We start from the raw sequence: 576,716 nt of genomic DNA on the forward strand, positions 1-576,716 counted from the left end.
TTAGGTCAATGGTTCATGTTATATTATGTAATGGTTCATGTGTGTTATGTAATGGAAATGGTTCATGCATGTTAATGTTGCTGAGAGGCGGAGCCGAAAGAGATGCTATAAGAGGCGGAGCCTGAGTCAGTCAGGGGGTCAGCAGAGCAATGTAAGAGTCAGGCAGTAGGAAAAAGAGAAAGTAATAGAGTGTGTAGTTTGGGAAATTTAGGTGTGATTAGCTACTGAAGATATTTATGAATCTCTGTAATCAATAAGCTAAAGTTTTATTTAAAAGAACTTGAAGTGTGGACCTGAATCTTTCTGAAGTTATGGTGATTTAGAGATCACCTGATGGCAGCAAGTATAAAGGAAGAGAGTGTTTGCCTTTGTGTGCTCTGAGGCTTGAAGGTCAAGCAAAGGGGCATGAGCGTGGATGCCACAGTGGTCTATAAAGGTATTGCCTACTCTTGCATTTCTAATTACGGTTTACATTCTTACTGGCCTGACTTGCTGTTCATAGTCTCATTGCCCATAAATAAAACAGCAGCTATTTAAATAGAGAAGTGCAGAAACTGCCTGAGTCATCTTCTCATTCAGGATGCAGCTGATGGCAAAGAGAACTATATGTATTATAATATATGTGTCTTGTGTTTGATGATGATGTAGGGCTTTTTTATATCCTCTAACATGTAAAGCATACTGGAAGGTTGTATGAGAGAAGGAATTTTTCCAAGATCCCCCAGTAAAAATCTATTTCAACCCCCACACCTCTCAATTAGCTTTGCAGCAAGAGTCTTACTTCAGCTATTTAAAACTTCAATGAATGCTTATGCATAGGATAGGCTCTGGCCCCACCCCTTCCATAATCACTTCTGTCACCCTCCCCCATGTGGAATGTGCTGAGTCTAAAGATGTAGAATCTCCACAACCATGGTGGTATTTCACAGAGTGAATCAGAACCTGGAAATTTCAGGTCCCAATTCCACATGAAGAGCCATCACAGATCTCCCTTTTGCTGACATCAATGTGTAGAAAGATATTAGAAATGGAGACAAAAGAGATGAGGATGGAGTACTCCCTTGGAGCCTGGTGGCGCAGTGGCTAAACTGCTGTACTGCAGCCAAAACTGTGTTCACGACCTGGGGTTCAATCCCTGGTAGCGGGCTCAAGGTTGACTCAGCCTTCTATCCTTCTGAGGTGGGTAAAATGAGCTCGCTGGGGGGGGAGGAGAGGCAAATGTGTAGCCTGCATAATTAACTTGTAAACTGCCCAGAGAGTGCTTGAAGCCCTATGGGGCAGTATACAACCAGCACGCCTTTTTGCTTTGCTTTTATATGTGAATATTGTAAATGATTGTGTGGGACAAACTAGGAATGTTTTACTGCTCAAGCAGTACAACAAGGTGCTTTCCCTCATCCGCAACCCAGGTACAAAAGCTGACCAGCAGGCAACTGAATTCAGGACTGAAATGGGGCACCATCTGCCACTCCATCTGAGGGCAGAAGGTTAGCTGAGGGAACGTAAGGCAGGCAGAATTCATGGCGTTCTGTCTACATTATAAGCCTCAGCATCTATTACTTGCCTCACTTTTTCTGCGGGCAATGCTTTTCAGGCATCCCTTTATGTAAAAATATTGAGTAAGTTTATCTTAAAACCTACCTGTAAGTAAAATATACTCCAGAAGATATTATATGCTTATAATAAAAATCCCTCTTTCAATCTACATGCTCCCCAAATAGTTTTTGCATGCATACTTTTTATGTTACTCTTAAATATCTTAATTGATCTATGCTTCAGCATTTTTAGAGTAAAACATTTCCAAGAAATTAATCTTTCTTCTTCCACCTTTTGCATTTTGGAAGAATTTATAGTGTCTGCTGTAGCAATTTATGTTCAAACAGTGACACCCAGTGGCTACCAACCTCCACAATCCTGAACACAAACCTCAATTCCTTGCCATATTAATTCTTCACTATGCCTTTTTAAATGAACCATGAAATGCTGGGCATCATTAAAAATTTCCACACTGGACCATGAACATATGTGGAATTTCTTTGGACTCATGAGAGAGAGAAGTGTGTCTTTTCTGAAGTGAATCTCACCAACCGCAGGTAAATTCCCAGGTGAGTATGTATTCGATGGAAACCTTAATTGACATTTGGTATTTTAATATATATTCTCTCTGTTGCTGGGCTTTTTTTAAAAAAAAAAAAACAGAATTAGAATAAAACAGTAAAATCCAATGTGCAAGTAATACCTAAAAACCAAGAAATAAAACACAACACCAAAGGAGTTCAAATGTCAAAAAGCTGGTAGCAGAAAAAGTCTTTATTTGCTGCTAAATAGATATGCATTTTAAAAAATCATTCTTCATAACCAAAAAGCTCATCTACCTTGCAGTCGTCCACCTCACTCCAGATGGCAGCAGTACTGTGGTCTCAGGATAGTAACAGGAGCAAATATTTGTTCCGGCACCTGCATTCGAAGCCATACGAGGCTTTAAAGGTAAGTTGTGACCTTTTAGTAGGAAATTTTAAGCCCCCTGTTATATCTGTGAGAGACCCCATATAATCCCATATAATGAAGAGTTGATCTCATCATATTCAGACCTCTTAGCTTATTTTTCCAACTTTGGTAGTGCAGCACACAGCTAAGCAACAGTTTCCCCTGTTTCTTTCACAGGTGAAGAGGACTACCACTGACTGCTACAAAGGTCTATCTGTCTGCTAGATTTTATCTCCCCCCCAGCTATGTTACAGTTCAGTGATCAGGATATCTTCTCCAACTAGGGTTGTGCTATTTGGAATCGCATAATTCTCCATTCATGGAGTTTCATCTGGGAGATAGATGCCTACAGACACCTAAATGTGACTTACAGGGAGAAAGCTCCGTGCTTTAAGTCTTTGTGGCACAGTGGTTAAACTGCAGTACTGCAGTCAAGACTCTGCTCATGATCCGAGTTTCATCCTGATGGGCTCACCACACACAAAGAAGCTCCCTTTTTAATTCTAAAACACTATATTTATACCTTGGTTATTGATTACTACTATTAGTAAGGGAACCGGCAACTACATAGGAACTACATTGTTTTCCAGATCAAAATAGAAAACTGCATGGGGGAATTCCATCCTTTCTCTCTCTCCCCCCCCCCACCTCTGTTACTTTCTGGTTCTTCCTACTACTAGCAGGAGCGGGAGCTGACCATACAGCTTCTTATAATGATTGAGCAGACTCGCACATGAAGAAGGCAGTTTTTGAGGCGTCTCTAATCAATTTTAGACCAACAAAAGATAAACTATAATGTTCTGTTTTTACCTTATAATGAGTATATAGAGTTGTTGCTTGATTTTAATAGCTACAAATTCACACAAGCCTCAATACAGTTAGCAAATATTCCTACACCTTCAAATCCCCTTTCTTAGTGTGTTGTGTCTTTTAGACTGTAGGCATGAGAGTTTGTCTCATTATTGAAGTTTTTAAGCCGCTCCAGGAGCTTTTTCAGCAAGGTAAAGATGTTTCAAGTAAATATCTAAATGCCTGGTCTCAATGGATCAATGGGAGGGAAGGAAAAAAGAAGAAGAAGCTTACAACTTGAAAGAAATTGAGCGAACATTTATAACTTGAAAGCAAAGTTAATGGTTTGTGAAGTGGATCCAATAAAATGGTTCCATTGCCTGGAGCATACCTGGCACCGCTAATAGTGGGGAAGAAATTGGTAGAGTAGAAGGGAATACATGTAAAGTAAGTAAGAAAAGAGGAGAGGAGAAGAAACGAAAGGCACGGTGGTGACAGTAGGAGGGCAATATGAAATACGGTAGGTTGTTACCCACTAGAGCTTCTAGGTGCCCAAATTTCCTCAAAATTGTGAGGCTGAGTTATGGCACGTCCAGAATCAACATTAGTATTTCACTCGAGGAAAGCTGAATTATGGAACGCCCTGCTACAAAGAAATCACTGAGGTGAAGGATTCAGCAATTTGCAAACAGGGATTAGATATAGCAAAATTATGTTAGTATTGCCGGCAGATAATTCCAAGTTCTGCCTCCATGTGGCACTATTTTGTATCTAATAGCTCTGTCCCACACTCCATTTTGATTGGTGGCTCCAGTCATATTCAGGTCACTCCAGGGAAGCCTGAGGGAAGAATGTTTCAAAATCCCTGGTTTAGATGTCACCACTGATATTATTCAAACAAACAAACAAACAAACAAGCCAGAGTAGAAAAGCATTCAAGAAATTCTGAGAAGGAAATGTTGAAAACAATCTTTAAATGCTGGAGGTCAGCATCTTAATCTTTGGATTAAGAATTCCTATCTGAGTCTGGGTTTAAGAGGGTCATCAAAGATTCTGCTATGCCACTACATGACATCAGTGAAATTAACAGATCAGTTTTAACTCAGAGATGTGATGACTATACATATGGAATTGGCAGACACCTTTTCTGCCAGGACAAATCCTCTTCTGCTGAACAGCTCAGTGGTTTAGGTATCTTGGGAGTTCAATTCCCCACTGTGCCTCCTTGACAGGGGCTGGACTCAATGATCTATATGGTCTCTTGAAGCTCTGCAGTTTCAATATTATTATTATTATTATTATTATTATTATTATTATTATTATTATTATTATTATTATTATTATTATTATTATTATTATTATTATTATTATTATTATTATTATTATTATTATTATTATTATTATTATGCTTGCAGGATAACTCTTGTATCTCCAGAGCCCCTTCTGCTGGCTGATTGTAGTGGAACAGCCAAAAAGAGATAGAGCAGTGGGTGAGTCAAGTTCTATCAGCCCAGGAATAAGCAATGATACAAGCACAAAGTTAGGCCAAGGTGGGGATAGTCTTAAGCAATTTCCAACAACTCTTGGTGGGAAGGAATTTTGTAATAAGATTTTTTTTTCCCCATGTCGTTATTAAATGCTGTTAAGTCACTTTCAGCAGCATATGAAAGAGTATGAACTTTGTAAGCCTTAAGCTGAACAACTGTGATTGTTCCCATTTTGCATGAACTGAACATAGGCATGGTGAGGTGATTTTAGGTTCCCCCAAACTTTGTAGAATCCCCATTCATGGGAAAGCTATAGGAGTGAACATCTGCATCTCTTGTAGCTCTTGAAAACACAGGAGGGGGAAAGAGGGGGAAAGACAGTAAGGAAAACAGGTCATGGAAGGAAAAATCCACCTTAAGTTGCAGGTTGTGTTCCCCTACATCACAGTCAAAGGTTCTTAGAAAACCCAACCTTTCATTTCACATTTATAAAACAACTTTGACAGGCATGGTTTTGAGTGAGGAAAAAGTGTATGAGCATGTAAACTGGTCAACCCATTCATGGTCTGTCACATGATTTGCATAATATGCATATAATATGTATAATCTGGAAAGTTGCCCAAATGGATTTGGGGAACTAGAATACTGAAAGAGAGAGAGAGAGACAGGCAGAGAGAGAGAGAGAGAGGAAAGAGAGGATAACAGGATTATCATTGACAAGGAAGGAGAGAAAGACCAGAGAGTGAAATAGGAGAAAAGAGAAATGGTGCTGGGAGAGGGGGTTCTAACCCAGTACAAGATGAGTGGTTATCTGAGTGAAGAAGGGAGAGAAAATCATATAAACAAAAGAGGGAGAGCAGAAGGGAAGAGGAAGAGCCCTGGGGCGAGGTTGGGACTTATGGGTTTTTAATGCCAGCAAACCTAGGTACAGTGGTGCCTCGCTTAACGAGCACACCGTATAACGAAGAATCCGTATAGCGATCCCTTTTTGGGGATTGCTATACGGAGCTGCCCCAATCGCCGCACTCGCTTTGCGACGATTGGGGCGTCCGGCGGTGTTTTTGGAGCCGCCGAACAGCTGTTCGGCGACTCCAAAATGGCCGCCAGACCAGCGAAAACATCGCTGGAGGGGTAAGTTTTGGCGCCTATTGGAACGCATTAAACTAAGTTTAATGCGTTCCAATAGGCTTTTCCTGCCCCGTACAGCGATGTTTTCGCATAGCGAAGGTTAATCCGGAACGGATTAACCTCGCTATGCGGGGCACCACTGTATGTTCTTTCTACTGATCAGAACACCTACTCTATTTTAGCCAGTAGGGGGTGCAGTTGACACATTTTTGTTTTAGTCCCAAATTCTTTTTTTGAACCAAAAAATTAATCAACTAATTTTCAATTTGGGGAGAAGGGGAGACAAACAATATTGAAATAGTATAAATTAAAAATTAGACAGTAGATCCATTCTAAGCAGGCTTGGGGAATAAACAAAGATTGGGGATAGGGGAATTGCCAGAACAAATTTTGGTAGGTGATTGAATAATATCTGGTGCTCCATCTCACCCGCTGCCATGCTCCTGTGGGTGAGACAGCCATTCCATTGCAGCCCCTGTCATGCAGTGAAGAAATAATTGTGACCATTGACCACATTTTACTTGTCTTTTTGTGGCATTCGTTTGTAACATAGAAATAACATATTCCTACTTTATTCAGAAATACTACACTCCTCTAATTATAGCTGAGGTAATATTCTGGTCTTCTGAGCAGGAGGATAGTCAATGAAATGTCAAGAATGGCAGTTAGAAAATTGATCAAGGAAAATACTGGATGAATCTGACCCAACACTGTCCCTCTGGTGAAATTCTTAACACTGTAGATTGGATCAGGTGGCAGGCAGAGCCCCACTGGTTTCTTATGTTGTAGTAACTGATGCAACAAGAAAATCACCACCCACCAGTGTGCATGTGTGTGTGTGTGTTTGTAGAAGTTGGTTTGATGCCTCACTCAGAGGACGTATCTCAGACTGAAGCATTTCATTATGATAAATATTGTTCACAGGAAAGGATCTGTCATGATTCTTCACAGCGGCTGGCCTAATGGATTCTTCAACATGAATGTCAGAGCAGGCAGGTGCTCCAGAGCATCCTAGTGGCTGCTCTCCTTCTGTGGCAAATAGTTCGGTGGGAAAGCATTTGGTGTAACTCGTGTGTGTGTGTGTGTGTGTGTGTGTGCGTGCGTGCGTTCACGCGCGTGTGCACGTGTGCGTGCGTGCGTGCGTGTGTGTGTGCTAAGTCCCAATACCTTGTTCAGAACAAGTGTGACATGGTTTATCCTTGGTCATCTCTCCCACAATGCCTCATGTTGAGGAGGGGCCCCTCAGAATAAAGCCTTTAAAGGGGGGCAGGAGAGCTGTGTTGTCATTTAAATCTCAGGGAACAGGATGCTGTTCACCTGGCAACCATGCCACCTAGTTTGAGGCCAAGAGAAATGTGTGTTATAGCTTCCTACTTTCACAAAATGACAGTCCAAAAGTTATAGTAAGGTTATATAATCTTATGTTTGTATTAAGGTTCCTTTGGAAAAAAGCATTCAGGCCATACTTTCTAGATTAGGTGTGATTTTCCCCATCATCTGTTTGATAGCTAAATAACTATGGAAGTGGTAGTTTTGGGCAAGCGGCTTCCTCAACCTCAGCTCAGCCGAACTCATGCATAACAATCAGGATGTGCATGAAGAGTGTCTAGATGAACACTGTAAAGTGTTCATCTAGTGAAGTCTGCCAAGCCATGCATCTATATGTGGAACCAGTTACCTCAGGAGTTGGTGAGTGCTCCAACACTGGAGGCATTAAAGAAAAACTTAGATAATCACCTGGCAGATATGCTTTGATTATATTCCTGCATTGAGCAGGGGTTGGACTTGATGGCCTTGTAGGCCCCTTCCAAGTTCATTTTTCTATGGTTTTATGATTCTATGTGCTTATTCACACAAAGAAAACTGTTTCCTCACACAGTTAATGGCTTGGAACACACACACACACACACACACACACACACACACACACACACACACACACACACACACACACACACACACACAGTTATTAGGTGCAACAAAATCAAAAGGGAAAGATATATGTTTACAAATATAGAATGCAAATAGTTTTCCAAAAATAGTGTTTTATTTGAAACAACATTCATAACATTGTATTAATAGGTTTTATAAGAAAAAAGAAGAGTGAAAGTGGCTGAATGTTATTGACCTAGTTGGTCTGTATTAAATCAATTCTCAATTTGATAAGAAGATCTACTCTGTCAACAGAAAATCTATGGATTGAAGTCATATAAATAGGATTATTCTATAGTAACGATTTAGGAACAATTAATTACCATAGATTATCAGTGCAGACAATAGTTTTTGTACATCCTAATTAATTCAAACATTACTGAGACAGAAGAAGCCATTAAGTCTAGAGCTCCAAAGGATAAATCCCATTCAAGCAGGATATTCTTATTCTTATAAACAAAGTTAGCTTGTCTCTAAATAGACAGATAGTATGGATACATTGTAAACGCAAGGAGCTTTATATTCCCTTTGGTTAATTTAGGCTGAAAATATAGAAAACAGTAAACCATATAACAGGGGAATTTGCTTTTTAGAGAAATAAAGCAATACTGAATGTGAACAAGCCCTAAACTGAATCAGATAATCCAGTGCCAAAACACACAAGAGAAGAGAGCTTCACAGTTAGAAACAGAGCTAATTTAAGCACTAAAGACATGAGATTATCCTCCAGTGTTGCTTTGTTAACATAGTCTTTTGAGACTGAGGGATGCCTACAGGGTTGCTTTGTGTCTTCTTAAATTGTGTGTTAGCCAGCTTTTGTCTGGTAATTGATCACAGGGAGGAAATGTCACATTCTGCTAAGTCTGTAAACATGGCAGCCTTTTAAGTTGCATGCTATTGCCTCCTAATTGCAAAGCTGCTCTTCTGTTTTGGCCCTCATATCTGGATCCCAATTTTGTTTTTTGTTTTTTTTCCTGACCAGGTGTTGGGGGGGGGAACTGGATTTCACAGCACCTGCTAGCAAAGCTCTTTTGCAGTTGGACCAAAGCAAAGGTTTATTGCCTCTTATACTATAGTGTCAAGCATGCTTGGTCCCACTCAACTACGGTGACTTTGCCAACCTGACGTAGCTGATAGGACCTTGGCCTTTATGTTTTCAGTTTTTTTAAGCCTGCTTAAATGTGGATGCATTTAAAAACAATGTTCTACCTTATACATTTGCTAGAGCTAATGACTTTGTTTCCTTCTACCATGCAAGACAGCTTCAGGGCATTTCTGTTTATGGTTACAATATAAATGGAATCATAGCTGCTTTTCTCCATCTGTATGAAGTGCACTTCTTCAGGTAAAGTTGGTGTTTCTTCTGAGCCCATTGGGCCATCTGGATTGCCATCAGTAATGCAAAAACACCCACTGGGGAGGGGAAAAAAGATTGCTAGTCTCTTGATAGCAACTACAAGATACGTACCAGGACATTTGTTATCTGGCACACAGTCTACATAATGAAGTTGGTAAGATGCACACCACAGTGTATTTATCTTAGCACTGGGGCAGAGATCAGAATTTCTGCAGGAATTACTGCTTTGAAAGATAGGAGGGCACTTGTGGGAGGAGAGTGATGAGAATATGCTGCTTTTCAGAGAGTGCCAGGTGTGCTTTAGAAATCATTGCATCTGCCATTGAACCCAGGAAACTAAATGGTAAACAGAGTTCTCACCCAGCAATGCTTGTGCCTTTCTCCTTCCCTCAATGGGAGAATAAAGGAAGAATTCCAGTGAAGAGATAATATTTGCCCCCTCTTCCTGCCCTTGGATCATGTGCAGTGTGCAGCTACATTTCCTTAAATCCAGAAAGGGGAAAGGTACAATCATTTGTCTTTGTTCAGCTGGAAGCTTCAGAGACAAAAAGAGGAGCAAGTATGTCAAAAGACAATGTTAAATCATATCACATCAAAAGGAGTCTGATCTAAAGAGTGGTTTGCTTTCCTTAACCCCCTCCTGGATTAGAAATAACTGTATTCCAGTTTCCAAGATCCATTCTGTAATTTTGACAGAGAAGAACAATGTGATGGTTCAGTTTTGGGTCACATCACCCTGCTTCCTTTCTCTTTCTTTAAATGTCAACTCTGATCTGGAGTATACTTGGGTTCTTCTTTCTTCCTCCCTAGTGGGTCTCAGAGGTGAACCCCAATATGCTCTACATGCGCTGTCTGGAGTTCAGTTCTGGCTCATCGCCATCTCTAGTCCTTCTATAGAGCAGGACTGAGACTTCTCCTAGAAATGTTTTCCACTGGTGGCCAAATTATAGCATTCTTTAGATTATGACAATACTTTTGCTACCTTCACATGTTTGGGTCAGATATGGTGTTTATGAAGATGTGGGTTCATTATGTTGTGGGTATGGACACAGTTCTCTGCCAGCACTTATAGAGAAAAACTGATGGTTCCACCCTTCTCCAGCTGAATTATACTTCATATATTATCAAAATATTCTCCACTGAAAGTTAAAGACACATCACCACACTTGTCTGAATGGAAAGAAAGTTAAGGTTATACCTGCCCTTCTACATGGTTTATGTGGAGGTGGGATGTTGTCTCTAAATGTCAGGGTGATATGTCCTCCCTGTTCAGATCATGAGCCACATTTACTTATATTCCTTTAATTGTCTCGAGCATATCAAAGGAGGCAACAAAAGAAATTCATTTTTAATGTGGTGGAGGTGAGTTGAGCACAAATCTGCCTTGTACCTGAATGTCTTGGATGAATAAAATCTTCATTTAGGCACATAAAATGTCTGTCTGAATTAAGATATTCCATATTTGGTTGCAATCCAGTCATAAATTGCACTAGATTATTAGGCCCATTGAATCAATGGAACTTACCAGACCACCACTGATTCAATAGACCTGCCCTAGTTTTGAATTACTACTGGATTTTAGCTATTGAAGTGTTAGTAAACATAGCTAAAACATCTGTTGACTGATTAGCTGATTAGAGTGGCCAAAAATACCTGAACTAATTGACAGTCTTAACATGTGCAACATTAATTTGAAGGCTTTCAGGGGACCAATGGAAGTTACATCTAAACCATCTTGATTGCGAAAACTTGGTAATGGTGGTGCAGCATTTTTTTTCAAACTTTGCTCCCATAATAATAATTTGTTGTCTATTCAATGGGTTGTTCTTACCTGGCAGAGTTTGTGTCATCACAGTAAAGCTTATCCACGAACCAATCTGTTGCAAATTAAAAGACGGTCACCACTTGCTATAAATAGCTACCTTGTGTTATGTCTTGCCAGCATTCCTTTTAACAGATCAAACAGGCAGTGGGTGGACTCAAACTCAGTTTTCCAAGTGCCCTTGGCAGGAGTGCCAGATCCCCCATAAGCAATTTTTGGCCAAGCAGCAACATAAGGCAGGTAAAATCGTCCCCAAAGTCCTCCCCATCTGAGAGAACAGATCTGGAAGGAGACTCAGAAAAGAGACATAACAGGATCTGCATTAAAAGGTCACCTTGAGGAAGCTGAAACCTCCGTCAGAAGAAATGGGGGCCCAGACCTTCTCACAAAGAAGCCATTTTGTAGCTACATTATGTATCTTTGCTAGAAACACAAATGAATTATAGCTGTAAGCAGGCAATTGAACCCCCTATTTAAAATGTACTCATTCTAAAAGCAAACACCTTTTCCATAATAGTTCCTCTGGGGTTCAGGACTGAGCTCTGAGATCACAGCAGAGCTCATTGTGAGCTCTCTGTAGTGCTTACATCAGAACTATTACAAAGCCCAGGTTTAACATTCTGCAAAAAGAGAGTGAGAAGGAAAAACAGGGGTGGGGACAGGAGAGACACATTTTGCAAGACTTTTGCACCTGTGCATCATTTGCTTAGCTTTGCAGATGTAGCAAGAAGGCAAAAAAGAGTACCTCATATGTATAGTTGGGACAGGAAACCAATACAAAGAGCCACGTGAAAGGGTTGATGGATGGACTTGGAAAAGACATTCTGCTTCCTTTTGGAAAAAAGAAAGGACAGCATTCAACTATGACAGTTTGAAGAATTAGGTGAGGTTTTAATTATTGTAGTTCAGTCATTAGATGACGCCTGTTCCATGATCTTCTATGTTTAATTATCATTCATGGAGAAATTATGCCTGGCAAAACAGTTGCACTCAAGGATCCACTTAGTATTCATGTAAAGCAGCTGATTGGTTGGAACCATGACAACCTTTGACTTGTCATGGTTCCAATGAAGACAATTCTGTGGAAGAACTACCAAAGGGTTCTCCTCACTTTCATAGTGCTAGAGTTTTATGAGTTCTCATTGGAAAAGTGTAAATGTTCTTAAAGTTGTCTGGTATAGATGTAGAATGCACAACAGTGAAACATCTTCAACAGATTTCTTGAGTAGAAATTGGCACAAATCCAGATTGTCAGATCATGCTGGATCATCTTACCACCATCACAGGTGCCACATGATCCCATCCCACCTCCGGCCGGATTCCCCCACTCACCGGCCAGCGTGCGTTCTGCTCTTCCTCCTCTCTGGTCATTTCACCAGTTGCAGCAAGAGTATGGACTTCTGTTCCTCACCTGCTTCAGCAGCTGCCCACTCAGATGAGGAGGCAGGGCAGGGATTGCTGCAGCACTCCGCTTGTGAGCAGTTGATGGAGGAGGCAAAGAAGGGAAGTCTATGCTCCTGCGGCAACTGGTGAAATGACTGAATAAGAGGAGGAGCAGAGCATGGGCTGGCTGATGAGTGGGGGAATCCGACTGGGAGGGTAGAAGATAAGACCACATGGGACCTGTGGCACCAGTACGATGATCCAGCATGATCCAACTATCTGTATTCATGGCCATCTCTATTCTTGAGAAAAAGAGCTGCAAAGTATTTTAAGCTCTGTTGTGTAAATCTAAACTGCACCATCTAAAGTCCAGCCAGATAAGTGGCTGAGAATGATAGCATTATGAGATTTCCCAGAGTGGATTGTAGCATACAGACAGAAATCCCAGCAATCTGTATTTGGAGGAGAATGTGCAGATTGGTTCTATGTGGAAACTTTAATGCCTGGCCACCCCTCTCTTCCCTCCTCCCAGCTGATGACAGAGCTCAGTGTGAAAATGCTTGTATATATGTTGTGTACTTATCATTTCATTAGAAGTTAGTACAGGAAATCCACACTGTATGTCTCACCCACTCATACGCACAGGCATGCACATGCTCTATTTGCAATCTTTGTACAAATGCAGCCTCTGGCGATATCATAAAAACCTTCCATCTGTAATATCATAAAGGCTTCTCCACCATCTAACAGTTTGGGCCCTGAAATCTAAGGGGATGAGATGGTATTGACTTACAACCTCCAAAAATAATAATCATGATTATGTACCGTCAAGTCAATTCTGAGTTATAATAACTGTTTTCAAGGTTTTCCAGGTAAAGGGTACTCAGAAGTGGTTTGCCATTCCTTTCTTCTGGAATACTACCTTCCAAAATAGTGTACCATCTCAGTATCATTCCAGTTTTCAGGTGCTCCTCTTGAACTACTGCCTTATCTCAGTGGAAGCTAGAGGGGTATGTGTTGTTGCATACCTAGCATATTTTTAGGTCTAACTGCACATATGTCATAGAGCTTGAAATGTATGTTTTGGCTGGACCCCTCTTAAGTTAGAAGTTATCCAGCTTCTGCTTGAAGTCGGAACGGAAGAAGCCACCACCACTCTAGAGAATTGGTACAACTACTAAACTCCTTTACCATCAAGACATTTTGATATGTGGTATGATATTGCAGTCTGAATTTGAAAAATGTTTTCTGATGCATCAGATACTTGCTAGTGATATGGAAAGAGAACATATACTTTGGTTCACTTTTCTTGGATTTATTAAAGAAAACCTGCAGAATATTTCCCAAACTGAGGGGAGATATTATAGCACTTTTCAAATACTTGAAAGGTTGTCAAACAGAGGGCAGGATCTGTTCTTGATCCATCCCAGAGTGCAGGATACACAACAAAGGGTTCAAGTTACAGGAAACAAGCTGAATATCAAGAAATAACCTCCTAACTGTTAGAGCAGGATGGCAATAGAACCAATTACCTCGAGAGGTGGTGAGTGCTCCAACACTGGAGGCATTCAAGAGAAATTTAGACAACCACCAGGCAGATACCCTTTGGTTTGACTTGAGCAGATGGACTTAAATGCCTTATACACCCCTTCTACATTCATGATTCTATGATTCTACAATTCTATGAAATATATGATTGGGTATGAGATTTTAACAAATTGTACTGATGAAGGATTTGGGCTATTTGGTGAACAAAGCAAGAAGAGAGTATCAAGTAATTCTAGCATACAAAAAATTGCAGATTATAAAAATGTATGAAAAGGGAGATACAATTCAACAGAGATCTTTCAAAAAGCCTTAATCCAATACTGGAATCAATATGTAGACTGAACTTGTTAGGAACCATAGACATTATGACAACAAATTAAGTCAATATGATATAAATATTTATGAACATAAAGGAATATTAAACTACTACTATTTCTTAGTTTTCTTGGTGCCGTCTGTATGTTGTTTGATTTTATGCTTTACGTATAATGCTCACAAAATGAGGAATTGATTACAAAATGGAATCCCTATATTTAGTTTAAAACATTATTTTAAAAAAAACAAAACACATAAACTCTGCCTGCTTATAACTTGAATTAATTCCTGCCCTGCCCTTTGAGGCAGCAGAGAATATGTCCTTGCTCTTTTTAACATGTCAGCACTGCAAGTATTTGAAGAGTACCATTACATTCCTTTCAGCAATCTCTTTGCTAGCCTAAACATACCCAGTTCCATCCTCCTTTCTTTGTAGGACATCTTGTTCTCCATACTGTGAATCATCTCTGTTGCCCTTCTATGATATTTGTTTTCTTTTCCCCCAATAGGTCTACTTTCTTCTTCAGGCATGACACCCAGAAATGCACACAGTGCTATAGATGAGGTCTGACCACAACACATTAAAGGCTACAATTTCTATCTCTTGATTTGGAAGCCATTGCCGTAGCCCTAACACTGCCTAAAATTGTGTCCAGCTTATTTTTTGCAGCCACATCCCACGGTTGATTTGCGTTGAGCTGTCAACAACTGTGATCCTAATAGCTTTTTCACATGTACTTTGTCCCCTGTTCTGTAACTAAACATTTGAGTTCTCTTTATACTCTCCATACAAAGTTTCCATCTGTCTCTGTTGACTTCTATTTCCATTCTATCAAGATTACTCTGAATGTCATTCTCAAATGTGTGCTATCAGTTGCAATAGCTACATCCTCTGCAAACTGGCAGACAATTCTTGTACCCTTTCAACTTAATCTGAGTGGGCAACCTCAAAAGACCAGGGGTCCATTTTTCATACCTCTGTTATCAGCCGCACCAACCCCATTCTGCAAAATCAGACACAAGCAGAAGGTCACTTATTTAAAATGTGAAGGTGTGGTTCTGCCCAACTTTGACTTGCATGTCCTTCTATAAAAAGGGTCAATGTAATGTGACTCTTTTATAGAGTGTTGGAACAGGATGTGAGATAGCTGGATTCAAATGCCCACCTGGCTACAAAAACTCATTGAGTTTCCTTTGGCAAGTCACACTTTCTCACCTGACCTGTCTCATGTGCTTAATGTGAGGTTAATGTGGAAAGAAGGACAGCCATGCACACCAACACTTGGAAGCAAGGAAAGAAAGAAGGAACATAGATCAGTTCAGACAATTTTGTTATGACACCTATTCATCCTTTTCAGAAAACAAAGACATAGTTATGATTAGTTCTGCACCATGTTCTCATACCAGTATGGCTCTAATGAATAGTGAAGTTGAGCACTTTCTGGAAGAAAGAGCCACTATTCTCACTTTACATGAAAGGACCCAGGAAGATCAGAGGCAACATGAGAGAATTCTCACTTCTAAGTCTATCTTTGTGCTAAAAATCCTGACCAAGGGCCCTCTGAATCCTGAGGCTGGATCTGCCTTTATTCTCTCTTTTCTGTGCAGGTAATTTATGTCACACGGACTCATTCTCAGTAGAGGTAAATTAGCCAAGACAGAGTGACATTTCTATAAAAGTGCTACTCTAACCAGACAAAATGCTACAGAAAATGTCATCGGTAACCAACTGAAAAATAAAGTACAAACCTGATTGATTTTGATGGACTAAAGCCACATGGATACAATGACTCCCAGCTTCACATATCTGCAAAATATTTCAAATGCTTTTTGTTAGGTTGCTAGCTTTAGTTTTGTTTTGGAAGACACAATTCTGCAATCATATGTTTAGCTGGTGGGACCCTGTGTGCTGCAGAAGATTAAACCAGCCAATGTAAGTTACATTAATTTTGCTATTCACATTCATTTATGATCCTCAGACAGCTTTCACACAACAAAAAATAATATTTGATTGGTTTCAGCCTGCTGTAGGTTTACAAATGGAAGTGATATTTTACAACTGAAAGGGCAAATCAGGTTGTTCACCTTCTTATTTTACTAGTTATGCATGGCCAAATTCCAAATTAAGCATCATGCCCCCCAAAGTTCTTCCCTGGCTCAGAATGTAAAGGGAGATCCTATACCTGCAGGTACGCATTCACATTGTTTTGTTGGTACAAGTGGGAAAGTATGTTCAATGAGAGAACTTATTTATTTTTTATTTATTTTCTGGCTTTTACCCCACCCTTCTAGATTCAATGAACTTCCACTGGACAGCTAAGCAAACTGCACAACATTTGAACATGCCCCCTCCCCCCCTTCCCCATTTTGATTTGTATTTCACTGTTACCTTTCATCTACATCCTGGGCACCAATCACAATTCATACAATTCTTTTTTTAAAAAAAAATGCAAAAAGCTAATGTTTTAACAAACTGTCCTTAAGTCCATAAATGAAGCCTGAGTTTAAAGACCAAGTATAGGAAATGGCCTCAACCACAAGGATCTACATTTTAGATAGTAATCTTTATATACTGTAGTTTATCAACCTAAAACAAAACAAAACAAACAACTTTGTATCAATGATAAATGCTTTCTCTTTGGCCTGGGAACTAAATACAATTAAATGATTTATTATTTCAGTTATAGAGGCAGGGAATCTAGTTTAATTTAATACTTGAGCTCTTTGGAAGGAAGCTTTAATTTCATACAAAGGATTTGTGGGAAAAATAGAGGCTTTCTGGCATGTTCATATGGTTCATATGGCCATACTGTAAAAATTTCAGTTTGTTGCTAACACAGTATTGCCAATCTGGAAACAAGATCAAGCAATGCAGAAGCTGAAACCCAAGAGAAATTCAGATGAGATGCTATTCAGATCATCCTGAAGCAAGGATGTGGTCTCCAAGGTATGTTTGTTGGGTGTAAGACATAATATGTGAAAGTCACCACTGGGTCTTAATGTTCAAGATCTATAGAAATAGATCTTAGTTGATTCTTCCACTCTGTGTCTTCATAGAAGAACAAAGAATTGTACATATGTTCTCTTGAGATGTCTTGTTCAATTTATGCTCCTAGAATTTTGAAACCTGATTATAACAGAAGTGTGTGCTTCCAGCTTACGTTAAATGCTCCTGCATTTTAACTTGTGTGCTTACAGTTTTACATAACTGAAAGAATTTTGGATTTTAAGTATAAGACCTGCAGTTTTCCTACAACTGTAAGATGTTTGAATGTTACAACAACTCTGACATAATTTTATGTTATGGAACCAAGAAAACCAAACAGAAATAAAAGTTACTAAGATACCCAGACGAAGGTTTGAAATGCTTGTCAATGATTGTCTTGTATCATCCTGGGATTAAGTCTTTACTGGGATAATGTCAGCTGTAACTAACCATAGTCTTCTGTGAGTTACCCTATAAATCTGCATCACATTGGCCTGTAAGCGGAGTCTTACAGATGCTAAACCTTTTTGGAGTAAATATCCTAAATTTTGTGAGAACAAACATGCAAAATTATATACACCACCCATTTCCGATAGTCATTGTTATATTCCCACTCCTCTATCCATACATACCAGAAATGCAATGGCAGCAAAAGTAACTTGCTTGTTCCCAAATGCTAGAAAACATGAAGAAATCATACATTATTCTCATACAGGTTCTAAAATCTGTTTTTTTTTTCCTACATACAAACTCCATGGGCTTTGTTTTGCTTAGATATGTAATGCCTAGACATTTCTGGAGCTTTCTATTATATTCTCTGGAGATGTGAAGATTTGGGTCTCAGATTAGACTTAAGGACAGTTAATTTCTAAATGTTTAACTTCATAAAATTTTGCTGTAGGTGAGCTCCCTTATTAGGTAGTTTACAAACAGATTTATCAGGTTGACACAGGTTTCCCAAAGCGTATTGTACAACAACTTCATTCCAGACATACTCATGTGGAAAAACCAGGTTCATGTCTTACATGTCGGGCAAATACTGCCAGAAATAATTAGACTTTAGATCATCATAGGTTCAGTGGCCCATTCTTTAATTTCCCTAAACAATGCTCATGGAAGTATGCTACTTTATGACGTAGCATAATTCTTCAGGGCCTCACCAAACTAAACACTGATTCTTTATCTAGAAGTAGTGATCCCTCAAGTGACAAGAAAGTTGTGGTTCTGGACTCATATTAAAAGCAGAAATTTAAGTCTCATTGGAATGATAAGTGAAAAATAAACAATGGCTTTCTTTGCATGTCAAATTCTGGAGAGAGAGAGAGAGAGAGAGAGAGAAGGAAAATTCGGTCCTGCACATTTCAACAAAAATAGGCCTTCCCCTCTGAAATTTTTTAAAATTGCAAACCTAGCCATAGTCTGGGAATTCGTTTGCACAAACACACCCTTTCCATTCTTTTTTTCTTGGATATCCCATTGGAATTGCTGCACAGCGCTCGTTCTTTGTTCAGAAATGTTCTACTTACACGGAGGAGTGTACTGCGGGTGATTGATGTAGTAAGCAATCCAAGAAGTGAATCCCCAGTAAAAAGCACAACCCTACAATGAAAACAGAAATAATCTGGACACACACTCCCAGAAACTACCACCTTCAAAGTATTTTTTACAATAGGTAAAATATTTTTAAAATGTCTTAGAACTATGTGACTATCCCCATTTCTGAGTAATGCCCACTCTGAACCTGAGCTAACATGATCCAAAGTATTCCAAGGTGCCATAAACTGGTCCCAATATTTTGGAACCACTTCATATGAACTGTGTCTTCCATACAGTGGAAAATGCCAGGAACTGAGAAAGAGAGGACCTGGAGGAGATATGTAGTTTTGTGACTATCTACTTCATTTCAAAGTGAGTAACTTTTCCAAGGCTCTGCTTTCCAAACACAGTTGTGAATTTTGGAGTCAGCAGAAGGAGTGTACCAGAAACTGTTTTTGTGATTACTCTCCATTGACTAAGGTGAAACTAGGCTTGTAAATAAAATGAAACTGAGCTTGTAAATAAAACGTATTGGCATGGTTTGTTCTTCACTGACAGGATTCCTTAGAGCTGCATGTCTGGTTAATCAGACTTGCAAATGAAGTCTATATTTACTTCCCAGTGACCAGTAATAAAACCAAGCAAGCTAAATTGCCACATGAGAAAGGGGGGAAAAGAAATCTGTGTTAGAACAGATTTATTTTGCATTAAGGGAGATCTACTCGTAAATGTAGAGCTGAATGTCTCGCATAGTTTCCTGACTGTGTTAGCAGCACTACTCAAGGTATCTGTGGCTAGTTTGAGGTGCACAACCAGAACTAATTGAAGATGATATCTAGCTGCTGCTTCTCCAGTGGGTGGATGTCTGGCTGACACCAAACTCCCTGACGGGCTTGCAAGATGTCTCTCCATTGCCAGGCCAGACTCTGAAGCATAAGCATGTGGAATTCCACTTAAGAATTCCCCAGATTATGTAAGAATCAAACTTTTCTCTCAGTAGTCCTCCAATACTTGCTGCTTAGCTTAGGGAGGACACCAAAGGGAGTATCTGGGAGTACTCTCTTGCCTTTTTGACCTGTTTGATGACCTGTTTACTTACTCCTGGCAAGTTTTCCAGTCCCTATAAGCAAACTTTTGTCCATGCTTTGTTGGAGGGGGGAAAAATCTTGATTCTTCTTTTTGTGCTAATTATCAACTGATTTCTCCTCTTCCTTTTTTTTTGTCTAAAGTACTGGAGAGAGTATCCCTTTCTCAACTGGTCCATTATTTACCCTGTCATAATGTTGTCTACCCATTTCATTCTGGATTCCAAGTGGACATTCAACTGAGATAGCACCCTCTTGAATTTTGAAAGATATCCTGATGGCCATGGCTCAACATTATTCATCAGCATTGGTGCTTCTTGACTTGTCGTCAGCATTTCATACACTTGACCAAAAGATTCTTTTGGCAAAACTGGCCTCCTTGGGTATCTCTGGAAATATTAGCTCTTGGTTTTCTTCTTATTTGTTAAGTCATTCCCTTTCAATTTTATGGGTACTAAAACTTCTTAATCTTTCCCTCTCATGGTTGGTGCCCAAAGAGCTCAGTATTAAGTCCATTCCTTTTTGTCTCTGCATTCTTCCTTTTGCTGCTTTAATCTCTAGTTTGGTTTTCCATAATCACATTTATGCTGATGATACTCAAGGGTATCAATCTTATCCTGGGTTTAATGATGACATCTGGATTTCCTTAATGACCTGCCTAGTGAGCATCTTGTTATGGATGTCCTTTCCTCATTCGAAGTTCAACATTGATAGGACTGAAGTATTGGTTTTTCATCTGGATCGTATTGGCTATCCTTTACTGTTCGTCCTCTTTTTCTCCAGTGTTATTGGGTGATCCCTGTCAGAGAGGCCACAGATCTTGGTGTTTTAATGGATCATCAGCTGTCACTTCATTCATTTGTGACAGCCAAGGCACTTCCTGACTCCTGAGATTATGAAACTCCTTATTCATGCCCTGGTTATTTCAAACCTAGAATACTGTAACAGCCTTTTGGAAGGTCTTCCTTCTTCTTCCTTCCATCCTCTTACCCTTGAAAATAGTGTAGTATGATTTTAAATTTATCACATCATTCCCATATTTTCCATCATTGTAGGACACTGCACTGCTGCCTATCAGGGCAAGGACATATTTTTGAATCCTTGTAGCTACCCATCACCCTGGTCATCTCCTTCCCAAAATAGTAATCCCAGCTCCCTAAAACCTACCTATATTTTTCTACTACTAGGTAACGAGACACTCATCCTCTCCTGTGGAATGATCTCAGTTTCAAAGAGGAAAGCTAAGACATCTGTTGCAAACAGACAGACAGGCAGACAATATCAAAAGCATTGGGCTGATTGTAATATTTTCTGACATAATATGGTTTTCCCTGTTGCAGTAGTGAAAATAATGAATGGTGGGCAAGTGGCAAGAGTGATTATCTTTCACAAGCTGCTAACATTCAGCAATTACCGTTCTAACATTTATCCATCTGCTGACACAAACATCACTCTTAGCAGCTGCTCATGTCCCCATCAACCTCGCTATCCCTGACTCACACTCCAAGCCTCCTCCCCCATGGTTTTAAAGGCCATTGCTAAAACTGAAATGCAAATTTGACATATCTGATGCCATGGGTTTAATGAAGGACAATGTTTAGATCATTCATTAGTTATCTTGATGACATCTGTTTCACTTGTTATTTAACACCTCTTGCTACCACTATAATGCAGACCACTCATGCCGACATTCTGGAGAGGCAACTGGTGTCTAATGAGAGTCAAATTGTTGGCAAGACAATCCTATGTAGTAGTTCTGTCCAGCAGACATAACTGTATTTGTTTACCTCTCCTGAGACTATGATGTTATGAGTTGTCAGTATGTCTGCTGCATGATGTTCTGAACGAAGGAGTCTTTAAAAACGAAAGGCAGCAGAGGTTACTGGTTAATGTTTGACTACAGCTGAGTAAACCCAGGCTTTTATTCAATTTATTAATTTATTTACTGCTACCCCTAACAATTTTTGTCAGCATAGCTAGGGATGAAGGATAATGGGAGCTGTATTCCAACAACATATGGAGGAACACATTTTAAACTCTTGATAAGCTGCTCTATCACAAGTTTTTCAGGATGACTCACAACAAATTACCACTTTCTCAGAAGTTTCACAGGATTATCAGGGGCTTCTCAACCACTCTGTCTGTTAGTCTGTTGTATCTCACAGGGTAGGATAAAGCATGAGGATAAAATGGATGGAAGGGTACTATATGCTGCCTTACTGGAAGGATGGGAGATCAATACAGTAGTAAATTCATGCCTTCTTCCTTTTCTTTCAGGTTTTGCTCCTTCACATCTGTGACTTAATATATCACATATGAAAATCACCTTGATCAGATTCTTCAGTGGTGTGTGCCCTTCCGAAACCTTGTGCACAAAAAAGGTCTCCAGAAGGTGTCTGATGTAGTGTAAACAGTGACAGGCACAGGCCAAACTGCAGAAATGACAAAGGGAGAAAAAAGGATAATATTTCTGCCATCTTAACATTTCAGTTACTACAACCTAGTGACTAAAAGCATTGTCTCGCCTATGAACTCATTAGCTGGCTTTAGGCAAGCCACCTTCTTTGAGAAATGAGTATTAGTATATTGCTGACAAATCTGGTGTAACACGAATGACTAAGATCTACTAAACATTTTGAATACTGTAACTGAAAATTGAATATAAATTATTATTTAATGAAGTCACTTTAAACGCAGCCAAATAAATTAACTCTAGAGAGTTGAATCTATATAGGGATTTTTTTCTGTCTCTTCCACAGGTGAAATTGCTTGCCTTAGACTGCCATGAAGCAGAATATACAGTGGTGCCTCAACTTACGAACTTAATCCATATTGGAATGGTGTTCGTAAGTCAAAATGTTTGTAGGTCGAGGCACCATTTCCCATAGGAATGCACTGAAAACCGATGATGCATTCTGAGGGAAGAACAAAATACCAAAAAAAATAAAAATAAAAATAAAACACTGCAAGTCCCACGCGGGGACTGCAAAAACACAAAAACCAAAAACACACAAATCCAAAAATAAACATTGGAGCAAGTCCCACACTGGGACTGCAAAAAAAATCACCAAAAAACACAAAACAACACAGCATAGAAACATAACCCCCCCCAGCCCAAACCCACCCTGCAAAAGCCACCTAGAACAGTTTTTAAAAAGCAGAAAACAGCACTTACCAGTCCGAAGCCTCCGGGGGGGGGGCGCCACTGTGATCATCGCTGCCATGACCACTGCCGTGAGGCTTGAGCCTGGCCGGGGTGCTTCAGCCACTTGCCCCCAGCCATGGTGAAGGCAGCAGTCGCCCAACGCCAGAAGACTTGAGCTGGCTGGGTTTCAGCTCAAGCCTCCCTGCGCTGGGGGTCTGATCATGGTGATAGGGGATCCCCAGGAGGTATCTGATGGTGACAGGGAAGCCCTTGGAGCTTCCCTCGCCACCACCAGAGACCTCCTGGGGGTCCCTTTTCCTAACCGTTGGGGCAAAAGAGCAGCCTCTTCACCACCAACGGTTTGAATGGAACAAAAAAAAAAGGCAGGGGGAAATTGAATTTCCCGCCCTTTTCCCCTGCCTTTTTTTCATTCATAGGTCGAGGCTCCATTTGCAAGTCGATGCAGATTCGTAAGTCGAAATGTTTGTAGGTAGGGACATTTGTAAGTCAAGGTCCCACTGTACATACTTAAATGTTATGGTATTATATTAGTGCCACCCAAGTAGGGTTACCAGATGTTAAGGTGCTGACTAGAGTCTGAGGGATTTTCTGGGCTTCTTTATACTTGGAGCCAGGGAGATAGATCTCAAGTCACATGGCACAGGAGAAGCAAAAAGTTTGGTTTCAGTGGCTGATAAAACCACTCCTAAAACATCTCATATATCTTGTAATCCCAGTTAGGATTGCTATAAATTGCTTCAGACTTGATGGCATCTCCCTCTCTCTCTCTCTCTCTCTCTCTCTCTCACACACACACACACACACACACACACACACACACACACACACACAGAGAGAGAGAGAGAGAGAGAGAGAGAGTGTAATGGGAAGCATTTGTCCTCACATGGACCTGGATCCCCCTTCAGGCTTTGAGAGGTAATATGTGTTTCTCTACATTTTTAACATTATTAAAAATCCATATCTTCCCTCTTTTCTCTTTCAAAAAAAGGGGGGGGTGCAGCAGCCACTTTAAAAACTTTTGCTTGCATCTGCATGTCTCAAAATAACATGCTGTTAATTTTTTAGAAAATGTATTCATATATCTAAGGGTGATACTTGAGGGAAGGCAAAAAGAGGGGGGGGGGAATGAGTCTCAATCCTTTATATCAATGTGGTTAGCATGAAAAATTCTTTCCCACTCTCCAGCAGGATATGCCCATATTTTCCCATATAAAAAGAAGGCAAGTGGGTTACCCTGCCTGTCCAGCCAGTTAATAAATCTGAGCCACAAGGGGGCAGGGCTTATATAGAGATGTTCAAGACATGTTTTCTACTTCTGATAAGATTTTAGCCTAAAAAATTTGATGGTCCATGTTAGCTGCTGCCAGGCCATATCCTGTTCTCTCCTCACACCAGCCTGCAAGGGATGTTAGGTTTCATAATTTCATGATTATATATGTCTTCACTTCTGTCTTAAATGTCTTCAGTCAATGCATTAGAAAAAAACATGTATATATGCTTAGTAAATGTTTTTCACATGTTGCAAATGTAGAGCAGAAACAGACATTCTGGATAGCCTGACACTGGAAATGGAAAATCTCTACATTCTAATTGTGCAAGGCCATTACATGAGAAGCTTCTCACACATCCTAAAGTTAGCAGATTAGTTTGCTTTATTTTGTGATTGTTTATTCTCATGACTTAAGCACAGGATTCATTCAGAGTCAGCTTTCTCAAACACACAAGTCTTCTGAATCACATTTCTAGAAACCAAATGCACTTTCACCTCCAATGACAGGTTGATCATAATGTGTGTTTTCATTTGCACAGTATTTTGAAGATGAAGACCAGGTATTTATGCTGACTGGGAGATACTATATAACTGTAGCAATCTCTCATGATTTGTTCTTTAGTTCATTAAGCCTGAACTGAAAGAACAAATGTCAAATATACCAAAGTCATCATAGTCCTTTATTGTGTTTATATTTATCAGCTACTTTTTGACTCTTTAAAGCAGTGTTTCCCAACCTGAGGGTCATGAAAAAGGTTGGAAATCACTGCTTTAGAGGCTATTTATGAGATGAGAATTTAAAAAATCAAATCATGCTGTATTTCTGTTCTACCACCATGAAAAGCTTCTACTGGCAATGAGGGCATGGAAGACTTGGGGCCTAACTAACCATGCAAAAAAGTGCACTAAAAGGAAGATAGACAGGTGAGGAAAATCACGTTACAATAAGCAGATTTTTTTTCACCACTTGAGGGAGCACCTTGTCTAAAAACATGCAGTGCTAAGCACAATATTACATGATGGAGCTTAAATGTCCTGATGTTCTTTATGCCATTGTTTGCAAACAGTATTGAGAGGCAGGCTGAGTATACTTTCTCAAGAAGACCAGCCTCAGTTCTAACCATGTTCACATACCCTGTTCTGTTAGTTTATAATTTTATAGATTAAGATGTCACAGCAAAAGGTCTGATACTGCTGCAAGGAGAGAGATCCTATCGTCTGCAGATGGTCAGACTATCTTAAAATGTTTGCAGGGGGAGGCTGCATCAGTTCTGTGCCTAGTGACTCTCTCCTCACACATACACAAACACACACACACACACACACACACACACACACACACAGAGAGAGAGAGAGAGAGAGAGAGAGAGAGGAGAGAGGGATGCACACATATTGGCTGAAATTCAGCGATGCAGAGTTATACCATATAAGCCAAACAATGGCAGTAGCAGTGTCTTTATCTTGTTCATTAAAAGTTTCCTACCCCCAGCAACCACTATAAACAAGCTTCCTCATGATCCATTTCATCAGGTGGAAACCTTTGAAGAAAGTGGTATGGGGTACGGGATTGCACAAAAATTATGATGGCTGCTCCTGCAAGGTGATGTAACTTTACTGGATTTCAACCATTGTGTAACTCCCACACAGGGCTTATGCATATGCAATCCAATGCATGGAACCTGCTAACACTAAGCTGATTCATGTAAAAATGTGTAAGAGACAATGGCTGTAAACCTGTTTCTTACTGTAATAAGTCACAGTAGAGTTGGCCCAGTGAATCAGTGGGGAATTTGGTAAGTCAACTTCTCCATAAGATCCATTGATTCAAATCTGCATGCTCTGGTTGGGACTTACATAAGTACTCTAGTGTGAGACATTACACTAAGCAACAGGATAAAGATAATCTCTTTTGTACTCACTGAACTACAGGATGACGTAAACTTCTTGCGGTCTCCTTTGCATCATAAATACTTGAGAGGCGAAGGTAAAAGAGCAGGTAGATTAGAAGAGGACCCATATATTCAGTTAGGAAAACCTGAAAGAAGAAGACAGATGTGTTTAAAACATTTAAGTGTCTTTGTAGGATGAGTGGAACAATAATTATGTTCATAAAGGTAAAGGTTCCCCTTGACAATTTGTCCAGATGTGTCCGACTGTAGGCGGCAGTGCTCATCTCTGTTTCCAACCCACAGAGCTAGTGTTTGTCCGCAGACAATCCACTGTGGTCACGTGGCCAGCGTGACTAGACACAGAATGACGTTTACCTTCTCACTGAGGTGGTACCTATTTATCTACTCGCATTTTTGCATTTTGCATGCTTTCGAACTGCTAGGTTGGCGGGAGCTAGGACAAGCGACAGGGGCTCACTCCATCGTGTGGATTCGATCTTACAACTGTAGGCCTTCCAACCTTGCAGCACAGAGGCTTCAGCGGTTTAATCCACAGCACCACCACGCCCCTAGTTATGTTCATAGGAAACCTTAAAATCATCAGAGCCTTTTCAGCAATAGCCAGAATGTAATTTAAATACTGTCTGGATAGCTCAGTAGTTTACATATCTGGTTGTCCAGCCAGAGGTTGGGAGTTCAGTTCCCCACTCTGCCTCTTGGGAGAAGATCATTTTATGTGGCCTACATATTAAAATTTTCAGATACTTTATATATAATTTAAAGTTACATACTATATACAGTGTCAAATAATATGAAACAAGAGTCCAATAAGGAGATGTATATTTGAGAATTCATACAATAAAATGAAACTTGCTTTTGTAAGGATTGCTGACAATTTATGCCAAATGCTTAGACTGTGGTATAAAACTATAAGCACGGTGGTGATTCAAGAGAAAATTGGATAACCATTCAAATCGACAACCATTCAAGAAAAAATTGAACAACCATCTGTTCAATCTGCTTTGATGCATTGAGCAGGAGTTTGGACCTAATGGCCTTATAGGCCCCTTCCAGCTCCATTATTCTATGATTCTATGATGGTGATGATATTAGTTTCACCCTAGCCTACCATAGTTAGCAAAGCGGGTTGAGCAATGAACCAATATATATGCCTGATAGCAGATAGATTGCCAGGACTATCCTACTTATGCTTCACAAAGTGTTTTATAAAATATTTCTTATTATCTTGAAAAGGCCAACTGACAATCTGGGGGAGTTTCCCATAGAGGGGAATTTTCAGAGCAATGGCCCCACTCCCAAGTGGAACTTGCTCTTTGAGCTCCTCCCACCCGGGCATAGCTCAGGTTTCATCCAGCAGAAAAACTGAGGGCAAAGCTCAAGGGTTGCAAAATTACAGTGGTGCCTCGCAAGATGAATTTAATTCGTTCCGCAGTTAATGTTGTCTTGCAAAAAATTTATTTTGCGAAACGCATTTTCCCATAGGAATGCATTGAAATCTAATTAATGCATTCCTACGGGCAAAAAAAGTGAAAACAAAGTCAAATTTTGTTTACAAAGGGTTTATGAAGTGCTCTTTAAAGCCATAATATTGTGCAGATGATTTAAAAATTTTCAAAAAACTTTAACTTTTTAAACATCATAGAAAAACATTTAAAATCAGCAAACCTGAGGCAGGAACAAAAAAACGGAAAACATTCTTCTTGCGAAGCACGACCATAGGAACATTTGTCTTGTGAGTCATCAACCCCATTGCCAAAACCATTTCTCTTGCAAGTTTTTTGTCCTGCGAGGCATTTGTCTTGCGAGGCACCACTGTACCCTTTTCTCCATAGTACCATTAAATTTTTGTGCCACTTCACAATGACAAATATCATTATGATCTTGTTGGAAGATTGCACAGTTTCAAAGTAAACAGCATAATGAGACAACTTCTTGTCCCTTGAGAAATCAGTGGGACAAGGACAGGGTGCAGGTTTGAAGTCTTTGAACAAGGCAATAGAGTTAATGAGTTTAGGCAGAGCTAGTCTTCATGGAATATTTTGGGTTAACAGCAAGGCTGTGCACAGGTCCTCACAGAGATTCAGAAGGGCCAGAATATATCCCAGTTTGGTCCCCAAAAAAAGGAAAAAGGAAAAGAAAAGAAAGAAAAAGTCTAAAGCAATTGGAGCCATATCTAATTCAATTTGTACAAACTGATGCAAATCAGTGAAAGCCTTCGCGAATACATTGATGCAAATCAATTTGTAAATCAGCTTTGCTTCATTCCAGAACTGAATTTGACCATTCCCCTTTGATTCAGACTTCATGCCAATTGGGTTCAATCGGCCTGATTCGGTTAGTAACTTGAGAGCTGCCCAAATACAGCACATGGGCTTAGTAATATGAGCATGTGTTTGGGGAAAATGCATTAGCAGAATTTGGCAGTGTCTTGGGAAACTGTGGGTTAGTTAGCCAAACAACCAAGGTACTATGGTGGCTAGTGTTGGAAAAATTTGAAATGATTTATGACATTGGCTAGCAGAGGAGACTTTTAAAAACCTTTTTTAAAAAATAGAAGCAATGAGAAAAACTGCTGCACTGTACATTTACTAAAACTCAGGACTTCGTTTCCTGAGTGATGAAATTGGAGCATGATGTGTATTACTGATACAAAATGTACTGAATGCTTAGTATGCTTCTGTATGTCATCTATTTATATATGGCACAAAGAGAGAAGGGGCGAATATTTCTTTTAATTTCTCATTCCATCAATACCAAAGGTAATATTCATTTGAGACTATAAGCATCATCTGGCAAGATCTAAAGCAGTGCAATGATTCAGCATTACTGCTTACATGGGAGACACAGCATGCATTCTGATTTGTCTGGGACATCCTGGTTAAATCAATCGGACTGCCTCATTTTTCATAAGAACAGCTACTTGGTGTAACCAGCAGTGATAACTTTGTTTTCTTCTTTATCGTCTCCTTGACAAAACTGGTAAAGTTGGCTCTCCTTTTAACTTTCTTGCAGATTCTACTCACTATGGGACCAGCAAGAAGACACTGGCCAAAGTGTACCTGTGTTGTGGCTAACCATGAGATTGGTAAGGTAAAGGTAAAGGTTCCCCTTGACAATTTTTTTTGTCCAGTCATGTTCGACTCTAGGGGGTGGTGCTCATCCCCGTTTCCAAGCCATAGAGCCAGCATTTTGTCCGAAGACAATCTTCCGTGGTCACATGGCCAGTGCGACTTAGACACAGAACGCTGTTACCTTCCCACCGAGGTGGTCCCTATTTATCTACTTGCATTTGCATGCTTTCGAACCGCTAGGTTGGCGGGAGATGAGATTGGTAGCATGTTTAAATTGAGAAATGGAGAACATTGCAATTGATTTTACTAATGTCCACAGAAATTACTATCCATGGAAATTTCCATTGATTCACATGGGCACTAATTTCTGGGGCCATCAGCATGGTGAATCGCAATTGTCTCCATTTCTTAATTTAAACATGCAGTCAACCTCCTTGTTAGTCAGAACTAACTTATGTCACATCGGCCAGTATCACATTGTTAGTCTCAAAGCAAGTGGATACATTGAATCAGTTCCTGAACTGTAAATTAGTTCTTCTGTAAATCCCATTAAGTTAATGCCTCTGCTCTAGTTAGGATTAGCAGTAGGAGACACTTGTCATTGATTTTAGTGAAAGTGTTCTAGGTAGTACTAATACTAGATTTTGCCCGCAACAAAATTAATTTCCACACAGGTTTTTTTACAGTTTGAAACTAGAGATGGTGATGAATTTTTAAAAATGGTGATTCATTGTGATTCGTGATTCATCAGGGTTAATGAATCAACAAATACAAGTTTACAAATATTCAATTCATTTTCACTTTAAAATGCTATAAGACTTGCGTTCAAGTACCTAGAGACACCAAATTTGTAGGGTAGCTTCCTAAGATGGTTTTCGGCAAGTACAGCATGTTTGGTGAACATTGGGTAATGGACCCCTGAGTTATATAGTCACAAGGAGGACAACCCCAGGAAACTTTCCTCCAGGTACTTAGAGAATCCTAAATCACAGTGAAGCTTCTTATGTCTTTCCCAAACACACCTACCAAGTTTGTTGAAGATTGGATATTGGTCATCTGAGTTATTCACCCACAAACTGGGTCCCCCTAGGATAGTTTACTATGCGGAACAAAAGCAGATGGCATCGAGGGAGTTTGATTTGTCTCTGGCAGGCACACAGAGGCATGAGGCATTGAGGTAGAGTTTGTCTTCAGCAACATCATGTTGGCAGCGATGTAGAACTTGTCCCCAGGAGACAATGAGGTATTTGTCATTGAGGTAGAGTTTGGCCCCATCAGGCACTGAGGTATTTGGCAGCAAAGTAGACTGTGGCGCCATCGGGCACTGAGGCACATGGCAGCAAAATAGACTGTGGTGCCATCAGGCACATGGCAGTAAAGGAGACTTTGGCCCCATTGGGCACTGAAGTAGTTGACAGCAAAGTAGACTTTGGCCCCATTGGGCACTGAAGTAGTTGGCAGCAAAGTAGACGGTGGCCCCATCAGGCATTGAGGCGCATGACAGCAAAAAAAAAAAAAAAAAAAAAGGAAAGTGTGCTGCTTATATTCCATCTTCAAGCACTCTCTGGGTGGTCTGCAAGTTAATTATGCAGGCTGCACATTCCCCCCCCCCCACGAGCTGGGTACTCACCTCGAAAGGATAGAAGGCTGAGTCAACCTTGAGCCAACTACCTGGGATTGAGCCCCGGGTTGTGAGCACAGTTTTAGCTGCAGTACAGCAGTTTAACCACTGTGCCATGAGGCTACTTTGCCACATCAAAGTAGACTGCGGCCCCATCAGGCACTGAGGTATTTGGCCCACACAGTCACACACCAAATTCACCCCCCACTCACTGTGCCTGAAGAGACACAAATTAATACAAGCCTCCAAAAGTAACTAAGTTTTTTAAACTTAAAGCCCTGCCAACTAAGTCCCAGAGTGAGACACACACACAACCATAGGAATTAAATGTTTTTGGCAAAGGGATTCCTCAGTTATACACAAAATTCCCACCCACCCACTGTGAACACAAGCCTCCAAAAAAGAAGTAGCCTAAGCCAACTGAAATCCACTAAAGAAATCCCTCTCCAAATTCCCAGTAAAATTCTACTAATGAAATAAATGAAATAAAATGAACAACAACCAAAAAAGTGTCTGCTTTGCTGCCACAGAAGTGAAAGAAGCACAGCCACAGCTAGCAAGCAAGCACTAGCCAACAGCAACTGTTCTCACTCTAGAGAGAATCAGAACAGAAGTGGGAAATGGATGTAGGGGAAAATCTTATAAAGCTTCTGTAAAAGTTACACCCCCCACAGCTCTTTCAGCAGCACTATTGGCTGCCTAACATGCCAATCAAGGATCTCCTGATGAACCAGAGCTTCTGATTGGCACCAGCAAGCTCAGAGATGGCATTGAGAGGCCTTTAAAAGGGTAACGAATACAGACAAATATTGAAAAATCGATGAATGAAACCGGGAAAATATTCATTAAGTTGTATTCATCGGGACTTAAAGTTTGATGAATACGGATCAACAAATATATGACAAATCAACCATGTTCATCAAAAATAGTGGTTTGTTTTTATATTCATCCCCCTATCAATTTGAAACCCATTTAGCATGAGCATGCCTACTACGGTTTGCAGCTTGGATGTACTCTTGGATTTATCTCTGAGCCTGGATGCCCATGTTTCAGTGGTGGCATTCGTACAGTGAAAACTGGTGGTACCAGCTATGCTTGTTCCTTGAGATGTCCAATTTGGCTACAGTGACACCTGCCTTAGTTATATCTCTCTTGGATTACTGCAATGTGCTATATGTGGGGCTGCCTTTGAAGACAGTTTGGAAACTTCAGCTGGTTCAAAATGCAGCAGCCAGACTACTGACTGGGCCCAGTTATATATGAGTCTGTTACAACTGCACTGACTACAGGTCTGTTTCTAGGCTCCTGCCTTGAGTCCTGATTCTTCAGCTACCACACTCATCCTGATTTCTGCCTCCATGCCCTGCACCCAGCCATTTTCCAAAGCAGTTTCTGCCTTGCCTCCTGTTGTGCTGCCCCAGAAGGGGGGGGAGTGTATAAATATGCCTCCTGTCAGGGACCAAGGACGAGAGGGTATAGCCTCAGAAGGGCAGTATGCCTCCTGCCTGTAAAGCCCATGGCAGTTTTCTTCAAGAGATATTCTGAACGAGCTGGACTTATTAACTTTGGGAGTGAAGTAACTCCCTGGTGCCCATAAGACTGTGTTGACCTGTTGAACTTGGATCTGTGGCTTATTGCAGGAGCTGGACCTACTTGGGGACTTGTCTACTACCTCCCCAAGGGGGCTTGGGTCCACAAGGACTTCTTCCATCCCCAGCTTGACAGAACCTGGGTCTGACAAGAACTCTGTTGCACCTGGCTCAGACGCGCCAATCCTGCTAAGGACTTCTCAGTTATCTGCCCAAGAGGCCCTGGCTCTGCAAGGGCTACATACCCACTACGTGTCAAGGCCTGGGTCTGCCAAAACGTATTTCTGTTTGGGGTCAAGCCAAAGCCAATTCTGTAAAGGACTTTTGGTGCAAGTTGTTTTCTCCCCTTCCCTATTTGAATAAAGCTTCTTCATCTGCAAAGACTCACTCTCTTGTCATAGAGGGGCAACGGGGGGGGGGTGTGTCTCACAACTGGTCATTACCAATAAGCCATTGGTATATAGATATAAGAATGAGTTGGTCCTCATGTTACCTATTACTATTCAATTCTTTATTGTTTCTCTGACACAAAATTTAGCATGCTTATGTGGAGACTATTCTTCTAGATGAAATCCTACTATGTTCCATCACTAATTTTAAAGTTGATTTTTACAAAAATATACAAGGGAAATGATACTGAAACTTTGCCAATATTTATAGAAGTAATATTTGTGTCTGGACTGTGCACAGATTCTCTGATTTGATTTATAAGTCCATTTAAAGCTTTTAGATCTATCCTGAGTTGGTCTGAAGTTATTTCTGCCCCATCTAACTCAATTTGTACCCTGGATTAGGTCAATCTGTTAATTTAGACTGCCAACCTCCTATTTACTTGAACTAGAAAAGCCACCTGACCATAAAGTTTTTTGTTTTTTCTTGTGATCCACATGATTTTTTTTTCCTGTGGCTTCAGTGACTTTAAAGGTAGGACTAACCATTCTAAATTCAAACCATTATTGTCAGCAGTTTGGAAAAAAATGTATTTTTAAAATCTGATTGGAGAAAAAGGTCATCTTAAAAACTTTTGTATTCATAAGATTCAGATTCTCCCCAATAAATTCGTAAGATTCACATTCTCCCCAATAAATAAATTAAATGTGGAACATAAAATATAGAATATGGAACATAGAATATAGAATATATGCACATATCATAGAATATATGAGAAATAAATACTTCCTCACAGAGGTCAGATACATTCACAATTACACACACATGCAGAGGGAGACAGATTTTAAAATAAGCAGGGAGAATCAATGTGAAGCAAGTGGATATGCCTACCCTGAATGGGTCTCTAAGCATCTTGGCTGCCCATATCCTCACCCTGTAAGTCCTGAAGCCTGAAATGGTGATGGTCTTTGCCAAGCAAAGATAAATCAGTCATTCAAGTGCTTTCTCAATACTGGCTCCCTGAATGTGATTACAAACTCATCAATCCAGATGCTAGTTAAGGAAGTGGTACTCTTGGATAAGCTCATTCTCATGACAGCCTAGTCCAACCTGGAAAGGCCTTTTCAGAATTAACCTCCACCTCCAATGAAGCAGCAAAGGCAGAAGGAAATGCCCTGTCTGGCTGCAAGGAAATAGCAGTCTTGATTTTTCCTCCTCTTCTTTCTCTGGTCTGTAGAGCTGATATGGGCAAAGCTCAACTGTTGATCAGTTCTGTGCAGATATCAAAGCTTCCTGATGGGTAGCAAAAGTCCAAGAGAGAGGATGCATACTTATTGAATGAACATGAGATACCAGGTTTCCTCCCATGAGATGTAGAATGAACTACATCTCTGTAGACAAAGAGCTGCCAATCATTCAGTGCCTTCTCCTTGCCAGGCAAGGATTCAAAAGCTTGCCTGTTTTTGATATTTTAGCAGTCTAACAAAAGTACTGCCCAGCCTTGAGCTTTGGAAATAGGGCTCCTCACAACAGAATATTGTATATGATCAGAGAGATGTTTTGTTTCTTCCAGCTTTCACTTTACATTTCAAAAGGCAAGACAAGGTTTTCACAGGGGATGTGCATGAAGGGGGAAATGGCTGATCATGTGGCTGCTACACATATGCATCATGATCTACGAAGAAAGGAAGGAAGTTGGGGGATGATTGAACAGAAGGCCAGATACCAAATTGGAAATGTGGATTGGCTGAAACCCAGGGAAGAAACTAATGTGTGTATAAGATGTCATTAGATCATAAACCCATGTATGTTAGAGAGTTATGGCAGGGGAATAAGATATAAAAAGAACCCCTTCTTAATTCCTAAAGACCAATCACAAAATGAAGCAAGTTAATTTGCAAATTCTGGGAGGTGAGAGAAGCTTTTTTTTGTGACACTGTCATATATTCAGCTTTTAACTGCAATTTATCTATAACATCTGTTTCTGCCCTTAGTTTAATAAGATAATGGTTTTATTGGCTGGAAATTTGGCTGATCTGTATGAAGTGACAATCAGTCCTGGATGATGTTTTACTCTGAGGTAAAGCAGCTTTAACTACTTCTGACGGCAATTTTGATTTTTAAAATATCGATTACATCTTAGGCTTCCTAAAATGTCTGAGATACATGTTAGGACTAATAAGAGCTTGCCTCTGAAATTTCATCAAAATTATTTTCTCTGGCTCCAAGGACATGCTTATATGATACAGAGCTGATATCAGCTTAAAAGCGAACAACCTTGGTTTTAAGGTCAAAGCCAAAATACATCACTTAGATACAGACAGATTTAGACTAAGCAGGGTGCAAAACATTTAACAACTTTGTCTCAAAAGCCTCAAAACTTAGGAAATCTCTGTCTGTAGTGGTTTGCAAAATTTGAAAGGGATTTTCAATTTTGTTCAAATGAGCTTCAGAAATGTTCCTTGAGGCAAAATATAGTATAGAGGCTCATGTGAAATGTTAAGAAGAAAAGGAGGGGGAAAGAGAGACCAATAAAACAAGGACCAAATCAACCTAAGGTACAAAATTATACTTACTGTGGTCCAGCTGACCTGCTGACCCAAGTCTGTAAAATACAAGGTAATGATAGAAGATGCTGCCAGGCTCTTTATGTTGACAGAGTCTTTCAAATAGGGCCCATCTGTAATAATAAAGAAGCAAGGAGAAGTGTGTGTTAACCCAAACTCAGACAATGTACAGTGGTGCCTCGCATAACGTTTGCTTCGTTTAACGTTTTTTTCGCTTAACGTTTATTTTTTCAGAGTCAGATTGTGCTTCGTATAACGTTTTTCCCTATGGGCGATTTTCGCATAGCGTTTTTGGGACCATGCTTCGCTTAACGTTTTTGGTTTTAGGTCCCCTGCTTCGCTTAACGTTTTTTTTGTTTTCAATTTAAAAAGTGTCTTAGAAGGGTCCAAAACGGTTCTAAATGCTTGGATTCGTTAGAGGACCCCTTAAGACATGTGCAAACCTGATTTGGCTTTGATTTGACTTTTCGTTAATTTTTTGTGAATTTTTGTTTTTTGGCCCATAGGAACCAATGGACCTGTCAAAATCTGACAGCTCCATGCTTTCCTATGGGGGAGAAAACAATTTACAAAAAATTAACGAAAGTTCAGATCAAAGCCAAATCAGGTTTGCACACAACTTAGGGGGTCCTCTAACGAACCCAAGAATTTAGAACAGTTGCTGAGTCTTCATTAATTTTTTGTGAATTTTTTCTTCCCCCATAGGAAATAATGGAGCTGTCAGATTTTGACAGCTGTCAAAAGTTGGGGGAAAAAAATTCACCATTAATTAACGAAAAGTCAGATCAAAGCCAAATTAACTTTTGCATCCGTTTTAGAGGGTGCAGAAGCTAATCCAAGCATTTAAAACCATTTTTGACCCTTTTATGACACACTTAATTTTGCAAAAATTGACTTCGCAAAGCCATTGAAACATATTGAGTCAGCTACAATACATTCCAATGGAGGATACATTGTATCGTTTAACGATGTTTCCTATGGGTTTTTTCGCTTAAGGACGGCAATCCGTGCCTATTGGAACGGATTAACCGGTTTCCAATGCATCTCTATGGGAAATGGTGTTTCGCATAAAGTTTTTTTCGCATAAGGTGTTTTTTTTGGAACCAATTAAAAACGTTATGTGAGGCACCACTGTATCTGTATGACACATTTGGCAGAGAAAAATCGCCTCACATTTTCTTCTTAGACCACAGACATACTAAGCCTAGCCACTACCACTGAAATTATCAGTTCTGTGCCAGATATCTGCAAATAATAATAATCATGAGCTATCAAGTCAATTCTGACTTTTGACAACCCTTTTCAGGGCTTTCTAGGTACAGAATAAACACATATGGTTTGCCATTCCCTTCTTCTGGGAGTGTTCTGGGATTGTGCAGCTTGCCCAAGACCACACAGGCTGGCTCTACTTCCAGGAGGCACAGTGGGGAATTGAACTCCCAGACTCTACCTCCACAGCCAGATACCTAAACCACTGAGCTATCCAGTAGACAAGGCCAACCTAGGCCTGTAATAAGGCACCTGTGAGGGAGCCTCTTGGTGCAGTGGTTAAACTGCAGTACTGCAGTGAAGACTCTGCACATGACCTGAACTCAGTTCTGGTCTTGCTAGGTAGCCAGCTCAAGGTTGACTCAGCCTTCCATCCTTCTGTGGTTGTAAACTGAATATTCAACTTACTGGAAGGAGGGTGGCAGAATCTATAGCCTGCATAATTTAATTATAAACTAGCCGGAGACTGCTTTAAGCACTATGGGGCTGTATATAAGCAGGGTAATTTGCTTTTCTTTCAAATCCACCTATCCACCACTGGTGGGATATCTAGGTTCCAGTGGAATGCTCAAAACTAATTTTCAAGATGACCCATGTTCGGCTCAGCCACCGCTAAGTTCAGCATTCAAACTGTTTGTGAATAATGACTGAAGAAATGAACAACAAATAAACACCGTGTTAACAAATAATCCCCTCAGGAAGGTTAATAATGGTCATAATCTTGCTAGTATTGTAATTTGTCCTAGCTAATTATGACTATGTAATGAGATCTTGGGACATGTCCTGGTTGTGTGCCTGGTTATCTGCCTGATTGTGCAACTGAAATGTGCCCTGGCACCTTGGCAATTAACAGCAATTAGCTGCAGCAAGTTATACAAACTTCCTGTAAACATCAATAGGATTCTGGTCAATATTAGTCACTGACTAAACAACTGAGTACGTGAATATAGCCACCATTTTACCTCTATAATTATCCAAGAAGGACTAGTACATTAATGATATATGACTCCTTCTTAGATCATTCCCAGGGGCATTTTATAACATGTATGGTAGGTAATAGGCCTTCAAGTGCCCCCAAACAGCTTCAACAGGTAAAACCCAAGAGGAAAATGAGTACTTACTACGTTCTAGTCGCAGACCGACACGAGATGGACACCACTGGGGACCTGCTCACAAATAATTGGAAAATGCATATTTTATGACATTTTAAAATGAAAAAAGGTATAAAACTCTGTCAGGTTAGCAAAGCTATATATTGCCTAATCCTCCATAAGAAATGATAGGCTGGATCCAGATTTTGTCTAAGTTAAGGTAGACCTATTGAGAATCAATGGGACTTGAGTTGGTCCTAATTTCATTGACACTACTCTTATTATGTCATTATGTCGAAAAGTCAAATATCGACAAAGCGGTTAGGACATTTTAAGAAGAGGTGGTTCTTCAAGTGGTGAAAGATATCTATTTGTCATAGCACATAATTTATCCCAAATAAATATTATGCAATTCAAGTGCTTTGGTTAAGCTAAATACAGGCTTAATTTGAAATTCTGAGTGCCAAGGTGCTGTCTCTGAGGAAATCTTGTTTTAAGATAGGAAACAGATTAATCAGAGTCTCCTGCCCTGTGATGGTTTGAATTGTGGTGTTTAATACTATGATACACAACATTATTCTCCCAAATAAAGTTCATTGTAGAAGGAAGCTGTATCTCTCACCATGTTTCAAAAAGAGCACAGTGAAAACAATGACCATGATCCTATTACATATTTATGCTGATGACATTGATGTAAATTGATGGAAATCTCAATGGTAAATTACCACAGATGAAGAAGTCTATGTACATATTTGCTGTTGATGTCTTGACTCATCACTCCTTACACTGGCTGTTTAACTTGTGACAATTTGCCACTGAAATTTATGTCAATTGAGTTATGCTGACAAATGTAAAAAAAAAAAAAAAGGATCCTGGCTACTGAGATTTAAATTAGAAACATAGAAACCTCTAGAGAAGCTCTGGAATAGAAGCTCACTTGAGAAAAAGATACATAAACCTCCCTGTTTTATCTCTTTCCTCCTGAAAAGGACAGACATCCTGAAAGTAGAATGCATCAAGATGTTTCATATCTGGGTTTTGAGGTCCTTAAATAGCAAAGGGCATCACGCGTGTCATTTAAGGTGGATGTGAATCAAGGGCCTGAGATTTCTCAAGAACACTTCTGAGTAACTGAAGGAGAGATAATGATATCATTTTGACAACCCTGCGTTTCACTGCCTGACAGATTGAAAAATGTTTCTGAGAAGAACCTGATCCATCTGGAAGATTTTCCTTCAGAAATGAAAAGAAAAAGAAGGTCTTATTCACCCCAAATATAAGTTATTTCATGCTTCTTTCAATATCTAAAATTAGTCTCCTCTGTAAGCTGTTTGTCCTGCTATATTCAGCAACCGAATTTAGATAGTTTGTGAAAGTTTCTGAAAGCAATTGTCACCATTTTTTCATAAAAAGGGAAGGTGGTTAACCAACTTTTAAAGTAATTGTTGGAGGCCCAATTTGCTTCCAATGTATAGAGACTCTAATAGAGTTTTCAACATATTGTATATGAGATATTTAAGGAGTGCTTTACCAATGCTGTCCACACCCATTGAGTTTCCATTGCTGAGCAATGATTTAAACCTAGGTCCCCTGAATCCTTGTCTCTGACACTCTATCCACTATAGTACACCGGCTATCTCTTAAATAATGGGTTAGTGATAAAGATTACACTTAATTATATTTTTGAGCAAGTACAGGATATTGTTTATGCAACATCATCTTGGCTAGCCCAGCTGCATTACCAAGTAGGAGCCCATGTCTCCTCAACAAGTGCTATTCTTTCCCTCTGCAAAATCTTACTATTTTTTAAACAGGTTCATTTGAAGAATAATAAAAGAATCAATACATAGAACAGCAAATGTCTTGCTTTGAAGGTTCACATTGCTATGGCATTTATCAGACAGCACCCCAAGCAGATATGAGCTTATCTGCATACCACATCCACAGTGCATAAAATGCTACAAGTGTGCAGATTTGTGTTTTTGGACTTAATAGTCCTGTGCCTGAAATATTACCCTTGATATGATTAATATATCTCTGTGTTGCTCCTGCACTGACATTTTCAGATGCAACCATTTGAAACTGACCAGTATAGGGATTTGAAGTTGACAAAACCAACAAAGAGAGTAAAAAATCCTGCAGAGCTGGTGGTCCCCAACCTTGGGCCTCCAACTGTTCTTGGACTTCAGCTCCCAGAAATCCTGGCCAGCAGAGGTGGTGGTGAAGGCTTCTGGGAGTTGTAGTCCAAGAACATCTGGAGGCCCAAGGTTAGGGACCACTGCTCTAGAGGATAATACTTCAGGCACAAGAAGTGCATGACTGCCAAGCTTAATCTTGCAGAGGAAATCAGCAAGAAGGGCAAACATGCTTTTGTTCTGAACCCTAGGAGCACAGCAGAAGAACACATTCAAAATGCAATCTGATGTATTGCAATAATATAACCTAACAACAAACTAGATCCCACAATTCAGGAAGAGACTCATGATTGGATTTGCCTCTGCAAAATGAGGGTCATCACAGCTTTCACTGTTTGTTAGTTTGCTCTTAATAACCAAGCAATGGCCCGTAAAGACTAATGTTCAGGCAATTTGATTGATAAGCAATGTTTGCTTGCATAGCAATAGGTAAGATTTAGCTTGGTTGTGATAAGGAATCCTAAAGAGAATGGCATCAGTTCCTGTGCAGTCTCTAGGTAATTATGCACAGGTTTTAATGGGAAGAAACTGAGGACATTTAGCCAGCTACAAAATCCTGGGGGTTGGGGGAGAAAAAAGGCAGAAAATCCTGGTGAAAGCTGTAAGATTGGGAACCACAGAAACTCAGAAGCCTTACTTAGCCCTGCAGTACCATCCTCAATCAGTAGCTGGAATATGACTCTGACCACCCCAGAGCTTTTATTTAGGAAAGTGGCTCCTATTAAATTCAGTTCTATATGAAGGCAGCTTGCTAAAACATAGATACCAAATGCTGCAGTGGGAGAAACTGTGACCACAGAAAAACATAGCAAGATAAGCAACAATGGTGGGACAAGTTGTCCCGACAACAGCTGAGACTCTGGAACAGGAACTTGAAAGGCAGGAAATAACAATAGGAGGAATGGTCACATCTGTAGGAGGAATGGTCACATCTGGAGCAGGAATGATCCCAGAGCAGCAATTTACAAGGCAGGTGCCCAGTAGCAATGGTTGCAGGCAGGAACAACCACTGGGGAGAAAAGGAAAGTTCTGCATTCTCCTATGACCTACCCTTGAATTATGGTTCTGATGCTGATCCCTTTCTTATCATTGGCTCAACATCAAGTGCTCACACCTACTGCCCTGCAATGAAATGGAAAGAGGAACTTCCATGTTGCAGTGATGACAGGATTCAACTATTGCCTCCTTAGGCTCTCATGCCTGAGAGAAAGAGCATTTTGCTTCATGGAAGAAAAAGACCTCTGGGGAGGGGAGGGGAGGGGAGGAGAAGGAAGAGGAAGACCACTTTGGGTCAACAGTCAGCAAGTGAGTAAGGAGGCAGATGGAGTGTAGATATATGAAAGAGAAAGAGGGCAGGACTGGGCCGGAGGCTGAACGGGTTTCTAATTCAGGCAAAGTGGGCACTTTGGCTAGCACAGACTAACCCTGAACTCAAGTAGCCAAAACAGCACATAAGGAGGGAGGACATGAGCTAGCTCAGGAGCTCAACTTGTTGTCTGTAGTTGTGCTTTGTGCTGACAAGTTGGAATTAACTTACAGCCACCTTAGCAAAGGTTTCAAGAAATGTGAGGTATTTAACATATGGTTTGACCCTATGCCCCACCCCCAGTGAGTTTCCACAGTTGAACCCCAGCCCTTCGCTTTATCGACTTTATCGACATTGGGTATCCTCAAAAGGAATCAGAGGGGAACTAAGAGAGGGAACATCCTCAAACCAGGTGATGCGGTCTGAGCATGCTCCCTCAAGGGAGCGGAATTCATGGAAGAAGGTTTGGCGGGTTGAGACACTGGACAGGACAGAAGCACTCAGTGCTTCAACATTTTGTTGTGTTCAAGTCCTCTTTGTCATCAGCAAAGCAGAGATCTGTCAAGAGCAAGACTGGACATCCTAGGCAAAAGAGGCGTGATTAAAGTTGGATTACCAGTAATGCAGTTTCCATAATAATAGGACAGAAGTTAGAGTGGCTTCATTATCAACACTACATATTGCAGATTATCCCACTTCTTGTCTGCTTACCTAAATGTGAAAAACTAGATTATGCTGATGCTAGTCCATCACCAGTTATGGATAGGGTGTCCTGAATGTTTTAACACTTATATCTGCTGTTTAATGCACTCACAAGTATGCCAGTAGTCCTTCCACATAGCCTGGTCTGGGCTCTTAGCCAGGTAGAGCTACCAAAAAAACCAACAACAACACACACACACACAAACCAAGAACACACAACCAGATACTTACATACTTTGTGAAATTTATGTTTTATATCAAGAAGGGTTGATGATGGTGGTATCTGAAAAGAGAAGTGGGGAGGAAGGAAGGAAAGAAAAAAAGGTAGCTTTTCAATATGCATTTCTGGTTTTAAAAGACCACAAATGTGTAAGGAAATATAACAAGCCCTTTCAACTCAGCCTACTTTGTATTCCATTGTCACAATCCAGCTAAAAATTGATACTTTTAAGTCTGGTGGCACAATTGCAAAATATTTCAGCATTTGTGTAATATATTATTCAACACTAATGGGACTTACATGGACATCAGAAATGTTATTATCTAATGAAGAAGGTTAGTATTTTTGGAGTGTTTCAGTCCCTCACCCATCTCATTACACAGGTATGTTTGTTCAATTATTTTTAGGTTTTGAATAGAATGGCATTTTGGCTTCAATTATACAAGATGAGTCAAATGTAACAACACCCTACCTAGGGTACTGGGGAACTAAGTGATCCTAATATGGTGAAACTGAAAACTTTTATTTGATGCCACTAGCATCAAATAGAAGAGCTCACCACTGTTACATTACAAAGATCTCCCCCATCATTATATTTTTGGGTCTAGAAATCTCAAGTAATGGGATGCTGTAATGCTGATAGGGCAGCATCCATATTTTACTCACATCTAATTTGTACCTGTAGCTCCCAACAGCAAGGATATCCACAAGCAGATTAACTAGGTATGCCTGTAATTATCTGATTAGCAATCTTTATGTTTTTTTTTAAAAAAATTAAGCATTAGAGTTTAGAAGCAGAACATGCAAACAAAGGATAGATTTCACATGTCCCAAAGAGTTATTCATCCCACTCTCTGAGGGTAGCTTTTTATTATTAATAATATTATCAAAATATAAGAGTTGTTCTGTTTTGAAAATAAAATTATGAGGTTTTGATTTGGTTTGATTTAGTTTGGTTTTATTGGCCCACTAACCATCCAGACATGCTTCCTTTTTTTAACCACATCTGTTTTCTATATCTCTGAATGTTAGCTTTGTTTTCACTCAGTACCTCTAGAAAAGCCACAAGCAGGACATGAAAATGCATATCTTCTACACTGCTTGTCCTCCACTAACCAAAATTCTGGCCTCCCAACATGCAGTTTCTTTATGAGTTGAATTGGTGAAACTTTACAAAGATTCCCTTGGTGGAATTCTAAAAGTGCAATTACTCAGTTTCTTAAACAAACACATCCCTTGGATCTTTTTTCTGACTCAGTCCAGCTTGACACTCCCATGTCCAACAGAGCAGAAACTTCCTTCTAACTGCTCCCATAGGTCTCCCCAGACGATGTCAAGAAAAGGCATGGTCTCTCCCAATCACTTGCAGCTTTTGCTCTATGCTATCTATTGTCCACTGCTATTTGAAAGAACCTAGTGGAATCATGTTAATGAAATCCTATGCAGTACACAAAACAGAGAGAAATGCTGGAGATCTTTCTCTGGGAGCTGGTGTAGTCTTGTAGCTAAGCAACTGAGCTGTGAATCAGGAAGTCCCTGGCTTGAACGTCACCTCTCCAGAGATTCACGTGGTCTTAGTCAACCACTCTGCCCCAGTCTCAGTCATTGTATGATATGCTAAAACTGATTTACCTTTTCGTCAACATTTGCACTGCCATAGCTGTTAAGATTTCATCACAATGACTCAGGTGAGTTCTTTTTGAATCATTGAAAGTCTTTAATTACATTCATATTGATTATTAATAATAAATTGATGATGATGATTGATTGATGATGACAATGATGACAACGATGTGTTAGTAGCAGTATTTGTATTAGAACAATGGTTCCCAAACTTGGGCCCCAGGTTTCTTAAACTACAACTCCCAGAAGCCCTAGCAAGCAAAGCAAATAGTCCAGACTTCTCTGTGTTGTTCAATTGAACACCTGAAGCCCCATGTTTGGGAAGCACTGTGATAAAATCACCATCACAGCAGCACCACTACCGCAACATCCTCACTGTCTCCTCTTTGGCTTCTGAAATTTTATTACAGCTGATCTACTAGATTTGCACCCATCTTGCATTTTCTAAATAAATAAAAATTCTGATAACATTTTAGTTTTGCAATCCTGAAAAGTTAGGTCATGCTTTATAACCCAAGCCAATATGGACTATTTCATACATTCAACATTACAATACCTGGGAATGCATGACAGAAGTGCAGGCACACGTGGATCATATAACATGCACACAGGAACTGTCCACATGTTCTCTCATTTGTGATTACAGTCCCTGTGACCCGCTGAGCACCAGAGTGGACAAGTTATAAGTCAGTAAATTAAACTTTCATTTTGCTCTGAATTCACAAGGTGATCCCAGGAATGCCATTCTATTAACCACAGCAACATGAGAATAATAACACTGAACTATTTTAAAGGGATATTTTAATGAAAAAGTACATGTGAAGCATTGTTCAGCTTTCTAAAATGCAGTGCAAAATGTGCTATCATTATGCCTCTGAAATGGCAGGCATAATTCATGGAACAGTGAACTCATCCAAATAACACCAGTTTAATATAATACTGTAATGTCAAATGCAGAGGTTATGGGAGCTGAATAGCAGGCAGGAGATAATTAAAGCAGCGTATATAAATGGATCAGGTTGCAAACCTGAGAGGAAGTCCCAATGAACACTGTGATCTTTGCTATTGCAGAAAGACGCACAAAATTATAGCCACAGACAGTCAATTGCCAAAAATGAAAAAGCAAACTGGTTCATTTGCTTCTCAATAATATGTTGACTTGCAACCTAGCCAGGCACTAAGGTAGAAAATTAATTCTGCCAAACACTCTCTTTTTTTGGGGGGGGGGCATTGTATTTATTTTACTAAACCCATCCATATGGTAGAAATAGAACGGAAATGATTTCATTTTGGTTTGAAAGTTATGGTTTGTGGAATGGAATGACAGTGATGATGTGTATTAATTGGTACCAGTCTTATTTTTTCACCTCAAATCACTACCATAGCTGCATTACGATCAAACATTATAATTTAATGACAACAAATATTCCACAGACATTTAACATCACAATTTGTCATGGAAAATGTTAAGGGTACAAATATACTCTGCTTCCTTTTATTACCAACGGATATGTTGCTCTGCAGACAATATTATCATAATCAGTAAGCAGGAGTAAACAGTTGTAAATTATTAGTTCTATAATGTATCTTAATATAAGACTCTTAATTCCAGGGGATGGAAGAATGGGGAGACAACAGCAAAATACACCCTCTATAAAAGCAAAATTGTTTGCTCAGGTCTTTCTGATTCTTGACCCGATCTTAAATTCACAGTACCACATTATAATGGACTTTTCACCCATGACCCCAAAGGGGTGGAATATATTTTATCTTACTTGCAGTTAAATTTAAATTGCAATGTGAATATCACATAGAAAGGGTACAATTTAATTCTGTCAATTAATCACAAAAACAAAGTGTCAGAAAAAAAATTATTTGCAATGCTAGAGAGGATAAGTGAACTAATATGCTGCAAAAACTACCAGTTTAAAAACTTCTGGTGATTGCATGCTTTCCACAGAAGTTAAAATTTAATTCACAACAAAACTAGGCTGTGTTACATGCACTTAGATTACAGATTCCACAGGATGCTGCAGAAAGTCACTCACCACAGATACTCTTTCTCTCTCCCTCTCTTACACATACTGTACATGCATATACAATCACTTACCTTCTCCACTACACAGATCTGCTTTTTGCTTTGGGCATCCAGAATTTCCACTTCAAAGTAAGTAATTTTTGAATGCCTTTGAATCGGTGGTGGTTTCAAATGGCCAGCAGAGAGTACCAGCTGAGACAAGCTGAAGAAAGTTCTCATGTCATTATGGGACACAGGCAGGGCAGATCCATGGATGGCATGGTCTCTCTTGCGCTCGGGAGTGCTGGGCTTATGTCTCCTGAACATGGCTGGAACAGAGCACTAGGGCATGTCATGTCAGTGCCGGACACCTCCAAGTTATCCCTGCACCAGTTAAATACAAGCTCTGGCTGATGGCACATGAAAGGTCAAGTGGCATTCCATTTGGAGAGTCTCAGTTTTATATAGCAGGATTGGAACAATAGCTTTCTAATCCGTAACTATATTTAGCCAGCTATTGTGTTGTGCTGTATTAACCGTTTTTATTTTATTGTAAACATGGTGTTTGAAACAACATGTCCTGTTCAGTTGCTTATCTTGCTTCCCTAATAATTGCAAGCCTGTCCTTTAAAAAAAAAATACAACCTACAAGTCGAAAAGAACTGGAAGTGATATGCAATGAAAAATGTCATCATTATCTATAGAAGCTGGGTGTGCAAACAGGTCCAATTATGAAAATGCAAGTCAGATGTCAGCCACGTGGGAGTTGTTGCTTAATGCAGAGCATATCTATACTAAGCTTGGAATGCCAGTCAATTAACCAGTCCAATATTGTCAAATGACTGCCAAATATTGTCAAATAGTCTGTGAAGCCAAGAATAACCTTGTGTAGGTGGGTGACTTTTTATTTTAATTGCAGCCTCCTGTCATCTGATAGCAAAAGCAAAGGAGGGAATGATCCTTCCTTCGTAAGCTTATAGGAAAACACACATGCACACACATGCACGCACACGGACACACAGACCAATTTCTTTGGACTGGTTATTTTAACCAAGGAGGCTTGCCTGTCTGAGGGTGTATCAAGATTTCTGGGGAGGCTGTGTGGTGTGAAAAACAGATTTTCAGTGTTGTGTGTTTATTTTTTAAAAGTGGGAGAGAAATAAATCTGTTCATTGCTTTCTGGCTATGCAGCTAATTGGGAATATTGGGCCCTGTTTTATATTGAGTCAGTTCTTTGAACCATCTTGCTCAGTACTGACAACTTTGCTTGGCAGCTGGTCTCCCAGTTAAGGTACTAAATAGCCTAATTTCTTCTATCAGACAAGAGTGATTTGTTCAGGGGACGTATATTGGCGCTGTGGGGGAGAGTTTGCATTATCCTTTGATGGATGATACTTCACCAATTATCTTTCTTTGATCTTCATTTGTCCACAATCTTATTGCAAAATATCAGGTGTGTCATAGTTCAGTTTTCCCAATTTGCCAGCTGCCAGGTTTGCACTTAATGACAGGATTGGTCACATGCTCAGTTGCACAACTAGAGGTCTATAAAGGATGAGAAAGACAGACAGTAAGCCTTCTCCTATTGCTTGTGTGTTTGCTTTAATGTGATCGTATAATCCAACAGGATTCTCTCCTTTATCTCTGAATTACTCTTCACTGTGGAATTCACTGCATGTGACTGGTGAGACTCTATACCTGCACTCAAAGTTCCCCCACTAAATCCACCGCTCTCCAGCACCAAACTCAAATCTTTCCTTTCCCATGGCCTAAATTAAGCAGTATCCACATCTTTTTTACTTGCCTTTTCCAAACAACATCGCAGTATTTCAACATTTAAAACAAAATTATTGGAGGAGGCAGGTTTGAAAGGAGGAATGTGATTTTTATGTTTATCAGAAGGGGCCATGAATTAAAATAGATTGAGAAAACCTGCTTTAGATTAAGCTGCCTCTCCATCCTGACTGCTTCATCCCTGGTCTTGTGTAGTAGTAATCCAGTCACAACACTGAGAATATGGAATTAGTGATGTCCTCTTAGTGACATCCATGTCTTTAATATAAGGCTCAAATAAATTATATTTCTATTGACATTAACTCACACTGAAGGCCATGGATGCTCAAAGTAATTAGCAAAAGAAATCATGTTAGAGTAGAATACCAAAATTTAATGCTTTGCATGAATGCATCTCTGAAATAATCCAATATATCTTGCTGGACATCAAACTCATGGTGAAATTATTCCATGCTATATATGAAAAGCCATTAAGGTAAAATAGTCAGGCCATTATTAGACAAGAAGTTTGAATTGATTTTTATTTAAAATTGCTTTGTAATAGAACTGTAAAACATGTCATTACTCTTTCTTCTGCATTCTAACATCTCCTTGAGCTGTGGCTGAGCTAAAGCTTCGGCAGCGTGGCTTGCCTTTGGCTCCCTCCCTGGATAACATGAGACCTGGCCAGCAGAGATGGTAGAGAAAGCTTTAGGGAGTTGTAGTCCAAGAACATCTGGAGGCCCAAAGTTGGGGACCACTGCTGTAGAGCATCTTGAGTGCTGTCATTGGTATTGTCAACATTCAGGCTGCCCCCTCACTATGTAAAGTTTGGCATCCTTTTTCCCACTGGCAACATAGCATAAAGCGGGTGGTAGATAATGATATTTGACAAGGTGCCAACATTTTTAGCTATGACTCCACAATCCAATATTCTATGCACTAGACCACTTTGTTTCTTACTCCTGTAAAGACAAAATGGTAAAAGACTCATCACGTTCACTTGTGATCACAGAAAATATAGCAGAGCTGGGTATAATAGTCAAATTTTATACTGGTGTACAATTATATGTATAATATTATATAACATTATTTTCAATATTGCTGAAGGAACCAATGGGATTTAATTGACTCCTTCCAGTGTTCCTTCCCTATATAGTTTTGCCGACCAATATGAATTGACAATTTTGTTTCTTTTATTGTTAATTTTGTTGCTTTGCTTTGAAGGGGGTTTCTGCTAGCTTTCTCCTATATTGATCTGATTGAGAATTCTGCCACCCATACCCTGTTTACCTCTCCCCAACCCCAACTGGAGATGCCCCCAATCTACCACAAATAAGGTGCAGAATTATAGAGTGCCATTCTTGCATTGGCTGAGGTCAGGGTATTGAGACAGCAGATATGATCAGAGTTTTGGATCCCTCTTTTTCTAGTGACATGACATCTCTAGAGATCAGAATGATCTTCTCCTACTCATACTGCTTAACAGTGTATTTTCTTTTCTCTTGTCATTCTTCCCTCCCCTCTTTAGGACAAATGGTGTGCTGCTTTTGATCTCCAGCACTTTTGAGGGCACAAAATATTCACAGCTCCTGTCAATGGGACGTCACCTATCACTATGTGACTTACACATTCCAAGCTTCTGCTTAGAAGCAGGATGCTTCCTTCTGCACAGAAATCTTGATATGGAGAATCTCTGAATGAGTGCAACCTATTGATGCTGGGGAATGGAGGTGTTACAACTGGGTTTAAGTGTGTGTCAATCTACAGATAAACAATCTGAGCCATATTTAGGCAACAGAGTATATGTCCAGTTTCAGAGATGGGGAGTCCAAACAGCTGTCATTGATCTCACAGTGGGATCATGGTACCATTAGAACAAGAAAGCTATAGCTGGGACCCTGATGCCTGATGGCATGCCTGTTTTGAAAATAAGGGGACCTTCTGATATACTTCCCGATATGGTACAAGAAGCAAGTGTTTCAAATAAAGAGCTAAAATTTTGACACAACATGTCTACTTGTCAGATACCTCTAGTGTAGCTCTTTTGTGTGTAAATAATAATGGGATTTTATTTTAAATATTTGAGTAAATTACCAAAAATATTTTCCCAGATCTCTTTCTGGCATGAGCAGGAGAAAAAAATACTGGAATATTTTCACTGCTCTTTAAATAATGTGTTGATGTGTTTATCAGTATCTTCTTGCTTGAAATGGCAGCTCACATTGTGGATTGATAAAAGTGTCTCAGACTTACATTACACAGGACATTAAATATGTAGCATGCAGCTGAGCTACAGTTTCTTGCTCATTTATGAGTAGCTTGCAGGGGCCTGATCTAGACTGGGACCATGGATTCTGGTAGGGATCCTGTAAGGTTTACCCCCATCACCACTCTCTTTCCCAACTTCACACCTGCAATCAGATTTCCTTTCATTTTTCAACTCTGTGCACAAGGAAAAAGTGCCTGAGGAGAATTGTATCTCTCTCCATCTACCTACAATGGTTCTGGCCCATATAAGGGCCCCATAAAACATCTCATAACTGGGAGGAAAACATATCCAGAGCATAATACTGGATGTGATTGTGGAAATCTTTGAATAGATTGCAAAGTTGTGTTAGGTGACCTAAGTATAATTTAGAGAAATTGAATATTTATCTACTGAAGTAACAACACATGGATATGGAGAAAGCCAAACCAGAGAACATGCATATTATGCTAATTATGTCCTGTAATATACACAAAAGAAGATCTTGTTGAGGAGAAAGATAATCCTATTAATATAGCATGATTTTATTATTTTATTATATGATTTTATTGAGGAGAAAGACAATTCTATTAATATAGCATAATTTAGCAAAATTATTTAATATATTTCTTTTAATATATAATTAATCACATATTGTTTTACTTCATACATGTTCTTGTTTAATATTTTAATGATTTTTAATGTCTTATGAGTGAATATAAACATAATCTTTCTGTGTTTTACAAAAGCTCTGAGACAAATAAAATTTACCCTGAAGAAATGAACAACAGAGACTGTGTTTTATTTGTTTTCAGCTACCTTTTTAATTGGCTGTTATTTACTGACTCCGTAATTCTTCTCAATTAATCTTCTCACCCCCTGAAGTCTCTATTAGAGCCTTTTTCTCAAGCGGAGAATGTGAGATGGCGACTCTCGGGCAAAAATATGGTTTTCTATTGCCCAGATAAAATGGGTTTTAGGGAAATATGTCTTATCATGAAATTTGTTTCCTTTTTCTGGAGAAAAACTTTGAGTCACACACAAACAAAAAACTATGAAGGGTAGATTTATGAATAACACCTTGTAGCAGACAGAGACAAATTTAAGTGGAAACTCCCTTTGTGAATGGGTATGGTCTACTTAGTGATCCCGGTAGAACTAGTTGGGAGAAGCTGGTCTGCTTTGACATGTACAAGATATTATGTGGCTATTGGTTGATTGCTTTGTTCATTTTGTAAACATTTCTCTTAACTTACATTGTTTACTGAAAACAAACTTTTTCCCCATACTCTTGCAAAGAAATTTCCCAAAGAGAGATTTTTCAAAGCAGAAGGTAATGGTTGAAGCTAACTATGAGAAAATAAGGATATATAAATCAGAGATCAGCCCCCTAGTCCTCATTTAAAGCATTGGCACTTTGATGCAGTCATCTTGTACTTTAATTTCTTGTACTTTAATCCCACTAGAACCTTCACTCCTTAAACAGTGCAGCCCTGTGAGAGAAGTGAAGTGGGACAGATTCCAGAAACAGTAGATTCATAGCATAATTAGAGGTTTCACAATTTTCAATAGCCCAGTCCAACAGATTTGTAATGGCAGGGAATGAATTATTGTGCTTATTGGGCTTGGCCCTATAGAGGCAGAGGGCTTTCTGCCTCTGTGTCTCTTTAGAGAATCAAAGAGAAAAAACTCATCTGTTGTGTTTACACAGGGTGACAACCTAGGCCTGGGCCAGTAGCTTTCCTAACCAACAGCACCCCTGCCTTCTCCAGATTTTATTTCACTGTGTTTATTCTTAGGCAGTCCACCACGGATTTGAAATAGGGACTCGGAATCACCACCACTTATGAGAAATAGAAAATATGGAATTAACATTGAAAGCACAGCAATTGCTCCTTTGAGTCAACAACAGTATAAAGACATGGCCAGATTAATGTGCTCTCTACTCAAGTGGTGAGTGCCAACAGAAATGAAGTCAGAAGAGTCACTCTGGAAAGGAGGGATTAACACCCCCAGGGAAAATTTAAATAATCATTAAATCCCCAGGAACTGATCAGTGTTCCCTCTTTCTATTGCCAACCCATGAGCATGCACACTAAAGGAGTTGATTCCAAATATCCACAGCAATTCCTTAATTCAGTAAGCTACATTTGCACAGCCTTTATCACTCTGAGGCCATGTTCATATTTGTGTTATTTCAGGATGGCCAATGCCACCGAGGAGAAAATGTTTCTTTCATACGGATCCAGATCCTGTTTGTTAACTTTATGTGGTAAAAGTTGGTGACATCATCAGATTGCACCCCTAACATTTACTATACAGTACATTGCTTAAATGCTTTCGAACCCACCCACTCATAGTTTTAGGTTCTGAGTCTCCCTAGGGCTCCCTTTTACCAGAAGGTAGCCTTTGGGAGCCTTGTGATGGAAGACTTAATGACCGGGATCTAGATCACAGGCAGCAATCTGGTTAAAGGCTTCTCCCAATCCCTGGGGGAAGTGACTGAAAACAATCATGATAGCTAGAAGGAGAGTAGCCATTTTACTCTGTTGCACTAAATAATAAGGAGGTCTTATGGTGCCTTGAAGATAACCATGTTTTATTCAGGACAAACTTTTATTTATTTGTTCCTTTTTCGTGTTTGTATATGTATAGTTTTCAGCTTTAAATATTGACTTTGAATGTTGTAAAACCACCTTGAGTCCTTTTTCAGGAGAAAGGCAGGGTAAATGAATGAATGAATTAATTAAGAAGTGGACCGCAGTTTACCAAAATATATGCCAAATAAACCTTTTAAGTTTTTAGGATGCATCATCTAAGCCTCAGATGAGGATAGACTGTATTCCAGGGCTAGTTGACTGCAGCAAGGTCCAATAACCAAACAATTCGAATTCAGGAAGAGAAACAGCAACCCAGAACAGAACCCAGACATTCTCCTTCTTGGTTGGTCTGAATAAGCCTCAGATCCTTATATACAGACATAGGGCACAAACAGGAAATGTCTGGAATTCCCCAGAGGGTTACAAGCAGTCAAAGAAGGGGGCATAGCATTCTGTGAGGTATTAGAGATCTACAAAAGGTAACTCATGTGCAGGAATTGCTAGAGAACTTCTTTGGTACAAATACGGGATTTATCACAAACTATAGAGCTGAGAAGACTCCCTAGAGAAGACTCCCTGGAAAAGACCCTGATCCTGGGAAAGAGTGAAGGCAAGAGGAGAAGAGGATGATAGAGGACGAGATGGATGGACAGTGTCATTGCAGCAACCAACATGAATTTGACCTAACTCCGGGAGGCAGTGGAAGACAGGAGGGCCTGGCGGCCTCTGGTCCATGAGGTCACGAAGAATTGGACATGGCTTAACGGCTAAAGAACAACAATAGAGCTGGGGGTGCTTGAACTGAAAACCTGCATACTGAGGTAGAATATGAAAAAAACATCCTTGCATTCTTCATAATCTCTGCGCATTTTGATAGAGCAGACATCTCTAGAGACAAAAAGTAATTAAGTTATTTCTGAGCACAAGGACTGTGTCAGCTTTTGATAATGCCAATGTTTTTGACAGTAACATTTCCCCCAGAAAAATCACCCTGCCCTGCTGTAACCAGGCTTTTAAAATGTTCAGTGGGAATCTTAAGAAAGCCCTTTTGCAGTGAGGAAGTTGGAGTGTGGGTATGAACATACCTGTCTAAGAGGTAGAGGCAGGAAAAAGATAAGGATCTGGGCAAACTATTTGGTGGATTTAGACGAGATAGCCATAGTAGTCTGTGCAAACATACCAGGCAAAAACAATAGACAAAAAATTTGTGGCACCTTAAAGACTATTATATTTTAATGTAAGCTTTTATGGAACTTTGTCCACTTCTTCAGATATCTTCAAACACTGGGGCTGTTCGTCACCTTCTTCAAACATTGGGGTTGTTTGGTAAGACCCAAGAGCCTGTTGCTATCAGCAGTGCAACACTGGGTCCCGTTACACAAGGCCAGCAAAACCCAGGACCCGCCAAACTGAGTGCCTCCCATCCGTTATGTTCTGTGGCCTGCCAAGTAGCTTGACAATCTGGCAAGCAGAGGAGGTATATTAATCCCCCATTTGGGCACCACTCATAACAACCTAATGAGCTATGTCTCAGCTGGTGAGTCCCACAGGGTACTCAGGTGCTGAACAGTCTTCCTAAATAAGAGATGTCATGTCATACTGTAGCAATTCTTCAGTGCAATACTGCGAGAGCCATGTGGTGAAAGAGAGTATTTGAGGCCATATGCTACCCCCATGGCATCACATTTCACTGTGAAGTGGCATACTCATATTTCACGGGGGGAAGGATGCCTATGGAGCCCTTCAGACCATATTACCTACATGTATAGTTGAGGGTCAGGATTATTACAAATTGTCACTGAACCACTAAGTTCATTAAGTTAGTGGAGCTAGCACTGGATCTTGACCAGTGCTAGCTCATGACCACGAACACATGACTAATAGTCTGAACTTTAAAAGGTTAGGAAACTAAACTAGGTCTCATTCACAGTGAAATAATCAAACGTCAAGCATATATTTTAACTATATAGCCAAACTGGTGCAAAAGAAAAACAAGAGGGAAGTATTCACCAGAGTGTGGAAATTACACATTAAAATTAAAATGTAGCACTATTCCTTTTCATTCCTTTTCTCCTTAGCAAAGTGTAGCATTTTGTATTTCATATGGTGAGGTGTTGCAACACTGATTTTCTTGGGACCTGTTCAGTGGGTGTGACTCAGGAAACTGAGGAATGTCACATAGTTAACGTACTGATCAGTACAATACTATATTCTCATATTATGGGAGGTGATATGCAGTGCTGGTTTCTTAAAAACTGCTCAAAGTGACCAGGTTCAGTCTGGTAACATGTACAGGATGCTTCGTTTTCTGTAAAATGTGGACCTCCCACTCCCACATCCTGGCAGAGCTTACTGAAAGGTGATCAAATGCCTGCAAAAGTGCACCCTTGATCACAACAGAAATGTCACTTTAACGAGAGTGATCTCCCTTAAAGCAAGCCTTCTGTCTGTTGGGGTATTGCTCCATCCTCGACCCCAAAAATAAAAATTCCAGAGCTGGACAAAAAAGGCTCAGCTTGGGCATGGCTCTGAGTCAAGGAGGAGTGCATTTCCCTGTACATTGTGTGATTGCCAGGGAACAGATTGCACTGGACCTCTCCACAACCTGGACATGGGATATCCATGCACTAGTAGTGGCAATCACCCTGCCGGTGACATTGGCATAACAACATTTCAATGTATCTTCCCACAGGGGGGAAAAACCCTTCCCGTTAATGTAATGGTGGCGGTCCCTCCAGGGGACCTTCCTTATTCTGTAAGGAATAAGCACTATACCTTTATTCTGGCAGTGGGAACCATAGAAAATAATCATGCAAATATGAAAGCACTTTATCCCTGTGCATCTGTACCTACTTTCATCACTCTCCCTAGAAATAGTTCTCAACTCATGTGGAGAGTACTGGATAACAGAGCTTCTCACTCTTCAGATTCATCATCCTCCAAGCGTAGGGCAGTGATGGTGGAGAGAGCGGGACTCAAACACTCCTGTCTTTCTTTGAATATTTTGAATATGCTTTCTTCACCTCTGGCCTTCATTAAATTATACCTGTCTTACAGCCAGTCCAGTTCCTCTTTTGGTGTGTGCTTTGCTTTATCAGGTTACCTGAACATTTACAGAATACAAAACACACGTGATATGAGGTTGTAATCAGAAAGCAATGTGTATAAGACAGCTAGCTATGAAGCACCATCAGAGTGGTGTCAATCAGGAAGACAGCCATTGCTGATGCACAATAGACAGGAGAGTCTCACAACTGATGCCACTGTGTATGTGACAAGTCAGGAAAGACCAAAACTACACTGGAGACTGAAAACTTGGCAGGACATAATAGCAATCTCACACTGCCAAAGGAGACCACTCATCACTTTACATGTTAGGGTAGCCGGCTGTCATTCACCTGCCACTTCTGCAGCTCCAGTTGAAATGGAAAAACTCCCTTCCTTCCTCGCACATTTCTTTTGAATGTGAGATGAATGGCCACATGGTTTGTATGTATCGGCTTCATGATCACACTTGACAGAAGACAAAATGATGAACCTTTGCATAAAATTGGGTACGATTTTCATCGTACTCCCATCAACATTCTTTTTGTGAAAGCAATACATTTTAGTGTTTGTGTTGTGAAAGGTAATGTGTGGCTTATTGCCTGTTACTTACAAGAAACAAAGAGTATTACTTCTTAGTGAACATTGCTAGAACATCACTTTTTCATTTTTAAAAAAACCATAAAAACACAAAAATAGGCCAACATTCTCTGGAATAATGACTTTAAAATAGCATTTTGAAATGATGAGTAAACATTTAATCTAAAGATTACTGTTCACACGCAAACCACTGATCATGTTACTTGCTATTCTGGTTTTTTTTTCATAATAACAACACGATCCATCATTAATCCAAATGCAGTTTATTGTAGGTAAAATTGTTTTCCCTCTCTTAGGAGCACGTTTTAATATGATGAACGGGTATGGGGCTGTCAGATAAACTAAAGCAATACAGTCAGGAGGCTAGGCTTCATTACAGGGTCATCCAAGGTGGAATGGTCACAGCCAAGATACTAGATAAAGATGCATCCACCCTCTTCAAAAATAATGATCTGATTAGCAGAAAAGAATGGAACGGTCCAGTGACGATACGGGTGCATAATGCCTGATGGGCAAAAGCAGTTGAGGAAGCTGACACTAGTGGAGGATCTTTCATACAACAGCAGTGACACTCCAGCTAACTCTTGTTAGTACTGCTGAGCTTTGCTCAGAAGGCAGCATTGGGCAACTGTCTCTAAATATTTCTTACCTTGATGAGACAATCTAAAATGAAGCAAGAGATAGTGTTGGAAGATTAGTCTCTTGGGTTAGATGACATTGTATCAATTTGTAGGGAAAAGCAAAGGATAACTGCAAATAATACTGCTGTTTGTAAAGCAATTGGATTAAAGCCAAAGAGATGATGTGGACAGAGGAGAAAGGAAAGCTGTCCAACACAGTGCTGTGCAACACATGCACTTGAAATATGAGAGGTATGGACCAAAGTAAAAGCAAACAGACTATGTTATTGAGCAAGATGAAGGTAACTGGAACAGGGCAAGACTACAGCTGCTCCAGCAGTCTTCAGTAAGTTTGTTTGTTTGTTTGTTTATATCCCGCCCATCTGGTCTATTCAACCACTCTGGGCGGCTTCACATCACATCACAGTAAGAAACTTCCCCAGTCTAAGGCTCATCAAGACCTCCTTTCAAGACAAAATGATCAGTAGAAGAGGAACCAAAGGAAAATGCATAGGATTCAGCTTGCCTGTCAAAGTGAAAATGACATTCTGGAATCTGAACAAGCTCAGACAATTCTGATGATTAATATTTGGATCTAAGCACTGTATATTCTTCAGTGATTATTCTGAATAGCCTTTTTGAACAGAATGCCATGAAGGTGAGAATACACAATGCTCTAAATCAATGTCCATGTTTACATCAGTGAAAAAACATTTCAATATTTTGCCATTATTTGTTGAGTAAGCGTACTTCAATTATAATGTCTCATAATGCTCACTAGTAATAATTAATTTAAGGGTGTGACAACAGTTTTGGCCTTTCATCAGAGACATTGTCCCCTCAAAACAGTATAGATAAGCATAGAGAAAAAACACACAAAATTTGCTCTTCTTAAATGAACTGGGCACCCAAAAGCTTGGTAGGCCCAAACCCACCACCACATAATACCTAATTAACCTTGCAAATGTGAAAACAGATAAATATCTTGGTAAAAAAAAGCATGAACTACTAGATAATGTCAGCAGCTAAAGCAATAAGCAAGCAAAAAGAAACTGTGTCTTTGTAAATGTACTCCAAGACTGCAGGAAAAGTATGCTGCCTATATACCACCCCATAGCACTTAAAACTTTCACCGGGCAGTTTACAATTTACAATTTAATTATTCAGGCTATACATTGCCCTCTCTGTAATTTGGGTACTGAAATGATCAACCACAGAAGTATAGAAGGCAGAGTCTACCTTAAGCCAGCTACCAGGTCCCATCAGAATCAAATTCAGGTCATGAGCAATGTCTTGACTACAGTACTTCAGTTCAACGCTGTGCCGGGAGGCTCCAGTGAATTCCTTCACTGAGGGAAGAAAAAAATGTGCCCATGCAGTGTTCTGGCTATGTAAAGATGGGGAAGATTCATTGAAGCCCAAAGGTCAGAAGACGAGTGGACTAGAAATGCAAAGATTTAAGGGGGATGGAACCAGGGAAGAGACTTTTTAAACAGTAATTTGAAAAAAAGACAGACAAGATCTCAGACCTGTGACCCATCAAATCCAGTCAGTGCTCTAGAGAGTGAATAAACATTTTGCTGTCATTTGTCTACCTATATCTGTAAAAGCAGTATCTGTTCTCTTCGCATTGTGTTTGGATTCCACCCAAGGGCTGAAATAAAGACACAAAAAGTTACTCCACCTAAATCTGATGACATAAACAGCCGAGGCCCCATTTTGGTAATAAAACACTTCCCATCCCTCCCCTCCAAGGTTCCTAGGCTCTTAGGATCCTTTTGGTCCTGGGAAAGCCTACAGGGACAGCAGAGTGAGAGCAGGAAGTCTTAAATGTACAAAAACTACTGCTACAGCTCATTTCCCTGGGACAGATACACACATTGCATGTATGCAGTATAGAAGCCTTCTTGTACAGTGGTGCCTCGCATAGCGAGGTTAATCCGTTCCGGATTAACCCTCGCTATGGGAAACATCGCTCAACGGAATGAAAAAACCCATTGAAACGCATTAAACTTGGTTTAATGTGTTCCAATGGGCCCCAAAATTCACCGTTGAGCGAAGCTCTTCCATAGGGGCGGCCATTTTCGCGCCCTCGGTAAGCGAGGGCACGGCACGAAAAGTTCCGGTGGCCATTTTGGAACCGCCGATCAGCTGTTCCACGCGGCTTCGCTATGCGAAAATCGTTAAGCGAACCGCTTAACGATCATCGCACAGTGAAAAAACCCATAGGGGCCATCGCTGAGCGAATGCTCCAGCGATGGCCCGGACCCCCTCGCTATGTGAATTCATCACTCAATGGAGCGATCGCTAAGCAAGGCACCACAACAACAGTTTAAATAATGAGAAAATTAAGTTAAAATTAGCTGATGGCCCTTATTTAGATACTAACAATATCATAGATTATCCAGATTTATATGTGCTCCAGGAGGAATTTTGAAATGACTGGTTAGTAACAATGGAATTTAATACTTTTAGAACAAGTATTTATGGGAGGGGGTGATGTATCTCATAGGTCAGCAGTTTAACTCAGCTACTCATGTCATTGGCAGGGAGTTATCACTGTAGTTCATGAAAGCTCATTCACACACTTAGACTTCAGTGTGTGTGTTCTTATTCATGTTTTATCAAAGCAGGCACAACAAATACAAAAGGAAGGGGAGCAGACTAGACGAACCCACTGCCATCATCATCTCCATCGCTGTCTACACATGGAGGGCAACAAAACTGAAGGGAGGAGTCTCCAGTACCTGTGGGTTCTCTTCACTTGAATTCCAACATCCCTGGAAAATCAGGTTCAGTGTTTCAGATCTGTTGCCTTCCATGCCTACAGGAAAACCAATGTGACAATGGGCATCTTGTCTACTCTGGGTCCTTCTCTGTTTCCTATGGACTATTGAAAATACTGCTTCTTGATTTTTGGGTTAATTTAGTAAGTATATTATTCCATTTTTCCGTGTGTAGATTGGTTTCTGTTAAGCACAGCTACCTCTTTGTTTAAACTGGAGTGCCAGTTCTCAAATCCTGATTTTTGCCATTCATGGTGGGTAAACAATTCTGAACACTTGCTTTTTTGGTCCATATTAAGACTCAAGCACCTGACCAGCTGAGAAATCTAACAAATCTGAAAACCTCTTCAGAATCCCAAGCATACTTTCTGTCTGACTAGCAGGCCCTAAATGAAAGAAGTTATGCCTGAAGGAGGGTTGGAATACACAGAAGGTATCGAAGATAGCCCTAACTCGTTTTTCACATGCTAGACATTCTTATGTCAGCTTATCTGGCCTCAGTCATCTTGGTGAGTTAAGATTTGAGTCCAGCAAGGAGAAAAGACAGTCACATCTACAGGCTAGAAGAATCCATACTTCCCTGTTTTGTGGAAACACCAAAGGAGGTTCATGTATCCTTCAAAAAAATTGTTGTGATCAGTCAAGGTAGGACTCATCAATGCTTGTTGTACTGCCTTCAGAAATCCCCTTTGGCTATTTTTGACAACCCAAATCATTCCACAACACTCCCAGTGCCAAAGGACATTGTTACCAGCAGTAGAGGCTGTAGCAGGCCACTCTGAAGCCTCTGTCAACTCAGGCCTCCCAGAGTGCTCACTACTCTTCTTCAAACTGCTGCCACCAATCTATCCTTAATACTCAAAAAGGACAAGTGCTTCTTTCAAACAAAACGTTGTTTATTGATTTAACAAAATAAAAAGAATGAATCACAGGTAGTAAATCAAGTTGTAAATCAAGTTTCTCATTTAATGTACCTCACACACTTTTCCCTCACTGACTAACTCTCACAGATCTATCTCACTCTCTCAAACAATTTATCTCATCTCCCCAAACTCTCAAAACTCTCCCCAGAATTCTCCTTCACACATCACACACACCCCTTATATAATCCAGCTCCTCCCCCTTCTGCACCACCCTCCGTCCTCTCATTGGCTGATGTTCCCCTGCCCAGCTGTGACGGACAGGTGAGAGCAGAGCTGTATGTTACAGAGGCAAACATAGTTCCTTGTGATTTCCTCAGAAGTGTACCAATGGCTAATATCTGATGGATTCAGACATATTACAGGATCAGCTCATGAAAATTCTGTTGCTTGGTGAGTGTCCATCCCAAAACATTGCTGTCTGCTGTAGCAGTAATGACAAATAAGAATGCCTCCCCATAAGAGAATCAAAATGTAGATGAGTCATTAATACACAGGAGTGATGTTTTTGGAGAAAGGGCATCATTTTGAAGGGGGCTGGCAAGATTCAGAGAGACATGCTTTTCAATGTGTTCAAGATCAAACAGCATCATGTTTTAAGAGAGTGTGTTGTAATTACTTTATAATAACCTTGCACATATGAAGAACAATCATATATGAAAAGACACTATGGGGAGGAGATACTGCCCCACTGTCTTTTATGGTGCTGCCTTTAAAGTTCTTCTCTCCCTCCTGGCTCTCTCTCTCTCTCTTTTCTCTCTCTTCCTCCAAACCCCAATTGCAGTGAAGGGAATCTCTGCCTAAGATTATCCTTTTTATCTTCAGGAGGGTCAGAAAGGAAATCATACAAGGAAAAACAATGGAAAGTTCTTCATTAATCTGGGGGAAAAAACCCTGTATTTCAGAACAAGTAAAAGCGCAGAGAAAATTTCATCCAAATTCATACCTGTCCAAAATTATATATGACGGTACAACTTGGGCATGCCAGTTGAATAAATTCCAAACTTAAACATGGACACAGATAGAAATAAACCAAATTTCCATTATAGTTCAACACTCAGTACCTTCAGCGGTGTTTCATGAATAATAATATATTATGCTATTAACATACATACAAGCAAGTTACTGCTTTGTAGGCTATTCCACCCCACATCCCACAGTCTGCCAGATAGCAGTTCAGCTCTTTGTGTGTCCTTGTCACTAAATTATTTGATTGTATAATATTTTACTGTGTAGGTAACTGATTGAACCTCTTGAGTCCATGACCTTAAATCCTGGCTTACATTTAGAATGGGCTGCATCAACTCATTCTCATCTCCGCTGATGCAGATCTTTTTTAAAAAAAGCTACAGCATTTGAAGTGACAAGGCTCATATCCAGTGAATTGCTGGCCCCTGATCAAGTGTGTAAAACATGCCTGCAATTTGAACAAAAGCCAGACACAGAGGTAAAAAAGGGGTTGACCCCTCAAAATTGTTTTCTCTGGCCAAGGAGGTCTAATAATAGCTTCCTCCTTGGTACAAAAGCACTTTTGTTTTGAATGCCATTTCTGTTTGTGAACTTACCTTGGGAACCCACTGCAATTGGCTAACTCTACTACTGGCCTCAGTGTTTTATTTTTGTTTTCTTTTTTGTCAAGTCAAAATAACAATAACTATAATGTATTTATCTGTCAAACTCTTTACCTGAGATATTAGGACTGTATTTTCCTTCAATAGGCAGGAAATAAGGGGGACTAACAAAGCTCCTAAACTACTTGGTAGTGTACCATTTATAAGGTTTCTCCAAATCTTTGGGGTCCTACTTGCTCAAGAAAAGGAAATTTGGGTGTCCATACACAAGTTGTGGCTTACATAAACTGTTATTTATGCCAGAGGGTAGAAGGTAAGCTGAGTCTCTACCAGGTTGCTACCACATCTGGCAAGACGGTGTGTGGCCTAGTAAATACTCTGAACTTAGATTCTGAACTTGACGGTCATAACAACCACCATCATATACTTTAGACCAGTGGTTTCCAACCTTGGGCCCTCAGATGTTCATGGACTACAACTACAGAAGTCCTGGCCAGCATAGCTAGAGGTGAAAACTTCTGGGAGTTTTAATCTAAGAGCATCTGGGGATCCAAGGTTGGGAACCACTGCTTTAGACTGTAATACATATTGCTTTGCTAACTTCAAAATATGATAAGCCAGACCTTCTGTAATTAGGGGTCCTCATGGGCCTTCCATTGACAGTGATTCTGGACCTCTGGCCCAAAGTCTTGCTGTAAAAACCATGACTACATCTGCCACAGAAACATGGGAAGGGAGTTTATAACATGGTTGTTGTGGGTTTTTTCGGGCTCTTTGGCCGTGTTCTGAAGGTTGTTCTTCCTAATGTTTCGCCAGTCTCTGTGGCCGGCATCTCCAGAGGACAGCACTCTGTGCTCTGGTGTAGTTGGCTTGGGAGTGCAGTATTTATGGCTGTGAGATAGGCTTTTGTCTTTTTCTGTAGATGGGTGATTAGTGTGTCTTGTTGTGGGTGTATTGTTGTGCTAAGGAGAAGAGATTATCTGTCACTGTGGTTGATGGGTGTTTATAACACCTTTTCCCCATAGACACCCTTAAATCTTGATAATCTCTGGTGCAACTACTGTAATTTACATGACAGTACATTTCACTTCAAGAATTCCTATAATGCACAAGTGATGGTCCTATCCTGGGAAAAGTGGGAGAAGAGTTAGAAAAATGTGTTGTTTGGGTTGTTTTGGGAGTTATAATCCAATCTCCACCTCTATATATAACACTTTTATCTAAAAACCATATATTTTCCCAACCCACTCCTAAAGTATAATGCTTAAAGCTCTTTCTGGGCAGCTTGCAATTTAATTATGCAGGCTACACAGTTTCCCTCCACCCCCAGCAAGCTGGGAACTCAATTTACCAGCCTTGGAAGGATGGAAGGTTGAGTCAACCATGAGTGTGATACCTGAGCCTGTGAGAGTCTAAATCAGGTTGTGAGCAGAGTCTTGACCGAAGTACTGCAGTTTAACCACTGAGCCATCAGGTCACCTAGCTTTCATACCCCCTGTAGCACTATAAGATTTCTTATTCACTTCTATCATCTTTAGTGTCATTCTCTGGCATATGACACAGGAACATTGATGCCAAGTTTTAAATACCAAAGGGCAGCCTGACTATTGACAACACCAGTGGCAGCAGTCAAGGAAGTCTACAGGATACTCTCCTCTGCTCACTATCATTCACACTTGTTGAGGGTGGGGGGAAACAGCCCTTACAAGTGCATTGTGTTTGGGTGAGATGTGATTGGCTGATTAAAAAAAGAGTCTGTTTCTGGTATTGTTCCTTGTATTGTGTCATTACGCAAACAGTAATGAGTAGAGATGGGCAAGTATTAGAAAAAATGTGATTTTTTTCACTTTGTGATTCATGAAGTTAGAGGATTCACGAATAACAAATTTATGATTTTTTTTCTGATGAATCAACAAATCATAGAAATAGTAGAAGGAAAGGATGGCAAACAATTTGTTGGTTTGTTTATGAGTTTAAAACCATTTAAAATGCCTCCCGGCACCTAGAGACATCAAAGCTGCCGAAATACTTCCCCTGACTCTCCTCTACAAGTGCTGCAAGCTTGGTGAAGCTTGGGTGTCAAATGTCCGAATTATAAACCCACAAAGAGATCCCCCCCCCGAAAAGTTTCCCCCAGGTACCTAGAGACGCCAATCTCACAAAGAAGCTTTCCCTGACTCTTCTCCACAATCCAAGTTTTGTGAAGATTGGGTTTTGGACATCCAAGTTATACACCCACAAAGTGGGTCAGCGATTTTATAGTCCGACAAATTGACAAATCAAATATCACCAAAAAAATATCATCATTTGTGTTCATCGGGGGTATCAATTTGTACGAATATTAGTTTACAAATTTGAAATGTTTGATGAATTTTGTAATTTTTTTAAAAAAATTGTGCCTATCTCTAGTAGTGAGCCAAAGAGATTATCCTGTAAACCATCTTGACTGCTGCCATTCATGTTGTCAACATTCAGGCTGTATGTAAAATTTAGCATCCTTTCCCCTGCTGGTAATGCAGGCACAATATTGTGTAGTAATAGCAACCTTTTCCTTACTTTTTAATCATAGGTTCAGAAGACCAATATTCCACCCAGAGGGTTTTTGAATTGAATATCATCTTAGGGCAGAATTGGCATTCTTTAACCAGGAAAATTGCAGTCTGCCCAGCTAATGACTGAATCATTGGCACAAACCTAATATCTGCATATCTTCGCAGAAATCCAATATTAATGATTAAATACAGGGTTGAGAAACAGGTCAGTTAACCCCAATGGTCGTTATAGCCGCATGCTTCACACAGCAGGTTCATGTTTCAGAACAGAGGCTAGTAAGCAAAATGAAAGCACATTCCCCCAAAAGAATAAATGGGACCTTTAAGAGAATAGAAATCATACTCATGCCCAAACAAAAGAAGATAAATATTTTCAATTTACACAGCTATCAGTGGAACCATTGAGCAGGTGCGTTATTTTTGCTCAAGAGAAATCAAAACACTTGGAAGTGCTTTTCTGTGACTAGATCATGTTCTTATTGGCCGGCTGCTTATCCACAAGTTCACTCTACCTTTCAATAATTGTGTTTTAATTTGATGGTCATACTAATCAAAGTGATAGATCAGCACAGTTCTTTCTCCATAGAAAATGTTTGCCTTCACGACTGCCAGAACCCCTGGCATAGAAATAGTAGAAGAAGGAAAGGATGGCAAACGCTATAGACATTCAAGTGTGTTCATAGCTGGTTGGATAGCTCAGTGGTTTGGGCATCTGGCTGTGGAGCCAGAGGTTGGGAGTTCAATTCCCCACTGTGCCTCCTGAGAGTACAGCCTGCCTGTGTGATCTTGGGCAAGCTACACACTCTCAAGGTACCTCCAGAAGAAGGCCATTTCAGTGTATTCCCTACCTAGAAAGGCCTGGAAAGGGTCACCATAAGTTGAAATCAACTTGACAGCACACACAGATACATACAGTACGCACAAGTGCATTTATATGCTTTCCTGAAATTTCAGAATTTTTTTTTTGTCAAAGAATACTGGGTCAGACTCAATTGTCTATAGCAGTGGTGTCGAACTGTGGCCCTCCAGATGTTCTTGGACTTCAACTCCCAGAAGCCTTCACCACCACCTCTGCTGGCCAGGATTTCTGGGAGTTGAAGGCCAAGAACATCTGGAGGGCCACAGTTCGACACCACTGGTCTATAGTGATGCAGTATGTTCAGTAACCTGATGTAAGTTGGTATTTGTTCTACCTTTATTTCTTCTTTAAAAAAAAAAAGACAGCTTAGAACTGCCAGAAGGTGGGCAGAAAGTATCCAAATATATTGGTTACTTCCCTGCAATTGTATATACGGGACTGTGAAAGCTGCTGGACCTGTCCACCTCCCATGTCCCTATCTGGTTTTTGTCTCCTCCTTATCTATCCTTGCCTGTTATGCATTTTGTCCTGTCCGTTCCTCTATGGCTGGTAAGCATGAATGGCTTGCGCGGTGTAGAAGTCATTGCAGTTGTTAGTGTGTGTCCAGTTGCCAAGTGAAAGGGAAATTCTGTGGAAGCAGGGGTGAACAAAGGTTCCCTTTTCAGATTCTGAGATTCCCTAGGACTCCCTTTTGCCCCGGAGAAGCCTTTCCCATCCCCTTGTCCAAGGGCTCCAAAAGGCATCTCCATGACAAAAGGGAGCAGCCCTAGGGAGCTTCAAAGCCTGAAGGGGAGGGGATAGGAAGCTTTTAATTGGTTTAAATTAATTATTATTATGTCATCCAGTTTATGCCATGTAACTTTATACATTTTCCCAATGTGAGAAAAAAAGGCTATGCTTTTTCTGAGCTAGCACCCTGAAGAAGTACATTTTATAGGGTTTTGTAGGGTCTGGTGCCTCTCTAGTGGACTATATTCAGGCCATGGGGTCACCTAAGAAAACTCAGGCCAGTAGAAATGTTGCAACAGGGAGCCTGGTCAGACCTAACGCACAAATGGTGCTGAAGGCTGATTATTGGAGAGACCCCCCTGGCTCAGACCTTGCCATGTGGCAAACAGAAGGCCTTTTCTCCCGCTACTGCTGATGACATGTGTCACAGCCGTGCATCCAGATAGTCATGGCCTGCTACAGCCAATATATATTTTACATTATTAAAACAGCAGATCTGGCAGCTAGCTTAAATCTCATTAACTCCAAACCTTATTATGAGAAAGAAGTCTCTTTTAATACAGCCGTCTTTAAACAAGTGAAGCAGAAAACTGTATAAGAGAGGGAAAATACTTTCTCCTCCCTTTCACTGACTAGGTTGAAACGGCCAAAGATTTTCACCACTAGGTGGCAGTGCTGGAACATGATAACGTTTTGATCTTTTGGTACAAAACAGCTTCACCATGACAGCAGTTGCAGCAAGCTTAAGCAATGCCTCTCTGATGGAAATTCATTTTCTCTCAGAACCCAAATTTATTCTTCTTACACTGAGTGCATTCAGTGATGTTAAATGGGATGCAAGTAAATATTTGATGAGATACTAAATAGGGGGATATTGCTCAACTTGAGGACAAATACAGAAAATATGGTTATGCAGCAAATGATCTTGCGCTGCAGAGCAATATCAACGTTATACAAAGCAATTCTAAAAATGGATGCAGCCCAAACAAAAAGTTGTAATTTTGAAACCAGGCTTCAGATCATTTGTTACAGTTGTAGCAGACTGGCTGGTCTTACTCTGTGCCAAATTTGGGGACGTTTGGATAAAAATGTTTTATTTTATGAGTGCTTAAAACTGTTAACCCCTTCAGAAACAGGCAACCCTAAATGTCTCCAAATTTAAAAGAGTTTATATAAATTGAAAAGACCAGTCTGGCTTATCTTGAAAGAGAATGGTTCATCTCACCCACCTTTTTTATTTCAAAAGAATCCAGACCGCATGGGCTTTAATATTTATCTTCAAAAAGGCCTTTCGAATGGGAAAAAAACAGCCACTTTGTTCTAATACAGTGGTGCCCTGCTTGACAATTACCTCGTTAGACAAGGAAATCACTTAACGATTAGGTTTTTGTGATCTCTTTTGTGATCGCAAAACGATGTTTAAATGGGGGAATTTCACTTCACGATGATCGGTTCCCTGCTTCGGGAACTGATTTTTCGCTTAATGACAATCAAAACAGCTGATCATTGGTTTTCCAAAATGGCTACCCGCTGTGCAAAATGGCTCCCTGCTGTGTTCTAGGACGGATTCCTTGCCTTACAGGCACCAAAAATAACCGCCCTATGGAGGATCTTCACTGGATGCTGAGGTATTTCGCCCATTGGAACGCATTAACTGGGTTTTAATGCATATCAATTGGCTTTTTTATTTAGCTTGACGATTTTGCGCTACAGTGATTTCGCTGGAACAGATTAACGTCATCAAGCGAGGCACCACTGTACTGAGCATGTGTAGTATAGGCTGGCCAGCAGGATCCTTTCAAAATGAAAAATTGTATATATTTATAGGCAGGGTAGAGAGATATTTAGGTAGAAGGAGCATAGAGTCAGATTGAAAAGACAGGTTTTCTTTGAAGAGGTTAAAAAAACAGGTTTGCCTGAAATAAAATAATGGAGTGAGAGTCTTCCACAAAGGGGGAATATGTTTCATGTATCTTCAGTAAACATTGGACATGTCCAGACAGACATTTGTTCCCCTGTTTGGTGCATAGATTTGGTTCTCTCTTTTTTCAGTATCCACATGATGAGGAGACCAACTTGCCCCAGGGCACCCCAACCATTACCTTTTTGTGTCCCTGTCAGGGATTCTACTTTTTTTTTAGTGTAGGTCGGCACACTTTAGTTTAGTCCATTGCCATCATGTGTGATTGCCGGTAATGGAATAAAATCAAGTCTTGCAGCTGCCAAAGTTGTGAAGACTCCTTCCGGTTTGCATTTTCAGTATCCTGAAGTGGCTTACTAAATGAGCCACTACAGAATATCAGCAAACTGAACACTTTAGAAAGCAGAGAGAGAGAGAGAGAAATTGTTGTTTTCCCCCTTCTTCTTTTTTCCCCATGCAGGGGCTTTGTCATTTGTATGTAAAATGGAGGTGGAAAATGTGATGGAGAGGGGTGTGTGGATTCTCTGCAGAGTGTTCAGAATATCTTTTCTTTTTACACATATAGAGATCCTGTTGGGAAGATCTCTTAATCAGATACACACACCCTTTCCATTTTAATCTGCTTTGCACCCTCCAAGCAATCCCTGTCTCTTGTGTGTGTGTGTGTGTGTGTGTGTGTGTGTGTGTGTGTGTGTGTGTGTGTGTGTGTGTCTGTTTCTCTTCGTGTGGACAATACACGGTGCAAACAATACAAGTTAAAAACAGGGGTAACTCTTTCTTCTCTCTCCACTGGTGAGATTGGGAGTGTTGGTAGGAAATTGCATCTCCCTTCTCTGAGTATCCCCTTCTTTCTCTTTGCCACACCCTCCTTCCCTTCCCCTCTCCAAACCTGGTAGAGCCAAAAGGGAGTGCAAGGGAAGATGGGTCTGTCTATTTTAACTGGTGATCAGCTGATTTTTCATGCCTTGCATTGTGACATGTAGCTTGCCTCTCTCTTTCTCTGTTTCTGCTGCTTGCCATTTCCAGCCATGCTTTAACCTACCAATTTTTATTTTCTCCCAAACTCTCACTTTGCACAGATGTGCCATTCCAGCATATGAGAAATAGGGTCACTTGAAGTTGATATGCCACTTGAATGTGAGGATCTCACCAAATGATATATTGTTCCTTTCCCCAACCTCACCTTGGTTAGGTCTAAACTGGTCCTCACCAAAAGGGCCAGTCTGAAAATGTCCATTCTCTCAGGATTTCTGGGACCAAACAATCTCCTCACAGAAGATTTCAAACGGGAAATCAACTCCACCTCTGAGGCAAACTGAATTTTGACCCTGTCAATCAGAATACAATTAGCTGATTCTTAGCTAACTCTTAAGCTGTTTAACTCTTTAAAGCCAAATAGGTGTATAAGATTCATGCTTGAAAGGGGATTCATTGTTTGATTGTAAAAACAGATACACAAAAAGCATATTTTTAAAAAACTAAAATACAGATATTGATAATATTTTAAAATATATTTAAAAAACAATACAAAACAAATATTCAGAGGTTCACTCATTTAAGGTGTGAAATTCCTGGTTTTTGCTTTGTGGCAGACAATCTTATTTGATAATGGCAGAGATTTGGTGCCTATATATTGTCATAGTCTCTTGTATACATTAATGGAATAATGCAGGATATGCTTCATTGTTCTCTAACATGATTTAAAAGTTATGTGATTGTCATGTGATTTTTTTTTACTGCCACTTGTGTTTCCTTTGGAATACTGCTGTTACATTATTTCTAACTTGCTTGCTGGTTTTGGAGAATACTCTAGCAGTTTTCATGCCTGGCCACAAGGTGGGGGTAATGAATCCCCAGTGACACAGTAAGAAATGGGAATGGGAAAAAAGATGTCAGGAACAATGTACTACAGCTGTAATTCAGGTAATGGTTCTCACCTCTTCCTCACTCAGAAACTAGGAGCTCCCAATAAGTTTTGCAGTGCTTCCCTGCCTCTCCCCAAACAACAGGAGTGGGAATGGCTGTTGGAGGCAGGCGCATCACAAGAGTGCCCTTCAAAAATTTTATTTATTAATTGGATGAGAGGGTTCAGGGAATGCTGATCAAATTTGTGTATGACACAGAGTTAGAAGGAATGCTTAATACCTTGGAAGACAGAAACAAAATTCTAAGAGTTCTTGACAGACTCAAGCACTGGGCACTGAATCCAGGACTGAACTTTGTGATACCCCACATACTTCCTAATTTCAGTTTGGGAAGAGGCCATTGATAAGCAGAAGGAGACCCAGAGAGGCAAGAAAAGGAAGGCAGGAAAAAACTGATTTTGCAAACACACCCTGCATATTTTTCTCAGATTTTTGCCTGAGGCAGCCGGGTGCCAAATGGATGGAAAGGTGCTCCATACAATGGAGGATTATCCAGAAGATCGCCAACCCTGCAGCCACCTCAGAGATGGGAAGCGTTTTAGGATACCATTGTCAAAATCCCACAGCCAGTATGGTCACAAACACGACCCCTAAAATAATTCTGTTAACTTGCCTTATTTTAAAGAAAACCTTTTTCACACAAAGTATATCAGTCCTTCCATGCTTACATTTTAAAAATGTACCTCTTAAAATCTATTGAAGGCCTCTTTTTAAAACGTGGCCGATGCTGTAATGCCAAAGTACGGCCCTTACATTTTCTTCTTTATTTTATTTTATTTATTTACAATATTTTTTAGCCGCACCATTACCATTCTTCCTACTAGGGCTTGATCTTTGCTCATGTGATGTAATTAGGATTGTCACGATACAATTTTATGCTTGAAGCCAAAGGCCTCTCAGCATACGAAGAAAGACACTGGTTCTTCTAGGAAAGGCAATATTTGTTTCTTTTAAGAGACCCAAAGGCAGATGGTCTGTCAGCAGGGTTTCTGATAAGGACGTCCCATACATTCTGTCAAACATTGTTACAGTATAGTCCTCTTTCCATAGCAGTGGCGTGCACACAGAGGTTGGAACCAGGGTGCATATGTCCATCTCCTCACTTCAGTCTTTTCCATGTACAGTCAACACTAACACAGGGGCTGCAGCTGTTCTTAGGCAACCTGTTTCCTGGAATCCAAACTAAACGGCTCATGCACAAACTCAGGGCTGCTTTGATTGAGTTGTTTCATTAACTGTATGAAATGAGACAAGCTAAACGCTGGGAAAACCCTAGTGATTTGAAAGCAAAGAGCAAATTCAAAGAGATGATTTGATGGTTCTGTGGTAAAAATGCTTAGCATTTCCCACTAATTAGGGCTGCTGGGATTATTGGGCAATGCATAGTTTCTAGGTCATGGTATGTTTGGAGGCCTCTTTTTAAAGCTAGTCACAAGATATTTGCACTGTTTTATAGAAATGAGATTTTCTACTGTAAGTTATTTACATTAATTAGGTCTATCCACTGAATAACTAAGGCACAGGGAGGGAGGGAATCAGGAACATTTAAATCTCCGGCTAAAATGTTCTGAGTTTCACTCCCTGAATATATCTAAAGACTCTCTCAAGCATAGGTTACACTCACAGAATGTGGATGCAGAAGTTGGGGTTACCCATGTAGGATGTGGTATTTGAGGTTATGACTAAGAAGCTAAGACTAGCCTGAGAGAAATTAAGAAAACAGCCTTTACTCTACAACACCATCTTGGGCCAAAGGTTTCTTAGAATGGTGTGCAAAATCTGACTGAATAATGTTGATCTGGCTTATGGAAAACCTGTCGACAAAACCATTATTCAAATTTTTAGTCCAACTACAGATGTAGAAGAAATATAAGCTTTGATGCAAATATCCAGAAGGAAAATTATTACACACAAGAACAGAATGTACTAATAATCATATATGCCTGGAATATAAAAGTAGGAACTAAGACAAAACCATATTGTCTTGCAGAATTTGGCCCAGAAGTCAGAAGTGATACAAGAGATATAATGTTTGCATTGCATAACATGTTTACAATAATAAGACTGATTAAATTCTTAAAATTGTTAATGGCAGATAAGAATCAAAGTACAAGGTGACGGAAATTGAAACAAGTGCAAGTTTTATACATACGGACAAAAAGAAATGACTATAATAGAATGCAAAGAAACAGGGGGGAAAGGAACAAAAAGAAGGAAAAAAGAGATATTTTCCATAAAGTCAAAGGGAAATGTAAGCCACATTTAGTGATTGTGAAATCTCAACATGGAAATATATCATCCTAGCAATATAAAAAAAGAAGATGGAACCAGTATGCTGAACATCTATATAAAAGAGATGCAAAGAGGTGGCAGATTCCTTCCAAGAAGATTCACTAGATGAGGAACCACTCATTTGTGAAAGGGAAGAGATGGCTGCTTTCAAAGCACTTGGAAGAAATGAGTAATCAGGGATAGGTGGGATACCAACACAGGTTCTTCAAACTATTGAGACAGAATCTGTAAAAATCCTAACAAGAATACGGAAGTCAAAACAATAGTCTACTGAGTGGAAATGTTCTATATACATATATGAATTGTATACGCACGTTCATATATATGCAAAATGCCTGTGCTTCTTTGTTTGAAGAACTGGAGTGAGATATCTAGTCAACAGCTTCCTCAGCTGTAACTTTGAAACCACACCTCTAATGCAACCTGCATCTTTCCTAAGTTACAACTAAGATAAATGTCTGGCAAAATCCATCTGCCACAAACTTTTGGAACTCTTTTAAGTTCTTTGCACTATTGATGAGACATTGGTGCAAGCCTGATGAAGTGGGGTCTGAGTCACAAAAGCTAGCAGATGGTCTCTAAAAAGCTTTTAGCAGTCTATAAAAGTATTGGCTGCTCCTGCATTTGTATTATCTACACACCTTGAGTCAATCCTCAGCCCAAACGGAGATTTCAGCCAAGAAATCAAAAGAAGACTCAGAAGAGCCACTATGAAAGGCCTAGAAAAGATCTTCAAATATAAGGATGTGTCACTGTATACCAAAGCAAAGATAATCTACACTATGGTGTTTCCAATTACTATCTCGAGATGTGAAAACTGCACAGTGAAGAAGCTGGGGGTGTTTGAAATTATTCATTTGAAATGAGGTGTTGGAGGAGAGCTTTAAGGATACTGTAGACTACCAGAAAAATAAATATGGGTGCCAGATCAAATCAAGCCTAAACTCTCTCTAGAAGCAAAAAGAACTAAGCTGCCATTCTTTGGACACATTATAAGAAAACAAAATTCATGCTGGGAAAAAGACTGAATAAAGGAAGCCACAGCCTTGAATTTGCAAGAGCTGAGCGGGGCTGTTGAGGACAGGACTATTTGAAGGTTACTAATTTTTCAGGTTGCCATAAGTCAGACTTGAAGCCGCACAACAACAACAACAGCAGCAGCAGCCACCACCTGAAGTCTGCACGCTGTGGCATCTTTATTATACTGGAATAAAACAGTGGAAGAGGCTATCAGACTATGTTATGGACACCTGTCGTTTCATCCTGAAGTAAAATCTTTATGAATTAAAATTTCATCTCCATCTAATTCTTCTTTCTTCTTTTCCCCCTTATATGAATGTAGAACTTTCTGCAAGGCTTCAGAACTTCTTTACAGAGAGGAGGGAATTCTCTTGAACATGACATAATATGGATAATGAAATACAGCCTTGGAAAATAAGAGGCTTAAAATATTAAAATGTTAAGTGTCCCCTAATTCTAATTTAAGCATTTGATTAGTGGGGGGCAAATTAATCTCTCTTGTGCCTTTCTAATATAGATGCAACATCATTGTGTGGCAGTCTGCTTGTTCCAACATGCAGCTAATCAAACTTAATTTTCATTTGATCTCTGATGCTTGTATTTAGGGACTTCTAGAAGTATTCCCTACCTTCCTGAAACATGAGAAAGCTTATGAGTGCAGCAGGGGTGGTCTACCATTCCACCTTCTTGGCACAAGTATAGACTCCTCCCTGAAATGAGCAAATGCTACCATACCTTTCAAGTCCATTCTGGGTACTTTGAAGTTTTTCTCTCATGCCAGCCAGCCGGTCTGGAGTGCAAGCGCAGTTATGGCAAGCATTAGCATGTCAAAGCAGCAAGTTACCTTTTGAGTTTGTGAACTCTATTTGAAGTCTGGCATGCTTGCTGGCATGAGTCTCAGCAGGCATCTGAATCACATGCTGTCATTCCAGATGTGCATTGTCTCTGTAGAAATGCAATTTCACAGTCATTAAACATTTCAGGTTCATTGAGTGCTAATTATGGCAAAGAGCATGACAGGAGAGGCTTCAAAGTCCTAGTGGACAGGAACGCCTATTGATCACCCAATTGATTTGCGTTACCTAGATATTGGACTGTCTTGTTTCCTGCTGTTATATAATCTGTCTGGATTTTTCTTGTCATTAACCCGCGATAATAAATCTACCTGTTTTTTCAAGTGGCTGACGCTTGACTCTGATAATCTACTTCTAACTCTGCTGAAGCAATCTGTGCTATTACAGTATGGTATGGTATTATGAAGCATGATGTCCAAGAAATCAGATGTTGTGGTATAGTAGATTCTCTCTCTTTTTCCCCCCACTATTCTCTGGCAGGTGTGGAACAGGTACTCAGCTTTCAAACAAATAATTATTTTTCTGGTTAATTATTGTGAGCGTTGCCAGTCCTACCCTCCGTAGTGCTTGCAGTGGCTGGGTCTGCCAGCAACAATTCCACCGGCTCCAGGTTGGGAAAATAACCAAGAACAGTTTTTATTGCAACTAAGGAACCAACAGGAACAGGGACACTCTCCTTAACTGCTTGCATGAGCTTTTAGGGAGGGGGAGGTTAGGTTCCCTTCAATATCTCCCCAAGAAATGTCCTTTCAAAGAGGGTTTCCTCTTAAGGCCACAGGGAACCCTGAAAGTCCAGGAAGGGGAGGACAAATCCTGGCCCTCTTTGAAGGCTCTTCAAGAAGAGCCAGTAAAGGTGGGTGGGGGGTATTGGTGTGCTCCACTCTGCTTCCCCTGGAACCTCCTCTTTATATGCTCATACAGCTGATGAACGCTTTCCATGTTATCTCATCGAGAAAACAAATACGTAGCAACATTCCTTGAGCTCATATCTGAAATTTGCTGCTATTTTTCTCTTTGGCAATGTTTTATTCATTTTTATTCACTGCTGCTGCTGTTCTGCCTTGCAAATCTGCCACCTGCTGAAAACTTGAAATCTCTACCCCTGTTTCTTTTTTAAAACCACAAGGACAATATATTATGGCAACTATGGGGTGAAAATTGTAGTTTTCTAGAACCTCCCACCTGGCTAAAAGTACATTTGTTTGAACATAATCGATTCTATCATGTCTTCTGACAGAGTGAGACTTAAGCATCACACCAAGACCTATATGGAGAAGATTTACGTATGGGAAAATGTGGGTTTTTAACACATGAAGATAATATGGCAACTCCATGGCAACTATGGAGTAAAATTGTAGTTTTCTAAGCCCTCCCAATCAGATAGAAGTAGTATCTCAGTGGCTATGGTTTCTTTAGGGATTCTATCAGGAAATGATTCTGAGGAGGATGCTACTTGAACTTCAGATTTCTGATATCAGCCCAAGGTATGTTGCTATTGAATGTCTGCATTGTTTATATGACGGGCTTCATTTTCTCTTACCTTGCATTATTCAATAAAGAAAGATGTTCTTTCCCCAGCATTAATGTCTATCTATTCCCATGTTTTATAAAGTAGGGAAATTCCCCAAAGGAAAAAACATTTTCAGTTTAAAGCAAAAAATTATGTTGAAGACATACAGTAAATAACAGAAGTGAGTACACTCCCTCACATTTCATAAATATTTTGATATATCTTTTGATGTGACAACACTGAAGAAATGACACTTGACTACAATGTAAAGCAGTGAGTATACAGCTTGTATAACAGTGTAAATGTGCCAGGACCATACAGCGGTTTAACAGCACAGGTTCCACTCAAAACAGGCCTCGCCTTGCTTGACTAAAGAAGTTGACTGCCCATGCTCAGCATCATATCCAGAGGATGGCTTTGGGAAATAGACATTTGAGTGCTGCCAGCATAGCTGCAGAGGTTGAAAGGATGGGGTGGGGGTCAGCCTGTCAGTGCTCAGACCATACTGTACACCGCACACTGCATCAAACTGGTCTCCAGGGCCGTTGTCCCAGAAGGAAGCCTCTTCTAAAGATGATGCACAAGAAAGCCAGCATACGCTTTGCTGCAGACAAGCAAATTAAGGACATAGATTTCTGGAGCCATGTCCTGTGGTCTGGTGAGGCCAAGATAAACTTATTTGGTTCAGATGGTGTCAAGTGCAACCAGGAGAGGAGTACAAAGACAAGTGTGTCATGCCTGCAGTCAAGCATGGTGGTGGGAGTATCATAATCTTGGGCTGCATGAGTGCTGCCAGCACTGGGGAGCTACAGTTCATTAAGGTAAATGTAGCAACCCCAGACCTACTGGAGTATCCCACCCTGTAGTTATGCTGCCACCAACCATTCGCTCTACCACGTCACCCAGACCAGGAATGGATTTTAATAAACAAAAGAACAAGGTTTATTGAAAAAACAAACAGGGTAAATCACAGGATCAGGTAAATAGGATACTGGAACTTGGTATAGTCCCAATCATACACATACAACAGATTGGTTCCCACGGAACACTTTAAGGTAACGCACAGACCCTGAACCTATCAGTTCTGGCTACCTAGATAGAAACCTGAACCTATCAGGTATGTACTATCTGACGAACAGTTGTACCCAGTCTGACCCACAGACTCCAACTCCACTTCTCCACGTCAGCTCCCCTACGATGGACTTCCCCCAAATATATATACAGTACAGCTCCTCCCCCCTGATGTCCCGCCTTCCACTCCCCATAGGATGGAACTTTCCCTCCAAACCCATGACAGACAGGTACCATCAGTGCTGTATGTGACACCTCCCCCCTTTATAAGTTGTTTTGCGGGGGAAAAGCTAAAGTGCTTTTCTCCAAAAAAACAACCAGGATCAACACATAAACAGTTATACATTATAATACAATCCCATAACCCATACTTACTCACTCTAGGTCAAACATATCACTTATGCATTTAAACATTAATATTTGCAATACATTAAGTTACCTTTATTAATACAAACCAAGCCTGTTCAATAAACAGGTACATTTAACTTTTGGTCACCAAAATATACACAGTCCATGGTTTCTTCGCCGTCTTCACTCGTCGGGTCTTCTTGACAAGGCGTCAGCAACACAGTTCATTGTCCCTCTGACCACCTTCACTTCAAAGTCAAAATCTTGCAGGTTTAAAGCCCACCTCATAAGTTTACTATTATGGGTTTTCATTGTCTTTAACCACTGCAGTGGTGAGTGGTCAGTGCACAGAACAAAATGTCTTCCCCAGATGTAAGGTTTGGCCTTCTGAATCGTGTATACTATGGCCAGGCACTCCTTTTCCACGGTTGCCAAATGTCTCTCACCTTTCTGGAGTTTCCTACTCAGGTAGGACACTGGATGCTGGTCACCATTTTCATCCTCCTGGCAAAGAACTGCTCCTACCCCGCTGTTAGACGCATCGGTGTAGATGATGAACTCCCGGTCGAAGTCGGGAGCACGCAGCACTGGATAATGGATGAGCGCCTCCTTCAACCTCTGGAACGCCTCCTCACAGTCGCTGGTCCACGGGATGCGGTCATCAGTCTTCTTCCGCGTCAGATCGGTCAGTGGAGTCGCCATCTCGCTAAACCTCGGGATGAACTTTCTGTAGTAGCCCACCAACCCAAGAAATGATTTGACTTTTTTCTTGGTGTTGGGTCTGGGCCAATCACGAACGGCTTCTATCTTGGCCTCTAGGGGTTTGATCACTCCTCCCCCTACTATGTGACCCAAGTATTTTATTTCTGGGCTACCCAGCTGACACTTGCTTGCCTTTACTGTTAGCCCTGCTGCACTTAACCTCTGCAGCACTATCTCCAGGTGTTTCAGGTGATCTTCCCAGGTATTGCTGAAGATCCCTATATCGTCAATGTAGGCCACAGTAAAGTCACTGAGCCCTGCTAAGGTCTGGTCCATCAGCCTTTGGAATGTGGCTGGTGCATTTCTGAGACCAAAACTAAGGACTCTAAACTCATATAGACCGAAAGGGCTGCAAAATGCAGTCTTTTCCTGATCCCTGGGATCAATCCTTAATTGCCAGTAACCCTTTACTAGGTCCAACGATGAAATGAACCGACAACCCCCTATGGTTTCAATCAGGTTGTCTAGCCTGGGCATTGGGTAGGCATCAGGAGTGGTTACACGGTTTAATTTCCGGTAATCTACACAAAATCTAATGCTCCCATCAGGCTTGTCCATCAGGACTATCGGAGAGGACCAAGGACTAGAAGAGGGGACGATTATGTTCTCCCTAAGCATCTCGTCCAGCTCCTTCCGCACCTTGTCCCTATAGGGTCCCGTCACTCGGTATGGGGATACTGCTTGCGGGGGTGCATCCCCTGTGTGGATCCGATGCATCACTCCCTTCACTATCCCCGGCTTATTTGAAAAAACCTTATGATATTTAGTGAGCAGCACTTTTAGTTCTTGCTGCTGGTCTTGGGTGAGTGCAGGACTGATCTTCACTTCATCTGGGTTGTATTTCACTTCCCCTCTACCCTCCCAGAAGGGCAATTCAGCTTCCTCACTCTCAGCTGCTTTTATGGCAAATAAAACCCTCTGTTCCCCTCTGTAGTAGGGTTTCAGGGCATTCACATGTACCACCCTCCGTGCTTGGTGTTCCTCCTGTTCTATAAGGTAGTTCAGGTCCGACATCTTGGAAATGACCCTGTATGGTCCTGCCCATTTGAGCTGCAGTTTGTTCTCTTTGCAGGGCCTAAGCCAAAGCACTTCCTCCCCTGGGTTAAAGTGCCTCTCCCTGGCTTTCTGGTCATACCAGGTTTTCTGTCTGACCTTCTGAGCTTGCAGGTTTTCTGCTGCTAGCTCTAGGTTTCTCTTCAGGTCATTCATTAAAGTGTCTATATACGTCACAACATCTTGTGGGTCATCCTGGGTAATCTGCTCCCAATTCTGTTTGATTAAATCAAGTGGACCTTTTACTTTTCTCCCAAACAAAAGTTCAAACGGACTGAACCCGGTACTGGCTTGGGGCACTGATCGGTAAGCAAACAAAAGGGATTGCAGCTTCTGGTCCCAATTGTTTGGATTCTCTGCCAAGTAAGCCCTAATCATGCGCATCAGAGTCCCATTGAACTTCTCCGTTAACCCATTACTTTCGGGGTGATAGGCAGTGGTTTCCTTGTGTTTAATTCCACAGATTTGCCATAACCGTTTCATGAGCTTTGATGTAAACGATGTGCCCAAATCTGTGATTATTTCTGAGGCAAATCCCATCCTGGCCATATACCCCACCAAGGCATCTGCCACTGTGTTAGTTTCGATGTTAGTCAAGGGAATGGCTTCGGGGTACCTCATGGCATGGTCCACAATGGTGAGAATGAACCGGTTCCCCCTCTTTGTGGCCTTGGGCAAAGGTCCCACAATATCCACTCCTATACATTTGAACGGGGTGTCAATCACAGGCAAAGGGCACAACTTCGCTTTGGTCCTGTCACGGTTATTCCCCTGCCTTTGACACACATCACATTGTTTACAGAACTCCTTGATCTGCTTCCCTATTTCAGGCCAGTAAAAATTTTGTGTGATTCTCTGCTGTGTTTTGTTCACCCCCAAGTGCGCAGCAAACATGTCAGAGTGCCCCCTTTGTAAGATCATGGGGCGATACTTTTCAGGTACCACTAGCTGACGTCTGATCCCATCTCCCCCTTTTGAGATATTCATCAGGGTCTCTCTATATAAAATTCCCTTTTTCCCGTGAAATCTCGCTGGGGTTTCAGGGGTTAGCTGGGTGTCTGTCACCTTTTCAAAACACTTTCGGAGAGTGGCGTCTGCCTTTTGCTCTTGGCCAAATTTGCTGTCCGTGGTTAAGGTTTCTGCCACAGCTTCGGGACTACCCTCATCTGCTTCAGCCTCGGGCTCTTCAGTACCCCCCTGAACTGTCCCCGTGGTAGCTTGTGAGCGTGTAATCACTAGCACCCGTTTCACATGTTCAGCCAGGTCATTTCCCACGAGCACGGCTGCTGGCAGAGTCGATGAAATCGCTAGACGCCAAACTCCCCTCCAGCCTTGAAAGCTCACAGGTACCTCAGCTACTGGCAGTGAGATCACCTGCCCCTCAATCCCTGCCACCTTCAGGCTCTCATTTGGGATTATATGCTTTTTAGGAATAATGTCTGGATGGCACAGGGTCACCTGGGAACAAGTATCCCTTAGCCCCCTATACTGATGGTCAAGTATTCCTACGTCCACCCCAGCGGTCTCAAACAATTGCGAATCTGTCCTAACTAGTAAGCAGCGCCTGACCTCCACAAGAGGACCATTTTCCCCAGCCTGATCAGCAGATGTAACTGGTCCAGAGTGAGTCGCCATGGCCACAGGCTCCCTCAGTGGCAAGGAGCTTTGCTCTGTCTGGACACAGAACACAGCTTTTGGCTTGGTTCCACTCAAATCATGAGGCAAATTTCCCTTTAGCTGCTTTAATTTCTCACACTCTGAGATTAGATGGCCCTTTCCTTGACAGAAATAACATTTTCTGCTGTACTTGGAGTCTTTCTCATCTGTTTTTGGTTTTCCCTCCAAAATCTGAGGTCTTGGTGGTTTCATGTCAGCAGGCTTCCCTTCAACATGGGCCCCTCCCCCTTGCTGGTTTTTCCCTGGTCCCTGAGAGTACCTGCTGTAGGTCTCTTTGGGCTTACCCACAGTTTTCCCCTCAGCACCTAAGGGCTTCCTTATTTGGGAAATAAAATCTGCGATCTCCGCCGCTTCTGTCACCGTTTTAGGTTTCCTCTCTCTCACATGGAACTTTAGTTCCCCATGCAGGACTGAATAAAATTGTTCCAGCGCTATCAGGTCTTTGAGCTGCTGGAAGGTCTCTGTCCCCTCCTGAGACAGCCATTTCTCTAGCAACCTCACCAGTTGGGCCCCCACTTGGGTAAAAGTCTGCTCTGGTTTTTTTGTGAGTGACCTGAATTTTTGCCTCAGCTGTTCAGCATTTATCCCATGCCGGGCAAACACCAGGTTTTTAAACTCAGCGAAGTCCTTCAGCAGTTCCACTGGCATCTCTGCATAGACTTCTGCCAGGCTGCCACTGATTAAAGATCGCATAATGGTCATTTTCTCAGTTTCCCTTACTGAGAAGTCCACAAATGCTCTTTCCACGAGGGAAAAGAACACCTCAGGGCAATCTCCCTTGTTGTACACAGGGAATTTCTTCAAGTCAGTTTTAGACAGGCTGCCTTCCCCATTCCCTGGGTTCCCCTCATTATTATTGTTATTCCTATTTCTACTCATTATTTCCAGCTTCTTCAGCTCAAACGCCATTCTTTCTAACTCCAACTGTCTGTTTCTCTTCCCTTTCCATTTCAAATTGTCTTTGTTTCTCCCTTTCCCTTTCCTCCATTTCCCTCACCCTCAGTTCATGCTGTTGGGCTAGGAGCATTTTTCTGAGTTCTGAGGTCAGTTCTCCCGTGCTCTCATCCTGCACTGAGCCAAATTCCTCCTCAGAACCTTGGTCTCCCTGTGGTTCTCTCACTTTCCCCATTTCTGCCATTTGGCTTCGAGTCAAGGGCATAATCCCCCCAGAATAGGCTGCCTTCAAAAGTCACGCCTCAAAATAAAACGACGACTTTTGTTTCCTTTTGCCTCAGAAACAGCCTTCTATAGACTGCTGCTGTCCCTCCAGCACCAACTTGCAACTGTTGCCAGGCAGAATCCACCCCCTCTGCTAGGCCTCTCAGCAGACAGGCTAGATCACTGTTACTTCACGCAGCTTTGCCTCAGCCCTTTCCCGCCAAACGGTTTGCCTCAGAGCTCCCTAATCTAGTCCCCCAATCTGAGTTTGCACGTTCTTCCACTAGCCTACCTCCCCGTGAGGTAAGCCTAGAAGATTACCTACGCGCCCTCAGATTTTCCCTGACTAGACCCCCCTTGCTCTGGGCACACTAGCCAAGGCTTTGCTGGACCACTGGGCAACTGGACCCGTCGTATCCCACCCGCTGGACACCAATAAATGTAGCAACCCCAGACCTACTGGAGTATCCCACCCTGTAGTTATGCTGCCACCAACCATTCGCTCTACCACGTCACCCAGACCAGGAATGGATTTTAATAAACAAAAGAACAAGGTTTATTGAAAAAACAAACAGGGTAAATCACAGGATCAGGTAAATAGGATACTGGAACTTGGTATAGTCCCAATCATACACATACAACAGATTGGTTCCCACGGAACACTTTAAGGTAACGCACAGACCCTGAACCTATCAGTTCTGGCTACCTAGATAGAAACCTGAACCTATCAGGTATGTACTATCTGACGAACAGTTGTACCCAGTCTGACCCACAGACTCCAACTCCACTTCTCCATGTCAGCTCCCCTACGATGGACTTCCCCCAAATATATATACAGTACAGCTCCTCCCCCCTGATGTCCCGCCTTCCACTCCCCATAGGATGGAACTTTCCCTCCAAACCCATGACAGACAGGTACCATCAGTGGTGTATGTGACAGTAACCATGTATGGCAACATGTACTGTGACATACTGAAACAGAGCATGATCCCCTCCCTTCAGAGACTGGGCCACAGGGCAGTATTCCAATATGATAATGACCCCAAACACACCTCCAAAAAGACCACTGCCTTGCTAAAGAAGCTGAGGGTAAAGGTGATGGACTGGACAGGCATGTCTCCAGACCTAAACCCTATTGAGCATCTGTGGGACATCCTGAAACGGAAGGTGGAGGTGTGCAAAGTCTCTAACATCCACTGGCTCTGTGATGTCGTCATGGAGGAGTGGAAGAGGACTCCAATGGCAACCTGTGAAACTCTGGTGAACCCTATGCCCGAGAGGGTTAAGGCAGTGCTGGAAAATAATGATGGCCACACAAAATATTGACACTTTGGGCCCAATTTGGACATTGTCACTTAGGGGTGTACTCACTTTTGTGCCAGCAGTTTAGACATTAAAGGCTGTGTGTTGTGTTATTTTGAGGGGACAGCACATTTACACTGTTATACACTGCTTTACATTGTAGCCAAGTGTCATTTCTTCAGTGTTGTCACATGAAAAGATATACTAAAATATTTATGAAATGTGAGGGGGTATACTCACTTCTGTGATATACTGTATGTTCAAGCAAAAAAAGATCAGACCATAGATCAGCCCCCACTTCGCTCACAAGATAGGCACATTCGCATGTCCTTTTTGTTCCTTAACTTCCACCCCAGGAAGACATAAGAGGTGATTTCTACTCTGATTTTGTTAAAAAAAGAGGTAATGGGGAGAAACCTCAGTTCACTTATGCCAATTAAATACAATAATATTTCCTTCTCCCATTGGTAAAATTACATAACTGTGAAAAGGACTGTACTGCAGATCTGCAGTCTATGGATGTTTCCTATTTATAGATGCATCAAAGCCTGTGTTTCACTTCATCTCTTTCATACTTGTAATGATGTATGAGAAAGGGAGGTTACTGGGATTATGCTGTTATATTTCCTTGGAGTGGAAATTAAGCACCAAAAAAAGGAGCACCAATGTGCAGTCTGAATTTCCTTGCTTTGGAGTCTATTGTTTGACTTTAAAAAAACCTGAAGATTTATCTTGGAGGATTATATTTGTTAAACCTCTCTATGAAGGATTACCAGATCCCTCAATCAGATAAGGTATGGAAAAAGCTGGAGGAAGGGATGGGAAAAAGGAATCACTGAAATAAATGTTAAAATGTGTGTCCCCGTCCTGCCGTGGATGTGATGGAGGGAAAGAATCAACTATATTCAGAGGGAGTTTTAACAGATGATTTATTAGTGCTAGAATGCTGCAAGAAATCACCACCCTGTTACCTCCAAACAAAGACACAAGAGAAAGTTTGATCTATAAGGATAAATCCTACTTGTCAATTCATGCCATCCTCTGTCCTGCTTGATGCACATAGCACCTCAGTAAGTGAAGACTAGGCATCAGGCACTGCCTACAAATGTTTGTAACATCCTTTCGATTTGAGCAGCATATCTGGCACCAGTGCTTTCTCCCATGTACCATTTCATGTATTCAGCAATTGCTGGGTAAGGATATATAAACACTGAAGCCACAATAATACAAAACCACATTAAGATCTATTTAGAGGCAATGAATTGGAAGCAGGTGTTTGCTACATAGAGGGGCAACAACCTCCAAAAGAGAGCTGAATGCTGAGGAGAAAGAAAATAAAAAGGGCAGTCTGGCATTCACAAAAGAGAACTATAATCAAGCCCTATCCATATCTATTAAGGGGGAAAAAGACAAGAACAACAGCCATTGAAAGATTAAAACTGACTTTGTAAAATCCCTTTCTTCTCCCCTGCTCCCGCTGTTTATTTCAATAAAATTTCTAAAGAATAATTGGAACATTTACTGCCTATATCTATAATACCTCATTATCCAGATCTGCTTCAATTCAGTGATTTCAATTTTCTTTTAGACAAGTGGTGTTTATCAGGAGACTTAGCATATGAATGCAAAGATAGGAGCCAATAAATGCAAAACACATACTTCAGATTTCACATCTTTGGCTATGGAATACCCATAAGAAGCAATTGTTCCTCAAACGCTGAGCAAGGCCTCACCTCACATGTTGACCCCAATCTGAGTAATTAATTCCATAATGAAGTCTTTCACGGCACATGCTGGCTTGTTATTGTCTTTTCTATGAATTAATAACATCTGCTAATTTTTTTTCACGGTATGGAAATGTTCCTGCCCTTCGAAAATAACATGGGCTCGAGATAAAAGAGCATCAGGGATAATGATTATAGCACAATATGGCAGCTGCACTAAGTGGGGTCCACCTTCACCCCAACATCTGCCAAATAAGCCTATTTAAAAGCTGAAATTTGTTTAAGGTCGTCTCTGCATGTCCCACCTCTTGCCAATTGACTGCAGCTGTTTCATTCCTTCTGAAAATGACTAAACTTGGTCACTTGTTAGGCAGGCATATAAGGTTGAAGTATGTACCCATGCGAGCACTGTACACACATGCACGCACACGCGCGCACACACACAGAGAGGGGAAAAAGAGAGAGAGACTGCATTGTACCCACTGATACACTGAGAATCAGCAGTCAGCTGTGTAATGTCAAACATCATTTCTATGAGTTCAGTGACAGAATGCAAGGGCATTTCAAATTGTTCTCAACCTGTTGGCCCTCTAATGTCAGGTAGAAGGTCAAAGATGGGAGACAAGTTTTTTTTTTTTAAACAATATGTCCAAGAATAGCCCAGTCAGCAAAGTTCTTGGGTAGATGAGATATGAGAAAGTATATAAAAGGATCACAGGGAGATACAGAGGTGGGAAACATTGTGTTAATGAACAATAATTCCAAGGATACACTATTTTCCTCACCTCTTTAACCATATTTTCCTATTCATACTAGCTACAAGGATATTCATGGGGAGAAAGGTATAAAGCTACCTTGACATTCCCATATTTGAGACATGAAGATATACCAATTTCTGCTTAAATCAGATGCTTGAGAGAAAGGTTATGAGATAGGAAGATAGTCCTTCTTATGTTTCTCTCTGATAGGTGGGTCCCAAAATATGATCTCTGCTTTAAAATAGAGCTTTGAGTGGCTCCAATGAACCAGCTTAGCATGTGGGTTATTGGGCATCCAATACGGACAATTTCTCACGTAAAACAAATTGATTTGAATTTAAGCAATGGAAGAAAATCAGGATTAAAGTCTTCATTATTTAGCATCTCTTTTATTCTTTTGATATGCATTTCACAAACCACTGCTTGACACATGTGACTATTGCACCAGCATGAAAAACGGAAAATAAAAAGGGCCCTGAACATTAGTTTGGTCTCTGGTGTGGTTTACAAGCACATGCATCTTTTCACAAAAATGACTTATTGGCAGGAATGACATGTTTCAAATAATCGACATGAAGCTTTCTAATGCAGGTGGTCTGCACATAGATGCACAATAGCCCGTTTTACATGTCCTGCTTTAATGTGCTGGGGTCAAGGCAATAGCTCACTGGCTTGATATGCAGCAAAAAAGGAGCTGCTAGAGCCGCCATTACTCCAAATTTATTTTTGAAGATCATCCAGATTCTCATTTAAAGTATTTGATATACAATCATGGTATTTTCCTCCCAGCAAAACTAGGTACTTTCTCTGTTTGTATTTTCTACTGTATTGATATTTTCCATGTTTAGCTTATTTTATCCTCTTTCGTTCAATTAGGAAAACTTTGGTCAGAGCTTTGCCTCCAGAATGCTACTGTTTAAATATGAGCCCGGAGCCAATTTGGATTAACAATCAATAGTTTACAGAACTGCCATACAAGTGAGGTTTCTTCATTGTGCTTGCTATTGCCTGGTTTCAAAACAACTAAATGGAAGTCTGGCTCCATAATGTGCAGGCCAACCTCCCTCAGGGATCCAGTTAACATGTATAATGACTAGAGATGGGGACAAATTTTAAAAAATGGTGATTTGTTTTGATTTGTGATTCATCAAATTTAATGACTCAATGAATATGAATATATGAATATTCTTTAACAAATCGATTAATCTTTGCTTTAAATACTGTAGCTATAAAACTGGCCCCTAAGCACATAGAGATACCACATTTGCAGGAATGCTTCCTCGGATGCTTTTCTACAACCCCTGACAGTTTGGTGAACATTGAGCAATGGACCCCTGAGTTATATAGTCACAAAGAGGACATCCCTGGAAAAGCTCCATCAGGTACTTAGAGAATCTGGAATCACAACAGAGCTTCCTATATCTTTCCCCAACACACCTGACAACTTTGGTGAAGATTGGATATCAGACATCTGAGTGATTCATCCACAAATTGGGTCCCTCCAGGAGAGTTTATCCCACGGCACAGAAGTCCATAGTATTGAGGGAGTTATTTTGGCCCCAGCAGAATGAAAGGTCTTTGGCACTGAGAGACATGCATGAGGCATTGAGTTTGTCTTCAGCAACATTAAAGGTAAAGGTAAAGGTTCCCCTTGACAATTTTTGTCCAGTTGTGTTCGACTCTAGGGGGCGGTGCTCATCCCCATTTCCAAGCCATAAAGCCAGCGTTTTGTCCAAAGACAATCTTCCGTGGTCACATGGCCAGTGCGACTTAGACATGGAACGCTGTTACCTTCCCACCGAAGTGGTCCCTATTTATCTACTTGCATTTGCATGCTTTCGAACCGCTAGGTTGGTGGGAGCTGGGACAAGCGACGGGCGCTCACTCCGTTGCATGGATTACAAAATTCCACCATTCTGATAGGCAGCCACCCCTAAAGCCAGCAACCCCTACAGCCTGCCACCCCCCACAGCCTATGCCCATACCCCCTTCCTTTTGCTACCTTAGCCCCCACTCCACCAACAACAACACCCCCTTACCTTAATCACTGCTGCTGAGGTCTCCTTCTGGCTTCACATGTAAAAAAAGCAACTGGCTGCCCTTCACAAAGATGGTGGCTATGGCTTCATTTAGGCCAGGGAATCTGCAGCTGCCATCTTTGCAAAGGGCAGCCTGGATTCCCTTAAGGCAGGCTAATTCTCACAGCCAGCATGATTCTCACAGCCAGCATGGACCAGCTTTTTAGACGTCTGATTGCCTTTCACTGGGAAAGCACAGCACTCTCTTTCAAATCACCATCCAAGAACTGCAGTTTTGAAGGAACCACTTGTAGTTTGTGACTGACTGACTTTGAAAATACCAAACTCTGAGTTTGCAGATACAATTTTAGTAATGTCAATAATTTGTTAGTTTTTATGTGCTCATGCAGCTAACTTAATTTGCCAGTTTTACCCGTCATATACTTTCTTTTACATTCAAATAATCTATTACTTGTTCTTACATCCCACCCTTCTTCCAATGAAATCAAGGCAGCCTTGGTCTCCTTCTCCTGATTTCCCCCCAGAAAACCCTGGTCAGTTATGTCAGGCTGAGAGACAGCCTCTGTCTCAAGGTCACCCAATGAACTTCACTGGGTCTAGAACCTAGATCTCCCATCACTCTAGATCTCCCATCACTCTAGAACCTAGATCTCCCATCACTCTAAGAACGACATCTGGATGTGACAGGTAGGTAGACAGTGTTGGGGTTCAAAGCAGCATTTCCTGCCAAAAACAACAGCAAATAAAGCTGTTTCTTTAAAGATCTGCTTCCTTCACAGTTAAAATGAGGGATGCAAATCCTCACCTGGCCTATCTGCCCATGCAAGGAAAGGATCTGTGACACCAAGAAGGCTAGCGAGGAATTTTCTGGCGCACACAATGCAATTCTTGCATTGGTGTGGCTGTTGACTGTTTTTATGCAGGATTCCACAACTGGAATAATTGTATGAATTTCCTCAGACAAGGATGACTAGTGATTTTTTTGGGAAGAATTTGAAGCATGGAATAGGTTGCTTGTGACTGTTTAATCAATCACTCATTCTGTGCTTGTTCTGTATGGGTTTATACACATGAGTGTATGTGCACAAACCCATGTCCTTTGCTTCTTAAAGGCAGAGGACTCTCTTATTTTATGGAAAGTACAGAGTCCATGGATGGTGGGGAGGAAGAATTGTTTTGTCTTGCGTTTGTCTGGAGACTAGGAATCTCATGAGGCCTTAAGAATCCTCTTCAAAGTGACCCATGATTTAGGAAGATAGTCAACACTTATGGGAATGAGGATATTAATTACTATTCTTTTTATTCCATAGCCTCAATCAAAACTGTTTTTTTTTTCATGTGTTCCCATGTGCTCCATATTATGCATGCCTCATACTATCCTTGTGCCTCAGTAATATATGTCAAATAAAGGTCTACTTTCAGAGTCAGAGAGCAAGCAGAGAAATGGGGTTGCCCAAGTGGGTAATAAGCAAAAGACCTGAAGCTGGGTCGTATAAGATGAGGAATTAACATTAAGACTGGAGCTAGAGATTTGGATAATTGAACATAATTTGTTACAAAAATAGAATGAAAATGCATATAGGCAGTATTTAAATAAGATGGCAAGGTATTTAATTAACCCGATGGAAGAGTTTAAGGAAAAGGGAAAGACTCATATAGACAGAGAGGCATGTGAAGAGTTGTTCCCCTCACCCCTGTTTTTTTTTTGGGTTTTTTTTTTTGTTTTTTTTTTAGCCATCAGGGATAGAGGTTATTCCAAATGCAGAGATTAGAGAGCATAAGGGGTTAGGCAGGCACATGAGTGTTCTAATTGGGAGAATGACACAGGTAACCTTTATTAGTATGGGGAGAGGGAAGGAAAGAATAATGGGACAAGATTGAGACAAAAATATTGCCTATTCCGAAGCAATAAAGAAGAGGAGGAAGTTCCCACCCTTCAGTGTTTTCTGTGAACCACTTTGTGAATAAAGTTGTGGCCACAGGAAGGATGTAGCAACGCCCTTGAACTCTGGAACCGGCTTTGCATTCCCAGTTCCGGAGGATGCAAGCCAGCTCCGGCCACATGACAAAAAGGGAGGGGCTAGTGTTTACTTAGGGAACGCTAGCCCCCGAAGCGTCCTTTTTCTCGTTCGGGCACCCACCCACCCTCCCTCTTTCTAATGTGATTTTTGGTCATCTTTATGGGGCTGGATAGAAATTTTTGACCTCCACCCTGATTGGCTATTGGATGGAGGGATTTTTTGCCTATCCCACACTGGAGAAGGGTTGTTGGCATTTGATTGGTGGTTATTCTCAGTCACACTGGCGGGTAGTGCGGGAAAAAACTGGTTGTCTCGGTATGTCCCTTTGATAATTATGCTAAGCCAACAGCGCATCAGACCTCCCGGCTCTGTGAATCGTGCGATTACAGGGCTGGTGGTGGGAAGATGCGCTGGGCCACTTTTGGACCGACAGTCATCAAATAAAGAGGGCTCGAGGTCTGGGGTGTTTAATAGAGGCCGGCTGGGTTCCCGCTGTTGTCAAGACAGATGGAACCTGGGGCCTAGGACTCGCCCATTGACTGATAAGGGTATCGTGGATGCCCTGCATTTCTTTCTCCGCACTACTGCAGGCCCCCTCATTTTATGTGGACAATGATATCTATAATCAGAATTGATTTAATAAAGTGTGGCCCGTATTTAATCCATATCACTGTCTTGCGTCTTCATTTCGGGACCTGGGAGGGCAATAAAATTTGCTGTTTGGTTTGCGGGTGTACTGTAAAGATACCTTAAAGGTCACTATGGATTCCAACCCTCAAAGTGCACTAAGCTAAGAGCTCAGAGAAAAGAGGATGGAGGACTGGAGGCTGAGAATATCTTATTAGTTCTCTTGAGCCCTAACTTTCAGAGTGAAAAATAATAAAAATGGACGATAAGGGGTAGTGGGGGAAGAGAAACTGACAGAAGGAAGGTGGCAGAAGAAAGCTGACGATGGACAATTATCTCTCTGGGGAGGGTAGCGTGAATTGGAATTTTTCCTGGATAGAATTCCTATTTAAGAACTTGGTTTAGGGGAAGTGTTTTCCCATAGGCTCAAAAGGGAGATCAGAGTGCATTTAGAATATCAGTGGGCTTTACCTTAGTAGTGAGTGTAAACATGCAGAGTGTAAAGTGAGGGAAGGCAATCTGAAGAGTCAAACAACAAGCATGTGATTTTCCAACCTATTTATCTTGTGTTAGTGTCCTTTGTTTTGTGATTGAAAGATAAACACAGGGTTTATTCACAAGTCTGATTTCTGAGGCAAGTATTTATATGTGAGGGAAAATGGACGAATCATAGAGATTACTCCTGAACTTCCAGTTGGAGCCAAAGTGTTTATTCTGGATGTACTGTATATCCCTAATCTCAACAGATGACAGGGAGATATGATTTTTGTTATTAATGGTAGCAGTGATTTCCATTTGGATGACCAATCAGAGCTGAGGTCCACTGTACTGGAGTGGAAACTAAAACTGTTCTGTACAGTTTTGAGAGGATAGCTCATATACATCAACTCTATCTTTATTTGCCAAAGTGTCATCACGCTGGCTTCACATATCTTACATGGCAAAGTGGACATTCCTATGGGCAAGACATAAGGAACATATTTTAATTAGGAGAAAAGCTGAGGTCTTAGCAACACCTGCCAGACAGATGCACAGAGCCAGACTACCAGTCTTCATCTTCTTCAAACTATGAATTTCAGTAATATTAGCCACAAGTAAGGAAACACAGAGCTACATGTTTACCTGTGGTCATCTAATCATATAACACAACATGAGGACCACTTTCCTAGAAATGATATACCACTTTCATATCCCAAGAATAAGTCACAAAAACCAACCCAAAAGGCTATGGATGACAAACTATAGATAAATGCTAATCATAGAGGCCAAACCATTTCATTAGGAGTTAATTCCCTGAGGTACAATTATCTGATGTGATGCATACAGCATACAGAATGTTAAGGCTATGCTAGATTTCATAATGAATAGCCCTCTCAGTGGAATTATCCCCAGTGCAGCCAAACCTGTCTTTTGTCAACCAAATTTCTGGCTTTTTCTGCCACACCTGAGATATGAGACCAGATGTGGGATCATCAAAATACATGTACTTGCAGTCTGGATTGTAAATTTCCTCTCAGATATTTTTTCTTCTTATTTTTTAAAAAAGCCAAATGTCATGAGTATCTTTTTAGAAACATAATTTCACATTTATTAAAGTGTTATTCGGTTTTAACAAAAACAAAATGTCAGATGGTGGGAGGGACTTTCAATTGAACATTCATAGCAAACTATGATTTCTGCTAATACAAAAAACAATTATATTGTAATGACAGACTTAAAACAACAAGGCATTTGAACAATGCCTTCTGTCTGAATTGTTCAAGGCATAACTGTAAATGTTTCATATTTCACTTTCAGTCACATTCCATTTCCATTTCCACTGACCTTTTGTGTTCTAGAAATACTCATGATTTTTAAATAGCGATGTACATATACATCACCGTCACCACCTCCACCAGACACATGCCCAAATAATGGCACACAGATCAGGGCAAACCCACTTTATACCTTTCTGGCGACCCTTCAACCCAGTTGTTGCCTGGGTCGGAGACATTATTTATGCATTTCCAAGTCTTTCTGGAAAAACCCAATCCAAGAAATGGGGAAACCACAAAGATGTCCAACCTAGAATGGAAGTGGGGAGTGGGGGTGCTACACCTTGCCTTCAGTTCAGGAGATGTCGAAGATGGGAGTATTTTCTTTCCACCCACATGCACCCTTCTAACAACTGTATAATGACGGTGGAGTTTGCACCACTACAAAAAAGGAAAAAGAGAAAGGAGAAGGAAGGAAGACTCTAGCACATTTCTTCTGAGCAAGTGAATGAGAGGAACATAGGCATTCACCCACGGTCACACAAACACTCAATCCTACTAGTAAACTGTTTAGAAAATTAAGCAAAAGAAGAAAGAAAAAAGAAAATTCTGCTACTTGAGTCCTAGCTAGGAACAGTGACAGAAGTCTTTGACCTCCTCCTACACTTAAGTGAATGGCTAGTAAAGCAGCTGTAACACAAGCAGTGACCTCGGTTTACACCTTTCCTAGTGCCTCAGTGGTTGGAATGTCTATTGGAGGCCCTGGGCTTTATTGCAGAGTCCAGCTATCCCTCACCTTCTTCTCGGGTGCCAGCGGTTCAGTCTTTTCAATTTCCATCTACTAACTTAAAACTGCTGGATATTTTTGGTTCCAAAATGTGTAACTCTGGAATCCCAGATACTCCAAAATGAAGGTTCTATGAAGATACTGCTATGTCCCATCTGCAGTTCAGTAGCTTTGTGGTCTCCCCTGTATTGACTCTAGAATTACACACATGTCCCTCAATTGGTCCACCTTTCCACTCATGTCTGTATACAGTGCACATCGCAATTTTGTACACGTATTTCCTACATTTTCTCCAAATATTTCAAGGCCCCATAGACAGTTTAACCTTGCTCCTGTATTATTTCCTTGCATGATCCCTAAGAGCAGAGAGACCTTGACTGGACCAAGTCAAACAGAGAAATTCATGGATTAGTAGGGATAGTTGGACAGACAGAAACCTATATCATTGTGTGATGGCTTAGATATCCAATACGGAAAATGAAATGAAGCAAATTTTCTCTTTAAAATGTGATTATAGTATTTGTGTGTAGATTTTCCATCTGGGTGATGTCAAGATTTCTACATATCACTGTGTTTTTACATGGGAAGGGGGGGGGGGACTGTATGCGTGCCTTTTGCCAGTTACAGGTTCCTTTGCTGTTGACTCAGGACTTGTAAACTGGACTGGACTGGACTGGGCCCTCCCTAATACACCTACCCAATACACATACCTAGGATGTAATACACATACCTAATGCTGTTTCTAAAGTGATGCTGTACTTATTTGTTTGTTTGTTTGTTTGTTTAATTTTTGTACTGCCTGTCTGGCGCAGGACACTCTGGATGATTTACAGCATATAAATACCACCAAGTACTATTTAACATCACAGAAAAATAAGAATAATAAAATACAAATAAGCAACAAACACAAAACTTAAAAATACATTTAAAACCTTTAAAAAATTTCAATGAATTTAAAACATGTAAATCTGCTCCAATATAATTTTTTGGTTGTTTAATTTAAAAAATTGTATTAGAGCAACAAGTTCTACTCTGAGGAAAACTGATGGAGTCATTTTGCTTGTTTAAGGAAATGCTGATTTATTACCATCAATGGAAGTTACCACTTACACCACACCAATACTATTTTAAGCAAATTTCTAATTTGAACAGCCAGACCCTTACATACTATTGGAACTGGCTTCTGATAATTTACACTCTCTTTGGGGGTGAAAAGATGTTAATGTTAGCTTTCTTTAAAATTAAGTTTGACACAGATGCTCAGGCTTAATTGAAAAAAAAAAGAGAACATGTCATTCCTATTGTTCACACTAGAGTGTGCTGCTTGCACAAGTAATATTTAAAAAAACTATCCAAACACACTCTTCACATCCTGGACTATTTTGTAAATGGAAGCAATAGTCCTGAATTCATGACATGCTAGTTACCTCACTTCTTTTTCAGTTCTGACTTTAAAAGCTGTTGCAAGATTCTGCAGGAATCAGTTTCCCTCGACTTCTACAATGCAGGTATCTCTAGCAGGGCTTTATATTTTGTGCTCAGAGCAGAGGGCGTCCCAAGCAGTCATACAGACCCTCTATTCAGGTCCTGCAATGAAGCACTGTGAGTTATATAGGTTGAAAATGTATACGTCAAGCATACCATAATTCTGAAGTGCTCAGCACTAGGTTTGCCATGTCTTAGGGCACTGGCTGAAGTTTCAGAAAATGGTCATTCTTCCCTTGGCTTTTGAATAGGGTGACAAATCTAAAGATGAGAGATGATGGATGAGGAGGAAGTATGCTTTCATTGTGTGGGTTAGCTTCAATGTCTGTTCATAATTTTCAGCCTCTCAGGGTTCAATGGATCAACAGGAAAGTGTTTGTATGTGAGTTGTGTACATCATATTTGTTGAGGTAAGGCATGCAGGAGACCATACTGTTTTGCATAAAGGCTGATGATATAATCAGCCACAGACTTTAGTCTTTCATTTAAATTGTTTGAACCTCCCCCACCCATCTCAGTTCCAAGGCTACCTAGGAATGTCTTTCATCCTGGGGAAGCCTTCAGGAACCTTGGGAGGGGGGAAGGCTTTAATGCTTGAAAATCACTGCCACTGGTCCCAGTACTGAGCATTAAAGGTTTCCCCAAATCTCTTGGCCCCCAAAAGCTTCCCCAGGTCAAAAGGACCCCTTAGGGAGCCTCAGAATGTGAGATGGGGAATAGTAGGAAACTCTAAATAAAAATTAAAGTCTGCAGCTGATGACATATCCAGCTTTTATGCACTTGGAGGTATGCAACAGGATTCTGGCCTCAATTTTGCAATTGTTACAAAAGGCCTGCCCATTGATCTCGGGTTTGGGACCCAATGGAAAACTACTGACTGGTAACTCTGCATCACCACAAATCTGAAATATGGACTCTTCCTTGCATTCTTAGTATAATACATCTCATATATAAACCCCCTTCTTCTTTTGCTTCATTTTGTTTAACTTTTTTATTTCTCTGGCTCTATAGGTTATATCTCAAGGGAAAATATGAAAAAGCACCAGGTGCACTGGGGAGAAAGCCCCATGAGATGTTGAAGAGAAGACAAAGAATGAAAAGAAAGAGCGGCCTGGGGATAGGGATAAGATGTTTCTCTGACCCTTCAAGTTCTGGGAACTTCTGCTAATAAATACTGTTGAGTCAAAATGGCAGGTCAGTTAGGGGAAAAAACCTAACTACTTTAGATTGAGTAAGGTCCAGAGATTTTTTTTGGAAGAACACTGTAAGACTGCTGAGAAACCATTTGAGTCTTAAGGTGATTCCACACTGGATATGATTCTTCATGTGGACAGTAGAAGAAGTGCTCCATTGCTCTTGTTCTGCAGATTTTGTTTGCCCTTTAGTGATGTTACCTAAACCAGAGGTCCCCAACCTCTGGTCCGTGACCTGAGCTGGACAGGGCCACGGAGACAGATTCCCCCGCAATGCTACTGCCCACACAGCCTGTTCGCGCCTGTGCGCATGTTTGTGCACACGCCTGCATGGGTACTCCCCAACCCCTTTGTGCATGGCCACAAGTGCCCCAAGTGCTGCGCTGCCCCTTGTGCATGCGCATGAGCACCCCAGCTCCTTTGCGCATGCGCACGAGCACAGGGGGGTGCCCTGCCTTCCCCAGCAGGTCCATGGGGCTAGAAACGTTGGGGACCACTGACCTAAACTATATTGGCTAAATAATCTTTCTGTGTCCTCACATCCAGAATATGATTGTTGACTGACTATAATTTCTCAAACACTGAGATATAAGGGGAAATATTTTTAATACAGCAGTGGAAGGACGAAAACTCTGTCTGGCAACCACTGAGTCAAGGCAATAGTATTTATGTACAACATTTACTTTGAAAGCAAATTTTCAGTGTAAGGTCTCTTCTAGCATTTGCATCCACACCCAGTAAACTGGTGCCCAAAGAGTAAGGGGCTTACTGTTATTTGCATCCAAATATTTCATTGTTGTAAAGGAAAATTAGTAATTATTTAAGTTCTTTTGTTCTTCTCGCAAGGTCCTGGGAAAGAGAATAAGTGGAGAGAATCCACTTGCACACAATATATTTGCGAATATAAAAGATAGGTTTATTTTAAAAAAATAGAGAGCCTTGCAAGAAGGAGTGCTAGTGGTCTATGGCCAAAATACAAGCAGCTCAAATGATACAAAAGTGCATACATAATTTATAGGGTTCTTCCCAAAACAAAGCTGGACATGTAATGCTGGTGACAGCAGAATGGCACGTTCTGGTTTTTCCGTAAGCATCTTGACCTTAGAGTTACGTAAATATGTGTTCCGATGTTGCTACTGTTGTTACTTGAGGTGCCAGGAGTATAGCCTTGATACCCCCTTAGCCTTCTTTTGGACAATGGTAGTCTTTAACGAAAACAAAGGCATATTGTAAATATGGTCACTCATCTTTCACATGTTGCATTTGATGTCATGTATTGGAATGTTGATATAGCTCTTATCTTGGAATATGTTGTTACTTCCATTTGCTGACCTCTAGACTCTGATTCTAAGTTAGGACTTTCTCATGTCCTTGCAAGATTGCTGATGCTGTAAACTTTGTACCTTTATTTCTTTGCATAGGCTAAATAAACACTTTTCCAAAGCTACAATGCTTTATGCTTTGGAAGGCAAACCTTTTAGAATCTGGGTCTCTGAAAGTAATACGGCTTAATAAAGAGATACATTATTGGGGGAAAAAGGGGATCAATATTCTTCTGATTTTCATAACATCATGAAAAGCCCATATCTCTTCTGTTTAAGAAATCTGGTTCTCTTTAAGCAATCTTTAAGAATCCAACTTCCCTGCTGTAGGTTTTTTTCCAGTGCTATTTGTGTGCAAATTTAAAGATTTTGCCTGGTCCGCTGGCATTTAATACGCAGGCGCAGGATGTCATTATTCCCTGCCCGGGATAGCGCGAGACATCTAGGTCTCGCAAAACATCCGGGCATTGGAAAAGAAGAATATTTAAGGAAGAGGTTCACTTACCTTGGGCCTCTTCCTCTTCAACAGCCCACCCGCCTGCCCTGAATGCTAGTGTGAGTTTTACTGGTCGCCAATTTTGGGGCCAGATAGGAATTTTTGACCCACATCCTGATTGGCCTATGGAGGTGGGGATTTTTCACCTATCCCACACTGGCTAGGGTGTGTTGGCATAATAAGATGATAAATCGGTCACAAGGGCAGGGAGTGTGGATAAAACAGGTTTCGGTGAGTCCCATCACAAATACAGGTAAGGTACAGCTCATCTGATCTCCCAGCGCTGCAGATCTTGTGATTACAGCGCTTGAGGAAGAATATCTGCTGGCGCCACTCCCGGACCAACAGTCAACAAGAAGGAGGGGACTTGAGGTCCAGGGGTGGTCAAATTTGGGCTGGCCAGGTTCTCGCTGTCTTCACTCATCGTTTGGTAGGGGTTGGTTGAGACCCCTCTGCAGAACCTCAGTCCACACTACCGCAATACACCCCCCCTTTTCTTTGATGATGAATATGGAATTTAAATAAAGTGTGGCCCATGTTTATTCTATAAACAGTTGTCTCATGTCTTATTCTGGGGTCAGGGGATAATGATCAGAGCTCTAGACACATCCATCAACCACAAATGAGAAGTGCTAGATTCCATTGCCAGTACCAAACAACACTAAAAAAATCCCTATGCTTTTAGAATGTTTTCAAAAAGGAAAAATATGGAAAAATAATTGTACAAAGCAAGATACGAATAACATCATGGGAGTGGTGGAGACAATATCAGTAACATCAGTGCAACATTCTTAATGTTTTAAGAATTATTTTAATATATGCTATTTTATATTGTCTTTTAAAATGTTTTTAATGTTTTTAAGTTTTAATGTTGTACGCTGCCCAGAAGCCACTGGCAATGGTGCGGCTAAAAAATATTGTAAATAAATAAAATAAATAAACACTAGGAGAACAAATGCTTCATCTGAGAGAGCTCTAAGATGATAAAGAACAAAAATGGCTGGTTTTCCAAATCTTTATTTTAAAATGCAATGAGTTTAATTCTCCAATAAACACCCCATTGGCTTTGTCCCAACTACACAATGAATGGCTAGGCATGCATAACTCCCTCAGCTGCTCATAACAACCCTGTGCCACATTTGAGTGGTGCCTCTTTCTTCCATTTGCTCATCTTTTCTCCCACAGGTAAAATGTATTCCCTTTCCAGTTTTTCCAGTACTGACTTATAGTGGCCCTAAAAGGATTTTCAAGGTAAGTGATGTATTTACGAAATGGTTTTACCAGTTCCACCACCACCCCCTGTGAGTTATCATGGCACAGCCAGGGAATTAAACTCAGTTCTCGTCCAATTTCTCTTTCTCCTACTCTGCACTGGGTACCCATAAGCCATCTACAGGTCCACAATAACCTAGGTTGTCATCCTTCTAGAATACAGATACAACACAAATATAATAATTGGCCAAGACATGATACAAGACAGTAGATAAGATAATGTGATGTGCTATGTTATAAAGTCAGTGCTTTATAGTGGTTGTAGTGTGGGACTAGATGTTAGGAAACCTGGATTCAAATACCCACTCGATCATGAAACTCAACGGATGGCTGTGGGCTAGTCACACTGCTCCAAGATCTGCCTTGAACTGAGTGGAGGAAACAAATGTCACTAATAATTAGTATTATAATTCTATGATATACTTTGAAAGTGCTAATATGGTTCTGTGCATGTAAAGGGAAATATTCCAGTTTTGGGAACAACATTCCCTGCATGTCACATCACAAAGCACAGGAAAAGAAGGGATGTTTGGAGTGAGTCCTGTTGGTGGCCAGTCTGTTTTTGTTTGTTTGTTTTTTCATTCCCTAGAGACTGGTGAGGAACTGTTTCGACAGGCTGATAGAAGCAAAGCTCTTAATATAGTCAAATGCCATGGTAAACAAACAAATGTCAAAGAAAATTAGGTGGAATGGTATACGCTAAAGAGCTGAAGGAGAGTAATGGGAATCATCGGATGTTTTTGCCTCCAATGGATTTTGAAGAGCATTGCAAGATGGGGCTGAGTGAAGATGCAGCTAGCTCACGAGATTACTTGTGCAGCAGCAGTAGCAGAAAGAGCACATGCAGGAATTTTTGCAGGTCAGGAAAAAAAAGCTATGCACAGTGGTGCCTCCACTTATGAACGCCCCTACCTACGAACATTTCGACTTATGAGCAGATCCGGCCACAAAATTTTGCTTCTACTTGTGAACGGAGCTTCCACTTACAAACACAAAAAGACAGGGGAAAAAGGCGGGAAATTTAAATGTACTAACCATTGGTTGCGAAGAGGCTGCATCTTTGTAGCTCTTTCACCACAACAGTTAGGGAAAGGGATGCGGTGGCGCCGGCGGGTTCAGCCTGGCCAGGTGCTCTGGCTGCTCGCCTCCCGGCAGTGGCGGGGGTTGCCCAGAGCTGGGAGGTTCAGCCTGGCCGGGTGCTCCGGCTGCTTGCCTCTCGGTGGGCTCCAACGAGGCCAGGTTCAGCACTCCTCAAAAGGGATCAAAGCGGTCCCCTGGCTCCAGATCACTTCGATCTCTTTCCCCCTCTTCCTATGCCGCTGGGAATAGAAAGAGGGAGAATGCCCGACTGAAGCCATCGCTCAGCCCCACTGCCTTTGCAAAGGCAGTGCAGCTGGGGGATCACTTTGATCCCTTTCTCCCTCGGTCCTCGGCGCTCCTTGCTGCCCTTTGCCATTTGAATTTCCCGCCATCAGCCTGCGGAGGGCGGCGAGGACTGTCGAGGACCAACGCGGCTGCCTCGTTGGAGCCCATTAGGAGGCAAGCAGCCAGAGGGAGCACCATGGCCAGGCTCAAGCCTCCTGCCGACAGCGGTCGCTGCGGCGGTGGAAGCCCAGGAGCCTGAGCCCAGCTGGGATGGTCCGGCTGCTCGCCTCCCAGCCGTGGCGGTCACAGGAGGCTGAGGAGGCTTCAGACTGGTAAGGTGCTGCTTTTAAAAAAATGTTGTGGGTGGCTTTTGTTTTGTTGGTGGGGGGGTTGAGGGTTGGTGTTGTTTTGTTTTTTGGTGATTTTGTTTTTGCAGCCCCAGTGTCGGATTTATTTTATTTTATTTTATTTTGCAGTCCCAGCGTGGGACTTGCTCTGTTTATTTTTATTTTTGTTTTGTTTTTTATATGTTGGAATGGATTGATACCATTCCAATGCATTTCAATCGGAAATGGAGCTTCGACTTACGAGCTTTTCCACTTACAAACATCTTCTGGGATGGGTTAAGTTCGTAAGTCAAGGCACCACTGTAGTGATATGTTTACCTTGTTCATGTGCAGAACATCCACCATTACAATATGGTGCATCTTTCCACATTAAAACAATGAACACATTTAAAAAACTAGGGTAGGTGTCAAACAACTCTCCCCAACCACAACACCCAAGGCAACAGAGCACTTATGTTGCTGATTTCTGTGCATTAAAAAGCAGGGTATAAAACAGAGTGTGCAATCACAGTGTGAAAGGTACACATCTGATCAGATTAGAAAATGTTGCTTTGCTGGGAGCAATCTGTCTTAAAGTAACCTTTCCATCTGGGAATTGATCCAACTTAATTCCAAAAAGTCATAGCCCTATTGCTGGACCAAAAATGTGTGTGGTCATGGGCATGGATCTGGGATGGACTGGAACACTCTTCCTCATATGTTGTGTGGTCACTAGAAATAGATTGTACTGGCCCATGCAGTACGAAATGCGAGCTATATGCCTGTATGGTTAAACCCAGATGCATCAAACAGGAGGCTCCAGGGCCTTATCCAGCCATTTCCAGGTCTCTACTGCTATCTGGAACAGTCCTAGGAAGCTGGTACTTTTGATCGGCAAGATCTGTTATCTTACCAGCAGCCCATGATTAGTGTAATGTGATTTATTAAAAGCTGTGACATTAGACAGCACCCAGGAAAACTACCAAACTTGGAATTAAAATGTATCTGTTCTAGCAAGGCATTAGGTGGCTGCATTTTTCTGTGGAAATTCCTTGCTCTGCATCTAAACACACACACACACACACACACACACACACACACACACTCTTCTTCCTTGCCTCCCTTTGCTCTTTCAAGAGGTCTCCATGTTTATGGTGTGTTGGTTGACATGCGGGTGATACCTCATCATTTCTGACCTGGCTTTCATGTCCTGGCTGGGAAGTTTCATTGCTGAATAATTAGTAATCAGCAGACAGCCCCAAACAGCATGGATCCTGGCAGACATTCGATTAGGGTGGTGAGCAACTGCAACATAGGGAAGCGAACCCCCCTCCCTGCCCCACTCCAAAGAAGCCCCAAGCTCCTGTTTGTGCAAGGGGAAAAAAACTGCACAAAAAATTGTGCCCATGCATTTTGGATGGTCTGTTCCTTCTTTGTTTCTCCTGCCAACTCCTGACAAATTGTCAGCCTTCTGAGATGAGAATAAATGGATGAAAATATACACAGCCTTGTTCTGCTGATAGTGTCCTAAACCTATTACCACTCCATGCTTTTTCTAATTGAAGCCTGAATGGCTTTATAGGGCACTTATTCTTTGCAGCAGGGCTGGTTTGATTTGATGTGTCTTGACATTATTTATGTGACTTCTATGTGACACAAAAACAGAGCCACGCAAGCAGCAGACAGAAACAAACAATCACAGTAAGGTCATAACACGATCAAATGGCAGCCTGCCTGATTCCTCATAGCATATAAGCGTCTCCTTCCTTCCATCCATTTTTATAGCAAATGCACATTTCCCACCACTGTTTATTTCTAGTGGTCAGCCCAAATTCTGACACTATTGCATCTCTGTTTGTACACAACTGTATTATATTTGCCCAGTAGATGGTGGAGCATGAGAATTATAATCACCATTTCTTGACTCTACTGAATATAAACAAACCCAGTTATGAGGGTAAGAACTATGGATCTCTGGTCTACTCACATCCATTTGCCTTATATGTCACATCCTGTGTATATAGGTGAGCCAGCCTCCAGTGTATATCAGCCTAGAAGTGTCTATGATTTTCAGGTTTTGTCGTAAAATTATATAGGCATAATAACATGGTTTGTCAGCCTGCCCAGTACACTCTGCGCTCTACCTTATTATATCTATTAAAGTAATAAAAGCAGATAGTAAAAAATTCAAAAGGAGACTCATGAATAAAATGGCAGTGTGTTATATCAAGAAGGTTGATTCTATGTGATTTGAAGTTACCTGGGAATACGAATTTTGTTTCAACTGTAGGTTTTAATTAACGTACAGTTAAAACACAATGCAACATAGCTTCTTTTGATTTCTGCGGCCAAGAAATCAGAAGACGACTGAGACTTGGAAGGGCAGCAATGAAGTAATTGGAAAAGATCATCAAGTATCAGGATGTGTCACTGGAGACCAACCTAGAACATCCACACTTTTGTATTTCCAGTCACTATCTATGGGTGTGGAAGCTGGTCAATTAAGAAAGCTGACAGGGGGGAAAATGACTTGTTTGAAATGTGGTGCTCGAGGGTCCGAGAGCAAATCAAGCCTCAATTATATCTGGAGGCAAAACTGATGGAACTGAGGCTGTTGTACTTTGGAGACAGCATGAGAAGATAAGATTCTCTAGAGAAGAAAATAATGTTGGGACAGGTGGAAGGAAGCCGAAAAAGTGGAAGATCAAATATGAGATGGTTGACTCTCTCAAAGAAGCCAAAGGCTTGAGTTTTTCAAGAGCTAAGCAGGGCTGTTGACAAGACATGTTGATCTCTTATTCATTGTGTTACCATAAGTTGGAAGAGATTTGGCAGAACACAACAAAACAAACCAACAGAAACAACAAGAAGGTTGGTTTTTCTTGTTCCTGAATGGTCACTGCTGCTGTCATTGTTGTGAAAAGATCATGTATAAGCTTTGTATAAAAACAACATAAATCAACTCATTTTATGGAATATTGGTTGACTTCCCCCCCCTCTGAATTTGTGTGTCTCTCTTCCCAATTTGATAGAAATGTGTGTGTGTGTGTGTGTGTGTGTGTGTGTGTGTGTGTGTGTGTGTGTGTGTGTGTGTGTGTGTGTGTGTGTGTGTGTGTGTGTGTGTGTGTGTGTGCGTGAGAGAGAGAGAGAGAGAGAGAGAGAGAGAATACAGCTACCTCAAGACATTTTGTTGCCATAAGCAAGAGGTAAGATGGCCAGACCAGCATTTCAGATTAGGAAACTTCAATATTGGTGACAGATCTGTGTCCTCTAATACTTGCTTGGCCCTGTTCCTTAAAGTTTTCTGTTTATGGTGGACCCTTGTCCATACCTAATGAGAGTTAACGATGTCTGTTAGGAGTGGGCAAAATGCTGATCACACAGCCCTCTGTTCAATCAGTGGCCAATTTCCAGCAAAAATGCAAATACTTAGTGGCTGTGGTGTATTATCTCAGATATTAGCTCTTTCTTTTCCACATTTTCAGTTTCCCCATACCCGTGATCCAGATACATACAGCTGCTTTCAGAAACCTGATAATAAGCTGGTTGAGGCCACCTCTAAAGCAGCTCAGAACTGCTCAGTCCAAATTTGTATAGCAAATATTTGGATACCAAACAGATCAGATTGTAATAACACATCTTTAAATCTCAAATATGCTCCAATAAAATAAATCACTTTTAGTTTACTCCTTAAGAAAGAAGAGGCTTGACTCTGCAAAATTATACATTAGCAGGGTTGGTTAATTCTGTACAAAACAGGAGCTGAGCTTTACTTTTATTTATTTGATCATCCATTCTAGAAACTGAACTGATGAATGAAACTTTCTTCCAAAATTTGTCTTCTGCCATCCACATAAAAAATATCACAAGGGATTGCAGTACTTATACATTATTGATTTGCTACTGATACTGGAATTTAAAACTGTTTACCTGATCCTTTTCAGTTTTTTTTTAAAAAAAGAAGCTTTGGACAAGAGCTGTCTAGGTTTGAGACAACTGTACATCTGTGAGAGTATCTGAAGAAAACTGAGAAAAAGTTATCTCATCTCTGCAACCTGAGTGTAAAGGACTGCAAAGTGTTATGTTCAGAAGGCGGTTTCATATAACACTGCCAGGATTCAGTGAAATAAGAAGAGTGGGAAGGTGTATCCAAAGGAGAATAAGGGCAGCACTGAACCAAATGAAATCATTAGTGGTTGGGAAATTGGGCCGAAAGGCTGTTAGGCAATTTAAGTCAACCTAGGGCTGTGAAGTGTAACAGTCTCACCTCTGCCCTTCAGAGCTATCAGTCTATCAGTGCTACAACAGCCTCTTTTCTTTATGGTGTGATTTTAATGTTTTTAAAGCACACCTTTCACCTCATCTGAACATTTTCCTCTTGCTTTGCTGCCCTCATTTTGCCCTTCAAAGTCTCATTTTGTCATCCCCCCCCTCCACCAGACCTGAGTTCAGAGATGCCTTGACTTGCTTTAGTTCAGACTTTCCCCATTGAAAGACAGTTTTCACATACAGTAATACCTTGTGAGAATGATGGAGCGTGGTAGAAGTTACATATCCACTTACATAGAAGATTTTAAAATATCTTCCTTGGGCTCTTTTTTTTTTTTTTTTTTTTGGTTTGCACTTTAAAAATATGTTTTTACTCAATTATTTTTTTTTTAATTGAATAGAAGTTTTCTACATGCAAAATCCTTCTCAAAAGTCTAATTTAGGTCTTAGGTTTTTCTGATCAAGTATAATATTTGTGAGCTATTTATTTGAAATGCTTTAATCATTTTCCCCAGCGAATAAGCAGTTCAAATGGACAAAGTGATATACGAAAGCAGAAAACAAGAATGATTAAAATGATGACATGACCATAAAAACATAAAACTCCCAAGCAAGCAGACAGAGCATATGTATGTATATATGTGCCAATTTTCACAGAAGAACAACACTGGGTCAACTGTTATAGCCTATCTGTTATGAAACCTTGCCAACAAGGGGGGGGGGGACTCCTTTGGCTTGGAATTGAAATGCTATCAGGTAAGGAGTCAACTACTTCTGCCCAGATAGGGCATTCCAAAGCTGAGGTACACCAGTAGAGGAGACCTTGACCAATCTTCCCACCAGCTGAGTTCCAGATGCCTGGGACCATCAGAAGAAGCTGGTCTTCTTCTGATGGTCTTAAGGAGCAAGCATGTTTATTTGATAGATCATCCTCCAGGCTTTCTTAGTCCCAAACAGCAGACACGCTATGATTCTTTATAAGGAGGAGCTTAATTATTAAGTAGGGTTACCAGATCAGCAATATATCCTTACCTGGAATTTCAGGACTAAAAATCTGAGACCAGGGGGCAGGTCTTTGCAATGTCACAGAGGCAGGGGCAGGCAAATTTTGAGAGGGAAACAAATATACATCCAAATATCTTTGTGCTGAGCCAGTGACCCCTAGTGTCAACCAGGAATGCAGGCACACCAAAACCAGGGCAATGGCCCAGGCTTTAAGGTCATCTCACATAAATAACAACTGAGCTACCTCCTCCTATAGCACCACTTTCCCTGAGACTTGTCTTTCTACCAGAAGACCAAGAGATGGCTGGCAATTCCTTTGGACCTCAACCACCACCCTGAAGACATACCAATCCTGCTGCTGAGTTCTCAAAGACAAAACTGAGAGATCACTAAGGACAACGTTATCCCACCGTCTGTTTATAAGTAAGATGGTAAACACAAATAGCTAGATGAGAATAGCCCAGGCTTGGTGGTGGGAGCAGTGCCCCATTTGTCTAAGGCAGTGGTCCCCAACCTTGGGCCTCCAGATGTTCTTGGACTACAATTCCCAGAAGCCTTCACCACCACCTCGGCTGGCCAGGATTTCTGGGAGTTGAAGTCCAAGAACATCTGGAGGCCCAAGGTTGGGGACCACTGGTCTAAGGGACAAGGAGTATGAATACTTGCATAAATTTGAGATTGTAGCCTTGTTCAGGCATTCATTAAACTCTTTTCAATAAACACAACATAAGGGGAGTGTTTCAGCCCAAGTCCTTTCTTTTATTGGCATCGATATGTGGAGAGGATACTCTGATGAGGAAAGCATCACACAATGACACTCCACACGAACAGGAACTCAGATTTTTCAGCTTTTTGGATCCTGTGGAAACTTTTCCCCCTCAGACACCCATCCTCCATGTGCTCTCTCTCGCATTGCATCATACCTGAAGGAAATTACTGAACACCTCAATAAAGCCGCTGATGTATCTCCCCACCCCACCCCAACAATTTACTCGCCTGCTGCTCTAAAGCTACACACAACTCAAATGCAGAGAACTGTGAATAGAGGTTTCAGGAGGGATGTGTGGAAATCAAGTCACAATGAAGAGTGAATAATTAGCATTTCACAAGGGTGTTCACAGAGATTTTTGGAGAAGGGGCAGCAAAACTGTATAGTGACATGTAAGCATAATTCGCCTATATAGTGTGTGCCGCTGCAACATAGGGCATTTTAATATGTACCCCAAAAGAATAAGGAAATTGAGGATACAGGTGGAAGCAAGCCCCCCCTCCACACTCTCCTGAAACCAGAGTATTAGAGATGTCAGCTTGTCACAAAAAGGCGCTTAACAGGTCAGTAAAAGAACGAGGATGCAAAGTGTGCAGAATTAATTGTAAGTAACCATATGTAAAGATACACTGGGTAGAAATCAGCAGCATTTCCCCCCCCCCCATTGGTAGTGGGAAATTCCTGCTCTCAAACTTGCTTCTTCATTTGGATTTATCACTTTGCACTCTGGCGTGCTTCTAGTCACTTGCTAATTAAAGTGTTTGCTCTTGGGCCTCAGAGGCCAGTATAGCTTAGACACATGCAATTCACTTCAGACTCATGCATATATTAATACAATATTTGTCACCATTCCTATTGATTTGAAGCTGGGTTTCCCCCCCCCCACAGCCCCGAATAGTGCCATGCATCATAAAAGACCATTTCCTTTCATTCCGACCATATTTGCATTTTACTGGTGTCTCAGAGGACGAACAATCCAAACTGATTACAATCCACAGACACTGTACATAATGAAAAATTAATTGCATCAATCTTTTCTCTGTAACAGTCTTAACAATTCATTTTCTGCTGGTCATTTTCCCACCTGCTCACCCACACCCAGGCAGCTAAAGGAGGCCTTGTGGAGATAGCTGGTGAATACTAATGAAGTGAAGGTCACTTCAAACATCAAGCCAGCATCTTGTAGGAGATAACAGCACTTGGGGGCCTGGAGTAGCCATTACCTTTTAGAAGCTACACAAAGATGCTTTTGTTGGACATTGCAGAGAACTCAGATGCACCAAAACCAGAGCAAAGGAAAGCACTTTGAAACAGTGAGGCAAGACAAGGTTGTTACGGCTCCCCTTTCCGGTGGGTGAACTTGATAAGGCTGGTGACGGTAGTCATAAATCAAGATACAAATGCTAACTCTGGGCCTTTGATGTGCTCTAGTAAGCAAGGACACTTATTTCATGCATATTCAGCACGGCCCTTTTGTTCCTGCTTTTGGCAACAGGGAGTGCCAAAATGCATCAAAAATAAGACTCACCACTCACCTAAAAAAAAAGTGTGTGTGTGTGAACAAAAACAAATTCAGAACAAGCTACCCTGCTGCAGCTTCATATAAATAACACAACAGACAAGAAAACTAACCTGCCTGGATACCAAACATGCACTTTCTCAATGTACAATCCAACAGTATGACTTCTTGGCAGTATCTTAACTGAATAATATTACATGCTGGCGAATATCCTCAGGCAGGTTCACCACGTGGCAACTGAAGCATAAAGGGGTGACTGGCAAAGAGGAACAAGCCAATATTGATCCAATTCTGCCAGATATTTTGCTAAGGCAAAGGATAAGACACCCACTCAGTCCCCGTTCTATGGACACAGCCTACCTTGATTCTCCTTCATCCACCAGCTGTAATCTAAGAGTGCAATTCCAATTTGTCAAGAGCTGCAAGGGCCACCTGAACGGCCATGGCACCAGAACATAAAGCATTTATATTTTTGTAGGGTTACCAGGTCTCAGGTCTTAAGTTTTCAACACGACATCTTGTAGGGTACCGCCTACATAGCACCCACAGATCATAGGGTTCATTCTCATGGTTTTAGGGTATGCAATTAGAACATGCTCAGAAGCACCCTTGCCTTTTTCATTACTTCATACGTTACAGAACAGCTACTGCTGCTGTTGCTGTTGCTGTTGCTGCTGCTGCTGCTGCTGCTGGAATTAATACATTGACCTTTACATTCGTATCTGAGTCTCTACCATACAGGTGTTCAGAAAAAGGTAAATGTGAACGGGTGAGCAGGGAGACTTCCAGCCCTGCCCCTGCCTGTCACTGTCTCCATATAAAGAAGGATACCCTGAAGAGGGAATCTGCTACATAAGGAGATTTTACATGCAGTTGGAAGCCCTGATTTTTCAGTGTTCCTAAACACACAGAAGGACTCCATGTATAGCAGAGGTCTTTGTCTTCAGACACTCCTCCTTCCTGTGGAAAATGGTGGGGTTCAAACTATCTCCTTGCTCGCATGTTCAGATTAATCTTTTTTTTTTTAAGGACTGGATGTCTGTCCTCCAGACACACAGTTTTGCAATTGTTGTCAAGGGTCTACCACGTATTACATCACAAGACCTTACCACTAGTTCTCATGTTTTGTCCCTGAAATCGCAAGAAATGGGTTTCTTTTGACCTGGGAATCCTGCACTGTACAGATTTCAGAAATTACTTAGAACGGCGCTTTGGCCTAACTTTCTGCTGCCTTTTTAGCTGTGTTTTTGTGTCAGCTCCTTCTTTGCTCCACTCCTTCTCCTTCCATTTTTGGTCCTTCTGTTGGCAGATCTTAATTGTCACAACCATTTTTTTCAGCAGATAGCTCCCTCAGCAGGTACCTGTCATGAGCTGTCAGATGTTTCTCCCTATCAGAAGGGTATTTCTGCTTCAGAATCCAATTCCTGCCACCAGAAATGGTTCTCACCTGATCTTAATCCATCACAGCAAACGTATCTCTGAGTTAGGATAGCATCACCCAGTACAAAGTTTACATTTCCACAACTTCCACTGCTATTTCTTATCATTGGAAGGTCTGTTTTTACGAGGAAACTCTTATCCATATTTTTGCTAGCGATGTTTTCAACAAGCGGAATTCTACAGGCCACACACAAACTGACTCAGTATTGGTCCCAGCCTAAGAATATATCAGTAATGAAGAGAGTATGACATTATCATCAACAACATGTAAAGATCTTCACCCTCTTTGTCATTGGACTGAGTTTGATTAGCCCAAGATTACACTGAGCGGTGCCTACTCAACCCATGTAACTTTCCCCTTCAGAACTATCATGAATAGAAGATCCATTGGACCTCATGCTATAGATCGAGAAACTGATTTTAGAAATCATAGATGGAGATCATTCTAAATCTGTATCTCATTGTGGTCTTCCAATTATTTTTAGTATTTCATCCAGTAGGCCTTACTGTGGGAAGGCAAAGTTGTGCCAGTTGAGAGGTTCCCTGCTCTTTTTACTGCATAATAAAACCTACACAATCTGATGTCCCGCATTTCTTTGCTTTCATCCTCCTCCCTGCTCCTCCCAAGGACATGGAGAAACATAATTATCCTGTGACACAGGAAGCTGTATCATAACTGAGCAGGATGGATATGGGGTTTATTTTATTTTTATTCATTCTCCCCCCCCCCAGTTCCTTTATGTGATGTTTCAATTTCTTTCTGACTTGGATTCAAAGACAGAACATACTCACCTGTCCTAAATCTGTGTCAGTCTATGGAGGACTCCAAAATCACTACTGTATGGGATAGAGCCTGTTGATGAATAACATAAGGGAATGAAAGGTTTCAGCTTGTAGAGATTTTCAGCAAAACCAACAGAGGGTCATGTGACATCTTAAACACTCACAAATTTATTATGGTTAAACGTTCCAGGAACTGGAAGCAAGATCACAAATATAAATAGTAAAACCTCCTTTTCGTTGAAGATTCTCAAGGAATGGTTTAGATAGAATAACCTGACTACTTCTTCAGAGTTGTAAAGTTTCTTGGCAGAAGGGAACACGCATGAAGGTCATTCTTACAATCCCATAACTCTTGGTTGACACTGAGTTACCAATGTTATCCATGCATCATAAGATCAAAGCCCAGGTTGCTAGTTTATTTGCAAGAAGGTTGGGGAAATTTTGGCCCAGCTAGATGTTTCTGATTTGTTTCCATAGTTTCTGTGCAGTCTGGCACATTAGAGATCTGAAATCCAGAAATTCTGGATGGCCAAACATTCCCCTGATTTTAAAGTGTTCCTACATTTTGGAGGTGAATCTTGACATCTCTGATGCTTGCCAAGAAACTAAGGGAGGGGAGTGATTCTAGTTTTCTCCTCACACTAAGGTTTCTCTGTCTGGGGCAGTGGGGTGGGTTGAGAAGTCTCACAGGAAAACTCATTGGATTTCTATGAGGTTTCGTGGACATTATTTTTCCAGCAGAAACACAATTATTACATCTTTCCTACAGAAGATTTCCTGAAAAGGGCACTGAGCTGTGCATAATTGTACAGTTTTTTAAAATTAGGGATATGAATTTGGATTTAGAAATATTCAGAACTCACCAAATAATGTCATATTCAGAGAGTTCTGAATACATCTGAATCTCAGTTTGATAATGCTGAATATCTATAATTAAAATTCCTAATACTTGGAGTTCTCTTTACTCCTACCGATTAGAAACTAAAAGTCAAAGCAAAACCTACTTTTCAGGCATCCTGGAGTGATTTCTTGAGAAATACAACTTAAAGACACTTTGGCACCAAGGGGAGTATAGGCAGAGATTTCAGTATCTCCTAACGGGGTTGCCATAGATTTCCCAAGAGAGGGGGGTTGGGTGAAAGCTAACTCTGTAAGTAATGTCTGTCTGCACCAATGGAATCTAGAAGCACCACAGACACCGGAAGGCATTTTTTCCACATTGGTACTTTCCAGTTAAAATGTGGGCATAGGTGATTATGAATCCCTTGAGCATTTTCTGTTAGGATATGCTCCAGTACAAACCTGCACTGCAGCAGCTTTTTTTCTGTGTCTTTTTCAAACTGTCAACATTCCCTTACATTCTCAACATCTCATTGTATATTGTTTACTTAATATAATTAGGAATAAGATTTAGGATTACTACATTAATACGTTAATACATTATAAATACACAGGGAAATATTCTGTTAGGTTTTGGCCCCTTTCAGGTATACCAGGCAAGGGAAGATGTTGTTATAAATAGACAAACATATTAATTTAATAGATTTTGTGCCTCTAAGGCTGCATGTGTGGTTTTTATTGGAAGGATTTGTGTTCTGTAGCAGATCTTCTTTGAAAAGAGTCTACAGGCAGTATGAAATATGGGTGTAGCAGAAGCAGTAGGTACTTGGGGAAGACTGCAGGAATGCTGCCTGCACCCACTGCAGCAGCTTCTACCAAGAGGAGTGGGAGAGAGGGAAAAGATAAATGCTATTATGAGACCTGAAACAGAATCTGTCACCAATAAGGGCAGGGTACAAGTAGGCCCTGTTGAATGTGCCTGTGATGGAGAGCAGCCACACAGCTCACAACATCCCAGAGGCTCTGAGGGACATGCTGAAGCAGTGGAGTCTAGTTACAGAAAGGCAAGATCTATTTGTCACAGACAGCCGCCTTGGGCTTGTTTTAAGAAGAAAGGTGTGATAAAAAAATTTAAAGAAACAAACAAGCAAGCAAACAAGCAAACAAACAAACATGGTGGCAGCACTGGAAACTGCGAAGATGAAAGAGGTACAATATATGGCCATTACTCTTAGCCAAGTAGTTCCAGGAATTTTGTAGGGTATAGAAGACAAATACGTATATAGTGCTGCAGTAGCAAAAGTCACTCCATGATTTGGAACTGGCGACATCTATTGGTGTGGGCTGCTCCTCTTGGCAAAGAAAAGTGGGACATTATGGACCAAATGGTCTATGCCCTCCCAAGTTTGAGAATGCAACACAGGCCCTTAGTGGGGAGATAGCCATCCTTAGCCAAGTGATCCTAATGTTCCATAGCTTGGTTGGTGTGATGGAGGACATAATGAGGGAATAGTCTAGGTGGATGAGGGATTCCATAGAGGGTCAACAGCATTTTTATGGCCTGAAATTGTGGTCCTGGACAACAAGCTACAGGTTTGCTTCCTTGTGGAAGAAGAAGGAGTGCATTCTAGGAACCTTTTTGGACCCCTGAATTAAACAGTGAGCAATAGATATTAAGCAGCAGTGGGGCAAGGGGGGGGCAATGCCAACCAACCTCCCATCACATGCAGCAGCAGCAGCTAGTGAAGAAGGTCTGACTGGCACTGATGGCTCACACAAGGCAGGAAAAAAGTAACAACATTCACAGCACCCAAATAGCATTATTGGCAGTTATATCCCAGAGTCCAAGACCCTCACCCCTGCAACAACAGTGCAAGCTTTCTGAGAAACTGTCTTGATAAGCAAGGCAGGGACCAGTCCCCCTAAAACACCACCTCAGAGGAAGGACATGACAGAGGCAGTGGTAGAGGCATATATCTAGGAACCCAAGAAGCCAAAAAGGACTGATCTCTTGTCATACTGGGCTGAGAAGGAGTTTGTTTGGGGAGCTCTGGCCAAGGTGGGAGTGGGACTGCTATCTTGCCCACCAACTAATGTGCCCAGTGAGGGAATGTTCTCTCAGGCAAGGGACATTGTCACTCCAAACTGCTCATGCATGGATCTTGTAGAAAAACTTTTCTTGAAGGTCAGCCTACCATTGCTGGGCTTCTCAGAAGTCCCTTTCTGCCTGCCAGTGTGCTCTATCCTCTGTTCCCCCTTTGCTGCCTTCCCTACTGGCCTTCCCACTCTTCAGGGTTCAATCAGTATGCGCCTTATAGTCATTTTTAGCCGCCTAGAGTGGTCTAATATGATCAGATAGGCGGGATAGAAATAAAATAAATAAATAAATAAATAAAATAAATAAATATTTCCTAACACCTAGGCACTGCTGGCTGTTGGTGCGCACTGTTTTTGTTTGGCACAGTCACTGGGAAGGTGTTTGAGAGGACGCAGGGGAATCCTTTAGAAATGTTTCTCTTGCTTCTGTTTTTTTTAAAGGGGAAAATAATGACTACATCATATTAATATTGACTGTAACAGAGTTCTGGATTCTGAATTCTGAATCTGAAGGACTATAATTCCGAATTCAGATTCTGAATCTAAATGTTCATGCTAGTGCATATCCCTTTCAGTTGCAGGGAAAAATCTTGGCAAGATATAATGGAATGGTGAAACTCAGAAAATTTCCAAGTAAACAGAAGGTTTGGGGTTGGTTTGTTGGTTTGATTTAGTTTTTCAAATTTCTATCCTATATAATGGGACTGAGACCAACCTCTGTTTCATACCTCAAAGGTTTACTACTTGAGCAGATAGCATTTATGTGGATGGACATTTACACTAAGACAGGTTGATAAATGTGATCAGCTAACCCTCCATCTTTTTTCGTTGTGTAGGATGCAAAAGGAAGGGAGTCAACCCAAAAAAAAAAAAAAAAAACACCCTGCAAGGCAATTCTGCAGAGGGTTGAAAATGCTGTGTAAAAAAGTGGGGGGGGGGTGGCTCCTGAGTTACACATGTAGACTGAGGGCTGTAATGTAATAAAGAGAGGAAAAACAAAACCTCTGCATGTCCCAGTGATGGATGACTCCGCTTCAGTACTTTGGGGATATATGAAGCTATTGAAAAACACATTTGGTGTTGGTTAAAACATGGTAATATATGTGAAAATCTACAGTTAATGCACTATTAAATAATTTGCTGCTGCTGATTTATGGCTACAATATCCTGCATGGTGTCAAACAGTATAGGGTAACAAATGGCATCACACACAAAACAGTCTTTGTTTTAATCAGGCTGTTTATGCTTGAGCAGGAATTATCCTGTGGAACATAAATGCCCTACTGATGTCTGCAAATAAACAATGCAATAGGTGAAAGTGCTTCTTGGTTGGAACTGGTCTCACTCAAGGGATGACCATTAGCAGTACCACCATCAAATTCTGCCACAATTACAAGCAGAATTTTAGACCAGTGTTTAAGGTTGCTGCTTGCCTGAAACATTACAGAAAAAACTGTAGGAAGAGGAAAGGCTCATGATAATAGCAGCATTTTGCTAGCAATGGCAGAAACATGCATGCCCATAGTCAGTCACAACTTGTGAGCTACAGAAAACTATTTTCATGCCTGCCTATTTCCTTCATTAATACTGTTATTTTCATATATTGCTTAATGTCGCCTGAAATACTCTCTCAATATTCTTATCGGGTTCTTCCTACTACTCTTCTGTCTTAAAATTTCTGCACTTCATATATTTGTGTGCCTTTCTCTTAATAATTTTATTTGTTTTGTAAATAAATTTGAAACTGGCTCTAAGGGAAGTTAGCTTAGGTAATCTCATCCTTATGCAATTTTTTGTACTGGCCTATTTTTATTTGTTTTGGAGTATTTTCTAAATGAGGCTCCTTCAAAAGTTCTGTTTTTATCCAGGGCACTTTTACAGCAGGATGGAGTCGGAAGTGGGCAGAACACCTTTTCCTGTGGCCCTGCCAGGCTTGCACAAACATACTGAGGAATGTACATGCTTAGCCCCCACTGCTGCTCCGTTTGCCTCTTCAAGCATCCTCTCCCCCAAGCCATCCATTGATGGTAATGATGAGAGAATTAATTACTAGAATTAATCCCTAGAGAAAGAGCAGTTCCAATTATGAGCTGGCGCAGGTGTTAAGATCATCAGGAGAGGCCTTTCTTTCTGTCCGAACACCTTCACAGGCGCGTTTGGCGGTGACACGGCATTTGGAGGTGACACGGGAGAGGGCCTTCTCTGTTGCTGCTCCCAGACTTTAGAACTCCCTCTTGCACAAGGCCAAACTGGCCCCATCTTTGCTCTACGTCCGCAAGCAGGCAAAGACCTTTCTCTTCAGGCAAGCCTTCCCACAATAACTAGCTACCTGTCTGTGATTTTGTAAAAAAGTGGATTGTTATGTGTTACTGCTTTTATTGGATTTTTAGTACTACTTGTGTTTTCCATTTTTGCATTTTCCATTTCTCTGAGTGGCATTTTTTTAAAGAAAAAAACCATTTGTATACTTACTGTTTTTAGCTCTAATATTGTCTTTCAGTGATGTAAGATGCTTCTTTACTCATTGTTCTTAGCTTTAAACATCATTTTTTAATGATGTTAACCACCATAGTATACTCATTGTTTTCAACTTCAAATATTGTCTTTCAGTGTTGTAAACTACCTTGGATCCTTTTCGAGGAGAAAGGTGGGGTAAAATATTTTACATAAATAAAAGAGACATGGCAGTGAACCAGAAAACTGGTGGTTTGTGATGGTTCGTGGTTCATGGCTAAGCATGAACCTCCACGAACCCCCAGAAAAAGCAAACCAGTTTGCAATTTATTTTTCTGGCTCATGCCGGGGGGGGGGGGGAACCTACCACCTCTCACCACCTCTGCCATCTGTCCAACCCTTCCCTTTGTCCTTGTTGTATCTTTATCTTTCCCCGGTTGTAATTCTTCTTTTCCCTCAACCATTTTGAGATCCAGATCCAGGTATCCTGGGAGATTACACTATGAAATTGGCTTCTCTGTGGGACGATTCTTGATTGATTGATATCATTTTCATATGGCCAATCTGGCCAAAGTCCACTCTGAGCAGTTTACAACATGCATAAACAACATAATTAAAATACAACTTAACACAACATAAAATAAACATAATAAGAACAGTACAGTCAAAACATAAAAATACATTTGCATAAAAATATTAGAACATAGGAGCAGTGTCCATTCTTCCACACAGAGATTGTCTGTTTGTCCTATATAAAGCAGTGGGGAGAATACTGGCAGATGATAGCATGAAGCACACTAGAGGAAGAACAAATAAATAATCTCCTGATGGTTTGCCTGAGATTTTTACAACCTTAGATGGTGCTACCAGTGTAGATATAGGAGCACAGAGTTGTTGTGCCAGTCCAGGAGGTTTAAGTCCCTTTCAGACCCAGTACTGTACAGTCAAGTGGGCCTTAGAAAGCCTGGCTAACAACAAGGCCAGTGGAGGTGATGACATTCCAGTTGAACTATTTAAAATCTTAAAAGATGACACTGTTAAGGTGCTACATTCAATATGCCAGCAAGTTTGGAAAACAACAGTGGCCAGAGGACTGGAAAAGATCAGTCTACATCCCAATCCCAAAGAAGGGCAGTGCCAAAGAATGCTCCAACTACCGTACAATTGCACTCGTTTCACACGCTAGCAAGGTTATGCTCAAAATCCTACAAGGTAGGTGTGACAACCCCAGACCTACTGGAGTATGCCACACTTTACTTATGCTGCCACCAACCATTCCCTATAAGAAGTCACACAGACCAGGAATGGATTTTAACAAACAAAAGAACAAGGTTTATTTAAATAACAAACAGGGTAAATAAAAAGATCAAGTAAATAAGATACTGTAACGTGGCTTAGTCTCAATCATACATACAACAGTTTGGTTCACACAGAACACTTTAAAGTAAAGCGCAGACCCTGAACCTATCAGTTCTGGCTACCCACATAGAAACCTGAACCTATCAGGTAGGTACTAACTGACACACAGTTGTACCCAGTCTGACACACAGACTCCAACTCCTCACTCTCCACACAAGCTCCAAACATATATACAGTACAGCTCCTCCCCCTGATGTCCCGCCTTCCACTCCCCATAGGATGGAACTTTCCCTCCAAACCCATGACAGACAGGTACCATCAGTGCTGTATGTAACAGTAGGCTTCAGCAGTATGTGGACCGAGAACTCCCAGAAGTACAAGCTGGATTCCAAAGAGGCAGAGGAACTAGAGACCAAATTGTTAACATGTGCTGGATTATGGAGAAAGCCAGAGAGTTCCAGAAAATATCTACTTCTGCTTCATTGACTATGCAAAAGCCTTTGACTGTGTGGACCACAGCAAACTATGGCAAGTCCTTAAAGAAATGGGAGTACCTGACCACCTTATCTAGCTCCTGAGAAACCTATATGTGGGACAGGAAGCAACAGTTAGAACTGGATATGGAACAACTGATTGGTTCAAAATTGGGTAAGGAGTACGACAAGGCTGTATATTGTCCCCCAGCTTATTTAACTTATATGCAGAATACATCATGCAGAAGGCTGGACTGGAGGAATCCCAAGCCAGAATTGAGATTGCCGGAAGAAATATCAACAACCTCCGATATGCAGATGATACCACTCTGATGGCAGAAAGTGAGGAGGAATTAAAGAACCTCGTAATGAGGGTGAAAGAGGAGAGCGCAAAAAATGGCCTGAAACTCAACATCAAAAAAACTAAAATCATGGCCACTGGTCCCATCACCTCCTGGGAAATAGAAGGGGAAGATATGGAGGCAGTGACAGATTTTATTTTCTTGGGCTCCATGATCACTGCAGATAGAGACAGCAGCCACGAAATTAAAAGACGCCTGCTTCTTGGGAGGAAAGCAATGACAAACCTTGACAGCATCTTAAAAAGCAGAGACATCACCTTGCCAACAAAAGTCCGAATAGTCAAAGCTATGGTTTTTCCTGTCATGATGTATGGAAGTGAGAGCTGGACCATAAAGAAAGCAGACCGCCGAAGAATTTATGCCTTTGAATTGTGGTGCTGGAGGAGGCTCTTGAGAGTCCCCTGGACTGCAAGGAGAACAAACCTATCAATTCTAAAGGAAATCAACCCTGAGTGTTCACTGGAAGGACAGATCCTGAAGCTGAGGCTCCAGTACTTTGGCCATCTCATGAGAAGAGAAGACTCCTTGGAAAAGACCTTGATGTTATGAAAGTGTGACGGCAAGAGGAGAAGGGGACGACAGAGGATGAGATGGCTGGACAGTGTCTGCAAAGCAACCAACATGAATTTGACACAACTACGGGAGGCAGTGGAAGATAGGAGAGCCTGGCGTGCTCTGGTCCATGGGGTCACGAAAAGTCGGATACGACTAAACGACTAAACGACAACTGTACAGCCAGTGTATTTTTGAGTTATGATTGCCTTAGTAGGTGTTCTGCAAGAAAGATAGATGAAGGATATTTTAAATATATATTATGCACCATCAAGTTGGAACTGAATTATAATGACCCTAAATAGAGCTTTCATGGTAACTGGGAAATTTAAGGAGTGGCTTTACCAGTTTTACACTCCTAATGGGTTTCCATGTCTGAGTGGGAGTTCAGACCAAGGCCTTCTGAGTCCTAGTTCTTCATTCAATCCATGACACCACATAAATATACATAAATAATAGAGAAACATCATAAGTTATGCAGCCTGAGGTAGACCATTTTAATTCGTCCCTAACAAGAGGTATATAATTTGAGTACCATGGGAACATAAAATTCTTTTCCAATAATGCTCACCCAAAATCTCTCTCCTACATTGCATATTGACCAAAAAGGGTGGACTCTCCATTTTTTGTGATAGACTGTGAACAATAGCACAAGTAGAGATGTAAAGAACACCTACTAAATTCTTTATTCCTAATTATTTAGTTTATTTCATCTTGGCAAGACATCTCAATGAGGAATTTCAAAGCCCCAAAGTGAAGTTCTTTGCTTTTAGAGGCCACCTTTTCTAGAATACTGTACAACCCTTTCAAAACCAAGCTGCAAGCTGAAAAGCAAATTGTATCAAATTGAGTGTGAACAGTGGTCTCCTGAATCAGTCCATAGCCCATGTGTAATCACTGAGTGAGAATTCAGCCATAATACAGGCTGCGAATCAAATCACAGCAAAGATGGATCTGATCAAATCAGCTTACCAGTGTAACTGTAGCTTTAGAATGTTCAACCTGCCTTTGTGCAAAACTGGTGTCTACCCCTTTAAGAAGTAAAGGCACTACACAGTAAGCACAAAATGACTGGCTATGTGGAGGGAAGGGGTCTCCATGTGAGGGCCCCAGAACATGTTCACTTTTCACCATACAATGCATATCCTTCACCACACTTGGTCAGTACCTCTGATCCAAACATATGAAAGAGATCCAAGAATAAATAAGCATGCATTTGTGAGGTCAGAAATCATAACATCGTGGAATCTATGAAGCTATGAAACATAATTATGTCCCGCAATTCATTATTCAAAATGAATAAAACATTTTGATCCCTGAAATCAGACACTTTCTCTTCTAGCCTATTGTATTGGTTTTACACAGCCCTGTGCATATACGTTTGATCTGTTCTGCTGAATTTTTATTTATTCTGATAAATTATTCAGCCATATTGCTGGAACCATATATCCGCCTAAAGTATTTTTGTTCCAGCTTTTCATTCGAAAATGTTATCGTCCCAGTGTCACCTTGGCTCATTGCAATGCTTCTGTTCATTCTAAATTTGAAATATTTGTTTATCAGGGTCTAATGCCTCTCACAATGGCTAATTTTTGCCTGTAAGGCGTGTTCATTAGAAACAAATATTTATTTTAGGCCTACCTTGGTCAGATAGATCCCCATATTCAGGTATCCAAATGATTTAGTAGGACATTTTACATTGGGAGTCATAAGACACGAGCCGTTAAACCTCTTAAGTACTTTTGAAAAATTCACCTTAAATAAATGACTCAATTTTCCAAGATGCTGAGCATCCACCCTGATATCCTATATGTTCAGTGTCAGTTGTAAACATTTCTCGTTTTATATTATTTTTTTCTGAGTTTGACTCACTCCTAAGGGTTTTTCCGTTAGTTAGCTGTTTTTCAATCCATCATTAGTGGAGGCAGTAGCCCATGGAATTACATTACAATCTATTCAATAAAATGCTAAAATCACAACATTTGAAGCAGCTAACAAAGTTTAAAACACTCAGATTTTGAATTTAAAGTTTATATTGTCATTTTCTTTTCTTTTCTTTTCTTTTTTAAAGATACTGCTGCTGAAAGGCCTCCAGGTAATTTAATTTGTGCCAGGAGTTTTGCTGCTTTCCCATCCATTCTGATTCAATCATAGCAGTCCAGTCTTTTCTCCAAGGAAGCAGAACTATATTTCTGGTTCCATGGTTCCTTTAAGGTGCTGCAGTTAACAACTCTTTTCTCACAAAGCCGTGGTTCATAAAATCACTAAGAGCAGTATAGACCACAGGCCATTCCATCATTCAGTTGATCCTTTGATCCTGTGTGTGAACTGGGCACCACATGGGAAGACCAGATAGTTCAGTGGCCCAGGGACTCCAAGTTTCCTCTCCAAATGTGCTGAGGTGAAGGGTATCAGGAAGCTTCCATATAACCATACCACAAGTTAATATATGACTGTCTACTTACCATTCAACAGCTACATGGTTATGTAGACAATGTTCACAATATATTTCAGGTCTGAACTCTTTCTAGAAGCAAACATTAAAAAAACACCAAGGTTATTGTCCTTGGGCACACCATGAAAAGACAAGACTCACTATAAAAGACAGTAATTCTAGGAAAAGTTGAAGGCAACAGGAAAAGAGCAAGACCAAATATGATACTGATTGGCTTCATAAAAGAAGCCACAAGCTTGAGTTTGCGAGAGCTTACCAGGTCTGTTAATGACAGGACATTTTGGAAGTCACTCATTTCATAAGGTTGCCAAAAGTCAGAAGTGATTTGACACGACGCAACAACAGCAGGAAATATTCAAATGTTGCTTCAATATTAAGGAACTATTTTAGCAACAGTTCTGACTGTGTTGCCACCAGGGAAATGTAAGAAACATGGGATCATGCAGAAGGCCTATAATAACCTACTTTAGTGATGGGAGGATGATACTGACATTACACGGGCAGAGTTCTAGCATTGACTTGGTCAGTACAGTGGTGCCTTACTTGATGACGTTAATTTGTTCCACAATCCCAGTGAAATCGCTGTAGAGCGAAAACGTCGTCAAATGAAACAAAAAAGCCCATTGAAACACATTGAAAACCCTTCAATGCGTTCCAATGGGCTGAATACCTGCTCATTTTGCAAAGATCCTCCATACGGTGGCAATTTTTGGTGCCTGTAAAGTGAGGAATCCATCCCTTGAAAACAGCAGGGGGCCATTTTGAAAGCTGGCGGTCATTTTGAAGCTGCCGATCAGCTGTTAACAAAATATCATTTTGCGAAGAATTGGTTCCCAAAGCAGGGAACTGATCATCACAAAGCGAAAAAAAAAACCATTTAAAACATTGTTTTGCGATCGCAAAAACCTAATAGTAAAGCAATTTCCTTGTTTAGCAAGGCAATCATTAATCGGGGCATGACTGTACCCTCATAATCAGGGTTTTTCAGGTTTCTTAGGCAGCCTGGCAGGTCTGATACTGCGCCATAGCTTCCATTACATTGCAATATAGGAACCCAAGTTGGGAAGAAAAAATGCTGTAAAACCGAATAGGTCTAAGCAGGTACGAATGAGCAAACACTGTTGGAAAAGGGAGGTTCTCTGGAAGAGGCAGAAACCTTTTGGTCAATAACAATGGAAATGTCTATATTCCCCGAATCTGACAACTGTTTTTATCCTGACAACTGATATATCATTACTTCGTTACATAACAGTTTAAAATATATCACTATTTTATAAGAAGGAGAAGAAAATTGTAGCAAAGAATGTCTGATATCCCGTTACCTAAATAAGCAGCCCTCCTGCTGCAGCTTTGTCGATGCCCATTCTTGCACTGGCTGTGAGGTCAGTCGTACAACCGATCATAGAGCAGGGGAGCCATCAGATACTAGACAGGGACGATGGTTATACCATTTCTCTTCCACTCTGCATGCAAGCAATTGGATACTTTGTCTTGCCGCATCTCTAATTCTAAATACCTTTTCACAACTCCTCTAAATAGACAGATTTCATTTAGACCTTTGTCAATTAAAAACCACATAATCAGTTCAATTTGATGTGAACCTGTTAAGCATTTCAGAAATACAGAATTTAGGTAGAGGGGGAGGTAAAGGTAACCAGTGATTTTATTAGTTTACATATGGAATTATTTTCTTCATTCCACACTGAACAGCTGACAAAAAGAAATTAAGAATTAATCAGTGCCACCTGTGCTCCTCTGAAGCCTGTGTTTGTAAATGTTATTAGTTACTGGGCATGCTCATGTAATTTAAGGGACAACTGGCAATCTGATAATTTCAGCCTCTTGAACAAAGGCCTTGTTATGATGTGGCTACTGTCTCATTAATGAGACAATAGACTTCTCACTCATCCTCAGAAGGACATTGTGATCTGAATCAAGAAACAATCTACTGATATGCATCCAGTAGATATGTGCATGTAACATACATTCAAGAATTCTCTGGCTTTTGTGAAGGAAGGGAATGCTATAAAATAGACAAAGTAATATGGACACTATTCTCCCCATATTAGCATACAACAACAGGGAGATTTAAAACTCTATTCCCTGTACACTAAGAACACTTTTTGCCTACTTCATGCCAAGAGCTCAGCAGGGGAGATGTGCCCTTTAAATAAAGAAGATATGTGTTTGTGTTAAGGTACCATTTAAATCAATATGGCCACCCGCCCAGTGTCTGTTCCATGGCTTATCTGGTGCATAATTATGCTGGAGTGCATGGACATTTCATTCCTTGTGTGGCTTATTCTCATATACAATCACAATCCCAGCATTCTATTCAATTATTTGGTGGACTGTTGGGATCGAGTCATCCTGGGGGATGCATTTTGCAAGGAGAGTCATTACTATACTGTACATCCTAGTCCCCTGGACAATTGCTATGGTGACAGAAACAGTCCATGGGGAGGACATGAGAGTTGAGTATACTGACAACTACAGCATGGTGCACAGGAAACCTTCAACTTCTGGCTGTTCACCAACAGTTGTTTTCCAATTGTCATATGCTGAAGCTGCTCCAGGAGGCAGTGGAAGATGGGAGGGCCTGGCGTGCTCTGGTCCATGGGGTCACGAAGAGTCGGACACGACTAAATGACTAAACGAACGAACGAAGCTGCTTAACCACAGGAATCAATGTTAAAATAGCAATTTGGATCTTGAACGCCTCCATACTACCCTCTTTCTGACATTTTCCACCTTCCTCCCATCCACCATCTGCCAATGTATACAGTTATGACAGTCAGCTGAGTTTGCCACAGAATTTGATTCCCTTCCCTCTACCTTTAGTATGGAGTGCACTCATCCCAGTCTTGCTTGCTCTTGTCTCCTGTGCTGCATGAGAAGTTTGGATTCTAGTAAAGTCCTTGTTGAACCAACAGGTTTATAGGCCATAAAGCTAAGAGGTTTAGCAGTTTTCAGTGCTAGTGGGGGCACTAGATAGCATGAGAGCGATCATAAAGTGGAGTTGTAAAGTAAGCTGTCTATACCTAAACTTGCCTAAAATCACAGAGCCTCCCCATATTCAACTACCAGAATCAGTCCTCCCATTTCAACTTAAAAAAAGAGGTGGGGGAGTAAAAATAGGGGGCAAAGTTCCAATTGTTTGTCCCAACTGGAGTAGAAGCATGGCATGAATGGGAATGATTTACTATTGAGCAACTGATTCAATGGGACTACTCTAGTCAGTTGATTTTAATGCCTTGTTCAGATCCTGGATCTTGCCATTGCAGGTAACAACATTCCATCTACATCACAGAAGTGTGTGCAAGAGGGCTTCAGCTCCTAAGTCCCATTTATTCCATAGACAGACTCTAGTTAGAGATAACAATTGGGTTTAGCCCTTTTCTTTTAACTGATTTTTCTCCACAAGAGAAAAAAAAATAACACAAAGAAAGAAAAGTTCTGTTCTTTTGTTGAAGGGGGCTATTGTACAAAGACACAGGATTGCTCCCTATCAGATTATTCTCCAAATACATAAAACAAATAATTCAGCCTTTATGTTCTTTTGAAACATAAAATTGGTTACTTTGGAATAGACATAATTGATTCCAATCCATGAACCAGGATTGAGAATCATTTTTGTGTGTGTCAAGTATGAGAAGTCATCCTTTCTGTGAAGAAATCCCACCTCATAAAGAACAAATTCAGTGCTCAGTTCAACTTATAAATATTAATTCATCATTAATAAGTCATTTTCGGGTGGTAATTTGGAATGGTGATACAAATGCCTGGCCCTTCAATGCTTGCATACTAATTATAAGTAAATGTGACATCTCGTTTTTATGAAGAAATAATAGTTTAATCTCAGCACTGTCACTTTCCATTGGAAATGATGGCGCCTGACAGTGCTGTGTCAAACACAGCTAATCACAGCTGATATTTCAAAGGATCTTGGCCTTTGCTAATTGGTAAAACAATAAAACAAGATGGCCATCACTCGTTTAGCAAGCAGAACTATTTGTATCTCTTTCCCATTTGTATAATTTAGCATGCTGGTCTTTTTTACTCAATAATGTTTTAATTTGGACTAGGCAAAGGAAAAGAATCTAATTAATGTATTCTGAATCAAAGAGTTCTACTCCATGCGCTCTTTGGTTATCTCTAAATATAAAGGACAGATACTCCAAATAGCTGTTGAGAGGGTCTGCTCCTGCTTCCTTGATTTGCTATGGTACTATTTTTATGCCTGAACTTAGAAAATCGGAGAGAAACATGTTTTCTTCTTTGTGTGATATAACTTTGTAGATACTTAAATCAGCTTCTGCAAATCGCCCCTTTCTTTCTGCAGTTTTCTGTCCACGTCCACAGATACTTCATTGAGTGTCTTAGAGTCTGGAGCAGAAACAAACTTTAAATGACAACCCATTATTAGAACTAACATTGGGTTAGCATTGGAGAGACATAGCTGAGGTAGTCATTGATGTTTAAGAAATCAGACTTTGAAGAAATCCCATCCTGAAGATGACTAGCAAAATAAAGCAAACTAATTTGTAAACTCCACGTGGGAAAGAGCAGCTCCTACTGTGGTTTTATGATTCCTAACTGTAGCATCCATGGACATTCTTGCTTTTTTTCTTAGCTGGGAACATGCCAGATCATACATGCATGACTAATGTCCTCGGTTTTCAGTAAGATGCAGTCTGGGCAAGCTGTTTGCAGAGCTGAAGTTTCCCACTTGTTCTTTGCATTCTTGCTTTTTCTAACAAATGGATCTAATCAGGTCTGGTTTTAACTTAGAACTCAGAAATGTCTGGAGGAGAGTATATGCCCCATTACCATTAAAAAGGCAGTCTCTGTGAATAATTATTGGCAAATCTACCATTTTTGGACAAGGTGGTGAAAGGTTGGTTGGTTCCTCAAATCTTCTTCTTTGGAACTTTATTAGTTGCTGTTGATTACAATATTTGTAATTTGGATTCATTCTAATCTGGATTTCCGCCCTTGTTCTGGGATGGAAAGAATCTTTGTTGTTCTTAAAATGTTGTGCCTTCACCAGATTCAGTCTTTCAAATCCAACATGGATGAAGAATTGCCTGGACCCTCAGAACTCCAGTAAGCCAAATCTCCAGGAGACGGGTGGGCCCTAAGGGGAGCCAGAAGCCTAAAGCTTGAGATGAAGGCAACTCTGGTGCTGATGAAGAGGAACCTGGACCTCCACCCAAACCACATGAATGTTGCATGTTTAAGACATGAGCCCAGAGACACAAGTTGAAGTGCTTCTGTATAGGAAAAATCTGCTCAGGGCAAGGGATTCCTTTAGGTATAGGGAACAAAGAGATGAAATCCTATAGCTGAGCTCTCCTACCAGCAGTCCAAATGGCTACATCTGAGCTCAGATGCAGCTCAGGCAGCACAGCTACATAAACTAGCTTGGGACAGTGCTTTCATGGAATGCAATGCCTCTTCTGGTTACAGATTGCCTTTCATTCAGATCTTTGCTGCTGATCCGCTCCTTATGAGAGGAAACACACAATTCCCCTGTTAGAACAGTGGTTGCCAGGCAACAGTGGTTGCCAGGCCCAGTGCAAAGTGCTGGTCATTTCCTATAAAATTCCATACAACTTGGGGCAAGGCTATCGTGAGGACTATATCTCCCAAAAAGAGTCTCACTAGCTCCTAACATCTACAGGAGAGATCTGGTGAGGACTCTAGTCTTCTCAGTAGCTGCTCCCAGGTTGTGGAAGGCCTTCCCTTTGGAGGCTATATTAGATTATTAAGATGTTCCTTTTTTTAGACAAGCTTTTGACAACTGAGTTAGAAAATAAAGAGGTTTTTTTTTTTTGGAACACCTCTTCTTTGTCTTCTTCGTCATCCTCCTCCTCCTCAGCATTGCTGATGCACTGGGGTGAACCAAAGGTCAAGTGGAAAATTGGAAGTCAGGTGCCAAAAATGTATGGGTGATATGAAATGTTTGCGAAATCACTCAATTTTTTTTAACTTCAAGAGGCAAATTAGCAACTATTGACAATTTTTTTACATTGGTAAGCAAAAGTTTTGGAATTACTCCAGTTGCTGAAATAGTATGGGGAGGATTATAACTTGATCTTGCTTTCTTATCCTTATTCTTTTATCTTAAGATGCTTTAAGATGATTTTAACTGTTCTAAACTAATTATTTTAAAAATATTCAGTTTGATGGCTTGGTTTTTAATCATTTGTGAGTCACTTTGCACCAGGAGAAAGGCAACATAAAAGGATGGGAGAGAGGTTCTGTGGGCAGGGAGGCAGGGAGGTTTTTTTTTCCTACAGTCACCAGGCTAAAATAAATAAATTCCCAAACAAACAAACATTTGTGGTTCCTTTGGGAAAAATTCATAAATTCTTTTCCCAAGACAAATCATTTTGGTGGTTCGTGCCCATCTCAAGAATAGACCATTGTTTCACTCATGATGAAGTAAAGTCTTCTCAAGACACAAACATCCACAACATCGGTTTCCCTAATTGTACAAGCTTTATTCATTTTCTTTACTTCTATGTTCTGTATGCCGAAAGAATATTATTTCACAATTATTAAAAAACGTAACTTGGAAGTCATAGGTATTATTACTTTCCTTTAAAAATAAAGACCACCAGACTCACAACTGAGTGGCAAAGTGCTGTTCCTACTCCTTTGCGTATACTGTAGGAGCAGCCTATCACTACAGACAATGCAGCTGAACGTGGTTAACTAGCACTACCTAAGCTTGTTCCATGTCATGCTGCATGTCATCAGTCAACCATTTTACATTGACTTTTACGGGCATGACTTTGCATTTGTCATCCATCTTACATTGCCTTTACAATATTACATTTAACCCCTTGTTCACATGTTAGGAACAAATCCTGACAATAAATTGATCACAACAGAAACGATTGGTAGGGATATGAAGTCACATTATATGTCGAAAACACCCATTCCTGCACAGATATACACGAGGATGGACTTGCTTCTCCCATTAAGATCATCTGGATTAAAATAACAAGGGCAAAAAAATAAAAGGAACATAGTAGTCCAAGTCTACTACCAAACGCCCAATCAAGGAGAAGAGGTAAATGAAACCTTTCAAAAACAAACTGCAATAATTTCAAAGAGACACAATGTAGTATGATGGGAGACATGAATTACCTTGATATCTGTTGGGAGGGAAATTCTGCCAAATATGGCCCTTCCAAGAAGTTCCCGACTTGTGTTGCCGATAATTTTCTCCTACAAAACATGTAAGAAGAAACTAGAAGACTACCTCTCCTCGACTTAATCCTTCCCTACAAGGATGGACTTGGTGGATTAAGTGCAGCAAGGGGAATTCTGGGGAGAAGTGACCATGTTCTACTTGAGATTTTGATTTCAAAGGAAGCAAGAGCAGAATGCAGCAACATGTGTATGCTGGATTTCAGGAAAGCCAATTTTAATAAACTCAGAATAATAATAAGTAAGTTTCTATGGCAGGAGATTCTTACAAGAAAAAGAGTCCAAGATAGGTGGTAGTATTCTATAAAGAAATTCTAAAAGCAGACAACAACCAACTACAGCCAGAAGAAAAAAGTTCAATACGGCTTGACAAAAAGCCCATAACCTAAAAACAAAAAAGGACACATCTAGGAAGTGTAAGTAAGGCCAGGCCAGAAAGAATGAGTATAGATAGGTAGCAAAGAATTACAGGGATGAGGTCAGGAAGGCAAAAGCAGAGAATAAGCTGAGTTTAGCAAGAGATGCTAAAAGCAACAAAAAGTATTATAAAGGTATGTGCGTAGCAAAAGACAGTGGCTCAGCTACTCAGTGGGGATGGAAAAGTGATAACAGACAAAAAAGAAAAGCAGAAGTGCTCAGTTCCTACAGTAGCTCATTTCCCCCCTCCCCCCCAAAAAGAGCACCTATGACCCTTCAGGCAAATGTGAAGTGCCAGTGAAGGGGACAGAATTCAGCTTGCGATTGATGAACGGTCATTTATTTTGAATGAGTTCATATCTCCAGGGCCCAATGAATTGCACCCAAGAGTATTGAAAGAACTGGCTGAAGAACTCTCAGAACCACTGCTTGTTATTTTCTTGAAATCCTGGAGGATGGGTGAAGTGTCAGTTGATTGGAGGAGAGCATACATGCCTTTTATCTTCAAAGAGGGCAAAAACCTGGAATTACATGTTCCTCCAGGAACAGGGGCATGGGGCGGCAGCCCGGCACCAGGAGGCTGAGCCTGGCCTGGGCCACCATCATGGCCGCCCCCGGCCCCCTCTGCCACAATCCACCTCTCCGGGCACTGGAAGGAGCTCTGGCCGCTCACCCCAGCCTCGCCCTCTGCCATCGCCATCCCCACCGCTGCCACCTCGGCTGCCCTACGCCACCGGCTGGGGCCCGTTTCCTGCTGTCATCCGTTGTGGCTCGGTTGCAGCCGGGTTGGTGAAGGGCGCGGGAAGGGGGTGATTGGGCAACTGGGGAACCCCCCCTCTTGGCAGAAGAGGAGGAAGAGGAGGAGGAGGAGGGAAGGGGTTAGGGTCGTGTCCTCGTTAACCCCCAGGATTTTCATTTTTATCCCATTTGGGGTAATTTGCCCCTGTTCCGTGACCACTGTCCTAGAATAATAATGAGCTGAAGTTGCAGGAAACCAGATTTCCGTTGAACATCAGGAAAACCGCTCTAACTGATAGAGCAGTACAGTGGTGCCCCACACCATGACAATAATCCGTTCCCCTGAAATCACTGTTAAACAAAAACATCGTCCAGCGAAAACAGTTTCCCCATTGGAATGCATTGAAACCCATTTAATGTGTTCCAATGGGGAAATTACCTCATTGTCCAGTGAAGATCGCCCATAGGGGAAGCCATTTTCCGAGTGCCGATCAGCTGTTCAAATGGCTGTCCTGCGAAGCATGGGTCCCGAAAACACAGGGCAGCCATTTTGCGGAGCCGGAAAACATCGTCATCTTGTAAACAAATGGTTCACGAAGCATGGACCTAATCATCATCAAACAAAAATCCCCCATAGGAAATATCGTTTTGCGATCAATATAGGGATCACAAAAAGTCATCGTCCTGTGGATTTGTCATACAGTGGGGTAATCGTGTAACAAGTTACCACTGTACAACAATGGAACTAATTACCTCAGTGAGTGGTACAACACTGGAATCATTTAAGAGAAAGTTAGACAGCCATCTATCTTTGGGCAGGGCACTAGACTTGATGTATTTATAAGCTCTTTACTACTACATTATTCTATGATTCTATAGTTTGGCACATTTACTCTTGTCATTAGCTCTTGTCTCCAAGCTTCATATACATGTAAAAACAAAAATATTATAGCTGTTTTAGTTTTTCAAAGCAAATTGTTTTTCTTTTGGGGTACACCTTGAATTAAATGAGGGCACACTTCACTCTAAATTAGGCTTCATTCCAAAGCCCTAAATTAGGGTCTGAATCAAATTGGGTTCATGCACAGCCTTAGTCATTATAGGTGGTTTGCTTTTATGAAATCGTTGCTTAATGGTTACTTCTTTAAATGATATTTTTATTTATTGTCAGCTAAGAGTGGAATCTAAACAGAATATAAATCTAGCAGTAGAATATAAATCTAGCAGGATAAATGTGTGTTGAGCAAGACATTCAACTGCAGATGTGTGGTTCCATTCCTATCAGGCTTGACAAACTCAGGTAAAGTTTGTTTATCCAGCAGCCAGTGTATTTTTTCCTCAATGAAATGTAAATTAGATCAATACAGTCAACAGAAGATGGATTCAGAATGGCTATCTGCAGTGACAGAACAAGCTGCCAATCACTATGTCATTCCCAAGAGATAGCTGAGTCTTAGGGTCAGGGCAGTGAAAAGTGCCCCCCCCCAATCTCTGCAATAGAACACAGGGCTGTTCAGTTAACTCCTTCATTTAAGACAAATTAAAAACCATTTAAAGCCAGTTGAAACTTACAAAAAGGTAATGTTTTTGTTTCCTGGAACACATCAATGAGAGAAAACAAAGCAGAAATGTGGGATGATACAGTTTTGACCTCCTGTTTGAGGCTCAGAGGGAGCCAGTCTGACTTTCCATAGAGGAAGTTTCCCAATTGACATGTTGCTATAAAGAAAACCCTTTGACCAACCTAGCATCTACTAGTGTAGTGTCCCAACGCAGGCTGATTGGAAGGCACAAGGAAGGCATGAAGATTTCAAAGTCCAGGGAGGCTGTAAGAGAGGAAGCCCTCTTGTTTCCAAGTCATTAGCTGCCCTAAAAAAACCCTGCTATCTGAAAGGTGGAAGTATTTTCTGGAGTAAAGACTTCCCAAGCTTTACTTCATTAAATCCCCATACAGGATTTTCCTTCTGGATGGAGGTAAAGTGTTTAAGGCTTTAGAGACTTGCCAGCTTTGAGGATTTCCTTTAAGGATCCCCTTTCCCCATTCTTCTTCAACATGATCAAAAGAGACTTGGAGAAGCATTTGAGGGCATTCTAAGAATTCTGTGTAATTATTTCAGATCCACTCCAGGACACAGCAAACTGGATAGTGATGGCACCAGTAGATGGTGCTGCAGAATGTATAATGCCAGCTAAGGCGCTTGTTGGTGCAAAATCTTGTTTTCTGTGGGTAGTGAGTGAATGACTTATTCCCAACAAAGTTGTTTGGAAAAACCTGTCTCCACTTACTGATGCTGAGTGCTTGACAAACTTGGCCTACACAAGGTCAAACTTCAAGCTGCTCTTCAGACTAATTATCCTCGGCAAAGATACTTTGAATTTCAAAATTTGAAATCTCAGCACTTTGCCACCACACCATGTTGGCAACAAGTGAGAAACACATAAGTTTGAAATATGGGTTCAGATGCCATTTTTGAAATGTGATGTAGATTCTTCCCCACCCAATAAAAAATAAATTAAAATTCCTCCTCTAATATTTTGGATCCATTACAATTATTCCCAGTGGTGCATCATGAGCAATGAAAAAAGCCACCAAGTCCAGTTTTCTGTTACTTCCCCCCCCCATGACAAGACAAATGCCATTGACAAGACTCTGGAGAGAGAGCATGAAAACAATACATCCTTTCTTTTCATTGGCTGAAGGGTCTGATACTCAAAGGTATGCTGTATCTGATCATGAAAGCTCTATTTCATTTTGACTAATATTCAAAGCTTGAAGAAACTACTTTTTGAACTACAATTCACAGTATTCCCCAGTTACAGTGTGGCTGTGGTTTTGCTGACTGCAGAATTCTGGGAGATGTACCCCAAAAACTAACCTTTCCAACATGTGCAGAAATTCTGTCCTTGAATTTGTCTCCTCCCTGAGCTCCCCAAGACATCCAGCTTAGTAGCTACCACATTTGGTGCACTTTGATTTGTTGTGATAACACAAAAAGGGCACAAGGAACAACCTACTTCATGGTCTGGCTCTTATGTAGAAGGCTCAGATCAGACTGAACAGGAACTGGAGTGGGGAGGAGCATAGTGTGTTTTCCTCTTCCAACATGCTAATTCTTTTTTTCCTTTAATGTATTTTTGATAGAGATTAATAGTACCATTGGTTCAAAACAGTATCTCCAAAAAAATGAAGCTCACAATGTTTTAAACAAGTATACACATGACATAAACATATGTTGAATGTAATGTGAGCCTGTACAGTTTATGTATCAACAAATATCATTCATTTGCCTTGTATGCAACACCTTCACCATTCTTCTTTGTCCAATAGAATCTTCATGTAATTTGCTCCAAAGTGAGGAGGAAACAACTCTTCTCATTTGTCATAACTTCCAGAATCCAAACGTCTTCTCACATTTTGGATTTTTCTTGCTTAGCGACAATTTTGTGGAATATGCTATTTCCATGCAAATTGCCAAACAGGAACAATTTGAGGAGGAGTGAATTACACCCCATTTGAAGACCTCCATTCCACAAAAATGACTAACGTATTCTTCTATAAATTTATTTATTCTACTGATATGGCACTTTCTCCCAGTACTGAGGGCCAAAGCAGCTAATAGTGTAGGGGGTAAACAATACAGTGGTGCCTCGACTTACGACCATAATCTGTTCCAGAAGATGGACATAACTCAAAATGGTTATAAGTCGAATCACCATTTCCCATAGGAATGCATTGAAATGCAATTAATCCATTCCGGCCGAAGGAAAAAAAATCACCCAAAAAAATCACTGCAGCACTCATGGAAACATGATTAATCCCTTCCAACCAAAGGGGGGGGGGGTCTAGAAAAACAATCAAGCATGCTAAACCCATTGGAAATGCACAGAAAACAAAGGGAGCAGATTGGAAATGCACAGAGAACAAAGGAGGCAGGTCTGAAATGTAAATAAAACAAAGGAAAAAGCAAGGGAAGCATGCAGGACCCATTAGAAATGGGGGAAAACCCCAAAAAGCAACCAACCCCCCCCCCAAGATCCATCGGAAATTGGAGGGAAGCCAAAACAAACAAACCCCCCAAGATCCATCGGAAATGGGGGGAAAACCCAAAAAGCAATCAAACCCCCCAAGACCCATCAGAAATTGGGAAAAAACCCAACAAACAAACAAACCCCCCAAGACCCATCACAGCACAGAAACATAACCCCCCCCCAGGTCAAAACCATGCTGCAAAAACACCCAGAACAGTTTTTACAAAGCAGAAAACAGCACCTTACCTTACAAGGCCGCCCAAAGCCTCCCTGCAAACACACACACATGCTCACTCAGAAGCAGAAGCGAGGCAGTCCCAAGCCTCCTCTGATGCATGCTCTCTAACTGCTGGGGCCGGAGCTGGTCGTAACTCGAAATGGTCATAAGTAGGGACATTCGTAAGCGGAGCCACCACTTTATCACTAAAAGCACAAGAAGTGACAAATGATACAATATAATTAAATCAGGTATAATGTTCAAGCACAAAATCAAAATTAAATCTTTCTAAAAACCTGAGTTAATATATTAATGGTAATGTTCATTAAAATTTGAAAAAAATCAGCAAATGTCATTAAAGATCTTGCCCCTAGCAGGCAGGCAGTTGTTAAAGGCCTGCTGGGGTAAAAGAGTTTTTCCATGTCAGCAGAAGGACAACAGGGAAGATCCCAGATCAACCTCCCTTGGAAGAGAGTTACAAAGCTTGAGAGCAGCCTCAAAGATGGCCCTATCTTTTGGTCTCACTGAACAGGCCTTTGAGGGTGCCAGAATTGAGACAACAACCCCGCCACCCCTCAAAACCTGGGGTGACATGTTTGGGATAATATGGCTCAGCTTGGGCCCAAGTCATATAAGCCATAATCAGCTCTTCACATTATGTCCAACATCAATCTGGTAGCTAGTAGAGCTGTAGGTAGAGAAGAATCACGTGTTCATTATAACTGGCTCCAGTCAGACAACAGTGTTTTGGACCAAGTGAACTTTTCTATGATTTTCTATGTATCTTAACTTTCTTTTCATACCCACTATCTATAAAAATGTGTTCTTTTGTGTATCTATAAAAAGAGAATGCTCCTTTCTAGTAACCACCAAAGTAAAACTTGATTTTGTGCAAAGCTCCCTGAACCCATTCAAGTGAAATGCAAAGGAGTTTATGACTGATGAAGACAAAACTACAATTTCAAGAAGATCTGTGCATGAAAACTGGGAGAAAATCATACGTATTCATCATGAGCTCCTTTTCTTTTTTTACTATCAGCTTTTTGAAATAAGAGATGCTAATGCTCTACATATTTAACTCTGATCAGGAAATCAAATATAATTACTTTGCCTAGTATTATCCTTTGCAAAAAAAAAGAAAGAAAAAGAAGAAGAAAAAGAGAAGAAAAGGAAAAAAGAAAAGGAAGCCTACTATATTTGAACTAAATGGGACAAAATGAGCCTGTAGATTGTTGTTTGTTGCTTGTAACAGACAAGTATATTATCATACACTGTACGTTAAGCCTACTTAAGAAATTTGGTGTATTGTTTCCCCATTCAGATTCTAAACAGTACTCTAGTGGCATGTATTTCCTTTGAAATTAATTGCCAGGTGCAAGCACAGAAATCAGAAAAGGGTTGTGGCTACCAGCCCTTCATTTTCTTGCATTTGCCTAATTCTATAACCAATTGAACGGATACACAGTTTTGTTACGCTCTAAATTGGACAGGAACAGAAAAGATGGAATGATAAAATAATTCTTCCTCTTTCTCTCCTGCTTCTTCTCTTCTGTAGTCAATCTTTTAAAAGGCTCACAAACGCCAGCAGATATTCTCCACTTGTATAAAGTTAAATTATATATTCTGGGATTTTACATTGATGACATCAACAGCAATCAGAAATCATACGTTAAATTTAACAGGTTAACATCCAAATCCTTCCCTTCTCCCTTTTTAATTTTTTTCATCAACTCCGGAAAAGAAATTAATGTCAAGAGCTATTGAGCTTTACTCATTAAAAAAATCATTTGAATACTTTGACACTTTGCACAAGATATTAACGTTGCCATTTTGGGGAAGAAAATTGCAGGATAGGAATAAAAAGAGAGAGAGCTGAGCTAGAATATACAGTACAGGTATGTTAAAACCAATCTCAATGGATTCAATATACACCAAGTTTTCTTAGGCAGTTGTCAAATGTAACATATTATGTTGCATCTGCTGTAATTCCAACTATACATTATTTCCTTACTAACTGACCAGGTCCACCTCACAAGCCCCATTCATGATTAGAGATACTCATTGTTCCTCTTTGTTATCTATAGCCTCAACCATTGCCATTGCTAACAGAACAATGCTTCCTGGGAGGGGAACTGAATATCAACATGGCCATTAAAGGTCATTGCCTGGTGTGAAATGCCACACTATCAACAGCTAGTGCCCAGGACGCAGTCTCTTTGTTTTGGCACCATGTATAACTGTATAAACATTTGCCACGGAGACCCACTCTTATGTCTGTGGAAGTGGACTTGTCCATGAAAACTCACATTAAAATATAGCAGTTACTTTTTCAGTGGCCACAACATTTTTGTCTCTCATTTTTTGGTCTTTTTTTGGGGGGGGGTTGCCTGATGCTAGCACAGACTCACACGGCTACCTATTCTAAAACTATACCCCGGGGACCAGACCATGTCAGCAGCACTGCCCCACAAGTAAGTATACTGAAGATACCATATATATAGTACGTGTGTGTGTGTGTGTGTGTGTGTGTGTGTGTGTGTGTGTGTGTGTGTGTGTGTGTGTGTGTGTGTGTACTCTCTGTATATGTATGTACACAGTGGTAAACTAAAATCCTAATTAAATGTAAATAGTCAAATAATAACTAGTTAATTTCCCAGTTTCTAATGTTCACTGTTAATTGATTTACGGTCCAGTCAAACTTGAGTTGTAGATAAAGAATCATAAAGAGGGAGTTCAAGGACCTAGAAGTTGCTCTTCCAATGTTAGCACTGTTATCTAGTGCTCAGATTGGAAGCACTGTCTTTCAATGTTACTGTCATGGTCTTCCTTCCTCAAGTAAGAGCCACTGTAATTTTGTTTCAGTCATTAAAAAAAATTACAATTTTGCATCTCTGCACTGCGAAGCAACATCTTCTTTTGTCCTCTTGGTGACATGTGGTGACATGTGGTTGCCTTTCTGTCACTGTATAAGCAGCTACCCCATTTACCTCAGCCATCTCTATCTGTGCTTAGCTGAGAACAAGCAAACTGGAATATACTGTGGATATTGCTCTGCTTTGGTGAGCATGGACTGACTTTTGCCCACAAGAATTGGTATTTACTTGCAAATTTAGACAACCTAGAATCAGTATATATTCTGTTGCAATTCCTTCTTTTGTTAAGTCACTAGGTCTGTGCCATGCAAGGTCCTGAATGCAGAGGGGCCAGCACTGCCTTGTCATATTATTGCTTATTCCTCCCATAATGATTTGGCAGCAGTAGAAACTTGCAGAGGTATCTGTTTCTGAGTGACCCAGATCTGAAGTACCTGGAACACCTTCTGTGGATGTACCAGAGCTAGAGATGGGCATGAAATACTTTGTGGCCCTTTGACATAGGTTGTCTGTACAGCAACACAGCTGCCGTGCATTCCCTTCCCTCCTCTCGCTGCCATCTCCACTCACCAACTGGTGCATGTTGCTCCTTCACTCTCTATTGTGTGATCTTTCAGTCCTAGCAGGAGCCTGAACTTCTCTTCTCTGACTCCTCCAGCAGCTGGCCACTTGGACGAGGAGGTGTGGCAGGGATTCCTACAGCATTGCCTTTGAGTGGCCAGCTGCTGTAGGATTCAGAGAGAAGACGTTCAGGCTCCTGCCCAGACTGGAAGATCACATGATGGGGAAGGAAGGAGCAGTGTGTGCTGGGTGGGGAAGAAAATGTGTGGCAACTGTGCTGCTGCACAGATGACTTATGATGAAGGAGCACAAAGTACTTCATGCCCATTTCTAGTCAGAGCCACTAAGAAGTGGTAATTCTTCTTTGGTTATTTTTTTTCTCCAATATGTATAAAATACATCTATTTCTTTTTACCATTATTATTAGAAATAATTAAAAAGAAGGTTGAGGGAAAAAGGGAAAAAATATATGGGGCCCTCTGAGCCACTGTTTCTCAAAAACCCTGCAGAAAGGGGAGACATTTCTATTTTTTCTTCTTTTTTCCCTCTTTCATATCTCTACTCATAAAAAGTGGACGAGATTGTGACCAGGTGACCCATATACCAGCTGGCCTCCTGTGCAGGCACTAAACCTTGCTGAGCAACCACAAAGCCCCAGCTTCTTAATGGTTATTTATCTTCGAACCTGGTTTGGACCACCCTCCCAATACAGCTTGCCTTCAAACTGAAGGCTATCCTCTGACAGCCCTTCAAATAAAGGACTATGGTTTGTAAAGTAAGACAAATGGCCACACTTCCTCTAAAGCAAAGATGGATGGAAAGAGGCAATGCAAGGACAGAGCAATGACTCATTCACAGAAGTGGCAGTAAGCCTCCTCTGTGGGATAGTCCTTTGAGTTCTGAGGAACCTATACTTATATATTTGATCATTTTGTCACAGCACATTTACATTTCTCCTTAAACACAGATGCTTTAGAAATGATATGTCTAGGCTCCCTGAAAGTACTGGTTTAAAGTGGGATGTAGATGGCAATGTTACTTTGCCCTGGCAGAAAGAAAGTCATAATATCTGCCTTTTTTTACAGGTCAGCCCTGAAGTAGCAAAACGGTGTGTGAACTGTACTAGTTCAGACTGTAGGAGGACAACTAACATAAGTATATGCCTCTCAAATACACTAAAACAAACATAAATAAATAAATATAAGTCTCTCACCTGCACACAAGCTATTGGGCAGAATTGTTCTGGAATTGCCTTCCCCCAATAAACCAGCCTTCTATAGCAAAGGTTTGATGGAGTTGACATGGAAAAGCATTCAGATACCTGAGCCCCTTCCATAGCATTCTTCAGGTATGGTCTAGGCATGCAGGTCTACCATGACTGTGAGAATTAGACCATTATGGCACTACCAGGTTAAACTCTCTACTGTATTTTAGTGCACGCTACAGTCCATTCAAGGGGGAAATGAGTGGTTTAGTGTAGTTTATTGACTGCACAATAAATCTATTTATCTTATTGTATAGCCCCATAAAAACAAACTTTTATTTTTAGCCAGAGTAAGAAATATGACAAGAAGCAAAGCCTTCAGAGACACATTAGGCCCATTAGGAGACACACACACACACACAGACAGAGAGAGAGAGAGAGAGAGAGAGAGAGAGAGAGAGAGCTGTTCCTATCCAAACAACAGAAACAAATAACCTTTGTTCGTGGAATTTGGAACACCCTGGTTTTCTGAAGCAGCGGCTGCCTCTTGATATATTACCATCATTACCATCACCTCTGTAGGACACTATGTATACAAAGTGTGATAGCCTAACCTCTCCCATTCAGGGTATTTCCTCCTATATGAACCATTTGTCAGTGTCAGATTTGCCCAAGGTGAACGAACAAAAGTTTAAACATGAAGCACTTTTGTGGCAATAAAAACACAGCCCCCCCACCCCCGCCTTCCCCTTGCCTGCTGCCCTTCTCCCTTATTGGAACCTGTATTATTAAGCAGAGGGAGTCAATTGGCTAATAAAACACCCAAAGTGAATTTGAAACAAAATAAGTACTTGGAAAGGGGAGGATTTAGCATATGGTTTAATGTGGATTTTTTTTTCCTACAATGTAGATGAAGACCCCAGCCTTCACCATCCCGTTGGCTGATTTATAAATTCCAATGAGAAAGGTCACAGCGGGTTTCCGTTTTGCATCCAGGCTCAATAGCTTTCAAGTCACTTAGGATCTAGTTTATGTGATGCACATAAATTCATGCAGATGGGTCACAGCTCCTTCTTTCCACTCTTTTGTTTGTTAATTTGCTCTTTCTCTTCTGATTTTTCAAGCCAGTGACAATGAGTTATGTATAGGAAAGCACTGTGGAGGGGGGAAACTGATGGCGAGGGCGCCATTTTGATTGCATTCCAGTGTCATGCAAAACATGTAAACCAATTATTGCGCTCTCTGCTGCTTGTTTCTGGAGCCTTATTCAGCCATGCTTTAAAGCTCATGGAGCCCACATGCATTGAGGGGTATGTGCAAGACCCATGCCTCAGTCATATCTTTAATCAGGTATCCACAACTCTTTGAAGAGGAAGAGGTTCCTATACCCAACTAAGTTCTCCACACAAGCCAGAACCCCAATCTTTCTGGCTCACATGTAATGGCTACATGACTTCAGCAGCTCCCCCTCTTCAGAGTCATTTTTAAGTGATTAAAGAGAAGACAGAAGGATGCTGGGCTAGTGTGTTCCACTCCAAGTGGATGGGCCACAAAGATTTTAAAGCATGACTACCTGAAGCTTGAGTCATTCCACTGAATATGAACCAGTCGAAACACCTTTGTAAGACAGAGCTGAAACATATTCTATGAAAGTCTGTTATCAGCAGTAAATATGAAAGTCCTACAACATTCTGTAGCCCAGAACCTGTTGTATCGAAACATTGCTTTCATTTACAACAATGACAGAGGTGGTCAAATTCTGTCAGCTTGTAATTGTTCAGACTAGGGCAAGGGAAGTGGGAGTTTGTCACATAACTCTAAAAAAATTCCTTGCACATAGACAGGATAGAGTGGTGGACTTGGACTCTGGAGAATTCCCACTTGGCCATTGAAACTCAGTGGGAGAGTGGAATTGGTAAAACCTCTCCTTGAATATCCCACTTACCTTGGAAACACGATAAAGGTTACTATACACTGGTTCTAACTTGAATGCATGCACATACAAAACTAGTTCATAGTTTTAAACAGAAATTTTTCCCTTGATTTTTTTTCTTTGCTTTTTAGATGTGAAATGAGAGTTTGGTTGCTGTTTTGTTTTGAATTGCACGTTCCCTTCACTTGAGCTGTGCAGTGGTACAATAATTTTGATGTCTCACCAAATGCTTCTTTGAACTGGGTTGTTATCATGGTGAAGAGCAAGCTTTAATCAAATTTATTTATTTTAAAAAATGCATATCTTTTAATTTGCAAAGACTGGAATACTGATTTTGCGGGCGGGGGGGAACAGTATCTGTTGAATTAAAATTTGCTTTCTAGATGTTGCTTGTTGGCTTAAAGAAGTGAAATTAGAAGTTTCAATCCTTCGAGTACACAATTTCATGCCTCTACAGCCACTGCTTACAAGTCTCATTATGGATCACTGAGTTGCACTGGGGGTACCAGAAATGAGGAAAAGGCCAAAGGAACATTAGTCATTCTGAACTTATTGTATGACAAGCTGCAAGAAAAATTTACAAGTGACATATATATAAATAAAAACCACCAATTAATGAAGAAAAGAGTGGGGAAAATCTTAACTATAATCAAAATAGGAAAATTCACAAATAGATGTACCTATTGTCAGGGAAGCCAGGCAGGCAGGCAGGAACAATCATTGCCCTGAAGGTCAGAGTAGAGGATCTTCATGCTACTAAGATATCTACCAGATCTAATCTCTGTGATCATTCCGACTGCTGACACCTAACATCTTATTCAAATTATCATCTATTACAAATATAAAGCTTGGCAGCCAGCTGTTTGCTGCATTACCAAACTAGGAAGTGTCATGAGGGCAGGCAAGCTGATAAGATCATCTGATGGCTGCTCAATCCATTGAACAACAACTTTATTAAAAAAACATCAAATTCTCTTTCAAACATCACTGAAGTATAGGTATTTAATACACAGATTATAGTATGAACAGGGGTGACTCCAGACCTCATGCAGGCTAACACATAAGGATGCAGGACACAGGGGATTAATCTGCATCACGATGAGACCCTAAAACCCTGACACCTGGATGTAACTGTACAATATGGGCTGCTGGCTAGATCCGTGCCCCATGTTGAAGCTCTGGGCTGTAGCCAAGAAAGCTGTTGTTATCTTAAGCTCATTCCTGAAGTGCCCCTCCATTCTGCCATTTTCAGTGCCTCCAATAACAGTGCAAGCCCTGCCTAACTTTGGTTCAATCCCCAAGAAGCTTTTCCACTTACAGCTTGCTCCTTTTTGTCTCCTTTTTCAGCAGTACTTTTTCTCTCCCACTGCATCCAAACCAACCTTTGTTGTTTTCATAGCACTTATGCATTTTGCACTGATAATCCCATCGTGCCCAACCCCCTTTGTATTTTGGGACTAGATATGCTTCCTACACCTTAGCTCTAGCAGGTTCCCCACATGGAGAAAAATCAAAGAAGATCCAGTTATTTGCTGGTGATTGGGGGGGGGGACACACATAAATCTGCTGTTCTAGTCCATTAATATGTATAAAATATATGGGCAGGCTCAACATTCATAACATGATTCCAATGTTTGTCGTGTGACCTCTAGTAAACTACATGATAGAAGCAAATTTCTGGGTGACTGAGTCATTCAAAACAAAAGCACACTAGCATGACTCAAGGAGCAGGAGATGGCAGCGGTAAAAATATAGAAGTCATTCAAACATCAGCACTCTGCTTACTCTGCACACAAACACTTTTTGACAACATGTGGCTCAGAACTGTATAGTTTCAGCCTATTTCCTGGATGGGTTATCTGCACCTGCTGCAACTAAGGAAACTAAGGAATTATTATTCCTTCATTTTTCCTCCGTTTTATTCTTTAACTTTTCCACATATCGGATAAAGACAAGACGTCAGACTAAGCACAGATCTAGCACAAATGAAGAACATCCCTAGAGGAAAGACAGAGAACCTACAGATGTTCCAAAATGATACATTGGGTGTACATGGTGGTCAGGAAGGACCTTGAAACACATGGACACATAACTTGATTGGGTGAGAAGTCCTTCCGGCGAGTCAACTTGCCCCCTACAGATTCTCTTTTCTTTGGAACAGGATATGCAGAAAGAAATAGCTTTTCTTTTCCCTTTTCTAGTGCTCAGAGGGGTCCAGTGTGGTATAGTACATGGAATGCCAGAGCAGGATTCCTGAGTTGGGTTCAAATTCCTGCTCAGCCATGGAAATCCACTAGGGAGTGACATCTCCTATGGTTTGAAAAATCTTCTTAGGGACATGTCAGAAGTAATTTCTCAGCATATAATGCAACCTTAATACTGTAGTACTTCAAACCATTTCTTTGCCTTCCCAAGGTTTGGTTCATCGAAGCTGTCTTGCGTTCCCCACCCTGGAAGGCTTGGGAAAACGCCAGAAGGATGTTACCATTCTCTCTGATCTTCTTCTACACTGGATCAGGACTAACCTGGAACTACTTTCTAGTGTTTGGCAGCATAAGGATTCCTAGAAATCTTTTCCTCCAAAATCCCAACAAGATGTCTCTGTGTCCATACCTGCAGATGCTCTTTTCTTTGAAACAGGATATGCAGTCCATGCACCCCATAAAGGCTGAAGTGCAGCAGCTCTCCATGGGAGCACTAATCTCTTTGATTCATTGGCAACAGGACTCCCAAGGAAGGACACGGAGAGAAGCTTCTCCACTTCATCTCACTGTGGAAAGAAGATTTGTGGGATGGACAGGGGTATAATTGTGGGTGTGTACATGCATTTGTGATTCTGTGTTGTGTGCACATGTGTGAAATGCCAAGTCCAAGCCAGCTGCCCATGCTGCACTCAGAATGTTTGGGCCCTCCTGCTTTAGACTCTTAATGCCCAGTGTGTAACCATGTGGTTTTGATCTCTTTTGTTTATTGCTTCCCATTGTCAAAGACAAGCCAAAGACAATGGTCCTGTTTTAAAGGGAAAATTGGACAATTTCATATAGGATATTTCTATTCATGTATGATCGGGCAGCCCAAGCTGCCATTATGACAAGAAGCAAAGAGTTCTTTCCATCACAAAAAACCACTGCCCACTTGCAAAGATACTTAAACTGCCTCACCCCCTCCACCTTCTGACTTCTTCCCAGCAGCATCTGTTTTTGTAAATGGTAGGTACAAGTTGGGTTCTCCAAAGCAAAACATGGCAAGATGGATTGTCTCTAAGGCTGCCAGTACCTGAGGATAACCTCAAAGACTCCTCCACACACATATCATACCTTGGTTCTGAGGAGCCCCTTCAGACTCAGCATTCTCAAAACCAAGTTCATTTTTCTAGAAGCCTGGGTGCCAGTTCTTCTTGTTTCCCCTTGCAGGGACAAGCACTGCAACAACGAGGTTGGAAGAGGAGGAAGGCATTTACAGTATGTTTCTTGGGAACAGGCAGTGATTTTGAGCCTGGATTATGGGTGTGGTCCATTGGCCACATCTTGTCCTCCTGTGTCTGAAGCAACTATCTCGATGACAAGGCTGGATGTAATGCATGATAACAAGTAGAGCTTCCAGACTGTACAATAGCAAACTTCTGCATACCAACTGCTGAGCAGCAATGGTAGAGGACTTTTTCCTTCATACTATACTTCTGACTGGCTGCTAATAGGACCAATACAAATGTATGGGGCTTTCCATATATTTTATATACATCAGAGTTTTGAATGTTCCATAATTTTTCTCTTTTGCCCCTTTATTGCTAGTTTAAGTTCACCTTTTATTCAGATTATCTGATTACACTGGGGAACCAAATCCATTTTTTAAACAGTATTCTGTCAGAACTATGTCAAATTAGACAATAGTTACACATTATTATTATTATTATTATTATTATTATTATTATTATTATTATTATTATTATTATTATTATTATTATTATTATTATTATTATTATTATTATTATTGTTGTTGTTGTTGTTGTTGTTGTTGTTGTTGTTGTTGTTGTTGTTGTTGTTGTTGTTGATGATGATGATGATGATGATGATGATGATGATGATGATGATGATGATGATGATGATGTTGATGTTGTTATTGTTATTGTTATTGTTATTGTAGTTACACATGTCATTATTCATGTTTCACCATAAGAATTCAAAATTGCAGGAGCCATGATTTTCTGCAAGATTAAAATCTTATTGGCCATAGCTCCAGGGAAATAGAATCTGTGCATCTTACACTATAGTGCATTTCTTTTCTTCCTGTGTAATTATCCTTGGCATAAAAAGAAAAAGTCAAAAACCTTGCAGCATACACCGAAAAGCCCCTAATGGGAACTGCTGGGAAATAAGCCCCATTGCTGTTTGCCAGCTGTGTACTGTAATTTTCAAATAAGATGAAGAAATTTCAGATACAATGCTTGTGTAGTGAAAGGCAAGAAAAATAAGAATACTTGAAGCTAAGGCTTTCAGCTACCTGATTGATACATCTTCAGAATCCTTCACGGTCATGCTGGCTAGGGGATACTGGGAGTTATAGTCGAAAAACTAACATTTAGAGCAGTGGTTCCCAGTCATGGGTCCCCAGATGTTCTTTTACTGCAGCTCCCAAAAATTCTTGCCAGCACAGTTAGTGGTGAAGGTTTCTGGGAATTTTAGTCCAAGAACATTTGGGAACCCAAAGCTGAGAACCATTGATTTAGAGCTTCTAAGCATTCCTACGAAGCAAGACACTCTGCCCATTTTGATTCCTGCTTGTGCACCTTTACTCTAATCATCAGGAAATGAGGAAGGCCAATGCTTGGAGGGAACTGAGATTTGTATCGGCTCAGTTTGTGCAATCTACTCCTCCTCTGGTGTTACAAAAGAAGAATTGCATCAAATGAGACCCCAGTGTGGCGTCCCAGCTTGACAGGATACATTGTATGTGTAGTGGAGGGGAGAGATTTGCACCTGCTGCTTTACCACATGAAGAGTATTGTCAGTTACATAAACTGGACTCTGAGGCAGAAGGCTTTAAACTTAAAGCCATCCAGATGGTCTTTTACATACATACCAGGTTCTAAGTCTCACATTCCAGCAATGTATCACACTATAACGGGAGAATAAAAGGCAGTCCTTTTTGGGGTAAATGCTTGGAGATGTGATGGAGCTGGAAGGTGCTAATGAAAGGTTCCTCCTATCTTTGTATTGAACATAGGCATAGATATTAGGAATTAGGATTAGTACATTTCAGCATTCCGCATTCCCAACACGGGGACCTGATGTACATCCACACACACAAAAAAGGGAAAGTGTTACTAAGATGTAGTGGGATATGTAGGAGTAGCATCCTAGAGTACCTTTGTTGTCCTCTATTCCAGCCCCTAAACAACCATAGCCATCATGCCATTGTTAAATCTTTTGATACCATCCTTAAGGATTTGAGGATTTTTTGTTTTTACATTTTTCTGATGCCACAGTTTCTGTTTTAGTAGTATATTCATACAGTACTATGGTATAATTTGTGTTTGTCTGAAGTGCCCTTAGGTTTTAAATCAAAGGCCTGAGGTTACACACTTCATTTCTAGCACAATCAATGAGTCTGCAGTCCAGGGCTCATTCACATGGGAGTGAACCCCACTAAATTCTTTGGGACTTACCATCTGAGTAGACATGTATATTTCAATTGTATCGTTGGTTAGTTAAAACAACTTTAAATTAGGGAATCTGTAAAATCAACTATTGTTCCATACTGTTGTGGTTCCAAGGAAGTAATGTAATAGGAAACAGAGAATTAAAAATAAATATAAACACTATGCACCCTTCAAATGGTGAGTGACAGTGTTTGTTTATTCCTTTTTAATATACATTAAGGTTCTTCAGTATCTCATGTATGCACCAATACTGAGAGTCTGGTAGCAGGCAGAGTTATTTAACTTAAGTTGTTGAATCATTTGGCAGTCCTATCATAAATGTGAATCTTTGAGCAAACCTATATCTTATTAATGAAAATGGTTTATCAGTAACCACACAACTGAAATATTCAGGTATTAAAAGGTCCCAGTTGTCAAAAGATTACTACTTCTCTAAATATCAGTATGAAATATACTGTATAGAGTTTATAGTCAATATCTCCTTGAAATATTGTGTGTTTCCTCTATCATTTTTAAAGGCAACAATTGCAACAATTCTCCTATTCTGTATTTCTTACAAAACGTTTCTGCAAACATGCTGCATAGAGACCCTAGACATCTGGTCCATTGTGAATGTACATTCTCCAGGGATACCTGTTTTAGAACTCAATTAACCCATCACCATCTTTAAAATCAAGTATTAATTGATTTCAAATTGCTTCCCTGTGGATAGCATTTCATTTCCTCTGCCTAATTGTATAGTTGAGATGTACCTTTGATACTGCCATTGTAATCTCCAGCAGGATAAAATGCAAACTAAATACACCCGCCCACATTGCAGAAATCCCCATCTTCTCCCTATCTATCAGTGAATAAGCAGGCAGCCAACTTCCATGGAATATGACAGGGTCAATGTGTCCCATTCAGAGTGTGCTGATCTGTACACTTCTTCAACCTAACTTGGTTCTGATCTTGAGAAATGTGGGCTAAGTGCGATTCAATGATAGCTTCCTTCAGAGAGAGAAAGATGTTGTTTGCCTGTGTTAACCAATGTGCTTTTCTGCTATTGCAAGACATAGGATCTTCAAGTCATATAGAAAACCAGTAATATAACTGAGTGAAGTACAGGTGACCAAACAGCTCTAATAGAAGAGTAGGGTGTGAATGGTTTCAAGCAGGATACTGTAGTGATGGTGGGCAGGGAAGGGAGTGAAACCCTTTCTTCACTGCTAATCTCCCTCCCCTCCTTTGTCAGCCACTTTCCCAGTAAAGGGAAGAGGCAGAGAGATTCTGAGGGGAAAAAGAGAAGAGAGAAAGGGTTCAACACTCACATCTATCTTCTGTGTCTCCCCTGGAAACCCCTGCAAAGAGTGCATTTGTTTAGTTTCCCAATGGACTCATGTGGTTGAAGCCAGCAGTCTACTGACATCAAGTCCTTAGGAGATATGTTGGCTATTACTCTTACTTTCCCCAAATAGCAACTTTAGATGAGCTTAGATGCAAAAAAAAAAAACCCAAAAAACTTGATTTCCTGTATTCCTTGGACATTTGTCATGTGATACAACCCTAACACCACTAAATGCTTCAGAAATAGAACTACAAAAGCAAATTATTTCCTTCCTGTCTGCAAATTGGTGTGACTTCTAGCTTAACTCACTTTTTAAAAACATGGTTTTAGTCAAAGAAGCTATATGTGATAGGCTTGGTACAATAGTGATATAATTAGACTCCTACAGCCTTCTTCTAATGGAAAGTGTAAGCAAAGAACCCTTTTAATCTATAATACACTAGGTTGGGGAAAGATACCAAACACAGCATCCACAACAGAATCAAAGAACATGAGAGACACTGCAGACCAAACCAACTAGAAAAATCGTCAGTAGCTGAACATGCCCTGAAACAAGCTGGACATGAAATTCTATTTCAAAACATAGAAGTACTGGACAACACCAGCAATTATTGTGTTAGACTACATAGGGAAGCCATTGAAATCCACACAAAAGACTAGCTAACAACACCCATCAATCATAGTGACAGACCATCTGCCCCCTTATCACAACAATACACCCATAACAAAAAAAGCCCTGATCACCATAATCACCCAATCTCCTGAAAAGGACTAAAAACTGAGCCCACAGCTACAAATACTCAACTATCCTACACCAGAACACAGACAGAGTTCTAATTCCTCTCCTCTGAAGACACCAGCCACAGAGACTGGTGAAACATTAGGAAGAAAAGCCTTCGGAACATGGGCAAACAGCCTGAAAAACCTACAACAACCATTGGATCCCAGCCGTGAAAGCCTCCGAGAATGCAATACTGTTTCTTCTATCAGTGTTAATTATGCAGGGTTTTTTTCAAGGTGTCAGTGATTAGAGTGATGCTTCAATATAAAAATAACATATAAATATCTATAACCTTCAGGTACTGAACTGAAATTGGCACATGTAAGATATACATAGACAGAGCAGTACTATTTTCAGACTCTGAAATCCAGCCATATTGACCCTCAGTTAAACTCCAGGTCAGTGGGGTGTAAATTAAAGATGTCTACTATATGTTTTTTGCCTGTTTTGTTTTGTTTCATTTTTTGACTCTTCTGGTGGTCTATATGACTCCTAGAGAATTCCAGGTGCAGAGAGTTAGCTCATGGACCCATGAAATAGTCTGCCTCATAAATGTTAATTTACCAAAGTCCCATTGATTCAACAGATCTACTCTAGTTGAGACTAACAAAACAGAGCATGCTGAGAAAAATAAATCTATATTTTAGATGGGGTGGGGGTGGGGAATAGGATATTACCTGGCAAGCAGAAATAGAGTTCCATCTTAGAAATGTTGGCAATGCTTCTTACAGATTCATTTTTTATTAATAGAATCTAATGTGAATGAAACAGGCTGGGCAGAGACATTTACAATATATAGCATTTCAAAAAGCTGTAATTCATAACCCATAGGGGAAAGGGAAACAATCTACCCAATAGATTGTAAAACCTGAGTGGGCTTAAATGACAGTTAATTGCCAAGAAGAAAAGAGTAACTTACACCAAAGCCAACAGAACTGTAAGTGACATACTTAGACCTGCTCTATAAACGGTTGGTTTACTGCTAGGGTCAGTATAGATCACAGTCTTTGATATTTTTATGCTGTATCCTCACTATATGGTTGGCACAATGTGACCTGTCAATGCTAGAGAGAATCTTGAGGTTCGTCAAAAACCTGCGAAGATTCCTCTATTGAAAGGTTAAAAATGTCAATCAATTTCTCCTGGACAATCTTTGGTCCACCATTACCAATCTTCCCTTCTGACCTGCAGTCCCAAAAGAATATTGAATATTTTTTTAGAGTGTGTCCAGGGTAAATGCTTCTTCACTGGCTTTTGTGCCCTCTGTGCTCTCTAAGGCATTTTTAATCACCGTGTGTTCATGTTTATTTTCAATCATCTGATTTATGTGTTTCACACACCTTTGTGTTGTGCTGCAGTTTCCATAGGATACGTTTCCCAGAAATAAACAATTTGAAAATCATTGCCCTAGCCTCTCTATTTGCTTATGAGCTGAGCAGGGAAAAGCCCAAATTAATTGTTCATAGCAATACAGGAAGCTATTTCATGCCAAGTCATATCCTTGGTCTCTCTAGCCCTGTGTTGTCAACTCTAAGTGGCAGCAGCTCACTAAAGCAGTGGTCCCCAAACTTGGGCCTCCAGATATTCTTGGACTACAACTCCCAGAAGCCTTCACCATCACCTCTGCTGGCCAGGATTTATGGGAGTTGAAGTCCAAGAACATCTGGAAACCCAATGTTGGGGACTACAGTATTAGACAAGATTCTTTAGGAAGTGTATCTTGAGAACCGGAGTATTTCCTGGTTTTCCCTGTCCAGTTAGGAAACCAGCACGAACTGTGCTTAGTGTCAGACAAGATAAGGTGTGTTTTAGGTGGTATGGTGGTGCTGGCTCACTTTGAAATGGGAGAACTTGTATTTTTGAGGCAAACTAGATTTGTCTTGCCACATGTCAGTGATGCAACTTTCCATATGAGATTGACTTCCTCCATCCTTTTTCATCTTTTTACCTCAAAAACCACGTTGTACAAAGTGAAGGTAAGGCAGCAAGAGAGAGGGATGCAAGAATTATCAGAGGAGGGAACATGCCAAGTGTAAAAGGAGAAAGAATAGAGTAATGACTAGAAATCAGGCAAGTATTAGAAGAGGAAAACTATAAAACAAAAGTGCTCTCTATTTATAACATATGAACCAGCAAATTCTGTCTGAAATGGTACAGGAGACACTCCCAGATGTATAACAGATGGGGGAAGGATCTAGGAATTGTTCTGTTTCCTGTTCTTAGGAGGTTGTGATCAAGCTGAGGAAAGCTGAACTGTGGAACACCCTGCTTCATGAAATCACTGGGACACCAAAGCAATTTCAGAAGGTGTATTTTATATAGCTACATGAAATTGTGTCAGCACTTTCCATCTCATAGAGCTAACTGGCTTTGCACTATTTTGCAAATGTAGGGTTCTCCCAAGAACATCCTGGGGCAAAAGTTTTGATAACCCCTGATCTGTATTAATTGACATCACATGCACACTTTACAGGGGGCAAGATTTAATGGGAGAACTAAACAACACTTGGTATCTCATAGCAAGAGTAATTCTCTGTATAAAAGTCCCTCACCTCCTGTTGAATTCAGATTCTCAGCAATAAGGCAGCAGAAGTCTGCTTAGAGGCCATGGGGACTTCAGCTGGTATGTTTTTATGTTCTGCCTCGCAGCTGGCACAGGTGGATTTCCAGCTATAATATGAAATAACATTCCCAGTGGAAACATTCAGCAGTGGTAAAACAGACAGAAATCTATTAAAATGAGAGCACAGAGTCAATGTTTACAGAGAGAGGTCAAATAACAGGATTCTATTTGGTAAATGTCAGGGCTGTATAAGCAGCAAAGATCTGCAGAATTTGCATTGCTGTCAAAGTGATACATGCTGAAATTCATAAATACTCAATGTGTTTGGCAATTCTGTTCTATACTTCTTTAAATTGTCATTTGTTAGGACTTCTATCTTCCAGTCAAATCCTTTTAAGTGAGCGTGCTGACTTTTTCATAAAATTAAGATGGAATGAAGAGGGTTTCATCATGATGCATATGAATAGGGGACAGACGGATTTATGGTAGTGCACATCAGATTTCAGGAATTCACAAACCATCTAACATAAGGGAAGTCTCCCTTCGCATCTCCAAAATCTGTCTCCTGATCACCTTTACTCAGTTTCATCTCTTTCCCCCCAGCGCTCCTCATTCAAATACACACATAAGCATGCTCTCCAACTCCCTGGTGACACCTGGTTGTTCTGCTAGATCAGCCTTTCCAATAACCAGAAGGTACAGTCACACTTCCAAGTTCTTCTTCTCTTTGCTCTCTTCAATCTACCTATCCCTTTCCTTCCTATCCATTCTCTTCTTCCTACTAAATTCCGATAACCCACTCTATCTGTCATTCATTTGGCTCCTTTCCTTTCTGCTATCCAACACTGATCAGCTATGCTGGTCTCTAGACCTCCACTCAACTGAGGATGGAGAACCAGATGTAATCTGTCCACAATGCATGAAACACTGAAAGAGACAACACTAAGGGAGTGCTTCCAGATACTCAAGGCATGATTCCAAACTGAATTATTTTGTCATGCTGTCATCCTCTCACATTCCCATATTTTTTTGTAGTCCACGTCAGCCATTCTCAACTTTTTGGGGGCCATGACCATAAAAAGAGGCTAGCTGGATACAGCAATGTGGGACAGGGCTGGCAAGGCTGAATCAAGTTAATACGTCTTAACAAATAAATAGGGTAAATGCATTTGACACATTTCAAAGAAAAGATGCTCTCTTTGTGTGTGTGTCTAGTAGTGAGAGGCATCTGTTTGTATGTAATTTCCCTCACTGACATGTCTTGCATCTGGCTATTGAAACATAAACAGGGGCTTCATTTGCAAGTCTGGTTGCTGAAACATGCATCTCTTATGAAATCCCATTTCTGGAGGGGAAATATGTTAGTTGCAGGGAATACATATGCCAGTCTAGTCTGGCCCTTTCTCCTTGTTATCCAAAGCATTTTGCACTGCAAATTTCTTGGGAGTATTTGTACTTAATCCCCATAACTGGTGGACGTGGAAAGCCTGTTTAATGAAATGTAATGCCTTGAATTCATTGCTAAAGTGATATCCGCTTTTTAAAGATGAGGGTGAGAGCTCCACCATTATGACATATCTCTGGATGGAAAAAAAGAAAATGTCATTGCATGGCCAAAGAGAAACCAGAAAATGGGCAGTATTTCAAAAGAACTTCTCTGCTTCCACATGAATGTTGGCAGTTCTAACAATTTCTTTAGAGATGGAAGCTTCATAATAGCCTAGCTAGCCTCATGTGTCTTCCAAATTGCTCCAACTGCTCCAATTTGCAGACCCAGGAGTAACCAAATTATGCAAGCACTTCAGGAATGTTGGGTGTAATCATTTTCTGTTTGTAAATATTTATTTGTGCAAAAAACTTTGAACATGTCCCTTCCTAAACAGAAATGTACTCTCATAAAGGCTCATATTCTTTACCATGTTGTTCCTCTGATATTGTAGAGTATTGCATATGCATATTTTCAGTGTAGCTTTTTGATTTGTTTTATTTACTTTTATTTACTACTGATGAAAATGTATTAATGCCGTGAAGAGATCCAGAAAAGGATATGCTTTCTCTTTCTTGCCCTAATCTTGGGATGATCAATTCAAGCTGATAGATAGAAAGCTAAGGACTAGTGAAAAGTGTTTAGCACAATCCATAAATTAAGGGATGGGAAACCACTGTCTCCTCCACTAGCGCATTGCGGGATATCCACCAACTAAGACATTTTGGAATCCATAGAGATAAGATTTGCTTCAGATATAATAGGATGCAACTCCTGATTCCTGATTCTCATCTGAGCACTGCCTTTTTTATAGTTCAGTTCAGATTCAATATGCTGCAGTCTTAGGTTAGATCTCGTGGGAAGATGCATCTAGTTTGAATCGAGAGCAGCTTTGGTAAAGGTGGGACAGAATGTTAGCTGCTGTCTTGGCTTCATAGTGCATGGCTGAGATCCAATATTAAGTTGCAACTGGAGCAGGCCAATTGAAGCAATTGGCAAGAAAGTCACATCCATGTACAGACTGGCAAAGATTGCCATATAGCTCTCTCTCTTGGAACATACAAGTATCACAATATTGGGGAAAACATTTTGGTCATTCCCTTTTAGTTAGCAAATTCGCCTTCGCGAATCCATTCCCTTTTAGTTAGCAAATGTGGATAGTTCAGCCCAGTCTCATTACTACCTCCCCCAAAACTAGTACTTCATTACTATAAAATTGCTCTAGAAGCTTTTAAAATAGAAAAGAAGATACTGTATCCTATTTCCAATTGCTGTCTATAGTTACAGTCAGATGGATTAAAAAAAAAAAAAAGGAGAGCTGAGTCTCAACAAGGTGAGAACCAGAACCTCTATATTGGCCACATGGTCAGAAATCAAAAGCAGAGAGAGACTAACAAAACAAAAGAAGAAAAACAAACAGGAAGAGCTAGAGATGGGGGGGGGGGCGGAGAACTTTAGCAATACGTTAGTGGGAAAGGAGAGAATCCCTTTAGGTCCTAAAAGCCTCTCTCTTCTGCTGCATTGATAGGCCTGCACATGTGCAGAGACAGCAGGCCCGGCTCCCAGAAGCCATGGTGGCAGTGGCAGCAGCATCGCCAGTCAGAGAAGTTATGAATGAATGAATGAACGAATGAACGAACGAACGAACGAACGAACGAACAAACAAACAAACAAACAAACAAACAAACAAACAAACAAACAAACAAACAAACAAACCCAGGCAAAACCTGAAAACCAAACCAGTTTGTAATTCAGTTTTCTGGTTGATTCATGGTCAACCACAAACCATGAACATCACAAACCACCATTTTTTTTCAGGCTTGTGCTCATCTCTAGCATTGATTGTCTGGCATTGTGAATATGGCCCTTGGTTGCTGATTTATGGTGAGTGAACTCACACATCAAACCTTGGACTCTCTTGTTTCTCACCACTGCTACCACCATAAAACTGGGTATTATTGTTATGGGACATAGCTTGATGAGTCTGCCTCTTGCATATTCATTTCTAGCTGCAGTTAGGAATCCCTGTCTAAATGGTAATGGATCCTAAGATCAACCAATTAAAATCCTGGATAGGCCAGGTCCATGCCCCACTCTACACAGAAGCTGTAATCATCATGTTTGATATGTAGCCACCCCAAAAGGGAAGGTTTCATAGAAGGTCTCATAAAAACATGAGGACAACTGAAAAATCATTGGAAGTAATCTGGATACTCCGTTTCCAGTACAGGATTATAGGAATTCATCCATAATGATTCAGAGTCAGTTTGTCCTCTTTTCAGATATCATAGTACAGTATTCATATTCTTTTCCTATTTTTGTTAATGAAGAAGTAAATGGAGTAAGTCTGTATTATGGCTCCTGAAAACCTATCACTTGAATGCATTGTTAAAAATGAGCCTATATGAATGATCGGCTGTTTAGTGCAGTGAGAGGGAAGAGACTGTTAAATTTCCCCCTGATTTTGAGTAAAGTGGCTTCAGCTACATTATTCTGTATCTGAATGCCATGCATTGCTTATTTCCTCAGTGAGATGGTAATTATAGACGTTAACTGCCAGTTGAAAAAAATTCAGCTACAAGCATTAAGGATAGACATTATTTCCTGCACTTAGGCAAATTCACGGGGTAGAAATAATCCCAATTCCCTCTTTTCAAACCATTTATCTCTACATGTCCCGACAGTATGAATGCCTTTTGGAAAAAAAGACATACATACTGGTTATATACCCTTTGAGGAAAGTTGAAGCTTCTACTTCTCTCATCATATTCTGAACAGAACAAAAGTGAGAGATTATTTTGGGGGCTGAGTGGGACTGGTGGAGAGAATAATTTTTGCATTGTTATGGGTTTTTCGGGCGTTTTGGCCGTGTTCAGAACATGGCCAAAGAGCCCAAAAAACCCACAACAACCATTAGATCCCGGCCATGAAAGCCTTCGCGAATACAATAATTTTTGCCCTTCTTTTCAAAACAGGAATTCGTGTTGCATCAGAAATCATTCAGTCAGTCTGAGGATTCCATTAAAATTTGGCTAGCAAAATAAAATGCTCTTGAAAATCCTGTACTGATAAATGACTTTTCACATTAATAACAAGGAATTTCATTTGTGTTTAATTTTTTTTTTTTTAATCCATCTGGGAACCAGAGAGCTTCATTTGACAAAAAAAAGTCTGCTCAGTCCCACATGTCTAGCATTGCCGTTTGGTAAACCAATGTAAGATACTGAAGTCACCTGTTTCTGTTTCATAATGAGATGAGAAAGTGAAGCACATTAAGTTTGTCTCTTGGTTAGTAAAATGAAGCCCTGCCTTAAAATGTGCATTGCTTTCACACGTGGCTTTTGCTGCTGTAGTTATAGAAAAGTGAACAGGTCAAGACAGGTGGGTCCTTTACCATTGTGGATTCCACCTTCCACAATGCATGGCATATGTTGCTTTTGCAAGTGCCGATCTGAATGACTGGTGCACCTGGTGTATTTGCTGTTAGACAAAGCTATCAACTGTATACAGAATTCCACACCCATTACTAGGGTTGCTGCACCTTAGCCCACTAGTGAAAGCCTTAGGGAATAGCTCTGCTTCTCTGGGTCAAACCTCAAGATGAGCAATGCTAGACGAGATCACCAGATTTTTATGTGTGATGTACTTTTAAAGCCTAAACATTCATCTCTCCCTTCCAAGATGGTGGCAGAGTTTACTGACTCTGTGCTCAGGCAAGCCTAGCAATAGACTTTTCCAGTAAGTTCTGCTCAAGTCTTACAAACTAAGAGTTGTGCCTTCCTTTATTGAGACAATCTGTCTCATTTTAGATCTTCTGCTCTTCCTTCTGCCACTCCATCCACCTCCCTTAGCAATATTTTCTTTTCAGGTCAGTTCTCTATTCTCGCTATATGCACATGGCAGGATAGCCTCAATTTAATCATTTTTGCTCTAGTGAGAGTTCTGGCTTGACTTCACTGAGCATCCTCTTATTTACCTTTTTGTTTATCTGTGGTGTCGGTAAAGCTTTCCTCCAATACCACATTTCAAATGAGTTGATTCCCCCTCCCCCGTCTTTCTTTACTGTGGGCTCAATCAGATGGACATTTTCCCTGCTGTTTGATGCACTGCTAGAATGATCACTTTTCCAGTGATCAGATGATATAATTGCTTAGAAAACCAATCTATCCACAGAGTGACTCTACCTGGACCTTTGTGAGCCCCTGTCAGGGCTTCTACTTTTTTGGTGAGAGTAGGCTCTCGTTAGTTGGTCCATTTCAAATGCATGCAACTGCTGGATGTTTCATCATGGCTGTTGGTCATCCTATTTTCCAAGCAATCGATACTTAGAAAACTTGTTGAGAAACAGCCATGACAATTGCTTGGTTTTGGGTGAGAAGTGGCTAACTGGTGAATGGTAGTGAGCACAAGAGGGTATCCCTTAGACCATCTTGACTGCTGCAATCATTGCTGTCAACATTTAGGCTACCCTTTGCTACACAAAGCTTGGCATCTGTTTTCATGCTGGCAACATGGGCACAATATTGTGCAGCAATATCAGGCCATTTTCTGGCATTTTGAATCATGCATACAGAAGCACAATACCTCACATTTATAAACCAGAGGGGCTTTAAAAGTATTGAATTTTTAGTACATTTTACTGGCTTATTTGAATGTGAAAAAATACAGGTTTAGTGCTATAAACATAATGTTTATATACATACGTAACACTTAACTGTGTTTTTTAAAAATCACATGTGGTTGATTTGTAGCATGTCCCATCCCTGGAGGATTAAAGAAAGCAGTCACCCACACACTCTTCTCTAGGATTTCATTAAAGCTCCTTTACAGCTCGCTTATATGACCAGTCTTGCTTCAGCTGAACAAATCTGGATTTAATGTGCTTCAGCCTCATTTTGCATATCAGAATGTAGTTGAAAGCAGAGCATTTACTCAAAATGGTAGCAATGCAGTATGCGTGTAGAGACATCCTAAGACGGTTACCTGGATGGCACAGGGAGACGACATGCCTCTTTTCTGTTGATGTGACAAGTGCTATGAGAGCCTTTTCCTTATTGAAGTTTCTGGAGAGAATGGGGATTGCTTCCTTTTCAGATCAATACTACAGGTTCCCCAGACCTTCCAGTCTACTTCCCAGTGGTTAATCCCAGACCCCCACAAATTAAACAATTCAGGAGGAGGCTAGAAGGACAGATTCAATTGCTCACAGATATCTGGAACCAGAGCCTGGAAGCAATTACCTATTACATTTTCCGGGATAAAGAGAGCATAACAAAATCAGACCTCATAAATAATGTAACCAGTGAGATTGAAGGTGGAGTTGTTGGAACAGTTTCTGGTTGTGTTTAAATTCTGGTTATATTCACTTCTAAGAGCAATGTTAGGTGTTTTGGAGACATTTTCAGAGGAGATTTTCCAATTTTATGCCATTTGCTTATAAATCGTAGGGTTCAGACTTCAGAAGCCCTCTCCTCCTATACCCACACCCTCTAATTTTTTTGGTGTAAAGAGACCTTTTCTATACTGAGAGAGTAAAGGAGGAAATTTAAGGGGCTCTCAGCGCACCCTTTGGAGCAAATCTTTAATTTGTCTTTGGTCATTAGGAAGAATGAAAGCATATTTTACTTGCCCCTTACTTAAAAAACAAACAAACAACAAGTTTTGTAAGAAAACGTTGATAAGTTGTCCAGGGTTTAGTGTGCACAGCTCTCAACTTCCAGATATCTGCCCAAAGTAAGAAAAAGCAGTGAACAGCGCATTAAGATACTTTTTAAAGCTTTGTACCAAGGAACTATGAGAAATTAGTTTTTAAATAGTGCAATGAATAACATGAATGATGAATTGCTTTCCGTCTGGAATATTATTATAGATTATTAGTTGCATGTAGACTTGTTGCACCAATAACCCAACAATAAGCCAAAGCAAACACAAAAGACATTTCAAGTATATGAAGAAATAAACTTACCGCATATAAACAAATAAAACAAAACGTCAGCCAATAAATCAAAGAAAAACCAAATGATGGCAAACGGGAAACAACAAGATAGCCAATCAGTGACACAGTAAAAGAGGATGCTCTCAAAGGCTTCAGTGAACAGTCTTTTCCTGAAGATCCTCTTGAAAGTTATGAGGGAGGGGGCCAGGAGCCGCTCCACCAGGAGCCCATTCCATAGGGATGGGACCACAATCAAGAAAGCCCTATTTGTCATAGATGTCTTCCTGGCCTTCAGGTGTGGCAACCTATAGGGGCATGAGTGGTGTGGATAGATGTTTTTAGGGAAAGATGCTCTGGCAAGTAGTGAGGTCAGAGACAAATGTAGACTTTGTTTTGTTTGGAGACATGAATAATGACCCATAAGCTGTTCACCACAGGTGGAGCTCACCCGGTTGTGTTTTATGTTGCCTGAGGAGGCATTGGATGCCTAATCACTCCAGCTTCAGATAAGCCCTCCTGATCACACAACAGAATGTTGCCTATGCAGAAGGGAGCAACTGGATATCAGCTTAAATATTCAAGACAAAGTCTTCACAAAAACAGAGGTTTGAAGAGGAATTTGAAGGAAGTCAGATTCATTTTGTTTTTGTTTAAGTGTTCCAACACAGATTTATTTTTCTATTTGAAATAGTCAAACTCCACATCAACGAAGATGAGATTTGCTGAGGTCTGTCCTCAAAACACACACACACACACACACACACACACACACACAGCTGCCATTTACAGCCGTGTTTATTTGATAAGCAGAAAGGTCACCATGGTTTGCATTTGGGGAGGCAAAGGGGTTGCCATTTGCATGAGCAGCCAATAATGTCAAGCTCATCAACATTTTCCTCCTTAATGATGCCATTTGCTTCCTCTCCATATAACAGCCAGGCAGCCAGCTGTGTCACTCAATCCGATGTCAAGGTCACATTTCTGGGGAGCCAGGGAGCTGTCACACAGTCTCTCTTAGCCTTTCTAGTCAACATATTGCATGTAGCTCCCTCAGTATCAGAACAGTAAAGGTGCTGCCAGAACCAGGAATGTGCTCTTCTATGTCCTTGGAGAGCAGCTTTGTGATGGGCTATGTGTGGCATGTATAGCTACAGATAACTAGAGTTTGAGAGCAATTAGTTACAAGTCCCATTGATTCAACAGGTTACTCTAGTTTAGAGAACAATTTGATCTAGTTCATTATTCTGTTACTGTGAGTGTTTGATGTGACGATCTTGGGATTCTTCCCTTTCCCCCGAAACTTCACCAGACTCCATTTGCAGTGGTAACAAAGGAACATTTATTTTTGGAATAACAAATAAACCATTGTCTTGAACTGGAGCATAGTCTCTTTCACCTGCCTCCAGTGGGGTGGGAAGGGGCTTCCAATCTTCTAAAATGAAGGGGTTACCAAAACTAGAGTTCCATGGTCCTGGTGGCTCAGCTGGCAACCAGTCCTTCATCATTGTTCCCATCTGTACAGGCAGCAGGGACACGGATCCGTCTCCAAGGAGATCCTCCCACTTGGAATATCCCCTGGGCTCCAGTGCCTCCCAGGCCTTCTCCAGTCTTCTGTCTTCATCATCTCCCATGCTTGCTATTCACTCCTCTCCCTTCTCTCTTGTTCTACTCTTGTTCCACTCCCTAACCTGTTTCTCCCCAGCGAGATGCTCTGGGGGGAATTACCACCCTTCTTCTTTGGTCTGCCTCATCCCTAGGCACCTTCAGTCTCTCCCTCTTCTGGGTCCAAGGATCTTGCAACCAGATCCATTTCCAACCTGGAGGTAATATGTCTCCTTTCTCTATTACTTCTCCTTCCCCCACTTCTATCTCCTCCTTCTCTCTACTTCCTTTTCCCACCTCTTTTAACTGCTCTTCCTTTACTCCTATCCCCCTGAAGCCCTGGGATAATTCCTCCTCTTTTGCCCCCTGGTGAGACTCCTTTGGGGCTTTTTCTGGAGTCATTAGTAGTCCATATTCCCCTCCTTTCTCTATCTCCTTTGGGGAATGGACAGCGCTCCAGCAAGCGATGACCCCAACTTGCCTCCAGGCTCACAGTACAGTGGTACCTCGCATTACGACATTAATTCATTCCAGTGAAATTGCTGTAAAATGAAAACGTCATAATGCGATTTTTAAAAGCCCATAGAAATGCATTACAACCCGATTAATGCATTCCTAGGGGCTTGAAACTCACCGTCCAGCGAAGATCCTCCATAGCGCGGCCATTTTCGCTGCCTGTGCAGTGAGGAATCTGTGCCAGAAAAGAGCGGGCAGCCATTTTCTTTACCTGGTGGCCATTTTGAAAATGCTGATCAGCTGGCCAAAAATCATCGCAAAGCGAAATTCCACCATCGGGAACATCGTTTTGCGATTGCTTTTGCGATTGCAAAAACATCGACATTTAGCAATTTCATCGTCAAACGGAGCGCCCGTTAAGTGCGGCACCACTGTAATATTAATACAGTTCCTCATAATCTCTGTTTACCCCCCTATATTCAGTATGCATGTACCACCATGGGGGTCAAAACATCACAAGGCAGCTTAAACCCAAAAGCAACAGCAATCTTCATATAAGAAGTGGAGATTGCTCTGCTACCACTATCAAAAGGCAAGTACAGAGAAGCCCTAGGGCTCCTGTGGTCAAAACAATGGAAGATGGGAGTAGATATAAACCTCTTTAAGCCCACCATTCCTCCTGGCAGTCAAGAAGAGGCTTAGCTTATATTTGAACATCCTTCCTCAGAGCTCTCTTCCACTGTACTATAGACATTTTTTTTTCTTTTTTTAATCTCCCTGAACAGGTTGCTTTTCTCTTCTCCCCCCTCCCACGTTATCCTGCCTGCATTACAGCGTGATTGCTCTGCCAGTTGACTTGGCTTTTGCCAGTGTCCTAAAATCCTCTCTTCTTATGTTGGGGGGGGCAATGTATTAATTGCCCTTGGGTGGCATTTGTCCCTCACCCGCCTCCTTTTTTGCTTCTATCTGGAGGTGGCTTTTAGGGCCATTCTGTGAGAGAAGAGATACAAACATACACCATGCTTCAGAAACATCAAAGAGAAACGTGATGGAAATCAGACTCAGCCAGCCAGACCTTTCTCAGGAAGCCTAATGTGCATGGAAAATGTCACCTCCTGAAATAATTTGCAGCAGCTTAGTTCCATGGTGATTCTATTTGATAAGAATGGGTATTAACACTACCTCAGTGAGCCTTTTTGTGCCCAGCCTGACTTCTTGGTGATTTCCATAAAAAGCACTGAAGTGTGAATGATAAACTAGCAGGAGGAAGGAGGTATTTTCCTAATACCAGCTGTGTCTGAATTCTGGATCTGAACGTGCTCAGTTGGCTTAATTTATTTTTCCATTAAGGGGCTAGGTTTTGGCTTTGTAGCTATCACTGTCAGCCTTTTGGCCCTCTAATTATTCTAACAACAATACCAGAATGCTGATTACCTTTACCAGATTGCACATCAATATGCCATTTGGGCCAGGAGTGGGGGTGGGTATCCAGTATTAAGAAGAAAAGCAGAAAAATATGGCACATGACTCTTTGGACAAAATCTGCTATTAATACTAAGACAGAAAATTGTGAATTTTATAAAAGTCTGGCTATCATGGAATCACTCATCTGTTGGGCATTCTCTTGTGAAGTGAAAAACAAGATCCTTTCCCCGCTGACCATTCCGGATCCACCTTACAAGTACCCAAATAGTGATGGGAAAGGATGAAGACAAACATTGCACTTCTGCCAGAACAACATCACACATGGAGGGAGAGCAGCCTTGTGCACCCTGTCTCTTTTGCACCGTTGAAATGATTTTTGTACAGGTTTCTATCAGCTTGCATGGTAGATGACTGAGGTTGATGGGCAGTTGTAGGAAGGAGGATGTTTGACAGCAGTGATAGTTAAGACAACTGAGAAGTATAAAAGAATGCTTGTGAATGCAACTGTGAGTTGATTGGTCTATGTGGTTTCTGTCTGGATTTTATTTTATTTGGTATATAACACGGGGTGATAAAGTTAGTCTGTCAGTTAATAAGTGCTGTAGGTTCTGTCAGTTTGAGTCTGAGAGTTAGTCAGAATGGGGAATGAGAATGAGTGTGGTCTGTTTTGTGAAGAAGTTGTGGGAGCTTCGTATTCATCTCCCGGGGAAGACAAATACAAAGCCCACCTGCACAAATGTCCCAGCAGTCCTTCCCTGCCCCCAAAACCAGCCTGGTCCTCTTACTGGACTCCTTGGCATGCGCCCGCCCAGGAATGGGAACATCATGACAACCTTGGATGTAATTCCACTGGCACCTCCCCATATCTCCCTGCAGTCAACCACTCCAGCTAAGTTGCTGAGTAGTCAGCTGAGGGGAGAGGCAGGGAGGGGCCAAGAGGACTTCGTCTACTATTGGTGTGATGTTGCCACTGCCAGGTACGCATGTGCCAAGGAACCTGGCAAGTGGCCCTGGCTGGTTCTGGAGAGCAGGGGAGGACCCCTGGGACACTTGTGCTGGTGGACGTTGTATTTGTCTCCCTGGGAGACAAATAGTTGTGAATAAAAATAGGGCTTTGTTTCTGCTTGTATCAAAGTTTGTATCATCCATCTATGTATCTATCTATAAGGAACAGGTAGTGTTTAAGTCTAAAGAAGAAAAACAAAAACTCATCATTATATACTCAAGAAAATGACAGCTTCAAACATTGTTCTTGTATTTTCCTAATAACAGTTGTGTCTGAATTCTGGATTTGAATGAAATTTGAACTCATGAAAATCAGAGAGGTGGCAGCGCCAGAATACTGATGGGGACGAATATAAAAATAGATTGCTTTTTCCAATGAATATAGCCAATTCGTTAAATATTCAATGAACCGTACTTGTGGGTTCCAGAGACCCCCATGAATATGAAGGGACAAATATTTACGCATTTTTATTTGTCCTTAGTATGAAAAAACAAACAAAAAACATTCTGCCTATGGGCCACCGATCAGGGAGCCACCACCACATGCAGCCACCCAATACCACAGCCTACCCCACCCCCTTCCTTTCCCTACCTTAGGCCCCACCCCACCCCATGCCCACCGACACCCTCTTACATTAATCGCTGCTGCCGAGGTCTTCTGACCTCAGAGCCATGTATCTAAAAATGGAGAGTGGATGCCCTTTGCAAAGATGGCAGCCACAGCTTCCCCACCCTAAATGAAGCCACAGCCACCATCTTTGCAAAGGGCAGCCAGTCTCCCTTTTTAAACGCTGTTTTTTGTGAGGCCAGAAGACTTCAGCCGCAGCGATTAAGGTAAGGGGGTATCGGTGGGAGTGGAGTGGGGATTAAGGTAGGGAAAGGAAGGGGGTGTGGGGACAGGCTGTTGGGGTGGCTAGCTGTGTGTGGGGGTGGCTGCCTATTGGCTTCTGATCAGCTGATAGGCAGTTGGTAGGCAAAATGGGCTTCTGTGCTATGTGGCAAACTCTCCTGGGGGGGGGACCCAATTTGTGGGTGAATAACTCAGATGTCCGATATCCAATCTTCACCAAAGTTGGCAGGCATGTTGGGGACAGACATAGGAAGCTCTGTTGTGCTTCTAGATTTGCCAAGTACCTGGGGGTAGCTTTTCCGGAGGTTCCTTTTTGTGACTATGTAACTTGGGGGTCCATGATCCAATGTTCACTAAACTCAGAAGTTGTAGGAAAGTGTCTGAGGAAGCTTCCCTGCACATTTGGTGTCTCAAGGTGGTTGGGGGCCAGTGTTATAGCCATTTAAAGTATATACAAATCGACAGATTGATCCATCGATTTGTCAAAGAATATTTGTATATTCTTATCCGTTGATCCATTAACCTTGATGAATATTGGATCAAAACAAATTGCCATTTTTAAAAATTTGTCCCCATCTCTAGAGACAACTAGTCTACCCTGTCTTCTCTAAACAAGGCGTGCTCTTTGAACCCCCATCAGAATGAGGAAAAAATAGTCAGTACTTGAATTTTCTGTAACACTGTACATGGTACATCTCCAGGGTGCCTTCCATAAAACTGCAGTAAGCTCAAAAGTGGGGGGGGGGCACTTTCCTGTGGTATTTCAGAGTGCACTGCTTGAGTGCCTTTGAGTCCTGGGCTTGTGCTACAGAATGAGATCCCCTCTCCCTCCCCTGCCATTTCTGAAAGCACTGTCATCCTGCTCTGCCACCCATAGCTGCTTCTTCTGTTTCAAGGCTCTGAGTGCACTCAGCTTTCAAGAATGATTCACAAGGCCGGTACGATGGATAATCGGCCACTTCCAGCAGAAGAGGACAACAGCATATTTCTTCACTGCTGCTATCATTTTCAGAGCTATCCGTTACATGCTTCCCATCTCTCTGAACAGTGAGGAGATCTTGAGGCAGTAAGAGGAAAGTCAGTCACTTTGAAGGGGAAACACTGGGGATTTTTTTTTTTTTTACAAATTTCGGATGATGATGGTAATCCCTTTATTTACAGATGTACATGAGCAACACAAAGCTGAGAATAGCACCTTACGCCATCCTATGTGACAGCATATTAGAACAGAATAGTTACCAAATCCTTTGTTCTCATTGCTTCAGACTGCCAAATTTGATAAGGCACCCTAACAAGGAATTCTGAACCTCTGAAAGACTCTGAACCTCCAGATAACAAGATCAGAACTGCTGGGTTTTTTTCCTCATCAAGGCGTCCATTACTATGGCAAAATGTCTTTTGTGAAAACTTGTGTTGTATAGCAAAGCATGCTGTTATGCACATGCATGTCTCTGCACACATGCACACACGTGCGCGCACACATTGAATAAACACAGACCAGTGTCTACTTGTTACAAAGTGACATATACCCTCTCTGATTCTTCTAATCCTTGAAGGCCTATTTCCTCAGAAATGGGTGTTTACTTACCAATGCCCAATTTAAAAAAGAAGCATGATTAAAAGCACAACACAGCAGTTAAAAAAAACCCCTGCTTTTATGTGCTAAATATATTGACTGGAATTGTATTGATGTTTGTGTAAGATATATGTAACTTCCTATGGCTTACTGATGAGGTGATAGGGCACACTGTGGTTATATCAGACAAAAACCAAGACATATCCTGCCACCGTGTCAATAAGTCACAATCAGGCATTGCAAGTTATATACGGTAAACCAAGTGCAATATTCTGACAATAGTTTACTTTTACTGGGTGGGGGGAAAGGGAGAGGGAGCTTTCCACCACTAGATTACTTCTAACTTTTAGATAATTCTTAGCCTGCTCTACTGTGTGGATATTTTGTCTCCTTGTTTTAGAACCTTCAGTTGCTTTTCTCTTTCCTCTTTCTAACTCTGTCTTGCTCACTTTCCTCATACACATGCATATCTTATGTCAGTTCCTTCTACTTAGCCAGAGGTTTTCTTCTCCACCCTCTGTCTTTTAAAATAGTAGAAATCTACCCTAATAATTAGCCCCCACTGAAGAAACATCAATCAAACACCTGAGGTATTAATCAGCAATACCCTTAACCAAAAGTGGATAGACAGTCATAACAGTATCAAACAATGCATGAATGTATTCACTTCCATCTTCTATGCTATTTTGATGTAAATAAGGGTTGACCCCAATCTTAAATATGCCATCATTAATGCAGATTTTCAAAGCAAACACATGCCCTAATTAAATACTACATGATAGTAGTAGGTTTGTCTCTGATTGGATATTATAGATATTCAGAAAATGTGTGTGTTCATCAAGAATAGATTGTATGTTATTATCCCATGAGACATCTACTAGTTTTTAAGACCCCTACAAGATGATCTGTTCAACATTAATGTAGAACTGTTTTTCCATATCCAGTGATAACATGGTGTGAAAGGAAAACATGTACAAATGAGATCCAATCAATTCTATTTTGTGGAAAGACTAACAAGGCATAATTACAGGTGATCTTTCAAATGCTGGATTGGATAGCCAATGTTTTGTGAAAACATCAATTCTTCAGTGTGCATATTCTAATGCACCAGGAACCCTATTGAAAGAAATAGAATAAAGTTAGTTGTGACTAAAGTCTAACTACGAGTAGAGATAGTGTACCTCATGCTTGTTAGAAGATACAGTCATTTGGAGGAGAATAACCAGTGGGGAACACAAATATGATCTTTGAAAGCCAATTAACTTTAAAGAAATCAAATATGCTTGCATAGAGGAGAGTGCCTTCTCTCTGCTCCAGATTCTTTGAATTTGCTATCCTTCCTCAGTAAAGAAAAAAACCAGAGAAACTTAGGGAGAAAAGAAGCTGAGGGCATTTTCAAACTGCATTCATTTCAATTTGACCATATGAATTTGTGAATGCAGTAAAACCTACCTCAAAGCTTGTCTGCTTTATTTCTTCACAGTTTCCTAGATATAGTTGTCCTTAGATAGCCCCAGTCACCTTCATACTCTTTTGGCAAAGTATACACACAGGCAAATTCTTCTCAAATGCATCTAGAAATCTGTATTTCTAGAGATATGCTTTCAGGGTGTTTTTGTTCATTTTGCTTTGATCTAGATGTGTGCTGGGTTTGGGGGTGGTCCCAAGTTCATTTGTAGAACACATAACACCTTTTGTCAGTATTTTCTGTGCTAGCTATGGCCTAAATCCAATGTTAGTCTAGACTAAAGTTTACTACATATGCATTAATCCAGTGGGTCAACTTAAAACCTTGAAACATCTGTGTCCCAATTCATGTGGAGAGCCTCCATGAACAGCAGCGGCTTTAAATCTGTCACTCTTGAAAAAATAGGAAAGTGACACAACTGGAGATAAAGGAAGCAGGGCTATAGCACTCCTCTCTGCCCTTGACAAATACACTTGATCTAGGAACTACTGAATAAAGTGTACTGCATATGTCCTGCTCACTATTCCCATTGCCATGAGGATGAGTGGGATGGGATTTCAGTGAAGCATAGTTAGCTCATGATTCAGGTAAGAATGCCTACACACCCTTAAATTTTAGGATGAGCCCATATGAAGAGAAATAATATTGTGTGTTGACTAGAAGCACAACTGTGATCCTACTTTGACACAGTTGTGGAATAACTGCTATGCTGTAAGGCTGTACTGTGAACAGTGCTTGGGATAACATTGAGGACTACTATTTACTCTGTGTAAAGGGTGAATGTATATGGATAGCTGTCAGGAGGCACAGCTGGTTTTTAAGAGTTTTTATGGTTAAGAAGTCCATGAAGCTCTCCCCTTCCAGAACTGAAGACATTTCTGTTACTTAATTAACACCTTGCAAGGCTCATATCAGCTTTGCTGACAGGTGGGAAAGAAGAGTCTTTTCCCCCTCTTTGAGAACAAAAACAATCTTCCCTGCGGGAGGAAAGTGAGTATATGAGATGATAGTGATCTTTCTTTTATGGGGCTGCTGCCTTTCAGACTTAATACAATGTGAATTGTAGCATGTAAATTAAATGGAGCAAGGCCTTTGGAGCAGCATTTCCTGGAATTAAGTATTCCATGGACACCCTCAAACCTGCTAGAGAGAAGCTTGGCAGTGGAAAATGTGCTGGGAGAGAGAACTCAGTCACCCAAAAGAGACCTGTTTCCATGCAGTTATTGTTGTTTTTGTTTTTGTTGTTGTTGTTGTTTGCATTTTCAAGTGTTTTTAACCTATTGAGCTACATTCCGTTCCATCCATGACACATTTAATTGATTAGCGTTTGTGAAATACTCATATGGGTACCTCCAGCTCTGTTTGAGTTTCACCTATAGTCGTGTCACGAAGAGTCCGCCACGACTAAACGACTAAACACACACACACATAGAGTAATAATCTCCATCTTGAAAGCCATTGACAGCAATTAGGTAATATAAAGTGACACATAATTCTGGGAACAAAAGTATGCTTCATTGAAATGTTGTAGAAATGTTTTTCTTCTTTCCTTCTTTGCTGAGTTAGTAAAAGGAAACAGTTTCCCTCCAGCAAATGGTTGAAAACCAGGTGAAAATTAATATTCCACCTCTCCAACAAAGGGGAGAAAATAAGGTGGCAGTGTGTGTGAGGGGTTTAGGGAAGGTGGAGGGGTCAGCTTTCCACAGTTTCACAGTGTGAATTGAGAAAATGTGAAAGGGGAGACATAAAATTGGGGGAAATGAATTTTTAAATTTTTATTTATTTGCTGGTTTATTTTTGGACATCCTTTTCTGACTGCTTAAAAAGAAATTTGCACTAAATAGTCTGACAGGCTTCCATTTTCTTCATCTTAAATTGCATTAAAATGGGAAGGAAAGTACGTAGATTATTTTTCATCTACCACAAGACAGGAAGAACTCTAGGCATTCTTGCTCTTTTGGGGCAGCTTTCAGCAGTATTGTTTTGAAAGGTTTGTCACATTTCCTCCACTGGCCAGAATCCTTATTGCTTTCACACACTGGCATGAGTGCAATGGTCTTTACTGCAGTGACAAATGTCTGCTAGTTAAAGAGTTTCTGTTTATATTCCACTGTGCACTGAATTATGGACTCAGTATGTTTTGAGGAGTATAAGGAATGACTCTTTAGCTAGTGCTGTGATTTACTGCATTGCACTGATAGTAGCTTATGCAAGTAACATGATTCTAGCCACTCTTTGAAAAAGTATGGCAAATGTGGGCTTTCTGAAGAGTATTGTGTTGAATAGTTTGCTCACAAATTGGGGAGCAAAACAATGTTTCATATGGATGAGCAAAACAATGTTTTGAAGGTAAGTGGGTGCCAAAAGCAGGTGAAACCTTCATGAAACAGGTCCTATAGAACATGATAAACCAATGGCTAAGTACAGTGATGGATTTCAGTACCTTCTCAATGAACAGGCATTTGACAAGTCTTGAAGTCTGGGCCAGCCATCATTTTTAATGTAAAATTATATGTGCATTATTGGAAGCGATATAACTGCTCCATTATTGTAATGTTGCCACACACTGGGCCTTTGTCATGTATTACCAGCCAAATATACAATAAAACATAAAAAATATTATTATGAATGCTGCAACACACAAGAAACGAGAGAAGAGACCTTAGGAAATTCTGGAACAAACATACATTGCTATCCATTTTTATTTTTTGAAAAAATATAAAATTCTGTACTTTTACACTACAAAAATCACAAATAAAATGCACAATGAGCATGAAAGATAGGAGGAAAGAGGAGGAAATAAATACAGTAATGCTAGATTTTCTAATGTTACAGCTCTTATAGAGGGAACAGATTCTTGATGTGTCATGGGGCCAGGGCCAGTGCCATTGACATTATCTTTCTTGAACCAGACTAGCAGCAAGTTAAACAAAGACTCAACTGTAATTGTTAGCCTTAGATGATTAATTCTGTATTTCAAAGGTAAAATTGGAGCTAGAGTAATTAATGTATTCTAACTTGTCCAACTACACGCCAGTGACAAGTTGAATTCATCACACAATATACATTAGTCTCTAGCCTTTGCTGAGTTTAGTTAATGAAGAATATCTTAAAGTAAGATCTAAAAAAACCCACATTCAGACACTTTAAAAAGAGGACTTCCAAAGAAAAGTCCCATGCTTGTTTCCTGGGAACAAGAGTTGGGGGCACCTTTAAGATTAATAGATTTATTATACCACACATTTTTGTAGATGATAATCTGGGAAGTGGATTGCAATCCCCACTTCTCCCCCCCCCCCAAAAAAAATAATCATGCTGTAATAAATATGTTAAATCTTAAAAATATCCCACTGCTGTTTGGACAGGAAAATACCTATACTTGGAAGGTGATGAGCATCCTTCCAGCATGCCAGAAAAGCAAACAGCTTAGGGACTGTCCTAAATTAAAGTCCCCAAGTCCCACTAACATTCATTTTGATTTGTTGTGTTGTTTCATATCTTGCCTGATGAACACCTCTGAAGAGCTTGGAAGCTTGAACAGAGGTTGGTGAGCTTCCACTTTGCCTAATCAAGGTAGTTTGCTTTTGAACAGAGGAAACCTTTGCTTTTTGTATTACTCTTGAAATCAGGTTTACCATATATTGTCAAGGTAGCTCAATTTTTGTAATCACAAAAGTGGTGACCAGCGTTTGGGATCCGATTTAATACAGTAACGCCTAGAAACAGAAAGATTCCTAGAACAGAAAATATATTTTAGTCAGGGGATCTGAGTAGAAGGAGTGGGTAACTTCCTAGAGCTTTTTCAGGGGGAAAAAGCTTAGTAGGAAGGCTCCTAAGCTCAGATCGGGGCTAAGATAGGGTCAGGCTTTGAGGAAACCATTTCTGGAAGGACTTTACCTCAAGCAGAGAAGGGCCAGTTGGCTAGTTTGTCCTGAGCTCAAAGGATAGAGTTACATAAATGGCCATAGGTTGCCCCCTCCCCTTTAGTCTGAAGGATGGAAGTGACTCCAGGCAAGTACCATGATTCCAGGGAAGCTTCTGGACTACAGTGAGAGTCACTTTTCTCCTGCTTTTCTCTCCAGTGTTACTCTCTTGCTGTTATCCCTCATCTCAAGACATGGGAAGTTGCATGGTGCCACAGAGTGATATGGCTCTTTGAATTTGATGTTGCACACTGTCCCCAAGCTTTACCACACAGGCTAGTCTGACAACTTGGGCTTTCACTGTATTTTTTTTTTTTTTTTTTTTTTTGAGTAGGGTACTAAAAAGTAACAGTATCATAGGATTACAGGTTGGAAAGGGGCTAACAGAGGCAATAAGCCAGAACCTAATTAAAGACATGGTTAGGAGTTAAGGGTCTCTTAAGGTAAGCCAGTTTGAACATGATCCTCAAAAAATGTTTACTTTAGAGTAGGACGGTGTATCCCACAGCAATCTGATAGGCCTGATTTCCAGGAAAGATACTATAGTTCTGTTCATGCAAATAGTTATCCAGTGTTGGTCCATTTTAATCTGATATTCCTTCCTTGAGGGTATGGAGAATGTGTCAATGTGTTTACCATATCAGCTACTGTGCACATTAATTAAGGGTTTAATGAAGAAAATGCACACCAGGATGCATATCACACAATGTGGAAATGTTAGCATCCACATTTGGCTGTATGTAAATATCTGTTCCATTGTAAAGCACGGACACCAACTGCATTTGGATGCATGTCTGATTTACACTCCCAGTCTGAGCTTGTGAAGTAATATCAGGGCATTGTCCCCAAAGCCAAAAATAGCTATCTGAAGAGATTTGATGAAGAATTATATCTGTTTTTCAGGATTTTAGGTGGTGGATGATGGTGAAAAGCCCATTATTTCCTTAGCCACCTCAGGGACTGTGTTTGTGAATGTTCATCATGGTTGGTGGAAGAGCTAAATGCATTTTCAGTGTGCTAAGGGGAGAGATGCTTAAAAGTAGGACAAGAGATATTGAGTAATGAGGGGGCTATTTACTTAACAATCACTAGGATATATTATTGCATAATTAATATATTTAGTGGAGTTCCAAAGAGAGCACAATTGTGGGAAGGCAAACATTCCTACTCAGATGTTGCCTCACAACAGTGCTGAAACTGCCTTTTAAGTTCTGCAGAGCTGAACAGTGATTATGAAGTTGGTGTAACGTGTTTTATGGGGAAGTGGCAGCCCAGTGTCTATGGGATGGTTTCCCATGGTACTTTAAGTACCATTTCCCATGCTCAGGCCGCACTTTCGGATAAGGCAGAGGGACAGCTTTCCAAGAAAAGCAGCAGCCATTCTCTTATTGAATATGCCAGGTGAAGCTAAGGAATGGTGTGGTCTAATCAATCCTATAGGAAAGGCTGTTCCACCACTAATATTCTAACCCTAGCCTTCTTCCAGGCAAAAAGTTCCTCCATATTGTAAAAATATTCCTGGAATGTACCACTTCAGTTTCAAAGTGGGGATTCCTCTTGCACGAAAAGTTAAAATGGAGCAGGTTTGTTGCCCACAATGTAGGCTTTACTAAAAGAACTAATGGCATAAAAATAGGCTTTGAGTATCATATGCACTTAAATTCAAGGGAAAGGATTTTTTAAAAAAAAAATTTTTAAAGAAGAGTAGACCGGTCTATTAACAAATGCCAACAATTTTAATGGCATTCCTTTCCTATCTTTTAATGACTGAAAGACTGTAAAAGCTGGTACAAAGCAGCAGTTCATTCATCTGCAGTGGGGAAAATAATTACAGCAGTGCAGTGGGACAAATCCTAACAGTGTGCAGTTGGACAAAGTATAATATTTTATTTGTGAACGAAAAGAAAGGAAGAAATAGATTTTCAAAGGGGAATGGGAGGCTTTTTTCAGGCTGATTTCACTGCTCTCCAACTGTTTATTGGCTATTGAAGAGCTCAGGAAGAAAAGTGCTAAGGTTAATCTGTTAATAAAATTATCTTCAAGCAGAAGAGCTTTGTGAGGCAAGAAAAACATTTACAATTTCTCCAAAAGAAACAATTGTCATTTCTGTTTTCTTATGGATTATTTCACAGAGAATTGTAGGCAAGAAGGTTCCTACAATCCCAAGCAGGTCTCCTGACAGCACCAGTAATTTTATTTATTCGTAGAAAAATAGGCTTTGTGCTTACAATTGCCCTGTCATTGAAGAATTACTTACCTCCTCTTAAATTCTCTTTCTGGCCCACCAGCTAACAAAATTAAACATGAAGGACCCCAAACCATACCAGGAACATTTGACAGCCTTTCCCTGCTCACTGGTACCATGAAAGCGGCCCACACAGGTTGTCTTGTTTCCCTATGACTATTTCCTCATGTTTATAGATGAGCCTGGCATTTTGCCAAGTGATGGCAGATGCTAGAGAGAAGAGAGATGGAAGACAGGCATTTGCTCAGGTCTTGTGTTCTCAAGCATCTGATTTGTTATCCAGGTCTCCTCTTTCAGATCATGACCATCAATAGAGGTCTCTAACAGAGATTGACATTTCTTGAGGAAAAATGTTTCAGAAGGGGTATTTTTCAGGGGAGATGTTTTCCTCAAGTTTGAATGGAATTTAGGAATAAAAAATCTCCACAACGTCATCTAGACATAATTTCCAAGGAAACCCATAATATCCATAACTCCTTTTCTTTTCTAGAGATGTGAGAAGGACAAGGTGCCAGATCATCTTTAGGTGTTGCTGGAGTCAGATTCCATTAGAAAATTATTCCATCTCCCATATGCCCTTCTTACTTCCTTTGTGATAAATTATTCTAATTAGCAATGATGAAGTTGTAGGAAACATCAACACAGAAACTACCTTGAGTCCTGATATATAACAATGATTTTACTGCCATGTAAGCAGACTTATGGGCTTGATACAGATTTACGTATGAATTTTTTTTAAAAAAAATTAAATAAATAAAAATAAAGAATTTTACAGTATTAATAATTTTGAATTAACATTGGAATTATTCCAAATCGGTAATGGAGAGGTGCATCCAACTACTTTTTCAATTAGAATGTTAATAACACATGTCCTGATTGCCCAAGAAATCATTCTTAATTCAGCTGATTTTTAGAAAGGTCCCAGTGGTTTTGGATTACCACTGGCTAATCAAGGACGGATTCCAAGGATTGATTCTGGTTCTAAGCCATGTTTTTGTTGGAAACCTTAAGTGATGGGTCAGTAATGAAGCACTACCTCAGGAGTGTCCTTGCTGCATAACCATGTCCAGCCTCTGAAAAAGGCCTTGAGAAATTCCTATGATTGGGATACCAGTGAAGGTAGATCCTACCTCAACTGTGACTCCAGATGATCCCATGAACCATGCTATCATAGACCCTGTCTTACCATGTATGAAAGTGATGTGCATCAATAAAATTGCATACCAGAAAGTCATGCACAACATACCTGAATATACAGTTGGGCAAGGGTGAGGTCAGAAATCACATTACAGTGCAGAAATAGCTCCCACAAAACTTGTTCCAACCACAGGAAGCAAACGGTCTGTGCTGTAGATATTGAAATATATTCTTCATAATCTGATGTTTGAAATTTATACTCCACCTCCTCACAAATGATCAGGGTGGTTAAAAGTTAAGGTACCACTATACAGCGAGGGAAATGGGCATTAATTTGCATTCTCTCACTGTGACATCTGACTGGGGCTCTTCAATATAAGTGGCAACACAAGGAGAGAAGGAAAAAGTCTTCTGATTGCAGTTTTATTTGAAGTGCCCAAAGATGATACGGTTTAAAGGAACTGCCTTAAGATGGCTATCCTTTCTCAGTCAGTTATTTCTGTCTTTTATCTTGCTGGCCAGTGGAGTTTGTGAAACTGTAAATAAATAAATAAATAAATAAATAAATAAATAAATAAATAAATAAATAAATAAATAAATAAATAAATAAATAAATAAATAAATAAATAAATAAACAAATAAACAAACAAATAAATAAACAAATAAACAAATGAATGAATGAATAAATGAATGAATAAATGAATAAATGAATGAATGAATAAATAAATAAATACTGCCCACCAGGAGAAGCTGTTTTAAAAAACATGGAGGTGAGAGGCTTTGTGGAGAGAGGTGATTGCTGTTACTGCACATGAACACATACACATGTCATCCCTGGAAAGGGAAGAGGTAAGATGCTTTCTTGATTGTTTCATGTGTGCTTGTGCTTACTTGGTCTTTCTTTTCCGCATTAATTCAAAGCAATCACATGCTTTGAACCAAAATGAGAAGATACAATTTTTTAAATAGTAGAAGGGTCTCTGTTGGGGAGTAAAAAACTATGGCTCCAGGCTCATTCACATTTCCCATTTTGTTACCAAATCAGTGGGGAAGATGTTCATGAGCCAAGCCAAAACCCTTAGTATTTCCAACATTTTCCCCTGTAGTCAGGGTCTTAGTTGCAAAAAATATATAGTTAAATCCAGAAGGAAAGTCGCTAGTTCTTTGCAACTGATTTTGGCTATTAAAAAGTTGCTGCAGTTTTCAGAGTCATTAAGCATCAAATGAACTTCTAGTTTCAGGTAAAAATCATGTCTTGCAGGTGAGACATCTGCTAGAAGGTGTTGAGATAGGCCTGACCAATATTCATAGAAAATCAATAAAAATGTGCAAATAATACATGTTCCCTTCCACTACGGCATTCAAATGTTCTTTTTATTATTACTTGAAACTGTGTGCAACTTTGTGCTTAAATATATGTGCCAAGAAATGTGTTATTTAGCAACCTATAGAGAAGATGCATCTTTGCAAAATTTTGCATTGTAGATGCTGTGGAGGCTATATGAGAAGCTATACAGTGCCCTTAGACCTCCTCCACAAGGAATTCAAATTGATGCTCCACCTCACACACTCCCTCAAATTAAATGGAGATTCTTCAGGAAGCCAAATTCTTAATCCATTACCAAATCTTGTGCTGCTATGCATTATATTTGTGTTATAACTGATCAGCATTTTAAAAAATAATACAGGCAGTCAGGAAACATGGAAAAGACATCCCACATCCCAGTGTGTGGAATCTGGATACCACTATCAACATACATGAGACTTAATATGTATTTATCTCCCAGTTATGAAAAAAGGATTTCATTATGAAAAGGGAAATCACACCCTGTATTGCATTGAACATTGTCAATAAATATTTTTACAGTGACTTCTAGGGTTTCATGGCTGTGTGACAGCATCATCCTTCAAAATGTACAAAATGAGAATCTCTAGCAAGAAATAGTCTAATATTGCTCTTCAGTATTCTTCTATCGATGCTTAAGACCTGGAGGAAACATCAGTAAACTGTAGCTTTCAGTAAGCCCATAAACAGCTGGAAAATGTTTCAATTCAAGTAAATCCTTGGAAGTATTAAACATGGGCTGCCACGTTCAGCTTTTGAAATGTGCAATATGTTTTTAGATACACGCTCCATCTAGATAAAAGGTGCGATGAGAAGGTTTTTCTTGTTGAAGCAGAAGAAAATAGTTAACCTCATACATGGCGTAATCCCATTGCTACACACTCAGGTTACTTCATAGAGAAGTCATACAAAGGTAAGTTCTAACACTGATTATAAATTATGTTGCCAAGGCCAGTGTTCTTTTGCGTTACAGAAATCGCAGAATGTCACTTATTTCTGTTGTTAAAATAAATGTCAGATTTATGTGTACAAAGTGCAAAATTATCACTTGAAGAAGTGACTTGAAAAAAAGAGTTACAGTGGCACCATCCCATTTACCAGCTGGACCTTCATTTCTTGAAGGCTGTTCATTATCTTCTTCTGGTGCCCAACAAGTGTGACTCCAAGGCGTCTCAAATCCCTGCATGAAGAAAGCACACATTGATTCCAAGAGGTTGACTCATCAGCAAGATGGCTGTACTGGATCACCCATGTGTTGTGTTGTGTTGTGTTTTTAAAGTATCCAGTGCTATCCAGCCATACCACTCAAAGGACTTTGTAGTACAATGGCTGCAATCCAGTAGTAAGTGGCAACTAGAGTAGGCCCATGAAATCAGCAGGTATTTGATAAGTCAACTCCTCCAGAAGGTCAATTGATTCAAACGGGCCTATTCTAGTTGCAACTTAATACTGGATTTCAGACACTCAATGGAACCTTCACTTGGAGTGAAAATTGTCCTTTATTCCTTCCAAAAGAACAGTCCACTAAAGAACACAAAAACTCAACAAGATTTTCCGTTGTTCCCCTTGGCCTGTTTATATGATTAGCAGCATTACATGGCTGATCCTTTCTTGGTCTGAACATGATCACAGTGGATAAAAAGTATAAACAAACACTTGATGCTGCAGAATCCACAGCAGTTAGAAATATGAAGTCAGAAAATGCTTATCCAAACTTCTCTGTTTTCATTTCTGTCACATCAGTCTAAAGGGGAAGGCATCTTCTGGCAGTGGGTCTGTCCATATGGACAGAACCTTAATTGCCCATGATTCTAATCCATGTTGTGAGCCCCCACAAATGTAAAGTTACACACAAATGTTCCCCACCTCAGACTCTCTTCTTTCCATATGCAGAAGATAATGGAATCGTGGAAGTGCTCTCCCTGCTTGTGCATTTAGCTTTCCCAGAATTTGACTGAAGAGGGCTAAACTCTATCTCTAAACAGGATAAATATGGCAGAGAAACATCTCCTTTACATTGCTATCCACCTGAACCACCAGATAAAACAGAAACAAATAAAAAGCAACATACACACACACAAGCATCCTCTCACACTGTGAGATGGTTTGACCCTTGACAAAATTTACCAGTTCTAGTAACTGTATAAATCAGTCATTTTAAAATACCTTTTCCTTTTTATAAGGAGATGAAAAGCTGGCTTGATAGCTCTGGCTGTGTAACCAGAGGTTTGGTGTTCAATTTCCCACTGTGCCTCTGTGGAGATGAGCCAGCCTGTGTAGCCTTAGTCAAGCTGCAAAGTACATTTATAAAACCCTGGGAAGGGGTTAATGTATCTTAGAATTGACTTAATGGCATACATTTATTAGGAAGACTGGAGGGAACCTTTCATTGAACCTTAAACTAGACAATACAGTTAGCATATCTTTAGAAGTGGAGTTCACTGAAAAGATAGAAAACATCAGCTTTTCCCAGCATGGGCTTGTTTCACCCTGAATGTTGCAAATTAGCTTGCTTTTCTTCTGAGATTTATTACTGGATATAATTGCATGTTTTATTTGAAAATCTGATTGCTCAGGTATTGCCCTTTTAATGATAATCATGCCTGGAAGAAAAATGCAACAGCAAGAAATACGTATTTCCCTTAAGGTGTGAGCTGAACCTGAGCTTCATTGTTTTGTGTGTGGCTTCTGGATCTTCTCTTGGAGGGCAGAGAAACTCAATTGTACACAGAATTCTATTGCAAGCAAAGAAACAAGGTCCGTATGAATAAGAACACCACAGACTGGAATGCTAAATTCAGTTAAGCAAAATATGCTTTTTTCCCATTCTAATGTGGCTGCAGGGAGCATAGATCCACCAGTCCACTGAATTTTTCCACTGACTTTTATGATATTTTATGTTTCAGTCTTTGGATCCCAGTGGTGGAATCCAGGCTCCATTTTCAACATCTCCAAGTAAGACCAACAAGCTATGTCACCTGGCACTCTGAGGACCAACTGCAAGTCATAGCAGACCAGCTTCTCCTAACCTGATTTTCTTCACATGTGCTCAACTACACGGGTAATGTTGACTGCAGCTGATGAGTTTTGAAGCCAAACAAATCTGGAGTTCCCCATTTTGTGGAAGTATGGTGTAGATATATAGATCAGCATAAAAATTATAATTATAATACGGGTGCCTCTGATCTGAAGACAGCAAATATCACAACCACCATGAGCCAGTGTCAGTGTCTACAAATTTATCTACCACAGATATACCTATGTATGTACCAATAAGAAGAAAAACACAACAATATTTGAAGAGGCATCCTCATCAATGGGAGCTCTTTTGTTTTTCTGAGAATTTTAGGTGATGTGTAGTAGTAGTAGTAGTAGTAGTAGTAGTAGTAGTAGTAGTAGTAGTAGTAGTAGTAGTAGTAGTAGTAGTAGTAGTAGTAGTAGTATCATCATGGGTACTACATAAATTGAGTCCACACAAATTGCACCAGAGAAGAGATGGAAGTAATGAATGACTTGGACATCACCTACTCATACAGTATTTGATGAATAAACAGCTCAATTTCCTACCTCATCCACCAGAATTGTTCCCATTCCAGCAAGTATGACTGTTTTTCAATGAGTTCTCTAGCTATCTATTGCTTGGAAGCACAAAGTAATCAAAATGCCCAGAAGAAATATGTCTTTCAGGCCAACGCCATGCACTCAAGTACATATCTGTGCAGCGGAAAGGTATTAGGTTGTTAATTTCCAAGAACTTTAATCCGGAAGGAACACAGCTGAGATTTCTTTCCCAGTCATATAGCCACCTAGAGTGGTCAAACTGACCAGATAGGCAGGGTATAAATAAAATAAATAAATAAATAAATATGTATTGAGAAAGACGTCTCAGCTATGGTCCTTCAGGATGTATATTCTTTAATGCTCAGGAGCAGAGCACAACACACCAAGAATTTGAGAAAAGGCTAAAGGAAAGGTCTACATACTTAACAATACCTCTTTCTAAATCACTCTCAGGGGTGTGTAATATGGGTCTTTCTTTGCAAAATGAAGCTTACTTTAACCTTTGGGAGGGAAATAAAATGACTTAAATTAGCGCATCTGATGGCTGTGCTTTTTAGACTGAAAAAATTATATTAAATCAAGTTTGACACCCACATAATTCTGTATTTGCTGAGTTGTTGCTGTACAACAAGATAAATGGAGTAGTAAATATTGGCAAGGGACGTGGTGGCGCTGTGGGCTAAACCGCAGAAGCCTGTGCTGCAGGGTCAGAAGATCCGGCAGTCGTAAGATCGAATCCACGCAAAGGAATGAGCACCCGTCGCCTGTCCCAGCTCCCGCCAACCTAGCGGTTCGAAAGCATGCAAATGCGAGTAGATAAATAGGGACCACCTCGGTGGGAAGGTAAACAGCGTTCCGTGTATAAATCACACTGGCCATGTGACCACGGAAAGATTGTCTTCGGACAAAACACTGGCTCTATGGCTTGAAGAGTGGGATGAGCGCCGCCCCCTAGAGTCGGACACGACTGGACAAAAATTGTCAAGGGGAACCTTTACCTTTACCTAAATATTGTCAATTATTCTCTCAGGCTCCTTCTTAATGCCAGAATTTATCAATCATTAAAAATTTTGGCAACATCCAGATTTTAAAAACAAGAGCAGCAGCAAAGATCAAGTTCAGTTGGTACCATGATTCAGCAAAGAAAGGGAATGTTTCTAATGAAGATGACAAGAAAATAGAAGAATCTAAGATCTGAAATTTAAAGTCAAAATCACCTCTCTCCATACACATCTGCAATCAGTTCAAAGGCCAGTTCAATTAAGAGTGTGACTGATCATCTAGATCACTGGTTCTTAACTTTGGGTTACTCAGGAGTTTTGGACTGCAACTCCCAGAAGCCTTCACCACCAACTGTGCTGGCTGGGGTTTCTGGGAGTTGCAGTTCAAAAACATCTGAGTAACAAAGGTTAAGAAGAACAGGTTACTTACCTGTAAACATGGTTCTTTAAGTGGATTCTCTATGAATACACACAGATGGGTTAAACAGCGCCTGCGCTGGTTCCTCTCGGAATTTTCCAGAGCTATGAGGGAAAAGATACAATGTTTGAGTTGCCCTGCACTGCGCAAGTGCAGCCCGCCAAAAATCCCCAGTTCCATGTGCCCGCACATAGAGAGAGTTGGAACTCAGTCAGCAGTGACGGACACGTGGGGAGGTTGGGCGGGTCGTGTGTATTCATAGAGAATCCACTTAAAGAACCATGTTTACAGGTAAGTAACCTGTTCTTCTTTAACGTGGTTCTCTATGAATCCACACAGATGGGTGACTACCAAGCTACTTACAGGATGGTGGGCCGTCACTGCAGCAGTGATGTAAGGATAGCACTCCCGAATCTGGTCTCATTCTTGGCCCTGAGGTCCAGCCTGTAGTGTTTAATGAATGTTGATACACTGGACCAGGTAGCTGCTCTACATATATCGGGGATGTCTACCCCACGCAGCAGGGCCGTGGATGTGGCAACAGCTCGTGTAGAATGAGCACGCAGGTTTTCAGGGAGAGGTTTGTGCTGCAACTCATAAGCCAACGAAATGGTGGAAACCAACCATCTGGACAGGGTCGACGTCGAAGCAGCGGTCCCTTTACGGTGGCCATAATAACACAAGAACAGTCTCTGGACTTTCCTGAAGTCCTTGGTCCTTGAGATGTAAAAGGATAATGCACGATGAACGTCCAGACAGTGGAGCGTTCGTTCAACATCTGAAGAGGGTTCAGAGAAAAGAGTAGGTAGCAACAGAGGTTGGTTGACATGAAAGTCCGACACCACCTTGGGGAGGAAAGAAACATCTGGGTATAACACCACCTTGTCCTTGAAAAATTGGAGGTAGGGAGCATCAGCCCGAAGAGCCGCCAATTCACTAGCCCTACGGGCAGAAGTGATTGCCACAAGGAACAAAGTTTTCAGGGATAAAAACTTCAAGTCACAGGTTGCCATAGGCTCGAAGGGGGGACGAACCAGTGAGTGCAGTACTGTTTGTAAAGACCACTGAGGTAATGGCTGTCGCACAGGGGGTCTCATGTTGGTCAGACCTCTGAAGAAAGCTTTCACCGTTGGATGGGAGAACCATCTGGAGGATTGAGACCCCTTGGGTTGGAAAGTAACAATGGCTGAGGTGTACACCTTTAAGGTAGACTTGGTTAAACCAAGATCAAACAGGTGTCTGAGATACAGTAGCAATGTAGATAAAGAGACAGGAGATGCTTGTAAACCCCGCTCTGTAGTAAATTTGAGAAAGCCTTGCCACTTGTGTTGATAGAGTCGGATGGTAGAAGGCTTTCTTGCCTTGTCTAGAACTTCCATTATGGATGGGATATCCTCCACGCTGTCAATTGGAGGGAGTCCAGGTCGGGGTGGAAGATCGACCCCGAGTCCTGAGTGATTAGGTGTGGGACGAGGGGGAACTTCACCTTGTCGATTGCTGTCTGCAGAAGTAGAGAGAACCAAGGTTGTCTGGGCCACCAAGGTGCAATCAAGATTGCTTCTGCTTGCAGCTGGAGGGCTCTGACTACTGACCTCTGAACCAATGGTATGGGAGGAAACATATAAAGAAGGCCTTTGTGCCAGGGGATCATGAAAGCATCCCCCAACGATCCCGGGCCGCGTCCTGCCCTGGACGCGTAGCGGGGACACTTCTTGTTGGAGTCCGTGGCGAACATGTCGACTGTTGGAGTTCCTCACCTGTGGCAGAGTTCCTGAAATATATGTGAGTCCAGCTCCCATTCGTGATTTTGAGTGGAGCGGCGACTGAGCTCGTCTGCAACGATGTTGTCCGTGGTGGCTATGTGGATGGCTACCGGGTAGATGTGCTCCTGGTAGCACCACTCCCAGAGATGTATCGAGAGGAACAGAAGGGACTTTGACCTTGCTCCCCCCTGCTTGTTCATGTAGAACATCGCTGTGGTGTTGTCCGTGACGAGCTGAATCGCCCTGCCTCTCACAAGAGGTAGGAAGGACTTCAGAGCCTTTATGATGGCTAACAGCTCCAGGTGGTTTATGTGCAATTTTGTCTCCCGAGGGGACCACAGAGCGTTGATCTGATGACCCTCGCAGTGGGCGCCCCAGCCCTATGGACTCGCGTCTGTAGTGACTTGAGTTGACAGATGAACAGGGTGGAAAGGACGGCCGACCAAAAGGTGAGGACGGAAAGTCCACCATTGCAGCTGCTGTGCCAACTCCAGGGTGACAGTAAGGAGCTTGTTTTGACTGTCGAGGAGTGGATTGAAGAGGGACAGCAGCCAAATTTGAAGCGAACGCATCTTGAGGCGAGCATGGGACAAGGTCGCTGTTGTAGAAGCCATGAGGCCTAGCAGATGTTGTGCAAGGCTTGCTTTTACCCTTGCCCATGGCTTGAACTTTTTTATGGCTCTTACTAGCTTTTGGATGCGTTCTGGGGGCATGAACATCCGGGCGTGTACTGAGTCCAGCCTCGCTCCGATGTAGTCGACTACCTGAGAGGGATTCAGCTTGGACTTTTCGTGATTGACAGAAAGGCCCAGTGATTGTAACGTCTGGAGAACATACTGAGTGTCCTTTAAGGCCTGGTGTCTGGATGTCGAGACAATCAGCCAGTCGTCGATGTAGGGAAACACCTGGATCCCCTGAAGGCGCAGGTATGCTGCCACCTGAGCCATGCACTTGGTGAAAGTCCTGGGCGCTGTGGAAAGGCCGAAGGGCAAGGCCACAAACTGATAAATGATGTTGTTGAAGAGGAGACGCAGATATTTCCTGTGGCTTTCGTGTATGGTGACATGGAAATATGCGTCTTTCAGATCCAGGACCACAAACCAGTCTCCCTGTCTCAGAAGATGAATGATGGACTCTAAGGTCACCATCTTGAACTTGCGTACCTTGAGAAACTTGTTGAGGCTTCTCAGGTCGAGGATGGGGCGAAGACCCCCGTCCTTCTTTGGAACCAGGAAGTATCGGGAGTAAAAGCCGTCGAGGACATCCTCTGACGGCACCTTCTGGATAGCCCCTTTCTGAAGAAGAGTCAGGATTTCCTCCTCTAGGATCGGATCGAATGATGTAGGGTTGACCTGTCCTAGAGGAGGCAACCTGATAAACTCCAGGTGGTAACCGGAGGTGATAATGTTGAGGACCCAGATGTCGTTGGTAATGCGGGTCCAGTTGTGAAGGTAAGGAGAAAGACGGGTGGTGCGGGGGGACGGCAGTAGAACAGTCGGGGAGTCAAAGGTACTGTTTTTGTTTCCTTGCAGACGTCTTGAAGGACTGCTTTCTACGAGGTGGTTGTGGTCTGAAAGCTACAGAGGAAGAGGATGAGGCCTGAGGAGGACGCTGAGAAGAGGTGCCTCCATAAGAACGGTAAGTGCTGGTGGATGGCTGTTGATAGGAAGGGGAAGTATACTTTGGGCGCCACTGTGGTTTGAACTGTTTAGTTTGAGGTTGCACTGAGTAGGACTTGGCTGTCTTTTTACTCTTGTGCAAACTTTCTAGGTTTTCATCGGTGTTTTGGCTGAAAAGACCGGAAGCATCGAAGGGGAGGTTTTCCACCCTGGTTTTAATGTCCTCCACGATGTTAGCTGAACGCAGCCAAGCATGTCTCCTCAAGGTGATGAGGGAGGCAAAGTTCTTAGAAGTGGCTTCTGCGACATGGCAGGCAGCAAGTCGTTGATATTTGGACACTGTAAGGGCCTCAGCATGTGTATCCAAACAGAGTTGCCTTATATCTTCTGGTGCTGTTTGAAGGGCCGGGAGAACCCTGGACCAAAGTTGTTTTTGGTAGGCCCCCATGGCAACCAGATAATTGACAGCACGTAGGGTGAAGGTTGTCATAGAATACATGCGACGTGCCAGGATCTCAAGCTTCCGTCCCTCTTTGTTGGTTGGTGTAGGGTGGCCTTTTGCTGGAGTCTTAGCAGAGCTAGACTCCACTATCAAGGAATTAGGAGCAGGATGCATGAGAAGAAAAGATGTATTTTCTCTGTGTATTCTGTACAGATTTTCAGTCCTTTTGGAGATAGTGGTAGCATTGGCAGGATGCTCCCAAAATTCCTTAATGAGATCCATCAATTCTGGGATGAAGGACAGACTAACTGGATGTGTCCTCTCCGCTTCAGTGTCTCCAAAGATTAAATTTTCTTCCCTTCTTGGAGACTGTTCGACCGCTAGCTTTAGAGCTTGGGCCATACGAGCAACCATCTGAGTGTAGGAGGAAAAATCTTCCGACTGAGAAGATGGTTTGAGGTTAGCCGCCTCTGGAGGTAAAGGCTCTCCAGGAATAGGGACTTCTAGGGAGACCTCAGACTCGTTGTCGTCTTCGACGTCGGAGGAATCTTCCTTGGCATGGTCTTCCTCGGAAGGATAGGAAGAAGGAGGGGGAAGTACTCCCGAGCCCGAGGGTGCCGTTTTCGGGCACTGAGGAATCCCATCCTGAGGTTGCAGTGGTGCATCAGGAGGGACGACGGGAGCGTCTTTCGGCGCCGATGGTTTCATGAAGCCCTTATCCACAGGTCTCTTCGGGAGAGGGCTTCGACGTGGAGACCGGGAGCGAGAGGATGAGGAATAGGAGTATTTGGTTCTCTTTCTCCTATGTCTCCTTTCTCTCGAGGTCGAAGAAGACTCGGTGGACGAATCTCTTCTTCGCCGTCTCCGGTGGGACCTCTTCCGACCCCGACTGTAATCTGAGTCGGACGGTGAGGAGTCCCTTCGGCGTCGGTGGCCTCGACGGCGCTTGTGTCGGTGGCGGGGCTTCTTCGGCGGCGGTTCGTCGTCGGCGGAATGAGAAGCTGGGCGCCGAGGGACTGGTTCTTCGACCGGTTGGGTAGGTCGACCCCGTGGAGGGGGAGGAGATATCGAACGCCCCGACTCTGAGAGGAGTGAAGGAGATCGGGTGGTTCGCCCGGTAAGTATCGGGCTGAGCGGTACGCTCTCGGCGCCGGCAACGAGCTTGTCGAGCTGGCTAACCGTAGGCGACTTGCCCAAATACACCGGTGGCGGTTGGCGAGGTGGATTGGGGGCGCCCAAGTCGGAGACCGAATCCTGGTCCCGAGAAGACTCCTCGAGGAATGGAGAAGGCACCGACGCCGAAACAGGTGGTACGACCAGGGTAATCTCCTTGGTCTTCGCCTTAACCTTCGGCGCAGGCTTGGATGGTCCCTTCTTCGTCGGTGCCAAGGATGAAGAAGAGGGTACCTCGGACGAAGACTTTTTGCCGGCAGGCAATTTCTTAGATTTTCCTTTGGAAGACTTCTTGGAGACCTCCTTAGATGTCGATGGAGGGGAAGAGGAGACCAAGGTCACCTCCGAACGAACAGTGGAGACCGACTGGACAGATTCCATGTCTGACGGTTGTGAAGCTGACAGAGTGCGATTCCACAGAAAATACTTGAGGCGTTGCTGACGAGATTTTAGGGTCGCCTTGGTGAATTCCTTGCAATGCTTGCAAGTGGTGGGCGAATGGGTCTCGCCCAGACAGAAAAGGCAGAGTGAATGATGGTCCTGGAAGGGGAGCTTCCCGGAGCAAGCAGAACAGCGGTGGAAAGGTCCCTTTTTCGCTGACATAAGCCAAGCGGTGAACAAACGGTAGAGAAAGTCAGTAATTGAAGGAATCCTGCTGGCGCGTGGCGCCTCAGCAGGAGGTAATAGGCCTCAATCAGGATCAAGTGGGAAGCGAAAGTACTTGCAATGAGCCCGCCAGAGGCAAGGGAAGGTCAGCCGGTCCGAATTCAGGGCAACGGAGATGCGGATAGACGAAAGACAAGCCAGGTCAAGTCCAAAAAATCCGAAAACAGCGAAAGGAGAGTAAAATCTCAAGAGCTCTAACCGAGAGGTTCCAACTCCGCGGGCGGATAAATGGAACTGGGGATTTTTGGCGGGCTGCACTTGCGCAGTGCAGGGCAACTCAAACATTGTATCTTTTCCCTCATAGCTCTGGAAAATTCCGAGAGGAACCAGCGCAGGCGCTGTTTAACCCATCTGTGTGGATTCATAGAGAACCACGTTAAAGAACCACTGATCTAGATGCATAAGCAAGCCTCTCTTAATTGCCTCCCTCCAAACACAGAGGTTTCACCATTGCACTTGATGATCATACATATTTTCCAAGCAATTGGAAAGAACCTTTTTGAAAACAGCTCTGCCAATTTCTTTATGTTTGAATGAGAAATGGTTAACTGTTGAAAAAAGGAGCAGGTTCTGGGTTTTCCCCCTGCTTGGTGTCTCTTTGTAAATGGTAGTGAGCATGATGGTATCCTGTAAACCATCTTGACTGCTGACATGGGTGTCACAAACATTCAGGCTGCCCTTTGCTATGTACAGTTTTGCCTCCTCCCTCCCCCAACAATGTGGGCATGATATTGCACAGCAATATCAGTCCATTTCCTAACATTCTGAATCATAAATATGGAAGAACAATATCTCACAATCATAAACTGGACGGTTTTTTAAAAAAGTGAATTTCTTGGCTTTTTAAAATGGAATTTAACTGTGCATAAACTATACACAAATTTTAACTGAAACTTCTCTTATGTAGAATTATCTAGTGTTAGAGGATCACAAAAGATCATCACATGAGTTGTATTACAGTGGACCCTTGACTTACAGACGGCTTGACTTACAGACTTTTTGAGTTACAGACTTCTCTGGCTGCAAAATTTACGTTTGACTTGCAGACTGAGATTTGACTTACAGACCAGAAAAAAACCAAAATGGAACAAAAACGGCCTGTTACGGGATTAATCGGTTTTCAATGCACTGTAGGTCAATGGAGACTTGACTTACAGACTTTTTGACTTGAGAACCGCCTTCCATTACAGATTAAGTTCTCAAGTCAAGACCCCACTGTATACTTAGTTGCTGGAAGTGGACAGAAGCAAGAGCAGCTGGGATGTGACTATAGTCTTTCTGTGCCAAAATATTCTGATGGTTGTTTTGGACTTAATGAAGTGGTGAAGCAAATGTATGAGTGAGTACAACATATAAATATACACACCGTTTAACCTCTCTGGTAAACTAATGTTGCCTTGCCTGCTCCACAAAATGCAGGCTAGAAAGCTATCTTCCAATTTCCAAACCCTTTCTCTGCAAACATGTTACCTGCATGTTTTCCAAAAGATGTCCCCTTATATTTTGAAATAGAAAAAAAAGGAGTGGGTGTTAGTAAAGATTGTCACTTGAAACCAAAGTCAAAAATCATCTATACTATGTAAAAGATGGATAGTGAAGAAAGAGAACGGGAAAAATCAACTCATTTGAAATGTGGTGTTGGAGGAGAGCCTTCAGATACCACAGTCAGTAAGGCAAATAAGTGGGTACTCAATCAAGTCAAGTCTGAACTCTCCCTAGAGTAAAAATGAATAAATTGAGGCTACCTTACCATGCACATATAATGGGAATACAGAAATGACCAGAAAAGACAATATCGCTGGGAAAAGTTGGATGGGGCAATAGGCAAAGAGGAAAACCTAATATGAAGCAGATTGTCTCAGTAAAGGAAAGCACCATTGTTAGTTTCCAAGAGATGAGCAGAACTTAGTGGAAAAGACAAAACTGCTAGGATAGGGGAGGCAACAGGAAGAGAGAACCGTCTAATATGAGATGCTATTAATTTGCAAGGTCTGAATAGAATTGTTAATGATAGGATATTTGGGAGGTCATCAACACATACTGTTGCCACCCATCAGAAGTGAGTTGATGGCACATAACATATTTGGAGTTATTGTTGTTAAGCAATTATATAGCAACAATATGGGTGTAATGGAGACTATGATAGGGGACTATGACTGCACCTAGGCATCAAAGCTCTGCTGACATCATATAGCACCATTCCCAGCCACAGAGCAGAATACAGTAATTTCACAACTTGAACAAGTTCATTTCTGAATATTTGTTCTGTAATCTTTTTTAAATATATATTTTCAAAAATATTTTCAATATTTATATTTTTTTGTAAAACCTGTTTTTCCTATTTTTGTGACTTTTCACTCTAAACGTCCCCCTCCCCACAACCTATGAATGTATACAATGTTTCATTTTGTAAAGCTCCTGCTGGCTCATCTGTACTACACAGGCTCAGTCTTACAACAAAGTGGCTGTTTTTCCCTTTGGAAAGGCCTTTTTAGAGGATAAATATTTCAGCTCCTGCAGCCTGGATTCTTTCCAAATGAAAAAGTGGGTTGAGCTAATGATTTTCTTTCAAGATATATATATATATATCTTATCTTATCTTATCTTATATCTTATATATATATATCTGGACTGACCCTATTTTTAGAATTACCTTATAAAATGTTAATGTGCTGTGCCAGCACAAGATCATTGCTGCACTCCCACGCAGGAATACGTATTTATCTATAAGAACTGGTGCTTAAGTTTCCCTCTTCCTCTGTCCTTTCCCATCCCTTTTTTTCTGTTACTTTGTTTTAGACTGAAGGCAATGATTTTTTAAAGTCTTTTTTATTTATTTTGGTTTAAAAAAATATAAATGAACATACGTAAAGTGTTCTGGTAGTCTTTCTGGCTGAAAGGGAAATGAAAATGCTTTAAATTAATGCATACATATATACAGTGAGGGACATAAAAAGAAATTTCTATCCACAAGAAAAATAAGGATAAAATATACTGCAATTAGACGACACTAGATTCAAAGAGTTCTAAGCCAGAGCTCAGGAAAGTTGTTTTACTGGACCACATTTATCAGAATTATCATGATGGTCGAGGGATTCCTGGACTTATAATAACATAGGTACAAAGAGTTACATGGGAAAACCAAACAAACGTACAAACAAACACATTCCCCTTCCATTGCTTTAAAGCAACATTGGAAAAGGGTGATTTGAAGCAGCTGTGGGTGGGGCAATCTTCAGTCCTCTGACAGTGCATTTTACATAGTTTCCTGTGTTATGTTAGGATATTGTGATGATCCTTACAAAAACACACTTTTTGTAATCTTTATCACATTACAGATGGGGATATATAGTGGCAGAAAGCTGTCACTTACTGAAGCCCAGTTAGGAAATTCATGGCAGAAATTAGATTTGAACCTATTCACACCTTGCTGAGTCTCTTAGAAAACAGTAATGAAATCTCTGAGATCAGTGGGTAATGTATTCTATAAGTGCACAATAGCTTAAATCCTATTAAAGCTGACCATAAGAACCTGTCAATTTTTAATTCCCACAGCCAAACTTTACAAGCAAGGGAAGGCTTTGGGTCCTTTTTTTTTTTAGTGTCAGTATTCAAGACCTGGTGGAAAAACAAGGACACTCCTGCCCTTAGGACTATTGCTTGTTGATGAACTTAGATCCACAGCCATGTATCGTTGGAACAACCGAAGTTAGAGACTAGCTTTCTACTTCTCTCCCCAACAAGCCCCGTAGTAGGCAGGGCACAAGCAAATCCTGCCATTTACACAGTCAGGCTTCCTCTTACTTACCTTGTTGAAGTGGTCAGAAGAAGTAGAAAATGGACAGACTAACAGTGAAACATGCCAGAGTCCCATAAGTGGCAGTTTGGCTTTTATGCAAACAAAAGAACTGGAATAAAGCAACCCTACCTCTGAAACAATAATGTCTTGAAATCAGTCATGGAATGAGGGTTACTTTTACGGACTTTTCAGTTCATAAGTTTTTTTAAAAAAATATAAATTGTTCATCTGCTCTTGTTTTTTATCCCCTTCTCGACAGCACCATGTCATCATCATTCTCCATGAAATAATCACCATATCACAGAATTAAGAGGAATAAAAAGCAAGAGCTGGTGAATTCTAGTTTGTTTTTTTCATTGAGTGAGGGAATATTTTTTTTATTATAAATAAACATTTATTTTAAAAGAAAAAGAACAATTACAATGTAACACAACAGACACACATTTTGTTACAAAGATTCAGAGCCGTCCACTGGATGACAAGCAACAAGGTGTCCTGAGATTCAGTGAGTACGTATCTTTCAAAAGGGAGATGTGAAGAAGTCCACCTTTTGTTGTTAGCCATTAAAGTCCAGCCAAGTATACGACTAAAGAGGCTAGTAGGCTAGCTAGTTGTGAGCTAGCTAATCTTGAGGGTTGTTCTGGCAAAGATATCCTTGCTGAGTAAGGGAAGACACTCAAAGCCACCAGAGATTGTCCACAAGTTTAGAAAATAGTTGTTCTCTCTCCTGTGGTAACAGTCTGAGAATCCAGACGGAAGCATAGGTGGAAATCAGGATATCCAAACGCCTTTGCTAGAATTAGAACTACATGGCAAAATGAATGTTGGAACACACTTCTTGTCAGGCCTTCATTGATAACCGCCTCATCAGAGCACAGGACTTGGGGTCATGGCTGGGGGGGGTGTCATTTCTTTTTCACCTATTCACCTTTATTGTGAAGGTGTATTTGTGCAGGCCCTTGCTGGCAGTCAGGCTTCTGACTGGACTGCTAAAATGAAGCCAAGATTTTCAAGTTGTTTCAGGTGGCTCCGGTTGTGAGCGGACAGCTCAAAACAACTCCAAAAGATTTCCCTCAATAGTACAAAAGCAAGGTCTTTTGAAGAAGTCTTAAGATGGTGCTCAGATTTAGAGGCACCCCAAAACCACTATACATACTTAAAAATCTTGGGTTGGTCAATTATTATTATTTTTAATTTGCTTACTGGCCTTTCTGTCCCATGGCAGACACATACATCTGCCTTTCTTTGATAATGGTTTAGTTTTTAATATGACCAGTCTCCCCCTTTTTTCCATACAATTTCCAACCAGATTCTTGAGTGGGCTGAAATTTCAGGATATTTAACCTGGGGAATCAGAAGAACTGGTCCATGGTTTGTAAACAAGATATTATCACTGCAGTTTAAAGGATAACCCCCTTCTCTAAGGTGCTGATTTCTGATTTCATCAGATCTCCCCAAGTCCCAGCTCTGCAACAGAATGAACAGTCATCCCCATTGAATATGCCATAACACATTCAAACTCATTTTCTCCTCCCTTTCCAATGAATGGTTAACAAGAGCCTGGAGGGTTCCCCCCCAACCCGAAAGTGCTGAAGGTCCTTTTAGAGTAGAGACACATAAACATCAAGATGCTCTACCCTTCTGCACCACTTTCTTAGCAATTCAATTATAAATTGTGAGGGCTTTAAACAAATGATGGGTTCACTCCCCTCCAGACTAGCTATGCAAGTTTCTTTGTAAACAAAATTCAAAACAAATTTGGTGAATCTCCTTATGAAGCATCTGAGGAATTCTTCAGGGGTTAAAAGTTTCAATAAGATATGAGTTTTTTTGTGGCACACCCCATATCCTTACTCTTTTATGCGGGGAACTGCATAATCTTCTCATATTTGACAGCCATGGGAAATTCTGTTGCATAGTCACGCTAGAATAGGCCAATTGAATCAGTGGGGATATAGTGAGTCAATGCATCCATATGTGCCACTGTATAGGTGGAATTTTAAAGTACATATAGGTGTCCTTTAAATATAGGTGAAATTTTCAACCAGATGATTTTTTTTTTTAAAGGTAACATACTGGCTGAAATCCTGTTGTGTACTTATGCAAAAGGTGTAAGAAGCAGCGACAAGTTGATGCAAGTTGTGCAACCTGGCATGTAACGGATAATGCCTACAGAGATTTCTTAACTTATGACAATTTGCATTACTGCAAAACAGAATTTTGACTAATATATGTGAAGGGGAGATTAAATTAAAGATACTGGCAACAATAAGGCAAATGGAAAAACTCAGGTGTAGAAGTAGCCTTATTAAGTTAAAACATATAAAAAGCAAGTGTTTAGTACACTTGTGGACTAAATTACTGACATCTATTTTTTTTAATTTGAGACTTTTATGTTTTTAGAAATTTACAGTTGGTAGTAATATCCTGATCTCTTTAAAGTTAAAAATAGTGTATTTTTAAACATTTCTGTTGACTGCATTCAGATGTCTATTACCCTGTCTATTGTACAATTTCCCTCTTTTATAAATGTGAAACAGTTAATGATATTAATGTCAATAAACCTACACTGACATGGTAAAATACCTGTGCAACACATATATTGCATTTCTGGATGGACAGGTTTCCCTGCAAGAAAGTTGAAAGTGGAAGCACAGTACTTGACCTATTACCCCTGCCGACTTTAGTTGGGGAACAGCATCTATTTGCACCACTCATTTTCACTGATCTGTCTCAGGAAAAACACTTTTATTCAGGAAAGTTTCCTGAATTATGAATTACATAGGATAAATTAAGTTTAGTATCCTCCAGCAGTCATCTATGGCTTCACAATCTCACTTACACAGCGATATTGAAAATCTATGTGACTCATTGTGATATGCAGAGCCCTAGGTACTAGAATGCTTAGTTTCCTGAACATGCCTAAAGGGGAAAGCATGGCCCTCTTTCCATGTAGTGTTGGAAGAGTTTGAAGAGGAACTGTTCCTCCTTATGTGTCATCTCTAAGCACAAGCAAGAACCCGGACTCTCCAAGGTTCTTTCTATAGCCCACATCCAAGCAAGAAACCTTCCTCTTTAGACTCCCCTACCACCATTATAATGAAAGGGATGGCAGACGGTGTAGGTCTAAGTGCTCTTGTTTAAGTGGGTTCAACAAACCAGGTATGCCAATGTCTGTATAGGGCTCACAGAAAGGAGATATAAGAGCTACACTTCATGTTCCTCTGTATGCATGTAGCTTTCCCAAGCTGTTCCTCAAGATACTACCATTTCATCATATTGACCTCCCCTTCACTGGAAAAAAAAAAGGTGGCCTGCCTAGCTTTGAATGAAAGGTCCACAAAGAATTTAGTACAGGAAATCAATTACAAAGGTGAGTCTAGGAGAAAGGGAGGCTGCCATTTTTTTCAGGAACGGACAGCAGGCCAGGCCAAAACCTGTCAGAAAATTCTTTTGTGGAATTAGCACTTGGATAATACTCTTATTCAGCTTTGACTCTTTGAGCCACTTAGGCATCCAAGAGGGAGGCCACAATGGTCAGACAGATGGGAGTGGACTTTTTGAATGTCATAGAACTTCGCACAAGTATAAATCTTGATCAGCAGTAAGATGGTTGGTCAGGATTCCTCTACAATGTGGTTTTTTTCTATCTGCAAGGATACTCTGGAAAACATTTTTAAAAGCTCTCCTCCATCTGTAGTCTGAAATAGTATCACCTCAGTGCTCTGTCCTAAGATGGAAAAAGTGACGTTTTTAAAATGATTATTATGTGTCTAACAGCCAGTATGGCCAGTAGCTATCTTGGCTGGGATAACTGGGAGTTATAGTCTTCAAAACTAAACTTTCCCATCTCTGGTTCAATCTCATACTTTTGAACTTCTGATTGCCAGAACTTCAGTGGTATCTGGACTGGACCATGTCATACCCCTCTACAGCTTTACAAACAGACTAGTATTTGAAAGGGACAAATAATGTCCCCTTAATGTCCCATCCACGAACAGTGTTTCCCAGTATTGATGATGCCATATTGTTGGGACAAAAAAGAAGGAAGGAAAGAAGGAAGGAAGAGAAGGAGACGAAAGAGAAGGAGGAGAAGAAATTGATTCTGTAGAAATCCTATGCTGTTACTAACTTATCCTCAGAACCCGAAAGAAACAAACCAAAAAAGCTGGTTAAATAAGCAAAAAAGCACGAGCAGGAAAATCTGTCTGAATGTTGCTTCCTCCCACATTCTAATTTTAAAAACCTGAAGTTTGTTTCACACCCCCCCCCCCCAGTATGAATACATTTGCATGCTTTTGGATATTCTTTAAAAATAGCCAGAGAAAAGAAAAATTTCCCCATTTGCTTTAGCTGCAATTAACAAATACTTCTTAGTTTCAAGTTGTAACTGCCTGTCAAGTGGCTAGGCTATTAAAGATGAAGCATCTCTCAAGAAAAAAAAAACAAGAGGGACAAAAATCCTAGTTTAGGACTGACATGATTTAATACAAAGGAATTAAAACCTAGATTTTTATAAACTGAGCACTCAACATCCAGCCATTATTAGTTTTCCTCACATCCTTTGTCTGCCACATATGAAGATATTAGTGAACCTCTTATTAATAATAAATTGTAGTTCAATTCTCACCAATCTCTAGACAAGGAGTATGGTGAGGGGGAAAAAAAATACTCTCTAGCTATTCCAGTCTGGATCAGATATATTGATAGCAGGATTGCTGCTGGGAATCAGTACTACATTGGTGCGATTCAGTGTCAGCCCCATTGGCCTCCTGATGTTAAGCAGGATAGGGAGGTTCATCACAAAGGACAGGAATAAATACTATTTATACAGCTTGGAAAAGCTACTCTTTTGTACTACTGCTCACAGAACCTCTTAAGTGGTGTGGCTTGTGGGTCAAACACAGACCTCAGGCATCAAAATTTCCCCAGCAGCCTCCATTAAATAAACATTATCTCAAAGCAGCCCCTTGAATTCTCCAAAATATGTGGTGGCCCTTTTGTAATGTTCCATCTTTGAACCCCTTTCCTCTCCACACACCCTAATTTTATTTTATTTTTTGCCACTAGAGAGTGCAATGGATTTTTTTTCCAGTTAAATAACTTTTTAAAAAAACAATAAATTGCACTGGGAGGGGATAGCAGTGGAGTGGGTGTAGCATTGTTAAGGTCCAGTGGTGGGCATATCTGCCCCACCCAGACCTCTGAATGTTACCCACCCCTGTCCGAGAGGAAAGGAGCTGAGTCAGGAAAGAAAGTTTTTTCAAGCTCTATCCTGTCATGGTTAGAATTTGCTCAAACCAGTTGAATAATATAACACTTTTTAGAGCATATGAGAAGAATAATAAAAGGAGGGGAGGCCTTTCCCAAGATTCTTAACAACTGCAAATTGGTGACTATGTAAGAAAAAATATATGTTCATTATGCCAGGATGACCAGGATTACATTTTCTTTTGTACTCTGGGGAGAGACAATGTCTATTGAAACTGTTTTTTCTGTGATGTAACCACATCTTTGATCTCTGCATGACTGAATCTTACAGCTGTTATCCTATAGAACAAAATGTAACCAATTTTTCTTACATTTTCTATATGGTCATGACCCTGATCCATTTGAAATTGCCACTAAGATCAAATGCTTCCAATGAAGCTCTCAACATACTGCACAGAGTAAATGGGAATAAATTTTGATTATTATTATTTTTTATTTTGGGGATCAGAATTTTACTAAAACAGAGATGATCCTATTTAATGCGCCTAATTTAGTCTTAAAACAGACATGTTCCAAGGGGGATGAAGTTCTTGCAAGTTTAGAAGACAAATTTTAGAAGACAAATCTCAGTAGTCGACATTGTGCTAGTTTGTACACACTGAACAATTCAAATTGCTGAAAACAACTTTAGGGGCATGGTTTCTGAATTAGCCTTATTTTGTGTCATGTAAATATCAAATATCAAAATGGCAATAAATGCTAAGGTAATGTACAGGCACAAATACATGTACATGTTATTTAAGAGAAATGCAAGAAAGCATTTACTATAGCAGTTCAGAGTCCTTGGTATTCCACAGGATTCAATTCAAATCGGCAACAAAGTGCATGCAAAAACACAGGAGACACCTGACCCAAGTTACCATTTGATTTCTTTTTAATGGTAGAATTCTTTCAGTTCTTGTCTGGAGTGCTCCACTCACAACACAGAAAAGACAGTATCATGTTACTCCAGTTAACGAAGGTGGTATAAGAACTCAGAAAACACAATGGATTTCCCCTCAACTTTCCCTTTTAACCATGAAGACCAAACTCTAGAAGGGAGCTCTAATCTTTCTTAATTGAAATTCTGCCGTTCACTTGTGGTCACAAGGAGGCAGAAATCAACTACACAATCCTAGACATGCCATATGATAATTTTGAGGGGTCACAACTCTGGACATTGACCTGCAACCTGATTGGGATCTGGTATTTCCCAATAAAATGAATATAACCCAGTAAACCTAAGTAATGAGTAAAAGAGATCCAGTTTTAACTGACCATTGCTTCACTCTTGATGGGATTTTGCACACACCTGTCAACCTGTATGTTTCACATTCAGTCAAGGCCCCTGACTTGCATTGTGAGAATTCAGAATGATGACAGCAGGGCCTGACATTTGGTATACAACTCTGGAGCCTGTTTTTAATTTGTAAACAGAAGTCACCACAACTATTTGGAATGACTCTCATTCTGCTCTACTGAGTCTTGGGAGAGAAGGATTAATTCATTCTGCTTGAGTGGATCACTGGATCTGGAATAGCGTCCATAATTGCCTCTAACATGATACCTTGCCTCCTGCACTGGATACAGGTGAAGAGAAGATGAGGCGTTGAAGCACAGCCAGGATGCAGTGATACTCCTTTGTTGCTGCTGCTTTAAATTCCCTCTGCTTTTGCATAAAGGTGGTTTGATAGGAAGAAATTAAACACACTGCACACCCCTAACTGTATCTCATAGTACTGATTTGCAACTAGGTTTTGTGGAATGAATATTTTATTGAAAGAGGCATGTGGGCAGCCTAACAGTAAGATGCACAGTAATATTTCGCAGAGCCCTCCCAATACTAGTGACAAGGACCAGAATTTTGTAAGAGTTGGGAGAAGCCCAGTGAATCTGGTAGATTTCATAGTGCTTTCTCTGTGGGTAAGGGGTGTCCTTATCAACTTCACAATGCTTTTTCTAAAGTAAATAAATACTGTGCCGCCCCCTCCCTGCATCTCATGGTCTCAGGCACAGACCAGGGGGATTTTTTTAGAGACGAGTTTCCCCCATGGGATTTCTATACTGTTGTTATACTCCAAATAAACACCATTTAACTCCCTGAATCTCAGACTACCAGATGTCAGAAATGGAGGATGGATACCAGTCCTTTCTGACAGTCACAGATACAGGCAGAGGTGTATTCTTCTATTTTTATTTTGTTCTTTCCTGCTGTAGATCTTGCCTCTCTGAAAAACCTTCCCTATGGAATTATCTCTCTGCTGCTGCAGCCACTGCAGAGAAGTAACCATGAGAAGATGATTTAAAAAGGAGTGTCAAGGCCTTGAAGAAGGTATTTTCTCCCTGCAGTGCATGACTCCTTTGAGTGGGCTCTGCTGCATGGGCTTAGATCTGTTCTGATATTGTTCCCTTGTATTACAGGAAGGTGTGATTCTGGCCTGGCTTAGAGAGAAGGCAGATTTCTTCATTTTAAAGGTGCCCGTGGAGTCAAGAGTCATGCAGCAAGGGAGAATTTTCTTCCAATCTCTCCTAGTTACAGCACTGAAGAAACAAAAGTGAGAGTGCCTCTGCCAGGTGAAAACCAGGTCAAAACACATAATTTGGATGGTGCTATGTTGAAACTTGTGCTAGTTTATCACAGCAAAGGAACTAATGCACAGTCAAAATTTATTCCGTTCTCTCAGAGGTGTCTGCTACCATATATATAGCATATAAATGATGAGGCTTTTCTAGAATCAGATGAGAGTGTTCCAAAAACCTAAATGCTTCCAATTGTCCTCTACCTTTGCTCTCTAACTGGCTTCCACTCAACAAGATTCTCTCTTATTTCAATGAAAATGATGAGGAAATCTACTCACTCCAAAGTCACCTGCGCCACAGCGTCCATAGAACTGTATCCATTTTCCATGAAAATCTCTGTGTATCGTCCCATTTTAATGGCTTCCAGCCATTCACCTACAGATCTGTAGACACCATTTCCCAGTGGACTATGTTCACCTAATAAATTTGAAACTCTAAAAGAGAAAGCAAGATACAAATTAAGACATCAAAAAGCACACAAACATGAGGGCATAAGACTTCGAGCACAGGTGTGGTTTGTATGAAATATGGCTACAGGATAATGAATTGCTCGGTGACCTTGAAGTGCCCAAGACCTGCAGTTACCCTTGTTAGCTTTAGAAAAATATGTTTCATGGAACTGACTGAATGACCATTTTCCAGCTTGAAATTTTTGATTTCAAAAGGCTGTTTCACCATCCCAAATTGGCTGGTGAAACTGCATGACTGAGGCAGGCTTTCATGACCAGGGAAAGCTCACATGCAGCATAGTCACGTTCAAAAAAGCACTGGCTACAACAACAAAGTCCTGGCTGAATACAGAATGAACCTCCTGCAACACACGGCCTGATCTGTGCTCTTACCATGGGAGGAGGCATATGTCACAGCTAAAGGGAGTTCCTCTTATTATCTCTAATTGGGAATAGTGTGTTGGGGGGACAGGTGATTCCTTTGTGTGCATTTAGCATTTCCATCTGAGAGGAGTGGGGACATGGCCGGGTCTTGCAGTTGTCTCCAGTAAATGGCTGGAGTTGGAAAGGCTAGCAGTGTACCAGGGAATCTCTCTGTACTAAAGGTTTGGGGCTTGGGGACTTCCCAAGAACATCCCAGAGGGTGACATGGGCAAGATTAAGTCTGTGAGGGAAAGTCCTCTTCTGTCCTAAAGCTTAGTCAAAGCCCACATTTCAGCTTCTTCTGTATTTGTGAGGCAGCAAAGTTCACAAAGCAGAGATCTCAGCATCACCTTTACCTGTCTTGTTCATTGGACCCAATAATTAAAATGGTTTTTTGTGTTTGTTTGAATTGTATACATTTGAGGAGGTCATCTTTTAAAATATGTGCATTGTTTCTTTGCACTTTGTTGCACCAAAGTGTCATGTGAGCCTTGCAAAAATACTTCGGGCAAGGTACATTTCTTTTTTACAACATGTATCAAGAGGTGAAACAGTTAGGCTTTTGTAGAGACTGTTTAATCCAGTGTCATTCATTTCCATGCTGTGTCTGGAGTCCAAATGCCCATGGTACCCACGAGTGGCAATTCTTTTCTCAAATTTGGATGGGGGAAAATATGTTGGGGCAAGCATTTGGATGGGGGCAAATATGTTGGGGCAAACATTTGGATGGGGCAAAAGAATTGATGCTTTTGAATTGTGGTGCTGGAGGAGACTCTTGAGAGTCCCCTGGACTGCAAAGAGAACAAACCTATCCATTTTGAAGGAAATCAACCCTGAGTGTTCACTGGAAGGACAGATCCTGAAACTGAGGCTCCAATACTTTGGCCATCTCATGAGAAGAGAAGACTCCCTAGAAAATACCCTGATGTTGGGAAAGTGTGAAGGCAAGAGGAGAAGGGGATGACAGAGGATGAGATGGATGGACAATGTCATCGAAGCTACCAACATGAATCTGACCAAGCTCCGGGAGGCAGTGGAAGACAGGAGGGCCTGGCATGCTCTGGTCCATGGGGTCATGAAAAGTCGGACACGACTAAATGACTAAACAACAACAAATGTGTTGGATGGACAAAAAATGGAAAAAAGGTCCTTGTGCCCCCAAAAGGCACTAGGAGACTTCTTAAGGAAGACAAAATCCTGTCAAAAATTCAAATTTCTGTTTGGTGGTAGAGGGCTGAGAGTGCCAAGACCATTTTAGGGGCCCTAGGAGTTCATGGCCACAGATTACATTTCCCCACCCCTGCTTTAAATGCTCTGAGCAAACCATAGATGGGAGATGCTGTTTCAGTTTCATACACCTGTAAGTATACTGTCTGTGCAGGCAGCAATCTATGGAGGCAGAGGGATGGCCATCACTAATCCTGCACTTCAAATGCCATACAAAACCATACTTAACTTTTGATGAGTTGCCTAATCACAGATTATGGTTTTGTCAATGCAGACTACCTTTTGCCTTGCTATAGTATAAAGCAGCATCTCCTTTAAAATAAAGGGAAAAACATTTCTTATTGGCAGATCCATCTAGCTTATTTCTTTATAACCACGTTCTAAACCTATCTAGGTTGGGTGTCTTATCTTTCATCAGGGGCTAAATCAGAAGAGAAATCAGTTTGTATAAATGATTTGGGTAATGACTGAAAATTAAAAACACAGCAGTATTAGATAATAATAGCAACAATAACAGAATGATGGCCTATGCGCATTGTGGGCTGAGCAGGAGGCAACTCACCCCAACATTTTGGGATGAGGTCCCCTCTCAGACTGTGGGCTGCCAATGAAGGTGGCCCATAATTCATTCATTACCTGCTTGATGCATTCACCAGAGTTTTCAGACTACTGGGGTTGCGGATGAGCTTGTCCAAAATGCAGACAATTTCATCAAACTTGGGCCTGCTGTTCCGGTCCTTCTGCCAGCAGTCCAGCATAAGCTGGTATAGAGCAGCTGGGCAGTCCATGGGACTTGGCAGACGATAGCCTTCTTCAACAGCTTTAATCACCTGAGAAAAGATAAAGCAGAGATCCTTTCTCAAGGCAAATTATTTCAACTATGCTGCTTATACAACTGCAACAGCCTTTGAAAAGGAACACACAGACCTCTCTAACTGAAGCATTCAAATAATAACTCTGTGGATAAAGTAATGTCTGCAGGAATGATGGCTTGAGTAAGTTGTATATCTACAACGTAATTGTGGGTTATTTTGTGTGAAGGCTGTTCATCTCATTCCAGCTATTATAGTGGATTAGCTTCATGTTTACCATTTTTTAACTTAATGAAAGAAGGCTGGAATATAAATGCGAAATATAATGTAACCACAGCATCCAAGTTCCTATTTTCTTGACCTTCGATAAGGGCACACTGGAAACAGCAAATTGCCCATCAGGAGAATAGCCAGCATTTGCTTTAGCCATAACAAGGTTTACCAATAGCAAACAAGCTTGCCCTGATGACCACACAATAACTCCAATGTCTCTGTGTCATAATATGGACCATAAACTCCAGATGGTCTTGCTGAGTGCATCAGTGTCCTCTGGCTGTTTGCCAAGAAGCGAGATGCACTTTTTGAGATGGGTAAGCATTTGAGATGGTCTTTTCAGAGCAAAGCAGCAGCTATTTCTCGATGACCAGTACTAGATCTCACAGTCACTTTTAAGAGCCATTTCACTTTTAATCACCGTGCATGACCACAATTTATGGACAGAACTTGGAACATTATTAGTATAGTAATTTTAAAACTTACTAACTTGTTACTCTTAAATTGATTTTAATATATATTTTAAGAATCTTAATAATAGAAAAATGGCAAAATAGCCACCCTACAGTAAATGACTCCTCGCCCACAAACAATGTTTAGAAAAAAGCAAGCAAGCTTTGCATGTCACACTCAAAAAAGATTGGCATTACCAATAAGGTTATGTCCTTGTTAACCTCCAAAAGTACCAAGTTACAGATAATACTGTAAATTGTAATTTGTTAACTCCAGGCTTTATGCATGCATATAGTTTCATGTTTTCTGTATGTAATCTTTTCTCCAAGTGGTAGAATTATGAGCATATATAGAACTAGTACAAATCCCTAACTTTGAGTGATTACAGACAGCCTCTATATCAGGGCCCATCTACATGTGACACTTGGGAGGTCTGTGAATATTTTTTTAAAATCAGCAGAAATAATTGATAGTGAGAGGGAATTGGTCTGAAATTGTGATGTCGCCAGAAGTTTTCTTGTCCTCCCTTCTAATTTCCAAACAAAGAAGACAAATTCACTGGGGTGATAGCTTTATCATATATTTGTACAGAGGCAGTAAATGTGTGAATACAAGATCCTGAAGACAAACATATGAGGAGCTGTTGCCTTCAAGTCTTGGCTATAAGTTTCCATACACACCTTGTTGGCCATTGTTGGGAAAAGCACACTGAATGAGAGGGATTCTAGATTAATCTAATAGATACAGTTAATCTAATAGATTAATCTAAATCTTAATTTCCAAATTCCTCTAACCAAAGCAGACATTTGGCAGATCTCAAGCTGCTTTCTTCTACCTGACCATCAATGTTTCACATAATCTCCACTTGGAAATAGAACCTTTGTGGGGAGTGGCCATGGTTTAGCAACCCTCCCTTACGTTTTGGGGAGAGAACCTATGTACCAGTGAAGCTGGAATCACAGAAAGGTATATCAGATAACAACAACAACAACAACAACAACAACAACAACAACAACAACAACAACAACAACAACAACAACAACAACACAAAAATATGATGGCACCATAAAGACTAACTGCTATATTTGAATGTGAACTTTTGTGGACATGTCCACTTCCTTAGACCTCAGACATGTTCACGAAATCTCACATTAAAATATAGCAGTTAGTCTTTAAGGTGCCAAAACATTTTTGTTTTCTTTATTTTTTATGTTTCTTTTGTTTTTGCCTGATATGCTATTACACAGAGGTATCTGTGCCTCTATTACTAGGAGGAATATAGAGGAAATCCTGCACTAATCTGAGAAACTGTATATATTATTACCATGGTAGCGTTCCCCTTTATTATGTCAATGGTTCATGTTTGTTATGTTAATTGTTCATGCATATTCATGTTGCTGAGAGGCGGAGCCGAGAGAGATGTGATAAGAGGCGGAGCCAGAGAGAGAGAGAGTCAGTCAGAGAGAGAGAGGAGTGTGAGAGAGCAGAGAAGGAGAGAGTGTGGAGTTTGGGGAAATCTGAGAGGTGATTAGAGTAAGGAGTGTATTATCAAATAGAAGATTGTTGTTAATAATAAATTTACCTAAAGAAGATATTCATGAATCACTATCAATTTCTGTAATCAATGAACAAAAGTTATATTTAAAAGACTCTGAAGTGTGGACCTGAATCTTCATCTTCCTGAAGTAATGATGATTTAGTGATCGCCTGGTGGCAGCAGTGTAAAACGGGATTGTTTGCCTTCCTGTGCTCTAAGTCTTGATGGTCAAGCAAGGGGGCTCGAGGGTGAACACCACACTATGGCAATTAGATTTCTTTATTTTTACATGATCTGTTTTGCTCCTGTTATTTATGAAGACAGAAAGCATAGAGAAGTTCTCTTCTTGAAATTTCACTTAGCCTTTTCACATACTTTCAAGACTAATTTCAAGATCCAGTGAAGCCTGAGTTTGGACTCGAAGAACTCCAGTCAAGCCTGATTTTAAAAAGAATTTTCTTGAGTCAAGGGTACCTTTTTAGACAGAGGGCTGTGGCAAACAAGTTTGGTTCCTCACTGGAGCTTATGGGAAAAGCTTAGTGGTGGGGGCTTCTGAAGCCAGATCTGGGAGGGGGGGTCTAAGTTAGGAAACGACTCTGAAAGAAAATTCTTGTATTTTTAACTCATGATTTGAAGACCCAGTGGGCTAGCTTGAGGCTCAAGGCTCTAAGAGTTAGAGAGCGCATGTGAAAAAGCAGAAGCCAGGGGTCAGAGCAGATCTGAGGGAAGAGAAGAAAGAGCCTTTGCTTGAAATGGGATTACTTTGGTGACTAGAGGTAGGAGAAGAAAGATAGGTCCTTTTGAAATCAATAAACACTCTGTACTAATCATCCCAGAAGTAAAAATGCCACCCAAACGTACCAAAAGGGGGAGTCCTGAGGCTGAGGTTTTACCTCAAGAAATGGAGGGAAACAGTGACTCTTTATCTCAAATAGAGCAGGAGGAAATTGATGAGGGTGCCTCAGAGGAACAAAAGGAATTAAGCTCCCAGGAGTTTGAAAAATGGAAGCTGGATCGGGAATTTAAATTTTAGGAACTACAGCTCAGAGCTGAGCAAGAGACCAAACAAAGGGAATTAGAAATCAGAGAAAAAGCTGAAGCTGAGGCTAGACAAATGGAATTGCGTCAAAAGGAAATGGAACTTCAATTACAGATGAGACAATTAGAAATTTCTGCTCCAAACAATAACCTTAACAACAACAACAGTGTTGGAGGGGGAATTCTCTCAAAAATTGATCTTAAGAAGTTTCCCCAATATAAAAGAGGGGACTGTCCCTAATCATTTTTCATTGCTTTTGAGCATGCCTGCTGGGACCTTGAAATTCAAGATGATGAAGGATGATTGTTTTGAGAGTTCAAATAAGTGGAGATTTGGCTGAGTTATATTCACAGATACCGTTAGAAAAGGCCAGAGATTTTGAGGTACATAAAAATATGGTTTATTCAAGATTTTGTATTAATGCTGAACACCTGAGGTGAAAATTTCACTCTCTTACTAAAAGGCAGGAGGAATCTTATTCACAGTTGGGAGCTAAATTGCTGCAATGTCTTGAGAAGTGGATGGAAAGCGAGGAGATCACTTCTCTAGAACAAATGAAGAATTTGATTGGATTAGAACTATTTTACTCCATATTACCTGGGGAATTGCGTTATTTAGTTAGGACAAGAATCCTAAAAATCTACTAAAAGCAGGTGAACATACAGATTATATTAATGAGTACAGGAACCTCAGATTCTCAGAGCTAAGAGTTAACAAACCAAACTGGGACAACAATAAGAAGCCCTTTAATAAAAATTACCTCAGCAAAACAACAGGAGGAGATGGCCAGGGTAGTACTTCACCTAAATTGCCAAGGCTTAGTCTGCCAAAGCCAATAAACCCTGAGTCAGAGTTCACCAGATCTCCTCAGAATGAGAGAAAGAATTATAAATGTTTTAACTGTGAACAGCCAGGCCATTTACAATCCCAGTGTGTGCAAAATAAACCTAATATAGGGAAGAGTGATAATCAAACCAAAAAAGTGTATTATTTAAAACAAGTGGAATCAGCTGAGGAAAGCAGTAACCAGAGACCTGTTTCCATAACAACCAGCTTCTACTGATCTTGAGGAGGAGGACATTCCTGAAGCCCCTGTAGTACATTGTTTTTACATTAGAAATGACAATACCCTTCTCAGAAATTCTGGTGAACAGATAGTTGTGGGAGGAAAGAAATACATCACTATGAGGGACACAGAGTCTCAAATTTCCATAGTACATTCTGAATCTGATAGCCCAGGATGACATAATTCCAGGCAGAACAATGACCCTAAAAGGGATTGGGCAAGAAACCGTGGTGTTAAAAGTAGCTGAGATTCAAATAGGCTATAGGAATTGGTCTGGAAAGTGGCAGGCAGCCATTTCAGATGAAATATCAGCAGCTTTTCTACTTAGTTGGGACTTAATAGATCACATCAAGAGTGCTTTTGTGTCTACACGCTCAAAGGGGGGGGTCAAGCCTCACCCTCTGTAGCTGAAATTGATACAGTATCAGAGAAAAGCCTGGAGAGAGAGGTTTCCTTGGATACCCAGCTTAATAATGGTGCTGAAGCTGATTTCATACTACTGAAGAGTCGCAATAAAAATAATTTTGCCCAGGAGCGGAAGGAAGACTTTAGCTTGTGGGATTGCTTTGAAGCAGGCCGAACGCCCACTGAACTGTCTCCTGAATGCCCTAAGAGATTTTGCATGTATAAAGACCTTACATTAGCCACCCCATACAGAGGAAAGGGAGAACATCGAAAACAATTAGTGGCCCCTAGTAAATACAGGGAAAACATCATAAATCAAGCTCACAGTAGTTTGTTTGGGGCTCACATGGGGAATCACTCGAACCAAAAGAAGGGTTGCCCAGAACTTCTTTTGGCCAGGTATGGGTAAACAGATTACTTATTTTTGCAAAACTTGTGATGTCTATCAGAGATGAAGGACAGGGCAGGACAGGACTAAAGCCGAATTATGTCCTTTGTCAGTCATCTCTACCCCATTCCAAAGGCTGGCAATTGATTTGGTGGGTCCTTTACCTAACATCACCAGAAGGGGAAATAAATACATTCTGACCATTATGGATTTTGCCACCAGATATCCTGAGGCAATTCCTTTACGTAACATGGAAACTGACACAGTGGCAGATGCCTTAATCAATTATACGAGCCGATTGGGATTTGCTAGCGAAATAGTCAGTGATTTGGGGACAAACTTCACCTCCAAACTGATAAAAAGGTTATGGAAGGCCTGTGGGATTACCCAAATCAACTCTACACCATATCATCCTGAGACTAATGACTGAAAAATGTAATGCACATTAGTGCGCATGATTAAGGTTTATGTAGCAGAGAACCCAAATGATCAGGACTGCAAAATACAACCCTTACTATATGCCTATAGGAGCATTCCGCAGGAAAGCACTGGATTCAGTCCTTTTGAGTTGCTGCTAGGACGGGAGGTGCGCAGACTTTAGATTTGCTCTGCATGAACTGGGAAGACCATAGATAAAGTGACCCAGAGTCAGTGGTAGAATATATGCACAGGTTGCAAAACACCCTGCAAAGGTCTCTAGAGGTAGCTGGAAAGAACTTAAGGGCTGCCCAGACTAAGCAGAAGACCTGGTATAACAAGAAAGCCTGTGAAAGAACTTTTGGGCCTGAAGATGATGTTCTTTTACTAAGGCCAGTCAAGGGTCACAAGCTGCAATTAGCTTGGGAGGATCCTTATAAAGTAGTGACAAAATTGAACAATGTCAATTATGTGATACAGAAGGAGAAAGATGTAAGCCCTGATGCCTTAAAGAGATATGCGTCTGAAGATGTTCAGGAGGAGGAGCGGGAACTGCCTACCCTTTCCCTAGCCAAGCAAGTGAAGCCCTGAGCCAGACTTAAAGCTGACGTCACTAGAAAATGACCAGCAGACGACATCCAGGGGTCAACTGAGTGGCCAATGACCGCCAGTCGATGGAAAAGGTTGCAGAGGAAGGAGCCAGTGGCCGACAGAGGGACTCCTGAGTGCCAGCAGACATGTGTCCATCTGAAGGAGATGACAACATCCGGACCAGTCCACGGTGCGCCAGACTACTACGGTATAGTAGTAGGGAGGCCTGGAAGGAAAAAACAAGAAATCGGGCCTTCTCAGCAGTAGCTCCTCGCCTCTGGAATAACCTTCCTCCAGAGATTCGTGCAGCCCCTTCGCTGGGCATCTTTAAAAAACAACTGAAAACTTGGATGTTTGTGCAGGCCTTCCCTCCAGCTAATGCTTGATTTCTTTTTCTTTTTTTCTTTTTCTTTTTCCTTTTTCTTTTTATATTTTCTCTTTTTCCCTTCTTTCATCTTGATTAACTTGTCTATTGATGTTTACAATTCTTGTTATATTTTATATATGGTTATATATGTTGGTAGCTGCCTAGAGTGGTCGTTTGACCAGATAGGTGGGATATAAATACAACAAACAAACAAACAAACAAACAAATAAATAAAGTGAGAGAATTGGACTTTGCAAATTTTGCCTTTGCAACAGAGGCTCAGATTGTGCCTCGAAAGCCCAATGACTGATAGGGGTGGATAATCCAAGCTGATATTGTATTATAAATGTTCTGTTTGTAAATGTGCTGAAAAATTGAATTGATGGATAGAAATGTGAAGAATGATTCAAGGACTTTTATTATAAATTGAAACTGACTATAATTCACAGTTTAATTATTTATGTAAAAGTTTCATGTTTGTGGTTTCTGTATGGTTGAAAATGTTAACTGTAAATAATAAGGTAAAGTATATTGTTGAATAGTAGTGAAATGTTTAGAGTATAAGGTATAGTAATTGTTGTGTTAAATGTGTTATATGGTAAGTAAAGTTAAATGCAAGTGTGCCTGTTTGTCTAGGAGGAAAAATGTGTTTCCCCTCCCAAACAAACATATTTAAGGGGGAAGGTCTGTAGCGTTCCCCTTTATTATGTCAATGGTTCATGTTTGTTATGTTAATTGTTCATGCATATTCATGTTACTGAGAGGCGGAGCTCAGAGAGATGTGATAGGCAGAGCCAGAGAAAGAGTCAGTCAGAGAGAGTATGAGTACCGTGAGAGAGTGGAGAAGGAGAGAGTATGGAGTTTGGGGAAATCTGAGAGGTGATTAGAGTAAGGAGTGTATTATCAAATAGAAGATTGTTGTTAATAATAAATTTACCTAAAGAAGATATTCATGAATCACTATCAATTTCTGTAATCAATAAACAAAAGTTATATTTAAAAGACTCTGAAGTGTGGACCTGAATCTTCATCTTCCTGAAGCAATGGTGATTTAGTGATCACCTGGTGGCAGCAGTGTAAAACAGGGGATTGTTTGCCTTCCTGTGCTCTGATGGTCAAGCAAGGGGGCTCGATGGTGAATGCCACACTACGGCAATTAGATTTCTTTACTTTTACATGATCTGTTTTGCTACTGTTATTAATGAAGACAGAAAGCATAGATAAGTTCTCTTCCTGAAATTTCACCAAGCCTTTTCACGTACTTTCAAGACTAATTTCAAGATATATATAACGGCTACAAATATACTTTTGGAAACAAACAGTGACAGTGAGATCAAGACTAACCTATGTTTACATTAGGACATTGAAACAGAATAGACACAAGTACTGTTGATTTCAGTGGGTCTGCTTCTGAACCAACTCTAAGATTGTTGAAATCCTGGTAAAATATAAAAAGGCTATTAAACCAGAGCACTTTTGAATATGTGAAGAGAGGGAGCAGCTGAGACTCTCTGATGCTCTAGATATCCTCCACTATTCCTCTTTATACATGTAGTCTCCTTTTCAGGCTCCCACTCTCTAAACAAAAAGAGTGATGATGAAAACTGTGAAGCTATCCTGCCCCCTCTTTCAATTTAATCATATAATGAATGCCTGAACAGGGCTGTGGTGTAGCTTAATGGTTTAAGAGAAAAATCAGCACACTGTCTCCAACATTAGAGGCATTTAGGAGAAAATTGGACAACCATCTGTCAGATCTGCTTTGATTCCTGCACTGAGCAGTGGGTTGCACTCGATGGCCTTACAGGCCCCTTCCAACTCAATTATTATATGATTCTATGCTCCTCGGGAAACCTTCAGTTCATATTTCCCTTAGGCACAACTTAAACTAACAAGGAGCAGAGGCTGTCAACCAGTCTATAATGACGATGCACTATCTTGCCTGATTGTTGTAAAGACTGCTGATGGGCTGATTTCTTTCTGATGTCATAAAACTGTGCCTGACTCTACCACTTCAAAATGGAGGTTGAAACTCTAAGGGAATCTCAGTTACTTCTTTTAAAAATTCATGGGCAAAATCTTGTGAATCTACCAGAAGATTTCGAGCCTCACATGAACCACTCCTCGACATACCTATTTTAGAGGTGCATAGTTTTACATGTGCACAGATTCTTTGCACTGGATCTAGTTTAAAATTAATCATGAATAACTTAAAGCGAATTGGTTCCAGTGTGTCTAAATCTGGATTAAACACAATGTATGGAAGTCTGATGCTGCAAAGAAAAATACTGCACAGGAACCTGGAATGTAAGATCTATGAACCTTAGAAACCGGATGTGGTCAAACAGGAGATGGCAAGAATAAACATTGACATCAAGGGCGTCAGTGAACTAAAATAGACAGGAATGGGCAAATTCAATTCAGACGATTATCATATCTACTATTGTGGGCAAGAATCCATAGAAGAAATGGAGTAGCCCTCATAGTCAACAAAAGAGTGGGAAAAGCTGTACTGGGATACAATCTCATAAATGATAGAATAATTTCAATATGAATCCAAGGCAGACCCAGTAATCCGGGTATATGCACCAACCACTGATGCTGAAGAGGCTGAAATTGACCCATTCTATGAATACATACAACAGCTTCTAGAACTGACACACACAAAAATGTTCTTCTCATTATAGGAGATTGGAATGCTAAAGTAGGGAGTCAAGAGATAAAAGGCACAACAGGTACGTTTGGCCTTGGAGTTCAAAATGAAGCAGGGCAAAGGCTAATAGCGTTTTGTCAAGAGAACAAGCTGGTCATCACAAACACTCTTTCCCAACAACACAAGGGGTGATACTATACATGGACCTCACCAGATAGGCAAAACTGAAATTAGATTGATTATATTCTCTTCAGCCAAAGATTGAGAAACTCATTACAATTAGCAAAAACAAGACCAGGAGATGATTATTGTTCGGACCATTAACTTTTTATAGCAAAATTCAAGCTTAAACTGAAGAAAGTAGAAAAAAACCACTGGGCTAGTCAGGTATACACAGTGGAAGTGAAGAAAAGATTTAAGTAACTAGATTTGGTGGACAGAGTGCCTGAAGAACTATGGATGGAGGCTCGAAACATTGTACTGGAGGCAGCAACAAAAACTATCCCAAAGGAAAGGAAGTGCAACAGAGCAAAGTGGCTGTTCAACAAAGCCTTACAAATAGCAGAGAAGAGAAGGGAAATAAAATGCAAAGGAGATTGGGAAAGTTACCGAAAATTGAATGCAGATTTCCAAAGAATAGCAAGGGGAGACAAGAGGGCCTTCTTAAATGAACAGTGCAAAGAAATATAGTAAAATAATAGAGAGGGGAAAAACAGAGATCTGTCCAAGAAAATTAGAGATATTAAAGGAACATTTTGTGCAAAGATGGACATGATTAAGGACAAAAATTATAGGGACCTTACAGAAGCAGAAGACATCAAGAAGAGGTGGCAAGAATACATAGAGTAACTATACCAGAAAGATCTGGATATCCCGGACAGCCCAGATAGTGTGGTTGCTGACCTTGAGCCAGACATCCTGGAGAGTGAAGTTAAGTGGGCCTTAGAAAGCATGGATAACAACAAGGCCAGATGAAGTGATGGCATTCCAGTTGAACTATTTAAAATCTTAAAAGATGACACGGTTAAGGTGCTATACTCAATATGCTAGCAAGTTTGGAAAACTCAGAAGTGGCCAGAGGATTGGAAAAGATCAGTCTACATCCCAATCCCTAAGAAGGGCAGTGCCAAAGAATGCTCCAACTACCGTACAATTGCACTCATTTCACACGCTAGCAAGGTTATGCTCAAAATCCTACAAGGTAGGCTTCATCAGTATGTGGACCGAGAACTCCCAGAAGTACAATCTGGATTTCGAAGGGGCAGAGGAATGCAAGACCAAATTGCTAACATGCGCTGGATTATGGAGAAAGCCAGAGAGTTCCAGAAAACGTCTACTTCTGCTTTTTGACTATGCAAAAGCCTTTGACTGTGTGGATCACGGCAAACTCTGGCAAGTTCTTAAAGAAATGGGAGTGCCCAACCACCTAATACAGTGGTGCCTCGCATAGCGAGGTTAATCCGTTCCGGATTAACCTTCGCTATGCGAAAACATCGCTAAACGGGAATAAAAAAGCCATAGAAACGCATTGAACTTCGTTCAATGCGTTCCTATGGCTTTAAAACTCACTGTTAAGCGATGTTTTTCCATAGCGCTGCCATTTTCGCGCCCTCGGTAAGCGAGGGCAGGGTGCGAAAATGCAGCGCGGAACTTCCGGCGGCCATTTTGGAACCGCCGATCAGCTGTTCTCCCTGCTTCGTTCTGCGAAAATCGCTAAGCGAATTGCTTAGCGATCATCGCAAAGCGAAAAAAACGCTCCAGCGATGGCCCGGACCCCCTCGCTATGCGAATTCATCGCATAGCAAAGCACTCGCTAAGCGAGGCACCACTGTATATCTCTTGAGAAATCTATATGTGGGACAAGAAGCAACAGTTAGAACTGGATATGGAACAACTGATTGGTTCAATATTGGGAAAGGAGTACGGCAAGGCTGTATATTGTCTCCCTGCTTATTCAATTTATATGCAGAATACATCGTGCGAAAGGCAGGACTGGAGGAATCCCAAACTGGAATTAAGATTGCCAGAAGAAATTTCAACAACCTCAGATATGCAGGTGATACCACTCTGATGGCAAAAAGTGAGGAGGAATTAAAGAACCTCTTAATGAGGGTGAAAGAGAAGAGTGCAAAAAATGGTCTGAAGCTCAACATCAAAGAAACTAAGTTCATGGCCACTGGTCCCATCACCTCATGGCAGACAGAAGGGGAAGATATGGAGGCAATGACAGATTTTACCTTCTTGGGCTCCATGATCACTGCAGATAGTGACAGCAGCCACGAAATTAAAAGACGCCTGCTTCTTGGGAGGAAAGCGATGACAAACCTCGACAGCATCTTAAAAAGCAGAGACATCACCTTGCCGACAAAAGTCCGCATAGTCAAAGCTATGGTTTTTCCAGTAGTATTGTATGGAAGTGAGAGCTGGACCATAAAGGAAGCTGACCGCCAGAGAATTGATGGTTTTGAATTGTGGTGCTGGAGGAGACTCTTGAGAGTCCCCTGGACTGCAAGGAGAACAAACCTATCAATTCTGAAGGAAATCAACCCTGGGTGCTCACTGGAAGGACAGATCCTGAAGCTGAGGCTCCAATAGTTTAGCCATCTCATGAGAAGAGAAGACTCCCTGGAAAAGACCCTGATATTGGGAAAGTGTGAAGGCAAGAGGAGAAGGGTACAAGAGAGGACAAGATGGATGGACAGTGTCACTGAAGGTACCAACATGAATTTGACCAAACTCCAGGAGGCAGTGGAAGACAAGAAAGTCTGGCATGCTCTGGTCCATGGGGTCACCAAGAGTCAGACAGAACTTAACACTCAGATTCATTGAGCCTACTTTAGTTGTAGCTTAATATTCTAAGCAACAGGATTTCAGCCACGGTAAATAACACAATGGAACCTTGTGGTGCAGTGGTTAAACTGCTGCACTGCAGCCAAAATTGTGTTCACGACCTGGGGTTCAATCCCAGGTAACTGGCACAAGGTTGACTCAGCCTTCTATCCTCCTGAGTTTGGTAAAACGAGTACAGTACCCAGTTCTCGAAGGTGGGGTGGGGGGTGGGAATGTGTAGCCTGAATAATTAATTTGTAAACTGCCCAGAGAGTGCCTGAAGCCCTATGGGGTATATAAGCAGCACACTTTGCTTTTGCTTTACTCAAGGATTCATTTAGAATTGTTTTGTCTTTCATTTTTAGAGTATATACGGTGTTCAAAATTATGGTGTTGAAAATTACCTTGAGAAATAAAATTCTTCAAATTCTATCTAGAAATAACTAGTGATATAGGTAATAGAGAGATAATGTGAAATCCCTTAGACTCCACCATTTTATTTTTTATAATTTATTCCAAGCGGTTACCAACCTTGAACTTTTACTGACAATTACTAATGTGCATTAGATTTGTCATTCCCATTTATTAGCATGTATTGAAAGGGTAGTACTGGGGATCCACTCTGTTATCTGCACTCTAATCCCCTGGCCAGGAGTACAAAAGGGTGACTGAAGCATGTTTAAAAGAGTAACTAATCCACATTGAGAAAGAGAGAGAAAGTGCACGCTCCCCAAAGACTCATTCATGGGCTGAAGCAGAATGTGGCTCCAGTCTGCTCAAATACTATCAAATGGACCACACAGCCCCCCTCTCCTTTCCCAAAGGAATCGTACTGGCTAGCAATGTGCACAGCTCTGAAGGATTAAGCCATATGAGTCTTTCAGGACCTCTGAATTGAGTAATAAAAATGCATTCATCCCATGACAGCCCTTCATTCTTAAAAATAAGACTGAGGGATGCTGAATTAAGCCCTATTCATGGGATGACAATGTTTCTGCCAAGAGAACCTGTCCTGGCTTTGTTGTTTCACTTTACTGCAAAGTGTGTTTGTGCTACTAAAATGAAAGGGCTGGCAACAAAAGCAACTGCAAAGAGAAAGTGGGAGCATTCCCCCATTTTTATTTCCTTAATACAGCTGACGCTTTGCTGCAATAGTCAGGCATGTGTGAAATCTTCCCTTTGCTTTTCACAGCTATTTCTGCTTTCCTACATACTAGCACCACATACTAGCACCACATGCCTGCTACCCACCTGCAGAATTTGACGTATGGTTTTCTAAATGGTATACTTTGTGCCACATGTGTATCATTATCCCACAATATCAAAGCAACTCTCTCTGAACGTGTATCAGTGTGCATCTCTCTCAGAGACCCTAAATCCAAGGTGAGTAAAAGTGCTCCTGAAGGGCATTTTGAGAAAGAAGGCCCAAAGCTGGATGCTGCTCTCAAGGCCAGAGGTTCTGACAAGAAAAGGGTCAAATGCGTTCAACACCACTTTCTAAAGCTCCTTACCACTGACAAAGATGAGAAGGGGCATGCCTTGTGTCAGCAACTTCAGAGTGCAAGGTGCCATGTAAGGCTCTGTTTCTTTAAATTCCTGCTCACGAAAATAAGACCAGTGTCTAGGGAACTTCCATCTTTCCTGAAAGCTTGGACCAGCCCTACTTCCATATTTGAAGAGTAGCCGGACAAAACTTCCTTGATACCTGCTCCCCTATCAATCAGTGGATCCTAACAAGAACTGTTAGTAGAGGTCAATGGTAAGCAGCCAGGGGCAGCTAAATCTTGGCACCATCTTAACTTCTCAAAATTATTCCAATGTAGCATCACTCCAGGATACTGTAGGAAATTAAAATGACAGCTAGATCCAGCTATCAAGCACTGGAGTGCCAGGCTGGACTCTGCCCAATGATATTGCCAAGGGGCTAGTCCTGGCTCAGACAGTGGGTTGTCCCAAGTCCTGAACTGTTAAGGCCTGTCTGCTTGGCTTCTGTATTTCACAGAACCAATCAGTATTTGATAGTGCTTCTGAATGTTGAATGTGAAAACAGGGTGGCTTGTGTGGTCATAGTCTAACAGTCCTGTTAGACGACGAGCACATTCACAGTCAACTTTGAGAAACACAAACAACATATATAGAAGAATAATTGTACATATAGGTACATCTTAATTTCTTGACTATTCATTTTCTATTTTTGTCTGCCTTTCCCCCACAATAAGAGATTGGCAATAATATTTTCAAACCTACTGCTTGTTTGGGACACAAAGAAGAGGTCTTACAGAAAGATGAACATTTTTGCTTATTTCATTCTTGAACATGAGAATGAAAATAATGTAACATTTTCTCTCCACTAGACAAGACTGGGAGAGTTTTAAAACATTTTACTGTGTGTATCTCTGTATGTTTGGGTGTGTGGGGTTCCCCCCCCCCATATATAGGGGAAAAAGACATTTTGGCACTATAAAATCATGTGCAATTTTTTTCTATTTTATGCGAAATGAAAGGATTTCTGTGAAAAATACATGACTCGCTCATGTTGCTGTTGACAAAAAAAGTATTGGCCTGTTTGGTTCCATGTAGTAATGAAAAATCTCAGAGTGTTAAACAACATTTGCAGTGGGGTGTCTGGATACATTGAGATATCCTTTATCACTGAGTGTACAAAAATCTGCAGGTTCGCATAACATCCTTAAGATCAATAATAGAAAATAATAAATATATGCAGCATCCTGCGTTGACAGCTAAGTAGTCGTCTTATGAAAAAGGTAAATGAAGTACTTACATCTTGATTGGTCATTTCCCAGTATGGCCTTTCCCCATATGACACTACTTCCCACATCACAATCCCATAGCTCCAGACATCACTAGCAGAGGTGAACTTGCGGAAGGCTATCGCTTCTGGAGCAGTCCATCTGATTGGGATTTTTCCTCCCTAGAAAATAAAATAAAAATTAAATGACATGCTTTGTCAGAGTGATGAAAGACATTATTTTGTGTTCTGAATAGTACAGAAAAGAGATGTAGTATTCCTAATATAAATTAGATTTGAGAGCATGAGGGCCTCTTTCCACGTTTTCTCACCTTATGAGTGACTGTGGCCTGACTATTAATTGCTTATCCTGAAAGCTTGTTTAAATTTCATTTGAACACCAGGACACACACATAGAATTCATATCTCAATTAGGGCATGGCGGCTGGTGGAGGAAAATCCAAACAAACAAGCAATCAGCACAGCATGATCTCAGGGGCAGCTGACTATGTAGTATGGAAATGCCACCTCAACACTTTCAGGTCAAGCCTGCTGCATACTGGGCACATCAACAGAAATCTGAGGTTAATGACACATGAGCTCTGAATCCAAATTTGCAAGGAAATGGGATGATGGAAGAAGGTCAAGCCCATAATGATCTATCTACATGCACATTGTTTAAAAAGAAACACTGATATGGCTACTGATGCTAACACATTTCTTTCCACTGTGAACTCTTACACTTTCAGCATATTATAAAAACAGAAAAAGTCAAGGCATTCATTGTCCTTGCTTATGTCAAAATAAAGCCAAAATTACTTTGATTGGACTGCCATTTACTATTATTCAGTGATGTCAGGCCGTCACTCATAGCACTCTGGTATCATCCAATTCATTACATAATCCCTTGACTATTTTGGCAACCCATTCATTGCTGTTATTCACCACAAACTTACCCTTGTAGTGTAGGCAGCTTCAGGATCATCTTCAAGAATTCTGGAAAGTCCGAAGTCAGACACTTTGCACACTAAGTTACTGTTGATAAGGATATTCCTGGCAGCCAAGTCTCTATGTACATAGCCCATGTCGGACAGGTATTTCATCCCAGATGCTATCCCTCGAAGCATACCAACAAGTTGAATCACAGTGAACTGCCCATCATTCTTCTGCACAAAAGTGACAACAACAATTGGAATGTTAAACAAGTGGCTAAAATCTTGAGGCTGGTAAAGATAATTGATGTTTAAGAATGGGTTGTGGAGACATCATAGTTTCACCTTTGCATGATTCCAAAAGTTCAAGTCCGGGTGACTTAGATGCTAATCACTCTGTCTATGTACAGAGTAGGTTTCCTGCTTGTGAAATGTGCCAGACACCAAAATGACAGAAGCAGAAGTGAGGGGAAAGGTCCTCATTGATCAGAGGGCTGTGAATCATCAGGGCACACAGCAAAATTGAGGATTTTTACAAGGTAAAAAAAGAAAAGAGAAGCAAAAGCCCTGCACTACACACTAAAGAATAGTTTGGTGATGTACACGTACTTGGGAGGGTTGCTAAAACTGTTCAAACTCAGGGTGAAGAGATATTGCCAGTAGGGGCACTCTGGCTTCATAACTGCATTCTGCTCAAGCAAGTCAAGACACTACAGAGGCTTTGCTGACTGTAAAAGTCATATATATATATAACCTGAATTTCGAAATTTCAGTGGCAACAATAAAGAGAGCCTTACACAAAAATTATCATACATTTGATAGACTCTACACTGGCAAGAATGGTTTCCAATAGGAAACCATTATTGCCAGCACATATCCATCCTTTTTACTAATTCTGTTTTTGCCAAGGCAATCATCTCTTTAGTGGTATCAGTAGTAGGGAATGATTTGACATTTAGATGCATTTCAAGTCTTACCTTTAAAAATGTATCCAAAGATCCATTTTCCATGTATTCTGTCACAATCATGACAGGTTTACCTGGTTAAAGAAGATCACAAGTCTATCAGCTGTAATTCCTGGAACAGCAAATTGTTAATCATGTGCTTTTATATAGAACTCTTGAGGGCTATTTCATGGATTATATCACTAAGGGACATAGCTAAGATAGTAAGAGTACATCTAGAGTATAATGTGCAAACAAATACATGTTTCAAAACTCATATCACACACACAGATACAGACAGCTGTGGTTTGTTACATCTACAAAGGTAAGCTTACATAAGTATCACATAATTATCTACTTAGGAGCATAACTGAATAACTTCTCTTTTCTATATAAAGGAAATAAGCAATATCACTCACATGATATTCATGTATTCTAAACTTTCCAGAAGCAAAAGTAGTTTGGTAGTTACTAGAAAGCTTGCTTTTCTCCATGACATGGAAAAATACTGTAGATGTTCATGCTGAAAATCTAAATGGTCTTAAACTCTTCATTTAACTACTAAATAATTGACAGCTTAAACATTCTGTATTCAAACAATAAGAAATTTAGTACATACTATATTTTCTCCTCAAATTTCACCTTTTTTTTTGCTGTTCGTGCTTCTTAAAAAAATTAATATTCACTCCTTTAAAAAAAACCCTCTGATTTATGAATATAGAATATTGTTTCCATATCAATGATTCAAAATTCCAGGAAACAGTCCAACTTTGTCTTGCAATATTGTGCCTGTGTTGGCAGCAGGAAAAGAGATGCCAAACTTTATATGACATATGCCAGCCTGAATGTTGATGACACCAATATCAGCAGTCAGGATGATCTACAGGATCCTATCTTGTGTTCACTATCATTTGCAAACAGAAACCAGGCAAACAAACCCCAGAACCTGACTCCCCCCCTTTTTTTTCAAAAGTTAACTACTTATGCCAAAATTCTTATGTCAAACACAGAGCAATTGTCATGGCTGTTTTTCAATATGTTCTCTAGCTGTTTATTGCTTGGGATATGAAGCAATCCAAGTGCTTAGAAGAAATGTAATGTTCAGACAGAGTATGTTGTACTCAAGTGCCTGCCTTTAGAGCTGAGAGATGCTGGATTCTTATTCCCCTAAGTAAGTTTTTCTACCACATGCAGCCCAGTGCATGGCATTTCTGGGCATCAGTGTTCAGAAAATAAGTCTCAATCACATTTGTTGAGTTATGTGTCATCAAAACACTTCCAAATAGCCATGTCCCACTCGCACACTCTTACTCTCATTCTCTCTCTGTGGCATCGTTCTTAAACCTCTCCCCCCTGCTCTCTTCCCACCACTCTCATTTTGCTGTTTTCCTCTCCCTCGCATTCTGTGGTGACTCTTTCGGTGTTTATTTGATCAGGGACACTTGTGCCTGCGGGAAGGATGAAATCCCAGTCTCCCATCTTGCCCAGGAAGAATAAGCCCCATTCATATAATGAGAATGATAAGTTCCCTGAAGTACTAACAAGATTTTGGGGAAATGGCTATGGAACACTTAAGTGAGCATATACACCAGACTTTATGGGCATTTTATTATCTTCTAAACAACAGAACAGGTCAGGTTTGAATTTTTAAACACTTTTTATCAGGAATCACCTCTTCTGCAGAAGCATTCAAAACATTACTACCATAACATGCTATAAGCTGTCCCAAAAACCTGTTTGTGCTAGGGGGAGGGGCTGGTAATGAATTGTTTTAAAAACCCGAAGTTACATTGTTAAAAGTACTTGTCCAACTTTTTCCAAATTTGGCACAAAGATTGTACTGTTTACAATTAATTTACTGAATATGGTCCTGATTCAAGAGCCGTCAAAAGTTATAATTTTTGTTTGGATTGCAGTCTCCTATAGGAAATGACTTACATTGTTTTGACTGGTCATGCAGCATCAGAGATGCAGTCTTGTGCACCTCTAAAGAATTGTTGTGTTTTGAAGAATTAGTATGTTTGATAAAGTATAAAGAAATCATGAATATAAATTACTACCACTTACTTGCTTCTGTCATTCAAACAAAATTTGAATGATCATTTAAATCATTTTTATGGATGTGGAATATAACTTTCCTTTTTAATCACCAGCCCGAGTTGTACCTATGGAATCACAGTATCTCTACAGCTTCTCTCTTAGAATTTATTTGAAGTCTTAAAATGTAGAGTCTACCTTCATTGACACTATTGAAAACCAGTAATTTAGCAAGCTTCCAACAAAAATTAGATGTTAAAATGATCATTGGCATATGCAGAGATAAAACCCTTGCAGAAACAGCACTTTGGAAAGTACACAGTTTGACATAATTATGGTGAGTGGGAAAATGCAGAGGTAACTATAATTTCCTATCTCAAAATAAAAGAACTGAGGGAAGATTCATTGAACATAACAGGGCAGCATGTTTAAATATAAACAAAACACAGCCCACTGTTCTCACAGCTATGTAAAGCATCACATCAGAACAATTTGGGAACTAGATACTAATCCATTCTCATTTTGTAGGTTCTTCTACAAGTGACTGCTCAGAACATTCCACTTCAACACAATTGCTTTCATATATTATCCATTCATCAAAATCATTACAGAAGCTATTTCATTTCGGACACCACATTGCTCTTGAAGAATGATCAGATAGGTGCTGTAAACGCTATCAGGCAAGAATAATGGGGTGAAAGTTCATTTCAAAGATACTATAACATACTGACCTTACTCTGACACTTGGCAGTTCTCATACAATCTTCTTTGGGTGTATGCAGTGAGCTTGTAAACAGGCTGAGACTGTAGGATCCTACACATCCATGTTTGGACTTCTAAAGATGATTTTACAAATTTCCATGGTTGTAGAAGCCCTTTAGGAGCTGTCACCCTGACTGTGTAAACTGAGGACACATATGGCTCCATGGTGCCTCCTTCAGTTGTATGATGAACCCACAAGTGAGCCTACACTTTTCCATACTCAACTGCAAGGGAAATGCTAAACATCTGAGTCAGAGCACTAAATGCTAGCAGCTACAGTCATGTAAAAGAAAAGATGGCCAATGCTTTTGTTTCTTGTGCTCTTCTGGCACCTCCCTACCACACTAATTTTCGCCATTTCTAATGAATCACTTGAAGCTTAGCTACAACTGCATTTTAGCCATACAGTAGTTCTGCAAGATCCAATTAAAAGGGGGGAAAGTAGAATTAAGTCAAATACAATGAGCTATGCATTTGAAGAAAGAATTGTCTTGATGTGGAGGAGATGGTTTTATTATACTACTTTTCCTTTTGTCAAAAAAAGTTCTGCATTCTAGTACTGAGACAGGATGAGTACTGTACAGGGTTTTCATAGAACAGAACAGAAGGAAATAAAAGTTTGACAGACTGAAAAACATGGAAGGGGCAGTCTGCCTGCTGGTGTTTGCCATCTAAAGACAGTAGTTGTTCCCCGTGTGTGCATCTCTTTGTGTGTACACTTATTTGCATGTGTGTGCGCAGTAGAGACATAAATGCTCCCAAATTTTTTTTCCTAGAAAAACACACACAAAAAAGTGCTGGTTGTGGTCTCAGGCTGAAGGGAAGAACACTAGCAGAGGCTGGAGAATCCTTGAAATGTTCTGTCCACCTGCTGAGACACCTTGTCTCAACCAACACAGAGCAACTGTGAGATTTTAGCTATATCCTTCTACGTCATTCAGTTGGGTGTATGATAGTTCTCTCCTGAAATGCTGAATATTTCTATTGGTAACAAATAGTTCAATATTTAATGCCCATTGGATCATTCAGGATATGGGGGGGGGGGAGAGGAGAGGATAAATCTGTGAACAAATTAAAGTAACACAGATAAAAAATACCAGTTTTGCAAAATAGGCAAGTTTTTGAGTCTTCATCATGTTATAGATCAGAGAACCTGGAATATGTATGGGCAGGCAGCAACAAAAAATTGTACAGGAGGCAGCAACAAAAACTATCCCAAAGGAAAGGAAAATCATGAGAGAAAAGTGGCTGTCCAACGAGGTCTTACAAATAGCAGAGAAGGGAAACAAAATGCAAGGGAGATAGGGAAAGTTACAGAAAACTGAATGCAGACTTCCAGAGAATAGCAAGGAGAGACAAGAGGGCCTTCTTAAATGAACAGTGCAAAGAAATAGAGGAAAATAATAGAAAGGGAAAAACTAGAGATCTGTTCAAGAAAATGTGAGATATTAAAGGAACATTTTGTGCAAAGATAGACATGATAAAAGACAAAATGGCAGGGACTTCACAGAAGCAGAAGACATTAAGAAGAGGTGGCAAGAATACATGGAAGAATTATACCAGAAAGATTTGGATATTCCGGATAACGCAGATATTATGGTTGCTGACCTTGAGCCAGACATCCTGGAGAGTGAAGTCAAGTGGGCCTTAGAAAGCATGGCTAACAACAAGGCCAGTGGAGGTGATGTCATTCCACTTGAACTATTTAAAATCTTAAAAGATGATGCTGTTAAGGTGCTATACTCAATATGCTAGCAAGTTTGGAAAACTCAGCAGTGGCCGCAGGATTGGAAAAGATCAGTCTACATCGCAATACCAAAGAAGGGCAGTGCCAAAGAATGCTCCAACTACCATGCAATTGCACTCATTTCACACACTAGCAAGGTTATGCTCAAAATCCTCCAAGGTAAGCTTTGGCAGTATGTGGACCTAGAACTCCCAGAAGTTCAAGTTGGATTTCGAAGGGGCAGAGGAACTGGAGACCAAATTGCAAGGAGAACAAACCTATCAATTCTGAAGGAAATCAACCCTGAGTATTCACTGGAAGGACAGATCCTGAAGCTGAGGCTCCAATACTTTGGCCATCTCATGAGAAGAGAAGACTCCTTGAAAAGACCCTGATGTTGGGAAAGTGTGAGGGCAAGAGGAGAAGGGGACGACAGAGAGGAGATGGTTGGACAGTGTCACTGAAGCTACCAACATGAATTTGACCATGAATTTTGATTTAAAGAAGAAAGTACGTGCATGTATGAATATGCATATATCCACTGACCCATCTCCTGTAGAAATTGTTGCTGTCATGGGCATTTCTCATGTCAATTGTGGAGATTTCAACCCAGGATTCCCCTGTCCATGTCCCACATTTGTACCCATTTTGTCATGTCTTGGGTTTTGTCAGGACATTTACCAACTGGGGTCTGTGAGAGGTAGGGTGAAAGTGATTCTTCTTGCCTAGCAAGCAGTAATTCCTGAACTGCTATACCTTTTCAAGCAGACAGCAGTATTTTGGGGTCATGCAGCCATTTTCCTCATCTTGGAAGGGTGGTGTGACAGACACATGCACGGGAAACTATTAGCCTTCCAAAGATAACCCAGCTTCCTGGCTTTATCTGATGTGTTCAGGCATCACAAATGAGCAATTTAAGGGAAGAGCTTGGTCTTCTGCTCATTTATCATAAAATCTCTGAAGACTGCACCAGCATTTATGACACACACAGTTTTAATAGCAGATCACAAGTGAGATGTACAGTGTTGTTCCCTTATCTCAAGCACTTAAAAGCAGCTTTAGAAAGAGGATGCCACCTCATAATGACACCAGCCCCCACGAGTAATACTTATGGCCCCTTTCCTCTGTTTCAATCATTAGGAAGTCGCATTTCTTTGACCTTATGCTTCATTATCTGCATGCTGCAGGTTGAGAGTAATTGCTGAATAGATTAGCATCATATTAGAGAACATGAGACTAAAGACACAAATAAGTGTGAGTTTCAGCAAGAAAAATTAAAAGCAAGTGGCAAGTTTTCTGAACCAGTGACCTTGATATCATTAGGAAGGTCTAGCAGTGAAACTGACAAGATGAACTCACTTCATAAAATAGGAATAACATGAAATGCATAAGGATGGAACTATGTGTTCTAAGAAGCATGGCAGGGATCCTAAGAAACAGCAGCTTTGTGTTGAGTTCCCCAGTCCCTGATAGCCATCAGTAGAATTTAACTTGGGTTCTGACATGGTTATATCCTTTGCGTTGCCATCAGAACTCCAATTTCTTTCTTTCTTTCTTTCTTTCTTTCTTTCTTTATTTATTTATTTATTTATTTATTTAGATTTGATTTGATTTGTATCCCGCCCATCTGGTCTATGCGACCACTCTGAGTGGCTTCCAATATAATACAAACAATTAATAAAAACACATAGTTACATAAATCTACAAATAAAAATGTGGAAACCAAGAAAATTGTGTAAAAATAAATTAAAGAGAAATGAAAAGAGAGAATCAAGTATTGACTGGAGGGAAGGCCTGAATAAACATCCATGTTTTTACTTGGCTTTTAAAAATACCCAGCCTAGGCGCCGCACAAATCTCCGGAGGAAGTTTGTTCCAGAGGCGAGGAGCCACTGCCGAGAAGGCCCGATTTCGTGTCTTTTCCTTACGGGCCTTTAAGGCCACGGATAGGGAAATATTTAGCATAACAACTTGGGAATTCAAGTGTAGATACACAGTTTCTTAAGGTGAGGGGACTCAAATACAAGCTGCCCATTGTTATCCTGTTCGTCTTATAATACTGTATGTAACTCCAATGATGCTTTATTCATTGACTGCCTAAGGTGGGAGGAGAAGCATTGCATCACACTGCTGCTGTTCCCCCCATCTTGTGCCCCTTCAGCCCACTCTTTGCTGTCTGAAGGTGAGAGGAAAGGCCTGATGCTGCTCTCTACAAAACAACTTGCTCAAACACTAGGCTGCGGGAAGGTCTTCATCAGAAATAAACATTCCAAGAGGGAAGGGTATTGGCAGACTGCATGTACTGTATTCTACTCATAATTTTCTGCTCTGAGGATCTCTCAGTCAGCCTTTTATAGCCTGGTTAGCTCCAATGAGTAATGTTTTAGCCTTCAACCAGTAAAACTCTCCAGAAAAGTTGGGTTTTCTGAGGACTAACATTTGTGCGCAATTCACTGTTCCTTCTGCTCTACCTCCTGTTATGTGTATGCCACGCTGCTTATTTCAGCTTGCCATTTTAGCCCTTGTTTCCAAAATATAGGTTAGTGACAGAAAGGCCAGTTTTTTTTTCCAATGCAAACAGATCCAATACATACAATTCTTTGTGTGGGGAGATCTCTAGGCTGCAAGCTCTGCTTCATGAGAGGTAAAAAAGGAAAGATGGGGGGGAGGTGTATAGATTACTTCTAGCCTTGGAAAAAAAAGAGAGATAGAATGCTGGATATCCTGGTTAGTCTTTTTCACCATTTTGATGTTGCATTAATAAAATTACAAAAGTGCTCGAGAAAACACTGTGGATGGCCCAATTACTATGGCAACAGCAGGTCCCCAATAAGTTCAATAGATAGGCACACCAGTGTAAATACACAGCATTAAAATGCCTGTTTACAAGGTATTTTATAAACCAAGATTTCTGTAATCAAAGCAATAATCAGCACTAGGTACATACTTTTTGTAACAACTCCTTCCAGGTGAATTATGTTGGGATGATCAAACTGTCCCATTATGCTGGCTTCTCCCAAGAAATCTCGCCTTTGTTTCTCAGTGTAGCCCACTTTCAGGGTTTTAATGGCAACTGGCAATTCACGTTTCCCAGGTATTTTCAAACGCCCGCTACATACTTCTCCAAATTCACCTAAAAACAAAATGAAACATGAGTTGGAATCTGATATTATTCCCTGATTCCCTGATATATATATATATCAACGTAACTTAAAATAAAAGAATTGCTGAAGTTGTAGGCTTTGAAGAACTGAGGACCCAATATAGTCACCTGCTTGAATGTCCTCTATGTAACAGTCATAAAATGGAAATAATACAGTAAGCAATAATACAGCTACATACATATCCCAATTATGTGAACTGATACTCAAGACTGTATTTTAAGGAAATTCTGGGATGAGACTACATTGGGGGAGGGGATGTTCAATTCAAATTCTGAAGTCAGTTAGATTGATATCTGTACTTCAGAATCTCTCCAGCATTAACAAATGGAGATTCTACAGTAAATTTTATAAATATTTAGAAGGTGTTGCTAAGTACACTGGTGCCTCACACAACGATGTTAATTGGTTCCAAAAAAATCAACGTTGTGTGAAACATCGTTCTGTGAAACACCATTTCCCATAGGAATGAATTGAAAACTGGTTAATCCGTTCCAACTGGAACAGATTGCCATCGTTCAGTGAAAATCCCCATAGGAAACATCGTTGAGTGAAACAATGTTTCCTATATTGGAATGTATTGAAGCCGACTCAATACATTTCAATGCCTTTGCGAAGTCCTTTTTCGCTCCTGTAAAAGTGTCTTACAATGTTTGGACACTGTTTTAAATGATTGCAATGGTTAGTCCACCTCCTGAAACCTATGCAAACTTAATTTGATGCTGTTCAGAGTCGTCCTTAATTTTTAGTGATTTTTTTAATTTTCTCTCATTGGAATGTATTGAACTTTCCGTCCAATGCATTCCATTGAGAGAAAATTAAAAAAATCACCAAAAATTAAGGACGACTCAGAACAACACCAAATTAAGTTTGCATAGGGTTCAGGAGGTGGGCTAACGATTTCAAGCATTTAAAACCTGTTCCAAACATTGTAAGACCCTTAAAAATGAGCGAAAACGGAAGAGCTTCAAAAGCACTGAAGCCGGCTTCAGTGCTTTTGAAGTCTTTTCCGATGTCCCTTTTCACTCATTTTTAAGTGTCTTACAATGTTTGGAACAGGTTTTAAATGCTTGCAATTGTTAGCCCACCTCCTGAACCCTATGCAAACTTAATTTGGTGTTGTTTTGAGTCGTCCTTAATTTTGGGTGATTTTTTGTTTTCCCTATTTAAATGAATTGAACTGTCCATTCAATTGATTTAAATGGGGAAAATAAAAAAATCATCAAAAATTAATGAAGACTCAGAACAAAACCAAATTAAGTTTGCACATGTTTCACAAGGTGCACTATGGAATCCAAGCATTTAAAACAGGTTTCAAACATTTTAAGACACTTTTAAATGAGCAAAAAGGGACATCGTTAAGTGAAATTCCCCCATAGAGAACATCGTTAAACGATGGGGGAAATTCCTCAAAAAAACCCATCGCTGTGTGAATTCATCGTTGTATGAAGCAATCGTTGTGCGAGGCACCACTGTATTTCTGAACACTTAACAGGCAGGGTCACAACTAGGGCAGGACAACTGAGGTTTTGTCCCAAGGTGGCAAAATCTAGAGAGTGATAGAATCTAGAAGTAATCCTATTGTGGAATGCAAGGAAAATAAATAGGAACAGCTCCCAGTCCCTTACATTTTCAGGGGAATTCTTTACTGAAGCAGCTTGTGCAGGTGATCTCTTTCATAGGAGAATCCCTATGGCATTTTGTGTGCCATAGAAGAGGCTGCATTTTCCTTCTCTACTGGGAAAACCAAGTCAAGCTGATTAGAAGGAAGAAGGGAGAAGCAGGGGGAGGGAGAAAGAAAGTTGCCTGGGACATTTGAGTCTTGGTCCAGCGTAGGGGGTTAGATGTGCCAGGTGGAGTTGGAGAGGAGAAGCCAGCAGCTGGGAAGTGTGGCAGGAAAAAGCATGGGACAGTAGGAATGAAAAGGTCCAGGGATTCCTTCTGAATTTGGGATTTAGGACATGGATAGTACAGTGGCAGAAAGGTTTGAAGAGAACAAAGCTGTAAAGTATAGCAGGAGAAGAATTCTAAGTCATCAGAGGGAACAGGAAGCCCCTTTTGGATTCCAGAGTTAAGGACCTCTTCCTTTCCGCTCCCCTGAGGGTGCTTGCATTTTCACCCATCAATTTCATGGAGTGATGCCACATTTTGAGTATTATGAATAGGAATACTGTGCAGATGACTTTGTTGATCGCTCCTCCTAGGGAGGACTGGCTTTCAAGATAGTCTTAGGTATTTTGGACACAGGGTGATGGCTAGTCCTCCACTTTCTCTTCTTTCTTGATGGAGGCCAAGGATGGCCCCAACTGGGTTAATGCCACAGTCTTTTCCTTCTTGAACACAGACTGAAAAGGGTATGTGCCATAGCTGTGCCAGCCCTTGTCACTGTCTGGTAGAACCAAACACAACACCATGGTGTCTCATTGGCATACTTTGACACTTTATTTTTCTTTTGTGGGGCACCATATTTTCATCTTTTTTTCCCTTTGGTGGGAATTTGTTCCTGTCTCTCAAGTTGAAGCAAGTGAGAGACAGTATCCAGGTGTCAAAACTACGGCTGATGGCTCCGCTAACAGCAGCTTATCCACAAACAAGTGATCAACCAGTGCGGAATTTAATAAAGGATTCGTTAAAGTATGTTGATTTAGACTTTCTTCTCTGAAAACATACTTTTTGATCAGCAGTTTCTAGAATCTCCCAGCCAGCATGGGCAGGAAATGTATAATTAATGCTTCCAAAATCCGTTTCTTCTAGACTATTTATAAGTCAAACTGTACTTTCAAGTTGTCTATTGCAAACTTAGTTTTGCTTTTATAAGCACTCAATTTGATCAAGAACAAAAGAGTTCACTCTTGAAACAAAACTTTTCAGGGTGGTGAAGACCAGAAGGGATTGTGAAGAGCTCCAGAAGGATCTCTCCCAACTGGGAGAATGGGCGGCAAGATGGCAAATGTGTTTCAGTATAAGAAAATGTAAAGTAATGCACATTGGGGCCAAAAGAACTCAGAGCTAATGGGTTCTGAGCTGTCCATGACGGGTCAGGAAAGAGATCTTGGTGTGCTGGTGGACAGCTTGATCAAAGTGTCAGTATGTGGCAGCAGTAAAGAAGGCCAATTCCATGCTAGGTAAAGGTAAAGGTTCCCCTTGACATTTAGTCCAGTCATGTCCAACTCTAGGGGACGGTGCTCATCCCAGTTTCCAAGCCGTAGAGCCAGCGTTTGTCCATAGACAGTTTCCATGGTCATGTGGCCAGCACGACTAGACACGGAACACCGTTACCTTCCCACCATGGTGGTACCTATTTATCTGCCCACATTTTTACATGCTTTTGAACTGCTAGGTTGGCAGGAGCTGGGACAAGTGACGGGAGCTCACTCTGGTGCGGGGATTCAATCTTACAACTGCTGGTCTTCTAATCTTGCAGCACAGAGGTTTCTGCGGTTTAACCCGCAGTGCCACCATGTCCCATGCTAACTATCATTAAAAAGGGGATTGAAAATAAAACAGTCAGTATTATAATGCAATCGTACAAAACGATGGTAAGGCCACACCTGGAGTATTGCGTACAGTACTGGTCGCTATACCTCAAAAAAGAAATAGTAGAACTCAAAAAGGTGCAGAAGAGAGCAGCTAAAATGAGACTGGGCTGGGGCATCTCCCTTATGAGAAAGGAATACAGTGTCTGGGTTTCTTTAATCTGGGAAAAGGTGCCTGAGGGGGGACATGATTGAGACATATAAAATTATGCAGGGGATGGATAAAGTGGATAGAAGGAAGCTCTTTTTCCTCTCACACAATACTAGGACCAGGGGACATCCACTTAAACTGAGTGTTGGGAGAGTGAGAACAGATAAAAGAAAATATTTCTTTACCCAGTGTGCTTTTAGTCTGTGAAACCCCTTGCCACAGGATGTGGTGGTGGTATCTGGCCTAGATGCCGTGAAAAGGGGTTTGGACAGATTCCTGAAGGAAAAGTCCATCGCAGGTTACAAGCCATGATGGGGATGTATAATCTCCAGTTTAAAAGGCAGGTACCTCAAAATGCCAGATGCAGGGGAGGGGTATCAGGAGACAGGTATCTAGTTGTCTCATGTGCTCCCAGAGGCATCTGGTGGGGCCACTGTGAGATACAGGAAGCTGGATTAGATGGGCCCTCGGCCTGATCCAGCAGGGCATTTCTTATGTTCATTTTTTCCAGTCTAGTCATTAGACACCACTTTGCACTGCATGTTAGTTAGCTTACTCCTATCATTATCACCATGCTAACATAAAGTCACTATCTATCTGGATTTACTTACCAGCTCCAATAACTCTTTCAATTGATATACATGAAGCCTCTATTTCTTTGGCAAACTCATGAACAGCTTGATTGGGGTCTTCATAAGTATGCGGGTCAATGTATGTCCTTACTCCAGGCAACTTAACTGTACATGGGATTATAATTTTAAGACATTACAAGCTGTAAAGGATGAATGCAATAGGAACTGGCACAAACTGACCTTATCCATACTTTCTAAACTAGTAAGCAAACTATATAGAACATGACTATCTACTAGGAATTATTTATCCTTACTACAGTGGAGTGAACTATAGAAGACCACGAACCATTCTGGAGTTCTGGTTAAAGGGAACGCAATCATTTCACTTTCTATCTAAAGTCAGACGAGCTGAGCTCAGTGGTTCTGCCAAGCAATAATTCTGACCTAAGTATGATGTTATACATTGCACAGTACAAATACTTAAAAAAAACTTTACCAGAATGGTTAACTAGCATATTATCTGACTGTTACTCACTGTGGCCATTGTGAAAGTGCATTTTTTCTTCTTCAGGGTCTTGCTTAGCTTTGCTGTAGCCACATCGCCTGTCAGAGAACCAGATTTATTTTAGGCAAGGTATAAGAAGAAAAGATCTTATCAATATTGTCACACTATACACACATTTGCAAGTAACGGAGTGCACATATTCCCTTTTTGTATCAACATTTTCTGTTGGCTATAAGAGGAGAACTGGCTAAAGCTCAGACTCATGTAATTGTATTATATCTATTTCCTATGTAAAATTCAAATTAGTAAAATACTGTGACTGGGGGGTCCAGAGGGTCCCATACTAAGAAGAACATTAGTTCATTTAATACCCCATCTTTACTCCAGAACTGGGACTCAAGATGGCTCATAACAAAATTTAAAGAAGAAGCAGAATGTAACAGTAGTCACATGATGCTCTAAATATCTTCTCCCTTTTTGTATTATATTTAATCCTATTATTTTATTTAGGATTATGAGCAATTGGAGCCCCTTCATGCTTCATCTATTTGCCTGTCACGCAAAAGGGGTATCACATGCAGTGTTACAATTCAAATCTACCTCCCCATTCCTATTGCTTTTAATTATGTGTAGAAGACAACTGTTGCAGCTAATTGAAGAGGTGACGAGGCCCACAATTGCCGTATGATCAACAGTTTGTCAGTTAGCCACTGTAGCTTACACAGTTCCCTTTCACATGCAGTAAAAAGCAACTGCATTTTGGCCTTTGTGTATAAATTGGGTTTCACTAATGGATACTAGGTTTTGATTAAAGCAAATTCAGAAAATGACACTGTGTGTCAAAAATACAAGGAGATGAATGAGCCTAGCATACAGAAAATTCTCATTTAACATCACAAACAGAACTTTGAGATACAGTGGGGTCTTGACTTGAGAACTTAATCCGTATTGGAAGGCGGTTCTCAAGTCAAAATGTTCTCAAGTCAAATCTGCATTTCCCATAGGAATGCATTGAAAACCATTTGATCCGTATCTGCTCTTTTCCGTCCATAGAAACTAATGGGAAGCTGCTATTCCGCCTTCGACCACTAGAGGGGGGATATTTTGTTTCTTTTTTTCTTAGGTCAAGAAAGGTTCAGGGAAGGCAGGGAAAAGACAGTCCAGGCAGTACAGTACCAGGCAGTCTGAAGACTGTCTCCCAATCCACTCTCTAAACGCTGGGAGGAGTGAGGAAGCAGACAGGCACCCTTTTCACTGGCCAACAGTTAACTGAAAGTTCAAATTTTGCACTTTCCCTGCCTCCCACGTGGTTTTTTTTTCAGTTCTTAACTCAAATCTGGCCGCCTAGAGTAGTTCACCACGACTAGATAGGCGGGATATAAATTAAATAAATAAATAATAAATAATAATAAATCTAAGTATGTAAGTCAAGTCAATATTTTCCTATGAGAGTGGTTCTTAAGTCAAAATGTTCTTAACTCAAGCCGTTCTTAAGTCAAGACCCCACTGTATTGTGTCTCTTAAAATAGCTATTAACCACTTAATTTCTGAATTCAATAACTTAGAAGGTTTAAAGTTGAAGGGAAAATGTGGCAAGTAACTTATTTGTGATCTGTGAGAACATATGCGTATGTATAAACAGTACATGTTGTTATACACCTAATACATGTAAACAATAATCCTTAGTAGATTATCACATTTTTCTATTAAAGTTGAATACTTTTCAGTTTTTAAAACTATGACTTAACAGGATTTCATTTCATCTTTATAGCAGATGACTAAATGGCCTTTAAGTTACAAAGGAGGATTAATATATCCATCTCTTTATAATATTCATCATGAAAAGAAATGAAATATAAACCTGTTTTCCTTTTATATTTCAGGAATTTATTTTCCTACAATAGACCATCCGCACATTCATTGCTGTATTGTACATGGTAGCCCATTAACATTATGTAGTTATTAATGTTGAAATATAAAGCATTAAGGCTTGGTTTATCTACCTTGGATCTAACAATAATGAATGACTTCTTCAGCTGATATGAATAAAGACAGTGACTTGTATTTGTCTCATCATGTCCATATCTCAGGAAATATTTCTCTGCTGAAAAATTATGTATTTTATTTCCATCACACTGAGAAAAAATGAAGCCTGGGTCACAGGTCAATGTTTTTCAATAAATGTAGAACAGAAAAGCGACATTTCTATTCTGAATATTCTTGTGGCATTTTATCTGGCAGACAACCTGCCTTCACACTGACAATCACCTAGTGAAATATTTATCATATGCATCATAAAACCATGGCTGTAAAGCACTTCCCCAGCAAATTTATATGATCAAATGGACTGATGGAACAATGACAAATCTTATTGGTAAAGAGGTAGCATGAGCCATGCACACATCCCAGTGCAACTGATTTTACAAGACTACTTTAGAAGATGATTCATATAGGAGAAACAATAAAGAGCTGAAGAAGATGACTATGAGCTTACATGTTTACAGTTCACAAAAGCAGAATAATATTAAAAAGCCCTGTCAAAGCAGCACAAATCATTGGAATGGGCTTCCGTAATGAAACAAACAAACAAAAAGAAACAAACATAAAACCTCCACTAAGTTCAGGAAAGTGTAAAACCAGAGAGAAAGAGCTAAATAACAAAGTTAGTATGTTTTTCTCCCTAGTGTGTTAGTTTACCACCAGCAGGGTCAACCTACAGCTGTCTCCTTTGGCAGCTGACCAAGGAAACTGAACCCTAATGCATGCTCCAATCTAACTGAAAATCCCTACAGCCTCATAAATTAGGTCAGTATTGTTACCCCCATGTTGCAGGTGAACTAAGTAAGAGAATAGTGGCTTCCCTAGGGCTCCAGAATATTGATGTGGTTTGATTTGTCTGATGTGATGTCTACATTTCCAGTCACCCAATTAACACTCTTTGCAACTACATCACGTTATACGTTCAGACTATAACCTGGGTGGAAAGCACATTTTATTTTATGCTTCTGTATAGGCTACATGTATATTTACTGCATGTAAATGCAACGTACATCCAAGAGCCAATCAATATTTAGTATAAAACTGCTAGTTCATTCAACTTTTCATTCTGTTTCTATATGTCTGATGAAGTGGACGTGTCCATGAAAGCTCACATTAAAATATAATAGTTAGCCTTTGAGGTGCCACTTTGTTTTGCTTTGGTTCTTTGGATTTTGCCGATGTATCTAACAGAAGCTAGAAAATTCTACATTAACAGAAGATCACCACTTTTAAACAAGTGGATCAGAATCTTGTTTTGAAGATGAACGTTGGCAAGTCCATTGGTGTGGGCATGTTTTGAGCTGGGGGAGTCACACAGGCAAGTGAATTGTGCTGAGAATAATTTTTTAAAACCAATCATAAACACATACTGTATACATCACAAGCAGGGGGGAAAAACCTCAACAAGATACTCAAGCCACAGGCACTACTAATTTGTTAAGAAAACATTTCCAAAAAGCATCATTTCATCCAATTTTGTTACTCTTTAAATATCAAGTAACAGGCAATATACACGAGTTACTTTCATTTTAATGAACGATTAATTGTTTCTTAAAAATAGAATGCCGATTTCTGCACTCTGCATGCTGTCTCACATGTATCAGTCAATTTTACAAGACCAGGGGTGAGCCTTTTAGCAAAATAGATCCATGACACAGAATGGGAAAGTTTCCCATAGAATTTTGATAGGTAAGTTTCACACACATATCAAGTATGGATGTAAATCTCAATGCCCCCCCCCTTTCTCTCTCAATGATAAAAAGAGGGAAAACGCCTGTTTTCTTCAATGATATTCCCTTCTTCCTCAAAGAAATCTCATTAGATTCCTTGCATGTTTTCTGGCCCATCCCCCACCTCCCAGAAGAAATATCAGTCTATACAGAATTATTACAATTCCTGCACAACATGGCTCTTTCTTCAGAAAAAGCATTGATCTGTGCAAAATTTAGCATCTTCTTGCATGGAAGAACAGGTGAAAAATGAACAAATGAGCAATAAATGGGGTCCTGTCTTTGCAGGAAACCAAGGAACCTTCTTGCTGGAGGGAGACGTCTTGGCATGGCAAGAATTATTATTATTTGTTTCTTTTATTAATCTTCACCATCCTCATATGTCCAAATTTTGTGGGGTACCACTCAGCATTCATTACTACAAACACACAGTCCTTGCCACTTTTAAATCTCATGCTGTAGACAGAAACGGAATTCAGAAGACCTACCATTCAAAAGGTATCCTACCCAGAAAAGAGAAGTCTGTGTGTAATCCTCAATCCCTGGCCAGGAAGTAACCCTGAACTTCAGAACAGGTAATGGGGAAATGCTGAATACCTGGCATCCCTTTGTTCAGTGAGCTGGGAAAGAGAATCCCACCAACAGCCACCAGGGGCGGAATTTGAAAATTATACTGTACTTCCATTTCAGCCCCAACCCCCTCCATAATATAATGGTGCACAGACTAATATGGGCGGAAACCTACTTTTTAAAGTGGTCTATTAAAGATATTACCTGCCCTTTGGATTATTTAAAGATTTGCCTTTCTCCTTTCCAACCAAAACCAGAACACTATCTTGCCTGTCCTTAGATTTCTGTCTCTCCTTTTTTCTTATTACAAACTTTCCTCAAAGTCTTTGCTGAATTCAGAAATCCATCTCCTGCTGTTTTCTTCATTTCTTGGATTCCTCTTTCTCATTCTGCTGCCCACTCTGCTCTCTTGATCAGAAACTGCTGCTTCTTGGAAGACACCTACTTTGCTTCCTTGATCCCTGGGGTGCTTCCAGATGAGAATTTTTAAATTGTTCAATTGCCTGCTTTGTTCCCAGAATTGTATTGGAGGTCCAGATATCACTGTTTTTCTTTCATAATCCCTCTGGGGGAGGGGGTACCAGATACAGTATGTGCAGAGTGCCTTTGCCTGGCCTGCTTGAAGTCTCCTCTCTAACGCATCACTAGACAGCCTTCCCATTCAACATTCCAGTTGTCAGTCGAGCCCTCCTAACCTCTCCTGCCTTTAGATTTTGCATTTTAATGTCAGCCAAATCAAGATATTTGGTTCTTTGTACAGATGCAGGGCTGCAAACATTCTCTTCCTGGCAGGTTCATTCCTTGAGCAGTTGAGTTGGGCTGTATGCAGTCTCTGTAACTATTTACAATTACTGTCCAGAAGCATGAGCAATGACACACATTGTGTCATATAAACTCCTGCAGTTACATCAGCTGTTTCCTCCTTAGCTAGAGTTCAGAAAGGATTCCAAGAGTTTAAAATACTTTTCATGCATGCAAATTGAAAACACTCAGAGACTGGGAAAATCTAGGGGGGAAGGAGTTCGAAAGCTTCCCCTTCTGCTTTGATTAGGCACATCATGTCATGTTTTAGGAATCTTGAATTGTGGTTAAGCATAACTATAGCAGGCTTAAGCAAGCCAAGAACAGTAGCTATTTTTTGAAGACACCTTGCTGAGTACTAGAGAAACTGAAGATTAGCCACAAACTCCTGGTGCATCTGATAGGCCTAGCTTTCGTTAATCAAAAGTGGGGGATTCCAAACTCTTATGTCATAGATGTGCATGAGGCGACCAGAGTAGTCCACAGTCTGCTTCAGTTATAGAATTTCCCTGGATTTCTACTTCAACTCAGAACTGGAGGGTAGGAAGAATTTAACTGAAACCAATCCTAAATTTGGTTTAAGTACAGTGGTGCCTCACATTACGACGTTAATTCGTTCCAGCGAAATCGCTGTAGAACGAAAACGTCATAATGCGAAATTTAAAAGCCCATAAAAATCAATTAAAACCTGATTAATGCGTTCCTAGCAGCTTGAAACTCACCGTCCAGCGAAGATCCTCCATAGTGTGGCCATTTTCGCTGCCTGTGCAGCAAGGAATCCATCCCAGAAAAGAGCAAGGAGCCATGTTTTTTACCTGGCTGCCATTTCGAAACCACCGATCAGCTTGCCGAAAATTGTCGCTTTGCGATGATCGGTTCCCGAAGCAGGGAACCGATTATTGCAAAGCGAAATTCCCCCATAGGGAACATTGCAAAGTGATCGCTTTTGCAATCGCAAAAACTGCGTTGCAAAGCGATTTCATCACTAAACGGAGCGCTCGCTAAGCGAGGCACCACTGTACTACACTACCAACATCATAAATTACTATTACTTACTATGAGGGTCAGTGTGGGGTAGTGGATAGAGCATTACACTAGGATTGAGGGGATCTGGGTTCAAATCCCAGCTCACCCATAGGATGACAGTGATAAACCACTTCTACAACATCTCAAAAAATTTGAAAATCCTATCAGGGTCACCTTACATCAGAAATGACTTGATGCTACAGAGCAAATTACCTCAGTACACTCAGGCAGTGCTCAGTCATGTGAACAACCTGCCAACTTCAGTGAGGTACTTTCTCACTGGTGTGGGGGAGTTTTAGGTGAAAAATGAAGAATAATTACCCTGTTCCCCAGGACACTGCTTCCCTTCATATTACTGACCTAATGAAAACCAACATCAAATAGTGGGTGGTAGAAAATTATTGCCATGCAATGTGTACCCTGAACAAAGGCATTCTGTCCATCGAGATTCAATAAATGGAAGAACCTTTCATAGCTTTTCTTGGGTTTCTGGTAGGTTCTCCTTTCCCTGCCGGGCTAAAAACAGAGGAATAAGGAGCTGTAATTCCCTGCTGTGGACTGTGATGGAACCCAGCTAAACTACAGTCAAATGTTGATACTTACTAAAAATAATTACAAGGAACAATCTTTAAACTAGGGGCACAAAACTCTTGCTGTCTTCTGAGTATTAGATGGGAATCAACATATGTCTACAAAAATTCTCAACAGATTGTAGAAAAGGTCACAGCTAATTTTTTGGGGAGGGGTTGCCCCTTATGTCACAGCTTGCTGAGACACTCCACAAATTATTTCAAAATCGTATCCAAGACAATCACAGCAGGACTAAAATAATTTCTGCCTCTTAAATCAGTTCCTTTTCAGTTTAATTTCCAAATTGGATGATAGCTGAAAAGGCTGCAGGGTTTTTTCTTCTTCATCATCATCTTGTTTTACTTTAGATTGCCAAGAGCCACTCCAAACACCAGCCAGGCTTTGCAATTTGTGGAGAAAAGCTCCTGTATGAGTCATATAATTCTGAAGTGCTTTGTAGAACAATGCAGAACTGTTCAAATTCTGAACAGTTAGGAATATGCAAGAGCTTTCTTCATCATAGAGTTCAGATGAGAAACCATGATTTCCTGCTATGAGAACAGGCATCAATGAGACTAAGACTTACGTGCTCCTCCTTTTCTTTTGAAACTATGAAGAGGAAATCAGAAACTTTTTCTCTATGAAATCTGAGTGTAGAAAACGGTGGTTGTTTAAAATATCACTTATGGGAACAAGGTAGGGTTAAACTATGGTTTCAATTCAGCTTTTTTTTCTTTCTAATAATATTTTTAAAAACAACCCAAAAACTTTACCCCCACTTCAGACATGTATCAGAGTACATGTCTCATCCTCTAATGGCCTTTCCTGCTTCCAAGCAGGAAAAGTGGACAGGAGCACAGAAATTTTTCGATAGGATGGCATCTGATGAAGTGGGGCATAGTCCATGGAAAGTCATGTGATGAATTCATTAACCTTAAGATGCCATAGGACTTCATTGCTGTGGCTGCAACGATCATGACCTGCCTTTTTGAAGCAGTCCTACCTACTACACAGATGTGGCTTTTAAATATTTTTGAGAGATAAATACCGAAGTGATCAAATCACTTCAATCAGAACCAACAGACAAACACTCGCAAGGATAAAAAAAGAAGTTTTAGAAGAGGTAACCGTGTTAGTCTGTGCTAGCGTATCAGGCAAAAACAAAAGATAAAGAGGACAAAAACATTGTGGCACCTTAGCTGCTATAGTTTAATGTGAGCTTTCATGGACCAGTCCACTTCCTCAAACCATCATAACGAAGGGGTATGTGGCTAGAGATCCAAATGAGGATACCTTCCCCACCTGGACCACCATGAATAGCATCAACCCCAAACCAGCAGGGATCAGTAAATTCTTTCTGGTTTGGGGTGGGGGAGGGAGAGACCAAAATATTGGGGGGCTACATGAGGTATGTACGGAGGATATTCAACATGGAATCACATCATCTGGAGGCCTCTGTAAGCATGATTCTCCACTATTATTTCTGGCAACAGAGGAGGTGTGACAGGGTTCATGGAGTCCAAGGGCTACAAATAGCCTAGAGGCCATATAATTTGTATCCATGCAATGAGGGAGTATTGTGTATATGGGAACTAGCATCCCAAGGAAAAACAAACAGGGCTCTCTTTCTGAGGCCATTATTTCCAGCATAGAGCTAAAAAAGAAAAAGAAAGAAAACCTCCTCTTCCCACCACATGCATACATACATTGACAAGCAGAATTCAGGAGACTGAACCCAAGTGCTTCTGTGTTTTCTATCTTTAAAAGAAACGTGCTCCAAAGACAACTGGCCGAATAAAGGTTGGGGGGCAGTGGAGATCAAAGAAGATTTGCAAAGAACAAAACACAGAGCTTTTCCTCCTTACCTTCCACTGAGAAGGAAACCAATAACAACAGCCAAGAGAATCACTCCCACTGTAACAGACACAGCAATTATAGGGATCTGGGTCTGATCACTGGACGCAGCTACTGCTGAGAAGAAAAACAAAAAGGGAGATTAAGGTTAAAATTGTGATCAACCTTCAAAGGAACTCTTACTTCAGATCTGATAGAAAGGAATTAAAGTGCATCCATTCTTTACTATATTTAGCAGGGGTTCTTTATTTCTTTTTTAGGGGGGGGGAATAAAATAGTTAAAAAACCAAGTATCTTCAATGTCTGAAAACTGTTCTTGTGATTTGCAAAATAATACATGTTGCACATTTTTTGCTTTCATAGTAAAACTTTCAAAATCTGCCCAGAAATTGGCACTAATGCATTTCAATCAATTAAACTGGAAATTTTCAAATGTAACTGAGTGATTTAACTAGTTCTTAATGTAACTTGGAATTTCAGACTAATGCTTCTCCAGTGATACATTAGTCAGGTATGGAAGGAAATAAATGTATTGTCTGGTGATAGTAATACCAATTAACCATACTTTTTTTAAAAGTTCCTCCTCCTTCAAGATATGCATTGCCCAATCTAATGAATGCAAGTTAAAGTAAGGAGATTAGATTAGAGGTTTTATTTGGGTGGTAATGAATCGGATCTTCAGAAATTCTCATAACTACATCCTTTTCTCCAAAGCTCAAAACAAAAGCAAAGAGGAAGGCAGTAGTAAACTATCTGATGAGATTTTTCACCGAGTCAACCTTGAGACAGATACCTGGGTGTTTTGGAATTGAACTCAGGTGATGAACAGAGTCTGGACTGCAACATACCCTTGTTTTCCCGAAAATAAGACCTAACCTGAAAATAAGCCCTTGTATGATTTTTCAAGATGCTTATCATATAAGCCCTACCCCCCCAAATAATCCCCAATTAAGTGAAAGCCTGCCCTCCACCATTGTGCAGCAACCAGAAGAAAAATGCCTTGACTATATTTGAATAAATGTAGATTGTTGTACATAAAAAAAAAAAAAAACATCCCCTGAAACAAGCCCTAATGCATTTTTGGAGGACAAAACTAATATAAGACCCTGTCTTTTTTTTTTTTCGGGGAAACAAGGTATCAGTTTAACAACTCCTCCACAAGGCTCCTATCATAAGCTGATTTTTCCTCTCTACAAACATTATGAAATGCCATGTCAGCCACCACTGCCATCCATATCACTCACTGCCATCTTTTCAAAATTCTTTACATTTCCTCAGAGCATCATCAGTTATGCACTTGAGTAACATCCTCAAAACCCATGACCCTCTGTGAACCCTTTGGGGTCAGCAGGAGCTGTCCCTGACCTATTTGGGGCATTGCCTGGTGTCAAGCCCCAAGTCTATAATTTCTGAGTCTATGGTACCTCTGTTTAACACCACGTGTGTGTGTTTGTCCACACAGCCCTCCTCAGTGGGGTTGCCGCAATTGAGTCTCCTGGGAGTCCTACATAGTAGACCTCCTTCTCTAGGCGGTTAACAAAATCCCCCCCCCAAAAGCTCCTCCTCCCATTCCTTTTTCCCCACTGTCACCTCAGGGAGTAAATCTCCAGTCTGCATGGCCTGGTCATTTTACATTCCTCTTTCCCCTGTCTTCTTCTCTGCATTAATCCCCTTCCCGCCCCCCAACCCCATTCTGCCTCCAGTACCTCCTTTATATTCTCTAGGCCCCTGGGGTCTTTTTCCCTCCTGTAGGGGTTGCTCCTCAAGTTACAGGTTCTCTGCCTGACTCTTCCTGGCTTCCTGTGTGGGGTCTCTCCTTCTGGTGGCTGGGATTCTGTCTGGATTCCTCTGGAAAATAATTAGCCAGCAGCGTCTCTCCCAAGTCCACCAGGGAGCTCACTATGTGGAAATCAAGAGGGCCCTGGGGGAAGGTGAGATGACCCACTGACAGGGTTTCCCGTGTCCTTGTCCTCAAACCTTCAGAATCTTCAGATTTCTGTGCGCCTTAGGAGACCACTCTTCACTCTCACATTACCTGGATATGCTGGTTATTATTTAGAGCTCTGCCTTTTATGGAAAAATTCCATCTGCTCTCTTGCTTGTGATCTGAAGTTAGTCCCGTATCTTCAGATCACGAACACAAGGGAAGACACATTTCCCCTTGCTCCTGAGAAATAATGACACCTGCTCAGAAGAACCCCTGTTCCCCTCCACAGAGAGCCAGTCGTGTTGGAAGCCATGACTGATCTGCTTCAGCAATGCCTTCCCCCTTTAATGTGTCCACCACACAAATTAAGATCTCTCTTCTCTGGTGTTCTGAATAATTAGCCAACTTTACTTGTATGTTGCAAGACTGAAGAAAAGACAATGGTATGACGGACAAAGGGTTTTCACATATTTTCATTAACAAAACTATAGTCAGATTATTAAATTTGAACAAAAACTGACATAATAGTGAGCAGTTACAGATTGAATTGGAAAGGGAAGAAGCGCCTGATATTCTGTACTGAATTTAGAAAAAAACTGTAATTTTGTTATTATAAACCAATATTAAATGCGAATTAATGACGTGCTATTTTATAATGGGATATTAAAGCAGTACTTTTGTTTTAAGTATCAGAGCAGTAAATGACCATTTGAGACATGATGGGCTACATTATAGCTTAAACATGTGATTTTGCCAAAGGTAGTAATTTTGTGCCTTCAAGCAGATTTCAATTCATGGTGACTGCCACAGGGTTTTCCAGGTATACAACACCTGGAAAGTCCACCCCTCTGGGGGGACGCTGGGATCCTGTGGTTTGCCCAAGGCCAGCAAAGATGACAGGCTGCATAGTCCCATGAGCCACACATGCTTTGGATTATCTCACTTGTCCCCTCTCAGAGTGAAGTTTTGAACTCCAGCCCCTAGCTTTATAGCCAGGCACTTAAGCTTATGCCAGCTCTCTACTTCTACTTCGGGCTCGGGCATCTCGTGAGAATGGCTGATGGTCAGATTCCAAAAAAGCAAAAAAGCAAAGCGTGCTGCTTATATACCGCCCCATAGCGCTTCAAGCACTCTCTGGGCGGTTTACAATTTAATTATGCAGGTTACACATTGCCCCCCCCCCCCCCGCGAGCTGGGTACTCATTTTACCGACCTCGGAAGGATAGAGGGCTGAGTCAACCTTGAGCCGGCTACCTGGGATTTGAACCCCAGGTCGTGAGCACAGTTTTAGCTGCAGTACAGCGATTTAACCACTGCACCACGAGGCTCCAAAAGATCTCCTGTATGGAGAATTAGTGCAGGGAAATCACTTCAGATGGAGACCACAGTTGTGATACAAGAATATCTGCAAGCGGGATCCGAAGGCCTTAGGAATGGACCTTAACAGATGGGAAACCTTGACATCTGAGCGTTCAGCCTGGAGGCAAGTGGTGCTTCATGGCTTCTCCCATTTTGAAGAGACATTTGTCCAGCAGGCCGAGGCAAAGAGGTAGTCCTGAAAGCAGCAAAATCAGGGAGCTGGACAAGGGATAGATTGTATTTGTCTTCAGAGTTGAAGGGATTGTTACTCTCGAACTGGCCTTCTCAGCCACACTAGACACTGTTCCAAGTCCTCCATTCAGAGCACATTACCATAGTCTCTCGAAACTGGAGGTTGCCTAATCTAAACTTCCCTTACAATTCATAAAGAAACATTCTGCCTCAATCAGAATTGTCTTCCAGCTTGGAAGAAATTGAAGAGCATCCTCATTGTGTTCCAGAATGCTTCCTAAACTAATTACTGAATCATCTGAAAAGTACTTTAACAGTGTAATGCAATACTGTACATAGCTACTCATAAATAAGAGTAATTGAACTCTCCAGAAAGTGGGCATGAGACTGAAGCCCAATATATATTTTCATTAAAATGGATTCAGTATTAAAAATGAAAGATAAAACTAAGAAATGTTGCTCTTATGTCCTTGGATTTACATCATAGGCCTTTAAAAAATTAATGTTATGAGTATTTTTGTTCTAAAGTTTAAGGCCAGGAGGGCAATAGTACAAGTGTGCCAAAATGCCAATAGGTCATTTATAAATAACCTGAAACATGATTACAGAACTACTCTAAATTAGAAAATTTTCTACAGCATCCAAAATTTATAATAGAGATTTATTTGGCAGCATAATAAGGTTTTGTTTCTACTTATAGAACTTGATTAATGGTTAATGCAATATGAAATACATTAAATAGATGGTTTTTATTACACTGATGTTTGCATCACTAAATCCTTTCTGCATGTTCACTGACTCCATATCTGTGTCGGCTATCCATTTAAAATCCATTTCATTTTTAAAAGGCAACATGTATTTAAAATAGAAAAGCCAACAATTTTTTAAAGAGAGAGACTAGATTATGAGAGGTAAAGGCAAAAAATAATCAACTACGGATCAATCTAAATTCAAAAGATAAACATGGAGAATGAGTTTCTATTCAACAGGGAAATGAATGGAATTTATTCCATTATGAAATCATTCCTGAATAGAAATAGTATGAAAATGTAATAAACATGTCATTTGAACAAATTGAAATAGGTATGCAGTATGTACATAAATACCAGTGGCAAGTGAAATTTAACCACAGGAGTATATTAAAGGAGTGGGGGCTTTCCCCCATTATCTTCACAGATAAGTCATCAAACCGTTTACTTTTTCAAGAATTTTAGATTAAAATAAGAATATGCAAGGGTGGGTTTTTAAAAAAAGAAAGTCTTCTGTTCTATATGTAAAAAGCAGCACAGTTAAAGCACAGACCTTGATTTTTTAAAATTTAAACAAATTGCACAGCAGAGTTATATGTGATTAAAACAACAGGGCAACCAATGAAAACTGCAGCTTCTTATGCATTTTCTTTTCTCTTTATAGTATCTAGAAACCAATATATTTTATCCAGCTTTATATGATTATATATAGTTTCACTCTTCATCCGTATAACTTGAATCTAGGATGGAGAATGTGCATAGTACTGATCAGGGTGACTTGTAGTCAAAGCAGGAGGTCACCCAAAACAGCATGTGGCATTCCCATGTTCTGGTCACAACCCACCTGGATACCCTTCACCCTGTCCTTTCCAGGTCAGACTCAGCCTGGTTCCCTGTGCCATGTGCAAGGCTGGCTCTACCAAAGACAAATTGGGAAGCACTCACCTCACAGCACCCCCCCCCCCCACAATCCCACCAGATTGTTTCCCCATCTCAGATAGGGGTAGTAGCAGAAGCTGGACACCTCTGTGAGGGAGCCGGCCACTTTCTCAGATCAGCTCCAGTGGATGACAGGGCGAGAGTAGTGAAGCTAATGGCCTCCCTTTCTTCTTTTCTACCATCCACGCCAAATCCAGGTTGCCCCACTATCACTTCTGGATTGATTACCCCATCCCCATCCCTCTTCAGGAGAATTTTTCACCAACGTAGGTGTTTACATACAGCAAGTTGATTTAAACTACATCAATTTGAGATTCGCATTAAGTTAAACAGCCTTCTAGCAGAAGAGTAAAGTACCTTACTTTCATTAAAAACAAAAAAAAAACATTCTCTAACAAAACAATCCTCACTCCCACATGCGCTGTGTAGTCACCCTTTAAAAATTTGGTTTAAAACATCCTAAATCTGATTTAAGACTTGTTGTTTTTAAAAATAATGTAACTGCTCTCTCAGTTCCCAGTGTAGGTAGCCAGAGTAGGGAGCAGGGGAGTTCTGTCAAATGTGAGTAAGGCTTTGAGATCTTACAGAATGAATTTTTACAGCTATTTGGACTTGGCCATATTCAAATCCATTTGAATATTGAGGCCCAGAGCCCTTAAAACCTATCTGATTATAGGTAGCACCCTTTGCACAACACATTTCATAGTAGATACCATCTGCTACGCTTGCACCATAACCCCATAACCACTTGTTCTATATTGAGTTATAATTATCTCATAAAACTTCATATGCACCATGAGGATTTAACACAAGATAATTTTGAGAACAGATTTTTTTTCATGTAATGAATCTGGCATTTGGAGAATACAGCTTTTATACACACACACACACACACACACACACACACACACACACACACACACACACACACACACACACACACACACACACACACACAAGCAACAGAAAACAGGAAAAGTTTATTTCCTTGGGGGGAAAAACTACACAGCATGATAAATTCTGTGGTTTTGAAAACCTCTAGGATGGGAGGTGTCTTTAAAAAAGAAGAATTATTTCACCAAACCAAACCAACTCATTAGTCTTTGGTGAAAGGCTTCCCCATATTTCACACCTTGTCAGGGATAGTTAATAGATATGTCAACAGTAACAAAGTAGCTTTCCTCTTTAATCTAACTGAAGAACAAAATATTTAATTTAAAGTCCCTTTCTCAAGGTGGAAGAAACATTTCAAAGTCATTAACTGCAGTCTGCAAGGTGCTGCTCTTTCTAAATAGCTTGAATAACTTGTTTGCAAAGGAATCTGATATATGGATTTAGGAGATACCTATATTACTTATCTAAGTTGGTTAAAATTCTTTCTGTCCTAGGAAACAATAGTTTGGGAAGGCAGGGGTGGAAATTCTAAACAAAATACTTATAATTCCTCAGAATCTTCATGGGAAATCATATCAATTACACTGGTATAATTTTATAAATCAAACTGAAGGAGTGGACAAACTCCTGTTGCATAGTGTAATAAATTGCTCTAGAGTAGGGCTATTGAATGTGGGGATTTGATGAATCAACTGGTCCATAAATCCCATTGATTCCATTAGGTCTATTGTAACTGCAACTTACTACAATAAAGGGAGTTACCATTAGAGCAGGGCCATTTGAATCAATAGAACTTGTAGAATAGTTGACTCACCAAATCCCCATTGATGCTATGTGTCTACTTAAGTATGGTTTATTCTGCTAAGCAAGAGGATTTTGACCTCTGTGTGTTTGTTTAGTGGAAAATTATATTTACCCCAAAGATCTTCAGAACGGTAAGAGCTATAAACATGAAATTTTGTAGACAGTACTGCCTTCACAACTTTAATAGGCAGGTGAGGTATATCTTGAGCACACACACTGGTAGAGAGATTCTAGGAGTTCTAGTCATCTAAAGAAAATAGCGATTTCTCCAACATGAGGGGGGGAATGGTAGAAACACAAACTTTTGCAAGGATTCCAAACCAGTTGTTGGATAGGTTATATTTCAATTGGCTAGGAAAGGCTAGGAGTTCAATTTCTCTTAAAGAAACAGTCAGAGCTAGTGAACTACACAACATTTTGCATGGATACAGCTTAAATAACTCAGCTCATCAAGATTGGCAACGTTAGCTGGCAATGTTAGCTAGTTGTAGCCCAAAATAGATAGAGGATTTCTGGAATGTTAATCTTGCCAAAACAAGAGCTAGAATCAAGATATTTTACTCAAATATGACGGCATTCCCCATTGGCTCGGGGTTCTGAAGTTGTAATCCAAAGATTTATGTCCTTTGCATATTAGGTTAAGTACTGGCATGGGGAAGAAATTGGGGGGGGGGAGAGGCATTTGGAAGGGACAGAAGAGTGACAGAGCATGGGATGTGGACAGGACTAATGGGTTCTTAGTCCTGAGAAAAGATGGAGGAGCTCCAGAGAGAGAGAGAGAGAGAGAGAGAGAGATTAGCATGAATAAAATAATGTGGCAGTGAGAAAGTAGATAGGACAGCAGGATAAAGTTGGGGCTCTTGGTTTTCACCCAGTAAGTGTTATTTGTGCCATTATCTTTACTCTGCACAAAATAAGTGTTTTTGTTCTCCTTTGTGTTACAGAAGGCCCCACTCTTTGTGGTGACAGAGGAGAATTTACATACCTATGATGTGGTGCACTTTCCTCAGTGTGAATTCTACTCAGTAAGATTGCACAACCCTTTTTTTAAAACAAAAAGATACTGAATGATAAAAAAGAAAGGAGGGGGGAGACCCACAGCAGTGTAGTGCTCGGGGGGAGAATACATACTTTTGCTGTCAGACTTTAAAGATGCACCATGTTTGATGACCTGGATACAAAAGAATTGGGACAATATGGTTTAACTATACTAATGGTTGATTCTCCTGAAAGTATCAGACCAGGAAGGGCTGAGGCGAGACCAAGAAAGGAAGGTGAGATGAAAGCTGACAAGTCCTTGCAGATAGTAATCTGCTGGCTCTTTTCATATAACCACTACAGAGACACATACAGACAGTAATTACAATGACTTACACACTGGGCTGGTTTCAAACTCAAATCTTCGGCTGAAGCCACCGTACCCTGCTGCGGTCCGTGCTCGGATCTGGAAGACATATACTGAAGCAGGTTTCAAGCCATCAGCAGTAATTTTGGTCTCCTTAGATTTGATGATGGTATAGCTGGTCTCCTGATCCTTTTTAGTACATGCACATACAACACACACACACACACACACATATATATACAAAGAAATAAAACATATAAATAACACATACAAACTTACCAGGCATTATTTTTCAAGCCACTCTATGTCAATCTCTTATGTCCTGTTCAGGCACTACAGTCTGAACAAGACATGGTGGGGATCAGGCCCGCAGGTATGTTCTGCCTCCCAGTTTCCACCACCTGAATGTCAATCTGACCTCAAACGTTAAGCATAAAAATTTAACAAGGCACCAGTCAACGTGTTCAGTTGAACTCACAGCTCTGCCTTATCATGGCTTCAAATTAGAGAAGTCCTGTAAATATTTTGAGCTGAATATATTTGCAAGCAGCTCTTCAGACCTATGCACCAAACATGAGAAGGTCTGATTGACATCCAACTCATGTTCATTCCCCCATCCCCATCAAGGTTAGGGCCCTACTCATGTTTAGGTTATAATGCCTGAGCAGCATTCTAATCAGATCAGATTATTGGAAAGCTGCAACTTTCAGAGAACAACTTCTTCATTTGCTTTGGGGCCTGAGAGAACTAGGGATCTGCAAGGCTGATGGATGAAGTTCTTGGATTTCTAACGTCTAATGTCGCTAATATCAACCATCCCTATCTAAACATAAATGACACTTCTTTCTTTCCATATGATCCAGCTATGTGTTTACCTTTTACAAGTTTCTATGAGTAGCTAGATGCTAAATAATTTTCTCCTAGCGTAGAACTTTAAGATATTCTGCTAGAGTGTACTTGCAAAGAAATTAGAAAAAACACCCATACCAATCCTTTATAAAAACAAAGCTTTCTTTCCTTTTAATGGCCCTATGGGATTTTCAGCATGAATGTACTGATATCTTCTAGTTGTTATGCAAGAATGCAGGCAGCTACATCTAATGAATGTTATACAGTATATCCATTTTTCCCCAATAGATTACAGACATTACCGCTTAAGGCCTTATGTAATCCATTCTCATGGACAGAAGAAAATATTCACACTAAAGTAAAACTTACTTATATCTAGCTTCATTTTAACTTTTCTGGATATTTGATGGGGTTAGACAGTGAGTGACCATTTGCTACATGGGAAAACATTACTGTGAGTGCAGAACTATGAGGTTTGGTAGCTGCCAAGTGCTGAGAATCTTACAACACATCTGGATTTGAGTGGAGCATCCTTCACAAACAGCATGCATGCACTTCTTCATAGTGTCAACCTGCATGGCTGTATGTGAATGATGGCACCACATGGATTACGCTAGTTGTTTTTCCTATCCAATTAACACTTCCCTATATCATGAGTATGATCAGCTTGCCAATGTAGCTGTTTAATGAACTGCAGCTCACAGCTGTGTGTGATCAGACTGTAGAGAAGCAGATTCCACTCCAGCATGGCTGCTTGTGTAGGGAATCTAGGAAAATAGGAGAGGGAGAGAGCACGGAGGGGACATTTTTGGTTATGGACGACAGCACATAAAATCCCACAGCCAGCAGTAGTGGGAGCTGCTGCTTTGGTAGCTATGAAATTCTGAGAGCTGTAATTGTTACCTATCACTGGCTGAAATCCACCATTAAAATGCAATGCAGCAGTGGGGATTTGATGAGTTAACTCCTAAATTCTATTGATTCAAGGGGCCTACTCTAGTGAAGACTTACTACTGGATTTCAGTCTTTTAGACTGCAAGGTCACCAAGTGCTTCTACCCATAACGTGATGTTAAAGTGGTCATTTGTATCCTACCAGTGTTCTGGAGTTTCACCGCACCAAGATCAGTATAAGGCAGGAGATTTCTCCTGTACTGTTACCATTTAATGAGTTTGCTCTGTCCTATGATCCATTCTGAAGCTGCTGAAGCTGTATTCTGGCTTAACCTGAATGTCTAATATTAATTTTGGAAGTGTTATATTTTAGAATTGAAGACATTTTGTGACTATCTTCAGTTCATGTGTTTTTGTTCCCTTCTGGGTGACTAATGCACATAATTCTAAGGGAGGGTGTGTAGCTGTGTTAATCAATTGCAGCAAAAATAGCAAAGATTTTATTGCCATCCTAAAAACGTACAGGTTTTATCTGGCATTTGCATCCATGCACTACAGTCCACTGATCTGATGAAGAACGTTGCAGTCTATGAAAGTTTATAAGGTAAAGGTAAAGGTTCCCCTTGACAATTTTTGTCCAGTCGTGTTCAACTCTAGGGGGCAGTGCTCATCCCCATTTCCAAGCCATAGAGCCAGCGTTTGTCCTAAGACAATCTTCCGTGGTCACATGGCCAGTGCGACTTAGACATGGAACGCTGTTACCTTCCCACCAAGGTGGTCCCTATTTATCTACTTGCATTTGCATGCTTTCAAACCGCTAGGTTGGCGGGAGCTGGGACAAGTGACGGGCGCTCACTCCGTCGCGTGGATTCGATCTTACGACTGCTTGGTCTTCTGACCCTGCAGCACAGGCTTCTGCGGTTTAGCCCGCAGCGCCACCACGTCCCATGAAAGTTTATGGCGAATAAAACCTATTTAAATTATTTAGGTGTCATGAAACTTTCCTCCCCTCTTCCTATGTACAGTATAACCAAGAACATGTACACCTATAACACACAACAGAAAGGAATCTCAGTATGATCACATCATGATTCGTCTTGGTGAAAAATATATTTGTGGACATAAGTGTTATAAGAGATAAAAGCCAAAAATAATGGCAAACTGTGCTATTGGAGAGGGAGATAGAGCACACCCTCTGGGGAAAATCAACAATGATCACATTACTGGGCTATTCAACTAGAATGTCCAAACATGCAAATGAATATTTGGACCTTTGTTTTGAAGAACAGCTATTGAGATGACAAAGCTGGATTTTCCCCTACTCAATTAGTGCTACACCAAATAGGTTACAATGAAAGCAGATGCATTGACTAGATATGTCAGTAGGATTTATTTAAGTGTTGACCCACCACTAAGCAATTGATTAAAAGGGTTAATATAGTTGGGACTAGCAATTAGAAATATGTTGTATTATTTCATACTATTCCAGCCTTCTTTTTGAAGTATTGGCAGGCCACAATCCAAGAAAGATGTGCCAAATCCAATTCACTTACAATTCAACTATAATTTCTACAGTTACGGGAATCAAGAACAGTCGATGCTAAAGTTGGCAAAAGCGGCAAACCCATTGTACTAGATTGTTTTCTTGATATTTTGAAATGAAATCTCTATAAAAACAATTCTTCAGTAAACACTATTTACAGAAAATGTCATTACACAAAAACATCAGCATAAATCTGGAGCAGCATAGGGCTCTTAAGAGACTGAGAGATAAGGCAGGAAATTTACAATTTGAATATGTCCTCTGACTTGAGCTGAGCAGAGAGCCCTAAATAACCCACTTTTAGCCTCATCTACTTGTACTTTGCAATACTGACCTCTCTTATAGGAGTGTGGCATGAATAAAGGCCTAAGTCTAATTAATAATAGTCCCAGTTAGAGTGGAACCACTTTATCAATTTTTTTATATAAACCATCTCCTATATAAAGCCCCATAGATTTAGTGGGTTTATTTTAGCCAGTACTGACAACTAAATTAATATCTGCCAAAAAAAATCACTTGTATTTTGTGCCATGCACCTTAGTTGACTGGGCTGCAATCCCATACAAATGTACTTTGAAGTAAGTATGCAACTTACTTCTGAGTAGATATACAAAGGATTGCACTATAAGTTTCCTGAATTATACTGTGATATGCCTGGATATGGAACTGGCAGGAAACCTTAATATATCTGTCCAAAAAAAGTGATACACAGATGAAAACTGATGTGTGTGAGGGTAAACATCAATATTTCCTAATCAGTTACAGTATAATCAATTTGACATTGAGTTACACACAAAAAGTATCCCATTCCTTCTGAACAGATATTATAATTTTAACAGAAGAGAGGCAGGGCAAAAATCAAAGACAGCTTGATGGCCTTGCAATTGGACAGTCGCACCTTTTCAAAATATTTGATTTCATACTCCAAGATGATGCCATTGGGTCGATCTGGCTCCTGCCAAGACAGTGAGATGCTATTTTTGGCAACCTTCCCTTTTTTCACATTTGTGATTGGAGATGGTGCTGTGGAACAGGAGAAGAAATCAAAACAATTTTTAGTTTAGATGGAAAAAGAAGACGAATGAAAGAAGTACTCCCTACCTAACAGCATCAGGCTTGTCAACCAGGCAACAGCTCATTGTTATACACAGTTTTCTCACTTCAGAGCAAAAAAAGAGTGAAAGTTAAAAGAAGAATTTTACATACAGTATATGTGCCTGTCAGAGACTCTCTAAATAAAGATGTACTATTTGCCAGTCTCTTAACCACAGTAGTTTGGTGTTTTCTTTAGTGGAGCAACTTTGCAGACAAAGTTTAGCTTTTTGACTCTCACAGTGCTAGATGCATTAAGTTAGATCTAACTGCAGCCATACTCAGACATCCATCAGTAGGATAATCATGACAAAGTTCCATTAATTTGGGACTGCTTCAAATATGATTAAGTCTGGATCCAGTTCAATGTGTCTGCATTAGCGATGGCTCAAAATATCCACAAAATCCCTAAATTGTGGGATGAAATAATACACCGTGAATACAAAGATAACATCTGGGTTGTTTCTGTGCAGTCCTTAAACTTTATTTCAAGGTCCTATATTTGGCTTTGCTACAAGGATCAAGTAGTTTATCAAACTGTAGAAGGGTATGAGTGTGAGGGGGGAGGCAGAGGTGCAGAGATTTAGAACACATCTTCAGGTCATGCCATGTACTGATATGTAACCTTCACAAAAACATGGATTCTGATCACTTGATTTATACCCTGCAAAAGGATATATGGGTCACATGTCGAGAGTCTTTGCATGCGGGTCACGTAAATAATACATGGATGCTGCAGATGTGACCAAAAATTCTTACCGTTTTCACTGGCCAATACACTACTAGTACAATCTCTGTTACAGGCATCTGTACAGGAAAAGGACAGGTTACTTACCTGTAAACATGGTTCTTCAAGTGGATTCTCCATGAATACACACTAATGGGTTAAACAGCACTTGTGCTGGGCCCCTCGGAATCTTCTAGAGCTGTAGGAGAAAAGTAACAATATTTAGGTTGCCCTGTATAGCGCATGCTCTGCCCGCCAACGGCTCAGTTCCATATGTCCACCACATGAAGAGTTGGAACCTATAACATCTACCAGTGACGAACATGTGGGGAGGCCGGGCGGGACGTGTGTATTCATGGAAAATCCACTTGAAGAACCATGTTTACAGGTAAGTAACCTGTCCTTCTTCAACGTGGTTCTCCATGAATCCACACTAATGGGTGACTAGCAAGCACACTTACTGGATGGTGGGCCGTCACTGGAATAGTGAAGTTAAAACAGCCCGTCCAAATTTGGTCTCAGCTTTAGCCCGGAGGTCCAACTTGTAGTGGGTAACAAAGGTAGAAGCATTGGACCAAGTAGCAGACCGACAAATCTCTTGAATGTCGATTCCTCTGAGCAGGGCCGTAGAAGTAGCCATGGCCCTAGTGGAATGGACTTTGAGACCTTCAGGAACAGGTTTCTTCAGCAGTTCATATGCTAGAGAAATGGTAGAGACCAGCCATCTAGAAAGGGAAGAGGAGGAAGCAGGAGAACCTTTACGAGGCCCATAAAAACAAAGAAACAGTCTGTGGGCCTTCCTGAAGTCTTTAGTCCTGGTGACATAATAGGCCAGTGCTCTGCGCACATCTAAAGCATGGAGCATGCGCTCAACTTCTGTAACTGCATCAGGAAAAAGGGTTGGTAAAATTAACGGCTGGTTAACGTGGAAGTCAGAAACAACCTTAGGGAGAAACGTGACATCAGGATGGAGAACAACTTTATCCTTAAAAAATTGTAAATAGGGAGGATCGGCACGTAGAGCAGCCAGCTCACTGGCTCTCCTAGCCAAAGTAATGGCCACCAAAAACAGTGTCTTAAAGGACAAGAATTTCAAGTCACAGGAGGCCATGGGCTCGAAGGGATGCCTTGTAAGACAGTGCAAGACAGTCTGCAGCGACCACTGAGGTATCGGTCTTTTGGCCGGAGGTCTCATGTTGCCAAGTCCTTTGAAAAAGGCCTTAAGGGTTGGGTGAGAGAACCATCGGGATGACTCTGAACCCGGAGGTTGAAAGGCCACAAAAGCTGCAGTGTATACCTTCAGCGTTGACTTAGACAGTCCTAAATCGAAAAGATGCCTGAGGTATAAAAGCAGAGTCGATAAGGCAATAGGTGAGGAATGTAGCCCACGTTCCTCAGCAAATCTCAGAAAATTCCTCCACTTGTAGCTGTAAAGCAACTTAGTGGCAGGTTTCCGTGCCTTGTCGATGACCTCTGTCAATGATGGGAAATCCTCCACGCAGTCAAGTGGAGTGCATCGAGGTCTGGATGAAGGACATTCCCTCCACTCTGAGTAAGCCGGGTTGCAATGGAAATGTCACCTTGTCCACTGACGCTTGAGACAGTGTGGAGAACCACGGTCGACGTGGCCACCAAGGGGCAATTAGTATTGCTTCTGCCCTCATCTGTAGCAGTCTGACTATGACCCTCTGAAGGAGCGGTAGAGGCGGAAAGAGGTAGATGAGGCCTCTGGTCCATGGTACCATGAACGCATCTCCGAGAGAGCCTTCTCCTCTGCCTGCGCGGGACGCATAGAGTGGACACTTCTTGTGTTGTGTCGCAAACATGTCCACTAGTGGATGACCCCACCTTTGGCAAAGGGTGGTGAACACCTCCTGGTCCTGTTGCCACTCGTGGGACTGAAACGGACGACGACTGAGTTCGTCTGCCAACTGGTTGTCCGATGTGGCCACGTGGATAGCCACTGGAAAAATGTGCATCAGGTAGCACCATTCCCAGAAATGTACTGCCAGAAACAGGAGAGACTTCGACCTCGTGCCCCCTTGTTTGTTCAAGTAGTACATCGTGGTGGTATTGTCCGTTACTACCTGTACAGCTTTGCCTCTGAGGAGAGGGAGAAACGCCCTGAATGCCTTTATTACCGCTAGCATCTCTAGATGGTTGATATGCAGGGACGCTTCCTGTGGGGGCCAGAGAGCATGTATCTGGTGCTGTAAACAATGGGCTCCCCATCCCACTGGGCTGGCGTCTGTTGTCACTTGTATGGTAAGTTGGAGAGGACGAAAGGGCCTCCTGATGAGCAGATGTGGAAGAAAAAGCCACCACTGCAGCTGCCTTGCAAGCTCTGGGGTGACCCTGAGGCGCTTGTGCTGACTGTCTGTCATAGGGCTGAACAGGGCCAGTAGCCAGGATTGGAGAGAGCGCATTTTGAGTCTCGCATGAGGCAAGGTGGCCGTTGTCGAGGCCATGAGGCCTAGCAGATGTTGCGCTAATTTTGCTTGAACCTCAGAACTGCTTTCCTTATTCTCTGGATACGTTCTGGAAGTATAAACAGACGAGCTTGCACAGCATCCAGCCTGGCCCCTATGTAGTCCATCACCTGAGAGGGTTGTAAATGAGACTTCTCGTAATTGATGGATAGGCCCAAGGCCTGTAGGGTCTGCAGGACTTGATGAGTGTCTTGGTAGGCTTGCTTTTTGGACTTTGACACGATCAGCCAATCGTCGATATATGGATAAATCTGAATCCCTCTTAGACGTAGATAAGCTGCTACCGGGGCCATACACTTGGTGAAGGTCCGCGGGGCGGTGGAAAGGCCGAATGGGAGAGCTACAAATTGGTATACAGTGTCCTTGAAAATCAGGCGAAGGTACTTTCTGTAGGTCTCGTGGATCGTTATGTGAAAGTAAGCATCCTTTAGATCCACCACTACAAACCAATCTCCTTCCTTCAGCAGGTGAACGATCCCTTCCAGAGTAACCATCCTGAACTTCAGAGGATTGAGGTAGGTGTTGAGATCCCTCAGGTCCAGTATGGGTCGCAGACCTCCATCCTTCTTTGGTACGGCAAAGTATTGGGAGTAAAAGCCGTTCAGGATGTCTCTGTGAGGTACCTTCTGGATGGCTTGCTTCTGTAGCAGAGTGAGAATCTCTTCCTCTAGGACGGGGTCGAAGGATGTATGCCTGACCCATCCTAGAGGAGGCAATTCTATAAACTCCAGGCGGTAGCCGGAGCTGATAATTTTCAAGACCCAGGTGTCTCGGGTGATCTTGTACGAGTTCTGAAGGTAGGGAGAAAGGCGAGTAAGATGGTGGTTGATCCGGATGCTGACTGGGAAGTCAAAGGTATTGTTTAAACTTCCGGCCAGAGGGTTTGAATGACTGGCGTTTGCTGTGTGGTTTGAAACTAGAGGCCGAGGAAGAGGCCTGAGAAGATCTTGCAGGTGGTTGTGGCCTGAACTGTCGGTAAGTGGAGGTTGTACCCTGCTGGTACGGCTGCTGTTGGGTCCTAGAACGCCACTGAGGTTTAGAAGGCCTTGGCTGCTGCTGTATGGCGTAGGATTTAGCCGTTTTCTTACTTTCATGGAGGGATTTCAAGTTCTCGTCGGTCTTCTCACTGAAAAGACCAGTGGCATCAAAGGCTAGGTTCTTGATTCTGGCTTTGATGTCATCCATTATATTGGCCGAATGCAACCAGGCATGCCGTCTCAATGTGATGATAGATGCCAAATTTCTAGCATTGGCATCTGCCACATGCCGTGAGGCCAGACGTTGGTGTTTAGACACAGTCTGTGCTTCAGCATAAGCATCAAGGCATACTTGTCTGATGTCTTCTGGTGCCACTTGGAGCGTTGGGAGCACTCTCGCCCATAATTGTTTTTGACAGGCCCCCATAGCAACCAGGTAGTTGAGGGCTCTAAGGGCAAAGGTGGTCATTGAATAGAGCCGTCTCCCAAGCACTTCCAGGTCCCTTCCCTCTTTATTAGTTGGTGTCGGATGACCTTTAGTGGGCAAACGCCCCGCACTAGATTCCACCACAAGAGAATTAGGAGCTGGGTGCTTGAGAAGGCACTCCGTCTTTGGGCCATGGACCCGCTACATGTTCTCAGTCCTCCTTGAAAAGGTGGGGGAATCAGCTGGATGCTCCCAGTAGCCAGTGATGAGATCCATGAGCTCTGGCACATAAGACAGGCTAACAGGACGAGACCTGTCCTTATGAATGTCCCCAAAGATGAGGTCATCCTCACGAGAAGGAGATTTCTCCACCTCCATCCTCAAGGTAGCAGCCATTCTCGCGACCATCTGAGGATAGGATGAAAAATCCTCTGATGGGGATGAAGGATGGATATCCGCCGCATCAGACCCTAGTGGTTCCGCTGGCACTGGAGTCTCCAAGGAGGCGTCTGATGTGCCTTCGTCCTCCTGGTCAGAGGAGGAAACTGAGTCAGGGTCGTCCTCATCCTCCAAAAGCCGAGGTGCAACAGGCTGTGGTATGCCCTCTGTAGGTTTGGAGGGTTTAGGTGGTAACGGTTTACCCGGGGCCGGGAAGGGCGCCGAAGGTTTGTCAGGAGGTGTCGACATCGAGGGGCCGTGCTTGGTAGGCCGTCCCTCCATCGGAGTAGTGCGCTCCTCGTTGTCGGGAAGAAGGCGCTTTCGATGTCGACCCTTTTTTGGAGGCGGCGTGGTGGAAGTAGACGATGAGGAATAGTAGGTCCTCTTTTGTCGTCGCCGTCTATCCCTCGATGTGGAGGATGAATCAGAAGAGTAGTCTCTCTTATGCCGATGACGGCGTCGAGACCTCCGTCTTTCACAGCTGTCGTCGGAATCCGAGGAGGAGTAATCCCGACGACGATGTTTCCTTCACCTATCGACATCGGCAGCACATTTGCACTTGCGATGGCGCTTAGGCTTCTTAGGAAGAGTCTCCTCCTCGGTGTCGGACACTGGGCGTCGAGGAGGGACTGGTGCAGTCGGCTCCACGGGTCTCCTCGGGGAGGGTGTCGGAGACTTGGTGGCCGGCGATCCCGGAGTAGACGATCGGGATCGAGACGCCTGCCCAGTTAGAATAGGGCTCCGGGGCGCATCGGTCAAGCCAGAGATGATTTTGCCAATCTGGCTTGCCGTGGGAGACCTCTCGACAACGACCAATGGTTCTTGTCGTGGCGGAAGAGAGGCTCCTGGCTCCGACGCGGACTCTCGGTCCCGAGATGAGTCCTCCAGGAAAGGGGAAGGGAGTGAGGCGGAGATAGGAGGAACCACAAGGGTAACCTCCTTCGATGTCGACACTCCCTTCAGCTTCTGTTTCTTCTTTTTCAGATGCTCCGGCTTCGATGGAGAGATGGAGCCAGTCGATGTGGAGGTAAGTATCTTCTTGGACGAAGTTTTCGCCTTGGACTTGGTCTTAGACACCTTCTTAGGGACGTCTTTAAGAGTGTCCGAGGAGGTGGATTGGACTACTCTGATCTCTGACCGCACGGTGGAGGAGGAAGGCGCTACCTCCATTTCCGATGGTTGAGAGGCTGACAACGTTTGTTTCCAAAGGGAATATCTTAGACGTTGTTGTCGAGCCTTTAGAGTAACTTTAGTGAATCTCTTGCAGTGCCGACAGTTGGAGACCGAATGGGACTCTCCAAGACAGTACAGACAAAGAGAATGTCGGTCCTGGAAAGGAAGTTTCCGGGAACAGGCGGTACAGAGGCGAAAGGGTCCTCTCCTCGGGGATGGTTTGTCCTTCGGAGGCATAGACTGACCGGTAGATGGAAGTAGACCAGGAGTCCCGAGGTTACGGAGCGTTTGATGGGCTTGGTAAAGGCAGGTAGACCAGGAGTCCCGAAGTTTATGGAGCTTTCGACGGACTTGGTAAAGGAGAGTAGACTAGGAGTCCAGGGTAAAGGCAGGTAGGCCAAGACGCCGGAAACCGAAAATTGAAGAAATCCGGTAGGCGCGTGGCGCCCCGCAGGAGGCCAATTACCGTTAATCGGTGAGTCCAACTGGCGCGTGGCGCCTCAGAGGGTGGCCTGGAAGGCCAATTAGGCCAAAACAGGCCTAAACAAAGCCGCCAGAGGCAAAAGAGAAGTCAAACCAGTCCAGAGTCAGGGCAACGACAGGGAGACAAACGATTTTCAGTCCGGTCAATATAAAACACAAGAAATAGCCAAAACAAAGGAGCTCAGTCCGAGAGGTTCCAACTTTCACAAGCGGAAAAAAGGAACTGAGCCGTTGGCGGGCGGAGCATGCGCTATACAGGGCAACCTAAATATTGTTACTTTTCTCCTACAGCTCTAGAAGATTCCGAGGGGCCCAGCACAAGTGCTGTTTAACCCATTAGTGTGGATTCATGGAGAACCACGTTGAAGAACAACATTTATATTGAGGGGAGGAAAGTACATCCTGTAGACCTGTGGTCCCCAACCTTGGACCTCCAGATGTTCTTGGACCAACTCCCAGAAATCCTGGCCAGCAGAGGTGGTGGTAAAGACTTCTGGGAATTGTAGTCCAAAAACATCTGGAGGCCCAAGGTTGGGCACCACTGCTGTAGACCACAAGTGGTACCCGAGGGAATTTCAGGAGGCCCTCTGGACCAAAATTATAAAATTGTTAGATGAAAAAAATGGTTTTATGTTCCTGGAGGCTTTCAGGGATGGTGGGTTTTGCTTTGAGGATACGGGGGAAGCTAAGTTAATCCGCTGCACCAATCCCCCGCTGCACCAATACCAAAAGTGGACACATGAGCATCTGTGATTTTTTTCTTAATTGTTTACATTTTTGCTGTTATTGATCATTTCAAGGCTTGTTGTGGCCTGTGGCAAGTGATGGAGGCAAAAATTGGGCCTCAAGTCTTTCATAGTTTGACACAGTAAAAAGTTGTTTAATGAAAAAGAACTCAATGAAATTGGAACATATGGAAGAGAGAGGCCAATCAGAACAATAACCGTACAATATGGAATTTAAAACAAAGTCAAATGGAAATGAATATTAACAGTGGAAATAAATATATGAGTAAGTGAAAATATATAACTCCCCAAAAGGGGAAAAAAGTATCAAACAAAGATAGAGGCTATAATTGACTAGAAGCAGTCTCCATTCAAAGGCCAAAGGGTGAAAGCCACTTTGGGCAAGATCTTCATAAAGGAGGATGGGCAGATGGCAAATGCTCAGTAGCACAATGTTGAAGTGTTGTTAAACAAAGGGTACCAGCCTTTGAGCTGTCAGGTTGGGAAAAAGGACACTGAAATGGAACAGCTGTCTGCAAAGCCAGCCTTAGGCACCATCTTCTGTGCTGAGGGGTTTTGGCATGCCTGTTTGTGATTCGCGGGGAGATTATGTTATTTTTGATCCTCTAGTTGAGTTGTTCTCATTAATTAGATAGGGTCTTAGACTTATTTATATTTTCTTTTAAAATTTTATTTAGCTGGGGACCTTTTCTTGGTATAGAACTTTATTTTGGATTTGTTATTTTATTTTGTTTTTGTTGTCCTATGCACAAACGGGATCTGGTGTGGAGGATGTTGTGTGCCTCTAATGGATAACTATTCTATCCAGATTGTCTTGGGTCAGGGAAGGTATGCTGTGGACAGGCAGGCCTTCCATTTCAGGAAAATGTATGGCAATGAATTGTTGCCTGTCACATGTTCTGATGTCCTGGTTCCCAGACAAGAATGTGGTTACCAGGTCAGCTGACCCCCTGATCTGACCCTCCTGCTGATTAATGCCAGATCTGTTAATAATACACACCATCTTATTCATTACCTTATTTATGAGGAGAGTGTGGATCAGGCTTGTGTAATGGAGACCTGGGTGCTGATGAGGGACCAGCCCTGGAGTTCATGGATTCCATGACAGCATGAACCTATCCCAGCATGTCATCAGCCCCACACATAAAACAGGCCACACTCTGGACCTGGTGTTCTCAATGGCACAGACTGAAAGTGACCTGAGGGCATGGAATCTGATTTTGCGCCCACTGTCATGAAAAAATCACTTCCTGCTGAGATTTAACCTGTCCACTGTGACCCCCCTCCACAGAAAGAATGGAACTGTGTAACTGGTCCTCCCTTGCAGGCTTCTTAATCTGAAACAGTTTCATGAGACCTTGAGAGGGTATCTGGCTGACGTGCTGGATGATCCTGTTGAAGCTTAGGTTGACCAATGATGGCATTCAAAGACAACCTGGGTTGCTCTCTCTGCTTCATAACCTGTGAGCTATGAAGTCAACAAGGAGATGGCTAGAGAAGGAGGTGGAGAAGGGAACCAGATGGCACAAAATTTGGCTGCTGTTAAGAACATGACCAGGAGGTATGGCAACATCTTAAAAGCAGCAAAAAAGTACTTTAGCATATGGATTATTGGTGAGGCCTCAAACTGACAAGTGGAACTCTTCTGGGTGGTTTGCGATCTGACCTTCTCTGGTCAGTCATGGACTCACTTTGACTTTACTATTGACCAGTTTGTAGCCTTTTTTAGATCAAAAATTGCAGCCATCTGTGCTGATCTCGACTCCACCAACAGCTTAGCTGACCAGGAGACGACCACTGCTGCACCTTCTCCGTCTGCCGTTTGATTCAGTTGATTCCTCCAGCTGTAACTCTGGAGGAAGTGCCCAGGGTGCTGGTTGGCTGCAGACTTATCACTTCTGTGCTTGATCCTTACCCAGTCTGGCTAATAAAAACTGTCAATGGGGTTATGGTGGTTTGGGTTGCGAACACTATCAACTCTTCACTGAGGGAGTGAATTATTCCCTCCTGTGTAAATGAAACTATCATCTAACCCAGGGGTCTTGCCACATCTGGCCCGTGTTGTCGTGTTGTATGGTCCGTTCCTTGCAGGTTGTGATTGCGCAAACACGGCGAGGGGCAGGTAGGAGTGCATGTGAGTGGCCATTTTCTCTGTGTGTGTGCATGCGGTGTGTGTGTGGGGGCATATGGGCGGCAGGGTGTGTGTGTGCATGCATGCGGCTGCGCATACGTGCGCGCGCACACATTTCTGTTCCTTTGGCCCTCAGAAACTTCAAAAATATCTGGTGTGGCCCTCAGTGAAAAAGCTTTGGGGACCCCTGATCTAACACATCATCAAACACCCACAGTTGATGATGGATTATCTTAATAACTTTTGTCCAATCGTCAACATACCTTTTGTGCCCAAGGTGATCAAATATGTGGTGGCTAACCGGCTTTAGACATATCTGCAAGAGTAGGATTGCCTCGACCCATGCCAGGCTGGATTCAGGCCGCAAAGGAGTACTGAGACGACCCTGGTTGCACTGCACAGTGATCTTTTAAGGGAGGCCAACATTGTACCCTTCTGTTTCTCCTTGATCTCTCAGTGGCTTTTGATACTGTTAACCATGGTATTCTTCTGGACGGGCTCTTGTAAATTGGGATCAGGGGCCTACCATTAAGCTGACTCTAGTGGACCATGTCCAGAGGGGTCAGCTTGGGGACAAGTTGTCAGCCCCCTGGATCCTTAATTGTGGGGTGCCCCTGGGGTTGTCAATATCCCCAGTGCTGTTTAATACTGTGTTAAACTGCTGGGGGGAGGTCATCAGGAGATTTGGAGTAAGGTGTCATCAGTATGCTGATGATACACAATTCTATCTCCCCTTTATCACCTCTGCAGTGGAGGCTGTCCAGATGCTTGAGTGATGCCTGACTTCGGTACTGAATAGACCAGGGCAAACAGGCTCAAACTGAATCTGGACAAGACTGAGATTCTGTTCCTACTAGAGGTAGGGCCACCTCAGGAGTGGCACCTACGCTATGGAAACAACTCCCAAAAGAGATACACTTGCCCCCCCCCTGTACTCATTTAGGAGGCAGTTAAAAGCACTACTATTCAGGGGGGCCTTTCATGTTGACTCCAGTTGAATGCCTCACCTCCAGTCTGGCCTTACTCAGAAAATTGGTTTCACAATTGTTCAAGTTTTTGCTACTTATGTTGTATTTAGTTCTGTGTAGTTTGTTTTTGACTCTCTGTAAACTGTCCAGAATAGTGCTCTGGCACTAAATTAAAGTAACAAAATTAAAGTAATAAATTGCTCTGTCTGTCTGTCTGTCTGTCTGTCTGTCTGTCTGTCTGTCTATCTCTTCACATGAAAACAGAAAATCTGCAGCAGTTGTATTTCAAAAAGATGCATCTGCACACATCTTTCACATATGATATGTTTCTCTAATAATAATGGCTTTATTAGATCAGACCAAGTACAGCATCTTCTATATAGCAGCCAACCAGAAATTTCTGTGATAGTTAAGATCAGCACATGGAGGCAAAGGTCCTTCCATATATGTCCACAGCCCAAGGAAAAAGAAGGTCTGTTACTTCTTCACATTGAAGCTCTACTTGGTTATCATACCTAGCAATCACCCATCCTCCATAAATCTATGCCATTCTTTTCAAAGCATATTGTGCGGCACATTTTTCCTTGGAGCTGTCAATCCCCCAAGTAGTAGGGGAGAAAGAGATGCACGCAAAGCAGTGTTACTCCGTCAGCTCTGCTGGAAAACCAGGCCCATAAGGCTTCTTCTTAAACTAATCCAAATAAGAGCAACTAACATCAGAAACCCTTATGTGGACCCTTAGTTCTGTTTTTCAATTCTTTTCTTATGTTCTAACTTATAAGCCTGAAGACGGCGAGTGGTTTGTTTGCTTGTTTGTTTTACATTTCTTGGATGTTTACAGCCTTCTTGGGACTCCTGCTTTAACCTCTGCAGATCTGAATGTTCTGCAACATTTAATTGATGGTTTTATTATGATTTCAGCTGCTATTTTGTTGTTATCATTCAGCACCTTCAGAGCTGTTAGCTGTAGAGTGACTAAGGCACAATATAAATTCATGTCTCTGTAACTACTAAAGATTTTTGAATAGCGCAGCTTACGTCCACAATCACACACATTTTCCAGAGCTTCCAAAGCCACAAAACAGGAGCCTGTTGATGCATCCATCATCATCATCATCATCATCATCATCGTCGTCGTCGTCGTCGTCGTCGCTGTTGTTGTTGTTGTTGTTGTTGTTGTTAATAGTGTGCCATCAAGTTGATCCCAACTTACAGTGATTCTTCTCAGGTTTTCTATACAGTACTCAGAAGTGGTTTACCTTTCCCTCCTTCTGGGGGCACTCTGGAACTGTGTAGCTTGCCTGAGGCCACATAGGCTCACTCTTCTCCAAAAAGGCACAGTTAGGAATCAAACTCCCTCCACAGCCAGGTGCCTTAACTCAGTGTGCTCTAAACACATCATCACATGAAAATACAGCTCACAGAATTAACTCCCAAAACTCTACATGAAGGAGGGGGTGGGTAAAATTACTATTTTTATCCAAATCATGGTCTGTTTGGAACAATAAGAGTCTCAGGTCAGGCATCATGCCAAATCATGGTTTACCCTAATTATGATTTAGAATGCAAACCATAGCTTGAGTTTTAAAAAGCATGAGAGGAAAGTCAAGTGTAATTTTTAAAAAATATAGATAATTTAAATATGATGCATTTATTTGGTAGTTTGATGCTCTGTCTTCATAGCAATTGGTTTAATAGGTATATTCTAGTCTCTGTGAAACAGCAACCTCTGGAGAAAAATGCTGGCTGTAACTATGGGGCATTTAACAAAAAATACAGTTTCATCTTTTTGGTTCCCTGACCAATCACAAACCAGCTTTTGTCAATTCAGCAGTTCTACTACATCATAACTAAAATTTCCTGAATCACAGTTTATAATGATGTTTGTATCCATGTATTATCACATCATCCTACTTTATGAAAATATGCATAAAAACCAAGAGCTAAAAAATTATACTTTGAGTTCTGGGCCTCACAGGTGCCACTGAGGTCATCTTGTAGCCTCTTATGCTGCAGAGTTAACCACTTTTGAAAATGATGGAATTTTCAAAAGCAGATTGTGCTGTGAGTTCAGACACTGAAGGTAAAAGGTAAAGGTTCCCCTTGACATTTTTAGTCCAGCTGTGTCTGACTCTAGGGGGCGGTGCTCATCCCGTTTTCAAGCCATAGAGCCAGGACTTGTCCGAAAACAGTTTCCGTTGTCACGTGGCCAGCGTGACTAGGGAAGACCATTTTACCTTCCCACCGAGGTGGTACCTATTTATCTACTTGCATTTGCATGCTTTCGAACTGCTAGGTTGGCGAGGAGCTAGGACAAAGTGATGAGAGCTCACTCCGTCACGTGGATTCGATCTTACGACTGCTGGTCTTCTGACCCTGCAGCACAGAGGCTTCTGTGGTTTAGTCTGCAGTGCCACCACGTCCCTGTCAGACACTGAAAAAGAAGTCCAAATTGTCATGGGGCATGTGTAAGCCTCAAAAGTCCACCTAAAGCAACTCTGCAGATAGCAGCTCCAAAAATTTAATCTTCTTAGTTCATGGGGTTAAACCATTGGATGTGGCTCACTATGTAGTCAGTAACGCTCCAGTTTGTTTTGCAATTTTTGTAACCTTTGTAAGTCTGACATTTTCACAGTCCTGATTTTTTTGACTAGGAAAATTGCTAACATCTTGATTAGTAGCTGTGCAGAAATGTTATGTTCAACTAGAGGTTGTGGTGGTGTGAGAAGAGATAAGACAAAAGGGGTAACTGTACACCCGGAGTACTTCAGAAAGGCAGTAATTCTATCCTTTTAGAATCTTCCTCAATAGAAGTGTTAAAGTGTAACTGCAAGATAAGGACCAATTAAGTATGTTCAATCGACCTTTGTGGTTCTGGCATGAAACTGTGCCTACTTGCATCCTCCATACATCCAAATTGCAAAAATCTGGACTGAAGGAAAAAAGGGTATGCGTCTTTTAGCTTTCTTTGTCAAATAAAATGTAATACGATCTCTGCAGTCCGACAAAGTGCAATCGGTTTGTTTAAAAGCTTGAAATGAGATACCATGCAATGTGATCACAGGAAAAGAGAACTCCCATAAAAACTGCATTTTAAAGGTCACTGATTCTACAAGGACAATATTCTCTGAATAAAGGGAGTATGTTAGTTGCATTAGTGAAGTATGTTTATTTTTTTTATTTGCATCCCTTACATTTCACGGGTACCTACGACTACAAAAAGTTGAAATCACAAAAATGCAGATTTAACAAAAAGAAGAAAACAAGAACATTTAAAAACACAATATAAAATCACCTGGAACATATGTAACTAATGGGGTTATAAGCCTTGCCACCTATGTGGTCACAGACAAGCTCTACATTCCCAGAACATCAACAGAGGGAGGAGAGTCCATGGTATCTATAGTCAAAATAAGTAGGATTTGAGTTGATGGCACTTAACTGTTGCATAATATAAAAACAGCCACAAAAATTAAAACAAACACAAAATAACATCATGGCAGGGTACCCATAGATCCTATGCTAAAGATATATAGGGAGACATATATGCTGACCAGGACTTTTATTAAATATCCTGGTCCCATACCATGAAATGCTTTAAAGACCAAAAACAGGACTTTGAAATGGTCATAAGAATGGGAGTCAGTGCAGATGGCAAAGCAAAGATGTATTATGATCATAATGTGCCCAGTCCCAGTTAACAAATGTGTAGCTATATTTTTAATTACAGTTTCCAAACCATCTTCAAAGGCAGTCTCTCATATAATATATTGCAGCAGTCAGAAGTTTGTCACTCACTAAATGTCACTTTCCTTCCTTCCTTCCTTCCTTCCTTCCTTCCTTCCTTCCTTCCTCCCTCCCTCCCTCCCTTCCTTCCTTCCTTCCTTCTTAAAGTATATAACAAATCATAAAACAATTTACAAATAAAAGTAACACAAACAAAACAGAAGCACTTAACAAACTATGCCATTCAAACCCTAAACATTCACAAATCCAACTGAAAGCAAGAAAATATATTTAAGACAACTCAAGGGCCTCCTCAAAAACCATATGAATAGTATCCCCAACCCCAAAGAGGTGAATTTAAATGAGTAAACTACTGAAAATCCCTGGTCAATTGCCAGAGAAGGAGTTTCATAAAGAGGAAACATATCTAACAAAGCCAGCAGCATCAAGACAAGTAAGAGCACCCTGAGCACTACCCATAGACAAGATCATGAGCAGAGTGCCTCCCAAAAATTTCAAAATCTGCACAGGTATACAGTAGACTGCAGGAGAGATGTCAACAGATATTTGAACTCAAGCTACTTAAGACTTTACAAGTCAACGTTAATACCTTGAAGTAGTTTGGAAGCAAGTAAGCAGTAGCAAGTAGAGGTCACAGTGAACAGGTCTAAGATGGGCTTTTAGCTTTCAATACTGCTCAGTAGTCAAGTGGTGGTATTCTGCACCAGCTGAAAGCTTTCACCTGTTTCCAAGGGCAACAGCGGTGGCTCAATATTTTGCATCACCTAGGGCAGAACACCACATTCCACTGCCTTAAATTATTGAAACCTGACAACTTCCAAATCATCACTGCTCATTTTCTGAGAGAGAGAGAGAGAGAGAGAGAGAGAGAGAGAGAGATAGGCTTTTGAGGAGGTAACTGGGGTGGAATTGCTAAGCCCTCCAGCTCTAACACTTAGGGTGGTGGAGAACTCCCTCCCTCATGGCTACAGAAACTCTACTTTTTTTATCTGGTCACCCCAAACATAAGCCACCCAAAATGGTGATATGTGATTAGAGAAAATCAAATTGATGGTGGTGGGGAAAACCTAAATTGAATATGGATATGGATACAATGAACACGTATTTGGGTACATATTTTTGAACCTTGGATTCATCTTTATTCTGAGGATTGCAAGTCGAAGACCCAAGGATGCCACTGAAAATAACATATATAACTTGACTTCTCCCTTGTAATGCCCACCCCCCTTTTTTGAAGTCTTGGGGATTCATTGCCAGTCAATGTAGGTAGTAATAAGCTAGAAACCCCAAAGGGCTGACTTGGTATGAGGAAGCTTTTCATGTTCCTGCGGCATGACACCATTTAATTGGCTCTAACATAGGGACATCTCACTGATCCCTAAATAGCAGGCAATGATGCAAGGCACAATATGATGATGCTTTGCTACAAAAGGGAGCCTGTGCTCTGTAGTGACAGAGGAAAACATGGAACTATATTTTAGAAAACATCCCCACATTTTTTGTGATGTGTACTTTGTGCAGAATATTGGTGAGAGTGTTGAAGTAGCAGTGGATTGTCTACATGCAACTTATACCTGGATGCTCAGTACTTGCATATTACACTGACTACTATTCGGTTCTTCTCCCCTGTCTCAACTGTAGTATATGGCAAAATACTAACTCTTGAGCCACCATGGGTGTGTCATGCATATCATGCCCCTACAGGCCTTCAGTATTGGTACAACTTGGTAGGCATCTTGACGAGAAATATTTGGACCTGAGGGAAACAAATTCAGACTGATACCACTCAGAGGTGCCATTGGCTGGACGCAATTCTGGCCAATGAGACCTCCCTCTCACAGGCCTTGGGTGATAGAGGCTTGTGCAAATAATTCCCAAATCTCAGTTATCAGCAACAATAGCCTGAAACACAAGGGCTAGGCCTTGTTACAAACCCCACGGCAGCTTTCTCCTCTCACCTACTCTGGTTACATCATTAAAAGATCAAATATGTGTCAACCAATATCAGGGGTTGATTTATTTGTTGATCTTCCAGTATATTCCGCCTCCTGCTTGCAAAGCCCCTCTATATTCTATGTAGGGCACATAGAACAAATGGTACACACAAAAAATCAATGCATTCAAATCTAACATCAAAGATGGAAATTAAAAAAAAGGAGTGGAGGAATTCAAATCTCAAAATAACTATTGTGAAGCAAAGAAACCAAAGAAATAAGGAGATTATAGAGAGGAGGGAGGGAGAGGTTGTTGAGTCAATTCATTAGGAGGTTCTAGTCTGTCATCAGAAATTCAAATGGGATAATGGATTATTAAACCAGATAACTGGCTTATCTACTGCCAGGACATTTATGTTATCACCACTACGCCAGTGTCAGTGATAATAATGTAATTGTCACTGTCATTTTCTGCATTTAATTTCCCTCTAACCACACTGTCTACCCTTCCTCCATATACATCAGCTACAGCATGTGTATTATCATGTGCACTGTATGTATACCTAAAATTATAGTCATTATTTTATTATTCTAATTTTTGCACTGACTGGTGCTGATATGCAAAACCTATGTTTGGTATTTCCAACACTGTCCCATCCATGTAAGCTTAAAAGAATGATTGAGTTCATTGACCATCCTTTAGGTGTGTAAATTAGTATGAAGCAGTGGACAGGCATGGCTCCCAAGTCTATTTTTGTGGCTCTAGCTTCTTTCCCATGTCACTCCCTATCAATACAATGAAAAATATTTTCCCCTAGCAAAAGCTTGACACAGAGCAGCTAGAGCCCCCCCCCCCTTAAGCCATTCAACCATTCATTGTATTTATGGTTGCAGCCTCCCTACAGTAATTTTAAGAACCTCCAAATACCAAACCAAACAAAATCCAAAAGGTTTGTATCCAATTTTTTTCTATCTGCCGCTGGTAGATGCTTCCCTTCTTGTATAGCAAGAATGGGCAGAATGTAGTCCTAAACCTTTGGTTAGCACTGTGACTTAAAGCACTCTGTACTATTGGCTATGTTGGTTTCAGATGATGAGAGATTTATTTATTTATTTATTTATTTATTTATTTATTTATTTATTTATTTATTTATTTATTTATTTGATTTTTATCCCGCCCTTCTAGACAATGTCTACTCAGGGCGGTTTACAATAAAATTATTCATAAAACAGTTAAAACAACAATTAAATCGACAATAGAGATGCCATCCAACAGTATTTAGAGGAGTAGCCTTAACTCACTGCCAATGTATGATGAGCCATCAGTTTTTATTGAACTGTCTCCACAACCTGCAGCTCTCTGTGCCATAGCCAACACATTTTTGATGGGTGCTTTTCATATGGTATGGGAGACTGCAGCGAGGGCAGAATAAGTGAAAATTCTATTTCCCACCTTGCGTGAGTAAAAGCACTTCTTACAACAGCAGGAACAAAGATTCTAGCCTAATATTATTAGATCAGTGTGCTGATGCTAATGAAGCTTTCCTGACAAGCAGTTTTTAACATAAGGCAGACAAATGGCTTCATAACAGAAAATAACAGATCAGGTTTCCATTCGAGTATCATGTTATCTTAATTTTGTATTTTAAATAGCTCTCTCAGCAGAAGACACACATTTGTGAATGAAAGCAGAGAAATATAGAGATGTTGTTTGCAAGTGACTTCATTTTAATAGACTACTTGTGACTGCCCAACTTCTTTTCATTCCATCCAGCACACTCAGGCTGTTGGACCAGCTACCAGTATTACTTTATGCCTCTGAGGGGATTGTAACCTTGTAGTATATTAGCCCTGCCAAGATATCTGTGGGCATTTTCAGTAAGAGTCTGTATAAGTGTGTAAATCCAAGGAAATTATACAAAACAAGCAAAATAGCACAGAGGTAACTCACACAAATTGTTGAGACCTTCACCAGAAACAAAAATGCTCCTTGATTTTCTCACCTGGGGATGAGGAATCTTGTGGCCCTTGCAAAATTCCTGACTTGGATACACTGTCAAGTTGAGAGTGATCTAATTATAGTTACATTCCTAATTTTATCTCCTCTTAATATTATGTCTTTGTTGTTGTAAGTTGCTGCTTATAACTTTTCTGTTTCTCTTCTGAAAAGAAATTCCATCTAAAAAGCTTTCTATCTGCCACTGGAAGGAACAGATGGAGAAAATGGCTGAAGAACAGTGGTGCAAGGTATCCCCTCACAATGCCCAATGGAAACATTTTAGCCACAGGAAGTAGTTTTTAAAAAGCAAGCATTAAATGTTAATTGTCACATAGAAGGAAAAGCACTATTAGCAGGTACACATTTTTTAAAAAAATAAATATTGTGATTCTTTCCTCTCACACACACACCACATGAACATGTTGCAGGCAATGCTATCGGTAACCATGCATGATCTCCAAGCTTTGAGGAAGAGAATAAAGCAGATAGTGGTCAATCTATCCACTCAGAAATTCCTGGATATTGTTCCTACTCATGTAGGTAGAACAGTCAAGAGTGGGAAGGATAGGAATTGAGTAAAGAGATATTCAGTAGCATAACTTGCCCTTTCTTGTTTTCATTATTTACTATATTCTCTATCTGCCCATTATTAAAACAATCTGATATTAATGTGTATAAATGCCTGTGTGCTCAGTGTAGTAGTCAGAGAGAGCTCAGCCAACAGAGATGACATCCCAGTGCCCCATCTGCAAGGCAGAGCTGACAACATGTAACAGCTCCCCTTAACCATCTTGCATGTTAAGAGACAGAAACAGAATTCGGGAGCTTGTGTTTGGACATATATATGAATTATATGAACACATACAGAACATAGGATTCCTTCCTTTCTCTGAAATATTCGGATTCTCTGAGAGAAATGGGAAATTTTCCAAATAACCTAACTGCATAATTGTTCTTAAAAAGTGCTTTCGCTCCGACGAGATGAATAAGTTTAACTTGGTTTACAAAGTCCATATTTAAGTAAGTTATTAGCAAACATTTCAGGTTTCTTAGACACATTGTTAGAGAACTCAAGGGTGTCTATTCAGGAGAAAATTCTTTCATTTTTAAGAGGTATCAGGTTAGATCACCTGTAATTTTTTGCATATAATGTGTTTATATAAAATCATATGCTGTGAACTGTCAGAGTATAGGTCTAAATACTAGAGAATATTGTCTCTAAGAAATGTTATGACATGTACAGTGGAACTCTGCTGAGTCACTGTACATCTGATGCAATCCAGGTAGCAAGATTGCATCAGCAAGATAGATCTAAAAGTAAGCAAGATGGTACCATGCTTCTGTGGGTGGAATTTGAAGTTCTGTGCGTGATGCTGTCAGTTTGCTGTCTGGAGCGCTGAATATATATATCTGCTGTAAATATTTTCCTGAAACTACAAGATAAAAGCCTTCATAGAGAAAGACAACAGTTTGTCTGTGAGTTATATTGTTGAAATCTCTCAGAGTTCTTTTTAAATTAACATCCACAGTATGACAACGCAAGTTAGAATTGTAGTACAATATTATCACATTACTTACATATTCTTTCAGTAGATTATCTTTATACATCCACTAGTTCATATTTTAACATACTTAACTCTTCTTAAAATATTACATGCCCGCAATCCAAATTACTTCCCATATCACACTTCTTTTCTTGAGCTAATTCCATACATTAATAATGGTTGCCAGGTTTTCATAAATTTATCCTGTTTTATTTCCCCTCTATATATTTTAATTTAAATATATTAAAATTATTAAAATATCTCTCAGAGCAAAAGTTGTGCTGTGTCTTATCTTTTACTGCTGTCTGGAGAAGAGAAAGCGTAAATTTTCTTTCTGGGACTATGCTAACTACTTAAAAGTGATTCATTTTCACACACATCCTGACAGCAACCAGGGTTGATATGGGAACCAGGGGTTCTTTCCCCATTTTCAAATCTGTAAAGCGTTTTAATCCTTTTCCCATATTGTTTGTTGCACAGATAACTATTCCTTTTTTCAAAAAAGTGTTGTTAAGAGAAAAAGGTGATTTAACTGCCATCTGAAGCTGCTGGCTGCAGTCTTTGAAAGTTTATGATGTACTAAAGGTCAGACCGAAAAGGAGTTATCAAATTCAAACTTTTAAATTTTAAATGAAATATTTTAAGTTTATGAAAGCGTTTCAAATAACTTTGAGCAATGTCTGCCCAGTGAGCTTACTGGCTTAGTATGAAAAATACTCCTAAATGCTGGTGAAAAGTATTCCCAAAGTGCACAATGCAGTCTTCTCCACCACTGCTAGGGAAGTTACACATTCAATTGCTGAGCGTGTTCTGGGATGTGTGTGTGGTCTCTTGCCTGCATATGCGTTAGCATGGTGCCTGCATTTTGCTCCCCAAGAAGCTTAATGCACCAAGATCAATAGGGCAGTTTTAGTAAGGAATCAATGGCACTCAAAGAAATTTCTTTTTGCCAGATTTAAAAACAAACAAAAATCAAACCTAGTTACTTACCAATAAAGACAAACTTGCTGTAACAATTATATCTTAAGCTGAAAGGTAAGGTGTGGATATTGTTGCCTGATTTAGAACGTGTGTTTAGTGGCTTGGCTTTAATATTGGAATTCATCAGAGTGATTGATTGGTGTATCACAGAAAGAGGCAGTGTTGGCACCAGAGGCAATTTCCCACACATTTAAAAGCTGGCTCATGTAGGTGGTTTGAATTTAACAGCAGCAAAGAAAAGGATGCAGTGGGGAGTTATCAAAGGCATGGTCTGAAAGGCATTTTGAATGAGATGTTATTTGGGGGTGGGGGGAGAAAACACAACCAAACTGCAGTTCCTGTTCTCTGTGCCCCTTCATCATGTCTGAAAGAGAACATTAAAAAATTTCCAAGGTGCCAGAGACACAGAACTAAGCAGACACACCATGAGAGATTGTTTTTGAAAATTATCTTGAACTTTCTTTAATTCTTGAAGATCCTGAAAGAAAATAAATTTCTTCACAAGAAAAGGTAGTGGAATGCTGTACATGGCCAGGAAGGCTGTTTGTGAGATACAAACCAAGCATTAAAGTGGCTTTATCCCACTACTTGTGTCGGGGAATAAGCTAGAAATCATTTATGTCTGTCCATCACATTTTGTGGCTGTGGAAGGTGAGTTTCTAATGGACAATTTCTTATGTACAGTATGACTAGCTGTCTCTCCACCTCAGAAACCACAAAATGCCACCTCCCAGCAACCAGAGTTTGCAGGTGCCAAAAGAGAATGGAAGATTTTCTGAGCAATTTCTGAACATTTGACATACATAGCTTGTCCTTTAAAGATTATCCTTGCCTCCTTGCATGTGGCAGTCTTCCTCACTTGACTCTTCATTGCAGGCTTCACATACAAACAGCCTCATAATAAAGCAAGTCAACGCCCTCCCTCCTACTTATACTTTCTTGAAGGTTAACACTTCTGTTTATGAATGTGTTCAGGAATAAGACATCATACTAGAACTAGGAGAACTTCTGAACGTTACAAATAGCATATTTGACAAAACGTGAACAAATGAAGTGTAAAATTTCCACAGCAAAAGCAGTATCTTAGAAACGTTAGGGTAATTTCTCCTCAGATTGTTTCAGAAAAAAGTAACACCCATGTTGGACCTAGTCCACTGTTCTGTTCCCACAAAGGCCATGAGAACAACAGCACCCTCTGGCTCATTTCCTATAGCAAGTGGTTGTCAGATGCATACTGCCTCAGCTACCAGGACAATATACAGATATAATAGCTAACAGCCTTTGATAGCCATATCCTCCATGCATTTAACTCCCCCTGAAAGCCACCCATGTTAGTAGATATCACAGCACATTGTAGCTGTGAATTCCTCAGTATTTTTGTGTTCTATGCATATTTCCTTTCATGTTTCTGGACTCTACCACTATTTAGCATTGTTGGATGTTGCCAGCATTTAAGTTTACAAGAAAAGAAGGAATTTGTCTCCCTTTCTCCTCTGCATAATTTTAGACATTTATCACACCCCTTCTTATTTTTCCTCTCATGTAAGAGGAGCAAGAAGCTCCAAACACGATAATCATAATAGAATTGCACCACCTTCTTTTTTCTTTCTTTTTTCCAGCTCTACAATGTCCCTTTTGAGGTGCAGCAACCAAATAGGTTTTCACACTGCAAATTTCTATAAAGGTATTATGAAATTGAAAGCTTTATTTTTAGCTTCTCTCTCTCTCTCTCTCTCTCTCTCTCTCTCTTTTGGGCCTTTTTTACAGCAGCCGCACACTAGCTTGGCATTTTCATCAAGCTACCCAGCACAACCTCAAGGCCCCTTTCTTATTCACTAGTTCCAATCCCCTCAACATATATGTGAAATTATGCTTCATTTGGAATTGCGTAATATCAGGCTCTGAAGAATCTTTTTGAGGAGAAATGGGTGACAGGATGTTAGGTACAATTTTAAAAGTCTTCAAAATTAGATTTTCTGACATTGGGCAATACATCATAAAAACTACCTTCTGAAATAACCATGTTTTTGGAGTAGACTTTAATGAAACGATATGTTTTGGGGTTGGATTTTGGAAGAACTTTTTTCCAGTTCTGAACAGCTTTTTTCTAAATACAGTACTTGTTTTCCCCACCTCCTTTTGGAATTTGCCCAACTGGACAGTGATACAAGGTACTTAAGGAGCATACAAACAATTAACTGAAAGGTATAATGAACTCTGGGAAATAGCTAATGATACGTTGTCATGGGATATAAAATTTTAAAAAGTATTGTTTATTGAAATATGGCAAGATTTTTTAATTTTGTATAATTTAATTTGTATAATTATTCTCTCAAAAGGATCTTACAGTCAATAGCTGCTTGTCTCAATCTGTTGTTTTTCAGGGCTGTAGCTTCTTTCTCTAGTGAATTAAATAAAGACACCTAGACAAGTGCAACTGAATATTTTTTTAAAATGTTCTTTTTAAAAAAAGGGACGAGTGAATAGAGAAATATTTCCATCCCTAGATTTCAAAGCCCAGAATTTTAGCCACAATTTAATCTGTATATCAAGGTTTGAAATTTTGTATGTGCACAAAGCCAAAATAAATAAAAAGAGTATATAAAATATGGGATATCCAGTGTGTTGTAGTGGACAGAGTGACAGATTAGGACACAGGAGTCCAGGTCAAATCCTTGCTCATTCATGGAAACTCAGTGGGGATGAGGAACTGGTAAAACCACTCCTTAAATATTGCACTTACTTTGTAAGCTCTATTTGGGTTGCTATAGGTCAATTCTGACTTGACCATACGTATCAACAACACAACTTTGAGTATGTACATTGTGCTTAACGAAATGAGGTTTGAACAACAGTGTGCTAAAAAGGCACTGCAAGACAATCACTTACCTCTTCACCTAAAGCCACCACAGTGAAAGCAAGACCAGTGTAGAGTAATATTGCATTGCAAAGTAAGTAAACTGATAGCTTAAAGACAGGGTCCCCAACCCCCGGTCCGCAGTCCGGTACTGGGCCGTAACCTTGACTGGACCATGGAGGCAGATCTCCTGTACATCCTCCCCACGTACATGCCCTGCTCATGCACACACAGATGCACAGGGCCCACACATGCACTCATGGATGCCCCACCCACCTATGCATGCATGGATGCCCTCCCCATGCACGGACAGGTGACCCCCACGCAGGTGACTCCCCACGGACCCTTCCCCAACCAACCACACCCTAAACTGGTCCGTGGTTCAGAAAAGGTTGTGGACCACTGGCTTAAAAGATCTCTTTCCTACCAAGCTAACACTTTGGCTTAAACATGTCAACACCGATAAGAAAAGCTACAAGATTGGGGGCTGGGGGTAGCCCTAGACTATGAAACTCCTACAGCACTGTGATACAGGCACAGCAGATTAGTACCCATCCACATTTGTTCAAAAAGACTCTTCTCACTTAGGAAAGTTGTATTTAAGGAGATCAATTTGGAAGCAGCCTGCTCCCTTATAAGTTTGCTTACTTATCAAAAGCAACAGTGATTCCCTTAGAAAATTTAATGAATGTGTTTCATACTAAAGCAAACTGCTATAGTAATGAACTATACAGAAAGCATATTAGCTAAGAGTGGGGAAATAGATGAATTAGTGAAATATACATATAGGAAGAGCCACAGCCACACAGATATCAACAACATTATACCAGGCACTAGACACCAAACACCAAGGAACATCAGGCAACACATAGCAGCAGCAACAGCAAAAAGAACATAGATTTCCCTCCATGGGTTAGAATTGACAGATGGCTGGATGAGCACTTAGATAACTCATTGCTTTTCATATGTGTGCCTGCATGTGCTAAAAGATGGCATAATATATTTCTACTTTTAAAGATTTTTACTTTTATAAGATATGTCCTCTCTGCTTTTTGATTATGTCTTTAAAGACTATGAACTGCTATATTTGTGAACTAAAACATACCAAGTTCTTATCTGTAACTTTTATCATCAAAGGCTTATAATTTAAATATATATATTCAGCATTTGTACCTACAGTTTTTTCTATAACTGTTAAGCCTTTTGAATGTCTTTTATGTGATTTAAGTGTTCGATCCTACAGCTTTTCCCATTGTTTTATGTTTAATTTCTGAATAACAAAAGCAACATGCCTATAACAGTAGTTACATGTTTTTAATAATGAAGTTTTTCTCATGCATATAAAACATAAAAGTAGTGTAGACAAATAAAGCTTGTAGAATTAGACAAGCTGATGTTGTGGATGTGAATGTCTAAAGAAGATTCACTTCACCATGAGTGAAACAAGAGAACAACTTACACCTTGATATCCACATGAACACTGATATGATTGACATGGTTATCTGATTTCACACTGGAACCGGCCCTTTCAGGGAAACATGTCAGCTGTGAAGGACCACCACAGATTCAAACTACCAAAGGGTGTTATAAAGTTTTATAATGTTCTGAGATCACGATATTTATTTAATATCACTGATTTGTCAGATATTCATCCCTTCCTATTCATGCGATCTGGAGATCCCCACAATATGAAAGGACAAATATAAACCCTTTATATTTGCCCATTAATCTCTATGTCTATGCCTATGCAGATCAGCTGATCGGCACTGGCATAGGCAGACAGAGGAAGCCTGACTGAAGGGAATTGGCCCTGCTGTCATTGCAAACAGTGTGTGTAGGGGGGGAATCCCTTCAGTCAGGCATCCATTGTCTGCCTATGCCCGTGCAGATCCCATGTGGGCATAGGCAGAGAATGGAAGCCTGATCAAAGGGAATCTCCTCCACCCGCTGTTTGTAATGGAACAGAATATAGGCTGCTGGAACAGAAATCACCATTCCGGCAGCCCAGCTTTCATTCCAGTGGAGGCAGCAGTGGCAATGAAGCAGGAAGAGGCAGCAGGATAAGGTAGGGATTGGAAAGCGACACAGCAGTGAGAAGGGGGCAAGGCCCAGTTTAAAAAGACCTAACAAACCAACAAATCAATTTGTGGTTCATCGGGTTACCAGGGCAAATTCGTGGGTCATCAATCTTGATGACCCAGAAACTAAGACAAAATGCCATTTTGATTATTCATTTCCATCTCTAATCTTAAATTTTAATAGACTGCAGGCTAATATCTAGAAAATTTAAAGAGCAGAGTAACCTTCATTCCATTCATTTCTAATATAGCCTGCCTATTATTATGTCTTGTAGCAATATTGTACCTGTGATGTACACAGCTTGATCTGTCACCATTACTATGGGTTTCTGACTAACAAATACTGTTTAAAATCTTTTATTGTTAGCAAAATATAGGATGTTCTATTGATCATTGTGTTCCCAATAGTACCAATGGTGAAAATTTACGAATAGTTCTGTTATAAGAAAAGTTTGTTCTGGACTTCCATGAAGACCCAACATACAAATACCGTATTTTTTGCTCCATAAGACATACTTCCCCCCCCCAAAAAAAGTGGGGGGAAGTCTGTGCGTCTTATGGAGTGAAGGTGGTGATTTCGCCCCCACTGGCTCCATGGGGGGGAGCCTTCCAAAGGTCTGAGTGAGCCTTCCAGGACCCTTGCAGGGCTCCCCCCACCCCCATGGGGCCAGCACAGGTGAAATCGCCAGCTTCCAGGACCTTTTCTCAGCCTTTCAAGCCTCACAAAAGGTCCTGGAAGCTGGTGATTTCACCCGCGCTGGCCCTGTGGGGGTGGGGGAGCGTCACAAGGGTCCGAGTGAGCCTTCCAGGACCCTTGCAACACTCCCCCCACCCCACCCCCACGGGGTCAGAGCGGGCAAAATCACCACCTTCTGGGACTCTTTTGAGGCTTGGGAAGCTTCAGAAGAGTCCCAGAAGGTGGCAATTTCACCCCCTCTGACCCCGGGGGGGGGCAGGGTGAGTCTCTAGAGGGTCCTGGAACACACCTTAGGACCCTTTGGAGGCTCACCCTGCCCCCCCACCAGGCCAGAGGGGGCAAAATCACCACCTTCTGAGATTCTTTTGAGGCTTGGGAAGCTTCAGAAGAGTCCCTGAAGGTGGTGATTTTGCTCCCTCTGACCCCGTGGGGGGCAGGGTGAGCCTCCAAAGGGTCCTGGAACACACCCTAGGACCCTTTGGAGGCTCCCGCACCCCCAATGGGGCCAGAGGGGGCTAGGGTGTGTTCCATAAGATGGACCTCTCCATAAGGCACCAAATTTTTAGGATAAGAAAACAGATTAATTTTTCCTTGTTTTCTTCTCCTAAAAATTTGGTGCGATTTTTATGGAGAGGTGCGTCTTATGGAGCGAAAAATGCGGTAAATTTTATACATCTGCATTAACAGTCAAACAATTTGATTAAAACTATCCAATTCATTTTCTAGAAAACTATGAGTTAGGTTCACTCTTAGTCATACTTGAAGGAGACGTGCAGAAATCAATGGGTCTATCTAACATGATACAAACTGGATCCCACCTTGTGTGTATAATTCTACTCTGATGAAGGTTTTCATGATTTCCATCAAAAGATTTCAAATGGGTGTTAGATACTCTCTCCCCCCCCCCACTAAAAGTGCTATGCTGGTGGTTTTATTTAAACTATATTAGGCTTAACATTGAAATGGCAGTATTCCTTGTTCCAGTAGTTTTGTTTTACTGCACCCCTTTATGGCCTTTAGGACATTGTTTACCTGATTATATAATTAACTACACTGTGTTCAATATACTCGAAACTTATCTGAGAGTGCTTGGCCTAAAAGTATCTTAAATACATAAATCAAGAATTTCATAAACCAGATTAGTATGCTGTGTGGTCTGCTCTAGCAAACTGCCTACACATTGTAAAAGAAAAAGAGGAGTGATGAAGTATGTTGCAGACCTTACTAGCAGCTTCACTCTTGAGAAATATAAATATCCCAGAATAGACATACTGTATACAACTGAGGCACTTAAGGGCAGAAGAGTTGTTTACTAGACCTTGAAATCATAAATTTATCAGAGATGTACTGACAGTTATTTGATTTACAGCTGTCCCTCCTCGCAGGAGCCAAGGATGGACAACAGTTTACATAAAACCACACAGTCAAAATATCTAGAATAACAAATAACAAAAGCCTAAAATTGTAAATTGATAAATAATATACTTCTCATAAAATCCACTAAAACAATGGAAAACATACCTATACAACATGCAATACATTTTTCTGTAAGAGAACATCAGTTTGCAAAATGTTAGCTGTTTATCCCTGCCTCCTCCCTAAATATCAAAATCTTTCTCAACGGCCTCTACAGATTAGAATGATTTATGTCTGGAGTTAATTTATCTCAGCAGGATAGCCACTCTTCTCTAGATACTGGTTCATGAGCAGAAGTAAAATTCAAATCACTGCAAAAAAGCAAATATTTCCATGGGTGGCTAGTTTTATGTCATAGTTTTTGAGTCTGTGATCCATTTCTGCGCAAACATTCTAGCCCCTTTTCCGTTTCTCCTAAGTATGGAAGAAATGAAGAGGTGCTGGCAAATGGAAAGAAGCTAATTTAATTTATTTAAAATGTTTACCTCACTTTTCTCCTTAAAAGTATTCAAGGTGACCTAAGGAGAGTGATTAACATATTTGGGGGAAAGAGCTGTGTTCTGAAAGAGAAGTCTATCAAAAACCTTAGTAAAGCCTAGCCACAGCTATTATAAATCATAAGTCCTACAGTACGTCTTCTCTCTTTGCACTTGTTGCCCAGGATAACAGCAATGCAGCTCTTTGGATGTTTGTGAATAAATGAAGTTGAGAGGGAACATAAGCTTGGTGTAGAGCGAAGTGTGGCCCCTCATGCTATTTTTGCAGCTCCCAGGACAAGAATTAAAAACCTGAGAAAATGCCATTTGGTGCCTTATAGATGTTGGTTCTTCACTCCAGCCCCAAAGCAAACCAGATTCTCCAAAATGAAAGCAGAAGTAGATAGACTTCTAGCAACATTTCTTCCACCTTCACAAAATTTTTGCTTACTCACATGATGGACCATACTGGGACTCAGAACATCACTAGTATAGAAGAGATTCCAGGTTTTATTATTTATTTAAAATATTCTCCTTCAAATGGACCCAAAGTAGCTCACACCATTAAAACCCAATTGTTAAAACTAATGTTAGTATACAAATACTAAAAAACATTAAACAAATACCATGCTAAAAAAACATTAAGCAAAAGCAACACCAAAGCACATTCAAAGCTGTAGGGTAAAACAATTCATTTAAAACCCCCACTCAGGCAGCCAGACACTATGGGAAAACCTGCTTGAAGAGAAAGGGCTTTGCCTGCTTGTGGCAGGACAGCAAATATGGGGCCAGCCTAGCGGCATAAAGAACATCCATCTGAAGCAGATGAGAAAGACTTTTGTCAGGACACTATTGCTAGTCCCAGAAAATCATGCTGGGTAGCCTTTAGTGATATGATATACCCATCCCATATAGAAGGGCTGTGGTGCAGAACACTTCTGAATATTGTAGGTGAGGACATAGAGTTAAAACATCCCATATCCCATAGTTTTAAAAGACCATTTCATAAAGCAGCACATCACTTGTTATTGTTCACTTTTTGAGATCCCCAAACACAAAACACCAGCAGAATTTTGACCCCTTATTCAAGTACTGAAAATAATATAAATTGAAAGAGAGGAGACTATGCCAGTAACAGTTCTCCGTGGGCATGCTTGAAGATATATAACATGTATGAGGTTCGGGAAGCATGGGTCTCCTGTGGTTAAAAGTGGGCTCTAAGTGTATTTGCTCAACATGCCCAGAAGCACTTCTGCACCTAGGAAACTAGTTTGGTTGTAGTCTGAGGAAACTTCCATACTCAGATTTCTCAGTGCACTGAAGTCAGGACTGGAGGGTGTGGAAAGAAGAAGTGGGCCTGCTCTTCTCCCAACTATAGAAGCTACAAGGAATCAATGTTTCACATGCAGCTCTGAACGAGGTTCCTAATTATTTCCTTCACTTGCAAAGATGAGATGAGCTCATCTACCAAACGTGCATGTCCATTTTTACTCGATCAGCCCTATCTTCAAGCCCTCCTGTCAGCAGTTGTCCTGTAGATAAGAGGAATTTTGCCACAGTGACATTTGGAACCAAAGGCTCTAGTTGCCATGTCATGTCCTCCTGAAATGTCCGAAGCAGACCAATTGATTCCACTAAAATGTCAGGGAGATTACTTTGGGTTAGCGTCTTTGAAGAGCGCATTCCACATCATACCAGAAAGTCAGACTGTGCAACTCTTCAATACAAACAATCTAAAATTATACTGGGTGATAAAAAAAGCTAGTTTTATGGATGAATACCACAGGGATGAGCTGGGGGAACTCAACTATGGCATGACAGTGACGTCAGTAGGAGCTACAAAAGGATGGATCTACATAGCGCCTAACAGAACAATAAATAGAGGCCAAGGCAGTTGTGATGGTGAAAAACTTACAGAAAGCTGAAGGTTCAAAATGGAAACATGGTTTAGATATCTATACCCTTCCCACAATACTTTTCACACTCGGTCCCTTCCCCCAATAGTCCCCCCTCCCATTAGTGTTACGACAAACAGTTAGGACAGAATGTTTATGTGACAAAAAACATGAGGATGTGGGAATTTTCATTCCTTCCTCCAAACAGCCCTGTTCTACTTTCAAGTTTCATTCAAACCTGCCCTCCACTTATTGGCAGAAAACCAGATTTTAACATCCAAATCTGATGCTTCCTTATTCAGTTCTGCCCACTTCCTAAGCAGGAAGGAAAACCACATAAGTAAAGTATTGACAATGGAAACATTTTCAATATTGCCCTAGAAGTGTTAAGCACCTTAGTTATTGAGGTATCATACGTTCGTTCGTTGCCTCATTATCACTATGGTTTTGTCTTGTTGCATTTTTAAAAAGCGTTTTTAGAAATCAATGAGAGAATTACCAAGATGCCATATAGATTGCTTAGAGAAACACTGAAATAAGGACAAATGCTCCCCTTTGCCTCCTGATGAGAAATTACAATAAAGCAGCACAATGTTCATTAATTTAAATGAAGCTCACATTGAGAATTTGTGTTAGCCGTACCTGAGATTGATTTGACTACCTAAAACTAGCTTCCTTTTGCTGCCACCTCAAAATGTGTCTGTCCATCAGATGCTTGACGCCTAACCTTGGCCACGGTATGTATTTCTGCTTGAAGGTATATGACATATAAGTTTTAGAACAGATTGAACTCATTTTAGTTGTTCTAACTTTATTCTGACATCCTTTGATATATGGCAGAATACAAATACAGTATTTTAACAATCAAGGGATAAGTGTAGCAGCAAAAAAGAAAACTGGAGGGGTTAGACAGTAAAGTCAGAACTGGGAGTCCTGCAAGTCAGCCCCAACTTGTCCTAGGTTTCTACAGCATTTTATCAGCACTCTTCTATACTAGTCATTACGGAAGACCTATTTACAACCATGATTTTCTAAGGCTCCAACTTATACAAAGGCTCAGTGCTACATTTTTCTAGGATTTGTTCTTCCTTATGAACATCATTCTTTGGCTCAGTTCTGATATCATAACCATGCAATAAGAAAATATTCTAATAGCCTGTAAGTGTGAAAGTGCAAACAGCTCACTCAGGTAAAAATGGTAACAGCCTACTAAAACTGTGAGTCATGTCATATTGTTCCACGCTTGTGTCTGGATAAATGCTTAAAATAGGTCACAAATGCACTTCTGTCTCTGCCAGTTCCTCTTATTTCACAAACCCCTTTATCAATCAGAGGGATTAAATAGAGGCAGAAGGGTACATGGTTCTCCAGAAAGAGAGTTGGATATGGCTGATTCTTTTAAGATAGCCCTTCTTGCTTACATTTTGAACGGTAACTAAACAGCTGACCAGTAACAATTGCTAAACATATCTGCTGCTTTTTTCTCTCTTTTTTCTTTTGGAAGCAATGGAATGGTCACACTCCTACTACAGCATGCTGTATTCCCCACCCCAACACCTGCTCAGGCACAAACAGCAAGACTCTTGGGGAAGAATAGGAGAAATATCCTGCCTGGTTTTCAAAGGGGTAGCCATGTTGTTTCTACAATCTGATTGACGGGGGAGGAGAACTGGTAGCATTGACGTGTCACCCTCTATAATCTCAATTCTACCTGGATGAAAAAAAGGATTACACTTTCTGAGTAATTAATAGTGAACAGTCTCAAGCAGATGGTTCTGCCTTTGCTTTCAAGCAGGCTGGGAGTTAAAGAAGTAAACCAAGAATAAGTTTTCTAGGAACTGTTGAGAAGTCTATGAGGGGAGATACATAGCTGTTTTCTTTTATCTAGTTATTTCTTTTATCTCCCGCTTCCCTCCACCTCTTTGTACAGCAACAGGCTCCTCTATCAAAATTAAAATTCATCATACTATTTACTAATTAAAGAATACTGGACCAGTAACTCTTGCTAGATCATCTCTTCAGCTAAGTACATACAGCCACACATCTATGCACAAGCAGAATGGAGAAGACCAGTATCGCATATTGTCCAGGCCCTCTACGCTTTTCTTGACTACCATAATTTTTGCATTAGCACTAGACATAGGTGCTTCATATTTGTATCCCTGGGGATACAAATTTGTATCCCGGTGGATACAAACACAAAGCTCAGTACCACAGGTGCCATAGCAGTCAATTCTCATGCCCCAGAACCAGGCCGGCCACTCACCAGTCTCCTCCCAGAGTGCACATCCGATGGCAGCAACATTGTGCCAATCACAGGCATAGCCCCGCCCGTGATGCCTTGCCTCTCCTATCAGTCCCCCCCCCCATCGGACGATACACACACAAACCTCCAGGGAAAAAGGGGGTTGATTGGTTTGAATTTGAAATGAAATTAATCCCTTCTGAAGAAGTAACCTAAGCTATCTGAAATCCCTCCCCAAATTCCCAATAAAGTTGATGATGATTGATGAATGATGATGAAAAAGAAAAATATAAGTCTTTGCTTTGTTGCTGCAAAAGCGAAACCGCAAGAGCACCAGCAAGCCAGCGAGCAGCAACTGTTCTTACTCCGGAGAGCATGAACAGAAGTGGGGAATGGCCAGATGGGAAAAGCTTATATGAAGCATCTGTAAAAATAGATACATCTTTCAGCAGTGCTATTGGCTGCCGGACATGCCAATCTAGGATCTCTGTCCTGATTGGCCAGAGCTTCAAGTTGATGCCAGAAAGCTCAGAGAGGCCCCCAAAAGGGGTAACGGACATAGATGAATATGAACAGATGGATGAATAAAACCAAGGAAATATTCGTCAAGGCATATTCATCCTGATCTAAATTTTACACATACGGATTGACGAATATATGACGAATCGGCTATATGCATCAGAAAAACTAATCCGTTTTTATATTCCTCCCCGTCTCTAATCTGCTCCTTAACAATGGTGCAGAGTATCAAAAGTCCAGCTCTTTGTAAGAGAGTAAGGGCAGAACTTTGCAGACTGACTGAATGTTTTTATACTTTTTAGTAAACTTTGTAGTGTTCAGTTTACTGATGCTGTCAAAAGTTACAGCAGGGAAAACAAAAGAAGGAAATGTTAGCAGGAAACAGTTATCGGAAGAATAAGAAAAACTGAAGTAGAAAAAAATATTATTCCAACACGTTACAATAAATATTTTTCTCTTCCATGTTGTTCTTAATTCTGGGTGCATCATTTGGGAACCCATTTTGTTGGATTCAGCACTTCTCAAACTGTTCTATAGAAAACAGTACTCATTATCTAGCCCATTGAATATAGAATATTCCAAATATATACAGTAATTGTATAAAATCAATGTGCTGAATGATATGCATACTAAGGATCTCAAATAAGAGAACAGCTTTGCCTACATTTTCAATAACCCAGGCTCTTCATTTAATGTTTACATGTATTATGTTTCTCTAGATTGTTTAAAGCCTGGTAACCACCTTAGAGAAACCAATTACCAACAGGGGAGTTATAAATAAAACCATAAAGTATTCATCTGATCCATAATTCATTGGTAACAGACATCCTGCCATCTGGAGCGGGGATGAACTTGCAACTCAAGCGTCAGATGGCTTGTGAGGCAGACTCGACATGTGAAAACTGTCTATCAGTGTTGCTACTGATTTCATGCGATATCTTCTTTCTGATGGCTCCAAGTATTATAGACTGGAGATGGCATAAACTTTTTTCTATCAATAGTTCTCATTTTGGAAAGCAAACACATAAGCCAGGAATAGGCAACTTCAGCAGGTCTGGGTCCAGTTTTCTGTCCCCCTCCCCCCTGCTCTCTGGGGGGAGACCACCACACACCAGACCACCACTCACCAGTGTGAATAATAAAAGAAACATCAAGTGAAAATGGCTGAAAATCAATTTCCAGTTTTCTAAATAGGTTTGCTTTCTCCTGGTTTTGTGTTAAGACACCAAATGTACCTTTTGACTTATCTAAAAAGTGAATTTCTGCTCCCAAAATCTAAGAGTAGGAATTTGTTGTTTGTTTGGTTGGTTGGTTGTTGTTGTTTTCAGGTGGAATACACTTGAAAACCATTTTTGGGGTACAGCCTGGCCTGCAGGTAGGCTCCAGGGCTACATTTCTATATATGCAACAAATGCAGTCATGGGGAAAAGAAAGTATACCCTCTTTGAATGCTAATTTTGACCATCAGGACATAATAAAAATCATCTGCTCCTGAGCAGGCCTGAAAATTAGGTAAATTAAATCTCAGATGAACAACAACACATGACATATTACGCCGTGTCATTATTTATTTTCCAAAATAAAGCCAAAATGGAGAAGCCATGTGTGAAAAACTAAGTACACCCTTATTGCTTCCATAGGAATTAAGAGGCTAAGTAGCAGCCAGGTGCTGCTAACCAAATGTCCCAGAGTAACTGATAATCAGCAAGTGTGACTGCCTCTATAAAAGCTGAAGTTTTAGCAGTTTACTGGTGTGTGTTAGCACAATGCCAAGGAGGAAACACATGAGCAAAGATTGTACAGAAACAATCGTTGCTGCCCATCAGCCTGAAGGCCATTTCCAAATAATGTAAAGTCCATAACTCTGCAGTGATGATGATTACTCAGAAGTGGAAAACATTCAAGAGAGTTGCCAATCTTCCCAGGAGTGGACGTCCAAGCAAATTCAGAGAAATTGCAAAAAACTCAAGACTTACATCTCAGACTTTGCAGGCCTCACTTAGCATGTTCTATGTTAAAGTTCATGACAGTACAATTAGAAAAAGACTGAACAAGTATGGTTTATTTGGAAGGGTTGCCAGGAAAAAGCCTCTTCTCTCTGAAAAGAAAATGGCAGCACAACTTACATTTGCAAAGTTGCATCTGGACAAACCACAAAACTTCTGCAACAATGTCATTTGGACAGACAAGACCAAAGTGGAGATGTTTGGCCATAATGCACAGTGCCACAATTATGCTAAGCACGCCAGCAAATCTACAACAGAATGGCTGAAAAAGAAAAGCATCAAGGTGTTACAGTGGCTCAGTCAAAGTCTAGACCTCAACCCAACTGAAATGCGGGACTTTAAAAGAGTTGTGCATAAACAAATGCAGACAACCCTCAATGAACTGAAGCACTGTTTTAAAGAAGAGTAGGCCAAAATTCCTCCACAACAATGTGGGAGATTGATAAAGTCATACCGAAAATGATTATTTGAAGTTATTGCTGCTAAAGGTGGTTCTACAAGCTATTGAATCATAAGGTGTACTTAGTTTTTCACAGATGGATTATCCATATTGGCTTTATTTTTGCAAGACAAATCATGACATGATGCAATATGTCACGTGTTGTTCATTTCATGTTGTATTTATCCAATTTTCAGACTTGCTAAGGATCAGATGATTTGATTATGTCCTGATATGTAAAACCATAGAGTTCAAAGAGGGTATACCTTCTTTTCCACATGATTGTCTGTGATTGAAATACAATGTATCTTATTACTGTATTAATTGACTTTTATTTAAATACTGTACTGTATTAATAGCCCAATATTGTATTAATCTTTAGTAAAAGAAGAACTTATAGACTTTGCAGATTATATCAGATGACTTCATAATACACTTCACTGAAAGTGGTGCAACACTAATTTTAAAGTGCAAGTGCTCAAAATGACAGCTCCCGTAGCTATGTTCCCTGGCAAGATTCAAAATGCAGGCAGCTGCACTGAGCTGTATCAACAAACCAGATCCAGTTGTTTTCATCTCTGGCAGAAACTAATCTTCTGCAAAGTTAATGCATCCAAATTGGTCATTCACACCCCAGTCATCTCAAATACTTGTAAAACAAGAGAAGAAACTGGCACACATACCCTCACTCCCCGCTATTATGAGGACTGCAACTATACTCAAAGATTGATCGTTTTCAAATTTATGAAGTGCAAAATGACTGGAGACGAAGGGGCACAGCTAACGTGGTCATCTTTACATTTCCCTATCAGACTGGAGTCACATCAAGATTTAAGCCCCCTCCTGAGATAACAGTATGGCTAACATAGGAATCTTAATATAAAAGTCATTACTTAAACGTAGAGATTCCATGAGCGTGGAATACCTGACTGCAGTGGTGAACCCCCTCTCATGATTAGATAGAGATGCAATTTTGGGAGTGGGACTAAAAGTGTCAACCAATTGCCATGGTCTTATATGTGAGTAAAACAATTACAGGACTAAATGTTTTTTCCAATTTTCATTCAGTACAGTAAAGGATGGACACTGATGTCACCACCTTGAGAACTCAATGATTCTTCTCGGGGGGGGGGAAACAAATTCGAAATTCCTACACACATACAAAAGGCAGGCTGAAAATAGCATAGGTAATCTCTGCTGAAATTTCAGAAGTGAGATCTGTGGCAGAACAAGATTTCCAGGGGCTAGGAATGAGGATTCAGTGGAAGAAATGGATGCTTACAGTTTGATTTAACTGTAAGATTCAAAACAAACTGCTTGGAATGCAATTGGCAGAGAAGCAGCATTCAACTTTCTAAATTAAATAAACAAATAAAATCATACAGATCTGTGCAGATGTGTTTAATAAGCATGCTATACATCAGGTGTAAAATTCAGGTTTTCTTTTAAGAGTCCAAAGGACAATCTGCTGGGAGTGAGGCGTTTTAACTGCTGGAATGCTTTTATTAGACTTGAAACCCTTCCTATCTTACTGCCACATTAAAATTAAAATGGTTGCATGGTGTGGATACTAAACATAAAATCATGGATTAAATAACTGATCAATCAACTTTTTCCACTGGCAAACCATTACTGAATTCCATCAGCTCATCAGCCACCACTTGCTAATCAATTGTATCTTTCAGTGTACTGCAGTTTTTTCCAGCCTATGAAATGTGTGGTGGTATCCCTTGAAGGGAATTGTTATATAGCAGGGAGGAGCTGAGGCAAAAAGCAGATAGACAAGCAAATGAGCAATGCTTATGTGAGGAGGTTTAGGTAGAACATCTCAAAGATAAAGTAGACATTATTGATGCATGTGTGCTAATACGTAAATCAAACAACATTTGCTAAACACAGCAGAACTTCTGCTTTACGAAATACCACAAAATGGAAATTGTTTATTTGTTACCTACTCAAATATAATTTTGGTTCCTAGTTATTGCACACATCTTCCTTCCAGAAAAATAAAGTCTGAGAAAGGAAGACTTAGTGTTATCACCAAGAGAAATGACTAAATTACTTCAGCTAAAATGAAGTTTTTTTCAAAAAAAATTTTTTTGGCAAAACTCATGTCAAATCTGTTACTGAAAGTCAAATACAGTGTGTACACCTGGAGCAGTCAGAACCTTGGTACATTAATATTTCTGTAAACTCTGATATTCACATAATTTTAATAGGATTGAGAAACAAAAAGCCAGCATCCCATCTGTGGTGCTAGCTACTAAAATTTTGATTGAAAGCAATGCAGCTGGCAGTCCAGCACTATGGCATATGAGTTTGAATTTCTAGAAGGAGCATTTCTTACTGGTAATACAAAATTACATTTCATTGTCCTTAGAATGACCTTATCAAATACTGGAATATCCAGCTTCTACACAAGGATGACAATTATTTGCTTTTATTGCCAATGTAATATTTTTCTATTGATATCCCTAATCCTCTCTATGAAATTCTAAGTGGTATGCACAGATCCCCTCATGTTACCATCTCTGGCCAAACAGAATACAGTGGTGCCTCACTTGACGATGTTAATTCATTCCAGCGAAATCGCTGTAGAGCAAAAACATTGTCAAACGAAATTAAAAAAACCCATTGAAACGCATTGAAAATCGTTCAATGCGTTCCAATGGGCTGAATACCTGCTCGTCCAGCGAAAATCCTCCATACGGCAGCCATTTTCAGTGCCTGTAAAGCGAGGAATCCATCCTAGAAAACAGCGGGGGGGGCATTTTCTTCAGCCGGTGGCCATTTTGAAGCCCGATGATCAGCTGTTTGCTGATCGTTGTAAAGCGAAAATCGGTTCCTGAAGCAGGGAACTGATCATCGTTAAACGAAAAAACCCATTTAAACCACCGTTTTGCGATCGCAAAAGCGATTGCAAAAACCTAATCGTACAGCAATTTCCTTGTTAAGTGAGGCAAGACTGTAAGTTGTTTTAAAATGGTTTGGGTGGTTCAGTTTTAAAGCAAGAACTTTTTAACACTTATATAAATTGTGTTATATAATATTATCTATTATTTAAGGTTTTTTAATAAACCATTAGACAGAACCTGTGCATTTTTTTCTGTTTTTCCAACTGTGCATGTATCCATTTCTAATTGTGCAATTTCCTTTCCCACTGTACATTTTGTGTCCAACTGCACACTAAAAAAACAAAACAAATTAAAACCCTTCAGAAGGATCCAGCCAAAAATGTCAGCTCTGTACTGAGGTCTTCCTTTCTCACTCTAACATTCAAAGAGCGATTCAATAGGGAGGGTCAAAACACTGCAGCCTCCCTAGTTCACTTCCTTGTTTTTTCACTGGAAAGAGAAACAGTCAGATGTATAGTCAATCCCTAGGTGTGGTCTAAATATTCAGCTGTATTGAATGCATGGATGGGAGGCTAGGTGAGTTGTGACAAATGGACTCTCCTCTTCTCTCAGCCCAGTCACTGACAGGAGTTCTGGTCTAAGGTAGGACTTCCAATCTTCTAGAGTTTAGAGGAAACCACAATGAAACCTACATCCCCAGAATCAAATAAATGTTTTCTCAGTAATTTTTTATACAGTGTTCCTAAGTATTTCTTCACAACCTTCTGAAAGGAATTTGGAATGACATTGGTGGTCTGACTGTATATTATCAGTAGATGCAGAAAATTGAGAACAGCACTTCCATTTTTAAGGCAACTCGGTGTCGAGTATCACATCTAGTTTCAACAGTCTGCCATGATACATTAATTCAAAGCTGACTTCATTAAATATGAACTAAAAACAATCATGCCAACAAAAATTTAGATAAGGTGTGTGTGCTACACCCTACATATTTTCATTGTGAAAGCAGAAAATACCCCCATTACTTTTCCCTCATGAAGTTTATAGCATAGAAGTAAGGAGCCAGCAGTGAATTTTTAAAACAAATTGTGCTAATCCCACAAAATTGGCCATATTTCCTTAGAAGCAGTACGCTTTTGCATGATTTCTAATCCAGTCATCTATGGTAAACAACAAAAGCACAACTGTTTGTATATTATTCTAAATTGTCATTATATTTAGCATGTGATAGTAAAGTATTTTGGCCACTTCTTAATTTGTTCTTTTTGAGATAGCCATGGGGCTTCCCTGAAACAGACAGAGCCTAAATTAATTATTCACAATAGATGTCATGTTTCCTCTGATGGTTATGAGCTACCTGCTAATGAAAAGAAAGGAAGCTTAACATTATAAGTTATTCCTGAACTAGTCTTTCGAAACAGACAACCACCCTTACCAGCAGAACACGTTTGAAGCCCAAAATGTGGTGGTGGTGGTGACTTTAGACTGAAGCTAGCACATACTGAGATGGTTTTGCATTTGATGAGTTTCTCTCAGGGTCACCAGGAAAGAAAACTATCCCTCTGCCACTGCAAGTTGAACCTCTATTATTGAAAATCCAAAATTCAGCTGTTACTCAAAACCATCTCCAGTAATGTTAGCAAGTATTGCCCAGAATCTTCTGATGGATTAGGTCAGTGGTCCCCAACCTTGGGCCTCCAGATGTTCTTGGACTTCAACTCCCAGAAATCCTGGCCAGCAGAGGTGGTGGTGAAGGCTTCTGGGAGTTGTAGTCAAAGAACATCTGGAGGCCCAAGGTTGGGGACCACTGGATTAGGTGACATAAGTGTAATTGTGTAAATTGCAGCAGTGAAGTGCTACTAATTAAAGAGTTGCTGTTCACATCTCTAGTCATGCACCTACCACACAACTTGACACTGACTTGGAATAAGAGTGATGGCTCATTAATTACTCATAATTCATCAGTTCAGTTTACTGCAATTACACATATGTTGGTGTAAAGCCACAGTACAATTCAGGCAATCATTACTGTATTGTGGGAAGCCATGACACACGTAGATGCAACTGAATGGAAAAAAAAGGAAAGCAGTCAATATACAACACTATATTATAAAGATTAAAAACTCTAAAACTAGCTAACATGCTTGACAGGATCCTGCAGAAGAAAAATTGATGAAAGATCTCCATGTGAAATGACAAACACATTCAATACATTTTGCTTCATTTCCAAATGAGTTCTTAAAACCAGTAATGACTGTTTTAAAGGCTTTTTCAACACAGTTAAGGAGGTCTAGATTTAACTAGTCTCTGCACCAAAGAAGAAGAAGAATAGAATTTTGTGAGTGATTTGACAGTTAAAAGAAGAAAAGAGAAGAAGAAAACAAAACAAAAGAAAAATGTGTATAAGCAGCTCTAGTAAATGGGCTCCTAACAGGAAACATTACTTTTATTGTCTGGTTTAGTAGTTCAAGTAATAAAATCAGGAAATAAAAAGAAAACATAAACTTATTTCTGAAAGTGAAAGTGTGTAATTTTGAGCTGCACTCAGTGGTCGTTTTGCAAGAAGCCCCACCTCTGGCACCTGGGCATGGCCAAACCCACCCCACAGGACCTAATTATCTCATTGTGAAATTGCACTTACCTGCCTGGTTTGTGGTTACATTGACTGACACAAATTGCCGTGCAGCTGGACTCTGGTCAGACACACCATTCACTGCCTCAATTTCAAACGTATAGTTTGTGTGAGCAAGCAGGTCCACCATCATCACAGAGGTGTTTCTCAGGCCGCTTTGTTGTGGAAGGTACCTGACATGACTGCCACATGCCTCACAGAGGCCCGAGTGCGAGTTGCACCTCTTGCATGCAATATAATAAGACACATCTTTCCTTCCACCAGTATCAGCAGGAGGAATCCATTCCAGAAAGACACTAGTCTCGTTAACATTTGAGATGGCACTCCGAGGAGCAGAGGGGGGTCCTGGCGTGTAAAGTGAGAAAAACACATGGTAAGAATCAAATCTGGTCTCAGCCCTATTACCTAAAACTTTCTTTTTTAAAAAAAGTCATCAACCTAGCCCTGGACACTATATTATTTCTAAGGTGTCACTCTAGAAGTGGCAGCTTAACGAACCTGGCCTCACGCCTGGGGTTCTAAGCAGGTTAATAAAAGACCCTCCGGTTTAGATCTTTCAGCTAAGGAGTCCATAATATATATCGAACATTACTCTTTTAACAAAATAATTTGTCTCATTAGATTTTGAAAAGACAAAATATTAGCTTCCCTTCAATTTTGGTGTCTGGGTGCTTGGGGGGGTATTTTATAGGGTTTTGAAGGCAAAAATGAATCAATGAATTGATTAATCAATTCGTTAGGGAAAAAATTATAAATTCATTATTTGTGATTCATTCACCTTGATGAATCACAAATCAAAACAAATTGCCATTTTTCTGATTCACACCCATTTCTATTTCCAACTTTGGATCCCCAGTTGTTTTCGGACTACAGTTCTCAGAAATCCACGCCAGCACATCTAGTGGTAATGGTTTCTGCTAGTTTTAGTCTAAGAACATCTGGGGATCCAAAGGTTGAGAGTCACGGATCTATATAAAGTATGGATTCCTTTATATGAAGTTCCTTGCTATATTTGACAAGGCTTACTTGTGTTGTCTCTAGGAATCCCAGCACCGAAAGGCCATTGGTAGCCAACTGTGTCTTTCCTGAGGGACACTGGTTAGCGGACTAGCAAACTGAACCTATCCAACTGTACCATGGAGGGGTACACATGCCTCCCATGTTTCCCATGGCCTCATTTATGAGTGGAGTTGGGTCCCTATTAATACGATGCTTCAGATCTACTATATAAACTCTTTTTCTTAAGCACCGTCATGCCACTTCCAACTTATAGCATCTTAATAGGGCTTTCGAGAAGGTCAAGAAGGAGTTTATCACCACCAACAGACATCCTCACCCCAGAGAGTGTTCATAGTTAAGTTTGAGTCCAGATCTCCTCCTAGATTGACACTCTATGCACTACACCACACTGGTTCGCTTCTGAAATCTAACTTGCTTTTCAAACAAGAGTGTAAAGTGTGGCGTGCAAATGTTGAAGCTCCCATCAATCTAGCCAGCAGAGACAATGGTTGAGAAATGATGGAAGTTATAATTCAAGAACATCTGGAGGGTCACATTTCACCCACCACAGCTTAAAGCATTACCACTGTGATAACACACAGCTGTTCAAGAGTGCCAGTGCTTGTTGTTGAGGGTGGTACTTGTCAGTTTCCCCTGAAATGACTTTTACCTTGCTTCTGCTTTTGGTTAACCCCAATGTGCACTCACTATCTCCTGCCTGTCACTTTTGCCATGTGATTCAAACAGAAAAGCAAGCAAGATTTGTTCCGTCTCTAAGGAGGACAAGCTGTTTTCTTCTGCTGAACTGTTTTCCTTAAGAAGTAAACCAGATTATCTGAAAAGCCTAGAACTGTTTTACAAATTGCATGGTAACAAACCTGGATCTGCCTGCCATGAACTGTATATTCAGCTGTGAGTCAAATCCAGTTACAGCTCCCTGGACAGCCTGCCTGAATGCTATAAGCACCCTTGACCAGGTCACTGTAATGCTTCAAGGGGGCTTTAGACCCAGTTTGCACTTCTATGATACACACAGTTCTGGAGCTTAAATGACAAATATGCATATATGGCATTGTCAATTATGAATGGGTATTTCAGCAGCCAGGTCTCCCTGCAGGAATCATGGAAAGAAAGACTGGGAAAGCCACTTGCTGCAAAGCATGACCAATGCAGAGAAACCAGCACACATCTAGCCATTGAAAATACCAGTGCTGTGCTTGTGTGTTTAAAGAAAATTGGGAACTCCTGGTTGCTGAAGTGATTCTGACAACTGAAGACACAGATCCCAAGATTCTTCACAGAGTCAACAGTGTGAAAAAGATCTTGTGAGCCTGAGTTGGACTAGTGACGAAGCAAAATGAGACAATGTATTCGCGAAGGCTTTCACAGCCGGGATCTAATGGTTGTTGTGGGTTTTTCGGGCTCTTTGCCCATGTTCTGAAGGTGGTTCTTCCTAACGTTTCGTCAGTCTCTGTGGCCGGCATCTTCAGAGGACAGCACTCTGTGGCAAAAGATACTGGAGTGTCTCACCAGAGTGCTGTCCTCTGAAGATGCCAGCCACAGAGACTGGCGAAATGTTAGGAAGAACAACCTTCAGAACATGGGCAAAGAGCCCGAAAAACCCACAACAACCAAAATGAGACAGCTACTTCAGGGTCTGAGAGGAGGCAGAAAGAATGCTAGATCGGGGCAGGTGCCTCCCTCTCCCTGACTACCACCATCCTGCTCTTTTTGCTGCCTTTCTGTTCTAATTACTGTTGCCACAGTGTTTCTACGCATTTTGCCAGCAAACTCATCTCTTTGCCCCTACAGCTGCAGCACCTTTTCCTTCTCCTAGGTGCCCGCCTGAGAGGCTGACCAACCACACCTGTAGTACTACTGACATGCGTGTTGGGAGGAAAAGTCCCTCCACGAACTATCCCTCATTGAGGCCCCACTGCACAATGTACTCTAGTCCAGGCAGATTTGTGCATGGCAGATACAGAGTTCCAACTCAGATCAGGATCATGTTAAAAGCAGTAAGGAGACTCCCTCACCCACCATTTGCTCTAAAACAGTGTATTAATGAAAAAAAGATCCCCCCCCCTTTATATTTAACCATGAACTCACTCGCTGGCACAGCAGCCAAGGCCAATAACTAACTGCCAGGTGAAACCCAATGGCATCTTGCTGAAGAGACCATCATGACAGTCTGAAAGTTTTATGCCCAGGTTGGCCCTCACTCTGCTATTGTATACTATGCAGAAACTGTTGGTTGGAAAACAGAGTTGATGACTATATAAGCAAGCTTTGAAAATATAGGGAGCCATTTCCAATAGAACAGCAACATATTTATAAATCCAAGCTGATCGCTAATTGCACATCCATTCAGTCCACAAATCTGACATGCTTCACTCAGCAAAGGGAACTGGCAGTACAGTGAGACAAACCAGACAAAAAGGTGATATTTCATTTAATTTATAGTATGGTACAATATATTGCAAGTGCACTAGTTTGGGTAGCTTCTTTTTATAGGACTAGATATTTTAACTGAAAACAGAGCTATAACAATACATATTATTTTTGACAGCCATATGGAACCTCCAGGCTCCTAAACAGCGTCTCTTCAAATGCCAGATATTGGGGGCATGTGGGAAATACTGTTAGTGGCTATGGTTGGCCTGCTCATAGTCCTTGCCAAATGCCACTGAATTCAGCAGCTCCTGGAAAGGCCAGAAAATTAAAATAGACAATATTGATAGGAATTTAAAAACAACAACAACAAAAAACCCCTTGGTTCTATGCCGGTTGCTTCAAATTTGGTTCTATGGAAGTTTCTCCAAACATTAAGTGACAAAGTGAAACCATGGCATCTAAGGTGACAGCAGCTATCTGACAAGTGGAAAGCAACATACCTAACAAAATGGGAAGAAGGTGGGGAATGAACCCAACATGACTTGTCTTGAAACCAGAATTCTTCTTATTTTTCTCAAGATATGTTTTGCATCAATCCATACAATGAAATTCAAATATAATTCTTAAGCCATTTATATCTTCTTGTTGTTGTATTAATTCCTTGCTTACACCATTCTCTGACCACTTGCAGTCTTGTCTAAGTATTACATGTTGCCATGCCTGTTCATATTAAACCTGTTCAAAATATTAAATGGCACTGCCCATGTCTCTTTGTAAAATTAAACTCACAGTATTATTTCCATATAAATATACTATACTATATAAGTATAATATGTAAACTGATTTGTTACACGTAAAATACTGAGGCTGTACTCTTTGATAATGGCTCATGTTTTATCTCTTGAATCACTGGATTAGAAAGGAAAATTTGAACTCATATTAGCTAACCAAATTGACTGCTATTACAGTCATCTGCAAATCTGAACATCCGGAGTTATCTACCTAGCTTATGCTGAAAACAAAACATTTTACTAATATATTAGATAAGAGCTGTCACAAATCAGTGCATTTGGAAGGGTCCAAACTTTGTTCCCAAATATTCAAAGACTACCCCAATCCAAAAGTGGTGAAGTAGAAGGAAAAATAGAACAAATAATTTTTTAAAAAAAAAAACTTCAGTGTTTACATCGTCGCACCTCTCTCCCTGCCCCCAGATCAGCACCACTACTGCTTTCTGTTGTATCCTTTTAATAGATGCTTAAGAAGAAAGAAATGTAGCCGGCAATAGTTAAACTTAGAAAAATTCAAATCACTCCTACATTACGAGTATCTCTGCAGGCAAAAATGTGGAAACTGAGCCTATCCTAGTCTGAGTGCATCGTGAGAAGGCAGGATTCTCTGGAAAAGACAAACTGGGAAAGGTGGAAGGCTGCAGGAAAAGAGGAAGACCAAATACAAGATAGACTGACTTCCTAAAGAACCCACAGGTTTGAGTTTACAAGAGCTGAACAGGGCAGTTAAGGACAAGACATTTTGGAGATCACTCAGTCATAGGTTCACCATGAGTTGGTGGAATCTTGATGGCACATAAAAACAAAGCAAAGCAAGAGCAAAGTGTGCTGCTTATATACCGCCCCATAGTGCTTCAAGCAGTCTCTGGGCGGTTTACAATTTAATTATGCAGGCTACACATTGCCTCCCCAGCGAGCTGGGTACTCATTTTACCAACCTCAGAAGGATAGAAGGCTGAGTCAACCTTGAGCCGGCTACCTGGGATTGAACCCCAGGTCGTGAGCACAGTTTTAGCTGCGGTACAGCGGTTTAACCATTGCGCCACGAGGCTCATGTAACAACAACAAAAAATAAACAGCTAAAAAAATGTTGGCTTGTCTACTAGCTGTTTAACACAAGAGCCTGCCAGGTGAGAGAAAAATAACTGGTAACCATTGTGGTCAACCTTACTTGCAGTTCTAGACTTACTGCACTAACAATTATTTCAGTATTTGGGGAATGGGAAGCAGAGAAGGAAATTCAAAACAGGTAAGTAAAATGTGCCACTGGGGAACAAAGATTACACTAAGGTTGAGAAAAAAAATACTTCTGTCACTTTATTTTTATTGCATGAGCATCAAACCAGCCTTCAAACTGAGGTTGGTTTTATGCACATGTTGCAAAAATGTTTCCTTTGTTTCAGTTGTATTTCTCCTTAGCATCATTTTGCCTCCTTTCTTTTCTTCCCTGTCCTTCATTTCATCTGCACTATTGCTCTTCAATCCAATCGCCCTCCCCTGGGACATGTTTCATCTATATTGTCCTAAACACCCATAAATAGACAACACATCACAGTCAATAGGACTAAGGGCCAACACGGAACAATGAGTCTGAAGCTAGTGAGGATGTAAAGGGAGGAGGAAAATTATCCCAAGCAGCCACTATCCTAGGAACAAAGATGTGCTCAGCAAGAATGTTCAGCAGAATTTTTGTTTTGTTCAGATGCACTGAATGTCGTTTTGAGTAGAATATAAAGATTACATACAAGCTGTAGCCTCAGGCTAAGGTTCAGAGAGATGAGCTGCATTCTACAACTATTATAAGCAGAAATCTGTAAGGATGAGACATGGGAAATAGTGCAAGAGATGGGAAATAGTTCACGAAACCTATCTGAAATTGGGCAACGTATAAGTGGTTGGCCTGAGGACAGGCCATATTTTCCAGTAGGAAAGGTAAGCGATGCTGTATTTGTAGAAGTCTAAAGTCTGAACAGTGATACCTAACAGTTTGACAACTTGTGTCAATTTTCCCCACCCTCACCACTCTTAGGACTTTGCCCGGCCCATTTTTCCAGTTATACTGTGTCTTTATAGGAGCCTTTAGTGCATGTTAGATCAAAGGGAATGCCAAGTATCCAGCCCCTATCCCATGCCCATTTGGCAATTACTGTATACAAAAGAGGCCTTTTCAACGGCTGTTGCCAGTTTGTGGAACAGCCAGGTTGACACACACCCCTCCCCACACACACACCCTGGTCCTTAAACTGCCAGGCAAGCAGCTTCTTTTTAGGCAGGCTTCTCAACAGCAGCTGAGAAGGATGTTTTTCAAAGTATGGAATTCCACATTTTAATATTTTAAAGCTGATTCTATATTAGTCTTCTTTCTAATACTGTTACATATTTTTAAATATTGTAATTCATTATGTTTCCTAGAGTTGCTATTGCTGTTATATGCTGTCAAGTCAAAACTGACTTACAGTGTCCTAGCAGGGCATTCAGAGTAAGTGAGAGATATTGGAAGAGTGGCTTTACCAGTTCTACCCACACCTAGTGAGTATCCATGAACTCAGCAGAGGTTCAAACCCAAGCCTCTTGATCAAAGTTTTACCTGTTTCTTAATCATTTCTGCGTCATCAACAAACCCTACACTGTGAGAAAGGTAGAACAGAAGTGATGTCAATATATGCCAAGTAGAAACCTTGCTGTTTATTAGCCTGGATAAGTTGGAGCAAATGCATTAACCAAGGTGAACTAGCTTGTGACATCTAACAACAATACTGTATATATGCCAGGGAAATCTGGGGGAGGGAAAAGACAGTTGGTGTTTGACTTGTTGCATTCCTGTGGAAATATCAAACCTAAAACATTCATTTTAGGGGATATTTCGCTTGTGGCAGGGTACTGGAATAGATAATTCTCAAGGCCATACCACACTGTACTTAAAATGCCTCAATTGCTCTTGTGATGGGAGTTGAGCAGGGTGTCAAACCAAAAGTCTTTTGTCAACAGAATTAAAGACTATTTCAAGCTGTCTCAGTACACACAGTCCCACCAACTGTTTTACATTAAGTTTGTACATAGTACTGTTTAAACATCTAATGAACATGGTACTACTGGGCTTTCTTAGAGATAGCATCTCAGGTTTGGACCTACCTCCTGTGTGTTCCTTTCTGTTGCCATTTAAGGCAATAGCTGAAAACAAGGTTTTCAGGAAAAGGGCAACTGCTGCATTAGTTTTATTTTATCTTGTTCCTCTGTAATATTATATTAATGATTTTAGCGCTTGTGTGTTGCATCGTGTTTCATAGTCATCCCATATTCTTTATGAAGAATGGTGTGATATATAAATGTAATAGATACAGGAAAAGATATAGAGCTATACAGTTCCATAACTATTTCCTACTTTTGCTTCTCTGTTATTCTTCGTGATGTTGGCATCTTTCCTATCTTCCAGATAACCAATCTGAATACAATTACTGAAGTGATTTTTCCCTATCAGATACAGCTCTTCCTTCCCCTCTTATCACCATTATCTAGTATGTATCACTGTTTGCACTTTTAAAAAAGAATAAAATAAATCCTATCTTTTTGTAGGTAATTTTTTGTCTTCCTAGAGCCCTGCATGAATTTATAAAAACAAATCACAATACTTCTATTAACTTTATCCCTATCTTACTAACACAATTTCAGTACTAGCACCATTATTTCAGCTTCTCTTATCTTTCCACAAAAGCTTCCATTTCCTGTTCCTTATATTTAAAAAGAAATGCACTTTGGCCTGGATCTAGATTTCACTGAATTTAATTTTCTATGAAAAGCATGAGACACATTAATTCAGTGCCAACTTTCCCCAGTGATTTCAGTTAGACCTAAGTATAATTATAATGCAAGTCCATGTATAGTTACTGAGTTCAATGGGATGTGGATCCAGGCTATTGGAATGCATACTTGCTTTTGATTTGATTTAAAAAACAATAAATGACTAAATAAAGCAAAGGGCTACAGACTTGGAAAAACAAGTGTGGAAAACTGTGGGCAGTATAAAGTCTGATACAACCTAAAAGTAAAGGGATGCTTGAAATGGCAAAAGTTAATGAATTGTTTTGATTATTACATTATTTTATTCTGTATTTGTTTTCATAAAACCATATTGAGATATTTGCTATACATACAATGTAGAACATGAATTTCTGTTGAAGGCATGAGCATAAATCACTTAAATAGTTTGTTACTTTGTAATGTATTGTGTCTAATGTATGCAGAAAAGTAATAACTGTAAATAACACAAGTGATGTCTCAGTGAAGAGTCCCTTAACATGTTCCTTTCTCACTTATGTCCACAAACAAGAAATGAAAACTTAATATTCAGGTTGTTCATTGAACTTTAGAAGCTGTTTGCAAAATATACATTTTTACGGCTACAATTTCCTCTAATATTTGGTTTCTCTTGTCTCAAGACACCTTGTTTGCCACTAATCATCAAGAAACTACTTATAAGTTTCCAAGGGGAAAAAAAGGTCTCCTAAGAAAAAAATTTGAAACCCACTATTTAAATAATGAGTTCACACATGAGGTGAAACTATTAAAAAACTGAAACGATCACCATATCCTTAGAAATAATGGTTTTTAGTCAATTAACAGAAGGCAAAGAGCTGACTCAAATTTCCTAAATGCATAGCTTTGGGAATAATCTTTGCCTCTCTTAGATTTATAACATTATTGTATGGCCTATGAAAGGAGATACTGTATTTTTTCTTTGACTATGTCCAGCCTTTCAATAAGCTGAAGTTTTCTTGCCTTCTTTCTGTGACATAAATGGAAATGAGATACTTAAACTGCTTGTGGTATGAGTGGTTCAAGGAAGGTGGAGCCAGCACCTTGAGGGAGGGGTGGACTGAGGTTCTTTTCCTGCCCCCCCCCAAGAACCATCTTGGGACTCAAGACTGCTGGAAATGAAATAGGAAATGGCTTGAAGTCCACCACAGATTTTGAAAAATAGGATGCTTTCTGCTAGATAGTGCAATACATCTTTTTGTCCAGAAAAAAAGGAGGCTGGGAGAGAGGTGGAGGCTGTAAAAACAGTCAAGGAGCCACAGGAAATTATGCAGGAAAATTGCCAAAAGCCACCTGGGAGTCCAGACTCAAACACTTTTGCAAATTTTCATTTAGTTCATAGCCATGGAAAACGATTATCCTGGGGCAAAAAGCCTCACAAAACAAGATTCTGAAAATTGCTATTGCAACAGGAATGTTATTGTGGGGCATGGTATAGAGTGATCTGTTTCCTAGTCTTTAGCAATAATCAGTGTCAATGGCCGGTGGCCACTCCCAAAGGGACACACATTCACTATGTGAATGGGTACTAGAAAGAGAAAGGTCCCTGGAATGAGCAGGAAGGAGAAGATTGGACTTTGTAGCTGCTGATGAGAAAGGGAGACAGGATGTGGCAAGAGTATGCTGCCCTTTATGGAGAGAGTACATTTGAAAACAAGGATGCCTGGGGTCCTATGTGACTCTTGGGAATTTCTTCTGCAGCTCCTAAAACCAGAAGAACTCTATTCTTTACCCGCCCACCCCATTCCATTCCAGGCAGGCTGTGGAAGATGGCTGTCAATATTCACTGGCTTCTGAGATTACTGTTTCCCCATTGTTATTACCTGAGACTGCCCTCAGCATCCAGCCAGAAAGTAAAATCAAGCTCACCACTATCCTCCAAAGCCAGGTTTTTACACAGCAATGACACCATTAGGTCTGCAGGCTCCACTTCCTTCTCTGATGTCATCTGGCCCTTCATTCTCTCCTGTACACATTTCCCCTTCTTTACACGGCAAGAGGCGTGGAGTGACTTCCATACCCATGCGCACAGAACGTCCCAGTCAGCTCTGACCTGCGGACGGCCCTTCTTCACTCAGGTTTATCAACTATGAATGAGAAGAGGGCCGGACGGGGCTTGGGATTAATCTCTCCAGAGTTGAATAGTACAGTACCAGGATTCGTCATATAGGATTTTCCCGTGCAAAGGAAACATGCATTCAGGGAAGCCTCACCAACTCCAACAGTAGACCTGCAGGACAGATCCAGATCTTTTACAGGCTAGAGACGTGCATGATGACGCCGTGAATATGTAGATATGTGCAGGTAAGCCTCCCTAAATCACCACTGTCCTAAAAACAAAAAAGGACTATGCAAATCTACTATGAACTGTTTTCCTCATGTGAGAAGAGACCACGTCCCTAGCAGTTGCTATTACTGAGGAATGTGTACTACATGAAACAATATCAAGATTCCTTTGGCAGTGCATATTCTCCCCCAAATAAAGTTAATCATAGCCAGACTACTGGCCTGTGCGACCAGAGGCTGGCCTGCAAGCTCACCAGTATTCTCCACAGTCAAGTTTTTTTTACACAGCAATAACACCGACAAGTTTGCTATCACAACTAGGGGAAAATATAAAACTCAAAAGGAACAGATGAAAGAGGACCAATATGTGAAATGACAAGAACCATATTAGCATTCCAAAATGCATTAAGATGCACATGAGAAACACAGACAGCTGGGACTCCCTCTAGAGAGATTTGAGGAATTGTAGGGTAGGGATCTAAGATTACAGCAGGAAAACTGATTTAGGATGCCTCTGCCACTGGGTGGGGTTTTCACCTATGGTGTTCCATCACCTTTCTTTAATAAGAACAATACTCATAGGGCTAACATAAAGGAGATGGTGACAGCTGTGTTTGTTATCTGCCTTGTTCATGTACAAAGAAATGGTAGAACGATATAATTTTAATAGGAATAGCTTTATAGGGGTGAGAGAAGTTATTGCTGTTCCTCCTGCCCTTGCCTCATATAACCATCTTTTCTGCCCCAACCCTAGCACAAACTGCAAGCTGAGCTAAGTGAAAAAGAACTTCAGGCAACAACATACAGTCAAGTAAGGTGAGAGCTCAGCTTTTACACATCTTCGTCTCTCTGTTCTTTTAACTTTAAAACCAGACCCACATTTAATGCATGAACACAGCAAGTGCCTGCAGAAACATGACACCAGATACCATATGGTATTTAAAAACTACCCAAAAAAATCCGTACAAGCTTTCAAGACTCCTAGCAATCTTTTTCAGGAAAGGAAAAAGAAATTGCAGGGGAGGTGAGAAGGGAATGATTGTATCTTCAAGTCACGTTGTCTGCATGTTCTCTTAAGATGTACTGGCAAGGAGAGGTCTGCAATCTCACACTAGGCTCATCAGGTAAGCCCCAAAGCTTTCCAGGAACAGGAAAAGCAATAAGAGGCAATCAGGTTTGAATCTCTGTATTTCAGATATATAAACACTCCCCCTACAAAACCACAGATGTCTCTATCTTTCTCTCTTCCTTTGTAAGTGGACAGCAGAGAGTCACTGGACAATCTTTATACTGACATGACCTGCAATAATTTCCATTATTTCCAGTTTGGCCCTGAGCAAATCTCCCTTTCCCCCTCTCATACATACACACACACACACTGCTACTACCCATGGTTAAAGAAAACGTCCCAAACACTTCTCAATTCTGTTCTTCTTATCCCTGCTAGATTCTGTTAAAATAGCATCGCTAGTACCATTCAGACATTCTAGGTATGGTTAAAATACAAGAGCAAGAAGGGGGAGTGAACTCACCCTTTCCTTGCCACAACTGCTCTCCTCACATGTAGAGAATACTGTCTGAGCAGCACAATCTCTGCTATGTGTAGATCCAGGACATATCTTTTTCTGGATACATGGAGAGTCTCCACAAATAAAGGAGGCTTGCTCTCCATTTTGTACTGTCATTCCCCACTTTTGGGAAGAGCTATGAGAAAGGGGATAGACTGCTGGGATGGAAAAGACCTCAGCCCAAGGCCCTGGAGAACCATTCCAGAACAGGCAGAATTGGGTGAGGTGGTCCAGTGATCTGACTTGACAGAAGGTGGCTTCATGTATTCATAATAGCTTTGTGTGTCCATTATTATCAACTACTGGACTCATCAGACTTTTCAAGATATTCAGTGCAAATTAACTCACTTGTACAGGCCATGGTGGGTGGATCAGAGTCTTTTCGGAAATAGTGCTCTTCACAAAGGCAGGTAGTTGACGCTTCTTCACGAGTGTAACTGTGTGGGGGGCACTTGGTGCACCTCTGACTCTGGGGCAAATCCTTAAAGAAACCCAATTGGCATGCTGCAAGAGAGGAACCAAGAGTTAAGAGCTTTGCCCCCTCACCACCATGTCTGCATCTTTTCATAAGCACTTGCAAATTCTTTTATGCTCAAAGTGACTACGGGAAAAGTCATACAGCACTGAATTCCTCACCTTATCTGAGAGATCCTTAAGTTGCCAGTGCAAACCATCAGAAAAAGCAGAGTGGGGACGGGGGGTGGGGGTGGAGAACTATTGTGTTGTGCTGGAAATTATAACAAACAGGAATCATATAATGATTCGTCTTCACAGGTTATGCCCTGCAGAGATACATTTAGGTAAATGAGATGAGAAATGGAAAACTATTCTTCAGACAGCAAGAGGAATTTTGCTCATAGCACAGTTGCCTCTGTTGCACTCATTCAACCCAAAGCTGTTTCTGGCCAGTCTTTGTAGGTTTTTCAAAGGTTTCAAAACCTGCAAACTGTGTTTGACCTACAGCAACAGAACAAAATTTAAGCCTATACACCATGAGAGGCCACAAAAGAAAGTGTAGGCAGTGCCAAAATGAAAATAAGAACACAAGCAACCCAATCCAGAACAGAGATTTCCCCACACACCAAACATCACATCGTCATATTGTAAAAGTGAATTTGGACTTAATCAGAATATTTTCACAGAGAGACACTCATTCCATCCACAGGTTGAAAATACAACTTTTAAACATTGCTGCAAACTAGAAAGGAAAGAGAGTGTATTTATTCATTTTGTACCAGTGTCATACTGGGAAACATAGAAGGAGACTCCCAAAGAACCTGAGGGCTGGGAGCAGATGCAGGTGGCTCCTGGGCGAGGACAGTGCCTTGTTAGCTGATTCTTCCACTCTGGAAGCACCTTTGGATTGCTTTTGACATAAATGAAGGGGATGTATCATATTGCCAACTCCCCATCCATGGGTTAAGCCATCTTCACATATCTATCACACAACTGAATGCAACTTTGGACTGCTTACAGAGTTCATGAAAAAGGGGTTGCTGGGAGGAATACTTCTTAGGGAAATTGTCAAATATAGTTTTCAGCTTCAGTTTAAGTATTCCTCTGCCCCCTTCCCCTCCACCCGACCAAAGACAGAATGCCTTTGTAAAAGGCAACTGAAGCAGTAGCCTGGAGAGAAGGGATATTTGCAGACAAAGAGCTGGGAGAAAAAAAGATGCCGCCCTCCCCGCTCAATGTTTTCCCATCCCCCAGAGAACCTGCAAAGAATTTTGAATTACCACATCTCTGACAGCTTCCTCAAAGAATGCTTCAAGCCAGACATGTCCCCTATAAAATACGTGCTTTTAGGATTTAATGTGTCTATACAACTGGGCTTTCTGGCAGTGACTAGGGGCCATTATTCCAGTGCTTTTGTCTTAGACAATAGTGGCTGGAAGATTTACATCTTTTCAGCAGGAGGGAGAAAAAGAACATTGGATAGAAACATGTTAACTTTTCAGATCTGCATTTAAATACTATAGTTCTTTGTACTTAGCATTCATAGGTTAAAAGAGATGGAAACTTTTATGTGCATATGTGCTTGTGAGCTGCACACAGACAGACAGACAGGACCAGCTTTAGTTCTTTAACCATGCTATTTAAAAGTCCACATTCATCAGCAGAATCTTCATAGTTAATCCTAGTAGAAACTTCATAGTAACGAATATTTGGAGCTTCTCGCAGTAGTCCTCTAGCCTCTTACTAGTCACCATTCTATCCACTACACCCCACTGGCTCTCGTAGATTAAGCTAATCAATCATTTAAAAAAAAGCTGTACTGCAGCTAGGATAGGTAAAGGTAAAGGTTCCCCTTGACATTTAGTCCAGTTGTGTCCAACTCTAGGGGGCAGTGCTCATCCCCATTTCCAAGTCGTAGAGCCAGCGTTTGTCCGAAGACAGTTTCTATGATCACGCGGCCAGCACGACTAGACACGGAATGCTGTTACCTTCCCACTGAGATGGTATCTACTTATCTACTTGCATTTTTACATGCTTTTGAACTTCTAGGTTGGCAGGAGCTGGGACAAGCAACGGGAGCTCCATCGCATGGATTTGATCTTACAACTGCTGGTCTTCCGATCTTACAGCACAGAGGCTTCTGTGGTTTAACTCGCAGCGCCACCAAAGCAGAAATACCATGCTTAGAAGAGCTGGCAGAAACTACATACTGGCGGAGATGAGCGTACTAACAGAAGCACTAAATGAAAGGTCATCTCAAAAAGTGGGGACGATTTTGCAGCTGGAGTCAAAATATGGATAGGAAAGCACAGATAAAAGAAGAATGTGAAGGTCCAAAAAGGGAATGGAGAGATTAGTAACTATAGCAATTATGGTTAAACATGTTTTGTTCTATTTTTGTTTTGTTTTATTGGGTTTTTTTGTTTTCTTCCTCTTTTAGTATAATTGTATAAGTGGATGTAAAAGTATTCTCTCATTACTTTTACCTCTTCACCTTTTAATTTTACCTTCCCCCTACCCATATCTATTCCCCCAGCCCCCTATGCCCAATCCTATTCCCATCAAAAACAAATAAAAAGTTTTTTTAAAAAAATAAGCAGTACAAAACCTTAGTAGATCATTTATTCTGAAGTGACCATGGGACAGAGATGGGCACAAACTGCTGGTTCAGTGGTTCGGCACAGTTTGTTTCCCAGCTAAACAGCTGATCTCTGGTTTGACACCCTGCCCCCTCCAGTGCGCAGCCGCAGAGCCTGGAGGAGGCAAGGTGGGGCACTGCTGCTGAGGGCTCCCCACTGGAGGGGACGGGGCACTGTACAGCGAATCAGCTATACGGCAAGGAAACACATCATGCTGAACCACTGAAACAGCAATTTGTGTCCATCTCTACTAGGGATGTGACAGGTACTTGCAAATTTTCTCATTCTCACCAGTTTTTGCAGTCTTGTCATGCCACGACTGGCCACTAGAACTTCCCTTTGAAGCAGGGAGATTTCCTGGCTTCTTGATCTCATTTTCTTTATGTTCTTCATTTACACCTGTTACTCTCCTGTGGCAAACTGCCAAGTTCTCACCATCTTCATGGCCTTTCTGGTGAATCCTATGCAAGGAATATGCCATCCTGTACAAGAACTGTAACAAACCTCCAGAGTTTGGTATTTTCCCCCTTTCTAGGTGAATCCTCAACAAGATGCCACTCTGCACAAGAATTTCAATCATTCTGCTCTGTTCCTGGATTAGCACTTAGTTTGCAAAAAGAAATAATTGTTCTTTACAACTGGGAATCTGAGGACGAGAAGCAAAGTTATACAAGGTGTTTTTCCATCATCCCCACTTTTGCCAAGTTTACAGTGGCCAGAGAACATTGTCTTGTTCAAGAGGAGGAGGAAGTAAAAGGGAGATGAGCATGGAGCTATTTTGCTTAGGGCAAGGACAGAGAAGTCTGGTAATGCAAACAGAAAATACCGATAGAGTAGAAAGGACATATTACAACTGCCCTCTTCCAGATGTATTATCTAACCAACAGATTTCTCATGGCTGTAGTAGAGCTCTTTGAGTCAAAAAAAGGTTGAAGCTGAATGCCACATCAGTAACGTGCATATAGTTCTGAATGGGGTATATTAATCTGCTTTGCTTGACTAAAACCTGCCTGAATCCATAGGTGTCCACCTATTTTTCAGGGACAGTAGTGGGCATCATCCAGTGGGTAGGAAAACACAGCTATGTCACTCTATTTTGAATCTGTTATCCTACTGAGTTACATACTGTATGGATAATTTCCAAGGTCATCTACATGCGATAGGGTGCCATCATATGCTGCAACATAGCCTCTGTTTGCAGATGGATGGAGTGGTTGAGAATAAATCCTAAAATCTGTCTTGTTCCCAGAGCCATATAATGAGAGCAAAACAGTTACATTATGGCCTTGTGTTCCTTTCCCCGTCCACAATGGAACAAAGGGGGCTGTGTTGCTTGAAACTTTGGTAATGAAAATCTGACCAAATTACTGGACAGATGGCCAAAGAACCTCAGGAAGCGGGAAATCAGTCAGACCACAATCAGAGTTCAATGCCCCTTAAAAACCCATTTTCCCCAGGTATGTGTTTACCCCATAGTGATATAATGGGTATAATAGGAAAGCCTTTTGGGGGGGGGCTGTTTCAGACAAAGCAGAGGGTCAGGTGGTCTGACCCTTCCATCAAAATGTGAGTCTTCCTTCTCCTTCAGCCCAACCCTTGTGACAAGTCAACTGAATGTTTATTCCAGGGCTTTTCTGTTGGATATAGAAATAGAGCTAATGAGTTGGGTAGTCCACAAGTCTAAGAAAGAGATTTCTGGAATGTTGTTACACCAATTATATGCAATGAGACTTCAACAACATTTCAGATAAAGGAATAAATATTTATGGTTAGTGATGCCAAGCAATAGAGCAACATTAAATGGGATGTTATGATTTATTCCTGGTTTGAAATGTTTGTTATACTAGGTTTGATAGCTATCCATCTGCCTGTCTACCCATCTGTTTATCTATCCCTATAGCTATAATTATAGTTATAATATAAGGTTAAAAAAGCAAGTGTCCAGATCAATGGGCAACAAGCAGGCAAAGGACAGAAAGAAGAATGAATATTAAAATGGGGAGAAGGGTGGAGAGGGAAACAACTCCAACCCAAGTGAAAAAAGTTGGCAGGGTAGTCTATCAATGCTTTTTTGTCACTTATTTCTGCCACAAGACACTGACACCTTACAACCTGATGGTCCAGGTATTTTCATTTGCCAAAACACCACACAGGCAGGCCATCAGGCTTCTCATGGACAAAACAAGTGTGTTTTTATGTAGTCATTAAGTACACAGAGCTGTCTGCAGAAAAGGAAGACAGAGATGGATGGGTAATAGACAGCAAATTCTTGGAGCACACAAAGCCATAAAAAAAGAAAATGGCACTGCCTAACTAAACAGATTTTAAAGAAGGAGGAAGAGGAAGAAGGGGAACTATTTGGTTGTTGCCTAAGGAACTACTGCAGGTTCTTAAGTACAGCAGCAAAAAGCAAACAAACACAGAGATGGAAAACAATCTCTCGCACTGCTCAAATTCCACTCATCTAGGCAAGGACACAAAAGTCACAGGGATCTAGCCGCCTAGAGTGGCCGTAGGACCAGATGGGCGGGGCACAAATAAAATAAAATAAAATAAAATATCTAAGTATAGCAATACCTTCTAGACAGTGCAACAATAAGAGTGTTCTGGTCTACCCAGAAATACCTTTTCCCCAATAAAATAATTTTTGGCACTATCTCGTGTTGTCCTGTTGAATACACAGTGCATGAAAGTAAACTGTGGATTTTGCAGATGTGTAAGGATATCCAAACCTGCCCACAGAAAGCAAACAGAAAGTACATTCCTTGCATGCTCTAAGAGCATTCCTGCCTTCTGAATTTGTTCGCTGACAGATGTCTATGTGTGCCCAGTCTGCCGGGCAAGCTCAGTACTCCTCTGATGGCCAATAAAGTAGGATGATCAGACACTAAAGACTGAAGAGAAAAGGAAAGAAAGCAATGCTAAATACACTTTCCATTGGGGGCTAACTAGGTGGATCTGCAGAGTCTGCAAAAAGTGAAAGCTTACTAGCATCCCCTCTAACACAGAGCCATCACACACACACACACACACACACACACACACACACACACACACACACACACCTTGAAATAAGAACAACTCTGTATAAATAAATAAACAAGATATAGGCAATTTAAAGGGGGAAATGGAATAGTTGTCTTTGTAGGAACAGAGATCTACCAAGTACGGACGCTGATACCTTCGGAGATCCTGCCCTTAAAAGTGAAATATAAATCACAGCTTCAGATAGCCTGGGAGTGCATTCAGAATTGAATTTGTACTGCTGGCCAGTTCATAAATTACTCAGATATGGGTCTCATGCTTTACAGTTCCTGGCATGAAATGCAAGACTTTTATTTACTCCAAGGCTATCTTCTAACATGGCCCTATCTTACAGAGATGTTTTATGTTAACATTTCAATATCTATAGGATCTAGATGGAGGAGGATAACAGACACAAATGTGTCCCTGTCATTTTTTGTGCTTCAAAGCTATCACCCAAACCATTTGCACAGAGACCACTGAAAAGGAGAGAGATAAAAGCAAAGACACAAGCTCATATTACAAGGACAGCCTATGTCTACAAGGTACAGGATGTAATTAGCTTTTAAAGAGGTCTTGAATTTATCCAATTATGTTTCACCAAGACAGACAGAAAATCATTACAGCATGAAAAGTTTGATGTGGTTCTATTTTGTGTAAGCTAGAAGACACAAGATTTCTTTGATAGATTCTGATAGAAAGCAGTGCAATTTGCTGATGACAACATGATACGCACGCAGCCTAATTAGTTTCCAAGCACACACACCATCATGCCTCCACACAGTTCCAAATCTGAAAGTGGAAAGATTAAAATTCCTACCCACACCTGGTAAATAGAAGGAAATAAAACAAAAAATACTGAGACTTTTTTTTCTAGTTGAGCAGCATTTCAGCTTTCAGCCCTTGAGGAACCCTTTCCACTTTGACTAAACTGTTTTAAGAATCCTAACTCTCTGCCATGGATTTTCAGAACATGTGAAAGGATCCCAAGCTTGTTCCAGAGTATAAATTTACTCCATGTATGGATCTGACTAGACCAGTAAGTCCTCAACATTATCTCAATCCAACTGTTAAAATGCAATGTCCCTCTTTCGATACACAGAAGTTAGCAATTGTCACAAGTATGAGCCTACCCGGCAGTTAAGATCTCGCCAGGGGGCCCTTTTGAAAGAGCCGTCCCTCAAGGAGGTAAGAGGGATGGCTTGCAGACAAAGGGCCTTTTCGGCAGCTGCCCCCAGACTATGGAATGCCCTCCCGACTGAGATTCGTCTGGCGCCGACACTGATGACATTTCGGCGCCAGGTCAAAACCTTCCTGTTCCAGAAGGCTTTTAACTGAAATAATATTAACTGTGGGTCTGATGGCAATTTTATATATATTTTAATTGTATTTTAATTGTACATATCTTTATTGTATTTTAAATGCTGTAAGCCGCCCAGAGACCTTTGGGTAGTGTGGGCGGCATATTAATTAATTAATTAATTAATTAATTAATTAATTAATTAATTAATTAATTAATTAATTAATTAATTAATTAAATAAATAAATAAATAAATAAATAAATAAATAAATAAATAAATAAATAAATAAATAAATAAATAAATAAATAAATAAATAAATGATCACAATAAGCTTCAGACTGAAAAACTCCAAACAAGCTTCTGAAGAAACTCAAGAGACCTGGAACCAGTTTGAAAACCACTACCTAAGTACTGTATCTCCACTAGTAATACCATTTCCCTGAAAATAAGACCTAACCTGAAAATAAGTCCTAGTATGATTTTTCAAGATGCTCATAATATAAACCCTACCCCCCCCAAATAAGCCCTAGTTAAGTGAAACCCCACCCTCCACCATAGTGTAGCATTATGCAGCAACCAGAATATAACATGACTGTAAAATAAAACATCCCCTGAAAATCCATCCATCCTAGAAAACAGCAGGGGGCCATTTTCTTCAGCCAGTGGCCATTTTGAAACCCGACGATCAGCTCTTTGTGTAAAGCGAAAATCGGTTCCCGAAGCAGGGAACTGATCATCACAAAGCGGAAAACCCCATTTAAACCATCATTTTGCGATCACAAAAGCGATCACAAAAACCTAATCATAAAGCGATTTCCTCGTTAAGCGAGGCACCGCTGTTAAAAAAAACACTGGCTTCAGACTCCCATGAATAATGTTTGAAAAACAATGTTACCTGGAATAAAACCAAAATTCCCTACAGGCTTGGTGTAGGATGAAGCTGGCATGTCTTCCACAACCTCTCATCTAAAGGTCTGTGTACACTAGAATAAAGACCCTGCCTTCCCCATCTCACAGATGCCTACAAATTTTGCTCTCTGAATGAAATCACAAATTGAAATGGCAGATTAATCAAAATAAATAAATAAATAAAAATAACAAGGGGTGCTTTTCTTTATTCCCAAATCTCTTGTTTGTTTGCAGCCAACTGTGAGGTTGCCAGGAAGAACTGCATTCAAAACATAGCAATTTTTGCAGTCTCAGTTTGTCTGTTCAACAGTACAGTACAGTCTTAACAATTAAAAAAAAAAGAGGATTGCTATGACGTTAGCAGCTAACTGTTAACTGTTCTATGTCTTCTGAGGTTTGTAGTCTGATTTTATTTATACTCCCAAGGGTCTGACATCCCTAGCTTCCAGGTTAAGTATCACTACATTCTATGGGACTTACTTCCAAGTTAGACCATAGAGCTGTATTTGTATATCCACATAGCCAAGAGTAATTCCAAATAATACTCATTTAGACAAATTTTCACATAGGCATTCATACAATTTCATACAGTTGTGCTGCATGTTGTCCTATAATCGCTTAGAATGTGTGGACTATTTTCTTGTAAATACTCAAGAAAGTTTAAAAGGCATTTTAAAAAAACAAGCGAAGAGATGAAAAACTCACCATGGTCAAGAACAACTGGAATGATTTCCATAGATAAATTGTATTTCATTTCCAAATACCTGCCTGAAAAGTCTGGACAGGATTAATAGATGTGACAACATTAACATATGTGACAACATTATTTTATTCATAAATTTAAGCTACACCGTGGGATTTGGTCGCTTAACATTACCAGTTGCATGTTCATTCAAAATTTCTCTTCGTATTAGAAATGTCTAGCTTGGATCCCAAGGGTTTAATTTCTTGCAAAGTCTTATTTTATTCCAGTGTTTAAAAACCCACTATTTCTTATTCAACAGCAGTATAAAAAGGTACTTATCTAGAGTGTGGCACCATGACTCATTTTAACAGCTGCCCTTTAGGTAAAAAAAGAAAAATAAAGAAAAGAAAAACGGAGGAAAGAAACAGATAAAAAGAAACAAAATGATTCCCAATTTAGAAGCAGGTAACGAAGAATTTTAAAATAAATCTGAAGCTGTAGCAGACACCTGTTCTTTTCTTAGCTCCTAACATAAGAAGTATCTGCTTATTTGATTAACATCTATAAGGGTGAAGAAAAATAATTTCTAAAAATAAAATTACTGCTAAAATAGCACTTTTTAGGCAGGAGAATTAAGTCAAATGTGTGGTGTGCAAGGGCGCTACTGTTGCAGAACTTCTATAACTAGTGTTTTAAAACAAAGTGAAGCACTATAGTTTTACTGCTTAAGCACTTTATTGACCATATTTGCATTTATGCTGATTAGAGAGATGGGATAAAACTAAGCATACAACAAGTATTTCTATGCATACAATAGGGCCCAATTCAGATGGTTGAGTTTAGTGCTGAGAAACTGAGCTTCACAGTTCCGATTTGCATGGTCTACCAGTGTTTTGATTATGTCTCTTTTTTGCTGTGGGTGGTGGTTGGAGTTTTTGTGTAGGTACCGGTCTGTGTGGGTGGGTTTTCTGTAGACCTAGAATTCTATGAACAGACAGACAGAGTGGCCATGGGGAGTCCCCTCAGCCCGGTTATAGCAAACGTCTACATGGAGCATTTTGAAAAACTGGCCCTGGCTTCGGCACCCTTCACACCCACAGTCTGGTTCCGATATCTGGATGACACCTTCATAATTTTGAACCATGGTGAAGAAAAACTGGAAGAATTTCTAAACCATCTCAACAGCATCCACCCAAATATACAATTTACCATGGAAAAAGAAATAGAGGTCCAACTCCCATTCTTAGATTTCATGGTCATACGCAAAACTGATCTCCTCTTGGGACACAAGGTCTACAGAAAACCCACCTACACAAAAACTCCAACCACCACCCACAGCAAAAAAGAGGCATAACCAAAACACTGGTAGACTGTGCAAATCGCAACTGTGAAGCTCAGTTCCTCAGCACTGAACTCAACCATCTGAATTGGGCCCTACAGGCAAATGGCTACTCCAAAAATGAAATCACAAGAGCCATCAAACCAAGAAAACAACACCAAACTGAAGAAGAAAAACAGCCACCCACAAATAAAGTATTTCTACCATACATCAAAGGGGTTATGAACCACATGGGGAAACTTTGGAAAAAACACAACCTACAAATAGTATTCAAGCCCATCACAAAAATACAGTGGACCCTCTACTTAAGGAATTAATCCGTATTGGAATGGTGGCTGCAAGTCGAAAAGTCTGTAAGTCGAATCTCCATTGACCTACAATGCATTGAAAACCGATTACTCCTATAACCAGTGGTTTTTATTCTATTTTTATTCCATTTTGGTTTTTTTCTGGTCTGTAAGTCGATTCTCTGGCTCCAAGTCAAATCTAAATTTTGCAGCCAGAGAAGTCTGTAACTCGAAAAGTCTGTAAGTCGAGCCGTCTGTAAGTCAAGGGTCCACTGTACAACAAATGTTATGGTCAACAAAGGACAGAAGGGACCCCCTCACCACTGCAGGAGTATACCGGATACCTTGCAGGTGTGGGCAGCTATACCACAAAACGAAGCATCCACATCAGAATCAAAGAACATGAGAGACATGATTGATATCAAGTTTGGTAAGAGACAGTTATCAAATTCAGGATAACTCTGTCATGCATTGAAGGGCTAATCATTTGTAAAACACATCTATTGTGATCATGTTCCACACATGCCTATATGGAACAAGCAACAGTTCTATTATTATATGTATGCTGGTAGTGTCTGAGAAAATAATCTCCCCGGATGCTTTGTTGCTGAGTGGCAAAGACATCCCATGTAAGAGGCACTATTCTTGAGATAGTAGGCATCCTTCAGTCTCAAGAGACTATGGTAACATGTATGGAGGACTTGGAACAGTGTCTAGTGTGGCTGAGAACGCCAGTTCAAGAGTGACAATCCCTTCCACACTGAAGACAAATACAGTCCCCTGTCCAGCTCCCTGATTTTGCTGATTTCGGGACTGCCTCTTTGCCTCAGCCTGCTGGACAAGTGTCTCTTCAAATTGGGAGAGACCGTGATGACCACCTGCCTCCAGGCTGAATGCTCAGATGTCAAGGTTTCCCATCTGTTGAGGTCCATTCCTAAGGCCTTCAGATCCCGCTTGCAGATATCCTTGTATTGCAGTTGTGGTCTCCCTCTGGGGCGCTTTCCCTGCACTAATTCTTCATACAGGAGATCTTTTGGAACCCGACCGTCAGCCATTCTCACAACATGCCTAAGCCAACGTAGACATCACTGTTTCAGTAATGTATACATGCTATCATTCTAGGACTACTCTATTTGGAACTTTGTCTCACCAGTTGATACCAAAAATAGGTCAGAGACAACGCATATGGAACGTGTTCAGTTTCCTCTCCTGCCATTCACAAAGGGTCCAGGACTCAGTGGAGTACAGGAGTGTACTCAGGACACAAGCTCTATAGACCTGGATCTTGGTATATACTGTCAGCCTCTTATTAAGCCATACTCTCTTTGTGAGTCTAGAGAACATGGTAGCTGCTTTGCCAGTGCATTGATCCAGCTCGACATCTAGGGAATGAGTGTCAGAGATCGTTGAGCCAAGGTACACAAAATCATGAACAACCTCCAATTCTTGTGTAGAGATGGTAATAGAGGTGTGTCCATGCCCTGGCCCATGACTTGTGTTTTCTTGACATAGACTACCAGAGAAAACCATGAAAGAGCAATGCTGAAAGGTTGAGAATAAATCCTGCAAACAAACAGTTCTTTCTTTCAAATAAGGGCATGTCACAGGAGAGTGCAACTTCCATGATTCACACACTTGTACAACCCTGTATCTGTGTATTTGCCCATTTTTATGACACACCTGAATAGATCCTATAGTTCTACATTCTGTTTCCAAGTATGGCCATCCAAATGTGTCAATGAGTTACATTTTAAACAGGACATGAAACTAACTGCTGTACTGTACTGTTTGTCCCTGCTATGTTGAGGCATCATGGACGTTGTGTTCAATTTTCATGAATGAAAGCTATTCAGGGACGTTGCAGTTGGTTTCCGCAGATCTGTCTAACTCCCACTTTAAAAAATACCTAAGATAGTTACTATTGCAGCTTATGATGGAACTCATGAACTACAAATTACATGAAGTTTTTTTTCCCCGCTCTTAATCTACCACCAATTAATTTAACTGAGTAACCTCAAATTTTCGGGCAAATATTTATTCACTTTCTCTGTGTTGCTGTAATAAATCTTCTTCATGTACACTTGACTAATTTTTCACCCCAATGAAAAGATTCCCCTCATACTATTCTTTATGAAAGGTATTCCAGTTCCATCATCAAATTATTTGCCTCCTGCCTTCTACAGTATCTTTACTGAAATAGTACACACACCTCGAGATGTAGATGCACCACTGACTAATCCTTAGCATGGAATTTGTATTTTGTTATGTCCTTGCTGTGGCCTGTCTAACTTCTATATATGGGCTTATGCATCATTATCCCAGTCTCTGTCCTTGGACGTCACAGCCAGTTCAAACCTCATCATTGCCTTGTGCTCTGAACTACAGAAAGTAATGAAAATCCACATTCCTTCCCCCCCCCCCACTTCCAAAGTTATTTAAGAAGAACAAGATCTCTAAGGTTCCGGAATCATTTCTTTCCTGTTTCCATGATACTTTCCTGTTTTTATCATTCATACTATCCTTTCTCATAAGGTACAAGCAAGCAGGAGGTTAATTGTAATTGCATGCTCACCTGGACCACAGTGCGATGGAAAGCAGAGCCATTCTGCTGTGTCAGGTCTGACAGTATATTATTTCACGGCATCCATTCCAGGATGCTCGTTAAATCTGCCATGGAGCTGAAGCAGTAGTGATTTAAGTGCTCAATTTAGTGTGCTCTTCTTGCCGCTTGCTTCAGGCCACTTTAGTGGCAGTAGCAAGATGTGAACGGAATGTCAAATATTGCTGCTTTTGACAAAAACAATATAAGGAGTGTCATATATGAACATAGAATCCCCTACTGCTTTTTTTTAAAATCTGTTTTTTTTCCCTCCCTGTAATAACTGTCAATTATTAATTCAGTAAAGGCTGGATAGCTCACTGGGCCCAAGCTGCTTAAGGCTTTGAAGGTTAGATGGGGGTATTTGTATTCATAAACGAATACTCCCACACAGGTGGACATAACGAGGGTCCAGCCCCATGGGGCCGGACAGTCCGCTCATTCTCGGCTGTGGTCAAAACCTAGGCATCCTAACTCAAAGACAAATCCAGGAGTAAACTCAGAATGTGCATCTGGGGTTTCAGGTCCTACTGTCAGTTTTGCCTCTCCACATTGTTACAATTCTATATAGATATCTCTTTAATTTTATATTCTTAGATCTTGTTTTAGTTTAAGCAAAGTTAAACCCAGAATGAAGCTCTGGTCCCCTTTGACGCATTCTTTCTGTTAAAATAAGGGAGTTGACCTCCTTTAGCTGGGAGTCCAAAGAATGCATGCAAGGGCTTCTATGACCATTAGATAACCCTAACCAACACCCCACCTGCCTTTTCGTGTTAATCTATTCTCTTATTTAGAGAAGACCCTTCTGACATGACGATTGGGGGCAGTCATGATGTAAGAAGATATAAAGGACTTGTAAGCACATGTACAGGCAGGTTTCTTTTCTTTTTGCCTTTTTTTTTTTTTTTTTTTTTTGCTTTGCTGTATTTTTGTTAAATTCTGAATTAATTTATTTGACCGCTCTGTGTTTTGTATCTGTCTTTCTGATCCCACAGGCAACAGAACTATAGCGGTTGATCACACCAGGCCATCTGAATATCAGCCATATTACAAATTAGATAGAGGTGGTTCAACAGGCAAACACAATAAATTTAACCAAATTGTGTAAAATCACACCAGATTTGAGACAACTCAGAGCATTTTCATTACAATGAGGTGGTGGGGATTTTAGATACCAGAAGTAGATAAACAGCTGTATATATGTAGTTTATATATACAGATTGGTTATTCTGAACTATCATTTTTGATTTCTGAGATTGACTTTTATATTCATCTTCATCAATGGTTAAATAACATTATTTACAATTAATTATGAACATTTGGTATTGGCTCTATACCAAGACTCCTAAATATAGTTGTTGCTTTTGTAAAAATAACTCACATTTTTAACACCAAGAAAATAGATAAGTGACTTGAAGTATCATGGCAGACAGAATAATATTGGTATTGCCCAAGCAAGATGGAGCTGAGAAATAACGTATTTATAGGAGTACATTAAGACCAATTTAGAAAAGGTTGATTAGATAAAGCAATTTTCATCCAAGCAAGCTTAAACCAGTTTCTTATTGAATCAGCAACCGTGTACTCAGTACAGACATATTAAATATATACTTCCATCAGCTCTTCCGTGAGCCACTTTTTACCTTTCTTTGCTTTGTAGTCAGAATTTCTTGTTGGTGCATAGATGCCTCTTCTGATAATTGTGTTCTGCCTCAGTTGTAAATGGAAAAACTGAAGATAAAACACTGTTCACTGTTCAAGGCAAAACTACGAATTAAGTTTTGATTTAGCAAGATGTTTATTTCGTTTTGGTTAAATAGGTTTATTACAGCTAACATAAGTACATATTTCTTGATATTCTAAGGTCTGGGAAACAATTTCCTTGACAGCCCAGCTAATTAGAAATCAGTACAGACATATTAAATACTTAATTCCAGCAGATCTTCCTTTAGCTACTTTTATCCTTCTTTGTTTGGTATCAGGATTCCAAATTAACCCATAGATAATGGTAAAATGCCAGACATTTGTAGCAATGGAAATATCACAGTATCACTGTCATGTACTGCTACCTATCCTAAGATGGTGAAGTGGGACAGAAATGTCTTGGCTTTTCTGGGTCACAGTTTATACTGGTTTGCTTCCACACCTGACACACCTTCAACTTTCCTGTTTTACGACCTCCTTTTCCTCTTTGTTCTTTTCTTTCAGTTCCTCAAATAGTAATGTGCATCATTCTCATAAAACAATCAAAAATTCAAAACATTTTCTTGGAAAAAATAATCTTACTCAGTGTTCATTATTTATTATTCTGGAAATGGCATGGTGTCAGCTTAAGTAGCTTACAGGATGTTAAAAATAATTAAGCACAAAAGGAGAATTCTTACTAATTCCTTTTATTTTCATCCACGGTAACAGCTCCTTCAAGCCCTCAGTTCAGAGATATAATGCATCAATAAGAGGTCCTAAATATGGTAGCCCAGCAACAGAAGTCTCATGGGGGCTTGATGAAGACTAATGACTTAGAAAGGATTTCATTGGTATCCTATAGCTATTGCTGTGATGCATACCACAAACCACATCATCATTATGCTACTTTCAACACACTCTTGGATACAATATATTGGAGTCTTTATTTGAAATATATTTTGCTTTGTTGCTTGGATACCCTGACTCAGTACATATTATTGCTCAGTGGAGGACTGTGAACTTCCTAAGTTCCATATCTCCTTCATCCTCACAGTAAAGATGTAAATTTTCACTTAGTTTATTCTTGGAGATGAGAACAAAAAACAACAACATTTTTTCTTCCAAATGGGAAAGACTGAAAGACATTTTATTAAATTTTACACACTTTGTGAAAAAAAAAAAACACTGACAGTGTTTTTAATAAAAAATCCCTGTGTTTTGACCAAAGACATAACTTTTACACAGAAAGCTTATATTTTACACAAAACACAGGTTTTTAATATGTAAAACAAAAGCTTTTTTGCATTAAAAAACCCACAGGTTTTGTGAATGCTATTGCAAGAAAAATGCTGGCATTTTCACTCTCATGCAGGAACAAAAATAAATCTCAATTTTAGCACTTCCTGTATCTGTGGACAAAGTATCTATACTATGTGATGTAATCTTTGAAGCTAATATTGGAATACTACCAGTTTGTACAATCTAATAAAGTAAACAGCACTGCTAGATCCTAGCCTCTCCAAATGTCCGAAGTATATAATACAAGATGTATACAGGTTCTAGAAATCTTGAAGCTATGAAGATAAAAAGGTAAGGAAAGAAAAACTCATCCCACCTATACAAGATGGAAAGCTGAAATAAATGCAATACCAACTTTCTCATCAAGCTTCAACATAGAATGCAATCAGATGGCCATTTGTCCCGCTGTTTGGTCCACTGTGGGGATAGCCTGGTTCATTCCTTTTGCTGGAAATCAGATTATGTAATGGCTAGAGCAAACCAGTCCATCCCCAGAGAGTTCTGACCTACATCTTTCTGGGTCCCAAACTACCTTTTTTCTGTGGGGAGGGGAGTTAGAATCACTCAATTTTGGTTAATTTTCATGACATGCATTTGCTAGGATCAAACCAAAGCAGAATTTACTGCTTTACATTTCCTTTCTGCTTTCGATTTTCCAATATTGTTAAGTGGCTTAAAAAGACAGCTTAGACAATCCATGATATTGGGAAATTATAGACTTCTTCTGTACTTGCCCCCCGCCCATCTCTTTAACTCATTCATAAATGTCTTGGGCTCCTATCTGAAGTCAGTTCTCATTTTCAAAACTCTGTCTCCACCAAACCCCATATTCATCATACGCAGATGACACCACAATTCCATCTTTAAACCAGCTGGGTATTAAGTGACTCTCGTTGGCCTTTGCAGCTTGTTGTGATGCTAACTTTTTGTCCATTAACATTGAAAAGTCTAAGATCCTGGTGTTCTGTACGGTTTGGAAGAAATTTCACTGGACACTACAGAACAATGTCCTAGAACCAGTTGAACAGCTTAAGTACACAGGACTAAATCTTAAGTGTAATTCTAGCTGGAATGTCCACCACATACCCACTTTTAATACGGCCAAATGCAGCATGATAGCCATTGCTTGTTTCGTCTACATTAATGGTGAATGTCAGGTCTCCTCCGCTACTCATATTTTTAAGGCAAAAATGAGGGCCCAACTACTTTTCTGTTGCTTAGTTGTTAAGTCATGTCCGACTCTTCATGACCCCATGGACCAGAGCACTCCAGGCTCTCCTGTCTTCCACTGCCTCCCAGAGTTTGGTCAAAGTCATGTTGGTACTCTACAGCATATCTATTTGAATTAGTGTGCTTAATTCTGAGGTAGTGGACATACAAACCTCCTTTCTGTGTCATATCTTGTGTGTTCCTTATTGTGTAGGATATACAGCCCAATACTTAGAAGTTGGAGAGCAAAGACTTTCTTGTGATTTGTAAAATGCATTTCAAATAAATATAATTAACATGTAAGATTGTTAATAAAAATCCTGCATGTATTGCACTGGCTAAGGTTTCTGTATTTATTGCTATTACGCATCTCCTAAATTCAGTTTGTGGTGGAGAATTATATCACTGAATATTTCAAGCTATATATAAAAATCTGGTTCCCCATGAACAATCTCAAGATTCAATGTTTCTCTATATGATATTGACACATTTCTGTGCTGGTGAGGCATAGCCAAGAACATACTTTAACATCTGATTCTCTTTTCTATATTTTTTTAAACCTGATAGCAATTGGACTGGGGGGAAATCCACCTTGTTATCTTGTTATCAAAGTACTATTAAAAGTTTCTAACTCTATATCACAATATATCCATCACAGTGAAACCACAAATTCTAGCATAAGCAGCAGCTTGTAAAATCCAGATGCAAATTAATGCAGTGAGTTATTCACCTCAATCAAGGTCAGAAACTACAGAGTTTTGTGTATCTAACCAAACGCCATCAGAGAAGTGATGAAAAAGTGTTAAAAGATCACTGTATAATTCCCTTAATTTTGATTAAGGGATGTTAAAATATTCCTCCTCCAACCAGAGGGCCAGAAAAAAAGTTTTCACAATACTCAATAGCTAGGAAGATTCATGAGGCTATCTTTTAGATATAAAATATATAGCAATTTATTGGAGGGATGGGCAAGTGTAATCCATGAGCATCACATGACCTCCCTCCCCAAGCCCCCTCAGACCCACAGTGATCCCTCAGAAACAAAAAGGGGGGTTCAATTTTTTTCCTGCTCCTGGGAGCATTCAGGCATTAGTTGTTGTATGGGGAGGGGTGCAATGACTCCAAAACCCAGGAGAAAAATTACATAACCAAAAGAACCAGCACTGGACATGCCTATCCAGGCACATTTTGTGTGGGGTTTTTTAAAACTCAAGTTTGTAGCATAGTGCAACCCTTACAAGCCAACCTGCAAGTAGTATGCATAGTTGTTTCAAAACAGGTATAATGATTGGTACCACCATGATTGGTCCAACAGTAAATATCTATTTTGACATGCCAGACAGTCTTCAAAGGTGAATCCATCAAGAGCAAATGGCTGCTGGCTGAACAAGATAACATCAGTATGTGCATCCACAAAAGATTTCCTTCACACTGTTCTGGAAAGCAAAGAGAAACAAGCAGCGGGGAGTAAGTGAGTGTTCAGTGGAGAACAGAACACACCAGGTAACAGGGGTAACACCTTACTGAAAGCAGTAGAATCGGACTTTTCTGCTGGGGTTTTGTTTGAAACCTTGCATGCTGTCTGTAGTATCTATGAATGGGAAACACGTTTCTGGTCTTGGATGACTGTCTGTCTATCCAGCACTAACCAATCATTCCTTCCAGCCTTTTAATTCAAAGAAAGCCTTGCGTCTCTGCTGAGCATTATTTTCCCTCTCTTTCCTTGGTTGGTGTCAGTTGTTTGTGTGCTGCAGATCTGTTCAGTTAGTTACTAAGTGTGTGCAGTAAAGAAAGCAGTATAAACAAGTGTGTAATTCCAAATAACTGTTCATAAATATATATTTTTCCTTTATCCAACAAATGTCTCAGTTACTGAGACTTTAAGTACCAGTGAATGAGAAAAGGGGTGGACTCTGAGGAACTTACACCTATTCTCCTCAGTCAGTCTCTACTTCTACTGTGTAGCAAAAGGAATTTTATCAGAAATTCTAAACTCTGCAACAATTTATGCCTGCTCAAATTGTAACCAAAAATAGCTGAGGAACAAAGAAAAGAAACAAGAATCTCACTGAAACAGATTGGGGAGAAAGTAGAGGAAAAAAGAGAGGATTATAAAATAAGAAAAGTAAAGAGGCCTGAGAGAGAAGCTTAAGTTGTTATGAGGGTGGCCCATTAATTTCTACAGTTTTTAACATTTTTCCACTCCATGTAGCCACAATTAACTTTGCAGGATACCCCAGAAAATGTATGCTTTCAGGTAGCTCTGGGTATAAATTGATGCATATCTGGAAGCACTTCTGAATGTGGATGCTGTTCATGCTCTTTGTGTGCTCTTGCACAATAATATGAGATACAGCAGTGGGGGAAGTCATATGCTATGACTTTTTGCCACTTGAAGGAATAAATACACACTAAAGTAAACATAAAGGTTTCCCTTAACATTTAGTCCAGTCGTTTCCAATTCTAGGGGTCAGTGCTCATCCCCATCTCCAAGCCGTAGAGCCAGAGTTTGTCCGTAGACAGTTTCTGTGGTCACGTGAACAGCGTGACTAGACACTGAACGCCATTACCTTCCCACCATGGTGGTACCTATTTATCTACTTGCATTTACATGCTTTCAAACTACTAGGTTGGCAGGAGCTGGGACAAAGCGACGGGAGCTCACTCCGTCGCATGGATTCGATCTTATGACTGCTGGTCTTCTGACGTCGCAGCACAGAGGCTTCTGCGGTTTAACCCGCAGTGCCACCATGTCCCTTAATACACACTAAATACAAACTAATCTCACAGTCTAGTTTGGCCCAGAGTTTCAAGATCTGAAGAATTTCAAAAGAAGAAAAGGATACCAAAAAGCATCTTAGTAATCTGAACTGAGCACCTATAGTTACAGTGGACCCTTGACTTACAGACGGCTTGACTTACAGACTTTTTGAGTTACAGACTTCTCTGGCCGCAAAATTTAGGTTTGACTTGCAGACTGAAATTTGACTTACAGACCAGAAAAAAACCCAAAATGGAACAAAAACGGCCTGTTATGGGATTAATCGGTTTTCAATGCACTGTAGGTCAATGGAGACTTGACTTACAGACTTTTTGACTTGAGAACCGCCTTCCAATACGGATTAAGTTCTCAATTCAAGACCCCACTGTATAGGTTAGGTCCTGGCATCCATTATTTTTAAAGCAACTTCCTCTCTCTCTCTCTCCCTCTCTCTCTCTCTCTCTCTCTAACACTGCTGCTATACATTTTTGCAGTATAAACAATCAAAGCAGGAATTTGTTTTTTTCTACAATTCTCTTGTGCTTCTAAGGTAACACAATACACTTCCTATTAGGAGCTGAAAGTGGATGTGTGCCTACTTCACTTTGCTTCAGGCAAACAATTGCCCTCTTCTAACCCCTGGCTGCAGCTGACAATGGCAAGCAATTTATCACTATCATCTACCTTCACTCATTCCCTTGGCTGAATGACAGCCATCAAAAGGCTTCTGGCCTGTTACTGGGTGGCAAGGTAATCAGACTACCTAACAAGGTATTAAAAAAGAAAATGCATACTTTCTTACTCTCAAGGGAGGCACAGCTCCTCTCAAAATAGTAATTTTCTTTGTGCATGCACATATAAGGAGATTCAGTGGGAGCTCTGCCTGATTTTTAATGCTAGTGGCACCTTAAACCAAATGTACCTTTAATCAGCCCAGTACAGCATGAGGTCTGCTGTGAACTGTTAAAACAAATCTACTTATCAAAAGCTAGCCTCTTTGCAAAAGCAATATATTATTTTCATTTCATTAAAAAAGTCAATGTCTTTCAAAAATTTGTCGGTATCCTTTCTGGAAAAAAAAAGTTTTATCTACCTTGAAATCTCACTGACTAATGATAAGAACATTAAGGCCAAGGCACATCCATTCTGAAACAATTCAGGCATTTCTGTCCTGGATTTGATGCAGCCCCACAGACACAAGGAAAATATATTTATTTTGAAACCAAATGCCTAATGGCAGTCTTGGCATTTCCTATAAGGTATATAAGAGGTAGGGGTTCAGATAGATAAATTGTCCTATGTTTGTCTTGGATTAATTTGGAGACGATTTCTTTCAGAAACAGATTTGAAAGATTATAGATCATTTACCTGAGCACCCAGAAGAATAATCCACACCTGTCCTTACAATGCTCAAAATGCATCCCAGACAATTCCAGATTGGTCAAAAGATACACTCCCACTCTTACCTATATAATACTAGAAACAGTAGAAAATAGATATGCATGAGACTCCCTTGAATTTGCATTTTGTTATACAAATCCAGTACACCTAATAAGACTGCCACCTCCCAAAACTGCAGACTAAGTGGAGTGTTATCTTAGAAATTCACATATTTGTATAGGTGATGATATGTTTCAAAGGAAAAAAATGCCAAAAATATATATTATGCATACACTTGAAGAGTATGCAAAAATGCACAAATGTATTTGCGTGCTGAACTAATGTACCAAAGAAAATGCACATATTATAAAATTTGCACAACTACCACTATAGTTATTGTAAAAATGCATAACAGAATACATCAATTTTTGGAAAATATGTATAAAAATCCTGTGCATTAAAATACTGGAGGAAAATAGAGGAAAATAAGTCAATATTGATAAATGTGGACATTCCTTGTTCTTCAGAAAGATTTTCCTTCTCTCATTCCTGCACATTCTTGAAATACTGGAAGACTGGAAATGAAGTTATATAACAGAACTATCTAAAACAAAAGCATAGTTTATTACATCTCAAAAACAGCATAATGAGTGGGAATGTTCTTCTGGTGTAAAAAGAAACATACTGGAGTTACTTTTTAAAATAAATATGGGGTAGTTTTTAAAAAAACATGCTAAAGAAATTTTTTCAAGCTTCCTGCCATTTTATCTTGAAGAACATTTTTAAAAGGTGAATGAACAGGAGACTAGAGATCAGTGGAGGCTAGGCTGAAAGCCGAAGAGAGACGTTGCAGTGAATCAGTGACAAAGCTTAATTGCAGTTTGTCAGATTCTATGGTTTAGAGTTGCCTTCCCCACCTTGACACAATGCATTGAACAACAAAATTCCACCATTCTCAGGCAGCAACCGGATTGTCAGTTCTGTATAGGTCTGGAAAGTGTTTGTAATGGATGAGCCAAAAACAGCTAACTGTACAAAGAACACATTTGAAGTTTCTACAACAAAATGCACCACTTCCTGGTGATGGTATCAACCCATGTATTTTATCTCATTTCATCTACTGGTTTTAAGGTTACAATGTACATGACCATAACTTTTAAGCCTTTTTTGCTGACATTCCAGTGTGCAATATCCTGTTCAACAAAACATGATCTGGCCTTTATTTCCTCTCCACGTATCTCAATCTCCCTTTCCTTTATATTTTTCCTCTTCTGCTTCTCTTTCCTGTCATTTCTTACCTTTCAAAGAGCCTGCAATTTGCTAGTTGCAAGTAATACAGATATTCATAACTAGTTGCTTTTGTGTAATACATAACGTACCTATCAATTACTAAAGTACTTTTAAGTGTAACAAATGACACCTAAGTTACACAACTAATATGTAGTTACATTTGAACTTAATTTTTGAATAGCAGTTTTTGGTATTTTTAGAGTAAATTTGACAGGAGTTTTTTCAGATAGTCTTCTACTCCTAAAGTCTATTAGCTGCCTAGATGTCTCTGTGGATATAAAGACAGTGTCCAACTCTCAAATCTTTCTGGGTCAAGCCACACATTACAAGTAGCATGAACAAAGATGAAATTATATCAATGTCCCAAAGACATTCTTCTGGCAAACCCTCCTGCCTGGACAATCAGATTTGAAAGCAAAGCTTCTGTTTACATCCTTATGACCACTCAGACAACAAAGCAAGCTGATTTGCTAACTATAAGAATGTGAAAAGCTCATGCTGTAACAATCAGACCAACTTCAGCCTCTAAGGAATTCCCTTTTCTAAAGAAATGCTATCTGTAGCATTTATTTTGACTCCTGCTTAAAGCTTTAGAATAGCTGATAGGACATAAAATATGCAATGTATGGAGGTGGTGGAGGAAGACAGGGAGTCTATATATTTTTAATTTCTCTTCAGAGGAGAAGCTTGGAAGCAGATAAGTGGAAAGCTTTCTTCAGAGAAACTCTGCAGCTACGTCTGAAAGCACAACTAGCATCTTGAAATGTAATGTGAGAAAATGAATGCACGAATCAAGCAAAGAATCCAAAAGTATAAGTAAGAATTCCAGGCAGTATCAGGGTGATGTGGGTAGGTGTATAGTTCCTTTTTAAAGCCAGAGGTGTCAACTGTGCTGCTCATGAATATGTATAAATATTGATATGCAGAGCTTTTAAGGCAAAAAGTTTGAAAACCCTTTTATCAGCAGTCTTGGATAAGTTCACATTTCCGTCACACTTTCTGTCAATTTGAGCATGCCCTGTTGAACTCTGTCAAATAACTTAAAAGTTAGACACTGCATCAGAACACTCCACTGTGATCATCGTGTCTGCTGTACACACCACCCATCCAAAGCAAAGCCAGACTGATTTATCACAGTTTTTCTTGCTTTACTTTTATTGATTCAACTATTACAATGGGAGGCTATCAAAGAAGATGGTTCAAAATATACATCTAATATAGAACAGTATATGACACAGCTACCTACCAACCTTTTAGTGAGGGTGACTTTAGTACCATCTAAAATGCTTAGTCCTGTGAGAGATCATTGCTGTGGGAGAATCTTTTTGCAACAATAAAGACCACCTGAAAATGGCTTGTTCCAGTTCCTCCCTCAGCCTTTTTTGTGAGGGTTAGAAACGGTTTCAACATGAGCAGAGGCTCCATATAAGCACTCCCACAGAGGCTCTGTTGGGAAAGATCAACACTTACAAAATGCATTATGTTCACTGGCATTTGCACAGCTACAACATACACACACATCAAGTTTTAGCAATTTGTTTAGATTGTTTTTGTGGTAGGTTCTGAGTGTCTCTCTCTCTCTCTCTCTCTCTCTCTCTCTCTCTCTCTCTCTCTCGTGTGTGTGTGTGTGTGTGTGTGTGTGTGTGTGTGTGTGTGTGAGAGAGAGAGAGAGAGAGAGAGAGAGAGAGAGAGAGAGAGAGAGAGAGAGAGAGAGAGAGAGAGAGAGAGACTGTTTCGTAAATCTGTCCACACCTTCTAGACCAGTGATTCTCAGCCTTGGGTCCGCAGATGTTCTTGAGTTAAACTCCCAGAAGCCTTCATGACTAGTTTTGCTGGCTAAGGTTTTTGAGGTTAGCAGTAGAAGAACATCTGGGGATCCAAGGTTGAGAACCACTGTTCTAAACCAAAGGTACCAACCTCAAAGGGGTTGGCGGCCATATGTCTGCCACCAGAATCCTCTGTAGGCCACACCAGCCTAAGTTGGTTTCAGCCATCCTGTACATTCTGAGAAAGTTATTGACTATATATATAAAGAAAACTGCATTTTAAATTTTGCACTTACATCTATAAATGGAAAAACAAGAGTCTTTTGCATAAAGTTAAGCATAAACAGGCCATTTCACCAAATGTGAAGTTCTCACATTTTGCATCTTCTCTTGCATGCAGTCTCACCAGACACACTATTAGTTCTACTCTATCATTCTACTTAGGCGTGACATAGGATAGTGTTTATTATTTTCTGGAGTTTCTGTATTGCATTCTGTAAACATGCATCCAAAGTTGTTTTGAATCTGGAATTGTTTTCCCATTTTTATTTATCTTTTTATCTTTTTATTTTCTTACTTTTCTTTTTTCTTTTTAAATAATGCTTTACAAATACTTTCAAGAAGGTGTCTGGATGGTGACTAATTTTCCAGTTCTTGGTTTGGTTAAAGTACTTAATGGGTAATACTGATGTCAATAGGAACTGGTGGCAGCCTATCAGAGGAGATGAGCTTCTTATACTTATTAGCAAAAATGTCACCACACACAAGAATGAAGCATCAGCAGGCTAAGGGGATCCCCTGTTTACAGCAGAATAAAATTTTAGTAGGCAAAGATCTAAGAGCAATGCATTGAGTACTGAGGGTGCTCAGTGACTAAAGAATGCTGACTGCTGGGAGACTGGATGAGATGCAATATTCTCATGGCCTCCAGAACATTCTAAAGGTACACTCCACACTTTAATGTCTTACTGTATATTTTGATTGGTGGAATTAGTACTGTTTTAATTAATCACTGAAATATGGACATTTCGTCTGAAGGGATTTGATGCAATAAATGAAATTGCTAGTGAGCAAACAAACATACTCTAAAAATCTAACTGGGATTTCCCACCTTGGAACTCAAGACCTGCCTGAGGAGCCCATTCCATCAAGTGTCTCAAGTCAGAAAACAAAACAAAACAAAACAACCCAAACCTTCTCTCTCAATTTCTGCCTGCCTAATTTAGGTAGCTAAGGGAAGATGAACTCTGATGAACAAGAAAGACTTTGGTCCGGTTTCCATAGTAGGCTATTAGGGCTTCATAGGTAACCTCCTACTCCAGGGAAGTAAACTTTTTTGTTTTGTTTTTGTTTATTTTCTTGTTTGTTCTTGAAAATGGGGAGCAAAATAATTCATAGATGTTCTGTCCACGAGGACACCCTTGACTCTTAGGGCTGAAACTGATGTTTAGGAGAATTTATATTCCCTATGATATGATTAGTCTCTTTTCTTTCCCACAATGTAATCCTTCAGTTATTGTGGCATATAGATTTTAAGCCCCTGATTACCTCCCATTGACCAATCGCAAAAAGGGCATGGTATGAAAAACATATATCATTAAGAACTGAAGGAACTTGGCAAACAATGTAATAAATGTGTTACCCAGTTTAAGCCTTGCTCTTTTGGCCCAATTTGAGTGAAGGCTCTTATATAGAGAATCCTATGGGGGCAGGGGAGGTTTATTTTTTGACATATTAAGAAACCAGTCTTACTCATCACCCCTCCCCTGTATATACACAGTTTTAACAGCTGCTGAAGAGTATGATTTTTGCACAGAAGAGGGAAAATCTCTGGGGGGGGCAGGGGAGAGAATCAGTACTATATTTTAATTTGGAGATGATTCTCTTGAGATAACATGGCAACAACTGTCTGTATCAAAATTCTGCATTTATTATAATATTAACATACAAGTATTCTGATGTGTATCTTAATATATGTTTGGTCAAGGCTAATTAGAAATGTCAAGCATTAATGTAGGAGCTATGTTAATATTCACAGTGTTTTCCCAGGGACAATGATTTTATTTAAACTTGCAAAATATGCAGATGCTTGCACAGAAACAGGTACACAGGGACTGGAGCTGGGGAAAAACTCAAAGGTCAGGCAAATAAATTTTGTTCCTGAGCCTGAAAACTGTTATTTACAGAAACAATAAGCCTAAAACTAACATTTGCAAAGATCCACGAGATTCATTAACTGGGCAATGCATCAAATTAACATCCATATGACTTACTAGATAAACCAAATCGTCATCCTATTTTTTATTTATTTGTATTTATTTATTAGATTTATATACCACCCATTTAGAACATGTCTACTCTGGGCGGTTTACATATAATATAAAAATAAACTATGATAAAATCCAGATTAGTCCAAGATGGGAAAGCAAAAAAGAAGAAAAAGAAGAAGGAGAGGGGGGAAAAGAAAAGGGGAGATAAGCTAGGTAATGGCTGTAGGGAAGGCCTGCTTGTATAGCCATGTCTTCAGGTTAGTCTTGAAGGCCCTCAGCGAGGGAGCCAGGTGGATCTCTACAGGTAAGCTGTTCCAAAGGCAAGGGGCCACTTCCAAGAAGGCCCAATTTCTAGTTTTTCCCCACTGGGCCTCTCTTGGTGTTAGGCCCCTCAGCCGCCCAGCCTGAGTGGGTGATATGGGTAGAACTGGGCGGAAGAAGGCACTCTGCCAGGTATCGAGGTCCTAAATCATTAAGGGCTTTGTATGTAATGGTTAGCACCATGAAAGCAATGTGGAAGCGGATAGGTAGCCAGTGTAAGGTGGCCAAGGTGGGGAAAATATGGTGAAATCTTTTCACCCCTGTTAATAGCCTGGTATGGAAGTTTCAACAGTAGGCATGTCAATGGAAGGATGCTTATAGAACAATCCAGCTGAGAACTCCTGCATAACAAAGACACAAAGAAAATAGACACAAAAATAACCTGCAATAATTGTCTTTACCACCAACAAGTCAGCTAGAAACATTATAAACAATGTGGGAGAACAAGACATTTCTTCTGGTGTTCCATATTTATCAGACTACCCAGTGCAGGAACATGGGGAAGGAATTTTAAGACATTCATGGAAGTTGCCATGGTGCAACATGCGTAATTCGAATGACCTCATAGCCCTCTACAATTTCATTATAAATGATAATGTATATTACTTCACATATGTGAAAATGTAACAAACAAGATCTCACAGAACGAACAGCTCAACCTTGCTCAAATTTCCTCTAACTTCAGAAGCAGGTCTCATTAGATAGAAAACCTGATAACAATTGTGAGATGTCTCAAAGAAAGATTATCTGATTTGGATTAATTAGCTATTAGCACAAGGCCGGTTACTAACTGTACACAATTCTGATGAAAGCATTTCGGAACAGACCATGCAAAATTCTCCATAGACACAGAGACACGTTTGTGCATACATGCCGAAGCAAACTACTTTATGCCAGATAAATGCCATCTGTACTACATACATGCAACTACAATGAACTGTCATTTTTTGTTATTTGAAGAATCCAACAGTGGAACTTTCTTAAAAAGATGTGCATGTGCCTCTATCCTGCTAGCCTGTACTCCAGAAAGCAGATACAGGACAGCTGCTATAGACTATATAAATTAAGATGCCCTGGTTCAAATCTTGTCTGTGTTATAAACTCACTACTCATTTCAGGAAAACTGCACTCAGCCGTAACTTGCAATAGAGGAATAAAAGCAGCCCGTCCTATGGTTGTGTTGCAAGGATGCAAAAATTTACTGTACATGAAGCTATTTGAAAATTGAGAAGTCCTATGTAAATGCTAAGTGGTATAAGTTTTGGGTATACAGTACATCCACACATTTGGCTGACAGACCAAACAATAATTTGTGTGCTGAGCCACCTACTATTTGGCATATATACAACTGAAGGCCAAGGCAGAAGTTGCTCTCACTTGCCAAGAAAATAAGTTGGTCTTCTTTTGTTTTGTTGGAAAAGAACACCTCATATTATCTCTCAGAAATATCATGAGTGTAGGACTCATGCTATAGGACTACGATTCCTACTCATCCCCTGTCAATGGCTACTGCTAGCTAATGAGAGTTGCAGACCAAGAACATCTGGAGGGCCTCATGTTTACCTCCAATTTGATGTTTAATTGCTCTGTAATTGCTCACATTTAAATAATGAAAAGCATGAAATGGTATTTAGAGGGGGTAGAGAAGAAGAGACTTGGAATCTTTAGCTTGTTACTTAGTCTCTGATTAAGTAAGGATAACGAACTGAAGATCATAGTATGTTTATGCTAAAATCCCACATCCTTATGTGATGCCAAGCTGTAGATGCATAGAGAAAGAGAGAGAGAGGTGGGAGAGCAATTAGAGTGGTAAATGGAAGGGATGCATTTACTTTCCCATAATGAAGAGATATTCAAGCAATTTGCAGTTGTCATTCAGTCAAGCAAAGAAACAAACAATATACCTGCTAGGATTTTAAAGCTGCATAATCAATGCTCCCCTTGCTGACTGAGTAAGCTTAAATTTTGACATTTCACTATTAAACAGTTTAACCCAGTAAGGTTGGCTGTGAAAGTTTGAGGCTAGTCTGGACAACCACTCACTCCTCCAATCCTTCCTCAGATTTTAGGAGATTCCTGGAAGGTGCTTTCCCTGGATTTTCAGGTTTTTGAGAAGGAGGCAGTAGTTACAAATCACTGGACAGCCATCCTTTTCCAAGACAACATTCTGGGAAGGGCATAAGACCATTAAGGAGCATTCTCCTCAAATACACTTTCAGCTCCTTGTCCAAGGTGCACACATGAAGAGCATTATTATTGGGAGCTCAGCTGAGATAGAGGAGGAATTAAAGAGTACTTGGATTAATTTGTTTTTCAAAGTGTATGTACAACTGACAGCCCTGTGTGAGTCTACCTGGAATCTGAGAGTAGAAGTCCTGTTGCATTTTTCACCATCCTGAGAGAATAATTTGGAGAGTACACAAAATAGGCCTTTTTCTACAGCATCACCATGATTGCAAAACTCCTTCTCAAGCAAAGGAAGACAAACATGCTTTTAAAATTAGCTTTCCAAATTATTTTTTAATGTATTCGTCAATGTGTACTCTTTACAGTCATGCACAAAGACAGAAATTATTTCTTTTGGCAAAACTCTAGGCTTAGAATCAAAAACTTCTTGAAGCAAACTCTGAGCATTTTCGAACCATATGTTTACCTCTATTATGTATTCACAACTATTACTCACTCTGCTTATCGCCAGAATGGTTATGCAATCAACACTTTGAAAGTTTATTATCTGTGTTAATAATGCCATTATCCCTCAGAAAGTTCATTACATATCTGATCCCTCTTTACTTGGTACTCATCACCATAATTATGTCACTAGGTATATAAACATGCGGCCCTAATATTGTACCCCATCTGTCTGAGGCACTGAACTGTCATCCACAAAAGAGATACCAAAATGGATCTCAAGAAATAATTCACTCAGGTACCACCGCTGGCTCCATCTAAGTGAATGGTCTCTTGATCTGGGATCCAAAACTGTCCCACAATATCATACGGCAGAATCTTTTTTAAAACAACAGTCAGTAAATTTATTATAATTTCCATGGCATTTTCAATATTTTTTTTGTTTAAAGTTTTGCAGTACCAGTCCTTGAATGGTTTTCATCTTTTGACATTTGCAAATAACAGGGAGAAAATCAGCATAAGGCTCCCCACATTGCCTGTAGTAATTATGATGCAGCTTGAAAATGTGACTTGATCTACACGGCATCAAGTACCAATGATATCATACTTTTAGATTTTCCTATAATATTAACTTCATTTTGGTAGACAGCTATAAGGCGGAATCTCATTGAGATTCACACTCATGCTAACGCCATTTACATCATTTGTGTTGCTTTTTAGAGGCTTGCACAAGAAGGCCATCTATATGCTTTCTCCAGAGTGCCCGTGTATGTACACTGACAGAACTTTCCTCGCCAGTAGTGTCAGAGAACAGTCTCTTTCAGGCTGAAGTAATATATAATATCTAAAAAAACAAAAAGGAGTGACAGAAATTTCTTCATCCACAGCACAAGCACAATTTTCTACTGATTTTAGAATTTCATGATAGAAGTACATGATATAAAGATGAACATTGGATCAACCTGCAATTTTGCAGCTTTCCATGCTTTAGCCAGATTTGTACCCTTTACATTTTTATTTTCTACATATATTTTGGTCCATTTATGTATTCATCCTTCAATTTTTTAAAAAAATTATACAACTGATTTTAAATTACCTGGAAGATGTTATAGGTATTAGCCAATTGACCTATATAAGAGAAAAAAAAATCTTAATTTGTTCTGAACGCAGGACTTTAGGGAGGTATCTCAGGTAGTAGCCACCACCTATGATAAGGTTTGATACAGAACATTTCCCGAAAACTTGCTCTGGAAAGGAAAAACTATGTGTGTAATGAATACAGTGGTTCTGAGTCTCACTACTAAACAAATATTGAACTGATTTCACCTTTATATTATAATTTTATAAAGAAACACCATCCAAATCACTGGAACTAACTACAACTATCTGCTAAGTCCTGGACTGTGACCTGAAGCTTAGTAACAGGTTTCCTGATGCATTCAAAAATCTTAGAAGTGTTTCAGAAACAAGACAGCAGGGAAAGGCCAGAGATATGAAAGGTTTGTTACGAGTCAACAGAAGCTGTTTCCACTTCACTGTTCCAAATAAGAGCTATCTTTGCAAATGATCATGCATTATAAGAGACAGCTTGTCAACACAGTGACAAGGAAAAATGTGTCCAGACAGAAGAAGAGAGCAAACTGAACTGTCACTACACAGCTGATCAATCTGGTAACAGAGGAATATCTGGCATGAGGACATAACTATCATCCCTTCTTCTCTTGGTGTGGGGAACATCTCACACCTGTTACGGGTTCCATTGTAGAAGTCCATAGCCATTACTTCAAGCATCTCAGCAATCTCCTCTGTTCTTCTGTTTTGGCAAATGCATGTAGGTTGCTATGCCAGATTGGCCTGGTAGAACTCAAGAGGCTTTCAGATGTCAACAGCAGTAACAAGATAATCTCCAATACATAGAGTATAATGTTATGACAAAAAAAAAAGTTTAGCATATAAACTATCTTGGGGATGAATGTGTGGTCTGTTTGGATGGAGCTGCACCTCCTATGTGGGGGAAAGATTGTGGATGGATGGCTGTGCCACTCTCCAGTTCCATCTGGTGGGTGTACTACATTCGCTTCTGGTGAAAGCAGATCTGGCCACAGTTGCATGTGTCTTTTCCACATCCAGCTTAGATTACTGCAACACAGTGCATACAGAGCTGCCTTTGAACCAGGCTGGTTCATAGTTCAGTTAGTGCACTCCGCTTTGCCAAAATGAAATGAATTGCCAACCTTTTTCCATTCAGTGCTTTCTTTTGGCAAAATGTATAGTCCTTCCCCTTCTCGCTGCCCCCATCACCTCCCTACCTGCTCCTGCCACCTCCTCCTCTCCCTTCTCTGCCATCACCATCTTCACAGACAATGACCTGGCTTCTCTTCCAGGAACAGGGCTAGTTGTCTCTGCACATATGCCAGCCTATCAGCATGTCGGTGTCGGCAGCAGCAGGGCACCAGGGCAGCGACATGGCGGCACAGCAGTGGTACAATTGGATAATATAAGCCCACCCCACCGGGCATAAACTGAAAACCAAACCAGTTCATGGTATGGTCTTCTGGTTAGTTTGTGGTTCATGGCCAGCCATGAACTATCCCGAACCACCATTTTTCAGGTGTGTGCCCATCTTTGAAGGGAAGTACTCTTTTGTTTTTACTTTTTTACTTTTATTAAGATTTGCAAAATGCAATATCAGACTTGCTGACAACCAGACAGTATTTACCTGTATTCTTATGCTCTGCTAGTAATGGCAATCTAATGTGATAGGAAAATATTACAAGCTGGCTGCCAAGAGATAATGAGTAATGCAATGTGTTATTTTAACAAAATTAAAGATTCCAAACTCTGGTTTTTGGATGATCAAGACTGCACAGAGAGAAGAAAATAAGCTAAACCAGAGAAGAGAAACATGGGTGATATCCAGCCCATAGGGATTCTTCCTTCAGCCTGCCTAGTTCCCCAGCCTTGACACAAAAACAGCAACTGCTAAAAACATTTGTTAAATTTTGTTGTTTAGGCATATCCAACTCTTCGTGATCCCATGGACCAGAGCACGCCAGGCCCTCCTGTCTTCAGGATTTGTTAAATTCTCAATTAATTCAAAAGCTGTATCAGAGTCACTATAAGTCATCTTGACAACACAGAACACATGCAAGTACAAACTCAAAGAACAGATGAATAATATATAATAAGCATCTATATCCCAACCTTATGAATTTCCATACTTTGTCATATGGAAGGAATCTTCACTCATCACAGTCAACTAGGGGAATGACAATTCAAAGGCCCAAATAAATTGCTTCAACGCAATGTAACACAGAAAAGATTACAACTAGTTATTTCAATCAACTACTATGTTGGCATTTCAGGAGGAGTCCCTCCAATCATTGTTCAATTATAAATGCAGATAAATAAATGCTCACATATCACTTCTTCCCCTTGGAAAACCAGGGCTGTGTAGGTTCTCTGCTCAGGTGACTGGGGGGAAAAAGGTGTCCATGCATCAGATGTTATTATTACTCAAATAGTGAAGATGGAGGAACTGGAGAGGGACTCCTCCATCTGGAGGAAAAAAGCAGCAGGAAGAAACTGAGGTGGATTTCACACTGAAAAGGGGCCCTTTTTGACTATAAACAAACACATTCACACCATACTGATTTAAGTGAAAAATCAGAATGCTTAAAAAGTACCTCAGCTTTTATATACATCTCAAGAAAATAGTGTTCACTTTGATTTGAGTGGATTCAGAGTTCTGAGGTGGAGGTGCTACTATACTTCGGGTGACAAAATGTCTTGGGTACCTCTGTTAAGGTTGACAAGAGTTCATTTCACAGGGAAAGTGGGCAAAAGAAGAAAGAAAAGCACGAGGTTGTCAAGCACGGAGCTTGAAATGTCTAGCCTACTTTTTTGTTTAAGAAACAGATTACTTCTTAGGCCACTGAAGAATCTTCAAAGTTAAAATGTTTTATTATATATGAAGTGGTTTTGGATCTGTCCGTTGATGCTGCAATGCAAGTGAAATTATCTGTCAATGGTACTGCATTTTTTTAAAAAAAGAGGAATCCTTCCCTATTTTTTTTTAATGGCAGCATTTTCAGGCTTACTGTTTGTACACATTTCTACTGTTCTCTCCAGTGGGTTTCATTTATATAAACACTTTGACTTTATAGCAGCTGAATTTGGAGCACAGCAATTAAGTGTAGTATTGGGCAGATCTGAATGCCATTCCAATAGATGTTTTCTGCAGATCCCTTTCCCCGCAGCGGTTGACATGCTGTAATCCATTTTAGTATTTTACTGGGTTTATTTCATTAGCTTGTCACTCTCTGTCCTAAGTATAAAGATGCATGCTAAACAAATCAATTGCTGTCACTTGTCAGTATGCTCCAATTACACTGCTGTGTACAAGACTCCAGGAGTAATTGCTCATATTGGAAAATGTTCAGGGAGTTGCCATGTTTCCAAGTGGAAGCATGGAGATAGATAGGTGTCACCCAGAGTGGTCACTGCAGACAGTTAGGGTAGTGCCTGGCCAATAAGATCTGGTTACTCTGTCTCAAACAATGATTAGAGTTGAGCTTAAATTCCATAAACATATTTTTTTCCCACAGTAACAGCCACATTAGGGGATCATTAAACTTTCTCAGAAACAGTGCTGCCTTTAAAAAAAAATCTACCTGCCCTGCTACTAATTTAGGATCCTTCCTCCTCTCTTTAAAAAGTATCTATCCTGCTGAATACCATACTGCTGGGTTGTGAGGATAACATGTGGGAAATGGGAATATCCTTAAAGCAGAAGAGCGTAATTAAAAGTACTTCAAAAACAGAAAAACATATACACCATATATACATATACATATATACAGGGACGTGGTGGCGCTGTGGGCTAAACCGCAGAAGCCTGTGCTGCAGGGTCAGAAGACCAAGCAGTCGTAAGATCAAATCCACGCGAGCGCCCATTGCTTGTCCCAGCTCCCGCCAACCTAGCGGTTCGAAAGCATGCAAATGCGAGTAGATAAATAGGTACCATCTCGGTGGGAAGGTAAACAGCGTTCCGTGTCTAAAATCACACTGGCCATGTGACCACGGAAAGATTGTCTTCGGACAAACGCTGGCTCTATGGCTTGAAGAGCGGGATGAGTGCCGCCCCCTAGAGTCGGACACGACTGGACAAAAATTGTCAAGGGGAACCTTTACCTGAGATTAAGAAGAAGCAGCTCACTCGCAAAATAAACGAACAAGTTTAGAGCCGAGATGAGATTTGAGGAGTGAAAGATACTTTTTGGCATCAACTAGTATGCAACATTAGCTCAGCTGAGAAGGTTACGAGTGGAAGATGGTGTTATCTGGATTCCCCATAAAATTCTGTGAATGAGGAGGACTAGCTGAACCATGACAGCTGCATCTTGGAGTAACTCTGCCATCCTCCAAATTTATGATACATGATTTATTATTTGATGTGTGATTTATTATTTATTATTTCTTTTATATAGGGAAGGCACAAGAATGGGGAACACTGCTCTAGAAACAACTGCAATGTCCAATGATTAATAATAACATGTAAATGCCAGTTTTCATGAAAAACCAGCTGTTTATGTGCAGTTCCTTTCTGTCCTTTTATTCCTAGGTTTTGTAAATTAATTACTAAATATCTGTTATGTGATGTGTGGGAATTCACTTTTCCTCATATTTTCCTTTAAAGACTCTGTTTCTCCTCGATATAGAGGTCAGGGCTTTGGCCTCTTCCTGAATCCCAAATAAGGGTGGTCAGTCAGGCATAGCAAAATCTAATCTCATCTGCAGGAAAAGAAGAAAGCAGACCAGAAAATGATCTGATTTTCCGATTTCATGCCCAAGGTTACCCTGGGAAGTGGTGGAGGGGGTATTTAAAGCCCGTAACTAAGGTGATGTGCTAAACTAAGTGTCAATACCAGAGCAACTGGGTGGAAAGAGAATGCTTAACAATTTTACAGTTGCTAAGTGTGAAAATTGCAGTGTGGGCCAGTCTGTGGAATTTGTGGCAATTCACTCAGAGAACTGGAACTGATGTTTAGTGAGGGAATGTCCTTCTCTTTAGTGCTGATGAAGTCAACTTCTGCCTTGGCCAATGTGGCATAAAGCAGAAAGGCTTCATTAGAAGTTATAGCTTCCCACCACCACGACATTGTCCTCCAGGTGAATTAGAAGAACAAATGATAGCACCCAGAACAAAACAGTACCTTTACTGGGCCCAACCAATCGAAAAATATTTCACAGGTTTTCAAATCATCTGTAGCTCTTTATTAGGCTGGGGTTCGGATGGAACCTGACTTTTTTCCCCCCAGCCTTCATTGGCCACAGTTTCAAGATGGTATAGGAAGAGATGGCAGACTTAACTCAGATATTTCATGCAGCTTTTAGTAAATTAATAAATATAATTTATTGAGTTTGTTTAAGCCTGCACCATAACATTTAAAGCTTACTCTGTATCAAAAGATGCATGTGCGCATGCATGCACACACACACACACACACACACACACACACAACACAATACAAATGACAAGATTTACATCCTATTAGATAAACTGTAAATATAAATTTGACTTCCTCTAATCATTTTAAAAATAAGACCAACGGGAATTTAGTCTTAGATTTTATTTCTAATTTGTTCAAGAGAATCTTGTTGCTTGAATTTAATTGAAATAATGTATTTCAACTCAAATATCACCGAAACATTCTTGCTCAATAGGCCACATTCTCTTTAATGCACCTCTTTGAAGTGTAGTAACAAGAAAAGCAAAATGTACCCTTTGACGTATCTTAAGGCACTGCAAATATGTCAGACTAGTTGAGACTCACACTAAACCTTGTGAAGGGTGTGTGTTAACTGAATGACCATTTTGTATCTATACAGGTCTGAAGTTTGATTGTTTTCCTACTAAAACTATGGAAAATAACCATCCACATTTGTTAACATAACATAACATAACAAATGTCCTTTATATATTTAAGATGGATGGTGACATCCATCTTAAGATATTACACACACCAACATTTGAAGGCACGTAACAACATGCACCACTTCACTCTGCTTCCATTTTACTTAATATTCTGACAGAGGTAGAATTCTGGAAAACTCAAAAGGTTGCCCAGTGTTTCTGCTGATTTATTAAATAATAGTCTTTGCACAGTGTAGACCCCACCTCTACTGAACATTCATGGTTTTTATGGTACATGTAGTGTAAAGTCCCACAAGCAGCTCTCCCCAGCCCTAGCAGTAAAAGCACCATAACAATAAATAAGTAGTTTTATTCCCATTCCATGGCATCCAAACTCAGCAGCCTTAGACAGATTGGTCTTGGAATTTAGAAACATACAAAACTGGCTGCAACAAGATCAGATCTTCTACCAATTTGGCCCAATATTGCCTACTCTGACTGGCAGGAGCCTTCTGTAGCCTCCAGTGTTCACCATACCAGGGAATATGAACCTGGACGTGTATATATGCAGACCAAATATTCTGTCAACTGAACGAATAGTGACTGGAGCCTAGTGTTTAAAGGTGACAGATTTAAGCAGCTTTCGCTGATCAAGCCTAGGCTTATAATACATATACATCCACATTTCCTAAATGCCCAGAACCTTATCAATTAAAGATATTGCCTCTTCACCTCAAAGCCTGTTCAGCTTTGCTAGTAATCATTTGGAAAGCACTTACAAAGAACTCTGCAGGATCCAATCAGTGACTCATGCCAGCTAATCCCCCACAGTGGTCAAGCTACTTACTTTTCAGAATCCCATAAGGAGGCCTGAATAGCTATAATTTCCTGATGCTCCCCCCCCCCCCGCAATTTGCTTTCAGAGGCACACTGCCAACTTCCAATGACTTGTGATGGCAGATTGTTATTAATTAAGAAGTCCTCCATGGGGTTGTTGAAGCCTTCAGTAAAGAAGGTCTCAATGATAAAGGCCAAAAAACAGATATTGTGGCAACAACTTCTGTAAGTTAAATTATTAAGTAAAAAATTGGAAGAAGTCAGACTGAGATCTTCTCCCAAATTATTTCATGATTTGCAGTAGATCAGCAGGGAGTTCTGACTTCCAGTTCCCGGTTATTCAACAACAGCAGCAACACAAAAGACCCCTCTTGGCCAGCTGATAGAATCACTGAGCTATAGTAACTTGCATGTACATTTACCATTGGATTTGCAGACCACCGCAGCACAGGGTCCATTAGGGGAAATGGCAACTGGTTCTACTCTCTAAACCATCGCCATTTTGCCTTTGGTTCTGCCCCTCCATTTTGTACTCATCTGCCAGCTTGGTGGGCCTCAATGTTCTATTGAAAAAACAATAAAGATCCTGAAAACTTCCCAGTTAAGAGATCCGGAAACAGTTCATGGTTCATTTCGAAATTAGTTATTCCACAGAACATGCTTGTTCAGATGTGTAAGTAGAACAGACTGACAATGGGACATGAATAGAGATGGGCATGAAACATCATGAACCAAAACACGCAATAAACTGGGCTGGTTCAGGGTTCGTTTCATGACCCAGTTCAGGGATCCCATTTTGCTGAAGCAAAACTAAACACCAAACTTTTTTTCCCTCTTGGTTTCCTTTGCCTGCCCATGCCTCCATCACCTTAGTCTACCTGCTCCAGCCATTGTCTCCACCTCCACAGCTGTCACAGGTTCATCCTCAGAAGCTGCAGGCCCTGCTTCCCTGCCAAGAGCTGGCCACTGCCTCTGAGCATATGCCCATCTATCAGCTGAGTGGCGGGGGAATGCTCAACAGGCAGCAGCTGGCTCCAGAAAGCTAGGCCACTGTTTCTGAGCTTGTTCCCACCATCCAGCTGATAGGAAGGTGCAAGATCTGAGGTAACATTCAACTTCCTTAACAGGAGCCTGCCCACTGCCTCTGAGCATGTGCCTGCAGATGTGGAAGTGGCAGAAGGAGCACGTAAGGTAGGTGCAGGCACAAACTGGAAAAATGAACTGTGAACTGGTTTGCTTTTTTGTGACTTGTAGTGGCTAACCACAAACCACAAACTATCATGAACCACCAGTTTTCCCATTCATTCCCATGTCTAGACATGAAGCCAGTAGGATAAACCTCTCATATGGCTTGCTTTCATGAACACATTGAAAGTCACTGATCGTAGAAGAGAAAACCTCAGAATCACATGATCCACAAACTCATTCAGCATATCAGAGACAACAAACCTGGTCATGTTACTATTGCTCTTTTGAAGGACAAAATAACTGCTCAAAGATCTGTAGTGCAAAACTGAATTTCAATAGCCCGAAATATTCTTTTTCACATTAGAAGATAATGTTATGTGCCTTATGATCATAACTTCATTTTCTTCACATATCAACAGTAAAGGCAATAAAAAAATAAAATGAAATTCCATAACACATCTCATAAAAATTGCAGATAAAAGGAAATTAAGAAGTGACTGTATAGGAGGTGCATTACTGTTCAACAGGATATTAACGCACATGCATTTTTAAGCTTTTGAAGCAGCATTTTTAAAAAGAAAAATAGAACCGTAAAGGAATAGTAAATGAAGCATTTGAATCTTTCAGAGGCCAACGGTCATACAAACACATGAGATAAGCAATAGTCCAGTATACTTTAATCACATCTCCCTAGAAAGTAGCTCTGTGTGCTATATCTACTTTCAATGCTTAGAAGGGCCCAATGATTTGGTCAGTATCACTAAAATTAGAGAAGGTCATGAACAATTCCTGCCTGGGCATTACTCAGTGATTCAATTTCAAATCTAAATTACAAGAGTCCAACCCAGTTTGCAGATGAAAAGAATAGAAAAGAGCAATGACAGTCAAGACTGAGACCAGATCATGCGGCCCAAGGCAAATTCAAAAACTAGCTGCTCGATGCAGACCTGAATTTTTATCATTGGCAAGACTCCTGTTAGTGATTTACCCATGTGTAACTGAAACTGCATAAGTGGCAGTGACAAACCGATGCTAGCTACTTCACGGGATCCTGGTTCCATTCCTGACTGTCCACTTGCTTGCACTGTGGAAACGGAACCAGAATCGCAACTTGTGTTCGATTAAAAAGCTTAATTAGTTTACCTCCGTGACTTATGTAAACAAATCACCAATAGATTTCCAACTACTACTTCTTTTCGTCATACTTTTTAAAAAAAGGTGTTAGCAAGTAAGCTGTCCCAGTGAGAAAGAGTGGTTCCAATCCAGACCTCAAGAACGAATCATGGTTCCCTTTTAAAGAAAATATTCCACACACCTTGAGCCTTTTAATATTCTCTCTCCCCAATTTCTACTGCTCCTGTTTTTGAATAACCTACCGTTCACCCAATATGGGGAATTACATTCAGTATTAACTGATTACTTAAAACAAAATCAGAGAGAGAGAGAGAGGAGAGATTTAGCTGGGGACACAGTACAGATCTGTGCAAACATAATGAACTAAAAGATTATTCATTTAAGCCAAGAAAAAGCCTTGCACACGCATGCTCTCAGATCAGCCTTTCCCTTGGCTACAGCACTCTAGATGTAGTTATTGTTGTTGTTTTTAAAAAAGTAGTTCCCACTGACATCTGAATAAGAATATTAGGGTTTCAAATCTCATTTTACTGAACCTCAGTTCCCCAAATGCAGATGAAGTGGAAAGACTGTTGTTTAAACCAGCCAAGGCACTAATCCTCTGGTATACAGTAGAAGAAAGAAGGGTGCAATAGGGCAAGTACAAAAGCCTGATGTTTACTCCCAACTTAAAATTTAGGTTGATGTCAATGGGCAGACCATGAATTTTTTAAACTGCTAATTATTCCTACTCTGTTGGAACTCCTCCTTATCCATCCCCTCAGAAGTAATAATCCCTCTCTCCTTTCTTTTGGGAGATGGGGACTGCTTCATAAGAGCAGTCGCCTCCAAATGCACCCTTCCCTAAATCTTTACTTCTCCAGGTCCAGAAAAATCAGAGAATTATAGAATCATGAAGCTGGAAGTGGCCTATAAGGCCATCAAGTCCAACTCCCTGCTCAGTACAGGAAAACAAATCAAAGGACATTTCCCAGGTGGTTGTCTAAATTTCTCTCGAATGCCTCTAGTGTTGGAGCACTCACCACCTCTCAAGGTCATTGGTTCCATTGCAGTACTGCTCTAACAGCTGGGAAGCGTTTCCTGATATTCAACTGAAATCTGGCTTCTTGTAACTTGAGCCCATTGTTACCTGTCCTACACTCTGCGATGATTGAGAACAGATCCTGAACCTCCTCTATATGATAGCCTTTCAAGTATCTGAAAAGCGCTATCCTATCTCCCACCAGTCTTCTTTTCTCAAGGCTAAACAGGCCCAGGTTTTTTTTTTTTTCAGTCTTATAGGGTTTGGCTTCCAGCCCCCCTGTTTTTTCCGTCTTTCCTTATAGGGTTTGGTTTCCACCTCCCCCCCCCCGATCATCCTTTTTGCCCTCTTCTGAACTTATACCACTTTGTTGGCATCCATCTTGAAGTGCAGTGTCCAGAACTGGAGACAGTACTCCAAGATGAGGTCCAAAAAGATCCAAATAGAGAGGAACTAATACCTCAAGAGATTTAGGGACTAGACTTCTGTTAATTAATCCTAAAATAGCATTTGCCTTCTTTGTAGCCACATCACTATGTTAGCTCATATTCAGCTTGTGATCTATAACAATTCCAAGATTCTTCTTGCTCATAGTGTTGCTGAGCCAGCTATCCCCCATCTTGTAACTGTGTGTTGGTTACTTTTTCCTATGTACGGTGCTTTGCACTTATCCCTGTTGCATTTCATTCTATTGTTTTCAGCCCAGTGTTCAAGCCTATCTAGATAATTTTGAATTTTGGTTCTGTATTCCAGGGTATAAACTAATCCACCCAATTTTGTGTCATCTGCAAATTTGCTTAGTATTCCCTGTATCCCCTGATCCAGGTCATTAAAAATATTGAATAGCATTGAGCTCAGGACTGAGCCCTGGGATACCTCACTTGTTACCTCTTCCCAGATTGAGAAGAAGCCATTAATCATCACCCTCTGAGTACAATTCTGTAACCAATTCTGTATCCATCTTTTTATATCCACCTCACTCCTAGTTAACTTGCTAATCAGAATATGATGGACCACTTTGGCAAAAGCTTTGCTGAAGTCACGATATACTGTGTCTATAGCAATGATCCCCAACCTTGGGCCTCCAGATGTTCTTGGACTTCAATTCCCAGAAATCCTGGCCAGCAGAGGTGGTGGTGAAGGCTTCTGGGAGTTGTAGTCCAAGAACATCTGGAGGCCCAAGGTTGAGGACCACTGGTCTATAGCATTCCCTCTGTCTATCAGGGAAATTACCAGATCAAAACATGAGAGATTCGTCTGACAGGAATTGTTCTTGACAAATCCGTGTTGGCTTCTAGTTCTTACTGTTTTGTTTTCTAGATATTTGTATAGTGACCTCATTACAACCTGTTCCAGAATTTTCTCTGGGATTGATGTCAGACTGACTGGTCTGTAGTTCCCAGGTTCATCCTTTTTGCCCTTTTTGTAGATAGGGACATTAGTCCTCCTCCAGTTATTTGGCACCTCACCCATTCCCCATGATATCAAGAAAATAATGGACAGTGGTTCTGAGAGTTCTTCAGCCAGTCCCTTCAATACTCTTGGATGTAGTCTCAGTACTGGTGGATCACAACATGGGCTCAGGCAACAGCAACTCATAGTCTGGGGAGATCTATATCCTCCAGTTTTAGAGTAAGCTGTCATCTGCTGAAATCATGAGTTGCCTGCTGAGCTCACAATGTTTATGGGTGTCCTGGTACCCAGGAACAGCACATGCTTCTTACCAAGAAGCTGCCACCAACAATAAACATGATCTGGTCACACACAGCAATTTAGAAATAGTCATTTTCCACACTCTTGCTAGGAACTTTTATATTGCCAACTTCATTTATCTATCCAGGGAACTTCTAGAAATATTCCAAAGTGATAATATAGAACCCACTGGTTTCTAGTTTTGCCTCTGGTTTTTGTCACACAGCTAAGTATGCACTGGAACCTTTGAGAATCATTGGAATAATGGTGCTAGGAAGGGAATCTTCCTTTGTTGTATCTTCTCCATATATCTGTCTGAATAGCTAAGTAAATCAGAGGCTGGAAGTTTGATTCCTTCCCAAGCTTTCCAGAACAGCCACCTTGAGGGGCCTTGGCTAGGCTCTACAGCCTCGGAGCACCTCCAAAAAGAACAGCAAACCATTTCTGATAACTTTATTCCTAGGAAACCTTGGAAAGGGTTGCCTTAAGTCAGAATTCGCCTAATGCCATATAACTATAATAAATACATATCTTCTTCTTCATGAATTTTATAACATGCTTCCATCACAAGAATGGCTTGCATTCTTCCCAGCAAAAGACTGACTGACTGACAGAGGCACTAACTGGATCAAGTCTCGGGTTAAGTCAGCTGTTTATAAGAACAGTAAACCAGATATCTGAGAAAGTTCACAACTTGGTCCCTCTACTACACCTGCTATTTATTAGAATACTGCCTGGAAGACTCAACTACCTATCACAGCAAATGGCCACTCCTAGGTCCATCCTCTATGAATCACTTCAGGCAACCCTCTTTTTCAGCCCTCTAAGCCACATCCTTTGGAAATAAAGGCTGGTTAATGACATATGTTCTGTTATAATAACCCGTTACATTAAAGACAGCCTTTGGTTCCATCTGTACAAGCGAACACAACTACTAATGTGTTTCCAATACTATGTTTATGAAATATTTACAATAACTACTTCATTGGGAAACTAAAATCAGCTGCTGTCAAGAGCAAGGCAATGATCACTTCCTCTTTGTGTTTATTTATTGCTTCTTCAAGCGAACTGGAAGTAGCTATGCAGATACGGGGTGTGTTATCAGGCTCAAGGTTCATGTAAATATAACAAATTCTTCAAGCAGGACTAAGTGGAGCATGAACTCAAATCAGAGATATAAAGACTGAACATGCTCAGTGGCCAAAGAATTGTGCCTATTAGGGAAAAGGAGAAGGAAAACCAGGAAGGATGGAATGGAAGATCCCATAAGGGTATAGTGGGCTGAATGGAATACTGGACAAGATAACTCCACACTGTAACATTTTGTTCCAGGATCCACTTGCAATTCTCAAGTATCCAGAGTGGGCAACCACTTTTTCCTTTCTACAGGCATTCCAAAAATGCCCTGATTTGGAAATGTATTCCTTTCCCAAACATCACTCCTGCTCATTCATACAAATACAGTGGTGCCTCGCATAGCGAGGTTAATCCGTTCCGGATTAATCTTCGCTATGCTGAAGCATCGCTGAACGGGGCAGCGATTTCCATTGGAATGCATTAAACGTCGTTTAATGCGTTCCAAATAGGCCAAATACTCACTGTTCAGCGAAGCTTCAGGATGGCCGGCAGCCATTTTCGCGCCCTCGCCTCGCTTAACGAGGGCGTGAAAACGCTGCGCGCGGCCATTTTGGGCTATTTCCCGGCTTCCGGCGGCCATTTTGGCCGCCGAACAGCTGATCGTCGGGGTTCGTTTTGCAAAGATCGGTAAGCGAAACGCTTACCGGTCTTCGCAAAGCGAATTTTTCCCCATTAAAAAAACATTGAGCGATCGCATTAGCGATCCGAAAAAATGGATCGCTATGCGATTTCATCGTTATACGGTGCGCTCGTTAAGCGAGGCACCACTGTATTTGAAGAATTTTGCTTCAGCCCTGAAAACCACAACCAAAAGATACAACGAAAGAAGCAACTACAGTGGTGCCTCGCTTAACGAGCGCACCGTATAACGATGAAATCGCATAGCGATCCGTTTTTTCGGATCGCTAATGCGATCGCTCAACGTTTTTTTAATGGGGAAAAATTCACTTTGCGAAGACCGGTAAGCGTTTCGCTTACCGATCTTCGCAAAACGAACCCCGACGATCAGCTGTTCGGTGGCCAAAATGGCCGCCGGAAGCCGGGAAATGGCCCAAAATGGCCGCACGCAGCGTTTTCGCGCCCTCGTTAAGCGAGGCGAGGGCGCGAAAATGGCTGGCGGCCATCCTGAAGCTTCGCTGAACGGTGAGTATTTGGCCTATTTGGAACACATTAAACGATGTTTAATGCGTTCCAATGGAAATCGCTGCCCCGTTCAGCGATGCTTCAGCATAGCGAAGGTTAATCCGGAACGGATTAACCTCGCTATGCGAGGCACCACTGTACTGTAATGATTTTCAAATGATGCAACAAGATGATGCGCTACTTTAGAAAATTTGGGCCTTTCTACTCAGAATATAATTAGAACCTCCAAATGCTAACTTTGAGGGCTTCTAAAAATAGTTCATGGTCTCACGTTTGTGCAAATCCATGCTTAGCACTCTTGCCAGTCAAGTGATAAATACAGGGGAGGTGGGAAATGACAGTATACCGTACATATTAACTATGATTAATTTCGATCTTTTAAATACCATGCAAGTCTCAGCACTGTAGTCATGTGACATATTTCAGGGTGTGTGTTCTGACATGTTTTTGAATTACTGCACCATTTCCCTAAATATGTTGTGATCTAACTGGCTACACTTTGGCACTGGAATATTTTCCTCTGGATTGTTTATGTTTCTGGGACCCCTTTTTCCTTTTTTTTAAAAAAATTATTTCCTTACATTGATGTTTTGGCAAAATTTCCTTGATAGGTACATGTTTCTCTGCTGAGTTTGCACCTCTTGCAGCAGAAAACACATAGTCAGGCTTTGTTTTGATTGCAGCTCTACCAAGAGGTCCCCAAGAGGAAAACATGAAAGTGTTCAGGGAAAGGAAAACCACTTGGTGGAAGGATCTACAAATAAGTGAAGTGCAGAGGCCAATGACATAAATTTTCCAATGCAATGACACCCCTGCTTGCTAAATTATCTTTTTTTAAAAAAAAAATTAAAGGGACATACAGGCAAATGACATTACTGGTAAAAGCAACACAAGATGGCTTGTCAGAAAAAGTATGATGAATCCTGCAACAATAAAAAGTAGAAGCCTCCGAGTGGGCGGGCTTTGATGCGGGCATAGCATGGCGGCAGACCAAAAGAATCAATAATGACTGTGTGTCATCTGACCATACCCCCCGCCCAAAAAAAATTCAAAATCAATAGGGGAACATTTCACTGGTGTTACCATGGCCTGTCTCCCCCCCCCAAAAAAAAACACCCCAAAACAATAGATAGCTGTGGGGTCCTTTACACAATTCAAATGTGGGAGAAGTGATAGACCACCAAAACAATCAATACAAGCTTTCATGAATAAAATTTACTTCATCAGGCATAGGGTAGAAAAATAATGAAAATCCCAAATATTCATGGCACAGATTAGTCAGGCACATTGCTTAAGGTGAGTGGAGAACTGGTTTCAACCAGTTTTCAGGTGGCTGCTTTTAAATGCCTCACCCCAGATGCCCTTAGGTTGGAATTGTTCACTTAGCCTCAAATGAACCCCCTTCAGACTAAATCTGAAGCTGACTGGTACCATGAGAAAAACTTCAAAGAGAAATCCCTGTTACAATATTATAAGAGAACGAATTACTACAACATGAGTTACTGGTCCTCCCCCTTCTTTCACTTTCCTGTAAAATAGGAATAGGTTCTTGTAACCACTTTGCCCACAAAATATCAAATATTTGGCACACAGTCTCTTGAACTACTGTACACCATTCGGATTGCAAAAGAGAAAAGTCAAATTTCAATACTCCCAAACTGAGGGTGGGGGAAGTAAAATATAGTATATTTCTCATGATGCTGAAAAAGTGGCAGCAGATGGATGCTGGGTTTGTTTCTCCAAAAAGCTGCAGAAATGATCTTTGCAACATACACTGGATAATTTATCTGGCTTTACTGAAGAGAAACCAACCCAGGAACTGAATGTTACTGTGTTCAGACATCACAAGAAATATGCAATGGACAAAGTTCATGATTTGTTTAACTACTCCCCTATTCTACTATGGGGTGAGTTCTGCCTTTCTCCCCCTAACATATATATCTTCACAGGTCAAAGAATGCACATGCAGCATCCAAATCAGTGAAAACACACATACACAAACACACAAATGCATACACAGTTTTACTACTTTTCCTATAAGGAGTAAGAGGTCATGTACATGTTTTTCCTTTCATCAAAATCATACTATGAGATAAGTTGAGTGGGAGATAGCAACTGTCACTGCCAGCCAATAATTTTGTGTCTGGACAGAGGCTATTCATTCCACACCTTACATATTTAATTGATCAAGCATTTGCTTAAATCGTTACAAACATGCATATGCATTTAAAAATTCTTTAAAACTGTTCCTAAAGACAGTATGTTTTGTGACTGACACAGTGGCCAGCCAATCAACACTCTGTAAATCCATCTTCTCCTGCAAATACAAGAAAAATCAAGGTACAGTGGGGTCTCGACTTACGAACAACCCTACTTGCGAACAATTCAATTTACGAACCCGCCCAATAGAGAAATAAGGACTCAACATACGAACTTCCCTCAAGTTACGAACAGGAAAAAAAAGTACCCCCTCCCTCCCCTTAGGGGCTTCTGGAGGGGAAAAAAGGGTCAGAAACTTAAAAATAAATAAAAGGAAGTCACTTACCAGGCCTTGGTAGCCCCTGAACTGCAGGAAAAAGAGCAGCAAACAAATAAAAGCCGACACCCAGATTAAATGGTTTTCAATGCATTCCTATGGGAAATGCAGATTCGACCTACAAACTTTTCAGCCTACAAACCGCCTTCCAATATGGATTAAGTTCATAAGTCGAGACCCCACTGTACATGTTGCCTTAATATTAGAGCAGCTGTATTTCTTCTGTGTTTGTCGTTTCCAGAATAAAATACTTTGTAGCTATCTGACAGAAAACATCCCATTCCGGTCCACTTTAGTTTACTGACACCAAACACCGTGATGTTTAAACATTCATTTCTTGCTGTAAGCTCTCCTGTTTACCTTGATTCATACTTCTCAAGTTCCATGTTCCAGTGCTGTGAAGCATCCAAATTTCCTTTCACTTCTCTGAACCAAATTGGGACCCCTTTTCCGAGGCAACCTATATATGCAGGCTCTCTACTCAGGACCACAGTCTGGGGCCAAGTGTTCAAGCCCCCCTGTAGTTTTGCACTACAGCAGCTGCCCATCAGTCCTGCTCAGCAGCGAGACTTCATGTGGACTCTTGAGTTAGAAAGACTGTCTCAACCTCACCTTTTCAACCAAGTGGAGATTATTCAATTTCCACTTCTTAGGGTTTATTAAAATTAAGACAGGCCACGACTATTAAACTTTCTCAAAACAGTCTATATGAAAATTTGAAAAGGGCATAAAGTAGTGTATGCAGCAGAAAGTGTCAGCTGAAAAACTTCCTTGGACATGATATGTTGGGAAGAGTGTGGTACCAGGATCCTATTAGGAAAGTATTGTATTACCTCCTGTTTTAAGAAATGGCTTCCAGTGTGTCACAGGACATTGGAAATTGAGAGATGTTCAATGAAAAAAAGAGAGAGGGACACATTTCTTCAAGTTATAGTTTTTGCCTAATCACTGAGTTTCTCAATGACTTTTTCTGGAAAACTTAAAATATAGCTGAAAAGTGAAATACATAAGCATTTTATTCTGTACAGAATTACAAATGCATATGTTTTCACTATTCTAGCATTAAATATATCATTGTCGTCATCCTTGTCACCCCTAACCAATATTATGAAAGCACTGCTTCATGAGTGCCTACTGTTCTTCATAAAACAGTTGGTTAATTCTGACAAGTACTTAATCTTATATATCTTTGAGGAGGCAAACAGAATATTATGTGTTGATCCCATGATCTACAATGTAGAAGATCAGAGGTGGTAATATATACTGGAGTAGTTTCCAGAATACTTCAGCCACCGTAACTAGGAAATTTTAGTCCAAAATTTTAAATATTCACCTCTCTGGAAAATATTGATTATTTACGTCATATTTGTTCAACACTGCTATACAATGTAGAGCCTAGTGAGCACATTCATCGTCAAGACATATTTGATTTATCCTGCCATTACATAGTATGAAAACTCAGTTCTCTGTAGAAAAGTTGTCTGCACCTAATACATTGTGCATCTAATACACCTTGTGCATATTATACTGTATGTTATTGATGTTGCTATTTAAGTAATTGCCTGGATTATTCTGAATAATCTTATTATTTCTTCTTGTATATTATAAACACGTGGTTAAAGATTAACCCTATAATATATTTCTAGCAGGCAAAAGTGACTACAAAAATGTCCAACATTCATTACTACAGGAAGTATTACATATGGAAAATAGTTAAGTAGTAACTTTGGGGCAAAGAACATAACAACTGGTGTCTTCTCCCCCATCAGTCCCGAAATCTTTTCCTGAATGTACGAAAAGTTCTTGACAACTGATGGAGAGAAGATAATTACCTGTAATTACACCTAAACTTACCTTTGTCTAATGCCTAGAACAGAAATAGTCTCACAGAACCCGTTGAAGGATGTACATACTGGGCTAGACTAAATATAGAGGACACTGTGAAATTTGGACCTAAATCTTAAATCTATGACCTATTTATCAAGGAAATCTAATGCTTCTGTGATTAAATAACCTGCTAATGTTTTGCTCTGATTTGTTCTTTTCTAGTGTTTATTGCTGCACGTACATTGTTACAAAACTAACAAAAATATATGGGTGGGGGATGGGAATGGGGAAGAGGAAATTTCAAGCCCAGCATGCATTTCACTTTCATCATACATGGTTTAGGAAATTTGGAATTATAATCAGAACTTGTCAATTTTCTATTCTAATTTTTTTTCAGGCAGCAAAAGGTTTGAAGCCTTGCAGCTTTTTACTATATCGTCATAGAATAGGCAAGGCTGAATTCTTCCCTTTTCCTTCCTGTTGTAGAGCAAAAAATGACATATTAGTTTTCAAGCAGGTCCCCAGCATGGGTCCCTGCTTCAAAACAAAGCGAAATGACCAGTTAGGAATGCAGGTGTACCCAAATCAAAGAGCACTGACCAATAACAAATGTGTGAATACTAGTATATGAACAGCTAGCAATAAAATCAGTAATACTAAACTAAAAGAAATGTTATGTTTCATTCTCGAGTGTAGTAAAGGCTCTTTATACAGTGGCACTAACTGTTAAAAGTACAGTATTTAGCAGATCATCTTTCCCTGTTGCACTATCGGTGATAAACAGAGAAATAACCAAATCTTTGGTTTCAAGAGAGAGAATCCAACAAGGTGACAGCCGACCTCTTTTCTTATTTATTTTGCCAAAGTATTTGCCATTGATAGCTGTCTATCTGAGGAGAAGATTCTAGCTGAAATTAATTAAGAGAGGCAATGGCAAATTGTGTCACCACAGCTATTGTTAGACCGGAACTCCCATCAGCCCTAGCCAGCATCATCAATGGGGAGAAACCCTGGGAGGTGCAGTTCGAGGCAGAATGCACATTTTTGTTTTGTTTTGCTTTGTTTTGTTTTATAACAGTGCCCTGGGAAACTGAAATGATAACAAACCAAGGTTTCCTCTCTTTATTTCAGGAATCCAATTCATCACTAAACCATAAGGATTAAATATTGTTTTTGTGCCTGGGAGCAAGACTGGTCATTACTATTAACTGAGCGTTTGGAGATGAACTGACAGCTTTTCTGTGGCTATCAAGAATTTCTCAGTTAGTGCTAATGGAAGAACTGACTTTTCATGTTCACTTTATGATCAATGCAAGCTTGCAACACCTTCTGTATACCTGGTGTCCTTCTATTTCACAGCCAACTTTGTTAGTCTATTCTACACACACATCTCTCTGGAATTATGAATTATAAATAGTATTTCTGTTGAGTTTTAAGACAATGTTTATTGGTATATTTAATATTAAATTTTCATTTTATTTGTCCCCCCCTCCCCTAATTCAAGACAAAGTGATGGATCTTTCAGAATAGTTTTAATTTCATAACATCCCAAGTTGGCTATTTTTGTAATATTGCTATATGTACTAATAAAGATCTTCTTTTGAGAAAAGGAAATGCAATACAACAGCATCTGGAGGTCTGTATTTTACCCATTGCTGTGATAACAGAACACTGTATTAGTGCTATCTATCTATCTATCTATCTATCTATCTATCTATCTATCTATCTATCTATCTATCTATCTATCTATCTATCTATCTATCTATCTATCTATCCATCCATCCATCCATCCATCCATCCATCCATCCATCCATCCATCCATCCATCCATCCATCCATCCATCCATCCATCCATCCATCCATCCATCCATCCAAAAAAACCAAACAAACACACACACACATACAAAAATACAAAAGAAATCACAACACAGAAACATAACCCCCTGGCCCAAACCCACCCTGCAAAATCCTCTATGTACTCACTCAGAAGCCTCCTCCGACCCACATTCTCTAACCGTTGGGGTGAAAGAGCTACAAAGAAGCAGCCTCTTCACCAACCAAAGGTTAGTAATTTAAATTCCCTGCCTTTTTCCCCACCTTTTTTTCCAGTCGTAATTCGAAGCTTTGGTCGCAAGTAGAAGCAAAATTTTGCAGCCGGAGCTGGACGAAACTTGAAATGGTCATAAGTCAGAACATTCATAAGTATTTATGTTCTTCCCAAACTTTTGTTTTTTATTTGAATCTTTAACAATATTATTAGATTCAAGAGCACTGAAAAACTAGCAAAATATCACAGATCAATTTATTCAGGCAAGAAAATGACCAAGGAGCAAGGCTGGTTTAATGCAAACTGCAATTGAATTAGACAGACTAGGGGTGCTGGATTTAATAATATAAGGGGGTGCTGATAAGTATTGAGCCTTTCCCAGAAAAAAATGAGCTAGGAAGCTGTAACTGCCACACTGCTCTACATATTCCACCAGGAAGTCAATGCACTTGAGACATCTGTCCTGCAGCTTCTTAAGTCCTTGCAAATAAAATTCTTCCGACTGCTGGTGTAACCACTCATTTGCAGCATCAGTTGCCTCCAGAACACTCCAAATCGTTGTCCCTTTAGGTGTTCTTTGAATCTGAGGAACAGATAATAGTCAGAAGGAGCCAGGTCAGGAGAATAGGGTGGATGGGGCATCACTTGAAAGCCTAAGGAGGTCAGTTTTGCCATGGTTTCACCTGCAGTATATGACGAGGCGTTGTCATGCAACAGGATGACACCTTTGAAAAGCTTTCCTCGACTTTTTACCTTGATGATTTGCCTCAACTTCGTCAATAAAGCACAGTAATATTTTGTATTTATGGTTGAACCCTTTTGGAGGAAGTCCACCAGCAGAACTCCCTTCTTATCCCAAAAAACTGTTGCCATTTGCTTTTGTACCGACCTTTGCACTCAGAACGTCTTTGGCCTGGGGCCTCCATTCCTTAGACTATTCCTTTTGTCTCAGGATCATAACAGTAGATCCATGTCTCATCACCAGTTATCAGTTTGTCCAGGAAATCTGACTCATTTCTTGCAAAATGTTCCAAAACAGCCACCAATGACTCCACACGTTTCCTCTTTTGTTCGGTTGTCAGAAATTTGGGGATCCACTTTGCTGTCCACTTTCTCATTTCCAAGTTGTTGTGAATAATGACACCAACTCTCTCACGGGATATTCTCAGATATATAGCAATACTTTTGGCCTATATTTGGCGGTCCTCCATGATCATGTCATGGAGGGCTTTCACATTTGCAGGCACAGAGACAGAAACAGGCCTTCCACTGCATTTCTCACTTTCAACACCGAAATGGCCAGTTTTAAAATTGACAACCCAACGTTTAACTGTTGCATATGAAGGGCCACTGTCACCCATAGTTTGTGACATTTCATCATGGATCTGCTTTGCACCTTTCCCTTGGAGAAACAGGAACTTGATTATGGCCCTATGCTCTTCCACACTGAACTTTTCTGGAGGTGCTGCCACGTTCACTGAACATGAAAGATAAGTTAAATCATAGGTAGTTGATTTTTGCACCATTGAATACAGACAAATTGTCCAATACACCCTGCAATTTATAGCTTCCTAACTCAATTTTTTCTTGGAAAGGCTCAATACTTATCAGCATCCCCTCGTATACAGCAGCACAAGAAATGTGGCTAGAAATATTGATCTGTGATGACAGAGATAAATTCTTCTATAATTTAGAGCAATTTAATGTCTTTGTGCTTTGTGATGCTTCAGGGTTTAAACCTTCAATTCTGATTCTCCTGAGTTGATAGGACATAACACTGAACTTAAACAGGGTTATTTCTAAATAAACATGAACACAATTGTACTGCACAAGAATCTGTACATTGGGAATAGAAAATATTTACTGCATTTACTGGTATGGTGTGGGACAAAAGAATGTATCAGAGAGAAGATCTCAGAAAAACACACAGACAATAACTTTCATAACACTAATACCCTGGAATAAAATCCTTTTACAATTCTAAAGGAACCCAAATTCTAATTTTCAATTGATTTTAGCAGCATGGGAGAAGTGATAACAGATGAAGAATACCATCGGATCAAGGAGAGATATACATATTGATTTTGAACCAGTCATAATTATACTTAGCATTGACCTCTTTGAAATCTGTGGGACATGAAGTAGCCACAACAGATTTATACTCCATTAATTTCAGTTAGTTTACTGCATGCATAACTGAGTCTTGATCCAGACCACTGTTATTTTTTTCGTCAATTAAAAAACGTGAAAAACAATAGTCTTTTGAATAAAATCTAGGCTTATTGTTTTCAGAAAAAATAGACAAAACGCTTTAGAAATAAGTATAAAGTAACCTGAAAAGTTCAAACTGGTAACAGAAAATCATCTTATGAGAAGGGAGAAAATTAATTTAAGTAATAATGGTATCAAATTCTCTTTGCATACTTCTAGATAAAATCACTTTTGTTTGCTTAGTTAAAACTTAATCAGTTGCAAGAGAAAAGAACATTTGTTTAAAAAAGTACGTTACTAATAAATATATTTTACATCTGTGTACACCCACATAGAAACATATCAGAAATCACTGTCATTTTCCTCTGTCTTTCATTTATTCACACAACACAAGAATAGGTCAAAAATTGTATCATTATTTTTTTGTTGGTTTGTTTGCTTGCTTGCTTTTTTCATGATGCCACCTTATCAATGAGAATTGACTTCCTGATAATATCAGAAGCCGTATCAGAATGAGATCAATACTTATTGCCCTCACGCTACATCTGGTAAAAAAAAAAAGATGAAAAAAGATGATATTCATTTTACATTTGACAGAACAGAATATTTGCATTCACACATCTCTTGTTTACAGGTGGCTGGTGACTTCAGATTACAGACGTGGGTTTTATGGAAGGAACATCTCCATGCTATTTCCTCCTGCTGCGTTGGCCATAAGACAAACTGTAATATCCATGTTATGCTGATAACTTTATTAAGCAAAATAAAAGGCACAGAAATACTGGTGCAAGCTTTCTGAATAACCCGCTCCAACACTTTGCTCAAATAAGGGAGGTTCGCCACTATTCGGTAGTTAACCACCAGCCTTGGGTCCAGGTTAGGCTTTTTAAGGAGTGGTCGAATTACCACCTCTTTCAAGGTGGTAAGGACCACTCCCTCTATCAAAGAGGTGTTCATGGCCTCCTGGACGAAGGTGCGAACCCCCCTGACAGATCTTCCAATTAGCCAATATGGGCAAGGGTCAAGCGGAGTGGTGGTAGAGTGGGCAGATCCAAGCACCCTGTCCAAATCCTCAGGTCTCAACAACTGAAACTCATCCGTTAATATTTGACCTAAGCACAGCACACTGAACACATCCTCTGATTTTGCAGTAACGGTGGAGTCCAACCCACTGCAAATCTGAGCGATTTTCCCCTCAAAATGAATGGCAAACTCATCACAGCAAACTGATGTGCAGTCTGGGACCTCCACCGGATTTCCCGGTTGAATAAGATCCCAGAACACACGAAACAGCTCTGCTGGACGACATTCTGAGGAAGCAATACCGCTGGAGAAATATTGCCGTTTCGCCAGCCGTATTGCCACAAAATAAGCCCAATAATGAGTTCTAAGTCGAGTTTCATTGGACTCCCAGCAGGACTTCCTCCACCTGCGCTCCAGCCGTCTCTCCCCTTGCTTCATCGCCCGCAGTTCAGAAGTATACCAAGGAGCTGTCTGGGCTCTGCGTGCAGGGAGAGGGCGCTTAGGTGCAATCGTGTCAACCTCCTGGGTCATCTCCCTATTCCATAGGGTGACCGACAGGAGCACCAAACATATCAGACGGATAATCCCCCAGAGCGTTCAGGAAACCATCCAGATCCATCTCTGAACGCAGATTATCTTAATAGATCCCTCACCCTTGTAGAGGGTTGGGCCAATGACATATTGAGACAACCACATGGTTGTCATGGCGGCCATGAAGTCCTGAGCCGCCCCAGTCAAGGCAGCCTCAGCATGGATGTTGAGGTCCCCCAGCACCAAAAGCATGGAAGTCCTCAACACCAGGTCTGAGACTACCTCTGTCAGCTCAGGCAGGGAGACTGTTGGTACGCAGCAAGGTGGGCGGTAAACCAACAGAATCTCCAATCTGACTCGCAAGCCCAACACACAACACGGGCCCTCAAGACCTCCTTTCAAAGGGATAGGAAGCCTGGTCAAAGAAATAGAACTACTATAGACCATAGCAACTCCCCCTCCCTGACCCTCTGAGCGACATTGGTGCTGGACCGAGTACCCAGGCGGACACAGCTGGGAGAGGGGAACACCACCCTCTTCTCCCACCCAGGTCTCAGTAATGCACGCCAGGTCAGCACCCTCATCCAGAATTACAGCATGGATGAGGGCAGTCTTATTTTGTACTGACCTGGTGTTCATCAACAGCACCTTGTGGGTCGAGGGTTTGCTGACATGGTCACCTGATACCATCTGGTTGGGGGTAGGACTAGAAGATGGGATAGATGTAAGATATCTAACCACTCTTCTCCTATGTGGGCATGTTCTACCATTCCTTCCCCTACCCAGCACCACCTCAATGGCTGCCCCCTCCAATGCCCTCCCCCCTTCCTGTTCCCTCAGATCCACTGTGGGTCTCTATGCAATCTGATGGCAATTAGTAATAACAATTAAAAGAAATCACAGCACACCCTTCTAAAGCCCCTTCTCCCCTCCGAGCTAAGTGATTGATGTTGAGGATGAGGTAGGGCATTAATTCCACACATATCTATGGGATCTTTCCCCCCACTTCCTTTCCCCAGATTTTCTAACCAGGAAACTGTCAGTTTCTTCATGGAAAATGGTGTGCATAATTCCTTTGAAAGGAAGCAGGAATCAATGTTCTTCTTCGCAGGACTTATCAGCATCTAGATATATTTTACCTACCGCTACGCAAACACATCATGAAAGTTCATCAAACTGCCTCTAAGTACAGTATTAGTCATTATGGGCCATTGCTTGGCCATTAAGAACAAACCAGCAAACATTGAAGGTTGTGATGATGTTCATTTTGCACCATCAAACACACCAAGTTAATCAGCCTGGATTTTTAAAATCCCCACCCCTTCCAGCACTGTGCAATTTTGTTTATTGTTATGTTGTATCATTGTGCCACATGGCATACGATTTTGAACTTGTAATTATGTTACTTGTAGGCTTTGCCCCTCCCCAGCTCCAAAACAAATGCACCTTTACTCTTCTCATCAAGTCTTTGTGCAAAATTAAGTCTGACAGTCCTGCACTGCTTGTGCCTGAAGTATTATTTTCTGACAGATTTTTGTATCTCGCTTCTGCTCTTGTCAGTTTCAGGCTCTTACACTGGCCAGTGCAAAGCGTTATGTAATATCCCGTTTGAATCTGACCAGGATAAGAGCAAGAAAAAGATACAAAAATGGTGCAGTGGGTAATACTTCAGGCACTCATAACAAAAAGCTGTCAAACTTAAAATTGAGCTCTTGTACCCATCCAACATCTAAATTATATTCAACACTAGCTAAAGTAGATATGCAAGCTCTGGAATGTTTGGAGGCTTGTTTGTTTGATGCAGCCAGAGAAATAAAGACTTCCACCTAGTGGCAGCAGAAGAAGGCACAGAGAGGGAGACTGAACAAGGAGGAGGCCACACTTTTTCATCTCTTTTGCCCTCTACTCATGAGACAAGGCAGCCTGTGACACATATAATGGACAACAACAGTTCTAAAATGCTGTCTCCAGGTCTCTGACAGGCAACATAGAGATGATGATTATTAAAGACAAAATAATGGAGGTCTGAGTTATGCTCAAAAAAATAATGGAAGATAAAAACTGCAGTAGGTGTGATTGGAAAATCTAAAAGATGTTTGTCCCAACATATTTTTAAATTGTTTGGCTTTTTTATATGGGATGCCAGCCAGCAGAAAAAGGTAACAATAGTGTGTGCTTGGCAGGTCATCAGCTGCGAGTGTGTATGTGTGTAAGTGTGTGTGTGTGTGTGTGTGTGTGTGTGTGTGTGTGTGTGTGTACATGCACACATATACATGTGCACTTTGCCAGCATCTGGTCCAATAAACAGGAAGAAAAGCTGTCTTTCATCCCAGAGCTTCTGTTGAGCTTTGGAAACAATCTGAAGCAATCTCCAGGGCTCATCATGATAGTAGGAAAAAGCCCCTGCTGTTTTACCGAGCTTGCAACTATAAAGGAAAGTGGAAACCCGTGCCTTGTTTTGCACTGGGCTTTGGAGGCACTCTAAAATCATAGCAATTACCAGTGCTTCCTAGTATCTAAGCAACCTCCCATGATGTCAGAAGTGTGACAGTGTCTCTGAATCTGAGAAGGAGGAGGAGAAGCAATCATACATATTGTGCCTCTATGCAATCACAGTTCTCAATACAAGTTGTTGTACAGCACAACACAGATGTTAAGTCTAACCACATTATCCCCACCTCCACCCCATCTAGCACTACAGCATGACAAGAACATCCATCCAATATTCTCTCAAAATTTTTGTATAGCCTGCTAATTGAAGATGCTTGCTGAAAATGTTGGATGGTCAGGATCTTCTTAACTACTGAAAACACCCCCAACTGGTTCAGTGCGGGCTGGAGAGGGGGGGAAAGACGGTGTCTCACTGTTGCCAGGTTATCTACCAGGATGTCTTCCTCAACCTAATTTTACTCCACCCCGATCCACCTACACGTTGCAACCGTATTTCCTGTCTCCAATATTTCCTTCTCACAAAAGATACTGACTTTCAAACAGGGCCAACCACACCCACCTCACCCTAGGAATGTTAAACTACAAGGCTGACATATTAGGATGCTTACCAAGAACTCAAAATACCGTTTTTTGTTTGAAAGGTACAAGTTTACAGTTTTGCAAAAAAACTAAAAAATAGGCAACCACGGGGACACACATTTACTGAATTGTTCCCATGGGCCTCTTCGCTGTGCAGCTAGTAGAACTCCATTCACATGTAAATATTCAGGTAAAATCTCCAGATGGGCAGGCAGAGCACTCCAGCACCACCCCATTTTGTTGCCACAACCAGCACCCGTCAAATATAAAGTATGATGAGTCTAAGTAGTATCAAAAAGGTACTGTAATCATAACAGTCTCTTACTGCACATATAAGGGAAATGAAAAGGGGAAAAAAACCTGGATTAAGACCCAGTAAAGTTTAGCAGTTCTCTTTCTGTGGAAGCTTTCATATATTGAAACCTTGTTCTTTAGCTGCTTCTTCAGAATCTGAACAGGGCAACCTGCAGAATTGTGAGGGCTTTTCACATAAATTGGACATGGCGAGTCCCCACAGGTAAAAAGACCATCTTCTTCAAACTTGTTCAAGGGACAAAATCTGGGATGCACGTGGTGAGTCTACCTGAGTATTAGCTCTGATTAACACGATGTGTGAGATAGCAAGGAAGAAAAGGGAAGGAGGTTGTATGTTTTAATCTGGACTGTTCCAAATAAGCCCCAAATCCAGAGGTCTAAATGTTGTTACAGTACTTAATAAGCAACCTTCATTATAGACCACTACATGTCATAAGTTAGGTTTTAAAAGAGAGGAGCAACACATTATATACACATAAATGAGACACCAAACATGAAATACTTACACATGAGCTATCTATAAAAGGGAAAATGAATATCAGACCACCTTTAGAACAGATTTAGTCACATTTTTCTAATGAGATACTGTAGAGTTCTTATATAGTGTTTCCTCAAGTAACAGGAGAGATGGGTGACACTGTTCATTTCTGCCAAATAGAAGATTATTCAGAAACAGTAAAATTAAAATTCTAGCTCCTTCCCCCATGTATTCTAATCCCAACAGTGTTAAATTGCTAAAGATTCTAAAAACACACATCACTGCTTTATTCATTGTAACGGATAAAAACCAGTTCCACTAAATTATGAGATTTGGAGTTATTAAATTCCAAAAATTGTGTCCCTATTATTTGCTGCCTGGTATTGGAAATTGGGGGTGGGATTTTTTGGCACATGAATAGGTCTATTCCTCCCACTTTCCCAATTGAGAGTACTTATGTTGGTTCAAGAATGAATGTCTGTGTGTTATGTGCTATGAAGTCTGAACCAATTTACAGCAATCCTAACAGGGCTAGTCAGATGTAGTTGACATGAGAAACACACCATAGCCCAGGGACAGAGCATGAGCCAACTTTAAGCCATCAGCAAGATGCATTCACAGCTTCATATCAAATTGCAGAGAAGTAGTGAACAATCTAAAGGTTAACATAGTGAGATTATCAAGAAAAATGGCCTTGAAGGATACAGTATTTTTGGCAACTTTCTAAGTATACTTTGCAAGATGCCCAAGACAGCTTGCTCCTACATTTACTATGCACTGGAAATCCATCTATCCTTATTTCTGCTGATATTGTCACAATATTGTCACACTTTGGAGTTAATAATTTTCACAACACAAAGAATGACACATTAAAAATGTGCAGATTACAGTGGGATCTTTAATCTGGATCAGTACTTTCCAACTTCAGGTTCCAGATGTTCTTGGACTACAACTCCCAGAAATCTTGGCTACAACAGCTAGTGGTGAAAGTTCCAGGAAATTTTACTCCAAGAACATCTGGGGACCCAAGATTGTGAACCATTGATCTAGCTCACCCTTCCTCAGCCTGGTTCTCTTTTGGATTTGAATGACATCTAAGCTCAGCTGAAATAGCTGTTTGGATAGGTCAGTGAGCTGGAATGCTTGATTGCAGAACCATGATTCGGTAATGCAATTCCTGACTGTGCTTTGTAGGAGAGCAGCAAGTCTCTGTGGCTTTGGCCAAGCTATAAAGTCCCAGAGCACTCCATGGAAAAGACCATAGCAAATATATCTGTGAAGATTCTCAGTCATCCAGGTGAGGTTATCTGGAAGTTGAGTCACGGCAACTGGATTTCTTTATTAATCTGAAACATTTCGCTACTCATCCAAGACTGAAGAAGCTACCTGGATGAGTAGCGGAACGTTTCAGCTTAATAGGGAAGACGTCCAGTTGCCATGACTCAACTTCCAGACTACAGTAAATCATTTCTGAATACTCACTATCCAGAAAATCCTGGAAAGGGTCACCGTAAGTCAGATTCAACGTGACAGCACATAGCCAGGGTGTGGACTCACCTCCCTCTATCACCATCTCCACACAAGAACTGGAGGTTGTTCATGACTTTGTGTACCTTGGCTCAACCATCTCTGACACCCTCCTTCTGGATGTCGAGCTGGATAAATGCATTGGCAAAGCAGCTACCATGTTCTCTAGACTCACAAAGAGAGTATGGCTCAATAAGAAGCTGACAACACATACCAAGATCCAGGTCTATAGAGCCTGTGTCCTGAGTACAATCCTGTACTGCAGTGAGTCCTGGACCCTTTGTGCACGGCAGGAGAGGAAGCTGAACACCTTCCATATGCACTGCCTCTGACGGATTTTTGGTATCACCTGGCAGGACAAAGTTCCAAACAGAGTAGTCTTAGAACGAGCCGGAATTTTCAGCATGTACACATTACTGAAACAGCGACGTCTACGTTGGCTTGGGCACGTCGTGAGAATGGCTGATGGTCGGATTCCAAAGGATCTCCTGTATGGAGAATTAGTGCAGGGAAATTGCCCCAGAGGGAGACCACGGCTGCGATACAAGGATATCTGCAAGCGAGATCTGAAGGCCTTAGGAATAGACCTCAACAGATGGGAAACCCTGACATCTGAGCATTTAGCCTGGAGGCAGGCCTTGCATCACGGCCTCTCCCAATTTGAAGAGACCCTTATCCAGCAGGCCGAGGTGAAGAGGAAGTCACAAAAGCAGCAAAAGCCGGGAGCTGGACAGGGGTCAGATTGGATTTGTCTTCAGTGTGGAAGAGATTGTCACTCTCGAATTGGCCTCCTCAGCCACACTAGACACTGTTCCAAGTCCTCCATACAGAGCACGTTACCATAGTCTTTTGAGACTGAAGGATGCCTAACTAACTAACTAACATAATGAAGATTTGTTCCCATCTTTTGCCCCATTCTTTTCCTATGCATAAATTCCTATAAACCTTCCTCATAAGATCCACAGGTCTCATCATCTTGATGTTGGTTCATTTGTTTTTTAATACCTGATCTATATAAATACAAATATCACATCCTATATCTATATTTGAAGAATGAACTTTTCTCTATAGCTTTGCAGACACATCTATTGTCACAATTGCAAACAATCTGCACACACACAAGAAGAGGGAGCATTTTCATTTGAACCAATACACTTTTGTCACAAATTGCAATGAGATAGCTGTGTCTGCTTCAGTATATATAACAAAAGCAAACTGTTTATGCTGTTTAAAACTGGAAAGACATTTACACTGTTGAAAAACAGCCATGAAAATTGCTTTGTGTTTGGGTGAGAATTGGTAAACTGCTCAGAAAAGAAGCCAGCTGTTGGGATTTTCCCTTCCTCAATGTCACTTTGTAAATATTATTGAGCAAATATTATTATCCTGTAGACTAGCCACTCTCAACCTATTTTTATGGCCATAAGCACAATATGAAAGAAATACAGGCTAAATCAAATTATATAAGTCACATAATGAATCATTTAAGTTGTTGTGTGAATAATTGTTTTCAGTCTGTGGCATATGGCCCCCACTGAGAACCGTTGCTGTTCACTGAGAATAGAGACCATGTTCACTGCTGCCTTTGATGTTGTCAACATTCACTCACCCTTGCTATGTAAAACTTAGCATACTTTTTTCCTGATTTCCTGTTTGAAGACTTGTGTCAGGAGTCTGGTCTCAGAAATCATGAGAAAATGTTTAGTGAAAGCATTCAAGTCTGGAAGAAACACAAGGGGCCTGTGCTTTTGTGATGCAGAAATACTCTGAAAATGCCTTACAAAACTGAATGCTAATTTCCTTGAGATACAGTACATGGCAAAATCTCCATTTCTGGAGGGCTCTCACTCCATTACTTTCTTTAAAGTAAAGCAATCCTTGAGGCTGATCCACAGACTACAGTGGGTCCAGAATGTGGCAGCCAGACTGGTGGTTGATACGAGCAAATTCGATCGCATCACTCCAGTTCTGGTTCATCTCCACCGGTAACCTGTTATCTCTCCGGTCAGGTTCAAAGCTTTGACACTTACCGTATTTTTCCATGTATAAGATGATACTTTGTCTAAAATGAGGGGTATCTTATACATGGAAGAAAGCTGAGGAGAGAAAAACAAATGGATTACTTTGGTCCCTTTCCCCCTCCTTTTGCTAAGTTTAGCATGAAGGGAGAAAGCAGGGATTAAAGTGATCCTGCAACACTTTGATCCACTTCTCCCTCCACTTGCTAAGACCCACTTAGATTTCTTAATTTTGGGTTAGAAAAGTGGGGGGTCTTATACATGGGGCTGTCTTATACACAGAAAAATACCGTACGTATAGAGCCCTTCATGGTTTGGGACCATGTTATTTATCAGAGCTTCTTTCCCCAATATCATCTGTCCGACCCACTAGATAATCACAGGGAAGGTTCCTCCAAATTGTCCACCTGAAGGAAGCCCATAACCTATCTACAAGAGATAGGGCCTTCTTTGCAATGGCTCCAACTTTGTGGAATTAGCTTCTAGAGGAGCTTCACCTGGTCCCCTCCCTTTGAACATTTAGGAGGCAATTTTCCACACCAACCTTAGTTGATCACTCTTTTTCATCCACCATTTATCTGCATTATTGTACTGGCACCATCTATTTTATTAGTTAATTGTTCATGGTTTTAACAGTTCTACTTTTATTTCTGTTTTGCATTGATTTTTTAATTGTAAACCACCCAGAGTAGTGCCATGGCACTAATGGGAGTGGTATACAAACTAAAACAAACCAACAAACAAAAGCAAACCTGTTTTTTTTAGTCTGACTTTGTGATCTTTCATTCCCTTACACATCCTTTCCTGCAAAAAGCTGCAACAAGCTACCTACTGTGGAACACTCTTGCTGGTAAGCCTATGCAACAAAGTCACTGTTTTTCCATTCTGGAAAGCCTTTTTGAGGGTCAAGATTTCAGACTCTGCAGTCTGGATTTTTTCAAAATAATTTTAAAAAGCAGCTGGAGCCAACCATTATCTTTCAAGATAACAAAGGCAAGTCTTTTCAATTTATTTGATCCATTTTTAATCTGTGGACATTCAGGGTCAACATGTTTCTGTATTGAGGGACGCAAAAATTTTACTTTTAAAAAATCATAACAGAAAACCTCTTTGCTTTCCGAAGCAAACTTACCTAAATTTGGTACAGAGCAAGAGCAGATCTGCTAGAAATGTGCTAATCTGAAGCCCACTTTCAAAGTTATAAATTTTTTCCTTTGTTTCCTCCATTTTTAGAATTGTCTTACAGAATATTCATTTGCTTTGCCACCACAGGGGCTGGCACCAGTCACAGAGTCCAAAGGAGGAAGAAGCAGGGGGCAAAGGGTGAGCTCTGTCTTAAGTCCTAGGCAAGCAGTAAAAAGGCTTGACTTGGTTGAATCAGTGATGGTGAACTTGAATTTTTACTCTTTCAGTCTCTTGTCTTGACTCTACAGCAAAGTCAGAGGGCAACCTCAGGGGAAGGCAGGATATGTATTGGTGGTGCCAGCTGCACAAAGAAAGGGCAAGGTGATGTTCTTATTGGATAGTTTCCAGTGCGCAGGCTCAGAGTTACAAAGTCACTGCTTTTCTTTGGTAAACCTCAAGGTTCAATCTACCGTATTTGCTCAAGATCAACAAAAGAGAGCAGGATAAGTACTACTCTGTTAAGAAAAGAGAACTAATTGTTCTAAATGTGTTTCAGCAGCCCGTAGCTGAAGGCCACTTGGTTTTGCATGGAGGTAAATCAGTGCTATTTTTAAAAAAAAAAACATAACTTAGAAACTATTTGAAAACTGCCCCAAATTTGGCACAGAACAGAAGCAGACTATCTACTTCTACAGTGCCAAATTTGGTGCTGATCTTAATTAAGCTCATTTTTAAAGTTAGAATTTTTGTTTGGATTGCCACCCTTTTTAGAATTATCTGAATGGCCGGGACTCCTGGACTGCAGTTTCCAGAAACCATCCCCACCAGCTGTGCTGGTCAGCACTTCTGGGAATTGCAGTCCAAGAACACCGGGGAACCACTCAATTACCTGATAGAATGTTGAACTCTCACCCAGCCATAATTTATCAAAGAGTAACTCATTCAATTAAGTTTTCTTCCATGTAGACATAGGATTGCGTTGTTATTTCCCTTAATAGGGTAAAAGGATGAATCACTCTTATGCACCATGATATTAGATTCTAAGCTACAGTATACAGTATATTATAAAACATTTTACTCATTTACATAATTATATTTTAGATACAATTTGCTTAGTTCGTCTCCAACTACAAACAACATTTATGGAAATGCTAATTAAGTACAGTTGTTTCTCCAGTCTGTTACTGCTTCTGTGCCATCTCCTCCTATAATTACCAGATGGTCATCTTTCTGGAAATATTCATGCAGATGATTCCAACCAACCTGTAAATGGGATCACAAGACTACACTACATTGGTTACCTAATGGGGCTGTAGGGAAACACCACCAAAAGAAAGCCAAGACAGAAGAATGTTTACTTACACTAATCACAAGTACAAAAAAAAAAAATAGCAAACACTTTTGAACTTTTTTGAGACATAGCCAAATAAACATTCTGAGGAGACACATCACTTGAAAACAAGGGGTAACTTAAGAATACTTTGCCTGGAAAGCACATGCAATGACAACCACAAAAGCCACTGTCCTCTTTGTAGGAACATCCTATCATATGACTAATTTCACAATCAGTCTGCGACCAGTCACATGATGGACAACCCATAAAAAGAGAGAAACAATTTGCAAAATTGCAATTCCACATGCACATTTATTTCTGTTGAAACCACAATTTTTAAATTACTTTTTTGTACAGGCAAAAGCAAGATGGACAGAAGGAGACTTGTGTTTTGTATCACAGGCTAAACTGCAATAGACCATAGCATTTCATACTGTAGGTAAGAGTTTGTAAGCGTCATTGTTCCTACATTTGGAAAACAAAACAAAACAAAAAAAAACAACATACACAGAGAAAGACGAACAGCATCCCAAGGAGAAAGTGGGCATGAATCCTTCTCTCTAAACATGATAGCTTCATACCTACAAGAAGATATTTCGGGATTCAGACAAGCAAATCACCACCTGCAATGTGAAGAAACGCATCTCAGAAGAACCACAGATAAAATGTGATTTACTTCCATGTACAATAAACTTGATTAGATTTGGGTTATATTCCACTGTAGCGTTAACAGCACATAGACTATGCACAATCATGCACCAAAATAACCCAGTTGAGTATCTCTGACAACACAGAGAGATTCTTTGTCACGAGTTTATTTTAAGCATCCTCTCAGATAAATACCTGAATTGTCCCCATGTAAGAACAAGTGGCAAAAAGCACAATGTTTCATCAAGCAATAGTATGCTTGGAAATCTGACTCCCCTCTTTTAGAGTCAGCATGTAAAGCAATAAAGCCTATTAAGTACACATGTTTTGACACATGAAATCAGGCTTGATCTGTGTAAGAGAATAATGAAGAGGAAGTAAGGAGAGCTCACTTTAAAAACCTTTGGGGAAGATAAAATAAATAAGTAACATAGGCAAACCTATGTTTGCTGAAAGAGGGGAAAGTTCTTACCCAAAGCAGAAGTTGGAGAGATGTAAAAGGGAACGTTTTTACCCGAAGTGGCAGTTGTTAAATACATGGCTTCTTCAGGGTTATCTGTGTTAGGCTTTTGCAACACAAATACTGTAATAAAATTCTTGAAGGACCCTTAAAGACTACAAAAATTTATTTGACACGACATTTTGTGCACTGTAACCCATTTCATCAAATGCATGCATTACTCTTTAATGTGTCAGAAGATTCTGTCATGTGTTAAATGAGATGGGAGGACTACACTTCAACCTGTACATGCTGCACAATGTCCTACTGTGCTCTACTTGGACAAATAGGTTAGTCTTGGTGCAAAAGAATAAATGGATATAAATCTCATTCAAAATGATTAGATTTCAAAACATTCAATTGTCCTAAGACTTATTGTCTCTGACCTCACTATGGCTGTTTTTAGAAGATTATCTACAAAAAAAAAGAGCTAAAGAGAATGTATCAAAAAGGTTTAATGTAATCTTCTGCAGCCTCAATATAGACAAAAGCTTTTTCTCACACTGCAATTCTTACTGTGCTCACACATCTGTGTTACTGCCCTGAAACTACCGTGTTTCGCTGAAAATAAGGAAGGGTCTTATATTAATTTTTGCTCCAAAAATGCATTAGGGCTTATTTTAGGGGATGTTTTATTTTTTTCATGTACATCAATCTACATTTATTCCAATACAGTCATGCCATCTTCTGGTTGCTGCACAATGGTGGAGAGTGGGGTTTCACTTAACTTGGGCTTATTTTGGGGGTAGGGCTTATATTACGAGCATCCTGAAAAATCATACTAGGGCTTATTTTCAGGTTAGGTCTTATTTTTGGGGAAACAGGGTATTTTTTATAAGCTATTATCACTATCTGTACTGTTCTGCATTTCCCTCTGACTTCAGTAATTTACAGTCTCACACCTACTCACCGAAGTCTGCCAGCTGAGATTATGCACCTGATGAAATGGGCTGTAGTGCATGAAAGCTTATACCATGATAAAAATGTATTAATAAGAACTCTCCGTTGTAATCACTTATGACAGCTTTAAAGGTGATATGACTAAAAAACCATTTTAAAAATAAATGCACAGAAGTTTGTAGGCCACAAACATTTCAATGGTGATTTCTGGCTTTTAAAAAGGAGACAAAAGCAAAGGTTCCCCATAGTTGTTCAAGAGCTATTCTTACTCAACACAGGCAACAAAAATAAGTGGCTATTATAAATATGCCCTACATACATGGCCTGAAGAGAACTTAATGAATTAGATGAATGTGATATATTGCCTGTATTTTTACTGACAACAAGAGAATTTTTAACAATGTTATAGAAGATGCATACAGTCCCGGCTGGCTACTAAAATTTGATGTCAATCACTAGAAAGGTGCAATATCTTCTCGAATTCCAGCTGTTTATTTAACCCACTCTGCTCATTTTTCCTAAGAGATCAGAACTACATGAATTTCTACCAGAGCCAACAATACAGTGGAAAAGGTGCTGTGGAAAGTGTTTAATTTAGAAACATTAGGTCACAATATTTATAAATACCTCATATGCCATCCTCTCAGGTATATTAATTTTAATTGGGAAAATGCAACCAAGGTGTTCATGATGGGCCATATTCCCTTTGGTGCTGCTGTTTCCAAAGGCAGTACTTTCCACCCACAGTGCATTTCCATCTGTGTTTTTTTTTTCCATACTACACAGTAACCTCCCAGTAGAACAATTAATGCAAACTTTTCTTATCCTTTAAACTTGACCTGTTTTTGCACTATACCTTAGGGTGCAATCTCCCTTCTATTACTCACATGAATAGACTACAGCCTCTTCAGAGCAGCACAATTTCATTGCAGATACACACAGAGAATTAGATATAAAGTTGCTCCAGGACTCCCAACTCACTCATTCCAGATATCAAGCAGCAATAAAAAACACACTGATAAGGTTTTACCCACAACTGTCCTAGCCAAAAATTATATTAGCTCTGTTATATTAGCAATGTTCACTCCAAGCAGCATTTTAGCTATTATGTTTCAAATATTTGCCTGCCTTCAGGATATTAAATTTATTTGTATACATATCCCAACTCACTTTATCATTATAATTGTCAAAGCAAAAAAAAACAGCTGCTACTGTCAACACTGTAGTTCAGAATTATAACTAGGTCCTAGTTATGCAAACAAATTAATCAATGTATTTTGATCAGTTAATTTACCTACCAAACTTGGACAAATCTACATACAAATAAGGAATGGAACTAACGTTGAATTAAAAAAATTCATGGATATCTTCAGAAAAGGAACATTAAATAGTTAAGCAAAAGAACACTAGTTGAAATATTTCAGTGTCATTTTCCTACTAGAATTATGATTAGCTAGGGATTTAACCGGTTTGTCTTCCATGGCTCCAGACACTAGGACAAAGAGCGATGGTTTCAAATTACAGGAAAAGAGATTCCACCTGAATCTCAGGAAGAATTTTCCTGAGAGTCAGAGCTGGTCAGCAGTAGAATATGCTGCCTCGGAGTGTGGTGCAGTCTCCTTCTTTTGAGGTTTTTAAGCAGAGGCTGGATGGCCATCAGTCGGGAGTGCTTTGATGGAGTTCCTGCATGGCGGGGGGTTGGACTCGATGGCCCCTGTGGTCTCTTCCAACTCTGTGATTCTATGATTTTAACCTGGTGAAGAATACAAATAGGAAGGTGCTATTGTATTCATGTTTTAGTTGTTGGCTTCCCATAGGCATCCTTTTGGCCACTGCATGCACAGAATGTTCGGTAGAAGAGCCATTGGTTTGACCTAGTGCAGCTGCCGGATTGACTTCAGAGGTGGGCCAAATGGACAATTGCCTGGAGTGCCAAAAGAACCAGGTGCAATACCAAACTTGGCAACTTGCTGTTTGTTGGCTGTGCTGATGACAAACAACAAGCATCTTCCCCCATCCCATTCAAATCTCCTGAACAAAAATCTATGAGTTTTAAACGACAATGTAAAAGCATATTCTCCTATATTACATGGATGGATTTCAGCCAACTCTTGGTGAGCTTGGAGAAGCATTCCTCCAAGATCTTACTCATTACTGCCTTTCTCAGAGAACCTAACAGGAAGCCCTAAAAATCAAAATGCTCCCAACTGGCTAGTCTTGCCTTTTCATCCAACGTAAGTCCTGCTTCCGTATCTCATATGAGAACAACATACATGACGGAAACCCAAAGACTGCCTTTATTCTGACCACAGAAACACATGCATCTACTAAGGCAGGATATAAAGTGCAGAAACCTCACAGACTCACTTGCTTAGTTTCATAGATGAAACCAATATAGGAGTTATGCTCGTACATACTTTGTGAGGATTTGGTCCATTATTATTTACGCAAGACTTCTTAGAAACTGCTCGGCTGTCAAGAAACAAGCTTCAATTGATGCAGTAGTTTTTAAAGTGTGTTTTAACTTGAATGTGTTTTAATACCATTAATTGGTTATTTAGGTTTTATATTTTTGTTTGCTTTAAATGGTGGATCTTGTCCCTTTTAACATGTTTCTAAAGTTTAGCGTGTTTAATACTATACAGTAATTGTTAATTGCAGTTCAGTATTATTACATTATATTGCTTTTATTTGTATCTGGGGGTTTTTTTGCTTTTATTTTCTTTTTTCTCACTTGTTCCTCTCTTAATCCTATAAATTGCCTAGTCTTTTGGGAAACTCCTGCCTAAAGGTTGTAGCTGTGGTTCTGTTTCAGTGAAGTGCACACACTCCTTGTAGGATGCAGCAGTGGCCAGGAGTCAGGGTAGCCCCTTCTTCTGCCCCTTCTGCTTAGAGGTAGAGCATAAGATCAAAGGGTTATTTTAGCCAATCCTAGTTAAGGATTAGGTAACCACTATCCTATCTGTTTCTCTCATAACATATTTTGTAATCAGGCTAAGTCAATAAAAAGAGCCCTGGGGTGTTGCTCGGAGGCTCCGCTGGACAACTGCTGTTGACTCCTTTGTTCTCTCTCTCCAAGGCAATTAACTTTTCCTTTGTTTCAGTGATCACCACATAGATGCACTGTCTAGACAGATGACAATGATGATGTGATCACCACATAGATGCACTGTCTAGACAGATGACAATGATGATAGACGGTCTTCCCAACAGGATCTTCCCTGCAAAGGCAAATGTGGGAAGCAAATGACAGCAGGGATTTGTGCTTCAGCATCAAACCCTTTTCAAATTCAGAAGAAGTTGGGATGCAACCACTTACTAAAATACCTAGCTAAAGTTCATGCTTCCACCACTAGACACCTTCCTATGTCAAAGATGTTATAACATCACAAGGAATAACTGAGGTCTAGCCAGTCATTCTTCCTGGTTGTTATGATCACCTCCTACACTCTGCCTTTTGTGAATAACTAAGAAGCTTAGGAAAAGATAAATCTCACTAACACTTCCTTAAGCAACAATTCATCCCTGGCCTTTGGATGACACAAAGTGATAAATGAGTCATATTGTGGGAATGCATTGAAATAAAATAAATGTTATTCATTAAGTAAACATGCTGTGATCACCTGTTCAATGCAAAATTAGAGAGGAATTGACTAAGGAGATTAGCCTGATGTCACATTTGTAGACCAAGTGGTTGAATTTGTTCAGCCCCTATGCCTTCTTTTCCAAGAGCACTGCTGACAAGATGATATATTTATCACATCATTCCCACTTAATGGTTTTAGGCAAGAGAGACTACAATTACTTCCAGAGGTTTATGTGGGTGAATGAGATATGCATTATGTCTTATTTTTAAAAGGCATTTAAAAGAAAAAAAAAAGGCCTGACCTGGCTCTATTTTATATCCTCTTTGCCAGGCAAAATTAAAATAAAATAAAAAAACATTAATAAGCAACTTTTGACTTACACTGTAGTCAGCATAAGTATGCCAAATGTTTTTCAGAGACTGATACACAAGGGTACGTGCCCTCATTCTTCCAAGAAGTCCTAAATCTTTTGAGCTGTCTCAATCACATAGTTGACTTCAACACAATCCGAACCCTTCCCTCTGAGCTTAGCATCACTGAATTCACTGCATCCCTATTCTGCTGTTACCCACGGAACCCTCATTCTTCCAAGAAGTCCTAAATCTTTTGAGCTGTCTCAATCACATAGTTGACTTCAGCACAATCCGAACCCTTCCCTCTGAGCTTAGCATCACTGAATTCACTGCATCCCTATTCTGTTGTTACCCACGGAACATACAGATCTGCAGCTAGATTCTCCCCTCTCCTATTAACATGTAGGCTTTCCACACAAACAAGAACTCAGATTTTCCAGGGTTCTTGCTTGCGGGCAGAACCTACACTCAAACAGGTATTCCTCCTCTCCAGACAGGTCACACGCCGGAAGTGCGGACAAAAATGAGCTAATGGTTGCTGTCCTCTGAGCATATATTGAAAACAATCAGGGAACTAATGTGACAACAAGATAGGGCTAATGAAGCCTCCAGGTTGAGGACCAATCCAGACTTAGGACAAATGTGAATCCGCTATGATTAATCTGTTTCACCACCACTAATGGGTTATCTCAAAAATCCATGCCTCACCAGACTTAAAAATCAAGCATCACCAGATTGCATTAAAAATTGGATCAACCTATTTGGGGGGGGGGGGGGAGAGAAGGCCTCTCATGGCATTGCCAATGAGTATGAAGCATTTACATTCATTTTAGACTTTTTTATTTACAATCTTGTTTTTAAAGCAAGAAAAAGCCACTTCCTCTCATAAAGCTAATTAAGGTCAGGGGCACTTATGAAATGGTATGGGAGGCCTTGCCCCCAAATCTGGGAGATGAGGTATATCTTCCAGCCCTAGTCACAAACCACCCATGATTTAGGCATGCAGAACCTTCCCCCACGCTCCCAATATTTATAATTATTTATTTATTTGAAATATTTTTACCCTGCCTTTCTCCTTTACAAGGACCAAGGTAGCTTGCATCATCAGAAGAGAGTATTTAAAGCAACAATGAGTATACAAATACAAAAAAGGGTCAAACAAATAACATACTAGAAAACAAAAAAAAATACCACAAAAAACAAATTCAATGCAGTAAGGTATAACAATCCATTTAAAACCCCACTCAGGCAGCCAGTAATTAAGGGAAAGTTTGTCTGAAGAGAAAGGTATTTGCTTGCTTGTGGAAGGATAGCAAAGATGGGACCAGCCTAGCCTCCTGCAGGAGGGAGTTCCAAAATCAGGGAGCAGCAACAGAGAAGGCCCTCTTCTGTGTACCCACCAAGTGTACCTCTGAAGGTGGCAGGACCAAGAGAAAGATCTTAACACTTGAGCCGGCTCACAAAGGGTGATGTGGTCCTTGAGATAGTTTGGGCCCAAGTCATTTAGGGCTTTAAAGGTTAGAACCAGTACCCTGAATTCAGCCCAGGATGGGTTGGCACCCAGTGGAGCTGCTGTAACAGGGACTTTACGTGATCCCTCTGGCTAGCTCCAGTTAGCAATCTGGCTGCTGTGTTTTTGACCTTCTGAATTCTCCAAGCATATTCCATAGGCCGGCCCATGTAGCTGGAATGTACCGTAACTTAGGCATGTGTCACCCTGGCCACAGCTGAAACCTGGGCTTCTAGGCTCAAAGATGAATACAGGAGCATCCCAAGCTGTACACCTGTATTTTCAGAGGGGCTGTAACTCCATCCAGCACAGGCTCTATCCCTGTTCCCTGATCTGCCTTCCAACTGACCAGGAGGATCTCTGCCTTGTCTGGACTGAGTTTCAGTTTATTCACCCTCATGAAGTTCATCACTAACATTAGACACCGATCTAGAACCAAAACAGCTTCCTCAGATTTAGATGGAAACGAGAGAGAGAGAGTTGGATGTCCTCCTCATAGTGGTGACTTTGAACCCCAAAACTCCAGACAATTTCTCTTACTGTTTTCATGTAAACATTAAATATTCCATATTTCTTGAGGAATTCTCTCTCTCCACTCTTCATTTCCAGTCACCTTTCCCCCCTTCTCTTCCATATCCTGATCTTTCATTTCAAACTTTATTCTCTCCTGAACATCAAGAGGGAGAGGTGCTGAAAAAGTGAAGTTAGGAAATGTACATGATTTTACTGTACCAGGAAATATGACTTTTTTCCTTTTCTCACATAGCTCTGTTACAGAGGGTTTGTCTCACTACAGATGGAGATACTTTGTTTTATCAGCCACAATTATCCAGCAACAGAACTGTAAAATTTATATTTTAAAAGGAGTTAACTGAACAGAGTGAGGAGTGAAGGAGAGACATATACAGCTCATTTGCACAGCCTATGTGTGTTAAAGCAAGCCCCAGAAAAATATGGAGGACATTGCAGCCTGAGGGTCACAGCAGATGCAAAGGAAATTGTCACTGATTAACTTCTAGATAGCTCTGTGGTTTAGGCAGAGGTTGGGAATTCAATTAAGGGACGTGGTGGCACTGCAGGTTAAACCGCAGAAGCCTCTGTGCTGCAAGGTTGGAAGACCAGCAGTCATAAGATCGAATCCACGCAACGGAGTGACCTCCCGTCACCTGCCAACCTAGCAGTTCGAAAGCATGTAAATGCGAGTAGATAAATAGGTACCACCATGGTGGGAAGGTAATGGCGTTCAGTGTCTAGTCACACTGTTCACGTGACCACAGAAACTGTCTATGGACAAATGCTGGCTCTACGGCTTAGAAATGGGGATGAGCACCACCCCCTAGAGTCGGACACGACTGGACTAAATGTCAAGGTGAACCTTTACCTTTACCTTTACCAAGGGAGTTCAATTCCCCACTGTGCCTCCTTGACAGAAGCTGGACTCTATGATCCATAGGATCCCTTCCAGCTCTGCAACTTTAAGATTATAACTTGTTGTCCCTCCCACAAGGTGATTTCCTCACAGATATGTGACTATTTAGCAATCAGACTTGCAGCCAAGCCTATCTTTACTATCTTGAAAACAATCAGAAAATACACTAAACGTGAAATACAGAGGTGAGGAAAATCAGGTGGCATGAACAAAAATCATCACTTGAAGAAGCAGCTCTTTTCCTTTCTTCTTTAAACTGACTAAGTGAATCACCTAGTTTGACATTGACTATTTTTGAGGAAAATATTCAGTCTGACCCTCTGCATGGTTATTAAGTGGTCACTGACTCCTGAGTGAGACATGTACATGGCACTACAGACTTAATAAGTAAGCTGTGTACCCCAGCCCACTCTACCAATTTGGTAACATGTTCAGCCCAATCATATAGAGTGTTTGTCATCTGTGTTTGTTCCTCCTTCAATAGACTTTAACCTTAGTGTAATAGAAAGGCACTTGGTGCATGCAACAGAGATACTTTCTCCATATATCAAAGCTTTGCCTTAGATTAAAACCAGACTTCTTGACAAGTCCTGGTGATGTCTTGGAACAAATTAAGTTATGTGGAAGAACAGAGAGACAATTTTACCACAATAAGGAAATAATAGGGGAGAGATAGTGAACAAAGTTCATTTTAAAAAGCTTTTAAGAGCTTAAAAAATTTTTTTTTTCTCATCTTCTACCCTATCTGGTTGTAGTTCTGCCTATAGTTTGCCTGTAACAGGTGTACTTACTGCTGAATCTCTAGAAAAGAAATGGTGAGGCTTTACTCTGTGTGGGAGAAATGTGCATCATTCTGAGTATACAGGTACTGTAATGGGAGAGTCTTGCAGTTCCTCAAGGAGAAGATAAAACTACACTGCAAAAGCTCAAATGACACTTTCATTTAACTTATTTTTTAACTTAAATCTTAACAATGCAAATAAATTCTATTAATTCTCTCTACAGAGACATATAAAACAATACATACACATTCTATGCAAATGTATGTCACAGGCTTCTACTCCAGCACTTTTATATACATAGCAACACCCCTTGCTATAAGGTCACCAAGTTGGGAGATTTCTATGGACTTGGACAACTTTCGAAAACTAGCCTGAAGAACCTTCAGCTGCAATTTTAAGTGTGATTTAATTGCAAGAGCTTGAGTGGATGCTTCTGCTTGCAAAAAACAGAACAGGTGGAATTGCCCCTGCTGTCACCTGCAGAGGCTTTATGCAGAAGGAGGAAGTGTCTAGGCAATTCAGCAAGCAATGACTCTGGGAAAAAAATAGTTTGCTGAAAGCTTTTAATGTTTTTCAGTGATAACAAACTAGGTTAAAGGTAACTGCCTTCAACATTCACTGTTTGGGATCTACATATTGTTAGATTCAATGGTATGGTTTCTGTTGGATTGTCTGGCAACCAACTCTCTCTGTGCAACATTCAAAATCCCCTCTAGGTGTGCTACAAAATGTTATTCCCAATCATGTACCAAATACAGTAATACTAAGCTAAGCCTGTCATCCCTTCCTCACCACTAGAGAAAAATCTGTTATTAATGCAAGCAAGGGTGAGCACTCTAGAAATGAAGAGAAAGGAAAGATCATGATCCCTATCATACAGTAACATAAAAAGAGCTATAGAAAGAAAGGTAAGAAGATATTCTTGCCAGCGCTTTTGAACTACTGAAGTCCATTTTGTCTAGGACAAAGCTCTCAAGGCTTTGCAAGACAAAACGTAAATATGTATAAAAATCTAGTATGATATAAAAAAACCCTAGCTATTGCACATGTACATTGATCAAGAAATACACAACAAAGACATCAACAATATTTCTCATTCTGATCTGGAAAACATGTATTCATTCATATTTCCAGATCAAACCAGCTAGGACAGCTAGTTCCACCATTTCTGGCAAAAACCACTTACCCAAATGACATCCCAGTTATACAGTATATTATATGTATAACAGTTATACAATATGAAATCAAGAAAGCATCTAAGATAGTAGCAATCGATTAGCCTCCCATGCTGGCAACAGGACCTATCTTGTCCTTATAATAGCCGGGTTCTGACAATGTGCCTTTGACAATCAAGATCACTATTTGCACGTTTCTTTGTACAGTTTTCTCTGCCAAGTTGAAAATTAGGGACAGAGGTCAGACAAAAATGTGCAAGCAGATATAGGAATATGAATCTCACCGTTTCTCTCTCTTTCTCTCTCAGAAGGAGAAACAGGAGGGTGTCCTCTCCTCTTTGCAGGAAGTCTTTTTTTTTTCCAAACAAAAGAAAAATGAAAAATAAAGACAACAACAAATGTTGTGGCATCTTAAAAACTAATTTCTATATTTTAATGTGACTGTTCGTGGACAAATCCACTTCCTCAGTCTGTGAAAACTTGACACACCTGTAGTCAAATGAGCAGCATCTAGTGTGATCCCCCCACAGGGACTGAAAAAAACACATTTCTAACTTTCTTGAATGATGTAGAACTTCACCTGAACCACTGCCGGGTGCTCCTGTTGGCGACTAGTGAGGTACACACTCATATACTAGATCAAGTCCACTGTGTAATGAAAGCACCCAAATTATCATCACATTCAAAAGTGCATTATTGATCAAGCATTCTGAATGACTTCTCACAATTATTGCTTCTCATGGATGATAACAAAAAACTATTTTATTCATTATTGCCCTTCAGTCATATCCCAAGGGCACTTTAGTAGAACAACTGAAATGTCAGTACAGAAAGCTTCCGCCTATATCCAATTGCCAATCCCAGCTAGAACAGATCCATTTGGTCAGTGGGATTTACCCAAGTGTTGATTTCAGTAATTAAATGTGTTTACTTTTAGTGGAACTAACAACAGGACATATGTTAATATGATGAAAGTAAAACAAGAATGGAGATTCACTGACCATACACAGAGAAAAGACAGGCTGCAATAGGTAGGTCCTACTAGCTCCATAAAGTTCACATTCATGAAGGAACACAGATGTATTATTACTAACAACTTAAAGAATTTTGGATGGTTCAGCTAGTAGTAAGTCAGCTGCAATCATGAAAAACTGTAGGCTAATTGCAAGCATACATTGGTTTCTATGTCCTGATATAATGGTTGCCTCAAAATTGTACCTCCCTGTATTTAGAAGACCTCTGTACTGGAAAGCCAAGAATTTACAAAGCATATACTGTAACTTGCCTCTCAAGTAATACTTGATATGACAAACACCATCTAACTGCCTTCATCTGTTTCTGTGCATTTTTCCCCTGGGGAAAAAACTATCTGTCAGTAGACTGTCTCCACAAACATGAAACCACTTACAAGCCTGTAAAGTAACAGCAAGCTCTCCAAAATTCTGTAATTCAAATCACTCATTTTGCATCCATGGAAGTCTATGTATAAGATTCCACAATAATAGAAGTGTGATGCTCATGTTAAGCACCTTTTAGAGGTACAAGGTAAACAAGCTGCAACATGAAAGGCAGAAGCCTAAAGGCAGAGTTTAGGATGGCTTCGTAAATAAATTGCTAAAATACTGGATCAACGGCTGAATAGCCTCAACGCCTATGAATCTTCTTGACTCAACAGGTCTACTCTATTTGGAACTACAAAATTGGATTCAAAACTAAAAGTTAGGCTGATTCAGACATGTGCATGCCTTTCCTGATTCCATATTACTTCATTACATACAGCATAATGTGTGAAGAGCCTTCACGGAGAATTAAGGTTTTGGAAGCAAAATGCAGAGCTCCAGCGGTGATGCTGAAAATGTGTGTGAGAGAGAGAGAGCGAAGGGAGAAGAGAGAGGAGAGAGGGGGAGAGAGAACCACTCTACCAACATTATGGTACAAGAATATATGTAATAATTAATGTATGATATTGTTCACAGTTTACCTTCCTAGCACAGCTATGGCGGGCGTTAAATCCTTACCCTGGCAGGTGTTGTTCTTCTCTTCATACCCCGCCTTGCACATGCATTTTCCAATCGGCACCAGCCACTCCCCTTCTGCACTGCAGTGCATCCTTGGTGGTTCATCAGTCACTGAATGGTTCACACATGACCCCAAGACTTCCAGCAATTGTGAAGAATCCGCTCCAGTTATGGTATCGGGAAAAATGGCTAAGTTTCGAATGACTTCAGGGCACTTCTTGTAATACACCCGCACAGACACCAGTGCAATGCAGGCTCCCACATCCTGGAATGCTAGATAAAATCCCTTTTTGGTCAGAGGCCCAACATCTCTGACTTCTGTGTTCAGCTTCATAACTCTGTCTCCCAGGTCTAATTCTGTAAAACTCTCATCTGCAGCGATGGTATCGATCTTGATGTACTGGTTTTCTTTCACATTCCTCCCGTCTTCATCATCAGTTTCAAAGTAATACATATTAAATGTCTCTTTGCAAGTCCCGAGACCTCCAGGAAGGCTGTTACAGTCCCTAAGAGTAAATTTCAGTTCAATGAAGATCCGAGAAGCCCCTCGGTTAGATATCCAGCTTGTGAGGAGCCAGTTGTTCTGACTCTGTTCCATCACTCTGCACACTTGGTAAGTGTGGATTGGTGCATAATTTTCATCCACTTCACCAATTTCTTCCCACTAAACAATGGAGAAAGGTGGAGGGAGGGAGAGAGAAAACATATTTTTTTTTAAAAAAACTGTTTTCAAATGTCAAATGACAATCTGTTAGCCTCCACTAAGCTAAGTCTATGCTGATCTTGCTACAGAATCTTCTATTAATAACAAGGTAAAAGTAAGATCTCATTTTATCATCACTGCTTCCTACATCACACAGATGATCTATAACATTGATAACTTCTCATACCTCTTCTGAAAATTCCTAGGCAAAAAAATATTCTTTAATGAAAGACATAATAATTAGACAGAGTAAGTGCCACATGGTACTTATCTATATACTGTATTAATTTAGTTTAGTTTATTTCTAACCATCTTTAGCTTATATTGCATATATCAACTTACACAAAACCAGGAAAAAAATCTATTTCTGATCTTCTTCAGTAAAGAAGTATCTAGACACCTGGCATTGTTTTTCAAGCTGTCCATAGATAGCTGGGTTTCTGCACCCCTGCCATTAACTTTGCTTTGCTTTCTCATAACTGAAGAGATAAGCTTTAGATCAAAAGTCAAATCACTTCAAGGGTCTATTAAAATATTACATTCTCTCTTTTGACATTCTCTGCATACTGTTAAACAAGCTGTGAGCTGCAGAGTGGTTCACAATAAGCAAATTGCATGTGTTTTGAAGTTATGCTCTCACATAACTGAAAAATATTCCTGTTGTTTCCTATTTTGTTTAATTATCCTTTTATGGTCCACTAAACTGTAATGATTTCTTCTATTCTCATGTTGCCTTTTTCTTTTAATATTTAGAGCAAGAATTCATCAATAATAAATATAATAGAAAGCAGTTCCTCATTACAAGGAGCATTTCTCACCAAAAGTGATCATGCACATATTTAAGAAGCCTCCAGGTGATTCTAGTAACTCTAAGTTCCCACAACCCCTTCAGTCACTTTAAGGAGAGTCTTCTTCTAACTGACTGTCAATGATCTGTCCACCTGATTTCTCTACACCATCCCTTAGCAAGAACATCTGTCATGTCCTGGAAATAGCTGAAGGTATGGGTGACACAGTTACACACACACACAAAAAGTATAATCTGGGCTGTTATCAGGGCTGGACAAGCAGAAATTAGTCATGAAAGCCAACTTGAGGCAAGGAGAAGTTCATCACCATGACGACCATGACTACTTAGCATTTCAGAGTGCTCAAATCACTTCACATATCTTATTGAATCATTAGAAACTACATAGCTCAGTATAATTATGTCACAGATAAAAGAGGTACTAAACCTAACGTAAAATATTTTGCTGGGGATCTAGTCATATTGGCAGATTGGAATGCATTGTATTTTAAGCTTATATTTAAAACAAATCAGTACGGTACTGAGATGACACTAACTGAAATAACTGTTCCACAGTAACATTAACAAGATCTCTTAAAAAAAAAAAGAAAGAAAATGACAGGTTAACAAACTACTCTGGGGAAACAATGTCCCATGACCTAACTCAGAAATATTCACAGAGAAAGGCAACTACTGGCCATATATCACTCAATGGCAGGTGCTGAAGGCAAAAAACAAAAACAAAAAAAAACATAAAAGTTGCCAACTTGATGCCCTTCTCATAGGCTTACAAGGTACAAGGTGGTAGAAAGCTAGAGTTGGAAATGCCTAGTCTAATGGTGTTGGTTGTTGAGCAGCTCTCAACAAGTAACAAATATCTGCAGCACAACAGAACTGAAGCAGCTTCCATGACTTCTCCTACAAACTAAAAAAAAAAAAATAGAAGACAAACAAGTATCAGCCCACCCTGTTCTGTCATCTTACTATAACCATCCTAATTATCATTATAAAACATGTTAAAAGACCTAAAACCAAGACACGAAACTGGTGATTCTTTATTTTTACTAAGGTAAGATGATCAGTCAGGCCATGAATCCTTGTAATCAATTAGCGAGCTTGTGTTTTGTTTTTCCTTTCTTTTTTAACCTTTTTATTTCAGACTAGGAATGGGGTAAAGGGTACAAAGGCTAAAAGGGGGAGGCGGGGCTTGCCATGGTGCCGGCAGCAGCTCCCGGAGAAGCTCCTCGGGAAAGCTGGAACCATCTGTTCTGGGGCCCCTCAGAAGATGAAGAGCCAAAGGGGAGACTAGGAGAGATACCCCTGAAGTAGTTGGTGAGCAACAGAGGGGAGGAAGCTGGGCAGCAACCTAGTATTTCTCCCATCTGAAGAAATCACCTCAAGCACAGATTGAGATGTGGGAGCCATCTTGGCAGCTTGTTTGTGTTTTCAACAGGGGTCAGCCAAATACCTCTGGAATGCAAATCCCCAGGCAGGTGCACATCCTGAAAGTGACAGCCCATAGTAGCCTGTTGTTTCCATCAGTTGGTATTCAAATATATACCACCTCTGAATGCAGACATTAAACATCACAGCTAATACCTTTTAGTATATCTGTCCCATAAGAATGTATGCTGGCTGAAAAGCTCAGAGGTTAGGTATCTGGCTATAGAGCCAGAGCCTGGGAGTTCAGTTTCCTGAAAGTAGGCACAGTGGGAGATCAAACTTCCAAGTTCTGGCTTTGCGCAAGCTGCACAATCCAAGGTTGCCCCCAGAAGAAGGGAATGGTGAGCCACTTCTAAGTATTCTCCACCTGAAAACCTCTGAAAACGGCAGCCGTAAGTCAGAATGGACTTGAGAGCAAATTATGATGATGATGATGATGATGATGATGATGATGATGATGATGATGATGATGATGATGATGATGATGATGATGATGATAGAATGTAAACATATTTAGAAATAATTTTTTTAGTATTTTTAATTCATTTTCTGTTGGGTCAAGGAAAAGTCATAGGAAAGGGGATTTGGAATAAGGTAATGGGGTAAATAAAAATACAGAATACGATAGAGAACAATATACTGTATATCATTATTACTTTTACTAAATGTTCTTGTCATTGGAAGCTGCCCAGAGTGGTCGACCAGACCAGATGGGCAGGATATAAATCAAATAAATAAATAAATAAATAAATAAATAAAATAAATAATATATTTACTTACTAATCTTACTTTATGATATTTTTACCAATTTTTTTCTAAGCCTCTAAGATCTACAATTATGTCTTCTTTCTTATAATTTTTACCCATTCATATTCTCATTTCTCATCCAATTGTACAAAGGTCACCATTTTTTTCTAGCTTCATCTATTTCCTTGTCTTTTAATATTTCAGTTAAAATATCCATCTCTGCTGATTCTAAAAAAGTTATATTAACATTGTTGTTAATAGACTGTTGGAGTTTCACCTTTAAAAAAAAGTAATTAACACATACTGTAGGTAGGACATGATTACATTAAAAGAAACTATGTTACACCAGAAAGGTTGTTACATACAGTTCAAGTTTACTCAGTACCACATGAATTGGTGATGATATAAATGAGCTACCGTATATGCCGCCGTATTAGGCGACGGGCCGTATTAGACAACCCCCCAAAAAATGCGGTGCCGGGAAGAGGCTTGGGGGGGCAGCAGCAGGAGGAGGAGGAAGAGGGGAAACGCGGGTGGCGGGCGGGCGAGCAAACGCGCACCGCTTCCCTTCCTCCATCCCTTCCTCCCCGGCCAGCACGGCCCCGCATCACTCTCACGGCAGCAGCGGCGGCAGCTCCCTCCCTCCCGGCGGACGGAGGAAGAGGAGGAGGAAGAGGAGGAAAAGGGGAAACGCGGGTGGTGGGCGAGCGAACGCGTGCCGCTTCCCTTCCTCCTTCCCTTCCTCCCCGGCCAGCACCACTCTCGCGGTGGCGGCTCCCTCCTGGCACCCAGCGTACAAGACGGGCCCCCCCAATTGGAGGCATGTTTTGGGGGCCCCAAAACTCGTCTTGTACGCCAGCATATACGGTAACTATGAAATGAATCCTCTTCATGGATTGCAGCCTTGTTGTGGCAAAGGGGGTTGAGTAATTCAGAGAAGCTATGGGCTAGGACGTGCAGGGACACCCAAGACGGACAGGTCATAGTGGAGAGTTCCGACTAAATGCAGTCCACCTGGAGTAGGAATTGGCAAGCCACTCCAGTATCTTTGCCAAGAATATCCCATGAACAGAAACAAAAGGCTAAAAGATATGACGCTGGAAGATGGGCCCCTGAGGTCAGAAGGTGCCCAACATGCTACTGAGGAAGAGTGGAGGACAAGTACAAATATCTCCAGAGCTAATGAAGTGGTTGGGCCAAAACCAAAAGGATGCTCAGCTCTCGACGTACCTTGAATTGAAACCTGGAACGTAAGATCTACGAACCTTGGGAAGCTGGATACGATCAAATAGGAGATGGCAAGAATAAACATTGACATCCTGGGCGTCAGTGAACTTAAATGGACAGGAATGGGTGAATTCAATTCAGACGATTATCGTATCTACTATTGTGGCCAAGAATCCCGTAGAACAGTGGTCCCCAACCTTGGGCCTCCAGATGTTCTTGCACTACAACTCCCAGAAGCCTTCACCACCACCTCTGCTGGCCAGGAGTTCTGGGAGTTGAAGTCCAAGAACATCTGGAGGCCCAAGGTTGGGGACCACTGCCATAGAAGGAATGGAGTAGCCCTCAGAATCAACAAAAGAGTAGGAAAAGTTGTAATGGGATATAATCTCAAAAATGATGGGATGATTTCAATACGAATCCAAGGCAGACCTTTCAACATCATAATAATCAAAGTTCATGCACCAACCACCAATGTTGAGGAGAATTAAATTGAACAATTTTATGAAGACTTAGAACACCTTCTAGAACTGACACCAAAGAAACATGTTCTTCTCATTATAGGGGACTGGAATGCTAAAGTAGGGAGTCAAGAGAGAAAAGGAACAACAGGTAAGTTTGGCCTTGGAGTTCAGAATGAAACAGGGCAAAGACTAATTGAGTTTTGTCAAGAGAACAAGCTGGTCATCATAAACACTCTTTTCCAACAACACAAGACGCGACTCTACACATGGACATCACCAGATGGGCAATACCGAAATCAGATTGATCATGTTCTCTGCAGCCAAAGATGGAGAAGCTCTATACAATCAGCAAAAACAAGACCTGGAGCTGATTGTAGCTCAGATCATCAGCTTCTCATAGCAAAATTCAAGCTTAAACTGAAGAGAGTAGGAAAAACCACTGAGCTAGTCAGGTATAATCTAAACCAAATCCCTTATGAATACACAGTAGAAGTGAAGAACAGATTTAAGGAACTAGATTTGGTGGACAGAGTGCCTGAAGAACTTTGGATAAAGGCTTGTAACACTGTACTGGAGGCAGCAACAAAAACCATCCCAAAGAAAAGGAAATGCAAGAAAGTAAAGTGGCTGTCCAACAAGGCCTTATAAATAGCAGAGAGGAGAAGGGAAACAAAATGCAAGGGAGATAGGGAAAATTACAGAAAATTGAATGCAGACTTTGAAAGAATACCAAAGGGAGAGAAGAGGGCCTTCTTAAATGAACAGTGCAAAGAAATAGAGGAAATAATAGAAAAGGAAAAACCAGGGATCTGTTCAGGAAAACTGGAGATATTAAAGGAACATTTTGTGCAAGCATGGGCATGATAGAGGACAAAAATGGGAGGGACCTCACAGAAGCAGAAGACATCAAGAAGAGGTGGCAAGAATACACAGAGGAATTATACCAGAAAGATTTGGATATCCCGGACAACCAAGATAATGTGATTGCTGGCCTTGAGCCAGACATCCTGGAGAGTGAAGTCAAGTGGGCCTTAGAAAGCCTGGCTAACAACAAGGCCAGTGGAGGTGGTGGCATTCCAGTTCAACTATTTAAAATCTTAAAAGATGACACTGTTAAGGTGCAATATTCAATATGTCAGCAAGTTGGAAAACTCAACAGTGGCCAGAGGACTGGAAAATATCAGTCTACATCCCAATCCCAAAGAAAGGCAGTGCCAAAGAATGCTCCAACTACCGTACAATTGCACTCATTTCACACGCTATCAAGGTTATGCTCAAAATCCTATAAGGTAGGCTTCAGCGGTATGTGGACCGAGAACTCCCAGAAGTACAAGCTGGATTTCGAAGGGGCAGAGGAACTAGAGACCAAATTGCTAACATGCGCTGGAGAAAGCCAGAGAGTTCCAGAAAAACATCTCCTTCTGCTTCATTGACTATACAAAAGCCTTTGACTGTGTGGACCACAGCAAATTATGGCAAGTCCTTAAAGAAATGGGAGTGCCTGACCATCTTGTCTATCTCCTGAGAAACCTATACGTGCGACAGGAAGCAGCATTAGAACTGGATATAGAATGACTGATTGGTTCAAAATTGGGAAAGGAGTACAACAAGGCTGTATATTGTCCCCTGGCTTATTTAACATATATGCAGAATACATCGTGCGAAAGCTCGGACTGGATGAATCCCAAACCAGAATTAAGATTGCCAGAAGAAATATCAACAATCTCCAATATGCACACGATACCACTCTGATGGTAGAAAGTGAGGAAGAATTAAAGAACCTCGTAATGAGGGTGAAAGAGGACAGTGCAAAAAATGGCCTGAAACTCAACATCAAAAAAACTAAGATCATGGCCACTGATCCCATCACCTCCTGGGAAACTGAAGGGGAAGATATGGAGGCAGTGACAGATTTTACTTTCTTGGGCTCCATGATCACTGCAGATGGAGACAGCAGCCATGAAATTAAAAGATGCCTGCTTCTTGGGAGGAAAGCGATGACAAACCTCGACAGCATCTTTAAAAGCAGAGACATCACTTTGCCAACAAAAGTCCGAATAGTCAAAGCCATGGTTTTTCCTGTTGTGATGTGTAGAAGTGAGAGCTGGACCATAAAGAAATCAGACCGCCGAAGAATTGATGCCTTTGAATTGTGGTGCTGGAGGAGGCTCTTGAGAGTCCCCTGGACTGCAAGGAGAACAAACCTATCAATTCTAAAGGAAATCAACCATGAGTGCTCACTGTAAGGACAGATCCTGAAGCTCAGGCTCCAGTACTTTGGCCATCTCATGAGAAGAGAAGACTCCTTGGAAGAGACCTTGATGTTAGGAAAATGTGATGGCAAGAGGAGAAGGGGACGACAGAGGATGAGATGGTTGGACAGTGTCTGCGAAGCAACCAAAATGAAATTGACACAACTACGGGAAGCAGTAGAAGATAGGAGGGCCTGGCGTGCTCTGGTCCATGGGGTCACGAAGAGTCGGACACGAGTAAATGACTAAACAACAACAACATGAAATGAATACAAAAATATATGACATTAATTTGGTGCTACATGCTTCCTCCAAGCATCTAACAGCTTTAGAAAGAAGACATACAGGCATTTCAATTATATGGTGTTAAATCATACATAAGAGACCTATTTCTGTGCTAAATTTGTTTCGAAGCAAATAGGTAGCAAGTTAACACGGCGAAGGTGTACAACCCCTGCTAACCACTACAACAGCACAAGTTTCACTTCAGATATAAATATGTAGTGTAAAAAAAAACAAAGCTATCTCTCTCACGCACACACACACACTGCTAAAAATACAATGTACACAGCATGTGCCAGACCAGCCTCAGGTTCAAGGGCTAATTTTAAAATGCTTCCTGTATCAACAGCTCTTTTCAAAGCAAATGCTTGTTTGAATAGCTAGGAACAATGCATAAAGGTACGGAAATGAGCATTGCATAGTTTTCAAAGCAGGCTCAAAGACAAGAGGTGTTTCAGCGACTGCAGCTGAAGCAAGTTATTAAAAGCCAAATTTAGAGACCAAACTCTTTCATTCTTCTGCTATTTTCAGCTGAGCCTTTTTTTTTTTTTTTTGTAAAGTACACATTTTTCCAGGATGGTGATAAGCAAGGAGTCCAAATAAGCATATGAACATATTATCTGTTTTTGGAGCAGGCAGGCTGGCACTGTATTAAACATGATTGACTCATGGCATGATTCCCCCCCCCATCTACATATTGTTTAAGAACCACATCAAATGACTGAGACCAAACTTTGTTGTTGTCACTGTCCTGATGTACCCTGTGCACCTAGGGTAATGCCCAACTTTCCTGGCATACCTGAATGTGACAATTCTGCACTCTGCAAAGCTCCATGTATTGGGAAGACAGAATTTATCCAAATTCTGGTGTTACATGCTGTCAAGTTGTTTCTGACTTACGGTGACCTTAATAGGGATGCCAGATATTTAAGGAGTGATTTTACCAATGTTTTGCTGCCCATATTCCTTTCATATGGCCAAACAAGTATTTGAACCCAGGTCTCCAAGTCCATCAATCTATTCACTGTAATGCACTGACTGATTCTCTTCTAAATTCTGGAGCTGACCCCAAACAGTTATGCCAAATAGACACTTGTCACTAGTTTCTCATTCTGTGAGAACTACACAGTGGAAATCTGAGACCAAGTGGCACACCCTTCTCATGTTACAGGGGACAGGCCCTTGTAATATAACTATAGGCAGCACCTTGTATACCAGTTGCATTTTGTGTGTGCATTGTGTACCTGACAAACTGAAACAGACCTGAATTTCTTCCATTATCTCCTAAACAAATGCTATGTTTATAACATACATAAAAAATATCTCCCTGTTGAACCCTGGCACCAGCTGTAGAAGAGAGAAGATGGGTTCTCAGATGTGTTGAGTTCAGGAACCACAGTTTCAGACTTCAAACTTCATAACTCTCAAGCGCAATAGCTAAATCAAGATTTTAGTCCCAAGTACAATAGACCCACTGAACCAAAGAGTCTTGAATTAGTGCTGACTTACCAAAGCCCCACCAATTCAGTGGGTCTACTCTAGCTATAACCCCAAAGTGGATTTCGTCTTTATTGTCCATAATTAGTTTTGACAGTATCTCGAGGTATTTATCTTATCCCAGCTGTACTAGTACTTTAAAAACTAGTCCAGTTTACAGATCAGTCTGCATCCCACTCCGATCCATAAAGAGTTAACTAGAAAAATGTTACTCAAATTAAACAGAGATTCCTCTGGGAAAATACAGTGAATAGGAATGATTCTATGAAACTAGAAATTAGGCACAGCCACGCTCCACTGGGCAAGTATTAATAACATACATTATTAAACAAAAATAGCAGATGGAATGTGGGACTACAAAAATAAGAGATATTGTAACAGCTCAGCCCATAAATATTTAAAATATGGATTATATTTCCAATTTTTTAAAAAAGAAATATATCTGATACAACCAGATCATGCTGTCTAATAGAATTTGCTCATTTATTCCATGGAGCACCAACTCTATAGTAAAAATCAACAGACCAACTTCCACATTTCATTTGCAACTTGCTTCAACATACAGAGTCCAATTAATCTCCAGTGGCCTGGAGTGCCTCAGTAGCACTGTTCTGTAAGAAACACCCTCCGATTTTTTTTTCCTTAAAAAAAAAAAAATCACTTTGCAACAGGGATGAAACACATTGTCCACTCCTGGGAAGACCCACCCTCAAACATGGGGAAGTTACACAAGGAAAACTAAGGCTCCTGAAAAGGGTTGTACTGAGGTTTTCCAAACTCTGTTCTCAATGGCTCTGCAGCCATTTCAGCAACAGCGATATTCTGCTCTATAAGACTCCTGTACACCAATCCTTTTTAAAGGCAAGGGCCACAGTTATCACAGCCCGAATTTATTCCTTTCATATATGTCAAGGAAGGGGGGGGGAAGTGACTACGGGTGCTGCTCTGAGACGGCGCTGCATTTCAGCCTTCCTTCAGATCCAGTTTGTCTACATCACAGCAGATATCTATATTAAGCCAGCAAATATTCACCCTTTCGCCTCTCTCTCTCTCGCTTGTATGAAGGCTAGGTTTAGTTTTTCCTCCATGAAATGGAACACCTTGTAGGCTGGATTGCAGGCAGATAAAAAGAACACATTCCTCACAGGTTTAGGAGAAGGGGATCTTTAAAGCTGCATAAAATCACCTTACACTGTGCTTTTCAAAGACCATTAAGATGGCAGAGTGGCTGGCAATAAATAAAAAACCTTTTCCAAAATACTGTTCTCTTCTATTTAAGACCTTAAGAGACAGATGACAAGCCACTGACAAATTTCAGATCATTTAAAATGGCAGAAACTACCTTAAATTTATTCTGAAGCGGACAGCAGAGGAAAATGTTGGCTACATATGAATGTAATGCTGAACCACAGATCATTTTATTTATTTATTATTTGTTGACTGTCTTTCTCCCATTAACGGACCTCAAGGAGGCTCACAGTGTTTTAAAAACTGAATTAAAAACACAATGAATTATACATTAAAATAATTAAACTATAATAATTGAAAGCATCAAAAACTTTAAAAAATCAATTAAAAACTGCATTCAGGGATGATTGTTGAACGCCTGCCTGAAGAGGTGGGTCTTCAGCTATCCGTGGAAGGATAAAAAGGAGGGAACTAACTTAACCTCCTGAGGGAGCACATTCCATAACCTGGGACCAACCACAGAAAACACCTTCTTCAGCAAAGCAGCATTTGGGTCGTACTGTTTTGTTTCACCTAGTTTTTCACAAGCTCACAGACCCACTACAATTGGTCACAAAGCATATCTCTCTCTCCTACCCACATTTTTCTAATGCAGTCAGTGAAATGTATGAATTGTTGCTACTTTTCTTTCTTGAATTCTTTTCTTCCAGCATTCCTGAATCAAAAGGTTTGTCAAAATAATACTTCCACATGCAGTCCTAGGCACTATTTACGAAATTTGCAAGCAACTCCAAAATGGGCTGTGATATGGAATGGCATATGCAAATACCTATCCTCAGGGCACTCAACAATTCAGCACCATCTCTGAGGGAAATATTTTGCCCACTTTAATTATCACTTCTTCCAGACCTCCAGCTATGTAAGCATAGCATGAGAGATGTTAGTTCTTCATTCTTTATCAGATTATCCAGAAATCCAGATAGCCATGTGTTTGTTTCTCCTCTCTGAGAAAAGCTGTCTACTACAACGTTGTGCCCAACTCCCTATTTGTAAGATGGATAAAATAATTCTTTTCCTCCACAAACGTCTGCAAAACACCAATTAAGGTATCTTCAAACACCTTCCAAGATTTCCACTTAATATATTGGCTAAAATCCTTTTATTTAGGATTGTGAGTAACACTAGAGAAGACTAACTGAATCAATTGGGATTCAGTGAGACAACTCCTTTATAAATTCCATTCCTTCAAATGGGCCTGTGCTACTTATGACTTACTTTACTGTATGCTGAGCAACACAGTTTCAGACACTTTCACTATGTTGTTTCCTGGATTTCCTTTTGTTTTCTAAAAAACATCAGACACAACAACTTTACTGGTTCCATGACTATACTTAATCCACAGTAAGAGCAAAACTTCCAGATAATAGAAGCTTATGTCTGTGAAGCTTTCTCCCTTAATCCCTTAGAACTGTGAGCTGAGATTCATTCAGTCCCTATCAAATGAAAAAAAATTCACAATCTAATAATAATATACCTGCAGCCAGAAATGTCAGTACAGTAATCCAGACCCAGATTAGAAGAGCGGTGTGCACAGGCAGTTGTAATAATGAAAGACAAAGTTGACATAATAGATTTTAAAGAACAATGGATATTTAAAGCATATGAGGCAGTCAAAAGGAAAAACATGTGAAATGAGTTTTCTCTCCATCAGTATTTAGAACAGTTTACACATTTAGAGGATGCTTTGCAGAGCTACAGATATGCCCATGCCCATGAAGTTTACAATAAATCTTTAAACAGAATAAGAAATGAATATGAGAAAAAAAATAATTATACATATTATAAGCTCAAATAGCTCAGTGGGTTGGAGTGCTGATGGCTAGGAGTCTGACTCCACTGCACCTCCTGTGGGTTAAACCGCAGAAGCCTGTGCTGCAGGGTCAGAAGACCAGCAGTCGTAAGATCGAATCCACGCGACAGAGTGAGCTCCCGTTGCTTTGTCCCCGCTCCTCACCAACCTAGCAGTTCGAAAGCATGCAAATGCAAGCCGATAAATAGGTACCACCTCGGTGGGAAGGTAAAATGATGTTCCCTAGTCACGCTGGCCATGTGACAACGGAAAACTGTCTTTGGACAAGCGCTGGCTCTACAGCTTGAAGTCGGACACGACTGGACTGAAAATGTCAAGGGGAACAAAAAGGAAAGGGGCTAGCCAAGATCACCCAGAGCATGTGCAGTTGAAAGGGTTACATGCCCTGCTACCTATGCAATTTGGACGAGTTGCACAGACCCGGAGTACCACCAAAAGGAGGGTTGAGTAAGCCATGTCTTGGTGCTTTATACCTAAAAAGCCTAGTGGTGATGGGAATTTCCATATGTTGTAATCAGCTTGATTGCACATATTTATTTTTTTAAACAATTTGTTTCAGAGGAAATAAGGAGCAAAACTGATGTCTTCAGAGTAAAGTTCCAAGGTAAGATTTGTTTTTAAAAAGGAAGCAGAAGGAGAAGCATGAACTGTGAGGGAATTCCAGAAATAACTACACTGCTTAGAATCTGCATAAATTAGAGGTAATCTCACAGTGGTTGATGAATTCTCAGAGGGTTGTCCGGAGAAAAACAAGTAATTTAGAAATTCAGCAAAATATCCCTATTATAAATATAGCATACGCATTATGATGGCAAAAGAATTAAATGCAATGGAAGATGACCAAGGTGAGGAAGTAAAGATGACAGGAAGGAACATAATTAGAAACAGTGGCAAAGAACAAAAATTTTGTGGTGGATTTGGGAGAGGGTCTAAAATCACAAGAGAGATTATTTTGCTGCATGGCTTTGGAGAAGAAAGGAAGATGGTTTGTAACAAGGGGAAACTGAAGGGCAAAGATTAAAGTAGAGAAGACGGGGAATGATTAACATTTAATTTGGTAAAAGCCAAACAAAAATGAAAAAATAAAGAAGACAAAAAGATTTTGTTTGGTGTTATATAATATTGGCTTCTTATTGGATACACTTCCAATGAACTGAAGCAGATGCTATGTTTAGAACAAAGCACATCGTTTTAAGATATTTTTCTTTCATTACTTATAAAAAAGTGGACAACAGATACAGACCAGGGCCAACCTACATGGAAGAAAGGAAAGTTAACCCTCTTCATCAAACCAGTTTTTAAACCTGAATTTACCACATTCCATGTATGGATTTTAAAACAGGTGGGGAAGACTTTCACTGATGTCAAGCTGAAGTCAAGAGGCAGAGGTGACTAGGTTCATTCTGCGTATATGCCTGAACAGCACTCGAACCTCAAAGATTTCATGAACAGAAAGATAATGAAAACTCATCCCCACTCCATCCAACTGTTAAGAAGCAGGCTCCTTTTCTCTACCATCTCCAGTGCCAAGCTTTAAAAAGACAGCAGCTGGAAAGAGAGGAGAGATTCTGACCTCTCAGAGGCATCGCACAAGATCAAACCCCGACCCTGGCTGGCTACCTGTCTTCTTTTTGATACAAGAGTTCTTCATTTTAGAGCCTTCCACAGGACGCTCCTTCATCTGAAGGACTATTCAGGTCAAATGTGATTTAAAAATGTACATTCATAGAGAGGGAGATCAGGAATCTTGACATTGTCCATCCACAGGAAGGACCCGGATGGCAAACTCAGCAGGTACACAGGTTAGCTGTTCACAGTCTTCTTGAACTGAGTGAGATATATGCAGAGCTATAACAAGGCAAGGCAATTGGAGCTGAACTGTAGCAGTTGCCAAAACAAAATGCTGCAAGAAGAGCACTTGTATTAGTATTTACTGCTAGGTACATACCCATATACCCCAAAGCTGCACATCATCTCCAACTGTTTCTCCCCAGGCAAAAACAAAAAGAAAACAAAAAAACAAAAAATAAGCAGAATCAATGAAGAAGCAATACATTTGTTGCATGCTAAAGAGGTAGGTGTTCCTCCCCATGCCTCTGTCCTGTGTCTCCGTGTATCCCAGTCTCTCACTACCAAAACTAACAGGGTAATGAAGCCTTGGGCAACAACATTGCTTGTTATGGGATCATTTTTATTGTAATTCTGATTAAATTAATAACAAATCAATGCATCTGTGCACATACATTAGGATATGCCATTTTAAGTAAACCAGTGTCTTCTTTTGCCCTCCTTTTTGTTGATGTCTCAGTAGTCACTCGAAATTTATTCCTGGCAACAATGCACTTTTGAATGGCCAGTAACAGGGTACCTCAAATGCACACTTGCAAAAATGTACATCATACATACACACAATAAACCACCAAATAATTTTTGCAAAACATCAACCACATCATTTTCTTCAAAGTAATTATCTTCCTTGGATACATGGTAAGAAAAACATGTATGCTTTGCATACTGTGTTGAATGCACACAAAGGGAGAATAATGGCTGAAATCCCATGGTAAGTCACAACTAGAGTTGGTCCATTGAATCAGTGGAACTTACAGAGGAGTTGCCTCACCAAATCCCCACTGAGTCAAAGAGGCTACTCAAGTTGTAACTTACTCCTGAATTTCAACCCATTTTATAACACCTTTATCTCCCACTACTTCTGAAAAATGTAGGTCTCTCTGTGTCTGACAGTCCTTCAGTGCACAAAAAAACAAAAAAAAACCTCCGCCATGTGGCATTCAAAAGCAAGCAGCAGCAGAAACACACAATGCAATGGAGTTTGCACAGTATCTACTGTTTCACCCTGTCTCACTCGTCTCTAATTTGCCAAGAGCATTTCACACAGATAATATTACATTCGTGGCTGAAGCCTTGACAATTGTACCCATAAATCAAGTTCAAAATCTTTCATTAATCATCTTTCTGTAATCAGTGGCTATTCAATGCAAATTTACATCTCATTTCTGTTGGCCAAACAGCCACATGAGGGCTTTGAAGCTTAGTCGAGCTTAAATGATTATATATCCCCTAATAAACACTGAAGTCTTTTCTGTCTGGATACCGTGAGCTGCATTCATAACCAGGGTACAGAAACATTGTCAGCACTGAATATTTTATGGGAGGCAAGAGCCATCCACTCCATGTACCAGTAGATGGCAACTGCCAAGGTCTGTCTGTACATTCAGCCTTAGAACTATGGGTAGGGTTGCCAAGAGGCAGAGCACCAGCTGAAAAACGGCTTTCAGTGTTCTGAAACTTCTTCTCTGAAGGAGAGAAGAACTAGGTTAGAAAAGGCTGCCTACAGTTTGGAGACGGAGATCTGCTGAGTATCTCTCTGTCCTGGTTTAGCAGTCAAACAACTTTCGTGTCTAGTAGTTATCTTTTCCTATAGCAGTTGATTATTCTTGATGCAGAATTGACTCCTGGCAGACAGCAGACACTTGACAGTTTACCTTGGTTTAAAGGTGGTCCCTCTTCCCTGGATTGTTGTTAATGTCTGCTTTACAGCATTGCTTATCTAAAGATAAACCTGGAGTTAAAAACCGCTAAATTATCTTTTATGAAAGAACTGGGCCAGTATTTTTGTTTCTCCACCCCCCTTACATGTGACCTGGTGTCAGTGCACAAGAGAATATGGGATGGGAAAATGAAAAGAAATAAAATTGCATGAATTTTCAGTCTTTTTAAAGAGTTATACTGTATGATGGGGATGCATCTGAAAGTTTAAGAAAACAAATATTTGTTGGAATTTTATTTACAACCTTGCATGTTGTCTGTAGTTCGAGGGACTAAGAACGACTTTTTTGGACTGGGGTAGTTATCTATCCAGCATTAACCAACATTCCTTCCATCTGTTGAAATTCAAAGAGAGCTCCGCCTTTTTGACGAGTCCTCTCTTTCATCAATTGAGGGCAACTGTTTTGTTACTGTTGATTTGTTCAGTTGGTTGCTAAATACAGTGGTGCCTCGCTTAACGATTTTAATTGGTCCAAAAAATTCATTGCTATGGGAAAACATTGCTAAGCGAAAGCGTTTTCCCATAGAGATGCATTGAAAACTGGATAATCCGTTCCAATGGGAACAGATTGCCGTCCTTAAGCGAAAATCGCCATAGGAAACATCGCTAAGCAAAATGCAGTTCCCCCATTGGAATGCATTGAAACCTTTTCAATGCATTTCAATGGGGGAGAAAAAAAATCACCAAAAATTCAAAAAGAGTCAGAATGAAGCCAAATTTGGTTAACAAAGGGTTTATTAAGTGCACTAACGATTTCAAGCACTCTAAACCCTTTTTAAAAATTTAACACCTTTTAAAAATAGCAAAAACAGAGCTGTCAAAAACATCATTAAGCGAAACAGGGGGACCTAAACTGTCATCGCTAAGTGAAGCAAGGTCCCGAACATCGCTATGCGATATTCCCCCATTGGAAACATCGCTAAACGGAGCGCAAGATCGCTCCAAAAACCTCATCTCTAAGCGAATACGTCGTTAAACGAGGCAATTGCTAAGCGAGGCACCACTGTATGTATGCAGTATTGAAAGAAGCATATGCAAGGCTGTAATTTCAAACAATAATTTTTTTAAAATTCTTTCTCTTACAAAAGTCTCAGAGTGAGTTATTGAGACTTGCAGTGGTCCTTTCTCATATCTGCCATTCCCTTCCTTTACAGCAGTTTGAGAGAATGATGTTCCCTATTCAATTAACATTCTGTGCAATGTTTTCATATTTTTTTCATATATGAAAATATTATATAGATGGCATATGGCACCAGAGAAATTGGCAAAGGTGAAGAAAAATTAGAAAGATAAATGCTGGGGATTTAAAACAATAAAAGGAACACTATATCATATGTGGTGGGGATGTAAATTTGTTAGGAAATTTTCAAAAGAAATAGAAAAAATTATCACTATAGATTTAAAAATAAAAATGCAGATGAAACCTGAAACTTATTTGTCCAATATGGTAAAGTTAAACTCGAGACAAGAGACAATTTTTAAAATACATATTAGGTTCAGCCAGAATTCAAGTGACAAAACAATGGAAAGACGAGGAACCTTCAGTGGAGGATTGTTTAATAAAATCACAGGAACTAATATTAATGGACAAACTAACAGACTCATTGAAAGGAAAGAGTAGAATGGAGCACAAATCTCAATGGGGGAAAGTAAAGAGTTATCTTAGAGAGAAATGGAAGAAAGTTTCCAAACCTGTACCAAGTGACTTAGGTTTAAATTGGACGCAGAATTGCTCTCAACATTGGCAGAAGTACAGGAAAAACAAAGTAAAGCATATTGTTACTATGGAAATACGAATTAAGAAAGGTATTATTAGGACTGCAAAGAAAATAAATGTCTGGTGGAAAATAAGGAAGTAAAAATGTTAAAGACTTACTATTTTGCGAAAGAGATAAGGGAAAGTTATTTTGGTTATGTGCTAATATTGTGATATTTATTTTTATAATTTTTTAAAAATGCAATAAAGATTAAAAGTTAAAAAACATTTTGTTCAGTGGTTCTATGTGTTAAAGCAGGTTCGTTCAAAGGTAGCATGTAGTACTTCAGTCTGTGTTTGACTATCCCATGCATGACGCTCCACCGTTTGAATTCTCCTACACTGAAGGTTTATCCAAGCTCTCTGAGATCTCTTTAAAGAGTGACCCACTTACTAATATGAACAATTTTAATTTTACTGCTTGCATAGCATTATCTGTGCATGTGATGCCTTAGAAGATAACATTTCTAAGGATCAGCCGGCTTCTGCCCTCATAGGTTTCCCTTACTTGGGCAACTACAAGTATTGTGTCAATGGGAAGAACATGGCAGGGATATGCAGACACGTGATTTCAGGGGTGGAGTTATCAGAATGGTCCTGTTGCTCCTTACCCATAGGAAAGGAACTACAACACATATCTTAAATAGGAAACCAAGTAATTAATTAAAAGATCCTTTACAATCATATTTTATTCATAGTATTATAAAAGCTCCCCATTAATTATGTATGTCAGAAAAATTTTAATCCACTGCCCCACTAAATGGGGAATGAAATATGTTTGACAGTTGCTAGTTTAAGAAGAAGCGAGTGCAGCTCTATAAAAGATTGTATGTGCACTGAGTTGCGGCATGGAGGATCTTTGAAAAACTACACTAAGGGCAATATGTTTGCCAGAATCCTGTTACTCACATCCACTAGGATAAGTCCATCAGCATTAATCTCAGGGGGAACTGCCACTAATTAAGAGCCATCAGTTGCATGACAACAAACGTAAAAGTCGATCCTTTAACTAGCAGCAATTTCAGTCAATGGATTTGTGCCAGCATACTTCTACTATTGGACTGTAGCTATAATGATGCCAGAAACAGCACAACACTACCCCATCCTTCCTCTGTTCCCTCCCTCACTTGCCTTTCTTGGAGGCACAAGAGCACCACCCTCAACCTCTCCTTCCATCTGGTCCAGAAGGGGAGGAGGGCAGTATTTATCAGTGAATGTCAATGTAACCAGTTTTGTAGTTAAAATACCATGGGGAACTTTGACCAATGGTTTATTGAAATCAATATAAATTGCATCTACTTTGTTTCTGCAATCTACTACAGCTAGTGATGTAACTAAAAATAATAGTATGAGGGGGGATTTAGTCTTCAGAAATCAGTGCAGGTTTCTACTGATCACTGAATGGTTATCAAAATGCCTGCACATGAACTGTTTTAGAACTGTAGTATTGAAGTAAGATTGTTGAAACAGCTCTCTTTTTGAGAAAGAGATAACAGTTGCACTACATTATTTATTTATTTATTTATTTATTTATTTATTTAGTTAGTTAGTTAGTTAGTTAGTTAGTTAGTTAGTTAGTTAGTTAGTTAGTTAGTTAGTTAGTTAGTTAGTTATTCAGAGCACCTATATATTATGATCTCAGGATGAAGAGACCAACAGTAAAAATGTTATTTTTTTTTACTACTACAGTGGTGCCTCGCATAACGAGCACACCGTTTAACAATGAATCCGCATAGCGATGCGGATTTTGCGATCGCTAATGCGATCCCATACCGATGTTTCTTCGCATTGCGACGGGGGAACAGCTGTTAGGCAGTTCCAAAATGGCCACCGGAACACCCAAAATGGCCGCCGGAACACCCAAAATGGCCGCGGCCGGATGGGGAAACATCGCAGAATGGTGAGTTTTGGGCCCATTTGGAACGCATTAAACAAAGTTTAATGCATTCCAATGGGCTTTTCCATTCCGTTTAGCGATGTTTCCCCATAGCGAAGGTTAATCCAGAACGGATTAACCTCGCTATGCGGGGCACCACTGTATTCCAGATTCCCCCAGCCAGCGTATCTGCTAACAATGCTAGCAGGACTACTGTGGAATTGAGTCCAGAAATTTGAGTCCTTCCATCTCTAGTGTACTTTACATTGTACAATATAGACAGCAAAGTGAGGCATTCACTGCAAGGTAGCAGAATACTGAATGTTATATTAAAATGTCAAGATTTGATGTCAGGATTTGAAAACCCGCTTTAGGCAATTCAATGATTGAAAAATCGTTCCAGATCACACAATTGGTCCCAGGGGGATTTAATCACAGTTCAGAAGCACTTGAAACAACTTTCCCCATTGATTTCAATATACCTTTCACCATTCTATAAATCTCTAGCACAGAATGGTGTGATCATATACGTATTTACTGAGGACAAGTATCATATGATTTTTTGTGGACCCAAACTATGCTGGTTCTACAATCTTATTTTCCCCGATGCTTTAAATTTTAATATTGGTAACTTTTATGCACGTCCATGTGGAATAGATTCAACTCATCACCACCACCATCATCATCTTAGAACTACAGAGCTGGAAGGGACCCTCTGGATCATCCAGTCCTGCCTCTGTCAAGGAGGCACAGTTGGGGAATTGAATTCCCAACCTCTAGCTCCACAGCCAGAGACCTAAACTGCTGAGCTAAACATACTGCTCCAATTTGTTTTTGGAGCTATGTTTGAAATATTTATTTTTCTGCTTTAATCAGGTAATAATACAAAATTATAATTCATTAGGAAAATAACTTGTCAAGCATTTAACTAGATTTAATTAACATTTTTAACACAGCAGGGTATACTGGCTTATTATTATTACTATTATTATCCAGATTCCAGTAAGCCTAGACAAACAAAGGAAGCTAAACATATGCAAATTTTAGTATTCTTTGCATAAAATGGTTATAATGTTAAAGAACAAGCCTTTTCTTCAAAGGGTCTGGCAGGAGATTTCTGGGATTCTACTAGAGCATCCACTCCCAACTCACTGCCTTTCACTTCAAAATTACAGAGAACAACCCCACCATCCTTCACTAACACTTTCCTTATTTCTAGACATGTCCCAAGAAGAAAATAGAAAATAAAGTAGTCGAATCCAGCTTGGTTTGAATCAATTGTGAACAGTTAAGCCCATTCAACAAAGTTTAACCCATGAGGTCCATTAAGGTCTGTAGTTCAACGTTTAGGGAGGGATCCCAAGAGGCTCAAGTATAACTTGCTAAGGTCTGAAAGGTAGGCAAAATGACACACACATCCAGCTTATGCTTTAAATATATAAAGGATCCCCAATTACTAATTCTCCATGCAGTTGAAGAAAGTTAGAGAGAAGAATAAGAGGAAAGGTTATAGTTCCATATCCTCGTAGTACAATCTCCCCTTATATCCATTCCATTAAAGTTAAGCTTTGACAGAAACATGGAAAGTACATCAAATACTATTGTATTTGTTATTTCAAAAGCCAACTCTACCTACAAAAACATTCAATAAAAAAAATAAGTTCATGTGTACACACGACCTATCTCCAACCCTTTCTTCATTATAAAACAGAAGAACATTTTCTAAAGTCAGAGATAAATGTACACTTAAATGGAAGAAAGCATAATCCTAGATGGAAAAGCATTAGGCTGATCAGAAAAGCTAAGGTGGCCCACGTAAATTTAAAATTATTTGTTGGGGGTTAGGAACAGAAGGTACTCTGAGCTCAATTTGGGGAAGTAAAACAGTAAGGAAAGAGAAATGACTTACAAATTCATTTAAGCTGGGTGAGGCAGAATCAGCTATTCTGACTGACGGTATTGTAGCACTTCAGGCCATCTCATGATAACCAAAATATGTCACTTCGCTTTGCCTCAAGGAAAATACAGGGGAAGGATAATGGTGAAGATAATCATTAGCCACTGAAAAGGGGCAACCACTGTCCAGACAGGCATGACTTTAAAGGGTTACCAATTGGTGGCCATGGTCTTTATGGATGATTGAAATGGAAGGCTATACAGTGGGGTCTTGACTTAAGAACGGCTCGAGTTAAGAACATTTTGACTTAAGAACCACTCTCATAGGAAAATATTGACTTGACTTACATACTTAGATTTGAGTTAAGAACTGAAAAAAAAAACCATGTGGGAGGCAGGGAAAGTGCACAATTTGAACTTTCAGTTAACTGTTGGCCAGTGAAAAGGGTGCCTGTCTGCTTCCTCACTCCTCCCAGCGTTTAGAGAGTGGATTGGGAGACAGTCTTCAGACTGCCTGGTACTGCCCGGACTGTATTTTCCCTGCCTTCCCTGAACCTTTCTTGACCTAAGAAAAAAAAAGAAACAAAATATCCCCCTCTAGTGGTCGAAGGCGGAATAGCAGCTTCCCATTAGTTTCTATGGACGGAAAAGAGCAGATACGGATCAAATGGTTTTCAATGCATTCCTATGGGAAATGCAGATTTGACTTGAGAACCGCCTTCCAATATGGATTAAGTTCTCAAGTCAAGACCCCACTGTATAGGCCAGGGTAGTTGGCTGGACAGCTCAGTGAGTTAGGCATCTCCCTGCAGGGCCAGATACCTTTGGAGTTCCCCAAATTCCCTACTGTGCCTCCCAGAACAATCAGCCTGTGTGGGCTTCGGCAAGCTGCACAGTCCCAAGATGCCCTCAGAAGGAGGAAATGGTAAATGACTTCTGAGTATTCTCTACATCAAAATCCCTGAAAGGGGTCACCCTAAGTCAGAATTGGCTTGACAGTAAGCGATTATTATTACATGGCAGATCAAGATTCCCTGACTCAGAATTAAATCAGTACAGTTTTTTAAAAAAATATCATCATTCTAATCTCATACAGATTTTAAAGGCTTCAGAATTACCAAACGAGATAAAAAGCAGAGATTTCATTGTGAAATGGCATTGAAAGATTTCATAATTTAATCTACAATCAGAACAAAAATATACTGTAAACGAGAAAGAGCAATGGAGGGACTTAACTCAGAATTATATTGGTAATTATACTTTCATTGGCCCTAAAAGGATTTGCAACACAACGAATAAACCTGCATTTTTGTAGTAATGTGTAATCAGATCAATGCCTCAAAGTTACTGGTTGACAATATTTACCGATCATCAAGAGTTACAGATTTGAAACAAACAAACACACACACACACACACAAACACACACACGCTCACTCACTCGCTCTCTACTGTATTTAATGCTTCATTACAGAGCACAATTCAAAAGTGCTTCTGCTGCTTCCTAAGGAAACAACACGGCACTTAGACCAATATCAGAACAATAGACACTGATCAGTCTGGTATTTTTAAAAAATGTACAATAACTGCAACAACCACTTTGGATCAAACGCCTCTCTTAGCATCTCTGAACTTTTCCACCCCTGTGTGTTTTGGATAATATTGCATTTAAGAACCACTACTAATCCTCCAAGTACAACTTCATCTTTCATGTATTCCAGAAATGTTAAAGGCAAAAAAGGTAAAGGTTCCCCTTGACAATTTTTGTCCAGTTGTGTTTGACTCTAGGGTGCGGTGCTCATCCCCGTTTCCAGGCCATAGAGCCAGCGTTTTGTCCGAAGACAATCTTCCGTGGTCACATGGCCAGTGCGACTTAGACACGGAATGCTGTTACCTTCCCACCGAAGTGGTCCCTATTGATCTACTCGCATTTGCATGCTTTCGAACTGCTAGGTTGGCGGGAGCTGGGACAAGCGACGGGAGCTCACTCCATCGCATGGATTCGATCTAACGACTGCTTGGTCTTCTGACCCTGCAGCACAGGCTTCTGCGGTTTAGCCCGCAGTGCCACCACGTCCCTTTTATTCCAGAAATGTTACCAGTTTGTTAATGACAAATCTTTAAAAGAGACACACACCTTGGTTACCCTTCTCCCTGCCCCACAAGGCAGTCTCTTCACTGTATTTTTAGTTTCTCAATGTCATCTTGAGCCCAAACCACATGAGAGAGAAACACAGCCGGAGCTTTAATTTTTAACTATAAAACCCCAATAACTTTAAATTTAATTCTCCATAGGAGAGTACTTTCTCTAGCAACTACTAATAAATCTTCCCATTTCCACAGCAATCCTTCTGGCAACCAGTTTTGTGACAGGGCAGGGGAAAAACCAATAGAGAGCACAGCCCTGCAGTGCATGTTAAATCTTTCATACACACAGTGCAACCTCTGGGATGTTTACAGTAAATTTGAACAGCACCTCAACATGTTATCTTCCAGCATTACAATAAGTCCAATATGACTGACAGGAGCAGCCCAAAATATGCTCTCTAATACGACAAGTTCAAATATGGTAGGTTGATGAGGCAACTGTCTGGATCATCCTCTGAACATGAGAGTTAGATGAGTGAAGGGTCCGTAGCATGGAATTCTTTTAGAGGACTTGTGTCATAAACCCATTTAGTGTCACTTAAGACATGATTATCAAAATAATCTTTTTCACATTAATAATTGAGGATCATTTTGATGACAGCAGCCAAAGAGATGTTGATATGTGGAACTGCTGGAACTGACTTATAGCAATCCTAACAGGGCTTTCAAAGTAAGGGAGATATTTAAGGTGTGGTTTCATCAGTTCCACAACTCCAGTGAGATTACAACGCTGAGTGGAGATTCAAATCCAGGCCTCCTAAGTTCTAGTTTATCCATTACAACACACAGCTAAAGAGGTTTATCCTTCATATACTTCAGGAGGATATCCTTCATATACTTCAGGAGGACTGTATGGTACAGCCAGAACAGACAGATGGAAGTTTGGTGGAATGATTAAGAAGTAATGCTGATGGCTATAGACACACAGAAAGGTCCCAGAAGTTTTATGACTCTTACTTTAAAAATTTAGAATTGCATGAATGTTGGAGTTTTATTTACTGCTTCACATGCTGTCTGTCGTTAGAGTGCGGCAAGGACTTTTCTCAGCTGAAGTGGTTGTCCATCTATCCAGCACTAACCAACCATTACTTCAGAGTTCTTCCAGAGCCCCACCACTCAGCTGCATGTTTTATCCCTCTCTTTCATGGGTTGGTGGCAGCAGTATACACAAGTGTGTAATTTCAAGCAATTGTAAGTAAATAAACGTTTTTGTTCTTTCTCCTACAAATATCTCAGAGTGAGTTACTGAGATTTTAAGTGTCAGTGGTTTAAGGGAACTTGTAGTTATTCTCCTTTGTGTATCTCTGTACTTTTACTGTGTAGCAAAAGGAGAATTTTACAGAAATTCAAAACTCTGCAACAATATATTGGTGTGGGCAACTTCCAGAAGTCTTAAGTCCACACACACTCATCACACTCAGCTTGGAAGGTCTATCCCCTCCTCCTCCTAGTCCTTCCAATTTAAAAAATAAAAATAAAATAAGTGCCAAGTCTCCCATGGGTTGCTATTAGGCTCAGATACCTTGTTTCCCCAAAGAAACTGGAAGTGAATGGGTTATTTTTAAAAACAAATGAGGCAGGCACCACACAGACCACACTTTGCCTACCTGACATATATTGTCATATAATGTTTCACAGTTTAGGAGTGGGGAGGGTTTGGTAGGATCAACTGACTTTACCACATGTGGTAGGAAGGTGGTAACGGGTCCACTCAGGAACTGGCTCTGTTTTTCTCATTCATTCATTCATTCATTCATTCATTCATTCATTCATTCATTCATTCATTCATTCATTCATTCATTCATTCATTCATTCACATTCTCCTAAAAAAGATCCACGGCAACTTACAGTATTAAAAGAAAGCACATTAAGAGCTAAAACAATAAATGATTACAATGTTGAAAAGAACTAAACAAATATAGTATTTAAACTAGTAAATAAAATAGTAGTGAAAACACATTGAAAACAATAACAAAACAGGGCCATAAAAAAACCTCTTAGCCAGTCATTAAGAAAAAGCGTGCCAGAAGATGAAGCTCTTTCTATGTTTGTGGAAGGACAGTAAATATGGGGCTAATCTGGCTGCTCTGGGAGTGAGTTCCAGAGTCTGGGAGCAACAGCAGAGAAGGTCCTCTCCTGTGTTCCCATCAAATGCACCTCTAAGGGTAATTGGACTGACAGAAAGACCTGCTCGATGATATTAAATCCCGGGTAGGATAACAAAGGGAGATGCAGTCTTTGAGACAGCTTGGACCCAAGCTATTTAGGGCTTTATAGGTCAACACTTTGAATTGTGTCTGGAAATAAACTAGCAGCCTATAAAGTTGCTATAATTTAACAATCTGGCTGCAGCATTCTGAACCTGCTGGAGTTTCCAAACACTTTCCAAAGGCAACTCCACATAGAGTGCATTACAGTAATACAACCAGGTTGTAACTAAGGGATGTGTCACCGTGGCCAGATCAGACATCTTCAAGAATAGGAGATTCCACCATAGCCTCCATCATCCAAGCAAAGCTTACTTCATCCATATAGCTGTCAAGTTGAATTGTGACTCAATGAAACAGGATCATAGAGATGCTACCAACACATTTTACACAGTAACCGTACTGACTCACTCAGTGTCCCTTAATCAAGCCACCTCTGGGGTGTTATCCGATTGACTAGAACAGTGGTTCCCATCCTTGGGGTCCCCAGATGGTGAAAGCTTCTGGGAGTTTTAGTCCAAGAATATCTAAGGACTCAAGGTTCGGAACCACTTGGTTAGAACCATTGAAGCAGCCATTAATTCCCAGACTGTGGCCTGAGGACCACCAGTAGGAATCAGTCTACTTTTGGTGGGTGATAATGTTTATGTGCCTACTGAACCTTCAGCAACAACATAGGGGAAATGGAAATGGCAGTTTGGTTAAGGGGAGATAAGTTAAACCAGAGAGGAAGGGGGGGGGGGGAAACGACAGGGGATAAGTAAGAATACTTTGGCATGTGGCAATGAAAGCAAGAAAACAATATAAAAATTTAAAAGTTCCACTTTAAGTCTTCAATGAATAGAAATCTAATTGCAATAATTGTGGTGACTAATTAATGAGATGCTGGCTGTGCAACTGTGTGCAGAAAAACCAAAAGGATGTTGGACTTTATCTGGAGTAAAGGGAGGGAGAGCCCAGATACAATAGTCTTGAGCCAGCAATATGAGAGGCCTTAATACAAGTCCAGCCATCTTCGGAACAAGGTGCTCCCTGGGAGCTGTCCTAGGTGCTGTAACTTCTGGCTGCTTTGGATTCTGCTCATGGAGCAGAATCATCTCCCTTTCCTTCATGTAAGGAGCCTTAGGACAAAATCCTACTGGTTTTTCTGCACACAATAGCACATACCTGGTTGCATGGTCAGCATCTCATTAATTAGTCCTCATGATTCTGTAACTGTGCTCCGATTTGTGGGAGGGAGGGAGATGGTCTTGGTCTTAAAGGTAACTCCCTGACCTACTGCCAGATAACCATGCTACTGGCATTAGTATACAGATGCAAAAGGACTAGATACTTCTGCCTTATGCCTAGGACTGCAAAAAATTTGAGACCACTCAGCCTAAAGTTTAATTATGTTTAGTGTTTGAAAAGGAACACAACAACCCAACCAGGTACTGTATAATGCAATCAATCAATCAATCAATCAATCAATCAATCAATCAATCAATCAATCAATCAATCAATCAATCAATCAATCAATCAATCAATCAATAAAAACCCCACAGCTGACATCTGCTTAGGAACTTCAGCTGACATCCCTCACTAGCCCAGATTTCTCCTCCTTGGTCAGAGGCAATTATGGCTTTTGTTTATGTGCAATGCAAAGTGGGGGTAATGAACTATTTTTTTGCATCTTTGGCACAAAAAGCGAGCATGTGGTATAATTCCAGGCATGTCACACTCGTGCGTTCCAGTCAGGTGTGTAGATTTATTTTAAAAATGAGGCAAAACCCACCTCACATCACATGTTACTGTACCATGAGCCAAAACACACTGGTAATACTCAGGAGGCAAAGAAGATTGCTTCATGACAAATGCTACAGGTAGCCCAGCGAAATCACGAGAGCAAAGAAGCAAATGGTTGCACAGGCTTAATCAGGCAGTTGCATCTAGTCCTTTTGCATGTGTGTTTGGGGGAGGGGGGTATTTTTCAAAAACGGAACAGGGAAAAAAGGACCGAAGGGACAAAGAGAAGCATAAGGCTTTCGAAACAAAATGTAATCACTACTATTAAAAATAAACTCAAAATAAAATACATTTCTAAGTGGACAGAACAGAGCAAAACCAAAGCCTAAATATTTTTTTTGTGAGAGACAAACAACCTAGATAGAGCTCTTCTGCAGGATTTATAAATGGTCTAAAGCACATTGTTTGTCTCGCATGCCTAATTCTTATTCCTCAAAGAGCAGCAGCTGGGGTGGCAATTTTCATCAGGACTGCAACATGGGAGCAAGGGGCTGAAGGCATTGTCTGCTTGACACAATACCAATTCTCATCCCACCCACCTGCTGCAGCTGCTGCTGTAAGTAAAAAAAAATTACAACATGCAAAACCAAACTATGCATTTAGGTTTAGCATGAAACACAATGCACACATCTTGCAGTCAAGCTCAGGATGAGATACAGCCCACAAGCACTCTTGTGTTACACACTTTAGCCATGAGATGAAGATCCCAGCATTCTGTGCTAGCTTTTGGAAAAGAGGACTGCTCTACAAAGTAACCAGTGCCTCACATCACTTTTTGCCCCACAGGATGCAAACTGAGACCTCGGTTGGGATCAAACAAAACATGTGCAAGACTTAGTATTATCCAGGAGTTGGCAGGGTAGGCAATATAAACATTAGGAGACAGGGTGGGAAGAAAAACTCAGAATTTAGGCTATTCAGACAAACTTCCAGTAAATGTCTATGAAGTCCAATCTGAGTGATTTTATCTGGAGCTAGCTGGAATTTGGGAGCAGTCTTAGAGGGGCATGGGAGCTCCACAGACTGTTCCCTGGAATTTGATGCAGAGTCTTCAATCTGCTTATGAGGCGATATTTGCCTTTGCCATGTGATGCTCTTACAATAAAGCCTGCCAATAAACACCCCAAAACACTTACCCCATTCTTTGGATACGCAATCCATCCAAGATCCCCCATTACGGATCGCGAGTCCAATAAATTCACTGTAAAAGACAAGAGAAAGTCTTTTATTAAATGCAAAAGACAGGGTCTGAATGAATGTGAGGGTGATACGATCACTGTTAGCGCCGGCAAGCAACAGAGCTAAGATCACACTCCTTTGAACTCCAATAAGCCTGTGTAGCTTTGGGCAAGCAGCACAACCCTAGGGCGCCACCACAAGAAGAGGCCGATAAATTGAGGACTGTATACCTAGGAAACCTTGGCAAAGGTCAGCATAACTCAGAATTGATTTAACAACACATAATGGTTGAATTCAGCCAAGTACTTCTGGGACAGTGAAGCACAGAAACCTCTTGGTAGGTGCCATGGATTCTTTTTCACATAGAAGCTTATCCCAAGGCCAGTCCTTTCATATTGGATGTTGCACATATGTACAAGGTGCACCTAAGGAACCACGTGTCCAGGCTAGCCCAGGAGGCAAAATGGGTGGCTAATTGGGATGTATAGACAGCAATGGTATTTCTGTTCCCAGGAATAATTGTACTGTGAAGGGATTTCAGACTTAAGTCTGCTGCACTATATAACCCAAGCAGGAACTAGTGCTTCAGAGGCAAAAATAACAAAAGGGCCCATCGTGCATTTTAAGATTCCAGGCACTTCCTCGGAGGCTGTGGAGCTGCAGTCGTTGGCTGATAGATCAGGCCTTCTGTTCCAGACAGAATTGCAACCCTGCTTGTGCTTAAATCCACAGCATTTTGCTCTGCCAAACTATACAGCCAATTAACAGACAGTTTTACATTAAACAGCAATAAGCTATTCCCAAGCTTACAACGTTTTTTCTTGCATTATCTCAAATCTGTAGTCCAAATAGGCTGTGTAATTAAAAAATAAATCTACACACACTTAAACAAAGCTGATGAAAAGTATAGCAGCTTCTTAGTTTTGTAGCTAAGAGTCTATTCAGGGTGGGGTGGGAGGGTTCCCTTCCAAAGAAAAGTGTATGCTAAACTACTGCATAAAATTTGATGTTTTCAGACTTTAGGGGATTAGTCTGATGGTGTCACATTCTCTCCAACTGTATTTAGAAATCATATTCATTTTTATAAGCCTTAATTTTCAGATTAATTCTTTCACATCGCCACTGAGGCCAACGCATCTTTACTTTCCTAATAACACTCCTAATGATTTGATAACTACAAAATTCTATCAGTAGTGCCCACAGCCCAAAAGCATAAAACAAATGATGAAACCAGGTGGCAAAGTGCAAAAGTTACGAAGGCAACATTATCTGCAATGTGCTGAGTCACTCAGCCCAGCACACAATGGATAATATCTACACTGACTTATTAACTTAGGAAAATCTGTCAGCAGTTTACACCATCTGCATTACATCAGTGTAAAATGACAAAAGGTATTTGGTCAACACAGTGTGTAATGCAAAAACAATTAGAAACCAAAGCAGATCCAATTATTACCAGCTTATGAGCCAAGCTCAATGCTGTCCCTGCTACTAGAACAAAGTGAAAGAGCCTATGATATACAACAGAAACTATACCCATTCCTCCTAGGCATGCTTCACCAACAGGCAATCTGCAGGGATGTCACAACTGTAACACAGCACTATGAGAAACTTAGTGTTTCTTCTATTCGCAAAGGCTTTCATGGCCTGGATCTAATGGTGGTTGTGGGTTTTTCGGGCTCTTTGGCCCTGTTCTGAAGGTGGTTCTTCCTAACGTTTGGCCAGTCTCTGTGGCCGGCATCTCCTCTGAAGATGCCGGCCACAGAGACTGGCGAAACGTTAGGAAGAACAACCTTCAGAACATGGCCAAAGAGCCCGAAAAACCCACAACAACCATTACTGTTTCTTCTTTAGATTTTGCAACTCATAAAAAGGCAGTTGAGCAGTTTGGGCAGACAAGGTGAACAAATGAGATGGGGATTGTAAGTGCTCTAAGAGGTTGGCCGCTGATTTGTGGGTTGTGTTCCAAATTTGAGAGTTGTTTTTCCCCTTTTGGCTTGGGTTTTTGTTCCCTGTCTATTTAGTTAGACAACTTGACTCAGCCTTCTATTGCACTCGGTGTGGGAGGAAACCCCCCCCTCTCTCTCTCTGTCTGTCTGTCTGTCTGTCTGTCTGTCTGTCTGTCTGTCTCTCTCTCTCTCTCTCTCTCTCTCTCTCTCTCTCTCTCTCTCTCCCTCTCTCGTGGAATTTTGTTTTACTTAGCAACTTGGTATTATTGCTGTTTTTTCTCTTTTCAATCTGCTCCCCACACCCCCCACGTTCAGGTAGAACTTTGAATAGATGAGACACATGACTCAGTCAGATCTTGAAACTGATACTGAGGCCGCTGTCAATCAGCTGGCACTAATCATATGAACTGCGTTTGTAGCAAAGTTCTGTTTCCACAGTGTAAGTGAATAGGAGAGTTTTCTTTCAACAGCTAAAGTAGCAGGGCAGTCCAGAAAATAAGACTCTGGAATGCCTAGCCCCATAGACACTAAGCAGTTGGTCTTTTGAGCATACAAAAAATAATGCCTTGATATAAAAAACTGGGGTGGGTTGTTCAACTCCCCCCCCACCGCCTTTTCTTTGTCTTCATTTGCTTGCTTGCTTTTATTCATTTTTGGGAAAGGGTGCTGTAGTTGGGTGTTTTATTTTAATGTTGTTCCATGTTTGTGTATGGGGGCCGATTCTTTCCCTGTTTGATTGATTTTTTTAAAAAAATGTTATTTCATGTATTTATTGTATATTTTATTATATTAGAAGTGAGTATTTTAGTTGGATTTGGGGGTGAATGTTTTGATTCCCTTGAGGGGAGGCTGAGGGTGTGACACTGGGCTGTAAAGGTGGTTGTTGCTATTAGTAGAGTACAGCCTGGGACATTTTTCTCATGCTGTTTTTTGCATTGTGTTATCATTGATTGCTTTGATGTGTGGGTGCCTCTGCGTGCCAGGCAGCCAGTGCTCTCCAGCTTGGCTGCTTCCTTGCCTTTTTTAAAAAAAAAAAATTATTATTATTATGCTGCTGAGGCCCAGAGGGTCTTGAACGCACTAATATAAAGTACTGCCTACACAGGTCTGATGGGGGAGGGGGGGTTCCTCCAAAAATGTTGCCCATTATTTTGGAGTAGTTTTGAAGGATCTTAGAGCTTTTGGAGTGCCACAGAACATGACTGGGGAAACACGAATGGGAAACACAAAAGATGCTCCTCCTTTTGGGCAAAATGGAAGTGCCAGTAAAAAGAAAAGAAAACAAAATTAAAGAGGCACCCTCCTGAAAGAACCCGAATTGAAAGAAATATAAACACTTTTGCCATGCACATCCCTACTTTTTGAAGTATCCAAAAGGGCAGAAAACCAAATCCAAATGTCAGGAACCAAAAGGGAACAAAAAACCATTCAAACCTCTTTCCACACACTCAGTGCTTTTACAAGTACAGTGGTGCCTCGCTTAGCGAGTGCACCGTATAGCGATGTTTCCGTATAGCGATCCCTTTTTCGGGATCGCTATACGGAAACATACCCGATCTTCGCAATGGGGAAAACCCGCATTGCGAAGATCGGGTATTGCGGCGGCCATTTTGGCTGCCAGCAGCCGTTTTCACACCCTGCCCTCACTTAGCGAGGGCGCGAAAATGGCTGCCGGCAAGGGGAATCCTCGCTGAACGGGTAAGTAAGCAAGGTATTGGAACGTTTTCCCTACCCGTTTAGCGACGATTCCGCATAGCGAGGGTTAATCCGGAACGGATTAACCTCGCTATGCGGGGCACCACTGTACATTAATATATTTGAGAATTCTTACCATGACAGTCTTTTTAAAAGGAAGAATTGTGTGAAAAGCCACCAGAAACCTTTCTATTCTACTTACAACAATTAAGCTGTTCAGAAGAGTACATGTTTATTGCAAATTGCAATGGTGCACGATGAATATTGATCTACATTGTTGTATAACTAATTAAAATCTGTCCTGGAGAAGCAAGTAATGAATATAATTAGGTGGAATGTTTGATAGCACAAAGTTGCTTTGCATACATTAATTAAAACATGAAAAAAAATTAAACCACTAGATTCAGTTTTGCAACACCAACTAAATGGTGCATCTTTTTTAGAATATTGGTGAACAAAATAAGCATAGAATTGCATTCATAATGAACTGAATAATGTTTATCTCATTTGGCCAAAAGGATCAGTGTTCAAGGCTACTTGCTAATAATACAAACTACTCATCATATATTTGGTTTTGTAGTGTACTTGATTAGTCAAGTGTGTACTAAATGGAGGTCATGAAGTGAACACATTCAAGAAAACAGTCTGCTAAAATATAAAATAATCTCTTGCAACTATCATCCATTTATATGGAAGGAGTAAAAAAAAAAACACAGATGCCCTTGGGTGAGCATTGGGGAAAGAGCTATTTTCCTCCCTGCCCTTAGTGATCATACAGTGGACCCTTGACTTACAGACGGCTTGACTTACAGACTTTTTGAGTTACAGACTTCTCTGGCCGCAAAATTTAGATTTGACTTGCAGCCTGAGAATTGACTCACAGACCAGAAAAAAACCAAAATGGAACAAAAACGGCCTGTTACGGGATTAATCGGTTTTCAATGCACTGTAAGTCAATGGAGACTTGACTTACAGACTTTTTTACTTGAAAACCGCCTTCCAATACAGATTAAGTTCTCAAGTCAAGACCCCACTGTATCCATTATGAATCAAGTCTGCACAATCTCTGTAACTCTATTCATCTTGCTGAGTTTTGAATTTATGGTTACATTCCTCTAGCTGTGCAGCAGAAGTGCAGGGATTCACCAGGCAGAATAGGTTCAAGTTTCTCTATTTAGAGAATACATTTTTTCTATTTAGTTTGCCTGTTTTTCTCCTCAACTGGAACTTGCAGTTTCAGTAACTGATTCTCATATATTTGAAGTAGAAAAAATAAAAGGTTTCATTTACTTACAGTGAACAGATAACAGCAAACGAAAAACATGACTGCGTTGAGCAGCAGACCTCAACAAATTCACTGTCTTCCAACAGACAAATGAGAGGGGAAAAGATCAGAGCAGAGAGGGAAGGCTCTCTTTGAAGCATGCAAGGTTGCAATAACTCCAACAATTCAACACTCTACTCTCAACCAAGGTTCCCTCTAACTTGTACGCCTCTGCACATGTGCAAGGCTCTCCCCCACCCCCCGTGCAGGGCTCCTCCTCCTTCTCCACGCACCCACAGCAATCATTTTCGGCCCCTTTGGTTCCAGTCATGATAGAGCCCCATGCAGGGAGTGAAGTCACATACATGAGAGGCAAAGCCCCACCCAGTTTTGCTGAAAATTAGAAGGAAGGTTGTTCTCAGCCATGCAGAAGTGTGATATGTATGTATAAAATTCAAACCATCACTGCTGCAGAGTATTTTGAAAATTATGATGGTGAAGAATGCTAAAAATAATTGGAGCAAAAAAAAAAATTACACAGATTAATTTTCTTAGCCAAATATGAAATCTGAAGGGGAAACTATGCATTATCATGAATATGAGGCTTCCACCAGTCTGTGCTCTGACGATCTAACAATGCTTGAAGATCACACATGACATGATGTCACTGCCTCTGGAAGGAAGCCCATGGATCATTCATTGAGTCTGAGCCCCTGTCAAGGAGGCATGGTGGAGAATCAAACTCCCAACGTTTGGCTCTGTGGCCAGATACCTAAACCACTAAGCTATCCAGTCACCCTCTTTCACATGAAAAGAATAGCAGAGATTATATCTATGTTAATTACATGCAACCAGAATATCATTAATAGGGAACATGACATATATTCTCAAATGAGCTAACAGCATGTATGTGCAAACACTGTGTCAGTCCCATCTTTGGCCTAGAAAATAGTTTCTTCCTATGTTGAAGCAACAGAGCCCACATATAGTTTATTACAATTACCACACAATCAGTACAGATGTACAAAGTTATATCAAATCTCCATAACTTTCTAGTTCCACTTCCTAAATGTAGGAGAAATAGGAATCATGTGCAACTTAAGCTACACAATTAATTTTTGAACAATACTGAAAAAGAAGCATATGACACATACAACCTGCACGTTTTCAGGCGTCAATATTAAATATACATGTGTGTGCCCACACACGCACAAAGGTACAGATGAGCATACACAGACAGTGTTGTGCAATATCTTTAGGCAGATGTGCAAAAATGGATCAAATAAAGGAAAACATGCCATCCCAAAGCAGCTTCAGAGTTAAGTAAAAAACAGTGGGTTAGGCTCACAGGTACAGCAACATCTGCACAGTGTCTTCATGCCCCCGCTCCCAGCATTTGTAAGGTTAAAAAAAATAGCCAAAGATAGCCAGAGCATTAATCTGAGGAAAAGGAAATTGAACAAACTGATCCCATCTCAATCTATGGGATTAAAAAAAACAAACACAAAGCAGAGATATGGAAATACAGCGATAATATAACAGAATCAGAAAAGCAGTGGGTCAGAATGTCTCTTAAAGCAGTGATTTCCAACCTTGGATAAATAAAATAACCCAGATGTTCTTGGACTGCAATTCCTCACTTTCATCACCAGCTGACAAGTGCAGTCCAAGAACACCTGGGTTAGTCAAGGTTGGGAACCACTGTCCTAAGTGGAAGTCAGCCTCAATCTGTTTACCCTCTATTTGGGCATGATCTGAGTTGGGAGGCTTTTGCACAAACCTAACACAAAGGTCCTCTCTGGGACATATAATATTCACACATGCCTTGGACATGCAGTGAAAAAGCTCCCATAGATAATTAGGATGGCCTACTGTTACTTTTTCGAACAGAACAATAGGAATCTGATGGAAAACAAAGCAACAGCACTTCATAAAGAGATCAGTAATTCAAAATGCTATTTTAGAAAGAACAATTTGCAATCAGTAATATAGAGTTTTCCCAAATCTAAGTCCTCTGAAAAACCTTGGAGGAAAAATAAAATCATTCTCTTTCAAATAAAAGCATTCTTATGTGGTTCAGATGTTTCACTGTAATACACAGTGGCTTGCTTGTGTGTATTGGGCATCCACAGAAAGAAAGCAGTAAAATCAAGCTGCCATCTCTCCCCTCACAGGGGCCTTTTGCAACAGGCAGAAAAACTCCTCCTCCTTTCCTCCATGGAAGATCTGTGGGTGGCAAGGAGGCAGCACCTCTGTGAGCTCAACCTTCACAGGAAACTCCAGTGGTGCCTCAGTCCTGTTGCTCGCTACTTTGGAATTCTGTGCATGAGGAAGCAGCCATTCCTCTTTGGGAAAAAGCTGTTCCCCCCTGCTACACTCATGGTTGATTTCTTGGCCCCACATTTAGCTTGTAGGAAAATGCAGGATCAGGCTATTAAAATGTGAATAAAAAGAAGAATAAATAGCACGTGGCAAGAAGCTGCAAAAAAAGAAGATTCTTTGTTATATGGTAGGTCCTTGCTTATCTGTAGGATCAGTATCCATGGTCTGAAAACATTAAAAATAGTAAAAGGAAAATCCTAGAAATATATATTTCTAATGATGAAGTTACTAGAAGTGGCCACTAGAGGGAGCAAGAGACCATGCTATATTTAGGGTTTGCTATTGAAATAGTGTTAGCTATAATCTGTTTTTGTTTTGTTTTTTCAACAACTGGGCGGGGAGGGGCAGGACTTGGAACCAATCCCCCATGGATACGGGCTCCTACTGTCCTGCAAATGACAAAAAAATGCTTATTTAAAAAAAAAACCTGCTACACTAATGGTTGATTTCTTGACTTCATAAATGGCAGGTGAAAGATCATAAAGGCACTCAAAGTGATATTTGTAGATTAAAACAGTACTCCATATAAGAGCCCTGAATGCAGGTCAGTATTACTATACTGTCATAGGCTGCCTTAACCATATGGCATTCCCCTCACATGGAGTCAATTTGAGGAAGACTATTGAAGCAAATCAAAGATTCACCCACAGTTTAACGCAGCTGTGGTCACCTTCCAGAAGTCTAATGACCCCACATGCCTTGAACCCTGGAGGGCTGCACCTGCTTTTATACGTGTCAAAAATATTGTTAAAAGTCTATTTTTAAAATATAAAACCCTTCCCACACCATCTTTTTTTAAAAAAAAAAATTATAAAATTACAAGGGTCCAAGGGTGCAGGTAAGCAGAAATCCTGGGGTAGACACGAGGAAAAATGGTCTTCTCTCCTCCTGCTGTCAGGACATGTAAAAAGGGGACTTTGTGAGCATTTTTTTTAAGCTGAGGGTCTAGAATCCTTAGAGGTCCCTCCCAGAGGTTGCATTTGAGGTGCTGAAGGTCATATACAGCAAAGAGACCACACGTTTTCCCACCTGTGTTTTAGCCACTGCCAGAAAAGGAACCCTCACAGAAAGTCTGGGAGCAAAGGGAATGGGATCGATGGCCTTTGCCACCAACCAGAAGATGAAGGACTACCCAGTAGCTGCGCTGCTTGCCCACGTCAGAACACGACCATGTTATCATTCACTTGGCCCCAGCTGATCTTTAAAAAATTCCAATCTATAGATTTTGAGGGGACTGTCGAACCTATCTCCCTTCTCTCTCTTTCTCACTTTGTTTCTCTTTCGTGTCTTCTCTATACAGCCCGTGATCCTAAGGGGGAACCTAGTGTCATGCAGTACTAGTAAAGAAAATAGCTGTCTGAAAAGCAGGTTTTTTTAAAAAAATAAGAATAAATATTTATTGTTAAAAGTGAAGATGTGAAATATTTGCACAAAATACAGTGATGTCTCGCTTGACGACGTTAATTCGTTCCAGAGAAATCTCTGTACAGCAAAAACGACATAAAGTGAAATTAAAAAGCCCATTGAAATGCATTGAAAACCGTTCAATGCGTTCCAATGGGCTGAATACCTGCTCGTCCAGCGAAGATCCTCCATACAGTGGCCATTTTCGGGTGCCTGTGAAAAATGCCTCCTAAAAACAGCAGGGAGCCATTTTGAGCAGCCGGCGGTCATTTTGAAAACCCGACAATCAGCTGTTTTGATTGTGGAAATGTGTGAAGAATCAGTTCCCGAAGCAGGGAACCGATCATCACAAAGCGGGAAAAAAAAAACCATTAAAACATTATTTTGCAATCGCAATTGCGATCGCAAAAACATCGTCGTGAAGCAGATTCGTTATTATACGGGGTAATCATTAAGTGGGGCACGACTGTACATGGGTTCATAAGGGCTTAGATGACATATTATGACAGAGCTGCTATTGACCTACATATTTTCCCATCTTCACAGTAACGACGTGTGACATCACACTACTGCATTCAGTTTTCCCACTGCCCAAAGTGTATAACCCACTGGATGGAGATAGGGAGGTTATTTGATGCCACTGAAAGGTACATTATCTTTAAATGTCACAGGAGGAATATGAAACTTTTTCAGAGGTAGCAGATATTCTTCAAACATGATTTGGCTCACATGCATAAATCATACATATGCACTGGCAAGCCAATTCTTAGTCACGAGCACCCTTGTGCTCAGATCTAGTTTACTAGTCCCACCTTATGGTGGAGCTCTGGGATGGTGCAGCTTCACAGTCTGGCTGTTCTCCGAGGAGGCATAGTGGGGAATCAAACTCTCAATACCTGCCTTCACAGTCTGACTCTCCAACTTGGAGCTCTCCAGCTGGCTGTAAAGATCCTATCAAAAAGACTATGGACTCAAAATGCTACCACCACGCATTGTATCTTCCAGTCTTATCCTTGTCTGCTACATATTTATACTTGCTGCCACTGGGCACTGGTCAACAATCAGGCAAGTCCAGTTTTCTCCACACTCTTCCATAACCACCCCTCCAAATACCCACCCATGTCATTTTTCCTTTCCGCTATACAACTGGGTCTGCCATTCAAGTGGGAAACATTCTCGTGCTGTGTGAGTTCAGATGCTCCCCATCAAAAGTTTCCTTGCGCCTACAGAACTAGTGGGAAGAGTTCTTTCGGAGTGGAAAGAGTGGGGTATTGGAAGAGGAAAGAAAACATTACTCAAATCTACAATTCTGCACCTACCACTTGAAGTGGACCAGCTCAGGAACAGCTTTACCAATTGACGCTGCTTCATGTCAGTTGGTAAAGCCAGATCAATTTTCTAGATCAGTGGTTCCCATCCATGGGCAACCCAGGTGTACTTGGACTGCAATTCCCAGAAGCCTTCACTACCAGCTGTGCTGGCTGGGTTTGTGGGAGTTGCAGTCCAAGAACACACTGTAATAGACAAGCAAGATCAAGGATTTCGTACTGCCACTCCCCAAACTATTTTAAGTCAAAGTCAGAATTCATTTGATGTAGTACATAACAAGAATACAGTAGGGCCCCTGCACCTTTGGGATCAGTATCCATGGTTTCACGGTCAAAAAATATTAAAAATATTAAAAGAAAAAAACATACAGAAAAAAAATTTCACATGTATTACCAGATCTATTACCAGAATTGGCCACTAGAGGGAGACAGAGACAATGCTATGAATACTTGTTAGTGAAGAATACATAGGATCATCTCTGGCACCCTGTACAGTGGGGTCTTGACTTAAGAACGGCTTGAGTTAAGAACTTTTTGAGTTAAGAACCACTCTCATAGGAAAATATTGACTTGACTTACATACTTAGATTTGAGTTAAGAACTGAAAAAAAAACCACGTGGGAGGCAGGGAAAGTGCAAAATTTGAACTTTCAGTTAACTGTTGGCCAGTGAAAAGGGTGCCTGTCTGCTTCCTCACTCCTCCCAGCGTTTAGAGAGTGGATTGGGAGACAGTCTTCGGACTGCCTGGTACTGCCTGGACTGTATTTTCCCTGCCTTCCCTGAACCTTTCTTGACCTAAGAAAAAAAGAAACAAAATATCCCCCTCTAGTGGTCGAAGGCGGAAGAGCAGCTTCCCATTAGTTTCTATGGACGGAAAAGAGCAGATACGGATCAAATGGTGTTCAATGCATTCCTACGGGAAATGCAGATTTGACCTGAGAACTTTTTGACTTGAGAACCGCCTTCCAATATGGATTAAGTTCTCAAGTCAAGACCCCACTGCAATGACCAGTTCTGGTAATGCATGTGAAAATATTTTTCCCTTTTACCATAAATATATATTGATATATAATAATACTATATACTGTAGGGTAAAAGGGAAAAAATAGTTTCATATCACCAGAACTGCTATACAGTGGTACCTCGACTTACGAATTTAATCCATTTTGGAACGGCGTTCGTACTTCGAAAAGTTCATAAGTCAAAGCACCACTTTCCATTGAAATGCATGGGAAACAGAATTAATCCTTTCCAGCATTTCAAAAAATTAACTTCGGATGTCTCAAAGGGCTTTTCCCCCGACATCAGAGGAAGCCCTTTGAGCTCTCTGAAGGCAAAAAGGCAGGGAGAAAGGGCGGGAAATTCAAATTTCCAGCCCTTTCTCCCTGCCTTTTTGCCTTCAGAGCTCTTTCCTCCCTCCGATGTTGGGGGGAAAGTCCTTTGAGACCTCCAAAGGTGACGAACAGCTCCGTTCGCAAAAAATGGCATTCACTTGCAAATGGAGCCTCGACCTCATTCGTAGGTCGAGGCTCTGTTCGCAAGTCTATGCCAATTTTTGCAAACAGAGCTGTTCGTAAATCAAAAAGTTCGTATGTAGGGACGTTCGTAAGTCGAGGGTTGACTTTATATATAAAAATTAATTTTGCTATTATCCATGGTTTTCAGTATCCACTGGGAACTTAAAAACAATCCTCCAGTGGATATGGGAGTCCTACTGTATAAGTATGAAGTGAACTCTATCTTGCTTGATCTACATGAGTAGCCTCAGAATACGAAACCAAGCTGCCAAGACATTTATCAACCTCACCATATCCTCTATGTCCAGAGTCAGCAATTACCCTCCCCATGTAATGACAAATAATGAAAAACTTGGGATCAGTCTGTAAAAGATAAAAGCTTCCTAATAAGTAGTGGTGCTGCCTTAAGAGGTAACTTTTTCTTCAACTTTTGTTTATCCTACTATAAGGTTTCTGCAACCCCTCCAAATAGCAAATTTGGTTGCTTTCCTTTACTGATTGACACAAAGAAGTTATTACAAGCTTCAGTTGGAAGTTGTTTCTGCAGATATTTCAGAACTGAAGGAATGAATCTCTAAAGGGACAATGTTTCATCACTTTCTAACTGCAAAGTTGGAATCTCATATACAGTAGTTTGACCTTAACAGAGCAATGGAAACAGCACCACTGCAACAGAAAACCTATAAAACATACCTGTAACAAGTATCTGCCCCCACACAGAAACTCATGCTACCAGAAAGCAAAGATAGTGGAGAGGCAGAAATTTAGCATAGCTGGGAAGAATGCCATGCCCATATGGGTCTCGCAGTTCTATGAAGACATCTAAATCTTTTTTTTTCATTATAAGCGAAACTTTTCTCCCCTCATAAATCTTTATTGATTTTATTACTCCATGCTGTTATTCATTTCCCTACTGTTCTCCCTGTTGTGTTAAGTAATTCTGCAAAGCTGTAAATCCAAACTACTCCTGAAACCAAAAGACAGATTCAGTGATCAAGGAAATCAAAATACAGAAGACAGAGTAAGTTCTGTAAGAAACCAACACAGCACTGTATGAAGCACACACTTCATTAATTATGAGAATAAAAGGGGAAAATTAGGAAGAACATATACACGGGGGGGGGGGGGGGGAGAGATTTTGCTGTTGGATGACCGTGATGGCTTGTTTCTACAAAAAAATTTCCATAAAGCCAACATCAGACTGCTAAGGACTTTCTTGTCAGTCTGGAAAAATAAAAAAATTCCAATCTGGAACAAAATCTATTGCTGCACAAAGCCATAATCATAATTGAAAATGAGCGTAGCTTCATGTCGTTTCAATGATGTTTAGTTGCCCTGGTCATCCCTGGAAGCATTCAGGGCTCTAGGAAGCCCGCACACCTTCCAATGAGAGTGGAGACCTCCTGTGTGGTCTTTACCCACAAATTAGCACAGGAGTGGAGATACTGATGATGTAGGGATGGATCTGTGCCCAGAGATGCAGAGAATTCACAAAGGGTGTTATGACCTGGTTGACACCCGCTATCATAACCGGACACACAAAAAGGCTTGTGTCTGTTACCCTGCTTGGCTCCCAAGGAAGTTGTGAAGCCTTCTGCTGCTTGCTATTGTGTCTTTGGAAAGCATTTTGAGGATAACAGTTTACTACATCTGCTATAATGTGGATGCCACCATTAGAGTAGGTTAATCAAGGGAAGTGTTGAAGAGATGCTCTTTTGTCCAGTTTTGTTGTTTGAGTTTCATCTCTTAGGGGGCAATGACGTGGATCTGATCCTTAAAAGCATCTGATTGTCATATCCTTGGCACTTATTGCTCATTAAAATCAGTAAGGAGAGCCCAGACAACTGTGTCAAGATGGTCATTAATGCCTCCTTCTGAAAGGGTGCAGTCCCAAGCACTGTCTGTGCACTGTCTTTGGGCAAATGTCCAAAAGCAGATTGAATCTGGAGTACCTGAGTGATTTTAGAGAGCAAAGCAAAGAAAGCCTCTGGTCATCCACAGGATAAGCAACACCTCCACAGAACTTTCATGTTCCACCTGGCTTTTGTGTGGTTAAAAATCTTTTAACAAAAGATGCTCAATGAGTCTGAGAAAAGGGGAAAATCTAATATACACTAATACATAGCTCCAGTAGATTGAGCCGCCAAAACTGAATGAGAAGGAGGGTAAAAGGTACAGTGGTGCCTCGACTTACGACCATAATCCGTTCCAGAAGATGGACGTAAGTCGAAGCACCATTTCCCATTGAAATGCATGGGAATGCAATTAATCCATTCCAGAATTTTTAAAAAAATGCCGGCGGGCTCGTACGGCGACAGCAGCAGCCCGGCTCCAGGAGGCTGAGCCTGGCCAGGATGCTCTGGCTGCTCACCCCAGCCTCGCCCTCCACCATGGCCAGACCCGCCATAGGAGCCCATTGGGAGGGGAGCGGCCGGAGCATCCTGGCCAGGCTCAGCCTCCCAGTGCTGGGCCGCCGCTGCTGCTACATCCCTTTCCCTAACCATTGGGGCGAAAGAGCTACAAAGCAGCAGCAGCTTCTTCACCACCGAAGGTCTGAATTTCCCATCTTTTCCCCCTGCCTTTCCTGGCTGCAAGTCGAAGCTCCCGCCGCAAGTCAAAGCAAAAGTTTGTGGCCGGAGCTGGTCGTACGTCGAAATGGTCATAAGTGGGGACACAGGCACCACTATAATTCTTACCAACATTAGTTTACTGAAGAGTTTACTTCTAGGCCCAAGAGTGCATCTGTCTGGAAGAATCCCTGCATTCCTGTTCAGTATTGATGGGCTAAGTCAGAATTAGTGCAGTAGACTTTTCCTTTTTTCAAAAAAAATATTATTTGTGGTGGTGGTGCAAGTTCACCACCTGCTGGCATATTTGCTAGAGGGGTACCTGTAGACCGTATAGCCCAAGTCAAGGCCATTGCTATTTACATTTTCCTCACCCATAGATTTTTCTTCCCATAGAAATCCAGAAGTGCCCAAATAGGACCACTGACCCAAGCAAGAATCAGGCTGGAAGTGCCACCCAAGAACACAGGGCAGGTCAGCCACAATCTATATGTCCTTTATTTGGGAAGAAAGAAGGTTGGTGGCATTTCACAAAAATAGCCCCCCAAGGTCTAGAAAATCTTAAAAATGACACGATTGGTCAATATTCTGTTCCAGGGCACAGCTCTCTAGTGGGTTCTTGCCAACCTTCTTCAGATACTCTTAGATAATATTTATTTTCCGAATCCATTCTATCTGGGGTTCCCCACCTGTGCTGGGACACAAAGTGTGACAGTTATGCTTTATGTTGTTAGCCGCCTAGAGTGGTCCTGATCCAACCAGATAGGCGGGATGTGAATAAAATAAATAATAAATAAATAATAATAATAATATTTCTCTGATATCATGAATCATGGTATTCTTTTGGACAGACGGAGTTGGTTTACTGTGTTATTATTTTCGCAGTGATTCTACACCTTCTTGGATGGTCAGCTACAGAACGTGATGCTCGAGGATACTGCTTGGCTTCTGGACTATTCAGTTTGAGGTTCCACAAGGCTTGGGCTTATTCTCCGTGCTGACACCAACTTGAAATCAATGACTGAGGTAATGTGGAGTCCTGTATTCCAGTGTCCTCGGTATGCTGGTGGCACATGAGCTCTGTTTGTCATGTTCATCTTCAGCAGGTATCTTCTATCAAGTGTTGATTCAGTCACCTACCTCTGGACAGATCTGACCTAGTTTAAAATTTCTTTATTTGGTAACCTCCAAGTTAGATCCTGTGGTGCACAAGCCTCCCTAAGGAGCGCTTAGCACTCGGTTGGAGAGTTCCACAGGCCACTTACCAACCACCTTTGCGCTGAGGCAAGTCCTAAGACCTCAGCAGTGTGTAGCATAAGTACCTTGAACAAGTCTGACCATAAACAAGCACTTTACTTCATGGAGCACTCTGCAAATACTGCAACATGGGCCTTGTAATTCTTTAGAATTCACAACAGCTCAGTTAGGTAGGACTCTCAATGATAGCTAGTTTGTGGACCTCTTCACTCTCCTGGATTTAGCCAGACCCTGCTGTTCAAGAGATCAGTCCTTTGTAAGAATGTTTATAATTATTTTTATTAGAAAAATAGAGTTTCATAGAATCAGTTTATATTGCTCAAGCTTTAGCATAAAGAACATATTCAAAGAGTATTACAGTTAAATAAAATAATTAATCCCCATTAAAATAAGAAGCACTATTAAGCTGGGCTAAGGTGGGCTAACCCTACCTCCTTCTAGCAATTACATACTTTACCATTCAACTACATAATGCATTCCAGAAAGAAGCATCATCCCTCAGATCCTTCAGAAATCAGTTAGCTTATAAGTAAGCTCTAACACACACTTCTTCTTCCATCTTCTCTACATTCTCTAACTCCTCCTTTCTTCTTGAGACTTCATGGCTGTTAACCAATTAACCTCAAGGGGATGTAACACCTTCCTCCACCCTCAGTTCCCATGAAGATCCAGGTGTGTTATCTCTTCTCCTATTAGCTCAGAATGTTGAATCTTTTCACTGGCCTCTTTGTCCGACTTTTAGCTTATCACGAATCATGCTGTACCAGTCTTCAGAGAAACATTCTCATACCACTTAGAAAAACACATTCCAATGCCTCTCAAATCATTGTCACACAGAACCTGTCTGACTCCATTTTACATTTCTCTGACTACATATCCCAGACTGCTTCAACTCCATCACAGATTCCAACCATGAACTTTACATGGGGTCCTTTTTGAAGATGGATTGAAAAAGAAGTGCACAAATGAAAATGCAGAATACATACAATATCTCTTCTGACCCAACTAAACAGTCAATACATTTCCAAAACCATTTCCATGTCCTCTGAAGCCTCATATACATTCAGACCATGATACTACATGGAACCTGCCTGTACCCTAAGATCAGTATCTAAGCCCTTTTCTCCAGCACATCCTCCAAAATAAGCTTAGAAGGAGATGACAAGGGAATGGGCTTATTGGCTGTAGCCTTCTGACTATGGAGTGCTCTCCCCACTGTGGCCAGCTCAGCACTAACATGAACCATATTTTGGTGCCATGTTAAGACACTGCTATACTCCTAAGGATGTAACTGGCCAATTATTAAATACTGGTCCTAGGCCAATCATTTATCCCTTATAATTGGGGTGAGGGAAAGCACCATATCATATTATATTTTATTATATTATATTACATCTTGATTTTCACATATTTTAATTCAAAGACACTGTAAGAAAAGGACATCCAGGAAATATAGTACAGTGGTGCTCCGCATAGCGAGGTTAATCCGTTCCGGATTAACCTTCGCTATGGGAAAACATCGTAAAACGGATCAAAAACCCCAATTGGAACACATTAAAAAAATTTTAAGCCGTTCCAAATGGGCCCAAAACTCACCGTTCTACAATGTTTTCCCTTGTTCCGGCGGCCATCTTGGGTGTACTGGCGGCCATTTTGAGCGTCCGTGGCGGCCATTTTGGGTGTACCGGTGCCCATTTTTTTGTGTTCTGGTGGCCATCTTGGGTGTACCAGTGGCCAATTTTTTTGTTCCGGCGGCCATCTTGGGTGTACCGGCACCCATTTTTTGTGTTCCGGTGGCCATTTTGGAGCCGCAGAACAGCTGTTCCCCCATCGTAATGAGCGTGCCCTCGCATTAGCGATGGGGAAATCCGCATCGCAATGCGCATTCATCGTTCAACGGTGCACTCGTTATACGAGGCACCACTGTATTATGACTACTACCACTATCATTATTATCATTGCTACTATTATAATCATCAGCACCAGCATCAAACTAAAAATCAAGGAACAACAGACTTTCAACAAAGCATTCACAGCAACAGGAAGACTGAACCATTAACGAAATCAAGAAGGGTCAAGACAGTAATTGTTAGGAAGTCTTGACATGTTTGGTCCAGTCCAGTCTTGATAGAAGAATGGAGACCCTTTGAGACAGAGGGTAATGGTAGAAGTAGTTTCTACTTCTTTCAAGCTTCAAGCGCATCAGCTCCTTCCAATGTAGTAATATATAATAACTGTACATGGCCCCACTTGATTTCTGCAGAGCTGCTGAGCTGAGGGACATGCATCAAAAGCAACTTCTCCATGAGAGCTATGCTGCCCTTTGAATGGTGGTACTAAAATCCCATTTACTGAGAAATCATCATTCTCTTCCTCTTCTCTGAGCACTTTTCCAAGGGAGAAGGACAAATTCCATTGTGAACTATCTTCTTTAGAGACAGCCAAAATTTTATTTTGTGTATTTCTCAAAAAACTGCCATGTTGGAAAGGAGGGTTTTTTTACGGGCAACCAAAAGTTTCATTAAACTACTTCTTCCACTTTGCCTCATCTCTAACACTTCTACTCACTGTGTTCAGTGTCCCTTGTAAGTCTAGATGAGGGGGGAAAGCACCACAGAGCCATAAGATGCCGGCATGTCCTTCACAGGGGGCAGGCCTTCGGAACAAAAAAGGAGGGCACCTGGGATAGACAGTCTGCTCTCCCTCTACACACAACAGGTACAAAAGAAGAATGTTATGCCTAGCAGCCTAGGTAAGTTGTCTAGAATCAGAACTGAAGCCTTATTAGCGAAACTGAGCAAGGTGGGAGGAGAGGGGTGAGACAGGAATAGGTAAAGGTAAAGGTTCCCCTTGACAATTTGTCCAGTCGTGTCCAGCTCTAGGGGGCGGTGCTCATCTCCGTTTCCAACCCATAAAACTAGCATTTGTCCGAAGACAATCTTCCATGGTCAGGTGGCCAGCGCAACTAGACACAGAACATCGTTACCTTGGTGGTACCTATTTATCTACTTGCATTTGTATGCTTTCGAACTGCTAGGTTGGTGGGAGCTGGGACAAGTGACGGGAGCTCACTCCATCGCATGGATTCAAGCTTACGACTGCAGGTCTTCTGACCTTGCAGCACAGAGGCTTCTGCGGTTTAACGTGCAGCGCCACCACGTCCCGAGACAGGCATACTTCTCTTCAAAACAGATGCAGTCTTAGTGAAAGTACACTTTGCCAGATATTCAGGTAATCAAATACTGTTGACATATTTTTCTCTAGAACACAGATATCCAATTATGCCAAGCAATCTATTTGACTAAAGGAATAGGAAGAATAGGACACATAAAATGCTAAGTGGCCTACAAATACTCTTCAACGGGTTTAAAGGAACCTCCACACAATATGTGGAACCACAACACTCATTATGCCCACAGGTTCAACCACAATGACGACAAAGACTGAATTAAGTTTAAACAGGCTAACCTTCTCCATTCAGGAATTTCAAATGCAACAAGTGGGAATAGACAATGAAATTAGGAGTGTTCTTTTCCTTTTTTGCTGTTGTTGTTCATGTTTTGTGGCTGTTGCCAGTTGCGCAGTATTCAGATTTTTATGTTTATTCCAGTCCTCTATGAGAATTGCATTTAACTACTGCACTTAACTTTAAAATGTAACCATTATCTTCTGTGGAGTAGGTACCTTCCAAAATAAAACTTTCACATTTTATGGGCTTGTAAGGATTTTTAAATTCCTTTTTAATCTCCCTTTTAAAAGTGAGAAACTGCACTTAAGCTATAAAGCACTAATTCACAGCTAATCTCACTCTGGTCTTGAACTGTAGTTTTTCCTCTAAGACAGAGATAGAGCTATTATAGCTATTGATGGATGACTCTTTCTCTTTCTGCTTTTCCAGCACTCTAGAATTTTTGAAACATTCAAAATTAGTTTTTAAAAGTTAGATAGTTTATGAAATTTGGGTTATCTTTATTTCTTATGTAAACAATGGAACCGATGGATGTCACCACAAGGTTTACATGCTGATCTATGGAGGGATACCTTAGGATAAATGTTAATAAATGACTGCTGGCTATACTCTCTAGCCCACACTTTCTTCAGCAAATCATAATGGCCCAAAACATTGTGTAACTATGCTGGCATAACTTGAACTTTCACAAGTTGTTGCAAAATTTGGACCAAGGCAGAAGTCATATCCAGGAAAGAATTCTGATGACACAGTTAAACAACTAGTTGTGCCATCCTCTGTGAAACTGGTTGGGCAATCAGACACATGGATTGCCTGGCATAACTCTCCATGAACATCCACAGGCATAACCTTATGCTACACCAAGTGCAATAGGATTTCAGCCATTGTATTTTATATTTGGCAGATCGTCTTCTTCCACCTAGATGTACCCGAATCACCCGATATAGCCAGCAGGGACGGCTGAGGGGCCTGACACTGAGGGAGGCCTAGAAGGAAAAAACAAGAAACCGGGACTTCTCGGCGGTGGCCCCTCGGCTGTGGAACGCTCTCCCAACCGAAATTTGGCTGGCACCCTCGCTGGGTGTCTTTAAAAGCCAGTTAAAAACTTGGCTATTCAAGCAGGCCTTCCCTCCAGTCAATTAAGTTTTGTTTTGTTTTTTGGCCATCTTGATAATGTATTGTTTAGGAATTAATTGTTATAATTGTAATTGTATATTTTTAATGATTTATACATGTTATATTATGTGTTTTTATCTATGTAAGCTGCCCCGAGTAGACATTGTCTAGAGGGGTGGGGTAAAAATCTAATAAATAAATAAATAAAATAAATTATATCTGGCTTAATGCCTTGTATTGTTATTGAATTCCTTGTATAAATCAATAGAATCAATTTTTTAAAATACACATACCATTTTACATGCATTTTTTGCCATGCATACTGTTTAGTGTAACATTTGCTAAGGTATATATTTTTGTACACAGTTTTTGACTGAAAAACCTTGCCATCAAATGCAACAAATGTGTTGTGCCACACAAACAGGCACCTTCCATGCTATGAACAAGGAATTCAAAGAATTTTCTACATGCAGTAAATAACCATTTAGAAAGTAGGCTTCACCCTCATCCAAACTACTTTTCCTTCCCAGTTTACCATATGAAATGGTCTGCTTCTTATGTCATTCTAAGAGATGGCTAAGGATAACTCTGACTTGAGAAATGAATACATACTGCAGTTCCCCAGGCTTTATTAAATAAGTCTCACTAGTTTGCACAAGAATGCAGATGAAGAAAGCCAAAAATAATCCATAACCTGCCACTGAAATAACTAACTTCATTTATATTTTCTTTAATTAATACCTGCATTTCAGTAACATTCAGCTCTCTGTCTCATATGCATTCAGAACATTAGTCTGAACAAAATTTCCACAAAGCCTCTGCAAGTTTGTCATACTTGTGCATGCTCTTGCATCCGACAGGAGGCCATGCTTCATTGTCAGAGGGGGAAAATGAGCATTTGAGGGTTTTTTTAAATACTTAATTCCTGTTACTGTTAAGGTTTCTTATGTTTAAATATTTAATTTATATGTAAGGGGGGGAACCCTTATGATTGGCAAGATGAGGATATAAAACATGGAAGGGAAAATCTGGCCAAAGTGCTTTTAAAGGCCATTAAAAATAACTAGTATACATATACCAATAAAGTAATTTCATTATTATCTTTTTTGTTACTTTTAAAATATAATTTCATTGCCCTTTGTTACTGAGAAAGGCAATTAATACAAGTACAGTGGATCCTCGACTTACAGACGGCTCGACTTACAGACGGCTCGACTTACAGACTTCTTTGGCCACAAAATTTAGGTTCGACTTGCAGCCGGAGAATCAACTTACAGACCAGAAAAAAAAAAACCCAAAATGGAACAAATACGGAACAAAAACGGCCGGTTACAGATTAATCGGTTTTCAATGTATTGTAGGTCAATGGAGACTTGACCTACAAACTTTTCAACCTGCAGCCACCATTCCAATACAGATTAATTCCGTAAGTAGAGGGTCCACTGTAATTACAGGGCTTTTAACTATTTACTTTTGAGCTACAGGAAAGAAACATGAGATTTATACAAATAGCCTTTCATGAGATTCTGAGATCTGAGTAGAGCTATGTATGTAGAACATACATGAGATGCCTCTCCCATCATGCTTTTCATGCTCAAGCAATACACAGTCATCACCAGACCAAGCTTCAAGTGGAATCTGAGCAATGCTCAAATTTAGGCAGCTTTTCTGTTCCTTCTTACTGTAGAAGAGCTTCAGCTTCATTCAGTCCCTGAACTTTCAAAACAAATTACATAGATTCAAATATTCTGTCCCATCATATTTTGAAGTTTTATTAAAAGAGGGTAAATACAGTGGTGCCTCGCAAGATGAATTTAATCCGTTCCGCAGTTAATGTCGTCTTGAGAAAAATTCATCTTGCAAAACACATTTTCCCATAGGAATGCACTGAAATCTAATTAATGTGTTCCTATGGGCAAAAGAAGTCAGAACAAAGTCAAATTTGGTTTACAAAGGGTTTATTAAGTGCTCTTTAAAGCCATACATATTGAGAAGATGATTTCAAACATTTCAATCAAAAAACTTTAACTTTTTAAACATCATAGAAAAACATTTAAAAATCAGCAAACATGAGGCAGGAACATCTGCCTTCACTGAAACTGAACAGAAACAGTCACTAACAGCCCTTGGATTGTGCAAAACTCTTCAGAAAGTGCATTCTCAAGGCATGTAAACATACAGAAACCAACAGTACAGAAACTTTTTACATTTCACATTTTAAAGTGAACAAGTGAGGCTGAACTCTCTAGACCACCAGGACCAGTGTTTTAAGTCAGGAAACTGAAGGCAGACAGAACTGTCTCCACATCACAGCAGCAGTCTTTTATGTTCACAGAGCTGCAAAGGGTCTCTCTGGTGATGGCCCAAACGATGGTCAATTGGGAGAAGGCTTTATAGCTTGACCTCAAGGCTTCTAGGAGGACGAAGAGCAGGAAGAAGGCAACTGGGCACCGCTGGTAGAAGCAGCAGGTTCCTCTTCCTGTCTTGGCCTCTTCGTGAGGAACCTCTCCATGGTCAGCTGCTTCTGCCACCTTTTCAGCATCCCTCTGAAAGGGGACATGATCCTTTCATCATATGTGTTTGAAAGGTCATGTGCCAGAGCCTTGTCCGGGTGGTACCACTGTGCTTAGAGTCTGCATGTTTTTGCCACTATTCTAAGAGCTCCCTCAGTTTAGTGGTGGACAGCTGTTCCTCACCTGACTCTTCTTCCTCTTCCAAAGAGGCCTGCTCCTCCGTAGCCTCTGCCTGCAGTTTGACCAGCTCCTGGGTGGCCAGCTCCCAGTCGTGTCCCTCCACCAGTTCACAGATGTCCTCCTTTGTGACCTTGAAGCCCATCACTGTTGACTCTGTGGTCACTGTGACCTCAAGGCCCATCACTGTTGACTCTGGTGCAGGCGCAGAAGCAGCCTCTCCATGCCTGACCACACTGTGGTTGTCAGATCTGGTATTGAAGCGTTCAAACCAGCCTCTGCTTGCCTTGAAGTCTTCTGGCATGGCTGAGGTTCCTGGCTCCTGCTACACAAGGTCTGCGTACAAGGCCTTGGCCTTCTCACAAATGACAGCCTCAGTCACTGTGTCCCCTGGACGCTGCTTCTCTTCCATCCAGATGAGCAGCAACTTCTCCACCTCCTCCAGAACAGCTGGCCGGTTCTTTATGATCCTGGTGACTTCCTTGGCTACATCTGTTGCAAGGATCTTCTCCCTCATCTTAAGGATGCTACCGATAGTGGATGGATTCCTCCGGTACTCCCTGGCGAGGTCTATCACTTGCATGCCTCCGTCGTGCTTCCTGATGATCTCCTTCTTCATCTCTAGAGTAATCTTCTCCTTTGTCATCTTCCCGGCCTCTGCAGAAGCAGCCTTCTTGGGACCCATGTCAGCACAGCTGCTACATTCACAAAAACAAAAGGCAGTAATTCACACACACCTTTCCACCCCTGGACGAAACCGCCCTAGACAAACAAGTGGCATAACAACCCACACCAGCACAAACTAAGCCCCCTACCTTTCCTGTGCAACATAAAAAATAAAATTGGCACAACAACCCCCAACACAGGCTAAGCCCCCTACCTTTCCTCTGCAACTTACAAAAAAAAAATTGGCATAACATCACCCCCCCCCAACATGGGAGAACAAATGCCCTACCTTTTGCTGGCAAAAAAGTTCTGAAAACCTTCAATTTCTCCAAAGACAGGATGCGTCCACAACACAGACCACACAAACACAGGATGCGCCCACAACACAGACCACAGTTGCTCCTCTCAAAGTCAACCTTGGAACTGCACGTGGAAAAGTGAACCCAGGCTGCATCGGGGAGGCTTTTTAAACCTCTCGGCACAATGCACAATCCATTCTGGGTATTAATAGTTGAGATTTAAACCAAAACAAACAAACAAAATGGAAAACATTCATCTTGCGAAGCACGGCCATAGGAACATTCGTCTTGCAAGTCATCAACCCCATTGCCAAAACCATTCGTCTTGTGAGTTTTTCGTCCCGTGAGGCATTTGTCTTGTGAGGCACCACTGTACTGGCTACAGCCCAATTGCTAGTCTCAACTAGGGGTGTAAATCTTCACTTATTTCATTCTTGCCGGTGAGAACAAAAAATTTCAGAAGTTTGATCCCTGCCGCATGAGATTATGAGCTTCTGTGTATTTTTCATATTCTGCAACTGTTTTGAGAAATGATTGTGTGTTTCCTGCACTAAAAAATACTTTATGTTTCCTGCAGAACATCATATATTTTACATGGAAGAATACAATATATTTTGCATTTAAAATACAAGATGTAAAATATAAGGTTTTAAATGCAAAATACACAATTTTTGCAGAAAACACTTATGTTTTTGATTTTTTTAGTTTTGTTTATTTTTGATTTGTTTTGCTAATATAGCTAACAAAGGTGGTGTTGGACTTTTTGCTCTCATTCAGGAGCAACAAATCTCACAATGACTTTATTATTATTATTATTATTATTATTATTATTATTATTATTATTATTATTATTATTATTATTATTATTATTATTATTATTATTATTATTATTATTATTATTATTATTATTATTATTATTATTAACCTGATACACCAACAATTATAAATATGTCCAATATTCAACAATAAGTATCACCAAGGCATGGTACCTTGTAGGAATGCCAATTATCATTTCCATAGTAATTAACAAAGACTTCTTTGCAATGCTGAAAATAATGGCTTGATGTTTGCAAAGACAACATTAAAGTTCCATTTGATTCTCACAGTGATTACATTCTGTATCTGATACAATTACTAATCCAATCATTTAGAACTACCATTTTAAAAAAACCTTTCCAACTCAGTCTGTAAGAAACTACAGGGACGTAATTTCTCTGTACATCATTGATATATTGACTTATATTGAGTACAACTACAAGTTGAAATTACTCTGAACTGTTTGCTCAGGAGAAGGAAATGACAACAGCAAATTACATTTATTTCAACAGTCCCATTTTATGTCATTTTTCATTCTTCATAGTGACATCAACTCATTTCTGAGTAAACGTCCCTAAAACTGAACTCAGGGGACCAAACTAAATGGTGGCAGATTCCTTTGAATTCTTTAGATCACCATGAATTCTTTCAAGCACACTGTTTAGGGTTCCCCCCCCTCCCATTTGTCAACAACAAAATATTCTGCAGCATCAAATCTGATCTCCTCCCCTTCTGTACAATATAGACCACAGCTTGGAAAAGTTACTTTCTGGAGCACCATTCCCAGAATTCCTCACCTGGCATAGCCACTGGCCAAGCTGGCAGTTGGATTCTTGGAATTCTAAGGAAGGAAGGAAGGAAGGAAGGAAGGAAGGAAGGAAGGAAGGAAGGAAGGAAGGAGGGAGGGAGGGAGGGAGGGAGGGAGGGAGGGAGGAAAGAAAGAAAGAAAGAAAGAAAGAAAGAAAGAAAGAAAGAAAGAAAGAAAGAAAGAAAGAAAGAAAGAAAGAAAGAAAGAAAGAAAGAAAGAAAGAAAGAAAGAAAGAAAGAAAGAAAGAAAGAAAGAAAGAAAGAAAGAAAGAAAGAGTAATTTATCCTAGCTGTAGCAAATAATCATTGAGATACTGTATAAACAAAGGTACCTGCCTAGATCAGTGGTCCCCAACCTTGGGCCTCCAGATGTTCTTGGACTTCAACCCCCAGAAATCCTGGCGAGCAGAGGTGATGGCGAAGGCTTCTGGGAGTTGTAGTCCAAGAACATCTGGACGCCCAAGGCTGGGGACCACTGGCCTAGATGTCTGTCAGCTCAAAGTAAGCAATAATGGCCTAAGAGTGAAGCACCACTGACTTGGCACCACATAAAACATGATCTTAACCAGGACTAGAATGTAAGCCTTCAGATATAATGCAAGGAGTTCACCACATAACTCCACATTCCTTAGGAGACCCTCTCCATAAAATTCTCCATCTAGTTGTAGTTGCTACTGGCCAATGGAAGGAATCAGTTTCCACCAATGAAGCAAAGAGACCAAGACCCATGCTGTGCAGCCCAGGCTGCTATCTCTTAACACAACTGGGGAAAAAATAACAGACTGACTTCCACTACCCTCAAATATCAAAAATCAGTATTATCCAGCAGAAAGTTACTTTTGTGGATTACAACTCCCAGAATCCTCCACCCAGCACACTCACATATTTCAAAAGGGAAGCAACCAAAGATGACGCTAAGAGAACACAGTTTTCATGACATCAAGTTGTGAACAAAGGATTCCCTGATTATAAGTTACACTCTTGGGCCACAGTCCCAAACACAATGAGGCTACTGAATACTGTACAGTGGAAGTTACTTCTGAGGAAACATGCATACAATTACAACACAGTGTTACCTCTTACAGCAAGATTAACATTTAACTGCTATTATTTGGTTTCCAAAGAGGCTCAGTAGGGAGTAATTTCTTAATAGAGGGTCCATCATGAACACAGAACGTATAATATATCCTTCAAGCCAGAAAGGCAAAATAGCTACACGGTCCCATTTAAAACACACAAACACATCTCTTTCTGCTCAAAGGCTTCTCCGCCCATAACAAGAGTGTTTAAAGAATGCAGCAATGACTGAAACATTCCCACATATTGGAAGTGTATTTATCAGACAAGTACAGTTGTCACAAAATGAAAATTAGCTAGAGTGCCTTGTCAAATGCAGAGCTATAAACTGGCAATTTTGGCAACTAGCTCTTTCCTACTCCATGGGTCACATGAGATCGACATACACAAAGTCCAAAGCACTGGCAAGGAATGCAAGATCTAAACACAAGACAGTTGCACTGGCTCCACTGAGCCCACCTATTTTGTATTTCCTTCTGCCCAAGGAAGAGAGACTGGAGACAACACATATGCGCAGGGCAAATGGGTGTGTATCCTTCCAGGATCAAATATGAAGAGGGGCGTTGCAAAATTCTGTATCCTCTAAATTTCAGTGCCTAAGTCAAAGGCCCAGTTGCCCTGCCTTAGTTATGACTCCGGCCAAATGTACACTTGGAGACGCAGCTAGAATTGCCATATGTAAGGTATGGAGAGGCTCTAATTGTCTTAATACATAGAAACAACATAGCATACTTAAAGGAGGCAATAGCATACTTTCTACCCAAGACAAAGGTATCAACAAGAAGTCTCTAGATTGTCTTGTTTCACAATACCTATTTGTTTCATCCCCCAAAAAGGTAAGACTTATATAACTGTGCATTTTAAGGGAAAGGGGGACATCAGATTTAGACATATGAGCCTTTGCTGTTCATGTCACTTCACTGAAACAATTAAGTTACTAACAGCACATCTACTTTGATCTCCAAATTTGCATTGTGTCATTACATCTGAGAACCTCTTTCATCTTGCTCCATCAAGTTCCCTCCCTCTCTCACTCATACACATATTTTCCATTTTATTTGTTTTCAGAAGGAAGGAATTGTCAGCAATGACTTATTCTATCAGTAGACTGAAATACATGTTAATATTAGATTTAAACACACATACACACACGTTGTATTAAACAGAGCCACTGAGAGGGCTTACTCACTAGTTAGTACGCTCAAACTAAAATACCGTATTTTTCACACCATAAGACGCACTTTTTTCCCACAAAACAGGGGGGTGGAAAGTCTGTGCATCTTATGGAGCGAAGAAAACAGATTATATTTTCCTGTTTTCTTCTCTTAAAAAATTGGTGTGTCTTATGGAAAGGTGCGTCTTATGGAGCGAAAAATACGGTACCTATAATTTTAAATAATCAACAATATACTACACAATGCCTTTTTTAACGGTATGCCACTGAAACTCCAAACACTTGGAAAGTATGAATTCATATTAAATATATAGAGAAGTGACATCAACATAAATACAAAAGTGATTAATTTCTTAATTGTCTTGTTTTCTTAACTTCTTTACCTTCAAAACATAACTACCTCCTAGTTAAAAATGAAGTGTGGGAATTCACAAAGCAAGAGACAGATGAAAGAGACACTGTGTTTAGTATTCTCTCTTTTGTCAGCAAGCATACTCAAAGACAGTGCTAATTAAAAGAGCAGATTCAATTGATGCAAGAACCATATTTACTCTATCTATCTCCATGGTTTCTTTCTCCTGAAAAAGTTGGAGAGAAAGAATGAGGATGACTGCACAACCTCAACTAAAGGTCCAAATATCATGACATTATAACTGAGAATGCAATTAACATGCAAGGTTTTTTGGTGTTGTTATTAAATACAGCCATAAAGAAGCCTGAGCAACTCAGGGACTAAGGGGATGGGATGTCCCCACAAAAATCCTCCATTTCAACCTCTTTCTTTGCACTTCAAGAGAAACACTCCCTGTAAATGCAAACATTGTCTGACAGCTGGAATGGGCTGGGTGGGTTCCGAACTGCAATGAGGATATTGGAAAGTTGAATATTCTATTGCAGTCCCAGTGGCTGTCAGGGTATTTTGTGACGACTGTTAACATTTACATAAAAATACTTCCACGTCAACTACATTCGTGTAATACACATTCTGTTTTCAGGGCTAAAAAGTATGCAGAGAGCAATCATCACAGTCCTAAGTGTACTCAGTTCAATGGAAATAACATTCAACAACAGGCAATTCAAGCAAAGTCTCTTTTTTTAACAGTGCTGCATGATAAACGAACCAGTTCTAATTAGAGTTGAAATTTTCTGTGTGCCCGATGAGGAGGGAAAAAAAGATTGGAAACTGGAAAATTATATGGGGAAAAATGTGGTTAAGCGTTTAGGACTTTTTGCTTCATAAGAAAGAGAAGACTTAAGGGTAGGAGATGTGATAAACATCTATGAAACTATGAATACTGCAGAGTGACAGATACTGTCATGTAATATTAGAAAGCAGAGGCAGCAAATTTAGGACAGGCAGAGGAAAAGTCTTCAATTCCACATTTAATTAACTCACGTAATTCACAGACACACCCTGTGGTGATAACTAATAATTTGGAAAGCTTCTTACAAAAAGATCGGACAAAGTCTTAAATGGCCATCATCAACAAATCTTTTATACAAGGCTGCTGAATGTCGCCTCCATGAACAGAGGCGATGTAGCTGTGAATACTAGTCACTGAATGCAGCTGAAGGATCAAACCTTGCTTGAATACAAATTTCCTACTACCATCTGTCCAGCGGCTGCTAGGAACAGACTTCAAAACCCATAGAGAGATTAGAGGTGGGCAACTGTGGCCTCCCACATGTTTTGAACATACAACGCCCATCAGCCCTAGTAAGTAACCACGAGAGTTGAAATATGAAAAAACACCTAGAAGGCCACAGTTACCTACACTGAGAATGGACCATTAGTCTAATCCATATTTTCACTATGCCATTCATGGTGTATAATATGGCAAATATGAATTAATAAGCACTGTCCACAAAATGAAAACACAGTCTGATATGCAGAATTAAGAACATCGGAAGGTGTTTTGCACAAAGTCAGACCATTGGCTGTGTGATGGGCAGTGTGTTCCCCTTCCCATACCCCTTCGTCCTAGCCAACATTGACTAAAGATGACAGTTCCGTGGGATGAAGAGATCTGAGGGAACAGACAGTTTCAGCTGTGAGGCTATCATTTGAAGTATGAGGCCAAGGGTGGGTGCCGCCATCTATAATCCTGGATTGTAAAGCAGCACAAGGTGACTCTCTATGGCAGGGGTGGGAGCCTTTTTCATTCAAAAATCATGGGTGTTTGGGGATATACAGGACTTCTGCAGTCTGGAGTAAACATTAAAACAGCAGAAGAAAGGCGGAGCTTCTAGCAGTTTTCCTAGGTGAACGTTCCCCGTTTCCAAAGCTTATATGTGAGATCAAGCCTAGAGAGCTTTGCCAAGTATATACCTTTCAAGCTCAAATCATGGCTAGATTCTCACAACAGGCACCCACCTCCTGCCTCCATTTCTGGTGCAGAAGATTGCCACATCACCTATCTGTAAAATGATTTTCAGAGCTTACCCTCCAAACCAGAATCTCAAACCCGCTTCAAACCAGGGTTTCTGGTTAAGGTTTGGAGGGCAAGCACTAAACACAATTGTTAGGGGAAAGTCTGGTTGATGCTGAACAAAACATGACAAAAGAGGTGAGGAAAAACCCTACCTGCTCACAACTGCTGCTGATCCACCAAACCACAAACTGAGTCACTACAATACAATGGTTCTTTGAGGCACTGAGATATCACACTGAAATCTGATAGACATTTATAGCATTATTTCCCATTTAGAGTTCAAGCAACAGCTTGACCCTTACAACCGCTTTAGGGTACAAGGGGTGAAAAGTGGCAATAAAGCATCTGAAACAGGGGTTTCCAGAAATACATTTGCTTCATCTGTTTATTATTTGAAAACTGTATAAATGTTTTATGCTCAAGGCTTCTGATGTTATCTGTCACTGTATGATAACAGGTAGAACACCACACACTAACTGTTCCATTCTACTTTACTAACGGTTTTATTCACATATGTACTCAAAACACAAGTTGTTCCATTAACTTCAATGGAACTTGCTCCCAGTTAGCTGGGTATAGGATTTCAGCTGAAAATGCATAACACAAACTATGAAATTGCTGTTAATGAACTGACACCAACTAAGCCATAATATCCTTAGCCACAACTTTAAAGCAAAACCTGCCCCTCTTTAAAATAAATGCAGCAACAAAACTGTACATTTGGACTAGACCGAATCTAGTCATGTGTGTTATTCTTAATTGACCTTTTGAGGAAAACCCTACATGATTGTTTGTTGGGTTTGTTTCGTTTCTCCTCCAGCTTGAAGAACCACCTCAAGTACTCTGGAGGTCTACTTAGCATGTTGGAAGGAATACAACTAAACTTTGGAAAACTGAGCGTTTGGCAACCACCAAGGGTCCGCAAGAAAAAGGACATTACTGACTCTTGTTCTGATGAATGGAAGCTGATTCTGTGTAGGGTGAATCACTTTCAAAGGCAGAGCTGTTCAGTCAGAACTGGCCAAACCACCCTGCTGTGTAAAGCTCTCATCAAATAATGCTTGTTTACAAATAAATCTCCAAATGGTACCAACAGGCTATTAGCAAATAAACCCAGGTCCACTTCCAACCCTCATTCAGCAGTGGCCCAAACACCAGGCGCTTCCTAACAGGACAAAAATAGAGAGTATGAAAAGAGTCAGCCAAGCAGAGAACAGACATCAACCCTCTCTCAGTTTGTCTAATTCATCAGGTATTTTCCAACTCTCTCTTGCCCTCTTGCAGATTTCATGGTGCCAATAATCTGTTCACTTCCATGGCATCACTCATTCCTCACAGTGTGTGTTGATTTTGTGGGCTGTAGCCAGGATTAGTACCATTTTCCTTCTCTAATTCAGTATTAAAATGGTTTAACTAAAAAGGCTTGCAAAAATTAGAACTACAGATATTAACACACTGGATCTCAATAACAGATCCAGCAAAACTGTCTGTTATCGCCTCTCGGGGGGGGGGCGGGGGCGGGAATCAAACTTTCAGTTCACACAGTATTACAGTGACCACACAGAAAGTCTTGTGCAGGAGGCTTCTACATTTATTTATGTATTTATTTGATTGATATCCACCCAATTAGCCCAAGCATTGTCTGGATTTTTTACAGGTTAAAAACTGAAACCTTCAAGACCCCACACAACAAATGTACAGTCAAAAACAATAAACTTTCCCATCTTTTGTTTTTCTATTTCTTCATATGCCTCACTTTTTTTCCCCCTTCTCCACCCAAGAAAGAAGTCTGGAAAATGTAAAGGCTCATATATACTTTCACAGCATTTTGAGTGGTCTTTATAAAGGTACTGCACCATAAAAATTATACACTTTCCATTAGTAGCGAACAGGCAATTCGGCCACATACTAATAAACATCTGCACAAATTGGTCCTAGGATAGCCACCCTGAAACACCTACTGGGAAGTGAATTCTAAAATCTGGCAAGACTTCTTGCTGTCTATGTCATGTGTTGTCAAGTTGCATCCAACTGATGGCAATACTAACAGGATTTTCAAAGTATGCGACATATTAAGGGAGTGGTTTTACCACTGCCACCTCCCAGGGAGTTTCCATAGCCAAGTGGGGATTTGAAGATAAATTCCCGAAGTCTTAATCTGACATTCTGTCAGGCACTGTACTGGCACTTGTTTCCTCAGAAATATACATAGAATAGTAACATTATCACTCTTCCTAATAACAGGGTCAAGTGTTGAATGATAATAGTGCTCTACCCCAAATGTAAGGTAAAGGTAAAGGTTCCCCTTGACAATGTTTGTCCAGTCGTGTTCGACTCTAGGGGGCGGTGCTCATCCCTGTTTCCAAGCCATAGAGCCAGCGTTTTGTCCGAAGACAATCTTCCGTGGTCACATGGCCAGTGCGACTTAGACACGGAATGCTGTTACCTTCCCACCGAGGTGGTCCCTATTAATCTACTTGCATTTGCATGCTTTCGAACCGCTAGGTTGGCGGGAGCTGGGACAAGCGACGGGAGCTCACTCCGTCGCGTGGATTCGATCTTATGACTGCTTCATCTTCTGACCCTGCAGCACAGGCCTCTGCGGTTTAGCCCGCAGCGCCACCACATCCCCTGTTACCCCAAATGTAAACACTGAGAAACAAGAGGCTGGAATCAGCAACCTCAGAGGAGTCTGAGCTTTACAGGAGCACAATCGTACAAAGTAAGATATCCAAGTGGCCAAAACCCACCAGAAATGGCCCAAAGAGGATTGTGAATTCTCAGTAGCCACAGAGAGTGGAGTGGTAGCAAAGGAAAAAGGGGGCAGAGGCAGGGGAAGAAAGAGGAATACCCTGCTCAGAGAAAATGGCTAGCAGGAAAATGACTGGCTGGAAGATAAGGTATATGTGAAGATTTTGCTCTACCAAGGCAAGATTTAGACTTTATTTTCTTTTTTTGAAAAAAAAAACTGGAATCATGTATGCAGTTTATTTTTATTTATTTTTTTAAATCAATACAAGCCGTTTTTTTTCCCAAGGCAAGGGGCTTGAAACCTTTGAGTTCACTTCCTCTCACATCACATCCAAACTGCTGTTCCAGACTCAATAATGAAAGGCATATTTGCATTTTATTTTTTTAAAAAACTGGGAAACTTGCCAATCTACTGCTACAAACTCATTCAGTACCAATCTCATTCCTGTCTCCCCACCACCAGGTTCAGAGTTTCGAAGTAACATGGTACAAGTAACTGTGACACGTTACTTTATGGAGGAAGGAGGGCAACTACATTTCTTTCTATTACATCACAAGAGCTAATAACATCACTATTTTTGATCCACATAATTAGTGTGTATTCATTCCTTTCAGTCGTTACTTCAGAGGATAGTCTGCAGCCAATTTCAAATTTTACACCATTGGGGGACTGAAAAAAGAATGAGTATCACAAGGTATGTTAGCAACAAATTTCTTTCTCAAAATGTCAACAAGTAAGGATGATGATTCTCCCAGGGGAAAAAAAGTAATTTTCTACTCATTGGCATTGCTAACATTTGCATTTTGTTAGAGAGAAAATGGAAGGAATGGAAAGACCTGAAATATATTTAAAAATGAGCTAGCAGTGTCCTTCTGTTGGTTGAGGTTGATTTCCTCGGTCCAGGTCCAAGAGTTTCTGCAGTTTGCTCCCCCACAAAAATGGCATTTCAGAACCACATGTGGCAGGTTCCATTCCTTTCAGAGCTGTCTATGCTACAATTTGGAGAAGCCATTGAGCGCTTCTTTAGCGCTTAGAGGGTAAAGCGCAAGCACAATGGGTGCACCATCATACACCAGAATTCTCCAGTAAGTTATTTACCATCCAGATCTGAAAGGACCACTACATATGGTTCCGGCTACTCTCACACCTTTCCTCAAAATCAAGAGCCAGAATTATAAACATTTTGTCGATATGTTTTCTCCTCTGGAAGTGAAGAAACATTCAGCTGTTCAGGGCTGGGAATATGACCAGGGTAATCCTTATAATCATAATAAATCCAGCTATAGCTGCCAAATCTGGGATGTACATTCTATTCAAGTCAAAAGCAAGAGGGTGGAGGAGCAGCAAACCTCTTCGTGGCATGTTAAGTCCTCCCCGGAGCCCTCACCCAACACAGCCTCTCACATCGTTTCAGGAAAGTTGCTTCTTATACCAGCATCATCTTTCTGCCCTCCACAAGACCCCGTTTCCCAGCTTCCTAGTATATTTTTTCTGATATGCCTCTGCCTAACAGCCAGAACAGCTGTTCTACAGACCAGAGAGGAGTAAAGGAAATTTCTTCCATTCAATGGGCTGCGGCCACTTTGATCACAGAAAGCAGCTGAAGTCAGTGAAAAGGCATGGGAAATGGGACCACTAGCTCTTCAAAGCGGACATATGGCTGCCGACTCAAGCCCTCCTTGAGAAACCCCTCCCCTCCTTATACCCTGCACTGCAACTATCACCCCCCCTCAAGCACTACTGCATGGTGCAGAGAAGAGACTTCCTTTAATCCACAGCTCTGCCCCAGAAGGTCAGGAAAATTAGTTGAACCCTTTGCCAACTTTGTGAAGCAGCATCCTGTGCCTGTGCTTTTATTTAAATAGCAGTGTGGTGCACCGACTTTGAGCTCACGAAGCTTCTTCCCAGCCTTTGGATAAAGTGGTGATGGGGACATCGCTCGGTAAATAGCTAACGGCCAGGATGCAGCAGAAGCCAGGCAAGTGAATACAGGACAGAAAGGTGGTGATCCCGTTTACCAGCCTGCCTCTGGAGGGCACAAGAAGGGAGCATCAGGGGGCAGATCAACCGGCGGCGGCAAAGCTCTAGGACTCCCGACCCTTAAGGGGCTGCCAGGAGGGGATCAAGGGGGACAGCGGCACAAGGGTGCCGCCTGAGGTAGGGGCAAGCCTCTGTCCAAAGACCCGTCTTCAGTGACAGGTCGCAAGTCCAGACCAGGACGGCGAGGTTGCCTCCGAGCGAGTGCAGTGTGCTGAAGACACCCCCCCCAAAAAAAAGGAGAGGGGCCGCGCCGTTCCCCGTCTTTCCAAGCCTCGCTACGTCTTCCTCCTCCACCGCGGCCACTCAAGAGCCATGACAGCGGGCAAAAGTGAACGGCCCTGAGCTCCCCAAAACGGAGGCGGCGGCGGCGGCGGCGGCGGCGGCGAGAGCGGCGGGCTTCTCCTGCCGAGGCTCTGGGAAGCCCGACGACGCCTTCCCCGTGAAGCTCGGCGGCGACGAGCTGCCCCAGCGCCAGGAGGCAACCGGAGGGCAGCGAGGGGAGGCGCGCAGGCAGCATCTCTGCAGCGTCTCTTCTGCCGCCCCCCCACGCATCGCCCGCCGACCTCCGGTCTCCTGCGCGCGCGCAGAGACGCGCTCTCTCTCTCTCTCTCTCTCTCTCTCTCTCTCTCTCTCTCACACACACACACACACACACACACACACACACACATACATACACAAAGCGTGCCACCTCTTTACCCGACGCCGGTCGCGCTTCGGCGGCGCGCTCTCACCTTCGCTCCCGACCGCGCTGTCCAGCCCGCTCCGCAGCGTCCCGCCGGGCAGCAACAACAGCAGCAGCAGCAGCAGCAGCGCCGGCGACGGGAGCAGCACCCAAGGCGGCCGAGGCGGCGGCGAGGGGCGGCCGCTGCCCGGCATCGCTCCTCCGCGCTCCGTCTGCCTGCGCCGGGGGGGGGGTGTTGCGCCGCTCGGGGTCTCCGCTGAGGCGAAGCGGCGGGTCCTTCCGTGACCCGCGGGGGCTGCTGCTCGTCCTCAGTCCCGGACGCGGCGGGCCGCTTCCCTTGCGACGCCTGCTACCTTGCGGGGAGGGGGACCTGGCGGCGGCGGGACCAGCGGAGCGCCTCCGACAGCCGTCCCGCGGCGGCCACCGGCTGCGGTTCCTGCTGCTGCTGCTGCTGCTGCCGCCGCCACCTCTCCTGCTTCTCCTTCTTGCCGCCGCGCGCAGCTAGCAGCAATGCGGGGCGGAGCCAAGGGCAGCGAAGCCCCGCCCCCGGCTTCTGCCGCTTTCATTGACACCCCGTTTCTCACGCACCAGCTGCTCCAAAAAGAAGGGGGGGGGAGAGGACCACTGGAAAGGGACTCGGAGGGGGACGGAGTGCAGCCAACTTAGATGGGCTCTTCCCCACCAAAGCTGAGGAGCGGTGATATCTCTTAGACCCCCAAAGCGGAGGCTGACCATCGCCTTTTGCCATCGGGAACTGGAAAAGTTATTTTGAGAGACGATAGATCACCCAGAATCTCCCAGCCAGCCTCCTAACGTAACTTTTCCAGCCGATGATGACGATGATCTGGACGGATGCACATATGCAGCACTGGGGAGGATAGGCTTCACACACTTCCCCCCCCCCTCCTCGTCTTTTCTATGCGATGTCAACTCTATAAAGTAGGTCAGTATGTTACCATTCTCCCAGTGGGGGTGGGGGGAACGCCTAGATTAGCTGGATAGATGGTTTTACTTGTGGGGCCACGTCAATCGCTGCAGCCATGATGTGCAGAAATGTAGATCCGACGTCCGGGAAGGAAAATGTGGCTTTCTAGCTAGAAGGTTGTAAGCCAGAGATGTGTTAATGCCCCACCACCACCACTTCTCCTCCTCTTTCCAAATATATGTACTACATATGTTCATGCTGTTTGGAGTCACAAGTCCCCTTTTCTAAGATGCTGCACAAAGGTGTAGTGGAACAGGGTATCTGGGTTTGCCGGTCACACACAAAATGTGCAGCATTGTCAAATCCTTTTTTAAAAATGCCCATTCTACTTGTGTGATGTTCTATGCAACTGCCTCCTAGTATTTGGCCTTCACACCTGCTTTGAAACTCATCTATCCAGAAACGAGAGCTGAGGCCCATTAAAAACAAATTGACACAGACACACCCACCCCTTCACATTTGTTGCAAACCTCATGTGTTTGTCCACCTCCCGAATTTCAAAGTGACCTCTCTGAGAGGAGAGCCTGGTAAACAGCAAAAATCCCACATTCTGGTTTGCTCTCCAAACGTTTGCCATACATTTGGGGGGGGGGGTGTAGTTTGGTGACTCTTTCATTGTCAAAGTTATAACAAGATAGTACTGAACACACATTGAAGCAAGTTTTTTAAAAACCTCTGTTAACATTTTTCTGAACATACAACTACACAGTTATATAGCATCCACATTCTAGATACATTTGTCTACTGCAAACATCTGCAACAGAGGGCTAACAATAATATCATTGTAAAGACAGTAAAAGTTACTGGCACTAATAGGGTATCCACAGTAGCTTTAGTATAATGCCACTTTAGCAGTTCTTACTCCTATGGAATTCTGGGATTTGTGGTTTACTGAGAGACTTAAAATTGTCTACTAGGGACTTCTGGTAGAATGTTAAAATCCTCACCAAACTACAGCTGCCAGGATTCCATAGGATGGAACCATGGCAACTGAAGTAAAATCAGAGCACTACCACTATATAATGTAGAAAAACACCCACGTGTTAAGTGTTTTGAATAATGAATGGAGCAGGTAGGTCCATTCTCGGTTGGTGTCCAGGGTTCTCCACCCCAAAGATCCCTAAAATGATTACACTGTGAGAAATGTCTTTTTTTCAGCAAACGTTTTTGTGGGTTTTTTAAAAAAATAATTTTATATATCTATTTATTTTGTACTGGAGGGGCAACGGGCTATTCTTGTTCATCGTTACAGGTGTTCATTTTATTTTAGTTTATTATTTCATTTTGCACAATAAAATGTATGATGCTTTTTTCTTTAAACAATAGAAGGGTGCTCATTCCCAACAAAATGCTTAACATTAGGGCAACAAGAAGCAAACTCAGCTTTATTCCTGGAGTCATGGTAGTAGGATTTCAGTGATATTTTAAATTGCAAAACTGCACATGCTTTTTGTCAAGGGAACTGGTTTTGTTTGTTTGTTTGTTGTTTGTTTCCCTGGAGTTTTTAGCTGCAACCTATCAGGAATGTAGAAGTAGCAGTGAAGCATGGAACAGCAATAAGGGGTAAAAAAAAAGACAAATATTAGTTTTCAGTTGTTTTCTTCACAACTGAAATATCACTCTCTAAAGTCCTCCCTTCCTGCAAGACTAGAAGTCTAGTATCTCAAATGGCTTAGCTGTGCCACTGACTGAATGCTAAATAAAATTATATTCTCCAGCTGAAAACCAGCCAGTCTATGTGGGAGATCATTTTTCTAGAGTTTTGTCAAGTATTCCTGTATAACCTGGTATTCCCAAAGGATGAGGCCTGTGGCTTGGGACCACTTCATTGCCTTTCAAAATCGTGACACATTGCTTAATATGCAGCCAAAGCTTCTCTGTTTTTATGTGTTTGGCATTGCTTTTCTATTTCGCTAGTACTTCTGGATGTTCATACCTTCATATTACCCAAACAGTCTGGTCTCCAGAGGGTTCCATCGACTCACACCCTAGTGAAGAGAATAAATGCTGCACTAACTCACAAGCAAGAGTTAAAATAATGTCCATCCTTTAATGTTTGCTTCCTGTACGCATTTATAGAGTTCTATAATGACCTTAAAAGCCATAGCTTAGCTTAGCTTTATACTATTCTTACATTTCAGCCTTCCTAATAAACAATTCCATTATACCTAGACTTGTTGTTAGCAGAACTCGCACAGGGAATGGTTTGACAAAACCAGTCATCATTCCAGTACCATAAAATGAGCAATTGCCACCTTTCACCTTGGTGCTCATAGATATAAGGGCTTAGTGATAGCCAAGAATGTAACCAACTTTTTCCATCTTCTTATTTTGCTTGCAAAGTCACAAGCTACCTCTCCAACACTGTACTGAAAACAATGTCTGTGTTTCATACAAATTAAATTGATATACACATTAAATTTAGGAAGTGCTATAAAAAGGGATTTATTGTGATTATTTTACATAAAATATGTAGTTTAATACACTTCTTGAGAGTATACAAACAACACATGTAAGAAAAAGGAAAGAATGGAATGTTGCATTTCAAAACGAAGTCATTGTGTTACCATTTGGCTGAAATCCTGTTGTTTTGTGTAGTAAATATAAACTAGAGGGTGCCTGTCACATTCCCTCCTGTCCCTTGGCTGTTTCACCAAGCAAAGGGCACAAGCCACACATTGTGTCACTGCCCCCAGTTGATTAAATCAACATTGTTTATTATTAATGATAGAGGTCCAGGCAATGCATCATTTTGAAAAGAACCAAATAGAAGTTGTTTATTATTACAAGTGATGAAGACACAGTTGATGTTGTTAACTCTTAACAAAACATCCTACTTCATCCACCCTCAACCATCAACTCTCTCTCTCTCTCTCTTCTCCAAACTCCAAATTCACAAAACCTCCTCCTCCCCCTCCTGCAGAGACTCTTATATCTGGTGACTCCACCTCTCCAGCACTCTCATTGTTATATGCAGATAGCCTATTAATATTCATTAACTGGGCAGATGCCACAATGCCATTGAATCAATGGGGATTTTGTGGGTCAACATCTCTGTAGCTTTCATTGATTCCATAGGTTACACTGGTTGTGACTCGCTACATTAAGTAACAGAATTTCAGTCTTTACTTGTCCTCAATCAGGTTATCGTGGTATTGATCCTTGCTCTGATCGTTCAAGTAATTCTTGAGTTGCATGCCTTAACATGTTGTATTGTTGATGCCACCTGACCAGAAAAAAATAGAAGCAAATGTTTCTAGTTCCATCTAAAACTACACAAAGGGCCATATGGTTCTTCCACAATACAAATGCAGGAGAAGGTGATATCTTTATTAGACAACAACAACATAAAATATTCAATGTGAGCTTTCATGGAATCAAATCCACTTCATCGGGCATGCATCAGCATCTTGTGGATGGACAGTACAGAAAAATTACAAACAAATGTCCTAAAATTCATGGCAGACATCTACCAGTATGCTTCTTGAAATGAATTTAAAGCTGGTTCCAACCAGGCTTTTGGAATGTGAATTAATGCTCTACCCTTGGTAACATGTGGTTTGAATTTTCCATCCAGCTATTCAAACAGAGGTGGTTCTTTATTCTGTAACGTGGAGGGGTGGGGAGAGGTATAAACATGTCAGACTGTTGCCTAATCACTAGCAGGATGGATTTGCTGGCTGGAAGAAGCTCCTCAGTGTTTCACACAAGGATCTTTTCCCGATTGGAGATGATGAACAGGACCTTTTGCATACTAGGCATGTGTTCCACCACCAGGGTACCCACCCTTAAAAATGGATACCCCCACCTGGACCTTAAATCCACAACTTTGGGGTTAATTTCTATTCATGGAGAACATTTTGATTCACTGAGAACATTTTTAATGCAGAACCTGACATTTTGACAAACTTATTCCAATTCCCAAGTTATTTAATTAACAAACCCAATGAATGTTCATTGCCTGCTTCAACGATGCCATTGTCACTGAATAGGTAAACTTGGTGACCGGATATTGTATTTTTTGTATCTGAGGAGGAGAGCTGTAGTCCACAAAAACTCACACGGAAATAAATCTGTTAGTCTTTAAGGTGCCTTGAGATTTTTGTTTTTGTTATACAGTTTTGCCAGTTCTCTTTTGAAAGTCTCCATTGTGGTAGACAAAGTCTCCTCTAATTCACAAAGGGCGAAAGGAAAGGAAAGAAAAAGAAAATTTAATTGTTTAGCTGCATGAACGAGAGCTTGTAAAAGCTGCTTTTGAAGGGACTACAACTCCCAAGGGGCATTCTGGCTCACACGGGATTCCGGAGATGGTAGTTAAAGGAAATTTCTTTTCCACACCCTTGCCTGAAATTCTGACTAATTGTGACATGTTTACATGGTTTTCTTGACAGAGTACTCAGAGTTGGTTTAACATTCCCTTCTTCTGGGGCTGCCCCGGTACTGTGCAGCTGGCCCAGGGTTACTCAGTCTGACTCTTCTTCTGGAAGGCACAGTGAAGAATCAAACTCTTCCCAAAGACCATCTCTGCAGCCAGATAATGATGATGATGATGATGATGATGATGATGATGATGATGATGATGATGATGATAATAATAATAATAATAATAATAATAATAATAATAATAATAATAATAATAATAATAATAATAATAATAATAATAATAATAATAATAATAATAATAATAATAATAATAATAATAATAATAATAATAATAATAATAATAATTGTGTGTCATCAAGTCAATTCTGATTTATGGCAACCCTTTTCAGGATTTCTAGGTAGAGAATACTTAGGAGTGGTTTATCATTCCCTTCTTCTGGAGGCATTCTGGGACTGTGCAGCTTGTCCAAGGTTGGCTCATCTGGGATGCCTAGTGAAGAATATGCCAGATTCTTGTCTCCAAACCCCAAATCTGAGATATATTAGCCAGTCATTCTACTACAGTGCAGTTTACTAGTTTATAAGTTAAGCCTCCACAGTTGAATTAGTGATACTCCTACACGTTCTATCACCAGCAGCAACCTTCCATTAATATTTAATCATGGAAACGGGTACATGGAGGAAAAGACCAGTGCTAATCTTTAGATATGTGGCCAGAGGAAACAAACCCTTTACCTTTTTGTGTTGTTTTGCACCCTCCCCTGCTCTTAAAGACTAATTTGTTCCAATGTTCGGCTTCTAATACCAGTTCTATGACTTATTTCTTTTTGCTCTGTTTTTCTTCTGCATTTTCTTGTGCGGGTGGTGTGCATGAGAGATGGACAAAGAGAAATGGACACAGAGCGAATAGTAGCCGGTGGGTGGGGCTAGCTTGCTTCCCTTTGATCTGCATCAAGAATAGGCTAACTATGGTCCTGGGGTGACATGTTGTCTCCTGAACCCATCAAAGTCCCACACCATAACCCAAAATATTTTTTCCTCACCAAAAAAAGATGAGATTATGCCTGCGGAGTAGTACTTCATATCTTAAATAGGTATTGGGGGGATTTGAAAAATACTCATTTTCTCAAAACTGGAAGTGGCTTTCGAGGCACTTCTGGTATGGCCCTTCTGACCCACTCACCTGTCATTTTGTTTATGGTCTGTGTGGCCCCTGGGGATCTCTCGACAGAACATTATTTGACCTTCAGAGAATGTGAATTTTCCATCTTGGATTAGGCCAGTACAATTCATTAGCAGATGATTTAAGTATGTGTTGTTAAACTCACTGAATAATAAACACACATAGGATAGGGCAGCTATAATCCTGTTCTATTTCAAAAAAATGTAAACAAGCTGTAAATGGATCTAATATTAGATTTTATTTTCAAAGGCTAACAGCTATGTGGAAAACATACTTCTCATAAATATTATCAAAGAGTAGATGCCAACTGTTCAATACTCAGCTCCTTTTATGTATTTCAGCTCTGGGCCAGCATCAAGACTAGGCCTGTTTGGTCACCTGCCAAGGTGATCATACGCTAGCAAGGGCCACAGGCAGCAATGCTTAGACTTGCTCATCCTTGCCACAATTACAACTAGAAATGCCAACAATACTTGTGCTTTCTCTTTAGACAGGAGCACATGATGCTCCTGTCTAAAGTCTAAGGATACATGATGCTTTAGGAAGAGGGGGGAAATGTTGTTTTTGTCTCAGATGCTTTTAAATTTTGGTTCCTAAAGGCCCCCATGCAGACCCCAGTATCCTGGGTGACCAGAACCCTACTCCCAGTTTCATTTTACTTTATGTTATTTAAAAAAAAACTAGCTTAAAATGTCCCTTCATGCACTCAAGATGTTTTTGCCATGTTTTGTGGATCTCCAAGCAACTCTGGGGCCCTCCACATCCCTCAACCTAATTTATATATAACCTCCTGGTTTTTTGTAAGGAAAGAAGTGTGTGTGTGTAGGTGTCATAGAATTGCCATTCCAGACCCAGGGATAAGCTTGCCCACTCTTGCTGTGAAGCCCGGGTACCCATTCCAAGCCCACCCATTCCAAGCTGATGTTAAGGCTCCTTGCTTCAGAAGGAAAATTTTTGTGTATGTATTATGTTGTGCAACAACAGTGCTATGCTAAATAGAGAAAGATGTTTTGGTTCACCAGATTGTTTCGAGCAAGGCAGAGAGTGTAGTGCCAGCATCACAACTTGTGAGCCTTCTTGTTGGATGAGCCCCAGAACTTCCCACTGTCTGACAGTGAGTCTTCTAGAAGTCGCAGGGTGTGGATAAAATCCTCCAAATGCAATAGATGATGTACTTCAGACCATGCAGGACACAGCCTTAAGGGGAACAGACAGCAATCATAGCATCTGCTGGTGCATTTTACCCACTGTCTGGCAATCAGAGATTTATTTTTCCCTCGATGTCTCTGGTCTGACATGAAGCCTAGTGAGTTGCTTTTACCTAGATTTTGAACTGATTTACTTAGATTCTTTAAAAAATGGGCTTTGCTCGTTCTGAACACAACTGTCTCCATCCTCAGAATTTTCCAAAGTCATCTTCCCCAAGCAATATCCCATATTTTCCTTTGATTCCCTACTCTTGCCCTTACATATCTGGATTTCTCCCATGCAGGTCTCTACTTGGAAAGCCTCCACTTTAGTTTTATTACTTTATTTCATTGTCTAGATGAAGAAATAATAGCTAGTTAATTAATTAGAAGGTTACATAAGATTACCTACTCAAAGATTTCCTGCTATGTATGGATTTTGTCCTTAATGATCCATTACTGCAGTGGTTTGCTAACCCTTCTCCTAGTTGCTCTGGAACCTGGAAGCTTTACAGGGGATCCTCAATGAATGAAGAATGAGGGCAAAAACAAAAGAAGAAAAAGACCAAAAACATTGTGGATCTTTAAAGGCTAACTGTAATATTTTAAAGTGGCCTTTCATGGACAGTGTTTCTCTCAGCCCCTGGCTCAACTCTGAATCAGAAAGTCCTTGCTTCATGTTCTTTTTTGCTTTAGGTTCACTGCATGACCTGAAACAAAGTACATGAAATGAATGTAACCCTTCAACATATTTTATACATATTAAATACTACTACAGTGGTGCCTCGCTTAACGAGCGCACCGTATAACGAAGAATCCGTATAGCGATCCCTTTTTGGGGATCGCTATACGGAGCTGCCCCAATCGCCGCACTCGCTTTGCGACGATTGGGGCGTCCGGCGGCCATTTTGGAGCCGCCGAACAGCTGATTGGCGGCTCCAAAATGGCCGCTGGATGACCCGAAATGGCCCCCGTCAGTGTTTTCGCGCCCTCCCCTTGCTTACCGAGGTCGCGAAAATGCTGCGGGGGGCCATTTCGGGTCATCCACGGCCATTAAAATGGCTGCGGACAACCCGAAATGCCCCCCCGCAGCGTTTTCGCGACCTCAGTAAGCAAGGGGAGGGCGCGAAAACACTGACGGGGCCATTTCGGGTCATCCGGCGGCCATTTTGGAGTCGCCGAACAGCTGATCGGCGGCTCCAAAATGGCCGCCGGACCGCGAAAACATCGCTGGAGGGGTAAGTTTTGGCGCCTATTGGAACGCATTAAACTAATGCGTTCCAATAGGCTTTTCCTGCCCCGTACAGCGATGTTTTCGCATAGTGAAGGTTAATCCGGAACGGATTAACCTCGCTATGCGGGGCACCACTATATATCTGTATTTATATTGCACCACTGATAGTATGGTTCTTCCAGACCAACCTCATTGCTTCCTGTGTGAATCAGAAGTGCAAACAATACTGCTCCAAAGCCGGCATTGGCAAACACTCCCAAGGAGATGCATTTGTTGGCCGATAGCCCAAGACCCTCACCTACCTTTTTCCACCATTCCCACTTCTCCACAATGTTGTGGTTCACGTACAACCCGATGGTGTCATTAAAGCCCCCTTGTTGGCTGAGACAACCCTGGTTTCCAGTCCTTCACAATCTCTCATCGGACATTCACCACCTCCCTCACCTGCCTCACCTCCTCACACAGAACAACGCCCAAGTACTCCATCCAGACTTAACTGTTCTGCACCTGGCAGTGTGGAGGATTCCACCTCGCTAATGAACATCCTCTGTCAATCAAAAAAGCCCTCCACTAGAAAGGCTTACCTGTATAAATGAAACAGATTCAAATCTTTCACTGAAGCTTCTTTATTGCCTTCTATCAACCCATCACTTGCTACTGTCCTACGTTTTTGCTTCATCTCAAGTCTAGCGGCCTTTTCCTCTCTTCCTTGATAGTTTACCTCTCTGTCATAGTTTCTTATCAGTCCCCTAGCTCTCCGGCAGCTGATTTCTTCAAGCATCCAACATTGAAACGTTTTCTTAAAGGTCTATCTCATATCTACCCAGATACCTGCCCGCCTTCCCCACAATGGTCACTAACACTACTACTGCAACAACTTATTACATTTCCTTTCAACCTTTAGCTTCAACTGATTTACGGCTACTTACCTTTAAAACAGTTTTCCTCATCGCCATCACCTCAGCTCAACGAGCTAGTGAGTTAGTGGCCTTACGTCACGACTATCCTTATTTACAGTTTTTTCCGGACAAAGTCAAGCTATCCATGGATATTTCTTTCCTCTCAAGTCATTTCTCAATGCCATCTCTCTCAGCCATTTATCCTTTCCTCCTTCTTCCCGTCACTATCCACAACTCAAGAAAGAATCCTCCATTCTCTATATGTTAGGCAAGCCCTTGCCTTTTACATCCAATGCACCCAACCTTTCAGGCATTCACCTTGACTTTTCATAAGTCACCAAGCACCTACTAAAGGTCACCAGGTGATGTCTCAAACTATATCTAGATGGGTAGCTTCAACCATTTACTTCGCATATGGGCTGGCACACAAACCAGTCCCAAAGGTGATTCGCCCTCACTCCACCAGAGCAGTGGCAACCTCTACGACATTCCTATGTGGCGTACCTCTCCAGACATCTGCGCCTCTGCCATCTGGGCACAGACATCCACCTTCATCCAGGATTATAGACTTCATCTCCGGCAGAAGTCTGATGTGGCCTTTGGACATGCTGTTCTAGCCTCTACCTTGGCATGTCACCCTGCCTTCGGGTAAGACAGCTTTTTAGTCACCGAGGGTGTGATTCACAGAGGCCATGAAGAAGAACAACAGGTAATTGTAGTTCTTTGAGTGAACCTCTGTGATTCACACATCCCATCCGTCCTCCCCACTGTCATGCCATTCTGCTTAATGTAGTGGTGGTTAACACAATTGAAAGGGGAGCCTTGGCCTCAAGGTACTTATACGAGGGGGGAGGGGCCTTAATCTAATGTGTTTTCTGCTACCACAGATGCTCTAGAACTTTCTGATGAGGCTCCGCGCATGTGTAGATCACCCAGGGTGTAAATCACATAGGTCTACTCAAAGAACTACAATTACAGGTGGGTAACCTGTCGATCTTCCAAAGAATAGCAAGGAGGGACAAGAGGGCTTTCTTAAATGAACAATGCAAAGAAATAGAGGAAAATAACAGAAAAGGAAAAACCAGAGATCTGTTCAGGAAAATTGGAGATATTAGAGGAACATTTCGCGCAAAGATGGACATGATAAAGGACAAAAATGGGAGGGACCTAACAGAAGCAGAAGACATCAAGAAGAGGTGGCAAGAATACACAGAGGAATTATATCAGAAAGATGCGGATATCCCGGACAACCCAGACAATGTAGTTGCTGACCTTGAGCCAGACATCCTGGAGAGTGAAGTCAAGCGGGCCTTAGGAAGCCTGTCTAACAACAAGGCCAGTGGAGGTGGTGGCATTCCAGCTGAACTATTTAAAATCTTGAAAGATGATGCTGTTAAGGTGCTACATTCAATATGCCAGCAAGTTTGGAAAACCCAACAGTGGCCAGAGGATTGGAAAAGATCAGTCTACATCTCAATCCCAAAGAAGGGCAGTGCCAAAGAATGCTCCAACTACCGCACAATTGCACTCATTTCACACGCTAGCAAGGTTATGCTCAAAATCCTTCAAGGTAGGATTCAGCAGTATGTGGACCGAGAACTCCCAGAAGTACAAGCTGGATTCCAAAGAGGCAGAGGCACTCGAGACCAAATTGCTAACATGCGCTGGAGAAAGCCAGAGAGTTCCAGAAAAATATCTACTTCTGCTTCATTGACTATGCAAAAGCCTTTGACTGTGTGGACCACAACAAACTATGGCAAGTTCTTAAAGAAATGGGAGTGCCTGACCACCTTATCTACTGAGAAACCTATATGTGGGACAGGAAGCAACAGTTAGAACTGGATATGGAACAACTGATTGGTTCAAAATTGGGAAAGGAGTACGACAAGGCTGTATATTGTCCCCCAGCTTATTCAACGTATATGCAGAATACATCATGCGGAAGGCTGGACTGGAGGAATCCCAAGCCGGAATTAAGATTGCTGGAAGAAATATCAACAACCTCCGATATGCAGATGACACCACTCTGATGGCAGAAAGTGAGGGGGAATTAAAGAACCTTGTAATGAGGGTGAAAGAGGAGAGTGCAAAAAACGGTCTGAAACTCAACATCAAAAAAACTAAGATCATGGCCACTGGTCCCATCACCTCCTGGGAAATAGAAGGGGAAGATATGGAGGCAGTGACTGATTTTATTTTCCTGGGCTCCATGATCACTGCAGATGGAGACAGCAGCCACGAAATTAAAAGACGCCTGCTTCTTGGAAGGAAAGCGATGACAAATCTTGACAGCATCTTAAAAAGCAGAGACATCACCTTGCCAACAAAAGTCTGAATAGTCAAAGCTATGGTTTTTCCTGTCGTGATGTATGGAAGTGAGAGCTGGACCATAAAGAAAGCAGACCGCCGAAGAATTGATGCCTTTGAATTGTGGTGCTGGAGGAAACTCTTGAGAATCCACTGGACTGCAAGGAGAACAAACCTATCAATTCTAAAGGAAATCAACCCTGAGTGCTCACTGGAAGGACAGATCCTGAAGCTGAGGCTCCAGTATTTTGGCCATCTAATGAGAAGAAAAGACTCCCTGGAAAAGACCCTGATGTTGGGAAAGTGTGATGGCAAGAGGAGAAGGGGACGACCGAGGATGAGATGGCTGGACAGTGTCTGCGAAGCAACCAACATGAATTTGACACAACTCCGGGAGGCAGTGGAAGACAGGAGGGCCTGGCGTGCTCTGGTCCATGGGGTCACGAAGAGTCGGACATGACTAAACGACTAAACGACGACGAACCTGTCGATCTTAGGAGTATTTTTCCAAGCATTCACATAAGGCTTTTCTCAGTTCCAACAATGTCAAAAGTCTGTGACTTTCTGTGTTTGTCTGCCCATTCTTCAAGCATAATTTATTTTTTTAATCTTATTTTTTTTCTGGTGACAGAGATAATGTTTAGTGCTAAGGCACTTGCCAGTGGAATTGCCATAGTGCTTTTCTAAACCGCAGCCTTCCAATCATGTTTTCATTTAAGTTTCCAACTAGCTACCAAAAGGGTTAGAAAGGTTCCAGAAGTGAAGCTCCACCAGGGAAGTGGATTTCTTTAATACATTTTGGGGGGAAATTGAAGATTTCCCAAGAAGAAATAGTTTTAAATGAAATATCTTATCAAAGTGAGTTTTGGATGTGAATCCTTCATGATGAACAGGGATGACCTAGGAAAACATGGATGGATATTTACCCCAGTTGGAGGGATTCTTCTGTCACTATTTACAGTGTAACTAACTGTAACAAGCAGTGTCACTTGTCAAAATGATAGGTTGAGCCTCCTCCCTCAAATCACAGACCATCACTGCCACAAGGATGTTACAATTTTAATTTAGACATCTGGGAAGGTGATAAAAAAGGGAATTGGCAAAATTGGTGGGGAATGAATATATATACATGCACTTGCATTGTTTACATTAGAGATTAGGATTAAGGGATTCTCACTCAGTGACCATCTCTTGTTAATGTCAAGTTTCTGACTTACTGAGCCGTGTCTTTGTGTCATCCAAACTTTGACTGATAATTTTGTTATGTTTGTATTGCATTATATGTTGTTTGACCTCTTTATTTCTGCACATGCTGTTGTAAATGTCATGCAGTAGGACAGCAATGTCTCTAATGTAATTTCACGCATGTTTCAGATGTTGACAATCTAAATGGATTATGCTCCTGATCCTCCTTCACCAGCTTGTCCTTTCCGGCTTTATTATCATTGTTACCTAGACCTCAACACATCGTACCACCTAGATCTTTCAAGAGCAAACTTTAAAGTCAATTTCCACTTTTATCACCCATTAAAACATGCACTTCACACAACCAGGTGAATTCTCAGGGGCTCTTCATGTGGATTAGTTACTCCTCAATAAGCTTTAATCTGGTGCCACTAATGTTTAATAATAAAACTATTAGAAAATCACAATCTCTGAGAGGCTTTGGTTTTTCCGTCCTTCTCAGATCCCTTGGAATTAAATCTCAAAATTTGTTGTTATGATTGTTATTTAAATCACTTGTTTACTGTCTTTCTGCACAGCAGGGCTCCCAAAGTGATTTACAATAGATTAAAATGATTAAGGACAGATATCAAGCTTTAAAAAAAACAGATTAAAACATTCTTTAACGCTAAAAATTTATTTTCTTGTTTGCTTGCTTTAAAAAAATCTTAGAGACCAAAGGACCTTAAAAACCATACAGGTTTGGCTGGCTTTATTCAACAGAATTTATTTAGTTAGTTAGTTAGTTAGCTGTTTGCACAGAAAGTGTTGCACATTATGAGATTTGAAGCAAAAGCAGAATGAAGGCATCTCTTCCCTTCTTACTGTGGCATGTTCTGAGTTTAAAAAACTCAAAATGAAGGACACAGTGGTCCCCAGCAGCAAGGTAGGGTGCAGTCAACTACTTTGTAATTGCAGAGAACACTTAATTAGCCCCAGTTGAACGAGTGTCCCTGATAAACAGCCAACAACCCCCCCCCAAATTTTCCAGCATGTCATTAGGGTTTTTAAGAGCACTTACTGGGGTTGGGGGGCTTTCAGGCTATCAACTATTGTAGGGAAATGCTACAGACATGGGCAGTCATTGTTTCCCTCTTGTCAGTTTAGTTCCCTGCCCTCATGAACTTTCTAAGAGTTAACTCCGTGTTTGCTACTATTGCCTGAAACTGAGCTGAAGTTTCTTAATAGAAGTCTTCAGCCCAAGACGTAGATCTCATTGCAGTATAGTTATCATCTTCCCCTTAACTTTTTGAAAACAACCGTAATCAAGGTTCCTTTTAAGGTGCACAGCTGAGCAGGCGCTTGTGATTCTTCCCCCTCTATGCAGCTCTCGTCCTCCTCTGCGCACCTTAATTGAATGCTTCCAGCCTCTTTGGTTCCAGTCACAATGGAATCCCACTGGGGGGGCGGGGAAGAATTACGTGTGAGAGGGGAAGAGCCCCTCCCAGCGGGGCTGAAAGTTAGAAGGATCACTAAGTGTAATATTTCATTTTTTCCCCAAGTCTCTTTTTTTGACACCCCCAAAGGCCAAAGCTAAAGTGAGAATGGAAATATTGCCAAACTCTTATCATGCAGGGATCTCAGACTATATGTGGAGTAGTCACAGGCATCCAGACTGGGCAGTGGATGCTGTTCCACATTTCATAAACTCTTTTAGAGTTTGAGCAGAGCAAAGAGAACCCTTTGCGTGATCTCTCAGCAATTTTCACAACTAACACTCATCACCCAGTACAAATCTAGGCATACATCAATGCCTAGCTGAGACTTGTTTTTATTATTAAGCTCTTTGAATCCCATCAAACACAGGAGCCTATCTGCACCTGGGGTTTTCACAAGCAGAAGGTGCTGGTGCTTAGTCTCATTGAGTCTCCTCTACTCACATGATGAAGGATTCCGATTCAGTTGTGTCTCTGCACAAGAGGAGCTGCTCACATATAATGACCCTTTTGTAGGCGTCCATTCTAAACAAAGACAATTACGAGGCTATTTGGGAAGGTGCATAATATCAGAGGAAGGGATATAGGTGCATTTCTGTTTCACCCTCTTTTCATAAATGTGTGCCAAAGAAGCTTAAAGATTTAAAAATGTAACTGTGTATAGAACCACAGTGTACCTACCATACCATGGATGCTTGACTATTCTTAAACTCCAAATGCAAAGTCTTGTTCCACAAATTCATTCATTCGTTTTGTTTGCATTCTACTTTTCTCCCAATAAGGGAGATAGCTTATGAAATAAATAAAAAGATAAACATGCATTGAATTGCAATAGATAAATAAACATTTATCATACTAAACAATCACTTTTTAAAAACTAGTTAAAAGCATACTAGAAGGAGATTTCAAAGTACAGCATTCCTCATGGAAGCTGATTAATTGTTGAAAGCTTGCCTGAGGAGAGAGGAGTTTGCCTGCTGGAAGAAGATGCAGTGGGTCAGTCAGGCTGATCTTGAAATTCCACAATCTGGAAGAAGCTACATAATAGGCCCCCTCTACTGCCGTCACCATGTGTGCATGTGGAGGTGGGGATAGGACACAGAAAAAAAAAACATCCAGCAAAGAACTTAAAATGTGGGTTAGGCTCCTATGGGGAGATGTGATCCTTCAGGCAGCGAGAAAAATATGTGTGGCATTCCACATTATTTCAGGATTCTAGGCATGTTCTCTTACCTTCCTTTCCAAGTCACTCTTACCTGTTTCTTCATTTTTCAGACCGGAATAGGAAAATAGCTTATTTTCATAAATATGGGTTTCTTATCAGTGTGGTCTGAATAGATCAGTAATTGTGTAGGTTGCCTTAAGGCAATACTCAGTCAAAGTCTTGGACATGACAAAGGAATTTTAATAGCCTGGGAGAGACAGGTGATGTATTGCCATGGGAGCTGTTAGATGATTGCTTCTTAATATAGGAATGTTCTGAATAGGAGCAACTGATCAAAGAGATGAGGGTGGGTGGCACAGCTTTCCCTCTCTGCTGGAGATGGCCTTATGGAGTCCTGTGGAGATTAAAGGGAAAGGGAAGAAGAGGACAGATTGCTGTTTTTTACCAAGTCACAGAGATGTGATTTTTGGAGCTTTTAATGTTCAGAGAAAGGGTCTACTTGGAGAGCTGCTTCTCTGAGATCTCATGTTTTTCATAGGGGTTAAAGGATCATTTTGAGTGTTTGCACTGTACCTTCACCTATGCTCTGCTTATATATTTGAAGAATTGCAAATACTGCATTTTAAAAAAAGGAAAAAAGAAGAGAGAGAGAGATTGGTCTTGTAGAATCTTTAAGACAAGCAGATTTGTTTTGGCATGTGATTTTGTGGGTTACAATCCATTGCTTCAGATGTAAATAACAACATTCAAATTCAAATACTGCAAAACATCATAAACATTCAATTTTCTTCTTCTAAAGGAAACCAAACATGGGCAAGCACTGTGATTCGGGAATTACTGCTTAGAGACATGTGCAAAGCATAACAGTATTGTATTATGATGTGCCCTGAATCTGAGATCTGACTAGTTGCGAGACTTATATTTCAAATTAGACGGACGGGCGGACGGACGGACGGACGGACGGGCGGGCGGACGGACGGACGGGCGGGCGGGCGGGCGGGCGGGCGGGCGGACGGACGGACGGACGGACGGACGGACGGACGGACAGATAGATAGATAGATAGATAGATAGATAGATAGATAGATAGATAGATAGATAGATAGATAGATAGATAGATAACATAATCTACAAGGACATTCTGCAGCACATGTGCCTTGGAAGTGGACAGAAGTCAGGTTGTTCAGTGGGGCTAGCATTAGTTCCAGCATGAAACCAAAAAGGGAACATTAAACAGTGACTGAGAGAGGGTGTGAAAAATGTTGAGAGAAAGGCAAAGAGCCAACACTGCTGCAAAATCTAAGAGAAAGTAAAAAGTATTGGTTGTGTTCTCATTATTGGCAAGGTTTGAAGACTTACAGATATCACAGTGAAATACACACAGTCCACGTTAGGTTGATGACTTGTGTTTTGTGGCAGGTTAACAGAATGGTAAAATGGTGAAATTGTTTGAGGGATAATGGCAAGAATTAGAATGGAGTGCTGGATTCTTGGCCCTGGTTTCCTTTCAGAGTGAAGAAGACTGAGGAGAAACTAGTTTTCCCTCCTCTTCCATATGTACCCCAGAGATCTCTGGCTTCCTCTAACCCTTAAATTCTTTCCCCCATTTCCTTTTTTACCAAGTTTTGCCCACTTAATGCTTCCTTCCTGCCTACATTGCTTAGGACTGCCAATATCCAATGACACCAAGAATTGTCCCTTTATTGCCTGACAACAGGGCTAGTTTTACACCTATGAGGGGTTCTTTTTGTGCCACACCTTATTTATTGCCCCTATCTAGTATTAAATCTGCTCCCCTCTACACCCTTGGGGCTTCAGGGCCTTATGAGAATAGAATTATGGTAGGTAACCAAGCGGCATGTGCTTAGAGTGTTGAAGTTTGCAGTAACAGCAATAAAATGGACTGAAGATGGCTTATGAATATATTTATTTGTTTATTTTAAATTGTTATCTGTATAAACAAATCCAGAGTTATAACATAGCTAGTAAACAAATGCACCCAATACACGTCAAACATAATAAAAGTACAAAAGAGCTAGTAAACTGCAGACGCTAAGTTTGCACCAAATAAAAGCTCAGGATCAATATTATGTCTTGTGTTCATCAGCTGCAAAATTAAAGACCAGTTGCACATTATAGACAAGCTGGAGTTGTTGATGATGAGAAGGCCAACATTTGGCTGTACAGAAGCTGCAACCAGTCAGAAATGCCTGCACAAAGATTAGATATCCACAGTAATAGCTAGCAGGAGCAGTGCCTGTGCTTTAGAACAAACACCACAGGGATATCTATGTGCATGGCCAACACATATTTCCTGTGGCTTGATTAGCATTTTCATTATGCTTTTAATATTTCCATTGTTTTGAATTTTACTGTAAGCTGCCTTGCAGGGAGGTAAATGGAGCCAATTGTCATGGCCCAAAAAGTCTTGCAGTAGGCCTAGACAGGAGCCTGAAGTCTGAGCAGCTGGTGATGGTGGCAGAGCAGAGGAAACACCCGGTCTTGGTACATCCTCTGAACAAATGAGGCTTGACTTCTCTGAGCTGACTAGAGCAGGCCTACTTGACCCTAGAAGCCTGGAGCTCACAAGACCTGACATCCCTCAACCTGACTCATCCCTGTCCACAACAGCTTTGGCATCCCCTGGGCCTGGCTCCCACACTGTGGCCATTTGCTCTTCTCCAGGAGGAGATGCACCAGTTCTAGCAGTGTGCCTGGCAGGAGCATCTGCAGATGTAATAAAGTGCTTTATGGCTTCATATTTGGTGGGATGAGGTAGAATCTGGATGATGTGGTCCTGAGCCTGAAATAAAAGAAAGCTCAGTTCATCTCCTGCCATTGTCAGTGCAAATTGCTCACTGGGAGCTAGCCTTGGTGCTGTTCTGCGGTCTTTCAGGACCAGCCTGAGCATGACATCAATTTAAAAATGGACTTAATAACTAAATAAATCCCTTTAAATAGCAGTTATACTTATTCTACAACAGTAACGCACACAATCAAATCTTAGATCAGCAGAGAATACCATTACTGGAGGCACTCTGAAAACCAAAGTATGTCTATTGCTAGGATATTAGGATAATTTGTTCTCTATTTTTAGAGGTAAGAGAGAATGAAAAAGAAGAAGAAAACAGGATGAAGGGGATAAAAGAACAGATCCTGCATTAGAATTAATCGTAGAGTATAGTTAAATATTTCAAGTATGAAATTTCAAGAATATCATCTGAGAATGATATTATGGCCAGCAATATTCTTCGGGAACGGCAAAGTATTTAAGATTATAATACTTATACTAATAACAACAATAATAAAATAACAAGAATAATAAAAGCAATGTGTTGCCAAGTTGATTATGATTTATGGAGACCCTTCCCAGGGCTTTCTAGGTAGAGAATACTCAGAAGTAGTTTACACTCCCTTCTTTTGGGGGATACCCTGGGACTGTGCAGCTGGCCCAAGGCAACAAAGTCTTGTTCTTGTTGCAAAAGGCATGCTAGGGAATTGAATTCTTGATCTCTAGCTCTAAAGCCAGGCACCCAATTCACTGAGCCACTCAGTCATCTATTTAAAACGATGGAAGAAACTATATCTCTGGCCACTTGCCTTTCAGCACCTTAGCAGAAAATGATAACAGGAGTGGAGACAATACTACTATGCACCTACACCACTGTGCTTCTTGATGGCATGAATTTCAGCACGGAATTGCTGTCAGAGAAGATATCAGCACTTGTTGTTTCTTATCACATGCACTTGCTTCTTAACTGGTGCTGAAAGTTACACCAGCAGAGTTAGACCGATGGGCATAAGTGGCAGAACTCTGAGCAGTTTTCCTAGAAACATAGTCCTTCAGCATAGGGACGAAATTCCATTTCAGAAAAAGTCTCTGGTTCTCATTCCAAGGTCAGACATGGCCATAGCACATTTTAAATCACAATTATAATTTCATAATGTTTTTTTTAAAAAGGCACTTTAATTTTTTTAAAAAAACTCTTTAATGTTGAAAGTTTGAAATCTGATTTTTTTTAAAAAAAATCTAGTTTTGTGTAATTCAAAATATAACCCTAACCCTAACCCTTCCCATTACCATCTGACTGATTTCCTTCAAAACTGGAATGACATTAGAAGACCCTTTTAAAGAGAAATGGGGGTGCGAGGTGGCAGGGGATAGGGAAGTGGGGAGCAGGAGAAGCTCTTTGGAGTGTAGTGGAAGGTAGTTGTGGCCATTAGACCAATGGAATTTATGCATGCTTGATTTATGACAATGTGAACAAAGGGTTATTCTCCACTTGCCCTGGTCAATGCCCTGTATAGACTGCCCAGCAATACAAATTCCATAGATCATCTCCAAAGTTTCTTTTAGCTTAGAATGAATCCCTTCTACTCTAGTTGTAGCTAGGAGAGAAATGGATTTTCCTAGGAACATTAGATCGCTGTAAGCCTGTCTCTGTTGTAATGCAAAGTGTTTAAAAACAGTTTGGTTTTCAATCAGCAGTTAAGAGCCAATAAGTTTACAAACTGCATGTTTTGATTCTCCTTCTGGGCTAAGGGGCTGGCTGTCATGATGAATTCTTACACTTTCAAATTTGCCACTGTGCTACTAAATCTATGTTTATATATATTTCCACTTTCCTGGCTGGCACAGCTAGTCATGAAGACTGCTGGGCATTTTATTCCAAAAAGATCTGGGGACCCAGGGTTGGGAACCACTGGATTAGCAGACGCAAATCTAGAGATCTTGGGGTCCTAGTCTGATGGCCCTTGAGGATATGCACTGCCTGCTCACATACTTGCTTTTTACCTACTCAACCTGTCAATATGTAACTGTATCGCTCTAACACAAGGCAGTTGTCCCATGAGAACCTGGCTCTCTCCAGCTTTCTACCACTCAGAGATGTTAGAGGCACAAAACGAAAGCCCACTCACATTTAGAGTCCAGAGTTTCCTGTGTGAGAACTACATTGACAAAGATTCTTTTTCAGAGAAGAGAGTGTAGTTTTCCACACCGTAACAAAAAACACAACATAATCCTCTCTGAGTTGATGCTAATGTAAACTGCCAGTATGGGTAATTGGTCTTGACAAAGGTGAAACTAGCATGGAGACCAAACCTGTATTAGTATTAATCCAGACAAAATTGGATAACTCTGAGGAAATCTTTTAAGGGAGACTGAAGTTTAAAAGATAACTTCCGAAATATCAATATAAGATTAAATATTTTTTTTAAAAAAGTATTGTACCTAATATCTAATATTGAAACATTATCTCATCTCTATTTTTTTTAAAAGTACATATCAAATTTTCTTGCATTAAAAACCCACATTTTTAAAAATGATCTCCCATAAGCTCTCTGGTCTTATTTTATAAAGAGGAAAGAGGAGTTTTCATTCAAGTGTCAATTACAGCTCCTTGCCCGTTTTCAAATGTTGGGGTTAGTATTGGATAATAATTTGAAATGATTTTCAGTCTCCAGCCCATCATTTTCTATTTTATATAGATAAGAGCAGCTGTAGCAATTTGCCCTTCTAAAAATTTTCAGGATTTGCCAAAATGGCACTTGGAAGTCATTGCCAGAAACTCTTTCCCCTTGGAAACCAAACCAGTGCAGCTTGCCAGCCGTTCTGCATCCAAACAAAACGCTTGGCTTCTGCCAGCAATGCCATTCAGTTTCATAGTTTATACAGGCTGCTGAATCCAGTAGTAAAGGTTTTCCTGGATTGCTCCATTTCCAGGAAGCGGATAGGAAGGCTGTGTGGTTGACTCATGGGTAAAATGCCCCAATTATAGCAAATTAGCACAATTGATGGGGTTTAAAACTGCCCCAGAGGTTCTTTGGAAATTTTCAGAGCAATTCAATGTGTTGAAATTTCCTTTGAAAGACTTCCAGAATTCTGTTGCCATTTCCATCATTTTACACATTGTGAGCTACTAAGGTTCAAAATAGATGATATACTTAGCATATGGTGACCTTGCTTTGCTTTTTGCAGGCATGTTTCCCCAAGTGAAATGACAGATAGCTGTTTGTCATAGCATATGACTTCCTTCATCTGTGTATCTTGCATTTAGCATGCTTTGTTATGGAACTGGCAATTGGAGAATAAGAATATCTATCATTTGTCTTTTGGTTTTCTAGGTATGAAGTACTTGCAAATGGTTTACCTCCCTGCTTTTGGTGGCTTGTAGAAATCTGAAAGGCTACACAGGTGAGAAGGAGCTTAACCGCATCTGCCACATGTGCTGTGGGGGGTCTTGAATGGCTCCCCTCACAGGAGGCGCAGTGAGGATTTAAACCCCCCCCCCAGCCCCTGGCTTCATAGCTCCAACACACTGAGCTGTATCAATTTTTAGAAGGTAAAGATGGGCTTAATTTGTACATCTGCGGAGACAAATACCTCTGAGGAAATCTTTTGTACAGAGGGAACTGAGGAAATCTTTTGTACAGAGGGAAACACATTAATCTGAAAGATCATATATTCCCCTTAATGTCCAATTTTACCATTACCCTAAGTTTATCTATGTTTAGAATCCTCAACAGAGAATGCTTTTCCCTGCATAAATTGAGAGGTCACTGACAACAAAGGGGACAAGATTTGTGCACTCCCCCTTCTGATATTTTTACCACACATAAAATCAAAATGCCTGTAGAGGTCTTATCCTTGACACAAATTATTGCAGCAAGTTGTGAGGATAAGGGGAGCATCATGCATGAAGAAGGGTGAGCTACAAATGTAACACATAATAACAACAATAACATTCAATGTTTAGCAGCAGGACGTTTATCACATTTGCTTTTCTGTTTGCTGACTCCTAACGGAGCACAGCAGAGGAATAAAACTGAGACAGACCCCAGGGCACAAGCAACCAGAGTGAGCAAACAAGGAGAGCTAATAGGATTTCAGTAGGGAGAGGTTATAAGGAAAGGGTCTACCGGAGGAAGAGACAGAAGAAAAAGGGGAGGCAAAGGCAGAGTGGCCTTTTCCAGCATCTTCTAAAGCAGACAAGACAAAGGAAAGGATACTCACTGAGAAACAGAAGAAAGCAAAAATGTAACAGGCATTATGAAGAGAAGTTTGCGAGATCTTTTTTTTTTTGTACAAGTAGTCCAATAACATTTTATTTGTTTGTTTGTTTTTAATTTTACCTACATTTCATATACGTCCATAATTTTAGATTGTGGAATTCCCTAAAATGAAAAAAAAAGAGAAAGAAAAAGAAAAAGAAAGAAAGACCAGTAAACTATTCTAAGTAAAGAAAATGAAAATCTAATCAATATATTAATTTTACTTTAGACAGATCTATGGAGGCTATAGACTTTTTCTGACTATAATAATACAGTTTTACTCATTTTGAATCAGCTTGCAGAGGTATTGATCTAAATTATGTGTGTTTTATTGGGTAGCATGTTTTGTATTTAATTTTTGAACAGAGCATCTTTTAGAATAAAAAGCAATTCATTTTACTTAATATGTATCCACAGCCAAACCATGCAACTCTAATCCAGATAAAACACCATAGATGTCCTTTTCTGATTTCATTGCATGATAATGTTGGATAAGTTTCTATCCGTTACAACAAATGTTGTGAACTTGACTGGTCTGAATGCCTTGCAAATAAATTGCAGCAAAGAGTCTGCTTCTGAATAGACATACTTTGGACAGAGGAGGAACAACAAAATAGCTGAATTTGCAGAATCTTCATTAGGTAATTAGTAATGTGTATGAAATTAAGGACTGCTGGGCTTGAAAGGCAGAACTTGATGATTTGTATTGTTACCCAGGACTTGGAAAGAAAGTTTTACAGGAAATGATGTTAGTTACAGGGAATTGCATTTGAGAGCAATAATGCTATTTCATTTGCAAAATCACGCAGTGGCTGGAATCTTGTTGCATAGCCTAGTAAGTAGCAACTAGACTAGATCCACTGGATCCATGGAATTTACAGATGAGTTGATTCATCAAATCCCCACTGATTTAACGGCGCACTATAGTTGCGGCTTACTGTGTCAAGCAACAGAAATTCAGCCAATGAATGACAAAGTTATTGCCTTTTTGGTATAATGAGTGATTCTTATTCATCATCAATTATGGAGGAGTCAGGATGGATGTCGCTGCCTACCTTAATTGTATTGTAAGAAATGTTCACATAATGAAAGAAGGGTTAGTGTGCTACAGGGCCCTTTCTATTGCTGGTCATTCTGTTCTATTTAGAGTAAAATAACACTCTAGACCTCCCGCCAACCTAGTGGTTCGAAAGCATGCAAATGCAAGTAGATCAATAGGGACCACCTTGGTAGGAAGGTAACAGTGTTCCGTGTCTAAGTCGCACTGGCCATGTGACCATGGAAGATTGTCTTTGGACAAAACGCTGGCTCTATGGCTTGGAAACGGGGATGAGCACTGCCCCCTAGAGTCGAACACGACTGGACGAAAAATTGTCAAGGGGAACCTTTACCTTTACCTAACACTCTAGACTAGCGGTGGGCAACCTTTGAAGGCCCACCACTGTGGAAAACCCTGTCGGTGGGAAACCACCCTCCCCCTGACCTTCCAATCATTTCTAAAAATACAAGTACCACTAAAAAGAACTTGATTCTGTAAACACAATCTTGTCAATCCATTTCAGCTCCTTACAGACCTTTTCTGACCAGATAATCATTCCAATTTTTTTGGAAAGTGAACATGGATTTAATTTGCAGGTTTTATTGCTGAGACTTGGTTCTCTGAGGAAATCCCTGATCACAGGGAGTGATGTCTTCGCTAGACCACAATCTTATATGCAAAGAGGGACTGCAAAATGCTGCAGGCATGTTCTGCATTTTAGTGGCTCAGTCATCTTCCAAATTACCTCACAGTTAGAGCAGTCAGATCAGTCTTCCAGACTTTGAAGCATATCTTTAGATTAATTTCTACAGCATTTTTTAAAAATTGTGTATCATATGTGTGAAAGTGTAATCCTATGGTATTACAGGATGTGGCACATAGCAGGGAAAACCTCAAAGGTAAGAACACAACACTCGTGGTGATGGATTTGCATACAAGCAAAATAAACCTTTGGGATTCAGATTATCAATAATTTTGTGTGGTCAAGTCAATTCTGACTTACAGTGATTCTTCCCAGAGTTTTGTGGCTATCTGCAGTTTCCCTAAGACCACATGAATCACTGGCTCCTCTTCCAAGAGGCACATAGGAAAGCCAAATTCCAGCCAGTTAACATAGAGTAATATACATCTGGAAATGAATTCTGTGGAGGTTCTTCAGCTTGATACAATCTGGTGGTGCCTTGAGATCTGTTTTTTAAATGAGAATGATAGGCAACCAGCATGCAGTCCCAACCTTTACATAACTAGCTCAGAGTCTAACTTGACAATGCATATGCATTTTTCCTTAACCAGGAGCAGCTGCAGAGGCTACGTATTTCAGCAAAGAAGAGAAAGGGGCTAGTTAATAGGCTAATCTGTACTCCCAACCCCCATAGGAAATATGCAGAAATATGATGTGGGATGCTGGGAGTATGTGTATGAGCATGTGAGTATGTGTGGTGATAATGAACAGAAAAATATGGAAGTGAAGGAGTTCTTTAGCCTAGGCTTCGCTGCTCTGTGCTCTTTGGCTTATAATTTTGGCTTCTTTGATTGATCCTGTTTCTCTCCCCCATCAACAAATAAACCTGATGTGCAGCACGACCGTTAGTATATTTACTCCAAAGTAAATATACTAAGGTTCACTGGCCCTGCCAAAGCTGAAACTATGTCACAGGTAGTTTGAGCCAGAGCAGATGTGTTAAAAATACCACCAACTTTTAATTGAATGTTCAGACTTTCAGCCACTCCAGACAAGAAAAATAGAAGCTGGTATGTATGCTGAGCCCATAAAAAACCTCTAGTTTATATGATAGCAGTGTGTTTTGTTAGATGTGACATCCAAATGGTAATAAAATACAACACAAGGATGGTATAACAAAATGACACAAAATCAAATTCTTTGCTGAACACAAAGTAATGTTTCTCTGATTTTTTTATTGTGCTCCCATCTAATGGCATTGTAACATGAAGCTTAAAAAGATCAGCTGAAATCTTTCCAGTCTTCTGTTGTCTGTGCATCATTGACACAATAAATACTAATGGCTCCTTCAGACTATCACATCAATAATTGCATTAGGAGTGGGACCTTTAATCTGTGATTTATCGACATGACAGCCCGTAAATACATGGTCTCTGAATTACTGTTACTAGTGTAAACTGGGATTGCTAACCGGCAGTATAAAGGCCAGATCCAGCCCTCAAGCTGGTTTATTGCACTCTGGCAACACTTCAAATTTTAGTGAAGGTAAAGTAAAAGTTCAGGTTCTTTGACAAGAAAGAATTGTTTCCAAGATGTAAGAAAAACGTATATTAGTGTTAGGTTTTCTTCCCTCCCAACAGTTTCTTTTTAGGTAGTTCCAGACCTCAAAACTATTACCTTTCTTTATCTGAAATCAAAGCTATGAGAATTCTTTTCAACTTCACTCAAACAGGTACACTGTGAAAGGTAAGGTACTGGAATCTCTTAGGAGTAGACACGGGAGCATTGTATTCATATCCCTAGGGATACAAATAAGACGCATGGCACCACAGGTGCCACAGAGGTTTGTTCCCTCCCCCCAGAATCACCCTGGTCCACTCACTGACCTTCACGTGGCACACAGCCATTGTGGGTAACATCGTGCCATTCATGGAAGTACCCTGGCTGGTGCTTCCTTGCCTCCTTGCACTGCTGATCACTTCAGTGAGGAGGCAGGACTATGAGTCTCCCAGCTCAGCTGCTGATTGGTCAGCACCTCAGGGGAGGCGAAGAAACTACTTCCACAATTCGCGTCATTTTCCCAATGATGGCCATGTGTGCCACTCGAAACCTGGTGAGTGGACTGGGGTGGTTCGGGGGGGGGGAGGATCCAAAGGGCCCAGCCACCTCTGGTGGTGATATTCATCTTTGTCTCCCACTGTGAGACAAATATAAACTTCCCATTTCTACGTAGGAGACAGCAGAAGGAGAAAAAACACCCTTCCTTGAACACCACTGTATTGAATAATTGTCAACAATATTTCATTTTTGGTCAAGGTCTGAGAGTGTGTTGTGATGTCTCAGTTTCTGATATTTCTGGATGAAGTGGATTACAGTATCTAGATCTATTTCAGTCTGGCTTCATGCCTGGTTATGGGACAGAGACAGCTTTGGTCTCCATGGTGGATGACCTATGCTGGGAATTAGATAGGGGACTGTGTCCCTGTTGGTTCAGCTGGAACTCTCAGAGGCTTTTCATACCATCAAACATGTTATCCTTCTGAAGCACCTTTCTGGGATGAGTCATGGAGGCACTTTTACAGTGGTTTCAATCCCTCCTGGATGGCTGAATTCAGAAGGTGGTATTGGAGCAATCCTGTTCAACACCCTGGCCATTGAGCTGTGGTTTTCCTAAAGGCTCAGTCCTGTTCCCCATGTTATTCAGCATCTACATGAAAGCACTGGGACCAGATTTTCCAACTTTGTCTCACCTTCCTATCTGATTCCAAGGAAGTTGTTCTGTGCTTAGACCAGCGTCTGGTGTTAGTGACAGACTGGCTTAAGGGTCCTCTGCTGGCTCCAGTGAATCAAGCCAGTCCTCACTGCTGCTCCTCTCTGTCCCAGACCTCCATCTCTCCCTCCTTTATACTGATGGCTGCACCAATGTGGCCACTTCCCCACCAGGTTCTTTCTGTGTGCAGCTCCTTCACTTGCGACTGCTCCTCTCGGTCTCTGCCCATCATAGATAAAGCTCCAATGCTGAGATCCATCAGTGGCAGATGTGTGGGTCGGCACTAGCAACTCCTCCTACCTAGCCAGATCCCTAGGAGGCCATAGAGGACATTAAGGTCAATTCTCACTCCAGGCCACCCTCGTACAAGCATGAGCAAAGCAGAAGTTTACAACAAAATGATGTAATCCCTACATCCCAGTCCACTCTTCCTCTTAATGTTATCTGGCAGCATATTCTATAGCATCATACTCTATTTATTTTGAACTTGAAAGCATTTTAATATTCTCTTTTTGTTTATGAGAGTGTTTTGTTTTTGTTTTTTAAAAAATCCTTTCCCATTTTGTAATAGAAAAGAAATAAAATGCAACCAACGCCTGAGCTCAATGTGTTTTGGAAATACATCAGGTCTTAGCTGATATATTAGATTTTATGTATTAAGCTCATAGATCCTTGATCATCATTCAGTATGAGGGTCATACATAAGCTGACACACAGGTACTTCAGGATTATGTACCTGTGTGTTAGCTCACAGGGAAGCAAGATAGAAGTCTTTATTTATTTATTTATTTATTTATTTATTTATTTATTTATTTATTTATTTATTTATTTATTTATTTATTTATATTTGTTTGTTTGTTTGTTTGTTTGCTTGCTTGCTTGCTTGCTTGCTTGCTTGCTTGCTTGCTTGCTTGCTTGCTTGCTTGCTTGCTTATAAATCAATCAATCAATCAATCAAGCTTTGCAAAGTTACTACTCTGGACTAAAATGCCCAGAACTACTGGCTATGCTGACTGAGAGATTCTGGGAGTGTTTCCAAGATCTTCCAACTTTTTAGGGTGAGATGTCCCTTGACTTTGGACACAAATTATGTACGCCAGGAACACCAGACTAGATGCTATGAGAATGCTGCATGTAAAGGACTCTGAAGAAGCAGGGTTCACATTGGCTTTGGAATGTGTTGGCCTGATGACCAATTGTGTACGTACCATGGAATACACCTAGCATTTTTCTGTAAATCTAAAGGAGGTGGCTGTTGTTGTTGTTTAGTCGTTTAGTCGTGTCCGACTCTTCGTGACCCCATGGACCAGAGCACGCCAGGTCCTCCTGTCTTCTACTGCCTCCCGGAGTTGTGTCAGGTTCATGTTGGTTGCTTCGCAGACACTGTCCAGCCATCTCATCCTCGGTCGTCCCCTTCTCCTCTTGCCATCACACCTTCCTAACATCAAGGTTTTTTCCAAGGACTCTTTTCTTCTCATGAGATGGCCAAAGTACTGGAGCCTCAGCTTCAGGATCTGTCCTTCAAGTGAGCATTCAGGGTTGATTTCCTTTAGAACTGATAGGTTTGTTCTCCTTGCAGTCCAGGGGATTCTCAAGAGCCTCCTCCAGCACCACAATTCAAAGGCATCAATTCTTCGGCGGTCTGCTTTCTTTATGGTCCAGCTCTCACTTCCATACATCACGACAGGAAAAACCATAGCTTTGACTATTCGGACTTTTGTTGGCAAGGTGATGTCTCTGCTTTTCAAGATGCTGTCAAGATTTGTCATCGCTTTCCTCCCAAGAAGAAGGTGCCTTTTAATTTCAGGGCTGCTGTCTCCATCTGCAGTGATCATGGAGCCCAGGAAGATAAAATTTGACACTGCCTCCATATCTTCCCCTTCTATTTCCCAGGAGGTGATGGGACCAGTGGCCATGATCTTAGTTTTTTTGATGTTGAGTTTCAGACCGTTTTTTGCACTCTCCTCTTTCACTCTCATTACAAGGTTCTTTAATTCCTCCTCACTTTCTGCCATCAGAGTGGTATCATCTGCATATCGGAGGTTGTTGATATTTCTTCCGGCAATCTTAATTCCGGCTTGGGTTTCTTCCAGTCCAGCCTTCCGCATGATGTATTCTGCATATAAGTTAAATAAGCTGGGGGACAATATACAGCCTTGCCGTACTCCTTTCCCAATTTTGAACCACTCAGTTGTTCCATGACCAGTTCTAACTGTTGCTTCCTGTCCCACATATAGGTTTCTCAGGAGACAGATAAAGTGGTCAGGCACTCCCATTTCTTTAAGAACTTGCCATAGTTTGCTGTGGTCCACACAGTCAAAGGCTTTCACATAGTCAATGAAGCAGAAGTAGATATTTTTCTGGAACTCTCTGGCTTTCTCCATAATCCAGCGCACGTTAGCAATTTGGTCTCGAGTTCCTCTGCCTCTTCGGAATCCAGCTTGTACTTCTGGGAGTTCTCGGTCCACATACTGCTGAAGCCTACCTTGGAGGATTTTGAGCATAACCTTGCTAGCGTGCAAAATGAGTGGAATTGTACGGTAGTTGGAGCATTCTTTGGCACTGCCTTTCTTTGGGATTGGGATGTAGACTGATCTTTTCCAATCCTCTGGCCACTGTTGAGTTTTCCAAACTTGCTGGCATATTGAATGTAGCACCTTAACAGCATCATCTTTCAAGATTTTAAATAGTTCAACTGGAATGCCATCACCTCCACTAGCCTTGTTGTTAGCCAGGCTTTCTAAGGCCCACTTGACTTCGCTCTCCAGGATGTCTGGCTCCTGGAGGTGGCAAACAAGCAATATTTGATCATACAGGGTGCGATTGCATTTTGGGAAATGGATCTGATGTAAATTGCCCCTGGAAAGCCTGTTTTCCCTTGGCTTATTTGCTTCAGCTGACCACAAAGGAGTCAGTAGAGAGAGCTACCTTAATAAGCTGTCCTGTTTTCAGCTTATTAAGGTAGCTCTGCTCTGGCTGTCCAGATTTTCAGGAGGCATGGTTACAGTACAGCAACATTACAAAGCTGGACACAAGGCTGATGGATAATTTCCTCCTCTCTATATGCCTATACTCACTCTCCCCCCCCCCCTTTGGTCACCTATCTGCCCTAGCATTAGGGCATCAAGCCTTTAAAAGAAAGAAAGGGGAAGATTAAATTCAGATGGCAGCGATTTTGCCTAGTGCTCTACCTCTCTAACTGCTGCAGATGGCTGGAATGGTTTCAAACGGAATGGCTATAGATCATCCCAAATCGTCTCAAGTGACCACACTGCCTGAGTTTATGTGAATATATTTGTTTCCAGTAAAGTAGAAGCCCCAGGAACGTAGGAAAAAAATATGGATTGGGGAGCCAGGAAACTCCAGACTTATTTGCATTGACTTGTACATTATGTAGTCGACAGAAAATAATGCAAATCCTGGAACATTCCCCACATGTATTCTCGAAGGCTTTCATGGCTGGGATCTGATGGTTGTTGTGGGTTTTTTGGGCTCTTTGGCCGTGTTCTGAAGGTTGTTCTTCCTGACGTTTCGCCAGTCTCCGTGGCTGGCATCTTCAGAGGACTGGAGTAGGAACTCTGTCCATGCTCTGTTGCTGTTTGTTGGATAGTTGGGTATTTATGGCTGTGGAAACAGCTTTTTCCTTTTCAGGAGATAGGGTGATCAGTGTGTTTTTGTTGTGGATGTATTGTTGTGATAAGTGGGAGAGATTATCTGTCACTGTGGTTGATGGACAGAGTTCCTACTCCAGTCCACTGAAGATGCCGGCCACAGAGACTGGTGAAACGTCAGGAAGATCAACCTTCAGAATATGGCCAAAGAGCCCGAAAAACCCACAACAACCATTCCCTACATTATTTGTCAATTTTGTTGCCCTTAAGGCAAGGAATTTCCTCACAGCATTTCAAAAACACAACTTAGTGTATAGAAAAACTACATCCTAAGTCTCAGGACACATGGGAAGTATAGGTTGACTTTGTCCCAAATACTGATTTCAGTTACTGTTCTGGATGGCATCTAGCTACTGCAGATTTCTTTTTTTTTTCCAAAGCAAGGAACTGCATAGAAAAAGAAGACTGGCAGGGGTTCAAGGTTAATGGAGACATCTAGTGGTACCATCACTCAAAGCGATGGGATACCATAGATGTTGGATTGTGGGGCCTAAGGCCATCATGTGGTTGAGGAACATTCCTTCTGCCAAACTTCTCTAGGACCAGAACCTCTTGGCATCCGTATCATTGCATCTCTCCAAGAACACCTAAATCCAAGCCAACCCATCTGAAGAAACTGACAGAGGCTTCTGGCGCATTATCTCAGTTCATAGTGGAGTAGGGAAAGGCAGTTTATCAAACTGGACTAAAAACAGTCTTCAGTAAATAAAGGATAGCCATCAGCATCCATTGTGAATTCCATGAGCTTTACAACGGGGAGCTTGAAAATAATGATCATGGGTGGTATGCAGCTTATAGAACACCTGTTGGGTTTTCCTGTGTTAGAGAAAAACAGTTATCAGTTGTGTCTTTTGTAAAATGTACTTGTTTACTCTGAATTTGATTTCCTGTCCTGCTCTCCACATAAATGTTACATAGCCTTCCAGCCCTTGATCGTAGTCTTCTTAATAAGAAAATTGCTACTAGCATCTGAACATTTCTGCTAAAACAAAGCCATTGAAAGGAGAAGTGTTTGAATCAGGCAACTGCTTTCAGGACAGAAGCCAAAATATTCCCCCTTCCAACACTTGCTTCCGTGTTGTTTGGCTTTAGGACTTTTCCTCTGAAGAGGAACACATCATTATTATGTATGTTGCATGGGAAATATAGTTCTTTGGTGAAATATCAGGAACACAATTGGTTTGCATTAGTTATTAAACAAAAACATCTGTTGTGTGTTTCTGTCTTTAGGATTCTCCCATCCAGATTTAATCCTGCACAATCAACAGCCTTGAATACACTCAGGATAGCAATAAATAGCAATGACAGATATAGAGGGATTACAGGATATTAAGTTATGTCCTTCAAATGGGGCATTAATGAGGACAATAACAAATGCATTTACTGGCAATAATGGATACTGTTGTTTGGAATTATCTGCTTGCTTGGGATAGGCAGAGGCCCAAAAAGTCTTCTTTAGCCACATTTCCATTCTTCTGCAGAATATCTTAGGCTGATAAATGGAAATTATGGTCACTTTTGTCTGAAGAATAAACTGGATCTATTGTTCTGGTCCAAAATCTGCACCATACCATGGCTGTTTATTGAAAGCAACACCTTCAGAAAGTATGGAGAGCAATCTTTGACTAAAATCCTTTTCTGCAAATTCTAATGCATATGGCTGTTAATGTTCTGTCTATACTATAAATTCTAAACAATGCCAGGACAGAGTGCTGATCCCAATTCCTAGTCCCCAACAGTAACCCACAATTGATCAATTGATTCTGTGGGTCTTCCTGTGGTTTAGCAGAAAGTATGGCTGTCTGAAAGGCTGAAATCCTGTTTTTTAAGTTAAGCCATGTAAGGCTGATGGCATCATCAGTTCTAGCAAGTCTTTACTTATTATTTATTTATTTGAATATAAACCATTCCTAACCCCCCCCCCGACCCCACTCCAATACTTCTGTAGAATCCTTTTCACAGTCAAGAAGCCATCGGAGGCTGAAGAAGTAGGAGAAGGGAGAGTATTTAATTACCAAAAGAACATTGCTGCCTGGATGACCACAGAATCAATTGCTCACCAGTGGGATACTGGAAGGGACTAGGAACTGGGTTGAATTGTCTGTCTTGACATCCTATAGAACAGTGGTCCCCAACCTTGGGCCTCCAGATGTTCGTGGACTTCAACTCCCAGAAATCCTGGCCAGCAGAGGTGGTGGTGAAGGCTTCTGGAAGTTGTAGTCCAAGAACATCTGGAGGCCCAAGGTTGAGGACCACTACTATAGAATATATAATAGAGAAGAGGCCACAAGCATCAAGTCTGCACATGTCTGAACCAAGGGACACAAATCTTGCCTTTTTTCATTCTCACATATGATTGGGGGGGGGGGAATCCCACCTGGGTGGGATTAAAAGAGTTTTTTTTTTTAACCTTTAGCATTGCTTTTGCAGAAAATTCATCATAAAATCCTGGAATGAATAACTTATTAAAACATACATGTTACTAAATGCAACAGATTTTCCAGCCTAGATAAATATGCATAAGAGATCCATATATTTGTTAGGAAATCCATTCCCTATAGCAGTAGTTCCAAATCTTGGGTAAATCAAGTATTCTTGGACTGCTGGTCCCAGAACCCATCACCACTGTGCCTCTGGGACAGGGGCTGGACTTGATGATCCAGAGGGTCCGTTCCAGCTCTGCAGTTCTAAGATGATAATGATGGTGGTGCTTTGTAGCAGTTGAACATAGAATATGATATAAAAGGATGTTGTGCAGCATGCCTGGGTTCCTCTACTTAAAGAGATTATACTGATGACCATCCTTTGTAATGTAAGTCTTGCTTGCTTGACACACTAGGACAGTATACTATTGTAAATATGGTGTTTTTTGTATTCTGCTCTGTTTTATTCTGCTCTGACAATCTTAATACATTTGACTTAAGCTACTTCTTTGAAGTAGCTGTGCTTTATTCCACAGAAGATGAACAAATAATCCAGACTTAGATTATATGGTTAATGGACAGACACCTCTTGCTTTCCAAGTTAATTGGAACATTAACCTTTACTTTTTAAATTTTCAGCCTTGGCACTAATGCAATAGTGTCCAGCAGTATTATTTCCTCCCCACCCCAGCCACCCTCTCTGTTACTTGTCACCATCATTTTACTATAAGGAGATGTGATACTGTAGATGATAGAGTTACCAGTGGTCAGGGAAGTGTGAGGAGACTTCTCCTCCTCCTACATATTTCTCAACAGCTTGATTTGTAGGAATGAGAAGGTGGTGCTTTTAAAGGACATGAAACTACAGGACATGACATTATGGATTGCTGCAAATTGAACAGCTCTCCAAGCTAAGGGGGTAGGTGGGAGTGACTGTTGAAAAGTTCACAACTCTAGTAGATGGGAGAGATGAGACAAAACAGGCAGGGGAATTGTTCGCCAGTATGAGGTGAGGTGCAGAATCCCCTATGCGGAAGTAGAGAATTCTTTGGCACAGTTCCCTTTCTTACAAGGACAGTAGCTTTAAATCTGAGAAATGGCACTATACGCTGATGTCTTCACCACTGATTTTTTAAATATATATATATATATCCTGGAACACTGAGCAATGTCTGACTTGATAGAAACATCAGTACTTTTCTGCAGTGCTAGCACAAGTAGCCATCCACCCAAAGTGATCTGCAGCCAACGGAGGAAAGGAGCGGGGGGGGGGAACAAAACAAAACAAAACAAAGGAAGGCATTACTGAGGCATCTCCAAAGAAATAACCCCTGCAATTATGGATTTCCCCATAGTTGCCTGATGTGGTGCCATTTGGATTCAATGTACAGCTTTTCAGGAGCTGGTAGGTTACAGAGAGTCATGCCTTCCTCCCTTTCAAAATAAATTCCTAATGGCTTTATATTAGACATGGGAATGAATTAAAAAAAGATTGTGATATTCATCAGAAATTGCTGATTTGTTAAATATTTGTTCCTTCATATTTGTGGATTCCAGAGACACTGACAAATACAAAAGGATGAATATTGCCCAATTTTTATTTGTCCCCCATATTAAGAGATGGCTTTCCCATTCTGCCTACTGGCTTCCTATGGCTTTCCCATTCTGCCTACCGGCCCACTGATCAGCTGATCGGTGGGCTGATAGGCAACCCTGCCACCCCCACCTCCACCCCTACCATAATTGCTGCTGCCTCTGCAGCCATGGCCTGTAGAAAAGGACACTGGCTGCCCTTTCCAAAGATGGCGGCTGTGGCTTCACTTAGGGTAGGGAATCTGCAGCTGCCATCTTTGCAAAGGGCAGCCTGGATTCCCTTAGCTTGCATTTAGTAAAGCCCCCCCCCCAATCGACGAATAAATTCATGCTTCATCAGTTCACGGGGGCAGCTTCGTGCTTCGTGAGTCGTCAACTTTTGACAGCTCACAAAGCAGGACGACTCGCCAAAATGGTGAGTCATCCCCATATCTACTTTATATACATGGGAGAATGTGCAAGAGTATCAACCATTATCCAGGAAGATGTTCAGATAAAGGAGGATTAGCTGACTCCAACTTTCTCTTCTTCCAAGTTGTTTGAGTTTCCTGGTTAGCAAAATCAGTGGCAGTTCATTTTAGATCAACTATGTTTTTTTTTTTGGGGGGGAGAATCCTAACACCTCTGAAAGTTGTATTTTGGTGGAGTCAGAAATTGACACATTTAGTTTGTTTACATTTGTTGGACCAAAATAATTGAAGATACATTAAAAGCTAAAATGTTTGGCTTGTTGTAAAAAAAAAATGTTTAGCCATTATAAGCCTCAAAATTCAACTGTTAATAAAATGATACTTGTTCAGCTGCTAAGCATGATTTCCTTGATGACATCTACAAATGTGCCAAACTTCACTGAAGTGCTGAAAGCTGATGAATTGACCCATTTGTCTCCATTTTTTTTGAAAGACATGCTTTATATTTCTAACAAATTTTGGTAAAAAATTATTGATGCACTTTTTCCAGAGTTGTCAATTAAGGAAATCTGTCATTAGTTTGGTCCTTTTCTAAGCAGTTTTTCAAACACTAGGAAGGTTTTCAAGCCTTGTTTCAAGACCATAGGGCCTATGGGAGGCCCTATTTTCAAAACAGTTCCATATGGTCTCAGGGCTTCTTTAGATTTCCAGTATATATCAGAAGGTATGGGAATATGTAGTGGCATTGTTCATAACCATTTCTAATTGCATGACAATCATATGATTATAAATTGCTATTACTGTTCTCACAGCTGCCCAGCTGATGGGCAATAACACACACTCTGTGAAAGATGTTCTGAAGAGCTGCCTTTCCATTCCCTCCATCCTGCTTTCCTCTCCCCCTTGGGGAGGGGCGGGGGGTGAGAGTCTTGAATTCAGGGGCAGCGCTTCACTTTAGGACTGGATGACACACTCCATGAAAGAAGCTCTGAAGAGCTGCGCTAGAGTTCCCTCTTTCCTGCTTTCCTCACCGCCTCTCCAGGCTTAACGGACAGAGGTGTTCACACATGTGGAATGGATTTCAATATATCGATTCCACACTCGCATTTAAGTAAACAGACCTCTTGCAGAGGATTAAAAAAACCTGACCGTCACTGAAAATACTCGATCCCCTTTCAAATTAATCCATGCCTGTGCATGCATTGTGTAATCACCCACATTTAAATCAACCTGAAACATGCTGAACACAATTTTAAGCAGTGAGATCAGGCTGTTAGTCCTTCATTCTGACCTAGCAATCGTATCCATACTGTAATGTCTTCATCCAGACTCCCACTGACTGTAACTACAAATGGCAACCACTGTTTTTCTCTTTATTACAAGGATCACATCTTTAACATGGGCAGCTTGTGGGCCAAGTAGGTTGGGTCACGTCACCCCATAATTTCAGAACTCAGCCACAAGGTTATTATGAGGGGATATCAATGATAAAACACCTGCTAGTTTAAGGCACGAATTGCTACCTTACATTGGCTCAGACTCCACAAAGCCAGAAAATTGGAAGCTTATTCTAATGCTTTAACGGATGTGAAGCAATGTTGTGCTCCACATTGCTCCACATCTGAGGAATAGAAACTAATCTGGCTTATGGCCAAACACTGACATGTTGTCTTTCATGAAAAGATGCCTTGACTTGTCCTAGTCCCGTGTTGCTTGTGATATAACCGAGTTTTACTGTTTTTCTTGTGGAGTGTTGTGTAGCAGATAGAGTGACAGACTAGGCCTGAGTCTGAATCTCCACTCAGCCATGGGAACTCGCTGGGGAGGATGGCACTGGTTAAAACCCCTCCTTAAATATATTACATACCTAGGAACCCCTCATAAGGTTGGCATAAGACAGAATTAATTCAACAGCACATAATGTACATAAAGTATTTCTTGTTACAATGGCCAAAGTCCTTTTGCATAAGGTACCTCTGCAGAAGTGTGATAATATCACTGTTGGGAGGGGGGATTTTTTTTTTTTTTTTGGTAATTAAGGACTTTCTTCTCCTGTTCCACAGCTTGTCTGACTCATGAGCAATCTATTCCATTTTATGGAAGCTGTAGGATGAAGGAAGAACGCTTTAATTACTGAAAAACTCTACTATCAGATGATGCTATCAGCAGAGACACATTTTCGGAATTAAAGATTTCCTCCCTCTGTTCTGTGGTTCCCATAGCTTCCACACAATGAAATAAGGAAAATAAAGCCCTATACCTATCAGTACAAGGGCACATTGGTGCATCTTTCTAATATGTTAATTCATGATGTCAGGTGAACATACAGTAAGAGATTCCTTGATTCCCTAAAGATTGAAACTCGGGAGATTTGGATTCAAATCCCTGCTAAGTCATGGACCTTTACTGCGGTGTAGCAGTGGTAAACCATTCCTTGAACATTGCACATACCTTAAAAATCCGTTTAGGGTAACCAGCAAGATGGTAGTACACAACAACAGCAAATAGGACAGCACTGGAAATCTGCTATTTATTGATGTTACTTAAAACCCATGTTTCTTACGGAGTGGGGTGTTAGTGGGATTATAGTACTGTATATTGCTTACCTGTGGTGGAAGTTAAAGTACAAGAATGACTCATAATGTTTCCATTATTTGAGTGACATGGGTTCATCTATGGTCTTAATCTCATTACTTTTGGGACTATAGTTTCATTCTGTAACTGTCTGCTTAGCATAATTGGCCAGGAGGGAACATTCTAATCATGTGCAGCCACTAGTAAATCAGAATGGAAATAGCAGGATGGGTAATTAAGATAATTTAGCACTTTTCATGATTGGAGGTAGATTCGGAGCTTTATACTGGGCAGTGCCCCATTTTGTCAAACAAACTGGTTGCCAATGGTTTTTGATCTCTCGTCCCCATAGGTTGTTGATGTGCTACTCAATATTATTCCCTGGGAAACAAATTCCGTGATCTGACATTTCCCACCAAAACTCAGTCCTACCCAAGGAGGAAGGGTACAGGTATAGGTGGGAAAATTGGCATAGGTAGAGGCTACACTGCTGAAAGGCAGCACTACAGTACTAGTGAATGACAACAATAATAACAAGGTGCCCTCACTACCAAGAAAGGACAGTCTGCCATTCATTTCTGTAATTAATGGAAACTTATCATCAGCCATAACTATGCAGTGGCTATAGCTATGATCATATGGTTTTTGTAAACAAAGGAGTTTGATCCTGAGCATGTGTGTTCAGAAGAAAATCCCACTGAACCTATGGTATACGCTCCAAGTACGTATGGATAGGATATCTCTCCTAATTTTGTCAGAAAGTTTGTTTTGTTTTTGTGGAACATATTATACAGGAAAAGAAGCATTTTTCTATTAATAATATTCTGTCAAAATGGCCACATGCTCTTTGATCCATGACAGCACAGCATCTGAATTAACTTTTGCAGAACAGATGCCAAACTGATTGGTTTGTCTGCCTATAAGAGGCCCAAGTGGGATGGAAAGGTGGGGAGCTCATATCTGCGGATAATACTCTAGCAGACATGAGGATTTCACATTGCAACATACAAATACAGATCCCATGTCTCCTATATTGCTATGATTGCTATGAATTCCTTGCTGTCTCTCAGGTGTCAGATTTATATCACTGCAAAAGATTTTACAATCTGTGATCCTGTCCTTCTGCCAGACAATTTGACACCTCCACATTCCTGATATTAGTATCCTCTCTGAACCAAATCATAGTCACTCATTCTGAGCTGTCCTTCATATCCTGCTTTAATTTTTAAAAACAATTGGGCACCGTGAATGCTATTAGTTGGCTTTATTTATCATTAAAAGGGACAGCTAAATTGACTATAAGAAAAACCACAAAATCCATATGAAGGCAAACACCTTTATAAGACCAACCAAATTTTTTGAAAATTATAAAATTGTGCTACAACATGTTACAAAACAATATGCAAACATTCAGGTTACCTAGTTCTTGAACTTTTCAGCCGCTGAGAAGAAAACACTCAGTTGTTACCTAAACCAATCTCTACTCTTCAGCAATACAAAAAAACATTGAGTGGCAGACAGAAAACAGAAGTACAGAGAAACTAGTCAGCCAGTTTTGGTATTAACAGAACGAGATAATTGGTTTTTCACTATTTTAGTTTCCCACGTACAAAGAAGCCCTAGAATGGAGGCTGATCCAGGTAATTATCAGGTTACTTCTAAGCTGTTCCCCCATGTCCAATGGTGAGAAATGCTGAGATTTTCAGTCCAATAGCAGTTGGAGAGCTGCCCTTTGCCCAGCCTTATTTTAGCCCAATTAAGACTTCTGCAGAACTCAAACGTGTGCACATAACTTTGTGACATTCTAGTTGACCTAAGAAAGATATTACCCTAATATGACATTTGACCATGTTTGTAGCTGTGCCAAAGGTGCTTGGACTTTGTAGCCAGCAGACCGGATTGAAATGATTTCAGGCTTTGGAGCCATCTGATTATCGCTTGAGTAGCCATGTATGTCATTGGACAAAAATGCACCAGGCTGCTGATTCTAACAACGGCAGCTGGGCCTCATCTCTTGCAGGTCAGTCAAAAGTCTGACACTGTCATACATATCCCTGACCACATGCAAACTTTAATAGACACATTACAGTATTAAGGTGATATGGAATTTCCCCTTTTGGAAGAATCTTCCACAAGAACAAAAGAGTGTTGAATCTTCCTGTATTTCTCCCAACCCACATCTGCCTGAAAAATGTGTGTGTGCACGCTGTAGGGAAAGAGACAATGGGTCAGCAGTGACTGTATCTTTTGGTATCTTTTTGGTACATTCATACTGTATCATGACAAGATAACTGTGTGTTGCTTCCTAGAATTACATCTGATAACATTTAAAAACCTGCACACAGGGCCAAACCAGACAAGACATTAGCAATGCCACTGTAGCAGTTAGAAGCTGATGTTCCTTCCAAAGGTGTGATCCTTCACATTTGCACCTGTCTATGGAGTCAGCTTGTAAACGGAGCCCCTGCTCCTCTTCTGTGGACCAATTGCCAGACAAAAGCAAACTGATACGCAACTTGTTGAGCTGTGAAATCTTGTGCTAAGAAACAAATGTGACATTATTAGCTCTACTCCTAGTAATGGCCTGTTTTGACCTGTGTAGCAGAAAGAAGAGTGGGAATTTGCAAAGGAGTGCTATATACCAGTTTCATTCAAGGGGTGTCAGAAGTACCAACAAAAATTTATTTGAAGGCTTCCTTCTGCATTCTCCTTGTTATACAACACCTGCAAAAGACTTTCAGAAAATGTGGACTGGCATAAAGCAGTTCCCCCAACATATTTCCCTTGTGACAGGACTCCTAGATAAGATTTTCAGCAAATATAGGCTTCTATAAGAGAGTTCCCAGTGCAGTCCCTTTGTTATGCAGCACCTGACCTCTGCTTCTGTTTTTGCCATGCACACATTGCTATAATGTGAAATTTGGATGAGCAACACATGGAAAATCTATTTTCATTCTCCAGAGCAATCTCCCAGTGATTAAAATCAGTGACAGAGAAAGGTGGTTTCCAATCTGTCTTCTTTCTTAAGTATTTCGCAAGTTCAGCAGAAAACTTTGCCACTGAAATAGAGTAGTTCAGTCAAGGGTGCTTATCACCCCAGTTACTTCTCTCCAAATCTGGATTTTTGATAGATGTGGAGATGCGGTTGGCCAGCTTGCATGCATTTAGGTTCTCAAGGGTCTTTTTAGAACAGATTGAACTATGAACATGGTTTCTGGAATGATCGTCTGTCACCCCCACATCTGCTCTGAGCTGTAATTTTTGGGGGGTGGGGGAGAGAAAGTAATCTGTCCATGATAGAAAACCCAGATGGGAAGCTGGAGGTTTAAAATAGCTTTCCAGTGATGCGGGGAGGAGAAGCCTAGTCCCCAAACCAAGAGAGAAGACAAGAGTCAACCCAGAGCTACTAGCACAGCAAATGAGAAGATACACTTTAAAATATTTTAGTAGTTAGTGTGACATCTGGTGAACTGGATAAAGTGGAAAATTAAAATGTAGTCTAGTCTTCAAAATGAGAGTAAACATTTTCTCCTACTGGAGAGAAGGGAAAAATTGCCTGCCTGTTGCCTGAGAAATACAGCTCTGTCAGTCAGTCAATGAATGAGCACTAGGAGTACTTTGTGGTCTGTGGGAGGGAGGACTCTTATGCCCAAATTTGAACTTCATCTCCTCCCCACCCCCAGAACACTGGCTGAGCAGATGGTTGAGAAAAGTATACTGTATTTGTTTGTGAGGATATAGACAAAGATGATGAAACAGAAAAGGAAAAACGCAGGAGGAAGAAACCCGAGCAGACTTGGGCCAATTGGCTCCCGGGCTTTCTCATATATGCAGGTGTAATCATGAAGGTTCAACCTTGGAGGGCTCAAGTCCTCTTCCAGTACATAGACATAATTTATAGGGCTTATACCAGCTTCACCAGCCAGGCATGGCTGATGTACGATCAGGCGTTCCAGAGAAGGAGCGCTATTCAGCCTAATTTATGGTGGGACGAGCCTCAGCCTGGGCTGTGACTCCAACACATGACGCCTGCTATGCTGCATGCAAGAGAGAGGTTCGATAGTGGACGTTTGAATATGCAAACTCCCCGCTTTGGTGCAGGGCAGGCATTTCAACCCCACCTGTTTTGCTTCCAGTATAACACAAGGGGGAATTGTACTAAAAAACATGCAAGTTTCACCACGAGTGCCTCAGTTGCGGAGGGCAACATCCAAGCATGCACTGCTTCAAGTCAGGTGGCCAGCAGCACAAGGGCACTGGGGGCCCCAAGAAACCCAATAGTGGTGGGGGTAACCCTGGAAAAGGGGCCCAGCCCAATTAAAATTGAAGTTCTAGAAGAATGGTTAAAGTCTTATCCACATAGGGAGGAAGCCAATTATTTACTGAATGGCTTTAAATATGGATTTAGAATCCCAGCCATGGGGGAGCATAAGGCATTCAAGGCATGCAACCTCTGTTCTGTAATCGAAATGGAGGACATAGTGCAAAAGAAGATAGATAAAGAAGTAAAAGAGGGTAGGGTCTTGGGTCCTTATCCATCCCCGCCCATAGATTACTTACGAGTCTCCCCTCTGGGCATAGTTCCCAAAAAGGCACAAGGTGAATTTCGCTTGATACATCACCTGTCCTTTCTGCAAGGGGCATCAGTTAATGACGCCATCTCTGCTGAATTGTGTTCTGTGAGATAGATGTTATGAGTCTGTGAGCATGGTTAAAAAATGTGGGGTGGGGTGGAGCTGGCAAAATGTGATATTAAATCAGCATTTAGGATTTTGCCAGTTCACTCCCTTGACTTCAATTTATTAGGTTTTCAATTTTGGGGTTCATTTTATGTCGACAGGGCTTTACTCATGGGCTGCTCAGTCTCATGCGCTGCTATTGAGACTTTTAGTACTTTTATCGAGTGGAAAATTAGACAGGGAGTGCATAGCAAATCTACGGCCCACTACCTCAATGACTTCCTTTTCTGTGGGAAAAGGGACTCAGGTAACTGCAGGAGCATTCTTAATGCATTCCAATCACTGGCAGTAAAGCTTGGGCTGCCCTTAGCGGAAGAAAAAACAGAAGGGCCAGCTACGGCTTTGACATTTCTAGGGATAGAGTTGGATACTATCCAACAGATGTCACACCTGCCTCAGAATAAATTAGAGGATCTCCAGTCCAGAATTGAGGTTCTGCTGCATAGGAAAAAAGCAACCCTCAAGGAGTTGCAAGAAATTGTGGGTCATTTAAACTCCTCCTGTAGGGTCGTGGCACCAGGACGAGTGTTCCTTTGATGCTTATGTGCGACCATGAAGGGGTTTTGAGACCCACTCATAGGACTAGGTTAACCCGGGGTATGAAAGAAGACCTCAGGGTTTGGCGTCATTTCCTCCAGAGTTTCAATGGAATCTCTTTTTGTAGAATTGACAGGGGGCTACAAGCCGAGTTCCAGGTAAATTCGTATGTGGCTGGGTCCCTTGGTTTTAGCATCTACTTTAGAGGCAGATGGTGCTCTGGTTCCTGGCTAGAGGCTTGGCACCAGGATTGCACCACTAGAGACCTGACATTTCTGAAATGTTTTCCAATTGTGGGTGCTCTCTAGATCTGGGCCGAGGAATGGTCGAACTCCGTTGTTCGATTCTGATGAGATAACTAAGCAGTTGTGCACATTGTGAACAACCTTACATCGCACTCGAAACGAGCGATGAAATTGGTCCGAGCCTTCACGTTGTAGGCACTGCAATTTAACATATTAATACATGCCCGCCACTTTCCGGGCATCAACAACAGAGTAGCAGATGCTCTATCATGTCAGCTGATGGAGCTATTCAGGGAACTAGCACCAGAAGCCAGGGAGCTGCCAGAGGTTCTTTCTCCAGAGGTCTGGCAGATTGGCATGAGAACGTATCCTGAGCTATAAGCCTGGCCTTGGCCCCAGGATGACAAAGGGCTACCAGGCTGTAAGTATAGAATTTCAGGACTTTAGAAGTTCAATTGGGTTAGAATTGGTGTGGCCAGCCCCAATGGAGCACATTCAACAATTTATGGTGAGCCTCTATAGGAAAGGGTTGGCGCCTGGTACCGTACAAGGTAGGTTATCAGCATTGGCTTTTTACTCAAGAGTAAATGGCCTTAGGGATTTTTCAAAGGATTTTAGGATTAGGAAAATATCGGAGGGCTCGTCCAAGGAAAGAGGTAGAGCAGGGGACTCCCGAATCTCCATCTCTCCGTTGATTTTAGAACAAATATGTAGTCAGTGGGCCGCCCTGTGTAGGGATGAATATGAGGAGGCATTGTTTAAGGCAGCTTCACTGACAGTCTTTTTCGTGGCCCTTAGGATTAGTGAGTTTGTAGCTGGGGGAAAGGCAGATGCATCAAGGTCTGCCTTACAGTGGCAGGATGTTAGATAACAAAGTAGTGATCTTTATCAGGCGACCCAAGGCCGATCAAAAAGGCAAAGGGAGACACTTGCTATTGGGATTATGTAGCTTGGCAGGCATATGCCCAGTTCAGGCAGTTAATGCATAAATTGCCAAGCGAGGGCAGGAAGTAGGTTACTTTTTTCAACATGCAGATCGGTCACCTTTGACCAGGTACCAATTTTGGAGGTTGACGGATTTGGCCCTAAATAGGGTGGGTGTAGCAGGTCTAAAATTTGGTATGCATTCATTTTGGATAGGGGCAGCATCCACTGCAGCAGCCTTGGGCTATAGCCCTGATGATATTAAACAGTTAGGCCATTGTTCTTCCACCAGTTACAAAAGCTACATTAGGATACTTCCTGATGCATAGGTAGGGGCCTGGTCTTGTCTGAACAGGTCCCCCTGGGTCGGGAAGGAGATGGCAGATAATGATCAGCAGCCATAGCTACGTCTATTGGGCCGAACAGCATGCCTCTGCATCTTTGTGGGGGACTGAGGTAGGGCTTGGAGCCCAGGCACTCATTAGTTGGAAGGGTCTGAGAGGTATGCAGTGGTCCCAATTCTGCAGGATTACGGAATTTGGTCCCTACCAGATGTGCTGGTCGTGCACCTTGGAGGCAATGATTTGCCTAGGAGTTGAGGTAAGGCTTTGATCCTGGACATTCGTCATGACTTTAAATAGTTGAATGCCAGGTATTCTTTGATGAGGATCATATGGTCCAATATTGTTCCTCGGTTAGCCTGGCGAGGCTGTGTAGGACTGTTGCTATCAACAAGGCCCGGTGGGGTGTTAACAAAGACGTTTGCAGATTTGTCTGCAGCAGCCTTGGATCGGTCATTGACTATCCTAGGATCCAAGTTGGAAAACCTGAGTTGTTCAAGAGTGATGGGGTTCACGTGTCTGATATGGGCCTGGATATATTTTTGGAAGACATCAAAGGGGGCCTGCTTGTAGAGCTCGAGCAGCTCTGTGGTGGGCATGGGACTTAGCATGGCTAGTCCCTATGCTGTGGTGGGTAGTGCGGAAATAGCAGGTTTTCTTGGTGTTTCCCATCTGTAACATCTGGTAAGCCAACAGCACATACAACCTCCCAGCACTGTGGATTGTGCGATTACAGTGCCTGTGGTGGGCGGATGCGCTGGGCCACTTCTGGACCAATGGTCATCAATTAAAGATGGCTTGAAGTCTGGGGGTGATTGAATAGCGGCTGACCAGGTTCCTGCTATCTGGTGACTGCTGGAACATGGGGTGGCATACCCCTGCCTTTTCACCTGTTTCCGCACTACTGCAGCCCCTCTCTTTTTTTCTCAAATCTTACATTTGGCAGAAATTTAATAAAGTGGCCCATTTTTAATCCATATCTTTCCCTGGTACATCATCTGGACATATGGAGAGTGACAAGTCTAAAGAGGAAGAACTTCAGTATCTGTGGTGGCTCCCCTCATGACATGGGACCCTGATTTTTCAGGGTTCTGACTCATTTGGGAAGCTCTCACAAATAATGAAGCTCTTTCTCTTTAGGATCATTGCTCCTCACATGTAGCAAAGCAACAGAAGTGATAAGGATAGAAGACAGCCAGGCGAGTATACAAGAATAGATAATGCCTGATTAGAAGATTCATTGAGGAATTGAATTTATGCAGGAATAAGAGAAGGAATACATTTTTAACATTATTTTTCTATGATCTACACTCATTCTCTCCAAACAAAACAGGTGATCTTCATAAAGCAAACACAAAATGACTGGTTGATTTAAAAAAGATATAAGCAACCACTCTGATGTTTCACATCCTTAAAAGTCCATGCAACAAAGCAGCACCATCATCATCTGCAATGACATTGATTGTATTATGTACACAATTTGGTTTAATTTGTAAAAACATTTTTTTTGCGTATTCTCTTCCCAAGTGCCACTAGTTATCTCCCTTTAGCAGGCTAAGAAAAATGGTTTTGTGATTCCTTTTCCTTGCAAGATCAGGCTGGTTTGTGCCTAAAACAATTAGCTAGAGCAAACCAGCTCATCCTCTGTGTGGGCCTAGCCAAACCTTTCTGGGCCTTGTTAGGGGCTTCTGTTTATTTGATGCTGGTATGATTACTCCATTTTGGTCCATTTTCAGCATGTGTGACTCCTTGAAAGGAACAAAGTGAGCCTTCCTCTTTTAGTTTACCAATAATGTGAAGAGAGCCATTTCACAATATTGGCAAATTAAACACTTCCTTAACTCCTGATCCAACCTGCTCCGGACCAGCCATGTGGCCAAGCCCAGAATTAGTAAATAAATGGAGAGAGAGAGAGAGAGAGAGAGAGAGAGAGAGAGAGAGAGAGAGATGAATGAATGAATGAATGAATGAATGACGACTGCAGTCCTTCCTTCCACTCCAAATTTAACTGAGCAGTTCTTGGAAGGAATGGATGAGATCTTTTAGGCCATTCCTTTAGCCAAAACACTGGAAACTACGTATCAATGATGAAAGAATCGCTATATAGAATTGGTGAGTTTACCCCCAAATATAGGCAGCTCACATGGATCTGATGCACAGAGGAAGAAGCACTCATCTTAGGTTTGATCACAACTCAGTGAGGCTTAGATATTTATGTGTACATTTATGATGACTTCCATTATTTTTTTTACCACATATTTCAAAGTCGTTTCCCGGAAACCCTTCTGGGGTTGCGATGAAGGTCACCATTCAGGTCACAGTACATTGGGCAGGCGTTTACAATTAGAAATTATTGATAACGTATGGAAATAAGGTCTCAGAAACACAGATGAGTTCATCACCAAGTGAGCGTTGCTAATGTTTTTCTATCGACAAAGTCTATTGCACTGGTCTTTACCTTCCCTGTATTGCAGTTTTGCCCTTCACAGTCCTTGAGGTTAGGATTTGTGGTTTTACATATCCCAGAAGGTCACACTTGGAAGAGGATATGTTGCAAGTATTTCTCAGGGCACTTTAAATAAGGATGTTGCTGAAACTGTAAATTCATTGGCTTATAAGATTGAGCCCACTGGGTTTTTTAATTCCCAGGTGTACTACAAACCTAGACTGAGACCCAAGAAGTTTCATTATTTTCATAATTGAAGTGGAAATCAATTGCAAGTTAATCTCTGTCTTCTTTACCTATGTGGTCTGCATGACTAAACATCAACTCAAATTTCTCGTACATGCTCTGGGGTTAAGTTGCAGTAACCCTGTATTTTCTGAAAGACGTAAGAATTTTTATTTATTTATTTATTTATTATATTTATACCCCGCCTATCTGTTGTTTGCATGCTCATGGCTTAATTTCAGAAAACAGTCATGAGGCATCACTGGTATCTGAAGAAGTGGGCTGTGTTCAATAAGATATTGTAGCTATAGGACCTGCAAACTCCACTCCCATATTTATACACTCGCCATAAACACATTCAACTGTCAGGATCTTAGGCTTCAGTGAACTTGCTTGGCTGGAGAGCTGGCTAAATGTTTTGCAATGACTATAGTAAACTACTGTGTTGTTCAAGCCTCAGTTTAAAAAGCACTTTCATTTTCAGGTCTACTTTTTTTTTTTACACACACATGCCCCTTATTATTTTAACACTCTATACATACACATAGTTCAAATCTTGTTATGGGTTCCATGCTGAATCCACATGTCCGATTTCCTTCTCCCTGGGGCGGGGGGAGGGAACAGTCAGAAGCAATATACATGCTTAAGTTGTGTTCCTCCAGCAGCATTTCCCCCCGCTTTCCCCCTGGATGGCTGTATAACTTAATGAGTTAGGTATCCTGCTGTGCATCCAGGAATTGGGAGTTCAGTTTCCCACTGTGCCTCCTAGGAGGAGAGCCAGCTTGTGAACTTCCAGGAAGCTGCCCAATCCCAGGACACTCCCAGGAGAAGGGAACGGTAAACCACATCTGAGTACTCTCTATCTAGAAGACTGTACAAGGAGTTGTCATAAACTGGAATTGAATTATTGTTATTCAAAAATACCAGCACAGTCAATCAAGATAATAAAAATATTGACTGGTACATAACAGATACAAGGTTTAACCAAAAACCAAAGTATCTGTTAAATATCAGCACAGTATTATCCTGTTCCTAATAGTGCCATTTTTTGTAGCTTTGATGGTGTTATTTCTGAGATCTGCAAGTGCATGAAATTTATTGATATTTTTCGCAAAGACTTGATGACTACGGGGACCATGGAAGTGTGTTTCTTCCAGAGGCAAGATGTTTCAATTGCCAGGTCTCTGTACTTTGTTAGTTTTTCCAGTTCTTTATTTTCAACTCTGGCATCCCCTGGAATTGCAATTTCAGTGATTCAGACATTTCCCCATTCTTACTACTATGTCTGGTGTGTTATGTTCAAGGTATCTATCAGTCTGGATCTGGAAATCCCACAAGAACTTGACTTCCTCATTTTCTGACAACTTCTCTACCTGATGTTCCCATGGGTTTTTGAAAGATGGCAAGGTTTTTTTGTTTCTTTTTGCATAATGACCTGTGCATTAATTTTGCCATGCTATCATGTCTAATTTTGTAATCTGTTTGGATATTCACAGATGAGGTGTGACACAGTTTCATCTTATTCTTGGCAGAATTGACACTTGCTGTTAGCATTCATTCCTTGGATCTTAACTTTCATCACGTTGGTATGGAGTGCTTGTTCTTGTACAGCAAAGATCAAGCCTTCAGTTTCTTTCTTAATGGTCCCCAGTCTTAGCCATGCATATGTTGAATTATGATCATTCTTTCCATCAATATTTCTCAGGTGTTGTCCATGTAGTGGTTTGTTTGTTTGTTATTGGTACCCTGGGTCAAAGCCTTGGTTACCCCTCCTTAGAGTTCTGGAACACCACTGTTTGTTTGTTTGTTTGTTTGTTTGTTTGTTTGTTTGTTTGTTTGTTTGTTTGTTTGTTTGTTTGTTTGTTTGTTTATTTATTTATTTATACCCACCTTTCTCCCTGAAAACAACACGAGGCAGCTTGCAATACTAAAAGACAATACTTAAAGCTAAGAACAATGAGTATGTAGAGGCATCTTACATCATTAAAAGACAATATTAAAACTAAGAACTGTAATACTAATATATACCATATTTGCCGGCATGTAAGACAACTTTTTTGGCCCAAAAAACATGCCTCCAAGTGGGGGGGGGTCATCTTATATGCTGGGTGCACTTCAGTTGGGCCAGGAAGGAGCTGCCGCCACCGTTGAATGAGTGACGTGGGGCCACGACAGCTGGGGAGGAAGGCAGGTGGGCAGGCAAGCGGTCGGTCTGGACAGAGGGAGGGAGGGAAGCAGAGCCGGCCATGCCTGAGTGGCCAAAGCCCACCGCTGGGCTGCCCGCTACCCCGCGCCACTGAGCCAGCTGCCCGCTTGCCCGCCCGCCACCAGAGAGCCACTTCGCCTCCTCCTCCTCCTCCTCCTCCTCTGCTGCCGCCGCTCGCCCGCCCACTTCCCCTCCTCCTTGCCCTCCTCCTCGCCGGCCATGAACTTCCAGGGCGTGCCCGGGCAGAGCCCTGGGCAGCCGGCGCTGGCGCCGCAGCAGAACAGTCCACTCTATATTTTGAGTGGAAATGTTGGGGGGGGTGTGTCCGTCTTATACGCCCAGTCGTCTTGTACGCCGGCAAATACGGTATATAAATGTCACACTAGAATTGGCAAGTCATACAACTGAGCAACCATGCACAGGACTGTGCAGGTGTGAGGCTCACCGGGAGAGCAAAATGCCCTGTTTTAGATTGACTCACTGAAATAAAAACAGAAATCACCTGTATGGTGCTTTGTGCACCATGGCAGAAAGAATGAGGGTGGAGATACAACTGTGATAAATAGGCCTTTGCTTTCAGTGGCTAAAAAAAATTAGCCCACAACTTAAATATCAGTTGTCACTGGGTAAAATAGCTCTGCCATCATTTACATCTGGATGCAATTTTCATTCCATAAAACAAGCTTTTTATTCATTCTAGTAAATAACTTTAAATACACATTGGGCCAAACAAAGCAGACCTTCAATCCCCTCTTCACAGCTTACTGTACCCCATGGTGGAAAGCCACTGACGATGACATGACATCATGTAATTTTACTTCTTCCAGGCTACTTTCCACTACTGAGACAACAAGATGATTTCAAATAGTATAGGGCAGACTTTGAGAATTATATTCATTTAAAATGTGAACGAAAACAAACAGAAAAGACACCCTGTTGTTATTTAAGATGAACAACTCAGCAACATGCTCAAGTTTGTCTCTATGATTGCAAGAGCCCACGCATGGTCAGAAATCTGGAGTTTTAGTGGCATGAAGCAGCACTATTGTGGAAGAGTGCAGCATGATGGCTAAGACAATAACCTCAGGGTTAAGAGAACATCTGGTCCAGATCTCTTTTCTGTATATGGGCAAACAGATTTACATTGAAAATTGTTTTATACCAGGTCAGGCCATTTGGATTCCTTACTCTGGCAGCCAGTTTCCCTCCAGTTTCTAAGGCAGACACAGATTTTTACCCATTATCTGCTACCTGTCCCTTTTCATCAGAGATGCTATAGATTGGAAAATGAGATTTTTCATGAGTAAGGCATCTGCTCTGGCACTGAGTTCTGCTCCGTCCCTTTCCCATCCTGTTCTTGATCTGTGAGCCTCCTTGGACAATCTGTCCCTTAAACATTTCTAACATGTCCAGTGTTCAGTATGCAACTTGCCACTCTATAAATCACGAATCCACACATGCACATCTGATGACATCAAGATTACATTTTGCCTGTGAATGAACTTACGTGCCTCTGCACTGGTCTGCACATCAGTAGTCTCTAAGGGACAAGGAGAATGTGGCAAAGTGAAAACAGCTGCAAATTGTGCTTCTGTTGTGATGGAAGAATGGCAGACCATGTGGTTTAGAACTCCAAAACTGGAAGACGTATGGATAAGCATGTATTTATTAATAATAAATAATAAATTATTAACAAATCATTAAATTAAGATTATTTCTCATAGCAATAATTTCAAATGCATCATGTCCAATGGACTCAGTTGTTGTCATCTTTTATACTTGGAACATAAAGAGAGCTGTGTTACAACATGCACAGCATACCCATGCAGGGTAGACTTATCTGGAATTATGGGTAAACTCTATTACTCTGTCACTGCCACATTAATATGCCAACAATGCCAACAAATTCAAATGATGCCAACACTAAACACAAGGGTGCATTTCAAATACCTGACATTATATTTCAATTCTCCCAGGCTTCCCAACTATGAAATTTCAGCTGGGGTTGTTACCAGAAACCCAACTTTGCTCTCTTCTTACCTTCTTTTTTGGGGGGATGGCAAGAGGGAGTACAGACTCAAGTATAAAGTGCAAGGAAATGGGTATAACTATCATTTCAGCAGCCCTGAAATTAAAAGACGCCTTCTTCTTGGGAGGAAAGCGATGACAAATCTTGACAGCATCTTGAAAAGCAGAGACATCACCTTGCCAACAAAAGTCCGAATAGTCAAAGCTATGGTTTTTCCTGTTGTGATGTATGGAAGTGAGAGCTGGACCATAAAGAAGGCTGACCGCCGAAGAATTGATGCCTTTGAATTGTGGTGCTGGAGGAGGCTCTTGAGAGTCCCCTGGACTGCAAGGAGAACAAACCTATCAGTTCTAAAGGAAATCAACCCTGAGTGCTCACTGGAAGGACAGATCCTGAAGCTGAGGCTCCAGTACTTTGGCCATCTAATGAGAAGAAAAGACTCCCTGGAAAAGACCCTGATGTTGGGAAAGTGTGATGGCAAGAGGAGAAGGGGACGACCGAGGATGAGATGGCTGGACAGTGTCTGCAAAGCAACCAACATGAATTTGACACAACTCCGGGAGGCAGTGGAAGACAGGAGGGCCTGGCGTGCTCTGGTCCATGGGGTCACGAAGAGTCGGACACGACTAAACGACTAAACACACACACATCATTTAAATCTTGAAAGCTTTGGCCACTCAATGTCTCTCTCCTTTACAGGTGATGCAGAGTGGATGAAATTCCTTGTTGTCATCACTAGCCTGAGAGATGAGAAAACTGCAGGAATTCTTATGCCATGTGTTGGCCCTACCAGCAAATTAGTGGCCTAGTAATGTAGTGGAAAGAAGCCAGGTATTATCCTTGATTAGAGATATGAGGGATAATATCTGGCTTTTCCTACTCTGTCCCTAGTGGAGAACATAAGTGGGTTAGGCTCCAAGGAGAATGAGATATTTGTGAAGAAAGAAGGATCTCTCCAGACCTGTCATGATCTGATTTGGAGTCCACTGTTGGCTAATTAGGCCAGCAGGCTGGAAGTTCCTCCCCTCTGATGATATCTATAATACAGGAGTACACATACATATACAATGAATGCACTTCACTACACATTTTGGGGGCTTCCTGGTATCTTACTTCTATCCTATGTCAACAAATTATGCTTCTTGAAAGGGAAGAAGCAGAACACGTAAGGGGCCAATGACACATGCCACTAGTGTAAAGGGATGAAACAGTAGGTGATGTGATAGGAGATGGTCCAAGACCTACCGGGGAACATGCAGGCTCAGTCAGACTCATGCATCCCTTATAAGCAAGAGCCATAGCAGAAGCCAAATATATAGCCAGTAAAATGCACCCTACGTACTCTCCAAAGTATAACAAATTGAAAACAAAAGAGCTGTGACACCTTAAGGACTAACACATTTATTTCCGTGTGAAGTTTCATGGATTGTGTATCTAAGGAAGTAAATTTTCAGCTGCAAAAGCTCACAAAGAAATCTGTTTTTCTTTAAGGTGCCACAGCTCTTTTGTTCTTGCTTTGTTAGACATGCTGAAGCAGATTAACATGGTAATCTCTTTGAAAACTCTCCAGAGTGGCTCTTAACACAGCCAAACAAGGATGCACCATGGGGTCTACTTACATATAGAATCCTGTTTCTACCTGAGAAGATGGGGGGGGGGGGAATGCACAGTCTCTGATGTTGTGGAATTCTAGTTTTCATTTTGTTGTAGCTGATTGGTCATCATCAGTGTTCTTTCCAACACACTTGAACACACACATGCACAAACAACTGGGACTATCCAGATACAGGACCCATACAGCTTTATGTGACTAGGGTCCTCAATCTTTGGATTCTCAAAGGACGTGCTGACTCTATGGGAGGATGATATGGGCAGTGCTTTTCTCGATGCTTAAAATCATAGAATTGTAGAATTTTAGAGTTGGAAGGAAGCCCAAGGGTCATCATGTCCTGCCAGTGCAGGAAATCCACAGCTAAAGCATCCCTCTCTGCTTCAAAACCTCCAGTGAAAGAGTGTCTACCTCTCCATAAGGGAGTAAATTCCATTGTCAAATGGCCCTCATTGCTAGACAGTTCTTTCTAATGTTTCTCCTTTCTTGTCACTTGAATCCATCACTTCTGGTCCCATCATCTTGAGCTGCAAAACCAAGACTCTTCAATCTTCCAGGTGACTGCCCTTCAAATATTGAAAAATGGCCATCATCTCATTTCTCAGCTTTCTCTTTGCTAAACATGCCAGGTTTCTTCAATCTTTCCTAATAGGACTTGGTTTCTAAGCCTCTTACCATTCTGGTTGCCTCCTTCAGACAAGATTTACTTTGTATACTCTACTTCTGTGCTGCCTTTTCTCTAGACTTGGCTCTCCAGACAGCTTACAATACTGTTAAATAATAGAATTAAGACACACAAAAGTTCAAAATGCTAAAACAGTATCAAATCCATGTTACAGGTATTAATAAGTTACGACAAAGAGAGAGAGAGAGAGAGAGAACCAGAGCATCATCCAAAATTCAATGGTTTGAGGCTATTAATTGCCAAATAAAAATACCTTTACCTGCCCCCAGAAGGTTAGATAGGAAGAGACAAACCTAGCTTCTGCTGGCAAAGAGGCCGAAAGCCTTAGGGCAACTACCAAGAATGTTCTGTCTAGAATCCCCACAAGACTGGCCTCTGAGCCATGAAAAGGGCTTCTCTAGTAGATTTCATTAGTTCTTGACTACAGCGTATTTGCAGTAGTTGGGCAGTATAAACAAGCAAACAAATAAACAAAGTGGTGGTTGTGGGGTTTTTGGGCTGTTTGGCTGTGTTCTGGAGGTTTTTCTTCCTAACATTTCGCCAGTCTCTGTGGCCAGTATCTTCAGAGGGCAGGAGCTAGAACTCTGTGTTCTGGTGTAGTTTGTGGGATCCTTGAGTATTTGTACCTGTGGGATCAGGTTTTTCTTCTTTTCAGGAGATTGGGTGTTTCCTGTGATCAGGGTGTTTTTTGTTATGGGTGTTTTGTTGTGATAAGGGGGGGAGATGATCTGTCATTGTGATTGATGGGTATCGTTGGCTAGACTTTTGTGTCCTTATGGCTGGGTAGAATTCATTGACCATTTTGCAGGCTGTATTTTTCAGTGCTAGGAGCCAGGCTTTGTTGATTTTTAGAGTTTCTTCTTTCGTGTTGAAACTATGCTGGTGTTTGTAGATTTCAATGGCTTCCCCGTGTAGTCTAACATAATGATTATTGCAATGTAGACTTAACAGGATTATGTTGAGTTAGATAATATGTGAGTCTCAGACAGCAGCTAGCAAAGCTGAGGTAAGGTAATATATGATGATGGATACCTCATTTTCAACATTATAGAATCCAGCATAGTGACCTTGATCTATTTCTAGCCTTAAGTGAAGCAAACAAGTACCTTGTTAGGCAGAGAACACAAATGAAGAGAAACATGGTAGTTGTATTAGAGAAGTTGGAGATTAGTTCTAGATGATATATTGCTAGGCTAAACAAAAAAGAGTTACAATAGGAGCCAAATGACTTACCTTTACTTAGTATATGAAGAGAAATGTAACCCTCTAAAGAAACAGGATGTTTATTTTCTACTCCATAGAGCAGAAGCTTCCATTCTCCCAGCTGTGCACATTTTTATCTTTTAAACTTCATTCCAAACCTCCCACTTAAAACATAGGGAAGACTGATGCTTAAAAATGTAGATCTGTTGCCATCTCCTACAGTTTCAGCTTAAGATTCACAATATTCTATGCAGAGATGAGATAACCTCACTTTTTGGATAGTTACTCCCAGAATCCCTTCCTGAGAATCACTTTTCACAAAAGAATCACTTTCCACTTAGGAGGGAAAAAAAGATCCATTCAACAGGTCTCATTCTGCACCTGGTGAATTAGCTTGCTTTTTAATTTATCAACTGGGGGTCAGCAGGGATCGATTTACACATCAAATCTCTCTGGTATGTAGCTATGAAAGAAATGCACACTATGTGCAGAAGGATAATGCTATAACAGAAGGAGAGATGCATGTGCCTGAATATGTGATCTGATATACAGTTCATGACTTGCAGAGAGGCCTCCCCAGAAAAGGCACGGATATCACATCTTGAAGCACATGTTTGGCAAATTACCTTGCTTTTGTTGTGTCATTGATCAGCTGGGGGAACAACCATGTTTTGCCTACATGTCTGATGGCTGTGGAAGATTTGGAGGACTGGAGGGAGAACACCTTAGGCAGAAGAAATACACACTGTCTCAATGTGTGATCTGACCCACAGTTTCATTTGCTGCCATTGGTAATTGGCTTGTCATGCACATCCACACAATACATGCAGGTTCAGCAGAAAGAGTAAAAAGACACAAATATATTTTCCTCACTCCCTTACAATAATGAAGGGCTGCCGTTTAATGCTGTGGTTCTCTTCATCGGAAACAACACCTTGAAGCTACACAACTGGATCCCCGCTAAAAACTTAATAATGAGTGAGTTACATGGAGAGGTGTGTTTAAATCCCCCACAGCAGTAAAGGGGCTTTGCATTTTTATGCTAATAAAAAGATCACCAGGGAAGGCGCATAAGACCTTGATTCCTTTCACCAGCAGCACCAGCACAGCAATACCACTGTTACAAAAGCTTTTGTCACTCTTAATTCTGATCAGACTTTCCAGTTGTGCTATGTTGCATGGTTTTGAAGGTGATTAAATTGTCAAAGCCTGTGTCTGATGTTATCGCCAGCTAGCTACCCTGAAGCAAAGGAAGCTAATTGTAAAGGCGTATTTTGTTCACACAAGGTGTATTGTTTTGACTGGCTCTGCAGGGGGCAAACAGCATCATATGATACGCTCTTAATCTAAAGCTTGCCTGTAAAGATAAAGGAGAGTATATTTGTTGCTATATAGGGGAATGTGTGTTATAAATTAAGCAACTTTGTGTTCTTATGATTGAATATTTTATGAGAATAAAAGTAGAAAATATTTTATCCTGGGCAATTTTATGTTATTTCCCTTCCCACCTTTCTTTCAAGTTACTCTCAGAAAATGACAACATAGTCTTGCCTAGAGTAGATACATTGAAATAAATGATACTGAAGTGTGGTACTAAGAAATACCATTCATTACAGTGGATTTACTCCAGACTGGACTAACATTGCATTTATCCAAGTACAGGAATGGCCCAGGGTAGTAAAGCAGAAGGCAAGTAAGATGAGTTTCCAATAGCAGAGAAAAGCAATATTGCAATATTTCATTTCATGATCACATTTACTCCACTGAAGTGTTTTGATTGACAACACCATCACATTGGAATGGAGGAGAAGTGAGTGAGATTTGAGGTTCATTATGTAACTGGGGGAAAAAAACTTTTCAAGAAAACTTTTTAAAGATAGATCCCAAAATTGCAGGTGGAAGACTTTCACTGAAATTTTGATTACTAGTTTCACCTGCTGCAGATCAAACTAAAATATATAGTGAATATATCATTACAAGTGGGGCTTCCTTAAGTGATGGAAGATCTCTGTTTGTGAAGCTCTACATCTTTCATTTCTGTGAGTGTTGTTTTGTGGTTGGTTATCAGAAAGTAAATAAGACTTAGTTTGCAAGCCTTATTGCAAGCCTTATTGCTTCAGCTTGTGTCCCATAGGAAATTACATTACAGGAGTAAAAAGCAGCTTCTAAATGCAGGGCCAAAATGACATCTAATTTGATCCTGACTTGCTGATTCCATGTTTGGAGAATGAAAATGTGCAAGACAAGAATGCCTCAAATACAAAGCAGCAAATAATTGTTTTCTGCTCTTAGGGGGAAGAAGAGTCTCAGTGGCCATGGTGGACTCTGGAGACTGGTGGCCAAAAGGAATCCCTTTTTCAAGCTCTGCTTAGAGCCCTAGATAAAGCGATCAAGACTGCACTGCACAGAGCACTCGTTTACATGTACAAATCCGCACACATGCTTATTAACAATGGCATGCATTTTATTGGAGGTTAATTTTGGGAATGGAAGTAAAATTATTCCATAAAAATGTAAATGATTACAGCTGACAGTAAATAACTGCTAGCTGATCAAGCATGGATTTCTTTTTCACATCCTTCTGCAGTAGATATTTTTAAAATGCCACTTAGTATTATAAATCCTTCCGAAGTGTAGCAGCCCACAGGAGCTAAACTACCTATGTGATTTACAGAGCACTGTTACAGGCAGCAACCTATTGCCCTCATTTTATTTTCATTTCATACAGTTCCCCTGTAGCTTATTTCGTTTCATTCTCAGAGAATATTAATTCAGTCACTGTGCAGTTTCCCTCTAGGTCATGGAGAGGCCAGGGAAGCCGAGGAACTGTTCTCACAGTCCCTTTCAGTCAAGGCAGCTGCTACTGAGAAGAACCCGGGAGTGCACCCCATCTCTTGTTATCCACAGGTTGCCTAGCAAATGGTTCTCCTGGTGGCAGCTACAGGACAAAGAGTAGTTTACAGTGGTGATACCCCTTGGGGGTTATGGGAGGAAGCTCTGCCTCATAGGTGTTCTCACAGAGGCTGACAGTTTTGGGGCTGTAGTAGCAGCTGTCAGAACCTATCGCTACACATTTTCAAAATGATCCCACACATACCCTGGCTCCCCACTTACTTACTCACACTTATAGCACGCCTGTCTGACTTCCTTGAAATAGCAAATGGGGAAAAGGAAGTCAGCCGGTCTCTGTGGCAGTTTTGCTTCACCATAGAATGCTCCAATCCCTTAGTATGCCTTTCCAATAAAGAATAGCATTCAAAGCCTCTACCAAATATTGGGGGAATAATATTCACTGATATTATATGATATATGACTCAATCTGTACACTGCTTTGCTCCCACAATTGGGAAAAACTACAAAAAAATCAGACAGTAATGCCACTAAATTACCATATTAATCAATCTAATAAAGATATTATCCACCCTTCCTTTCTCTGAAAGTAAGAGACTTAAAATCCATACATAGAAACAAGTTTGTGACCCATACAGATCTTCATTTGTGCACCAGAGGTCTGTAAATGTTGCTGAAGTACATAAATGCTCCAAAAATCATGGCCACATGTGCAGGCCAGGTTTCTGTGCTTAAAGGACATTTCAAAATGGGGGCTGCAATCTCAAGTCCGAGGTACAGATTTCAGAGACAAAAATCAAAAGCCATTAGAATCATCAGGGCAGGCTTGCCATTAGCCAAACCAAGATAAGTACCTCAAGTGGCAGTGTAGTGAATCGGCAGGAATGGCAGCCATGTACAAATGCAATAAATAAATAAATAAATAAATAAATAAATAAATAAATAAACAAACAAACAAACAAACAAGCAAGCAAGCAAGCAAGCAAGCAAGCAAGCAAGCAAGCAAGCAAGCAAGCAAGCAAGCAAGCAAGCAAGCAGCACAAGTGACAGTATATTCCCCCAGTGCCACCCACTGCCTGCTACCCAAAGCCCTCGCAATTCACTACCCAGAATCTGCACAGCCTCCATAGCCACTTGACAGCTAGATGTTTATAATGGTTGGGTCTGAGGTCCTTGAGGCCAAGTCATTGAGAGGGAGATGGCCAATGACAGCCATTGTAAGTTGCTGGCTGACAAAGGGCCAGGGAGGTGATATGCAGGAAGAAGGCCTTTAGCCACCTCTTTTTTCTTTACTGCTACCAATCAACATGTGTGTTGCCGTTAATGATCGAATGGTTTTAATATTGATGTTATTATTAATGTTTAATTGTTTTTAACATCATTTTTGTATAATATTTTAAACCAGTTGTATTCTAGAGTTTCAATTGTTTCTAATCACTTACGGGGAGAAAGGCAATATATAAATAATTTTTAAAAATATATAGGGAGCTGAAGCTTACCTCCCCGTGCAATAGGAGTCGTGATTTCCCCCCACACACACTATGCCATGGAGATAGTGTGTATCTTCCAACCTTGGGCAGCCAGAGAATTTATGCTATCCCTGAGATTCACCATGAAAATAAAAATCTATAAAGCTCAGAGCAATGTCAAAGTCTGGTTTTCCTAAAAGCAATGAGAGTGGGAGCTAATCTCAGAATAATGTCTTTTGATTGGTAGCATTAGGAGACGTCTGCCTTCCATCGCTAAATAACTGTTGTTAGCTGTGGGGTGGTGGAGTGGCAGAGGATACCTCAGAAGATGGCTCAGAAGCTTCACTTAGTACAGAATGCTTCAGTCACAATCTTGAGAGGTGTGGTATGGCTCACTGATGCCATGCCAATTTTGGAAAAGCTTTCCTGGCAGGCTATTTGCTTCTAGCAACAATTCAAGGTTGTGGTAGTTACCGTGAAAGCTGTGGACAACTTTGGGCTCAGATACCCAATGGGGCACCTCAGCTTGTATCAACCTGCCTATAAGATTATTTGAAATGTCCTACTCCAGATAGTTCTTCTGTCCAAGGTGGAAGAGTAATCTACAATGGAGTAGAACTTTCTCAGTTTTATCAGAATGCCCTCGCTAAGGGGATCTGTTTGGTATCAACCGCAGCTGTTATTTATGTGAAAGACAAACACATTTTTGTTTCCTATACCATTTATATGAATTTACGTGATGGGCCCCATGTCAGCATGCCACATAGTCAGGAATGAGAGAGTGGGCCAAGAGGAGGGCTTGTGGCTGCCTTGTGCTCAGGCCATTATGTCATTTGGAGCAACATACTGTACATGCTGAAACACTTTCACAGTGAACCAGTGAACCTGATACCAGCTGGGAGTGGGTGGAGATTTATGCTTAGGCTCTAAAGCCATTCAAGAACAAAAGCCAACTTACCTCCTACCTCAACCTGCTTGCCATAATGTTTTGTTTCCTCAGTTGGAGACATTAAGAAGCAGGGTAATTCCTGGAGATTTCAGTGGGTGACTTGAGAATAGGGAACTATAAATGTTACTAATTTAACCACACAACATCCATTTAAATTTTATTTTATTACTTACATTTATAACCCATTGTTCTACTGGAAAATACTTTGATGGAAGTTTAGGTAAAGGTTCCCCTTGACATTTAGTCCAATCATGTCTGACTCTAGGGTGTGGTGCTCATCCCCATTTCCAAGCTATAAAGCCAGTGTTTGTCTGAAGACAGTTTCTGTGGTCACGTGGCCAGCATGACTAGACACAGAATGTCGTTACCTTCCCACCATGGTGGTACCGATTTATCTACTCACATTTTAACATGCTTTCGAACTGCTAGGTTGGCAGGAGCTGGGATAAGCGACAGGAGCTCATTCCATCACATGGATTCGATCTTATGACTGCTGGTTTTTGGCCTTGCAGCACAGAGGTTTCTATGGTTTAACCCGCAGTGCCACCACGTCCCTCATGGAAGCTTACAAACTTAATAAAAGAATGCAAATAAGTAAAACCAATTTTAACTATGGAATAAAATTATAACATCAAGTAAAACCAACCACATTGCAAAAACCACATAGGAGAGGATCCTGAACTGTATGATTTTACTCTTTATTTTAATTTGTACACCACTCTAAGGTCTGAAATGATGGCAAACTGAACCCAAATATTAAAATAAGAGAAAAGACAACTGCAGACCAGTGAAGTAGACTGCACATATGGGATACTTCTCCCTTCACACACTTTTCTAGGATGCAGAAGGGAAATGAGAAAATGTAATGGCCTGGCATGCTCTGGTCCATGGGGTCATGAAGAGTCGGACACGACTAAACGACTAAACAACAACAACAATGGCAGTCAGACAAATAAACCTGGAAATAGTGTAAGTTGTACATAGAGGTTAGCAATCCTCTAGTTGGAAGTAAAGGCTTGCCCAAATGGCAGCCACAAAGAATCTATGCTTGTATAGTCACTCACCGGTATTATGAAGCCAGGTTGTTATGTCCTATAGCAAGAGCTCACTAGTTCCCACAAATCAAAGCCCTTTTCTTGGTCTCACCATTCTCACAATCTCATTCCTTGTGAAGAAGCCTTTTAATTGACTTGGCCAAGTGGGGACCCTCACACAGGAGGCCAGGGAAACCCCAACTTTGCTATCCTCCAGCAAGCAGGTGAAGACCTTTCTCTTCAGGCAAGCTTTCCCTCAGTGGCTGCCTACAAGAGTGGGGGTATTAACCAATTGTTGTGTCTTATTGCTTTGAATGTCTTTTTGGTGTTTTAGTTTACTGTGTTGTAGTGTGGTATTTCATCCTTTTTAGTATTTGTATACTTGCTGCTTTTAGCTTTAAAGTGATGTAAGCTGCCTTGGGTCCTTTTTAAGGAAGAAAGTATTAAATAAACAAATAATTTTTCATTGCAAACAATCCAAAGAACCTGAGGAGTCCTAGATCTCTACTGTAAGGAAAGTTTCCTTGAGCCTCTGATAAGGCAGAGAACCTGGGTACAGGACCTCTGTGAATATGCTTGTACAAGCAACTCTTAGACCTTCATGCTCAGCTTCAAAGGGGTGGCAATGTTCAGGGGTTTACATGCCTATGGCTCCAGTTAGAATTTAGCCCTACCCCAATTGAGGCAAACACTTGCAGAGCATGCAAAGCAAAGCGTGCTGCTTATATACTGCCCCATAGTGCTTCAAGCACTCTCTGGGTGGTTTACAAGTTCATTATGCAGGCTACACATTGACACCCCCCCCCCTCCAGCAAGCTGGGTACTCATTTGACTGACCTCGGAAGGATAGAAGGCTGAGTCAACCTTGAGCCAGCTACCGGGGATTGAACCCCAGGTTGGGAGCACTGTTTTGGCTGCAGTACAGCGGCTTAACCACTGCGCCATAAGGCTCATGGGGCACTTGCATGACATTCTAGTTACATTTAATTTCCGGTGCCACATGGACTCAGGAGGTGGGGAGTCTCATAATGCCAGCTTCAGACAAAGTAAACAATAAAAGTCAAGAACAAAGGACACTGCAAATTCACAATGTAGAACTCAGTCTGAGCCACAGATGCCGAACAAACAAATTTCAGCGCATGCATCATATATAGTAGGTGGCCACACATAGCAGGGGGGAGGGAGGGATGTGGCAGACAATAAGGAGTCATCTGCAGGGGGCAGCTAAAACCAAAATCAATCCAAAGATGTTCTTGAAATCCCTGCATACGTTTCCAAGCATTATATTAAAATTTCATGATCAACAGAAACGGCTCTCTGTCCAGGCTATCATGAGCGCTGAAAATTCACCCGCACAAAAATGCAATCAAAGGTCAGCTGCCATTAGTCTGTAGCAGCAGCCACCTTCTCTAAATCATCTTTTGATTAAAAAGTCTGATGAGCGGACACCTTTCTCTTGAAAATATGTAGGAATCTGTGTCTGTGGAATGGGCTTGCTGCCAATTATGTCCAACTGTTTGCTCATATGCAATCCAGGTTTGCTTGGATTGCGATCCTGTCAGATGCTGGGAGGCAGCAGAAGATTAGGCAGCAAATAGCAGTTTAGTGATCAACGGAGAACACTGCCACATTCTGGATTAGCTCCCAGCTACTGTTGTGGTGCATAACACCACACAAGACGCACACAATCGAGTATGCGTAAATGCCTCCAAGCCAGATCTGGTGAATGCCAGAGCCTCCAAGCAATGTGTTGAAAGAAGTTTGAAACAGAATTGAGCTGAATATTTCATCTGCAGAAACATTGGGTTTCAGTAAATCAGAAAGAGGAAATTTCCCAAAGATCTAGTGAGGATGAAGATCTTTGAGACATGTGAAGAGCCACTGACTGTGTGACAAAGTGACTGCGTAGTATCTATTAGTCCCATGCAGGGAAAACAAACACACTGAGTTAATAGGGAGCTTGGTTATTATTATCACGTGTCATCAAGTCTCCTCCGGCTTATGTCAACCCTATGAATGAATGATCTCCAACATGTCCTGTCCTCAGTGGCCCTGCTGAACTCTTGTAAATTCAAGCTTGTACAGAGTCAAGTCAATCCTTCTCATATTTGGTCTTCCTCTTTTCCTGCTGCTTTCACCCTTTCCCAGCATTATTGTCTTTTCCAAAGAATCCTGATTTCTCATGATGTGCCCAAATTAGGACAGCTTCAGTTTCAACATTATTGCATCCAGAGACAGTCCTGGGTTGATTTGCTCTAGGACCCACTTGTTTGTCTTTCTGGCAATCCAGGGTATTTGCAAAGGTCTCCTCCAGCATCATATTTGAATCAAAACATTTTTTTTCCTATCAGATTTCTTAACTATTCAGCTTTCACATACATGGTGATCAGAAATTTAGGGGTGTGGATGGTCTTGGTCTTGGTCTCCAGTGACACATCCTTACACTTGATGAACTTTTCTACTTCCTTCATTGCTGCCCTGCCAATTCTCAGTCTTCTTCTGATTTCTTGGCTGCGGTCTTTATTTGGATTGATGTAGAGATGGGCACAAACTGCACTTCAGCATGGTTACCCAGATTAGGTCCACAGATGGTGTGCCCCAGATTTACCACCCCACTTCCTCCCACAGACACCCACCAGAGGCAGCATCCTGGTCTTCCCTTCTCCAGCATCTCCTTTGAGTGGGAGCCCGTGGGAGGAGACAGGGTGAGGAATCCGGGGCGTGATCTGTTGAACTGAGCCAAAGCACCAAAGTGTGGTTCATGCCCATCCGTAGATTAATGATTGAACCAAGATATACAAAATCTCTTAACTATATCAAGTTCTCCACTGTCAACATTAAAGTTGTGCAGTTCTATAGTCATGTTTTTGCTCCTCTTAACATTCGACTGCAGTTCTGCTTTGACACTTTCGTCTATCTCTTCCATCAGAACTCGTTTCAGGTCATTGCTGTTTCCTGCCAGTGGGATGGGAACTTGGTAACAGTACTTTCATACCGTTGATTGATTAAGCAACTGAATTTGGGCTTCTGTCTTTCTTTTAACTTTGTTTCAGCATAAACAAGGGCACGGCACTGGAAACATTGCTGTATGATTATGCAATGTGATTCCCCGTTGTGTGTAGGGAGGAGGAATGCCTGCCTTGAAGGCATATGGAAATGGTTTGGCAGAAATATTGTCTGGATTCATAACAGCAAATGAGTAAGCCCTGGAGTCTGTAAAGAGGGAAGGACTGCAGGGGAATCAGCCGTGAAGAACATGTCCTTAAGGAGAAGGTTCTTTTGAGGTATATGCCATCTGTATGGACTGAATAACTAGCAGTCATTATTTGAAGAGCTTAGAGGCTAAGTGGCCAAGATTGGCAAAGCTGGGAATTAAATTTTCAAATGGGAAGTGAACGAAGAGTGAAATTGAAATTACTCCAGAGGAATGGTAGACAGGCTTTAGTGTATTTTTCAATAGAAATGTAAATGCTAGCACCCAGATGCTCACAATATTGCCATACCTCTCTGGTCATGTCTGCATTTTGAGAAGCTCTCATTTCCCATGGTTTTGTTACATGGTCAGAAAGAGTTTCAAAGTTTGCTAATTTGTGGTTGTTATACCAAAGCAACACTTCGTTTGCACAGTAGGAAAGTATGATAAAAATGACTTAACCCAGTGCTGCAGGTCATTGCCACTTGTATGGACATTTGGGAGCTGTGTGACAATTTTTCCTATTACTATTAAAACCCTCAAAACTTCCTTCTGCATTTTTCATTAGTGTAGACTAGCACAGTACTGGTTATAAAGCTGGTGTGATTGTGCTACCCAGCCACATACTATGGAAGTGTTTGTTTCTTAATAAACATGTTTTGTAAATTTTAAATTAAATGTTATACCTTTAAACTCTAATGTATGATGTGCCTTTAAGCTGTTAAAAATTATATATTTAGCTGTAAAGCATCATCCCCTCAATTTTCTTCTTGCACAGGCTTTCTTCAATCATGCCAAACTGATGGGCAAGGAATGTATGATGGGTTTGTTCAAAATATGTCTTGCTATGGAATGATAAAACATGGAAGACCATGGGCACAATTGTACTGGAGTGCCATCAAGAGGAGACCTTCCAAAAGATCTGAAATTCTTTGACATCTGCCCAAGTAACTGGTCTCTTGAAAGACTGAAACAAGTGGCTTTAAATGTACAGTGGTGCCTTGCAAGATGAGCATTTCGTTTTATGACTAAATCGCATAACGACGAAGTTTTTGCGATCGCAAAAGCAATCACAAAATGATGTTTCCTATGGGGTTTTTCACTTTGCTATGATCAGTTCCCTGCTTCGCTAACCGATTATCGCAAAACGACGATTTTCACACAGCTGATCGGCAGTTTCAAAATGGCCACCGGGTAAAAAAAATGGTCACCTGGTGTTTTCTGGGACGGATTCCTCACTGCACGGGCAGTGAAAATGGCCACGCTATGGAGGATCTTTGCTGGACGGTGAGTTTCAAGCCCATAGGAATGCATTTATCGGGTTTTAATGCATTTTTATGGGCTTTTTAAAATCGCTTTATGATATTTTCATTCTACAGTGATTTCACTGGAACGAATTAACATCGTAATGCGAGGCACCACTGTACTTACAAAGAAAAAGAGAACAAACATAATTTCTCTATATTAGAGGTTTGCAATTTAATTAGGAAGGCTACACATTGTGTCCCCCACCCATGCACACACCAGCGAGCTGGGTCCTCAGTTTACTGGCCTTGAAAGGTAGGGATTGAACTCAGGTCATGAGCAGAATCTTGACTGCAGTACTGCATTTTAACCGCTCTGCCATAAGGCTCCAAGTGTTCGTTCAGAGTATCAGATCAAAAAGCAAATGTTCCCCCACAACCCAGAATAAACATCACAAATCCCACAGTAGTGAGACCCTTTCCTAATGTCCAAATGCCTGGGAATATGTATATGTGCCAGTCTAGCAGCCTACGATAAGACAGACTTGCTTAGTGAGTGCGCTCTGTAAACAAGAAGCTAGCATGGAAAAGGCCCGTTCTTTAGCTCCAACAAACTTCTTTTAGGGGGCAGCTCAGGACCTCTGAATACCAATCTCAGAGTCCAGGAACATTCCTATGGAAAAGGTGATTCTTGACGTATAGTGTGCCTGAGCCATGCAGGGTTCTTTTAAAATCAAATTTAATCGAGAAACAACCCAGCAGTTAATTCAGATATGCCAAGATCATACTTACATGTTCAAATTGCTTGGTCCCTGTTGTAAGCCTGGCCAACATATTCTGTGTTAGGTACAGCTGCCAAACCACCTTCAAAGGCAGCACAACACCCAGTATCCTGCAGTGACCTCTCCTAATGAGCAGTGGTCCTCTGCATCCTGCAGAATGGCAGCTGGGGCAACCTTGATGGAAGAGAACAAATGGATACCAAACGTGACAGAAATGACACCGGCAGCGCACAAAAGCCAGGTTCAGAGCATACCAACCTTCCAGGGTATAATCTTACAGGTCTCAAAGTAACTTTTGTAGAAAAGAAGGGAATTGCAAAGGGATGTTCCAGAAAGAGATGACTGAGATAAGTTACATCACCTTATCCAAGTATGTTTTAAGATTTTAAAAATGCTAAGACTTTTTAACACACTATATAAGCACTTTTCTTTACATTCCTATGTATAAACAAAGTTATTTTCTGTCGCCTCCAAATCAGGAGGAAAAAACAAAGCCACTTTCTGAACCGGCCTCTTTGCACTTCAAAGGCAACATACTTATCTAGCAGGTATTACGTACCCTAACTATGACTGGGTGTGTGTGTTAACTAATCAATGTGGCTAGAGTCCTTTAGTCGTAATGCACTGCTAGTTGGAAATTTCATTTTGTGCACCTGAATCCATTTTCACTGGGTCCCAATCCATCATATAACAACCTGTGGCTAAGACCTTTGGGTAGTGTGGGCAGCATATAAGTTAAATAAGTTAATAAATATTTTTTTAAAAAAAATTCACTCCATGCTGAAACCCTATTGCAGAGTTCCACCTGTGCAATGCCATTTGCCATCAGGTTGTACCCAGCTTATGCACAATGTGATGAAGTTGCATGCACCCCAAATCACAGAAAGAAGTCTTTAACCAGCAGCAGTCTGCTTTGGCCAATGATCTTATTCTTCTTACGTGGGCAGATCCCATCAAATAGGATTTCAGCTCATTTGTCTGAGAAAATAGGTTGTAATCCACCGCAAGGCTTTAAAGTACCACAATAGTTTTGTTTTGCTGTGCAGTCTAACATAGGGCTTACCTGAGGCCAGACTACTACTGTTCAGCTGTTGCCATCCAGATAGGGTCCAGATTTAAAGGCATCAGCTGGTCAAAAATGTGTCAGCCAGGATACTGAATGGAGTGACCAGTCATAACCATATTATACTTTTTCTGAAAGAACTGCACTGGCTGGCTCTTAGTACGAAGGGAAGATCAAAGTCTTGATATTAACATGTAAAACCCTCAACATCTTGGACCAGCCTTCTTCTCTACAAGCCCATTTAGATAATGAAAATCTCCAAAGGGTTGCCTTGCTGATTGTACTGTTAACTACAAAGTGGTATCTGATGACAACACAGATATTGCCCTTGTCTGTGATGGCACTTAACTCTTCGAGATGGCCTTTCTTCTCCATTATTCTGAATACACCATCAGTAATATGTTTCCGATTAGTGTTAAAAATGCACCATTTCGTGTAGCTGTTTTTTAATCATTGCCACTGCTTTTGCAGTCCTGTGTTTCAATGGGACCACTTTGAGTGTTTCTTAATTTTAAGTAGTATAAGAATGTTCTAAGACAAAAGTAAAAAAATACATGAGCTGGCCCTTTTCAGACCCCTATGGATATCCCAACATGTCAACACATGATCACATTCAGTCTAAAGGGGACTGAACATATATTCAAAGGGCTATCTTTATGAAAATGGAACTCTGTCTAACCAAGCTTCCTGTCTCTGGGACTCCCATATCCACAACCACCTCCCAAACAAATGCTGTTCGACAAAAAGACATGGAAAATGGATACTATCCTGTTTGAGATATTGCATGTCGGGAAACAGTAGTACAAGAGGGTTTTTTTTTTAATCTAAAGTATCTGTTGTCCAGCCATTTGTGTGATTGGTAGCAGAACCAGTGTGTGACAGGGCACTTGCTGGATACTCTGGAAAATGAAGTAAATTATTTGTACGTTTACAGTTCTACATGCAGTAGACTGGACAGAATACTGCCCAATATTTTTAACAAAATACAGTACTCTTAGTGAATGATGTTTATTTTTCATAGGATATGATTTTCCCCTCACCCATTTTGCATTTATTGGTTAAAACGTGTTTACTTACACTTTAGCCTGGTGGGACACAGAACCTCACAATTTTGATCTCCTACTCTGAATTCTTATAAATGTCATAGGAAAAGGGAAGCAGATTTTTTGCCGGTGCTAGTAATGTATACATTTCGTCTCCCATATAGCTAAGAAAATGAGATAATTGAAGTTTTCTGAGGTCCTTTCAGCTCACAAACCCATCATACTTGAATGACTAGAATACACGAGCAATTATAGTGCTTCTTTGAAATGTCACCTTAAATGTATATTACAGCTTACAAGTGCTAGGGCATTTGAATCAATAACGATACAGGCACAGTCTTGTTTACTAAGATGATTGTGAAGTACTTTTTAAGTTATGGAATGGAAAGTTAAAGATTTTCCCTAGAGAGGAGAAAAGAGGAAACTTTCATAAACTTGAAATGACTCTGACCTTCATCACCTTTGAACATGCTCCTTTGATTAATCTGCTCGAGGCAGCCATCTTACACAGCACCTCATAGCTGCAGTCAACCGGCGTATTCCAATGATGGCTGCCACTGACCAGAACTGTTGTGGCGGTGGCTGCTGCTGTTTTAATTTACTTTGAACCATCTAAAAATGACTTACTTCTTTGGAAAGCTGCTCAAGTTTCACGCAGGGCTGTGAAATAAACAAAAATAATTCTACCTGTCAGAAAAGGCAGAGAACTTGGATAGCGTAATATGCCTGCAGGATTTCGCAAAAATCACAGTAATGGTCCCAAAGCCTCAGGTGAGTAATTAAAAGTTGCAAATTAGCAAATTGGCTGGGAAAACAAGGCTGGTATATCTCTGGGCAGGCTCAGCTTTTCTATTTTGACAAATGCCATTTAAATTATTTATCATAATATGGTGCAGTAGACTGCTCTTATAGCACAGTACATCTTGTAAAAGTGACAAAGGAAACCTCACCATGCTATCTTGCAGTTAAATCTTTGCTGAGAAGAGAAGGGAGCAGAAGACCAGTGGGAATAATTTGTCATGTGAGTTATTGGATGTGAGGATTACACAGCATGCAGACGGGTGATGTTCAATGCATCAGAGGCAGAGAGCAGACGAGGCAGCAAATCCAGTCATTTACAATACATTTGCATTGCCTCAAATGAAATGCTATGTGGAATTGCCAACCAACCAGCATTTTACTGGTCTGACACATAAAATGGTTTTATTTACTCTCCAACATTGGAGTCTGGAAAATTTGGTGCCAGTCTCTACCCATTACCCAAAGAGGCACCATTTAGGAGAAATGGGGTCGAACAATCACCCATGCTTTGAGTTTCATACTATCTGGAACTCTGCAATTGGTCTTCAGAAAGATATTAAAGGAAAAGAAAGAAATGTTCCTAAAATAATTCTCTTGTTTATTTATTTCATCCTGAATATATCTAAAAGCAGACTTTGCATTTTGTATCTTTCTGCCTTAATGGCAAATAAAATGGTCTGGACATTCTCTGATTCCAGTTGCATTGTGTTCTGGCCCAAGGTTAGTCATCCTGTGTCCATCCAAATCTTGTTCGGTTTCTCATAAGGTCCAACAAACTTGATAATAATCATGGAAGTTAGAAGTGGATAGTATCTGGAGTGCTAGAGATTTCTTACTCCTGCTTTAACCTGTAACATTAGGTCTCATTTTTGTTCTATCCTATTTCATCAGATGCTTCTAGATTCCATCCCTTCAAATGGGATGAAGGTGCACTTTACCTATGCATGCTCTAAAGTTGGATACAGGAATTGAGTTTATGGAAAAACAATCAGATCTGAAGTGATGTGAGAGGGCAGGTACAGTCTATTTAAATCCTCTTTTATCTCTGCTACCTCAGTTATAATTTCTGTCATTACTTGAGGAACATTGCGTTTATAAACTAGCCTCCTGTAGACAGGAATTCAAGTGCACTAAAATACCATGTTATGTGACTGTAGGGTAGAAAGCATGGTTTGCTTTTTAAAAAAATCTAAGATCCAATCTCTAGCAACTCCATGTAGGGCTGAAAAAAATCCCTGCCTCAGATTCTGGCAATGTTCCTCCAGCCTGTGGTACCAATACTAGCCTAGATGGATCCAAGTTCTGACTTGGTATAAAGTAGCTTCCTATGTTTCTATATCGTGTTAACCAGTCCCATCAGACATACTTTGTAAAATGTATACATTTCTAGGGGGTCGTTTTTCCTTCCCTGTTTAAATCTAGCAATTTGGGATTGTTTCACTTTCTTACCTTCCCAGTCTTTGACACCTTCAATCCCATTCCCATGTTTGCGAGTAGAAAAAAAAAAGCTTGCGTGAAAATTTGTATGCATTTTGTTTCTTTCTCTCAATACACGTATTGACCTAAAACTCATGCCAATCCCAACCAGAGTAGACCCACTGAATCAACTTGCATAAATGCTGATTTACCAAAGTTGATTCTGTGGGTCTACCTTACATGGGACCCACAAGGGACCAACAGTTAGATTTATTGTTAGATTACCCATCTTCATTGATACTGATGATGAAAGCTGATATTTTGAAAAAAGAAATGCTATGCTTTCCAAGTGCTAGTCAATCATCTATTAGATCAGACCTGGAAACAAAGAAAATAATATTTTCCTCTCTCATTAAATCAACTGAATGAATATGATCATTTTATACATCTAAAAAAATTGACTGTTTCAGATCCCTAGATTGTTCTGTAATTGTACTAGAGAGACATTAATACACACCTTACAAGTCCCAGCAAAGATCTAATTAATTACCAGGTAGTATTACAGTGTCTGTGAACATTATAATACACAATGGTTACTTGGTTGTGGATTTTGTGTGCCATCTGTCTCCCCACCCCATCACACCCCAGTTAGAAATGAAGATGGAGGAGAGGAGCATCTTCAGCTTCCTTCCAGATACAAGGTGCCCTGTCCAAACCCACAAGCTGGAACCCAGTCTAATTTTGTTACTATGGGAAGATCTCTTTTCCCATGAGGTAAAAATAGTCAAGTTTCAGCAGGGGCTCTATTGCGGCCAGGTAACTGCACAGACTGCGAGGAAGGATGGAAAGCAGATGTTCAGCCTGAAGAAATTTTCTCTCAGAGGGAAGAGCGGTATCCCAAGTTGACGTTTTATGAGGCCAGGTAACACTTTATTGATTCCCTGGGTCACCTGACACAGTACTGGGTTACTCGGCTTGCTATGCTTCTTCACTGGTGCATCTGAGTGACAGTTCTGCAACCCTTTAGGCAAAGCTACTGCCTCAGAAGTACAGAAGGCAAAGCAATGGACATGAGAACTCTCAGTTCAAGATTCCCATTGTTGCCTTACACACCACCTTTCACACTACCTGCTGATGTCATACACATCACTGTAAAACATTATTTATAGAGCTCCACATGCCTTCATTTAGCTTTGGGGCTTCTCTTCAGCCTGAACAACATGTTTCTGGGTGAAAAGACTCATAGGTATGTTCACCCATCTGCATCTATGCCATTCAATTTCTTCTCTTCATTCTGTTTTTTTTTTTAATTCATCCTGGAAAAAAAATCATCACATTATGTTCCTAACTTTCCTCTCCCTGAAAGAGTACTCCTTTTCTTCTTCTTTTTCTTCTTTTTCTTCTGAGGAACTGACTTTCCAGAGATTCATCTGCAGAGTCTGATTAAACTTTACTCATGTAGAAATTCACTTAGTACAAATTTACTCAAATGCAAAAAAGAAGAATTCTCCAGTTGTGAAACAAAATTGAATGGGATGATGTCAAGCTCAGCAGGGGCAGATTTCATGAAGTCATGTTCTGTGAACCATGGAGGGTGGATGTCAGCCCAAATTGGCAAATAGTGAATATTTTGCCCAGAACAGTCAAGGGTCAAATCAAGGGCAATTAATTAACACAATAAGGGGTCAGGAACAAATACTTAGTCAGGAACAAGTAGGATTGAAAAATCTAAGGCTTCAATAGATGATCAAGAGCTCTAAAGAAAAACTTTGGTGAACAGCAGGTGGAGTCATAATTTAAAGGACCAATTAGGAACCATAGTAAGGTTTCTGTCAACTCACCATAGTGGCTGCATGTTGCTCAGTCTACATAGCAAGCTCTGAATCCAGGGTTTTACAATGGCACATAGTCGTGTGCTGGACCAGGGATCAATTAAACTGGATCTTCAGTAGAACTGGCCATTTTCACATCACTGAGAAAATACTTTAGCCTCCAAAGAGTATGCAATACCTTGCATAAAACTGCATACTCTAATTTAGATGTATGAATGCCAAAACTAGAAAGGATTTCTATAATATAAACTAAATTAACAATGCATCTTTCCCAAGTCAGAGACTTGTGTACTGGCTGTGTCTGCTGTCCAAGGTGCTAATTGTGGATGGACAAGTTCTTTGCTCTCTTTCCTTATGTCTCCTTATTGTGGCATGATGGTAGCTGTGCCATATATTTTGTGTAAGCACAGAAAACAGATTCTACAAGCAAAATCAAAAGATGGGGTGCCCCAAACAAAAAATCATAACAATGAAACTGGATTTCAGACGAGCACCACATTTGGCATGGATGTAGCAGAAAGACTGACCATGATCTCTGCCAAATTTGGGGATGTTTGGGCAAAGAGGTTTAGAGTGGTGTTTTTTAAAAAAGTAACACTGTTTTACTCCTGTGCAGAACCAAGTGACCAATTCATCAGCTAACAGAAAAGAGATGAAAAGGATAGATAAGACAACATTTGCATGCCTGGGGAGAAAAACTTCCCTTTTAACCTCTTCTACTTCATCCACAGGAATTGAAGCAATCATAGCTCTAATTCAGATCCTTTAATTACTGCTTTTTAACCTCTAGAACTCCTGAAATCACTGCCTTTTAAAATAACTTCTGAGAATTCTGAAGGAACTATTTGCATAGCATAGCATTCTGGCCAATCAGAATGTGTTTCCAGGCAGCAGGTGTCTGTCACTTTTAACCCTGCCATTGCCTTCAGTGTGAAATAAAGCATTTAACTCCTTCCTGGCCACACATTCTTAGTTTCTGCTTGTGGAAATATTATAAAAGTTATTTTTAAAAATAGATAATAATATACAGCAGCTCACTTGTTTAAGATGTGAAATTACTGTTTTTTCCCTTTGTGGCTTTGAATGATCTCAAAGCATGTTTTACCCAGTTTACTCATTAGTAGGTTTACCCAGTTTACGCACAGGTTTATGGATTCACTTGATTTCATATGATTTTTAGATGTAATAATCTCCAAACCAATGTCAGATCATAGATCTTATTTGCACCCACAGACTACACAGCAGAAGTCAAAGGCAGCACTGCAATCCCTGTCCCACCTCCTCATCTGAGTGGGCAGCAGCTGGAGGAGGTGGAGAAGGGATGCCCATGCTCCTGCTGTGACTGGATGATCGCACAAAGAATAAGAGAAAAGCAGCACACACCGGCTGATGAGTGGGGAAGCTGGCAGAGGTGGGGGAAATGAATGTGCAACACCTGTGGTGCCATGCTGACAAAACACAAACCTCCATACTGAGGTTCTTCCCCATCTCCGGTATGTATGTTTCTCCACTGTATGTGTTGTACCTACTTACACCTTTGCTTCACCATTTCATTAAGGTGTTGAATAGGAGTTCCCCAGCACCTCACAAAGTGACACCACACAAGGGAAAATTCCAGAAACTGACTCCTTCTTTCATCAGTTAACCACTTCTCACCCAAACACAAATCTATTGTCAGGACTGTTTTTTGACAAGTGTGAATGGTAGTGAGCAGAAAAGGGTATCCTGTAGAACATCTTGACTGCTGCCACTGGTGTTGTCAACATTCAGGCTGCCATTTGCTGTACAAAGCTTGGCATCCTTTTTCCTGCTGGCAAAGTGGGCACAATATTTTGCAGCCATATTGAGCCATTTCCTGGCTTTTTGAACCATGGGTACAGAAGTGCAATATCCCACATTCATAAACCAGAGGTTTTTTGAAGAATAGAATTTTCAATTGCCACTTGGATTTGACAGCCAGTTAAACAGAACACCCTCCAGAAAGAGAATTGTCCTCTAGCAATCCTTCAAATGGGTGATTATGCTCTGAAAAGAGGATATGCAGCTGTCTAAATGCTCAGGAAGCTGGAACAAAATCCTGGCTAATATGTTTGAAGCTCAGAACTGAGGTTGTTAGTCTCGTAGAAAAAGCACAGCTCTGAGACTCCCACCCAGGACACCTTTCAGAGCAGATTATGTTACAGTCGGATATGAAACTGATTGCATGGTCCACTTTTTGTCTTTAACTGGTTTCATTCAATTTCTCAGAGAGAAAAGAAATACCTTTAAAAAAAGAATTTTGAAGCAGATTATTTCAGAAGACCCTGAGGAAGGTATTGAATCATAAAGAAGAGCAGCTATTCTTCATTTTGTTTTGGTGGGTCTCTCTCTGCTCTTACCACTGTGCTCCAGGATTCGGCCAGATAACAAATGTTGCAGAGAATGCCAAACAATGACCAGGCTGCCAATACAGTTGCTATTGTCATCAGTGCAAAGCAAGACAAAGGACAAGAAAACAAAAAAAAATATGGCTATGAAAAAGAATAGCTGCTCTACAAGCATTATTAATAGTGAGTCCCACTGAAAACTGAAAATTTCTCCTCTGCTGAAAATTGATGAAATGATCCTTTAAATTTCTCTGCCCACAAACAGGATTCCTCCCAACATTTTTAGGTGGCTGGGACTAACCGTTTAAGCTAACATGGGATGTTGTTGGGCTTATATAGATACCAAAGTTCTGCTAACACTGAGTAAGACCATTCTGTCAGGATTTTGTTCTTTTGGTGAACAGGGAGTTAAATTTTTAATATTGTAATGAATTGCAGAGTCATGAATGTAGAGTAAAGGCCAATGTAATGACTAACAGCATGCAGATGTAACAAGATGATGTAATGCTTGATTGTTAAGCAAGACCAGCTGTAATGGTGAACTGTGATTGGTTGTTCTGTGTATAAATGTAACAGAGACAAAACAGACCTTACCACTCAGCAGTAAGTCTGGTGGTCATTTACTTCTATGTTGTTGCTCTGAATGTTATTATGCTAAATGTATCTTGTCTTGTATATATGTGTAGCCATAACCAATATAATATATTATAATCACTAAGCATCCTCTCATGTTGTTTTCTCCCCACGTCTAAGTCTCTTATTTTGCTGAAGTTAAGTGGGAAGAATGGAAGCAGTCTGATAGGAGGCTCTGTATAACTAGTGTCCTTAAGTTTCAAGGCTTGTCTTTTAAACAGAGTGCTCTTACCAAGCTTCACGTTCAACCATACTCTAAGAAGTTTTTTTGAGGTCAGAGCCTCATTAAGTCTCTGGAGTTTTGGCTCCACGCCAACACATTCTCCAACTACAAAGCACAAAAATAGTAATTTCATCGCATAAATGAGTGAACTTTTGAATATTTGTTCTCTATTCTTTTAAATATGCCTTTTAAAATAGTTGCAAAACCAGACAGAATCGCTTTGCAAGTATGAATGCCTGTTAGTGCAGGAAGGAGTTAAACATTAATTTGGCTCCTGGTTCACAGGTTCAAAGTGCAGATTGCCCCAGACCTTGATTTGATTTTGACTTTGAAGACTTGTATCTGGAGCCTGGTTTCAGATATCCCAAGAGTATGTTTACGGGGGGGGGGGGACTCAGGTTCGGGAGGAACAGAACTGCTGTGTGTTTTTGTAAATTTATTAGTTTCATTCCTAAAGTCTCACCTTAATGGAAGTATTTTGAATATGCCTTACAAATTGTATGCTAATTCCCCAGAGATACATAACAAAATGTATCCAGTCCTTTCTGGAGGACTGTCACTCTATTACTTTCTTTAAAGCACCCCCCCCGGATTTTTTGGCACCTCCCATAACAGCTGGGAATTTTTTAAAACCTGTAATTCTCCCTTGCCTTTATGATACAGTATATCATCTACATGGCAAGTCTGTACAATGCATGCTCAATTTATAACAAAGTTATGGGTTTTCTCATTTAGAAGACCTAGAAGGTCAATATTTCAGATGCTCGAGCCTGGATTCTTTCTAAATTAAAAATATTCGTTATGGGGACTGTTAGAGATCATTGTATGTTCTGAACAATTATCTTCAATGAGATGAATTAAGTACAGAGTCAAAAACATGGAGTGAACTTGTAATAACTTTATAAGAGGTTTATTATCTACAGACGTTAGTATTTCAGTAGTTAACGTCAAAATGTAGCATTTGAGTGAAAAATAAAGAAGGCATTTATCTTACATATTCCAGGTAAGTTTCTTTACCATTAAAGAATGTTTCTAAACTGGGTAAACCACCTCCTAAAGCTAGATGGCATGGATGCAAGTGTGGATGCAGAGAGAGCAATCAGATAGCATGTGCTCAGGCAATCTCCAACTTGGCCTTCTTCAAGAGAGAGGAGGGGAAGGAAGTGACCAATGCACAATAGTGCCCCAATAGCAGGGTAGAAGTGAGTGATTGGCAGAATCACTCACTACATACTGGGACACAATTGATCTCCATACTCCAACAGGGAGAACCTTTCTTTTTCAAGACAAGCAAGACTGGGCTTTTCAATTTATAAGAGCTATTTTAAATCTGAGGGCATTTAGGGTCATTCATTTTTGCAGGGAGGGCATTTTTCTTTTATAAAATCGTAGCTCAGAAACCATGTATTTAAATGTTCTCAAGTGTGACATACTGTCTGCTACAACTCTGCCAAATGTGGTGCTGATCTGAAGTCCAGTTTCAAATTATATTGGGGGGGCTGCTCATATTTTTAGAATTGCCTCATAGAATGTTGATTTGCTGTGCTGCATAACATCATACCTGATCTACTGTGCAGCTATAATTTAATCTGGAATTTTACTGCCTGGATGTAAGAGAGCAATTACTTCAGGAAAACATGGATTACATTTCATCTGCATGCCTAGCCTGGGGTTTGGGGGAAATCTGCTTATTTAACACAAAAATGCTGAAGCCATTAGTATAGGCTCACAAGAGCTGAAATAAACACATGTATTGTATTCTCTGTGTCCCAGTGGACAGTACAATTGGTGTCATATTCTGCCACAGATCCATTAGCAACATAATGACATCTAAGTATTGGTCATGCTAATGGTTTAAATTAGGACATTCGAAAGAGAGTGCAAGAAAGAGACCTGCTGCTATTTATTAAAAGCGCACCCTGTCAGCACAAACCTCCACCAATAAAATAAAATAAAAATCTTCCAGGTTTGTCACAAGGATCAACAGAAAAAAAAATGAGTGGGAAGGCATAATGTCACTCAAATATTTATTCCATAGGATTCTAGATGCTGTCCAAAATGTTTTTAAAGGACATACAAACTGTGCCCACAGGCTTACAGTCTAAAAAAGTAAAAATAAAAGGGGGGAAATGCAGAAATGAGGAACAAAAAGTAAACGGACAGAGGAGCAAATAAAGCAAACCAAACTGCAGAGGCTGAAAATTGAATAAATCAGGGAACCCTGAATCAGTCGGGAAATCCTAAACAGGTTTCATGTGTTGTGGGGTTCTGGTGTTGATTAAAGAGGAGGCAAACTGTTGGAAGAATGCAGAAACCTGCAATTAAAGACTTCAGCTAGTAGGCAGAGCAAAAGGATAAAAATAGGCAATTGGCAAAGAAATTTAGATTTAGGTTGAAGTATGAATACAAAGATGAAAGGCAATAAGGAGTATTGAATGAGCATTTGTAGGCCAAGAGAAGCAATTAGAATCATAGATTAGTGAAGTTGGAAGGGGCCTATAAAGCCATCAAGTCCAACCTGTTGCTTGCTGCAGGAATACAAATCAAAGGATATCTGCCAGGTGATTGTCTATGTTTCTCTTGGATGCCTCCAGTGTTGGAGCACTCACCACCTCTCGAGATAATTGGTACCACTGTCTTACTGCTCTAACAGTTAGGAGGTTTTATCTGACATTCAATCAAAATTTGGCTTTCTGTAACTTGGGCCCATTGCTGTGTGTCCTGCACTCTGGGATGATCAAGAACAGCTCCTGCACCTCCTCCATATGACAACCTTTCAAGTGAAATTATATTCTGATATGGAAAACTGAAACCACTGTAAGAAGAGGAACATGCAAGAAAAATAATCTGGTTAGAAAACTGTCTTGCAACCACCAACAAAAAGAATATTTGTCTGTCTAGTGCATAGTAATCCTCAACTAAGAAACGTACAGTTTTTCTGGGGGGGGGGGGGAAGGGGAGAGGGTCAAAGCATAATCTAAGGCTGGATGTCTATGGATGCACAATCCATCATAATGTGCTGTGAGTGCTGCTACTCCTTCCAAGTACCAGGGTGGCGAGCAAAATTTCCTTGGATATTGTATCTGTAGGCTTCAAACTGGGGAGATGAGGTAAGTATATTTTTATTAATTCTTGGGTGAATGGTACAACTCCTGCCATCTCAAGATCAACCCCTTCCTGTCTTTCTGTTCACTGGGGGGCTGGGTTCTTGTCACTAGCCTCTCAGACAATCTTGTGTCCTTGGGTTCACCAGTTGCCTCCACAGGGGTAGAGCATACAGGAAGTAAGGGTCCCAGAGTTGCCCCCACCAACTTGTGCCTCTCAGAAATGGCCTACACAGTTGAGCCACTGTTACTCTGTGAGATTTACTGCCCCCTTCTGTAGATGTCACTGATACTGTTACAGGCGTTGGCATCTCCAGTGATTCTTATGGACTGGAGCAGTGGTTGACTGTTTGGAGTGTTGCAGTGGCCTCTGATGGCAGCTAAGGCATGGCAACATTTGGCACATTATCCAGTGAAAGCCATAGTCATGACCTCTTCCCTCAGGCAGACAGAACTGCATGAGGACACCCATTCAAAGGTCCTCTATGACAGTGGTTCTTTCTTTCTTTCTCCAAACCTTTATTGGCATAAATACAGCTGGGATTACTAACAATAAACACAACGGGTTATAATTTGGAAGTTAATTTAAGAATCTCAAGCAGAAAAATAGCGACAGCTTCAGTGATACGGGAGGAAGAATCATTCAGAAAAATCTCAGGGGTGTTCGGCAGGGAAGATAACCAGGGTTCTAGTAGTGCCTTACGAATGGAAAAATGAACTGAGCAGAAAAACAATATATGGTCAAGTGTATCCGGAACCAAATGGCAGAACAGGCATAATCGATCCTCTTTAGGAATATTTGCAAATCGACCGGTATGGTTCGCTGAGGGAAAAATGTTAAATCGGGCTAACATAAATGCTCTTCTTAACCTGGGGTTGATAAGTGAGGAAAAATAATTTGGATGATAACCAAGTGAAGGGAAAAGACCAAAAGAAAGCGGGGAACAGGTAGGATTCAGTTTGGCTGCAAGAACCTCAAACTCATGCTGCCAGAGTTTAGATTTAATAAGAGCATGGGCCTGTTGAATTCCTAAATCATTTAGGGATTCTAGATTCAAATCAAGGGATTGAAGTTTAATCTCAATCAACTTCAGCCACTTGGAAAGGAAATTGTCTCTGAGTAGATCGTATAGTAAGGAATTGGGCTTAGAGTTTAAATGTAAACGAAGCCAATATTTAAATGTGGTGGACCAAGCAAGGGTAGAAGGGAGATGGGTACCCAATTCCAAAACTAAAGTTGAAAGACGAATCATGTTGGGGACTCCTAAGATTTTCCTGAAGAAGGCGGCTGCCAAAGTGTCAACATCGTGATCTATGGCCTCAATCCAAATAGGAGCTCCATATAGTAAGTGGGAAAGCAATTTAGTCCGAAAAATAAGCAACGCTGCAGGCACAAATTGATTGCCAGATGAGTAGTGAAATTTTGAGATGGCATTAAGATGGAGGCTAGAGGAAGATAGAACCAATTTTTTGTGGGGACGCCAGCTGAGTTTATGATGCAGAGTGATACCTAGATATTTAAAGGATAAAACCTGCTGAAAGGTTTGTGCTCCGATTGTCCAGGGAGATAGTGATACAGAGTTGGAAAAGTTAATTATTTTAGTCTTGTCAGCATTTATAACCAGGTCGTTAGCTGAACAAAAAGTTTGAAATTTGGATAGGGTACGACGGAGACCAGCTTTTGTTAGAGATAATAGGACTGCGTCGTCCGCGTACAAAAGCACAGAAATTGGGGAACCATTAAGAGAGGGTGCAGCATTAGTAGAAGCAGAAAGAGAGGAAGGCAGGTCCGCTAAAAATAAATTAAAAAGTAGTGGGGCTAAGACACATCCCTGCCGAACACCTTTGTCAACTAATAATTTGTCAGAGAGCTCATAGGAATTTGGCAGCCGAATCTGACATATATTGGAGGAGTGGAGACGCCTAAGCAAAAAAAGCAGTCGGGGTTCAATACCCCAGTTGTTAAGTTTATCCCACAGTAAATTCCTATTAACTGAATCAAAGGCTCCTCGTAGATTGACGAAGGCGGCAAAAAGTCTAACTTTGTGATAAATTGAGTATTTTTCGGCAAGGTGATACAAAAGCAGAACATGATCCAGAGTCGAGGCTTCAGAGCGGAAGCCTATCTGTTCCTTCCCAGGGAGGTTTTTAGAAGAGGCCCAAGCTGATAGTTTTGATAAGAGAAATTTAGAATAAAGTTTGCCTATATGAGACAATAGGCTGATTGGGCGATAGTTACTAGGAAGAGAAGGGTCGCCCTTTTTGAAGATTGGTATCAGAATAGAAGATAGCCAAGAGTCCGGAAATACACCGGAGTGATTTACTATGGTAAATAATTTGGCAAGCAGATGGGACCACCAAAGAGGATTGTTAGACAGAATCTCTGAGATAACATGATCAGGCCCTGGGGATTTGCCAGGTTTAAGGGTGGAAATTAACTCTAGTACCTCATCGGAGGTAACCGGGGGCCAATCTGGGAAGTTTTGAGAGGGATTGATAGAATAATGGGGAGAGCACGAGGAGGAGAAGATTTTTGAAAAATGGGTAACCCAAGAATCAGAGGGTATTGGAGAGTACGGAGAGAGAGCATAAGATAAGTTTGTACGGGAAACAAGGGACCAAAAAACCTTAAAATTCCAAGAAAGAATGGCTTGCAGCAGATTGGTCCATTTGCGTTGGGCGTGTAGATGTTGTTTCATATCCAGAAGGGTGGTACAAGACCTTCTGGCTTCGAAGTAAATTTTAAGAGCATTAGGGGAAGGGTAGGCTCGAATAGAATGAAAAAGGGATCTGACCTGTTTCTTTGCCAGCCAACAATCGGAGTCGAACCAAGAATTAGCTCGATTGTGGGAAGAAGACCGATAAGGCCTACTAAGAGCTTGAACCAAGGAGGCCAAGAGACAGTCGTAAGTGTCTATAGCCTGGGGGGTAGAGTTGGTTGAACCTATAGTATTAATAAGGTCAATAGTCTCTGGCAATTGTGACCATGATAAAAAGTCAGTGTCAGTTTGAGGGGACCATTTAAGGCGTGGTGTGGGGCTGAGAGGGGGGGAGTAATAGGAGGGGGACGGACTGGGAGATTTAAGGATAGTCGAAGAGGCAGGTGGTCACTGTCAGTTCGTGTTTCAACAAAGAAATCAGATATAAATGGAAGGAGAATAGGGGAGGCAAGGGCATAATCGATTACACTGGGGCCCTTGACAGAAAAATGAGTATAACCCCCAGGAATGTCTCTCCCCACAGTTCCATTTAATATAACAACTTGGAGACTGAGACTAAGGTTGGCTAACAAAGCAGCATAAGCATTGATAGAATGGTCTTTAGAGGATCTTGCAAGGTTGAACCAAGGAGGGGTTGATGTTTCAAGATCCCACTTCAAATGGCTAGCCAGTTTGATGTTATTAGGTCCTATTCTGGTATTTAGATCACCCATAAGAAGAACAGAAGCTATGGAGTGAGTCCTTAAATGGAGATTTGCAAGATTCTCAATCTCGGTCCAGTAATTATTCGGGGAAGGAGCAGAAGGTGGTATGTATACATTGAAAAGTAAAATAGTAAATTTGTTACACTGCAATAACAGAATCTGAATATAATTGGAATGGGAAGGGATAGAAGATAGTGTAAACAAGGAAGAGGATTGAAAAAGACAACATAGTCCAGCTGCAGGGCGACCCTTAGGGTTAAGTTTAATAGCGGGTATATGAAACGTAGAGAAACCCGGAATAAACGGAGGTGTTAATGACCAGGTTTCTTGAAGCATAATAATATCATAGCCGGATAGAAAACTGGTTAAATCCTTATCTAAGGCTTTTCTCTGCCACCCAGAAATATTCCAGGAGAGGAATTTAATATGAAAAGGGGAATTAGGGGGCAACTGAGAAGTATCATCCAGTCATGAAGAGGCTGGAAATCTAGGATTAGGGGTGGATGGAATGGGAAAGGGGGGGGAACAAGCAGATTGGAGGCGAGGGGAAGTTATCTGGGGTGGGCTGGGGCTAGATTGTGGTAAGGAAATTAAGGGCATAGTATGACAAATACCTAAGGAGGAAGAACAATTTGAATCCCTACAGGGTTTTGTGCTATTAAATGTAAGTTTGGGATTGACTAAATCAAACTTTAAAGGGGGAGGGTCTTGAGTAAGAGCATCAACCAGGAGAAAAGCGTCGGGTGTTACACTACGTTTGATTAAACAAATTGGGGATAGCGGGATAACGGAAGAGGGCTTGGAAGAGTTGTTAGCTATAAAATTACAATCGGAAATGTCCAGTTGTTTGGGAAGGTCAACATCGGGTTGTGGATCCTGGGAGGTTCCTGAGAATGTCGTGGGTAGATTCATGATGTTATCAGAGGGAAAATTTTGGAGAGGCAATGATTGTATTTTAGGCGAATTAGGAAGTACTCCTGTAGTCTTCTGGAAGGGAGTTGGGATCAGGATGGAGTTCTGCAGGGGGTCCAGGGGCAAATCAAGAGGATTGGTAGAACTCTTGCAACATGAGGTCCGGGCAACTGAAGAAACTTGCAAAGAGGCATGCAAAGGCAATGTAGATATAAGAGGTCTGATTGGAATAACATCTTTAAAAAAACGATGGGGAGTAACTCCCCAAGTGCGTAAAAACTGTGCAGATGCAAACAAAAGTCCCGGGACAAGATGAGAGTCAAACTTCAAAAGTACTCTACTCTCAACATGAGACTTAGATAATAATTCAATGTTGACCAGATCAATCTTCCGAATAGGCATTCTGAGAAGAGCAGCGAGGTGTCTCTTGGCCAATATAATTCTGTTCCAGCATGGGTAGCTTGCAGAATTGCCAGAAGGACGCACTGTGATGACAGCCACGTGTGGATCGTAGACTAATTGAGTGGCTGGCTGCATGGAAGTCCGTTGAGTAGCATTATCTGGCGAAGGATGATGAAAAGCAAATTGATGAGAGTCAAAAGGAATATCTTTCAGGCTTTTAGGAGGATTAACCGATATCTGGGGGTGTGTGTGGCAGAGCTCCCTCACAGCAGCCGTGAGGCAAGTAAGCTGCGTAAAAATGCGAGAAACCGTCTGGTAAGTCAACAGTGAATGATGTTTCAAAAGTTCAAGGGTATCACAGTCCAAGGATTCATCCGCACAGGAATTCTCATTAGGCTTCTGCGTTGGGGGCTTAATTGGAGAAGAGGAATGTTCTGGAAACGCCCCGTCCGAGGAACACTCATTCACAGGCAAGGGTGGTTTATTAGACACTGGGGGCTGAGATGAAAAATAGGACTCCAGCCTCGACTGTTTGAACAAAGGCAGCAATCTTGCAGAATTAGGGCTAGGTGGCGAAAGAAGTCTCTTGGATTTCCCCATGGCAGTAGGCAGTTGGATAAGGGGGCAGGGTAAGAATAACACACACTCTCTTCTCAGAGGAGCAATGGCGTCAGGAGAAGTCCTTTCAGCTGGGAGCTGTATCAACAACGCCGTAGGAGCAGATGCATTGGCAGGCCACCAAACAAAATAACCAGAACAACAAATGACTCCCCAGCTGATAAATAGAATTTGCAGGGAGAGAAAGTAGCAACTCAAGGAGAGAGGAGAAAGCAAAAGGATTACCGGAGCTCCGATTCCAGCTGCAGTCGGCTCGGACTCTCCTGAGCAGTTCCTTGTCCACGCTGTCTAATTACTTCCCCAGACTGGAGTTTTGTAATTCTCTGTTGTTTGCTGTTGTTCGCTGGTATTAAGGCTCTTCTTGGTAAGGACCGAGCTGATGGTATCCACCAGATATCCACAAGGCTACCCGGCCTTATCTGCACTCTTCCTTCACGAAGAAGTACGGTTCTGGCTGCAGGGAGACTATCACTAATTGTGAAAACTATAAGGTTTGTTTATAAAAATAAAGATAAAATAACGCTTGCTCACTGCACCCAGCTGGAAAGTAGGGTAGCAGCTTCAAGTAAATAAAAAACAGTAAAACCCTATAGAGTTAAATAAAATAAAGATAAAATCATCGCCGCTTGGCCAAAAGCGTGCTGCCTGGGCGAGCCGGAACCGGAAGTCATGACAGTGGTTCTTAACCTTGGGTTAGTCAGGTGTTTTTGAACTGCAACTCCCAGAAACCCCAGCCAGCACAGCTAGTGGTGAAGGCTTCTGGGAGTTGCAGTCCAAAAACACCTGAGTAACCCAAGGTTAAGAACCACTGCTCTATGAAGGTGTAATCATACACTTCGTCAGAGAAGAGGACTTACTTGAATTCCTTCACTGTGTCACCCCAAGCCCTTTTTTAAAAATTATTTATTTATTTATATATATATATATATATATATCTATATATATCTATATATATATATATCCTGCCTTTCTTCCTCTGTTTCCCTGGCTTCCATTCCTGGATCCTCTTCTATTGCCTCTGAGTCTCCTTAAACTCTACTGACTTTAACTGGGCTGCCTTGTAAAATCAAGGGACCTCTGCTCGAACTTTAGCTGCTGCAAACAGGCATGGCTCTTTGGAAGGAGCCCGGGAAAGACAGAGACAGAAATAAGCCTCCAAGGTCAGGGAGAGTTTGCTGGAAGACAAAAGAGACTCCACCAGCAGCACCAAGGGCAGGCCCTCTATAAGAATGGAATATCATCTGGCTAGCAGGAAAGGAACCGTGGTGAGGGAAGTGGGGAGCATTTGAGACAAGGCAGCTGTCCGAATCAACCTTACATGAACATGAGGGGAATGTTTGTTTTCTTTCTGCTTTTCTTTAATTAAATATCAGAGTTACCTTTGTTTTGAGGCATATGTCCGAACATGACTGCTTGGTAGGGCTCCAAATACTCTTGACCTCCCCAGTAAAGGTCAGATAGATGATACAGGAATTAAGTCATTGGAAGCCAATAGCATGTTTTCCTCAAGCCCTCTTGTCAACCCCTTTAGAAGCTCTGAGCTGAATTGCAAGATTGCACTTGCTAATACCTCTGAAATTAGCATTCTTGGGCAAATTCTGTTCAAGCATTTATTGCACAACTTGGTTCCACCAGAGGATTATCACAAAATGCTCCAGTGTCATGTGACAGGAAGCTATTCCTATTACACCAGGAAAACACAGTCAGCATTACAATATTGCACTTTGCTGCTGACATCCTATAGGAGCAGGAAGCTGGCAGTAAAATGAGGTTAGAAATCTAAAGTATGTAGAATTCTGGCACTTAGATCACTGGTTCTTAACCTTGGGTTACTCAGGAGTTTTGGACTGTAACTCCCAGAAGCCTTCACCACCAACTGTGCTGGCTGGGGTTTCTGGGAGTTGCAGTTCAAAAACATCCGAGTAACAAAGGTTAAGAACCACTGCCTTAGATTACAGATGTGAATTTGTCAGTCCTTCTGTATATTTGAAACAGGCTCTGTCAGTAGAAAAGTAGCAGATCAGGGGCAATATGTCCTCTGAGATGCTGACTGACTCAACTATTTTTTTTTTAATTGTAGGGAAGTATCCCAAAAAAATAATCACAACTAGCAATAGTAAGTGGTACAGTCCAAACTTCCACAATACTTGACTGCTTAACTTTATAGAATGAATCTTTAATTCTACGGACAGAAATTCTCACATATCTTGTCTTTATATAATTATATAATTATTCTTTTTGCTGGCAAAGATGGCAAATAGTTTCCTAGAGTTTTCTACAGAGTTCTCACATTGGCAAGGATAATATTTTGTGGGGCTTGGGAAGTCCACATTAGTTGTAAAATGCCAAATTATACAAAAAATTGCTAAAAAAATTGAGATATTATGCAATCCAGACTTCATGTGAATTGGCTAAAACAGGATTGCTCCTGTAGTTAGAAATTTCAAGCACTTGGTGGGTTCTTGGCATCTTTTGTTATAATCAGTCAGTCATTCTGTGCTTGCTGTGTATGCCTGTGCTTTGCTTCTCAAATGAAAAGGATGCTGGACACATTTTATGGAGATCTTGTGGTGGCACAGAGATTTTCGTCTTGTTCTCAGCTGGAGGCAAACAGTCTCATAGGGCATTAATATTCCACATAAAGGTGTCTCACTGTGTTGAGACAGAGTAATTAAGAGTTTTAGAAAATGTAGAATTTGTCTTCTTTTTTAATATGGAATCCTTCAACACTGTAGAGGTAGTGCTGAGTTTAAAGAATCCTTTGGTGAAAGATCCTATTATATTATCATTCAGTGTTCAGATACTAGTATGACAAAAATGGAGGTCAGTGTATTTTTTCCTCTTCTAATTAACTATTAATTCTAACAACCTGACTTCAGGGATGATCTATGTTACAGTGGTGCCTTGCAAGATGAAAGTAATTTGTTCCGCGAGTAGCGCCGTCTTGCAAAATTTTTGTCTTGCGAAAAGCGGTTTCCCATAGGAATACATTGCAATGCATTCCTATGGGAAACGTCGCAAGACGAATGAATTATTTTTGTCTTGCGAGGAATCAGTCTTGCAAAAAAAATTGTCTTGTGAAGCACGGCCATAGAAGAAGCCATCTTGCGAGTCACCAACATGATTGCAAAACACTTTCGTCTTGCGAGTTTTTCGTCCGGCGAGGCGTTTGTCTTGTGAGGTACCACTGTATTTCCTCTCTAGCAGCAGCTGTTTCATGGACACTCCTTTATCTTGTAAACAGAAAATCACTCCAACCCACGTCAACGTTCACAATGCAGCTTTTTTGCTCCTAAATTTGTGTATAAAACTGAATGACAAATGATGCTACATGAGTTGGCTGGTGTGAATCTAGTTGTTAGTCATGATGGGAAACATTGCTGAAACAATTACTTCAGCAAACCATATGAGAGAGCAAGGCTACCCTTGTCAAACTCAACATCAGCATTCCAGATTCTTTCCATGCAACAACACAGTTACCTATCTACCTATCTACCTATCTACCTATCTACCTATCTACCTACCTTATCTATCTATCTATCTATCTATCTATCTATCTATCTATCTATCTATCTATCTATCTATCTATCTATCTATCTATCTATCTATCTATCTATCTATCTATCTATCTATCTATCTATCTATCTATCTATCTATCTATCTATCTATCTATTTACCACCTTTCTTCCCATAGGGAACTCAAGGTGGCTTACAACAAAGCAACAGATTTAAAAATACTATACAACCATCATGTTTTTGCAAAACAATGAAACTTACATTAACATTAAAAAGTCAAGTTTAAAAGCGATTCAAAAATATTTTAAAACCTTTAACTTAAAAACCAGCATTCCTAAGATAATTTACTGCTTAAAAGCCTGCCTGAAAAAAGAAAGTCTTTGCCTGATTACAACGACCGAGAGGGAGAGGGCCAACTTGGCCTCTACTGGCAGTGCATTCCACTGAGCAGCCACTGAGAAGACCCTCTTTCATGTCTCCACCAACGAGCTTGGGAAGATGATGGAAATGACAGAAGGGTCTCTCCAGAAGATCTTAAAATCTGAGAAGGCTCATATGGGGTCGCATGATCCTTCAAATTACCTTCACTGCATCTAGCACTGGTGCCCTCCCAACCCCAGAATAAAGACATGAGACAACAGTATGGATTAAATATGGGCCACTTTATTAAAATTAAGCCAACTGTATGACTTGCAATGTTTAGAAAAAATAGGGGACCTGCAGTAGTGCAGAAACAGGTGAAAGGCAGGGGCATGCCAATACCCCTATATGCATAAATGGGCGAGTCCCCGGCACCAAGTTCCAGCAGTCACCAGACAGCAGGAACCTGGTCAGCTGCTAATCAATCACCCCCAGACCTCAAGCCATCTTTAATTGATGACCATTGGTCCAGAAGTGGCCCAGCACATCCGCCCACCACAGGCACAGTAATCGCACAATCTGCAGTGCTGGGAGGTTGGATGCGCTGTTGGCCTACCAGATGTTACAGATGGGAAACACCAAGAAAACCTGTTATTTCTGCACTACCCGCCACAGCATAGGGACTAGCCATGCTAAGTCCCATGCCCACCACAGGGCTGCTCGAGCTCTACAAGCATTATGGCTCCTTAAAGACTAACTGCTGATGTGAGCGTTCATGGACAAGTCCACTTCTTCAGGTGTTTTTGTCTTCTTTATTTTTTTGTTTTGTTTTTTGCCTGACATGGAGTTACAGACTAACATGGCAACCTCTTCTAAAAACTTCATCTACTTGGCAGTCACTCATCAACATCCAAGAATGGCATCTCTAAAGAATGCCAGTTGGCAACTTGACCACCTGGATTCCATTTCAGTAAATGTATGGGCTGGAAACTGAGCACTGACAATAACCTTGCCGTAGTCACATCACCAGAATAAAATGACATTTAGCAGAAGTAAAAGATGGATGGATGCGTCCTTCTGTTTCCAGTCTGTATCAGTGTGGCATACATTCAATTATAAATCTATTTTATTTTGTTTTTCTAATGCATTCTAAAACAAATGTCTAAATTGTGTATACACCTCATAAAATATGCATCTTTGTCAACATTTTGCTATAAACTGTGATTTTTATGTATGTATTTCAAGATGAGAACTGCATTGAAAATTCAGGTGAGTGAAATCTGTAGAGTAACTCTAATCCTCATATTAATCCAGAAAATGAAAATTAGGTCTTTTTTTTCTTCAAATGTGAATAGAAGTGAAATTCTCCAGCATCTTCACGAAATAAGAACGTGTAGTTGTAAACATCATGAGTGGGTAAATAGTAATAACGCAACTGAAACTCTTTTCAGATCAAATCCTAATCAATGTTGACTAGCCCATTGTATGCCACCTCATCTGTGTTTATCTAGCTTGTCCAATGTGATTTATTGGATGTAATTTTGCTTCAGGTACATTTTAAATTTCAGTGTACAGTTTCTTGATGTGATCATTCACCCAAGATGAGGTTTAGCAGTGATAATGAGTAATCATTCACATGGACAACCTGAGGTAACTGGATTATTCATGCTGCCTTTTTATTAGAATGTTTTTAAAAAATCCAAACAGGTGTGACAGATTTTCCATCACTTGGAACAATTGAGATTTCATGATTGTTAGAAAAATAGATATTTGAAGAATAATGTAATGATGCATGAAAGAATATAAGCGCAAAAATCTGCCTTATACTGTGCTACCGTACCTTGCAAAATCTGGTATTGACTGAAATCTAGTATTAAGTTGTAACTACAGCAAATCCATTGAATCAATGGACTCACAGAAGAGTTGATTCACCAGATGACTACTGATTTTATGGGCCAGCTCTAGCTGCAACATAGTGTTGGATTTCAGCTATTGTCTGCTATGAATGGACACAGTATTCTTGGGTCTCAGATACAAGTTTCCACCTGATACTTTCTGCCCCATGAATTTTTCTCTGATCAAGAGGGCTGGACAATTCAAACCACTGTATATTAGGAGAAGCACTAGCTAAAAATGTTAAGATGTAAAAAGAAAGAAAAAATAGAACACCATTTGATGTTTGCTTATTGAATGTATTGCCAGCCCACATTTCGGTTGGTAATGAAATTCCTCAGAGAGTAGCAACAATAGAAAAATAGTTTAACAAGAAATAATTTAAAATCAGCACACTGAAGCAGCTCATTTTGCTTGCAGTCTTCAAAAGAGTCATAAAAGCACTTTAAAACAGCAGAGAAAAATCACTGGATGTTGTCAGAAATTACAATCTCGGCAGCAATGTGAGCCCAGTGGCCCACAATGTGAAAGAGACAGAATGGGAGTAGAGGGTGGCGGATGCAGCTCTCTAATGAGGGAGCGCTTGGCCAGGCCAGGACTTTTCTATAGCTATTCATGTTTTTGCTACTATCTGGAATGATTCCATAGATAGTGCCGATGATACTTTCATCTCCCACCAAAGCATTTATGGAGTGATTATATGCTTCCCCCTCCCCACCTCATATTTTCTCTGTGGCCACTCTGTGATCACTAATTGGCACCATTAAATGAAGATGAGACACTTTTTGATCATGGTACTATAACTGGGGTGTATACCTGATTCTGAGATTAAAAACCAATGGATAGAGAGATGGTAAGGAGCCTACCTCAACTTTCAACTAGCTTTGTTTGTTCCTGTAAAGCTCGCCACCAGCCTGACACTCTTACTGTCACAGCTTTATCTCAGGACTGATGTCCTGCGTTCCAGAAACTGAATAGGAAAAAGGCAGATTTACTTGGATTTTTAAAAATGCAGTGTTAAGATTTGTTTTATTCATGACCAAGCGATACAACATTTCAGATTTTTTTAAAGGACTTTTTTTTTAAAAAAAGGCAGAGAGAAAATCCAGAAGTGAAAAACATACTTTACATAGTTTATCCTTGTAATCCCTATATCAACAGTAAGGTATGTCAGTATTGTTTAAGGCATTTATATCCCACTTTTCTTTGATCATGAAACTAAAGCATGCTGGCAGTCTTCCACCCAGGCACTGACCTGCTTCAATACGGTTGGTTCTTCACTATCAATATTCTAATGTCGTAAATAGGGATGATAATGGTTTGCTTAAAGCCACCTAGTGAAATCACGCCAGAGCCAAAATGCGAAACTGGTACTCATACCAAGAGCTTGAAATAATGTTTTACAATTGTAAACTACAGTTATAGTTCAAAGACCCAGGTAAGTAATTTGCCTTATTGTACTTTCATTTTAAAGTGAGTTATTTCTTTCCCATCACTCAAAAAGAACTGTATGATTTTAAGGGTCCTTTCAAATGAAGAGTTTATTCTTCAAAATGTACACAGCTCTGTACTGATTTTCTCCTCTCTTAGTATAGTAACTTTCTCTGTGATTTTCCAAGCTTTCTCACTCTTCCTGAAAGTGGTTTATTCTTAGCTTCATTTTGTTCTAAGAGGGTGGAGTTTAAGGCTAAGGGACTTTCAAATGACATTCATGTCCACCCTCAGAGCCTTCCCATTGCATGTTTTTCATTAGCACCGAAACAAACAAAAACAGCTACAGGATATAAGCTCTAGAAGCAGATTTCAGATGTTTTTAAAAGGTTTTCTCACAGAAAAGTGAGTTTTAAAGGAAATTCCAGTAAATCCTGCACTCCTCATTACTAAAAGACAAAAAAGAGAGAGGGGAGTAACCTAATTTACTAAGAGCCAGTAGTATTAGTATTAGTATTAGTATTAGTAGTAGTATTAGTAGTATTAGTAGTATTAGTAGTATTAGTAGTATTAGTAGTATTAGTATTAGTATTAGTATTAGTAGTAGTAGTAGTAGTAGTAGTAGTAGTAGTAGTAGTAGTAGTAGTAGTAGTAGTAGTAGTAGTAGTAGTAGTAGTAGTAGTAGTAGTAGTAGTACTTTTGCAGTATTAAAGAGCAGGCCGGGTAGGTAGGGCTCGTCAGCCATGAAAGTCAGCCCATCTAGGAGAAGGAAAACTCCGATTTCAAACCTCCACCAATGGAAAAGGCTTCAGGAGTTAACCTCGAGGCAAAATCCGGAGCTGGAGTCCCGAAGGCAGCTCGTGTCGTTCTGCCAACTCCTGCGACGTTGCTGGAACCAGTCGTATTGGCTCTTGCCTTTCCATTGGACCATTTCAGCAATGTGGAGAGGGGGGATCTGCTGCTTGGGTAACAGCCTATCCTCCATATTACCTTACCCGGGCTTCATGCTCTGGAGAGGACACTCCTCGATTCAGAGCATGTTACCATAGTCTCTCGAGACTGAAGGATGCCTATGAATGAGTAGTAGTAGTAGTAGTAGTAGTAGTAGTAGTAGTAGTAGTAGTAGTAGTAGTAGTAGTAGTAGTAGTAGTAGTAGTAGTAGTAGTAATGATGTGCTGTCAAATCAGTTCTGATTTATTCCAATCCTTTCCAGGGTTTTCTAGATAGTGTGTACTCTGAAGTGGTCTACCATTCCCTTCTTCTGGGGGCGTCCTGGGATTGCAGCTTGCCCAAGGCCACACAGGCTGGGTCTTCCGGTACAAGGCACGGTGAGGAATGGAACTCCCAATCTCTGGCTCTATAGCTAGACACTTATCTCATTGCACTACCCAGCCAGCTTAGCTACTATAAAAAGAACTACCTGAATGCTACTACCTGCTGTCCTAAGGTATAAAATAGACTGTCCTCCCAATCACCCTGCAGTCACTACAATACCCACAATAAAGCCTGAGGCAGCATGAAGAGGTATGACACAAACCTGTTTCCATGGAATATTTGTTCTCCGGTGTGTAGTGAGGCCACACACCTATATACATAAAAGTAACCAAAAAGTCATGATCCTGATAGAAAAGAAAGTTACAGCTGCTGGAGTAATAATACACCCTCAAGTCAATTCCAATATATGGTGATGATTTCCAGGGTTTTGTAGATAGAGAATAATCAGAAGGGGTTTACTCCTCCCTTCTGGGAGGCACTTTGGGACTGTGCAGGTGGTCCATGATTACATAGGCTAGCTCTTCCTCAAGGCACAATACAAAGTTGAATTCCTGGTTGTAACCAGGTGTTCCATCTCGCTGAACTAGCCAGCATGCAGAAATCAATTAATATTTACTTATTATTCATTGGTAGTTAGTTATTTCCCCTTCATGGATCACTGCCTCATCATGGCGAAGGGGCTTGAGTAATTCAGAGAAGCTATGGGCTATGCTGTGTGCAGGGACACTCAAGATGGGCAGGTCATCATGGAGAGTTCTGACTAAACGCGATCCACCTGGAGCAGGAACTGGCAAACCACTCCAGTATCTTTGCCAAGAAAGCCCCATGGACAGAAAAAAAAGGCTAAAAGATATGACACTGGAAGATGAGCCCCTCAGGACAGAAGGCATCCAACAGGCTACTGAGGAAGAGCAGAGGACAAGTACAAGTAGCTCCAGAGCTAATGAAGTGGTTGGGCCAAAGCCGAAAGGACACTAAGCTGTGGGTGTGCCTGGAAGTGAAAGGAAATTCTGATGCTGCAAAGAAAAATACTGCACAAGAACCTGGAATGTAAGATCTATGAACCTTGGTAAGCTGGATGTGGTCAAACAGGAGATGGCAAGAATAAACTTTGACATCCTGGGTGTCAGTGAACTAAAATGGACAGGAATGGGAAAATTAAATTCGCACAATGATCGTATCTACTATTGTGGGCAAGAATCCCATAGAAGAAAAGAAGTAGCCCTCATAGTCAACAAATGAGTGGGAAAAGCTGTAGTGGAATACAATCTCAAAAATGATACAATGGTTTCAATAAGAATCCAAGGCAGACCTTTCAGCAGCAGAGTAATCCAAATTTATGCACCAACAACTGATGCTGAAAAGGCTGAAATTGACCAATTCTATGAAGACTTACAACATCTTCTAGAACTGACACCAAAGAAAGATGTTCTTCTCTAAACCGAATCCCTTATGAATACACAGTGGAAGTGAAGAACAGATTTAAGGAACTCAATTTGATGGACAGAGTGCCTGAAGAACTATGGATGGAGGCTCGTAACGTTGTACAGGAGGCAGCAACAAAAAACATCCCAACGAAAAAGAAATGCAAGAAAGTAAAGTGGCTATCCAACGAAGCCTTACAAATAGCAGAGAAGAGAAGGGAAATAAAATACAAGGGAGATAGGGAAAGGTAAAAAAAAAAATTGAATGCAGACTTCCAAAGAATAGCAAAGAGAGACAAGAGGGCCTTCTTAAATGAACAGTGCAAAGAAATAGAGAAAAATAATAGAAAGGGGGAAACCAGAGATCTGTTCAAGAAAATTGGAGATATCAAACAAACATTTTGTGCAAAGATGGACATGATAAACGACAAAAATGGGAGGGACCTAACAGAAGCAGAAGACATCAAGAAGAGGTGCAAGAATATACAGAGGAATTATACTAGAAAGATCTGGGTGTCCCAGACAACCCAGATAGTGTGGTTGCTGACCTTGAGCCAGACATCCTGGAGAGTGAAGTGAAGTGGGTCTTAGAAAGCATGGCTAACAACAAGGCCAGTGGAGGTGCTGGCATTCGAGTCGAACTACTTAAAATGTTTAAAGGTGATGCTGTTAAGGTACTACACTATGCCAGCAAGTTTGGAAAACTCAGCAGTTTGTCAGAGGATTGGAAAAGATTAGTCTATGTCCCAATCCCAAAGAAGGGTGGTGCCAAAGAGTGCTCCAAGTACCGTACAGTTGCACTCATTTCACACGCTAGCAAGGTTATGCTCAAAATCATACAAGGCAGGCTTCAGCAGTATGTGGACCGAGAACTCCCAGAAGTACAAGCTGGATTTCGAAGGGGCAGAGGAACTAGAGACCAAAATGCTAACATGCACTGGATTATGGAGAAAGTCAGAGGGTTCCAGAAAAACATCTACTTCTGCTTCATTGACTACACGAAAGCATTTGACTGTGTGGACCACAGCAAACTATGGCAAGTTCTTAAAGAAATGGGAGTGCCTGACCACCTTATCTACCTACTGAGAAACCTATATGTGGGACAGGAAGCAACAGTTAGAACTGGATATGGAACAACTGATTGGTTCAAAATTGGGAAAGGAGTACGACAAGGCTGTATATTGTCCCCCAGCTTATTCAATTTATACGCAGAATACATCATGCGGAAGGCTGGACTGGATGAATCCCAAGGCAGAATTAAGATTGCCAGAAAAAATATCAACAACCTCAGATATGCAGATGATACCACTCTGATGGCAGAAAGTGAGGAGGACTTAAAGAACCTCTTAATGAGGGTGAAAGAGGAGAGTGCAAAAATGGTCTGAAGCTCAACATAAAAAACAAACTAATATCATGGCCACTGGTCCCATCACCTCCTGGCAAATAGAAGGGGAAGATATGGAGGCAGTAACAGATTTTACCTTCTTTGGCTCCATGATCACTGCTGATGGTGACAGCAGCCGTGAAATTAAAAGACACTTGCTTGGGAGGAAAGCAATGAAAAACCTAGATAGCATCTTAAAAAGCAGAGATGTCACCTTGCCAAGAAAGGTCCGTATAGTCAAAGCTATGGTTTTTCCAGTAGTGATTATGGAAGTGACAGCTGGACCATAAAGAAGGCTGACTGCCGAAGAACTGATGCTTTTGAATTGTGGTGCTGAAGGAGACTCTTGAGAGTCCTCCGGACTGCAAGGAAAACAAACCTGTCCATTTGAAGGAAATCAACGCCGAGTGCTCATTGGAAGGACAGATCCTGAAGCTGAGGCTCCAGTACTTTGGCCATCTCATGAGAAGAGAAATCTCCCTGGAAAAGATCCTGATGTTGTGAAAGGGTGAAGGCAAGAAGAGAAGGGGACAACAGAGGATGAGATGGATGGATAGTGTCATCGAAGCTACCAACATGAATTTGACCTAACTCCAGGAAGCAGTGGAAGACAGGAGGGCTTGGTGTGCTCTGGTCCACGGGATCACGAAGAGTCGGACATGACTTAATGACTAAACAACAACAGATTAGTTATTTACAAACTCTGTAGATAACACAATTTTTAGTCAGCAAAGTCCTTGCCGTGCATCACCATCTGGGGAAGTTATCTTGGATTCAAAGTTTCTGGCTACAAGCCAGAATCCCTCTTTGTTTAGCCCAGCACAGGTAAGCAAGGAATCAGCCACGTCTCTAATATCTATTAACAATCTCCTAGCAGGAAACCAGCTGCTGTCAGCTCTAAATTTCTACGCTTCCTTGAAGTGCACTGGTCTGAACAGCATGGCTTTGGATATACATGGATTTTTTTTAGTCCATCCATCCATCCATCCATCCATCCATCCATCCATCCATCCATCCATCCATCCATCCATCCATCCATCCATCCATCCATCCATCCATCCATCCATCCATCTTCAATTAAAAACCAACACCTGGCCACCCTGTACCTGGCCACCCAACATCTCTAATTCATCCTCTAGATAGGGGGTCATAAGGACTTTCAAGAGTCACTACAAACAGTACTGTGCAGAAAGGATTGTCAATACTATGGAAGACAACCCCGATAGAGATCTGGTGTGTGTGTGTTGTTTATGCTTTGTAGTTACATTTTGGGGGGACATAAGAGTTATACAAGGATTTTGAACTACATGGGGGGTCTGGCGCCCCAACCCCTAGTGCCGTTGAAGGGAGAAGTGTAATCTCTCTCTTTCATTCTCTTTCTCTCTCTCTCTTTAAAATGGATCAAGCTGTTCTGAAAAATCAATCTCTCCCACTCCACCCCACTCCATTTTCTTATTTTCCCCTGCCAGGCATGTTCCCAGTATTCCTGGGATTAAACCTTCCCTGCATATTATAGCCATGAAGCAACAGGAAGGTCAGGCAAGGGTTGCCACCACTGAATATGCTGTGCCAGATTTTGGGGGTAAAAGAGGGAAAGACACCCAAACAAACCCAGACCCATTAAATATGAAAATCCCCCCATTGTCTCCGTGCCGATCACATCCTGCCTTGCACAGCACGGCTGCGGCTACAGAGCTAGAGCCATAGCAACGCAAAGCGCAGCGGATGTATATTGAAGGGTGTCCTTGGCGAGGGTCCCTTTAGCCAAGGGAAGTTTGGCTGGGGGTGGGGAGGGAGAGAAGTGTGAATAATGCCCTCAACTATTATCACTAATTGAACAGACATGAAAAGGGGACACTTTGTCTGACTAGATAAGCCCATTGCACAGTTATTAACCAAGCATTCAAAGCCTGCTGAATCAAAGTATTATTGCCTCTTGTCTTCGGGAAGCATAACGTGTTATTGGAGTGCTGCACACACACACACAAAATATGAGTGCCTGTTTGAAACATAGCTGCAGTAATCCTCTAAGCACCAAGACAAGAGAACTGGGCTGCTAGGTAGGTAATTGAAAGTGCAGAGACACCCGCATTGCTACTAAGTAATGGCACTTTAATTTTATGCATTTATATTGGAGCAATTTTTCATCGTCGTATCAGATACTCAGCAGGTTTCAACCATCTCTGTCCCACCCTGCTGCTCTCTTTGATGAATGGATCTGCCCATTTTGGAGAGAACGCCAGCCCCAAGTAAGCCATCTGAGATAGCATGGGGTCGAAAGTGCTGTATTGGGGGTGGTGGGGTGGTAAAGCTTCAATAATGAAATTTATACAGATCAGCCTTCTTTGCATATATGGACCAAACGGAATCGCCAAGTTGTAGATCAACTGCAAAGATCCATCCTGTACACTTTACTGTTTTGATAATCTGCTTACCAGCTGGACTAAAAAAATCAATGTTTGGAAATACTACTTCCTGGGACTACAGTTTCTACAATTTCTTGGCTGCTTAGGGGATTCTGGGAGCTACAGTGCAATACATTCATTTTTCCAAGTTCTGCAAAGGATGTAGGCGAAGAGGGACTAAAAGCAGCGTTGAGTAAAGAAATCCATCTGCCTGGCTAATGGAATCGCCGCATGCTGAGTTCTTCTATAGTCATTTTTTTATCTTCTTAATATGCTTTGGTACTTTCTTCTTTCACTTTCATTAAAAGTCATTTCAAGTCATCTGCCACCCACACCCCACTTCAGTCAGGACCCCCTGTTCCCTCTGAGTTTAACTGCAATCCTCACAGTAGCTGAGAATGAAATGTTCCCCCCCCCCCCAGAAACAGTATGTTGCTGCAAATAACCCTGTTGTCATGCCAAGTATTTGAGGGTGGTTTGGGTCCTGAGTTGGCAATTAAAAGTAACTGATTTTACAAAAGTCCTGCTCCTCATTTCTTGAGATGGACTAATTTAGCTGCTTGCATTTTTTGACTCTCTTTATGAATAAGGATGGCTATAAAAGTGTTGTGATGAGAACCTGCATTTCCAAATTTACCAGTAGACCACGCTCACCCACAGAGAACCATGAAAGGCAATTCCCCAAGTCAAAAGCCATTGTTGTGCCTGCAGTCATTAGGATAGCAGAAAAGGCTTATTAGCCTGCTGAGTGTCAAGCCAAGTTACAATGATTAACACAGCAAACTTAACAAATGACATTTTTATGTTCCTGGCAGACTCCACCGTTCCATTACCATCATGGTCAATCTGAGATGCTTGGTCATTCACCTCTTCTGACTGTGCATACAGAGGAGAGAGAGAGAAAGAGAACAGGCAAGCAAGAGCACAATTTTTATGACTGTCCAGAGTGATGTATTGACCTTTCGTCAAATATTTTAATGCTTCTTGTTCCCCTGACAGAGAACTAGAGGGATTCCCCTGCCCCAGAAATGATCTTAACATACTATACTTTTTATTGAGCAGTCAAACAGGAAACCTGTGACTATATCAGCACTAGTATAAACAATGCATTACTAACTAGCACTGAGCGGAAACATCTCCAGAAACAACCTTCTGGCATTAAAATCAAATATTGGAGTGGGGGGATTCAGAAGGTGTTTGAGGGCAGCGCCAGGAAAAGCACCTCCTCCTCCTCCTCCTCCTCCTTCTTCATCTTCATCATCGTCATCCTCCTAAAGAAGGGAAACATAGCACAACTGTAGAGCTGAAAGGAACCCAATGGGTCATCAAGTCCAGCCCTTGTAAAAGAGGCACAGTGGGGGCATCAGACTCCCAACCTCTGGTTCAGCAGCCAGAGACCAAAAACCACTAAGCTATCCAGCAGTTCCCTCAAGATGTCCACTGTTGGTGGGGAGAAGCAAGTTCACATAGACACTCTTCTTTCTAAAAGCTCTGGATCTAACATTAACCTGAAGCTTTGCATGTAGGAATTATGGTGGCCATGACAAGAAAAAATAATAATGACCCTGTGGTCTTAATGGCAGCAGTTCATTCTGCAGATCTGCTGCTGTTTGTTATCTTAAGAAATGTCCCCACTCCTGAAAAGCACCAGAATGACCAACAACTCTGTTGAGTCTCAACAGAACAGCAAATTAAAGAGATGGGGGAGGGTGATTGTATTGATACAAACATGGTCCTATGAGAATGCTTGGCTTTAATTTGGGGAAGGGAGCAGGATGAAAGACATTTCAGATGGGGAGGGGATTTTTATTTACACGTTACAACATAGTGAGGGCAGAACTTTTGCCTGTCACTTCTGCTTGTGATGGCAGCCACAGATTCCTTGGAGGCCTCTAATTTCTGAGGAGCTGCCATTTTTCCTTCCACAGTAAGTGCTCCCCCTTGACCAATGTTGTGGTTGTTCTGTGCCATTAGGTCATTTCTGACATACGGCAACTATAATATGGTTTTTGAGGTAGCTGAGACTTCAAGCAGTCATTTGCCACTGCCACTAGCCATTGAGTTTCCATGGCCCTGCATACATTGAAACCCAGGACCAAGCAGAGACCTTGAATGCCAGTCCAACATCATATCCACCACATGACTTTGGCTCTCCAGACCAATGTTTCCTGCTAGGATAAAACTGAAGACATAAAGTTTAGGCTCATAACATCATTGGTGACAATACAGTACAGCTGAAAGGAGGGCCCGAACCTAGGTTGACCAAGAGCAGGACCAGGCTAAATCCTTGCCCATTAATATCATTAAGTGTGTCCCTAAGCCCAAATGAGAAAAAGCAATCCTAAAGAAGGGTAATATAGCACGTACCTAAAGGAGGGGCTTGCCTTATGCAGATGGTTAGGAACAGAGATGAAAAATATTTGTTTTACAAATTACAGCTCCCATCATGGCCATCTTAATATAGAACTAGAGAGAGGCACTTACTGTGGTTCAGCAGACTGGGCCCACAGGTGTTGCGTGAGCACACCAGATTCCACATCCCACCTCCTCCTCTGGTCGCCCCGTCCTAAGCAGTGCTGTGGGCTTCCCTGCCCTGCCGCCTCCTCTGAGTGGGTGCCCGAGGGAGGAGGCAGGGTGCAGAATCCAGGGCACCACACATCACCTGTAGGCCTGATCAGCCAAGCCACGCCAAAGCGCTCAACCATGGTAAGTGCCAATCTCTATTTAGAACTAATGGAACAGACAAATGATTCTAAAAATATAGATCCAGTGGTGAACGGCCCCACATGTTTTGCTTGAGGGACTTTTGCAACTTTAACTACTACATAATCAGCAGCTATGTACAAGAGGGTGGCAAACCCCTGTTACGCTATATCAGCATTAACCTAGAGAGGGCAGAGAAACAGTGTACATACTGGCCTATTGGCACATCAGCCACAAATCCATTCCATCTCTTCAATTAGGTCAAAGTTAAAATTTATGTGGGAAAACCATTTTTCTAGTTTAGGGTATTCTGCATTGCAAACCAAAATCTGTGTGTCTTTTTTCCAGGTAAGGGCAGAGTAAGTGCTATTTTGCAGATGGCAGCCCCCTAATTCTACAGCAATTATAGCTTCTCTGTAGCCAAGATTGTAACCATTCTGTCTTCCCTACTGTGCTCTGTGCCCATTTAGTCAGGAATGGAGAGGCAATGAACAGATTGTTAATATCACGAGCTTGCCCAATGGGACAGGGCTGTGCACCAACCACCATCTAAAAGAGATTCTGAGAGTCAAGGGGGAAGAATCTGTATGAGCAAACATTGGCACAGATTAGCAAATATTTGTTACTAATGCTTTTGCTTCCCAGCAAAATGCAAATCATGGAGGGAGGGAGAGCACACGCACACTAGCGGGAATTGAATTGTGCTGTAAACTAGGGCAGGGCCTTGGTTTAGAGATGCAGTGTACACATTTCAGTGGGCGGAGGAGAGACAACACACACAACAGCCATGTTCATGGCAAAGTTTGAAGGCCTTTTAGTGGACCTTGTTAAGAGTAAATGATTAAAAAAAGAATAGGTTTCTAAAGTATTTCTCATTTTGCACTTTGTAACAAGTTACTGCCATTGAAAAGGGGGGAATAACTTTTTCCCTTTTGCCAGTTACACTTGGAACACAAGTCTATATCGTTACATGAAATGATGTTGTAGAGCAGTAGCAACATGCATAGCATTCTCCATTGTTAATCAACAGCAGTGTCATAGCTACAGCCACAGTCAGATGAAAGAAAGAGAGAGAGAAAGAAAGACAGACAGAGAGGGAGAAAAAGAAGTTTAGTTTCTTTCTTTCTTTCTTTGGTCACCTGTCTGGTTTGTCAGTTGAGGAGTCACTATCCTGTGGAGAACACCTACTTCTTCCTGGCAGGGAAAGGAAATGTGTATTTGTGTGTGTGTGTGTGTGTGTGTTTTGTATTGTTTTCCATTTCCATTCCCTTCCTTTTTCTTCTTCTCCTCCCTGTCACCTCTGTTTATAAAGTATATTTCTTAGAATCCCACAGACCTCATGGGCCTTCCACGCTTGGAAAAAATTCTACTACCCAGATGATCTTACAGTAGGCAACTGCACACTCTGTCACTAAGCATGGCCTCACAGAACCACAACTGAGAGTTAAACTGCATGATATGTTTGTCTTGTAATCAAAATGTGATAAATTAGTTTTCTCTCCATTGATGCAATTCGTGCCTGAAAGCTAGTTACGGAGCTGAAGCCCATGTTTAATTTCCAATGACCAACTGCAAAGCCAAGCCAACTAATTTGCAAGTACAGAAGCAAGAAAAACTCAAGTCAGGATAATCACTTTTTAAAAATCATTTCAATGAGCACTGCTTTTAAACAGGGACCTGGCCATCTTGACTCTGCACCTGTAAAAATTATTCAAAAAATGTGGGATATTGTGCTTCTGTACCCACTATTCAGAGACATCACCTTGCTGACAAAGGTCCACATAGTCAAAGCTATGGTTTTTCCGGTAGTGATTATGGAAGTGAGAGCTGGACCATAAAGAAGGCTGACTGCTGAAGAACTAATGTTTTTCAATTGTGGTGCTGGAGGAGAGAGTCCCCTGAACTGCAAGGAGATCAAACCTGTCCATTTTGAAGGAAATCAACGCCAAGTGCTCACTGGAAGGACAGATCCTGAAGCTGAGGCTTCAATACTTTGGCCATCTCATGAGAAGAGAAGACTCCTTGGAAAAGACCTTGATGTTAGGAAAGTATGAAGGCAAGAGGAGAAGGGGACGACAGAGGATGAGATGGTTGGACAGTGTCACCAAAGCAACCAACATGAATTTGACCAAACTCCAGTAGGCAGTGGAAGACAGGAGGGCCTGGTGTGCTCTGGTCCATGGGGTCACGAAGAGTCGGACATGACTTAATGACTAAACAACAGAAACCTACTATTCAAAAAGCCAAGAAATGGTCCAATATTGCAGCAGAGTATGCTGCCTGCATTGCCAGTATGAAAAAGAATGTTACGTTTTACACAGGAAAACGCAATCTGAATGCAACCTGTAAACAACATCAATGGTAGCAGTCAAAAGTAGTTATTCTCAATGTGGGCCATATGGCCCTCCTTCCCCCCCGAACACATTTGAAGAGGGGCACAGACTGGACGCTATTCTTCACACACCACTTTATAAGGTTTGTTACAAGGCTTAAACCAGGGGTCTCAAACATGTGGCCCGCGGGCCATTTGCGGCCTGCCGGATGATAGTTTGTTGCCCCTGCCTTGCCTGCCCCCCAAAGCATCCATGCGGCCTCTGCTGTTAAGAGTCAAAAAAAGCCTTCCCTCGCTCGCTAGGTTTCTCCCAAGATAGTGCCTCTTGCACCCTCCATCCAGAACTGCAGCCTGCAGCTAGCAGGCGGCAGTTCCAGATGGAGGGTGCAAGAGGCACTGTCTTGGGGGAGAGCCGGCAAGCGAGGAGTGCTGCTGGCCCTTTTCCCCAAGTGACTGAGCCACCGCCAAGCGATGCCCGAGAGAGGAGCTCGCTCTCGGCCTGTCCTCGAAGAGCACCTCCAACAGTGCCACCAACAGCTGCTGCTGCTGCCACCGCCTCTTCCAAGGAAGTGGCTCTCTGGCTCTCTTTCTCTAGGCACCCCCAGCACCCGCCCGGCCAGCGGCCGCCTCAGCACCCGTCAGTGCTTCCTCCTCTTCCTTCCTTTTTAAAATTATCTATCTATCTATCTATCTATCTATCTATCTATCTATCTATCTATCTATCTATCTATCTATCTATCTATCTATCTATCTATCTATCTATCTATCTATCTATCTATCTATCTATCTATCTATCTATCTATCTATCTGTCTGTCTGTCTGTCTGTCTGTCTGTCTGTCTGTCTGTCTGTCTGTCTGTCTAAAGAATGAAAAGACAATCCACCATATTACAAATAATAAATACAAAGCTATTTCCCACAATTCTCCAAATCACATTTATACCATTCCCCATCACCTTTTAAAGAAATAACAGAGCATGGACAGAGTTCCTACTCCAATCCTCTGAAGATGCCGGTCACAGAGACTGGCGAAATATCAGGAAGAACAATCTTCAGAACACGACCAAAGAGCCTGAAAAACCCACAACAACAATCAATATCCTAGTAAATTAAAATGATGTGAAACAGGCGTTTGTGCTTCTGCCATTCCTCATGTCCAATTTGTGTCCCTCAATTCTTCTATGTAGAAATTGTCTTGTTTGTCCTGTATAATGTGCAGATGGGTGTTGTTGGCAAAATATGGCATAAACAACATTGGTAGAGGAACATGTACAAGTACCTTTGATGTTGTGTTGGACATTACTCGCTCCTGTAATCGTGTTGCCAGAATAAATATGAGGGCAGAGCTGACATCTGGGTTTGTAGCCAGGTTTTGTTCCCATTTCTGTACCAGTGTTGTGTAGCTTATTGTGTGTCAGTAGTTGTTTGTGATTGAGGGGTTGTCTGTATGCAAGAATAGATCTGCCACTGAAAGCTTGGGAAAGTGAAGTTCTCTTGTTGAGGACGGGTTGGAGATAACTTATGATTTGTGTGAGTGGTCTCAGTTGTGGCCGAAAAAGGACAATTATTGCTATTTGGTCATTTTCTATTCTGGGTCTGTCCAACGGTAGGGTATCCATCTTGCTTTGTTAATTTGTTCCTTAATCATATTGGATGGGTATTGCAGTCTGAGGAATGCATTTGTAGATCTTGTGTTTTGAGTCACTATCTTCTAAGTCCAAGAAATGCTATTCTATCTGGGTGCTTGAATGTAAACAAGAGACTTTGTTCTGTGTTCAGGATGGAAGCTGTCAGTGTGCAAGCAGTTGTATGGATCAGTGGGTTTTCAATATAGCATAGTATTAACAGTATTTCTTAAAACAGCCCAGAGGTTGGAAAAGTTATTTTTTGGGCTATGGTTCCCAAAATTTTGCAGCCAGCATGGCCAATAGCTTCCAGCTTTTCATGGTGATAATAGGGATCAATCAACTTCTAGATTAAAGGCATGTGCTCCATCAATGAGCTACATAACACTTGATCATTATTGTGCCCTTTATTACTGTATACCAAAGGCAAATTTACATACACAATGCTCACTAAGCGATGACTGCAACGTCAAATAACATCACACATATATACCATCAGATAGTATACATGCTAGCAAAAAAAGATTCTTGGTAATTCTGGTCCAAAAATTAAGATTCTGTAACTTTTCAACAAAACACCAAATTATTCAAGCTTTACAACAGCTGTTTTCTTATAGACATCATCTATAAAAATCTGCATAACCTTTCATCTGTAAAACTCTCCCAACCTGATATACCCTTAATGCATTAGTCTGTGTACTACTGGCTACTGTGTGCTACTGGAAACTGTAGCTCATATAGTGACAGAGAGGGGGCCATGTCATTAGATGATAAGCCCAAGGGCAGATGCAGTATTATTATTGGTTTTTGTAAGCCACTGCAAAAAAAAATCCATTGAAAATCAAGGGGAAAACACTAGTTATAAGGAGGAGGAGAGCAAAACCAGCCCTGCTCAGCAGAAAGAGCTGCCAGCATGACATAAAGAAAATGTTGTTGTTCTTCGTCTTATTGTTAAAACAGAGGAATCTGCATTCCATTGAGTCGGAACATTGGTTCTTACAGCACAGAATTGTAAATTCTGACTGGTAGCAATGGTTCAGGCAGATTTCTTCCCTAGTCATACATGGAGATAGTGGGCATCAAACCTAGAATAGCATGTACTCTCCCATTAAGATACAATAGCTAATCTTAACATATGTACATTGTGAGTTATCTGGGGAATATTAAAGCCAATCTTTATATAAGGTGGCTGGAAATGTAGTGAGTGACATGAAGACCAAACTGGAACAGTTTAAGACAAAAAAGAAGAAACAAAAAGGAGAACCCTTAGCTGAAAAAAAAATGTATCATGTTCTGGAAAAAGCCCTCCGTTGTTCAAAGTCATCAAAACATGGGTTACCATATATAAGAAACATAGCTGCAGAGAATATGACCCTATTGCTAGAAAGAAAAAAAAAACCTAAATCTGGGTTGAGAGTCAATCAGTAGGGTTGTAGGCATTTGGCTGTGGAGCTAGAGATTGGGAATATGATTCTCCATTGTGCCTTCTGTGAGTAGAGCCAGTCTGCGTAACCATGGGTAAGCTGGACAGTCATAGGTTGATCCAGAAGAAGGAAATGGTAAACCACTTCTGAGTACTCTCTACCTAGAAAACCCTGAAAAATATTGTCATAAGCCAGAATTTATTTGATGACATACATAGGCTTAATAAGGGCAATATTAATTTGGTCATGGAAGGAGTTGAGTGAGGATAAAAGCTGTGGACCAGGACAATCCAGTGTATCACTTTTAATATGGGAGACCTTCTAAGGATTAATGGACATCAACTTACTTTATTTTGTAAGCACTCTGTCCTTCCTTGATGTAAATGTTGATGAACCTTCAATTCATATAGTGCCTTATTACATTTCTGTTGAAACTATCCTTTTAGATCAATTTTAACTGTACTTTTGTGCATGTTTGAAAATATTTCAGAGGATAGAATGACAATCGACGTCTAGAATAAGTGAAAGGAATGTAGTCTGATCTCCTTTCACTGAGCCAGTGACTCAGCCAAACCATAAAGCTAGTCCAGAATCTGGGTTCCAAATTATCTTCCCTATACTCTTAGAGTCTCTCACCTAAGTACCGACTGTTGAAAAAAATGTGTGCACTGATTCTGAGTATCAGTGGGAGAGTCTTTTTTCCCCCCAGCCTAATGTGATTAGTGTTGAAGAAATTGTTTGCACTAATTCTGGGTATCAATGGGAGAGGAATTTTTACAGCCTAACCCCTGTCCTCTGAAGATGCTGGCCACAGAGACTGTTGAAACATTAGGAAGAAAAACCTCCAGAACACTGCCAAACAACCCCAAAAACCTATAACAACCATCTTCTTTCTACTGTTTATCTGGAAGGCTATTGTTTTGGGAAACACTCCTCCAGAGGACGCCTATTCCCTTTATCTTTATCAAATACCTTAGCCACCTTCACAAAGGTCCAATGTCAGCCTTTCAATCCCCAAAAGCTCCTAGTATGAGTTTTTAAATCCAGAATGCCCGCTTCTCCACCATTAACTGTACCCAAATATATATTGAGAATTTCCCAGTTAAAGGGCTCAACAGATGCTAATGAAGATACAAGCAGATTGGTTTTATTACAAGCTTAATTATTCTTAACAGTTATACCATTTACCTGAAAATAAGCCCGAACCTGAAAATAAGCCTTAGGATGATTTTCATGATGCTCATAATATAAGCCCTCCCCCCAAAATTAGCCACAGTTAAGTGAAACTCCACCCTCTACCCCTGTGCAGCAACCAGAAGATGATGACATGATTGTGTTTGAATAAATGTACTGTAGATTGTTGTAGGCCGGGTAGGTGGGGCTTGTCAACCTTGGAAGGCAGCCCATCTAGAAGAAGGAAAACTCCGATTTCAAACTTACACTGCCTTGTGGCTATATCCACTGATGGAAAAGGCTTCAGGAGTTAACCTAGAGGCAAAATCCGGAGCTGGAGTCCCGATGGCAGTTCGTGTCATTCTGCCAAACTCCTGCGACGTTGCTGGAACCAGTTGTATTGGCTCTTGCCTTTCCATTGGACCATTTCAGCAATGTGGAGAGGAGGGATCTGCTGCTTGGGTAACAGCCTATCCTCCATATTACTTTACCCAGGCTTCATGCTCTGGAGAGGCCACTCCTCAATTCAGAGCATGTTACCATAGTCTCTCAAGACTGAAGGATGCCTATGGAGATTGTTTTGTTAATATCCCCCTTCTTATCTTCCTGTTTGTTTCCTTCTATTGTCTTGCTGACAGTCCTTTCTTCTTTCTCTATTCTCTGAAAAGCAGGTCTCTTCATATCAAGAGATCCTCATCCTTTTTTCTTTTCTTTTTCTTTTTTCTTTTTCTTTCCTTTTTTGGCCTTCTGACTGTAATGTTTCTTGCGCAGTGTTTCACAATCAGAGGATCATGATCCAAGGGACTCTCAAAGTGTTTCCTGGGGGGTTCTAGGTCACTTTATATGTAGCCTCTGTTAAATAATGTCTTCTTTCACCTTTCAGAGTGGGATATTAAAGTTAGTGTGTATGTGTATGTATAAAAAAACAGGGCCTTTGGAGGAGAAAGAAACCTCTAATTTCTGAAAAGGAATGACCCCATTAAAATGCCTTATTATGCTAATATTATGGGAGTTATGGGTTATTTGGCCATTATTAAAGGGAGTTGTAACTCAAAAAAGGCTGGGACCCACTGTTCTACAGTCACTTTTACTTTTGAAAGAGCTAGTTTTCTGTGCAGCCAGAAAATTGGTGGAACTGGGTGAATTTTGCCATATTTCTGTGTTTTTCTGCTTTAACTTTGCTAACTAAAGGAATAACCAAATTCCTAGAAACCTTTTTACCAAAATCCCACCAGGCCTGACTCTGCTTCACCTGGAAAATGAGCTTAGGTATACTTAGGATAGTGTGGAGGCAAATCCCTACTATGAAAGATAACCCAAATCAACAGAAATATTAGAATATCTGAACAGGCTCACAAAGTCCTCATCAAGACAAATAACAGAGGAACAAGAAAGAGACTTAAAATGCAATGTTTCAAGGTTGGCATGTCAGAGCTTGTATACTCCAATCTGAGGCAGAGCAGAGAGGGATGGTGGGAAAATCTGATCAGGGACCAAGGAAGAGGAATAGAGTTGCCACACTGAATCTAGCAACAAAACACATCTGTTCCAGTGAAATAAATATTAAGACTGAAGAGAGCACCTGAATGGTTCATTGTGAAGCCAGGAAATGGGGCAAGTTTTATAACAGTGGCAGGCAAGGGTGGCTTAGAAAAAAGGATGGTGTCAATTTAACAGATCGCAAGCTTTCAATGGAGAGCGTGACTCAAACTTCAAAAGAGCTAAAGACAGAAGTGGGAGGAGGAGGGGGGAAATTACACACTCCCCATCATTTGTGATGATGTTTGTGCCTGCCAACACCAGTTAGTGTGTCCCCTCAACAGCTTTGTTAAGGTGTTTATCCCTTTGAGGCCACTGAGAGCGGGCGGGCGGGCGAGTGGATTCAGCAGCACAGAAAGGGAATTCAGGCTAGGCCAAGCGTGCAAGGCAAGGGTTCCTGAGACAGACGAAATGTGAAAGCTCATCTGCATAATCCATCCTACTTGCTTGATAGAGGAGGGGGCGCAGGGGCCATGAATCCTAGACGGGTCAACCTTGACAGCTTCATTAAAGCCAAGCCTGAAGCATTGTTTGGCTCGGTTGCTTCACTCTGTCCAGGCTCTGGGGTGTGTGTTTGTGTGTTCCTCTGTCTAACAATGGGAACAAGGTGGGGCTTTTCTACGAGAAATTTTATTATTATAATATATGTAATCCCCCCATCCATTTAAGCCACAGTCCTAAACATGTTTCCTGGAAAAATAATGTTTCAATTGATCTGTCTTTCAAGTAAATACATTCAGTGTTAGTTAATGCAGGATGATGTGGCTGTTCTTCCAAGCACTGCAGGAGATAAGGTACAGAATATTGTTGTGGTAGAAATAGTTCTTAGAAGAAAAGAGGCAGGTCTTCTTTTACACCATTTTTTCCTTTTAATGTTATTAGAATCCATGCACACAACACCAGAGAGAGAGAGAAAGAATTTATTACTTTCTCACATTATTTTGAGAAACTCAGTATTACATATATAGTTCTTCTCACTTTATTGACCAAATAACCAAAATTTTAAAAAGTTATACAGATTTCAACTCTCAAGAATCCCTTCACTGTGTTAAGACTATTAAAGAATGACAAACTCAAGCTCTCCTAGCATATGAGAGTCCATCTATAGACTACATGTAATACCTCGCAATCCCTAAAATCACATTGCTACAGATGTGATTTAAGCAGAGTTTTATGTCTGAGAAATCAGACTTTCTAATGATGCCCATGTTTAGCTTGTAAAAACCAATCACAGAAAGTAAGCTTATCTGCAAACAATATGAGGTGAGAAAACTCCTAGTGTGACAACTACACAACTCTATGTCCTAAACTGCCCCAGGTTGGTCTTCAAGTCACTACCCTTCCAGCTAGCTTATGTAATATTAAATGTAATACTGTACTTCTTTTATTCCCCAAATAACTCATAAGAAATTACCTTTTCTAACAACATAATCTGTAATGTACAGTTTTGGCCTGAGAGGTACTCTACTTACAAGCGTCCCTGGGCCTAGTTTGACGCTCCACCCACTATGACTATACTATAATGGCTGACTGTACTGTTTGAGGAAATGACTCAGCTAGACACATTTCATTATTCTTCCTTTTCCTCCCACCACAACTTGTGTACATGAGAAAGCATATCATGGAAGAGTCTTTCATCCTCTTGCTTAGGTCACTGGCAGACAGAGATCTAGCAAGAATCATATGGAAGTTCTTCAGAGGTGAATGTCCTCCTTGGTCCCCATCCCACTGCAGCAACTTCTGTTGTGATAATAAACCCAGAAGGTGGGCCATGCAAAGAGCTAGTGTCATAGTTTTTGTTGATTCTGCTACCCTCCAAACCCAAGATTGATCATTTGGGAGAAAGGAGGACCAGGAATTAATCCATAAACAAACAAGTAAGATTCTATGTCTGTTTTTTGCAAGAAAAAGCACCCACCCATGGCCCATTGAATGGCAATTGCAAGAAAAGGCAGGGAAGGGGTGGGAAGGGGAGTGACATTCATCAAAAGGAGGACAAATTGGAGCAATCCAAAAACCTGTCTGGACCTTCCTCATAGGAGACAAAATACTGATAAATGCAAATGGAAAGATTGCTCAAGTGAGAGATAAAATAGATTCCATTACACATTTCAACAGCTGCATCATCGGCGAAGAGGAAGTCCCGCATGCATTTCAGCTGGACTTTGGTCTTGGCTTTCAGACTAGAGAGATTAAAGAGCTTTTCATCTGATCTAGTCCGGAGGTAGACACCTTCTGTTGCAGTTCCAAAGGTGTGCTTCAGCATGACAGCAAAAAAGATCCCAAACTGGGTCGGTGCGAGGACACAGCTGTTTCACTCCACTTCGGATGTCAAAGGGATCTGATATTGAGCCATCAAAAACTACGGTGCCCTTCATTCCCTCATGGAAGGACCTGATGATGTTAAGGAGTCGAGGTGGAAATCCAATCTTGGGAAGTATTTTAAAAAGGCCATCCCTGCTAACCAAATCAAAGGCCTTTGTAAGATCTATGAAGGCCACAAAGAGTGGCTGTCCTGGTTCCCTACATTCCTCCTGCAACTGTCTGAGGGAAAATACCACGTCGGGGTGGGTCTATCAGCTCGAAATCCACACTGTGATTCTAGATAGAGTCTGCAAGCAGCACCTGGATTTTCTTCAGCACAAGACAAGCAAGCAGCTTGCCTACAACACTGAGAAGAGAGATGCCACAGTAGTTATTGCAGTCGCCCCTGTCTCCTTTGTTACACAACGTGATGATGTTTGCATCCTTCATGTCCTGTGGTACTCTATCTTCCCTCCAGCAAAAAACAAAAGACCTCCAACAACTCATGAATCGTTTTAGCAAGGCCTGCCAAGACTTTAGACTAACAATCAGCCTGAAGAAAAGACAAGTCATGGGCCAGGGCATGGATTCACCTCCCTCTATTACCATCTCCATGCAAGAACTGGAGGTTTTTCATGACTTTGTGTACCTTGGGTCAACGCTCTGACACTCTCTCCCTAGATGTCGAGCTGGATAAACACATTGGCAAAGCAGCTACCATGTTCTCTAGACTCACAAAGAGAGTATGGCTTAATAAGAGGTTGACAGCATATACCAAGATTCAGGTCTATAGAGCCTGTGTCCTGAGCACACTCTTGTACTGCAGTGAGTCCTGGGCCCCTCTTTTTTTTTAGTTCTTTTCGCAAGCACATAAGAGATAATTGAACTAGTTGTTCTGATGAACTATTTGTTGATGTCAAGGTTTGACAAGAAAAATGTGTGCAGTGGGAAGCAACAAAAGATTCCCCCCTTTGTCAGAGTTGTTACGAAGGCTGGTTGTGGAGCAAGAGATTTGGAGTTCGATTTCCTGCTGTGCCTTCAGGGAGGAAGAGCCCGCCTGTGTCGCCTTGGGCAAGCTCATCACATGCCAAGCAGGGCTTGATAAAGTTGCTTTCTTTGACTGCATCTCCAACAATTCTCCTAACCAGCCTAGCCATAGGTCATAAACCTCCGATGTCAGAATGAGGTCACAACCTAGAGAGGTTCAGTTTCTCTGCAAACTGAGAGGCAGTTAACAGTCAGGCTGAGCCTTCATCTGGTCAGGATGGATCTTCCTCTTAGATCAAGATGAGGGTTGAAGGTGGGCTTATGACCTGTTTACAGCTATGGTGTCATAGTGGATAGAGTGTCAGGCAGGAATTCAGGAGGCCTTCAGCGACGAACCTAGAGGAGTGAGGAGGACCTTAAAAATATCTTTATTCTGAAAAGCCTCAAGGCCCCCTTGTACTAATAGACAACTACCCATTTTCTTTAAAGATGCTCCTATAATTACTATTTCCTGAGCATCAATTCAGCTATTGATAGGGAAAATATGTCCTGTGACTAAGCATGTCACACTTCAGGCAAAGAGTGATCCCCAGGGTTTGGGATCTGTGTCTTTGCTTTTCTACTGGAAGCAGGCTTTCGGGTCACGCTAGAGGTCTGTGTGAGTATTATTGTGAAGGCTAGTTGTGGAGCCAGAGGTTGTGAGTTGGATTTCCTTCAGGGAGGAAGAGCCCGCCTGAGTCGCATTGTGCAAGCTCATCTCATGCCAAGCAGAGCTTGATAAAGTTGCTTTCTTTGACTGCAGCTCCCACAATTCTCCTAACCAGCCTAGCCATAGGTCAGAATCCTCCGATGTCAGAATGAGGTCACAATTTGGTCTGTATCTCTGCAAATAGAGGCAGTTAACAGTCAGACTGAGCCTTCAGCTGGTCCGGATGGATCTTCCTCTTAAGTCAAGTTGCGGGTTGAAGGTGGGTTATATGACCTGTTTACCCTATGATGTTATAGTGGATAGAGTGTCAGGCAGGAACTCAGGAGCCCTTCAGCAAGGATCTTAGAGGAGTGGGCAGGAGCTCGCAAATAACTTTATTCTAAAAAGCTTCAAGGCCCCCTTGTACTAATAGTCAACTACCCTTTTTCTTTAAAGATGCTCCTGAAATTTTTAATTCCTTATTTTCAATTAAGCTCTTGATAGGGATCCAGATAGGTGGCACTCATCAGCCTTAGAAGGCAGCCCATCTAGGAGAAGGAAAACTCTGATCTCACCCCCCCCCCCGAGCTGTGAGGAGAAGGAGGAGGCACTGTCATCACCCATGTGGCGAGGTAGCAGGCCGGGTAGGTGGGACTCGTCAGCCCTGGAAGGCAGTTCATCTAGGAGAAAGAAAACTCCGATTCCAAACCTCCACTGCCTTGTGGCTGTATCCACTGATGGAAAAGGCTTCAGGAGTTAACCTTGAGGCAAAATCTGGAGCCGGAGTCCCGGAGGCAGTTTGTGTCCTTCTGGCAACTCCTGTAGCATTGCTGGAACCAGTTGTATTGGCTCTTGCCTTTCCATTGGATTATTTCAGTGATGTGGAGAGGGGGGAATTGCTGCTTGGGTAACAGCCTATCCTCCATATTATTTTACCAAGGCTTCGTGCTCTGGAGCGGACACTCCAGCTTCACATACAGCATTGAAGTCCTCCATACCATGGTCTCTCAAGACTGAAGGATGCCTATGAATGACACCTCTCAAATGATGTGGCCAGTGTATGTTCTCCTGAAGTTAACAGCCTTTTTGGGAAAAATATGGCACAGTGTAGACTGTGTGATTCAGAAGGCCTAAGTTCAAGTCCTCACTCAGTCTATAAGCTGAGTGGTTACCTTGGGCCAGTTATACTCTCTCAGGATGGCCTATCTCACAGGGTTCTTATGAAGACATAACAGAGAGGATAAGAGTTATGTATATGACCTCAAGCACATTGGATGAAGTATATAAATACACATTATCATCATTGCCGCCGTCACTACCATATTTCTGAGCCAAGAATTATTTTAACACCAAAAATGGAAATATGGAACCATTTACAGCCCTAGATAAGTTCTTTCTTTATTTTAGTTTGCATAGTAGCACTTTAGAAGACAAAATATGCTTTATGGGAGAGTATAAACTGGTTGACTGATTTTATTTTCCATGTTCTTAAAAAAAAAGCCTTTATCTTGTCTCAGCCTTTACATGAAGCTATCGGCCCTTTACAATTTGCATGTATTTAGTACAGATAACAGAAAACACTTCAACCCCACTTCTGGATCTGAATAAGCAATTTCTGGCTCAGTATGTTTGCTAACACGTGGGGTCTAAGAAACGATTCAAAAGATGATGGTTCCCATCCCTCCCTTCCTCCCCACCACTCCCAACCCTACCATTTCGCCAGATTCATTGTCCCTTTGAGATCGCATCTTATTCATGCATAAGGAAGCTTTCCTTCCTTTGAAATTCCAGATTGCTGGGCTGAAGAAAATAAGCCTAGTTATTCTTTACGTTACATGAATAGGGCAGCAAGATTATCTGTCACAGATGGAAGTGCTGCATTTATGTCTCATTATCTGCCATTCATTGCTTTACGGAGCCGAAGCCCTCTGGGGAGCACCGCAAAAACTTGCGTAATTTTCCTGAATGTCACACTTTGCATCGGGATTTCTGATTTTGCTGATGGAAGTAGAAAAGTACATGAAACCAGGCAAATCCCTTCTGTGCGCATGTGGGCAGATGCTAAAGAGAGAGAAAGTGCCCTCGTTCTTGTGTTCAAAGCATTTCATTCTTTAAAACATTATTTATATCATATGCAGAGAGATTCCCAGAATTTGGCTGATGTAAGCCATTGGTTACAAAACTTAGTAACACAAGAGCATTTTTAAAAAGTTCAGATCAATCTCCACTTCTCCAGCATGACATGGCACCATATTGAAAACCATAAGGATTTTCCTATAACTAGGGGTTCTCCGCATGAATTTGGAATCTAACAAACGTTTTCATCTTGATCACCCTCATCAAAAGCTGAATCTTTGTTTATAGTGAAAGCCCAAATGCAGCTTTCTGTCTGTTGTTCCCTGGTAAACAATCTGTCTCTGCCACAATTATGGAGAGGCGCACATGCACACATATACAAAGCCAGCATGCATGCAGACCTCAAGAAATGTGCCAGCTGCAGTTTGTTTACCAGGGAGGAATGGGTGGGGAAGTTATGCTACGAACAGGATTTCGGCCAAAACAGGTTAGCAACAGTAGTTCAGACTGGGTGCTTAATCAAAGAGGAAAGCAAAAGAAACAGTAATCAAGTTTAGCAAAAGAAACAGTAAAGAAATCATGTATACAATCTAAACTCAGGTTGGGTCATGCCTGCATCAAACCACGAAAATCCAGGATGGATAGCACCTATATTGGAGCATTAATCTGTAATTTGAAAGGAAGACTTTTTTCCCCCTGGATATTACAGAGCATGGGAGGGACAGTCAAAAAGTTGCTACATATTCAAGACATTGAATGTAAGATAAGCTAAAGTCAATGATGGAGATGGCAAGCATGAAACATCTTCCTAAAGTGTGTCAGTAAGAGGTTTCCTCTCAGGAGATGAAGATTCACTCGTCTTCTATAGATAGAGGGTTTACACTCCTGCTATTTTCTTCTTCATGTTTTGTTGAAGGACCCACTTATGTTGGCTGGCCAGCTGTGAAAGCACGCATGTGGATCAAATAACTTGATCTTTTAGGGGCAGCAAGAAATTATTACAGTTACCATGAACTGCTGGACAACTGAGTGGTTTAGGTAGTTGGTTGGGAGTTCGATCCCCCACTGTACCTCCTTGACGGGTTGGACTCATTGATCCAAAGGACCCCTTCCAGCTCGGCAATTCCAAGATTATCTTATATATTATACTACGATGCCTGCAGAAGTAATGCTTCCTTGTTCCTATTCCTTGTTATTAATTCATTACCATTCCTCATTCTTGGGGGCAGTTGTTTGAAACTGCATGAATATATTCAGTGCTGTTCTCAAGCAACCAATTCTGTTTATTGCACACAGATGCACAAAATAGAAAAAGCAAAATGTCCCTTGATTTCTTTTTTCCCCAGATGCCTTCAGCTACAGCACCCCCTTCACAAGCCAATAGGTGATGGGATTTGTAGTCTAACAAATCTAGTGCCAGGGCAATGAAATTCTATAGAACTCTGTCAGCCACCCACTATATTCCACAGAATATGCTCAGAGACCTCAGGATAGTGAGACAAGAAAGAGTGACTGTGTCTGCTGTTTGTATTTTCTGCTTGTGCTTCCTTTTACCTCCCTATAACTCCCAACCCCCCAAACAAAACAGCCTCCTTTAAACCATTTTCTCCCCAGCTAACCTGAACATGTGCAGGTCATGTTCCCCTTCTCCTGATAAAGTGTGTGCATGTGTGTGTGATGTTTGTGCTTTGTTTCCTTGCTGTTGATTTCATTTCACTCCACTAAAATCTAAAACAAACCAGTTCCTTTGTTTCTTTCTCTCATTTGTCCCCATTGATCTACATAGTCCCTGATTTCCATTTCCCAATTTCCAAAGCAAATCAGCCTGTTTTAAACGGATTTCCCCTCCCAACAAACTGAAGTCTCTGCAGCAAATTCTTGTCTGCCTCTTATTATTGGGGAGGGACAGCTGATGGCCTACAGCTGAGCTGGCTGGGCCTATAATAACTGACACACACATCAGAGTTGGAGAAAAAGAGGCCACAACTTTATTGATCGCAGCAGCAATCATCCTGGCCAAGCAGTGGGTTGAATCCACCTCATCGGGGGACCTGAATGTCCCCCAATGCAGTCCACTGTCTCCTTGAGAGATCTCTATGGCAGTTTCCTCTGGAGGCCACACAGACGTATGCCATTCCATTACCCCCCTGACACCTGGGATGGGGGAAGATCTCCCCCCACAAGCAGATACAGGACCCCCACCCCTGGTTCCCACTTGAGGATTTTTCTCCCACCCAGACATGCAGGTCACCGCCTGCTGTCCAACAACTGGTTGGATCCATGCCACTGCCTGAAAACGCCCACCAAATCGTGACGATTGAGCAACATAAACTCGCAAACCCAACAAATGAAATTCCAGAACACCAGAATCCTGCCTTCTCATAATGTTCCCAAAGTAGGACAGCCTCCGTTCCAACATTTTTGCTTCCAGAGACAGTTCAAGAGTTAGATCCAAGATGAATGATAATATTCAAAATAGTTGAATAATTAGATTAAACACACGTGGTTGCAGACATTACGGTGGCATACTAAATTTAGCTCTGGGTGTCCATGTCTTCTTGAACCCTTACCAGTCAGACAACAATGTGTATTATATCCTTTAATTCAAAATGCAGCAAGCTAATTCTGATATCCCTTCTGCTCATTCTGCCAAGTGGGGGCCTAGGCTTCTCTCCCAAAATCCTATGTGATACTCTCACTGAGCTGAACATTGACCCCATAACAATAATACAGTCTGGATGCTACCAAGGGGCATGTAACTGTAGCTGGATCAGATTTCTCCAGGAAGTTTGAAGAAAGACACTCCTGATTACCCCACTGCTATCTCAACATGGAGAAGAACTAGATCCAAGAACAGCTGATTTTTAAAATGGGAAGTGCAGTCTTACGAGTAGACTTTGTCTAGAGGGGCGGGGTATAAGTCTAAATAAAGTAAAGTACCTAAACATGGGTTAAAATTCTTGGATCACCTCTTCTAGTCACCAGCAGCTATACCTGATACACCTCAAAGGTAAAATGTAATTGCATTTCCCCCTCCTGTTTTATCTTATATATGACAAACAAGTAAGCTCACATTAATTTATTCTGTACTTGTACAGTTATTTTTCATTCATTACTGTATCAGGCTGAAGGCTAGATGAATGTGCTACACATTATAATTATTACAGGAGATACCGAAATTAGAAAAGTGTTTTATTTAACCAAGACAAAGTGCAGCAGTAAAGCCTGCATATATCTGCATCTAAGGAAACCAGGAACAGATTCAGAAACACATGTGGTTGCTGAAAATTCTGAAGTTTCCTGTAGTAGTTATAGGACTGTAGCCTCAAAATTAGGATTTTATTCTGCTGACAGTTTGGTACAAATGTACACTTCCTCGATCAATGGGTGAATGATGACAGAGTTGTTCTTTAATAATCACACTTCTCAGAATGTTGTAGCAGAATTCTTTAGACAAAAACTGCATACAAAAATGTATTCGGGGGAAATGAACACGCCCCTCCCACAGCTCAAAAAGAGAGATGGTGTTGGTGGAAAACAGACAAAAAAGCATGACAGATGGAAAACTGGTTATATAGAAAAGATATGTTAAGAAAATGTATGTACCAAATGTGTATGTTAGGAAAAGTGAGTGCACATAAAAAACCATAAAATTTTGCATGCTGAATTTCAGCAGTTGTAAACAGATGCAAACTGAGAACTAAAAAATGAGAATCAGGGGGGATGAGAAAATGACAGATTTGCCCCTCACTTCTGTCTTTAGATTATGGCTTTAGAACTCAGTACAGGTAAGCCAAAATTAATTGTTTGTATCGGACATAAAATAAAATAAGCTTCACAAAAATATAAAGTGCCATAGTCTATTATCATTGATGGAAGGCTTACAATCCATACACTGACAAGATGCAAGCAGAAAGCAGGAGATAAAAATAAGTAAAAGACATCTGTAATTTGTGAGGCACTGCACCATCATAAAAGTGGACAAACATGGTTTAGAAGTTGATGGATATTTTTTTAAAAAAATAAAGCAGAGTGATGTTAAGGCAGAGAGAGAGAGAGAGAGAGAGAGAGAGAGAGAGAGAGAAGATGAGGAATCCTTAAACAAGAACCCCAGGGCCAGAGAATTCAAGTTATAAGGAGAAAGTTCCTGGGGGAGGATGGGACATAAAAATTGATGAAAGGAAAGACAAGCAGTAGAAAGTGAGGGAGAATGGCCACTTGCAAGACAAATAGGTAGCCTGCAAATAAAAGTAGTAGTTTAGCCTCTTGGAAATGTTTTGATAAAGGATCAAAGGTAGGGAAGCTAGTAACAAGAATCCATTGACTAGTGCCAGGAGATGCTGCTCTCTTGGCTTCTGAAGGTGATGTTCCCATTAAAGAACCAGCTGCTATCTCTGCAGCAGCCTCAGAAAATATCAGGGGCTTACTGATGGCATAATGCAGGACCAGATGGCTATTTGTCCTAGCTATGTGCTTCAAAATGGTAGCATATGCACACACCCACTGCCTTTCCTTCTTCCCAGCCCTATTTTTCACAGATATGTGTGATTTCCAGCTTCAGTCCCCTGCAGTCCTCTGTTGAACTGACCTCTGTTTTATTCTGGTAGATCTTTCAGATCCAGCATGGCAGTAAACTCAGATTGTTTCTTGAACTCATGGATTCTGAGCCTGCATACTCTGTTGAGAGCAGCAGGAAAGGGGAGAGGGTCTTGGCCCCATGGAGCTTCAATTGTGGGGTTCTGCAGGGCTCAATTATCTCCCCAATGCTGTTTAACATCTACATGAGGCCGCTGGGTGGGGTCATCAGGGGGTGTGAAGCATCGTGCCATCAGTACGCTGATGACACCCAGCTCTACATCTCCTTTTCACCAATTGCAGAGGATGCCGTTCTGTCCCTTCAGCGCTGCTTGGAGGCTGTACTGCAATGGATGCAGGAAAATGGGCTGAGTCTGAACCCGGACAAGACGGAGGTCCTGAGGGTGCACAGCCCCACGATTTAGTGGTTTGGGAAACTCCCTCTCATTTGGGGGGTGTGTGACTCTCACCGCGAAGAGTGAGGTTCACAGCTTGGGGATCCATCTGGACCTGGTGCTCACCATGGAAATGCAGGTGGCATCAGTGATCCGTTCCACCTATTTCAATATCTGGCAGATTGCCCAGCTGTGTCCCTATCTTGATTTTGGGGCCCTCACCACTTTGGTACATGTGCTTGTAATCTCGAGATTAGACCAGTGTAATGCGCTTTATGTGGGGCTACCTTTGAGATTGATGCGGAAGCTTCAAATGGTGCAGAATGTGGCGGCCAGACTCCTTAGTGGGGTGAGAAAATACCATCATATCTCACCCACTCTGGCTGCTCTGCATTGGCTGCCCGTTCAGTTCCGCGTGGATTTCAAAGTATTAATGCTTACGTACAAAGCTCTAAACAGTTTAGGGCCTCGATATTTGGTGGGATGCCTACTCCCACCAAAATCTACCCATATCACTCGATCTAGCCAGGAGGTGAGGTTGAGGAGTCTAACGCTGAGGGAGGCCCGGAAGGAAAAAACAAGAAACCAGGCTATCTTGGCAGTGGTTCCTCGCCTTTGGAATAAACTCTCTTCTGAGATTCATATGGGCCCTTTGCTGGGCATTTTCAAAAGCCAATTGAAAACTTGGCTGTTTAAGCAGGCCTTCCCTCCAGCTGTTATTTGATTTACATTTTTCCTTTTTTTTCTTTCCCTTTTGAACAATTGATTATTGATGTTATATATTGATGTTATATTTAAATTGTTTTATTTTGAGTGTTGTTAGCTGCCCAGAGTGGTCAATTGATCAGATGGGTGGGATATAAATAAATAAATAAATAAATAAATAAATAAATAAATAAATAAATAAATAAATAAATAAATAAATAAATAAATAAATAAATAATACAATGATGAAATATGAGATTCATGGACTCCAGAAAGGAAGCCACTCTCTTGAGTTTACAAGAGCTCAGCAGGGCTGCTTAGGACAGGTCATTCTGGAGGTCACTCATTCATAGGGTCACCATATGTTGTAGGTGGTTTGGCAGCATGTGACAACAGCAACTTTTAAGTAGCCTATGTTTTGTAATATTGAATGTCATCCCTTCCAAACAGAGCAGGCTATTCCGGAATTCATCTTCTTCAGAAGAGGTACAATGATTTTTATAAACTCATAATATATAATAGCTCAAAGCTATGTTGTGAGCAGTCCACAAACAGTTTAGTAGTAAGATGACAGCTCAAGGATGGAGATTATTGGACAACTGATGTCAAAAGTAGGACATGGGGACAATATCTCTCTTCGCTGTTGTCCCCTGCCTTAACTGGTCAGAGTGGGATAATAATGATTCTGCTCCTTCCTCTGCCTCCTCCTGCTCTGCAGCTCATGAGTGGGTGTGGAAAGGAAGCCAGGCTGCTGTCTCTGAAGATGGTGGTGGAGGAGGTGGAAGGACCAGGCAGGGAGGCGACTGGCGCAGTGGGCAGGAGGTGGGCAGGCATCCTTTTTGCCGAAGCAAATCAAAGCACCAAGCAGAAAAATGTTTGGTGCTTCATTTCATTTTGGCAAAATGGGTCCCACAAACCGAACCACAAACCGGCTCACTTTGTCGCATGGTTGGTGCCCATCTCTCGAGAGGACACTTTTGCTGAGTCTGCAGAATTCAGGAGATTCATTCCATGTTGAAGCCCACTACCATCATGGGAAAAACATTAGGTTTGTACAAACGTATTTCCAGCTATGTTTTCAAGTATCCAGGTCTTGAAAGACGTCGGGAGAATTTTTGAGAGAGACAATTTGGAGTAATGGTAGAACACAACCAGCTGCAGAGTTAACAGCAAGACGGACATGATAAATGCTACATAGTTAGAGTTGAAAGCTTGTGATCACTGGGAGGATCCATGACTGAAGCAGTTTTTGTGTCTGAAAAACCAGACTTCAAAGTTCCCGTCCTGAAGACCAATCACAATACAAAGCAAGTTAATCTGCAATTTGTGTGAGCTGACAAAAAACCCTGCTGTGCCTTCAGATGCTTTCAGCAGCTAAGGAATTATTTGTTGTAATAATTGCTTATCCAGGATATTCATTTCTGCCCTGAGTTGTCTTTTTCTAGAAAAAAGAGAGGGTGTGACAGAGGCAAATAGAGATCATTTTAATTTACTTTTTAATGGACATTTAAAATGAGTTATTTTATGTGTTGTTTGCCATGCTTCAGTAAACTACCTGAGAAATGGTGCTGTGGTATCATTTAACTAACTAACTACAGTGGGGTCTCTACTTAAGAACTTAATCCGTATTGGAAGGTGGTTCTCAAGTTGAAAAGTTCTTATGTTGAATCTGCATTTCCCATAGGAATGCATTGAAAACCATTTAATCCGTATCTGCTCTTTTCCCTCCATAGAAACTACAGTGGAACCTCTATTTAAGAACTTAATCCATTTTGGAATGGTGTTCTTAAGTTAAAACGTTCTTAAGTTGAAGCAAAATTTCCCATAGGAATGGACTGAAAACCAATTAATCCGTTCTGGCTGTTTTTTTGTTATGTATAGGTGCGTTCGTACATTGAAGCATTAGTTCCCATAGGAACTAATGCAAAGCTGGTTAATACGTACTCTACCACTAGGGGGAGATTTTTTTTTTTAACCTAAGATGACCTAAGGTTAAAAAAAGAGCAGGAAAGGTTTTTTTTCCTGTTCTTATCTTGGATTTCTGTTCTCAAGTAGAAGCAAAATTTAGCAAATGGAGCTGTTCTTAAGTTGGATTGTTCTTAAGCAGGGACGTTCTTAAGTAGAGCCCCCACTGTAAATGCATATGTAATCTAGTGTGGTTTTTAGAAAAAGAAATCTAAGAACTGTGTCATTATGTCACCTATTGTCATAATTTTATTTTTGCTGGTGTCAGTATCAAATCAAAGCCCTTAACTGCACTTTTTTCCAAGCCAAGTGAATGAGTTTTAAATATAAGCAGAAAAGAAAGGAAAGGAAAAGTCCCATGTTGGAGTATTCGCATAGTACTCCTATGCTTCTGGATGTGTGGGAAGGCCTTAGCTGTTACTAAGGTTGCCGCATCAGTAGCATCTCATTTCTTGAGATTTCAAAGCAAAGCTTGAGATCAGAGCTTGGATCTTTGCGATGTTACCGTGGTTCTTGTGAAGTTATAGAGACTAGGCAGGCAAGGGTTGTGAGCAGGTCTGGAGCAGTCTTCTTGGTTGTTGAAATGGGATTGAAAGAAATCTGGACAAAATGGGTGCAGGATCTGGGTAGAATCCAGCAAAAAACAGGTAGTAGCAAACTGGAATGTGCGCGGGGTGGATGGGACAGGGACTGCCATTTGTTTGTCATATTGCCAGGTGGCAAAATGGCCTCAACAGCTGAACTGGGTGTGGCCATTCCCTCCAGGGCTTGCATCCTGAACTCCCTTACCTATAGCAGAAACCACATGGATAGACTCATCTTTATACTGTTGATAGCTTGTGGAAAGTTCCCTGGCACCTGAAGAGAGGTTGCACTAACTGGGAATGGACAAGATGGGCACATACAGAAATCCAGCATTCTCCTTCCCAGAGTTTTGGTTCTCCACCTAGAGAAGCATTGCAATTCCCCAAGATTCCAGCTCTTGCCTTTGGACCAGATTATCCCAAAATGGCACTGATCCTTGCATTTAAAATCCAAAAGGCTTTGCCTGTTCTCTATAGAGAAGCCACTTCATTTTCATGCAAATCCAGGTTACGACTTGATCAGGCCATAAGCTGTGTAAAGTTTACCAAACAGACATGCAAGCAGGAAGGAAATACGTGGAAGCTCTTCATAATCTGAGGCCATAAATGATAGCTTGCTTGCTTATTTACTCACTTATTTACTCACTTGTTGTGCTCACTGTTTCTTCTAATTGAAGGTAGCATTTCTGAAAATCCTTACTGTAAAATGCAAAGAGGTGTCATTCCTACACAGGAGTCAGTCTCAGAAAGTTATGGAAGGAACCGGATTTTGCTCCTTCCATAACTTTTGTTCCTCTTCCATCTGCACTTAAGGCTGGTGACAATTTAAGATTCCCTTTGCTTATTCCACATTCATCCAGCCATCTAGAAAGCAGGCAATTTATTTATCCATCAGCCCCAGGACACTGCAACATGTCATTGGGTTTCAAGATGAGTCTTACATTAAATCCTTTGACAGGCATAATGGAACCTTCTGCCTTCAAACTAATACATGGTAACTAATAATCAATGAACTACTGCAGGAGGAGAAACTCAAATTAAAATTCTGACAGCTCAGGAAGCTTATCAAGCTTGCCAGTAAATAGGAGATTGTGCTATTATTATTGGCTTTTCTCAAACATGCCCCTGCATTAAAACTTCAGAAAGCCAGGGCCTTCCTCCCACCGAAGCAAACTTGTCTATTAAGTTCACAGGTGTGCTCCCATCTGAGCAAACCTGTTTCCGGGAACATCTGGTAGCAAAGTAGTATGGAAATGCATCATCAATAGAAGCATACTCCATTTGCTTATAAAGCCACATTCATATACCCTAAAGCCTCTTGTGCCTTTCTGCTCTATTGAGAATGCTTTGAAACACTAAGCATTTATTTATCCTGTTTTGGATGTTCACATTGCTACATTATTACAACAATCCAATAAGAAAACTTAGTACAGTTATCCATATATTGCAGACACAACGAAAAAGAAACTGCCTCGAGCTAGTTGGTGAGTTCGTAGAACATAAAATTTACATTTCGGACTTCGTGATCTATATAATCTCTTAGTAACGATGTTAACTCCAGTGGGTGTGCTAGCTGAGAGCCAGGAAGCAGATCAAGTTAGTTCATCATCAGATAATTTTTGTCTTGTGGAACTTTTAAGACAATAATTGGACAGAATAACTTGCCATGGCTAATTGAAGCTAATTGGCTGGGTGTATCTCAGTTGAAAAGTTGGGCCATGACCATGATATGTCTGGGTGACTTACCAATTTGCTGCACCACTTATGCAAGCCTTACACAAATATTATTATTAGTAGTAATAATAGCATTTATTTTGCGGTCACTGACCCAATTAAAATATTAGTAGGATTCTGGCCATTGTATGACATATTATTGACAGAAATCCTGTTGTGCAGCTATGCATGTGCAAAGGGATGGCACCAATCACTGTGGCAAATTGCCATAGGTTAAAAGCTTCATTTGGCAATTACGCCTTGCATACAAGTCATAAGCACCCCTACATCGCCTTTGATCAGTGGTGGTTTCCCTTCAACCAATGACAATTTGCCACTGCCGATGACATCACTCCCATTGTAAACAAGGAACTCTGCAACAGGATTTAAGGTGCTAATTAAAATTAATTATCATCCCAGTCTTCTTTTTTTAACTTGACATTGGAATAAGTATGAGGAATTTGAAAAATAAAAATCAGTGCTTTTGCTACATGTATTATTGTGTGTTTCAGATAAAGCCGTTCCCTGAGGCCCCTGGCATGGGGAAAATAGTCACATGGCTAGAAACTGGGAAGAAGCTCAGCAGAGTCTGCTCCTAGCTGAGGGCTGTAGTTAATATGTGTTGATATATGGCAATGTGTAGTTACATTGCCATATATCAAGTTCTAGCCCTAAAACTCAGGTTTTAGAGACTATTATCTGATCTTAGGCACTGATCTTGAAGAGTCAGGAAATGGAGTACAGCCAGATTCTGACATTTGTTCTTCTGGCTTCAGGAGATGCTCAGAAGCACCCTTGTCTGTTTCTTTATCTTGTATTATCTACAGCTGCTGCTACTACATCTGGAATTCACTTTGAATTAATTAATAGAGCAGCCCTATTCAACTCACACTAGCCTTCTGTCCTCCATCATTAGACTGGCCCCAGAAACACGGCAGTCTTGAGAGGGGAAGATTGCTCTGTCCAGCTAACCTCTCCACATGAGCCAGAATCTTGATTCTGAGAGGCTTTGGCTCATGTGGGGAGACTACCCAGGTACATCATGTTATACTATGTGCCACCAAGTTGGAACTGACTTATAATCACCATAACGGGGCCTTCAAGGTAAGTGAGGTAACAAAGGAGTGACTGCCCTTAAACATCATAAAGGGTCAATCCCATATGACATCACTAGGATCTGTCCCAATGTCTCCAGCTTTGGCCCTAATATTTCATGGACTTGGATGTTGCCAACTTGGCAGCTCTACAGATGAAATCTGATTTATTTATTTATTTATTTATTTATTTATTTATTTATTTATTTATTTATTTATTTATTTATTTATTTATTTATTTATTTATTTATTCATTCATTCATTCATTCATTCATTCATTCATTCATTCATTCATTTATTCATTTATTCATTTATTCATTTATTCATTTATTAGATTTCTTCCCCGCCTCCCTAGATAGCATCTACTCGGGGTGGCTTACAAATATCAGAAATATCATAAAATATAATAAGACTTCATAATCATTAAACAATTAAATCAATAATATGGTGTGTTCAAGATGGGAAATGATAAAACAAAGAGATAGAATTCAAGAATTGACAGAAGACAGCCTGCCTAAAGAGCTGAGTCTTTTAATGGCTCTTAAAAACACCCAGCAAGTGAGCCATGGAAAATCTCTGTTGGAAGGCTGTTCCATAGTCGAGGGGCCACTGCCGAGAAGGCCCGGTTTCTTGTTCTTTCTTTCCGGGCCTCTCTCGATGTTAGGCCCCTCAACCATCCTTCCTGGCTGTGCTGAGTAATTCGGGTAGATCTAGGTGGGAGAAGGTGATCTGCCAAATATTGAGGTCCCAAACCATTTATTGAGGTCCCAAACCTGATTAATCATTATCTATTAATAAGGGTGTGCTGAAAATTTCTTCCAGGAGAATTTGGACCATTCTCATTCAATCTGATATAAAAGGACATTTCAAATAAGAAGCCATTTAAGTAAGTGGATGTACAAATACTTTTTCACTCTCTGGAGTTTTGCCCCTTTCCCCCCACACCCTTATCCATTCATTCCTTATTCCCTTGTACCCACACCCCAACCTTCATCCTTACTGAAAATGAATAAAACTTTTTTTAAACAAATAAGGTTCACAGTTCTTGCCTTTGCCTGACTTAAGGTGGTTGAGGAATGTGTTTGCATGCCCTTTGTTTCTGCTTACAGTGGCTGCTGGCAGCCCTACATTTCCAACTTCAGTTAAAGCCTGAGGAAGACGTCATAAGGTAACTCTTCCTACAGTCTTTTTTCCCCCATATCTGTGAGGGAAGCTGCAAAATGATGAAGAGATTATAATAGAAAAGGGTGGAGGGTGGGGACCAAACATAGCTTTCTTATCTAGTTTGCAATGTTATAAGAACTGCAAAAATATAACAGAAAGAGCTGGCTGGATAGTTCAGTGGTCTAGATATCTTGTTGTAGAGCTAAAGGTTGGGAGTTTGAGTCCCCGCTGTGCCTCCTATGAGTAGAACCAGCCTGTGTGGTCTTGGGCAAGCTGCACAGTGCCAGATGGGAATAGCAAACCACTTCTAGTGTTTTCCATGTGGAAAACCCCAAAAAGGGTTGCCATAAGTCAGAACTGATTTTGCAGCGTATCTTCAGAATTTATTCTGAAAATTCTCCATCACTTTTTATACCTGCCTCCCCAGCTGCCATCAAAATGCCCTGGAATGATGCCATGTGGAAGATGTACAAGAAACAAAATGGTGGCCATGATTGCCAAAGCACCCGATACTGTTGCCGTTTGTGGCATCACTGCTGAAAAATAGTACCCTTTTGTGTGGGGTAGACGAAAGCTGTGCTGTAACCACAACAATGCTAAAACTGGGCCTCTGCTTTAAGAAATATTGGAAAAATTCTCCTTTTGTTGGAGAAATTCGGTCTGTCTAATTTATTTTTTCCGCAAAGGGCAGAAAATGTCAAAAGAACATTAGTATACAACTAGAAGAAGGGAATGCTAAACCACTTCTGAGTCATTCTGAATAGGCTAAAGCTAATAATCTCTGAACAGGGTCACCATAAGATGGAGTTGTCTTTATGGCAACATCAATATTATCCTCCTCCTTCTTCAGCATCTTGGTTCAATGACTGTCTCCTGACTGGTAGGATAATATAGCAATAAGCTGATTTAGATTGGACAGTAAAAATGAAAAAATATCTAAGTTTTATATGATGAGGACGAGTAGGGCAATTTTTATAAAGGATGGGTCCATTTCTTCCTTAATCCAGTGTGTGTTAAATTAATAATAATCCCTCAATTAATTATTAATTCGCATTGCACACTTAGGAAATCAAGTCAGAGAAAATGGCATGTCTAAGATTCCACAGTGAATGCCAGAAATATGACAGGAAAGCAGAAGCACTTTTGACCACAGGACCACACTGAGCTCAGGGTAATGTAACAACCTTAAAGCCCTTTGACGTATAGTTTTCTAAAGTGTCCCTTCTAGTTCCTCTGTGCCTTTTGTTTCCCTGGATATTTCCCTTCGGGAGATCTCCATTTCCTACCATTTTAATTAACTGTCCTTGGACCCCGAGTGTGATTTTAAGAAAGCAGTCTAGCTGGAAGTCACTTTGGTTGGCTAAACTCTTGGAATTCACAGCTTGTTTGCCCATCACTCCACAATCACTGTGCTGCGAAAGCACTGCCATTGCCAGAGAATGCCTCCCTTCTATGCCATTTGTATTCAGCTGCATCTTGAAGACTTCACCACCACTTCCTTCTGAGATGCCTTGTCAACTTGGCCAATTTACACAAGTACACACAGAGAGGGAGAGGGAGAGGGAGGGAGGGGGAGCATTTTTTTTCTCAAGCATGCCGGACATCTTTTTGGTCCACTGCTTTTACACACACACCACATCTGGGATAGCATTTTTTTAAAAACTGATCTGTGATTTGTCTTCTGGTTATCAATAAAGCCTCTATTTCTAGAGAAACTCCAAAATTTGTCATTCTTTTCCTGAGCGACAGAGCGCAGAGTTGCATAGAGACACATGTTAACACAAGGGTTTGCTTGTTCTATGCGGAAAAATCATACATAGGAGGGAAATATCCTGATGGTGAGACATAGTTCATAAATGTCTTGCACCCTATTTCCAAGCATTTCTTTCTTAGAAACCTTGCTAATTTCAAACAAACCTGATTTTAAATAAAGCTATCTATCCAAATGTTCCCAGCAGATCTTCCATTTGACGAGACATAGTACTGAACTTCAGACTCGGGTATCTTCCTCCATCACATCATCATAAATCAAATGTACACCAAAAATTGAAACAACTCAAGTGCTCCCATGTCATACAGTCCACCTGCATCTTATTACATTGTGACTCTGTTCTGCTGCTGGAAAAGAACTGCATAGGAAAGAACTTTATTTGCCTTAGCAACTCACAAAGTTCTATTCCCCTTCTAAACGACTCCCTCAGTATGTTTGATGTCATTTCTGACAGAATGTATAGACAGGGTGTTCTTTTCTGGAAGGTGGGCGGCCCTGGTTCATACTAAGTTATATGCACGGGAGGGAAACTCAAGCCCATAATTTGTTGTATATCTCACTGTGTGTGTAAAACCTGCTTCTGGGGCCAAATTTGTGTGAATGATACTGTGAGGGTCCGAGTCCTGGCTCCACTTTTTCTTCGAATAAATTGACAGACTTTTTTGGTTTGGAAATTGGAGTCACATTTATTGGGTTATTTAACAAACAGCCTATGTCTACAAATGTATTCCAACCATTGTCTCTCTCTATCAATGGGTTAGGAGGGGACTTCCAGTCTTCAACTTTGAACGGACTATTCTCCTGGGTATTCCAGAGACCCGGCCAGTCCAGGGTACAATCTGCATTTAATAATTGTCCATTCTCCCCCTCCAATAGGAGTACTGTGTCTTTGTCCCGGTCATCTATCCAGATCGAGTCTCAGGAGGAGGTATTTTCTGGCCAAAGTCTCCCAAAGGACCTTTCTGCTATCGCTGCATCATCAGTCATTCCAATCACCCTCTTCTTTCCCTCTCAACCTTCTCTTTTTCCTCCCTCAACTACTTCTTCCACTCCTTCGCCTCACACTCCCCCCAATAAGAGGGCTTAGGTGTAAGCTCACTTTTTCTCTGGGCATCTCCCTCAGCATCTCCACCTTCCCAGTCCACGGGTCCTCTAGCCCAGTGATTCTTAACCTTTGTTACTCGGATGCTTTTGAACTGCAACTCCCAGAAACCCCAGTCAGGACAGCTGGTGGTGAAGGCTTCTGGGAGTTGCAGTCCAAAACTCCTGAGTAACCCAAGGTTAAGAACCAGTGCTCTAGCCATATCCACTCCCAACCATGAGGCAAGCTGTCCTTCCCCCCTTTATATCCCCCAGCCCCACCTCTACTTCTACCTGGGGCTGTCCTTCTTTTCCCACCAAAATATTCCCGCCTTCTCCAATGGACATTCCTCTCCATTCCTCCTCCACGCTCCCCGGGCTTTGCTCAGGTGGTCTAATCTTCCTAGGAGGGGGAATGGCTGGTGTTTGCACCTCCTTGTTGGCAGAGAGCAGGAGGGATGGCACTCCCGTGAGAGGGGCCTTGCTCTCACCAACAGCCTCACAGATACCTATGACTAAAAAATAGTACTGTGCCTAAATTTCATCTGCAAACAAATATGATGAAACATGTAACCTGCCTTCCTGTTTTATTGCATCCAGCAGACTGTATAGGGGGACACTGCATCAGTTTTCATCAGTCTGTTGCCTTCCATTTCTATTCGGTTTCAGTTCCTATCATCTCATTCTAGCATGACTCCTGTGATTGGGAATAATGGAATTGTAGTCCCACACTCTTGGATTGGGGAAGGCTGAAGTTTGACATAACTGTGTTGGCCTTGTCAGCCTGTGTCTTATATTTATGTGTCCACTTTCTCTTTTGTAACCCACAAGCTTATCCAGCATCTGATGAAGGAAGACTTTAAAAAAAAAAACAAGAGGTGAGATGCTGGAGGGAATAGGTTCCTAGCTCCTTTGTTGGTATAAGATATAAATAGGAACTAGATTTCAAAGAAATGGTTCTCCTTGGCTGTTCTACTTGCTACTGTTTTGATGTGTTAATCTTTCATCTAGCACTAGAGGCCGTATACACAAGATCCAGTTGTTCATGTCACAACTATTTGCTGTTTTCAAGTTTTCTGATTTTTTCATCCATACAGTGGTTAATAAAAATGTAACTATAAGATGGGAAGTTGGGTGTAAAGAATCAGTGCTTGCTCATAGACATTAAAGCAAGTAGTGTGTACATTTCAGTCAGTAACATCCAGTAGCTCCAATTTCAGGGATGGCTTTGATCCATTCCAGATTTTCATCTGTACTTTTCAGGAGCCATGCTACATACTGAATGCCTTCCTCTCAAACAGTTGCAATACCTAGATAATAGCTAGACATAATTTAGAATGGATTCATGGCACCCCCAAAATTGGGATAACCAGCTGCCACTGGTTTCAGTCTTCTTAGATATATCAGGGGGATGGGGTAGTGAGACCCATACTGCAAAATCTTTAGCCAACCCTAAACTTTTACCCATATGAGTAAGGAGATGTATTTTGTTTAGCCTTCTCAGCATTATAGTGATGAGCTCTTTTTGA

At 40.9% G+C, this 576,716-nt stretch overlaps 3 protein-coding genes and 2 long non-coding RNA genes across 17 annotated transcripts; 2 read left to right on the top strand and 3 right to left on the bottom strand.

The window, feature by feature from the left end:
* Nucleotides 1–7,919: 7,919 nt before the first annotated feature.
* Nucleotides 7,920–47,287, bottom strand: TECRL (trans-2,3-enoyl-CoA reductase like). 3 transcript variants are annotated; one of them, XR_012088542.2, is made up of 13 exons: nt 45,956–47,287; nt 42,234–42,285; nt 37,830–37,874; nt 35,449–35,552; nt 26,211–26,326; nt 22,182–22,287; nt 18,761–18,833; nt 17,867–17,910; nt 15,998–16,055; nt 11,748–11,833; nt 11,012–11,057; nt 9,541–9,662; nt 7,920–9,236 (listed from the first exon to the last, which is right to left on the bottom strand). XR_012088542.2 is itself a non-coding variant. In XM_020810742.3 (12 exons), the coding sequence occupies exons 1-12, from the start codon at nt 46,187–46,189 to the stop codon at nt 9,109–9,111; spliced, it is 1,092 nt and encodes a 363-aa protein (XP_020666401.3). In that variant the 5' UTR covers nt 46,190–47,287; the 3' UTR covers nt 7,920–9,108. The 3 variants fall into 3 exon arrangements, 2 of the variants coding, with proteins under 2 accessions (XP_020666401.3, XP_072860062.2); XM_020810742.3 differs by lacking the exon at nt 9,541–9,662; XM_073003961.2 differs by lacking the exon at nt 7,920–9,236 and having other exon boundaries at nt 9,424–9,662.
* Nucleotides 43,782–50,671, top strand: LOC144583584 (uncharacterized). The gene is made up of 2 exons (XR_013537463.1): nt 43,782–43,910; nt 49,167–50,671. It is a non-coding gene; the product is annotated as an uncharacterized LOC144583584 (long non-coding RNA).
* A 123,920-nt stretch (nt 50,672–174,591) lies between these two features.
* EPHA5 (EPH receptor A5) lies at nt 174,592–445,157 on the bottom strand. Of its 11 annotated transcripts, XM_078377659.1 has the most exons (18): nt 444,890–445,157; nt 409,412–409,476; nt 380,585–381,248; nt 303,112–303,267; nt 290,922–291,257; nt 249,840–249,964; nt 245,686–245,845; nt 237,459–237,564; nt 228,887–228,954; nt 228,391–228,516; nt 223,879–224,064; nt 216,440–216,501; nt 215,487–215,696; nt 214,564–214,713; nt 199,588–199,781; nt 197,131–197,286; nt 188,091–188,116; nt 174,592–175,760 (listed from the first exon to the last, which is right to left on the bottom strand). In XM_078377659.1, the coding sequence occupies exons 1-18, from the start codon at nt 445,032–445,034 to the stop codon at nt 175,753–175,755; spliced, it is 2,943 nt and encodes a 980-aa protein (XP_078233785.1). In that variant the 5' UTR covers nt 445,035–445,157; the 3' UTR covers nt 174,592–175,752. The 11 variants fall into 11 exon arrangements, with proteins under 11 accessions (XP_078233785.1, XP_072860063.2, XP_072860065.2 ...); XM_073003962.2 differs by lacking the exon at nt 188,091–188,116 and having other exon boundaries at nt 237,459–237,561; XM_073003964.2 differs by lacking the exon at nt 188,091–188,116.
* LOC144583721 (uncharacterized) lies at nt 254,009–256,659 on the bottom strand. Its single transcript, XM_078378223.1, has 3 exons — nt 255,624–256,659; nt 254,859–255,497; nt 254,009–254,783 (listed from the first exon to the last, which is right to left on the bottom strand). Exons 1-3 carry the CDS (start codon nt 256,499–256,501, stop codon nt 254,099–254,101), a joined length of 2,202 nt encoding a protein of 733 aa, XP_078234349.1. The 5' UTR covers nt 256,502–256,659; the 3' UTR covers nt 254,009–254,098.
* A 73,997-nt stretch (nt 445,158–519,154) lies between the features above and the next one.
* Nucleotides 519,155–521,032, top strand: LOC144583585 (uncharacterized). Its single transcript, XR_013537464.1, has 2 exons — nt 519,155–519,414; nt 520,169–521,032. It is a non-coding gene; the product is annotated as an uncharacterized LOC144583585 (long non-coding RNA).
* The last annotated feature ends 55,684 nt before the right edge of the window (nt 521,033–576,716 follow it).

The sequence above is a fragment of the Pogona vitticeps genome, chromosome 6, assembly GCF_051106095.1.
Source record: "Pogona vitticeps strain Pit_001003342236 chromosome 6, PviZW2.1, whole genome shotgun sequence".
Classification (NCBI taxonomy): domain Eukaryota; kingdom Metazoa; phylum Chordata; class Lepidosauria; order Squamata; family Agamidae; genus Pogona; species Pogona vitticeps.

Coding starts and splice junctions, on each gene's coding strand:
- TECRL (XM_020810742.3), bottom strand. CDS start 46,189: ATGTTCAGGAGACATAAGCCCAGCACTCCCGAGCGCAAGAGAGACCAT. Junction 35,553..37,829: donor CGGTCTGCGACTAGAACGTA/GTAAGTACTCAT, acceptor TTATTATTACAG/ATGGGCCCTATTTGAAAGAC. Junction 18,834..22,181: donor CACTGAAGAATCTGATCAAG/GTGATTTTCATA, acceptor TTTTCATTGTAG/GGTTGTGCTTTTTACTGGGG.
- LOC144583721 (XM_078378223.1), bottom strand. CDS start 256,501: ATGCCTCCGAAGGACAAACCATCCCCGAGGAGAGGACCCTTTCGCCTC. Junction 255,498..255,623: donor TGTGCTGCCGATGTCGATAG/GTGAAGGAAACA, acceptor CTCCACATCGAG/GGATAGACGGCGACGACAAA. Junction 254,784..254,858: donor TCAAGGAGGACTGAGAACAT/GTAGCGGGTCCA, acceptor GGTGGAATCTAG/TGCGGGGCGTTTGCCCACTA.
- EPHA5 (XM_073003964.2), bottom strand. CDS start 445,034: ATGCCGGGCAGCGGCCGCCCCTCGCCGCCGCCTCGGCCGCCTTGGGTG. Junction 237,565..245,685: donor GTTTGAAACCAGCCCAGTGT/GTAAGTCATTGT, acceptor TTTTCTTCTCAG/CAGTAGCTGCGTCCAGTGAT. Junction 197,287..199,587: donor CTGGTGAATGCATCAAGCAG/GTAATGAATGAA, acceptor TTTCTCTTTTAG/AGTTTCAAATTTATTAGGTG.